This window comes from Mobula hypostoma, chromosome 12 (genome assembly GCF_963921235.1).
Source record: "Mobula hypostoma chromosome 12, sMobHyp1.1, whole genome shotgun sequence".
NCBI classification, from domain to species: Eukaryota; Metazoa; Chordata; class Chondrichthyes; order Myliobatiformes; family Myliobatidae; genus Mobula; species Mobula hypostoma.
This window is the reverse complement of record NC_086108.1, coordinates 70,909,499-71,485,235: the sequence shown is the minus strand read 5'-3', so window position 1 is coordinate 71,485,235 and position 575,737 is coordinate 70,909,499. Positions and strand designations below refer to the sequence as shown.

At 40.9% G+C, this 575,737-nt stretch overlaps 8 protein-coding genes across 16 annotated transcripts; 3 read left to right on the top strand and 5 right to left on the bottom strand.

The window, feature by feature from the left end:
* Positions 1-39,242: 39,242 nt before the first annotated feature.
* Positions 39,243-49,132, bottom strand: lurap1 (leucine rich adaptor protein 1). The gene is made up of 2 exons (XM_063064383.1): positions 48,764-49,132; positions 39,243-42,669 (listed from the first exon to the last, which is right to left on the bottom strand). Exons 1-2 carry the CDS (start codon positions 48,998-49,000, stop codon positions 42,082-42,084), a joined length of 825 nt encoding a protein of 274 aa, XP_062920453.1. The 5' UTR covers positions 49,001-49,132; the 3' UTR covers positions 39,243-42,081.
* A 44,440-nt stretch (positions 49,133-93,572) lies between these two features.
* On the bottom strand, positions 93,573-122,330 carry LOC134355200 (uncharacterized). The gene is made up of 2 exons (XM_063064986.1): positions 121,889-122,330; positions 93,573-93,965 (listed from the first exon to the last, which is right to left on the bottom strand). The coding sequence occupies exons 1-2, from the start codon at positions 122,304-122,306 to the stop codon at positions 93,799-93,801; spliced, it is 585 nt and encodes a 194-aa protein (XP_062921056.1). The 5' UTR covers positions 122,307-122,330; the 3' UTR covers positions 93,573-93,798.
* A 101,397-nt stretch (positions 122,331-223,727) lies between these two features.
* Positions 223,728-242,616, top strand: ebna1bp2 (EBNA1 binding protein 2). Its single transcript, XM_063064985.1, has 9 exons — positions 223,728-223,835; positions 225,654-225,737; positions 230,681-230,853; positions 232,825-232,948; positions 233,950-234,039; positions 237,359-237,434; positions 237,640-237,733; positions 238,806-238,974; positions 242,135-242,616. Exons 1-9 carry the CDS (start codon positions 223,758-223,760, stop codon positions 242,186-242,188), a joined length of 942 nt encoding a protein of 313 aa, XP_062921055.1. The 5' UTR covers positions 223,728-223,757; the 3' UTR covers positions 242,189-242,616.
* An 11,600-nt stretch (positions 242,617-254,216) lies between these two features.
* LOC134354911 (fizzy-related protein homolog) lies at positions 254,217-301,885 on the top strand. Of its 2 annotated transcripts, XM_063064379.1 has the most exons (15): positions 254,217-254,365; positions 257,905-257,961; positions 266,080-266,287; positions 274,090-274,212; positions 275,198-275,261; positions 281,298-281,425; positions 282,591-282,673; positions 283,721-283,904; positions 285,847-285,912; positions 287,018-287,120; positions 289,366-289,550; positions 289,849-290,082; positions 291,958-292,062; positions 296,457-296,549; positions 301,267-301,885. In XM_063064379.1, exons 3-15 carry the CDS (start codon positions 266,213-266,215, stop codon positions 301,306-301,308), a joined length of 1,485 nt encoding a protein of 494 aa, XP_062920449.1. In that variant the 5' UTR covers positions 254,217-254,365; positions 257,905-257,961; positions 266,080-266,212; the 3' UTR covers positions 301,309-301,885. The 2 variants fall into 2 exon arrangements, with proteins under 2 accessions (XP_062920449.1, XP_062920448.1); XM_063064378.1 differs by lacking the exon at positions 257,905-257,961.
* Positions 301,886-305,535: 3,650 nt separating this feature from the next.
* Positions 305,536-334,410, bottom strand: LOC134354912 (AP-1 complex subunit mu-1-like). 2 transcript variants are annotated; one of them, XM_063064382.1, is made up of 12 exons: positions 334,326-334,410; positions 333,004-333,160; positions 332,831-332,898; positions 323,929-324,059; positions 321,271-321,418; positions 315,254-315,380; positions 312,256-312,395; positions 311,688-311,759; positions 309,835-309,993; positions 307,475-307,600; positions 306,434-306,509; positions 305,536-305,869 (listed from the first exon to the last, which is right to left on the bottom strand). In XM_063064382.1, exons 2-12 carry the CDS (start codon positions 333,122-333,124, stop codon positions 305,850-305,852), a joined length of 1,188 nt encoding a protein of 395 aa, XP_062920452.1. In that variant the 5' UTR covers positions 333,125-333,160; positions 334,326-334,410; the 3' UTR covers positions 305,536-305,849. The 2 variants fall into 2 exon arrangements, with proteins under 2 accessions (XP_062920452.1, XP_062920450.1); XM_063064380.1 differs by having other exon boundaries at positions 334,198-334,406.
* A 9,684-nt stretch (positions 334,411-344,094) lies between these two features.
* Positions 344,095-490,941, bottom strand: ipo13b (importin 13b). Of its 4 annotated transcripts, XM_063064375.1 has the most exons (21): positions 490,641-490,941; positions 490,293-490,365; positions 469,284-470,017; positions 448,232-448,372; positions 447,050-447,191; positions 430,857-431,023; positions 425,249-425,369; positions 424,935-425,082; positions 423,540-423,721; positions 422,698-422,724; positions 417,369-417,503; positions 395,672-395,815; positions 395,420-395,500; positions 386,180-386,317; positions 383,224-383,320; positions 369,395-369,447; positions 368,200-368,266; positions 361,667-361,725; positions 359,671-359,760; positions 354,065-354,246; positions 344,097-345,925 (listed from the first exon to the last, which is right to left on the bottom strand). In XM_063064375.1, exons 2-21 carry the CDS (start codon positions 490,353-490,355, stop codon positions 345,829-345,831), a joined length of 2,868 nt encoding a protein of 955 aa, XP_062920445.1. In that variant the 5' UTR covers positions 490,356-490,365; positions 490,641-490,941; the 3' UTR covers positions 344,097-345,828. The 4 variants fall into 4 exon arrangements, 3 of the variants coding, with proteins under 3 accessions (XP_062920446.1, XP_062920445.1, XP_062920447.1); XM_063064376.1 differs by lacking the exon at positions 395,672-395,815 and having other exon boundaries at positions 344,095-345,925; positions 490,293-490,941; XR_010019923.1 differs by lacking the exon at positions 344,097-345,925 and having other exon boundaries at positions 354,192-354,246; positions 359,671-361,038; positions 490,293-490,941.
* Positions 490,942-503,144: 12,203 nt separating this feature from the next.
* Positions 503,145-542,399, bottom strand: armh1 (armadillo like helical domain containing 1). 4 transcript variants are annotated; one of them, XM_063064371.1, is made up of 12 exons: positions 541,354-541,452; positions 537,806-538,037; positions 534,138-534,206; positions 524,856-525,022; positions 523,596-523,792; positions 523,271-523,355; positions 522,385-522,504; positions 521,794-521,866; positions 516,931-517,060; positions 507,580-507,657; positions 503,646-503,727; positions 503,145-503,540 (listed from the first exon to the last, which is right to left on the bottom strand). In XM_063064371.1, the coding sequence occupies exons 2-12, from the start codon at positions 538,009-538,011 to the stop codon at positions 503,521-503,523; spliced, it is 1,227 nt and encodes a 408-aa protein (XP_062920441.1). In that variant the 5' UTR covers positions 538,012-538,037; positions 541,354-541,452; the 3' UTR covers positions 503,145-503,520. The 4 variants fall into 4 exon arrangements, with proteins under 4 accessions (XP_062920441.1, XP_062920440.1, XP_062920442.1 ...); XM_063064370.1 differs by having other exon boundaries at positions 503,145-503,727; XM_063064372.1 differs by having other exon boundaries at positions 503,145-503,727; positions 537,806-537,957; positions 541,354-541,441.
* Positions 542,400-542,405: 6 nt separating this feature from the next.
* Positions 542,406-560,460, top strand: tmem53 (transmembrane protein 53). Its single transcript, XM_063064374.1, has 3 exons — positions 542,406-542,544; positions 547,904-547,995; positions 559,283-560,460. Exons 1-3 carry the CDS (start codon positions 542,490-542,492, stop codon positions 559,973-559,975), a joined length of 840 nt encoding a protein of 279 aa, XP_062920444.1. The 5' UTR covers positions 542,406-542,489; the 3' UTR covers positions 559,976-560,460.
* The last annotated feature ends 15,277 nt before the right edge of the window (positions 560,461-575,737 follow it).

The window sequence follows — 575,737 nt, the reverse complement described above, 5'->3', positions numbered from 1 at the left end:
AACATCTTTCCCCACAACCACTACACTATCTTCTCTGTCATTTTGGTTCCCATCCCCCCGAAACTCCAGTTTAAAGCCTGCAGTGCAGCACTGGAAAACGTTCCCACAAGAATATTAGACCCCCTCCAGTTCAGGTGCAATCTGCCCTGCATGTACAGGTCACACCTTCCCTGCGTGAGCCCAATAATCCAAAAATCTGAAGATCTCCTTCCTGCCCTATATCCATAGCCAAGTGTTAAACTGTATAATCTTCCCACTTCTGGCCTCACCAGCATGTGGCACAGGTATATCACAACCCTGGCAGTCCTGCCCTTTAACTTAGCACCTAACTCCCTGAACTCACTTTGCAGGACCTCATCACCCTTCCTACCCATGTCATTGGTACTGACATGGACCACAAGGTCATCCTTCCATTTAAGAATGCTTTGGACTCGATCCGAGATGTCCCTGGCCCTAGCAGCTGGGACGGAACATACCATCCAGGAATCTCATTCTTGTCCACAGAACATTCTGCCTGTTTCCCTAGCCATTGAATCTCCTATCACTACAGCTCACCTCTTCTCCCCCACTTCCTTACTGAACCACAAAGACTGACAGTGTCAGAGACCTGACCGCTGTGGCTTTCTTCTGCTATGTCATCCCCCACCCCACCCCCAATTGCATCCAGAGTGGTATAGTGGTTACTGAGGGGAATAGAAACAGGGTACTCTAAACTGGCTGCCTATCCCCTTTCCCCCATCCAATTGTAACCCAGATACCTAGGTTCTGCACCTTGGGTGTAACTATCTCCCTATATGGCCTGTCCATCAACCCCACAGCCTCCTGAATGATCTGGAGTTCATCCAGCTCCAGCTCCAATTCCTTAACACAATCTGAAAGAAGCTATAGCTGGATGTACTTCTCGCAGGTATAGTGTCAGGGACAGTGGAGGTCTCCCTGCCTTCCCACATCCCACAAGAGGAGCATTCAGGTATCCTGTCTGGCATCCCCACTGTTCTAAAAATACAATGGGAAAGATAGAAAGAAAATTAAACAAATAAAATTTACCTACATCCTTCATCCCTTCTCATCAAAGCCTCAATTCCTCCCTCTAACACTAACCCACTCCTACAATGGCCACTCCGCTTAAATCTACCTTCTTTTTATTGGCCTTTGCCAAGTGCCGAATTATGCACAATCCAATGACTCCTCGGGAACTGGAGTGTGCAGAATGTCCCAACTGTTGCCACTGAATTTTTTTTAAATCCTTCGTCTGCTACGCATAACCTAATGTCTATTCAGGAACTGTGGCGCACAGAATGTCCCAACTTTTCCAGCTTGCTTCTTTTAACATCACTCTCCCACTATGCACAATCCAACGTCACCTTGGGAACTGTGACACATAAGAATCCCAACAGCCCCTGCTGCTTCTTTTCAATTCATTTCTCACTACACACAGTCCAACACCTCCCTGGCAACTAAGAGACATAGAACTTTTAAAACTATTTGAGTCATTAAATGGATTGATTTTTAATATCTTTTGGATGCTTCCATACGTCTGAGATCTGGAATGGATGAGTTATTTCCTCTACAGACGTTTGGACAGCTAAGCTTATACCTACTACAGTATAGAAGAAAAGGTTTGAGAAGGGGTCTTGATGAAAACATAACAGACAGAGATGATTTATTACTTCAGAAGGCTGAAAACCTTTGAAACTCTCTTCCTCAAACAGTGGTAGGAAGGAAAAGTAGATCGTCCTTTCATTAGCAGGAAGATTAATGCTTACTACAGAGCAGTGAGAATACAGAGATGAGAGTGAAATCGGATCAGCCATGACATTATTGCAAGGTTATACTTGAGGGGCCAGTGTGTTTATTCTGGCCCTTGTACATGATGTCATCACATTTGAAAACCCTGTTGTGTACAAGGCTCGTCATTAGGAATCAAAATAGTGTGGTCAGAAAAGTGACACTGTAAAAATTAAGTTTGTTTTAACCAAATAAGGCAGTGGTAAGTGTGGGTATTACTCCACAGACATGAAGTTCTGGGGCACTTCTCAACAATCAATATTCCACTCATCTTAACAATGAACTCATAACTTAGCCAGTAACTTAATGCTGCTATGCTCCACAATGTCAACGTAAGTGACCTCAGTAATCAAGAATGTGTCTTCATCTTCACTATATCTGGTATTACACACATATAACCCATGGGAAAAACAATTGCAACCTTTGTGTTCTAGAAACAATATAGTGTCCTTCAATTACATCTCAGGACTTGATTTGATTTTTAGAATATCTTCTTTATTTTCTGACAACTCTTAACTCCCAAAATTAACATACGGCAAGCTTCCAAACCAGGCCTTATCATGATAAAATTTGTCCAGAAAATCCTTTGAGCTCCCTGTAGTCCTAAAGGGCGGGAAAGAAGTATCCCAACCCTTTCCCATTTTAGAGATTCCCCATTAAGCTCTTAAATGAAACTGAATGATTTTTCCAAAACTTTGGGGTAAATTTTAAAATTTCCTCCAGACGCTGAATGTGTGTAAGCATCCTCACCTTAAAAGCTGTGAATGCTCTGAAACCACTGAACTATCTTTCTGTGAAGCATGCTATTTAAGAGATTTCATCTGATTTTAATCCACTTCCTTGTCTCTGCCGTTTTTCAAATTGGAAACACTGGAGAGCAATATTAAACGTAAAAGCAATATGTTTCACATAAATCAGTTGATAAATTCCCCATTCATACGCAGTTGGAAATCTCAAAACATCACATTAATGTTGCATTCAATATTATCTTTAAGTCATAGACTAAATCTTTCCAGTACTAATGTTGGATGTCTTTTTTTTTTCCCAGACTCTATTGCTCTGTATCCTTCTTTCCACAATTCTCTAATAAAGTGTATTTTACTTTTGTATTTGCATTGCTCATGACTGTGGAATTTTGGCTGGACTCATGGTGTAACTGATGTAACCATTTCAGATAAAACCAGTAAGATCACTCAAGCATGTTAAATACACAGCACACAGTCAAGGTCACGTTGTTTCATAAAGGGGGCTGCAATAAGTAATGACATCAAAGATTTTAAAACATTGTAGACTTCATATTTTAATATCAACATTCATCTTGCAGAGCTGATAAAAGATTTTGCATTATTCACTCCCGTTTCGTTTAGCTATTGATTAACAATGTTGATAATTAGTAGAAAAGTAATTTTCCTTTCCAAAGTTAAAAAAGTAATTTTCCTTTCCAAAGTTACAAAAGGAATCAGGACTTACCATAACAAGGTAGCTAAAGAGTAGGGTATAAAAACCAGCAGAGCAACTTTGGTGCCAAGTTCTATCAGTTCTCCATTGATTGGAATACATTATGGCCATGGGTTCCAAGTCACTCCCAATTATTTCAACCTTGCAACGTCCTCCTCTGGGATCTGGTGTTTAGACTTGGAGAGCTTCCCACAGCTAGCCAGTCACAAGCATGGTCACAGAATTGCACCTTATCTCCATTACCGTCCCTGGGTGAATCCAGACCCAACAGCACTGATGGTACCGGGGGAAGTGAACAGGATGGAGTAGCCTTGACTGCAGAATCCTCAACATCTACTCCTGATCCTGTCAAACAGGTCAAACAAAGACAAGGAAACTTCCTCCTGATTACTATGTTTATCTCCCCCACTTGATCAAGCTGACCTCCTCCACGCTCCTGGAATGTGTGCTGTTACAAGGGCACAGACTGTAAAGTGTGTGGGGCAGTTCAATGCCTTGATAACACAAGGACTGACCAAGCTAGATGTATCCTGAAGAAAACAGCTACTACATTCTGTTTGTGACAAGTAGGATCAACCCAACAAGAGCAATAAACTTACTCGATCTTGTCCTCACCAATCTACCTGCGACCATGCATTTGTTCATGATGGCATTGGTAGAAGTGACCAGCGTACAGTCCTGTCGTCCTACAGAGGATACCCTTCATCGTGTTGTGTGGCAGCATTCTCTTCCTAAGTGGGATGCCGTCAGAGCAGGCTTATCCACTCAAAGCTGAGCGTACATGAGTGAGTGTAGACCATCAGCAGCAGCAGGAGTGTACACGCAGTCTGTAGCCTCATGACCATGTCGATACCTTCAGAGCAGGGGATTGACCCCACTCAGTGAATAGCGTAGACCAGGTATGCCAGGAGCAGCACCCGGCTCTGTCAATATGGCATATTAGCTACTGAGAAGTTGCCGCACAGGAGCTACACGTATACTAAATCACAGCAACGGGCAATGAACCAGTGTAGGTCATCTGAAACAACGGGTCCGACCACATATTACATATCACATGTAGCATGAATATTAGACTATAAACATAAGAACAGACTCAGCCCATCGGGTTTTTAAATATTAATGAAAATGTAATCAGTCAACAGGAGGTGTCGTCTCCAAGATATCCCCATTCTCGCTGATGGTGAGACCAATTATATGTGTGTGAGGGCGTGATTGAAGTAGCAAAACCCAACCATAAGTACTGAATAGTTGAGAGCATACTGCTCATGGAAGGCCATAAAGGGGCTCCAGTCTTCACAAGACTAATTGGGAAATCTTATTAACGTGGACTGCTTTTTATTTGAAAAGCTTGGGCACTTTAACCAGGAATATGACACAGATGCAAGAAAACTGGGGATGGGGGCTCACTTCCTTCCTTAGGGTCTTCAAAAAATAACAATATCCTAGCAATCTGATTGGAATGATACCCAGACTCCAGGGATAAATGGTTAGAATGCTTGTGACCTGCCATTAACAGCCTGTACTGTGTGAGATGGGAGCAGCCTGGCAATTTCTGAAGTCAGGCCTTTAATAACAAATGCATGTGTTACAGAACTGTGGATTTATTTTTACAAAGTAACCTTCACAACATCTTTTATGTTTTTCACAATTAATCTGTCAAATTTTTATGACACACATTCCAAACTGTGCAGGAAGCTAACTGAGCCGGTAAACATTTGGCTTTCTGTTAGTTTGAAGGTTCTCTCTTGGAAAAGAACAAGACATTCTTTTTGAAAATTGTCCCTGTGCTGATTACAGTAGATCACGCACCAAAGCTTGAGCAAACACAGCACTCTGCAAAAGTCGTAGGTACATAAACATATGGGTGCTTAAGACCTTTGCACAGTACTGTATTTGTCAACATGAAGTGGAGAGCAAGTTGTAAATCTGGCGGGAGCAAAGGAGGCTGGAAACCACAGGAGGGGCTTGCGACAGGTGGCAGAGAAGGTGTGCCGGGGCAGAGGGTGGGGGTGTGACGTGCGTGCGGACACACTCAGTCCTGAGACACCAGGCAAGGTCATGTGATTCCAAACAATTGGTTTATTGATCATTACAGGATGTCTCTCTGGTGCTCCCTACTCCCTCGTCTCACCATTGCTCTTTTCCCAACCATGATTCCCCTCTCTCTGCTCCCTCCCCACCCTCAGATCACTATAGGGATCCATATCAGAATCAGGTTTTTCATCACTCACATATGTCATGAAATGCATTTTTTTTTGTGGCAACAGTACAGTGCAATATATAAAATTACTGCAGTGCTGTGCAAAAGTCTTAGGCACCCTAGCAACATGCACAAAACGCTGCAGGAACTCAGCAGGTCAGGCAGCATCCGTGGAAACGAACAGTCAACGTTTCGGGCCGAGACCATTCGTCAGGACTGAAGAGGGAAGGGGCAGAGGCCCTATAAAGAAGGTGGGGGGAGGGTGGGGAGGAGAAGGCTGGTAGGTTCCAGGTGAAAAACCAGTAAGGGGAAAGATAAAGGGGTGGGGGAAGGGAAGCAGGCAGGTGATAGGCAGGAAAGGTGAAGAAAGAATAGGGGAAAACACAATGGGTAGTAGAAGGAGGCAGAACCATGAGGGAGGTGATAGGCAGCTGGGGGAAGGGGCAGAGTGAAATAGGGATAGGGGAAGGGAGGGGGAGGGAATTACCAGAAGTTGGAGAACTCGATGTTCATGCCAAGAGGCTGGAGACTACCTAGATGGTATATGAGGTGTTGCCCCTCCAACCTATCTTAGGCACCCAAGCTGTATATATGTGCCTAAGGCTATAACACAATACTGTATCTCAGAGGTGCTGGACCACTAGTAAACCATAGCAACCAACCAGAGACACAGGAGTATTGCAGGGAACGGAGCAAACCCAAACGCAGGACACTGACACGGAGATTGGGTTAGGATGCAGACGAAGGCGTGAGCATAGCTGGAACCTGACACGAAACGTTGCTGGAGTTGAACGGCAAACAGAAAGGCAGGCGGCAGGCAACCCTTATCTTGACATGGAGCGTAGAAAGGCAAACGGTAGACAGTACTTATCTTGACATGGAGAGACAGAGTTACACAGGTAAACCTCAGTACTGAGGTAAAACTTAGAATACACAATCCTAAGTGGCCGGGAACGTTAGTTACCACACTGGCTAAACAACGATCTGGCAACGAGTGGATGCAAAGCCGGGATTTTTATGCTGCTGGTCTTGATGAGAATCAAGTGTGCCGCCATCAAAGGGAATTAGGAGAAAATGAGGAATTAACAGTTGGGACCGTGACACTAGTCTCCCCTCAACGGGAGTCTCCAGGCAAACCACCAGGCTTGTCCAGATTGTTTCAATGGAAATCTCGGATGAGGGAAGGGTCCAAGCTGAAGGAGCGGGGAATCCAGGTGTGCTCCTCAGGACTGTATCGCTCCCAATCGACCAGGTACTGGAGACCCCTACCTCAGCGGCACACATCCAGTATTCACCGGACGGTGTAGGCTGGGTAGTCGTCAATGACCCGGGTGGGTGGAGGAGGTTCAGCGGGAGGGCACAAAGGGCTGAAAGACACAGGTTTCAGTTGAGAGACGTGGAACGTGGGATGAATGTGCATAGACGCAGAGCATAAAGGAAGCTGTGGTGTTGATAAATGAACTTGATACTGGCAAATCTCCACGACTACTGTCTCGTAAGGGTGAACATTCACTTAATGAAGAAGAAAAGGAAAAGCTTCAAGCAGCACTTTGTCTGGAAAAGCATGAGCTTCGCTTGGTGTTGGAAACTGTATGTTTTATCTTGGAACAGGCTGCCTATTATAATGTGAAGCCTGCTGCTCTTCAGCAACAGTTAGAGAATATCCACCTGAATAAGGAGATCTGGGCAGTTTGAGTTTGACCACCAAGGGGTTGATGAGGCTCACGATTTCGAATGGTCCGATGTAACGAGGGGCGAGTTTCTTGGATTCATTCTTGAGAGGGATGTGTCTTGAAGAGAGCCAAACCTTCTGACCAGGCTGATAGTTGGGCACTGGAACTCAGTGGCAATCGGCAATCCTCCGGTTGCGGTCGGCTGAGCGGAGCAGGGCCGCGCGCGCATCCTTCAAGATCTTGCGGCACCGGCGGAGATGGGCCTGAACTGAAGGCACAGTGATGTTGTCTTCATGGGCAGGAAACAGAAGGGGTTGATAATTCGAAGGAAGACCTGCCTGTGGCGGTGCTGACCAGGGAGTTGTGGGCGTACTCCACCCAAGTGAGATGGGTGCTCCAGGATGACAGGTTGTTGGCAGATATGCAGCACAGTGCTGCTTCCAAATGCTGATTTGCTCGCTCCATTTGCCCGTTAGTCCGTGGATGGAAACTGGAAGACAGACTTACTGAAGCCCTGAGGGCTTGACAGAAGGGTTTCCAGACTTAAGAGATAAATTGGGGGCCCTGGTCAGAAACAATGTCAGAGGGAATTCCATGAAGGTGGAAGATGTGTTGATCAAGGAGGTCAGCTGTCTCACGGGCTGTAGGGAGTTTGGGAAGGGCTACGAAGTGCACGGCTTTGGAGATACGGTCCACCACGGTGAGTATAGCTGTGCTACCATGTGAAGGGGGCAGTCCAGTGACGAAATCCAGAGCAATGTGGGACCAAGGGCGGCCAGGGACAGGTAGGGGACAAAGCAACCCAAGAGGTGGCCGGTGGGAGACTTATCCACGGGCACACACAGAACAGGCAGAGACGAAGGAGCAAGTGTCAGCGTCCATGGTGGGCCACCAGAAGTGTCGCTTCAGAAGGGACAGAGTTCAATCGATTCCGGGATGGCAGGGGAAACGGAAAGTATGCCCCCACTGGAGAACCTGAGACTGGACAGAGTCAGGCACAAAGAGGCGATTGGAGGGTCCATTGCCTGGGTCAGGTTGAGTCCACTGGGCCTCCTTGACTATGGATTCGATCTCCCAGGTGAGGGCAGCCACAACACAGGATGGTGGAAGGATGGTATCAGGGTTGGAAGAGTCCTCCTCGGAGATGTATTGACAAGAGAGAGTATCTGGCTTCCCGTTCTTGGAACCAGGATGATAGGTGAGGGTGAATTTGAAACAGCCAAAAAATAGTGCCCAACGGGCTTGGCGGGAGTTAAGGCGTTTAGCTGTTTGGATGTATGCCAGGTTCTTATGATCCGTCTAGACGGTGAATGGATGTTCCGCTCCCTCCAGCCAGTGCCTCCACTCCTCCAAGGCAAGTTTGACGGCCAGCATCTCGCAGTACTCAACATCGTAGTTCCGTTCAGCGGGGGATAGACGGCGAGAGAAAAAGGCACAGGGATGGAGCTTTTGGTCTGGGCCAGAGCGTTGGGAGAGGACCTCTCCCACCCCAGAGTCGGAGGCGTCGACTTCCACAATGAATTGGCGAGAGGGGTCTGGCTGGACCAGGATGGGAGTGGAGGTGAAACGCCTCTTCAGCTCCGAGAAGGCTGAGTCCACTTCGGGGATCCAGTGAAAAGGAGTCGCAGGAGAGGTGAGCTGAGTAAGGGGCGCTGACACCCGGCTGTAATCCCTGATGAAGCGACGGTAGAAGTTTGCGAACCCCAGAAATCACTGGAGTTGTTTGAGCGTCATGGGTTTGGGCCACTCCGCCACAGCCCGGATCTTTTCCGGATCTGCCCTCACCTCCCTGCTCTCAATGTACCCCAGGAAACTGACAGAACGGGCATGGAACTCACACTTCTCTGCCTTAAAGAACAGCTTGTTCTCCAAAAGCCTCTGAAGAACCTAACAGACGTGGTGGGTGTGTTCCTGAAGATTACGGGTGAAGATTAGGATGTCGTCCAAATAAACGAAAACAAAACGGTTAATAAAGTTCCTAAGGACGTTGCTTACCAGGGCTTGGAAGATGGTGGGGGCATTGGTGAGACTGAATGGCATGACCGGATATTCGAAATGACTGGGGGGGGGGGTGTTAAAAGCTGTTTTCCATTCATCTCCCTCCCTTATCCTGACCAGGTGATAGGCATTCTGTAGATCCAACTTAGAGAAAATTGTGGCTCTGTGAAGGGGCTCAAAAGCAGAGTTGATAAGGGGCAGGGGATACTTATTCTTTATGGTGATGCTGTTCAGGCCACGATAGTCAATGCGGGGTCGCAGTGAGCTGTCTTTCTTCCCCACAAAGAAGAAACCTGCGCCTACAGGGGAAGATGAGGCTCGGATAATGCCAGCCACGAGGGAGTCATTCACATACATCTCCATAGCTTCTCTTTCTGGCCGGGACAGGTTGTACAGCCGGCTGGTGGGTAGAGGGTCTCCGAGGAGAAGGTCAGTTGTGCAATCGTAAGGCGATGTGGAGGCAGGGAAAGAGCCCGTTGCTTGCTAAACACTTCTCCCAGATCGTGATACTCTACTGGAACCTTGGATAAGTCAGGAGGCTCAGAGGCGGACGAGGTCGCAGTGACCTCCACTGGGGAAAGGGCTGATCGTAGACAAGTGGAATGGCAGAACGAACTCCTGCTGACTATCTTCCCAGTGGGCCAGTCGATGTGGGGGTTATGGCGGCTTAACCAGGGATAACCAAGAACTACAGGGGCTTGAAGAGAGGAAATTAAATTGAATCGTACCTGTTCCCGATGGTTTCCAGAGAGCAGGAGTGGAAGAGGTTCCATACAGTGTGTGACTCGGGCCAGTAGTCTACCGTCCAGTGCCCAGGTGTCCGGGGGCGGGGGGGGCGCACAATGGCTCACGTGGAATCCCGGCTTGGAAGGCTAAGTTTTCATCCAAAAAGTTTCCCTCAGTGCCCAAGTCCAGTAGTGCTAACAGAGGCAGGGACTGGTCGTTGTGACACAGAGTGAAGCTGCATCCGGGGTCGGGGTACGGAAGGGACCAGGATCCCTTCACCAGGGGTCCCCTTTCTACTGGTAAGTCCTCCCTTCTTGGCCGAAGGGGGCAGGTGGCAAGGAAGTGGCCGGACTGACCGCAATATAGGCACTCAGCCGCTCTCATTCTCTGGGGTCGTTCTGTGGGAGAAAGGCAGTTCCGTCCCAGTTGCGTGGGTTCCTCTCCCGAGGCAGTGGAAACAGCAGGGCTGGGAGCTACCCGGGCTGCAGAAGGAGGAGAGAGGCTTGTTCTGGTGGGAGGCATAAATGAGTGCCGAGAAGTAGCCAAAGGTGATGGATGACCAGTTCTTTCTCTATGACATCCTCGGAGGCAATTGTTCAACATGGTGGCTAAGGAGATCAGGAGATAAGGCTGTCGGTGTCGTCTCTTGCCGCCAACTCATCTTTCACCATGTCGCTGGGTCCATTCAGAAAAACCCCCTGGAGTGACCCATTGTTCCACCCCGAGTCGGCTGCCAATGTCCGGAACTCCACGGAATATTGGGCAACACTGCGGGAGCCCTGGCGGAGAGTGAGTAGATGCTTGGCGGCTTCTTTACCACAGGTGGGGTGGTCAAAGATTTTTCTCATTTCCGCGATAAAAGTGGCGAAAAAAGATCAGATATCCAGTTGGTTGTCCCAGACTGCTGTGGCCCATGCTAATGCACTTCCCCGCAACAACCCCATGATATAAGCAATCTTTGACTTATCTGTGGAGTAAGTTGATGACTGCTTTTCAAACACCAGGGAGCACTGAAGGAGGAAACCCTGGCACTTCCCTAAATCTCCAGCGTAGTGCTCCGGCTCAGGGACGTGAGGCTCTCTGGTCGGGGGTGTTGGTGACACGTGGGGGGTTGCTGCTACAGGCTGTCTGGGCTGGTTAGACAGGGTTCCAGGAGTGGGTTGAGTAAAATGAGTGTAGACCTTGTCCATCTGGTTACCGATCTGCGTGACGTGAGCAGACAGGGAACGGAGGCTCTCCATGACCTCCCGGAGGAGTTGGTCATGCTGTCCCAGTAGGGAACCTTGGCTGGCGAGGGCTTGCTGAAGGGTATTCGTGTCCACTGGGTCCATGGTGGCCAGATCATTCTGTTGCAAGGAATGGGGCAAACCCATATGCAGGACACTGGCATGGAGACACAGTTAGGATGCAGATGAGGACGTGGGCGTAGCTGGAACCTGACACGAAGCGTTGCTGGAGTTGAACGGCAAGAGGAAAGGCAGGCGGCAGGCAACCCTTATCTTGACACAGTGCGTAGAAAGGCAAGCGGTAGACAATACTTTTCTTGACACGGAGAGACAGAGTTACACAGGTAAACCTCAGTACTGAAGTAAAACTTAGAATACACAATCCTAAGTGGCTGGGAACATTAATTACCACACTGGCTAAACAACAATCTGGCAATGAGTGGATGCAAAGCCGGGGTTTTTATGCTGCTGGTCTTGATGAGAACCAGGTGTGCTGCCATCAAAGGGAATTAGGAGAAAATGGGGAATTAACAGTCGGGGCCATGACAAAGAGATTCTGCAGATATGGAAATCTAGATCAACACACACAAAACGGTGGAGGAACTCAGAAGATTAGGCAGCATCAGTGGACAGAAATAAACAGTCAACGTTTCAGGCTGTGACTCTTCAACCAATCAGACCATGCTTTCATCCTGACCCTCAGGACAGTATAGGAATCAGGGCCTGTTCTCAGCCCGGACAAGGAATATTGAGCTTGAAGATTGCAGCTCCGCTCCAAATATACATAAGTAATCAGTCTTAGTATATCTTGAGTGGTTGTATTTACAAATGCATTTCCTTGGTGATGTTTTTTGACATGTTAAACTGAAACGTCCATGCTGAGGGCTGAGCTCAACGAAGACACACTTGTATAGACAGTCATCCTCAGTAAATCACACTGAATGTACAACGCATTATACTCTACCTCTGAGATTCACCCCATTGATTTCATTAGAATGAAGTTTGAAACCAGAGCACTGCTGTCACTGTTCAGTATGCTTAGTTCCACCAACTGGGGACAAATTTCTTGGTGGTGTTGTGCAGGTAACAGCACAGCCCATCAAGCACCGAACATAGAACACAGGACCGGACTGTACAGCACACAAACAGGCCCTTCAGCCCACAATGTTGTGCTGAACCAATCAAATTAATAATCAAATACTTAATCCCTTCTGCCTGCACAATGTCCATATCCTTCCATTTCCCTTACATTCATGTGCCTATCTAAACGTTACTTAAAAATCCTTAATGTATCTGCCTCTACCACCACCCCAGGCACCCACCACTCTCTGTGTAAAAACACTTGCTCCTCAACCTCCTTTGAGCATACTCCCTCACCTTAAATGCATGCCCCCGGTAGTAGACATTTCAACCCTAGGAGAAAGATACTATCTATCTACTCTATCCATGCCTCTCATAATGTTATAAAACTTTATCAGATCTCCTCTCAGCCTCTGTCGCTCCAGAGAAAGCAACCCAAGTTTGTCCAACCTCTCGTTATAGCACCGAGTTCCATTAGTCATCAGTGCTCATTATGTTACAAATGGATTCATATAGGTTGACCTCTTATCACTCATCACTGCATTTTAGTCAGCAAGATCAACATTTTACAATGGGTAGGATGATCCAAGCTCCCCCAAATCCAAATCTTTCTTCAGCCTTCTGAAACTCAGTCCTCTCCTTTTCTTAAACTCGCAATTAATTTCCAATCATTAATCCTTCATTTCATTCCACTCTTTCATTATGAAATGATCTGGCATAACACACATTTCCTCAGCTCCTGCTTTCAAACTTCTAAACTTTATCTGTTTTCTATTTTCCTCAACCATGCTAGACCATGAGTAATTAACCTCACTTAGGAAAATCGGACCATCAGGCCGTACTCCTCCTCCCGGCTTACAAACAGAATCTGAAGAGGGAGGTCCAGGGATACCAGTCGCTATACGGAATCCAGGCGTGCACTCCGGAAGGGCGCCAAGAGGAAATATCGAGCCAAGTTGGAAGCCCAGGCTAACCAGAGGGATGCTAGTAGACTATGGCAGGGTCTAAATGAGATCACTGGACGCAAAGAAAAGGCTGGGAATATCAATAACTGTGGCACTTCTCTTCCTGACGAACTTAACATATAATATGCAAAATTCGAACAGAAGAGGAGCGTCCCGCTCCCTCCGGATGAACCGGACCTGGTGGCATCGAGATTCATCGTCACCAAGGAGGACATTAAAAGGGCCTTCCTGAAGATAAATCCAAGGAAGGCGACAGGCCCAGATGGCGTCCTGGGATGGGTTCTCCGAGCCTGTGCAAGCGAGCTAGCTGGAGTGTTAGCTGACATCTTCAGCTGCTCCTTGCTTCAATCTAAGATCCCCTCTTTAAGAAGGCAATGATAATCCCAGTGCCGAAGAGCAAGGCATGCCTGAATGACTATCAACTTGTGGCTCTGACATCAATTGCTATGAAGTGCTTTGAGAGATTGGTTATGGCACACATCAACCACAACCTACCGGTCAACCTCGATGCTTTGCAATTTGCCTACCGAAGCAACAGGTCAACGGCAGATGCCATCTCTCTGGCCCTACGTTCCTCCTTAGAACACCTGGAGAATAAAGACACATACATAAGGCTCCTTTTCATTGACTACAGCTCTGCCTTTAATACCATCATTCCAAATAAACTGATTCTTAAGCTCTGGAACCTGGGCCTTAGCACTCAGATCTGCAGCTGAATCTTCAACTTCCTCACAGACAGGACCCAGGCTGTAAAAATAGGGGACAAGCTCTCCTCTACAATCACTCTGAGCACCGATGCCCCACAAGGCTGTGTACTCAACCCCCTGCTGTACTCACTGTACACCCATGATTGTGTAGCAAAGTTTCCATCAAACTCAATATTTAAGTTTGCTGACGACACAACAATTGTAGGCCGTATCTCGGGTAATGATGAGTTTGAGTACAGAGAGGAAATTAAGAACCTGGTGGCATGGTGCAAAGACAATAACCTATCCCTCAACGTCAGCAAGACGAAGGAATTGGTTGTTGACTTCAGAAGGAGTAGCGGACCGCACGACCCAATTTACATCAGTGGTGCGCAAGTGGAACAGGTCAAAAGCTTTAAGTTCCTCGGGGTCAATATCACAAATGACCTGACTTGGTCCAACCAAGCAGAGCTCACTGCCAAGAAGGCCCACCAGCGCCTTTACTTCCTGAGAAAACTAAAGAAATTTGGCCTGTCCCCTAAAACCCTCACTAATTTTTATAGATGCACCGTAGAAAGCATTCTTCTAGGGTGCATCACAACCTGATATGGAAGTTGTCCTGTCCAAGACTGAAAGAAGCTGCAGAAGATCATGAACATGGTGCAGCACATCACACAAACCAATCTTCTGTCCGTGGACGCGGCAGGCCAGGCAGCATCTCTAGGAAGAGGTACAGTCGACATTTCAGGCTGAGACCCTTCGTCAGGACTAACTGAAGGAAGAGTTAGTAAGAGATTTGAAAGTGGGAGTGGCCTCCCCCTCCCACTTTCAAATGTCTTACTAACTCTTCCTTCAGTTAGTCCTGACGAAGGGTCTCGGCCCGAAACGTCGACTGTACCTCTTCCAATAGATGCTGCCTGGCCTGCTGCATTCACCAGCAACTTTGATGTGTGTTACTTGAATTTCCAGCATCTGAATAATTCCTGTTGTTTCCGTCCTTGGACTCACTTTACACCGCACGCTGTTGGAGCAGTGCTGCCAGGATAATCAAGGACACGACCCACCCAGTCAACACACTTTTCGTCCCTCTTCCCTCCGGGAGAAGGTTCAGGAGCTTGAAGACTCGTACGGCCAGATTTGGGAGCAGCTTCTTTCCAACTGTGATAAGACTGCTGAACGGATCCTGTCCTGGATCTGGACCGTATCCTCCAAAACATCTGGACCTGTCTCTCGGCTTTTTTGCACTACTTTACTTCCCATTTTCCTGTTTTCTATTTATGATTTATAAGTTAATTTTTTAATATTTACTAATTTTAACTATTTTAAATATTTTTAATATTTAACATTTGTAATCCAGGGAGTGTGAAGTGCAGAATCAAATATTGCTGTGATGAGTGTACATTCTAGTGCCAATTGTTTGGCGACAATAAAGTATAAAGTATAAAGTAAAGTAAACCATCTCCAATAAAATATCATTTTTCCTTGAATATGGGGATCAACTTGTTCACTGTCTTTTAGATGTGGTCTCATTAGTGCCTTGTACACTTTCTGTAAAGCTTACCCCATTATAGATTTCAAAGGGTTGGATTAAGGGCCAGTTATAATGTTGGTTCTTCAGGAGTGATTCTGTAATCCCAGTGTTTCTACCAGGATAAGAACTGCTCTGCGAGAAGCTGTGGGTTTAAAGCCTGTAATGTTCCAATGAGTGAACATTGTGGGTGAAAGCTATTGACCGTGATTTCCAAATGCACTCCTTATAGTTGTCACCATCTGCTGGGACTGACAAACGGGCCAAGTTTCCACAGCTTCCACGGATTATTAAAACATTCTCTGAGGTTTTATTAATATGACACTGTAATTAGCCACAAGTAGGTCCAAATGACTAGATCTTCCACACCAAATTTTCTGACGGCTCACATTATAGGCTCAGCTGATATTAGAATCACGACGAAGACCCTGAAATGGACTCTAATGTTAAAGATAGATGGTATCCAAATTTATAAGCAACTGACCTACCAATTCAAAATGTTGTTTGTTTGATCTGATGATTGTTCAATAGAAATCCTTAACCTACACACTTTACTTCAGTGACAGACAGTTAGGAGCGGATTTTATCTTTGGGGCCAGCATTAAACGACTTCTGCAATGTTTGACATCTGTTAGATTCAACCGAACATTTTAGAAAACAACTCATCAGCAGCTTGTTTAGTGCTAGCAACTAAAAATGAAGATCTATCCCACATCATTTGATTTCAATCTTAGTTATGTTTCAGAGAATGCTGCAGCATTCAAAATGCCTTCTGAGTAACATTACCCTTGATTATAATTATTATTATTATCATTATTATTAGATATAACTTACCTGACTCTAATAATTCATTTCTTGTGGCATCTTATTTGTAGAGTTGCTTCTCCTCCCTTTAACACCACTTTTGTCTACATTGTATTGTGGTTTCCTTTGTCAAAATATTTCTGTGGGGTGGCTTTGGTGCCTTGAAATCATAAAATCAAGAGGATGCCATGGAAGTGCTGTTCTCTTCCTTCTTTCTTCTCTTTCTGCTTTCCTCTCTGGACTCTCTGCTCTTTATGAAATAATTGTGGCCACTAGTCCCTTTCCATCCCTTCCCTTTACTGTATCACTCGTGCTATTCCCACTCATTTGCTCCCACTCCCCACCGATGTCAGTGAGGCAGTTGCTCCCATTCCAAGCCTAATTTCAGACCCCAATTTCTGTTTCAGAGCAGAGCTGACACCGAGAAACAGTTCTAAGCAAAGGTAGCAGGAAGCTTTTATTACCCTGCTCATGCCTGCCCAGCTGAACCAGGTCAAATGGAGATAGTGTGCTGTCCACAAAGCTGCTAAAACTTTTGCTCTGATGTTATCTGATTCCTTGTATTATACTATCTGTGTGGCAAATATACTTTGAATCTAGCTGATTCTAATTAATGTGCCGTATAATAAGCACGTGCCTCAGTGAACCATTTATTTATTGAGGTAAGATTGTACTGACTAAGACAAAAGGACGGTTGCTTCCACTCCTCCCCGCCACACCAAATTCTCTAATCCCACACACTGAATGTATTCCTTTGAGATCATTGAAATGTCTCCGAGAGAAGTGATCCAGTATAACATTTGCAGCTGCTAAATGTATAAATTATTTCAGATATATGTGAGATATATAAGAGGAGATGTGTGCAGCTTTTATCCAGATTACTTATACAGCTGTCCAGAATAATCTGAGATTCTGGCTGATTCCTGACAGGTGGGAAGTTGATAAATTGTCATGCCAGCAGAGTGTTACTTCACACTGATAAGCTAGGGGAAAAATGGAAATTTAAACAATTGGTGATATATTGAGGCCGTTGCATAACAGAGATTATTCTTTTAAAGATTCTTGAAGGAAAACAAGGAGAACTTCAACTACGGCACCTGCCACATTCAACAAACAAGTGTCATTAGAATACTCCAGGCATGTTTGTTTAACTCAGCTTGCTTGGAAACTTCCTACTAAAACAAGGCAGAACATTAAGCTCTTATCTATAATCTATTGGTTTAGCCCAATAATGGTGATGCCAAAACTGTGAGCATTACTTTAAGAGGTCATTGTTCAGTTGGTATGTAAATATAATTTTGTAACTGGTTGCAGTGACAAAGGCCCATTGTGCTTCTGTGAATCTTCAAGTGCAAACACCGAAGGTAAACTGATATAATTCAGTTAAACTAGCAGGAAGTTTCAGGGCAGTCTTACAACCTGTGACCCCAGGTTAGTCTACAGAATACAACAATGCCGAATGTAAGAGCAGAAAAATGCCATTTCTCTTTCATTGCTTTCAAATTCACAGCAAGTTTGACCTACATTTCTTATTATATTGGGTCTCATATAAAACAATCAATTTGCACCTGTGCCCTGTTGGTCACAGAGCATGGCACAAAGTCACGAATGGAAAAACTTAACCACATTTATTCTAACCTCCAGACCTTGCAAACGGGATTGGTGGATTCTTGGCATTAATTCCCCCACAACAGTGACAGGTGGAGCTGGTTAGGCAAGGGAGCACACCACACCCTCTGCCCCCTCTCGGTATCATCATTCACTTCCAGAAACATTTCCTGGACTACCCATAATGTTGTCTGGAGATGAGCATTGCCACCTCGTTATCTTGCACCATGGTTACAACTATCTTCCACTTTCCTATAATCTCTTCCTCTTACTTTATGACACACACAGCCTCCATTACTTCATGAGGAAATCTGCAGATGCTGGAATTTCAAGCAACAAACATGAAAGTTGCTGGTGAATGCAGCAGGCCAGGCAGCATCTCTAGGAAGAGGTACAGTCGACGTTTCAGACCGAGACCCTTCGTCAGGACTAACTGAAAGAAGAGATAGTTAGAGATTTGAAAGTGGGGGGGGGGGACATCCAAAGTGATAGGAGAAGACAGGAGAGGGAGAGATGGAGCCAAGAACTGGACAGGTGATTGGCAAAAGGGATATGAGAGGATCATGGGACAGGAGGCCTAAGGAGAAAGAAAAGGGGGAGGTGGGGATAAAAGCCCAGACAATGGGCAAGAGGTATAGTGAGAGGGACAGAGGGAGAAAAAGGAGAGAGAGAAAAAGAATGTGTGTATATAAATAAATAACGGATGGGGTACGAGGGGGAGGTGGGGCATTAGCGGAAGTTTGAGAAGTCAATGTTCGTGCCATCCTGTCTTCTCCTATCATTTCGGATCTCCCCCTCCCCCTCCCACTTTCAAATCTCTTACTAGCTCTTCTTTCAGTTAGTCCTGACGAAGGGTCTCAGCCCGAAACGTCGACTGTACCTCTTCCTAGAGATCCTGCCTGGCCTGCTGCGTTCACCAGCAACTTTTATGTGTGTTCCATTACTTTATGGTCCTTTGGTCCTGATGCAGGATTTTGGCCCAAAACGTCAACCGCTCCTTTCCCTCGCACAGATGCTGTTTAACCCACAGTAGATTGTGCGTTGCTCCAGATTCCAGAATCTGCAGTCTCCTGTGTATCCATACTCTCTTATTCCATAATCCTTATGATCAGATTTACTTTAATTTACCTGTCCATTTGCAGAAGAATTTACTATTGATATCAGTTCAAACCACCAGTGGAAACTATTTTCAATTTGCTCATCCCACACAAGAAAAAACGAGGAGCTCGCTGGCATATATTATTCAATATCCATGGGAGGTGAGGGCTGAATGAATTTGGTTCATTAAGGTTCATCAGTAGCTGTTGTTACATTTACCATATTTCTAGTTTCTTGTCCCAACAAATTTCTCACTACCATCATTCCCGATAAGTACCAGGACTATAATCACAGGCTTCTTTGACACTGCAGTACAGAATCATTGAGCTGTTAGTGGCACAAAACAGTGGTTTAAGTGCTTAATGAATCCTGAAACAGTTTGAGGGAACAAATTCCCTTTCATTCCCTTTTTGATTTTGTCCATTTCTCCCTACATCCTGACCAATATGAACTTGTCAGTGGTTGCTACTGTCAAAATTCAGAGTTCCAATGTTGTAAGACTACATCACAACCAAAGCTGTGTGGTGTATAGATCTTTCTTCATGTTTCAACTATTCATTTGTGGCCATATTTGGATATCGAAGTGGCAAATTCAAAATAGAAGCACGAGCACAATGAATGCAAAAATCCTGCATAATAATTGTCTACTTTTATAATATTGTCATATGTCACTATGCATTACAATCCATTGGTACAATCCTGGTGTCATGGATTCTTGATTACTTGACTGGCAGACCACAGTACGTGTGCTTGCAACACTGTGTGTCAGACAGAGTGATCAGCAGCACTGGGGCTCCACAGGGGACTGTCTTGTCTCCCTTTCTCTTCACCATTTACACCTCAGACTTCAACTACTGCACAGAGTCTTGTCATCTTCAGAAGTTTTCGGATGACTCTGCCATAGTTGGATGCATCAGCAAGGGAGACGAGGCTGAGTACAGGGCTATGGTAGGAAACTTTGCCACATGGTGTGAGCAGAATTATCTGCAGCTTAATGTGAAAAAGATTAAGGAGCTGGTGGTATACTTGAGGAGAGCTAAGGTACCGGTGACCCCTGTTTCCATCCAGGGGGTCAGTGTGGACATGGTGGAGGATTACAAATACCTGGGGATACGAATTGACAATAAACTGGACTGGTCAAAGAACAGTGAGGTTGTCTACAAGAAGGGTCAGAGCCGTCTCTATTTCCTGAGGAGACTGAGGTCCTTTAACATCTGCCGGACGATGCTGAGGATGTTCTACGAGTCTGTGGTGGCCAGTGCTATCATGTTTGCTGTTGTGTGCTGGGGCAGCAGGCTGAGGGTAGCAGACACCAACAGAATCAACAAACTCATTCGCAAGGCCAGTGATGTTGTGGGGATGGAACTGGACTCTCTGACGGTGGTGTCTGAAAAAAGGATGCTGTCTAAGTTGCATGCCATCTTGGTCAATGTCTCCCATCCACTACATAATGTACTGGGTGGGCACAGGAGTACATTCAGCCAGAGACTCATTCCACCGATATGCAGCACAGAGCGTCATAGGAAGTCATTCCTGCCTGTGGCCATCAAACTTTACAACTCCTCCCTTGGAGGGTCAGACGCCCTGAGTCAATAGGCTGGTCCTGGACTTATTTCATAATTTACTGGTATAATTTACATATTACTATTTAACTATTATGGTTCAATTACTATTTATTATTTATGGTGCAACCGTAACGAAAACCAATTTCCCCCGGGATCAATAAAGTATGACTATGACTATGACATTGTAGATCACAGAGCTTTTCAAGATACATCATTTAAGTTCTGCCAGCAATTACTTAAACTCTGACTTGAGGGTGCCAAATTATTGACCGTACTCCATTTCTGTCAACCTGGCACTCTGGTGAGTTATCATACAGAGAACACGTTCTGTCATCTTCTCTGTCTTCTTAATGCCAATGGGTTGTATTTTATCTATTAGCTTCTATCCTTTCTTTCTACTGATCTATCAGTTTGTGACACAGGGTTGATAGGTCAAAGGCGATATTGCTTTGTTTGAGTGATAGCTGCTGGTCAAGTTTCCTTAGCGGAGTGTACATACCAGGCCTTCAGTTGGTCACCTCAGAGTACCTTGCCAAAGAAGCATGTGAGGCGAGACCTGATTGCCCAGCATATCTCCAGAGGAACAGCCAACATATAAGGAGTAAGTGTAACCGGAGCAAGGGATCTCTCTATCCCGGGTTCATCGAATGGGACGTGCATTGCCAAGACCTTGTAAACCCATCAGATAATAGAAGGAGCTTGAAGATAGGAAAATATCTACACAATCTAAAAGTAGGCAGTAAGTTTAGCCTCTGTCCACACCAAGGAAGTCATTAGTCAACATCACCTGAACCTAGGGCGGCACTCAATCTGTATCTTCTTGAATTATTAGAGCAAACAGTTTTAATCTGCGAACTTCAGCTTTCTTCACAATCAAATCACATTTTGAGATTCGAGTGAATATTCCTTTTTCTATATTGATTTCATGCTGTCAGACAAAGGTAGTTATGTAACAAGGTTTATCTTGTTGAAGATTTTGGTGCCTTTATATAACTGCACTTGAATTCAAGGCTGTACTTGGGGAAAGGATGGAGTTGGCTCTGATGACAAGAGCTTGTAGTGAGGTCTAAGATTCCAAAATTCTGCAAAGCTGTCATGGTTTTGGGTTGGTTGTCCAATGTTTCCAATCATGGTGCTTGAAAAACCTGTGCAGGGGCAGTTCCACTCTCTTGGCCTCAGAAATCTTGGTTCAATGGTACAAAGGATCGTCACGATTGGAGATTTCCTCGGCTGCAGTGGATAGCCACGACACCTTCTGTGCCTTGTCACGCTCTTCGTTCTCCATGAAGCGTTGCAGCACTGCCTTCTTGGCGGTTGGATCTTGTAGATGATCTCATCTGGCCAGTCCACCGGAACTGACTTTTGCATAGCTGAGAGATAAAATGCTGTTTAATAGCTTATTACTCTGTTAGAAGCAGATGTCCAGTTTAAGGAAAAGATATCGTTAAGCTTTGTTAATAGGAAAAGTCAGTAACAAACACTGCCATTTACTTGGCAAACATAGTTGCCGACTTCTCATTGTAATGTAGTAGAAAAGTTTTAGACAGAAAATCTTCATTCCACCTAATCACAGAATTCACTAGTTGTGCAGAATTTTTATGCACAGGCACTGACTCCTCTAGAAGTGGCAGGAAATCCTGATTAGGCAGCACGTTATCTTTGCAATTCACTTAAGAAGCTGTTTCCAACTGCATGTCTAGATATTGTGAAGAGATACTGACAAAAGACTGATGTTCCTTACAATGGTGGAGCAAGAAATGAAATTCAATGGATCAGAATGGATAATTCCATCTGAACATGTTCTTTACATAGTTGTGCAAAGGAAAGAATCCAACAGAGCAAAAGGTAGGTGGGTCTGTGGTCCCATTTAAACTCTGTTCCTAGGACAATCAGTCCATTTACTTCTTCTCCTCCCCTCATATCAGAACCGTAGCCCCCTGCTAATTTCTGGGAAACAAATTTCAAACAAGCTGGTTACTTTGACATAAAATGAGATGAGGTATCTTTTAAAGAACACTTCAAAGTCTCAAGAACGCAGTGAGCTGCAGCCCGCCCATTAGTCAAGCAAGAATGATCAATGCAAGTTAGAAAGGTGAAACAATAGCATGACTTGAGGCTTGTGCATGATTTTGTGTAAAGATTGTATCAATGGTTGCAAAGCAAAATGTATTGGTAATTTAACTCTGCAAAGTCCAAACACAATACAAGATGAATAAATGAAACAATTGTTATGGCGTGGATGAAAACACCGGAGAGACAGTCACTGGTAGATACAAAGCAGCTTCTTTACTCGACACAACAAGGTACAGCAGACATCATACGGATGGAGACGCTTTCGGTAGAAAGGTCTGCTAGCCCAATGTGGGCTCGATATTTATGTGCTAAACACAAAGGGCAATCGCTATTTAAAAAGTTATAGACAATGCAAAGACAATGCTTCCTTTTGAAGCTACATACAAAACATCACCAACTTCTGACTTCATCCTTTCTTTCTGACACCAACATGTCTGAGTTGGGACTCACAGCCTTTAAGAGTGCAAGTCAAATCCACAATACATTTATTTGGTATTTTACGTGCTAACATAGAGGACAATTAATATTATAAAGTGTAGATAATACTGTCTTTGAAACTACCTGTAAACTTCACACTTCCATCCGCAGCATCTGACTAGATATTCACAACTTTTAGGAAATACATTTTTGTGAACTCAATCCACAGTACTTTGTCAAACAGAAGACTGGCGACCAGAGTCATTTAAGTGTAAATGAATCATCTACCCAAAAACTCACTCTAACACAATTATCTAGGGAAGGCCCTAAAGAATAGTCTTGCTGTGGTTAGTTATAGCACTTGTTGTCAAATCCAAGATGAGGCTGCGATGAATGGGAGATTACTTCTAGTCAGAGTAGGGTGAGAAATGGACAAAATCACTTGGGGTAGAGAGAGACATGCCTGCTTAAGATGCTATTTGATTCTAAATCGCCAAATTCTCTTTTTCTACTTTAAATCATTTTTTGTTTACATTTCTCTCAGATTACACCATTGTGGGAAAGTGACTGGCTTGTAGTGGCTGTTGATTTAACATAAAGAGGAGCAAAGTCACTGCAGAATTGGAGTTTAAAAGAATGAAAGGTTGTCTCATTCTGCAGGAATTCCATTACCCTAATATTAACTGTGATATAAACCGTGAAAAGCATATGTTCCAATACGACATAATGGGCTGAATGCGTTCCCTTTGAGTCCATGTGAAATATCAAAGCAATTCCATCCTCCATGATTTCCCTATTATTTGTTCTCTCCACTTTCCCACTAACTCTTCCCCTCCATATCCTGCCACTGATCTACATGAGTGACAATTTACATGGTCAAATAACCTGCTGACCTGTTGTATCTGTGAAATGGGAGGAAGCCAGGATACACAGGAGAAATGCTTGTGTTCATGGGGAGAATGAGCTAGCAAACACCACAAAGAGAGCACTGGAAGGCAGGATTTAACTGGGTCACTGAAACTGAGAGGCAGCAGCTCTACTAAATAGCTCAGTGTGCCACACCATTGGAAGTGCAGAGCACATATATGCTCAGTGGCCTATTTCTTGGGTACCCCTGCACATTAATCAAATATCGAATCAGCCAGTCGTGTGGCAGCAACTCAATACATAAAAGCATGCGGACATGGTCAAGAGGTTCAGTTGTTGTGCAGACCAAGCATCAGAATGGGGAAGAAATGTGATCTAAATGACTTTGATCCTGGAATGATTGTTGGTGCCAGACAGGGTGGTTTGAGTATCTCAGAAGCTGCTGATCTCGTGGGATTTTCAAACTCAATAGTCTCTAGAGTTTACAGAGAATGGTGTGAAAAACAAAAAAAAAATCCAGTGAGTGGCAGTTCTGTGGGTGAAAATGCCTTGTTAATGAGAGAGGTTAGAGGAGAATGGCCAGACTGGTTCAAGCTGACAGGAAGGCAACAGTAACTCAAATAACCAGGTGTTACAACAGCGGTGTGCAGAAGCACACCTCTGAACATGTTGAACCTAGTAGTGAATGGCTTACACCATGAACATACACTCAGACACCACTTTGTTAGGTACAGGAGTTACATAATAAAATGCCCACTGAGCGAAATTCCTGAACTGCATTCAGGAGAACTTGTTTAATTAAAACGTAGCAAGGCTGACAAGTCGATGGTGGGAGAAAGGGAAAGCTTCTTGATTTAATTAACAAATGAATTAGGGCAGGAGTGCTGTTGAGAGGGAGTACCATTTTGTAATAGTGAACATAATTCAATTTCAAATAACTGCATTCGGAAGGCTAATATAAAACAGGAGGATGGCTATAAATTTGAGGATGCCAAAAGATTTAGAAACAGTGGACAAGAAACAGTCACTTCAAGATAAATCAAATCTCAGAGCAATGGGAGGCATTCATGAGCCAGGATGAAGATGTTCCTATAAGATAAGCGGTGAACATGCCTAATTTAGAGTCTCCTAGATTTCAATGTACTGGCAGAATAAGCAATTACGATGGCAATATTTAAGAGGCCTTTAGCCAGACACATGGACAGGCAGAGAATAGAGGAATTTGGACCACAAGCAGGCATTCTGGGATTAGTTAGACTTGTGGGACAAAAGACCATTGTACTGTCCTATGTTCTATGGAAGACAAAAATGGCAACTTATGCCAGACAAAGGCAGTACAACACAAAAGGAAGTCTGGAAGAGTTTGGAAAATGTAAGGCTGAAGTAGAGAGTAAATTACAAAAGAAAAGAGTGGGCATGAATAGTTACTGGAAAGAAAACTCAGGAAACTATTCTTAAGTGCTCATAGAGCAGGAAGCTAACTAAAGAGAAGAGTAGAGTACATTTGGAACTTTGAAAGTACTTAATCTACCTACTCTGGATGTAGTATATACCAACCTGATCATAAAAGTATAAGAAAGAATGACAACAGTGGTGATTATTAGTTTCTAATCCATTCTGTCTGCAGGTGTAATGCCAAAGGACTAGAAGACCGCTAACATTGTTTTGTGGTCTTGGGAGCAACTTCAGAAAAGCAAGAAGAAGACATTGTTATCCTCTTTCCTTTTTGCACTTAAGAATCATCTTTTGATTTTTTTTGCCAGTATTTTATTTTTTCATGTCTGCTCTTTGCTTTCCTAATTTCCTTTCTATTACACGTCTACATCTACACACCTCTGGACTTCCTACATCATTCCACCCTCTTTTTCCGGCTTCAGTATGCCAGTAGAGTCCTCAGTCAATTGAGGAAAAGTGCTTTTGAACATCAAGATAAGATTCAGGACATATCTCATGGTCTGATGAGCAGAACTGATCATTGCCTTCCTATATTCTTCTAAGATCGGGCCTAGCTAAAACAAGCTCTTCAAAGCACTAGAAAGACTAGTGTCTGTAGTATCTCTGCAACATCCACTGGAAGGATAAGCAGACTAACAATGTTGTCCTTCCCCAAAACAATAGCTTCAGAATTGAGGGCTTATTGCAATTAGTGAATTACACAGGGCAGGTCACATAATCCATATTCCTGACATCTGTCTCTTAATATAGACAGTTTATTCCAAGTTCTGACATGGGAAGGATGTGAACTCAGAGTCCTTTAAGAAATCCAGCATCCCCTTTGACTCCTGGGAATCTCTGGTCTGTGACTGCTCAAAGTAGACCAGTAATAAGTATGATATCAAGACCTCAAGACGTTGCATCAGGAACACAAAGAGGCCCTGAGTAAGCAACAGAAAGAGCACATCACCTCACAAACTTAATTTGCAGCCCACCAACATTAACCCAAAAAGCAAGATTGGAAGTAAGTCATCTGCAATTCCAAGGGACTACCCAAAAGGTAGTTTCAAAGGGATAAATTGGCTAATTACAAGGTTCAAGGTACATTTATTATTGAAATATGTCTGCAGTATACAAGGCACCTAATATAACTTCAGGGATGGAAAAATTATTGGAATTAATTCTGAGGGACATAACACCCTTCATCACAAAGAAGTACAAATTAGTGAAGGACTGTCGGCATAGCTTTGTTGAAGGAAAGTTATTTCTGATCAACAAGAGAATTTTTGGTCACATAGCTTGGAGGGTCAAAAAGGGAAGAGTGACTGATAGAATTTAATTAGGCTTTTGGCAAGGTCCCATGTGACAATGCAGTGGGGTGTGGGGGGAGTGGAGTTCAGCAAGTTAACACTGAGATGAGGCAAAACTGAATGATTGGCATGAGGAGTGACACAGGGACCGAGATACTGCAGGGATCAGTGCCGGGTCTGTTGTTGCTTCTCAGCTTCATTAATGATTCAGATGACAGTTATTAAGGCAAACTGGAATAGCAAGTTTGCGGATGACACCAAGATTAGAGGCACCCGTACGTCGGTCAAAACGAAGGCTATCAAAACTTGCAGGATAATCTTGAACAGCTAGGGAAAGTAGGCTGAAATTTGGCAGATAGAATTTCATACAAGCAAGTGTGCACTTTGAGAGGACAAATCAGGGGAAGACTTGCACAGTGAATGGTAGGGCTCGCAGGTGGACCTAGGAATTAATCTTCTCTCTAATTTGTGCCATACAATTTTTTGCCCAGTTACAACAACATGTAAACACTGAATTTTTAAGTGGAAGTAACCCTGAAGCTATTCTAAGAACAATAAGCCATTCCGCTTTGAACGGATAGCAGTTCTTTTGCACTCTGCTTCTTTGGAATTCGATATAGTGAATCAATAATTTCTTCAATAAAAACAGTAAAAATAAGCCAGTTCTAAAATCTTCAGACAAATCAGTGCAAATTCCATTCTGTCAGCACCATCCACATCAGAAACCAAAAGAGGATATGTGATTGTCTACGATCGTGAAATATACTTAGCATGCCAACGAGGTAAAGGGTGACAACCTTTTGTGTGCGGTTTAAGTTCCTTTGTACGCTATTAGCAAAAGATGTGTGCACACACACACCTTCGAGGAAACATTGCTGGGAGTACAGATCCATAACTTCTTAACAGTAGGATCACAGGCAGATAGGATCATAAAGAAAGCTTTTGGCACATTGGCCTTCATAAAACAGGGCACTGAGTTGGGATTTTGAAGTTGTGCATGATGTTGTGAGGCCTGATTTGGAGTATTGTGTTCAGTTCTGGTCACCCACCTATAGGAAAGATGTCAGTAAGCTTAGACGAGTGCAGAGAAAATTCACAAGGATGTTGCTGGGGTGTGAGGATCTGACTTATAGAAAAAGGTTGAAAAGACTTGGACTTTATTCCCTAGAGCACAGAAGAATGTGGGGAGGTGGTATAGAAATATATAAGGTAATGAGGGTTATAGCTAGGATGAATGCATGCCGACTTTTTCCACGGGTTGGGTGAGACTAGAACTGAATATCATAGGTTTAGAGTGAAAGTTGAAATATTTATGGGGCATCTGAAGGGGAGCATCTTCACTCAGACGGTGATGCAAGTGTGGAATGAGCTTCCAGCAAAGCCGGTAGATGCTGGTTCATTTGTAACTTTTAAGAGAAGTTTGGATAGGGACATGGTTGAGAGAACCCTTGGAGGGATATGGTCCAGGTGCAGGTAGATGGGACTAGGCAGGAAGGTCAGCTTGGACTAGATGGGCCGTTTCTGTGCTGTAATGCTCCGTGACTAAGAGTCCAAGGGGAAACATTTGCACTCCTCCTCCTCTTGGCCCATTAGCTTTGCTGGAACAGCATGCATCTGCTCCATGCATCAGTCATCACCTAACACCCTTGAGAACAATTTAATCAGCTTCTTCGATTATGCCTCATCTAAAGTCAGAAAACAGACAAAGATTGGGCTCAGATCGCCTCATTTACTTCTACTGGGAATGCATAAAATTATCCCTTTTGTCCCTCTTAGCCTTTTCAGTATCAGCTGATTGCCAAGTGTTGTGAGTGTAGTTTAAACACAATCTGAACCCATCTTTTTTCAGACCAACAGAGAGATAGATATGGTACACAGTGAATTAGCTGTCATGCTAAATGTGGCCTGATCAGACTGAACTGTAAAAACATTCATGTTATTGATATGTGTGGCCACCACCGGCAGCTGCACCTTCAGACATTCTGTGATATTCCCCACCATTCCACCTCTTTTAGACACATTTTAAAACTTGGAACTTCTCACAAACATATTTTGATGGTTAATTTTCATTTGAGCACACTCAATTATTGCATTAAAAGTGCTTTATAAGTGCAATGGGACAAGTTGTCTTCTCCAGTACGCATAAATGTGCCTATCAGACTTGGTCACCACATGTGTCATTTATGAAGATTATTTCTGTTCAGTAATTCCAGAGAAGTCATTTTTCTGTGCTGCGAGAAGGCAGTTACAATGTTATTGAAATAATAGTTTAATAAATATATATTATTAGCAATGTATTTTACAAAGCATGATGGTCACAACACACAAAATAAATACCTTTTATTCCAAAACTGAAAATTCAATGTCAAATTCACTTCTTTCTATGTAGCTCAGGAATGTATCTATATAGTGCATGGCTGAAGAATTTCACACCTTTTTTATTGAGTACTGTATAGAGTTCATGAGCAAACACAAGTTAGATTTTGATAAATTCTGAAAGGTTACAGTGCAGACATCCCTATTAACTGAAGCAGATTAATGGCTGTTAACTTGATCTTAATATGAAACACATGAAGCGATGAGGAGGGAAAGCAGCAGTAGTTACTCACTGACCAAATTCTTTGAATGTTTCTCTAATCTGATCTAGAGATCCCCCTGCAGCACCAAATATTTTAGGCTAAACTTTGGTGTTTTTATAGAGAGCATCAAACCTTACAGAAAGAAATGATAGCTTTAAATCAAAAATTCAATTTAAAAAGACTATTTCCCTATATTCAGCCTAGTTCACAATATTAGCAAAACTAAGCTTTCTGAAACACTTTAGAAGTAGACATGCGTGTGCGTTACATCTATTCATATCTGCATTTTCCAAGGCATTAAGATGGATCAAAAATGATGCAACTTTGCCTGGACTATACACTTTATGAAAGCACATTATAGACGGAATAAATGATCAAAGAACTAAAATCCAGTACAACAAAAACAAAACATTTTAAAACTTTGCTTTGGTGTTTTGTTTTGCTACTGCAATAAAGCCCACAGTATTTTAGAACACCATAAACTAACTTCTAGGAGTTATTCTTTTCTACTTTAAAAGAGTCACAATATTCAGTTGCATTACCCCCCCCCACCCCCGCACTGTGCTGTTTACTACTCTAACATGAAAGCAAAAAACGTCTATTATTACTCCATTCATCAAAAACAGCAGGTGGATCTGGGAGTGAAAAAAAAATTGCTGCATATGTATATTTGGCTGCATTATATTCCATGAGGTTGACAATCACAAGATTGATACTGAATACGAGCATTTAATACACTCAAGCCCAAACTCTGAAAGAGTTTATAATTTGTCTTTTTCCACTATTCGTCATGTTTCATGACTGTTTCCACGACCTCAGGACTTTGTTTTAATCCCAGCTGTGCAATAGATACATTGGCATATTTATCCCAAGATTTACCTTTTTATTTTTTTAGTTAGAGATACAGCGTTGTAACAGATCCTTCCAGCCCACCGAGCCCACGCCACCCAATTCGACCCATGTGACCAGTTAACCTACTCACCCATAGGTGTTAGGAAATGTGAGAGGAAACCAGAACACCCAGAGAAAACTCACGCAGTCACGGAGAGAGCATACAATCACCTTATGGGCAATGGCAGAATTAAAACCTTGCTCACTGGTGCTGTAATATTGTTACAGTGATCACTACACTCCATGCCACCCTTGTAATCGAGAGATGAGCAGCACCACAATTTTTGATCATCTCTATTTTACCACTAGAATTATGGCCAAAGAAAATATTGGTTCCACCATATTTTCTATATTTTATATTCATATTTAGGAATTCATTTGCTCTATAAAAATCATTATTCCAGAAAAATTCTGCCTCAATTCCTTTAAATGCAAACCCATTCATTTTACCCCTTTTCATGTGAATAAATCACTGTAATACTGTACACTCCTACTCAGAACACTGTTTCTCAATTAAACAAAATGTTGCGATTTTATGGAAGCACTTTAGGATTATGACTTTTAAGCTCTTCTTCTCAACCATTGCGGCCAGAGATCCCTTCAGGTTTTTTAAAATCATTTTTCCACATAACTTTCTTCAAATAAAACATATTTATGGAGAAGATATACTAATCCAAAGCGGTGCCAATAAAATTTGTTGATTATATGAGTACTCTAATGAATCCAATACAGATGAAGTCTTTCAAAGGATTCAACAAAACGAGTAAACTGCATATCTCCAACAAAAACAGCATTTAATCTACTCATCAGCGTGCAAAATCTACTGTGATCTCATAAATCTGTAGCTTTAAAGTCTAACGAAACTTAAAATGCTACCATGGAATGATTTGTGCTTGATCATTTTTCTAAGTATGGCCATTGTTCCAAAGATAATGCAAATTCCAAACACCGAAAAGAGATTTATGCAAAGAGTGTCAATTAAAACTGATACTGAATGAAAATAAGATAATGAATTCATATCTTTACAAAGAGCGTTTGTACTTTACTAATTATCAATAAATTAAATGAATGGATCCATTCATCTCAACAAAACAAATGAATAGCAAATACGTGCATGGCAACTGAAAATAATTCTTTAGATTTCTTTTTCAAGAAATTCCTTTACTATTTTACACAAAAGAAATTTTCACATGAACAAGAATAATTTTTCAAACAGGAAACATCGAAACTCCCACAACTCTCGAGCTCACTGAAACCTAATACATGAGAGACACTGTTTTACAAAAGGTTTGTGATGTATCACACTGGTAATTATTTATCTTGTTTTACATCTGTCAAAAGATTAATCCTGCCATATTAAATCGCAAGAATTGGAGTAAAAAAGGTCAGTATTAAAAAAGGAAAGATGAACTGTGGTTACATATGACTCTAATATATATCAGAAGTGTTCCAAAATGTAACAGTGACATTAGGTAGGTGAAACAGAAAATATACCTTACATAAACAGCGGTATAGTTTCAAGAATTATGTAATTGAATAATAGAAAAATTGAAAACAATTACATATTAGGCAAACACATTCATACCTTTGTTCTAAACTCCCATTCCATCCTTTATTCCAATTCTTTTTACAGCTGCAGATTAAAAATTGATTAATCTAAAAAAGAATCAATTTTTGAAAAGTTTTGCTTTCTCCATTTTGTTCTCCTGACTGTTCCAGCTGAAGTACAATCCCATGATGTCTCAGGAACTCAACTACAGTATGCAAGCAGAGGCAACGTATGATAGCAGGCAGCTTCCCACTGGAGGGCACCACAGTTGGATGGGATCCTTGGTTTGGCTTATCTAGTACTTCTCCACAGTGGCCACCAGGTCACAACAGAGGGCAGAATGGGTTTTCTCCCCATCTCAATGATACCGACGACACCTGTGGTGAGTGGAACTGGAGCTGAATAGGAAGAGTAGTCTCTGTGTCCAATACTCAGTGGGTTCATTTTCAGGCCACAATATCCCTGTTAATTGAGCACCTGCGGATAAACATTGTTGGGGAGTGGGCTTGTTCCAAGGGTGGGGAGCAGTAGAGAAATTCTAAACGACTCCCGCAGATGTTTTGGCACCAATCTTTGAATTTGGATTCCAAACTCGTAGTGAAGCCAGTGGACCCTGTTACCCAGATCAGGCGAGCAGCTCCCTCCAGTGCAGCGCACATAATGTCAGTTTTAAGTGTGCCGATGTTTTCTGCTTTAGACGTGGAAGATCAGTGAGGTGATACCAATGATGAATGGAGAAGATGTGACTGAAACACCTAGAGCAATTTAGAAACTGCTCAACTGGTCTATCCCCACTTCCTTCCCCAAACAACATTGGTTCCAATCCTGACATTTGCAACAGATGACACCTGCTCAAAAACAACATCATGATTCATAATATTGAGACATTTCAAGGTGACCAGCTGCAACAAGAATATGCCTGAATAGTATTTCCACTTTACTGATTCAAAGGAAGCCATGTGCATCTAAAAGATAGTATCAGGTTTTACCTGACAATGAGTCATGTCACAATGTTTTCCACCTAAACAATCTAAGAACCAAGTGATTAGCTTCAACTATTTGCCACAAATTTGTTAGCCTACCCCAGTTTCATTCCCCTCCCCAGCCACTATTTCCATCAAACTCTTGGCCTTCTATACATCTCTGGGTTGAATTTCTGATGTCTCCCATGACAAAGATCTCATGCTTTCCATTTCAGAACAATACTTCCCTGATCTACTTTCATCCTTCCTTGGAAACAAGTTTGTTAAAATCCTTTTTATTTTGAGGTTGCAACCAGGTAAAAAAGGGATTGTGTTATATACTTACATATTCAGAAGATCTTTGATATCTAAGCACACAAAAGATTATTAAATAAAATAAGAGCATACAACATTGAGGATAGATTGAGAGTTGGTTAATGAACAGGAAAACAAAGATTGGGAACAAATGGCTAACTTTTGGTTTGAGAAGCTGTAACTCATGATGTCCCATTGCAGGAGCCGCGGATGCTCAGAAACTTTATCAACGATTTGAATGAGGAGATCAAGAATATTGGATCGAAGTTTGCCAATGACAAAACTAGGCTGTAGAGTATGCATAGAACTTCCAAGGAATGTAAAGAGGTTCTATGAATGATCAAAGAGATGGTTGACAGAAAGCTTCATGGAAAAGTGATAGGTCATCCACTGTGGTAGCAAAAAAAGGAAAACAAAGTTTTTTTTAAAAAATGGTGGTAGATTGAAAGGTATTGAAGCTGAGAACAATCTGGATACCCTTGAACACAAATCACTGAAAGAGTACATACAGATACAGCAAGTAATGATGAAGAGAAATGGGGTGCTGTCGGCTTTGTGAGAGGATTTTGAGTGCAATGGAGTTCTTGCACCAGCTGTACACAGCAATGTTACCCAATCCAAGATAAGGGCTCATCATGTCATTCTGAAATACTGAGTGTGTCTGATGAGGAGAATTTATACAGACCAGCCCATATTCTCAAGTTGTGCTCTTAATGTATTCAGTACCATCAATGATACCATTAAAATAACAAAGCATATTGAATAAAATTTTACTATAATTAAAATTTGTCAATATTTTTAAAAGACAATGAAAGCAACAGCCTACACCAGGTGCCATCTCCATATGCAACTCAAAAAGATGCTGAGACCCAGATCCGGTGACAGTAATTCATTTCTATATGTATATGTCACAAATAGGTAAAAGACAGTAAAAAAGAAATGTATATGTCCTAGGTATAAACATAGCCCCTACTGAAATGGAAGGGTGGCCCTGAATTTTCAAAGCTAGGTATGTGAAAATTTCTTTGCTTGCCGTAATATTTCCTGAAATTATTATTCTAATATTCAAAAGCAGCTCAGTCCTCATTTAGGCATCTGGATTTAACTCATACATTCAGCATATTACTGCATTACTCTTGGTAATAGAAGGAGCAGATTAAATTACAAGAATCATACATCATCCTTTAAATGTAATCTAAAGTCATTATTTATAGCCATGATAATTCTTTGTTGTTTTGAACTGACTAAAAGGTGAACTGGCAAAGTTTTGGACTATAGATGTCTCAAACAGACAAACATATATAATGAAATGCCAGCACCTGTTGAAACCTACCTAACCCTAAAGCTATTAAGTATAACTAACTATAAGAACAGAAAATGCTTTTTCAACTTTTCTTTCAGAAAAGAACAGAAGTATCCCACCGCATTAAAAGATCAAGAAGAAAATTCACCAGGGTTGAAAATGCCTTTACAAATAGAATAACTCCTCTGTGGACCCCTGAGCTCAATTCGGTACTGTCAGCACTCCACATGCAGGGAAAATCTCAATTCTATTGTAAAGCAATAACACAAAGAAAAACAAAAAAAAAGGCAGTTGCTGAAAATCTTAACTAAAGTGCCAGATGCAGACTGGAGGTCAGGCAGCATCAGGGGAATGGGAAACAGATTTAATGTTTCAGGCCAATGAAGTTTTTAAAACAGCAAACAAGCATGTTGGTAACTAATGAGCAAATTCAGAACATCTGAAGAATTTGAATTTATCGCAAATGAATTAAATTTACAAAGTAAGCATGTGGATTAAAAGTCATAGAGTATTACCTCCTGAAAACAGGCCTTTTATAATGTTGGCACTGGTGTTTCTCTTTATGTGCTAATGGTTTAACTAAAATATATTAGGTACATTTAAACTGGAGGTTGATAAGGTATCAAAGGTTATGGGGAGAAGGCAGAACAGGGTTGAGAGAGGGATAATAAATTATCCATGATGAAATGGCGGAGCAGACTCGATGGGACGAATAGCCTAATTCTGCTCCTATGTTTTATGATCACTCTCCTGCCTTTCAATGTTTCCTGTATAATTCAAATTTGAATAAACTGGATTCTTATTTATTTTATTTAGTGATACAGTCTGAAGTGGGCCCTTCTGGCCATCAAGGCACGCCACCCCAGAAACCTCGATTCAATTCTGACTTAACCACGGGACAATTTACAAACACCAGTTAAACTACCCGGTACATCTTTGGTCTGTGGGAGGAAACCAGGGTGCCCGAGGAAAGCCCACACATTCATTAAGGAGCACATACAAATTCCTTACAGATGATGCCAATATTAGACTCCAACGCCCCGAGCCATAACAGCATCACACTAACCTCTACGTGACCATGGTGCCCAAAATCTGTTGTGTTTCCAATTGCCACTTCATGTTTCTGCCCTATTCTCGTTCTACTGGACAATGAAACAATGTTATGATCTCAGTTGGATCATTTTAACACGTCTTTTAATTTCATAATCATTTTCTAAACATCCACTCAACCAATTGCTCAATAACCCAGATCAAGTGGTGGCTCCTTTGGGGTAATAAAAATCATAGATTAAAATTATCCTGAATTTGCAACAAAAATGGATTCACACATTTTCCCTTTTAATCTACTTCAAAAAAATTAAAAATCATGAACAAAACCATCAGACCATTTCAATTCAAATACATTTCATCCTGCACAATTTCAAGTGCAGCACTTTTGCACATCAGAAAAAAGCATTTAATTGTCTTTTTCCAAGAACTCTTGCAAAACATAATTCCAAATTGCTTCACTGAAGAATGCGGCAAACTGATGTGAGCATTGACCTACAGCATTTCCCTCCACAGGTGTTGCTTGACCCACTGAATGCTTCAAGCCTTCAATTCTTTTTGTTCTCGATCCCAGCTTCTGCAGTCAGAGTTGTTTTGGAATTGCATTGCCATATTACTTAGTATTTTCCTTTGAAAACAAAAAGCTGTGACAACAGCATTATAAAAATAGGAAGCTTCAAATAATATTCAAAGAACTCCTCATACAAGGATAAAGGGAGATCAATGTGGCAATTGGACTGGAAGTCAAAATAGATCAATACATATGAAGAAGAAAACCCTTAACTTATATATGGAAGGAAATTATGTAATGCAATTACTCAGTGACACTTGTAATATATATTAGGTTCCAGTATCTTGTAACTTCTTCAGCTTCCAGAAATGGAGAATAATTTCACTTTAAAAACATGGAAACATAGAAAACCTACAGCACAATACAGGCCCTTTGGCCCAGAGTTGTGCCGAACATGTCCCTACCTTAGAAATTACTAGGCTTACTTATAGCCCTCTATTTTACTAAGCTCCATGTGCCTATCTAAAAGTCTCTTAAAAGACCCTATCGTATCCTCCTCCACCAGCGTTGCCGGCAGCCCATTCCACACACTCACCACTCTCTGAGTAAAAAACTTATCCCTGACATCTCCTCTGTACCTACTCCCCAGTACCTTAAACCTGTGTCCTCTTGTGGCAACCATTTCAGCCCTGGGAAAAAGCTTCTGACTATCCACATGATCAATGCCTCTTATTATCTTGTACACCTCTATTAGATCACCTCTCATCCTCTGTCGCTCCAAGGAAAAAAGGCCAAGTTCTCTCAACCTGTTTTCATAAGGCATGCTCCCCAATCCAGGCAACAACCTTGTAAATCTCCTCTGCACCCTTTCTATGGCTTCCACATCCTTCCTGTAGTGAGGCGACCAGAACTGAGCACAGTACTCCAAGTGGGGTCTGACCAGGGTCCCATATAACTGCAACATTACCTCTCTGCTCCTAAATTCAATTCCACGATTGATGAAGGCCAATGCACCATACGCCTTCTTAACCACAGAGTCAACCTGCGCAGCTGCTTTGAGTGTCCTATGGACTCGGACCCCAAGAACCCTCTGATCCTCCACACTGCCAAGAGTCTTACCATTAATAATATATTCTGCCATCATATTTGATCTACCAAAATGAACCACTTCACACTTATCTGGGTTGAACTCCATCTGCCACTTCTCAGCCCAGTTTTGCATCCTATCAATATCCTGCTGTAACCTCTGACAGCCCTCCACACTATTCACAACACCTCCAATCTTTGTGTCATCAGCAAACTTACTAACCCATCCTTCCACTTCCTCATCCAGGTCATTTATAAAAATCACGAAGAGTAAGGGTCCCAGAACAGATCCCTGAGGCACACCACTGGTCACAGACCTCCATGGAGAATATGATCCGTCTACAACCACACGTTGCTTTCTGTGGGCAAGCCAGTTCTAGATCCACAAAGCTATGTCCCCTTTGATCCCATGCCTCCTTACTTTCTCAAATTGTTCTCAGCTAAACAGATTTCCTTTGTTGTTTCATTATTTTTCAGATAATAAAATTGAAAGTCGCACCACATAATTCAGTTCATTTATAGTTTGATTGTAGAAGCACGCAAAGTATTTAAATAGCATTTTCTCATTAATATACTTATACAGTACATAGAAAAACAGGAAATTAATCAGATCAAGATAAACAGCCCTGAAATTCTCTTCCATTATGTAACATTTACCACAGTTCAGGATCACAATTCACATCATAATCATAACATTGACATGTTTTACTTAAAGTTGATAGATTTACTACCACCCAAATTTTTTTCACCTAAAACTCTTAATTATTTCAGTTTCCCAGATTTACATGAGCACATATTTTTACATAATGCATTTGAATACTTTAATCATAAATTGTATGAAATGCAGTCCTTTGACCACTTAGCTGAAGTCGTAAATGGCACCATGGAAAGAACAAAGGCTTGGAAGTTTGTGAACTTGTGCCCGTCAAAGGAGGATTGGTGCTAATTCTGTAGATGAGATTCAAAGCAGCTTGTTCATCAGTTGCAGCCTATGAATTGCAGCCTCAGACTATAGCTGTGTTTCTGCCATATCTGTATATGGCTAGATTGGAGCCTGTGTTAACAGCACCTCAGATACTTCATGGATGCATTAATGATTGGGACTGATACACTATAAGATAATGCATTAAGATGGTGATACAATGAACATAATGAAGGATATGTTCCAATTGTATGTGCTAACGAATATTTTTGGAATAAATATGGCAGCTGTGACCTTTGTTGGAGACCATATCATGCTGTAAAGGAAGCCACAGGCACCATGTCACATGTGCTATAGTTTTACGTGCCTCAATCACACTGCCTTCTGTCCTTGAGATGTCTGTGACGCTGCAGATGCGATCTTCCACCTGTTTGTGGATTGTGCATTTCCCAACAAGGTCTGGAAATTGATGCATTTGCCTTTGATGAGGTTCAGCCCACAGCACTACGTAACAGAGGACCCTCTGCTCCATGCTCCACGGGTTATTCTCAAGGACATGTACTGAGGCAAACATCAGCTGCCACTGCGAGGTCATCAACTTGATGAAAGACGCACTTCAGTCTGCCACAGGGAAGCTTGGTGCAGCCACTGCAAAGACTCTGTGGGCAAGGATGCTGCCACCTCAATACTCTGAGACTGTGGCTGTGTTACAACCTCTCCAATGCTTCATGGAGCATTGCTTCAGGTGGAAACATGAGTGGCATTGGATGTAATTGTCATACTATGAACATGTCATGATTATGTAAATCATGAATAAAGTAAACTTTTACAGATTGTCCAAGCAAGAGTAGTGGTACCAAGTGACCAGTGAGCACTTTCACTGCCCCTACTTCAGAGGCCGGAAAGCACTGGCACTTCTGTTCCAATAGATGCAGAAGGTAGTAACGCAGGGCAATTATAGTTGCCTTGAATGTTCTGTCCAGCCCACTGTGTTACTGTGAAGTATACAGCTACCCTTCCATTGTAATGAATGTATTACGCAAAATGCAATGAGAGGTGATGATGATAAACGATTATTCAAAAATATTCTGTGCACAGTGAACAAGTGTTATGATTGATTAGTGTAAATGTGATCAGCTATATAACACAATCAAATCTTTTGGGATCATTTAGTATTTAAAGTGGTCTAATCAATAGGATGAGATGTGCTGCGGTTGGGGGAGGGGTGGGGGAATAGAGGGAATGTCTCAATATTGTTATTATGCCAGTCAATTCAAGGAGCATGCTTTTTTTAAAAATTAGAATAAATTCCTTTACACAAAATCAGAAAACAATACCAATAGATTTAAACCCAAAATAACTTACTATGTATTGAATATATTCAATATACTCCCAGTGGAATGAAATAAAGCATCAGGAAATGATATGCAAAAACCAGGAAACACAGATTCACAGTCCCAAAATACCCTAGAAACAGCCACACATTGTGCAAGGATAAAAGAGGAAGATTGGAGACATCTGTCATATTTCACAAAAGATATCATGGGGGTGGAGGGGTGGGGGGGGGGGGCTATGGCTGTAGGTAGCAGGAAGGGCTCCAAGTTGCAGCATTGCATTCTATCCTGGTTAAGGTTCTAACACGTCTCATCACTTCTGGCACCATAAATGAATAATTAGATAATGACCACAAAGACAAAAGGACAACAAGTAAAGCACACAAAGGAACTCATTTTAGTAAGGTTTGGTCAAACATTATCTAATTACACGCAGCTTGAAATTTGTAAAGAGTTTAATATCTCTGCAACCGTATTGATCTGTAATATTTTAAAGCTATCTGTTCACTCATTAGCAACATTGAAAAGTATATTACCAGACTATGATTATATTTTAATCATAAAACTAAGCTTTGAGTTTTATAGTAAAATATAAAATGTATCACCTATATTAAATACAGTTAACAATCAAAGCAGTTTTGTACAAATATTAGTTTAGCTAAAATATGACAGCAAAGACCAAACAGAATTAAGTTCAGTATTATTAAACAAGTTAAATTCAGAAAATTATACAACACACAGGCACATACCATACACATCTCACACACACGCACAATTTTCATTGCATAACAACCATCAAACTTTAATATTTTAGTGCATTATGTCGCTTTGCTAAAGAATGTCTCTTTTCCTACTTCTGTTAAAATTTGGCAGACACTTAATCACCTTATGCATCAGTATATATCAACAAAATATCTATCTAGATAATTTAATAATCAATTGAACAATAGAGGTCAGACATAGTTTATCCGTAATTAATTTGATCACTCTTTATCCCAGTTTTCAATCCAATCCTAAATTTGCACTCCAAATGCAAATTGATTCAACTGATAATTTCCTCCTAATCCAAAATGGCTGCCATTGATGCACATGATTTTAATTTTGCTAATATTTATTAGCATACATTAGTAACTGGACTATGCTTTATGAGTGTGGAGGTAAAATAGAAATATGAACGCAAACGTTTTGGCCCCATTATCAACTTTGCATTAGACATACAGTTCACCGTACACCAGTCATTAATGACTAACTGCATTAAGGATACCTCCCACTAAATAAAAATACAATAGTACTGTGTGAGCTTAGATCAGGGGAAATATGGAGAGGTAGCACAACTAAACCACAGACCCATCGTGCTGGAACCATACTAAATGAGACGAACATTGAAAGCTCAAAGCTTGTGGGTTTGCAGGAGGAACTTTACCCCACTACACTCTAATATCCCTGATGACTTCCAATACAGTGCTTCGTTGCTGAATGCATATGCCCAATTTGTTGGTATGATGAATACCTTTCAATTATTGAGACTAAAAAGGACCAAAGCTCAAGACAAAGTCTTGAAAAATATTCCCTTCCCTTTCCTCCCCACATTTGTCAACTAATTTCAGTAACAAGATTTCAAGAGCACGAGATTGCTCAAACACTGACTATATTCTTAATTATTTATAAACTATCCCAAACTTTCTAGTTTTTGATTAATGTTTTTCTCCAAAGAAGATATTATGTATTTGTTACTTTCACAATTTAGTTTGTTTTTGAATAGAGGGAATAATCAGGTGATATACAATCCAATAAAATCTTGTATTCCAGAAGTGATTGAATAAATCAAGTCACATTATAGTTACAGTATTGCAAAAGCAAATTTCTCCAGTTAGCATCACTCAAAACTCTGAAAATATAAATTTTTGTACCTTCTCAAAACTAAACAAGAAATTTACACCAGATCTCCAACCAAAAAAGTTCTACATGAAACGATGGTCCTGCCCATAATCTCTGCGAAAGTGCAAAATGACATTGATACGTCCAATTTACTGGAGAGAAAAGGTACCTTTATAACCTTTCCAAGGTTTACTCAAACAAAAATTCCCAGCCAGAGAGAGTGACTAACTCACAGTATTGACCTGTAATTTAATCATGAAACAGAATTTCAGTCTTCATCAAATCAAAAGAGAGGAGGTATGTACAAATTCTCCCCATAAAAGGCAAGAACTATCTACAGAATGAATTATAGTTTTACAAGAATAACTCAGATATTAAGCTTACACGACTATTTAAACCTGCTGAACTTTTGGAAACTTCCCTCTCCAGCTTAGTGAGTGGAAAAAACTTTAAATGCGGAGTGATCGTGTAAATATGCCTAATTTTTCAATGGTTAAGCCAATACCTCAAACGTGCACTAACACTGCAAAAGGAAGTGCTTTCCATGTTATAAACATATTACAATTATTATGCTTCCTAATTACTGAAATCATTATATCTTCCATGACATAACAGTAAAATTCAATGCAAGATTTCAGATAATCCCTTCTGTTCCCAAAATGGTATTCTGCATGCAACATTTCTATCTACTGAGAGTCAATGTAGTGGATATACAGCCTTCCCTTAATACCCATAACAACCAAAATGCATTTTTAAATTATAATGATATTGGCGTATTGAGTTTGTGATAAAAATTTTCAGCTTCATTTCCAGCTAAACATTCCTGGTGTAAGTCCAATGCTATGCCTAACCAGACTGCATTTTGTTCCAATGTCAAATTCACCCTGCACCCCAGATTCAAGCTACATTAATAATACAGCTGTAAACCACAGTGCAAATTATTTACACTGACTTGGGTTCTAATCTAAAAGAAATTTCATTTTAGTTTTCCAATTTCTTAAAACTGATATTTTCTCAGAGTTACAATTCTGATCCTTGAAACATTTTACTTTTATTGTAAAAGTAACTTTAAATTCAGAGATTTTCTGTATTTTACCAGTCTGACCCCCTATGTTTATATTTGGCTCTGTGAGATTACTCAGTGGTTCCAATGGAGATAAAGTATCACTTCTTTGACCATATCACATCAACCTGATATTCTCACAGAAATGTTATGTCATCTTGTGACTGCACCCAGTGCCAATGGGCATCATATTCAATGTGCATTTTATTTTTACAGCTATCATATTCACTTTTCCCATGTTTCTGTGCCTTCAGTTTCCCAACATCTTTGATTTGTTTATCATGAGAGAATTTATTTTCCACATTGCAATCTGCTACAAAGTTTCCTTGTTTTTCCATGAAGCCATTAGCAATATTGTTCTGTTGGCTGTGTATCTCATTGGGATAGACTTCTTTCTCCATTGTAGTGAAGGGGCCACCCGAAGGCATTGAGGACAAAGGATCTACAGTGGTCTGACAGTATTCATCCATATCATCAGCCAGAGTATCCAAAAAGCTTCCAATAGAAATCCCATCCAATTTATCGTTCGGATCCTGGAGGCTGTTCCAGCTACCTCTCCTCGAGGTCTCCTGGCTCTCAACGAGGCTGTACATACTGCTAGTGAGACTGCTGCACCTACTGGCAAGAGTGCCCTTTTCTTCTAAAATCCACTTCACCACCTCAATCCCTTCATTAATGGCCATCAGTTGGTGCATGATCTTGATATCAACTGCCCTTAGATATGCCTAATGGTAAAAAAAGAGAGTCACTAAAATATTAAAAACTGCCTATGTTACAAAATAAAATTTTATAAAGCTCATTTAAGATTTTGCTGATCACCTTCATTTTAATAACAAATCATTGTATTCATACTCTTCAACAGTTAACAGTATTAATTCAGGATTACACTTTCACCTATATTTTAAATTAGGACTCAAAGCACAAATCTGTCATTGATCTGACAGTAGGAATAATTACTTTGGGGAGATCATTACTGGCACAGAAGACTAGATAATATACAGAATCTACAAACTGCTATTTAACATACCCACACAATTCTTTTTTAAATAGGACAATGCAGGAAGTTTTAATTAAGTAAGCTTTTCCTTGGATTCCTAGAGAGGACATCCATGAACCAATTTTTTTCTGGAAAATTTGGCATAATTTTAAACACCTCAGCTTTCACAAGCTCGATCTTTTTAAAAACCCAATTTCAAATTTTCAAACAACAGGAATTCTGCAGATGCTGGAAATTCAAGCAACACACATCAAAGTTGCTGGTGAACGCAGCAGGCCAGGCAGCATCTATAGGAAGAGGCGCAGTCGACGTTTCAGGCCGAGACCTGAAACGTCGACTGTGCCTCTTCCTATAGATGCTGCCTGGCCTGCTGCGTTCACCAGCAACTTTGATGTGTGTTGTTCAAATTTTCAAACTGTTTTGAACACATCATCCACATTAATAGTCCAAAATTCCAGCATTATAAACACTCCCTCATTATACACCTTTGCATTCCCGAACAAGATCACATAGCTGATCGACGATTATGTCAAAGGGGCTTAAGTTATCATTTTTCCAGTGTTAGCATTACTCCATAAAACCATCCGTTATCACCAATTTCTTCCCAAATGAGAGAGATATTGGAAAGTCATTAAAATAGGTACCTTATATACCAAGATGGTAAGATTGTCTTTATAACATAACTTGCTGCCACGCTTGCTCTACACAAAATTATTCACTTCTTCATGGCACTGACATTGGTAGTTGTCTTTACATCCCCAAAACAATGTTATGCTACTTTAGGTGGACCTTCAGTGGTGCCTTATTTGTTGTTTAATCTGCCAACATCCACTAAAACAAAACTAAACTATATAAATGCTCTTCATCATAACAGCATATCCAGCCCTCTGGAGAAGAGCACTGCAGGTGCTTTCAACATATTCTTGACAGTAGATGACCTTTTCTGTCATCTACTACAGAGACAATTTTCTCGCTGTTCCTGTGTCTTACGTCCAGCCAACCCATTTCCCTCTACACTCACTGACCTGCATAGACTCTCCATAAGCCATTCCTTGATTTCAAAATTCTCAGCCACATTTCCAATTTTCTCCATAGCCTTGACTCTCTCCTTCTCACTTTTCAACCTCCTCCTATCTACAATGCTAGACCATATGCTTAAGCATTCCTAAATGCAATCACTATCATAGCCATCTTCAAATGCCAATATATAAACATTTACAATTCCATCCCCAAATCTCCCACCACTCTCTCATCACCTTAAAACCTAGTTCTTTGACCAAGATTTTGTCCATCTGCTTTCACATACCTAACTAATGTTTTGCTTGATAACACTTGTACAGTGACTTGAGAAAAGTAGTTCTATAAAAATATAATATTATAGCTATATAAAATATCCCAGCTAAAACATCTCTGCTGCATATCCTTTCAAATCTGGGAATAAATGCTGCCACAACTGGTATAGGAAGTAGCTCCACCAAGTGGCAAACACCCTCTGAAATGAAGAGGTCCGTGTCACCAACCCTAAATTGGAATAGCTGTAGGAATGTGAAAGGCAGAAGTGCAATCATATAATTGCAAGAGTATAGCTCTGCCAAAGGGAAACGGACCACCAAAGGAAAATACTCTTTACTTTGCAGAAGAACATCAAACATATCCAACTACAAATTTACACCAACCTGAAATTGAGGGAGATGTTGACTTATGAACAGTGTTAGCCTATTAGGGTGCCACAGTAATGAAATGGTTAGTGTATAGCATTATAGTTCGGGCCATCAGGGTTCCGAGTTCACATCCAGTGTCCACTGTTAACAGGTTTGTACATTCCTTCCTGTGTGCACGTAGGTTTCCTCCGGATCCTCCGGTTTCCTCCCACAGTCCAAAAATGTGCTGGTTAGAAGGTTAATCGGTCATTGCAAATTGTCCCGTGATTAGGATAGGGTTAAATCAGTGGGTTGCTGGGTAGCGTGACTCAAAAGGTTGGAAAGGCCTGTTCCACACTGTATCTCTAAATTAGTTAAACTTTGGGAGCTTGAGATCATTTCTGATTTTATTCCTTTTACAAAGTTACAATTCCACAACAGATTTCAATGACACTTAACTCAACTCTGGAGCATCTGGACTGCAAAGATGCACAGAATCTCATTATTCACTACAGCTCGGCAATAAATGCTATTAACCCCTCAAAGCTAGTCAATAAGCTTCAAGACATAGGCATCAATACCTCCTTGTGCAATTGGATCCTCAATTTCCTCACTTGAAGACTCCAGGTTGGCAACAACATCTCCTTCACAATTTCTATCAATGCAGGTTCACCACAGGGACTTGTGCTTAGCCCCTGCTCTACTCACTTTACACTTATGACTGTGTGGCCAAGCACAGCTCCGCTCCCATATTCAGGTTTGCTGACGACACCACTGTAACACCCAAATCAAAGCTGAGATGAATCAGCATATGGGAGGGAGACTGAAAACCTGGCTGAGTGTTGCCACAGCAACAACCTCTCTCAATGTCAGCAAGACCAAGGAGCTGATTATTGACTTCAGGAGGAGGAAACCAGAGGTCCCTGAGCCAATTCTCAATGGATGAATCAGAAGTGGAGAAGGTGAGCGACCTTAAATTCCTCAGTATTATCATTTCAGAAGACCTGTCCTAGGCACAGCAAAGGAAGCACAGAACTGCCTCTACTTTCTTAGAAGTTTGCATAACATCTAAAACTTTGACAAACTTCTATAGATGTGTGGTGGAGAGTATATTGACTGGCTGCATCACACCCTGGTATGGAAACACCAATGCCCTTCAATGGAAAATCCTACAAAACGTAGTGGATACAGCACAGTCCATCACAGCACCCATCGTCAAAGTCTCCCACACCAAGGTCAAGCTCTTTTCTTGCTGCTGCCATGAGGGAGGAAGTACAGGAGCCTCAGGACTCACACTACCAGGTTCTGGAACAGTTATTACCCATCAACCACCAGGCTCTTGAACCAGAGGGGATAACTTCACTCAATGTCACCTGCCCCATCACTGAAATGTTCCCACAACCTATCACTCACTTTCAAGGACTCTTCACTTCAAGTTCTCGATATTTATTGGTTATTTGTTTTTATTTATTATTTTCTTTTTGTCCTTGTTGTATTTGTACAGTTTGTTGTCTTTTGCACACTGGTTGTCCACCCTGTTGGTGTGGTCTTTCATTGATTCTATTATGGTTATTGGATTTATTGAGTATGCCTGGAAGAAAATGAATCTCAGGGTTGCATATGGTGACATACATGTACTTTGATATTAAATTCACTTTGAACTTCATGATTTCCTTCTCTTTGCAAAGTTAAGGATGATTTTAGGTTGTCCCAAATGGTCTGACCAAGATCAATGAATCCAGCATAATTAGATCAAATCTTGCCTGCACTGGTCTATTGACTCAGACACAGTCACATTTCTTTGGTGTTGAAGGAAAACATAAAATGGATTATCAGTCATAGCTCATTCAGTTGAACACTCCACAGAGGTTTCACGAAGTAGGTGATTCTGGAAATGCTCTGGTTATGAATGAGAGCTGGCCTCCATGAAAGTTTGCGATCTGACAGATAATGTATCAGATATTCAGGCTGCTTTTGCCATCAGGACCAAGGAGAAGATTTATTTATTGCAAAGGTATGTCTATTTCTGTCACAGAAAACTAATTCACCCCCTCTATATTGAATAGACTGGATGACTGCAATGCAAATTTTACTGGTTTCCAAAGCAATCTATTGACAAACTTTAACTCATTCAGAATGCTGCTGCTAGACTCAACTAAAACAAAGATGAGATAGAATATCACTCCTGTCCTAGCTACTTTGCATTGGCTTCCTGTATCTTTTAGAATTGGTTTGAACATTCTCTTTCTTGCTTTTAAAGCTCTCATTACTCTGGGACCAAAGTACAGTACATCACAGAATCACTTTCATTCTATAATTCTGCTCAAAATCTCAGGTCTTCTGCCAGTATCTTAAATTTAAACACCCTTCCTCAAAAGATGATTAGTAGGTAAACTTTTAAAACTATGCTCCCAAATTGTGGAACTCAAAACCTATAAGGGATGAGACTCAGTTGACACTTTTAAACACCAACTCAAAACCTATTTAACCTTGTTTTTAACTAAAATCTTTTACTCTTTTATTTTCATGTTTGCACTCAGTATATGCGACAATAACAAGACAATTACCACAATTATCAGATAATAATAATTTGTCATCCATCTTGGGCAATTAGTTATCTATAATTAATATATTGCTTATATCCTGCAAAGCAGCACAAATCCTGGATGAATCATTTACAATCATTTAGAACTCATAAAAGCAGTATAACAAAAGCAAACTAAAAATTAAAAAAAACAGTAAACGTTGGAAATAATTGACAGATCTGATAGCATCTGGGCGGGAGAAGGCTTGCTTCCGGTAGATGATCAGAAAACAAGCCAAGTCATACGTAACTGCCATAATAAAAATACTACAATAAAAAAAATCTGGCATCCACGTCAAACACCTCCAAACTGCCCTAATCAGGGTCCATTCATTTATAACAATGGGTATTCATAAGTTAGTTCTGGACTCAGGTGAAATTGTTGGGAATGGGGCGAGAGAAATGAAAAGGGAAGAAGATGCAAGTTTTTTTCCAGCGGGAAACCAGATACAGTAATTTCACTTATTAAAATACCAACAATAAACCCAGATGATACTCAAAGATTATTTAAAAATCTGACGGAATTCTCGCTTTAAATGGACGATTGCGCGTGTGGCGCAACGCAGCGCTGAAGATGGGACAGGCTGCTGGTGCCCGTAGCCGTAATAAACCTGCAGACGCGGTCATGGTTTAGCTTCAAGTATCCGCAGCCTCGGCACAGTCAGGTAAACAGAGAACACTGGTTTGGCCGCAAACCAAGGAAAGGAATGGATTTTTTTAAAGCTGGTTCATAAAATTGCATTGGTTTGTTCATGCACCTGTTGTTCCTACGTTTAACTCGTGCGTTTTGTTGAATTCTACTGTGAACTGATCAGAACTTACGAATTGTGTTACGGGTGGGAGAGCAAAAAATTTAACCAATTTACTTAATCCAAACAAAAACCATGACTCATCTGCGTTTAAAAAAATGCAGCCCCCATCTGCATCCGGGGTCAACCCTGATTATAAGAATTTGATCAATGCCGCGTCTTCTACTTAAAGGCACGTAGGGAGAGCCCCAAACATTACAGCAAGCTCCAGCAATCACCCGCACCCGGAGTCGAGTACCGGCATCGCGGTACTGGGAGCTTGAATCCCGTGCCAGAGAGAGTAACCAGCCACTTAAATCATCCAAGCCTCTGCCGAAAAGCTTTAAGCGCGAAGTGGCCAATTACATTTTTTTTAAAAACACCCAATTGATCATAGGTTATGGAGCTGGGTCGTTCCGCCATCCGCAATTTCCCCTCTGTATTTGCAAGCAATAAAGGAAAGAGTTAAAGTTAATAGTGCTCAGGCGTCAGCCGCTCCTGAAGAGTGCGTTTGGCGAGGTTTGGTTGTCTTTCGCAGCCTGCGGGAACCTCCTGTCATGAGAAACATTAACAAGTGTGTTACCGATATGTGTCATTGCTCCCGCCGTGAAGCGGTGAACCAATGTAGCTGGTGGTCAGTCTGCTCCTCCTTCAGGTGACGGTTGAGGGATTATTGTCAGTGTAGCTCGGAGGAACTTCGCTTTGGGGATTCGACACCGGAGAAAGGGGAGGGGGGTGTAAATAAAACTGTCTATGACAAGACCTGCACCTTTAAGCCACAACCCCCTCCCCCCTTTCGCTGCACCTCACCATTTCCAGCCTCAGCACACGGATCTTCTCCGCCAGCCCCTGAGGCAATCGCCTGCCCGGAGCGGCTACGGGCACGGGCTCACCGCCGGCCCCGGGACCGGGAGCTTCCGCCTTGTCACCGGACGGCCGAGCCGAGTCCTCCCGCAGCCAGCGCAGTAAGCCGTCGGGCATCTTCCGTCCCACCTTGTGCTCTAAGTCCTTCAGCTCGGGCAGGGCCTCGCTCACACTGTCTTCCATGGCGGTGGCTGTCTACACGATACGAGGGTTGAGGCCAGCTGAACGGACTGCCCCGCACCTCCTCATCGCCGACTTCCACCTGCAGCCATGAATGAATGAATGAACACTGCGGCGAAGGCGGCGCCGACACTGCGCCCGCCCCCTCTGTACCGTACTGCACCTAAACACGCCACTACTGCCGAGAACTGTTCCATTGTTGCCTGTCATAGCCAGCAGGCTGGGCCTTCAGTTTCCCCTCGCCACCACATTTGCTGAGGGAGCGCCGCAGTCTCCTAGGTGACGTCTTTCGCACCAAGGTCAGTGGATTGTTAAAAATGCCCTGAGCAGTATTTATCTCTCAAACAGCATTAGAAACAGAAACACTACTGCACAAAACAGGCCCTTCGGCCCACAATGTTGTGCCGAACATGTACTTACTTTAGAAATTACCTAGGGTTACCCATAGCCCTCTATTTTTCTAAGCTTCATGTACCCAGCCGGGAGTCTCGGTAAAAACCCTATCGTATCCGCCTCCACCACTGTTGCCGGCAACCCATTCCACACACTCACCACTCTGCGTAAAAAAAAATTACCCCTGACATCTCCTCTGTTCCTACTTCCAAACGCCTTAAAACTATGCCCTCTCGTGTTAGCCATTTCAGCCCTGGGAAAAAGCCTCTGACTATCCACACGATCAATGCCTGTCATCATCTTGTACACGTCAGTCAGGTCACCTCTCATCCTCCGTTGCTGCAGGGAGAAAAGGCTGAGTTCACTCAACCTATTCTGTTAAGGCACGCTCCCCAATCCAGGCAACATCCTTGTAAATCTCCTCTGCACCCTTTCTATAGTTTCCACATCCTTCCTATAGTGAGGCAACCAGAACTGAGCACAGTACTCCCAAGTGGGGTCTGACCAGTGTCCTATATAGCTGCAACATTACCTCTCGGCTCTTAAACTCAATCCCAGATTGACAAAGGCCAATGCACTGTATGCCTTCCTAACCACAGAGTCAACCTGCGCAGCAGCTTTGAGTGTCCTGTGGACTCAGACCCCAAGATCCCTCTGATCCTCCACACTGCCAAGGGTATTACCATTAATACTATATTCTGCCATCGTATTTGACCTACCAAAATGAACCACCTCACACTTATCTGGGTTGAGCTCCATTTACCACTTCTCAGCCCAGTTTGACATCCTATTGATGTCCTGCTGTAACCTCTGACAGCCCTCCACAATATCCACAACACCCCCAACCTTTGTGTCATCAGCAAATTTACTAACCCATCCCTCCACTTCCTCGTCCAGGTCATTTATAAAAATCACAAAGAGTAGGGGTCTCAGAACAGATCCCTGAGGCACACCATTGGTCACCGGCCTCCATGATGAATATGACCCATCTACAACCACTCTTTGCCTTCTGTGGGCAAGCCAATTCTGGATCCACAAAGCAAGGTCCCCTTGGATCCCATGCCTCCTTACTTTCTCAATAAGCCTTGCATGAGGTACCTTATCAAATGCCTTGCTGAAATCCATATACACTACACCTACAGCTTCATCAATGTGTTTAGTCACATGTTCAAAAAATTCATTCAGGCTCGTAAGGCACGACCTGCCTTTGACAAAGCCATGCTGACTATTCCTAATCATATTATACCTCTCCAAATGTTCATAAATCCTACCTCTCAGGATCATCTCCATCAACTTACCAACCACTGAAGTAAGACTCACTGGCCTATAATTTCCTGGGCTACCCCTACTCCCTTTCTTGAATAAGGGAACATCATCATTTGAACAGGTTCTCAGGTTATTATCATGTATTGATCATATTTCAGCAGTTACTACACTCCCAAACAACTTTATTGCCTTGATATCCTAATACCTAGAAACGTCTACCATCACTTTGCCTCCACAGATCCTGCCAGACCTGCTGAGTTTCTCCAGATTACATTTGCAGTCTGTTGTGGCTCCAGTGTTTATTCCACATTAATTTATATTAAGGAGGATTTATATCACCTAATGGACAAAACCGTAGGTAATTTTCGGGCTGGAAGACTGTGAATAGTGAGGTATTGCATGGGTCCCTCTCCAAGGATCATCACCTTGTCATGGTAGAGACGTTAGAGAGTATCTGAGTGTGATGCTGTCTGGAGTTTAGCCATCTAGCACTTAGCTCCTCGTGGGGTCACCCATGGTGGTAAGGTCAAGGCAGAGGTTCCAGACAAACAGTAATCCAACCAAGACCTCAGTGGTGGAGCTGGCAGAAGGTGATAACACATCAAAATGGCAATGAAGCCTGCAGCAGTGAAGGGTCCTCAGTCATCTTGTACTCCATGCCAGTGGACCCTGATCCCAGTCTGTCAAGGACCATGTGGTGGCTCCCCATGCATCATTCTCCTCCTGTTAAATAGAATCATACACATGCACTTTCCATTAGCACTAACATCCTCGATCGGCCTCTCCAGCTGCCTGAGAACCCACCAATAGACAACCCCTTAGGAGGACATCATGCTTGACTCAGTTGATCACTACAATTCAATGGATCAGAGGTGAATCTCCAGCTGCTCACAAGGTGGTTTGGATGAATGACTAAAGTGCAGTATCTCCCTATTCAATGCTTAGACAAAGCTGAGCAGCAGTACGAGCTGTGAGGAAGATGCAGAGAAGCTTCAGGTTAAGATTAGGTTAGGTAAATGGACATGGACATGGCAGATAAAAAAGTAATGTGGAAAAATGTGAAGTCAACACCTAAATGGAAATCTAAAAAGTGTATAAATGGTGACTGATTGAAAGGTGTTGCCTTTCAGAGGAACCTGCAAAAATTCAATACCTTGTGGGTCATTATAACTCAAAGTTTATGCAAGCCATAGGGAAGGCAAATAGTTCTGCAAGACAATTAGAGTAGAAAATGGGGATTATATTAGGTCATGGTGAAACAGTAACTTCGTTAAAATTTATTTTCTATTGGGATCTCAGCATCATTGGCAAGCCCACAATTTATTTATCATTCCTAATTTTGACAAACTGAATAGCTTACAAGACCACTTCAGAGCGGAATTAAAAGTCAACTACTTTGGTTATGTAAGGAAAATGCTCGAGTTACTTATTAGATCAGTCAGCATCTGTAGAAAGGAAAACCAATCTGGATTTGAACAGTTTAGATTCCAGGTTATTAGCTGAATTTAAATGCCACCGCTGCTACTGTGGAATTTAAATTTGTGTCTCTGGATTATTAAGTCAGATTTCTGCAAAATGGCTTGAGTAATTTACCCTCAGCCAACAACACCATGTGTAGGAGACTGAGTCTTTCTTCATAAGGAAAGTATAATTTGCAACAGAGGGTGAGCAGATTAATTCCTGACATCCCGTGTTCATTTAATCGAGAGTTTGAGCAGACTGGCCCTCTACTCTAGAAACAATCACAGATAATGGAAATCTAAAATAAAAACAGAAAATACTAGGTCAGACCACGTGTGGAATGAGAAATAAAGTTAATGCTTCAGGTCAAATACTCTTCATTGAAGCAGTCCGACAAAGGGTCTTTAAAGTGAAACTTTAACTCTGTTTCTCTTTTCAAAATTGCTGTCTAACCTGGAGAATTCTTCCAGCATTTTCAGTTTTAATTATGGCCAAGACTCTGTTGAGTTTTGGAGAATGAGAAATTATCTCTTTGAAGTTCTTATAGGGACCAACAGAGAAGGTGCAGAAGTGATGTTTTTCTTGGCTGAGTGCCTAGAGCCATGGGTTACAGTCTCAGAATCGGGGGTCAACCATTCAGGACAGAGATTAAGAAAATAATTCCTTCACCCACAGGATAATGACCTTTTTAGAGTTCACTACCCAGCAAGACTGTGGAGCCTCAGTCCCTGAATAAATTAAAGATAATGATTAATAGATTTTTACATATTGAGGGGCATAGGGTCAATGCAGAAAAGTGGTATTGGGTTAAAAGATCAACTATGATATTACAAAATGTAAGGAAGGAATGAGGAGCTGAATGTCCTATCCTTGCTTCCATTTCTAATGTTCTCATGTTCCTATGTTAAAACTGACAGCCATTTTTCAATTTTAGCTTCCCACGCGAATACTGTGAAATACAGGGGAATTAAATTAATCTTTACTCAGTAAATTTTATTTTGGATTCCTTTTAATCATATTGATATGTGCCATGTAATCATTTAGTATGTTTAAAATATTTAAAAATTACTTCTTGATATGCTGTCAATGTAACAGTTTTCTCAGGTATTTTGATGTTACTACATCTGCCAGGCCCAAAGGATTGCTTTGATTTGATGCCTGACCAGTTAAGTTGAGGAAAGAGGAGGTTTCCACTATATCTTTCTGTCAGTAGCAAATGTAGCCCTGCCACTGACAAAATAAGCTGTAAAATTCCCATTCTTTCTTTGCGGTAGAACTACAGTATATATTCACCAGAAATGTTACAGTCTGATAGACTGCCATAAAGAATTTTATGCCATGGACCAATACCACGAGGCAAGGGGTCCGTGGACCCCAGATTGGGAACTCCTGTCCTACAAGGTACCCTCACATTGTTTGGATATTGCACCTTCTACATTGCCAGCTTAAATTTTAAACTAAATGTTAAATCTTGGAGAGTCATAAGCATAGCCTTTGGCCTATATCATGTTGGTTAAACTAACTTCCCCTGATTTCCTGGTCTTTCCCATTCACTATTGAATGTTATTCCACCAGCAATCGCTGAAGCATTCCAGATTACCCATCAGTTCTCTTCCATTGTTTGAATGGAATTTGGGATATAGAAAACGGAGCTCTCTTTATGGCAGGGCAGAAAATTACACCATGACAAGGAGCTTCTGATTGTCGCTTATAATCTTACTATATGCCAAAGTTCACTCATTGTATCATCACTGCTGTAATTTATTTAGTTAAACCTTACCATGGACACAAGTAATTCTTCTCCCTTTGATTCTACTCCATTCTAAATCTTTCTTGGTGGAAGTGTTACTGGCAATCTTTGAAAATGGAGAGGATCCCCATATCATTATCATCCTGAAGATGCCACATTTAAGCAATATTATGCTCTTAATTCATGAGATTCTTGAACAGCCACCTGGATTATTGAAAGTATCAGCATTACTCCTGGCCATTGACTAGATCTGGGTGAAACTCAAGTGACACAACACACATTGTCCAAAACAGTTGAAGAGTAATATTTCTCAGTATTCAGAATAATATTTGTAGGATTGGTAAAGAAGGATTAGGTAGAATAATTTTAAAAAAACAGAAAATATTGGCACACTCCGTAGGACAAGCACCATTTGTGGAAAGAAAACAGTTTAAATTATGCACGTTGTTTGATTTCAGAAATGTCTAATGGGGAGGGACTGCACACCCGGTCATGGACCATAAATTACTTTGGGCCAAAGTCAGCTACTGTGAAATAATAGCTGTGCAACTCCAATGTTGATTATTTTGTTCTCACATCCAGATTTCTCTATTGTAGCCTTCACATAAAAGCCAAATGCCATTGTTGCACAGGATATTATTCAGGAGGCACCTGAGGGCCAATATTGAGGAAATAATGCACAGCCTACGGGACAGGATGAGGTGAATCATCTGAATCAATGCTGCTACAGTAACAAAACACTTTGCAATGAATGAAATCACCTTTAAGAAATCTTGTATATCAGTAGTTCCCAAACTTTTTTGGGTTACCGCCCCCTTAGCTCTCAGACCACATCCCCAGCACCACCCCCCCCCCCCCTTTCTGGCTAATACATAAAATTATAAATAATTTTTATTAGCAATGCAGGTGAAAGAAAATAGGAACTGAAAAGTCAAAGTGGTGACAAATAGTTGCAAAAAGTATTCAACTCTATTTAAAGCTACAAGTAAAATTATTTATTTCATTACAGTAAAAGCAACTTTCATCAACAAATTTAGAATGTACATTAGCAGTCCAACTATTCACTACTTCATTCATTTTTCACCTTTCAATGAGATGGATGAACTTGGAGCAGTGATATCAGCTTCTCAACACCTATATTCAGACCCCTATATTCAGTAATTTGCAGTCTGTTTCATTGCTTTGGAAGAAGTTGGGTGACTGCACTGGAACTGCACTCCACTAAATAATGATGATGGAAAGAACACCTTAACCTTTTTCCACAGTGCAGGGTAGTGATCAGAGATTTTTTTCTGTAACCACTAGTCTTCATATGATTTTTTGAACCTTGGTTTCAGTTCAAAGTCATTTTGTAGCAAATTCAGTCCTTCCTCCATCCTTCCTGATAATTCCTCAGTACGGGTTTTCAGGAATGGATTTATTACCCAAATCTGGAATTTGAATTGAGAGAAGATAATAAAATTTCTCTGACATGTCTTTCTGCAGCTTTACCCAGGTGGGCACAACATACTTGAAAATCATCAATTGCTTTTCTTTCTTTCTCTTCCAATTGGAAAGGGGAGTGACAGCCAATGTTGTACTTAAATAAGGTTAACTTGGACGGAAATGTGGAGATGACTGATTTTACTTTGATAAGATTCACATCTATTCCTTGCAATTGAAGATTGATTTCATTAAACTTTGTGAATAATCCTGACAAATAAGCAATGTCATCCTTAATATTCTTAAGTTGATTACTGAATGAAGCATGCAAGTCTTTAATGAATTTTATTACAGTTTCCAAAAAGCACATAAAAGTGTTTCAGGCAGTTTCCTTTTGAGAGCCATCTGTCTTCTGTGTGCAACAGCAAGTGTTCACACTGTTCATCATACTCAATACAAATCTCTCAAAATAATCGAGAATTTGAAGCATGGAACTTGATTTTATTTACCACTGTCATAACAGTATTCAATGATTGGTGCAGCTGATCACTTGGTGTTTTTACAACAAGATGTGGTCTGTGAATTACAAAGTAAATGGTAAATATGTTAAGTTCAGCTTTTTTCTAGAAAGTAATAACCCCACAGTGGTGTGCTGTCATTGATGGTGCCCCATCTGTTGCACAAGCAAAATTGTTGGTGAATAGAATGTCCTTCTCTTTGAAAAATTGCTCAACAACCTGAAATATTGACTCCTCCTTCATATCTGTTTCTAGTTACCTTGAAAATAACAACTCTTGAACCATGCTTTAATCTTTTCTGACACAAACGTAACCAAGAAGCAAAAATTCATTGCCTGGTAAAAATGACTCTTCCAACTGTAGAGCAAATTCTGTGTTCATAAACATTCTCAAACATTTCATCTATTGATTTTTGAACAGAGTTGTCACTGAGCAGATTCGCTTTAATTATTTGGTCTGGTGACTCATGCAAAACCACACTCAGAACCTCCTTTACTACTGGCAGAATTAGTTCTTCTGCAATTGTATGGGGTTTTCCAGATTTAGCAATGAGTGATAAAATATATGAACCATGCAAACCTTCATTGTCTTGTTGTGAACTCGTGGCAAACATGTTTTGAACTGTTTTCCATTTCTGACAGTTTTCACAAAATGACTGAAAATAAACCAAGTTCTTGTTTGCTTTATCAGGGTGTATTCTCTTTAAATGTTCAAGGAGCCTGGATGGTTTCATTGCCTCACCTGAAAAACCTTTTCACACAACAGCCACATTGACTGCTATTGGTTACTTGTTGCTGATGTAAATCCATATTTCAGATACACCATACTCTACAATTAACACTTCTTTTTTGTTTAGTCTACTTCTGCCATTTTCATTATGGATTAATGATCACGATCAGTCATGTTTAAGTGCAACCTCAAGCACTACAATCAATAAAGGGGGAAGTTACAACATCATCATAGCTCAGGCAAAACCCAACTCTGTGCTTGAAAAGTACATAAGATGGAGCAGCAATATCCGGGTTGGGTCGCTATATCTCAGTTGGGCCATGGGCTAGAGAAATGTGGTCAAGACCATTCAAAAGGGCAGATTCTGAACTTTAACCCATTGAACACCATTGCCCTAATTCACAGGGATTGTGTCACTGTATAATTAGATTATGGGAATTGTACTAACTAACACTGTACTACAGTAGTGAATGGTAGATTTCTCGTGATATGCCAAATGTGTCACATTGCTTTTCCACGACTATAACAACCTTCAAGCAATGTCTAAGAAATCAGTGGGTTAGCAAGTTCTGAGGTTATTATTGTAATCTTTTATGAGGCACTGAGGATCAAATGCTTATAAGAAGTAATTGATTTCTTAAATTAACCTGTAATCCCTCAGCTGCCCCCCTCACTACTGAGCACACCAACCCATCATCTTTATCTTTATCACCCCTTTAGAAACTCCCACCACCCCCAAGGGGGAGGGGCGCAATAGTGCAGGTTGATTATAGCTGTCGTGTGGGTATTTATATGTATCCAACAATTGCAAATATATTTATGTAAATAGTAAATTGATCTACTTATATGGAGATTGTGACAATTAATGTAGGTTTGGTACTTTTTGAGAGAAACCAGTGTTGTTCATATTCAGTATGCATATACCCTCTGAAAAGCATGTGCACCATTTGGAGTAACTTCAAATAGCTTGTTCTACCAACTACTGCTGTTGGTTGATTGTCATATTCTAACTACTTGCATATTAAACAGCAACAAAGAAGGATGTGTGATCAATAGTTGTGTGGGAGAGTTTGAGTCACAAATGGAACCGTGGATAGTCATTCCCAGGGTTGATGGGTGTGGGACTTGCTTGGGCAGATTTGCACTGGGAGCTCATTTGTAACTCCCCGTAGACATACCTTTTAGAGATTTTATATCTCACCCGCCACAGGCCCTGATTACTAATCAGCCCCTGGCAACTGACAATTTCTCTGATCTTTCTCCTTCTACCCATCAATTGGCCCCAATTCTTTTTCTCTCTTTTGTTCCCCTCACCCCTACCGTCTAGTCTCTGTGATTCTTAGGCCTGGCCCAGTCCTATACTGTCCCTCTCGTGTTCAAAAAGTCTTGAGTGTCTGAGGTCTAATCAGTGGCACACAGCACCTGGGCCTCAATGTACGCCACCCAGTTTATTCACAGCTGTCCCACCAATAAAACCATCGGCTGACACTAATAATCTAATAGGTTCTGACTAATTTCGCAAGATGTGTATTACTTAACAAAGCCCCTGCAATACAATTATCTACTAAATTTCCTGGCACACTTTTACTGATACATCACAGTAGTACAGAGAGAAAAAAATCAAGCAAACTAGAGAAAGCTCTGCTCTTAATACTCGGTACTGGGAGGTCTTGAGCTGAGCTTAGAAATACTGAACATATTTGCTGGTTTTAAACTGCTCAAATGGCACTGAGATTTGGTTACAGCCAAAACTTTCCTTGCGTTATTAACAGTAATCTAGATTTACCATGGAGATTTGTGTCTGATGACAGGAAACGGAAAGGTTTAGGTACTGTACTGATATAAGCTCAGAATTGTTTTGGCTTCCTCTGACAGGATTAGTATTTTTAAAACTTTATTTTTACATTTTCTGACTCTTCTGAAGACCTTTACTGCTGTACAAGGCGCTATTCCAGCATTTTTTGTTAAATGCCTTCAGTGTGGAAAAGATTCCAAGTCACTTTGCAGAGGCAAGACAGGAGTAGCATTTTATATAGGAGAAAATTCACTGCCTTATTAGTTTCAAGGCAGAATGTTATTGCTTTGCTTAGCAAAGATGAATTCACCTCTGCTTCCTTTCATATGCCTTCAGTTTAATGCCAGAGTAAATTTTGATGCAGATGTTAATCACCCAGTTTCTGATAAGATGATGTCAATTTGAAAAGTGATAACCACAGTTCAATTATTAATAAGGTACACAGAGCTCCTTATTTTTCATCTTATATATTTATTATTTCATATTTATTTATGACAAAGAGGATCATTCACTCCATCAAGTTAATACAGCTCTCAGAACATCCCCATCGGTCTCGTTTCCCACTTATTTCTTTGTAACTTATTGAGTTCCCATGTACCTCCCTATTGGTGAACAGTGGACAGTTTCCTGGCTGGTTTCATCTTGGCCTGGTATGGAAACACCAATGCCCAGGATAGGAAAAGCCTACAAAATGTGGTGGATACAGTCCGGTTCATCACAGGAGAAGCCCTTTCCACCATTGAGCACATCAACAAAGAGCGTTGCCACAAGAAAACAACATCCAACATCAAGGCGGTGCTCCCTTCTTACTTCCACCATCAGGAAAAGGTACAGGAGCATTTGTTCCCATTCCACCAGGCTCAGGAACAGTTATTACTCTTTGGCCATCAGGCTCCTGAACCAGCATGAACACCTTCACTCACCAGAACTGATCATTGAATACAAACTGTGGGCTCAATTTCAAGAACTCTACAACTCATGTTCTCAGTATTATTTACTTAATATATTATTATTACTTGTTTCTTTTTGTATTTGCACAGTTTGTCACGCTTTGTAGTTTTTCATTGTTTCTATTGTATGTCTTTGTTCTACTGTGAACGCCTGTAAGAAAATGAATCATGGGGTAGTATTTAGTATTTTTATAATAAATTTACTTTGAACTTTGAATTGTAACCTCCTGCCTTTAACCTACATTTGGGATAATTATACTAGCCAATCAACCTATGATGTGCCACAGTCTGTTACAGCCTTGTGCCTCATTGCCTGAATGGATTGCAAGTTACGGCACCTGAATCACACATAGAGAGCACTGAAAACAGCCTCTGTTGAACAATGAATTGTAAATATAATTCTGGAAGACTGATTTTATTCTCAGGCAACTAGGGTCACCAGTCCAAATGAAACTGATGCCTTAGCAGAGGAGTTAATCATCATGCCTCGTTTATTCCAATGCACTGACAGATAGTACAATGTACAAATGGGAAATTTCAGCTGGAAAAACTTACTTTGGGTGTGGTGTAGCCCTGGGTTCTTTAAGTAACCAAGAACATACTCACAAACTCAAGAATTTGAAAAAGCATGGGTTTCTAGTCTGAGATAAGAACTGGTAGTCCTGGAAATAGTTAGCCCACTGAGCAGCATTTGTGGAGAGAGAAACAGATCTTTCATTGGAAAGTGAAACATTACCTCTACATCTCCCTCCATGGTGCTGCCTGGCACATTGACATTTTCCAGTATTTCTGGTTCTTTTTTTGGATTCTCATTAATTTTGCTGTTCTGCCTTTGCCTCTGCAGACCAGTTTGGCAAGTCCCTGTAGAGAATTGCCACAACCCAAAGAGCAGTCGGTCATGTGACGCTTACTTAACAAGCTTGTTAACCTTTAACCCTCAATACCAAGTGCATTAGATTATATATTTGATATGTTCTACTATCAGGTATTTCTATCAAATGACAAGAACGAAGACCCACCCTGCACCCACTGCACAAGACCCATGCAGAAGAGGTGGAATAAAATGATCAGGCAGGGCCAACCAAGTTTTTAGGCCATTCGGTGTACATCTGACGTTTAGAAATAAGGCCTGTGAATTGTCAGTTATATAATTTCTAAAGTCACTCCTCATACTAATTAGTGTCAGCAGTAGCTTAGTAGGTAGCATTCATGGTTGTCAATCAGAGAGTTGGTTTACATTTTGTACAAAAATAATATAGGTTAGCCCTCTAGTCACTGGAGAAGCAACAGCAAGTTGCTGAAGTTGCCATCCCAGTGTTTCAAATGCATAGTTGCAATTGAGACAGTCATAGGGCATCCAAATATACCACCAGAAATTGTGGTAGAAGAGGGAAACTGAGACAGTAGAAGTTCAGAGCTGAAAACATCAGTGCTGAAAGACAGGCTTGGAGAGCTGGCATGAGGAAATGGAATGCACAAGACCCCAGACTTGGGATAAAGATCCAGTTCAAATCTGTTATCTGACTGTACATATATACAACCAAACAAAACAACGTCCCTCTGTACCATGGGGCATCCACAAAACCTATATCACACACAGCACATAAACCAAAATATCACCATAAATAAGTTAAAAATATAATTCAAAATGCAGGTAGTACACAGCACAGGTAAACAATAAACAGTTCTTGTAGTGATGAGATCTCGGTGGTGGTAGACTATTCATTAGTCTCAAAGCCTGAGGGAAGAAGCTGGCAGTCCTAGTCCTGATGCTCCTGTACCTCCTTCTTGATGGTAGTGGGCCAAAGAGATTGTGGGGATCCTCAACAATGTTTTGGGCCTTTTGTTTCCAATGGTCCCAGTAAAAGTCACAGATAGGCGGAAAGGAGACCCCATGGTCCTCTTGGCAGTTTGAATTTTGAAAGGTTATAAGAATGAAAAATGTTACAGGGAAGGGAAAGGACAAGAATATGGTGCAGTTTGAACACATGGATACATATCTGAATACATATGTTGGACGAAAGTTACACCTGGAGGTGCTGGGTTCTGAACAAGTTCAAGTTTAAGAATAGTAGTTGAGGATATACAAGCTCAGAGAACATTAGAGTAGGTGAACCAACCTGTAACACAAAGAACAAAATTTGTGCTTACACAGTACTTTTCACAAATCTTTTGCACATCCCAAAGTAATTTACAGTTAGGCACTTTTTTACCATAGTGGCAATTGTAGGAACACAGCAACCTTCTAGCGCACAGTAAGCTGGCATAAGTCACAATACAGTAGTGACTGGTTAATCTGTCTAAATACTGAATGAAAGTTACTTCCCAAAAATGCCAAGAGCATTTTACCAAATATAAGAAAATGGACTCAGTTTGATATATCACGATGCAGTGCTTTCTCTCTCTCTCCTGCTATCTGACCTTCAGTGCACCAGAATATCTGCCTGGACCTTGAGCTCAAGTCATCATTGTGGGATTTGAGTCCACCACTTCATGACTTGGAGATAGGAATGCTACCAACGAACAAAAAAGCAATGCGGTTTCAACTGGAGCTGACCAGAGGCAAGGGCAGAAATGACTAATAGTGAGGAGGTGCTCTTGCTGAAGGCCAGGGTTATAAGGTCAGAAGCTGAGCACTCTTGGGAGGTCCTGAATTGCAACAGCAGCTTGCCTTAAGTTTCTATCTCAAAGGGAAGAGGGAGAGTGCTGAGGTTGCAAACCAGTAAGGTTCAGCTTGAAACAGTTACCCAGTACAGGATACCTGTTATGGTGTGATGTGTGAGCATTACTTGATGACATTTGATTCAGAAGAAGCAGAGCCACCAATGTCTCAAATCAACACCTGTAAAACTGTTCAAAATACCAACTACTTTAAACATTGATTTCATTTACCTGATGTACAACCATGTGATTTCTTTAAGCGTTGGCATATTTCCAGTTGAAAGAGGAATGCTGACATATTGTAAAATTAAGACTCCGCCGTTTGGCGTGCACATTTTATTATTGTTCTTGAGTAATTTTTCACCAAGGAATTTATTGCTTGGTAACTGCTGGCAACCTTTGAGCTTGTAATAATTTTTTTTTCTTTTTACAACTTCAGGTACCACCCTCTATGAATGAGGGTCGTGGGTCAAGTGGAATTTTAATGCCAGTTCATATCTCAATCAGGAAGTTTAGCTCAAAAGCAAAGGTCAAATGGTCAGCTTTTGGCATTAAAATGATAAACGTGTTCAATTATGTTGCTAGTTTGAGCAATCTCTCCTTTATTTACTGGAACTGATTGCTGGCACGTTTATTCATTTACTTAGAGATACAGCACAGAATAGGCCCTTCCGACACTTCGAGCTGCACTGTCCAGCATCCCCCGGGTTAACCCTAGCCTAATCGGAGGACAATCTACAATGACCATTTAACTTGCTAACCTATATGTCTTTGGACTGTGGTTGGAAACCAGAGCACTCAGAGCAAACTCACTTATTCCACAAGAAGGATGTACAGACTCCTTTCAGATGATGTCAGAATTAAACTCCAAACTCCAAAACCCCAAGTTGTAAAAGTGTTGCACTAACCACTTTGCTACTGTGCAATTAATATGTCAGCTCGGTAACATTGCAATATACTCTCCACCCATTAATATGTCAGCTCGGTAACATTGCAATATACTCTCCACCCTGTACTTAATAAAATAGACTGCTTTAAAATGAGTATTACTATCTGTAAGTTCCCAAAAGGCTACTGGATGGTGACTAAATTATCCATCATTCCTGCTGCACCAAGGTTTTACACCAGCATTGTCAAATGCTGAAAGGGAGAATTAATTTGCATTTTATTCTGATTGCCTCTAACACACCAGTAATAAAATCCTCTTGGGAAAGACATGCAGAACCTTCCATCAAAATGGTTGCACATCTTTGATTAAGGCCACTGAATTATCTGTCCAGGAAAGTCATAGGGTTTACCTCAATAAATGTACTTAAGATGCAGTTCAATAGATTCTTGCATAGCAGGGCAACTAAGGGTTATGGGGAAAAGACAGATGAGTCCATTGCCAGATCAGCCATGATCTTACTGAATGGTGAAACAAGCTCAAAGGGCCAGGAGGCCTACTCCTGCTCCTATTTTTTATGTTCCTGAAAACTGCAATGTGTCACAAAGAGGAGACCGCTCATTGTTTTTACTTTCTTCTTTCCCGTTCTTACAACATCGCTGCAATTGTTCACCCTGGTCTCCCAACATATATTTTATGTTATCTAAAATACATATCAGATTAAATATAAGAGTACTTGTAAATTCAGAAGCACGATGCTATTACAGCTCGGGACTTTGGAGTTCATTTCCAATGTTCTCTGTAAGAAATACTGTGCGTTCCTCCTCTGTGCGTGTGAGTTTTCTCTGGGTGCTCCAGTTTCCTCCCACAGTCCAAAGACATACCAGTTAGTAGGTTATTGGTCATGGGGTTAAATCAGTGGGTTGCTGGTTGGCACAGGCTAGAATGTCCCGTTCCACACTGTATCCTTAAATTTTAAAAAAAATGGTTAAAATAAAAACAATATCCTCCGCTGATGAAACTTAGTGTGAAGAGATAGTTTTATTGGGGACTTCAAGATGTCATTTACTTGGATTTTCAGAAGGCATTTGATAAGGTACCACACATGAGGCTGCTTAACAGGATAAAATCCTATGGCGTTACAGGAAAGATGCTGGCATGGATAGAGGGATGGCTGACAGGCAAGGGGCAGCGAGTGGGAATAAAAGGGGCCTTTTCTGGTTGGCTGCTAATGATTTTAGTGGTGTTCTTCAGGGGTCAGTATTGGGACCACTACTTTTCACATTGTTTGTCAATGATTTGGATAATGGGATTGATGGCTCTGTGGCAAAGTTTGCAGATAAAATGAAGATAGGTGGAGAGGCAGGTAGTGCTGAGGAAGCAATGCGATTGCAGCAGGACTTAGACAAATTGGAAGAATGGACAAAAATGTGGCAGATGGAATGTTGTGTTGGGAAATGTATGATAATGTATTTTGGTAAAAGGAACAATAGTGTGGACTATTATCTAAATGGGGAGTAGGTTCAGAGCTGCAGACGAACTTGGGAATCCTTGTGCAAGACTCCCAGAAGGTTCATTTACAGGTTGAGTCTGTGGTAAAGAAGGCAAATGGGATCCAGTGTATATGGGGTTGAGTAGGATCCAGGATCAGCCATGATGGAATAGCGGAGCAGACTCGATGGACTGAATGGCCTAATTCTGCTCCTATATCTTTATGATCTTATGGTCTTATCAGTGATAATTAGAAGCAGCACCGTTTAATATCACCAGCGTATGTCGTGAAATTTGTTGTTTTGTATCACAACTACATTGTAATACATAGTAATAAAATTTATAAATTATAATATATACTTCAAATGATTAAATGAGTAGTGTAAAAAGAGAGGGGAAAACACAGGTCTGAAGAGCCGTTACTTACTGAAGTACCCATGGCCGTGACTGTGGATTACAGCTGTAGTAATCCTAAACTGGAATGTTTAATTATTCCCATTGGAGCTGCATGCAACAAGTCGCCCCTTTCTGGTGCCATCTTTCTGATGCAGTTTTGGAGGTATTGGTGCTGCAAGCTGTGCACGTTACCTCATAACAATACAATGCTGACCTCCAGTGAGCTGTTCAAAAAAGGATTTGTGTCTTCCACAAGATGGCACCCTTGATCAAAAATTTACTTTTGGAAAATAAATATTCATACATAGTTCACTGTCAATTATCCAGAGGGGATTGCTTCCCTGAATTGAGTAGAGCACAGAAACCATAGCAACAACCTATCCATAATGACCCTGGAGTCTGTAACTATCTACCTACATTTACTACACCGTTAGCCTTCAGCTGCGGGACTGATCCTCCTGAAGATCATGTCCTCGACAGACCTCAGGCAGATGCACTTTTGCCAGCTCTGCCTCCAGGTCCTGACTTCCTTGTACAATCTCCTAGTAAGCTACTGGCACGACGAAGGAAGCCGTGAACACGCCGGAGATAGAGGACCTTCATTACTGCCCTAAATGCCAGCAGCATAATAGGCAAAAGAAGAAAGAATAAACTCCCAGAGTACCTGTGCCAGGCCCACGAGAAGAGCAGAAGCTGGTAATGCCCATCCTCCCACGTGTACTTTACCTGCACGGCTTGTGCTTCAAGATGCCCGGCTAATTCAACAGCCTCCAGGAGCACATCCAATGCTGCCTCAACCTGGGACTGGCAAAGAGAACAGTCATGTCTTCTTCTGTCCACACTGTTTGAGGGGCTGTCTGATGCTCCATAGAAGCTCATGTGTCCCTGGCGGAACAAAGGGTAAAGGTAGAAACTGAGGGCAAGCATTATAGTCACATCCAGATGGTTTAACCTGACCTGGCCCCAACAGCAATAACTAGCTGAAGACCCCACCCCCACAAGTGCTGCCCATGCCCAAAGCTAGCCCATCACGACCAGAGGAGGTGAACTGCAGGCAGCCCTGCCAGTCCCAGAGTCTCCCAAACTCGGTGGGTTGGACTTGTAACTGCACACTTTATCCCTTTGTGTGGTTAAGCTACAAACCAAAAAACCAGCTGTTGGGTAATCAGAAGATAGAAGTACTTCAATCGTGTGTCACATTAAATAATATGCTGCAGCACATCTTGTCTACTCAAGCCCAGAGATACAGAAACTCACAAAGACATTGTGTACATGGATAGCCACAAGGCTTGTCATAAAGGAATATTACAAAACTACTGTATGTTTGACAGAAGTCCAGACAGCCAAAAACTTGGTCGAAGAATTAACTTTTCTCATGCGGAGAAGTGGGGGGGGGGCTGTAGTGTATTTCATATTTCAAAAATATTTGAGGAATATTGAATATCTATGCTTTCATTAATCATTCTTTGTTAAGGGTTATATGTAAAAGTACATAAATAGCCCACATCATTATGCCACCACGTCATAATTGTGCACCTCACTAATAGAAAAGCTAAGTAGACATGTTGTCCTGGCTACTGTACTTTTCTTTCAATTAGTTTCTGGAGTTACGAAACATAACAATGGTAACAACGAAGTTTTAAAATGAACCCGAGATGATAACCGACCTGTTAAAGTGCAGCAAGTTTTTTTTCTTCGCAAGGAGAGAGATGGATGTTCGAGTTTTTTTAAAAAAGAGCAGCACGTATGTCTTCAGAAGGAGAGTGAGACAGTCAAGTTAAAAAAGGGAGGAAATGGACAAAACTTATGGATTCATAAACATTATGTATTAGGTGACAATAAATTCTTAAAAAGCAGAAATGGCTGGCTACACCCTAAAGACAGATGTGTTCAATTGCACAACAGATAACTGGATGATGTATACTGAATGAATTGAACCAAATGACATAGTCAATGCAAAATAAATACCAGTGTTGATGAGCGCAGTGGCTGGAAAAGCATACAATTTGCTTAGAAGTTTGACTGCTTCAGCAAAACCAGCTTTGCTAATATCGTGATCCTAATGCAGGAACATTGTTGGAAGCAGAACGCTTTCAGTTTCATAAGTGGAATCATGTGATGGATGCGAGTCCCGTCATACTCACATCCATCATCACAAAATGTTTCAAGAGGCTCGTCATGAGGCACATCAAGACCCTGCTGCCCCCCTCACTGGACCCCCTGCAGTTCGAGTACCATCCCAACTGTTCAACAGACAATGCCATTGCCATCACTCTCCACCTGGCCCTAACCCACCTGGACAAAGAAGCCACGTATGTTCGAATACTGTTCATAGACTTCAGTTCAGCATTCAGCAAAATCATTCCTCAGAAACTGATTGGAAAGCTGAGCCTACTGGGTATGAACACCACCCTCTGCAACTGGATCCTAGACTTCCTGACCGGGAGACCTCAGTCAGTCTGGATTGGAAGCAACATCTCTAACACCATCACACTGGGCACGGGGGCCCCCAAGGGCTGTGTGCTCTGTCCACTGCTGTTCACTCTGCTGACCCACGACTGTGCTGCAACACACAGCTCGAACCACATCATCAAGTTCACCGATGACACGACCGTGGTGGGTCTCATCAGCAAGAACGACGAGTCAGCATACAGAGAGGTGGTGCAGCGGCTAACGGACTTGGTGCAGAGCCAACAACCATCTCTGAATGTGAACAAAACAAAAGAGATGGTTGTTGACTTCAGGAGGACACAGAGCGACCACTCTCCGCTGAACATCGACGACTCCTCTGTAGAGATAGCTAAGAGCACCAAATTTCTTGGTGTTCACCTGGCAGAGAATCTCACCTGGTCCCTCAGCACCAGCTCCATAGCAAATAAAGCCTAGCAGCATCTCTACTTTCTGCGAAGGCTGAGAAAAGTCCATCTCCCACCTGCCATCCTCACCACATTCTACAGAGGACTTTTCGAGAGCATCCTGAGCAGCTGCATCACTGCCTGGTTCGGAAATTGCACCATTTCGGATCACAAGACCCTGCAGCGGATAGTGAGGTCAGCTGAGGAGATCATCGAGGTCTCTCTTCCCGCCATTAGAGACATTTACACCACATACTGCATCTGTAAAGCAAACAGCATTACAAAGGACCCCACACACCCCTCATACAAACTCTTCTCCCTCCTGTCATCTGGCAAAAGGCACAGAAGCATTCGGGCTCTCACGACCAGACTATGTAACAGTTTATTCCCCCAGGTCATCAGACTCCTCAATACCCAGAGCCTGGACGGACACCAGCCTACTGCTCTCTACTGTGCCTATTGTCTTGTTTATTATTTATTATAATGCCTGCACTGTTTTGTGCACTTTATGCAGTCCTGGGTAGGTCTGTAGTCTAGTGTAGTTTTCTGTTGTTTTACGTAGTTCAGTGTAGTTTTTGTATTGTTCATGTAGCACCATGGTCCTGAAAAAACAACTGTCTCGTTTTTACTGTGTACTGTACCAGCAGTTACGGTCGAAATGACAATAAAAAGTGACTTGACTTGAAAAGGAAGAGGAGTCCATTTCAGCTTATGTGGCTGAATTGAGGAAATTGTCCAAACATTGTCTGTTGAGCGATGAGTTTAATGATGGACTGAGAGATTGTTTAGTTTGCAGAATCTTATAAGAAAGCATTCAAAAGCAGCTCCTAACTGAAGCACAACTTAGATTTAAGAGAGCAGTTGCATCAATGGAAACAGCAGCCAGAGATGCAATAGAGCTGCAGTCAGGAATGAATGTATTCAAGGATGGCATTAGAAAACTCAAACACGTCATGGGTAAAATATTGTTAAATGAAAATGCTACACCCAAGTTTTAGGAAGACAGCCTGGTTCCTTATACCATCGATGAGAAATTAACCAGTGAGCTAGACTGCATGGCGGCTAAAGGAATTCTTTTCAAGATAAAGTAGAGCCTATGGGAAATGCCAGTTGTCCCAGTAGCCAAAAAGGATGTGTTTTTCAGGATCTGTGGTGATTTGAATCTGTGAGATGGCTTTCCAAAAGGTAACATCAGACACTGTACTCAAACATGGCTTGCTGTGATGTGTCGCCTTGTGGTATGGATACAGTCATGTTCAGAGTGATGGAAACGAACACCCCATAATCTTTGTATCACAGACCCTTACTGCTGAAGAAAAAAATTATGCTCAGGGTGACTCAGAGGCCTCGAGTCTGTTTGGGGTGTAAAATGTTTCAACCAGTACCTGTATGGGGGAGAGTTTACCCTCATTACTGATCATCAACCACTGGCATCCATTTTCAAACCACAGAAGGGTGTTCCACTAACAGCAGCAGCAGGAATGCAGAGGTAGGCTCTGTTTTTTGGAGGACAGTTACAAGATCAACTTCAAGAGGACCAATAGTCATGGAAATGCTGATGGATTGTCCTATTTAACCCTGGAAGCAGAAATACATGAAACACTTACAGAAGAGGACACTTCTTTTGAATATTTTGTATTCTCCCTAATGCAAATCAGAAGTCTCCCTATTGCGGTAGAGGTGATCCAAAGGAAAACCAGAAAAGACCCCACTTTGTCTCATGTCTACGTGGCAACCCAAAATAGCTGGAATGTGCAGCAGAAATTCCAGTTCCCCCATTTTTACCAGCGCCAGGCTGAACTTGCCCTTGAACAGGGGTTGCCTTATGTGGGGATTGAGAACTGTTGTACCATCCAAGCTGAGAGCTAAAGTGTTGGAGGAGCTACACGCTGGGCATCTAGACATGGTCAAAATTAACGTGTTGGCTCAAAGCTTTGTCTGGTGGTGTGGGATAGATCAACAGATCAAGCAGTTTGGGATGCCAACACATCCAGAAGATACCAAGAGCAGCACCTCTCCATCCCTGGGAACAGCCTGCATTGCCTTGGCAGAGGATTCATGTGGATTTTGCTGGACCATTCATGGGCACAAATTTCTTGCTAATAGTGGATGCAGCTACAAATTAGCCAGAAGTTTTCCCAATGGCCTCCACTACAGTCTCACACACTGTTGATGTGTTGAGAAACCTCCTCTCAAGGACTGGTGTTCCAGAACACTTAGTCAGTGACAATGAACCACAATTTATTGCAGAACAGTTTCGGTTATTCCTGAAAATGAATGGAATGAGACATATTACATCTGCACCGTTCAACCCAGCTACAAGTGGCTTTGGGGAAATGTTTGTCCAGAGTCTAAAGAATGCACTGGAAACAATGTCAGCTGAATACACGACATTAATACTGAATCAGAATTTCCCCTTTGCATATTGAAATGCAGAACACTCAACAACCATCAACTCACCAGCTCTGCTGTTCCTGGGTCATTTCTTGTGCTCATTCTTGGATCTCCTCAAACACAGTCTCAGTAGGAGTATACACGACAAACAGCTGAGACAGATTGAGAGCTCCTCAAACAAGGAGGTTTGTTGTCTCAGTCCTAGACAAGCAGTCCTGGCGAGGGGCTACAGATGTGTTCAAAAGTGGGTACTTGGAAAGATTACGGACAGAACTGAACTAGTCAGTGGAGATTGCGTCTGTTGTGATCTGGAGACGAAACTTCAATCAATTGAGGAGAGCAGAGTCAATTATTAGAGAAGAAAGGTGTTCAGAGCTGTCACAACCACTTCCTGCAGTCCCAGAGACAGCTCCTACAACCAGCAGGGAGGAGGCCCCAGAACCTGAGATAGTTTCACAGCCACAAGCCTCACTTGCCAAGCAGAGTGACCATACACACCCCTTCTCCAGTCAGGAAAGACATTATCCCACAAGAGTAAGAAGTCCTCCACAATGATTAAATCTTTAGGGCTGAATGGGACAATTTAAAACTTACTATGCTGTGGATTCTGTGGATGTCTATATGGTTGTATTATATAGTATACTGTGTGTGTATATATAGATAAAAAATGAATAGAGAGCAAGTATTTTCTATTTCAGCAATATTTGAGGAATATTGTAAATCTACAATATTAAGCATTCTCTGTTTAATTACTTAATTTAATATGGGTTATATGTAAAATTGCATGAACAGCACACATCATTACACCACCATGTCGTATTTGATCGCCTGACTAAAAGAAAATCTAGGTAGAAACAATATCCTGACTCCTGCGATTTTCTTTCAATTAGTTTCTGAAGTTGCAAAACATAACAGGGTCAGAAATGGTTAGATGGAAAGCTGTAGGGTCAGGAATTCCAGATTTAATGACAGGGTGAAGTTGAGAGGAGCTAAGTGACAAAAATAGAATTGATAAAGCAAGAGAAAAATGACTAATAAGGGGAAAGGAACCAGGAGCTGATCTAAAAATCCATCTCGTAGGCACTCGAGAAATTCCCCTTCTTGGAATCCAGCACCAACTTGATTTTCCCCAATCTACCTGCATATTGAAATCCCCCCATGATATTGTAACATTGCCCTTTAGGTATGCATTTTCTATCTCCTGGTAAAAAATGAAATTAAATCATTAGAAAGAGGCGACATAGGGTCAAAAGCTGTTGAATCTTTGTGGATAGAGCTAAGGAATTGCAAGGGTAAAAAGGTCCTGATGGGAATTGTATATAGACCCCCAAACAGCAGTAAAAGTTTAGTCTACAAATTACAACAGGAGATCAGCTCCTGGTTGAGCCCAGCAGGTGATCAGCTATTCTGGATTGGGTGTTGTGTAATGAACCGAAATTGATTGGAGACCATAGGTAAAATAACCCTCGGGGGCAAGATGTATCAGTATTACAATGGAGTAAAGGGAATTACAGAGATAGGAGAAAGGAGTTGGCCAGAATTGATTGGAAAAGAACACACAATATACAACGGGATCCTTGAGACCCAGCACTATCGATATCTAGACATTGCACAGAAATGATTAGGAGGGCTAATAGAATGTTGGGCTGTATAATGCACTTAGTGGATTTCAAGTCTAGAGATGTTCTCCTTAAGCTGTATAATGCACTTGTGAGTCTACACCTTGAGTACTGTATACAATTTCCATCTCCATATTTTGTGAGGGATGCGAAGGCACTGGAGAGAGTTCAGGGAAGGGCGATGATACTCATTGCAGGTCTGTGGGGTATGAGCTACGAAGAAAAATTGAAAGAATTAAAACTTTTTAGCCTAAGTAGACATAGATGAGAGGAGACTTGATAGAAGTGCTCAAAATCATTAAGGGTGTAAGTAAGGTGGATGCCAGCTGCTACATCGAAATCAATCTATCAATGAGGACAGGGGCCATAGGTGGAGACCAGTTAAGGAGAGATTTCAGACTAACATCAGGAAGCATTTCTTTACACATCAAGTTGTGGACACATGGAACAAACTACCTAGTTGTGTAGCTGAGAGTAGTACCTTACAGACTTTCAAATCTAAACACAACAGTTATTTCAGCACACGATGTAAATAGGAATTTGGCAAGCTTTGTTGGGCTGCATGGCCTGTTCTTGTCAAATGCTTTATAATATTCTAACACCGGCAGGGATAATGGCAAAGCAGCAATGGCTGGAATTTCTGGAAGCAATTTGGAAGGCATGGGATAGATACATCCCAAAGAGGAAGAAGTATTCTAAAGGAAAGATGACACAACTGTGGCCAAAAAGAGGTCAAAGCCAGCATAAAAGCCAAAGAGAGGGCATACAATAGAGTAAAAAATAGTGGGAAATTAGAGGATTGGGAAGCTTTCAAAAACCAACAGAAGGCAACTTAAAAAAGGTCATTAAGAAGGTAAAGCTGGAATATGAAAATAAGCTAGCCAATAATATTAAAGAGGTTACCAAAAGTTTTTTCTGATACATAAAGTGTAAAAGAGAGGTGAGAGTGGAGATTGGACTGCTGGAAAACGATGCTGGAGAGGTAGTAATGGGGGACAGCAAAATGACAGATGAACTGAAAAAGTATTTTGTATCAGTCTTCACTGTGGAAGACACTAGCTGTATGGTGGAAGTTCCAGGTGTCAGGGGTCATAAAGTGTATGAAGTTACCATAACTAGAGAGAAGGTTCTTGGAAACTGAAAGGTCGGAAGGTAGATAAGTCACCTGGACAAGATGGTGTACACTCCGGAGTTCTGAAAGAGGTGGCTGAAGAGATCATGAAGGCATTACTAATGATCTCCCAAGAATCATTTGATTCTGGCATGGTTCCAGATGACTGGAAGATTGCAAATGTCACTCCACTCTTCAAGAAGGGAGAGAGGCAAAAGAAAGGAAACTAGGTAAGTTAGTCTGACCTCACTGGTTGAGAAGATATTGAACCAAGGATGAGGAATCAGGATACTTAAAGGCAATTGCAGAACAGGTCGTAGCCATCATTGTTTCCTCAAGGGAAAATCTTGCCTGACAAATCTTTTGGAATTCTTTGAAGTAACAAGCAGGATAGACAAAGGAGAATCGGTTGATGTTGTGTACTTAAATTTTCAGAAGGCCTTTGACAGGATGCCACACGTGAGGCTGCTTAGAGTGGATAGGGGAGAACCAGTGGATGTGGTATATTTGGATTTTCAAAAGGCTTTTGACAAGGTCCCACACAGGAGATTAGTGTGCAAACTTAAAGCACACGGTATTGGGGGTAAGGTATTGGTGTGGGTGGAGAATTGGTTAGCAGACAGGAAGCAAAGAGTGGGAATAAACGGGACCTTTTCAGAATGGCAGGCAGTGACTAGTGGGGTACCGCAAGGCTCAGTGCTGGGACCCCAGTTGTTTACAATATATATTAATGACTTGGATGAGGGAATTAAATGCAGCATCTCCAAGTTTGCGGATGACACGAAGCTGGGTGGCAGTGTTAGCTGTGAGAAGGATGCTAAGAGGATGCAGGGTGACTTGGATAGGTTGGGTGAGTGGGCAAACTCATGGCAGATGCAATTTAATGTGGATAAATGTGAAGTTATCCACTTTGGTGGCAAAAATAGGAAAACAGATTATTATCTGAATGGTGGCCGATTAGGAAAAGGGGAGGTGCAACGAGACCTGGGTGTCATTATACACCAGTCATTGAAAGTGGGCATGCAGGTACAGCAGGCGGTGAAAAAGGCGAATGGTATGCTGGCATTTATAGCGAGAGGATTCGAGTACAGGAGCAGGGAGGTACTACTGCAGTTGTACAAGGCCTTGGTGAGACCACACCTGGAGTATTGTGTGCAGTTTTGGTCCCCTAATCTGAGGAAAGACATCCTTGCCATAGAGGGAGTACAAAGAAGGTTCACCAGATTGATTCCTGGGATGGCAGGACTTTCATATGAAGAAAGACTGGATGAACTGGGCTTGTACTCGTTGGAATTTAGAAGATTGAGGGGGGATCTGATTGAAACGTATAAGATCCTAAAGGGATTGGACAGGCTAGATGCAGGAAGATTGTTCCCGATGTTGGGGAAGTCCAGAACGAGGGGTCACAGTTTGAGGATAGAGGGGAAGCCTTTTAGGACCGAGATTAGGAAAAACTTCTTCACACAGAGAGTGGTGAATCTGTGGAATTCTCTGCCACAGGAAACTGTTGAGGCCAGTTCATTGGCTATATTTAAGAGGGAGTTAGATATGGCCCTTGTGGCTACGGGGGTCAGGGGGTATGGAGGGAAGGCTGGGGCGGGGTTCTGAGTTGGATGATCAGCCATGATCATAATAAATGGCGGTGCAGGCTCGAAGGGCCGAATGGCCTACTCCTGCACCTATTTTCTATGTTTCTATGTTAACAAGCTACAGGAAATACAGGAAAGATTCTAGCATGAATAAAGCAGTGGTTGTTTGGCAGGATGCAAAGAGTGGGAATAAAGGGAGCCTATTCTGGTTAGCTGCTGGTGACTACTGGTATTCTACAGGGGTCTGCGTTGGGACCAAGTATTTTTACTTTGTATGTCAATGATTTGGATGATGGAATTAATGGCTTTGTTGCAAAGATTTGCAGATGAACTGAAGAGGGGCAGGGAGTTTTAAGGAAGTGGAGAGGCTACAGAAGGACAGATTAGGAGAATGGGCAAAGAAATAGCAGATAGAATACAGTGTTGGGAAGTGTATGGCCATGCACTTTGGTAGAAGAGATGGAAAGGTTGACTATTTTCTAAATGGAGAGAGAACATAAAAAAACTGAGGTGCAAAGGGACTTGGGAGTCCTTGTGCTGGATTCCCTAAAGGTTAATTTGCAGGTTGTGACTGTGGTAAGGAAGGCAAATGCAATGTTTGCATTCATTTCAAGAGGACTAGAATATAAAAGCAAGGATGAGACTTGACAAAGCACTCACTTGGAGTATTGTGAGCCATTTTGGGCCCCTTAGAAAGGACATGCTGAAACTAGAGAGGATTCAAAGGTGATTCACAAAAATGATTCCGGGATTAAATGGCTTGTCATATGAAGAGTGTTTGATGGCTCTGGGCCTGTATTCACTAGAATTCAGAAGAATGAGGGGTGACCTCAGTGAAACCTATTGAATGGTGAAACGCCCTGACAGACTGGATGTGGAGAGGATGTTTCCTATGGTGGGAAAGTCTAAGACCAGAGGACACAGCCCTAGAAAAAAGTGGGGTCCTTTTAGAACGGAGGTATTTCTTTATCCAGAGAATTAAACTGAATTGAATTGACTTTATTTCTTACATTCTTTACATACATGAGGAGTAAAAATCTTTATGTTATGTCTCCATCTAAATGTGCAATGTGCAATCATAGTAATTTATAATAAATAGAACAGTCGATGTAATATAGAGTACCCTCATGTCAGAGTGAGTTCATCAGTCTGATGGCCTGTTGGAAGAAGCTGTCCCGGAGCCTGTTAGTCCTGGCTTTTATGCTGCAGTACCATTTCCCGGATGGTAGCAGTTGGAATAGATTGTGGTTGGGATGTCTTGGGTCCCCAATGATCGTACGGGCCCTTTTTACACACCTGTCCTTTTAAATGTCCTGAATCATGGGAACTTCACAACTATAATTGCACTGGGCTGTCTGCACCAATTCTTTGCCACAAGCAGCTGTGGAGGCCAAATCTTTATGTATATTTAAGGCAGAGGTTAATTGATTCTTGAGGTATAAAGGGGTACGAGGAGCAGTCAGGAGATTGGGGCTAAGAGGAAATTTGGATCAGCCATGATGAAATAATGGAGCAGTCTCGATGGGCCAAATGGCCTAATTCTGCTCCTACGTCTTATGTTCTTATGGTCTTGTATAACTGAGTAATGCAGTATGTGTAAGGTAATGCTCTGCTTTATACATTTATTATCTGTCCTTTCTTTTCTGTTTCCCTCTCCCACACTTAGCTATGTGCCAAGAAAATCAGCCATTCTTTAATACGTTAGCCATCCAATCTTCACTTCTGTGTGAGCCTTGATGATGAGTCCCAGATTCTTTCTTCTTTTTTTGCAAACTTGAATCAAACTTATCTGGATAGCAATGGAATATGCTGGGAATTCAGCTAGTAAAGCATCTTTTTTTTCATTTTCCTTTTTATGAAGCTGTCAATCAAGTTCTCTCTAATCCACCTCTACTGCAACCCTAATTAGCCTGACAGTGAAGGTTGACCTTGGTTCCTGAGGTGGTTATGTGAAGGTCCAAGGAATGGAAAGAGCATGCTGCCAAATCCTCCCTCAGCTGACTCATCTTGTCTATCATACACTAACCGGAGTCCAGAGACGCATGCCCCCTTCTAAACAGACTCCATCTTTCCAAAGCCTACAACAATGTTCCTGCAGCAGTATCCCCTGGATTCTACAGTTGATTCCTCCTTTTGGAGAGATTTTGTCATGAGATACCCATAGAGAAAAAAATGCCACCATGATAAGTTCCAGTAACTGGCCGGGTGATCAGTCTGAACCTTTATAAACAGATGGAAACAAGTCCAGCCGCAAGTCAGGAGTACTTAACAACCACTCCAATTCTGTTCTTAGCTGTGCACGTGTCTATTTGATGAAAGTGTGCTGTCAGGGGATTGCTCACAACTCGGGATGATTGAATTGTGCAGATTTATTGTGTGTGAAGAATGAGAAACCGCATTCTCTAAAATCATAAATCACCATGATAAACCATCTCAAGCAAGCAAATATTTGTTTTCAAATTATCTTTGTATTATCAGTATCGTTGAAAGACCTCAAATACTTTAAATTAAACAGAAAATACGAAGATAGTTTCAAGATTAAATAAAGTGGATTCTGGTTAATTGGGACACATTGAGACTAGTACATTTTGGCCCAATTAAGAGGCTGTCCCAATTAGCTGAAGTTTCATGAAAATAGTTAAAAAGGTATAAAAAAAGACAAAGTGAGTAACAAATTATGTATTTAAGTGAAGTATAGAAGAAATTAGAACACTGTGTATTAGTTTCTAATAATTATCAAAAGAGGAATTCATCCACTGTATCCTGCCATGTTCCTTGGATTAATTGCAAATGAATAAAATCTGTACAGACATCTAGTGCAGATAATGGACTGCCTTCATTGCCTTCCTGTATGGTCATGTTAAAAACCACTGCTTTTTTAAATTCACATTGCTCAGCCCAAATGAATAACAGAATACAGGCATATGCGACTGCTGCTATTTTAAAACTATTCACTCTAAACACAGTATAGTACCTAATGGCCACATAACTGCACGTGATTGACACAAGTTAGAAACTGTTGCATCTTCCAAATCTTCATTTTCATTGTAACATCCAAGATGATTGTCAATACCCTCCAATTCTTTGTAGTTCCTGATGTGACTGTGATCAAGGTTATCAGAGACGCACTGAAGCCGGTGATATAGAAGTCTTTATTCAGCACAACAAGCAGGCAGCAGCATACTGCAGACACTCTTGGCAGAGACTCACAAATCCAAAGTACGTCACATTTTTATACCCTTATGATCGAAGGTAACAATAGGTGATTCAAGACAATTTCAATAGTGACAATGACATTATTTACTTCAAAACATTGGGTCGACAAATGGCAATACATAGTGGAAGCACATTGTAATTGATAAGACACCTCTGAATGTTCAAACACCTTTGCAAGGAACTAATTAACACAAGTATTCTTAAAGCCTTTTGACGACAGAAAACCAGACACCTGAAATGAATGTTATTGATTACCTATACCTGTAACAATGTTTGATATGCTAAGTGACAACATCCATCTGCTCTGCCAGCTTGCACTCAAGTCACAATGGTGCAAATAATAGCCAGGTTGCCTGGTTTGATGCAAGCCAATTAACACAATCCCATTGTTTTAACATTTGGCTCTTGCATGTGCAATCTCTTAGTCTGTAGAGCAGCCTGTGCTTTTAACTTCAATATACTACTTTACAAAAAAATACTGAAAGCTACTTGCAAGCTTCTTGAACTTGCAACTTCTTGCAATGAACATTTACAATAAGATCTGAAGCTTAGTTCTTGTTTGAATTAATATCTGCTATATTCACCTAACTCTAGAATACTCCCTAACATACCCTCTTTTTGGCCTCTGGACAGAAATCTGTACCAGGAAAACCAAACTTTAAGGAGAACCTAATTAAGCAGAGCAGTGAAAGTTCCTTCACTTCAGATCTATTCCCCAATTACTAACCGATGATGTCCCTATGTGTACCTACATCTATACTATCTAACCTCCCTAATTTGCTCGCTACAAGACTGTGCGGAGATGGCAATAAAACATTCCAGAAGTTTGATCACTTCCTCTTCACCCCTTTGATCTCTTAACAGCTGAAACTATCAGTAGTGGCTGTCAGTAGTTAGCGTGTGGGCAGCGCCACAACCAGGCAAGTTTGTTTCATGTTCACAGGTAACAGTTCACATTTCATGACATGTCAGAAGATTATTAAAATGATCTTGACAACCAGTCTTTTTGATCAATCTACTGGAGGTTTTGAGGTGATATGTATTCAAAAAGCTGCAAGGACCTCACCCACTCCTGGACTGTCCTTTCAACCTCTGGCCCAACCACTGAAAGGGCCCTGCTTATTTGTGTTCACTCCCCATTTAGCTGGGGTGTTTGCCTGTGTATGATTTCTTCTCTCTTTATCGGTCTGCCTTGCCATCGAGTTTGTGGAGCTTGACTCAGATCCCTTCCCATCTATTTTCCCCAATATCTTTCTATTCTGATCTATACAATTAATCATCTGCCTCCAAGAACCAGCTTTCATTACAAAGTACATTTACCGTTATACTTTAAACTTCATTCACAGTTCTCTCTCTCTCCCTCCCTCTCTCTCTCTCCCTCTCCCTCCCTCTCTCTCTTCCCCTCCCTCCCTCTCTCTCTTCCCCCTCTCCCCCTCTCTCTCTTCCTCCTCTCCCCTTCTCTCTCTCTCTCTCTCTCTCTCTGTCTCGCCCCCTCCCCTCACTCTCTCCCTCCTCTCTCTCTCTCTCTCTCTCTCCCTCTCTCCCTCTCTCTCTTCCCCCTCTCCCCCCTCTCTCTCTTCCCCCCTCTCCCCTTCTCTCTCTCTCTCTCTCTCTCTCTCTCTCTCTCTCTCTCTCTCTCTCTCTCTCTCACTCTCTCTGTCTCTCCCTCTCCCTCTCCCTCTCCCTCTCCCTCTCCCTCGCATTTGTGTTTCAGTTCACTTTCTTTTCTGGGTCTGCTCCCATCAGGTATGGTCAGATGTGACGCAGCGGCTGGTATTCGTCCGTTCGATTCTCTGAATTGACACTGTAGTGGGTGGACCTGATCCCATGTTCTGTCTGTGAGGGCATTGAGAAAGTGAGCAATAGAGTTGAACCTGAGTCCAGTGTTTCCACTGGCTGCCTGGCCGGGTCTGTACACAGACACAGCTGTCATTTGTCAGTTGCTCCACCTGTGGTCCTATCCGCCCGGGAGCAAACTCTGCCTTTTCAGACAGCTCCCCACTCGTGACGTGGTCTCCTGGCTGTTAGAGGATCATCTTCTCTCCCTCTGGCTCTCTCCGATCAGCAACGTGTTACTGTTGTTTTGCTCAGTCCTTCAACGCTTTGAGCTGGTTACAAAGGTTCTTTACACACTGGATCACTTTACCCCTATAAGTTCCAGGTTTTCCGCAAGCCGTAATCACCCCATAAGGGAGTTGCATTGCTTGCCCCTTCAGCAATTCGTAGGGGCTCAGACCCGGCATGTGGTTTTGGGTTTCTCGCAACCTCATCAGTATTCCTGGCAACACATCAACCCATGTCTTTCCCGTCTCTGTTATAGCTTTAGCTAAGGCAGTGTTCGGTTTATCCTTTCTACCATCACTGAGCCCTGAGGGTGGAAGGGTACATGAAATCGTTGTCAAGCACCTAACAGCTTGCACGTTTCCTTCATGATTTTCCCTCTCTGATCCAATTCCGCCTGGGCTGGGGTTTCTCACCTGGGGAGGATTTCCTGAGCTCAAATCCATGGCTGTGCAATCTCTCATTGGGAAAGCCTCTACCCACTGGATGAATGATCCATCATCTCACCAGACAGCAGCTTTCCCCCCTGCTTTTTCACAGTGGCCCCATGAAGTCCAGGATCTTTTCCCGGGCCCCCTTGGCCATGTCTCGTTTGCCATCTGTACTTTTATGCCCTTACTTGGGTTAGGCTGGGCACAAATGATGCAATAGTGACAGAATTTCTCAACGTCTCTGCCCATCCCTGGCCACCACCAGTCCTGCTGGAAGGTTATGATTTTCCTGTGCCTTCCCTGAAGCATTACTCCATGATATAACTCTAGATGTCTCTGCCTAATATATGGCGAGGCTACCAGCTCCTGCCTCCCCCTGTGTCCAGCTCCCATCTGCCCTCTCCTTTGCTGCTTCTCTCCTCCATTCCTCCTTCTCCTCTGCCTCCCCCTGTGTCCAGCTCCCATCTGCCCTCTCCTTTGCTGCTTCTCTCCTCCATTCCTCCTTCTCCTCTGCCTCCCCCTGTGTCCAGCTCCCATCTGCCCTCTCCTTTGCTGCTTCTCTCCTCCATTCCTCCTTCTCCTCTGCCTCCCCCTGTGTCCAGCTCCCATCTGCCCTCTCCTTTGCTGCTTCTCTCCTCCATTCCTCCTTCTCCTCTGCCTCCCCCTGTGTCCAGCTCCCATCTGCCCTCTCCTTTGCTGCTTCTCTCCTCCATTCCTCCTTCTCCTCTGCCTCCCCCTGTGTCCAGCTCCCATCTGCCCTCTCCTTTGCTGCTTCTCTCCTCCATTCCTCCTTCTCCTCTGCCTCCCCCTGTTTCATATAATTTTACTAAACTGGCTCCAGTAGCTTCTTCCTGCACATTTGCAATTTCAGTCGCCTCTTGTTCTTCTGCTGCTCTTTTTGGCCTGATGTCTACCCACTCATTTGCTTTCTGCCCTTCCTCGCCCCTTTCTGATGAGCCTTTACTTTAATTACTGCCGCCCCGCTGCTTCCAGCAGTTGTGTTCAGTGCCCGTACAGAATACCTGCCCTTGTTGAAGTTACAGATCCTCATCGTACCCACACCAATGGATAATCATGCACCACCCCAAAAGCATCCCTGCTGTCTATGTACTGGTGGTGGCATCCGTTAGTCTCGCGAGACCATGGACCTGTGCCTGGAAGGTTTCCAGGGTGCAGGCCTGGGCAAGGTTTTATGGAAGACCAGCAGTTGCCCATGCTGCAAGTCTCCCCTCTCCACGCCACCGATGTTGTCCAAGGGAACGGCGAGGGCTGATACAATTTGGCACCAGTGACGTCACAGGAGTTGCCAAAGCGAGGTTGAAAGCAACGTTGGACTGCCTTAGGGACTCCAGCTCCGGACTTGTCCTCAGGTTTACTCCCGAAGCCTTTCCCATAAATGGGTACGGCCACAAGGCAGCAGAGGTTTGAAATCAGAGTTTTCCCTCTCTTAGGTGGACTGCCTTCCCAGGCTGTCGAGCTCCATCTACCAGAAGCACTGGTTTTAAGGCACCAGGACCCGCCTTCGCCCCTTCTCCAGTCAGTAGAAAGAGTTCCACCAGACTTAAAGGCTAAGCCACATGAGAAGGCCAGGAGTTGGACTTGGTTGTCAGAGGCTATTTGAATCGCATGCCGTGAGGAGCATGTTTAGGTAGTGGGAGCTCATCCCCAATACCACTCCTCGGCTTGACAACCTTAGGGACCGTGTACAGTATACAGTACATATATTAAGATAGTAGGGTGTTAAATTGAGCTTTCCCAAAGTCTGTGCCAGCACCTTCTGCAAGATGGCTGGGCTATTGTGGAATCTCAGGCAGAGTCTCGTCCACATATACTGCTGCCCACCCAAGGTGAAGGCAAGCAGTCTTGTGACTTGGATTTAATGGGATCTCCCAAAATCCATTAGCAATATCCAGGACTCAGAACATTTTATGTTCTAGAGATGGGCCATTCAGGATTGTCACAGGGATGGCCATAATAGGATTCCATTTCAGTATAGTCTTATTGAGGGGGGTAGAGTCATTTGTTAATCAATATGATCCATCTGCTTTTTTTACTGGCCATATAGATGAGTTAGTAGTTGATGAGGTCTCTCTTTCCTGGTGTTTTAGTCCCTTCATTCTACTCTGAACAGCTGTCAGTGCATCAGCTTTTGTGGGATACTGCTTATGGTGTTTTGCAGATCCCCCCCTATTTTAACTGAACTTATCTTCACCCGACCCGGCTGGTGGCGTAGTGGCATCAGTGCTAGACTTCGGGACGAAAGGTCCCGAGTTCAAATCCAGCCGGCTCCCCTGCATCCGTGCTGGGTTATGAGCTAGTGATCTCTTTGGAAACTTGGTGAGTTTCACTGCAAAAGGCAATGGCAAACCACTGCTGTAACTTGCCTCGTACGCGGTTCCCCTCTACGTCAGAGAGGCATGGAGGGAAATCGTCCGCTAACTGGAGAAACTCTGGATGCAATGTACCTTTCTTTTTTATCTTCACCCAACCACATCCATGCTTGTGCCTAATCCACACATCTTGGAGCTGCTGACAAAGTAACCCATAGACACCATCCTGGCTCCAGTCCCCAATGATTGGAGTGACTGCAGCTTTGTTGGCTAGGTTGTGTACTCCAGTGTTTGTACATGTTTGCCGCTCCTGATTTGCCCATGTTATCCAGAGTCTATAGTACCCTCATTATTTGGACAGACTCAGAGATGCACTAGAAGCTGCACTCCACTGATTTTGAGTAATTGTGACTCACTTCTTTCTGCCTTCACTGTTCTTTTTCCTACACCCATAATATAAATAGCCCCTCCAATCATTGGCAAGGGTAGGTCAGTTATTAATACTGATGCCTTTGTATCCACTAATACATCGTATTGCTGGCCCCCTAACATTGCTGCTGTGTACATTCATGGGTCACCAGTGCTCCACCTATGATGGGGGCCACTGTCAGCTATTTGTCCGACCTCAAGGTGGTCATTACTGGTTCCATAATCTGGTCAGCAGTCAAATTGGACAGAGGGGGTGCAGTCAGGGTTGGGGACTTAGGTTCTTTTGGGGTCTCTAGCTGTCTTGGTGGGTGACTCTCATGTCTCCTTTTCCAGTTAGGACACTGTCACTAACCATAGCCTGGGAGGCCACAGCTGTCACGTATTATTTCCTCTGCCCATCTATGTCTAGCCTGACAGTCCCTCACTAAGTGCCCCAGTGAGTGGCAAACAAAGCAAGATCTCGGCATCTTCACAGCAGCTACACTGCTACAGCCACTTTATAATCTCTCTTTCCCATCTATTTCCCTGACCAATGAAACTATTGTGGAGTAGGTAGATCCCACCATTATCCCCATGTCTAAAACCTCCTGGTGGGCCAAGCTCAGCTGCTTCCTTGAGCATTTTCAGGAAGACTGGATCATCCCTCCCTGGATTGCCCAGGCCTGAGAATTCCTCATAGGCCTGGTATTTTCACTCTGCACTGTCCATGGCGAGTTCATCAGCCTTCTGAACAACTGGCATTATCATTCCTTATCATTATTCTTCCTTAAAGTTCCAATACTTTCCTCATTGCTGGCATTCCCACCAGCTGTCCATGTTTCATCCTGCGCTCCTGGAGTCATACTGTCCCACGTATCTCGGGCATTTATCTTTACCCAATATGTGTATGCCTCTGACATGCATTTGGTGGATTTCAATTACTTCTAACTTACACCAACATTCTGCATTGCCACACACAACTTTACGTCCATCACAGTAAAGCCCTCCTTCCCATTGAGCACATCCACACGGAGCATAGAACATAGAAATCTACAGCACATTACAGGCCCTTCGGCCCACAATGTTGTGCTGACCATGTAACCTACTCCAGAGACTGCCTAGAATTTCCCTAGTGCATAGCTCTCTATTTATCTAAGCTCCATGTACCCATCTAAGAGTCTCTTAAAAGACCCTTTTGTATCCACCTCTACCACCCTCGCTGGCAGTGCACTCCACGCACCCACCACTCTCTGTGTGAAAAACTTACCTCCGACATCCCCCTTGTACCTACTTCCAAACACCTTAAAACTATGCCTCCTCATGTTAGCCATTTCAGCCCTGGGAAAAAGCCTCTGGCTATCCACACGATCAATGCCTCTCATCATCTTATACACCTCAATCAGGTCACCTCTCATCCTCCGTCACTCCAAGGAGAAAAGGCTGAGCTCACTCAACCTATTCTCATAAGGCATGCTCCCCAATCCAGGCAACACCCTTCTAAATCTCCTCTGAAGTCTCTCTGTAGCATCCACATCCTTCCTGTAATGAGGTGACCAGAACTGAACACTGTACACCAACTGGGGTCTAACTAAGGTTTTATATATCTGTAACATTACCGCACTGTTGCACGAAAGCGGTATCAATCATCAAGGACCCACAGAACCCAGGCCATGCTCTCTTCTCGCTGCTGCCATCAGAAAGAAGGTACAGGGGCCTCAGGTCCCCCATCACCCGGTTCAGGAACAGGTTTTACCCCTCAGCCATCAGGATCTTGAACCAATGGAGGTAACGTCACTCAACTTCACTCAGCCCATCACTGAACTGTTCCTACCAACTATGTGCTCACTTTCAAGAACTCTTCATCTTATGTTCTCGATATTTATTGTTTATTTTTTTTAAGTATTTGCATGGTTTGCTGTCTTTTGCACATTAGTTGTTTGTCCTCCTGTTAGGTGTGATCGTTCCGTGATCCTATTACGTCTCTTGGATTTACTATGTATGGCCACAAGAAAGTGAATCTCAGGGTTGTATATGGTAACATACATGATCTCTGATAATAAATTTACTTTGAACTTGGAAGTGAGTGCAGTTCAGATAGAATGTTTGCTTTTCCCCTGGGGTGAAAAACTTGTGGATGGTGGTGAAGACTGTGAGTGGCTAGCTGGGGTCGTCAGGGGTTTGAACCTGTCAATGTCTGGTCTCTACAGCTGCCATTCTAACAGGCAGCACTGGGTATAACCTCTCCTATTTGTGGGGTACTTTGCTTCTAGTCATCTCCCTGGTCCAGCGTTTCCCAATTTACCACATCACCTTTCTCACCAGTTATTCCCATGGCTGCTGCCTGGTGAGTACTCAGCTGTTGGGCCTTATCCCATGTACCTCTCAGTCTGCCCAGATACCTGACTCATTCGTTCTTGTATTCTTCCAGTTGCTCTGCCTGTCTCTCACCTATGTGTCTGTCTCTCTGTAAATGTTCTAACTGTTCCTTCAAATCTGTCCAGCTCTACTTGAACATTGTCTCGCTGTTCCCTGTCTTCACCCCTCTCCTTCTCTCTTGCAAATACACATAACATAGAGTGACTGCTGCTTTATCTCCCTGGTCCCAGGTCTTAAACCACCTGGTTTTGTTCATTCTCTGCTCAACCGTCTCAAGTTTATAGAGTATATAGTCGGTGAGTTTTCCCCTCCTCATAACTGAGCCCATGATGTAGCTGTATCCCTTTTATGTGGGAGGTTAAATATTTCTGTACTATCATCCATCTTGGGCTTTGATTCTCGGATTTTGTGACACACAGTCAGACACACAAAGAATTGCCCAGACAAGTATACTTGCACCCTCTGACGTCACAAATGGTATCTCCCACACTACCCAAGTATTCTCAGTAGCCATGCTTCACTTAATCCTTTGCCCAACAAATGAGCATAAGTGCACCCTCTGGCATCCCGAACAGTGAGTAACCATCTTTTGCAACTGTTGGCCCTGCCTCGACCAACTACTCAGCACTGTCTGGTAGATGGTTCCTTACACAAAACTCAGAAACAAAGGCACACCACACTTCTACATCTAGCAGTTCAGCTCTCCGCCAAATCCTTTGATAGTCCGTGATCCTGCGGTTGTTAACCTAAACAGATATAGATACGGGTGCTACTCTTAAAAAAATACTCACCACCTTAGACTGCTGAAGTCACTGGCCACACTGGGTCATGAGGGTATCCGGGACCAAAGGTGAGGACTGTGATGGAAGTTACTGGAGAGACACAACAGCTGGTGATACCAAAGTCTTTATTCATCGCAACAAGCAGCCATCATTCTGGAGACACTCTCGTTAGAGGCTCACAAACCCAAATTTACATCACATTTCATACCCTTAAGAGTAAAGGTAACAGCAGGTGATTCAATACAGTTTTAATAGTTACAATGGCATTGTTTACTTCAATACTTCGGGTGGACAAGTGTTTCCTTTGAGATACATAGTGGAAGCACATTGTAATTGCTAAGACATCTCTGAATACCTGGTTTGATGCAATCCAATAACACAAACCCATCGTCTCAATGTTTAGTTCTTGCATATATGCAATCTCTTAGTCTGAGGAGTAGCCTGTGCTTTTAACTTCAACTTATTGCATGCATTTTGCAAAAAAACTGAAGGCTAATTGCTGATGCTGAGATACATCCTAGGATGTGCTGGGACTCATTATCAATGATGTAACCTGGGGACATTAGATGTTTTGGGTCTTTCAACACCAGACACCCTCTCCCAAGCAACCCAGCCAAGGTTGATCAGGCCCCGGCTTGTGTCCCAGCAGCATTGGTCCACGGGTCATATCTCTTGAGCCATAGCCATCTGTAGCAGCCATTGACTAATCTGGTCCCATTTGCCATCATTCGATCCATATCCCCCAAAACCTTTCCTATCTGACGCTCTACAAGTGTCTTTAAATATGGTTTATGTCCTGTATCTACTTCAGTTGTCAGTTCATTCCATATCCAGACCACTATCAAGGTCAAAACTGTTCCCTTTGGGTTCATATGAAATCTCTGCACCCTCACTTTGAACCCATGTCAGGGTTGTAGAAATTATTATCGAAACGGGAACTTATTGAGGTGCATCATATTCACAACACTTCAGCTGAATACTGTAATTATCCTAGGCTGATGTAATGAAAGATGTTTTCAACATCACATATTAAATAAAATGTAACACACACAAAATGCAGGAGGAATTCAGCAGACCAGGCAGTATCTATGGAAAAGAGCAAACAGTTAACATTTCAGCCGAAACCTTCATCAGGACTCTTATTTCACTTATTAAATGGGGCCTTTCTTGATCACACAAAGAAAGAGGATCAGGAGAAGCAGGGTATCAATTTTACTTCGTGATCTTTCAGGCGTTCATGAAAATTGGAAAGCAGCAGTACAATGGTTTTATGAGTTTAAGTGTTTACCAAGCTAGTCTTAATGAAGAACACATTAAAACTAATCAAATGGAAAATTTCTTAAGTTAATGGTAATTAATTTTTATACTTTTCGGAACCTTTTAGCCCAGTATGTCTCCTTTTCACTTGATTTGCAATTTTTGGCATCATTGATGAAGCAGCTACGTATAATAGTCTCTAAAATGCCAAGAGCTAAACAAAGCAGATCAGACAATGCTGATGCTTCTTACATTTTCAAAGCTTACTTTAATCATAGGACCTCCTTCATGAGAATCTTGCATCTCCAAAATCAATGCCTTTATTTAAACGGAAGAATTATTTTAGCAACTGTTGTATTTTCGACCAGTTACAGTCAGTTAGGAGAGCAAGCACATGCCCTGAAATAATCATTTCCTGTTTAATGACTTTAATTTCATCCATTGTGATTGACTGGTCAATAATGTATGTTGGTTGCTGTCATCTTGTACTTCCCTCATACAAGTGAATGACTGCCGCATGTAAGTGGCAATTATTTCCAATTGGAAAGTTTCCAAGTGTAAGTATCAACAGACCCTGAAAAGAATCCAAGGTGATGTAGAAGAAAATTGAACGTCTCTTTTAAAGGGCTGTAAACTTTTCAAAAATATGTACAGGTTCTGTTAAACCTCAGTGAATTACATCCCTGTTGCATCTATTGCAACACAAGTTCATAGAATGGACAAAAACAGATATCTTTAATCTACATAGAGGGATATTGACAAACCACCAATTGTCATCAGCTTCATTTTCCAAAACCTGCCTCAGTAGTTCCAATACAAATCCTCCACTCTCAGTATTGTGAAATGATGTTCACCTTCTAGATGTTTACCTGCACATCATAAAAGTCAGCAGGGATACCTTGGGTTGAACTTTGGAACAACTGCATGATTTTTAGTATTTCCATCCACTAGCAGAATAATACACTATCTAATATTAGCACTCTGGAAAGATGCTCAGATTATCCAGTTGCTTCCTTTGCTGAAGCTGGAGTACATCTCACTTCCTAAAGAGTGGTAGGACTCCAAGGCAGGAGGATGATACGGGTTTGGCTCGTAAGAGACCAGGTGGAAGAGGGGCAATGGGTGAATCAAAAAGAGTTTTGTCCATTTCTCAGGACTACAAAAAGACCTGTATTCTATGGAAATTAAAATACGATTGACACCAACTCCTGCTTAAGCAATTTTCATATCCATTGTACTTAACTGAAATAGGAATAATTTTTCTTGGGCTTACAAATGAGGAACTTAAAACCAATGTTGACTCATTCTCCAACATAGCTGAGAAAACAAGTTGATATGTGCCTGTTATTTCTGTAGCACAACCAGTGGTTCCTGAATAAAAGATCCACTGCAGCTGTTTGGTTGATGATGTCAAAAACTGCAGGTCCAGCAAGTTACAGGCAATGCAATGCTACAAAGAACGACCATCAATGACTATTTGATTGGTTTTAAATATTTTATTGAAGGGATCCAAATAACATTGCACAGAAAGCTAATATGAGCTAGGAAAGCCCAGCTAAGCAGGTTTAAAAGGTAAAAAATATAGAATGTCAAATAAACTAAGAAATATTATGGAAACAATTAACAAAACAACATAATGTATTTTTACAGGACCCAATACTAACTTGGAGTGAAGTTATAGTCCCTTAGAGCCTGGTATAGCCTCAGAAGAAATTTCCCTTTTTATGTTAGATATGTAAGGTCTCAGTTAACTAAATTTCAGTTTCGGGAAGGATCAAGTATAAACCCAGTATAATATGTATTAGGAGCAAATACAAGAGCAAGATAACCTACCTCAATGACTGCCACCAGGTGGTACTCAGATCTACTGTGATGAAGTGTTTTGAGGGGTTAGTCACGGCTGGAATCAACTTCTGCCTCAGTGAGAATCTGCACCCGCTATCCGTTATTACTACAACAGGTTTACAGCGGATGCAATCTCAGTGGCTCTCCACCCGGCCTTGGATCACCTCTACATAGCAATACCAACATCAGACTGTGGCGTTCAACACCATGATCCCCTCAATTCTAATCAACATGCTCCAAAACCTGGGCCCCTGTACCTCCTTCTGCAACTGGATCTTTGACTTCCTCATCTGGAGATCACAGTCAGTACAGATCAGAAATAACATCTCCTCCTCACTGACAATCAACATTGGTACACTTCAAGGATGCATGCTTAGTCCACACCTCTGCTCTCTCTATACCTATGACTGTATGTCTAGACAAAGCTCAAATGCCATCTATAAATTTACCGGTGACAACTATTGTTGGAAGAATTTCAGATGTTGATGAGAAGGCATACAGGAGTGAGATAGATCAGCTGGTTGAGTGGTATCACAGCAACAACCTTGCACTTAATATCAGTGAGACCAAGGAAATGATTCTGGACTTCAGGAAGGAGAAATCGAGGGAACACACACCAGTCCTCATTGAGGGACAGAGGTGGAAAGGGTGAGTGGTTTCAAGCTCCTGGGTGTCAATGTCTCTGAGGATCTATCCTGAGCTAAACATATTGATGCAATTACAGACTAGGCACAACAGCAGCTATACTTCATTAGGAATTTGAAAAGAATTGGTATGTCACCAAAGACACTCACAAATTTCTACAGATGTACCATGGAGAGCATTCTAACTGGTTGCATCACCGTCTGGTATGGAGGGGCCACTACACAGGACTGGAAGAAGCTGCAGAAATATGCCTCAAAATGGCAGCCTCCATCATCAAGGATTCCCTTTACCTGGGACATGCCCTTTTCTCTTTGCCGTCATCAAGGAGGAGGTACAAGAGCCTGAAGGCACACACTCAATGTTTCAGGAGCAGCTTCTTTCCTTCCACCATCAGATTTCTGAATGGACAATGAACCCATGACCACTACCCCAGTATTTTTCCTCTCTTTGTGCACTTCTTATTTATTTTTCTTTCTTATATATGCTTTTTATTGTCATTCATAGTTTTTATTCTCGTGCGTTGTTATGTACTGCCGCTGTAAACCAACAAATTTCATAACATATGCCGGTGATAGTAGACCAAATTCTAATTCTGATTCTGAACCTACCATTAAAGAAAGGAGGGAAGGTTAGCCTGATATCTGGAGTTGAATACATGGACAACAGTGCAGAGAAGTGTGGAATTATAAGTAGACAAAATAGAAAAAACTAATTTACTTTAATTGGTGAAAGACCATAAAATATTGGTATTCAGAGGAATCTGGGTATTCTTGTGCTGTATACACATCAAATTAGAGAATACATCAGAATCTGAATCAGGTTTAATATCACTGGCATATGTCATGAAATTCATTGTTTTGCGACAGCAGTAATAAAAACTATAATTTACAGTAAGAAATATTTATAAAAACAAGGTAAGTAACTGGTGCACAAAGGGAGGAGAACAATATTGAGGTAGTGTTCATGGATTCAGAGATCTGATGGTGGAGGGGTAATGGCTGTTTATGATGTGTTGGGTGCCTGTCGTCAGGCTCCCATGACTCCTCCCAGACTGTAGCAATGAGAAGAGGGTGTGTCCTTGGTGATGGGGGTCCTTATTGATGGACGCTGCCTTTGTGAGCCTTTAATAAAGTCCTTTTAGCCCTTATTATAACACAGTTGGATTCTAAAGATAAAGAGACATTTTGTAAATATGTGGAAACTTGGTGAGTTCAATCTTGGACATGTGCAAAGCTATCAGCCTAAAAGCTTGACAATGTAACAATATTGTTTGAAAGCTATATGACTGAAAATCTACTATGGGCAGTGAAATTCAACAATAGCCATTTCCAGGTCTCTTTGTACTGCTGTAAAAACTCTTCCTAGCATAAGCCTATTTTCAACTTGAGTAAAAATCACTTCTCATGCTGGAGAAATTAGTCGACATCACTCCAACTGTGACTGTGATTGACCACTCTCTAAGTGTTCTCATAGATCAATTTCAGACTTGGACCTCGGACTCCATGAAAGCAAATCCTATACTTTCTTTCCATCCTTGAGGCCCCTTCTCCTTGCCTACAGTGCCAGCATAACCATCCATCCTCCACTGAGTAACTCAGATCCTCCCCAACCTAACCACGAAACCACACCCACCCCTGGCTCTGCATTCTCCTGAGACCCTAATAATCCAATTCCCTAAAGCTCTGATACATCCCCAGGCCCTGTTCTCTAATGGTTCCATGTCTCAAACAGATCCGACTCTCCAATTCTCCGATACCCCTGATGGAAGGTTCAGTGTCCAAATGAAGCATATCCAATAACACTATTCCTAAAAGTGAAACGGTAGCTCCCCTGTTGTCCCGTTAACTAACCAGCCCTCAAGCAATAGCATTAAAGCAAATCACCTTGTCATTTATTCATGCCTGTTTATGAGGGTCTTGTTATTTACATTATTGCCATGCAGAAATTAATTAATGAGCTATGAATTGTTTTGGGAAGTTTAAAGATTTGAAAGGTGCTATGTAAATGCATTTTTTCACTACTGAATTTAAATATAATCATCACAAAGAGTACTGGTTTTGTGATGTAGAAGCCCTTATGAAATCAGGAATGTAGAATGAAATTACTGCTTTATTAAGATATAAATCTATATTCTATTATAATGCAATATGCAGCACATTCTTACCTGCCAGTAACACTTACTGTATACCATAATTGTGATGTATGTACACTTGTGAATGGATGGACATCTGCAGCTCAGGATTGTCTCAGTATTGAACTGTTACAGTTCAGCCATCAAAGGGAATTAGTTCCTTTTTAAAATGAATCCTATTTCTTGTACATTATGAAAACAATGTCAGAATAAGATGCAATATTTAATCTGAAGGTCTGTATTGTTTCTGTAAAAATATCTCTCTCAAGAAGAAATTAAAATGCTAAATATGTTTTAATTCATCATCATGCTTAACTTATTTGCAATCACATAGCAAGTACATTTATTTTGCAATACAGCATAGCAAACTGCTAATGGTAAAACTAAGAAAGCTTTGAAGCAACTCAAAATATGTTTGGTAATACAAAGTTGTTTGTTCAGTTTGTGCAGCCTTTCTTCACTTATTCAATACAAAATTGGCACAGGCAACGTTGAACATTTTACACAGAATTAAACACAATGACTTAGAAATTTACAGCTGTAATAATATCAAAAGAAAAGCAGCGTTGTCATTCATGTAACATGTAACAGACAGCAACTTATGGCATCTACACACATGTGCATTTAGAATTTGCTCTCAGTCATTTCCTGGTCCTCTACAGGTCTGATGTTGCAGTTGTCATAGATGTAATCAGTATAGATCTGTTCCTGGATATTTAACTCACTAATTTCAATGCAAAAAATGAGTTTTATTGTCATTTATGTTACAATTACTGATGAACAACCTCTCTTTTTCTGAAAATCTGATTTTATAAATGCTGTGTGCTATTCCCTTTAAGTAACATATGAAAATTCTGTTAATAGAAAATCAAGACTCATTTTATTTGGTTATGATATTCCAGCTTTTAGACTGTGCAAATTGAAAACTCGGCTTTACTTTCCAGAAAATATTTAGTTAGCTATAACTTGAGCTTCTTCCTGTCGACTTTGTGGTTTGTGGGAGACCTTCAATGCAATTGACTTGATAACTTCATTAATACCCAAAAAAAACTGAAAGTCATTTTGGAATAAGAGAAAATTGATGCCACATTATCCACCAAATTCTTTCTGGCAGCTTTTTACCAGGTCATTGACAAACATTATTTCCTTGCTCTTACTTCATAATAGAAATCAATGTGAACAACAACTAATCACTGACAGCAATCCAATGATAGCGCCCTCTTAACTGAGGGGCCAGCAGAAGTGTACAGACAGCTGTAACTGGTTGATTTTGCAGACATGTTATATTCATTGGAACATCCCTTTCACAGGTACATTCTGACTGCAAACTCACACTTCACTGTAAAACAGGTGCATCATTTTGTGAAAATGTCTCTGTTGTCTAGCGACACACATAAGAATGAAATAAAATAATTAAAAGTTGTAATTATCATCAACAGTTAAGTGATCAATCATATGCCCAAAATATCCAATAAAAGTATATTGATACTTCAGGGAAAAAAAAATTTTAAGGCCACTTTCTCAGAATTTTCACTGCCAAGTTAATTCAGCCAGTTTCACCTATTGAAATAATACCCAAGAAAATGATGCAAAGCAAAAATATTTTAGCACATTTCATCTCCCTTCGAAATGCCAGTTATATCTTATTCCCACATATATTTAAGTAGCTAACAAAATTTAACGGGAAGTTTATCCTCAAAGAAGAGGCATCAGAGCCCAAAACTATATCTGCAATCCCAACCCGCATGAATTTCAGTAAAATAAAAGATGCAGGTCAAAAGAGGCAACAAGAGAATGATGCTTGGTATATAAAATGATGTTCTTCATTGCTCATTCCAAAGCTCGGGATCATTGTTTAAACAATTGCCACTCTTATGACAGCTGTGGAGAAATTGGCAATATGTTTCTCTTCTTTCTCATATTTATCCATATTCTGTATGTAAGAAAGGAGAGAAAGGGAGAGCAAATGCTGTATTCAGCTAATCTTTAGTCTTTAGTAGTCACCACGTCCCCAGTCTGAAGTTCGGAGACTTTCATGTTGCTTGTGGCACATATAAATGATCTTCTATGAAAATCACCAGCTCGTCCGGCTTGTCACCTTCTTCCTGGCGCTGGCTGTCTACTTCATTCAAGCTACTGGAAATACTTCTTATTTCACTTTTATTACTGCTGTCATCCGAGGGTGGTCCAAATATCCAATCTATAAAAAAGATCACTGTTTAACTTAGAATGTAGAATGTAAGTACAATGATAACAATAGCCTAAAGCCCAGCTTACCAAGTTACTAATGGCACTGAGGTTTCTTTTTTGCTCAGGTATTGCTCATTTATTGAAATATTGTGTTTAAAATAGCAGATATCCTTTTATACATTACTTACTGCAATATCGGAAGTGACAGTAGTTGCAAATGGCTATCACTATATAACTGACACAGGATCACTTCATTCTCCTGTGTCTTATTATCATTTAAATAGAAGATTAATGAAAGACCATTTTCCAGATGTCATGTTCCAGCTGAATAAATGTGAAACAGATGTTGGGAGGAAATCAACCGAATCCCAAAAACAGCATTGAAAAAACGTTCAGCCTCTTATATAGCAATTTGCAAAATTAAGTTGTCTTTAATGTTCACGTTACATCTTTATTTAGTACATGATGTCTTTTATTCTAGCTCACCTTTCAAATGTTGATTTCATTGCAGTGTAGCAGAGCTAACAGGCGAAATAATGGCAGCAATTACATGGAAAATGGCAGATGTACAGCAGTACTTTGCCAGAATAGCACATCAGCACAGCTGACTTCCCCGAGGATAATAAATGCAATGAACTAATTAGAACCATAAGTTTATCCCATTATACTGCAAACAATAGATGTATAATATATGGATTTACTGCATTGAATAAGATAGATGAGTAAGAACTGAATAAAAGAAATGTAAAAAACTACAGGAAATTTACAGAGAAACAGAACATGATTAGATGAGAAATTAATATCTCAGATTCCGAATCAGGTTTATATCACCGGCATGTGTTGAGAAATTTGTTAACTTAGCAGCAGCAGTACATGATAATATAGAGAAAAAGAAAACTGTGAATTACAGTCTATATATATATATATATATAGTTAAATCATTAAGTAGTGCAAAAAATAGGAAATAAAAAAGTAGTGGGGTAGTGTTCATGGATTCAATGTCCATTCAGGAACTGGATGGCAGAGGGGAAGAAGCTGTTCCTGAATTGTTGAGTGTGTACCTTCAGACTTCTGTACCTCCTACTTGACAGTAGCAATGAGAACAAGGCATGACCTGGGTGATGGGGGTCCTTAATGATGGATGCCGCCTTTTAAAGACATCGCTCCTTGAAGATGACCTGGATACTACGAAGGCTAGTGCCCGTGAGGGTGCTGGCTAATTTTACCACTCTCTGCAGCTTACTTTGATCCTGTGCAGTAGCTCCACCACCACCACCAACACCAACCCCCCCACCCCATACCAGACAGTGATGCAGTCGGTTAGAATACTCTCCACAGTAAATCCGTAGAAATTTGTGAGTGCTTTTGGTGACATACCAAATCTCCTCAAATACCTAATGAAATATAGCTGGCGAGTGTCAAAGGGGCCTAGTGAGTGTCGAAGGGGGAAGCCGAGGCTGGGATAATGGAGAAGGAGCCTGCTGAGTGTCGAAGGGGCGGCCAAGGCCGGGATAATGGAGAAGGAGCCTGGTGAGTGTTGAAGGGGGCGACAGAGGCCGGGATAGTGGAGAAGGAGCCTGGTGAGTGTCGAAGGGTGCGACTGAGGCCGGGATAGTGGAGAAGGAGACTGGTGAGTGTCGAAGGAGCCTGGTGAGTGTCGAAGGGGCGACCGAGGCCGGGATAGTGGAGAAGGAGCCTGGTGAGTGTCGAAGGGGGCGACAGAGGCCGGGATAGTGGAGAAGGAGCCTGGTGAGTGTCGAAGGGGGCGACAGAGGCCGGGATAGTGGAGAAGGAGCCTGGTGAGTGTCGAAGGGGGCGACTGAGGCCGGGATAGTGGAGAAGGAGCCTGGTGAGTGGAGAAGGGGCGGCCGAGGCCGGGATAGTGGAAAAGGAGCCTGCTGAGTGTCGAAGGGGGCGACTGAGGCCGGAATAGTGTCAAAGGAGCCTGCTGAGTGTCGAAGGGGGCGACTGAGGCTGGGATAGTGGAGAAGGAGCCTAGGGAGTGTCGAAGGACCAGTTGGGACACATACCGGTGGGATGTTGGAGGAGCCTGTTTGGGTTCAGAGGAGCTGACCTGGGTGCAAACTGTGCTGCCCGCTACTCGGAAGTTTTGAAGTTGGTGCAGTATAACTGTGGAAGATTGTCTCAGACATTTCACTTGCGAGCACAACACTCTGTGGGACAGTGATAACATAAGCTGCCGCAGGCCTGTTACCTTTGTCTGGTGGCGGGACAGTCAATATGGGAGCTGTGTAGCCTTAGTTGTAGTGAGAATTAGGCCTCCAGCCTTGGGCTTGCCTGCTGCTGCAAACCAGGTGAGCAATGCAGAAGCACGACCGCGTGGTTGAGCTTGACTGGTTCTTGGCCGTGATGGTTAGTGCTGCCCTCTCATGTTCAAATGGTGGAATGACAGGCTGGATTGTGTGCGTGTGCACACTGCCAGGAGACTGTACCATAGATTGCTGCTCATTGTTGCTCAGGGTCTTGGACTATATATATATATATATATGTCTTTCCCGAGTGATTATACTTCTTTGAATTTGTAGTTTGTGCATTTTGATTTTGGGAAGGTGTATTCAGTTCACTGAAGTATTCTCTTATCAATCCTTCTATTGCTCCCTTTAAAAATCTGATCTTTCCTCTTGGTTCCCATATCCACAATATCGACGAATCCTCTGTTTCCCTATCTCTATTGACTCCTTTCTTTTTGGCTTTCCATTCATCCAGCTGGGCATTCATCTTTGCATCTACTTTTACAAGCAGCTTTTTGCCTCCCACTTGAAGTTCATGCAATGACAATGCACCCAGAGTAGATTCTGGTACTTTATACTCACAAACGCCAAGTGCTTATGACTTTCCTGAAGCTCCTTGAACTCTCTTCCAGCTTCAAGCCAAGCCACATTTCACAGTAACTGCCTCATTAACATATCAAAAGCTTCCTCAGATATGTTACCTACAAACACTGTTGGAGTCGGGACACTGTATTTATCCTTTCACAATTTCTCTGAACAGTATGCTGCTTCCTTGGTCCAATATGCTTTCCAGCCAGAGGGACAGAGGTTGGCCCCAACACCTGCCTGTCCTCTGTCGGGCAATGGTTCATGTTATATAGTTGTGGCATCATTCAGTATATTTCTTGATTTGCTTTCAGATGGCATCGTTGCAGGGGATGTGGCATGCAAATTGTGGATGGATCTCCAATCAAGCTGTAGTTCCCTCAGCCAATCACGTCCCCACAATGCTGGTCCTCCTGTTTTTACCACATACAAGTTCAATGTGGCTTGTTGGTTGTTGTATTTCACTGTTATGGATGTCATTCCCACAGAAGTTATGTTTTCTCCAGAATAATTTTAGTTTGATATCTACAGGCTTTCAGAATCTTTGAAATGCTGTTTAAAACTCATTTTGTGGAATGACTGAAACAGCTGAACCAGTGTCTATTTCCATTTTAATTAATTTGCCATTCACTTCTGGTGTAGGCTATATTGCTTGTAAATCTCGAGACTACGCAGTCCTGTGCTATTCTTATTGTTAACAGATTTTTCATCAACAGCATGAAGGTTAGATCTCTTTTTAAAACTGCAGCTTGACTTCTTAGCTTTTTCTCTTCCCTGTGCAGTTCATTTATTTTTGTCTGCCCAACACGCTCTTTGTTGCATTTCCTGCAAGTTGCATCTTTAAATCTGCATTGGTCTGGTGTATGTGAGCCCCTGCCACAATGGTAACACAATTTGTTCAGCTACATCAGTTTCTGTTTAGACGTTGCAATTTTGTTGACACTCATTTTCACTCCTGACTGCAACTCAGATGTGACTCTGTCTGCTGTTTCCATTGATACAGCTATTTCAACTGCTCTTTTAAATGTGAGTTGTGCTTCCACTGGGAGCAGTTTTTGAATGCTTTCTTGTAAGATTCCAGAAACTAAACAATCTCTCATACATCACTAAGCCCATGATTGAATTGACAATGCTCAGACAATCTCTTCAATTCAGCCATGTATGCTGAAATGGACTCCCCTTCCACTTGATTCCACTTATGAAACCTAAAGCATTCTGCAATCAACAATGGTTTTGGTTCTAAATGTTCCTGTAGCATTTTCACAATATCAGCAAAGGTCATTTTTGCTGGTTTGGTTGAAACAGTTAAATTTCAAAGCAAACTGTTTGTAAACCAATGGCATCAGCAAAATTGGTACCCATTTCTCATTGGCTATTTCATTTGCTTCAAAATATTGTTCAGTTAGCTCAGTATACATGAGCCAATTACCCATTGCATAATCAAACACATCAATCTGTCCAATATAGCCAGCCATTTCTGCTCTTTTTTATGATTATTATCACTCAGTACTCACTTTTTTTCCTTTTCAAATCTTTTTATTGTTATATTATACAGAAAAAATAACATGGGTACACTGAAGTAACAACACTTACAATATCTCAAAAAAGACATTATCTTAAAGATTGGAAAAAAAATTTTGATAACAAAAAAAACCTACTAAGCAGAAAAGTGAGAGAAAAAAGAACCCATTAGGTGTACAACCCCGGAGCCATGAGTCATACAAAAAGCTTCTAAAAATAAACATAAAACCCCCAGCAAGAAAAGAAACTATACCAAAAAAATTTACAATTAGATCGTGGAAAAATTATATCAATTAGCTCACTCTTTATGAACCCATGAACGTTTCCATCTCCTGCCTTTTTTTCAAAACTCGATTGTGTCTTCCTTTCCAAAGGACACGTGCTGCACTGCTTTTTTAAAAAAATTTTAACTGGACTGTTTTGCTGCACCTCAACAGGTAGGCAGTTGTCTCAGGATCATTTTAAAACTACCCCATCACCACCGTTACGTTTCATAACTTCAAAACATTAAACTAATTCAAAGAAAGACACAAGAGTCCAAAATGTGAGTTTAACTGCCTGTTTATTTTAGGCAGGGCATATACGTATCATATGGTAGCATGATGACCTATGCAATTCACGTATTTATGCATGTAACTTGAAATGAAATATTTAAATGAACAAGAAAGCTTGATCAAGCAATATTTATACAAGATTACTCAAATATTACTGAAATATTAAATGCACATCACTTGTGCCTCCTATCTCAAAATCTCTTGCCCTTTGGTGATTTCTTATTTCAATTCATTGACTGATGAGAAGAAGGTGAGTTTTGCATTTCCCTTCATTATATCTATGACTATGCATCAAAACTATTCCACTGCCTGTGAAATATTTTGGAATCATGAAAATACATTAAAAATCCTTTTTTCAATTATTCTATAGACAATATAATCACTGGTGAAATGCAATCTCCCTATCAGCTGATCTACTGGAGTATAACACCAAACTCCTATTGATCTGACACAGCAAGATCCCACATTCCCTAAAATAATAAATGACGAGAATTCAATCACAAACAAGAGAAATTCTGCAGATGCTAGAAATCCAAGCAACACACATAAAATACTGGAGGAACTCAGCAGGCCAGGCAGCATCTATGGAGAGGAGGACAGTTGCCATTTCAGGCCGAGGCCCTTCAGCAGGACTGGCAGCAGAGATTACAGAGGGGGAGCAGTGAGAGAGGGTTTCACTGACACAGAGGGGGCGCAGGGAGCCTGAAATGATGACTGTACTCTTTTCCATAGCTGCTGCCTGGCCTGCTGAGTTCCTCCAGCATTTTGTGTGTGTTGTTGAAATGACTAGAATTACAAGGAGACACAAGAGACTGCAGATGCTAGAATTTCGAACAACACACAATCTGCTGGAGGAACACAGAAGGGTGAGCAGCATCAAAGCCTTGCATCAGTACTCAGATCCTGATGCAAGGTTTTGACGAACATTCACAACACTTACCCCCCCCCCCGCCACACCCTACAAATGCTGCTTGACCCATTGAGTTCATCCAGCAGATTTTCTTGGACTTGAATTACAAGTTTCATTCATTGAATGATTTCTCCTGTGAGAAGTTCAAACTATATTCATTCAAGAGTGTGCCATAACAGGCATTACCTAGTTATACTGTATGTACAATGAGATGCAGCAAATGCATAACAGGAATTATAACATAACAAATGGTTCAGCACAGCCAAGAAGGGCCAAAGGGCCTGTTTCTGTGCTGTAGTTTCTATGGTTCTATGGTTCTAATTCTAAATTGCTAATCTGGATTTCACCTATCTTTCTAAAGTACAAGGTGACATGAGCAGGAATCATAAACTTCTAATCTGAATTTCACCTGACTTTCTACAGCTTAAAGTGATTACAAATTGTTAAGCCTGTTTTAAAAGTAGCAAAGAAATGTACAGAGTAGCAATCAAAGCAATACCCCTCCATTCTTTAGAAACACAGAAAATGCATGAAGAGCCAAGCAGATCAGTCAGCATCCATGGAGAGAGATGCAGCCTGATGTTTGTGCTCCAGTCAATGTACAAAGTAATGTTCAAAGTTCCAATTAAAATGTATTATCAGAGTACACATGTGTCACCACATACAACCCTGAGATTCTTTTTCTGTGGGCTTACTTAGCAAATCTATAGAACGGTAACTACAAACAGAATCAATGGACAACAAACTACAAATGCAAATATAAATAAGTAGCAATAAATAACGAGCATGAAATAACAATTTAAAAGAGTCTTTAAATGTGTAGTTATCCTCTTTTGTTCAAGAGCCTGATAACCAGTCACAGTCATAGTCATAGTCATACTTTATTAATCCTGGGGAAAATTGGTTTTCGTTACAGTTGCACCATAAGTAATAAATAGTAATGGAACCATAAATAGTTAAATATTAATATGTAAATTATGCCAGTAAATTATGAAATAAGTCCAGGACCAGCCTATTGGCTCAGGGCGTCTGACCCTCCAAGGGAGGAGTTGTAAAGTTTGATGGCCACAGGCAGGGATGACTTCCTGTGACGCTCTGTGCTGCATCTCGGTGGAATGAGTCACTGGCTGAATTGAGGGGTAGTAACTGTTCTTGAACCTGGAAGTGTGAGCCCTGAGACACTTGTGCCTTCTACCTGATGGCAGCGGTGTGAAAAGAACATGGCCTGGGTGGTGAGGATCTTTGATAATGGATGCTGCTTTTCTACAGCAACGTCTTATACAGATGTGCTCAATGGTTGGGAGGGTTTTACCCATGATGTACTGGGACAAATCCACTCCTTGTGTAGGATAACGAGGCGGCCTACAGGGAAGAAGTCATCTCTCTGTCACTGAGGTGTCAAGAAAACAACCTTTCCCTCAATGTCGCAAAAACAAAGAGCTGTTTGTGGATTACAGGAGGAATGGAGACGGGCTAACCCTACTGATATTAATGGATCTGGGGAGACGGTAAAGAGCTTCAAGTTCCTCAGCATGCACATCACTGAGGACCTCACGTGGTCTGTACACACCAGCTGTGTGGTGAAAAAGGCACAACAGCACCCTTTCACCTCAGACAGTTGAGGACGTTTGGTATGGACCCCCAAATCCTAAGAAGTTTCTACAGGGGCACAATTGAGAGCATCCTGACAGGCTGTATCACTGCCGGGTATGGGAACTGTACCTCCCTTAATTATAGGACTCTGCAGAGAGTGGTGCGGACAACCCAGTGCATCTGTAGTTGTGAACTTCCCATGATTCAGGACATTTACAAGGACAGGTGTGTAAAAAGGGCCCGTAGGATCATTGGGGACCCAAGTCATCCCAACCACAATCTATTCCAGCTGCTACCATCTGGGAAGCGGTACCACAGCATAAAAGCCAGGACCAACAGGACAGCTTCTTCCACAAGGCCATCAGACTGATTAACTCACACTGATCTGAGCGTACTCTATATAACATTGACTGTTCTATTTATTATAAATTACTATGATTGCACATGGCACGTTTAGTTGGGGATGTAACGTAAAGATTTTTACGCCTCGTGTATGTGAAGGATGTAAGAAAATAAAGTCAATTCAATTCAATTCAAAGGCATTGGTGTTCCCATACCAGGCTGTAATGCAACCAGTCAGCACACTTCCAACCACACATCTACTGAAGTTTACCAAGGTTTTTGGTGTCATGCCGAATCTCCATAGACTCCCAAGGAAATAGGGGCATTGTCATGTTTTCTTTGCAATTTATTTAAATGACAGGACCGTAACAGGTCTTCTGATTTAGCGACACCCAGGAATTTAAAGTTACTGAACCTTTCCACCTCTGATCCTCTGATGTTTCCAGGCTATGGACCTCTGGTTTCCCTCTCCTGAAGTTTACAAACAGTTCCTTGGTCTTGTTGACACTGAGTGAGAGGTTGTTGTCATTACACCACACAGCCAAATTTTCAATCTCCCTCCTGTATGCTGATTCATCACCTCTTTTGACACAGCCCACAACAGTGGTGTCTTCAGCAAACTTATATATTTTGTTGGAGCTGTACTTAGCCACACAGTCATAGGCTAAAACAAGTAGAGCAGGGGACTAAGTACACAGCCCTGTTGTGCTCCTGTGCTGATGGAGATTATGGAGGAGATGTTTTTGCCAATCTGAACTGACTGGGGTCTGCAAGTGAAGAGATACAGGATCCAATTGCACAAGGGGTAATGGAGTTTACTGATCAGTTTTGAGAGGATGATGGTATTCAATGCTGAACTGTAATGGATAAAGTGCATCCTGATGTATGCATCTTTACTGGTCCAGATGTTGCAGGCCTGTGTGAAGAGCCAATGAGATAGATCCTGGTGCAGACCTGTTGCTTCAGCAGGTGAATTGGAGTGGATCCAAGTCACCACTCAGACTGGAGCTTATATGCTCCAACACCAACTTCTCAAAGTACTTCATCACTGTGGATGTAGGTATAATTTTAAAATAAATTTCTTTAATTTTATTCCTCAAAAAAAATTATTAAGTAAGCCCTAAATACTCCTCCAGCTCAGATTCCCCAAGCGACTATTCCAAAGACTAACAGCCGTAGGAACAGAAGTAATGTCTTTTTGAAACAAACTTCTGATACCTCTATTTTTTTTAAAAGACGGTGGAAAACAAATCTTTCCTACAGCTGTACTGGATGGATCCAAGCTGGGTAATTCAACTACCGAATATGATGTATTTCTAAACCACATAATTACACCAGAGGGAATTGCATAGGTCTCTGCCCCTTCCCTCTACTGTCCTGACGAAGGGTTCCAGCCCGAAACGTCGACTCATCGTTTCCACGGATGCTGCCCAAACAGCTGAGTTCCTCCAGCATGTTGTGAGTGTCACAACAACAGCGAATTCTTTTGGAGTCACAGGAAATTCAAAGGTAGATAAAAACTCAGTATAACTCAATAAAGTACCACTTAAATTAAGTAACTGTTTAACTAACAAAATATTATTATCAAACTAACCTTTATAATACAAAGATTTATTCTTATCAGTTATGTTGTGGTTATTCCAAATAAAATAACTATGAGGAGAAAAATTGTGTTTGTAAATCAAAGACCAAGATAAAAGCATCTGTTTATGGAACTGAGATAAATAGAGAGGAACTTTGTCTATTTTGTAATTACATAAAAGAAAAAATTTCAATCCACCAACCTGGGAAAAGACAAAAGAAGGAATACAATTCCATATAGAAGTAGGATTACGTAAAAATTGTTTAATCCAATTAATTTTAAAAATATTATTAAGACTGTCAAAATCAAGAAAATTTAGACCCCCTTAGTCATAACTATTCATGACGGCAGATTTTTTTATATAATGAACTTTGTTTTTCCATAAAAAATTAAACAACATGGTGTCTACCAATTTACAGATTTTTTTATCAATGCATAAGGGGAGAGTTTTATATATAAGCCTGGAAAGACCCTCTGCTTTACAAAGCAAAACCCGGCCTTTCAAAGGTAAGTCCCCTTGAAGCCACCGGTTTAATCTTTTTTTGGTTTTGTCTATAAGAGGTTGAAAATTATCCACACACCTTACGTATTTGTTTTTAACAATAGTTATCCCCAATTATGTGACTTTATCTTTTACTGGAATATTATTAATTATAGATTGAGTGCAACCTTTAAGAGGAAACAATTCACATTTGTGAATATTTAAACAGAGGCCTGAGGCTTTGGAAGAAAAAGAAATACCATTTAAAGCCAATGAAATTTCAGAAGCATCATTTAAAAAAAAGAGTCATATCATCTGCAACCTGACTAATCAGAAAATTGGAATTTGCACAGGAAATGCCTTTTAGAGGACTAGACTTGATAGATAGGTGAGCGACTGAGCACATAAAAGGAATAGATGTGAGATAGAACAACCTTGTCTCACCGCCGCCCCCCCCCCCATTCACATCCTATTATCTCAGACATCCCACCCTGCAAAAACTCATTTCAGGGAGGTAGCACCATCAATTTGCGGGAGACTCCCGGAACTTCCAGGAGAGGTGGGATGTCTGCAATAGCGTAGCTCCTTAGCAGCTAGCCAGCTAGTTTAAATAACGTTAGCTATGCCAGGGGTCCCCAACCTCTTTTGCACTGTGGACCGGTTTAATATCGACAATATTCTTGCGGACCAGCCAACCCGGTGGGCGGGGGGGGGGGTAGGGTTGCCAACAGACAAGAGTAGCAGTGAAATACGTTGTGTTTACCCAGAAAAGACTACAATGACCATGAAGCCTTGCGCGGGCACCAGTGCGCATGCGTGTACCTGCCAACTTTTTTTCTGCAAATCGTTTTTGGCGATTCTGTTCAGGGGGGAGGTGTTAATCACGACCGGAATATAGGTGATAAGTGGCTAATACACTCAATTTCGTTTTACAATGATTTAGCTAACGAATTTAATATTAAACACACAGCGCATATTTTCCTCACATGAATATAGCGATAAGTCAATTATCAGGGGAGGACAAGGGAGCTTGAAGTAAGTGTTGAACGAACTTCCAGTAGAAGTGGTAGAGGCAGGTTCGATATTATCATTTAAAGAAAAATTGGACAGGTATATGGACAGGAAAGGAATGGAGGGTTGTGGGCTGAGTGCAGGTCGGTGGGACTAAGTGAGAGTAGCGTTCGGCACGGACTAGAAGGGCCGAGATGGCCTGTTTCCATGCTGAAATTGTTATATGGTTATATAAGTAAGTCAACAGCATCATAGCATTTTAAGTAACATTTGGATATTAAACACACAGCACATATTTTCCCCATAGGAACATAAAATCATTGCAACACACCAATATCGCTGAATCAGTGGGAGCCCTGGGCTTGTTTCCCTGCAACAAGACGATCCTATCGAAGGGTGACGGGAGACAGCGATACTCGAAGGGGGTTCCTTATGTCCAGTCTATTCCGCAATTTAGTTTTCATTGCATCCATTGCAGAAAACTCCGCTTCGCAGAAAAATGTTGGAAATGAAAGCAATGTCTCAGTGCTTTCGTGGCTATCTCAGGATATTTAGCTTTGACTCTGATCCAGAATGCTGGCAGAGATGTTATATCAAACATAGTTTTCAGCCCACCGTCATTTGCAAGCTCGAGGAGTTGATCGCCTTCCCGCGCTGACATGAATGACGTGCGGGTAATGACCTCGCGTAAGTTCAAGCTCAACAGCAGACATGACGGAATGAGGAAAGGTGCAGCTGCCTCCTATCACCAAATCATATCGTTTCCTCGCAGCCCAGTAGCGCATGCTTTGCGGCCCGGTGGTTGGGGACCGTTGAGCTATGCTAATAAGCGAATGACACCTGTTAAACTCACCTCAGCATGTCTTTTACAGTCTTAACCCACCATGGGCAATAGAAAAGTCACTGTTGCAAACAGTGCAGTGAGCAACACTGTCATTATTTTGACCCCTATTAGGCAGGCGTACACTTTAGTGTAGTCTGGGGTGACATACGTTTTATATTTTCTTTTTTTTGGAACACTCTGCCACTCTGATTTTTTTTGGAACTCTCTCGCTCTTGCTCTCGCGCGCCTGCTCTCTCGCTTGCTTTCTCGCTCTTGCTCTCACTCTCGCTCTCTCTCTCGCGGTTGCTCTCACTCGCGCTTGCTTTCTTGCTCTCTCTCTCTCGCTCTGGCGCTCGCTGTCTCGCGCTTGCTCTCACGCTCTTCCTCGCGCGTTCTCTCACACTCACTCTCAAAAAAATCAATTTCCGGGACATTGTATATAATTTGCGGGCATCAGGGAGCCACTATTAATATGCGGGAGACTCCCGGAACTTCCGGGAGAGGTGGGATGTCTGTTATCTAACCAATGTTTATTTGACAAGGTTTAATTCTGATATTGAAACTAACTGATCTTTTTGTGGTTTATATCCAGAGGATTTATTTCATCTGTTTTGGGATTGTGAATATGTTAAAACTTATTGGGTTGATGTTTGTCAATTTATAGATCAATATATTAATGTGAATTTTACTTTTTGTTTTGAAAATGTTTTATTTGGGTTTACTAATAATACCAAATCTCATAGGGATCATTTCTTTATCATAAATCTTTTATTAAATTATAGCAAATTTTATATCCATAAGTGCAAATATAGCAATAAGAAACCTTCACATTTTTTACGTCAGACTTCAAACTATACATTAATACTCTGAAAACTTCCTATAACCAGAAAGCTGTAAAGACTGTACAAATTTGTCAATGTTTCGGGTTATCTCTGTAAATGCTTTTGTTTTGTGACTCCCTTTAGATATAGTTCCTTCTGTTCAGCAATATTTAGAGCGGATTTTCCTTTTTGTTTGTACATTTTTATAGGCATCCGTTAGTCTTACGAGCCCATGGATTTGCGCCTTGGAAAGTTTCCAGGGCGCAGGCCTGGACAAGGTTGTGAGGAAGACCAGCAGTTGCCCATGCTGCAAGTCTCCCCTCTCCACGCCACCGATGTTGTCCAAGGGAAGGGCATTAGGACCCATACAGCTTGGCACCGGTGTCATCGCAGAGCAATGTGTGGTTAAGTGCCTTGCTCAAGGACACAACACGCTGCCTCAGCCAAGGCTCGAACTAGCGACCTTCAAATCACTAGACGAACGCCTTAACCACTTGGCCACATGCCAACACTTTGTATATTTAAAGTTAATAGTTATATATTTGTTGCTGCTTCCCTAGCTTTGTTAGCATATGTTCAGTATTTTTGTTTTTGTTTGTGTTCAATAAAAATTAAAATATTTAAAAATAATTAAGAATAAAAATAATTTTTTTAAAAACTCTGGAGGTAGGTGCCACTCGACGATAGTCATTTAGACAGGTTACAACTCTCTTCCTGGGCACCAGTACAATCGTAGCATGCTTGAAGCAGGTGGATACCACACACTGCCAGACCGTGAACATATGAGCCAGTTGGTCAACACAGGTCTTCAATACTTGGCCAGGTACTCCATTCGGACCGGACGCTTTCCTTGAATTCACTCTCTGGAAGGCGGCCTGCACGTCACTTTCTGACACTGAGACCAAAGGATCAGCAGGAGGCATGGGGGTGCACAGTCATCCCTCCATGTTCTGGAGGTCAAAGCGAGCATGGAGAATTGAGCTTAACGGGAAGCAAAGCTCTGCTGCCCCACCTGTCGCAAGATTTAACTTTGCCGGAGGTTTTGCCATTCAAATTCTGCCGCAGCTGTCGAGCAGCTGTTGTTGATTCCCTTCTAATCTGGAATCTCCACTTTGTCTGTGAGATGGCTTTCTGGAGGTTATACCCTGCATCTTTTGTAGCATTCTTGATCTCCAGATTTGAATGCCTCTGATCTGGCTCTCAGCAGATTCCAGATTTCATTGTTCATCCAGGGCTTCTGGGGAAAACCCTGGATGATTTCATAGGGCACACTCATCTAACAGCTGTGTTAATAAAGTCTGTAATGACCCTGGTATAGTCAGTGACCCAATATCACAATTGGAAAGAGAAAAACCATCACCAGGGAGCAGGTCAGTTTTGTAATGTTTTCTCCCCTTTCCCTTTTTTCGAAACATACGGTCAGATGAGCCATGCTGAAGGGCAGATTTCAATAAGAGGCTGCAAATAGTAGGGCTGAGGTACATAAGCAGAAGCTAAATTTTTGGAATCTTAATCGTGTAGGTAGGAACCTAATTCTGAAAGCTGATGATAGAATGCTGCCTGATCTGCTGAGTTATTCCGGAATTTTCTGTTTTTGTTCTGCATTTCCAACATTTGCAGTTTTCTGCTCCAACCATCCCCCCATTCTGTCTCCATTCTTACTTTGAAAATAGGAAAAAATGCTCATTCAACCATTGCGAACTGTTTAAAAACACAAACACGAGGAAATCTGCAGATGCTGGAATTTCAATCAACACACATAAAAGTTGCTGGTGGAACGCAGCAGGCCAAGCAGCATCTCTAGGAAGAGGTACAGTCGACGTTTTGGGCCGAGACCCTTCGTCAGGACTAACTGAAATAAGAGATAGTAAGAGATTTGAAAGTGGGAGGGGGAGGGGAGATCAGGTTGGAGGCTACCCAGACGGAATATAAAGTGTTGTTCCTCCAACCTGAGTGTGGCTTCATCTTTACAGTAGAGGAGGCCAAGGATAGACATATCAGAATGGGAATGGGACATGGAATTCAAATGTGTGGCCACTGGGAGGTCCTGCTTTCACTGGCGGACAGAGCGTAGGTGTTCAGCGAAACAGTCTCCCAGTCTGCGTCCTTTTTTAAAAAAAGGGGCTTCCCTTCCACCACCATCAACTCTGCTCTCAAACCATCTCTCCCATTCCATGCACATCTGCTCTCACCCCCTCCTCCCGTCACCCCACTAGGGATAGGGTTCCCCTTGTCCTCACCTACCACCCCACCAGCCTCCAGGTCCAACATATAATTCTCCGTAACTTCCGCCACCTCCAACGGGATCCCACCACTAAGCACATCTTTCCTTCCCCCCCTCTCTCTGCTTTCCGCAGGGATCGCTCCCTACGCAACTCCCTTGTCCATTTGTCCCCCCATCCCTCCCCACCGACCTCCCTCCCGGCACTTATCCTTGTAAGCGGAACAAGTGCTACACATGCCCTTACACTTCCTCCCTCACCGCCATTCAGGGCCCCAAACAGTCCTTCCAGGTGAGGCGACACTTCACCTGTGAGTCGGCTGGGGTGATATACTGCGTCCGGTGCTCCTGGTGCGGACTTCTATATATTGGCGAGACCCAACGCAGACTGGGAGACCGCTTTGCTGAACACCTACGGTCTGTCCGCCAGAGAAAGCAGGATCTCCCAGTGGCCACACATTTTAATTGCACATCCCATTCCCATTCTGATATGTCTATCTACGGCCTCCTCTGCTGTGAAGATGAAGCCACACTCAGGTTGGAGGAACAACACCTTATACTGTATTCCGTCTGGGTAGCCTCCAACCTGATGGCTTGAACATTGACTTCTCTAACTTCCGTTAGTGTCCCACCTCCCCCTCGTACCCCATCCATTTTTTTTTAAATTATATATATTCTTTTTCTCTCTCTCTCCTTTTTCTCCCTCTGTCCCTCTCACTATACCCCTTACCCATCCTCTGAGCCTCCCCCCTCCCCCTTTCTTTCTCCCTAGGCCTCCTAACCTATGATCCTCTCATATCCCTTTTGCCAATCGACTGTCCAGCTCTTGGCTCTATCCCTCCACCTCCTGTCTTCTCCTATCATTTTGAATCTCCCCCTCCCCCTCCCACTTTCAAATCTCTTACTAGCTCTTCTTTCAGTTAGTCCTGACGAATGGTCTCGGCCCGAAACGTCAACTGTACCTCTTCCTACAGATGCTGCCTGGCCTGCTGCGTTCACCAGCAACTTTTATGTGTGTTGATTGCGAACTGTTTGTAGGCTGGTATACATACCTGTTTACTGTGTTTCCTTTCCAATTAACTGACAATGGAAATCAGCTTATGAATATACATCTTTTCAGTGCAGACACAACTTTCCAATTTGCAGCCTTTAAACTAACCCTTATCCTAATTAACCCTAGCCCCACCCCCACAAAACCCACTGACTTCTGTAAGGAGGAGGAAGATCCAATAAAGGCGAGTGTTGGACCTGGTTAATGAAGGTGTGGACCAGATCAAAGTGGCACGGTTGCGTGACACTGAATCTCAAGTGACGAGATCAAGAAGCACAAGAAGGAAGATTTTCCCACTGCCCACATAATCTCAACCTAACTCCATCTACAGGTTTGCAAATAATACCACTATAGAGGGTTGTATTTCAAATAACAAGAAGGAGATCATGAGACTACTGTCATGGTGTCAAGACAACATCCTTTCCCTCAAAGTCAGCAAAACAAAGGAGCTGCTCATTGAGTTTAGGAAAGGGGTGATGCACCTGCTCCTGTTTACATTGATGGTGCTGAGGTCAAGACAATTAAAAGCCTCAAATTCCAAGGAGCGAAGGTGCCTGGCAGCCTGTCCTGGTTTACCCTTGAAAATATCATGACCAAGAAAGCTCACCAACACCTCTACTTCCTCAGGAGCATGAAGAAATTTAGCCTGTCTCCTTTGACCCTCATCAATTTTTATCAATGTGCCATAGAAAGCATCTTATCTGGATGCATCACGGTTTGTACAGCAACTGCTCTGTCTTTCACTGCAATAAACTGCAGAGTTCGGTGTGTGGCTCAGTACATCACAGAAACCATTCTCCTTTTCTCCAGGAGAGAGAGGAGAACAAGGTACAAATTGGACCTGATTTCTGGTCGCAAAACGTTCAGCTACAAAACCAGCAACATTTCTTTTTAATTCTGTGGGATGTGAGTTCAGTGTTTTTTTTTTAATCATTGAAAGGATATGACCTTTGCATGCTGAACTAGCACTTATTTGCCCATGAGAAGATGGTGGTGAATTGCCTTCTTGAATCACTGAAGCCGTGTAAATGTGAGCATGCCCACAAAGTTGTTTGGAAGGGAGGTCCAAGATTTGGACCCACTAATTTTGAAGAAACAGTCATGTTTTTTCAGGTCACCATGGTACGTTTGGTTGGAAGGCAACTTCTAACTGACACGAAGTTAAAGGATCTTATCTAATGGGCTGGGGATGTCATGAAATGTAGAGGAGACTTGATCCAAAAGCAGGGCAGCAGAGTTGGTTTAGCAGTAAATGATATTTTACTAATAAACTGCGAATTAACAAGCCATAAGGGGCCACGAGACAAGAGAGAACAGATACTAAACACAACAGGCAACAAGGTAACTGAAAGCTAAAAGCAATTGGTTGAAGGTGGTTGGTTCTGTTGTGTATTTAATATTTCAGTAATAGAAACATAGAAAACCTACAGTACAATACAGGCCCTTCGGTCCACAAAGCTGTGCTGAACATGTCCCTACCTTAGAACTACCTAGGCTTTACCCATAGCCCTCTATTTTTCTAAGCTCCATGTAGCCATCCAGGAGACTCTTAAAAGACCCCATCGTTTCCGCCTCCACCACCGTTGCTGGCAGCCCATTCCACACACTCACCACTCTCTGTGTAAAAAACTTACCCCTGACATCTCCTCTGTACCTACTTCCAAGCACCTTAAAACTGTGCCCTCTCGTGCTAGCCATTTCAGCCCTGGGAAAAAGCCTCTGACTATCCACACAATCAATGCCTCTCATTATCTTGTACACCTCTATCAGGTCACCTCTCATCCTCCATCGCTCCAAGGAGAAAAGGCCAAGTTCACTCAACCTATTCTCATAAGGCATGCTCCCCAATCCAGGCAACATCCTTGTAAATCTCCTCTGCACCCTTTCTACGGTTTCCACATCCTTCCTGTAGTGAGGCGACCAGAATTGAGCACAGTACTCCAAGTGGGGTCTGACCAGGGTCCTATATAGCTGCAACATTACCTCTCGGCTCTTAAACTCAATCCCACAATTGATGAAAGTCAATGCACCGTATGCCTTCTTAACCACAGAGTCAACCTGCACAGCTTTGATTGCCCTGTGGACTCAGACCACAAGATCCCTCTGATTCTCCACACTGCCCAGAGTCTTACCATTAATGCTATATACTGCCATCACATTTGACCTACCAAAATGAACCACCTCACACTTATCTGGGTTGAACTCCATCTGCCACTTCTCAGCCCAGTTTTGCATCCTATGTCATAGTCCGGTCCGTGAAGTCTGTATTCTGGTTCACGGTCCGGTCCAGTCCATGTTTCCTTGTTCCGGGGTTTCTGGTTTTCCCCAGTTTCTGTTGTGGGCACATGTTTCTCATTATGGAGCTGAGATATAAATACCTCTGCAAACTAGGGATTCCCTGCTGGACTGTTTTGTTCTCCTCCCTGTATTTTCCCTCCTTGCCTGACTCTCTGCCTGCTCACCTAGCCTGGATACCCTGCCTGTACCACTGAAGTTTTACCGCCACAGCAAGACTGGAGCCTTGTTAGGTCAAGATAAGGAACTGTCTTTTGTTGTGTGGAATTGTCTCTGTGTCCACGCCTTCACTAGGTGGGTCTGGCTGTTTGCCGCCACCTACTGTTGGGATCTGTCTCTGTGTCCACGCCTTCACTAGGTGGGTCTGGCGTTTGCCACCACCTTCTGTTGCAATCTGTCTCTCCATGTTCAGTGTTCTGTGTATGAGTCCTGGCCCTATGTCCTGTTCCCAGGGAGGGGTCCCGGCTCTGTGTTATGTGTGTGAGTCCCGGCCCTACATTCTGTTCCCAAGGAGGGGTCTCGGCTCTATGTTCCATGTTCCTGTCTCTTCTAGTCCAAGGCTCCATGCTCCTGAAGGCCCTTGTCCAGTCCATGCCTAGTCCAGTCCTGTCTGAGTCCTGTCCATGTGCCTTTACCTGTCTTTGTGTCTCGCCCTACCCAGTTCCTCACCCAAGCCATGTCCAGTCCTGTAGCCTCATCTTGTCATCGCCTAGTTCTGGAGTCCGAGCCTGAGTCAAGTCCCAGGTTTTGGGTCCTTACCCAGTCTCTGGCTCGGAGTCCATACCCATGCCTCGAAGTACCCAAGACCCAAGACCCCAGCTTGCAGGCCTCTTGCAGAATATGACCCATCTACAACCACTCATTGCCTTCTGTGGGCAAGCCAGTTCTGGATCCACAAAGCAATGTCCCCTTGGATCCCATGCCTCCTTACTTTCTCAATTAGCCTTGTATCGGTTACCTTATCAAATGCCTTGCTAAAATCCATATACACTACATCTACTACTCTACCTTCATCAATGTGTTTAGTCCTTCCTCCTTCCTCCTTTCCTATTGTAAACATATTGTTCAATTAAGCATTATTGTTCATTTAAATAATTCATTATAGGTTATATGTATGTACATGAATGGCATACATTATCATGCCACCATGTCGTAAGTACACGATTTGCTAAAGTAAAAATGAAGTACGCATGTTTACATATCTCCCAGCTCAATGTTTTTCTTTCAATTAGTTTTATGTTTTGGTGTTACAAAACATAGCAGTGGTGACAAGTAAGTTTTAAGATGAACCTGAGACAACTATCAACCTGTTGAAGTGCAGCGAGACATTCGAGTTAAAAATAATCACAGCACTTGTTTCTTCAGAAGGGAAGAGACGGTTCATTTTTTTTTAAAAAGATAGAAAACAAATGAATCCACAGGTTCCTAAGCAGTGAGTACTGGTTGATAATAATCTCAAATGATAAAAAAGAGCCAAAGTCATAAAGATTGATGTGTTCAATTGCACAACAGATAACTGGATTTTGTGTACTAAGTGATTGAGCAGTATTTTAAAGCAAATGGAATAGCCAATGAGAAACAAATGCCAGTTTTGTTGTGTGCATTTGGTGGAAGGACATACAGTTTGCATAAAGTTCAGCTGCTCCAGCCAAATCACTGGAAATGAGCTTTGCTGATATTGTGGAAGTAATGCAGGGACATTTGCAGAATGCTTTAGATTTTATAAGCAGAATCAAGATGAAGGGGAGTCAATTTCAGTGTACATGGTGGAATTGAAGAGATTGAGCATTGTCAATTCAGTGATGGGCTTAATGAAGCACTGAGAGATTGTTTAATTTGTGGAAAACATTCAAAAATGGCTTCTGACTGAAGCAAAATTCACATTTTAAAGAGCAGTTGAAATCACTCTATCAATGGAAACCACAAACAGATGCAATTGAGTTGCAGTCAGGAATGAAAGTAAGCTTGAACAAAATTGCATTGACTAAACAGAAACCTGCCTGGCCAAACAAATTATGTTACCATTGTGACAGGGGTTCACATACACCACACCAATGCAGGTTTAAGTGTGAAATATGCAGAAAGTGCAACAAAGTAGGACACATACAAAGAGCATGTTGAAAAGACAAATATAAATAGACTGTGCAGGGAAGAATAAAGATCAGGTTGCCGTTTCAAAAAGAGCACTAATTATGTTTTGTAACTTCAAAACAATAAACTAATACAAAGGAAGACACAGGAGTCAGAAACGTGAGTTTAACTTCATTCTTTATGTGAGGTGCACACATATCATGGAGCATGATGATGAAAGCATTTCACATATTTTTACGTAATGAATTATATAAACAACAAAGATTACTTAAACAATATATTTACGAGATTACCCAAATATTATGAAATATTAAATACACCACACTCCTCCCTGCTTATGCTATAAACTCCAACTCAATATAGAATGCATCTCAAATATATACACAGTTCACTATATAATACAACTAACATCCAGAGTACAGTAAATTTTAAATTGTCCCATTCAGGCCCAAAGATTTAATTGCTGTGGAGGATTTCATACTCTTGTGGGATAACGTCCTTCCTAACAATCCCAGACCCCAGGAGACATCCATCAACGGGGCTGTAATGCTGAAGGAATGAGAGGTAGGCTTGGTGGGGAGTCCAACCTACGCATTCGGTGCCCGTTCCGGAAAGTAGCCTGCTGCACTGGAATCCACCAGAGCTTCCTGTGTGCATAGCGCCAAAGAGGAATGGAGTGAGCTGAGCTATGGTGCTGTAATGAGAGGCCGGGGGAGCTATCAGATAGAAGGCCCCTCACCCCTACCTGGTGGTTCCGTTTCCTGAAACACAGCGGGCATTTGATGTGTGTGGGTGATCGGCTGCTCTACAATAAATACACTGACACTCTTGGGGGTGGGGGTCGGGGAGTTAAGGGAGCTCGCCCTAACTACATGGGCTCTGCAGGCATTGCTGATGAAGGTCCTGCAGACAGAAATGGTTCTAGGAATGGATCTGGGCTTCTGACGGGTGATCAGGAGGGTCATTCCATAAAACGTTTGCCAATGCGGAGGGCCAAAGTGTTGAGGCTTTCGAGGTCAGTGGGCATATCCTGGGTAGACAGCTCATCTTTCATGTGCTCTGAGAGGCCATGATGGTAATAGGCCAGTAGCACTTCTGCATTCCTGCTGCACTTCACCGCGATGGTCCTGAATTCTACGGAACAATCCAACACCTAGCACGAGCCTTGACTCAGGCACAGCATCTGATCCGCTGCCTTCCTTCCACTTACACCAAAATCTGGTGTATCTGAGCAGTGTATTCCTCATAATTACTGCAAATGGTGGTCCCAGTTAGCAGCGGCCCAGGTCAGAGTTCGCCCTTTCAGGAGAGAGATGACAAAGGCGACCTGGGCTTGGTCCGTGGAATACAGCGATGGCTGGCTCTCAAGGAGCAAGACACACCGGGACAAGAAGTTGCAACGTCGGGTTGGGGATCATCAAAGCTTCTAGGCACCAGAATCTGAGGTTCCAAGGGAGGAGGGTGACTCGCACAGGGTCGCTGTAACAGAATGAAGAGCTGGTTGAGAGTCATTGATAGATGATCAATGGTTTCTTGCTGTTTCTGCGTCACATACTCGGGTCAGCACACAACTTCCTTCAGGTGAGCGAACTCTGCTGGGTCAATCACTGGTTCACCCGTCCTGTCAGGAAATGTCGAGGAGGCTTGACCCAAAAGCCGAGCAGCAGAGACAACTTAGCAGTGACTCTTTAGACAATTTACCAATAAACTGCAAAATAACAGGCCACGAGGCCCACAGAACAAGCAAGTACAGATACTGAGCGCAACAGGCAACAAGGTAACTGAAGGCCAGGAGCAACTGGTTGAGGCTGGCTGGTTTGTTGGGTAAACAAGGACTATAGATGAGGGCTGGGTTTAAATAGGCTGAAAGTGCTGCGTTGGAAATGAGTGGTAGGCGACTCATGTTAGCTGGGTGGAAACACGGAGGTGCCTGCCTATTCAGGTCTGACAGAGGATAATACATTATATCAGTTCTTATATCCTGCATACGGACTTAAGAGCATGGACTAGCTATCTCAATACAAGTGACCTCCTCAAATTTTTTTAAAAAATTAATTAATTGTATGCAAATTCACTGTTTTAGAACACAACGCATTAATGTTACTCAAAATTTATTATATCTTGAAATCGTAATCAGTTAATATGTGTTCTCCAAATGTAACCAGAAAGCCCGAGAAACTCATTTGTCCTTCTTTAAGTAGTCCTGACAATTTTCTACATCCATACAGATAAACAAACAGATGAGGACTTGGTTTTAATGTTTTTTTTTAAACTAAGAATGCTCAGTGCTCAGGTTTGTGGAGCCCACAGTTTTCCAAATTGTTAGTGAGACTGCTACCACCAAGCCAAGCTGTCCCATCGGGTGTTAACTAGAGAATAATAGAGATTGGATGTACATGAAAGTTCAAATTCAAGTCAGTAGAGAATAGATGAACAATGGGGACTGGCTTGGTCAGAGGTGACAGGCAAACACAGGGTTTGCTGCAGGATAAATTGTAAACTGTTTGCACAAATCTTTGGCTCACCTTTGCAGAACACAGTGGGGTAGCAGATGCCACTGCGGCTGTACGATTCCAGCAACTTGGGTTCAATTCTGTCTGTGTGGAGTTTATTAGTTCTCCCTGCGATTATGTGTGCTTCAGTTTCCCAACATGCCAGAAGTGTACTTGTGGGTTAATTGGCCACTCAACATTGGCCCTGGTGAAGGTGGATGAAGCAGAATGACAGAGAGTTGATGGGAATGAGAGAGAATTGGTTACAGGAAAATAAATGGGAGAGTGGAATTAATGGGATTGCTCAGACAGCTAGTATACACCCAATGGGCTGAAGTCCCTCTTATTACATCATGATATTATAAATTTAAGTTAATTTCAATTCTGATCATATAAATTTGAGCAAAATTCAGAAGTCCGATAGAGAGCAATCAAATTTTTCAGACCAAAGACCACAGCAATAAGTATGCAAAACATGCTGGACTTCAGGAGAGAGGTCAGCAAAGTTAGTTAAATGTAACCACATAATGTTTCCAAAAGCAATTATTTTTTGTTTTCTTCAAGTTGGAGGATGCAAGTATCTCATGTTTCCAGGATATTGAAATGTCAGTCGAGAGCAATAGTTTCTCTCTATTTTGTTATTCAAATGGCCAGCTAATCTTATACCCTGTATGGAGTGATTTAAAATAAAATATATATTGCTCCAGATGTCAATTATATCTCTGCAGTTTGAATATATTCACAACTTCATTCTACATCTCCCATACCTGTTCTTGTTGCTGATATCATTATTATTATATTTGTATCAAGAAACCATGTTTTATTCAGAATCAAATATTTGAAACTGATTATTTTGTGTAATATCTTTTGTGTGTACTCAAACACATAATCTGTGTGATCATTTCAGGCCACCACCATTCAAGGAGTTGCCATATCTCAGATACCTTATCTGTAGGCAGCTCCATTTTGCCTATTCATACAGATAAAAATAATTGCAAAACATATTTATCCTGTCACCAAAAATCATGTTTAGTATTATTGTCCTCTCTTCCCAATAGCTGTGACTTGCCAGTATTAGACAACGAATCATGAACTACTATTGAAACATATCAGTCGACGTTTTGGGCCGGAACCCTTCATTGGGACTGTAGAGGGAAGGGGCAGAGGCCCTATGAAGAAGGTCGGGGGAGGATGGGAAGGAGAAGGCTGGTAGGTTCCAGGTGAAAAACCAGTAAGGGGAAAGATAAAGCAGTGGGGGAGGGGATAGGCAGGAAAGGTGAAGAAGGAATAGGGGAAAACACAATGGGTTGTAGAAGGAGGCGGAACGATGAGGGAGGTGGTAGGCAGCTGGGGGAGGGGGCAGATTGAAATAGGGATAGGGGAAGGGAGGGGGAGGGAATTACCGGAAGTTGGAGAACTGTTTGTTCATACCAAGAGGCTGGAGACTACCTATTGGGGGACCGCTTCATCGAGCACCTCCGCTCTGTCCGCCATAACAAACAGGATCTCCCGGTAGCCACCCACTTCAACTCTGCTTCCCATTCCCATTCAGATATGTCCATACATGGCCTCCTCTACTGCCATGATGAGGCTAAACTCAGGTTGGAGGAGCAACACCTCATATACCATCTAGGTAGTCTCCAGCCCCTTGGTACGAACATAGAATTCTCCAACTTTCGGTAATTCCCTCCCCCTCCCTTCCCCTATCCCTATGTCACTCTGCCCCCTCCCCCAGCTGCCTATCACCTCCCTCATGGTTCTGCCTCCTTCTACTACACATTGTGTTTTCCCTTATTCCTTCTTCACCCTTCCTGCCTATCACCTCCCTGCCTCCCTTCCCCCACCCCTTTATCTTTCCCCTTACTGGTTTTTCACCTGGAACCTACCAGCCTTCTCCTTCCCACCCTCCCCCCACCTTCTTTATAGGGCCTCTGCCCCTTCCCTCTACAGTCCTGACGAAGGGTTCCGGCCCGAAACGTTGACTGATGTTTCCACGGATGCTGCCCGACCTGCTAAGTTCCTCCAGCGTGTTGTGAGTGTTGCTTTGACCCCAGCATCTGCAGGTTATTTTGTGTTCACTATTGAAACCTAATGGGGAACTAGCCACCCTCTTATAAAAGTTCAGCACTGGCAGTAAGATTAAACCATTTTCTCTCTGTTCGAATTTGTAGCAGTTATATTGGCTATTTTGTAATCACTTACAGAATTTAAGCTGTCCCAACTGAAAGAGGAAAAAAAACCTTCCAGCCTAATACCAGAAAAGATTTTAGTCTCTATTGAAATCTCTTCTTGTCATCATTTCCAAGTACCTACGTTTCAAAAAGAACCCCACACTACCTTTATTTCATTTTGTAGAAATCTGACATCCGGTATTAGTACTATACAGTATATGAAATAAAACAGGAGGTACAGGAGCCTGAAGGCACACACTCAACGTTTCGGCAACAGCTTCTCCCTCTCCGTCATCAGATTTCTAAATGGACAATGAATCCATGAACACTACCCTCTTTTATTTTGCACTACTTGTTTATTTTTTATATACAGTACTATGCAAAGGTTTTAGGCACATGTATACTGCATAGCTAAGGCGCCTAAGGCATTTCCACAGTACTGTAGTAATTTTATATATTGCACTGTACAGCTGCCGAAAAAACACACATTTCATGACATATGTGAGTGATGATAAACCTGATTCTGATGTGGGTCTCTATTGTGGACCGAGTGGGAAAGGGGCAGGAAGAGGGGAGTCACAGTTGGAGAGGGGAGGGAGCGGGAAGCACCAGCGAGACATTCTACAATGATCAATAACTCAGTTACAGTACTTGGAATTAAATGCCCTGCCTGGTGTCCCAGGACTGGGTGTGTCCGCAACCGCCCTGGTACTCCGTCTCTGACACTTGTCCCACACCCCTCCCGCAGGGCTCCACCCTCACTCTCAACATCCTTTGCTCCCGCCAGATTTAAAAACTTGCTCCTCACTTAATGTTGGCAAGTACAGTACAGAGCAAAAGTCTTAGGCACCCTTGTTTAATATATATATATATATTCACACCTAAGACTTTTGCTCTGTACAAAATATACCTTTCTAGATCTTTATTACTGCGTACTGCAGTATACTGCTGCCACAAAACAACAAATTTCACGACATATGCCGGTGATATTTACCCTGATTCTGATTCTCCAGAGGGAGAATAAGCTAAAACACAATAGGTTAATTACTGGCTCCAAATCGTTTTTGTTAAAGAAGACAAGCATCTGTATCGAGCAATGTGCATGGTAAATCGTGTTTCCTGTGCACTCTTCTAAGGTCACAGGATTTAAGACTGTTAATACTTCTTCAAAGGTCTTCACGTCATTCTTTCCTTCAGTTACCTACCGACGTTAAGAAATAAATTTTGCAGACAAACATTTAGAAAGTATGTGGATTAAGAATTAGGAAGGGTGCGGATTATGAATTGAAATCTCGATTAATGAAAATGCTCCACTTTTTATTGGCAATCTAGGTCAGCCCGAGGTTTCTAAGAATAAGTGTCTTATGGGAGTTTAGAAATTACATGAGGCAAACTTCGGTAATATTGAATGAACTCCTCGAATCCGGACAGTTTGAAAACAAAATACTTCCGTTGTTAACATTTATCTTATAGTCAGCTTTCATTGAAGCAAAAGTTCAAAATAAATTTACTCTCAACGTGCACATATGTCACCAGATACAACCCTGAGATTCAATTTCTTTCCGGCAGACTCAATAAATCCATAATATAAAAATAACCGTAATAGAATCCATGAAAGACCGTACCAACTCGAGCACTCAACCAGTGTGCAAAAGACAAGCTGTGCAAATACAAAAATAAATAATAATAAATTAACAATAAATATCAAGAACATGAGATAAGGAGTCCCTGACAGTGGAAACATCTCAATGATGGGGCAAGTGACGTTATCTCCTTGGTTCAAGCGCTTAATGGTTGAGGGGTAACAAGCGTTCCTGGCCCTGGTGGTGGGAGTCCTGAGGCTCCTGTACTTTCTTGCTGATGGTGGCAGCGAGATGAGGGTATGGCCTGGTTGGTGGGCATCCCTGGTGATGGATGCTGGTTCCCTGCGACAACGCTTCGTGTGGTTGTGCTCAGTGGTGAGGAGGGCTTTATTCCATCTGTCCGTTGCTCTTTTCCAACTTTCTTGTCCGTCAATCCAATCATATCATTTGAGTCACAAAACAGCCGACCCAAAAAAAAGTCGTTTGATGTCCACGGCTGACAGCGCTGACAAAAATAACACAAGAACTTTGTTTCCCAAATGAAACCAAATCCAATCAGAAGAAAATCTTTGCACATTGATCTGATTGTATTGGGTTAATATTTAATATTTACGTCCGACACCAATTGCGATATAATGTTTCCATCGGGATTTTGAGACCTCGTCCCGGAATTTCAGAATTCAGCTTGAGAAACCAGAACCGTTAGTATTGTTTGATGATTCAATGAAAATTTCTTACAGTGTAAAGTTCGACCAACGCGCAAAGCCCCACCAGTGCCTTCATTGCATCTAAATAGGCCAAATATTATCCAGGTAAAAGTAACATCTGCCTCTTGCCTCAGTGTTAGGGATTCGATCGCACATCTCCCTTTATAAATTGTCTCCCATAACAGTATTTTGCAGTTCAGTTGTTGCTTGTACCAAGGTTTATTTTAATGTACCATCTGCTTCCAATTAGATTTGAGTTTATTTTATCAAGGCACGCGTGTCATTCGGATACAAGCCAGGATATGCTACTGAAATAAAAACCGAGTTGACCTAAGAGGTGAGATCGAAGATAAACGAGAACCTGGGTGATCGGGCGCTGACAGACAAATCACGTCGCTGCTCAAGTACCTCAGCATTCAACCCGCCGCTCGGTAAACGTCGAGGGTACGGACTCTGCGCTCTTTATTTCGAAGGCCAACGACACCAGAAAACTACAATAAATTCTTGTTTATTCAAACCCTATACTTTAAATAAATGCAAGGTATAAGCTGCCTTTAGAATGCCTCTCGCTTCTTTGTGCTCTGCTTATTCATCATCTCTCACTCATAAGTAAAGAGATGCTAGAAACTCTAGTCCTGAAGGGAAATCATCGAGAAAATAGGTCTGGGGATAATTAAGGGAGCGTTGAATAAAATTATCTGCTCTGCTTGCTTCAGCTGCTAAAATGGGGGAAATCAGATTTCAATAAGTTATCATAAACTTTTCATGTGCAAGCGAGCTCCGCTGTTTTATTCGCGATTTATTTACAGTCTGTTTTAATAGCTTATTGATAAATTCATCCACTCACCCACAAAGTCGTGGACAAGGTCCTTAATGAGGTGCCCAACGATAGCATAAGCCACGGCCACGACCACCAAGGCTGCCATCAACAGGTACAGCACAGCCTTCGGCAAAGGGATGGCCTCCCGAGGCGGCGGTTTGTACTGTTTGTACAACAACTCGTTGTCGGAGAAAGAGTACTGGAACAGATGGCCCATGTCGCCGGTGGAGTTGCTGGCGTTCACGGCAGCATTGTAATCGCCCTCTTCCCAACCCAGCAAACCCACCACCGACGTCGTCGTCTCCACCGACTTTTGCACCAAATTGGCCGTTGTGTTCATGGCAGGTAAAAGACGGGAAAGGAAAGCGATCCAGTCTTTGAACGCCGTCCCATTGCACGGGATCATACTGCCATGAAGGTGATCCGGAGCCTGCCGCCGGAACATACGCTGCACTCTAGGTCTCCAAATATCCACGGCGGAGTGAAATAGGGCAGCAACAGTTTGATGTACACAGACCGGAGAACGACACTGCGAGTGTGTGCAGACTGAGAATGAATGCCGTTTAACGCGGAGCCTTCCTCCCACGGACTAGTGCCAGCCAATTCTCCGGATGTGCTCAGCCTGAGTGATAAAATAGCTGTGCATTTGCGTCTGAGTGTGTGCAATTTTGCTTTTTGCAGAAGTGGATGATTTCAATTGGCCCAGCTATCCTTAATTCCACCATCCATTGATTTATTTTCTACTTCTTGTCAGTTTCTGAGCTGAAATGTACAGGGGATGAGTAGAGTGAAGACTTGTGCTAATGTGTCCAGTGATTGATTGGCTGCCCGTTATATTTGATGAGCAGTTCTTGCTACACTGTGAACCGCACAAAGGAATCTGTGCGGGAGAGTTTTTAAAGGGAAAACCCATTGCCCTGGGGCAGTTCCACTCTCTCGACCTCTTAAATCCAAGTTCAATGGCACAAGCAGTCGGCACAACTAGGGTCTTCCTTGGCTGCAGCGGATGATCATGACTTCTGTGAATGCATCAAGTATAGTAATTTTCATCATACCAAGATTGGTGCAGATTAATGCATTCCTTCTCAATTCTATTGATTCGTTTCGTTTATAATTTTTAACAAAATGATTGCGAGGGTTTGTGGTTGCTTACAAAATTCTCTTCATTCAACAAAATCTTGATCATTATTTCTAGCAAAACCTTAAGTTGTCGAATATGAGACTCAATTTTCATTGTCTAACTAAATCTAAAAAGCAATTGTAGTAATTAAGTTAGCACACAAATTAGAAATCCTATTAAATTATCGGAATTCACCAGCGTTTGGCATAATATTGCACAAGAAACATGTCTAAGTTTCAAGTTAACCAAAACAAACTTTGGCTTACAATAAAACATCAAATTATTACTTTTAACCTTGTTTGCTTTTAGGACACAAACAACAGGAATTCTTCAGATGCTGGAAATTCAAGCAACATACATCAAAGGAACTTTTAGGAACTTTTTCATGAACCCTGTTGTTCTATTGTCTTGCCATGGCTGATTTTCAGAATCATTTACTAAAATTAATGAATGAAAGTGTGAATGAGTTAATCCGAATATTTTGCCACATTAACTCATTCAGTGCTGAACATGCGGATGGACCAACACAAATCAAAGGCAAATTACACTTAGTATACACTCAGTAGCCATTTTATTAGGTACCTCCTGTACTTAATAAAGTGGCCACTGACTCTGTCTTTGTGGTCTTCTGCTACTGTGATCCATCCACTTCTAGTCTTGACGTGTTCTGCATTTAGAGATGCTCTCCTGCACACCACTGTTGTAACATGTGGTCATCTGTGGTACTGTCTCCATCTTGTCAACTTGAACCAGTCTAGCCATTCTCCTCTGACCTCGCTCATTAAGAAGGTGTTTTTGCCCACAGAACTGCTACTCCCTGGATTTTTTACTTTGTTTTTTTTTGCACTATTCTCTGTAAATGCTAGGGTCTGTTTTGCATGAAAATCCCAGGAAATCAGTAGTTTCTGACATACTCAAACTACCCCATCTTGCGCCAACTATCATTCTATGGTCAAAGTTACCTAGATCACATTTCTTCACTATTCCTGATGTTTGGTCCGAACAACAACCAGACCTCTCGACCATGTCTACATGCTTTTATGCACTGAGTTGCTGCCACTTGATTGGCTGATTAGATATTTGTATTAACCAATAGGTGTACAGGTGTACAGAGTCGGATTAACCTAGTAGCAAAAGTAGTATACGCTACGGGCCCGACATTTTCGAGGGCCCCGCCTGCACTAAATGCTTGCAAGCTGCACTGGTAACATCAGCATCTCACCGTATTCTCACGACTGTTAGAGTGAGTTTTGGGTAGACAATTCATTCACACTTGAATAAATGACTTCAGCCATCAGTCTTCTGTTCTTTGACAAAGTACTGTTAATGGAGTTCATAACAATACATTTCCTAAAAGCTGTGAACCCAGTTTCATTTGTAACAATGCATCTCTGGTGCCTCTGAGACAAGAATGCTAAGTTTACAAGTAGTTGCGAAGACACCATATCTACACTTTTTGAATATGAATTGTCCTCTATGTTAGCACGTAATGTATCAAATAATGTATTATGGATTTTAACTTGCATTCCTAAAGACCACGAATGCCAGCTTAGGCATACTGGCGCCAGTAGAATGAATTTAATCAAAAGATGTGAAAACTTCAAAGAATTGTCTATACTTGTGACAATGAACTGTTCTTTGTGTTTAGCAAATAAATATCGAGCCTCAATCTCAAGACGGTTAGACCTGTTCTGCCAGGGGTCTCTGCCTGCTGTAACCTTGTTTTGTCAAATAAATAAACTGCCTTGTACCCACCAGTAACACAACACTCTGTGATTTCATCCATGGCACAACAACAATGATCTGGCAATGCTGTTGTTTTCATGTGGGGGAACTGCATGCTGCATGGTACAGTATGTGTGTGCAGGTGTGTGTTGGCTCCTTGCTGTGTCGTGGTATAAATGCTCATGCAAACCAAGGAAGGGGACGTAAATCATACCTATCTAAAACAGCATGTGAGGAATTCATCAATCTGATTGGATCCAGCATACTGGATCACATTATCGGTGAAGTGAAGAAATACAAATATTGTTCTGTTTCATTGGATTCTGCTCCAGATATATCTAATGTGGACCAGCTGACTTTAACTGTGTACTATGTTTTGCTGTCTGGACCAGTTGAAAGATTTGTGAAGTTTTTAGATATGGAAGGTCATAGTGCTGAACAGCTTGCTCAAAGTTTACTTGACTTCTTAAAGGAAAATGACATCGATATAAAAGACTGCCGCAGTCAAAGTTATGACAATGCCAGCAACATGAGTGGCAAGTACAGTGGCTTACAAGCACAAATTAAAGAGCTGAATGAGTTTGCGGATTTACATTCCATGTTTTACACATTCACTAAATTGGTTGGAAAATGTGCTGCTGAATGTTGTCAAGGAGCATTAATTTTCTTTCAATTTGTAGAAAGCCTGTACACATTTTACTTATCGATGGGATCTCCTTTCTGCTGCATTGTCTACCTGCTGAACCGTGTCTACGCCCACCTGGACAAGCCAGCGAGCACTGTGAGGGTCATGTTTTTGGACTTCTCCAGTGCGTTCAACACCATCCGCCCTGCTCTGCTGGGGGAGAAGCTGACAGCGATACAGGTGGATGCTTTCCTGGTGTCATGGATTCTTGATTACCTGACCGGCAGATCACAGTACGTGTGCTTGCAACACTGTGTGTTCGACAGAGTGATCAGCAGCACTGGGGCTCCACAGGGGACTGTCTTGTCTCCCTTTCTCTTCACCATTTACACCTCGGATTTCAACTACTGCACAGAGTCTTGTCATCTTCAGAAGTTTTCGGATGACTCTGCCATAGTTGGATGCATCAGCAAGGGAGATGAGGCTGAGTACAGGGCTACGGTAGGAAACTTTGTCACATGGTGTGAGCAGAATTATCTGCAGCTTAATGAGAAAAAGACTAAGGAGCTGGTGGTAGACCTGAGGAGAGCTAAGGTACTGGTGACCCCTGTTTCCATCCAGGGGTCAGTGTGGACATGGTGGAGGATTACAAATACCTGGGGATATGAATTGACAATAAACTGGACTGGTCAAAGAACACTGAGGCTCTCTACAAGAAGGGTCAAAGCCATCTCTATTTCCTGAGGAGACTGAGGTCCTTTAACATCTGCCGGACGATGCTGAGGATGTTCTACGAGTCTGTGGTGGCCAGTGCTATCATGTTTGCTGTTGTGTGCTGGGGCAGCAGACTGAGGGTAGCAGACACCAACAGAATCAACAAACTCATCCGTAAGGCCAGTGATATTCTGGGGATGGAACTGGACTCTCTGACGGTGGTGTCTGAAAAGAAGATGCTGTCCAAGTTGCATGCCATCTTGGACAATGTCTCCCATCCACTACATAATGTACTGGTTGGGTACAGGAGTACATTCAGCCATTAAATTTTACAACTCCTCCCTTGGAGGGTCAGACACCCTGAGCCAATAGGCTGGTCCTGGACTTATTTCCTGGCATAATTTACATATTACTATTTAACTATTTATGGTTTTATTGCTATTTAATTATTTATGGTGCAACAGTAACGAAAACCAATTTCCCCCGAGATCAATAAAGTATGACTATGACAATGACTATGACTATTATCTGATGGTGGTGCTCATTTGCCCATCGTGAAAAGAATGTCAGCTACCAGGTGGTCAGCTCGTGCAGATGTAACAAAAGCACTTTTACACAGCTTTTCTGCAATGAAACTAGTCTTAGGAGACATTTCAAATAACAATGATCAGAAGGCAGAGGGTTGACAATAGGCTCGTGGACTACTTTCAACCATGATGAAGTTGGAAACAGGAAAAATGGTCATATTGTGGGATCAAGTATTACAGCGTTTTCAAATGACAGGTGCTTCTTTGCAATCTTCTGGCCAAGACTTGAACACAGCTTGTGCACTCTATGAATCCTTGCATGGAGATATTCAAGCTATGCGGTCTACTTTTTCAGACATTGAGCAAAAAGTTAAGGATCTGACTAAGTGTGAAGATTATCGACAGCAAACTCGAAGAAAACACAAGCAAAATCACGCGTATGATGATTTCAGTGGTGCCAGCACTCTTGATCCACTTGTTGAATCTCAAACACCTTCTCAGAAGTTTAACAGCCGAATATTTCTTGCCATTATTGACAGCTTGCTTTCTGCCCCATCAAAAAGGCAGAAAGCTTATCTAAAGGTGAATGATGTTTTTGGATTCCTTCATCAATTACAGTCGTTTACACCTGAAGAGATTGTAACGAGGTCATCAAATCTTATTAAATCATATCCGGAAGATCTGGAAGAAAGTCTTAACGAAGAATTTGTGCAGTTTACTGAACTGTTGAAAACTGATCTTGCTTCTCTTATTGGCACCAAACAAGACCTTGTAGAGTTACAGTTGTACCGTTTGGTAACTGACAATTCTTTGGAGTCATGTTTTCCAAATGTAGAAAGTGCTTTGCGCATCTATTTGTCACTCATGGTTACCAACTGCAGTGGAGAACGCTCATTTTCAAAACTGAAAAGGATTAAAAATGAACTAAGGGGCACCATGGGTCAAAACAGATTGAACAATCTCACTCTAATGAGCATTGTACATGAACTTCTGCATGAAATAGACATTCCCAGTATCATCAACAAAATTGCTCATGCTAAATCTAGAAAATCTAACTTTTAAATTGTAGTTTTGTTACTTTTGACATTTGAAATTGATACTTACATGTAAGTAATACCGTTACTGAAGTGTCAGACATTTGTCGCATTATCTGGCTGTATAGCAAATGAAAATATTGAATTACTTTACTATGCAAGTAAATAATTTATGTTTTAATACTTATGTGCATTTTTTAAATTTATGGCCCCTTTATAATATATGCTACAGGCCCTGCACTAGCTTAATACGGCCCTGCAGGTGTAACTAATAAAGTGGCCACTGAGTACAATCAAATACAAAATAACATCTTCTGAAAATAATGATAAATAGTTTGTGCTCTATGCATTCGGAATTAAATGCAGGAAAATACAGATAATATATTTTTACTCTTTAACAGTTAAAGTTATAACACACAAAGCAAATAGAATACTGAATTATACTTTCAAATAAACTGAATTCAGACCCAGAGTGGTAGGGTAAACCTATGATCACTCCGAGCCACTTTCAGTTTGGGAACCATTCAGGTAAAAGCAGTGACTCACAGAATGTAAGAGAGGGAGAACTGTAAGAGGAGCCGCATCAAAAAGAAATGATTTAAGAGTTTGTAATGTTATCTTTAAAGCAATAGCAAACCAACCAAAATTATATCTTCAACTACGCCATCACAAGAGGACAAGAGGGTACAGGTTCAGGAAGGTGAAGAATCAATCTAAGCTAAAGAGTGTTCAATGTCTGGAGCATTGTACACCCATCACGTTAACATATGGAAAACCACAATGGCATTCAAGCCCGACTAACAATATATGCCATAATTTAAATACCAATACAATACTTCCATCTGCTTTCTTTGGATGCCTGAACTGCCTTCATAATGGATTATGATGCTGGGTAGATCAGGTGATCAGAGAAAGAGGATGCTTTTATCCTATTACTGTCCATCATAGCCTGCAAATTTTTACCTCAGCACCACTCACTTCGGGGAGCAATGTAGCAGCTGAGTGAGCCGAAAATCCTTCTGGAGAGAGTTGTTTTTCAGCTATTCAGTTTGCCCACTCACACCTTTGATTCCTATCCCAAATTATGACCTGCCTTAAAGTTACCATTGGATGTGCTGGGTATAGTTATTCTTGGGACACATTCATGGGGGGGGGTGGTCAAGGGGTTCACCAGAACAATCGATGATAAATATATGAGTAATATTTAACATGAGGGTGATGAAAACCCTCGGCTTGCCCACCTATTTATTTATTTTTGTTTATTTGGACGTACAGCATGGGGGTAGGCCCTTCTCATCCTGCGAGCCATGCTGCCCCGGCAACCCCACAAACATTATAAACTGTCCCTAACCTAATCACAGGACAATTTACAATGATCAGTTAATCTACCCTGTACATCTTTAAACTGTGGCAGGAAACTGGATCACCCAGGGAAAACTCATACATTCCATGAGGCGGACATGCAGAGTGTCTTTACAGAATGGCTCTGCAGTGGAACCCCAAACTCCAGAACACCTCAAGCTGTAATAGCATTATGCAAACTGTTACGCTACCGTGGCGCCAATCCATAACCTCTTCACACTTATTTCCCCAATCTCAACATGCTAGTTTATTAATATGTGTGTTGTAAACTCTTTGCTTCTTTTTTGAATTAAAATATTTATAGCACTTCAAAAATGCAATATGTTTCCAATCTAATTACACCGAGAATCTGTGTAAATTTACATATTTTTAAATGATCTGTTTAAAATGCAAATATTGAAATAAACTCATTCAGTCTGTGATATTCCTTAATTCAAATTTAAATATGTATAAAAATTATATCTTTCAAGATTACAGAAAACATCAAACATTTTAGTAAGTATGTAACAGGCAATTAGTTCATGATTTTACTGCACATCAAACTAGGTCTAGCAATTAACAATTTAAAGCAGATTGATTAATAAATTGTGACTACTATTGTTACCAATTCCTAGGCTCACATAATTACCATTTGTTCAGGCAAGAAGATGGTATAGTTAAAAGAATTTTATGTTGGAAATTTCTGCCCCGCCAAAGGGTTTCGGCCTGAAACGTCAACTGTACTTTTTTCCATAGATGCTGCCTGGCCTGCTGAGTTCCTCCAGCATTTTGTGTGTATTGCTTGGATTTTCAGCATTTGCAGATTTCCTTTTGTTTACATATGTTGGTAAGTGCTCTGTTCCCAACAAATATCAGAGTAGGCAAGTATTGTATTGTGCATGCATACTTTGACAATAAAATTGAACCTTTGAACTTTCGTTTTACCATTACTTAAATTTGGCCAAATTCATTCATAGCATAGCACTTCATTTCAAAAACACATGTCTATTGGATAATATTCAATCTTATATTTTTTTTTAATCTCTCAAATAGAATTTCCTACATTGCAACTCGTGGGCTTCAGACTAATTGTGCTTCAACTGACGAGGTCAAGACTGGCCACTGGGTGAGTCTGACACATACCACAGGCCTTGTAATAGTTTCAGCTTAACCTGTATAAACCTCTCAGGAGCAGCTTGTTAAACCAAGGTGACTGCATTCACTTTTGTATATCTCTATACAGCAAGAGCGTCTTCAGTACTAAAGGCTCATCATGAAGGGGTTGGGGACAGTGGCGATGGAGGGGGGAATGACATGGGATGGGACAAAGCAAGCCTGTCCAACAAATTACTTTCAAACCCTATGATTTTGGTTGAACTAGAGTCCCATTAGGGAAAGATTATTATCACTATGGAGACTGCATTGTAGACACATTACATAAGTATTTACAACATGTGAAGGCACAATTTACATTATATTGGTGGCTGAAGCATCTTAATGAGAATGAAGAGAGTACTCAAAATCAAATGCAGCAACAGAAGCCAATCATTAAAGTACTGCAGAGTAATCAGACACAATCATCTGGATTCACTGTACACAGAACACCACCCCAGGCTCGGTCATAATTACAGCAGAAGTGATTATTCAGATAATGTAATAAGTTCTAAGCCTTTAAATTCTAATTTGATATTTTGATGGTACTTTACCAAAGAAGGTCAAGCAAGATCCACAATAACACCCCCACCCAGAGCACTTATTGGTTGTGTTACGTACCCCGTAACTGGGCTGCCAAACCAGCAGAAATGGATCACTCAGTTGGAGTCTGGAGTACTAGAACTAAGAAAGTTTTATTAAAGAAACAAGCAACACAGTAATCGAAAGGATAATAAATGCAACAATTCAACAATGATAACCACACATGTGCACAGAATTAAGATAACAGCATCAATCAAGCTCTATCGTTGTCTAGAGGTAAATGACCAATTTCAAAATGACTCAAAGTTCAGTCCAGTTTGTAGTTCAGTTCGCAGTAATCGTTGCCATGGCGATGGACAAGGTGGGGGAAGAGAGACAGAATAGGAACAACTGATCATTCAGAACACTGCTTCACTCACAGACCAGCGGGATGGCTCACAGACCAGCGAGATGGCTCACAAACAGCTTTTGGGCAGGTCCTTGGTGATGTCACCTGAGGTCACCGACTGTGACCCCTCCTCCAGATGCGGTCGATCCTCTGCAGTGAACCCGGCACCCAGGCAAGGGCGGACACACACCGGGTTCCCGCTGATCGTACCTTTCCACCCTGGGCGTTGTCCGGTACTTCTCACCACTCGCGAGAGGCGCACCGCTTCCAGGGTCTCGTTACCTCGGGTGGCGTGTGTGTCTGTCTTAGCGAACCTGTCCCTTTTTATCCCCCTGCTGGGGTATCGCCTGTCCATCACTTCAAACAGTTCAGGGTTCAAAGGGGGGAGCCGCTCCAGACAGCTCTCCCTCCCACATCCCTTCATTACACATCTCCAGACGCTGCTCCATTGTTCCTTATCTCTCCTTCCCCTGAGGGCAGGTGGCAGACCAACTGCTGATGCCACTGATGCTAGCCCAGGCCAGCAAACATCTTAATTTTATGTGTATTCTCGTAACAGTTGTCTTACCCAGTTTGGTATTTCGGAAATATAAGAATCGACTCACATTAAAATGATAAACATCAAACCCTAATATAATTGGTTATGTCAATGACCCTCCATTGGTTGGAGTCGATACACAGCCAGTACGCAAGCCAGGGCAGTTAGGTATTTTTATTTCATTTATTTTATTTTAGCCATACAGTGCAGAGCAGCCCTTCAGCCCTTTGAGCCATGCTACCCCAACAAACCCCAACAAACCCAATTAGCCCTAACCTAATCACAGGACAATTCATAATGACCAATTAACCTAACCAGTATGTTTCTGGACTGTGAGAGGAAACCGGAACACCTGGGAAAACCCATGTATTCCACAGGGAGGATGTACAGAGACTTCTCACAGAACGTCAGTGGAAATGAATTCCTAATGCCAGAACGCTACGAGCTGTAGTAGCGTCGCTCTAACCACTATGATACCATGGTGCCCACAGCAGCATGGAGAGCAAGCTGTTGCCCATGCAGCGGGCTCTCCCTCTCCTCACAGTTGATGAATCCAGAGGAACGGCAGAGACCGATAACAGTTTGGCATTAGCGGCATTGGACTCATTGTAGGACTGCCTTAGAGACTACAGCTCCAGATTTTTCCTCAGGGTTTGCTCCTTAAGGCTATAATAGATGGGGGGGGGTGCGGTTTAGTGGGGTTAAGCTTCCACTACCTACTAAATGCTCCCAATGGTGTGCATCTCAAATAGCCTCTGACGACCAAGCCTCCTGGCCTCCGCGTGGGCTTAACTATTAAGCTTGGTAGATCCATTTCTACCGCCAAGAGAAGAGGTGAAGACGGGCTACTGGTGCCTTAAAATCAGTCACTTTGGGCAGATGGGACTTGTCAGCCATGGTTGGAGAATGAAAACTCTGAACTCAAATCTTCACTGCCTTGCAGCTCTACCCACTCAAATGGTTGTAATGTTGATAATAAAAGCTAGACTTTCAAATGTCTCTAGTTCCTCTGTCTCTGATAGAAATGGCAATAGGTAGAAATGAAAAAAAAGAATAAAAAGCAAGTGACAATTAAAACTGAAAAACTTAATGTTCTTGGCAATGATCTAGTCTGCTGAAACTCCCTGGGCTTCAGAACATCTGAGCAAATGCTGTTCACTGATCCCAGCAAAACATCCTGCAGGTCCTAATTAACTTCAGTGGACATTGTAATGGTCAAATTGCTTCCTGCTGACAAGCACTGTTCCGACTCAATAACAACCTTCACAGATGAGCAGGAAGTCTATTCTAAGCAAACAGATTTTGGGAAAATGCTAATTAAAAATACTTCTCATAGCTCCTGTCTACCGGGACATATCAATTAACTTTTACCTATGATTCTGAGAATGATATTGATTCTGTAATATCCTAAAATGTATTTTTGAACCAAATAAAACAACTTTGGAAATAGAATTTTGGAATGGAAATTAAGAAGGTGTAGAGAATTAACCACTTCTAATGTAATAGATTGCAGAGGAAATGTAGTCAACAAATGGATGTGGATACAATAATCCTGAGACACATAAATGAACACTTGTGGAAAAAGTGAGAAAAGAAACCAAACTTCAGTATTAGCAGAATGTTTCATCTGAAAGACAACAGGGATGTAGGGATGGAGTGTGGGAGAAAGGGAGGGGGGAAGATCTGAAAGAAACAAAATCCACATTAATATACTGACAAGGGAATTCGAGAAACTTTAGAAATAATGTGACCAAATGTGACCAGGTGAGAGGGAAGGTAGGTGGATTGAATTGAATTGACTTTATTACTTATATCCTTACATTACATTAAAAAATTTTTACATTACATCTCCATCTAAATGTGCAATGTGCAATTTATAGTAATTTGTAATAAATAGTATGTACAACAGGACTATCAGTATAACATAGAAATACAATTGTATCAGCGTGAATTAGTGATTCTGATGGCCTGATGGAAGAAGCTGTCCCAGAGCCTGTTGGTTCTGGTTTTTATGCTGCAGTACAAATTCCTGGATGGCAGCAGCTGGAACAATTTGTGGTTGGGGTGACTTGGGTTCCCAATGATCCTTCAGGCCCTTTTTACACATCTGTCTTTGTAAGTGTTCTGAATAGTGGGAAGTTCACATCTACTGATGTGCTGGACTGTCCATACCACTCTCTGCAGAGTCCTGCGATTGAGGGAAGTACGGTTCCCATACCAGGCAATAATGCAGCCAGTCAGGATGCTCTCAATTGTGTCCCTATAGAAAGTTCTTAGGATCTGGGGACCCATACCAAATTTCTTCAACTGTCTGAGGAGAAGGAGATGCTGTTGTGCCTTTTTCACCACACAGCTGGTATGTACAGACCACGCAAGATCCTCGGTGATGTGTATGCCGAGGAACTTAAAGCTGTTCACCCTCTCAACCCCAGATCCATTGATGTCAATAGGGGTTACCCTGTCTCCATTCCTCCTGCAATCCACAACCAGCTCCTTTGTTTTTGCGATATTGAGGGAAAGGTTGATTTCTTGACACCACTGTGTCAGGGTGATGACTTCTTCTCTGTAGGCTGCCTCATTATTATTTGAGATTAGGCCAATCAGTGTAGTGTCATCAGCAAATTCAATTAGCAGATTGGAGCTGTGGGTGGCGACACAGTCATGTGTATACAGGGAGTAAAGGAGGGGGCTTAGTACACAGGAAAGGAGAATGAAAGGGAATAATGTGAGAAGCTAGAAATCTGATAGAAGAGTACAGTAGACCATGAAATACAGGGAAAAAGTGAAGAACCGGAGGAGGGAATGGGCAGTTCGTGAGGGTGGGAGAGGGGAGAGAGGCACTGAGAGGAAAACATAGTGGGGGGGGGGGTCAGTTGTTGAAATCAAAGAAAATAGAGGGGAGTGGTTACCAGAAGTTAGAAAAATCAATGTTCATGCCATCAGATTGGAGTTTGCCAAGACATGATATGAGATGTTCCTCCTCCAACCAGCATCTGGCCTCAATATGGCCGTAGAGAAAGCCATGGACAAACGTATCAATGAGGGAGTAGGAAGCTGAATTGAAATGGGTGGCCATCAGATCCTAGTGTTGCCACGGAAAGATCAGACAGGTGCAGGTAGGTCCTTGTTGTGCCTCCATAAGGAAAGAGTTAAACTTGGTATATGCTCAAATGTGTAAACCAAAATTGAATTTTGTGAGGCAAAATGGTGACGGCTTGGAATGTTGTAATAGTCTGGAAGTGTGCATGATAGCACATCCTTGAGATGAGATACTGATGAAGGATGTTTTCCTCCCCACAGACCTGTTGTCTCCGTTTCTAAGTTATCTGCGCAGGCCAAAGATTGCAAGAGAGAAGAGGGTACAGGCTGGTACTACTAAGCCTAGAGATGGAAAAGTACTGGGGTGAAATATATGTTTAAATTTTTTTGTTAGAATTTCTTTGTGCAAGTGGGAATCTTCTCTTAGGCTGGGTGACTACTAGTGGAGATTGAGACAGAGACATCGAGACTGAGAGAGCAAGGGGGAGTGAGACAGCCTGGAAAAGCTGTAGATGATTTGCTGATCTCTCTGCCGCATAGTGTGTGGAATGGTTCACTGACTGGTTGGTAAGTAATATTTTTTCTCTATTACTACTTTATTAATTACTTTTCTTTTTCATCTGTATTTTATTCATTATATAACTCCAATAAAGTAATTTCTTATAATCTTTAACACATGTTCAGTGCCTTATTTGTTTGCGGAAACTTCTTGCTGCAGAGTCAGCAAAGAACAAGGAATAAATTTTAAAACATATTTGTTGCAGTCTCTTTTCTCAGTTCCGGCAAAGCATCTCCAACCTGACCATTGACTCTATTTCTCTTCCCAAGCCTGACCTCCAAGTATTTCCAGCATTGTCTCTTCAAGATTTCCAGTGTCTGCAATCTTTTTCTGGTTTTCACTGTAACCTTTATTACTGAATGTTTGATAACCTAAAAATAGTAAGACATCCAACAAACTCAGTCAGGATTGGATAATGAATGAAAGGGTTTTCTTAAAAAAATGATGCATGGGGAGATAAAGATCAAACCTCTGTAAGAGCTTTGTTTAGATTCAATAAGAGGCTGAGTGGGACTACAATGAGAGGCACAATGAGTTAAGGGTGAAAGGTGAAAAGTTTAAGGGAAAAATGAAGGGAAACTTCTTCACTCAGAGGGCCAAGAGAGTGTGGAGTGAGCTGCCAACGCAAGTGGTGCACACGAGCTCAATTTCAATGTTTAAGTGAAGTTTGGACAGGTAAGTGGATGGTTGGGGTATGGAGGACTATAGTCCTAGCGCAGGTCGATAGGAGTAGGCAGTTTAAATGGTTCAGCGTTTCAGCATAGCTAGATGGGCTGAAAGGCCTGTTTCTGTGCTGGTACTTCCCTATGACTCTAGAGCCACCATAAATGATCTAGATTAGTCTTGGCTGTCAATTGCCAGAAGCAATTAAGTTTCTTTGTACATTTTGTCAAAATGTAGAATTAAAATGAATATTCTAAAACAATAATAAATGAAGTTAATTGCCAAGCAATATGCACACTCCTAGTTTTTTTGAACCTGTTATTAAAAAAATTATATACTGCCAGTCTTCTTTAATGTATAGCTGCATCAGTACAACCCACTTAATGCAATCTTGTGTGTGATCCACAAACACCACCGTCATCTGTGGAAAGAAAAACAGAGTCAATGCTTCAAGTTGAAAATACTTTCTGCTTTTATTTCAGACTTCCAGCACTTTTGGTTTTTTGATTTTCCATCTTTGGTGGGAATTCTGTCTAGTCTGTAGTCAATCCTTTCTGCATAGATCATTTTCTAGCATCATTTAAGTATAATGTTCATATACCACTTAAACAGGTTGTTTAATTTAATTTTATAATGGCAATTACATTCAAATAAAAATAAACATCACCTAAAATAGGCCAGGATTTTATGAAATTGTTCAATGGTTTTATATTAAATGGTCTTTGTTTATGCATACATTTCTTTATAACTGAAAACTACAGACAGGTAAATAAGAATGTAGGAAATAAGATGGTGTGCTTTTGAATGTTCTATTCAGAATGCAATGCATCTTAGACAAGAAACTAATTATTAATAACATTCAGCATGATAAATGAGATGTTCTTAGCAATGAACAAGTCTGAGGTTTACTGTGAGTCACCTTGAGTCGTATATATTACTTAACCCCTCACAACCACCAGACGCACAGCGTGAATTCTTTTAGTAGCCAGATAAAGGGTAATTGGTGTGGAGACTGGCAATGCAGTCTACAGAGATCAAAGTACCCAGGGAATTAAATGTTCCTTGATATTTTTTCTCTTGAAAGTATCCTTAGGGATACTTTTCTTCAAGTACTTCATAGCTCTAGTGACAGTACCCAGATTTATGATCAAGTGTGAAATTGATAATTTACTTCATTTGTTAAAAGCACCTCTAACTGGGGTAGTTTTATTACACAATCATTTTCTCTGGGTGGACAGACTTTAAGTCACTCATAAGTACTCTGTAAAATTAGCTTCCAGGCTCTTTAATATATTTTCTGCTTCTTTTTGGTGCCTGTCAGCTATTATTCCAGCAGGATTGTGAACTAGTGCTAATGAGGTGAAAATGACGGAAAGTGTGATTTATGTCAATCCTACATCTTTTCTGTCTCATTTCCATCTGTCCGTTCAGAATCTGGTTGGCACTTTGCCCAGCTGTGAGAGATGGTAGCAGGAAAGAAGACGGATTCTCAACTGCTATGGTCACACTGAAACAACAGTCCCCCACTTTCTCCTCCATTTCCAAGACCTCTTCTCCATCTTAGCAAGCCGATTTGGACAATGTGAAATCAGAGGAGGAAATTCCAGGTTTATTAAATCTTCTATTCAACAACCCTGGTTTTGTTTTGTGCAAAGGATATTTTTTCCCACAATAAGATAAAGTAACCAGAACCTCCAATTCCACTTTATAGAATTTTTCAGAGAGCTTTGAGCCTTTTGGATCAGCATGTTTGTCGTATTTGGCTTGATGTAGACTTCAAGTATCCATCCTCATGTATACACTCTTCTGTCTAATTTCCACAGCAATTAGAAAGGTCAAGAGCTTTGTGCTAGTGTGCAGTCTCAAACTGAAGTCAAGCTTTGCTTCCCAAAGAAAACCTTATGAATTATGTTTATGAACAAATACACAAATGGGAATATTTTCTTCTGGTGTGCATTCTGAGCACAAATCTGTGATATTAACATGTAATTGGAGGGATTCTTGTAGACTTCATTCTGTTCTGAAAAGGAAATATTTATTAAATAAGCAGCTTAAGCTACTTAAAGGCAGCTTTCATTACAAAGTCTAAAGGATGAACAGATCTGAGAAATACAAAATGGTCTGACAATTGCTCCAGAGCAGAGCAACACTCAGATTTACAAATTATTCTCAACATAATGTCACATAATGGTTAATATACAGGATCAGCAGCCAAAGTACTGGACCATTAATTCTGAAACATTAATTCAAATCCCACTAAGGTAGTTGAAGAAGTTAAGTTCAGGTAATTAAACAAATCAGAATTTTTACTTTAAAAGGTTTTCTTACTAATGGTAACTGCAAAACTGCCACATCGCTGTAAAAAAACAGTTGGTTTACTAATGTCTTTGAAGCAAACTTCCCATTCTTAGCAGGCTCCAGGACCACAATGTAATTGACTCTTAACTCCTGCTTCTAGGGCAAGGGTAGGGTATGCCCAGAAATTCGAAGGCTGGAATAAAGATATGCAGGAAGGTAGGCCATGGTCAAAATTATATTGGACTGAAAAGGGAGGACAAAGACAAGGCATTTTTTCCAAGGACAGAGGTCAATGGTTTAATTTCAAGGACAGATTGCATGAACTGACTTTTATTCCCATGAAGGACAGTCCAACTAAAGTGCTTAAAGCACTAAATAGTTTCAGTGCTATTAATCTATTTCTTCTGATGCCAGAATCCAGAACAGCGATCCTTAATCTTGAACGTTAGAGCCAGACCTTCTAGAAGTGAAATCAGAAAGGGCAAAGTATGGGAAACGTGAAATCTTTTCGTGCAAAGTACTGGGGATTTCCTTCTGAAATTTCTGTTCAGTGCCAATTCCCCACAATCCTCAGCTCCCTGATCGTACAAGTATTTACAGTGCTTTCTTAAATACTTCCAATGAATGTGACCATTCACGAAATTAGGCACCTTCTGTGAAAAAAGATGTTTCCCAAATTCCCTTCCATGGCCTATTCTATTATCCATAACTTTTCATTACAAATGTTTCCCAAAACTCCTTTCACAAGGATGCACATTTAAAATAGATTTTTCCCATTTCTTTAAATGTGTGACTACATATCAGAATCTCATTCATTTAAGGAAAAATGTCAATTTTAGTATTTTATCCTTTTGAATGACATCACTTTTAACTGACTTGTATCAGCTCTTGCTATATGTTGCATTAATGTGATCCTATAAAAATAAACAAGACTACAATGACTGTCACCAGTAGACATACGTCCCTATGTAATTTTCACTCCAGTTAGTGACAATGGTCCCACTTGCTGCAGACAAAAAAATTGTAGAAGTACTAAGAAATCCTAAAAATGTGACGTAGCTACTGTAAATCACACCTTCGTGTGGACATGTGGCAAAAATATGATTGAATCTGATAGGCCATATTGCCTCCTTCTGTCGTAAAAATAAACATATCTTCTCTGACTCTGTGGAGTAATCCAGCTTGCTCCAGAGAACATATGTTGTCCATAAATCTTTCTTTTAAGACCCCAACAAATCTTTTTCCTTTCTCTGATATTTTTCATTGGCTGGAATGAATTGTGTACAGACAGAAGGTTTTGGCCCACCTGTCCATGCTGACCACAGCTCCCTACTGGACTCAGTTGCCCGCATTTTCCCTATAGCCCTCCAAGCTCTTCCCCTCCATGTGCCTATCAGAATATCTCTGAAATGTTGTAACTGTACGTGCCTACATTCTAGATGCTCATTCCAGGTACTCACTAAACTCTGTGTAAATAATTTACCTCTCAGATCTTGTTTGACTCTCTCCTCTCTTTTCTTGTGCTTGTGCCTTCTCATTTTGGACTCCCCAGCCCTGGGGAAAACGCTATGACTGTCCACATTATCCATACTGTTCATGATTTTATAAACTTCTATGAATTCACCTCTCATTCGCTTATGCTTCAAGGAATAAAGATCTATGGTAGCCAACCTCTTCTTATAACTCAGGCTCTCGTTAGTTCAGGAGTTCTAGTCCTTGTAAATCTCTCTGCTCCAGCTTGACAATGTCTTTCCTATAACAGGGTGACCAAAGCTGTAGACAATGCTCCAAGTGTGCTCTCACTAACAGATTAAATATCCGCAACATAATGTCCCTACTCCTAAACTCGAAGCCTTGACTGATGAAGGCCAGCATACTAAATGCCTTTTTCTCACTCTCTACTTTGATGGCTCCATTCAGTGAATGGTGCCCTTGTACTCCCTCTGTTCCACAACACTCATCAGTACCCTACCATTCACTGTATAGTTCCTATCCTGGTTTGACTGTCCAAAATATATCTCCTCATTCTTCTCCAAGTTGAAATCCATTTGCCATTCAAAGGTTTCAAAGGTACATTAATGTCAGAGAAACGTATACAATATACATCCTGAAATGCCTTTTCCTTGCAACCATCCACAAAAACAGAGGAGTGCCCCCAAAGAATGAATGACAGTTAAATGTTAGAACCCCAAAGTCCACCCCCAGCTCCCCTCCCTCCTACACGTAAGCAGCAGCAAGCAACGATCACCCTTCCCCCCACCGGCAAAAAAGAGCATCGGCACCCACCACTGAGCACTCAAATGTGAGCAAGAAATCAGCAAAGACACAGACTTGCAGTTGTCCAAAGACCTTGTATTTCACCCAGTATTCAACATACCACAGGCTCTCTCTCTCCCTAATTAGATTAGATTATGAGGACACTCAGTCCTCATTTACTTAGTAATGCATGCATTAAGTAATGATACAATGTTCCTCCGGTATGATATCGCAGAAACACAAGACAGACCAAGACTAAAACTGACAAAAACCACATAATTATAACATATAGTTACAACAGTGCAAAGCAATACCGTAATTTGATCAAGAGCAAACCATGGGCACGGTAAAAAAAAGTCTCAAAGTCCCGATAGTCCCATCATCTCACGCAGATGGTAGAAGGAAGAAAAACTCTCCCTGCCATGAACCTCCAGCGCCGCAAACTTGGTGATGCAGCACCCTGGAAGCACCCGACCACAGCCGAATCTGAATCCATCCAAAAACCGAGCCTCCAACCAGCCTTCCAACACCGAGCACTGAGCACCATCTCTGCCGAGCCCGGCCATGGACGCCAAGCAACAGGCAAAGCCAAGGATTCGGGGCCTTTCCCTATGGAGGTTCTGGATCACACAGTAGCAGCAGCAGCGAAACATGCATTTCAGAAGTTTCACCAGATGTTCCTCTGTGCTTCTCACGTCCATCTCCATCAAATCAGGATTGTGCATGGCATCCTACTTAACAAATAACAGATATTCATTCCAGAGTGGCCACTGCACGCTGCGTCACACCGCCATCTTCTCTTCACATTTAAGGGAGAAAGAGATGTCTCCGTTTCATTCTTCAGCCATCTCATTAAATGATTAAGATCTCTTGTAACTCATTACAAACTGTTTCAACAGTCTTCAGTTCAAAAAAGTATATTGATTATTTTCTAAAATTAAAACCTTGCATTAGCTTCTTAGATGATCTAATCTGCATTTTAGCTATATTTAACTCTGCAACTTTTATTTAAGGCACTCTGGGAATAGGTCTAAGTTAACATTTTTGAGTCACAGTGAGCATTAAATCAACAGAACTGCAAATCACGCTACTGGCCTACGGTGGCCTATAGCAGCCTCTAAAACCCAGTAGCTCCTTGGTCTAACACTTCCCTCATCCTTACCTCCAATAACCTGTCAGATGTTGGCTCAGTTGGGGGCGGGGGAGGAATATGAAAACACATTAGAAGCAACACAAGGGATGAATTAGAAAGAGATACCAATCTAGTAGGATACTAAGCAGGACTACTTGAACACTACGATTAAAAGCAGTTGATGACAGATAGAACCAGAGTTCTCCAAAGCCAACAGATTAGAGTTAATTGCATATTACTATAATATTGAAGTGGATGACCAATGGAAGAGGAGGGTGCATGAACATAGTCATAGAGCAAAATATTCCAAGTCAAATTGAATGGGTATTTCCTCACCATAAATTGGACACCATAAAAACAATACTTCATTTCCATTTTATTATTTTTTCTGAATTCCAGCCATTAGAAAGAGTGCATTTATTGATGTCAGGCTGTCCAAAAGCTCAATAGTTGATACATGTCAAAGTTAAAAGATGTATGATTGAGAATTATCTCTGACAAATAAATAGATATAAAGGACAGAATCACCCTACATGTGACCATTAACTGCATAAGAGCGCTAATGTTCAATAACTTCCTGAGTAGTAACTTAAAATTCAGTGGTAGATTTAATCATGTAAATTGCCTTCATAACCACAGATCATGAATCACTTCAGCTTTGTTAATGAATACTTTATTTCCATTGGCAGGAAAAGCAAAATAAAATTAGAGTATAAAATCATATGCTAATGATATAGTTTATAATACTAAAAAAAAATGGAGTTCAAAAACTGGAATCAGCAAATTACAGTACCCACTTCAAATTGTCTATAATGATATCTGAGTTAACAGAATGTACAAACAAATATGTTTGTTTTAAGTACCAACAGCAGAAAAATAATGTATACTGTCACAAACTGTAAACTCATGGCCTCCATACCCTTCACTGCACCTTTGCGATCAAACCTAGGGATCAACCTTGATTGAGTGGGAACTGCGGTAGAACATGCCGTAGCCAAGCCATGGAACAGAAGCACCAATGTATGAGACAGAGGCAAGTGATACTGCATCGGTGGTGTAGTGCTCAGCACGTCGCTTCACAGTTCCTGCCACCCCAGAGTCCATTTCACGCTGCTTTCCCCGTGACTGCGTGGGTTTCCTCCGGGTGCTCCAGTTACGTCCCACAGTGCAAAGGCGTACCAGCTAGTAGGTTACTTAGTCAATGTAGATTATCGTGTAACTAGGCTAGGGTTAAATTAGGGGTTGCTGGGTGGGGCAGCTCAAAGGGTCTGAAGGGCCCGTTCTGTACTGTATCTCAATAAATAGATAGATGGATAGATAATCAAAAGGATCATATCAAAGCTCTGCAGTCATGTTGCATCCAGAAGCGGCGGACAACTAAATGGTCCCTGGAGGAACTTTAAGAATATCCAAGACACATTATCAGCAGGGCCCTGTCATATGAGTACTAAAGAACCTACTGAAGCATTTGCAGCCAAATGTGATCAAGGCTTCCTTCAGAGATCACCCACTACTACAGGAGCTGGCCTCCAGCTAATTATAATCACTCCATTCAGTACCAGCATATAGGAGGGAGATTGAAAATCTGGCTGAGTGTTGCCATGACAACAACATCTCCCTCGATGTCAGCAAGACCTAGGAGCTCATTATTAACCTCAGGGGGAGGAAACCAGAGGTCCATGAGCCAGTCCTCATCGGAGGATCAAACGTGGAGAGGGTCAGCAACTTTAAATTCCTTGTGTTATTATTTCAGAGGACCTGTCCTGGGCCTTTGCAATTACAAAGAAAGCACGGCAGTGCCTCTACTTCCTTGGAAATTGCTGAGATTCAGCACGACCTCTATAGATGTGTAGAGGAGGTTGTGTTGACTGGCCACATCACAGCCTGGTGTGGAAACACCAAAGCCCTTGAGCAGAAAACCCTACAAAAAGCAGTGTATATGGCCTAGTCCATCACAGGTAAAGCCCTCCCAGTCATTGAGCACATCTATATGAAATGCTGTCGCAGAAAAGCAGCATCCATCATCAGGGACCCCCAACACCCAGAACATGCCCCTTTCTCACTGTCACCATCAGGAAGAAGGTACAGGAGCCTCAGGAATCACACTACCAGGTACAGGAATAGTTACTACTTCTCAACCATCAGGCTCAACCAAAGGGGATAATTTCATTCAACTTCATTGGCCCCATCACTGAAACGTTCCCATAACAAACGGACTCACTTTCAAGGACTCTTCATCTCATTGCTTATTTATTTATTATTATTGCTTTTACTTGTATTTTCACATTTGTTGTCTTTTTGCACACTGATTGAATCCTAAGCTGGTGCAATCTTCTATTGATTCTATTATGGTTATTATTTTATTATGGATTTATTGAGAATGTCCACAAGAAAATGAATCTCAAGGTGTCATATCGTTTATTTTGAACTTTGAACATTGATCTAGAAATGGCTGAGATCACTGGATACAGCAAAGTACTGTGAGACCAGACAACACCTCAGTTGTAGCACTGAAGACCACATTCCACAATGACTCACAAATGTAGCCAAATTCCAGTATTGTTACAATGTTACCACAACCTATGGACTCGCTTTCAAGGACTCTTCATCTCATGTTCTTGATACTTATTGTTTATTTATTTATTATTATTATTTCTTTCTTTTTGTATTTGTAGTTTGTTGGCTTTTGCACACTGGTTGAACACTGAAGTTATTGCGGTCTTCTATTGATTCTGTTATGGCTATTATTCTATAGATTTATAGAGTATGTCACCCAGGAAATAAATCTCTGGTTGTATATGGTACTTTGATAATAAATTACTTTGAACTTTACTTTGAACAATGACATCTACCTGAAAATGTTGAAAACTGCCAAGGGATGTCTTGTTCTAAAAAGTAGGACATGTACAGTCTGGCTAACTGCCTCCTAATCAGTCTATTCTCAGTCATCACTGTCAAGAAGCACTCTCTAACCTGCTCTGCAATGCACAAATTGAGTTTTTCCAGGATCACTTGTCTCCGTCTCATCACAGACTGAGTCCAAACATGGATCCGAGTGCTGAATTCCAGAGGTGAAGTGGGATGGACTGTCTTTGACATTCAGGTAGCACTTGACTGAGTGTCGCTCTGAAAAGATTTGGTAAAACTGAAATGAATGGGTATAAGCAAATAAAACTATGGTTGAAAATATAACTTGCCCAAAGGAAGATGATTCAAGATTGCCTATTGTCATTCTTCAGAATACAAGTGTAAAGGAGAACAAAATGATTGTTACTGTAGGTCCAATGCAACATTTAAAAAACACAATAAGTATAAAACATAATAAATATAAAAACAATCCTATGAAACACAATGTATATACATAAGATTCACTTATATACGTAGACTGATTGTATGTACATAAATTGACTCCAGGTAAGCTCCTCTCCTCACTCCTCTGAACATAAGGTGATCCTGACAGAAAATGCTAAAGTTGTAGTGGTTGGAGGTCAATAACCAACCTCCAGGATAAGTCTTCTATTTTGTCCCTTTAAAAGGCTCCTTTTATTCTATAGTGTCAGTCCACAGTAGCAGTTCCAACATCTTCCCAACCCCAGCAGGCTACTTTTCTGCTTGAGTAATGAGACCAGATTCAGAAAGGTGGGTACAGAAGTCCTGTGGCAGAAGAAAGAGTTTATTACTGAGTTAAACACATTTCATTTCCAATGTGGTATTTGAATGGAATTTAGTTTTTCCATGAATAAGTAACAGAGGTAACCCTGGAATATTCACAGGGTTCTTCACCTGCTGTTATTTTTCCATTTCCTCGTTCCCAATGTTATGGTGAAAGATCAAGAGAATTACCATGGAAATTCCATCCCATAATGCTCATTATTGTCAAAGTTTCAGATCACAGGGCCATGTTTTCTTGGATTAGGCATTTACCTGAAATAACTGCTGAGATTTTGGAATATTTTTCACGCATCATTGTTGGGTTATGAGTTAACTCAAATATTGTGGGGCACAACTTGTGTACCACCTAAACTAATGTCAGTAAAGGACTGAGAAGTATACCCTTGAATGAGAGAGAATTCGGGTGTTGGTCTATGTCTTCCTGCGAACAGGCCAGTTTCCCACTGCGCTTCTCCCCCAGCAACTCCTTGGTGAACTTGAAGGGGTTGATGATAAAGGCAACACGTTTTCGGGCCCTTTCATGACGCTGCCTCCGATGCCACTCTGCCCGGCGGAGGAACCTGAACTCTTCTCGTAGTATGCACATCAGCTGGGCCAAGCCAATGCGCTCTTCTCCTGCCTCCTTGCTAAATCAGGTACGGAAAAAGAAGTCATGAAAGTCTCCAGCACCTCACCTGCAGCTTTTAACAATTCTTTTCCCAAAAACCTGGAAATTTTCTCTCACAAATCCCCAACCAGTTCCCTTTTAAAGGTGTCAGAATCAGGTTGATTATCATTGTGATATGTCATGAAATTTGGTGTTCTGCAGTAGCAGTACAATACAAGACATAAACAATTACTATAGATTACAAAGTAAATAAACAGTGCAACAGGTAGTGACTGCCAGGGTAATTAAGCATCTTATTCATTCCATCCCCCGTGACTTGCTTAAAATTTTAAATTTATTCCCCATGCCCTTAAACCATCTGTTAATAGGAACTGCTTTGTTCTATCTACATGATGCAAATCAGTCAGGATCCTTATTTTATGCCCTCTTCTTTAATACTCTCTCTTGTAGAAGAATATCAGGTTGCAGATTCAAAATAACCTGTTTCAGAATTCATACCTGTAATTTCTGCATGACTTTAGATATAAAATATCATGAGCCAAATTGAAATTCAGAAGATCTGCAGTTGATGTAGAAGGGGAAAAAATCATCTTGCTTCACACAGTAAATAATGATAAACTGTTCCATCAGACTTTTCCATATAGCTTTTTAAAGTTTGTTTTTATAGGGTTATTAAGTCCAAAAACCAAAATGTACATCTTTTTATTCTATTTAATCTTCGAGCAAACTTTATTAATCCAATCAAAGATGTCTTGGGATCCATACTTGTCTACTAGTTGTTGACCAAATAATCTGCAGAGCCAATACCCAAATCATTTAAATCCCCTTTAGGAGGTCCTCTGGCATATATCCCATGTAAAACGGGGCTCATATGTTGAGGCAGCTTGGAACTAGAGGTGGAAGTCGATTAAGGCTGAATATTGCAGTACAACTGACAAGGAGACGTGCTTCAATCACAGATCTTCTTGTCTGAAAGCTGTGCAGACTGGCTTATATGCAGATTTTCAGGGATATCTGTCAGATAGATGCAGAATGAACAAGGACATTGAAAGGAAAAGAAGATGTGCACACCAATTTGCGGCATCAATCTGCCTCTGCACTGCCATTCACCATGCCATGGCTGCTTGCTACCCTCCTCAGAATTCCAGCATGCACTCCATCCAAGGCATGCGGCCCTCCCCCACCCCCACCTTTAGCTCACAGTGTTTCCCCAAGGAAAGCCTCGTGAGTCTGTCAGCTGCTCTCCATTGCCTCCTGTTGTTCATAGTGTGTGACTTCCCCATTGAATGGGTCTTAATGTCTGCATGGCTGACCTCAGACTCCTTTAAAAGTACTCCACTCCCACTTCTGCCAGGAACTGAGATTGCCAGGAAGACACTGAAAATACCTCAAGGTCATTGTTAAAGCCCTGGGAAAACCCTGGTGTATGACTGTTCAAAATGAAAGACCATATGGGAAGACTCTGAACATGTGGAATATCCATAACAGAGGCACAGGGAGGACAGGACATTCACACACACAGCAGAATGAGCACCCAACTTCCCAAATTTAACTCTCCCACCTGCACTATCAAGCACCTTTTATCCAACCAGTTTGTACCACATTCCCTCCACCTCCAAAAGACTCTTCAACTTCCACAGCAACACAGACGTGAAATGAAAGCAAGCTGTCCTTGATCACAAAGGGCTGCTCAAGAAGAAAGAATGCTTAACATGATGATGTTGAATGCAGAACTAGAGAACGAAACGTTAGGAACATTCATTCCACCTTTCCAAATGAATCTGGCTAAAGAACAGAGGAAATAACGTTAATTATTTTTTGCCATTTTGTACAATTTTAGTTTTTTTTACTATTTATTCTTTAAAAATGTTCTTTATTTGATGTCATTACTACATTTTAGTGGTTTAAATATCTAATTTGTTAATATGTTACTAATGAGCTCTGCATCAGTGGCCACTTTATTTGGTACTTACCGTACTTCACTATTCTGATATTTGGTCTGAACAACAACTGAACCTCTTGACCATGTCTGCATGCTTTTATGTATTGAGTTGCTGCCACGTGATTGGCTGATTAGATATCTGCATTAACAAGCAGGTGTACCTAATAAATTGGCCTCTGAGTGTATACTGTAATATGAGCAATTTAAATTTTAAAAAAGCACAATAGCAGGAGTTGACAAAGAGATTCCTATGGCAAGATGGTTATGAAATGTGAAAATATGGACATATACAATTGGAATAAGGGCAGAAATATTTATTTATTGTTGCTTTAATCAGCATTTTCTTGCCCAGACATCAGCAACTAACATTCATGTATCACTTTTTGCATAATAAGACCATCCTGATGGACAAATATCTGAAATAGACCACAAGACAAAGGAGCATAGAATGAGAATCAGAATTAGGTTTAATATTTCTGGCAAATGTCATGAAATTTCTTGTTTTGTGGCAGCAGTACATTGCATACATAATAAAAAACTATAAATTACTAAAGGATGGGTAAGTTTTCGGGAATGATTTTAAAAAGCAGGAACAAATTACTTCAATAACTTCCGTTAATGCCCCACCTCCCCCTCATACCCCATCCGTTATTGCCCATCCTCTGGGCTTCCTCCCTCCCCCTTTCTTTCTCCCTAGGCCTCCTGTCCCATTATCCTCTCATATCCCTTTTGCAAATCAACTGTCCAGCTCTTGGCTCCATCCCTCCCCTTCCTGTCTTCTCCTATCATTTTGGATCTCCCCCTCCCCCTCCCACTTTCAAATCTCTTACTATCTCTTCTTTTAGTTAGTCCTGACGAAGAGTCTCGGCCTGAAACATCGACTGTACCTCTTCCTAGAGATGCCGCCTGGCCTGCTGTGTTCAGCAGCAACTTTTATGTGTGTTGCAACAAATGAAGTTTAATGAGTTCCCATGTTTTGTGTCCAAGCGTGGTTGGTATCAGTCTGGAAAAGGTTAAATAGGTAAGGTCATGGAGAGATCTGAACGTGGGAATTATAAGATACATTTCCTTGAATCCTTTAATCCTCCAGCCCATTGTTTAGTGTACATATGCAGAATGAAAGGAGGACTGCAGAGGCAGTATATTTCCTATGTTTATAGATATGTAGCTTTCAAAAAAGGCAGCTGGAAACTATATCTGAAAGGAAGAATGTACAGATGTGGAGAGAGGTCAGGTGAGTAGGATTGTCTGGGTTGGCTTTGCAGGGAGCTGGTACAGAATCGACAGGCTGAATGTACTATATCCATTCTGTGATTCTGTAACACAAAGCTGATACAACTCTGTTTATCACCCTTCTGGAGATTCATCCAGACTTGCATGAACATTTCAAACATCTGACCGTAATGACGTCCCAGGGTTAATAATCTTATTAACAAGAAGCACAGAAAATGCTCTAATCACTGGAGAGTGAGTGGGTTCATTGAATGCCTTACTTAAAATGTAAATTGAAAACAATGCACTTCCGTCAATAAGAGCAAAGGTATTAAAATATAACCAAAGCTATACATAGCTACCCGCACTAAATGGGGTACCACATTGTATATAGTACATCATGATATGAAAATTAAACAAGCATCATACTGAGATGCATCCTAAATGACTATCTAATTTATTAACACAAATTATTTAGCACCAATCTTAATTTTAAATCACAGGGCTCAAGTACTAAGACCCTGCCAACAAAGGCTGTTAAAAACAGCGACCTGTGGCAGGTTGTGGCATTAATATTGGGTGCCTGGGACCAAGGCAATTAACACAGTATTCAAGTTGGAAATCTAAAAAAAAACTGCAGATGTTGAAAATCTGAGATAAAGGTTGGAGGTGAATGAGATACACAAGGAAATCTACAGATGCTGGAAATTCAAGCAAGACACATAAAAAGTGCTGGTGAACACAGCAGGCCAGGCAGCATCTCTAGGAAGGGGTACAGTGGATGTTTCGGGCCGAGACCCTTCGTCAGGATTAACTGAAAGAAGAGATAGTAAGAGATTTGAAAGTGGGAGGGGAAGGGGGAGATCTGAAATGATAGGAGAAGACAGAAGGGGGAGGGATGGAGCCAAGAGCTGGACAGGTGATTGGCAAAAGGGGATACGAGAGGATCATGGGACAGGAGGCCTAGAGAGAAAGAAAGGGGGAGGGGGGGAAAGCCCAGAGGATGGGCAAGGAGTTATAGTGTGAGGGATAGAGGGAGAAAAAAGAGAGGGAAAAAAAGGGGGGGGGGGGAAATAAATAAATAAATAAATAAATAAGGAATTGGGTATGAAGGGGAAATGGGGTATTAACAGAAGTCAGAGAAGTCAATGTTCATGCCATCAGGTTGGAGGCTACCCAGACGGAATATAAGGTGTTGTTCCTCCAACCTGAATGTGGCTTCACCTTTACAGTAGAGGAGGCCGTGGATAGACATATCAGAATGGGAATGGAACGTGGAATTAAAATGTGTGGCCACTGGGAGATCCTGTTTTCTCTGGCGGACAGAGCGTAGGTATTCAGCGAAATGGTCTCCCAGCCTGCGTCGGGTCTCACCAATATATAGAAGGCCGCATTGGGAGCACTGGACGCAGTATATCACCCCAGCCGGCTCACAGTTGAAGTGTCGCCTCACCTGGAAGGACTGTATGGGGCCCTGAATGGTGGTGAGGGAGGAAGCGTAAGGGCATGTGTAGCACTTGTTCTGCTTGCAAGGATAAGTGCCAGGAGGGAGATCGGTGGGAAGGGATGGGGGTGATGAATGGACAAGGGAGTCGCGTAGGGAGCAATCCCTGCGGAAAGCAGAGAGAGGAGAAGAGGGAAAGATGTGCTTAGTGATGGGATCCCGTTGGAGGTGGTGGAAGTTACGGAGAATTATATGTTGGACCCGGAGGCTGGTGGGGTAGTAGGTGAGGACAAGGGGAACCCTATTCCTAGTGGGTTGGTGGGAGGATGGGGTGAGAGCCGATGTGCGTGAAATGGGGGAGATGCATTTGAGAGCAGAGTTGATGGTAGAGGAAGGGAAGCCACTTTCTCTAAAAAAGGAGGACATCTCCTTCATCCTAGAATGAAAAGCCTCATCCTGAGAGCAGATGCGGCAGAGACAGAGGAATTGCGAGAAGGGGATGGCATTTTTGCAAGAGACAGGGTGGGAAGAGGAATAGTCCAGGTAGCTGTGAGAGTCCGTAGGCTTATAGTAGACGTCAGTAGACTCTCACTATAACTCCTTGCCCAACCTCTGGGCTTTCCCCCCCTCCCCCTTTCTTTCTCCCTAGGCCTCCGGCCCCAATGATCCTCTCCCTTCTCCAGCCTCATATCCCTTTTGCCAATCAACTTTTCAGCTCCTAACCCCATCCCTCCCCCTCCTGTCTTCTCCTATCATTTCGGATCTTCCCTTCCCCCCTTTCAAATCTCTTACTATCTCTTCTTTCGGTTGGTCCTGACAAAGGGTTTCGGCCTGAAATGTCGACTGTACCTCTTCCTATAGATGCTGCCTGGCCTGCTGCGTTCATCAGCATTTTTTATGTTAGGTGAATGAGATGCTCAGTAAGTCAGCCTCTGCAGAGACAAACAGTGTTAGCATTTCAAGTCCATGATTCTTCATCACCCTCAAAGGTTATTAACCTGAAGTATTAACTGTGTCTTTCTTAGTAGCTAAGGTCATCTCAGACTTACAGCTCTGCCATGACTGGCTGACTGACAGAAGGCAGGAAATCCCAACATGGACATTAAGAGGAAAATTAAACTTCGGTTCAACACACACAGAATGCTAGAGGAACACAGCAGACCAGGCAGCATCTATGAAAAAGAATACAGTCAACATTTTGGGCCGAAACCCTTCAGCAGGAAGGGTCCAGCAGGCTTTTTCCACTAAGGTTGGGTGGGACTACAAATGGACCTCATGGGTTAAGAGTGAAAGGTGAAAAGTTTAAGGGGAACATGAGGGGAAACTTCTTCACTCAGAGGGTCATGAGAGTATGGAACAAGCTGTGAGTGCAAGTGGTACATGCAAGCTTGATTTCAACGTTTAAGGGAAGTTTGGATAGGTACATGATGGTAGGGGAATGGAGGGCAGGTCGGTGGGAGTAGACAGTTTAAATGGTTCAGCACAGACTAAATGGCCAAAGGGGCTGTTTCTGTGCTCTATGGCTGTTTCTATGACTCTATAAGCTAATTCAATTGAATAATGAAAAATCCTAAAGGCTAAATAATCACAATGCCTTATTTGAACAAAACTTTTTGTAAAACATTACTATTAAGACACTTCCAAACAATGAAGTGCTTTTTCAGAGCTTCCTGATCTGGGGACATGATGTCGTTGTAATGCATTAAGAAGGATGAGATTGGATTGATGGAAAGTAAGAGACACATTTGACATGACAAGGAAATACTTGGCCTTCTAATTCTATTCTACAACGTTCTGGCTACGTACTTACTGCTGCCAGCTTCTAATAAAAAGTGAGTAGTTTTATGATTACAGCCAGGGACCTTTGGGGATTCCTCTGTCAAAATTGAACACAAGCAGATGGTGATCTGTCTGAAAGTTCTACAAACCTACAGGTGCCTGATAATGGCATTGTCAATGTTGCCTGCTGTTGCAAGAATCAGATTTCCTGCAAGAAATGCACCACCATGCCAAATTACTAGATATACGCAGGAATTAGCACTTTGTTTCATTCATTTTTTCCACTACCATTGCCAAATCATATCACCATGGATATACCTGCACTTAAAACTCCTCCAACTAAATGTGAAATGAGATATAACAATCTGTTGCCAAAGCTTACCTTTGTAGCAGGATGTAATTTCTGGACATGACATATGCACAGTAAACAAGAAGACGTTGTCAGTAACTAGCAGTTGCTCTGCTTGTCTACTTCAGGGTAATCTGACATCAGAGAACTAACAGGTTCTTCAGTTATCTAGAAATCCTGCTTGTAAAATATTCCTGAAAATGTTATGTTTGTGCCATCAGTGTAACTGAATATGTCACAATTACCAGTGTGCCCCTGCTCTCTGGACCTTAAAAATCCAATATTAAACACTCAACTTATCATTCCTTTACAGACTTCCTTCAAAATCTCCTGCTTTTAAAAATAACAAAAAATATTTTATATTTACCATTCAAAATAGGTATGGTATAAAATTTTTCTGTAATTTAACTGAGAAGATTGTTCTTGTTTCAAATCATCTAATGCTAAAAATTCCATTTTTTTTTACAACAGGCCCTTATTAGCCTCTCTCTTCCTGCCTTTAAGATTCTATACCTTCATATAATCCTCCAAATTCTCTTCACTCCAACAATACTGAATTTTTGAGAATCTCTGAGTTTTATTTGTAACTGTGGCTTAAACTACAAAGGATCTGAACTTGTACTCTCTTCCTTAAATCTTTCTGCTTTCTTTCATCCTGTAATAACACACCTCCCTTTTAAGTCAAAGGACTAAGCAACATAGATTTTAATACAACTTCTGTGAAGAGCCTGGGGATACTTTGCTCTATTAATCTTCAAAGGTTCAAAGACTTAAAGGTTCTAAGGTTTGTTTTATTGTCAATGTATGCATGTACAGTACAACTCTGATATTTGTCTTCTCCGGGTAGCCATGAAATACACAAAACAGAAAAGACATCAACTCCTTCCCCGCACGGAGGAAAAAGAAACAAAACTCGCAAACCCTAAATCCCCCACCCCCTCGTTAGCACAAATCTAACAAATCGCCCGCACGGAAAACAGTAACAGTGGCCAGAACATCAAACCCCAAGCCCCCAACTCCCTCCCTCGCAAAAAAACAGTAACAATAACAATAACAATAACAGTGCTGGGACCCCAGTTGTTTACAATATATATTAATGACTTGGATGAGGGAATTAAATGCAGCATCTCCAAGTTTGCAGATGACACGAAGCTGGGCAGCAGTGTTAGCTGTGAGGAGGATGCTAAGAGGATGCAGGGTGACTTGGATAGGTTGGGTGAGTGGGCAAATTCATGGCAGATGCAATTTAATGTGGATAAATGTGAAGTTATCCACTTTGGTGGCAAAAATAGGAAAACAGATTATTATCTGAATGGTGGCCGATTAGGAAAAGGGGAGGTGCAACGAGACCTGGGTGTCATTATACACCAGTCATTGAAAGTGGGCATGCAGGTACAGCAGGCGGTGAAAAAGACGAATGGTATGCTGGCACTTATAGCGAGAGGATTCGAGTACAGGAGCAGGGAGGTACTACTGCAGTTGTACAAGGCCTTGGTGAGACCACAACTGGAGTATTGTGTGCAGTTTTGGTCCCCTAATCTGAGGAAAGACATCCTTGCCATAGAGAGAGTACAAAGAAGGTTCACCAGATTGATTCCTGGGATGGCAGGACTTCCATATGAAGAAAGACTGGATGAACTAGGCTTGTACTCGTTGGAATTTAGAAGATTGAGGGGGGATCTTATTGAAACGTATAAAATCCTAAAGGGATTGGACAGGCTGGATGCAGGAAGATTGTTCCCGATGTTGGGGAAGTCCAGAACGAGGGGTCACAGTTTGAGGATAAGGGGGAAGCCTTTTAGGACAGAGATTAGGAAAAACTTCTTCACACAGAGAGTGGTGAATCTGTGGAATTCTCTCCCACAGGAAACAGTTAAGGCCAGTTCATTGGCTATATTTAAGAGGGAGTTAGATATGGCCCTTGTGGCTACGGGGATCGGGGGGTATGGAGGAAAGGCTGGTGCAGGGTTCTGAGTTGGATGATCAGCCATGATCATAATAAATGGCGGTGCAGGCTCGAAGGGCCGAATGGCCTACTCCTGCACCTATTTTCTATGTTTCTATATTTCTAAACCCTCAAACCCCTCCCTCACAGAAAAGAACAGCTACAATAGCATCAACTGCCCAACCTCCTGTTTCACACACAAAAACTAACAATCTTAGAATTTTGGAAGCATCTTCCTGTCAGAATCAGACCCAGTCCTTCTGTGAAGAGTGACTTCCATGCCACTGACCTGCAGCCTTCTGAACACCACTGACCTGCATTTTGCAATTTAAAAATTAGGCCATTGAAATCTTGATACTTGAGCTCTTCAACCAATGATGGTGAATCCCAATCCCATAGGAGAAGGCCATTATCTCATCATTCCTTCCCAATTCCTACTGCTCTCAGAGCAGATTGATAAATGATATCTCTTCTGCTTGGTAATGCCCTCATCTGCAGGTTGTATTTGGTCTTGGAATAAACAATGATGACCGAGGAGATATGGTGCAATAGGAAGCCTCTGGCTATGTGTGACTATTGTTCAGATGCTTCTTTTTGTCCAAATTTTGACAAAATTTCAATTTCAAACAGAGTCACCATACCGGCCCCGCCCCACTCAAGATGCTGGAAATCTTGGGCAACATAGACGAAATGCTAGAGAAACTTAGCAGGCCTTAAAATCAATAATTTTTTTTCTCTCCCTCTGCCTCCCTGATAAGTCTGCTTAGGATATGTAACTAAAGCACTAAAATGAAAACATACTGAAGACTAATTCACTGCTTTCTGCCTGGCAACATGACATTGTTATGACACGCACCCGAATGCACCAGCTTCAGGGTTTGGACACTCTAACTCTGGAATGTGGACAGCTGGCACGGCCCCCTTTAATAACTCAGGCCCACCCCACTAATTTGTGGCCATGTTTTGGTGCCAGGATTTTAAATTTTACGAAGCATCTGATTTGAGGCTTGGTGCTCAATTGACAGCTCAACTAGTATTCTCATTTAGCATCTAGTTTAGAACTCTGTACCCATTTCAGTCTCAGATGATGTCTAGATTCTAGTCGCAGATATTCCAGCAGGTGGGTCCTAACCATCCTCGCCTAGCTCTCTTGTCTCAGACATAGATTCTGAAAAACACTACTTGCTCACATTTTTTGCCTGAATTATGATCTGTCCTGTCAGTAGTAGTTCTTCTCCACGCCCTGTGGCACATCAGGCGATAAGCATTCCATTTCTTTAGCATCTGTCTGTCTTTTATGAGACTGTTCAACCCAGCATGGATGGAAAGTGTGCAAGGGGCCAGCTGGATTCAAACCTGAGACCACTTGCCTCGAAGTCCAGTGTGGATGCTACTACACCATCAGCTGGCTTGTCAGAATGGTATGTGGAGTTATACCTATGAGGTGGAAGGTTTGGGAGTCTTTTACCACTTAAGGAATTCATTTGTTTCTACTTTTTTCACAACAGAGCTGATACAAGTTTCCAGAATTACCTTAGCTTTCACAAAGTACTTTATAGCTTTGCTTATATTGGACAACCTGATAAGTTCATTAAAATAGTTTGGTTCTGAATGGCTGTGCGTTTACCACTCCCTGCCTGTGCAATGGTTTCTATACCTCCCTCCTGATGGTAACAATAAGAAGAAGGCATGACCTGGGTGTTAGAGGTCCTTAATGATGGACGCCTCCTTTCTGAGGCACCACTACCTGAAGATGTCCTGGATACTACAGACGCTATGATGGTGCTGGCTAATTTTTCAACTCTCTGCAGCTTACTTCAATCCTGTGTGGTAGCTCCCCACCACTCCCGCCCATATCAGACAGTGATGCAGCCTGTCAGAATGCTCATCTGTACATCTGTGTCTTAGATAACAAACCAAATCTCCTCAAACTCCTAATGAAATATAGCCACAGTCTTGCCTTCTTTATAGCTGTATCGATATGTTCAGACCTGGATAGATCCTCAGAAATCTTGACAGCCAGGATCTTGAAGTTGTTCACTCCCTCCACTCCTGATTCCTCCATGAGGATTGGTTTGTGATCCCATGTCCTACCCTTTCTGAAGCTCTTTGGTCTTACTGATGTTGAGTGTAAGGTTGTTGCTGCTGCAACACCACTCAACCATCTGGTATATCTTGCTTCTGTACACCCTCTCGTCCCCACCTGAGATTCTGCCAACAATGGTTGTATCATCAGCAAATTTATAGAGGGTATTTGAGCTATGCCTAGCCACAAGTCATGGGTATAGAGAGAGTAGAATAGTAGAATAAGCACACATCGCTGAGGTGCACCAGTGTTGATCATCAGTGAGGAGGAGTTATTAATACCAATCCGCATAGATTGTAGTCGTCCGGTTAGGATGTCAAGGATCCAATTGCGGAGGGAGGTACAGAGACCCAGATTCTATTGCTTATCATTCATGACTGTGGGAATGATGGTGTTAAACGCTGAGCTATAGTCAATGAATGGCATCCTGTCATAAGTGTTTGTACTGAATTGAATTGAACCTAATTGACTTTATTTCTTACATCCTTCATATACGTGAGGAGTTAAAAATCTTTACGTTATGTCTCCATCGAAATGTGCAATGTGCAATTTATAGTAATTTACAATAAACAGTACGTACAACAGGACAGTCAATCACTGATTCTTGAGACTTCGACGAAAACATGTCCCACTAAGAAAAGTGCTAATTCCGTTGAAAATGAATAACATTTTCTAATTTAAAATAATCAGGGTTAATCATCTGAGGGTCTTTTGCACAAATGCAACATTTTTTCATATGTTTGTTTTTAATTTTATAAATTATATGATTATATGATAGTCGAGTACCCACAAAACCAGTTGTCCTCAGACAAGAGATTATCATTTCAATTTGATAAAAAAGAAGTGTGAAAAAGTCATTTAAAATGTATAACATAATATGCCAGATGAAAGAATAGAGTGAAAAGCCTCTTTAAAACTAAAAGCAGTGAAGTTTCAACAACATTTACTCTTACTTTGTGGTTGCTCAGTATGTGTCCCAAGTTTTTGTCAACACCATCAGATATTTATATTAAAAAAAGACATAAAATCAGGCAATCTGTGGCGGTAATGCACCATTAAGCTGGATGCCAACCGCCGTAAAACAAGATACAGACAGATACAGAATCAGGCAATCACATGGTCAACTATATTCCTGAGGACCCCCTTTCCACCCTCCACATCTGCTAAATGCAGCAAGGTCGAACAAGCTCCTGTAAGTTTGCTATTTTCTCAATAATTTTTACATATTTATTGATATTGCTACTGTCACAACCATGATGTGTCAACTGTCTCTTTTATATAGAAAGAATTATTTTAAATAATGACATAAGTTTATGCATTTTAAGTAGAGGCCAGAGGCAGCCTGCAACAGAGGGAAAACAAGATGGCTCCTGTATACCACTCACACATGTCATGTAGAAAAGTGTGTTTTGTCAACACCGTCAGGTTTCCTGTCTGACAGTGGTGACACATAGTTTGATGGTGCTGACAAAAACATCCAAATCATCCCCAATGGAGGCTTGAATATAATTTATGATCACAATAAATAGTATATATGGCTTACAATATTTCACTAACCTCTTTATTTATAATATACATAGTTTGCCCTTTATTTCTTCCGCACACAGGCCTACATTTCCTTACTATATGTATCCTTAATGATTAAAACCATAAATGAATTTAGTTGCACCATTTCATAATCATTTTATAAAATTTCACCAAATTAAACATAAATAAATTCATGCAACATACATCAAAGTTGCTGGTGAACGCAGCAGGCCAAGCAGCATCTATAGGAAGAGGTGCAGTCGACGTTTCAGGCCGAGACCCTTCGTCAGGACTAACGTAATAAATAAATTCATAGTAATTTTGCACAATTTCATAGTAACTCCATTAAATTCTGACCTTCCTTTTATGTATTTTAGGAAGTTATGGCTAGGCAGCAGCTATCAGTGGAGGACCAAAGGAGAGGAAACAGGGAATACTAAAAAAAGCAGAGAGAGAAAATATATAGTGAGCCAGAGTTAAAGGAGGAATACCTGAGAAAGGAAAAGCAAAGATGGAAGAAGAGAGTAGAGGATGGGAAGATAAAAACTATCAGTGATTTGAATGAAAGGGAAAAGAGGAGTAAGAGAAAGGCATGGAAATGTAGACAGCAAGAGTCAAGACAGTGTAAGAGAAAAGGCCCAGAATGTCCAGAAACTCCCCCTGATAGTCCATTGGATCAGACTATACAGGAGCCGGCTCACAGTAGGCAGTCTATAGCAGGGGAAAGGGAAAGAAAGAAAACAACAGCAAGATACTTGAGAGTGATGGAAGCTTTGAAAAATAAACTTCAAGAGATAATTAAAGATAGGAACAAACTGAAAAAGCATTAGTGACGAGAGCAAACTAGAAATAAAAAAACACAAGAATCACCAAGAAAAAAACAGAGCAGATGCTACAGGGAAGCAAACTCAAAAACCCCTCCATCAAGAAAACCCTGCTCTTCCACAATTGTCTCATTCAAGAATTTAATCAAAACTAAAATAATTTATAGTCGCCCTGCAAGTCTGCTCAAAAATCAAAGAACTTGACTCTTGTTAGGCAGGGTTCTAAAGAAATATTGCCTAATACACCAGACAAAGCAGTTCGGGCTGACATACAACACACTGCGAAAGAGGAGGACTACTGACAAAAAACTCACTTAACATAGAAACATAGAAAATAGGTGCAGGAGTAGGCCATTCGGCCCTTCGAGCCTGCACCGCCATTTATTATGATCATGGCTGATCATCCAACTCAGAACCCAGCCTTCCCTCCATACCCCCTGACCCCTGTAGCCACAAGGGCCATATCTAACTTCCTTTTAAACATAGCTAATGAACTGGCCTCAACAGTTTGCTGTGGCAGAGAATTCCACAGATTCACCACTCTCTGTGTGAAGAAGTTTTTCCTAATCTCGGTCCTAAAAGGCTTCCCCTCTATCCTCAAACTGTGACCCCTCGTTCTGGACCTCCCCAACATCGGGAACAATCTTCCCGCATCTAGCCTGTCCAATCCCTTTAGGATCTTATACGTTTCAATCAGATCCCCCCTCAATCTTCTAAATTCCAACGAGTACAAGCCCAGTTCATCCAGTCTTTCTTCATATGAAAGACCTGCCATCCCAGGAATCAATCTGGTGAACCTTCTTTGTACTCCCTCTATGGCAAAGATGTCTTTCCTCAGATTAGGGGACCAAAACTGCACACAATACTCCAGGTGTGGTCTCACCAAGGCCTTGTACAACTGCAGTAGTACCTCCCTGCTCCTGTACTCGAATCCTCTCGCTATAAATGCCAGCATACCGTTCACCTTTTTCACCGCCTGCTGTACCTGCATGCCCACTTTCAATGACTGGTGTATAATGACACCCAGGTCTCGTTGCACCTCCCCTTTTCCTAATCGGCCACCATTCAGATAATAATCTGTTTTCCTATTTTTGCCACCAAAGTGGATAACTTCACATTTATCCACATTAAATTGCATCTGCCATGAGTTTGCCCACTCACCCAACCTATCCAAGTCACCCTGCATCCTCTTAGCATCCTCCTCACTGCTAACACTGCCACCCAGCTTCGTGTCATCCGCAAACTTGGAGATGCTGCATTTAATTCCCTCATCCAAGTCATTAATATATATTGTAAACAACTGGGGTCCCAGCACTGAGCCTTGCGGTACCCCACTAGTCACTGCCTGCCATTCTGAAAAGGTCCCGTTTATTCCCACTCTTTGCTTCCTGTCTGCTAACCAATTCTCCACCCACACCAATACCTTACCCCCAATACCGTGTGCTTTAAGTTTGCACACTAATCTCCTGTGTGGGACCTTGTCAAAAGCCTTTTGAAAATCCAAATATACCACATCCACTGGTTCTCCCCTATCCACTCTACTAGTTACATCCTCAAAAAATTCTATGAGATTCGTCAGACATGATTTTCCTTTCACAAATCCATGCTGACTTTGTCCAATCATTTCACCGCTTTCCAAATGTGCTGTTATCACATCCTTGATAACTGACTCCAGCAGTTTCCCCACCACCGACGTTAAACAATAACCCCGATGGTTCAAGATTTCTACCATAATGCTACACGAATGATGACCGACAAACAGGACACGATGACACGGAAGAAAATAAAGCATCACAGAATGATTCTGACTGACACAATATTCAACCTCCACAGGGAGTTCATCAAAAAGGAACCAACTGTAAAACTCAGTTATTCATCCTTCTGTGCTTTACGTCCATTCTATGTCACAGCACCAAAACCATCAGATCGAAAGACATGCCAATGCCAATACCATGAAAAAACAAGCTGATGTTTGAGGTCCTAAGAGCATATGGTATTGTTAAGTCTAGCAAATTGGAGGGTAGTTTTGAACTTGTGTGTTGTTCTCAGACAAGCGAGGCATGTCTTCTGCACTCCTGCACCCGGTGTCTCCACAAGCACACACTTGCCACCCCACAGCAAGAGTAGACCGATGTTGGGTGGCAGCAATAGGAATGAGTTCAGGACCAAACAGCAGATGGAATTCACTACAATACAAGACTTGTGAAGCACAATGGCACACTGGCAGAGCTCATCAAACTGTATGAAGACAAACTAAAGAGTGAAACAACAACATATGTGTGCTTGGTTCAGAACCAGTCCAGGGAATACAGGAGCATGATACAGAACTGCAATGAAAGCACTGTAGTTGTGCATGTGGATTTTTCTGAGACATGGAAATGCAAATATAGTTCTGAGGTACAGTCATGCCATTTTGGTTAGAACCTCCCACAGCTCAATCTGTGCACTGGCATGTACTACACAAAAGAAGAGAAAGCAGGATTTTGTACAATATCAGAATCCAAGCGACAGGATGCTTCTGCCATTTGGACTCACATGGAACCAGTCCTCAGAGATATTCATTTAAAATTTCCAAAAGTTGATACCATTCAATTTTGGTCAGATGGCCCCAGCAAGCAGTACAAAAACAAGAAGAACTTCTCTCTCCTCTGCAATGTCCCTCCAACACTGAGTTTCCAGAGATCAACCTGGAACTTCTTCGCCACTTCACATAGGAAAGGAGCTCCAGGTGGCATTGGGAAAAAGGACTGCAGGCAGCCTTGTACTATGGGGGAATGACATTGTGGATGGCAAGATCTTCCATGAGATGGTAGGGGGAAGCCCTTGCAGTACTCAGCTCTCATATTGCTGAAGGTGACATGCAGACATATGATGCACTCCTTTCTCACCACTAAAACCTGTACCAGCAATGAGGAAAATCCATCAGGTCATACCTTACGGAAACAGCATCCATTGCAGATCATTATCATGTTTCTGCAGTGAGCTACAGATGTGCCAGTGTTTCAGCCCAACAACATTTCAGTTGACTGAAAGTACACATGCCAGGGTACAGGCTGAGGAGAATGATGGCTCTACCACAACGGGAAAGAACGGAGGGCCTTTGGCAATGCTGATGGAGGAAATGGAGCAGGAACCCCAGAGTGGTCCTGAGGGGACTACGACAGATGTATCTGCTGGTGTCATTAATTGTGGGGATTGGCTTGCAGTCATTTATGACCAAAATTGGTGGTTAGCAAAGGCAGTCACTGTAGATGCTCATCATCAAGATATTCAAGTGGAGTTTTTCCACCCTCATGGGCCCAACACGCACTTCCATCTGAAGCCAGGTGGAAAGGATATGTGCTTCATGCCAGTTGAAGATATTCTGGTCAAACTGATGGAGCCATCATCACCGGGTTGTGCAAGCAGGACCTGTCTGCTGAAGTCATGGACTTCATAGAGGAGGAGCATATTCATCGTCTACTTCCTGATAAAGATGACTGAACATTTTCGAAGATTTTCAAGCCCAGAAATGGATGGAATTCTTTTTTTTAGTTCCTGGTGTGTTTTCTGATGTTCATGCTTAAACGTTGCAGTTGTACTGTAGTTTTTATTTTGCTGTTTACCGTTGTAGTTAATATTTACAGAAGGATAAAATGTACATGACAAATTGTTGTTTGTTGTACCAAATTGTTAAATAAAGTTGTTAAGCGAGGAAGCATTGTCCTGAGTGGTGAAAAGATTGGAATTGTTTGTTGTAATTAGGCCACTGCCACCACCGCCAGATCTCAGTCACCACTGTCAGATGGAACTTACTTTGTTTTAAATTAATATGCTTACAATCTGTTCCTCCAAAACAGTTGATTTGTCAAAGTAATTGTCTCTTTAAAATTAAAAATGTGTTTTTTATGTCCAAAATTGTTATTTTGTATATTTAATGCTAATGATAAAAGTAGCATGATGTAAGAGTTTTTAAAGGAGTACACGTGAAATGGTATAAAAAATGAACAGAAGTGAATATTCAACATTTAACAGCATATATGTGTATCTATGGTGTAGACACAATGATTTAAAAGCTCTAAATCTGTATAAGACTAATTAAATAGGAATAATTAGCTTTTTATTGTGTCTGACTGTGTTGACAAAAACTAAGTAATGACAGGAAAAACATATGATGCATATGATCCGGTGAAAAACGATATCGTATCCGTTAAATAGGGGCCGTGGACAATTCTGATTTGATGGAGATGGACATGAAAGCACAGAGGAACATCTGGAGAAATTTCTGAAACGCTCGTTTGCTGCTGTCGTTACTGCGCGGTCGGGAATCTTCCGGAGGGTAGGCCTCAAAATCCCGGCTTTGCCTGCTGTTGGCGACCGAGATGGAGATCGAATCATATGGATAAAGATGGCGTTCAGTACTCGGTGTCGGAGAGTTGATCAGAGCTCGAAGTTTTTGGATGACTCGGCGTCGGACCATGGTCGGGTATGACAGGGAGAGTTTTCCTTCCTTCTCTCTGTCTGCGTGAGATGTGGGACATTTGAGAGACTTTGAACTTTTACTGTGCTCATGGACTTCTTCATCAAGTGATGGTATTGTTGCACTGTTGTAACTATATGTTATAATTATGTGGATTTGTTAGTTTTTTTCAGTCTTGGTCTGTCCTGTGTTTTGTGATATCACACCGGAGGAAATATTGTATCATTTCTTAATGCATGCATTACTAAATGACAATGAAAGAGGACTGCGTGTCTTCATAATCTAAATTACAAAATCAGGAGGTTGCACCGAAATATTGCTTGAGTGCCGAGACCTTGTTCTATAAACTTATAAGTTTAGATTTCTTAACATTTAAAATTTTTTCTTTTCAAAATTAAAACCTGTTTCATCCAAATTCTCAAGAATCAGTGCAATATAACATTGAAATACAGTTCTGTCAGCATGAATTAAACAGTCTGATGACTTGGTGGAAGAAGCTGTCCCGGAGCCTGTTGGTCCTGGCTCTTATGCTGCGGTATCATTTCCCAGATGGTAGCAGCTGGAACAGTTTGTGGTTGGGGTGACTTGGGTCCCCAATGATCCTTCAGGCCCTTTTTACACATCTGTCTTTGTAAATGTCCTGAATAGTGGAAAGTTCACATCTACATTTGCACTGGTCTGTCCGCATCACTCTCTGCAGAGTCCTGCGATTGAGGGAAGTACAGTTCCCATATCAGGCAGTGATGCAGCCAGTCAGGATGCTCTTAATTGTGCCCCTATAGAAAGTTTGTAGAATTTGGGGCACCATACCAAATTTCTTCAACCATCTGAGGTGGAAGAGGTGCTGTTGTGCCTTTTTCACCACATAGCTGGTACGTACAGACCACATGAGATCCTCGGTGATGTTTATGCTGAGGAAGTTAAAACTGTTCACCCTCTCAACCCCAGATACATTGATGTCAATAGGGGTTAGCCTGTCTCCATTCCTCCTATAGTCCACAACCAGCTCCTTTGTTTTTGTGACATTGAGGGAGAGGTTGTTTACTTGACACCACTGTGTCAGGGTGATGACTTCTTTTCTGTATGCTGCCTCATTATTATTTGAGATTAGGCCAATCAGTGTAGTGTTGTCAGCAAATTTAATTAGCAGATTGGAGCTGTGAATGGTGACACAGTCATGGGTATACAGAGAGTAAAGGAGGGGGCTTAGGACACAGCCGTGAGGGGCACTTCTGTTAAGGGTCAGAGGGATAGAGGTGAGGGAGCCCACTCTTACCACCTGCCGGCGATCTGACAGGATATCCAGGATCCAGCTACCCAAGGTAGAGTGAAGGTCGAGGTCTCTGATCTTCTTGTTCAGGTGATCTAAGGCCGAGTAAGGAGCCATTGAGGTTGCATCTACCATAGACCTATTGTGGCGATAGGCAAATTGCAGCAGGTCCAGGCCCTTGCTGAGGCAGGAGTTCATTGCATGACCAACCTCTCAAAGCATTTCATCACCATAGATCTGAGCGCTTGGAGATGATAGTTATAAAAGCAGCTCTCACTACTCTTCTTGGCACCAGTATAATTGTTGCCCTTTTGAAGCAGGTGGGAACTTCCAACCATAGCACTGAAAGGTTGAAAATATCCTTGAATACACCTGCCAGTTGGTTAGCACAAGTCATCAGAGCCTTACCAGGTACTCCATCTGGGTCTGCCACGTTATGAGGGTTCACCGTCCTGAAAGACAGCCTAACATCAGCCTCCGAGACAGACATCACAGGATCACTGGGTGCAGCAGGGATCTTCACAGCTGTAGTTGTATTCTCCCTTTCAAAGTGGACATAAAATGTATTGAGCTCGTCCGATAGTGAAGCGTCACTATTGGGCTTCACTTTGTAGGAAGTAATGTCTTGCAAACCCCGCCAGAGTTGACGTACATCCGATGTCACCTCCAAACGCACTTGAAATTGTTTCTTCGCTCTTGAAATAGCACACCACATGTCATACCTGTTTTTCTTGCACAGACCTGTGTCACTGGACTTAAATGCCACAGATCCAGCCCTCAGCAGACAACGAACCTCCTGGTTCATCCACGGCTTTTGGTTTGGGAATATACAGCAAGTTTTTGTAGGCACACACTCATCCACACAGGTTTTAATGAAGTTGGTAACAACTGCAGCATACTCATCCAGACTCAAAGATGAATCCCTGAATACAGTCAAGTCCAATGATTTAAAGCAGTCCTGTCCATGCTCCTGTGCTTCCCTTGTCCATACATACCTTCTTGGACCTCACTACTGGTGCTGCAGTCTTCAGTCTCTGCATATACTCAGGGAGTAGAAGTACAGCCGGGTGATCAGGCTTTCCGAAGTGAGGGCATGGAATAGCACTGTAAGCCCTCTAGGCCTTAGTGTAACAGTGGTCCAATGTGTTGATTCCTCTGGTACTACAAGTGATTTGTCGATGATAATTGTTTAGTGATTTTTTCTTTCAAGCTGGCCTGGTTAAAATCCCCCAAAATGATGGGGAAGTGTGGTGTTGATCACGCTGCTCATATCATCTACAGCCTATTTGATATTGGCCTGAGGAGGAATGTACACCACTGCCAAACAGTTCACTGAAATCTCCTGTGGCAGGTAAAAGAGGATGGCACTTAATTGTGAGATATTCCAGGTCTGGGAGCTGAATTGGGACAACACTGATGTAAGACAATCGGGTTATGTTAATTAGTTTGCATCAAATCAGACATCGCTGGCTAAGTTACTTAGTTCAAGGAAGCTTGCAGACCAGATTGATACAATCATTTAGCACATCAAATAGCTGATCTATTAATAGTTGGAAGGTTTGTGTGCTCAGACAGTTAGCTTCACGGCATTAGTTGTGGGAATCTGGAAACTCTGTCTCCAGAAGCTTTTAGATCACCTGTGTGAAAAAGTATCTGAGAAAATATTGCGTGTGTGAAGGCACCCAAGTAGCAGAAAAAAAACAGTATAAATGTTAAGAGAGTAGCCAGGCTTAATGGGAATGGTCCAAGAACATCAAGAAGATTACCAGAAAGGTGGGATGAACTAGGATCCATTCCTCTGCCTTTGATTTCTGTGACAGACAATTCATTCACCTGAAACTCATTGCTATGTCTTTCTAGTTTATAGGAATTGTACCTGTGTTTTGGAAATGTTTTGTGTTTTAGAAATAAGTTGTAATTTGGAAATCTTTTATAAGATAGAAAACCTCAATAACTTTTAAATGTGTTTTAAAAATTTTGTCTGGATTTAAACGTGTATCACTAGAAGTAAATGAACTTTGTTTAAACTACTTTGTTAGCTGAAAGTATCTCCTGATTGGCAGGGAGGTGGGACTCACCACTCTAACAACTATTGGCAGCTAAATTCACCCTGGAGGATATTGTCGTTGTGGTTATCCCTCGAGGTCGAGGACGATGGTCTTCGTTCTGAAGAAGTGGCCCACAGAGTGAAGACGCCTGTGCGAGTATTTGTTTAACGTGTACTTGATGTTGCACTCCAAGAAGCACACGATACTTCACAAATCAACCAACTGATTCCAATGGCATGGAAACCACGACGATTGGAGCTGATGGATTTGTTGCAGCCTTCATCCGTCTTCACAGCCGTTGAGTTCAAAGTAACTTCGTCCGCCTGTTCCACCGTTGAGATTTTGGTTGGATTGTTCTTTGTCAGGGACCTCACCCTCAACCTTACCACCATGGGTGACCCTACCAGGAGCATAGCTCCAGAAGGCATCGCTCTCGGGATCACAGGACCACACGAGCTTCTCCACCACGACAAGGTGACAATCCACAGAGAAGTGGAGGATATATAGGGAAGTGAACAGGTCTTTGAAAATTGGATGGCTAGACTATAACTTCGCTTTAGGGAGGGTCACTGTAATTATCATATCGGATAGGGGTTATGCACTTCATTTGAGTTTAGAACTTCACAGTCAGCAAACCCAGTACCATCACACCTGTGTCCAGAACACCAGTGTCCATTTTCTAGGACAAACCATCATACACACTGGTGTTTAAAAGAATGAGTGGGGATCTCACTAAAACCGATTGAATATTAAAAGGCCTAGAAAGAGTGGATGTGAAGATGGATGTTCCCTCTCATGGGAGAGTCTAGGACCAGAGGGCACAGCCTCAGAACAGAAGGACATCCTTTTAGAACAGAGATCAGGAGGAATTTCTTCAGCCAAAGCGTGATGAATCTGTAAAATTCAAAGCCACAGACAGCTGTGTATGCCATGATATAAGACATAAGACCATAAGACAAAGGAGCAGAAGTCGGCCATTCGGCCCATCGAGTCTGCTCCCCCCCATTTTATCATGAGCTGATCCATTCTCCCATTTAGTCCCACTCCCCCGCCTTCTCACCATAGCCTTTGATGCTCTGGCTACCCAGATACCTATCAATCTCTGCCTTAAATACACCCAATGACTTGACCTCCACTGCTGCCAGTAGCAACAAATTCCATAGATTCACCACTCTCTGGCTAAAAAAATTTCTTTGCATCTCTGTTCTGAATGGGCACCCTTCAATCTTTAAGTCATGCCCTCTCGTACTAGACTCCCTTACCATGGGAAACAACTTTGCCACATCCACTCTGTCCATACCTTTCAACATTCGAAATGTTTCTATGAGGTCTCCCCTCATTCTTCTAAACTCCAGGGAACACAGTCCAAGAGCGGACAAACGTTCCTCATATGTTAACCCTCTCATTCCCGGAATCATTCCAGTGAATCTTCTCTGTACCCTCTCCAATGTCAGCACATCCTTTCTTAAATAAGGAGACCAAAACTGCCCACAGTACTCCAAGTGAGGTCTCACCAGTGCCTTATAGAGCCTCAACATCACATCCCTGCTCCTATACTCTATTCCTCTAGAAATGAATGCCAACATTGCATTCGCCTTCTTCACCACCAACTCACCCTGGAGGTTAACCTTAAGGGTAACCTGTACGATGACTCCCAAGTCCCGTTGCATCTCAGAACTTTGAATTCTCTCCCCATTTAAATAATAGTCTGCCCATTTATTTCTTCTGCCAAAGTGCATAACCATACACTTTCCAACATTGTATTTCATTTGCCACTTCTCTGCCCATTCTCCCAATCTATCCAAGCCTCTCTGCAGGCTCTCTGTTTCCTCAGCACTACCGGCCCCTCCACCTATCTTCGTATCATCAGCAAACTTAGCCACAAAGCCATCTATTTCATAATCCAAATCATTGATGTACAACATAAAAAGAAGCTGCCCCAACACGGACCCCTGTGGAACACCACTGGTAACCGGCAGCCAACCAGAATAGGATCCTTTTATTCCTACTCTCTGTTTCCTGCCAATCAGCCGACGCTCTAGCCACATATTTAACTTTCCCATAATTCCATGGGCTCTTATCTTGTTAGGTAGCCTCATGTGTGGCACCTTGTCAAAGGCCTTCTGAAAATCCAAATATACAACATCCACTGCATCTCCCTTGTCTAGGCTACTTGTAATTTCCTCAAAAAATATAGGGTATATTTAAAGTGGATATTGATAGGTTCTTGATTAGTAAAGGTATCAAAGGTTACGGAGAGAAGGCAGGAGAATGTTGTTGAAAGGGATAATAAATCAGCCATGATTGAATGGCAGAGCAGATTCAATGGGCCAAATGGCCTAATTCTGCTCCTATGTCTTATGGTTTTATATGGCCTTTCTTATATCTTCCAATAATGTTCTGCTAAAACCTGGCACTTTGACTATTACACCCATGTGATGACTCTGTGTTTTACTATTCTTGTTGAGTTCCAGGTGTATGCTTCACTAACTCTTCCATTAACTCCCACACACATCGAAGCCATCTGATATATGATGTTAATTGATGCTTCCATCTACATGAACCTGTCCCAAATCCCTTCCCTCTGAGCAGTGTAGATGCATGAAATTTGGGATGCCTCATAAATTTAGAAGGAAAAACAAAGTCAGATGCCAATGTAATAACATGAATAGATGCAAGTCCAACTATACCATTTTACCAATGGTAATATTAAACATCCAAGTCCCATTTCTGGACAATTGGAAAATTCAGTGAAATGCTCTCAGCCACTTTACAACTCAGTCCCCCAACACAAACTGCAGCATTGAAAACCAACTGTTTAAAATCAGTTATCAAATTCACTGCAGAATTTTGTCATCAGGAACTCATAGTAACCTTTTTTTTTACTGAACTGAAAAAAGCAAAATTTCATTTCAACAAAAGTATCATTATATGATTAGAATGTTCATTGTTCAACATACTGTATTATGTTTTTATATTCCTCTCTGCTCAATGAAACTCTCTTTTCAAACCAAGCAATCATTTTCCTATTCAAATCACCACAGAAAATTATGTACCTTTTCCCACTGATTTATAGAGTCCAGTGTGTGAATAGAAAACATTTTACAGTGGTTACATTAATTAACCTCTTTGATTAACATAGAAAACATCACCTTGACTATAAATGATCATTTGCTTTATAATGGTATGACACTCATTATGTCAATCAGATAGCTGCCGAAATAATAAACATCACATTAGTCATAGCATGCTAATATATACCAGGTGAGGGAGATCATTATTCATGGATTGATTGCTATGACATGAAAGTACCACTGAGACATTTTGTTCGTAGCCTCAGTTATGACCTGTTTGCACTCAGCATCAATAATGCTGACACATTTCCAAATATGCAAAGATGTAAAAAAAAGTATCTAAAGATATGCCTGGCAATAACGAGGAGTAATAATGTTAACAAACGAATAATGCTGACCAAAAGTCATAATATTTTATTCAGTATTGCCCAGTCCCTGGCATTAACTTTTAACTAACTGGGTTGAAATTGAACACTGTTGCAGCTATTCCTTGAGGTGTGCAAACAGCAGCGATGGACCAGTCAGGGTCCCAATCTCCCAGCATGGTTTTTCCTGCAGGTGGACTGGGGGCTGGATTTAAAAGGCAGTTACTAGTAAATACACAAGATGTCAAAGTCAAACAGGAGCAAGAGTAAGCACATCTCTGCTGAAGGGTCTTGGCTTGAATCATCAACTCTTTACGCTTTCCCATAGATGTCTGCTGACTTATTCCAGCAACTAGTGAGTGTTGTTAATGATTACAGGATCCTGGTTAAAATTGGTCTGAAAATAGATTTCATAAACATGCTCCACGCTGTTGTTCAAGATCTTAAACGGTCTAACCAGCAATATTTCTCATGATGCATCTGGGAAATAGTAACCTGCAGTCCTTGGCTTCATCACACAATTTGACTGTAAGGCAAAGTGACCTGTGCTGTTTCTCCAGTCTCTTTGACATCGTCTTACCCAGAATAGGTCAGGCATTCAGAGAGGCTCAAGATTCAAGGTTATTTATCACATGTAAATTGAAACCTACTGCACAGCAAAACGTGTTGTTTGCGGTGACAACCAGCACATCCGAGGGTTCGCTGGGTCAGCCTGCAGCTGTCGTCACACATTTCAGTGCCAACATAGCCTGCCCGCAATGCTTGGCAGATCAACGCAAAACGCAACAAAACGGAACATACCAAGCAACAAAGCAACAACAGCAAAACAAGTCCTGTTCTTCCACAGTCCTCCAACCTCAGTATAGGCCTTCTTCATTGGCCTCCAACCTCCAGTGGACGCAGACTCACATACATTAGATGTTGACTACCCCAGCAGACCTGCAGAGATCCGGAGACTTGTGGCTCTGGCCATCTGGCCTCACATTCCAGTCTACTTGTAGATTAACTGCACAATAATTGCACTCTATCTTTGTTAGGACCTAGATACCATCCTCTCTTATAAATACTTGGATAGTCAAATGGAATATACTCCACAGCCCAGTCCACTTCCTCTTACCAGGACTTCCAACTATTTTTCCCCTGACCAGGTTCAAGGGAATTCCTGCCCTGAAATCCCTTTGGTCTGAACAAGCACCCTGCTTCAGTTTATAATACAAATCCAAGAAGAGCACTCAGAAAATCATTACAAAGCTGTACCCATTACAATTCATTTGCTTTCCACAGATAGTCTCACATTAGAATTCATAATTAATCCCAAAACAGATTCATAGCTAAAATGTTCGTGGAGTTTCTCAAATAACATGACTCCCATGTTGACCTTTTTTTTCATTCCAAGGAACAGCATGAGACAATCAGATGATCAGTGACCTTTCACAGATACCTATTGTTCTTTGAAAAAGTTCTTGCATTCTCCTTATCCCTTTAACAACTAAATCAATCAGATCATCATTTAACGTAAAATATTGCAATTAATACTACAGAATGCCAACTAGTTTCAAACTGCTTCAAAGACAATCTGACTTATTACTGATGATTAAGTCTGCATGTTGGTTGTCCGTCATTACCAACGATGATGTAACAAGAGGAGTTTTATAGTGAAAAAGCCATTGCACTGGGGCAGTCCCACTCTCTCGGCCTCAAAAATCTCAGTCCAATGGTATGAAAAATGTCATGACCGGAGACATTTTTTGGCTGCAATGGATAGCCAAGACACCTTCTGTGCCTTGTCATGTCCTTCACTCTCCACAATGCATTGCAGCACTGCCTTCTTGGACATTGGATCTTGTAGTTGATCTCATCCACCCAGTCCATTGGAACTGGCTTCACCTGCTGGGGTAGGCCTATCCCATCTCACCGGGGTTAGAGATTCCCAGCTCCCGATTAAGTCTACACCTAAGTTTATGGCATTGTTTTCTTACTGAATAGACAAATTCTCTTTTTATCATAAAAATTGTGAGTAAAATATAACTCAGAGCCAAATTCATTTGAATTTCAATTTTTTTTTACTGTTTCTTGATTCATGTTCAGAATTTTTTTGTAACTTAATAGTTATTAGAAATGCTAACTTCCCAAAAACATGCAATAAATAATGAAATACAAAAAATATTAAACTACCGCACAATACAGGCCCTTCGGCCCACAATGTTGTGCCAAGCATATACCTACTTTAGCGTCATCTGTAGAAGGAATACAGTGTTAACACTGCAGGATGAAACAGAGTCAAAACTTACAAAAAAGTTTTTGAATTTTAATTGCACTTTTCTCTTATGTTCTCATAATATTTTCATACAAACATCAACATATTTGTTTTCAAAGTCTTAACGAGATGGTCCAAACTTACTTTACTAAAATGAATGAAGAAAATTTTTAACATCAAACCAAAGGTTCCCATCCATTTCAGTTTTCAAATATTCTGCACATCTCTGTCTGCCGTAACTGCAAAAGATTATTTTCACTGACAATTCCACCCACTGAAATAACCCATGACAGAGCTACTTTGCATTAAAATCTCTCTCTCTCTCACACACACACGCACACACACACCCACCCACCCACCCCTCAACTCCACCAATATGCCCCAAAAATAGAATTTCCTTAGACAACCCCTACAGGACCCATTTCACTGACTGATCAATTATGGTTTGAGTTTTTAAAAATCCAAAACTATCCCTGTAAAAACCATTTACAAATTCCAAGAGACTAACAGACAATTATATTTATTCTATAATGTTCCAATCTTAATGCAAAAAGACGCTCACCCATCTTCTTGAGTATTGTCAGGTGTTACCACTTTGCAAAGGAAAATAATATTTTAATCTCAAGTGCACTTCACACCAAGAGAATTAATTTGACTTGCAAGCTGTGTTCTATTTCACAATGAATTTACACATCCAATTCTTTCTGAGAAGATGACAATAACCCTTCACAAAATGGAAGTGATTAAATTGAAATGAATACATACTGGCCAACAGTGCAGTTCAACTGAGTTATATTCACATTATTTTAAATAAGAACACATTGCTATGGATGCAGGTATATTAATTATATTTATTGCACTGATCTCCTCAGTAATGCAGCATAATCTAGTTAGAAAATCCCACATTGTACCTCCTTGCAACACATGGCCTGTGATCTGCAAATAGACATGACGTAGGCCACAGATTTGGAACTTAAAGTGTAAATATGAAACTGAGTTCTGAAAACAACAAGACATTACAAATTATATCTGGGACTAGAATAAAAATAGCTGTTTTTACATGCTTATGTAAAATTGCATTTGGCAAACACTTTGTATCAACATGGCTTCATAAAAGACAATGAATACATCAGGCAAGAGAATAAATCAATTTATTTTTCAAGAATAAGTGAAACAGATGCTTGGGAAATGTTTGGGATTGGATGTGAAGTTAAATCAGAAAAATTCAAAGCTCCTGGAGTTGTGTTGGAACGACATCGACAAACTGGTGGAACAACATCATCCTCCAGCTGCATCTGGCGGCCATTTTTAACAACAAGTGCCAAATCCTCACGGCGTTCTGCCAGACATACTTTAAGGAATTCTTAGTCAGAAGGGCACAAGGTGGTAAGAAAATTGACTGATTTTCACAAGGTTAACAAATCTGTGAACTTTTCAAGTTTCAATGGCACAAAATGTGGGGCCACTCAGGTTGGGGACCTCAGATCTTGATAAATGGTACTGCAGGCCCAATGGGCAGCTATTCTATTTCTACTCCTATTTCTAAAGTTCTTATTTCAGGGCATGGAGCTTACAAAGTCACAGTCGAGCAGCAAACTGGGAAGTGACAGAGCTTGTGGGAGGAGAGAGTCGTCATCGGTGGGGATGAAGTGGGTACTATTGGAGGATAAGGGGAGCAAAGACCAAGGAAGTACATTTTGTAGTGATCATTCTCATCTGCATAAACCCCACCTTATTGCTGATATCATCAGAATCCTCCTGGAACCCCATCCCAATTATATGCCTTCTCCCAACTGGTCCAAACTCTAATCCGTCACTGACTGACTTTCCTTTGTCTTTGCTCCCCTTATCCTCCAATAGTACCCCCTTCATCCCCACCGATGCTGGAAATCCAAGCAACACACATAAAATGCTGGAGGAACTTAACAGGCCAGGCAGCATCTATGGAAAAGGGTACCATCGACATTTCAGGCCGAAACCCTTCAGGACACTGTAGTCCTTCCGAAGGGTCTCAGCCCAAATCCTCCACTGTACTATTTTCCATAGATGCTGCCTGGCCTGCTGGGTTTTGTGTGTTCTGTTGTTACATTGCACTTTTGGCATGCATTTTCTATCTCCCATTGTAATCTGTAGACCATATTCTTTCCACTGTTTGGGGGTCTGTATATAACTCCCATCAGGGTCTTTTTACCCTTACAGTTCCTTGGCTCTATCCACAATAATACGTTTCATGCTTCTATGTTTAGAATTTCTATGACAGAGTTACCCCCCCCCTGCCTGCGCTCTTTATATTTTTGAGAGACTCCCTATATTAAGACCCTCTAAGAACCATCCTTTTGCTCAAACACCCTTAAATGTTTAAGGCAGCCTTAAACACAGCAGAGAGCTCTGTTCCTTTGCATCTGCCTATTAAATCCAGACCAAATGTGTTCACCATTTGACCGTGAAAAGCAGCTGCAGGAAGAATCAAAAACAGGAAGAACTCTGTCGCGTCTCGCACATTCTATATACAGTATGTCCCCCTTTCTGTCACCAGAACTGACAATGGAATGCAAACGACCAGCTCTTTGCCTCTCGGGAGAGGATTGCCAGAAGGCTGTGGATACATGGGTTCTTGTCCCTTTAGTTTGGAGCAACTAAAGCCTCGGATGCACCAGCTAAATAAAATCCCTTATCAGAAAAGGCACTCTGACTTTCTAAATTTCCATATCTGGAAACAATGTCAATGAATAAGACTTACGCTTGAAGCAAATATCTAATATTTAATTGCAGCAATACTTCAGTGGAATTTCAGAAAAATAACTACAAGTTCCTAAGCTCAGGTATTCTATTTAAACTTTCTTCTATTAGTGACTGAAGAATGATAAAAACTATTAAGTCTGGTGTCTAGTTTTAAAAAAATTAAAAATGTTTAGAGATTTTCAGAAGCTGTCAAGAGAAAGTACAAGGAAATCTATTAACCTCAATGCAAGGATGTTGTACTGGCGTTTATGGTCAGGGATGCATGACTGAATTTACTCCCCAAGTGGACAATTAAGGTGTATGGGACTACGTTATAGTGTATACAGATTACTCTGGAATATTACATCTTTCTCCACATGTCACTCAGACTCCAAGTTGGATCTTGGTCCTGGAACATGACACTGCTTGGTGCTTGGTCAATTTAAACATTGACTCAGATCGACTGGAAGTCTAAGTGTTGGGTACAGATGCAAGGGTTGGGCTGATTTCGCTGTCTCTCCCATGAATGTTTATTCCTTCCTCCATGGCACCAAGACTGTGAACTGATCCAGCTGCTGTACGTTTCTGCCCTGCTGGTGTGATGAACTGGGGACTAAGGCTTGGGTCTCCTCTGGTGGCTATGGGAACAGATCTGAGACTCAGTCTGGGTCAGGATGCTGTTCGCGTGCCTCTGTTGTTCTTTTCCCCTCTCTCTTTCTCTGCACAGTGGTTTTGGGACTTCTTAAAAAATCGGGTTATTTAGGTTTCTTGCTTTGTGGCTGCCTGTAAGCAGACAAATTTCAAGGTGTATCATTTATATATTCTTTGATAATATAAATGCTCTGAATCTTTGAAGTTGGTGACATAGAATCAGGTTTATTATCACTGACATATGTCGTGAAATTTGTTCCTTAGCAACAGATGTACAGAGCAGTACATAAGAAGTATTGTGATAAGTCACAATAAGAAATATAAAAAATAAATAAGTCATGCAGAAAGAGAGTAAAATAATGAGGCAATTTCATTATTTATGGACCGTTCGGAAATCTGAAGGTGGAGGGGAAGAAGCTGTTCCTGATGATAATACTTTATATTGCTTGTGCTGCAACAATATTTAACACAGAAACAATGATTAGAATCACTGATCATATCACCAGCATCTTTATCAGTTCACTGACTATTGCTCAGAACTGCTGGGTATTCAGTAACTTTTGAGCAACTATTTATTATTACCTTTTACTGCCCAGCTGACCATCATCCCCAATTTCCTTCCAAGATGAGATGAATTGCAAATGACCCCTGCACCAGTCAAAACTATTTCATGATTCTAGGTCATTGACAGATGTCAGAGGTACAATAAAGAATGGGCATAAATCTCCACACCAACATATTGCCAAGAGATTCAGGACCAGATGAATAAAAATGGTTGTAAAATCATCTAACCGTAACTTAGTTTTTTACCCGTATAGAACAGCCTCTCTCCCTCCCTCTCTATTTCACTCTTTTTCTGCCTCCTCCTTCATTTATTACCAGTATGTGTAATTTCACTGTTTTTTTTTGTAAAGCAGGTTATGTACAGTTATGTACCTGTGAGTTGCCCAGTAAAAAGGTAAAGAGTAAACCTATGACCTGTCATTCATAATGTATTTGCCTATCAGGATATTAGGAAGATGTGTGAGATGTAATAGAAATTATCAGGTTCTAGTGTCAATGAAATGAGTACAAAACAGTACAATACCTAGTAAATTATTTTAGAGCTGATTAAGGACTAATGCCTTGAGCTACAGATTTAGCTTCACAAATATAAACACACAGTGAGCATCTATTTTTTTAAACACACTAAAAACGACTGAGGAACTCAGCAAGTCTGGCAGCATCTATCAAGGGGAATAAACAGTTGAAAAAACTGCTGAAGGGTCTCAGCCTGAAACGTCGACTGCACTCTTTTCCATCGATGCTGCCTGGCCTGCTGAGCTCCTCCAGCATTTTGGGTGTGTTGCTTGGATTTCCAGCATCTGCAGATTTTCTCTCGTTTGTGAATAAACAGTTGACTTTTCAGGGCAAGACCCTTCACCAGGACAGGAAAGGAAGGGGGCAGAAACCAAAATATAAAGGTGGGCGGAGGGGAAGCTAGTAAGTGATAGGTGAGACAAGGTGAGGGGGACAGTAGGTGGGTGAGGTAGAAGAGATAAAGGATTGAAGAAGAAAGAATCTAATAGGAGAGGATAGTGGATCAAGGAAGAAAGGAAAGGAGAAGAGGAACCAGAATGGGGAACAGAAAAGGAGAGGGAAGGGTGAAGTTACCAGAAGTTAGAGGAATCGGTGTTCATGCCATCATGCTAACCAGATGAAAAATGAGGAGTTGCCCCTCCAACCTGAGTTTGGCCTCATCATGGCAGTAGAGGGGACCATGGACAGACATGTCAGAATGGGAATGGAAAGCCGAAATGAAATGGGTAGCCACCGATAACATAAACTAAACTAAATCTCTGTTACTTACTAATGTTCAATTAAACAGTAATGCTATAATACAGGTAGTCCCAGTTAATTCTTCTGTTGGTAGAAGAACAAAGATAAGAAGAAAGGGCATTTTTTCTGTATTTTCTCCAGTTTATTCCTTAAGAAGTTTGACATCTCCTTCATGTAAAATTGCATCTGCAATCTCAGATACAAGTCATTGCAGACTGAATGGTAACGTCACATTCAGTAGATTATTCTCCGTAACTTGTTTGCCATCAATGAGATTCCACCATCAGACATATCTTCCATCCTTCCCTGCCTTTTCCACCTTCTGAAAGCTCCATTCCTTTTGCAAAGCGAATGGAATGTACTCTGATGCTCACAGTGGGGTCTCAGCTACTTTGAAGGAAGTCATCCTTAATCTCAAGGGACTGTACTAAAGAAAAAGAGAGAGAACTTTTGAATTATACTGACATAAATGCAAGGCTGACAAATAGTTTGAGTTGAATTCTTATGTACTCGAGGCCAGAGAGATGACAAGTACAATTTGCAACCTGTGGCTAAAGGGAATTGCCTTGGGATGGGTGACATGAACTTTAGCCAGAGAACAAAGGGGAAGCAGAGCAGAGAGCCGATGGCAGCAAAATTAGTGTTAAAAGATCAGGCCTTCAGTTCAGTTGGGAAGTTGTGACCTCGTCAATCACTAGAAGATGAACAGTACATCACCAGTCCATCAATCAAGGATCATTTTGAATACTTGGGGCTAAGCATTTAATTTTTAAGGAAGTGGTGATCATAGAGCCAGCCATTCTTTGCTATTGCACAGGCAAAACTCAAGTAAAGATATATTACAACAAACATCATTATTTATGACATGTTTATATGGGGGGTGGTTGATAAGTTCGTGCCCTAGGGTAGAAAGAATCAATTTTAGAAAACCTAGCACATTTATCTTTCAACATAGTCCCCTCCTACATATACACACTTAGTCCAGTGGTCGTGGAGCATACGGATCTTGGACCTCCAGAAAGTGTCCGTAGCAGGGGTGATTGATAAGTTTGTGGCCTAACGTAGAAGGAGATGGGTTATACAACTCTCGTTACATGCACATGCAGTTCAACTCTTTAAGTGATTATGCGGAAAGTTCGAAGTTACTAACTCATCAGTTAATAACTCATCAAGGGTGATTGATAAGTTCGTGGCCTAAGGTAGAAGGAGGAGATCCCCATTCCCATTCCAACAAATCAGCCATGGCCTCCTCTACTGCCACGACAAGGCCACACTCAGGTTCGAGGAGCAACACCACATATTCCATCTGGGTAGACTCCAACCTGATGGCATGAACATCAATTTCTCCAACTTCTGGTAATTCCCCCCTCTTCCCTCTTCTTCAATTTCCCACTCTGGCCCCCCTCCCCTTACTTCTTCTCTTCTTCTCATCTACCTATCACCTCCCCCTGATGCCCCTCCCCCTTCCCCCATGGTCCACTCTCCTCTCCAATAAGATTCCGCTTTCTCCAGCCCTTTATCTTTTCCATTTATCTATCACCTCCTGCCTTCTTACTTCATCACCCCTCCTCCATCCACCTGGCGTTATCTATCATCTAGATTATATTCCTTCCCCCTCCCCCCCCCCGGGTTTCTTCCCCTTTCCTTTCCTATCCTGAAGAAGGGACTCAGCCTGAAATGTTGACTGTTTATTCCTTTACATAGATGCTGCCAGGCCTGCTGAGTTTTGTGTGTGTTTATCTGTATTGAAATCTATTTGCCACCCCTTGACCCTCTTTCCTAATAGATCAAAACCCTCTCTAAGCTACGACAACCATTTTCACTAATTTGCACCTTTCAATTTCATGTCAGCCTTGTGCATCCAAATCATTTATACAAATACCTTACAACAAGGATCCCAGTACTGGCTTCCATTCCAAGCAACAACCTTCAACTACCACCTTCTGATTCTCACCTCTCAACAAATTTTGAATCCGTCTAACTAGTTTTTCTTGCATTCCAAGGGACCTATCCTTTCAGACCAGCCTGCCATGCAGAACCTTGTTAAAGACCACGTTAAAGTCCAAATAGACAACATCAACTGCTCTACCCTCATCTGCCTTTTTAGTTACCTTTAAAAAGAACTCTGAAAGGTTCATCAAGTATAACTTCCCACACACAAAACCAAACTGACACCTCCTAATCAGACTCTGTCTACCAAAATACTGGTAGATCCTATTATTCAGAATACCCTCCAATAACTTTTTCACAACTGATGTCGAGCTGACCAGCCTGTAGTTCCTGGCTTGTCCATTCTACCCCATTAAACAATGGAACAACATTAGCCACATTCCAGTCTTCAGGACCTTCAACAGTGGCTAATGATGAAGCAGATATCTCCGCAAGGACCTCTGCAATTTCTGCTCTAGCATCCCATAAAGTCCAAGAATACACATTCCAAAGATTTATCCACCTTAATTTTCTGTAAGGCTGCAAAAACTGCCTCCCTGGTAATATGAATGTCCTTCAAAACATCTCCACTTGTTTCTCTTATCTCTTGAGCAACCATGAGGAGAAATATTTGTTAACAATCCACCCCTCTCCTGCAGCTCAAGACATAGACAGCCCTGCTGATCTCAAAGGGACCTACACTCTCTCTAGGCATCTTTTTACTCTTAAAATATCTGTAGAAACTCTTGGATTTTCCTTGTCTTACCTGCCAGATACATCTCACACCCTCTCTTTGACCTCCTGGTTACCCTCAAGTGTATTCTTAATATTTGATAGTCATCAAGGAATTCACTCAATCACAGCCTCTGAAACCCAATGTATACATCTTTCTTTTCCTTGAGTAGAGCCTCAGTATCACTCTGGAGCCAGGGTTCCCTAAACGTGCCAGGTTTACTCTTTGCCTTAACAGGAACATGCTGCTCCTTGACACTTGTTATCATACTCTTAAAAGCCTCTCACTTGACATTTATTTGTTTTCTTTCAAACAGATTCATCCAATTGATTTCCACTAGATCATGCCTAATTCCCCTCAAATTGACCCTAATCCACTTTAGGACCCTAACCTTTGGACCTGACCTATCCTTTTCCATCATTAACTTAAAACTAATAGAGTATGGTCCCGAGCCAAAATGATCCTTGCCTTTTACTTCAGTTAGTTGCTAAGAGAATGTCCAGTATTGCACTTTCCTAAGTATGGTCCTCTATATATTGACTTAGAAATCTTTCCTGGACACATTTCACAATTTCCATGTTATCCTGGACCCTACTGTCCTGAGGCCCCTAAGAAACCCTCTCATGTAGCATTAACAAATTTCCCTGCAAGGATATTCGTCCCCCTTTGGTTGAATTGCAACTCATCCTTCTTGCATAAGTTGTGTTTATTCCAGAAAAGATCCTAGAGGTCCAAAATCCCAAGTCCCTACCCCCTGCACCAGTTCCTCAGCCACGAATCCATCTGGCCCATCCGTCTGTTTCTGAATTTGCTAGTATTTGCCAGAACTTGTGCCAACCGGATTTTGCAAGCTTCAGGATCAGCTCCCTCACTGAGATAAGGGATTAGACCTTTGCAAAGTTGGTTCACCACAGCCATGAATTCCATTAAATTTTTCCAAGATATTCCTGAGGGAATCTGCCAAGCTCCTCTAAAAGGTATACTTCCTTTCAGATCTGAACCAAATTGGGAGTAAATGAATAATCTGCAGCTTTTTGTTCCAAATTTGAATATTGCTAATAGCATAGTTAGGAATCTGGCATGTAATGTGTCCAATTCTCTAACCGTGTAAATTGGTGTATTACCAATACAATACTGCATTCATTCAAGCTGAAACATAGATTAGAATATCCCTAGTAATTCATTAGTGTTGACCAAAGAACTATGAAAATCCTGTAAAAATGGTGCATATGTGCAGGTAGAGAGAATCACAATGTCCAGGGACCTTCAGCAAGCGTTACAGTAAAAGTTTCTCACATAAAAGTCCAATTTGTAATATTAACTATAGATAGCTACAGGAAGATTTAAATCTATCTGAATTTAATTTTAACTTCTACAGAAGGTTTTTTATACAATCTAATGAAGTGTAATTTATGCACAGAAGCAATCATTTCCCTACTTTCTGCAAAGGGCCCGAGGTGCATCAACAATGGCACTAAGAGCAGCCCTTGGGCTTTAGGATATTTCCCAGTCTGAGAGTTCCGTTACACAAAGTCATCAATCAAGTCAGATGAAAGGAGAACTTACTGCCCTCAAACTCTAACTTTGAAGAATATCCCAGTTCTTTCTCAACAGGCAGTAATTATAATTATTTCCTTCTCTTGAATGGATAAGGATGTTCATGATTGTCAGGAGAGAATCTTTGTAGGTCAATCCCCAAGCAAAACATTTCAGAGCTTTCATTTGATATGTAATGCTTAAAAGCTATCACTAACTATTGGACATAATTATTAACACAGTGAAAATCTACATCTTTTATTTTTTAACAATTTTGACTCATTTGTAAGGCATCCTTGGCCTCATTAAATTCATACCCAACTGCATAAACAGAGGCATGTTATCTCCACAAGAAATCACTTGCTAACTTCAGATGAAGGTCTTTATTGCTTCTTTTAAGGGCCAAAGCAAATGAGCCTGGCTAAAAAATTCACAGGAAAACTAATTACAATTAATTTTACTAATTCCATCTGGTCTGGCCCCTTCAGACCATTAGTCAGAGCCAGGAGTGTAATGGAAGTGCAGTAAATCACAAGACTGAAAAAACATACCCTACTGGAAAGAATGGATGATTCAATTTACCCTACAAGTAGAAAGTGGGATAATAAAAACAAGCGAATTCCGATCGCAAACGAGAGAAAATCTGCAGATGCTGGAAATCAAAGCAACACACACAAAATGCTGGAGGAACTCAGCAGGCCAGGCAGCATCGATGGAAAAGAGTGAACAGTCAATGTTTTGGGCCAAGACCCCTCATCAGGACTGTCCATAGATGCTGCCTGGCCTGCTGAGTACCTTCAGCATTTTATAAGTGTTACAGTGGGTTCCAATTAATTGGGATTCTGGGACAAGTACATTTTGGCCCTATTAAGCGGCTGCACCAATTAGCCTAAGTTTTATGGAAGTGGTTATAAAAGTATAAAAAAGACAAACTACCATTTAACTGAGCAACAAATTATGTATTTAAATGAAATACAGAATAAATTAGATCATTACCAATATCACTACGGTCCTATAAAACTATTATTTTCAGCACAGACACCTAGTGCAGATAGTGGACTACCTTCATACTGTGCTTTTGGTGATTGCCTCCTCCAAATCTTCATTTTAATTGTAACATTCAAGATGATTGTCAATTCCTTCAAATTCTTCATAGTTCCTAACTTGGTGAAGTCGTGAAATCAGTTCATTTTCACTCCTGGCTAATCCTGGCATCTCGAAACCCGAATGCTTGAAACCACAGTGAGCCAACAGTTCTGAATTGTCTATAACTCGCCAACGATCAGTGAAAAAAATCACTGCTTTTTGAACATAAAAGCGCAAATGATGCTATTTACAAACCCATTCATTCTAAGCACAGTGTAGTGTCCAACGGCCACATGACATGACTGATACTAATTAGAAAAAGTTGGGCAACAGTCTCCTGCCCTAATTATGTTGCATTGTGTCCCAAATAAATGTTTTTGTTCTTTAAGAGTGGTCCCAAATGAGTAGCTGCCCTGATTAACCAATGGCCCAATTAATCGGAATCCGCTGTATTTTAGATTCAGATTCCGATTTATTTACAGTATGTACATTAAAACATACAGTGAAATGTGTCACTAGCACTAACAACTAATGCACTCAAGGATGTGCTGGGGCAGCCCACAGTGTGGCTATACCTTCTGGCGCTAACATAGCATGGTCACAATGTTCAGCAGCCCCCTGCTGTGGACCACTTTCTGGAGGTCCAAGATCCGTATGCTCCACGACAGCTGGACTAAGTGTGTACATGTAGGAGGGGACTATGTTGAAAAATAAATGTGCTAAGTTTTCTAAAATTGACTCCTTCTACCTTAGGCCACGGACTTATTAATCATCCCTCTCGTGCATGTGTGTGTGTGTATGTATATATAGATATATAAAATAAGTTAAGTAAGTTGTGCGAGGAGAAAAATAGTAAGGTGATATTCATAGATTGGTTCATTGTCCGTTCAGAAATCAGAAGGCAGTGAAGAAGAAGCTGTTCCTCAAATGTTGAGTGTGTGTCTTCAGGCTCCTGTTCATCCTCTCTGATGTTAGTAACGAGAGGAGAGCAGGTCCTGGGTGATAGGAGCCCTTAATGATGGATGCTGGCTTTTGGAAGCATTACCTTTTGAAGATAGCTGTGATTCTGGGGAAGCTGGTGCTCATGACGGATCTGGCTGAGTTTGCAGCCCTCTGCAGCTTTTTCGGATCCTGTCAGTGGCCCCTCCGTATGACATGGTGATGCAACCAGTTAGAATGCTCTCCACAGTATATGTGGGGAAATTGGCTAGAGTCTTTGCTGACATACCAAATCTTGTCAAACTCCTAATGAAATATAGCTGCTGGTATTTCTTTTTCATAATTACATCGATATGTTGGGCCCAGGATGGACCTTCAGAGATATTGACACCCAGGAACTTGAAACTGCCCACCTTTTCCACTGGGGTGCATTCTCTTGATTCCTCCTTCCTGAAACCTACAATCAATTCCTTGGTCTTATTGAGGTTGAGTGCAATATTGTTGTTGTGGCACCACTCAACCAGCCAATCTATCTCACTCCTCTACTCCTGAACAACACAAGCGGCAGCACCAAGAAGATAATAACAACAAAACAGCCCTCTTTCCCTCCCTCCCTCCTTCCCACCCACCCACTCTCACACACACAGACATTCCTCCAAACCCGGGACAGGGCAGCTATGGCCCTCCAGTCCTTAGCCACGGACTCTCAGATTTGCAGAAATCGGAGTTCCAAATTCTGATCCCTGGCCTGGACTCTCAGATTCACAGCCAACAGGCCTCTAACCTCCTGACTAGCCAACCCAGGGGCTTCAGCGTTCAGGCCTCAAGCTCCAAACTCGCTGACTTCAGGCCTCAACCTTTGACTTCTTACCTCTGCACTCACCGAGCCCTGGATTCCAAACTTGGGCATCAGCTACCTCTAGTCCTTTTTATCCCTTAATTGATTAAGTTTTGCAGTTAGAATGGAGAATGGTACTGAGGTGAGGAGGCAGGTGAAATAAATTTTCCTGAACAGGGCCAGTGTAAAATTGTTTGGTGTCCTCTGAGCTACTGCAAAATAGGACCACTTCCTCCCCAATGATTTACCGTATATTACCAGCACAACTTTGTTTATCCTGGAGTTGTTAATTTTATGCAAGAAATTCCATGGATTTATCAAGGAATCTTTGTACTAAATTCACTTGATAACAGCATAGAATTAGTGTACTTATAAAAATATAAAATTTGTAATATAGTCAACAACATACTTGGGGAAATTATAACAATTTTATACTTTTTTGTGTGCCATACTCTGTCAGAGCCTCAGTGACCACTTTTTCAAGTGGTTGTCTTGGAGGAAAGATTCTGTGAGTGGTCCCCCACGTCCTTCTCACAGTGCAGTTTTTTTTTACGAGGCCGAGTTGCAAGCTCGACACTCAACCGGGCACGGATGGAGAGCGTGCCCAGGAGCAGCCCGACCAGATTCGAACTCGGGAACCTTCGCTCTGGAGTCCGGCGCTGATGTTACCGCACCACCAACCGGTAATTTTATACTTAGATGCTGAAAAAAAACAATGTCTAAGTTACAAAAATCTTAAAACACAAATTTTAAAATGGTCTGGAAGATGATAAATTATGAAGTCAAAGTGTCAAAAGTACTTCTATAATAGTCATTGGAGAAAATACAATAGAAACAGATGAAGGGTCTTAAACCTGAAACATGAACTCTGTTTCTCTTCCCACAGAATGCTGCCTGACATGGTGAGCATATGCAACATTTTGTGTGTGGTGAGTGCATCCAACGCATCTTGTTATAGCAAGTTCAGCGATTCCATAGTGCTCAGAAGATCAGGCTGAACTTTCAGGTTATGAGGGGAAACAAAATGGCTAGAAGATAGTGTAGTTGCTAAAACAAAAAATTAAGGGGCAGATAAAATTAATCCTACCACAGGAAATATTTGCAATAAATTGTTTGGATTAATTTAGAGAACTAAAACACCAACTATTTGGTCTGAATAGTCTTTAGGTGCTATATACTCCATTGGATCCTTTGCAATTCAAAGCTATTTCTTCTTAATCCACCCCACCCAGCATTTTTTCGGTATCTGTATTTACCTTTCATGAAATGACTCATATCTACAAGACATTCCTGTCAGACAGACAAATAGACCAAACACTCTCTTAACTATTTTGACTCAGCATCTGGAATAACATATCTGGGAGATGATGCTATTGTTTGTCAACACTTGAATTTTAATAGCACTATATAAATTCAGGTCTATTGGCATTTCTGAACGAATCCAAGGAAACAACTCATATACCAGAATGAACCATGAATTTGTATTCATGCTTCAATTCCTTTCACTGTTTCAATTACCCCTTAATATAACAAATAAATCTATGTAGATCTCTCTCACACACACACACACACACACACACACACACACACACACCTATACACATATATTTTTGGAAAGGAAGTCTACAATATTTGAGAGTTCCCTAGCTGGTGTATAATTAGTTCAATCAAGAAACTGATTTCAGAACCCCTACTGTGAAATTTGTTCTACTGCAGGTAAAATGATTGCAGAAATATATTCTGATGACACGGTTCAACACTGAAATACAGAGTGGATCAATAGTCCATTAAAGTTACATAATTTCCCTCTCGCACCCTGCTTCTCGGATATAGTTTGCACTTCTTACTATAGTGAGGTTATTTATTTTTCTTCTGTGTCATAAACAATTATATGCCAGATCAGTTTCCCCTTAATACAACGTATAAAAAGGACCAGAATACAAAAATCAGTAGCTGAACAAATTGAATCAATGTCTACTGAGGAATCCAGTATCTTTTACTAAGAATATCATCCATCATCCGCCAAACTCATTCGCTACATGAAAAACACTACTTTCAACGAGTATGGAGCTGCCTCTTTATCACAGTTAGCTATGTGGAATTTCAACACCCCTGGTGGCTACTCTTTAATCATCAGTTATTATATAAATGACCCATCTTGTCTTTGTGGAGATTTTTTTTGGCACTTATACATTAATGCCAGAAGGCTGTTAACTTATTGTAAATGAATGAGTCATTAATTTTTCTTCTGATGTGTTCCTCAGGTCTGTAATTTTCCATTACTGAAAACATACTTTTTTTTTGTCTGCTGTATTGATTCAATATGCTTATATACCCTTCTTTTGGTGTGTAATATTCTGGTTGTAATCTTATAATTTAAACGTTTCTCATATAACCCTTTACATATTCTATGTCTCAGCCAACAAAAGAATGTTTGCCTTATTTTGTCTTAATCTGTCTGACGACTTTCAGTGATCTGTGAAACTACATTCCAGATCTCTATCTATTAATATCAAATCACCCTCTTATCTTGCATGCTCTTCCTAAATTCAAAATCTCAACTTCACTGCTTTGAATTCCATTTATAGAAACATAGAAACATAGAAAACCTACAGCACAATACAGGCCCTTCGGCCCACAATGCTGTGCCGAACATGTCCTTACCTTAGAAATTACCTAGGGTTGCCCATAGCCCTCTATTTTTCTAAGCTCCATGTACCTATCCAGGAGTCTCCTAAAAGACCCTATCATTTCTGCCCCTACCGTCGCCGCCGGCAGCCCATTCCACACACTCATCGTTCTCTGCATAAAAAATTCCTCCTTTGTCACCTGATCACTCCATTGATGTATTTTTACATCTTTCTCCCTTATTATCGATCACATGACCAACTTTGGTATCATCTGCAAACTTCTTTGCGGATACAATAGGGACTTTTAAGAGCCTCTTAGATAGGTACATGGAGCTTAGAAAAATAGAGGGCTATGCACCCAGGAAATTCTAGGCAGTCTCTAGAGCAGATTACATGGTCAGCACAACATGTGCTGTAATGTGCTCTAGAGTTCTATGTTCTCAATTATGGATCCTGTGTTTACACATAAAACGCTTCTACCAAAAAAATCAAAGGGCCTAGCAAACAACCAACCTGTCATTGGAACAGCTATTAACCATTACTTGGGAGAGACACAGTGAAGCAGCTAGTCAATCAGCCTCCTCATATTCCCACCGACATGGGTTCAATTTGTCATTCCAGTGCTGAGTTTATGGAGTTTGCAAAAGTATGGGTCTCTGCCTGGTGATCCATCTCCCTTCCTCATCCCAAAGATGTGCAGGTTAGTACATTAATTGATCACTATAACTTGTCTGGGGTGTGTAAGTGAATGGAAGAATCTGAGGGCAGTTACTGGAAATGTGGAGAGGATAAGATGGCATTAGTGTTCTGTAGATGGGTGTTGCTATATTTTAACTCCAAATCAAAAAATTCTAATTGAAGGCAAAAAATGAGGGAGCCCAAGAGATGCGTGTACGCTTTGTTTTTATTTTTAGCAAGGCGCTCACTTATGACATGGTGGCAAGATGACGTGTATCATTCACCTACTTTTACATATAACCCATAATGAATTATTTAGACAAAGAAAGAATGCTTAACCAAACCATATATTTACAATATTACTCAAATATTACTGAAATACTAAATACATAACACTCCTTCCTACTTAGCTGTAAACTCCAGCTCAATATAGAATGCATCTCAACTATAGACTATGTAATGCAACTACTATACAGACATCCATAGCATCGTACATTTAAATTGTCCCATTCAGGCCTAAAGATTTAATCACTGTGGAGGTTTTCCTACTCTTGTGGGATAAGGACTTTCCTGATGGGCGAAGGCGGGGCAGGGGTGAGTGGTGCTCACTCCGCTTGGCAGGTAAGACTTGTGGCTGTGAAAACATTCTCAGGCTTTGTATGGCTGTGAAACAATCTCAGATGCTGAGACCTCCTCCACAGTGGTTGTAGGAGTTGACTCTGGGACTGCAGAAAGTGGTTCTGACAGCTTTGGTTACCTCTGTTCTGGACATGTTGGCATCCCAAACTGTCCATGACAAACTGTTCGATATGCTGATCTATCCCAGGTCACCAGACAAGGCTTCGAGCCAACGCTTTCATTTTAACTATGTACAGATGACTGGTAAGTATCTCCTCCAAAGCTTCAGCTGTCAGCTCGGATGGTACAACAACTCTCAATCCCCATATAAGGCAACACCCATTAGACCATCATACACAGGAGCAGAATTAGGCCATTCAGCCCATCGAGTCCACTCCAACAATTCATCATGGCTGATCCTGGATCCCGTTCAACCCAATACACCTGCCTTCTCACCATATCCCTTGATGCCCCAACCAATTAGGAATCTATTAACTTTCACTTTGAATACACCCACGGACTTGGTCTCTGTCACAGTCTGTGGCAGAGCATCCAACAGATTCACCACTCTTTGGCTAAAAATGTTCTTCCTTACTTCTGTTCTAAAAGGTCGCCTCTCAATTTTGAGGCTGTGCTGAATACCCCCACCAGAGGAAATATCCTCCCCACATCCACCTTATCTAAGTCCTTCCAACATTCGGTAGGTTTCTATGAGATCCCCACGCATTCTTCTAAATTCCAGTGAGTACAGGTCACAGCTATCAAACACTCCTCATGTGTTAACCCCTTCATTCCCAGAATCATCCACACGAACCTCCTCTGGACTCTCTCCAATGATAATACATTCTTTCTGAGATAAGGAGCCCAAAACTGTTGACAGTACTCCAAGTGCAGCCTGACTAGTGTCTTATTAAGCTTCACCTTTATTTCTTTGTTTTTATATTCTATTCCCCTTGAAATAAATGCCAACATTGCATTTGCCTTCTTTACCACAGACCCAGCCTGTAAGTTAATCTTCTGGGAGTCTTGCAGGAGGACTCCTAAGTCCCTTTGCACCTCTGATGTTTGAATATTCTCCCTAGTTAGATAATAGTCTGCACTATTGTTCCTTTTACCAAAACGTATTATCATACATTTCCCAACACTGTATTCAGTCTTACACTTTTTTGCCCAGTCCTCCAATTTGTCTAAGTCCTGCTGTAATCACACTACCTACCCTTCCACCTATCTTCGTATCATCTGCATACTTTGCCACTAAGCCGTCAATTCCATTATCTAAATCATTGACAAACAATGTGAAAAGTAGTAGTCCCAATACTGACCCCTGAGGAACACAACGCGTCACTGGTAGCCAACTAGAAAAGGCCCTTTTATTCCCACTCACTGCCTCCTGCCTGTCAGTCATTCCTCCATTCATGCCACGGTTTTATCTTGTTAAGTAGCCTCATGTGATGCACCTTATCAACTGCCTTCTGAAAATCTAAGTAAATAACACCCACTACCACTCCTTTGTCCAGCCTGCTTGTTACTTCCTCAAAGAACTCAGGCAAGATTTTCCTTTACAGAAACTGTACTGACTTTGACTTATTTTATCAGTAGTCTCCAATTACCCAAAACCTCATCCTTGATAATAGACTCCAACACTTCCCCAGCCACTAAGGTTAGGCTAACTGCCCTATAATTTCACAAACAAGAGAAAATCTGTAGATGCTGGCCTATAATTTCCTTTCTTTTGCCTTCCTCCCTTCTTAAAGAGTGGAGTGACATTTGCAATCTTCCAGTCCTTTGGGACCATGCCAGAATCAAGTGTTTTTTGAAAGATCATGACCAATGCATATGTTATCTCTTCAGCAACCTCTCTCAGGACTCTGGGATGTAGTCCATCTGGTCCAGGTGACTGATCCACCTTAAGACCTTTCAGTTTGCAGTAGAGCTCACACTTGTGCTCAGTAGCGGGGTGCACTTTTCCTTTTTTTGTGGGGGAGGGAGGTCATTGCTTGCTGCCACTTACTCATGGGAGGGGGGAGCTGAGGGGGAGAACTTTGGGGTTCTCATGTTTAACTGTCATTCATTCTTTGGGGCACTTCTTACTTTTGTGGATGTCTGCGAAGAAAAAGCATTTCAGGATGTATATTGTATACAATCTCTGGCATTAAATTGGACCTTTGGACCTTTGAATCTTTGAACTTTTTCCTTTGTAATAGCAATAACACTCACTCCTAATCCCTGACACTCACAGACCGCTTGTATACAACTACTGTCTTCCATAAAGGGCAAGTTCATCCCAGCACTAGTAAAAATGGGGAACTGGAATTTCTGCTGCACATTCCAGTCATTTTGAGTTGCCATATGTAGACCTAAAACAGTGTGGGTTCTTCTCTTCTAATCTTTTTAACACTGTCCTAAGATTTTGGAGATGTTCGTTGCCATCTTTACTGATAACAGTAATGTCATCCAGGTAATACTGAGTGCCTGGGCAGCCCAGCAGCACCTGGTCAATAGCTTTACACCAGAATGCAGTGCAGATGCAACTCCAGTGATAACCCTATGATCGTGATAAAGCCCTTTGTGAGTGTTTATGGTGAGAAACACTTTGGAATCTTCTTCCACTTCCATCAACCAAGTCCACTTTGCTGAAGCGTTTTCCTCCAGAAAGGTTTGCAAAGATATCCTCTGTCCTGGGCAGAGAGTAGTGATCTACTTTTAGCTCTCCTCTACAATCACTCTGAGCACCGGTGCCCCACAAGGCTGTGTACTCAGCCCCCTGCTGTACTCACTGTACACCCATGATTGTGTAGCCAAGTTTCCATCAAACTCAATATATAAGTTTGCTGATGACACAACAATTGTAGGCTGTATCTCGGGTAATGATGAGTTTGAGTACAGAGAGGAAATTAAGAACCTGGTGGCATGGTGGGAAGACAATAACCTATTCCTCAACATCAGCAAGACGAAGGAATTGGTTGTTGAATTCAGAAGGAGTAGCGGACCGCACAACCCAATTTACATCGGTGGTGCGCAAGTGGAACAGGTCAAAAGCTTTAAGTTCCTCGGGGTCAATATCACAAATGACCTGACTTGGTCCAACCAAGCAGAGTTCACTGCCAATAAGGCCCACCAGCGCCTTTACTTCCTGAGAAAACTAAAGAAATTTGGCCTGTCCCCTAAAACCTTCACTAATTTTTATAGATGCACCACAGAAAGCATTCTTCTAGGGTGCATCACAACCTGGTATGGAAGTTGTCCTGTCCAAGACCAAAAGAAGCTGCAGAAGATCGTGAACACGGCGCAACACATCACACAAACCAATCTTCTATCCTTGGACTCACTTTACACCGCACGCTATCGGAGCAGTGCTGCCAGGATAATCAAGGACACGACCCACCCAGCCAACAAACTTTTCGTCCCTCTTCCCTCCGGGAGAAGGCTCAGGAGCTTGAAGACTCATATGGCCAGATTTGGGAACAGCTTCTTTCCAACTATGATGAGACTGCTGAACGGATCCTGACCCGGATCTGGGCTGTACCCTCCAAATATCCGGACCTGCCTCTCAGTTTTTTTGCACTACCTTACTTTCCATTTTTCTATTTTCTATTTATGATTTATAATTTAAATTTTTAATATTGACTAATTTTTACTATTTTTAATATTTAATATTTGTAATCCAGGGAGCGGGAAGCGCAGAATCAAATATCGCTGTGATGATCGTACATTCTAGTATCAATTGTTTGGCAACAATAAAGTATAAAGTACTGGGATGATGGTGACCTTAAAATCAACAGAGACCCTGACAGACCCAACCTTCTTGGCTACTGGGACCACTGACTTTACCCATGGGCTCAACCTTGGAAAAAATTCCCTCAGCCTCCATGCGACCTAGCTCACTGGCTACTTTACCATGGATGGTATCAGGAACCTAAAGACTCTGTTAAAATTGCATGTGGCATTTTTAGTGTAGCCCCCTGGTAAGCCTCAGGCTCGCTCAGCTCGCTTTCGTCTAGGGGGAGCAGCCTTCGGCCCAACCAAATTGGGTAATCAAGTTTGTGTGGATGCTGTGTGATGTACCCCACCCCGCCAGATAACAGACAATACACCATATGCGATTAAATGATTACACTTTATAGATCTTACTGAAACTATGTAATTAATAGAGATAAAATATAAAAGGAAAATAAAAGGCACCAAACTTATCAAAGTTCAACCACTCTGTGCACAACAGTTGGAGCTCAATTAATGGAGTCTTCTTTCCACCATTCGATCCCCTCTGATCCCCTCGACCCGCTGCCTGGGACCAACCATGGTGGTCGGCCAGACGCTCCATAGGAGTCTGTCTTCGTCTCCTCTCCTCGCCGAAGACCCTGGGCCTCACCACCCAGCTTACAGCATCGTGTCTCCTCTCTCTGTCCCCATCGCCTTCTGCTCCAAAGCCAGCGAAACAATAGCTTACAGACACACAAGAAAGAGTAACATCTATCCCAATTGGTTAGCAAATGAATACAATGTTCTTATCAGTAGTATAACCCAAACAAGCTGTGAGAGAGAAGCACTTTCTCAGCAGTTAACATAACAAAGAAGCCATTTTATTCTAACATAACAAAGAAGCCATTTTCATTAGCCTTAGCAGTAACATAAAAGAAGAAATCCCTTACATTAGTCACACTATTTTACCCTTGATATGTTTGAGTTTTCCAGTGCCATCCCTGAACACTGTCGTGGCATCATCCAGTACCTTTCATAATTCGCTCTCAGTTTACTCTATTGTAAGGGATGTATCATGCCAATGGTGGATAGATCTTCAATCAAGTTGAAGTTGTTTCATCCACTCAGGACCCCACAATGCTGGTCCTCCTGTTTTTACCATGTACCAGCCCAATGTGGCTTGTTGGTTGTTGCATTTCACTGTTAAAAAATGTCATTCCTACAGGTTATCTTTTCTCCAGTATAACTTCTCAGTTAGATATCTGTAGGCTTCTGTTCAGTATCTTTGAAATGCCATTCAAACTTCTTTTGTGGAATGACTGAAACAGCCGAGCCTGTGTCCAATTTCATTTTAATTAATTTACTGTTCACTTCTGGTGTCAGCCATATTGCATGTCTCATGTCAGTTTTCACACTGTAAATCTCAAGGCTACTCAGTGACACTCTCATCACTATCAGATTCTTCTTCAACAGAATGCACCTTAGTGCTCTTTTTGAAACTGCAACTTGTATTTTTATCGTTTTTCTCTTCCCTGCGCATTCCATTTATTTTTGTCTGCCCAATATGCTTTTTGTATGTGTCTTACTTAATGACATTTTTGGCAAGTTTCACCTTGGAATCTGCATTGGTCTGGTGTATGTGAGCCCATGCCACAATAGTAACACAATTTGTCAGCCAGGCTGGTTCCTGTTAAGACAATGCACTTTGTTCACACTCACTTTCACTCCTGACTGCAACTCAATTGTGTTTCTGTCTGCAGTTTCCACTGATTTCAACTGCTGTTTTAAATGTGAGCAACACACAAAAAAAACTGGAGGAATTCAGCAGGCCAAGCAGCATCTATAGAAAAGAGCACAGTCGATGCTTCAGGGCTGAAACCCTTTAGCAGGTCTGCTGAAAGGTCTCAGCTTGAAACGTCGACTGTACTCTTTTCCATTGATGCTGCCTAGCCTGCTGAGTTCCTCCAGCATTTGTGTGTGTGTTGCCTGGATTTCCAGCATCTGCAGATTTTCTCTTGTTTGTGAATACATTTCCAATATTACTCAAATATTATTGTAAGGTTAAATACACAACAAATGCATGATGATCAGCCTTGTCTCGGTGGGCCAAAGGGCATGTGTTATGTGCTGTATAGGTCTACAATTCTATTTCCTGCTCCTGAACCAATTTTAGATTCAATTTGCTCTTTCTGGAGAGTTTTTCACTTTTCTAACTAGTATGGGATTAATTCGATCCTGTCTTAAACTGACCTCTGTATTCTTTCACATTTTATTGATAGCAGTAAGAATGAGAACTCTGGTCTATAGTCTATTTTTACTTACTTTTATAATTCTAAGCTAGGAAAAGCTGCAAAAGTATTTACTGTCTATTTGGCTGAGCTTTCAAATGAAGATTTTGGATGAGTCTTGGGGAAATTTTATCAATCCCCAGGTTTTAACTCTGGTTTTCCTTTACTCCAGCTTTACCTTTTGCATCAAAGTAAATGCTTCCCATTTTCAGAGTTATTACTGGTTCTTCAGGGCAGTGTCCCAGGCAATCCATCTTCAGCTGCTTCATTTTTGACCTTCTCTATATCACAATGTTGCTATTGATTGTCCAATTTTCAGTTCCACTTTCAATTCTTCAGTTAACAAAGCAGCTTGTGATCTCTGCAGAAAGTCCTGAGCAACACTGAGACATGAGTGGCACACTGCCTATGTGCCAAGCAGTAATCTAAAAATGAGATCTAGCCTCATCTCTTTGAGAATCAGTGTCATTCCCAATCCTGAATTCCCCACAATAGGCACCTGGGAAAAGGGAGCTGGGTGGGAGCAGTGGAGGTTCATTGGATAATTGTTTTTTATCAGAAACTTAACTTGTCAGGCAGATAAACACTGAAGTTTTGACAGTCTGTACCTTGACTGGGCATTCATTCCTAAGTAACTCACTTTCTGACTCCCCAGACCTTCCAAATCCACAAAGCGCAAGAGTGCTCTTCATACGTCTGGATGAGAACAACTCCAACAAGAATTTCAACATGGGCTGAGTCAAATCAATGTGGTTGGCACACAATCCCCCATTTTCTCAAGCCAATTAGGAACATGTATTAAGAGCAGGTGTTCCCAACAACACCCTCCACCCAAAAATAGAAACAACTACTTTTCTCCTCAAAAATTTTCTGACTTCAGTGAATCACATAGTACAGCAGGAATCCATTCAGCATGAGGCATTTGTGTAACTCTTGGGAAGCATAATACAATTGCAACATAGCTCAAGAGATTTCGTATTGGTGTGTCTGAGTTAACTCTTCTATTCTTTGAAAATAACTCATAATTTTGAATTCCTCTATTATCCATTTCTGCTCCAAGGAACAGTTCTGGGGACAGTCTTGTGTTCAACTCATACGTTCACATTTTTGTCTCTCATTTCTTAATATTCCTTTTTCCACTTACGTCAGAGCATTGTGTTAAAATTAATTAACGTTCAGAAAGTTCCTGCTTTCATATCATGTCGATATGTGCTTCAAAAAAAAATCCTTCTTTGGGATATATTTGTCCTAAATTTAATTTCTGCTGTTTAACACTCCCTCAGAGATCGACGTGAATTACTTTCATTCCATTTCTGAAGAATGAAAGGTCTTTCTGTGTGATTTATTTTAATATGGGCTGACCTTTGAAGTACGTAACACGTAGCAAAGTTGAAGTCCAACGCCAAGGAGGTCTAAAGGTGACAAGAGGACTATATTAACGAAGTTTATGCACAACAATTGTTTAGGACTTGTTCTTATATTTTATGCAGGTAAGCCTCTGCTGTTCATGTCAGTGAATCCACAGAACTTCTTGTAAGCACAATATTTATTCGTCCCTATAATGGGTTTGCACTGTACCTTCTCCAATGTGTTAAAATAACCAGTCATGGATATTGCCAACAATGAAACAATATTCTCTAGTAAATGTTTGCTGTGCCTCAATATCGATCATTTGCAACTTACCATTTATCCATATTAATCAATGTTGCAAATTGTAATGCAACTCTCCAGTTATTTTGCAGTTCTGTTCAATTGATTCCTATTTCAGACTTCTTCAACTACTTTTATAAAGTGAATTACAACTACAATGTGTTGTCATGAGCACTAAATGAGAGACAAGACAGCATAGAGATTTTGTCACCAGAGCAGCAATCCACAAGTCTAGTCAAGTGAATCAATATCAAAATCTAACTATTGTTAATTTAAAAGTCTGACGAATTGCTAAATATCAGAAATAACAAAAATGCAACTAAAAGGTTGTGATACAAATCTGATTCCTCAATATCCTACAGGAAATGAAATCTCTGCCATTACCTTAACTGGCCCATGTATGACTCCATTCATACACCAATGAAGCCAGCTATAAGCTGACCATGTTTCAGCCTTCTAGACTCAATATCAAGTATTGTGACTGCTGGTAACTTGCTTCCATTCTCTCTGCCAAAACTGAGCTTTTCCAATGCAAGTCATCTGCTGTGATATAAGGATACTTTTCTCTCATGCCAACATAACCTGATCTTTTTGGCATATCCTCTAACCCTGTATTTTTCACCTTTTTTCCATTTTTTTGCCTATATTCCCACTTTCTAAATGTCCTCATGTCATAGGTTTCATTCCGTTTTTTCTGTCTCTACTTCCACCCCATGCCCCTGCTGTTAATCTATCACATTGATGATCTCTACAATAATTTCTTGTGGCAGGTATGGCTTCACCCAATCAGAAATATTCCCTTTGTCCGATCCATTCCTCCCCCACCTTCTCTGCAACATAAATTACATGGCTTTCTTTCTGTCTCCCAATTCTGAAAAAGGTTCTCCAACATGGAATCATTAACTTGGTTTCTCTTTCCGCAAATGGTACTCAAACAGCTTAGTGTGTCAAGAATTTTCTGTTTTTATGGCCAGATATATTTGAAATAAATTTATTAAATAAATTGTGATTCAATTTATTCAATGCAATTGTTTTAACAGTCATCATCCCAAATATTGTACAAAAATGTGAAATCACAGGAGTATAAATCCCTTTATTTTATCAGGAAATGCAGATTGAAATACCGAGGTATTTCCATCAGAAATCCACCTGATGGCATACCACCACCAGTGCCTCCTGCTGGACATAGATGTAATTACAAAAAGGAAAATGAAAATGAAAACCTGGCCGGAAATGAAAACCAATACGGAACATGCTGGAAACAATCAATAGGTGAATTCGTCTGTGGGAAAACAGTTGGATTAGCATTTCAATTGCAGTTTTTCATCATTCATTTTCATACCCAAAAAATGAAAAGGGAGTATATTCAAGTCTGAGGTTCATAGCTTTTTTTAATCTTAGAGGAAACAAGGGATATGTGGTTCGTGCAGGAAAGAGGTGCAGAAGTAAAAGATAATAATGATCTTATTGAATGGTGGAGCAGGTACAATGAGATCATATGTTCTTATGCAGAACTGATAAATACGTCAGGAATTTGGAAGCAGAAAATGCAGGAGATTCAATGCAGGCCAGGCCACATCTTTAGGAAGAGACACAAAATGTTTCAGGTTGAGAACCTTCATCAGAGCTGGGAAGGGAAAGACAAGAGAAGCTTGTTAAACTACAGGAAGGGTGAGGGGGAGGATGATGTCTCGATTAAGGTAAAACCAGGGTAACCATGGAGATACTGTGTCAATAAGATTGACATATTCAACAAATGATAACAATTAGATGAATAGATAGATAGGTAAATGAAACGGCACTTTTTATTAGCTGGCTTACAAACCTTTGGTGACAATTTTGACCATCCATTCTAAAATCCCCTACCTTTTTTTTATTCATTAAATGATAAATATAATTTACAAAGTCAAAATTACCTTCACTATTTTTAAAAGTACTGATTTCCTGTGCTGTAATTTAATGAAGCATACACTATAATTAAAGAGTATCTGATTGAAATCTATCAGTGCCAAAAAAATGAACGCTTTTAATCTATTAACCACCATGACAAAACCTTCTTTTCCTTCTACTCAATCTGCTCATTCTGAGTCTTGTCACAATGATATATTTCATTTTGGCCTAATTTATAATGCATTAATCTTTTGTCTCCTGGTTCTTGCTAAACTGTTAAATAGGTTCAGCTCACTGGATAGATGAAAGAAAAAGTACTAACAGAAGTTCCTTCTACCTTTGAATCAAACTAGTTCATGAATACTGTGCAAGGGAGGAAAGTTGCCATTCTTATCCAATGTGGCTGGTTCTTAAATGCCCAGGAAAACAGCCTGGCAAGCCACTCATTTTAAGGGCAATTAGAGGGAGACAATAAATGCTGTCCTTGTCATTGATGCTCTTATTACAAAAGTGGATAGTGCTTCACTTAACACTGACTCACAGAGGACCAAGCTGTTAAGTGCTCGTGACCTCCAGTTCAAACACTCACAGGTACCCTGCTCCCAGTAATTGAAAAATGACATCCATATGGACGGCCTGCTCTTTGCCCTAAACTGCTGTGAATCCTTACCTAGCACTAGTACTCCTGTAGAAGGACTATCTCTACAGACAGAACTATCTATGAGGGCTGATGTTGAGTGAGTTGAAGAAAATGGTCCAAGTACTCAGGACTACACCCTAGCTGAGTGGTGGCTGTGCCTGTACAAGCTCAAAGACTGATAACCACAGAGAGATCTTTGAGAATGTAGAGAGATGAACAGTCAAACAAAGAAAGACAGCAGCAGGTGGTGTTGAGAGACTGACTCTATACGTTCTTACCACGCCGACTAGGGTACAGCTCTGAGCTCCCCATCTCAGCACAAAGTAGGTGCACTGATCACCCTGACCTGGCTAGCACCAGCCTATACTCATCCAACCATGGGTTCTTCCTTACTGGGTTCACCCCAGGTTCCTGGTGCAGCAGTAATGTCAGTAATTGGCACAGCACTGAGTATACAAGTGGGAGTGTATGGTGCAGATTTCCATTCCACTATTAGACTCCATGAGGAATCTGGCATACAAGTGCAAGTCTCCAGTGGAGCCGAACTAACAAGTTTGGATATTTGTCCAAGAGTCCCTGACATTACAAATATTCTAAGAGCAAATGCATTTCTCAGCAATTGCTGACAATTTATCTCTTATGCTGTCAAATTTGAGACGATGAGGGTAAATGCAAGCAGGTCTTTTCAGATGAGGTTGGGTGGGACTAGAACTAGAGGTCATGGACTAAGGTGAAAAGTCAAACATTTAGGGAGGACCAGAGGGGGAACTCCTTCATTCAGAGGGTAGCGCAAGTGTGAAACGAGCTTTCAGCAGATGCGATGGATGCAGGTACAATTGCAACATTTAAGATAAGTTTGGATAAGTGTATGATGGGAGAGGTTTGGAGGGCTATGGTCCAGGTGTAGTTTGATGGGAATTAGCAGGATAACAGTTCAGCACATACTAGGTGTGCACTATAGTCCTCAGGAATATTGTTTAGTTTGGTTATATACTGTATCTGTACAGTCAGATGGCAATAAACTTGAATGTAAACTTGAACTTGATGTCTCCAAAGTAAATACAGGGAGGCAAATGTGGCCTTCTCCAATCAGTTTGTTGACCTAACAAAGTAAATTAAACATAGTCAGGAGCTATGTCTCCAGAAAACTCCCCCAAGTTAAAGTGACCTGAAAAAAATTACTGAAAATGTCAAATAGTTGTCCAGTGCTATGACAGTGAGAGTGATAGCTTCAGTGAAAATTGGGACATTTGCATTTCCTTCTCCCACAACAATATAGATGCTCACATACCAATGTATTCCAGTTTGGAAGCAGCCCATTATGAGATTACACTTCACTAATACTTGGGCAAAATGCAGCAGATACTGATTATCTAAATGAAGCCAGAACTACTCATCAATTCAGAAGGAAATTATCGCTCAAGACAGGAAGAAATTAGCACAAGTAAGCAGCTTTAAATATGAACAGAAATTAGGGAAGTTCCACCTAACTATTAATGGTAACACTCAATGGATAGAGTGTGGGAAACTTAGTCATTTAACATTCTGTCTGCAGAGGTCCCAGTTGATACAAAGGAAACTGGGCTTATCATCAAAGACAAATCTGTTCTCCATGAATTTTGTGAACCTGGGAGGCACTAGACAGCAGAAAAAGATCAAACGACTGTTGTTCTGATAAGCACCTGTCTTAGATAATATATTCATGGCAGAATTACCTAAGCTGCCTACAATGATAATAGTGATCCAAGAGCAACACAAGATCACTAATATGAAATTCTAAAAGAGGTTTCCAAGTTTTGATTCACCAAATCATGAAGTGTTGGCTATACTAGTTGTATCACGGTCTGGCACGGCATTTCTAACGTGGAGAGTGCAAGAAGCTACAGGGAGTAGTCGACTCTACCTAATACACCCCTCCACACCTTACCTACAGGAGAAGTTGTCTCAAGAAGACAACACCTATCGTTAAAGACTCCCACCATCCAAGCCATGCCATCTTTTCACAGCTGCCATCGGGACAGAGGCACAGAAACCTGAAGTCCCACACCACCAGGTTCTCTTCAACTATTTAGTTCTTGAACTACCTAGCAAAACCCTAATCACTACAGTTCAGCAACACTAAGACAGATTCGACAACTTTGCACTAAAATAGACATTTTTTGTTCTAACTATGTTCTTTCTTGTAAAAGTTGTGTAGAATTTATGTTTCTCTTGTGAAAGCTGCTTATGTGATACTATGTGCCCATGACGTTGCTGCAGGTAAGTTCCTCATTGCACCTGTACATACATGTTCAAAGTTCAACATTTCAAACTTCTGCATTTAATAACAAACTCAGCTTTTTTTGATCATGATTCAAATATCAGATGGACAGATTTCAAAGAAGATGCTCTATGGCCCATTGATAGCGGCTAATTGTTAGAGTCAGAGTCATAAGGCTGACTTATACTTGTGCGTCAAATGTACGCCTAGGTATGGCGTACCCGCGTACCCTATGCTGTATCTACGCTGAACCCTACGCCGTAGCCTAACGCGCACCTCTCCCAAAATGTAACTACACGTCGCAGCATCACAGACTGCAACAACTGTGAATGGTCTGCTTGGTAACATCGCATTTCCTCCTACGCTGCAATAGCTTACCATTGGGCGACTGAAGGGCAGGGAAAGAACTCTGGCTGCAATGCTTTCCATAAAGCTTTACAGTCCTCCAAAATTATGGAGGACCCTGTGCTTGACACCACTTTGTAGCTAGCTGCTACAGCCTGTTGACTTCCACCCGAAGCTAAGACTCGAGTGGTGATTGCCAGTCTCTGAATATACTGATGCGAAATAAATGGTTGGAGACGATGAACCAAATCGTCAAATTTACCTGCCGACATCCGAAAATATTTGAAATGCATTTCCTCGTCCCTGTCTCTCAGTGGCCAGACAAGCACAGAAAATTCACCCTCCTTCAGTTTCAGTCACCATTGTTTGAAGTTTAAGTTTCTTCACGTTGAGTTTCAACACGAAGAAACTCAACACAGTGGCATAGAAACCCCACCGCCAACCAGCGTTTTGGTGGTGAATTGCAGAGAGATGCAGATACACCAACGCACAAGTACAAATGCTCACAATGGCATAGCCCACTTGCGTAGTCTACGGCGCAAGCTAGTAAGCACAAGTATAAATCAGCCTATAAAGCACTACAGCATGGAAACACATATTAAATGCACAGCACATAAACCAAAATACTATACTATAAGTTAATAAAATATAATTCAAAATGCATGTAGTAAAACACAGTAAACAGTTTGCTGTCCGAGTGACAAGACCCCAGTGGTGGTAGAGTCTGACAGCCTGAGGGAAGAAGCTGTTACCCAGTCCAGCAGTCCTAGTCCTGATGCTTCTGCACCTCCTTCCCGGATACTGTTGTCCCTCCTCTGGTAGATTGAATATTTTTAATATTTTGTCAAGCAAGGCAAAAAGAATCATTTAAGAATCTTTCTAGCAAAAGAAAAGAACAAATGCCGTAGTGAATTGAATTGAATTGCTCTTATTTCTTACATTCTTCACATACACGATGAGTAAAATTCTTTATGCTACATCTCCGTCTGAATGTGCAATGTGCAACTTCTAGTAATTTCTAATAAATAGTATGTACAGTAAGATATACAACAGAACAGTCAATATAGCTTAGAAATACAATTGTGTCAGCATGAATTAATCAGTCTGATGGCCTGGTGGAAGAAGCTGTCCCGGAGCCTGTTGGTCCTGGCTTTTATGCTGCGGTACAGTTTCCCAGATGGTAGCAGCTGGAACAGTTTGCGGTTGGTGTGACTCAGGTCCCCACTGATCCTTCAGGCCCTTTTTACACACCATAGGGGTATATGGGGTGTCAGGGAGTGGTAGCACCTCTGGTGGGGGAACATGTCGCGTCCTTTTCAGGGCGGTTAGTCCACCTTTGGTCCCCACCTGGCACTCAGCTCTCACCTGTGGCTCCCCGTAGCTGTTTGCATGCGACAGCGGCCACACCCCGGGCAACGGCTTCGACAAGCCAGCTAAACCAGGTGAGGGTAGCTGACGGGTCTCAAACCCTCGGTGAGATAGGGAGTTGTCTATCCCAGCATGTGAAGACAGACTCTGGCGGATTGAGCGGACGAGACCCATGGAAGGTCAAGAAGGCAGTCTCTGCAAGCGTCGTGGAACGTGTAGAGCAGGACAAGACACAGAAGACGTCCTGGTCATCCACTGCGCCTAGTCCCATCTCCAGCCGTCTAGACTCTGTCTTGCCACTGAATCCAGATGGGAATTGGGAAGAGAGAGTGAGGCTGACACTGCGCAACTCTCCCTCACTTAAATCCAAATCACGCGCTAGTCTCGACACCATCATTATGGTGTCGAGGTCCTCTTCAACGTCAACGATGGACGAACAACACACCTGTCTTTGTAAATGTCCTGAATAATGGGAAGTTCACATCTACAGATGTGCTGGGCTGTCCGCACCACTCTCTGCAGAGTCCTGTGATTGAGGGAAGTACAGTTCCCACACGAGGCAGTGATTCAGCCAGTCGGGATGCTCTTAGTTGTGCCCCTGTAGAAAGTTCTTGGGATTTGGGGACACATGCCGAATTTCTTCAACCATCTGAGGTGAAGGAGGGACTGTTGTGCTTTTTTCACCATACAGCCAGTATGTACAGACCAGGTGAGGTCTTTGGTTATGTGTATACAAAGGAACTTAAAGCTGTTCACCCTCTCAACCCCAGATCTGTTGATGCCAATCGGGATGAGCCTGTCTCTGTTCCTCCTGTAATCCACAACCAGCGCCTTTGTTTTTGCGACATTGAGGGAGAGGTTGTTTTCTTGACACCACTGTGTCAGGGTGATGACTTCTTCTCTGTAGGCTGCCTCATTATTATTTGAGTTAAGGCCAATCAACATAGTATCATCTGCAAATTTAATTAGCACAAAGGACAATTGAAAGATTCCTGAACTTCATGGGACCGTTTCTATTTATGTGCTACATAATTGGTAAAACATGTCCATTAAGTAGAAACCACCAACTGCAATCAGCTGGAATAATTTCAGAGCCAGATGTCTTTCCTCTTAATCATCTTTTGAAAGATAGCTTAAATTTGGAAAGAAAAACTACATAGCTGTAATGATCATAAATCAGTAATAATATATCAGCATTCAAGTTAAATATTAAAGTACATCAGCAAATGTTCCATCTCCAAAATCATGTTGTCACAGTGCTATTGACATTACTTTAAAAGCAATTTTAATGAATATGTTTTGTTAATCAATTACTTAAAACTTTATACTGTTTGATGGAATTTAAATTGAGTTGACAAGGCATTTTCATGAAGTTCTGGGGTCAATAATCTAATAGAAGTACAACACTAAATAGCTTTAAAGAGCCATTATAATGCCAAAACCAGGATAGACATATTGAAAATGGAGCATTCCAGCATGTTCAATATGCTATTAATAAACTTTATAATCAAGTACTGGAGTTCTAACAAATGTGACATGCACACCGTGAAGTGATGAGATTCAAATCTAAATCTCTGACTATTTGTTAGATGATTCCTGATTTCAGTTATGTCTCTATGATATCTGCAAAGTTGAAGCCAGACACATACTAGTGTAGGTTTTCACAAATAAAACGAAGTGAGACATTTTATGTTTAATGAAACCCATAACACATTTTATTGAACTCCAAAACCTTTGCACAAAAGCATGCTAAAAACTCTTTAGATAAAAACACCATCGCGTCAGACCAGCCTCTTAAGGAGAAACTCCAACTCAATCTCAGTGGTTGTGAATCATGTATGTTTCCCCCAATTATGTTACTCCACCAGAATTCACTGAAACCGGCATTGTGAGCCTGTCCGGAGCTCGGACAAGCCGCCCGGCTCGGGTCCAGTGTTCCACGGGTGGAGGAACAGCAGGAGCCTCTGGGTCCTCCAGACGTGTACTGACACGCTCATGGTCATGTGACACCAGGGGCATGGGAGTAGAATCCTCCAAAATTTTAGTGGGCTGGGTTGAGGTGATCTACGGGAATACGTTCAGGTTTACCCCTCTTATCTATGACAGAAGTCTTTTCTCCCCATATAAAATACGGAACGGACCATTGTAAGGGGGCTTCATGAAGGACGAAAACAAACGAGGCAGAATGTAGGTCAACAGGAACCCAAGAGTGGTATATCCCATGTTGAGAGTTAGAAGTAGGGGAAAAGGAATTGAATTTACTGAGGAGGGTGGAACGCTGAGGAGAGGCCGACCAGGCAGGTGTAGTGTCAGGAATTAAATCACCTGGCACTCATAACGGCTGCCCATATACCAACTCTGCCATGGACGACTGCAGGTCCTCTTTTAGAGTTGTTCTGAGCCACAGCAGGACCCATGGGAGACGATGCCAATAGTCATCTGTTAGGGAAGCCCTCAGAGCAGCCTTTAAGGAGTGGTGAAACCGCTCATATAGGCCACTGGACTGCGGATGTTACGCCACGGTGTGATGAGGTTCTGGGCCATCACAGCCCAGAGGTCTGAAATTGATTGGGGACCATGGTCAGAGGAAATATCAGATGGGGTACCAAACCGAGCAACTCAGGTACTGATGAACGCCCGAGCCATGTCTGCGGCCATTGTCGAAGCTGGAGGGACGACCTCTGGCCACCTGGTGGCATGGTTTACCATGGTAAGAAGGTGCGTGAAACCACGGGAGGGGAAGAAGAGGACCAACAAGGTCCACATTGACATGGTCAAACCATCGCACTGGGACCTCAGAAGTTGCCAATGGCACCTGGATATGATGGTTAACTTTCTCCCACTGGCACCACACAGGCTGCACTCCAATCACGCACGTCCTTTCTGAGGCTGTGCCAAACACACTTCAGTGCAACCAGTTTCTATGAGGCCTTCCAGCCCGGATGTGAGAGCCATGTATGGAGTTGAAAACAGTCCGTCTCTCGGTGCCGGACCCGGGAGCGGAAGTTCCCGGGTTCGAAACCAGTCAGGTCTGCTCCCGAGTACGCTTTCCATCCGTGCCAGGTTGAGTGTCAAGATCGCAACTCGACCTTGTAAAATAAAGGGAAAATACTGTGAAAATGTCTGTGTGAAGAGTGGCTCGCCACACAGTCTCTCCCTCGCGCCGCGCCTTGTAAAAAAACCCTGAAAAAGACATCATCACGGACCCACGCACGCAGACGCACATGCACAGACGCAGATGCACGCAGGCACACGCCAAAAAAAAAGAAGACAGTCCGTCTCCAGTTTGCATGCACAATGGGGCGAGGGCGACCAGTTGAGACATTGCACGGGAGAGAAACCCCAGCTTCCCCGAACTTAATGTCAGCCGACCACAGGCCCGTGACTGCTGTTTGGTAAGCCTGGACCTCTGGGTCAGAAACTTGGTCAGCTGCCATGCCAGCGTAGTCAACCCCTTTGCCTCAGTGGCTGGCTGTGAGAGGCAATAGGCTACAGCATTATTTTTCCCCTTGATAAATTGTATATCAGTTGTGAACTCGGATGTGTAGGCCAGGTGGCGTTGCTGCCATACAGACCAAGGGTGTGATATCTTGGCCATCGCGTGCACGAGTGGTTTGTGGTCAACAAATGCTGCGAACTAATGACCCTCCAAAAGAAAATGAAAATGGCAGTCAGCCAGATAGAGACGGAGAAGCTCACGGAGCTGTATTCCTTTCAGGGGGACGGAGCTGCCGGCTGAAGAAGGTGAGTGGCTGCCACACGCCTCTAACCAACTGTTCATGCACAGCACCCGCAGCATCATCTGAAGCGTCAGTAGTCATGGCTATGAGAGCGCTGGGCAGTGGGTGCACCAGTAGGGCGACGTTAGCAAGAGCTCGTTTGGTATCATCAAATGCTCTGGTCAGGTCCGGTGACCAGTCAAGCACTACTTTAGGGGTATTGCCTTTAAGAGCACTATACAGGGGGAGTTTAAATTCAGCAGTTCACAAAACGAAATGCTGATAGAAACTTACCATGCCTAAAAACTCCTGTGGTGCGAAGCGGTGGGAAATCCATAATAGCAGCTACTTTTGATGGGAGGGGTTTTGCACCTTCTGCAGAGATGAAATGGCCAAGAAAGTCAATGGTTGACAGCCCAAACTGGCATTTAGCTGGATTAATAATCTACCCATTTTGTCTTAAGTGCTCGAAAAGTGTGCAGAGATGGGATACATGTTTGGATTTCGATGCACTGGTGACAAGTATATCTTCCAAGTAAACAAAAAGAATATCTGAGCCTTTAAATACAGAGTGCAACAGCCGTTGGAAAGTCTGTGCTGCATTTTTCAGTGCAAATTCATGTGCAGGAACTCAAAAAGGCCAAGCAGGGTTATAACAGTTGTTTTGGGAATGTCCTCTGAGCACGCAGACACTTGATGGTAGCCCCTAACTGGACTGACTTTGGGAGAAAATAACTTTCTGGCTAAATGTGCCAAAAAGTATTGTAAGTGTGGGACCAGGTAACGATGGGGGGTGGTGGCCTCATTGAGGCATCAATGATCGTCACATGGGCGACAGCCACCATCAGACTTAGGGCCCATATGGAGGGGTGAAACCCAGGGGCTATTCAATCAGTGTACAATTCCGAGTCTTCCCATGTTAGCAAGCTCAGCCTTCGCAGTTGCCAACTGGGTCCAGTCTACGCACACGGGCACGCAATGGGCCACTTGTGGAAATGTGGTGCTCAACCCCATGTTTTGTGACTGTAGTGGAGAATGTAGGCTCGGTGAGATTTGGGAATTCACCCAGCTGTCAAGTGAACTCACATGCTGTGGTGCATGCGCTTGATAGAGTCGTTGCGGCGAACTTACTGGGGGGAGCAAGGTAACAACCCAAAGTCCTTGACATCCATGAGCCAGCAGTTATTAAGATCAACTGACAGTCCTTGGGCACATAGGAAATCTGCTGAAGCAGAGGTCTATCCACCTTAGCCAGATGAAGCCCCATGTGTAACATCACCCACTGAAGCAGGGTGTCACCGTTGTGTCTCATAAGTCTATATCCTGCCACTGTTGGTGGCCTCCTGTGAGGTTTCGTCACTCTTTGCCTTCTCATCTAGGCGATGCTGGAAACACACTCAATTGAGCACACGTGTCATAGAGGAAGCGTGACCCTGAAAGGGTGTCTGTAATGAACAGCAGATGACCCTGGCAGCTGGAATCCACAGTATTCACAGACCTCTGATGTCCCAACACACTGGCACTGTTGAAGCTGCAAGGCGGTCGGCACCTCCTAGCGTTCATACTAAAGCGTGCGTGGTAAAATCAGATGCCTGACATCATATGTTTCGCAGAAGCAGGTGTCCTTATGTTGGGGGCTTTGCTGATCAGGCTTATTGAGGTAGAGAAGGGAGGAGGATTGAAGCACCACTGCCTAGTTGGGTGTAGACCATCAGCCATTTTAGCAAGCTCCCTGTAGTCCTTCATGGGTGCATTAGTGAGGGCTACGTGAACTTGATCAGGCATTTGCTGCTTGAGAAGTTCTTTAAAAATAAAACAAGGATGGTGATTTCCCAGGAGAGACAATGTGATCCATTTGCTCCAAAAGCCTAGCATCGGTGAGACCGGGTAAGAAGAGCAACCGTTTGCACACTTAGACTCCAATAGTCTAAAAGTCTGTAGAAGGTGAGTTTCAGAGATCGGTATTTATTGTGTTCAGCTGAGTGTTCTAGCAGACTCCCCACCCTCCCCACCATGAAGCTGCAGAGCGACACTACCACATAGTAGAACTTGGTGTCATCAGCAGATATTTCTTGCAGCATGAACTGGGCCTCAGCTTGTATGAACCAAGCAATGGCATTTTGCTCCCAAAAGCTCTGGCAGTTTCAAAGTAACTGCATTAGCCGACATGTTCAATGACTATGGAATCATTGTAGAGAACCAGCATCACCAAAATAGGTTTTTGCGAATAAAACGAAGTAAGGCATTTTATGTTAAATGAAACCTGCAACTCATTTTATTGAACGCCAAAACCTATACACAAAAGCGTGCTAAAAACTCTGTGTAAAGATGTCATCACATCAGCCTCATAAAGCAAAACCCCAACTCAGTGGAGCTGGTGTGAATTATGTACATTTCTCCCAATTATGTTACCCTACACAAGTACCAGATGAACCAAAATGTCTGTATTTTTATTTAATCTTTTTTCTGTGTGTATGCAGTCACTTGTATCTCCATTATACCACTTCAGATTTAAACATCTGCAGTTTCTTGTGTCTACGACATCTTCTGTTTTTATTTTCAGATTTTCAGTATCTGCAGTTTTTTTTCCAATTTAAAATAGGAATGCCTGTTTGGAGTTAGTGTCCTTAGCTACCTGCTCAGTTTAACATATTAAACTAAGAAGGTCAGCTTCTGATGACTTTATGTTACATACTGTAACTAAGCTTTAAAACTAGGCAGGTTTTGCCTTGAGTTTAGAAGCCTTATTTAAACACCTTATTTAAAGCCCTTTTTGGTGTTACTTAAAGGCTCTATACATACCTAGCCTACTCCTAGTTACTGATTATCCCACCATTTTCCCCTGTGATATCCTAAAGGCCACCTCAATTGCCTTTACAAAATTTCCTTTCCCCACTCTAACCCACATGCTGGGGAATATTGGGGAGATGATATGAATCCTCAAAACACTTTCAATCATCTCCACAACATTTCTCTAGTATTTCCTGAACTGAACATCTGTTCACCCCAACTCTGCTTGTAATTATAGCTTCAATGCTGGGGATGTTGCCTGGAAGAGGCTCATTTATCCTTCTGATGAATTTGGAAGATTTTGAAGAGAGGATTGGTAGTATCTTTTAGTATCTTTTATCTTTTGACCAAATCTCAAAAGCATATAGATAGGCAGAGAAAAATGTATCCAGTAGACAATGTATCCAAGGGGGAAATCTCAAAGTTCAAAGATCAAAGAACATTTATTTTTAAAGTATGTATATATTATACAATCTTGAGATTTATCTCCTTACTGGCAGCCACAAAACAGAAAAGCAAAAGAACTCATTAAAAAAAGATGGTCAAAACACCCAATGTGCAAAGAGAAAATAAACCAAAGCGTGCAAACAATAAAAGCAAGCAAATGGCATTCAAAATAGAAGTCCAGGAAAAGAAATCTGACCACAAACCCTCAGTTTAGTGCAGAGCCCAGTAGATCTGTTCAACATCGGCAACCCCTCCTGCCTACAATATCTTAGAGAATGTCCTTCAGTCCTGAAGAATCTGCTTCAGTTCTTTGCAGTATGAATACAGTTTATGCAGAATTTTTGCTGCATATCCAGCAAAAAATAGACTGCAGATGAGGGGTAGCTCCAAATTCCTAGCATCTTTTTCTTCATTTAATGATGAGGATAAACACCAAATATGCAACGTCTCACTGACTGCTGAGAATTTAAATTTAGATGGTCCTCAGTCAGAGATTTTTTTGTCAAGCATTTATACCTTTCAGACGGAAGCAATGTTCTACACTAATCAGGCTGCACCACAGATGTCTGCATTAAATTCAGCTCAATTCAGGAGAAGTAGACTGCTGAAGACCCAGAAACAGTACAGAGAACATAACAAGCCTTATTCTTCAAAGGCTGAATCACCCACAAAGGTTAGTAAAATTTGACATGTGCAAACAAGAAGGAAAATAAAAATGTCAATTAAAAACAAAATAGTTCATTTCAAATTGAAAACTTAACTCAGTGCTACTTCTCACCAGCAGAAGACATTATTGTCTGCATAAACCTAAATTTCTATAGATGAAAATTTGCTCTGTAATTCCCCTACAGCAGCTTAATATTTTAATTTTATCTGTGTTGTGACTTGCTTTTTAATTAGTGTTCAGAATGTGTGACATACACTCATGGACATCCTGGGGCTTTAATGTGCAAATATCAAAAAACTAATTATTCACTGAGAATAACTAAAGATGTAAGTTTACCCTGCAGGCTGTAAGTTCTCAGACAGATATAAAATCAGATTTCCTCAAAGGAAAAAGTTCCGACAACTTCAGTGATGTTGGCTTTGGAAGAATCTCTCTGAACTTTCCTTCCTATGCCTTCTCAGTTTTACCTTTGTTTTTAATTCACCAGCAAGGTTTGAACATGCTTTGGGACCTCAATAACAAGGGTAGGATCAGCTTTGATTTTGTTGATATCTGTATTTACTTATTAATGAGTTACTACAATACAGAAAAAAATAGAAATATTAAATTCTAAATTCCATAACCTTTTTAAAAATAATTGTATGACAATATGTGGATAGAATGGTGTTATAGCAATCAGCTAAAGATTGGAAGCTGTCCTAATGCATCAAGATTCACATGCATGAGGCTTGAGCCCTTTCTGAGCCCTCATGTGGGGAGGTGACAAAGGAAGTGAAAATCTAAAGAAAACCTCAAAGCTGGAAATCTAAAATAATAAAAAAAATGCTGGAAGTACTCAGCAGGTCTGACCACATTTGTTAACATTTCAGGTTTGAAACCCTTTGTCAGAACTGAGAAGGAGAGGTTGGGTGAGGAGGGATGTCTCTGATGACTTAAAACCAGAGTGACCACATTCTAAACAGGTCATCTAGTCAGTGAGTGAATGGGAGCAGTGAGGGAGTGAGAGCTTATACAAGAGACCATAGGCAAAAGCATGTGGGAGTTATGAAAGGGAAAGCAAGAAAACCACAACCAGCAGGTATTACTGGGTATGTCCTCCATGTCCTCTACTCTCAGAGGAATAACAAGAAAAAAAAGCCAATGAAAATAAACAAACTCCGCCAATATCAACTGATACGAACAGAAAACAAAGTACCAAACTAACTCTTCCTTCAGTTAGTCCTGATGAAGGGTCTCGGCCTGAAACGTCGACTGTACCTCTTCCTAGAGATGCTGCCTGGCCTGCTGTGTTCACCAGCAACTTTGATGTGTGTTACCGGTACTTGGATTGGTTAAATTCAATCAAGTTTAGAAAACTGCAATGTGTCCAGATGGAAAATGAGGTGCAAATCCATATTGTGTTTTATTGTAAAAGTACCAAATGCCATGCACTGAAGACATAGTGAGAAGTTTAATCCTGTACATGGGCACCTTCATACCAGACAGTGATGCAACCAGTCAGAATGCTCTCCACAGTACACCTGTAGAAATTCGCAAGTGTCTTTGGTGACTTACCAAATTTCCTCAAACTCCGAATGAAACATAGCTGCCATCGTGCCTTCTTCGTAATTGCATCAATATGTTGGGCCCAGGATAGATCTTCAGAGAGCATGATTCCCAGGAACTTGAAGCTGCTCATTCTTTCCACTGCTGACCTTTGATGAGGACTGGTGTAAGTGTTCTCCCAACTTCATCTTCCTAAAGTTCATAATCAATTCCTTGATCTTACAGATTTTGAGTCCAAGGTTGTTGTTGTGTCACCACTCAACGAGCCGATATAGCTCACTTCTATGCCTCCTTGTCACCATCTGAGATTCTGCCAACAACATTTGAGTCATCTGTGAATTTATAGTTGGTGTTTGAGCTGTGCCTAGAGAGAGTAGAACAGTGGGCCGAGCACACATTCTTGAGGTGTTGATTGTCAGCAAGGAGAAGATGTTTTTTTTCTGATCTGCACTCACTGTAGTCCCCAAAGATTAACTGAAAGATCCAGGTGCAGAGGGAGGGTCAGCGGCCCAGGATTTGAAACTTGTTTATTAGTATTGAGGGATAATGGTTTTATACACAGAGCTGTAATCAATAAACAGCAGCCTGACGTTGGTATTGTTATTGTCCAGGTGGTCCAAGATGGAGTGGATAGTCAGGGAGATTGCATCCATTGTTAACCTATTGTGGTGGTAGGCAAATTGCAACAGGTCTAGATTCTTGCTTAGGCAAGAGTTCATTCAAGCCCTGAACAACCTCTCAAAGCATTTCATCATGGAGATGTAAATGCTACTGGGTGATAGTATTTGAGGCAGATCACCCTGTTCTTCCTGGGCATCAGTTTGACTGACGTCCTTTTGAAGCAAGTGGGAACCTCTGACTGCATCAGTGAGAGACTGAAGATCTCTGAGACCAGGAGAAGCTCTCTCCTTTACACAGCAATAACAGATAAAACCTCTCAGAGACTGTCCAATCAATCTAGTTTGGTGTTGGCTAGCAGGCAAGTTCATCCAACTGGGCTCTGCTGATCATGACTGTGTTTGCAGAAAGTAAGAATCGTGCATTCCTATAGCCACAGACACCTGTGAGCACTTATAAAGAGAACTCACATGCTCACTGACGATCACCTCACATGATGTAATTCAAAACTGATTCCCATTATCTCACACCGCAAGCTGATTCCCATTATTTCACTGATGATCAGAGACTTGAGGATTCAAATTACTCATCACTATTGACCACATGAAGTGCACTATAAGACTGCATTCCAGTCAGCCTCATAGACTTGATCATTTATAAATATGCCTCCAATCATTTGAAGCCCTATGCCTCAGATGTAATACTAACAAGCAAAGCTGTGTCTATTTTGCTGTCCGCAGGAGCTCCGCTGCAATGTTCTTGGAGCAGCCTCTGCAACACTCACAACACGCTGGAGGAACTCAGCGGGTCGGGCAGCATCCGTGGAAGCGATGAGTCGACGCTTCGGGCCAGAACCCTTTGTCAGGACTGAAGAGGGGGAAGGGGCAGAGGCCCTATAAAGGTGGTGGGGGGAGGGTGGGAAGGAGAAGGCTGGTAGGTTCCAGGTGAAAAGCCAGTAAGGGGAAAGATAAAGGGGTGGGGAAGGGAGGCAGGGAGGTGATAGGCAGGAAAGGTGAAGAAGGAATAGGGGAAAACACAATGGATAGCAGAAGGAGGCGGAACCATGAGGGAGGTGATAGGCAGCTGGGGGAGGGGGCAGAGTGACATAGGGATAGGGGAAGGGAGGGGGAGGGAATTACCGGAAGTTGGAGAATTCTATGTTCATACCAAGGGGCTGGAGACTACCTAGACGGTATATGAGGTGTTGCTCCTCCAACCTGAGTTTATCCTCATCATGGCAGTAGAGGAGGCCATGTATGGACATATCTGAATGGGAGTGGGAAACAGAGTTAAAGTGGGTGGCTACCGGGAGATCCTGTCTGTTGTGGTGGACAGAGCGGAGGTGCTCGATGAAGCAGTCCCCCAATCTGCGTCGGGTTTCACCGATGTAGAGGAGGCCACACCAGGAGCACTGGATGCAATAGATGACCCCAACAGACTCACAATTGAAGTGTTACCTCACTTGGAAGGACTGTTTGGGGCCCTGAATGGTGGCAAGAGACGAGGTGTAGGGATAGGTGTAGCACTTACGCTTACAGGGATAAGTGCTGGGTGGGAGATCCTTGGGGATGAATGTGCGGATAAGTGAGTCACAGAAGGACCAATCCCTGCGGAAAGCGGAGAGGGGTGGAGAGGGAAAGATGTGCTTAGTGGTGAGGTCCTGTTGAAGTTGACAGAAGTTGTGGAGGATAATGTGCTGGATCCGGAGGCTGGTGGGGTGGTAGGTGAGGACAAGGGGAACCCTGTCCCTGTGGTGGTGGTGGGAGGATGGGGTGAGGGCCGAAGTGCGGGAAATGGAGGAGATGCGGATGAAGGCATCATTGATGACAGCGGAAGGGAAACCACGATCCTTAAAGAAAGACGGCATTTGAGATGTCCTGGAACGGAAAATCTCATTTTCGCAGTACCAGAATAGGTTTGGAGCACAGACTCTAAAGGATAAAGATCCTTTATCTTTCCCCTCACTGGTTTTTCACCTGGAACCTACCAGCCTTCTCCTTCCCACCCTCCCCCCACCTTCTTTATAGGGCCTCTGCCCCTTTCCTCTTCAATCCTGACGAAGGGTTCCGGCCCGAAACGTTGACTGATCGTTTCCATGGATGCTGCCCAACCTGCGGAGTTCCTCCAGCATGTTGTGAGTGTTGCTTTGACCCCAGCATCTGCAGAGTATTTTGTCTTTCTGTTACTTGTTACATCATTATGGAATAGAGACTTGTGGATTTTGTGCAGACAAATGAAATTAGTTTAGATTGGCATCATGATCAGCACAAGCATGAAGGACCGAAAGGCTTTTCTTGGGCTATACTCTTTTATGTTCTATGAGTCAATACCATTGCGATCACTGAATCTCTTCTGCCAAGAGAAAACATAATTTATGTACAGTGTTGAGATGCTGGAAAGAATAAGTACAAGGGACATTAATTGGACAATTTTGAAAATAAAATCTGAACCACTTCTACCAAAAATATTGAAAAATGAAGCAAAGGTCTCAGGAATGACAACAGATTCCAATTTCACATCAATATAATTCTTTTAGAAATGCATAGTTTCAGTGCAATCGAAGGTGAAAGAGCACTCGAGAACAGCGATCGGCAATTTAAATTTGCTTTCCAAACTTAACAATCAAATTTTTCCAGAAGTCATTTTGACAGTTTTAGTTTTCACCTTATTGACCAGATTACAAAAAGCAATTTGCATTTTGAGAAAGGGCTCTTGTGAAAGCTGTTTCTTTTGCGTCAAATCTCATTCCCACAGTTGAAGGTTTACCAATTATTCTATTCATCTTATATTGACAATGGCTGGATTTACTCAGTATCTGAAGTACAAGTATTTTGTGGTGCAGGGAACTGATACAGAAATAAGTATAGCAGCAAAGTTAACTAAACAAAATTTTGCATTTGTTCAGATGTTATGCAAATGCAATAAAATATTTTATTAAGTAACTGTGATCACCTACTGACACAGGTTGATGGGCACTAGGTCCATGAGATGCTGAAGACTTCGCATGTCTCATTTCTTCACTTGCGGTCCTACAAATCCACATATATTTGGACCAGCTGCAAAGGGCCAAAAGTCAATCTGGAGTACAGGATGGAGCATAGCAACTGTTGGCACAATTCCTGGACTTACAACTTGATGTCCATGAGCTTGGGTGTCATAACCAGCTAGGAGGATGAATATTTTTATCCTGAAAAATGACAGCATAGTTATGTTCCTCAAAGCATTGTCAACCCCTGTGGCAAAGCCTAAGTGGCCCTAGTAATCTGTCAGATGAGACTTCTAAATTGCTATGACACTTGGTGAATCTCCTTTTACACTGATATCTATAACTCTAACAGCAGCATTCTGAGCCTGCAAAGGTAGAAAAATAAATTTGTAGTACAGAAGTAAGAACCTTATCCATTCCAGTACTCAGAGGTTGGGTGTCTTCTACTTATTGTCCTACAATAGACCCTGACATCAGGCATCAGACATGTATCAGAATTCTGTTTCACAAAGCTATCCACCTTTTCTATAATGGAAAGGGTAGGGTCCACAATCTCAGCAAACTCTTTTGCCTTACTAATTTTGGAGTCTTCCATGCACTTTAGCAGGGACCACAATCCTACGATGGGCTTCCCGGTTCACTATCTGATTATTCATACCCATCTCTCTTCTTCTGTAGCCTGCCTGTCAAAGTCTACTTTTGAGTTTTCTCCATCAGAACTTATATCGAACATCATTCTCTGGAATGGTGGACCTTTACTATCCTTTCGCTTTGCCCCTGCTGCAAACTATTACTATGTACCAGTCCTGTCTAAGTATCTGAGCTGATGTCTGGAAATGTTAAACTGGTGACAGTGGGTTTTCACCTTTGCTGTACTGTCTATCCAGGTTGCAGTGTTTGTGTATCTGAAAAGGTAAAGGTACAAGAGGTGGAAAGAGAATGTAAGAGAGGTTTGCTTACTCTGCGGACAATTTTTAAAGTTCAAAGTGCATTTATTATCAAAATATGTGCACATTATACAACATTGACATTCATCTCCTAACAGGCAGTCACAAAACAAAGAAACCCCAAAAAGAACCTTTAAAAAAACGGAACAGCCAATGTGCAGAGAGAGAACACATGTCATGCAATCAGTAATCACAAGGTAATAGCGTTCTGAACTGAAGCCCGCAAAGAGAGTCCCATATTTGAGCATTCATAGTTCAGCGCAGAGCCGAGTCGTGAAGCAGCATGCTAAACTGGCTCGTCCCTCGCCTCGGCCCCGACATGCTGACCTTTTCAAACTGGCCTGGCGCCATCATATTGTTCATGGTGTCGATGTCACCTCCTCAGTGCTTTTTGACCAGACACTGGAGCTATGGCCATTCTAATGATGATCATCACTGCCGGTCCAGCCCAGCTGAGTCCTGTTGCCTATTTCCTTGTTCTACAAGAGACAGGGCATCAAAGAATCATGCAATGCGTTTTCAAGATATTTCATGCATGATTATAATAGCTGATACTGTGTAGAGGTGGTAGGATCAGGCTGAGCAGATTCCAATAATGAGGTGACTGTGAGGGTTTATTACTCAAATAAAGTTTCAAAGTAAATTTATTATCAACATATGTACATAAACCATAAACAACCTTGAGATTCATCTTCTTGCAGGCAACCACAAAACAAAGAAACACAGTAGAATGTACATAAAACCCTTTATACATAAAACAATTTATATTTGTCCCTATTGTATATATAGTCTTTACCTGTAAATACCTTTAATTAAACTGCTAGCAAGATTTTCCAATTCTTCTATTGGTATGTTTCCTGCAAAGGTAGCAATGGATAATTATTCAAACTGGGGACAATCACTGCTGTACCATTGACTCTCTGCTTCAGTACACAGCATAAATAACGTAATTGCATTGGCAGTGGAAAACGCCACTAATCAGTAACCTTACCTGCATTTAGTTACTTGCCAACACCTGGATTTTGTTACTTGCTGTGAAAAAAATAGGACACTCTTCTCCCCTATATCTCTTTTCAAGGACAAATAAACCCATTACACATTTCATACATCCATCACAGAGTGAGGTATGCAGGAGTGGCACATAGAGGGATGACAGGTCATGAGAAGGTGAGAAATGCGGTTTTTGATACTGAGTCAGGCCTACAAGATGAGGCACTTGGTAAAATATGATAAGACTGAACATGGTGAGTGCAGGGTGAAGGACACAATCAGGCAGTGAGCCAAAATGGGGACATTTCACAAATAAGAAAGGTGCAATCATTGCTCTAGGCCTTCCAATAGCCAGCAAGAGACAGATGAACAGATATTTAGGCAGATTATGGAAGGATATAAAAGCAACTGGATAGTTGTTGTTATGCTACTTCTATTTAAACGTACCGTGAGTTAACAGTAAAGAATCATATTCTGGAAGAATTAGAGAACTTTTATTTACAGTGATAAACACACACGTCTTAACCAAGCCACGTGCTGAAACATTCTGGCAATTCCGCGAATGCTCAGTGCTCTGTCCAATCATGTACTGGCACACAATTGCACGTGAGAACACCACAGTTGTGGTTAAATTTCTCCTATATTTACTAAGACTCCCTTTGAGGCGAAACCTTAGATGGGACAGATTGTGGTGAATCTTGAAACAATATGCAGATAATCTTACTTGAGACGGGGCCATTGTATTGGGGAATGAGCCTGGTCAGGTTGATGGAGATTCAGTGAGCGTATTTTGGGAACAGTGATCACTTTCACGTGCTTGGACACGTATTGCCTTAACTTTCACAATACTGTGCAATGACATCCAGAAGAGATTGGATTTGAGGGACAGTTCAGCTCTAAGAGCTGAAGTCATTATGTCACTGACAAAGAATACACAGGACAAACAGATACGATTCCTGCAAGTTTAAATTACAATTTCTAGTCCTAGTTCTCTTAATTTATTTAAAAGATAGAAAAGATTTGGAGATGTTAAATAACATTTATTTTCAAACTCTAAACTGAACTGCTTGCTTCTAAAATACAAAAATGGGCCTATGCAGTCGTTAGCTCCACCATAGATGGCCCCAAGCCCGGCTGCGAAAGGAAGAGAATTGTGCATGGGGCTCGCTACTCCATCTCGTAAAAACCCAGAGCTCCAGAAATGCCAACAGAAGCTCCAAAGACCTCATCCTGCAAGAGAAAGGGTCTTCGATGTTAGGCTACATCTGTGGACAACTTGAAAGACTGGTCCAGGGTAGAGGAATCAGGTGAATTGCTGTCAACAGCCTATGTCCCAATAGGGGTGATTGACAACAACTTATAGAAACATAGAAAATAGGTGGAGTAGGCCATTCGGCCCTTCGAGCCTGCACCGCCATTTATTATGATCATGGCTGATCATCCAACTCAGAACTCCACCCCAGCCTTCCCTCCATACCCCCTGACCCCCGTAGCCACAAGGGCCATATCTAACTCCCTCTTAAATATAGCCAATGAACTGGCCTCAACAGTTTCCTGTGGCAGAGAATTCCACGGATTCACCACTCTCTGTGTGAAGAAGTTTTTCCTAATCTCGGTCCTAAAAGGCTTCCCCTCTATCCTCAAACTGTGACTCCTCGTTCTGGACTTCCCCAACATCGGGAACAATCTTCCTGCATCTAGCCTGTCCAATCCCTTTAGGATCTTATACGTTTCAATCAGATCCCCCCTCAATCTTCTAAATTCCAACGAGTACAAGCCCAATTCATCCAGTCTTTCTTCATATGAAAGTCCTGCCATCCCAGGAATCAATCTGGTGAACCTTCTTTGTACTCCCTCTATGGCAAAGATGTCTTTCCTCAGATTAGGGGACCAAAACTGCACACAATACTCCAGGTGTGGTCTCACCAAGGCCTTGTACAACTGCAGTAGTACCTCCCTGCTCCTGTACTCGAATCCTCTCGCTATAAATGCTAGCATACCATTCGCCTTTTTCACTGCCTGCTGTACCTGCATGCCCACTTTCAATGACTGGTGTATAATGACACCCAGGTCTCGTTGCACCTCCCCTTTTCCTAATCGGCCACCATTCAGATAATAATCTGTTTTCCTATTTTTGCCACCAAAGTGGATAACTTCACATTTATCCACATTAAATTGCATCTGCCATGAATTTGCCCACTCACCCAACCTATCCAAGTCACCCTGCATCCTCTTAGCATCCTTATGTAGTCTTAAAGTATACATTTCTTTATTTAATTCCTCTAATCTTGAAATAAATGTGTTAACTGAATTAAATGAGAGTTGTGCGATTAGGGATCCCTGTATTTGTTTCCAAATAGAAATTCCTGAGGTTGGGGATTTACACCAGTTCATCAAAATATGTTACATCCCTACAGAAACTGTTTGCAATATACAAGTTCCTACTTGCCTTGAATTTTCATTAGCTGAGGTTCAGTCTATGTCAATGATTATAAACCAATACAGTACTTGGACATCTAACTTCAGATATGTAGAAGTTCAGTGTGCAGTAATTCAGACTGTTACCTTGCATTTTTATACTTATACCTTCATTGCCTAATATGGTGCTTGATGTTATCAACAAAACTATGGCATGTATACTTCTTATTAAATCTTACCTTCATCTTACCAAGAAATCATATTTTGCAATGAAACTAGAAAATAATATTTCTTTTAAATTGCTTATATTATATTATATTATTGCTTATATTATATTATTAAATTGCCTATATTATATTAAATCAGGAAATCACCACTTCTCTATCCGCAATCTGCCTGCCCTTATACAATTTATGTACCAATGGCAGGGGCAATGTATATATTGAATGTAATGTATGCACACTTTTGTTATACCTAAATGAAAACAGTCTCTGATTTCAGGAATCCTGCCAGACAATTGAATTGGGCAGCATGCAGCGTTACAGATCCTTTTGAACATTGCTTCAGTCAACTGCTTGAGACATCTAGGTTTACAAATTAATATTGCAAGGCATCTCTGCTGAAGGGTCTCGGCCCAAAACGTCGACTGCACTCTTTTCCATAGATGCTGCCTGGCCTGCTGAGTTCCTCCAGCATTTTGTGTGTGTTGCTTGCATTTCTATGTTGGTCTGAAATGAAGCAGAAGTATAACTACAAAACAATATCTATTGTTGGCCCAGAACCTACAACTGTCATGGTCCCTTCTGGTAAATGTGCCAGTATTGCATATATAATTGCTGATGATGATTTTTGTTGATCTACGTGAAATATTTATTTTTATTTTATTTTTCGATTAAAATATAACGTGTCAAAACTATAGCTGCCTTTACTGTTCACTCTAAGGAGGGTTCTTCCCAAAATACAGGATCTACAGGGATGAATGCTAATTTTCTTAATTAGAAACCATAAAGGAATGTGTTCTGTAAGTGTAGACAGTTGTATTCTGAGGAAAGGACCAGCAGCTTTAAAGCAGAAAAATATTCTCATCACTACAAAATCAATATTGATGGCAACATTCCCATAGGTCAGAGTTTAACCCTATATTTTGGAAGAAAGGCTATCAAGAAGATGATTATCAAATCTTATCAAAAGAATTCCACAGTTGGCTGATCAGAATATTTAAAAATATCTGTTCCTTGCCATTGGTAGGCACTATTGAATTTCATCAACACACCAACACCACAAGGATTGACCCATCAATATCACTAAAATTGATTGGACCAACCACCAACCAGAAATCTCAAGGACCATGCCAGAAAAATAATCAGTTTACTTTTTCCACTCAGCCTAATTGCAAAAATAATGAACCAGAGGGAAAATTTATTATTTAGCTGTGTATAATAGTAACAGGAACAGAAATTGAATCAGTGTCTTCTCTGCTTTACTTATCCATTTACCTTGCATCAAAATACTTCTTATCCTGATTTTCAAAAGAAAAATTATAAGATCTAGCATTCATCTATTCTTCAATACACACTCAAACAGTATAATCTCACATTAGGCCCTTTCCTCCAAGGTGTATATTAGGATTTATTCATTCTTACAGCAAAGTACCAAGTTCAAAGTGTGATTTAGAGAGCAGTTAGCAGTTTTGTTTGCTGCCAGCAAGGCGTCACTGTGTTTCACCAGTGCCATCTTAAACCAGAAGCTACTGATCTAGATGCATCCTTAAGACATATTACACTTGGCAGGCATAATTTCTCTTCTGTATACTGTATCCAAGTGGATACAGCCTTGTCACAACAACATCTTACTCAACGTCAACAAAAGACCTGATTATTGACCACAAGAGGAAGAAACCAAGGATCCATGAGCCAGTCTTCATTACAGGATCGGAGGTGAAGAGGGTCAGAAAGTTTAAATTCTATGGTGTTATCATATTGGAGGATCTGTCCTGGGACCAGCACGTAAGTGCTCTTACAAAGAAGGCACAGCATCACCTTCACTTTCTTAGGTGTGTAATCTAGAGCCTTGACAAGCTTCGATAGATGCACAATGGAGAATATCCTGACTGGTTCCATCACTGACTTGAATGTAAACACCAATGCACAAGAATGGAAAAGCCTACAAAAATTGATGGATACTGCCCAGTCCATCAGAGGAAAAGTCCTCTCCACCACTGAGCGCAACGCCAAGGAGCACCACCACAAGAAGGCAGTGTCCATCAAGGAAGGAGGGACAGGAACCTTAAGTCCAACACCACCAGGTTCAGGAAGTTATTACCCTTCAATCTTCAGGCTCCTGAATTAGCATGGATAACTTCACTCACCTCAACAACCATCTGATTCCACAACCTACAGACTCACCTTCAAGGACTCCACAACTCACGTTCTTGGTATTATTTGTTTATGTGTTTGTTAGTTTATTTGTTTATTTATTTTGTACTTGCAGAGTTTGTCTTCTTTTGCACATTGTTTGTCAGTCTTTCTTTGTGTGTAGTTTTTCATTGCTTTTATTGTATTTCTTTGTTCTATTGTGAATACCAGCAAGAAAATGAATCTCATACATACATCTGATAATATTGAGATATATGTACCTCTTGACAACAAATTTACTTCATTTTTGAACACATCCTTAATAATGGACTCTATCACTTCTTAGCGATATCATTTGCATAGTGATATAACTTAACAATGGACTCTATCACTTCTTATCACTACTCATGTCAGGCAATCTGGTCTACCCATCCTTGTATTCTCTCTCTTTCTCTGCTTTCCTGAATAGTGGGATTTTACTTCGTTTCTTCTAATCTATTAGTTTTTTTTATCAAAAATCTCTTGAATTTGGTAAAAATCAGTATCAATGCAACCACCAGCTCTTCATCCACTTGTTTTAGAAATCAAAGACATAGACCATCAGCTCAACGATATTCATTTTTTTCGAATTCTAACACAATTTCCTTACTGATATTAATTTCGTCTGGTTTCTGAAGGTTAGATTGTTAATTTCCCACTCTGTCAATCCCAGAAATCACGTGTAATCGGCAAAATTAATGGCTTCTTTTGGAATTAATTCCTATTATTTCCTATTCAGTGATACGTAAAGGATCAAACTTTATGTTTATGTTTTACGTTTACTAAATGTTCAATTATTTTTCTTTTGACGTCAGGTATTGTTAATCTGCTGTCGTGCTATTTAACTTCCCGATCTTTCTTAGCTAATTCACACTCTCATTTATTGAAGTTTACGTCTGGTGGTTGGAGACAGAGAAAATGTGATCTTCCAGAAAAATAACCGACCAGACCACTCGACGCAACACATCGATGCAAATGGCAATAAAAACTTATTTTTACAATGGAGAGGTGCATGATCCGAAACAAATAACTGTGTCCAGCTGATTGAAATCACTCTCCTTCTCGGAACCTGACACGGATGCAGCTTTTCTAATCTTATTTTACAATTCCAACAGCCGCATTTTTCCCTCTCAGCGCATTATTCCTCACTTTTCCCACCCTTTATCACTCTTTCCCAAGCATTCCTCTCCACTAACCTCCGCTACTCGGTTGCCTTGAACACGATCACTAAATCCAGCCTTCGTCTGCCATCTACCGGCAACTGATATCACCGTCGCCTTGTGCGCAACACCATAGTGTCCGGCCTGCAACGAACCGACGCTTCAAGAATGTGAAAGAAAGTGTTTCTTTCTCCGGAATGAAAAGGAGAGGGATAGAAAATACAAAATTACATAATTCCAATCAGTTTCACCCACGATGGGAGATTTAAAAATTGTTAAAGCAAACGCTCGCTGCCTAGAACTAGGAAAGGGGGGGTTTGTTGACTCCGGACAGTAGTTGTTGAGGGACCGGGAAAAGTGCTTCCGCTTTGTTAACGGTGGTGGCATGGACCACGGTGGTACGTCCGAGTCGGAATCTGAGTCCCTGTCAGACTTGGAGGGATCGGATTTGTCCGATTTAGAGGTTAGATGGCTTTTGAAACGGGACTTTCGTACATTATAGTAACGGGGTTGGGGTCAGTGGATTTGTTTCGTTGTGAACTGTGGACACGTGCCTGGTTCGAGGAGCTCTGAATAGGCTCGCAGTACAGGCTGTAAATGTTCGCCGTTTGAAGGTGCTCTACTTCTCTGGAACATGATAGAGGGTAATACCGGTAACTGAAGTGGTCAGATATATCATTTTTAGGTGATTACCGAGGAAACAAGGAAAGCGGTGTTATCAGGCGATAACACACACAACACAGTAAAGGAATTCAGCAAATCAAGTAGCATCTACAATGGACGTTTCGGGCTGAAAAGAGGTCAGATTGACTTCAGTTCTGATGAAGGGTCTTGGCCCGAATAAACGTCGACTGTTTATTCTCCATTGATTCTACGTGACGTGCTGAGTTCTTCCAGCATTTTGCGTGTATTGCTCAACGTTACAGCAGCTTCAGAATCTCTCGTGTTTCACGTTAGCGGACGGCATGTTGATACAGAATTGTGTGATCTTCGTCCAATCTGATCGGTTACTTGTTCCATTTCGGAACAGCTGACTTTCCAGGCATTATCAAAACCGTCCAAAAGAAACCCGCCATATTGTTTTCAGGATCACAGTCGGCAAAATCCCTGATGTTGGACTGTGTTAAATGTCTGGACACACTCAGGGAACCTGGGGATGATGCATTCTCACTCTGTTTGGGTTACCTTGAAAACTGTGGCTTTTCTGTTTAAGTAAAATAAAAGGTGATTTGATAGAGGTGTATAATTATGGGTGGCAGATATAGTGGACAACCAGTGCCTTTTTTCCCCAGGCAGGGCAGCAATGGCCAATACCAGAGTCATCCATTTAAAGTGAGAGGAGGAAAGTATAGAGGAGATGTTAGAGTTAGGTTTTTTTGTACAGAGTGATATGTGCCTTAATTGCACCGCCAGGGTTGGTGGAAGTGACTGATACAATTGGGATATTTAAGAGACTCTTAGATAGATATATGGATGTAAGAAAAACAGAGGGCTATGGGCTGTGTAGGGGGGGAGGATTAGATTGTAGAATATGTTTATAGAACGACGCAAATTTTGGGCCAAAGAGCCTGTGCTGTGCTCTACTGCTCTGTGTTCTATCCACTACATGCCAGTCAATCTCAAACATCCAACTTCCAGGCGTGATGTGATAGACCTATGGAATGGCACAATACGAAGCCCCGTCGTTTCTAGGTCCAAAGTGCATTAGTAGCCTGGACATACTTTGTGCTTCTTAAGGCATTTCTGGCATTTCAGGCCAGAGACCATCAGAACTGTTTTCTGCAATTAATAAAAATGCATTGCAAATCTTGGGGCTGAATTTCCGGTGGGACTTTCATACCTCATTGATACAACTTGGAATGAACTCTTTTCAGCTTCTGCTTGAAAAAAAAATTTAAGAATCTAGAATACTTGTTAATGCTCTACCATTAAGCAATCGGACAAGTTTTCTGACTATTGAGATCTATATTTTTCTTGGCACAAAACTGCTAATTTCACATTGCCCTATGAAGAGCAACCAAATAGAATATTACTCTATTTTCAAATAGTTCAAATACTTTTATCGAAAACCTGTTTAAGTTCTTGTGCAGTAAAGAGGATATAATATTCAATAATGGGGGTCACAATTTAAAAATATATATAAATATTTCCTTTTCAACTCAACATGTTTTAAAATTTGCCTGTAATCCATTGGGTGAATTGCTATGTCAGGAAGAAAAATGCTGGAGTTTACACTTCATTTGCATTAAACATGTCACAATGAATGTTTATTTTTCCACAGCTTCAAGAAGCATTTTCCAAGGGTTTCCTCAAGCCTGGTTTGAATGTAGCAGAGGAGGCAGAGAAACAATGTGTCAATAATGTGGTGAGTTTTTAACTTCTAGTGTTAGGCTCCGATTTTCTCGGTGTGCAATATAACATTGATGATCTGCCTTTGCTCTAAGGTAACTGTAGCTGGTGCCATGATCTTCTAACATGTATGTTGAGCACATTAATGGTCCAAAACTGATTATCTTTTGAAAATGCCTTTATTCAGAATAGGCTTGTTGTCAGCGTCAGTGTGTATTGTCCATACATAACTGTTCTTAAGAGACTGAAATGTTAATAAACGTACTTCCACAGTGATGTTGGTAATGGAGTTTAAACATTGAGACCGTTCCTACAGTGATGCAGGAAGATCAGTTTATTCTTCATTCAAGGTATCCAGTGGGGTGAAAGGCAGTTGCTCATGATTCCCTGCAGCTGAAGCCCTTGTCTCATTTGGAGGTTGAAGTTGCAGATTTGGGAGATGCTGTCAAAGTAGCTTGAGGGGGTAATTGGTAGAAGGTGTACAACACGGCCCTTGTGCACCACTCACTGGTGGATGAGGCAATAATGAAGCAAGTTGCTTTATCCTGGTTGATACTGAGTTCCTTTGATGCTGTTGGAACTGTAATTAATGAGGCCAGTGACAAGTGTTCCATCCCACACCTGACTCTGCATTGTAGATGGTGGAAAACTTTTGAATGTATTAAAGGGGTGAAGCATATCCATCCCCTGACCTTTTCATGTATGTAGAACATGGAGAAGTACAGCACAGGAACCCACAATGTTGGGCCAAACCAATTAAATTAGTAATTTAAATGGCCAACTAAACTAATCTTTTCTGCCTACACAATGTCCATATCTTTCCATTTTCCTCACATTCATGTGCCTATTGAAATGTTTCTTAATGGTCCCTCATGTATCTGCCACTACCGCCAACCCAGGCATCAGATTCCAAGCTCCCACCACTCCTATCTCCTTTGAACTTACTCCCTCACCTTAAATGCATGCCCTCTGGCATTAGACATTTCAACCCTGGGAAAAAGATACTGTCTGTCTACTCTATCTCCGCCTCTCATAATCTTAGATTAGATTATGAGGACACGCAGTCCTCTTTTATTGTCATTTAGTAATGCATGCATTAAGAAATGACACAATGTTCCTCCAGAATGATATCACAGAAACACAAGACAAACCAAGGCTTTAAAAAAAACTGACAAAAACCACATAATTATAACATATAGTTACAACAGTGCAAAGCAATACCGTAATTTGATGAAGAACAGACCATGGGCACAGTAAAAAAAAAAGCCTCAAAGTCTCTCGAAAGTCCCATCAGCTCACGCAGACGGTAGAAGGGAGAAACTCTCCCTGCCGTGAGCTTCCAGCGCCGCAAACTTGCCGATGCAGCACCCTGGAAGCACCCGACCACAGCCGACTCTTGAGTCCGTCCGAAAACTTCGAGCCTCCGACACCGAGCACCATCTCTGCCGAGCACTTCGACCCCGACCCCAGCAACAGGCAATAGGCAAAGCCAAGGATTTGGGGCCTTCCCCTCTGGAGATTCTCGATCGCACAGTAGCAGCGGCAGCGAAGCGGGCATTTCAGAAGTGTCTCCAGATGTTCCTCCGTGCTTCTTACGTCTGTCTCCATCAAATCAGAATTGTGCATGCCCCTATTTAACAAATACCGATATCATTTCAGAGCGGCTGCGCGCGCTGCGTCACACCGACATCTTCTCCTCCCCTAATCTTACAAACCTCTATCAGATCCCCTCTCAGCCTCCGCCCCTCCAGAGAAAACAACCAAAGTTTGTCCAACCTTTTGTAAAAGCACATGCCTTTAATCCAGGTAGCGTGCTGGTAAACCTCTTCTACACCTTCATAAACCTCTTCAAGGCCTTTCAAATGTTATTGAGAGTAGTGGGCACTTAGACAGTTGTTGGAGATAGTCATTGCCACTTTGAATGTTGTCTACATGAGGACTCAGACTGCTCATTTGCTGAAGTGTTCCAGTGCGTATGAAAAATGTGCAGTTGTCAGTGAACATGAAGACTGTGGTTTGAGGAAGGTCATTGATGAGGCAGTTGAAGATGGTTAGGCTGAGGATACTGCCCTGAGAAACACCTGCCATGATATCCTGGGGCTGGAATGATTGACTTCGAACAGCCACAATCATCCTCCTTAGCAAGCTCTGACTTGAACCAGTGGTGTATTTTCCCTTTGTCCATTGATTTTGATGAGTTCCTTGATGCCATACATGGTCGAGTACTGGCCTTGACTTCGATTGCTCCAGATTTCCATGTGGCTTGGAGCCAAGTGGTCCTATGGAAAACCCATCTGAGTGTCACTGATCAGGTTATTGGTAACTAGGTGCTGCTAAGTGCTAAGTACATATGTCACCATATACAGCCTTGAGATTCATTTTCTTGTGGGCATACTCATCTGTAGAAAAATAACCATAACAGAAACAATGAAAAACAGCCCAATTTGGGCGGTCAACCAGAAAGCAGAAGACGACAAACTGTGCAAATACAAAAAGAAGGAAGTAATAATAAGTAAGCAATGATCATCGAGAACGTGAGATGAAGAGTCCTTGATGGTACCGTCAATATTGTTTTCCGTCGTTCTGCTGATGATTGAAAGTAGTCAGTGCCCAATAATTACCCAGGTTGTATTTGTTCTGCTTTTTGTGACGAGGATGTACCTGGGCAATGTTCCACTTTGTTAACCAGGTGTCATCCTTGTAACTGTGCTGGAACAATTTGGCCAAAGGTACAGCTAATTCTGGAGCAAATGTCTGTAGTACTACAGGTTTTTTTAAAGGTCTCATAGCTGAAGTCAGTGTTCTCAGCTGTGTCTTAATGCCACATCGTGTTCATCAAATTGGCTGAAGATGATGGAACTCTCAGGAAGAAGCTAGAATGGATCATCCATTTAGTACTTCAGGCTGAAAGTGGCAGTGAGTGCTTCACACGGTCTCCAGCATTGTGGGCCCTGCCATAGCTGAGAAAAGGGATATTCTTGGAGCTGCGAGAAGTAAAGACAGAGGTCCTGGAAGGAGAGGCATGCAAGACAAGTCTTCCATGATACATGTGACAATAATACACCAATTTACCAAATGGATTGCCTTCATATAACTGAGTGTGTTTGCTGGTGGCTTAGTGGTTTAGAGTCGCACACAGGTGCAATCAGGTAAGAATGGTAGATTTTCTCAGGAGGGTTTTCATGGCGATCCAAACATTTTCTTTTCTCATCATTACTAAGCACTTTCTTTAAAAGTTCCTTATTATTAAATGGTTTTAAATCCCACAGCTACTGTGGTGAGGTCTGAACTCTAGTGCCTATCCCACAACATTCAGTTACCATTAAGAAATACCCATGCATCAGCCTTATAAGAGGAATGGATTTCATACGTCATTTGCTTAACCAGACTGATTCTTGAAGCAGGTTGTGCTATATTTCCCTTTACATTACTGCTGTTGGATTTCAAAAGATCTTTTGTAGTGGTCACATAAGTTACTGCTAATAGTTCTGTACACTTTCCCAAACTGCTTGCAACATTCTCCAATAGAATGAAGAAAAAGCACTTTGGCATGCTTGAATTTTGTACAAAATCAAAATAACTGCCACTACAAAATCCCCTGGACCATATTGAGCCAATTTAGACAGTGGAAGTGGGGTTTTAAAGTTTTAATTAGTGGTTAGCAAACTCTTCTACTTAAACTCTATATAGCCCAACATTTCTACATTTATATGCAGATCCCATATGGAAATATGAGATAAAGATGATAAAGGGATTTTTAGTGGATGTAATTAAAGTGTATAGTATGTTCTGATCTTTATTTAACATGTTATCCTTTACTAATTAAAACTAATGCTAAAAATATTTTGTTGGGAGAATTCTTTAATGTGACTGAATGTTTAACCACTTGATCATTACAGTTTGATGCCAGGTATTGGATTCCTTTGAGCCAGAGCCTGGTGGCTGCAGGCATTAAAGAATGGCATGTGCTTTGTCAGTCAGCAACTTTTTGGGTTGAGACCCTGAATGAGGATCGAGTACAGCGGGAGGATGTGTAGGGGTGAGTCGGGCCAATAGGGGTTAAATAAAGTAAGAGATAATGGACAGGTGGATCCAGGTAGGGAAGAGGGAGGGAGTTGGCAGACAGGAGATTGGCCGGGGGGGGGGGGGGGGAGGCACTGGGGGCTGGTAAAAAGAGCAGTTGGAGCCAGTCAGGGTATAATGGTAAAGACAGAGGCTGGAAGGTGATAAGTGGATGCACAAGAGTTACAAGGGCTGAAATCCAAATCGGGGGAGGGTGGGGGGGTGGGGGGCTGATAAAAGAGAAGGCTGAAGGATAGTTTGAACCAGATGGGGGATAAGATGGCCACCAGTTTGTAAAAGTCTGGGGGTGATAGGTGGATGGAACTCTATTGGGGAGGAGAAGAAGTGGGTGATGGTTGGGCTGGAGGTGGTCATCAGGATATTGGTTTATTATTGTCTGAAATACCAAGATAAAGGGAAGAGCTTTGGTTTGCATGCATCCAGTCTGATAATGCCATACATAACTACATCAGGGTAGTAAAAAGATTGCAGAATATGGTGTTGTAGCCACAGAGTGTAGTTCAGATAAGCAAATCAAGTGCAAGGGCCACCAAAAGGTAGATTTGTAGATCGAGTCTTTGGAATATGTGAGGTCCATTCAAGAGTTTGGTAACAGTGAATTGCCAAATTCTGAGACATTCATTTCCACCTTTGTGATGGTAAATCCACAGAAAGAAGTAATTTGCTCTGTCCAGAAGCTGATCTCTTTGGAATTTAACAGAGTCACAGTAAATTAGATGTATTTTTAATAAAGTTGAATGAGCTGAAATGCACATCAGCTTTGACTGATGCAGACCAAAGGATGTTTACTTTGCTTCTGCAAGTGCTTATTATGATCCCATAGTTATTCTGATGGTCATTGCACATATACAAATGCACATATTTGTGAATCTTCAGGTGGGCTTGAAACAATGCTTAGAAGACTTCAAGAAAGACCTGAAGTGGGTGGAGAGACTGGACATGACAAATGGCCCAGCTACTGACATCATAGCAAAGGCTGAAGGGAAAGCTGTGGGGCAGGAAAACTCAAATATTGACCCAGAAGATGACTTTCAGCGTGAAGTGTTCTTGTAGGTATAATGTTTCACACTTAAGCTCTGTTTAATCACTTTTAAGTGTGGCTGCAGTTACTGAATTCCTCTTCATTGAAACATGTTGTTCATACTTTGTTATACAATTCTTAATTGATCGTTCCTCCAGAATACCTCATCAGAGATAGATGTGCAGCATGCAAATTTTGTTGCTTTGTTTACTAAATATTTCTTGAAGTTTTGTTGAATATTTAGAATGTGTATGCATTGCTCCCAATGGTGGCTGCAGTAATGTCAGGGGAGCCATTGCATTATGTTATCACTTCCTAAAGCATCTGGAGTGGTAGCATATTGTATTGCTTCCTTGATGTTCCTACAGTCTTCATTAAGAACAATGCATTTATGAATATTTGAGATTTTTTTTACATGGACTCGTATCTTTTATTTAAGTTCCAAGTAAATTTTTTATTATTAGGGTACATATATGTCACCTTATACAACTCTGATATTTGTTTTCTCGTGAACATACCCAATAAATCCAATAACCATAATAGAATCAATGAAAGACCATGCCCAATAGGACAGACAGCCAGTGTGCAAAAGACAACAAACTGCAAATACAAAAGAAAAGAAAAATAATAGTGATTAGTAAGTAATGAATATCAAGAACATGAAATGAAGAATCATTGAAAGTGAGTCCATAGGTTGTGGGAACAGTTCGATAATGGGGCAAGTGAAGTTATCCCCTCTGGTTCAAGAGACTGATGGTTGAGGGGTAATAGTTATTCCTGAACCTGGTGGTGTGAGTCCTAAAACTCATGTACCACCTTCCTGATAGCAGCGAGAAGAGGTCATGGCCTGGCTGGTGGTGTCCTTGATAATGGATGCTGCTGTCCTGCGACAGCGTTCAGTGTAGATGTGCTTAATGGTGTGATTGACTCGGCCATATCCACTACTTTTTGTAGGATTTTCAGTTCAAGGGCATTGGTGTTTCCACACCAGGCTGTGATGCATTTTTAGATGTTGTGCGGAATCTTCGCAAACTCTTACGGAAGTAGAGGTACTGCCATGCTTTCTTCGTAATTACACTTGCATGCTGGGACCAGGACAAGTCCTTTGAGATGATAGCACCAACGAATGTAAAGTTGCTCACCCTCTCCACTTCTGATCCCCCGGTGAGAACTGAGTCATGGACCTCAGTTTTCTCTTCCTGACGTCAATGATCAGCTCCTTGGTCTTGGAGCACCATTCAGTTTGGCATCATCTAGGTAGTTCTCTGAAATTTATAAGTTTAGATAATTGTTCTATTAGGGTGACTTACTTCATTCAGAATTTTGTTATGATTGCCCCTGAATCCTGATTTGTTTTTAATTATTACTGCATTGCAATATAGTAGAGATAACCAAAATAGATTATAGATTGTTGAATGAAAATATTTCATCAATTTTAGGAATGTTGCTTATTAAAAAAACTGATGAAAGTTGTGAGATGACATTAAGTTAAAGTTGACATTGTTAAAATATCACATTAGAATGAAAAGGACTTCAACTTCAAATTAAATGTGTGATTGCTGTCAAATTGGTATGAATGGAAATTTTTTTTGATCTCTTATGCTTCTTCCTTCCAAATTAATTTTGATAAGATATAATTTATCATGAACTGTTGATTTATTTCTTATAGTTTATAACTTTAGACTTGATTCATTTGTACCAATCTTGATAAAACCATTAGCATCTTTGAAGATAGAAATAGTTAACATTTCGAGTCAGTAACTCTTCAACAGCTTTGGTGAAGGTCATAGACTTGAAAGGGTTAACACCATTTCCTTTCACAGTTGCTGCCTGCCCTGCTGCGTGTGTCCAGCATTTTTAGCTTTCAATTTAAATTTCTAGTTTGGTGATTTTTTTTTTTCTTTTTTTGCTTTACAAAACAAACATGCCTTTTCAGTACAGTTACCCCACAGCAAAGTGGCAGAGTCCTTTATACTTTTTTGTAATTTCACCTGTTTAGTTATCGACAGGCACAAGCAACTGCATTGAGTGCATTGCCTCGATTACAGCGACTGAAAATTGCAACAAAAAGACCAAGTGACTATTTTGCTGAGATGGCCAAGTCAGACCAACAAATGCAGAAGGCAAGTGCTAATGATCTTAGGCTAATAGATCTTTGCTTATTGGAAACATTTTGTATTAACAGATAATTGAAGGTTAAATGGATTTTGTATAGGACGCTATTTTACAATTTCATAATAAACACAGTGTTAATAATTAAGCAATATTTTCTACAATTTTATATGTTATCTATGGTTCCAGCCTTTTAACAAAAATGCATAGCTAACGGTGACAAACTTGCTTAGGGTGTGCTTTTTGTCGTTCTTAAACAATTGAAGCTTGCATAAACCCTGATTGGTTGTGATGAGGATGCTGAGACCTCGAGACAATATAGACCAGTTGAATGAGTGGATAAATACCAGATGCAGGGTAAATATAAATTTTGTACTTGGGTAGCAAAAAGAAAGTTAGGTAATTAATTGGGAAATGTTGATACACAGATGTTTGTCAATCAATCACAAATCCCATACAAGCATGTATATACTGTAAGTGGGTGATAAGGTGAGTGGTATGTTGCCCTTCACTGAAAGAGGTTTTGGGTGAACAAGCAAGGACAACTTGCTATAATAATATGCCTTTGTACAGTTTGGCCTCCTTATTCAAAAAAAAGGTATGCCATATATTATGTATAATGTACCTTAAAACTTTCAGACTGATTCCTTAGGTTAGCAAGAGTGCCATGTGAGGAGATATTGGTTGACTTGTAGCCTCAGAATTACACCAATTAAATACATCCAGGTATTTATGTTACGTCTGATTGTCTCACTGCTTGCAGCATACAAACATGTTTCAGGAGTCATTCCATTTCCTAAGTACATAATTTAGTACTGCATTAACAGTTAGTTCATTACCAGAGGTGCTGTTTTTCAGCAATTGTAGTTATCTATTCACCAACAATACCAAAAAAAAATGCTTATTTAGCTGGTTGCTTGCAGAATGTTCGTCTGCATGTCACTAGGTCAAATTTCAGCTACTCCACTGTGAGCCCATTGGTCTAAATCTTAAAATTTTCCTCTTTTTTTAGATTCGAGAAAAAATGTTATCAAAGCAGATGGCAATGGAAAAGTCTGAAAAGGCTAAGCAGCTCAGAGCATTACGAAAATATGGAAAAAAGGTATTTATTTTTTGTGCATGAACATCCGAGGTTCAACGTTGTGGTTGATTTATCTTTCATTAAAAATAATGCAAATATGGTTAGGGCCTTTTTCTTAAATAGACAGGTTCTGTCCAGTGATAAAATTCAGCAGTCCTTACAACATATTTTCAGAAGTAATGATATATAATTTTAATGTTGTAGTGTTTTTTTTAAGCCAGTGAAATTGTAGGGCAAGAAAAGTCATTGTTGATTTCTTTATTTAAGCTTAATTATGGGGGCTATGTGGGGATATCTGTTAGGATTTTGAAAAGCACTGAAAGAATTTTTCTACTGTTGTGAAAGTGTAAGATTGAAGGAAATAACCCTAAAATGATTGCTAGGCCAATCAATAGAATTAGAAGGGAGGTCTTCAAATATGGTGGTAAAATGTAGAGCTCTCGCCTACATGTTTAGATAAATGTTAACTCATCTTTTTTTTTGAATCCCAGTATGTTATATTTTGTTACAATAAGTGAATATTGAGCTGTGTGGCTGGAGAATAAAGGTACAGATCAACTACGAATGTAAAAGTGGTACCAATGGCATTTAAGTTTCAACCGAATAATGAACTTAGGATGGTTGTTGCACTTTCCTGTTTAACCTGCAGGGAAAAAATAAATTGTTTCTTTGTCAGAGAAGTGTCAGATTAGAAGGCCACCTCAATGAAATGACTCCTTTGAATCTATAATTACTTTGGGAAGAGCCAAGTGAATTTCATTTAGCTATCCATTTCTTAAATTGGAGATATTTTGTCAGGTGTTATACCCTTGTGCCAATGGTATAGCATTTAGTTGTTGGTTTATTCAATGCAGTTAGTTGTTTTCCCAGAGATTGGTATCAAGATCTAGAGAGCATAGGTTTAAGGTGAGTGGGGAAAGATTTCAGAGGAACTTGAAGGGCAACTTTTTTTACACAAAGGATGGCATCTATATGGAATCAACTGCCAGAGAAAGCAGCTGAAGCAAATTTTAAACAACAGTTGAACAGGTACTTGAATTCGAAAGGTTTAGGTTATGGGCTCTCTTGGTTGGGCCAAAGGGCCTGTTTCCATACTGTATGACAGTGTGAGCAGGCAAAATGGCTGTTCCAGGCCTGCATGATATCTTGTCATGTGACATTCTCCAAACTAAAAATGGCTATCAATAATTTCTTGAATCAGAGCATTTATTGTAGTTCTCCATTTGAAGCACTGGTCTTTGCTTCACCATTGTCCTCCAAGTCCATGAAATGTATTTGGTGATATTTCTATGTGTTCTAAAGTGGTTAGGCTGACTTTCTCATGTAATGCCACTTGAAAATGAATAAAGCATAGTGATTTTTTTTTCGTCTCTAACTTAAGTTACTTCTTTACTGATTGTTTCATGGAATACTGCAAAAGTATATCATCAAGGAATTCAGTTCATTAAGGATTTATTTTGGGTCTCTCTTGATAAAGGCCCACCCCCAAGGAAAAAAAATCTGGCCAAATCCTTGTTAAATTTTTTTTTTAAGTGTACAATTTTCCCTTTTCTCCAGGCATGGGTAGTTCTGATGCTTGAAGCTAACGTTTAGGAGGAAATAATGAAACATCTGGATAGAAGTGGCTCCATCAGGCAGACACAGCATGGATTCAGGAAGGGCAGATCCTGTTTGAACAACCTATTGGAGAATATAATGAGCTCGTTGGATAGAGGAGAGAAGTTGGAGGTTGTAAACTTTCCAGGAGGCATTCCATAATGTACTGCATAAAAGACCCATCTATAGGATAAGGGTGCATGGAGTGTAATGTATTAGCATGAATACAGGATTGGTTATCCAATGCAAGGCAGAGAGTTGGAATAGACACAAGAGTTACTGCAGATGCTGGAAATCCAGAACAATATACACAATGTGCTGGAGCAGGTCAGCAGGTTGTGCAGCATGGGAATGAACAGTCCATGTTTCGGACCAAGTACCTTCATCAGAGACTTGGAATAAATAGGTCTTTCTCTACTTGGCAACCAGTGTTGAGCAGAGTGCGACAGAGCTCATTGCTGTGCCCATAACTGTTCATGATGTACATTAACGATTTAGAAGAGAGAATCAGGTATAGCGTATCTAAGTTTTTTCCTGACATTAAATTGAGTGCAAAAGTAAACTTCAGGGGATGCAGTGAGTCTTGAGAGAGAGATGGATAGGCTAAGTAAGTGGGCAAGGGTCTGGCAGATGGAGTACAATGTTGGTAAATGCTAGGTCATCCACATTGAATGTAAAAATTTAAGGTCAGATTGTTATTTAAATGTGGAAAGATTGTAGCGTGTGGTTTTGCAGAGAGACTTGGGAATACTTGTGCATGCATCACAAAAGGTTGATTTTTCAGGTGCAACAGATTATCAAGTAAGAAAATAGAATGATGGCCTTCATTGCTAGAGGGATTGAATTCTAGATCAGGGAGGTGATGGTACAACTTTATCAGGTCATGGTGAGGCCGTGCTTGGAGTACAACCTGCGGGGTTCTGTCTCCTTACCTGAGAAAGATAGACTGGCTTTGGTGGTGGTGCAGAGGAGGGTCGTCGGGTTGTTTCTGGAGATGAAGGGTCACCTGGGACTGTCTTGCTGGGAATTCAGAAGAATAAGAAGGGATCTTACAGAAATACAGTGGATTCTGGTTAATTACAGCAGACACTTGTCTAGGTAACTCTTTTTTATAAAAAAAAAAGCAAAATGTACTGGTCCTGATGTGTCCCACTGAAGCAGAATCCACTGTTTTTGAAAGGAACAGAGGCAAGAAAGTTGTTTCCACTGGTAGGTGAGACTAGAACTAAGGGACATAGCCTCCAGATTTATGGGAGTAGATTTAGGACAGAGATGAGTAACTGTTTTTCGCAGAGTAGTAAATCTGAGGAATTCTCTGCACAGGGAAACAGTAAAGGCTACTTTATTAAATATTTGAGACATAATTAGATTTTTGGCACTGTAAGGGAATTATGGTGATGGGGGACAGGCAGGTTGGTAGAGCTGAGTCTACAGCCAGATATCCCAGATCTTACTGAATGACAGAGCAGGCGGCACAAGCCAATGGCCTACTCCTCCTCTTGTTCCAGCTCCTATTTCTCATGCTTCTTTTCAACATCATTAAGGCAGCAGCCTTAGATGTTTTTCAGTTCAAGTAACAATTCTTAATAGGTGACCAGAAGCAGTATTTTGTGCACACTTCCAGAAAATAGGATGTAACCTGAACTTGACCTTCCCAACATTCATTTAAGTATACTTAGTTACAGATGAGGGGCCACAAAGGCAATTTGCAACTTGTCAGTGAATTCTATTCTCTTATCAATAGGTTCAAGTAGAAGTTATACAGAAGCGCCAAAAGGAAAAGAAAGCCATGATGACCGCAGTGAAAAAGTACCAGAAAGGTTGGGGTTGTTTTCTTGCACTTACATGACAGAATAACCAAAGATTTTTTTCAATTTCAATACTTTTACTCTTTTCAATTGCTTGGATTTTAGTGAAAACAAACTAGATATACATTGAGGTGGTTTTTATTTTCTAGTTTATTCGCAAATGCAGAAGTACAAGTAAAAGTTTTTTTCTCTCTCTCTGATTTTCTTTGATCTTCAGGACTTTCTGATAAACTAGATTTCCTTGAGGGCGATAAGGCTTCTTCAACAGGAAAGAAAGAAGGTGGTGGAGGATATGCACAGCAGAAAAAGAAGTAAGATTAGATCAATGAGAAAAGTACATTTGTGTTCCTAGTTGTATTCCTCAATTACCAATGACATAATCAAAAACGATAGTGGGTAACCATTAATGTTAAACAGTTTTTTAAAAAAAAAGGATTTTCTAACAGATGGTAATGCAAAAACTAAAAGGCAAAGCTGAAGGTACAAGAACAGCACCTGAGGGAAAACGTTAATAACGTCCAAAACTGTAAAAAGTTGATAATTCAAATACAAGGCAAAGGAAGTGAAGTGAGGTGAGGGTTGGAACAGAAATGGTGCAAAACCAGAAATATTAATTAGGAACAAAAAATTATGCTAAAATAATATAGGACAGCAAGCAGCAAAATGGAAATTCAATACGTGTAAATGATAGTTGAACAGCTGCTGTGTGAAGAAATAAAAGCAGAAGTTATTATCTAACATTGTTCAGCCCAGTGTCAAGACTGCAAGGTTGTATTAATGAGGCTGTTTCCTGAGATCCCATCAGGTTTTATTAGAACAAAATAGAAGGCTATGAACATCAATTATTAAAGGTGTGAGCTAGATGATTAAAATAGCAGATAACTGGAAGCTCGGATTCATTCCTGTGGACCATACAGAGCAGCTTGCAAAACAGTTTAATGCCATTTTTAAAACTGAAAGTACATGGAAAATGCTATTTCACTACAAGTTAAACAGGCAGGAGAAAAGTGTCACCGTCAGAGACCAGTCATAAAAGTCTATTTGATTTGAGTTGCTTTCCTCTGTGTATAGTGCTTGGTATGGCACATTGTATATGAGGTGTGGTGCAACAATTGGTCTCCAATTTAAGATTGTTTTGGCATCATGGTGCTAGGACCATTTTGTCTCAATTTTTAGACATAAATAGTGATTGAATCTTACCAAAAGAAACCTAAACTCTGGTGACTTGTATTTACCTGAGTATTATGATAATACTTCATACATCTCTGTAAATTAGTTCTGAATTTATCAGAGTAAGATAACGTAAGTAGATTTTTATTGACTAAGATTTTAGGACTTAGAAAAACATTTGTTGAGGACCAATTGTGTTTTTTTCCAATCCAGAATAAATGCAAAAAGGAAATATAAAAATGAAAAGTTTGGTTTTGGAGGAAGGAAAAAGGGCCTAAAGAGGAACACCAAAGAAAGCTACGATGATGTCTCCAGCTTCAAAGCAAAAATTGCACATTCAAAAAATGATCGCTTTGGAAAAGGAGGAAAGAAACATGCTAATGTGAGTTTTTCTTTATTCATGCAATTCTTTAAGGATGAGTTGACCATTTATGAAACAGCACCATTTTAGTCTCAAAATGCCCAGAAACTCATGAATATTCTCCTTGAAAGTCTACTTTCCTCTGCCATTGTGCTTAAATTAATTTTGCTTCAGGCTAATTGGAAGAATATAGAAGAGTAAATTTAGACAGGATTTGCAGATGTGAGAAAGGAATTTAGTGACAATGGTGGAATATGAGGATGGCTAAATGGGTTGTAAGAGGATACTGCTTGAAATCAGACCATAGAAAATCTACTCTTGTAAGGATGGGCCATAGCTAAGGTACTAAATAATTTACATTTGTTTTTCCAAGGAAGACAATGTTGCAAGAGTATCTGCAAAGGGATATGTTGAAATACCAAATTTTTAAAAATCAATGGACTTATTAGAAGGCTTGCTGTGCTTATTGACTAAGTGAGTCCTGGAGATTCACCTGGAGTTGCTGAGTGAATTAAGAATGACAATTGCAGAAGCATTGCCATAAACTTCCAAAGGTGTGTCAATGTAAGTGGAGCTCCCTGGGGATCGAAAATGCAATTTTTGTTTTGTGAATGAGGTTTAATAGAATAGACCCAGCTTCAGCAGTTTAACCTCTGCTGAATTACTGCTTTTGAATGGGGAAACGTTTCAGAAGTAATAATTGAGTTCAGAATTAGCAGCCTCCTGGACAAATTTTGATGGATGAAAGCATGAAAGGTTATTTAATTAATTTGTTAAAAGTTTTAAAGTAATGAGGTTGGTTCGGAATGCAGTTGATATTGTGGGCTCTTCGAAGGTGAAAGAGCGACACATTATAGGCTTGTCACTGAGACTGAACCCCATGGAATTAAATCTGTAGAGCAGTATGGATGGAAAGTTGGTTAAGTAGTGAGAACAACCAATTTCATAGAGTCGTACAGCACAGAACCAGGCCCTGTGGGACTTTTGACTCCATACCTACATTAATCCCAATCTTATTGTCCACATACTGATCAACATCTTCCCCATTTTCTCACCCCCACACGCACATACGTGCTTGGATGCAGTTGGCAAATTATAGTGGCCAGTAAACCTACCAACTTTTAAAAAAAACAGAAACACCCGAAGGAGACCTCAGCAGTCAATTAGAGAATGGTCAAACTCCGCTAAGGCGGCACCCGATAAAGCCCAGGATGTTGGAGCTGTAAGGCAGTGGCTCTACTATCTGCCATTTTGCCATTCACAATGCACGTTCATGACTGTAGACTTAGGTGTGCAGTATGCAATTTCCAAATTTGCAGATAGCATAACATTTGGAAGCATGCTGTACTTTTGAGAAGGATTATGCTCAACCCTTTAGGGAAAAATATAGGCAAGCTCTTGGAATTGGCAGGTGTGTCACACAGAAAAGTATTGAATGTCTGCAAGAAGAAAGAATTCACAGAATATAAATTGTAGGGCCTGATTCTTAAAAAAAAAAGAAGAGATCTGGGAGTACACGTATATAAGTCATTAAAGTTGTAGAGCAGGTTGAAAAAGAATAGAAGATCCTGGATTTTATAGGCATAAAGGTGTTGAAGTTTGAAGTTCAATCCCGACATCTTTCAAGGAGTTTGTACTTCCTCCCCGTGGAAAGCGTGCGTTCTCTCTGGGTGCTCCAGTTTTCTCCCACAGTCCAAAGACATGTCAATTAGTAGATTAATTGGTTGTTGTAAATTGTCCTGTGGCTAAACTAGGGTCAAAACCTGGAGTTGGTAGCAGCACAGCCCAAGTGGACTGGAAGGGCCTATTCTGTGCTGTATCTCTAAAGAAAGAAAGAATAATAGGTAGAAAGCAGCAATGAATTGTTAATAAACACAAATTCTGCAGATACTGGAAATCCAGATTAACATACACAAAATGCTAGAGAACTCAGCAGGTCAGGCAACAACCTTGGAAATATACAGTTTGGGCCGGCTGGTGGCGCAACGACATTGGCGCCGGACCTGGGAGCGGAGGTTTCCGGGTTCGAAACTAGTCGGGTCCGCTCCTGAGTACACTTTCCATCCGTGCCGGGTTGAGTGTTGAGATTGCAACTCGACCTCGTAAAAATAAAAGGGAAAATACTGCGAAAGTGTTTGTGAGGAGTGGCGCTCCACACAGTCTGTCTCTCGCTCTGCGCCATGAAAAAGACATCATCGCGGATGCACGCACGGACACGCATAGACTCACACGCACGCAGGTACACGCCAAAGAAAGAAGGAAATAAACAGTTGACGCTATGTACCAAAACCCTTTTCAGGACTATTAATGATTGTTAATACTGATTCAGCCACAGCTAGGGTATTGTCCAGTTCTAGGCATCACACTTTTAAGAAAGACATGAAGGGCTGAGAGAGCATACAGAAGGGATTCACTAGAATGATTCGAGGATGATGGGACTGTACTGATACGGACAAGGTGGAGAAGCTAGGGTTATTTAATTTGGATCAGCAAATTAAGAAAGTGGATCAGAGAGAGATAGTTTGGTAAATGTGACAAAAGAAATGAAGTAAACAAAAGGTAAATGGCAGAGGGAATTTTTTTATGCAGCAGTTGATTGGAATCTGTAATACACTACAAAGGGAAGGCTGGTTGATTTTGCAATGAGAGCAATTTAACAACTGGTTGCAATGCTGCAGTGATTTTTTGAAGTATTACCATTTTTCCTGTTGAATTTTAAAGAAAAATGTTTGGGGAAGACCAACTGTGGCACTACCATGGACTCCTTCCTTGTTTTTTTGCACTAATTTTCTTCACAATTTTCTTATACAATTTATGTGTCATTGTGTTGCTGCCAGAATCTACATGCCTGTGACTCTGCAGCTGTAGGTAGGTTTTTCATTGTTCTTGTATCTCACTGCACTTGTGCAGATGGCAACAAACTCTGACCTGGATGTTGGAGGAGGAAGAGGCTGTACTTTATGCTTGATTATTCGCACCATGGGAACAATCTGAATCCCAAATGTTTGCCCTCCAATGGAGGAACAGAAAAATAGTCTACAAAGGTGTATTTGTAAGATCTTCATCATCTTCAGTGCTTTTGTTTAATTTATGTCCTTGTATTTTTTGCTCTTTTGGGAGAAAGAGAAGAATGTTCAAAACTTAATGATTTAAAATGCTAATTTCTGCTATTTGTTCACAGAAGCGGCCTGGCAAAAGGAATCGACAGAAGATGAAAAACAGGTCACGAAAGTAAACTGAAGATGGATATATTTTCATGTCTAGTTTTCCCGCAGTGTGGGATTTAATGAACTTGGCTTTTTTCATTTGTATATGTACATTGATGCTTACCTAAGGACATTGACACCAACAGAAATAAATTCTACTTTTGAATAAAAAGACTTTGGATTTGGTTAGAATCAAGGTCCTAAAAATCATTATTAACTACAAACCAAAATACGTTTATAATAACTGTAAATTGTGATGAGATGACTTTTAGCTTAAAGGTAAATTGCACCATTTAGTTACTTATTGCTAGATTAATTTGATTAATTTCCAAAATTTAATAAATGAAAGATTAATGATTTACTAATGTTTGATCCTGTATATCTATAGCCATGGAGCATTTGAACAATAGAAAATTAAATCAATTCAATTTGTCTTGCACAACAACGCATTTCAACCTTATTAGATGTATTTAATGATTTATGCTTGAATCGTGAAACACTGTTACTACGACAATTTACATTTGGCAAATTTAAATCTCACTGTCAACACTTTTGTATAAAATCAAATACTATTCTGGTTGACTGTAAGGTAACTAGAAAATATTGCAATAGTATTGGTTTTACTCTATTGCAATTGATGCCACATTTCCACAATTTGTGCATCAATTTGGTTGAACAAGAACAGTATCCATGATGGTGTCATCTTGGGGTGACTGTTCAAGTCATAGGATATTAGTGGCTTTAATTTCTATTCTCCTCAAGACTGTTTGGAAGAAACCCTTTTGCTAATGAAGGTCCTGACAGAAGGCTAAGTCTTTATGCTAATTACTAAAAGTTCTGGAAGTGCTATTAGAAAGGTAAGAATTTGCCATGCAGGAAAAAATAATATTGAAACATTTCTCCTGCCACAGAAGGTAATACTCTTAAACAGGAGTGCATGTAAATTATGCTTTTTAGAGGGGTTTTTGTGATGCTGTGGCAAAATCAGCTTGCTGATTATTAACTCCATTAAAACTCTCCCAACTGTTAATCACATGGGGGAAAACGTCATGTGTTAGGTCAGTTAATCTAAATGGAAAGGAAATTTGGTTTAGCCAATGACTTATTCACTGTTAATTTTAGAAGATCATGTCTTTTTGTCAAGTGTGGTGAATTTGAGAGTTGTGAAAGTACCAAAGTTTGTTTGAATCTGGATCTCTAAGCAAAGATGTTTCCCCAAAAATAATTTTTCTGAATTTGCAAATATAATACAGTATAGCCCCATACTCTAGAAGACATTCCACTTATGCTATTTACATTACACTTCTTTACATGTGCTGTTATACTTATTCAGACCCCTGTGTGCAGTGGTGAGGGGCCTTAAACTGGTCTTTCCCCTTAGAGCATTTGTGTTACCTACACAGACTTTGTGTGTAAATTAGCATGCAGTTCTGGACTTTGAAATGTGTCAATCTGTAACAGTTATCAACTCCTTGGTACTGGAAGCAGAGTGGGTCTGATGGAGCAAATCCCTATGTTCCATAGCTTTTTTGGGATGAACCTTGACAAAAGCCACTGCATTTCCTTCCGGATCCTGGAACGTGAACATTTCCAGTTTGGATACAAGTCTCAATCTCCCACAAGCAAAGTTGACCTGAGTGTACCATATGGCAAAACTACTCTCACAGTGCATGAATAATCTGACAAGCGGAGTCCTACTACCACCAATCAAACAAGGTCCTGCTGTTTATTTCCAGTCAGTTTTGACCATCATCTTGCAGGATCATGAAAACATTCAGTATATTTAAAAAAAAAACACTTTTATATTGGCCTTTCAATAAGGGGAAGGAAGTGTAATATGGTCCAACTGAGTGGAATGTTCCAGTCCCATCCTTAAGAACAGTAATAGTACTAAAGCATCCAGTGATAATTGGACTTGGATTACCAATGATCTTTTCATAGTTTGACACAGCCACATGCAAAGGTTGAAGACCATGTTGAGTGGATTTCTCAGTCATTTGCAGGAATTTCATTGGATCTCCATAAACAAAATCTATCTTCTTTCTCCAAAGAAAAAGACTGATTACTGCTGCAGCGTGGGAGCCAGGAATGAAGTACAGCTACTCAATATTTAGAAACAGTGCGAGCATCTTGCATCCCAACATTCAAGATTGTTTATTGTCATCTTTCCGTACCTGATTATAAAAGAGAATGAAATGATTGTTATTGTGGATGCGTGCAGCAGTGGAAAACACAATAAGCATAAAGAACACAATAAAAACATGACCAGTTCCTTTTCCCAACTGGGAGGGAGTACCGTTCCCACAGTGCCATTTCCTGCTTCATCCTGGCCAAACACTCCAACCTTAATCATGTTCCTTGGCACTTTAAATAATTGGACAGAACAGCAGAAAGAGGTGAAATACCAATTAGACCAGATGGCATAGAGCATAGCCTTGCTTTTGCTGCAATTAACTCTTTGGAGCCAGTGACCAGTATGCAATGGCCATAGTTGCTCAGCAGTTGCAGACCAATTGTGAACCTGACAGAAAGACGGCAATGGGGTTTAACTACCTGGGTTCATCACCCCTTTTATATTCAATATCCTACCTGAGAGTCTAGACAACCAATGGGACATTTGATTTGGGAAGCTTTATTTCCCATTTATTAGGTAGAACTGTGCTCCTGATGTCTGCATAGAGCTGTCATATTCAATTATGAATTTCCTACCAAGCCCATTTTGGAAAGCATATCCATTACTTTCTTGGACAATATTCTGTCAAAGGTCCTCTGGTCAAGCTGACCAAGCAAGTGTCTACTCCATTGTCCCACATGGAAGCAGATATTTGATCCCAGTGAATCACCAGGGCAGTCTTTGCTTGTGGACAGAATCCTGTGATCTGTATTAAGTGAGATGCATTTCCAGTGGGTAGGATTTCCTCCCACTGTTTACTGCATGTAGAAAAAGGCGATGTTTCCCATTAGAAGCAAAGTAGTGTGCAGTTCAGCAGGTTTGGGCCTTAAACACATGCCATGTCTTCCAAGGATATTCATCTGGAAAGAACACACCAACCTAGACAACCTGCCGAGTTGCTAGGCAGATTATTCAATTTTTGTTCAACTAAAACCTTGACTCCGAGAAATGTAAATTCTGAAAGGCTGTGTTATAAAATTACCTTGTGCTGTCTGAAGGATTTCTGTGAAAACCTTTTGGAAGAAGTAAGATTATGCCTCAATCTGCAGTAGGCACATTTCCTTCTGGATTTCCCTTTCTAAACACATTTGAGAGTGAAGAATTGTGATGTTCATTCTAATGCATCTCAGTAATAGATTGGGAAATTAAAGCAGAGTTTCACAATTCTTCAATCTAAGTAACCACTCATCAAATTCCCCAGTTTCACTTGTTTCATGTTCAACTTCCATTTTCCCCTGATGGCCTTCTAGTCTTCCTGCAGATAACTTGAACCAACGATGATCAGAGAACACTAGTGTGATATCAGTGGATTGATCCTGAGTGTTTGGATCTCAAAAGGGTAGTTAGTTTATCCTGGAATGAACTGATCTGCATGGACTTGACCAGATAATTTTCTGTAGCTTCTGGCTTCACAGTACATCCAGGGAGAACAGACTTAGATTCTCCAGTAGCCTTCTAATAAAATGCTCCATCCAAGGCAATATCCTGGCAAATCTCTTCTGTACCCTCGTCAGTATACAGATGCCATACCAAGTGACCAGAACTGCAGGCAGCTTTCCTGCTGAGGTCCAACCAAGGTTTCATACTATCAGCATTATTTCCTTTCTATTGTAGATGATGTTCTGACTAAAGGAGGCCAATATCCCACATGTCGTGAATCTGGACTGTGTTGCACAAGGACACAAGAAAACTGAAGCAGGAGGAAGCCATTTGGCCCCTCAAGCCAGTCCTTCAGTTTGATATGATCATGGCTTACTTGTGCTGGCCTCTGCTCTATGCTAATTCCCCATAAAGCTCAATTCCTTGATCTTTCAAATATTGTTCTATCTTCACCTTCAACATTTCTAATGATCTCACCAACACCACCTTGGAGGCAGAGATTCAATACCCTCTATGCACTGCAGATCCATGATATACACATTGCAAGGGTGTTTTTGTCCATGCAAGTCTTCAGTAGAGGAGAGATTAGTCCTGTTTATTGTGGCCTCCAGGCACCTGCTTCTGCCTTGCCACCTGGAATTCAGTTTACACACAAAATGCTGGAGGAACTCAGTAGTCCAGGCAGCATCTATGAAAAAGAGTACAGTCAACGTTTTGGTCTGAAACCCTTTAGTAGGGTTCTGCTGAAGGTTCTCAGCCCAAAGTATCATCTGTACTCTTCCACAGGTGCTGGCTGACCTGCTGAGTTCCTCCAGCATTTTGTGCGTGTTGCTCAGATTTCCAGCATCTGCAGAATTTCTCTTGTTTGTGATTGAACTCGGGTTCCTATGAATCTGTGAGGTTTCTGCTTTCTTCTGTGTCAACCAACCTGTCCTAGGCATTGATTTGCCGTACATATCCCAGTGATGCCTGTGGGATATGTAGTACTTTCCTCTGTGCTGTTCAGTGTCTCATACCCTCCTCTTCATTGAGATACCTTGCAGTTAAACACCTACGATGGAAGTTAGATAGGGTTACATACAATATTTTGGACCAGAAAGAAATGGTCCAGAAGAGATAAATGGAAATTATTATTAATCCACTATTATTACTTTTTTTTACAACCATTATCAATACTTAGTCTAGTAGAGTGGAATTACAACTGCACATAATTATCTATTTAAGTGCCTAATTACTTTTTATATCATCTCAATGTGTACTTGTGAATGTATAAATAATTATAGATCTATACATATATAAAAAATGGAAAAGGTTATACATGTGAAAAGATTGTATACTTATACCTTATCCAAATAAAAATATTTTTTTTTAAAAAAGAGAATACCTCTCAGCAAGGTGGTGGCAGAGGCTGGAGTTCTGTTTTGGAGTAGCTATGATTGCTGTTCTCCTTCTGTGTTTCCTTTTGTCTTGCTGTCTAGGGAGGGTAGCAAATGTGTTTTTGGGAGGCTTTGTAGAAGTCATCCACATACCTATTCAAGTTGCAGCATTTGACTTTCTGGTAGTTCATCCATCCTGCGTCTTAGAAGATCACAAAGTTTTGTTTGTGCCTAGATTTTCACAGGTTCGATGCATTTATATTGTCTCTAGTTTACCATGCCTCACGAAAATTATGAGGTAGATGATATTTCCATCTTCATGTACCCTCAGTTTCATCTTGATAATTATTTTATTGGTCCAGATATCATGCATGGCTTCAATGCCTGTGATCTTTTCTGTCCTGTATTTGTATCTTCTCAGGAATGTGAGCATAATGACAACTGGAACAAGTAGGCTAAACTATATTAATTTAATAGATTAAGTTATCTGCATTTGCTCCTTGGCCCATGGGTATGGGAAGACATATCCTAGAGTGAGAACCAACATAGACATTCTTTTCCTCTCACCTTGAACTTGGTTCATCAGCTTCAGGTGTCCTTCAAGTTCCCTAAAAGTAGGTGCAACACACACAAAATGCTGCCTGGCCTGCGAAGTTCCTCTAGCATTTTTGTGTGTGTTACTCGGATATCCAGCACTTGCAGATTTTCTCTTGTTTGTGCCCTAGAAATAGATATCCACTCTGAGGAAAATCTTCAGGTTTGGAACACTTTGCCCAAAACCCCCCTCATTAAAAATTCTTCACTCATATACTGCATTCTCTTTGGAGTACTTCATATGTAGCCACATGGTTACCTTAAGGTGAAGTTCTCTGTGTCTTTGTTAAGGACACTGCAATTTTGCCAGTATGAGTCATTGCAATTTCACAAGCCAATTCTCCTTGTCATCTTTCTGCGTAAGCCTGCCCAAGTATATTGCACTTGTGCTGTGGGCTTGTAGTTACCTGGAGAGATAAAAGTGCAAGTTTGCTTATTTTTGTAGAAGTGATGTGCTGACACAGCTATTCTTTTCTAACCCTAGTAGCGGTCCTGGTTAGTTGCCTTTGGTCTGAATAATGTTTAACTTTGTACCCCAGGCTATTGTAATTATATAAGGTTGGCAGTTGAAATCATTTGGAAGTTTTCAGTGAACTTTTAGTTTGAATTAAATATCAGGTGGTATAATAGTGTAGTGGTTAGCATAACGCTGCCAGAACACCAGCAATCACCAATCCGGGATCAGTACCTGACATTGCCTATATAAGGAGTTTGTAGGTTCTCCCCATGACCGCATGGGTTTCTATCAAGTGCTCTGATTTCCTCCCAAATTCCAAAGACCTACGGTTAGGGTTAGTGGATTGTGGGCATGCTTTGTTGGCGCCGGAAGCATGTTAACAAATGCAGGCTACCCAGCACAACCTTGCTGATTTGATTTGATGCCAACACACAATTCACTGTATGCTAAGGATGTTCCATTGTACATGGGACAAGCTTTTTCTTTTTCTTTTTGTGAGATCTAATAGTAATATTAAGGAAATACATCAATGCATCAATACATCATTACCTCTTATGAGTAAATATGTTATAGAGAAATTTTTATATGAATACAAGTGGTTGGCTCAAATTGGGTGATTGTGTTTGAAGAATAAGCTGACTGAGCAATAATTCAATTGCAGAGCAAAATGGGACTTGGAAACCCACACACACATTGAGTTGAGGCTTCACACACAGGAAATCTCTGCCTCCACCTTCCTCTCTTCTGTAGGTTCATTAGTAAAACCTTTCTCTTTGACCAAGCTCTTGGCATTTGCTAACTGTTCATCTGCCTTTGTCTGATTATTCTTTTGTGTGGAATCTTTGTATGTTTTCTTCTTGTTAAAGAAGCAATAAAAATGCAATTGGTGCTGTTGAACGATGTGGAATGGAAGAGCCAGTCATTGTCAATTAGAAAACCAGTGAGGAAATGGCAAGTTTCAGCATGAAACAAGCTGTTTACAGAAGCATATTGCAGTAAGCATGTATCGCATGGAGAAACCATATTTATACAAGGTATCGAATACTCTCAAAGATGAACTTGAATTTTAAAACGCTAACAACAGGAATTCTGGTGTCGGCCTGAAACGTCGACTGTACCTCTTCCTAGAGATGCTGCCTGGCCTGCTTCGTTCACCAGCAACTTTGAAGTGTGTTGGATGAACTTGAATTGTTGGTTAAATATAACTATAGTAATATTTCTATGATTTATGGAACAGATTTTCTGTTTTCTTCCCAGGTTTCCCAAGTATAAGAAGAATTTGTTTATGTAGCCAGCTGTACAAAGAAAACAGCCCTTTCTGTCCAAATTACATTATAAACAACCTTGCACTTAACTTCAGTAAGATCAAGGAATTGATTGTGGACTTCAGGGAGGCGAAGTGAAAGGAATGGGCATCAGTCCTCTTCAAGGGATCAGAGTGGAAAGGGTGAGCAGTTTTAAGTTCCTGGGTGTCAATATCTCTGAAGATCTATCCTGGGCCCAACATACTGATGCAATTTCAAAGAAGGCATAATGGTGGTTATGTTTCATGAGGAGTTTAAGGTGACTTGGTATGTCACCAAGGACTCTCGCAAATGTCTGCTGTGCAGAGCATTCCAACTGGTTGTGTCTCTGTCTGGTATGAAAGGGCCACTGCATAGGATCAGAAAGAGCTGCAGAGAGGTGTAAACTCAGCCAGATCCATCATGGGCAAAGGCTTCCCAGCACCAAGGGCACCTTCAAAAGGCAATGCCTGAAAAAGGTGGCATACGTACATCACTAAGAACCCCCATCAGCCAGGACATGCCCTCTTCTCATTGCTACCATCAAGGAGGAGGTACAGGAACTTTATATTAAATGCTTAACATGTCAGGAGCAGCGTCTTCCCCTCCACCATCAGATTTCTGAATGGACAGTGAACCCATGAACACTACCTCACTATATTTCCTCTTTTTGCAGTACTCAGATCTTGACACCCAGGAACTTGAAATTGATCATTCTCTCCACTTCTGATCCCTCTAAGAGGATTGGTTTGTGCATCCTCATCCTACCCTTCCTGAAGTTCACAATCAGCTCTTTGGACTTGCTGACATAGAGTGCAAGGTTGTCGCTGCGACACCACAAAACTAACTGGTATATCTCAATCCTGTGCACCCTTCCACCACCATCTGAACTTCTGCCAACAATGGTTGTATCATCAGCAAATTTATAGATAGCATTTGAGCTATGCCTAGCCAACAATCATGGACACAACATATTGATGCAGTTATAAAGAATGGGATTTGAGATTTAGTTTGTCAACTAAAACACTTGAAAACTTCTACAAGGGTACCATGGAGCGCATTTTGACTAGCTGTATCTCTGTCTGGTATTACGGGGGGTGGGGGGGAGAGGGGGGGCTACTGCACAAGATCAAAATAAGTTGCAGAAACTTGTACAATTAGTCAGCTCCATCATGGCTACTAGCCTCCATAGATGTCCTCAAAGAGCGGTATCTAAGGAAGGCAGTATCCATCATTAATCATCCCCACCACCCAAAACACACCCTCTTCACATTGTTACCACTGGGAAAGAAGTACAGAAGCCTGAAGGCACATACTCAGTGATTCAGGAACAGTTTCTAGCCCTCTGCCATTCAATTTCTAAATGGACATTGGACCCATGAACACCACCTCACTACTTTTTTTTTATTTCCGTGTTTTTTTTTGCATTACTTATTTTAACTTCACTATTTATTAATCTTTTTTTCTGTATATTTATTTATCATGTATTTCATTCTACTGCCGCTGTAAAGTTAACAAATTTCATGACATATGCTGGTGATAATAAATCTGATTCTGATTCGGACTTATTTAATGTTTTTAGTATATATACTTATTGTAATTTATATTTTTATTATTATGTACTGCTACCACAAAACAAATTTCATTACATATGCCGGTGATATTTAAGCTTTAATTTACTTTATTGTCGCCAAACAATTGATACTAGAGCATACAATCATCACAGCGATATTTGATTCTGCGCTTCGCACACCCTGGACTACAAATCAATAGTAAATAGTAAAAATTTAAATTATAAATCATAAATAGAACATAGAAAAGGAAAGTAAGGTAGTGCAAAAAACCGAGAGGCAGGTCCGGATATTTGGAGGGTATGACCCAGATCTGGGTCAGCTGATTCTGATACTGCATAGGCCAAGCCACTTATTCAATTGCAGCATGTGTTTTCACAATAAAAACATCGGAGAAAACTGGGCACCACGGTAGTGCAGTGGTTAGCACAACACTGTTGCATTTGGAGTTTGGAGTTCACTTCTGGCGAAATCTGTAAGGAGTTTTTACGTCCTTCCCCCGCAAAGCGTGGCTTTTCTCTGGCCCTTCCAGTTTGCTCCCACAGTCCAAGGACAGACCAGTTAGTAGGTTAATTGGTCGTTGTAAATTGTCCCATGATTAGGCTAGGATGAAATCGGGATTGCTGGGTGGTGCAGCTTGAAGGGCCTATTCCACGCTGTACGTCTAAAAAAAATAAACTGACTGATCTAACACTCTTTTTGTGAAGACACACCAAGCTTGTATGTGTGTATAACATTAAGGAAGTAGCTGACATAAGAATAATTTGCAAAGCCGAGTATTTGAATAGGTGAAGACTGAAGAATGTTGTTAATTTAATGCTGAATTCTGGAATGAATGCTGTTCAACTTTTGGGCAAATCCATGGACAATGTCATAGCTTGCAGCAAGGCATATGTGGCTATGTTGGATGGATGAAATTAGGTTACAGATCAGCCACGACTTCATTGAATAACTGAACTGGTGTATTGGATAAATGGTTTCTTTTACAGTTTTCAATGGAAGTAGTCAGAAGCAGTGCCTTCATATTGTTATTGGATTTATTAGTACTTACAAAGATAGCATGTGTTTTATTTAAACTGCTAATAACTTTATCATAAATATCTCAGAAAGACTTTCAAGCATATTGACTGGTTAATTGTTTTATTGAGTTTCTACATTTTTTGATTTTATCTATTTTGGTATCTAATCAGGGCATGCGACTATTTTGGCACCAATATGAAAGGGAAGTCAGTTATACCTGTTCTTTTTAATCCAAAACTGCTCAGTGTGAATATTCTTAAGCTTTCTGCAGGTTCCTGAAATGCAGCTACTCAATTCTGATTGATGTCGTTGACATAAATTGCAATGACAGTCAGCTCTGAGTTTCCTGCTTTTGTGTTTATAAAATTCTCAGGATGCACTGTCAAAGTAAAGAACAATTGCCACTGGGATCAGCAAGGACAGGCTGCAAGTGAAGATTCAGCATAAAGTGTGTGGGGACTTTCATTTGTGCTTCCTACAACTGGAATCAACGTTTGCAGTCATCCTTTTGGCATTCAGTAAATGAATTAGCATGGAGAACAACGAGCATCACCAATCTCAATACAGTATATAATCTTCTTATAACTTTGTTGCAGATCAATAGTAGTTTACATTTGTATAGCACCTTTAAACTGGTGAGTGGTTCCAAGTGCCTAATAGTTAATCTCATCAGGACCTGCAGCTAAAGTAAACTTAGGGGAAGGGTCAATAACCAGAAATGTTTCGTAGTTTCTGTTTCGAGACATGCTGCTTGACTGTCTGAGTTCATCCATAATTTCTTGTTTCAAATGTCAGCATCTGCAGTTCTATTTTTCCCCCTTCTGTACACAACACTCCATCGCAACCCCTCCTTACCCCCTCCGCATTTCCCCCTCCTTACCCCTTCCTCATTTCCCCATCCCAACCCCTCCTCACCACTTCCTCATTTCCCCATCCCAACCCCTCCTTACCCCTTCCTCACCCCTCATTCCCCCACCTCACCCCTTCCTCATTTCCCCATTTAACTCTGCTTCTCAGTCCTTGCCATTTCACTCCTCAATGCCATTCCCTTTTCATCTTTGAACATTCTTTGCCTTAACCATCTCCCTTCCTCTGCCTTATACTGCCTCTTTCTCTTTCCTCTCACTTCTGCTCAGTGCTCTCTCATCTTCCCTTAGTCCTCTCCACTTGCTCTTCTCAATCACCTTTTCTTTTCCTTTCTCCTAACCTTTTCCCGGCCTCTGCCTTTAACCCTTTCTTTCTCTTCCCCATCCCTTCACCCACCCACTTCCTTTCTTCCTCTGCCCCACACGCGTTTTAATCTGAACCTTTTTACTATTTCTTTTCACCCTCTTAATCATTTTCCTCTTTTTCCTTACTCTGGTGCAATCCTTCTCTTCCCTGCCCACATCTTTCCATGAATCTTCCTTTGCCCCATCTGATTTCCCATTAATTCTCTTCCTTCTGTTACCAAGCCCATTCTCTCTCACACACAATCTTGCTTGAACTCTTGCTCAGGCCTACTGTCAGTACCACCCTCACCTATCCTCCACTAAAACCGTGGCATTCACCTTTTCCATTGCTAATACGTTTGTATTATAATACGTTTATAATACGTAATACGTTTGTATTCAGTGATTATTACCACCATTGAATTGATTTGGCAGATAAAATACAATTACTTATTTTAAATAAAATTATTAAAATAGATTTGAAATTATTTTATTTTCAACAAAAAAAATCAGAAAATCCTTACTGGTTTGCAATATTTTAAAACACCTTACGGCCTGTGCATGACATCATAACGAGAATTACACACAATCCTACTGCTCCCCTTAAATCGACGGTGGCCTGATAACTGTGAGAGTTTAGCTGTGATTTCGTGTTTTCGGACAATTTTGTTTATTGAGAATTCACAAACATCAGAGTTTGGGTGACGTTACATAATTCTGTATTCTCGAGCCTTTAATTGACTGAATTTGCCTCCTTATTCCTAACTACACTACTCGTCATTACCAGCAGGGAGATTAAGCATACCGTTGAGAAACGGTGTGCATACAAGACGGTAAATATATCCTCTAAATTGGTGCAGGTGATTACAAAAATACGTCCATACACAATGGGATATATCTTGCTCGTAGAGCATGAGTCTGTAATGAAATACAGCACTCCCTTTTATGGTAGCCATTCCCATAGTGCCGCGCACTTCCTTGCCACGGAGCCATATTGAGTAGGGATTCTATATAAACAGGCTGAATGGGACGCGAAGGGTTTTTTTTTCAGTTCTGTCATCTTGAATGAGGTTATCTGCTACGGATCTCTTTAAGCATTCCGCAACGAAGAAGCATATGATTTTGCCAGTATGATGAAAAGGTAATCGAGCCTCGAATGCAGGGAAGTCTTCCGTGACAACTCTGCATTAATAGTAATCGGCGCTTCGGGGCAACAAAAGTCGAGAGACATGATCGGGATTTTTAGCTGCTGAATGTTGATACATTTCGTTGTAATGTTTCCATTTTGCTCCCGGAGAATTCGTGTCGGTCACTTTTGAGACAAAACGTTCCAATTTAGAATGTTTTGGATTTTGTTGTGGTGTGAAATTGATACAATTGCCTGGTTACCAGGTTTGTTGCTAGCAGAGCGGCCTTCTCGCACCATGTACTCGAAAATTATACTTGTGATGTTTATTCCCCCAAAACAACTTCAATTAAAACCTCGCAACATATTTGACTTGTAATCGTTTTATTCTCTGGCAAGGTAGACTTGTCTTCCGAATCTATTTTCGAATATGTGTGCGTACTTGCGGTCCTTTAAATTGGTGTGTATAGTTAATAGTCGTAACACAACACTTTTCCTGAGCGCTGGGAACTTTTTCGAATGGTTTGGACCGGCTAGTTGAAGACTCGGGAATCATCTGTGTGAGCTTTGAGCTAATAACGAACATCGTTTACCATCGGGTGTTTGATTTGCTGGTATTTCAGAAGGAGATATTCGTGTTTTATGCGAGATATCTTTTCTTGGAGTTTAGAAAATAAGATGATTACGTCTCGCGTTTGGGACACTGGCTGTCATTTATTGATATTTTCAATTCCATTTATGTCCGGATTTCCGTTCAATCTTTGACGTCGACCTGTTGTATTTCATCTTTTTATATTATTATTCTGTGGGTATTTAATTGAATTGCGAAATATTGATGAGTCCTTAGAGTTTATTTTAACTTTAAGGTAACTGTACTGCTGAATACAGGATTAAAATTATTTATTGTTTACCATTGTTTATGACAGAAATTTCCATTATAAAGATAGAAATAGAAACTTTGAATAGAAGTGGTATACCGGATACGTTTGCAAATAGAGTTGTTTTTAATATTATGGAAGTCCCAATTGTAAAATGTTTTCCATTTCAAACATTTGTTGGAGATGATTGGTGAGAGCTTACACTATTAATTACTCAAATTTCAATAACATAAAAATAGTGAGAATCAGGAAATAAAACTGATAAGAACATGAAGGTGAGATGAGAAAAGGGCAGAATGTAGTGAAAGAGTGAGGAGCTGAGAGTTTTCTTTAGACTGGTTAGATTATAGAGAAGAGTTGCCCGAATGGCATGTGAGCCCAGTAAACTCCAGAGCATTTATTTGTCTAATAGATTGCATTAGACTCGAGCTTGTCTTACTGTTTGACTTTATGTTGTTATTACTAGACAGCAGAAGGAAGACTTAATACAACAGTCACAATATTAGAAACAATACAGCTGGCCTTTGCACACAACAGCTGGGTAGGCAAAGCTTGTTTTGGCTGCTGCTCCTGTTCAATATATTGTGGCATCATTGGAGTATGAGGTGGGGTTGGGTATGGACCTGTATTGAACAGTTCTGCCACCTTTGTGGCTCCTAATACATTGCGTGAATTGCTGCCTCTGAGCTACGGCACTTGTAGGCCTGTTGGCTCAGCCAGTGGTCTCATTTAGGGGGCAGAGAGGATTGCCAGAAGAATAATAGAATATCTTTGATTACTTCAAATGGAGCTTTGATGTGATTTTTACCTTCCTCCCCATCCACATCCCTCAACGTTATTTTGCTCTGGTGTTGCTATTATTAATTCAGTTTAAGACAATCCTTGGTGCTGCATTGCCCTTGTATACCAGATTTCCTCTTGTAGAGAGTCGTAGAGCACGGATGCAAGCCTGCTGACCCAACCACCGTACCCACTCAGCGATTCCTAATTTTCTGTTTTTGGTCCAAATCCCTCCAAAGACCATCCCTGCACATCCCTATCCAAGTGCTTCCTCAGTGATACTGCCTCAAACACTTGCTCTGGCAGCTCATCACCCTCTGCGTGAAAAGGTTGCCTCTCAGGTCTGCTTTAAGTCTGCCTTCGACAGAATAAAGACCGAGTGTGTCAACCTTCTCCCTAGAACTCAGGCCCTCTAATCCTGCCAACGTACTCAAAACCTTTCTGCACTCAATCCGGTTTAACCACGTCTTTTCAATAACAGAGTGAGCAAAACTGTACACAGTACTCCCAAGCACAGCCTCACTAGTGACTTGTATGACTGCAATATGATGTTCAGTCTCCTATACTCGATGCCCTGACTGATAGGCCCACATATTAAATGTCTCTTTCACCTCTTTTTCAACAAACTGTGCACTTGTACTCTTAGATCCCTCTGTTCCGCTACACTCCCTCTTGCCCTACCAATCATAGTATAAGACCTATATGGTTTGTCTTTCCAAAGTGCATCACCTCACAATTACCTGTGTTGAAATCCATTTGCCACTTCCCTGGCTCACTTCACTAATTGATCAAGATCCCCTTGCAATCCACGATAACCTTCTTCACCATCAACACCACCACCTAATTGTGTGTTATCTGCAAATTTACTGATCAAGCCTCATGTATTTACAACCAAATCATGTACATAAATAACAAATTATATGCAACTGCTTAGATAATGAGTGGCAACCAGTCAGAGTGGAAGTCCATTGCATCATCCAAGCTCAACAACTAGTGAGACAATAGAATATTATATTTGTTGTTACTTTGATTTACAAAGATTTGACATGTGGGCCCAATTTTAAAATGTCAAATGAAACTGACTTTAAAAAGATTACCCCCTCCCTAAATAGCATGGCAGCATAGTGGCTAGCAGAACACTTTACAGTACCAGCGACCCAGGTTCAATTCTCACCACTGTCGGTAAAGAATTTGTACATTCTCCCCTTGATCACATGATTTCCTCCGGGTGCTCTGGTTTCCTCCCACAGTCCAAAGACCAGCTGGTAGGTTAATTGGTCATTGTAAATTGTCGCACAATTAGGCAAGGGTTAAATCGGGGGGTGCTGGACAGCGTGGCTCAGTGGGCCTATTCCGTACTGTCTCAATACATAAATACTAAAGTAATATACCTTATTTGCCTTTTTGTTACATCTGTAAAAATAAATGTAGAATGCAAGTATTTATGCCATCAAACCCGTTTCTTCAACTGACTATGTACAGAAAAGGCAAGATTACTGCCCATTTAGGAATGGTATTGAAGTTTGTAGTAAGGTTTTATGGGGAAATCAGTACAAGGTGTTTAGTTTTTTCATAGATTTGCAATGTAGTAAATTATAAAATTGGAACACTATCCTGTAATTGCTCATGATTTAATTCTAAAAATAGAAATATATTGGAGATATACTTATGGTAATGTCAATTTTTTTTAAAAAAGGATTTAAATTCTATTCATGGCAGAGAATTGGAATCAAGAGTATACTGTACATATGGTGTGGAAGTAGGCCTGGTAATCTAAATGGTTCTTTCCCATTTCTGATTGATGTTTAATTGCTAGATATGAAATGTTATAGTAAGACAATGGAATTTCATCTTTGCCATATTGATTTGAATTATGCATCCCATTGTATACAATAGATCAGGATTGAGAAGCCAGCTACATACAAGAGGATAGAGGTACCATTGCCTTTTATAGTAAGTAATAATTTTATGATGAGAATATTGGGTATTTCTAGAGTAGGTTTAGACTGTTGTTTTATACATTATTTGTAGATGCTGAATTTGATGCTAATACTCTGGTTAACCTTTATTCTGGTAGCAACATTCAAACAAGCCGCTTGTACTTCACTCTAAGTGTTGATGTTTTAGCAAATTAATCCAAGTAATGTGACAAGAAAAAGACTGGGAATAAAAATTTGAAATTGCTATTGAAAATTGAATTAGATTTTATATCACTTTGTGCTTAACTACAATTGTATAATTGGCATTATAAGTAAGTTTAACTAGTCATCATCTTCCCTTCATTTAAATTGATTCTGTTCTCCTAAAGATCTAGTAATTCAGGTTTTAGGACACTATTCATGTTATTTTCTTTACCAATAAAAGCACTTCTGTCCTTTCTATAATCCAGCAATTTGGATTTTTTTCTAGATTATGAGCTTTGTTTGGCCACAGGGTCAATGCCAAACATTTTTTAATAAAATTTAATATACTGATTCATCATATCTTTTACATGTATGTATCTGGCCTCGCAACTGAGTTACCCAGTCTCTCATCACTTACCTACTGCAGGACAGGTGAAGATTATGTTTGGTACAGGTTATGGATTGTCTTCTTGACATGCAATTCATGATCAAAGTTGCAGTAAATTTACAATTTGCTAAATGAGAGATTTGTTAATCTATAGTGATTTTGCTCTGACAAGATCCAGCTGATTACATTATTCTTTTAATGAGTAAAGCTTATTTAAATTGTTGTAAGCTTGATTTGTACAGAACAGAACAGCACAATACAGGCCTTCTGGCCCACAATGTTGTGCCAACCTTTTAACATACTCTTAAAATCAACCTAACCCTGTCCTCCATCGTAGCCCTTTCATCCATGTGCCTATCTAAAAGCCTCTTAAATGTTCCTAATCTGTCTGCCTCTACCACCACCCCCGGCATTGCATTCCATGCCTCTACCACACTCCATGTACTTCTGACTTGCCCCCTCTATACTTTCCTCCAATCACCATAAAATCATGCCTCCTCATATTAGCCATTTCCATTCTGGGTAAAAATCTCAGGCTGCCCACTCTATTTATGCCTTTTATCATCTTGTGCACCTCTATCAAGTCTCCTCACATCATCCTTCCTCGAAAGAGAATAGCCCTAGCTCACTCAACCTCCCCTTAAAATATGTAATCTCTAATCCAGGCAGCATGGTAAATCTCCCCTGCACACTCTCTAAAGCTTCTACGTCCTTCCTATGATGAGGTGACCTAAACTGAACCCAATACAGGTTTCTCCCTGCCATCCGAAGGTAGGGCGTTCCTATGAAACGGTTCGCAAGCCAAAATGTCGTAAAGCGAAAAAGCAATTACCATTTATTTATATGGGAAAATTTTGTGAGCATTCGCAGACCCAAAAATAACCTACCAAATCATACCAAACAACACATAAAACCTAAAATAACAGTAACACATAGTAAAAGCAGGAATGATATGATAAATACACAGACTATATAAAGTAGAAATACTTTTCCACAATCATTACTGCACTGCTCTCCGTAGCAAAAATTGCACGCAGGCGCCGTCGGCAGAAAATCTCATGCAAGCACTCTCAGCAGAAACACGCGCAAGCGCTCTCCAGTAACCTTTAAGTTATGAAGCTGCCAAATCATACCAAATAACACATAAAAATACACAGCATATATAAAGTAGAAATAATGTATGTACAGTGTAGTATCACTTACTGGAATTGGGAAGACAGCGCAGAGTACACTGATGGTGGTGTGTTAGACTGAGTCGTCGCAGGCTGGGATGGTGCAGTGGCCCCCACCCTCCTACCCGCTGAGCGATACATTACCGCGAAGAACGCAGGGGTGCAGCGGTAGCCAGGAGGCACACAGCACATCTTTAAGAAAAAAGCCGAAACAAATATGCTAATTAATTAGGTGCCGCCCATAATTGTCGGCCCAGATCAGTGCCGATTTCCGATTGCGTCGTCTCTGATCTGGGCCGACAATTACATGTTGGCGGCACCTAATTAATTAGCATTTTTATTTTGGCTTTTTTCTTAAAGATGTGCTGTGTACCTCCCAGCTACCTTTGCATTCTCCGCAAATCGGTATCTGTCCATGGCCTGGGGGTTGGGGTGGTGGGACACCGGGGTGTCATCTCGTCGCCTGTTTCCATTAGAGCAGGCAGCTCATCTTCTATCTCTGCCCGCCTCGATGTCGAAGGTCGAGGTTCGTCGTCTGCTGTGGCTGATGTGGAAGGCTTGCTTGACTGCTGAGCCTCGCGCATTTTTCTATCACACAGTTCTTTAATAAGGACTCAAACCATCCTGCAAATATCCCCTAAACCGACGTACCCTTTCAAGATTAAAGTCGTACTTTATCATTACTCATTCGGTTTCGATTGTTATACTTTTTTCTTCCAATTGCATCAGCTCTTCATCTGGCAGTTCTTGGTAATGGGATGCCAAAACCTCTTCAACATGATGTTCGTCAGCTTCCACAAGCCAAACTCACGTTGTCCTTACTTCATTCACCACGATCAAAACACTTAATTATGTCTAGTTTTACCGTAAGTGTAACACCCTTATGAGCTCTTTCAGGCTTTTCCGATACCATAGAACTCATCTTGCAAACAGCTGCTCACAGGCACGTGTTAAAGCAAAGCCGTTCCGAATCCGGGGGAGAGCGGCTGCTCGGGGCGCGCTGCCTTTTATCGCGCACTGAATTTTTTTTCGTAACAGTGAAAACACCTTCTGAAAGCGAAAACAGGGTACTAATGTAAACACAAAATAATCTGCAGATGCTGGGGTCAAAGCAACATTCACAACACGCTGGAGGAACTCAGCAGGTCGGGCAGAATCCGTGGAAACGATGAGTCGACGTTTCCATGGATGCTGCCCGACCTGCTGAGTTCCTCCAGCGTGTTGTCAGGGTACTAATGTAGGTCTTTCATAACAGTGAGGTTTCGTAAAGTGAACGTTCGAAAAGCGGGGGACACCTGTACTCCAAATGTGATATAACTGGTTTTATGGAGCTGTAACTTTACCTCACAGCTTTTAATCTCAGTCCTCCAACTAAAGAGGGGCAACACATCATATACTTTCTTAACCCCCTATCAACTTGTGCAGCAACTTTGTGACATGCACCCCAAGATCCCTTTGTTCATCCATACTGCTAAGAATCCTACCATTAACCTTGTACTCTGCCTTGAAGTCTGACCTTCCAAAGTTTATTACTTCACCATTTTCCACATTGAACTCCATCTGCCATTTCTCAGTCCAGCTCTGCATCCTATCGATGTCCTGTTGAAACTTGTAGAAAGTTATAACTTCGAAACTATCCACAACACCACCAGTCTTGTCATCTACAAACTTTCTAACCTACCCTTCCATTTCCTCATCCAAGTCATTCATAAAAATCACAAAGAGCTTGGGTCCCAGAACTGATCCCTGTGAAACACCACTGGCCATTGATCTCTAGGCAGAATACACTCCGTCCCTCTGCCTTCTGTGGACAAGGCAATTCTGAATTCCACGCAACCAAGTATTCCAGGATCCCATGAGTCCTGATTTTCTGAATTAGCTTACCATGGGGAATCTTATCAAGCTTCTTACTAAAATCCATATACCCCACATCCACTGCTCCACCTTCAAGTTGTTTTCTCACTTCCTCAAAGAATTCATTTGGGCTCCTGAGACATGACCTGCCCCGCACAAAGACATGCAAACTGTCCCTCATCAGACTGTGCTTATCCAGATGCTCATAAATCCTAAACAGACGAGATTCTGTACATGCTAGAAATCCAGAGCCACACGCACAAAATGCTGGAGGAACTCAGTAGGTCCAACAGCATCTGTGGAAATGGATAAACAGTTGACATTTCAGACAGAGATTGTGCATTAGGACTGAAAAGGAAGGGGGAAGATGCTAGAGTAAGGTGGGAGAAGAGGAGAAGGACAAGCTGGAAGGTGTTGGGTGAAGACTGGAGAAGAAGGCATCTGATAGGAGAGGAGAATGGACTGTGGGAGAAAAGAAAAGAGGAGGGACACCAGAGGGAGGTGATAGGAGAAGAGGTGAAAATGAAGAATTGAAGAAGGTAGAAGTGGGAAGGGAAAAAAATTAACAGAAGTTGAGAAATCAATATTCATGCATCAGCTTGGAGGCTATCCAGACGGAATATGAGGTTTTGCTCCTCCAACCTGAGAGTGGCCTCATTGTGGCAGAAGAGGAGGCCGTTGACCGACATGTCAGAACAGAAATGGGGATTGAAATTAAAATGGTTGGCCGTTGGGAAATCCCACTTTTTGCAGGAAGTGATCAACAGAGCAGACCTCAATCTATGTTGAGTCTCAACAATGTAGAGGGGGCTGCATCAGGAGCACTGGATACGGTAGACAATCACAACAGATTTGCAGGCGAAGTGCTGCCTCACCTGGAAGGACTGTTTGGGGCCTTGAATAGAGGTGAGGGAGGAAGTGAATGGGTAGTTGTAGCCCTTCTTCCACTTGCAGTGATAAATGCCAGGAAGGATGAATGGGCAAGGAAATTACAGAGAGAGCCCCCCACCCCAACTCTCTGCTTTCTACAGGGATCACAGTCTCCTGTTCTGACATGTCAATCCATGGCCGCCTCTTCTGCCACCTTCAGGTTGGAGGAGCAAACCTCATATTCCATCAAGGTAACCTCCAACTTGATGGCATGATCAGTATTTTACCTGGCCCCTTCTAGCTTCTTCAGTTTCCCACTCTCACCTGTTACCGCTTTTCCTCACTTGCCTATCACCTCCCCCTTGTGCTCCTCCTCCTTCCCTTTTTCCCATGGTCCACTCTCCTCTCCTATCAGATTCCTTCTTCTCCAGCCCTTTACCTTTTCCACCTATCACCTCCCAGCTTCTTACCTCATCCCTCCCCCTCCCACACGCACCTGGCCTCACCTATCTAGTTCTAGCTTGTCCTCCTTCCCCTCCCCCCACCTTCTTATTCTGGTATCTTCCCCCTTTCCTTTCCAGTCCAGATGAAGAGTATTGGCCTGAAACGTTGACTGTTTATACATTTCCATAGATGCTGCCCGACCTGCTAAGTTCTCCAACATTTTGTGTGTGTTGCTCGTAAATCCTATCTCTAAGAATCCTCTCCAGTAGTTTTCCCACCATTGATGTGGGGCTCACTGGTCTACAATTCCAAGGGTTATGCCTATTACCATTCTTGAACAAAGAAATAACATTTGCCACCCTCCAATCTTCTTGTGATACTCCCACGTCCAGTTAGGATGCAAAGATCATTGCCGAAGGCACAGCGATCTGTTCTCTCACTTATCATAGTAACTGAGGTATATCCTGTCTGGCCCTGGGGACTTACCTATCCTAATATTTTTCAAAAGTTCCTGTGCATCGTCTTTTTTAACATCAGCATGTTCCAGCATATTAGCTTGTTCCCGTATTTGTCTTGGCTTCAGGAATTCCCTCTTGTCATTAATGGGACTTCTTTACCAAGAATAGTCAGCTGACCAAATTATTCCTGATGGAGCAAGGTTAACCTTGCAAGAAGAAAGGTGGTGAAAGGAAAGGATATCGATAAGAACAAAATCTGAAATAGATGCTTAGTATAATTGTTGGTACTTTGGTTAAATGGCATCTGTAATATTATGCACTCTTTGATGGGACATAGTTTAATTATGGAGAAATGGGCTCTAGATCATCAGAATAATGTTGAGCAAGTAACAGGCTCAACGAGGCTGTCTTGTTCGAAGAGCTAAAAAGGCAGAAAACTTGGGATTGCATTCCAGTTGAAAAGAGGAATAAGATGTAATAGGTAAAATCTTTTAACTTTGCAAGAATGCGCAGAATAGAGCACATGATCCTGTCTAGTCTTGAGGATCCGAGGATTAGGGAAGCTCCCAGAGTGGTGAGGCCTGGAATTGCAACATAGTGAAATTTGTGAATTGAAGTAGAGGCCTTGGCTATTATCAAGTCAAATAGGTTGAACAGAAGGGGATAAAGGCAAGTTTATAAGATCATGGGTTTTTCTTGTACAGAAGGTAAATACCAACACAGGAGTGGCCTGAACATGAGTCATGATTTCCACCTTGAAGGTGAAGATCCAGGTACACCAGGAAGAAACACCTCAAACCAAATGAGACTGAGTATCACAAATTTCTTTTGAATGTAGTTTCATCTGGTGTATGTATATGTACGTACATGGCATTTGTACATACCTCCTTTCAGCAAAACTGAAGCCAGTGTTTGCTGAAGAGTGGTGGATCTACTGCTCTATTTATGGGCAAAGCTTGTAGCAAAGTACAAAAATTAGTCCTTACAAACTGCATGCAATCTGTGGCCGTTGTGGTTCTTTACATTGAAACTATGAGCTGGTGCTTGGGCTTTCGCTATGTAGCTGTTCCATGTGTGCTGTTTTCTGAATATATTCAGAAGGGCAATGTTGAACAAGATGCCCATTCAAGCTAGTCTCATTTGTCTGCATTTAATGCATGTTTTTTAAACCTTTCACACAGAACCATGCCCTTTGACCCAGCCTGTCCATACCAGCTATTGTGGACTTATTTATACAAAGCCCATTTACCACCACTTTGCCCACAGGCTTCTGTGCTTTAGTAGTCAATTAGGAAGTTTAGTTTCGCATTTGTGAAAGACTGGACCTTGAGGTTTACGGCACTAATACAGAAACCACTTATTCCCCCTGACAGGTTCTGGTTGAGTCAGAGGTTAAGTCCTCAAGCAGCATTGAATATCGGTTTTATTTGTCAAATACATAATCTGTGTCAATGACCAACGTGGAGGATGTGCTGGGGGCATCCTGCCCCTGTTGCCTTGCTTCCAGCGCTGACACAGCATCCCCACAACTTACTAACCCTATCCTTTGGAATGTGGGAGGGAACTGTTACACCCAAAGAAAACGCACGTGGTCACAGAGAGAACATACAATCCCCTTACAGACAGTGGCAAAACTGAACCGGGGTCGCTGGCACTGTAAAGTATTACAACGACTACTGCACTGCCCTGTCGCACTTGTTGGGTTTGTACCTGGATTCGAGGCCAACATCAGTGGAGCATAGAAGGCAGATTTCTTAATGATGTTGTCTACCAGTTGAGATGACATTCTAGTTTATTGCTAAAGTGGATGTAAAAGGTTCCCAGAATTTTCTGTGCCTTGGCGACATTTGCCTTCAATAAATGCCACCACAGTAGGCCATCAAGTCATGGATCCATTTGCTTTTCATGGACTCTTGTTGTCGTTCATTGGCCATGAAGTTATTTTAAGGATTTTCTATGGATGTAAAGGATGCTAAATAAATAATACATTTATAGTAAACAGAAGTTCAGATATTCGGGGTTTGAAAGCAGGCAACTGGTTTCTATTGAATAGTCACCCTCAGTGTAGTACTGAAGGACACACACAAAATGCTGGCAGAACTCAGGCAGCATCTATGGAAAAGAGTACAGTCAACATTTCGGGCCGAGACCCTTCAGCAGGACCTGCCGGTTTCCACAACCTTCCTATAAAGAGGCAACCAGAACTGGACACAGTGTTTCAAGTGTGGCCTAACCAGAGTTTTATAGATCTGCATCGTAATCTCTCGAACTCAATCTCTTCACTAACCACGGCCAACACACCATACATCTTCTTAACAATCCTACCTTTTACCTTTGCCATTGTTGCATAAACGATTCCCTTGAGGCTGAGAACATTGCTGGTGAAGGAAATGAGCCAAGGAAACTAGGTGAGACAGAAGAGCATTTTGAGGCATGTAATTGTAACCGATTTTGCAGAATTACAGGGTCACGCCCTGGATACAACCACGTACCATCATTTGTGTAGCAACTGGAGCTCTACACTAGTCCCACAGCTTTTTGTATCAAAGCACACAATGTTACGTTGAGTATCAATGATAAAGCTTTCTGTGTTGTTCTATTACATCATCTTGTTTTCACACACGCTACCTCATAAAGAGCAGGATCTCTGATTTTCAGACAAGCTGGACATTGTGAAGGGTAACAGTTTTATGTCAGTATCAATATCTTTGTTTCTGAAGATCTTAATATCTTAGATGCATAAATGTTTTTCTCTCCTTCAGGAATGCAAATTAGCAAAGGCGGCGGGGTGAATGGGAGTTTATATCCTTAACTGGCTCTGGCTGACGGTGTTAACTACTGCGTTGCTACTGCTTCCCTACTCAACTCCTGCAGTCGTGTGTATCCTGGAGAATTATGGACCAAGAATATGAGCGGAGGCTTCTTCGGCAAACACATTTCCAAAATGTCTCTGAAAATATGCTTTCTCCGGTAAGCAAATGGGCTTGTTCTGCCGGGAGTGGTGAAGTTATAGATTAATATTCCACTGCTTGACTGATGAACCTTGAATGCTCATGGATTGAAAGTTAATAAGTGGGTTTCTGGTACATCACTGAACATGCTAACAGAGCCAATCAGTCCTAAAGGTTAACTTGCAGGTTGAGTCGGTAATGGGGAAGGCAAATGCAATGTTAGCATTCATTTCAAAAGGACGAGAATATAAAATCAAGAGTGTAACACTGAGGCTTTATAAGGCATTGGTTGGACCACATTTGGTGTAGTGTGAGCACTTTTGAGCTCCGTATCCAAGGACGGATGTCTGGCTTTGGAGAGGGTACACCAGAGGATGTTTACGAGATTGATCCCAGGAATGAAAGGGTTAATGTATGAGGAGTGTTTGATGGCTCTGTGCCTGTACTTACTGGAGTTTAGAAAAATGGTAGGGGGGGTCTCATTGAAACCTACCGATTATTGAAAGGCCTTGATGGAGTAGATATAGAGAGAATGTTTCCAATAGCAGGAGAGTCTAGGACAGTGTCAGAAAATAAGAAAATCCCTTTAGAATAGAGATTAGATGGAACCTCTTTAGCCAGAGGGTGGTGAATTTGTGGAATTCATTACCACAGATGGTTGTGGCATTCAAGTCATTGGGTACATTTAAAGCAGAAGTAATAGTACTTAGTAAGGACAGTGAAGGTTATGCGGAGAAAGCAGGATAATGGGGTTGAGAGGGAAAATAAATCAGCCATGATCAAATTGCAGAACAGTCACGATGGGCCAAATGCCTAATTCTGCTCCCTTGTCTTGACCTGTTGTGGTCCAGGAAGATAAAAGTACCATAGGAATGAAAATGGAAATGATATCCTGACAAGTGCTAGGTGCAAATTTGATCAGATTTGTTGTTTTAATTTGGAAATATAATTCTGTAATGTCAGTTGAAAAAAGAAAAAAATACTTGAACGACTATTTTCTTTAGAAGAAAGCATAAATGCTTTCTACAATCAATTTATCTTTGAAATGTAGGTTTTGCTTTATTTTAGAAGGTAAATAATGGTCATTTTTTTGTCTTTTGCTTCAATATAATCTCTGCACTAATCCCCTCTCAGCTTTGTTCAGCATGCCCACTGGCACCCCACCATCTTGTGCTAGCATTTACCAGCACTGCCTCCCCTCTGCTTTGAACGTCCTTGCATTGATCGCTCATTGTATTGCCTCCACGCACTTGAACCAAAACAGAATGCTGGGATATTTCAAGACTGACACTGGAAATACAAATGGGGGAATACTTTCTTTATTTCTGTTTCCAAAATGTGGCATCTGTTCCAAGGCTTTTGTGAAAACATAAATGCTGACCTCATTTCCTGCTGCTCTCTCACGTCTGACTGCTTTGAGCAGTGGCATGTTGTTACATGTTGCATGTCGTCAATAAGTTGTGTTTGTAAATGACGTGAATGAGGATATTCTGTTTCAGTTTAGACATTTCTGACAGCACCCATCTTTTCAAGCACTTTGATTCTTAATCTTCCTGTGCACTGGGAAGAGTGGAGGAGAGATTTATAGTTTTCATCTTCTGCCTTAAAATGATGTTTATTCCCTGTCGATATTGGAGATTTTTACAGAAGGCTTTTAATTTGGTAGTATGCGCTTTACATTTTCTTGTTCACTGTTATACTAGGACTTGTTTTGGGAATTATGTGTGCTACCCTCTCTGCCCCTTGGGAATGTCTGTGAGTGTGGCTGCTAATCCCATTGTTTGAGGTAAGGCTGGTTAGCAGATAGAGGCAAGTTTAAGCTTCCAGTCGTTACAATCTGCTCTAAACTCAGGGAAGGATCTAAAAGACTTGTGCACTATAGGTAGACACCAAGCCTAAGTTGGTCATAGGTGGTGAGGGGAGGAAGTCTGGACTTATGCCACGTGATCAAGTTTCTAAAGTTCCGTGTCTGATCAGATGACTGGTGTTGTCTGTCAACTGGACTGATGCAGCATCTGTATGACATCGAAACTAACTAAATAAAGCCATTTCCTGGTTCACTTCCTTAGCTAAAGATATCGTTAAGCCAACAGATTGCACAGATAATTAGCTGATGTGGTTCTTTATCAGTCTGTGCAAGGAGATGCACTTTGGAAGGAAGAGCAGGGAGGTGACTCTTTCACTGGGTGGGTGCAAGTCTGGGTGGGACACAGGAGCAAAGCGGGTCTTGAAATACAAACATGGTCAGTGCTTAAGGTTGTGCCTCAGGTTAGTGGCCACTTTCTACCTGTTATATCGCATTTGAGGGTGAAAGGTGCTCCTCTTTACAGCTTCCATAATGTTATTTTGCTGCTTTATGTAGATGTCGTATCTCACGTCTGCTGTGACCAAGCTTCCTTTTGTGGCTTTAAACGTTGTCTCTGAACCAAGAAGATGAGTGATTTAGTACAGGTGGATTTTGGACTTCAGATAGGGTAAGACAAGGGAACATAAACCAATCCTCGTAGAGGGATCGGGAGTGGAGGGAGTGAGCATTTTCATGTTCTTGGGAGTCAAGACCTCTGAGGATCTAATCTGATCCCAACATAGTGATGCAGTGGTGAAATTTCATGGGAAGTTTGAAGAGATTTGGTTTGTCAACTAAACACTCGAAACTTCTATAGATGTACCATTGAGAGCATTCTGACAGGCTGCATTACTATCTGGGAAACTACTGCACAGGCCGAAAGAAGATACAGAAAGTTGTAAAATTAGTCAGCTCCATCTTGAGTACTAGCCTCTGTAGTAACCAAGACGTCTTCCAGGAAGGGTGCCTCAGAAAGGCAACATCCATTATTGAGGACGCCCATCACCCAAGACATGCCTCTTCTCATTGTTACCATCAGGAAGGAAGTACAGAAGCCTAAAGGCACACACACGCAGTGTTTCAGGAACAGCTTCTTCCCCTCTGCCATCCAATTTCTGAATGGACTTTGAACCCATGAACACTACCTCACTTTTTTAATATATATATTATTTCTGTATTTAATCTATTTAATATATGTGTATAAACTTACTATATTTGATTTATTTGTTTTTTTTCTTTCTATATTATCATATATTGCATTGAACTGCAGCTGCTAAGCTAACACATTTCACAATGCATGCCAGTGTTAACAAACCTGATTCTGATGTTGAGCACATCGTTCTTTGTGGCAGTCACGTCCTTGTAGCTTTCACCATTGGCAACCATACTAATCTGTCACACACTGCTGGTCAGTTTCTCCACCACTTTTCTGTAATATGCTTTGTTTTCATAATGGGCAGGGTTGTTAGCCCTGTGCCTGGCCCCCAGCCTGGAGGTCCAGTGGGGGCTGCTGTGTTCAGCCTCCTTCTCAGACCAGTCCACCAACATCCGATGCCTACTCTGGAGATCATTGGAGCATGTCAGCTGCCCCACCAGACTCACAATGGGTGCTGCACAACAGGAGCCCATTAAGAAAGCAAACCAAGCACCAGTAGTATATAAATGAAAGGTAAAAACACTATGCGAGACTTGATTGGGCCTTGGCTTGTCAGACCTTGCTTAAACCACATTTAGAATATTGTATGCAGACTGATCTCCATATTACAAAAAAGTAGGGAGGCATTGGACTAAATTCAGAAGATCTACAAGCCTGATACCAGAAATGCAAGATGTGCACACAGAAAATGCTGCAAACACAGCAGGCAAAGTCTGCTGGACATTAAACCCATGAACACTACCTCACTGAATGGACACTGAGATAACACTGTGGTCAATGCTACCACTACAATATCTTTTCCATTTGTCACATGAGGAAGATTATGTTGATGCTATCTCTTGATGAGAAAAGCCTCATTATTATTTGGGGTCAACTCTGCTGCCCCTGGGAGGATCTTAGAGATGACTTCACCATCAGCAGACAGCAGGAAAACCCTCCATAATTACCCCTGTCCAACTTATCTCCCTCGCTGAAAGAGGTCCTGATGTAGTGCCTCTCACATCCCAGTGTGGCACTGACCAGTTAAGGTTCCGGGAACCCATTTCCCTCAGTTGACAACCATGGAGGAACCCATCAACCCACCAGTTACTGTGATGTGCTGACAGCAGACAGCATCCGGTGGACGACCAATACTTTAACTGAGGCTTTCTGGATGAAAATTTGGGTGGTTGTACAGTAGTCTACAGGCCTCTGCTGTGCTGAGCAGTAGGCTGATTGTGGAATCTGTAGAGGGAATGTGATTTTCAGTTGACTGGAAGCAATTTGGGAGAAGGTTGGAAGTAAAGGGGCACAGTTTTCAGGAACAGAAGGGAATGCTGACTTAGGTTTTGTGGATGCAGCAGCTGAGAGGAGGGTAGGGAACTGAGGTAGAAGAGGATTGGCTACATCGCTCTTGCCACTTCTGGCATCTGATGTGCTAAGTACTTATTTCTATGTCTTTACTTTCTGGATATTTCATTTTTTTCTCCCTTTAGTGTGGGTTGTATCATTTTGTTCTTCCCACTGACATCAGGCTCTCCTCTAATTTACCTCTTGTGTTTTATCGTCTGCCTTAAGTATAGGTGTTAGTTATCTACCACTCATTTGGGCTCCACCATTTTTAAGCAAATTGTTGAATATTTCTGTGACTTCACAATTTCTTGTAAAACAGTTTATCCTCCAAGTTTGATTTGTCTATTTAATATTTTTAAGTGTGTTTGTGTGATTTCATGTCCTACTTTCTGAGATTATATCAAGTATTTCAGTCAATATTTCTTTTCCTATCCTGCTAATTATATACTGTATGTAAAATATTTTGTGTTCCTTAAACATTTAATTTCATTTTTCCTCCATCTTCCTAATTCTCTTTTTGGCCTCTGATCTTATTGTGTCTATTCTCATCTGTCTTACAGTACTTGCTGTCACTTTGAATTAAACTAAATTGACTTTATTTCTTACATCCTTCACATACATGAGGAGTAAAAATCTGTCTATGTGCAATTTATAGTAAATTGTAATAAATAGTATGTTCAACAGGACAGTCAATATAGCATAGAAATACAATTGTATCAGCGGGAATTAATCAGTCTGATGGCCTGGTGGAAGAAGCTGTCCTGGAGTCTGTTGGTCGTGGCTTTTATGCTGCAGTACTGTTTCCCAGATGGTAGCAGCTGGAACAGTTTGTGGTTGGGGTGACTCGGGTCCCCAATGATCCTTTGGGCCCTTTTTACGCACCTGTCACTGTAAATGTCCTGAATAGTGGGAAGTTCACATCTACAGATGCGCTGGGCAGTCCGCACCACTCTCTGCAGAGTCCTCAACATTTCCCTTCTGGGGTCATCTTTGTGTCTCATTAATTTTTTCATTGGTTCTTGTTTTTCAGCACATTTCAAAAATGGTCTACAGTGCTCTTCTGTATCATTATTTACCAGTTCTGTTCATTGTACTGTCCTCAAGTACCATCTTAACCCTTTCTCGTTAGCATCCTTACCTGCTCAAGTTCATTCATTACTGCTAGATCTAGTTCCCTCATTACCTATCTTGCATAGTTAATTAATTGAAAGAATATACTGCATGTAATGGGAGTTTCATTATATTGTCTGTTTTAGTGGTGAATCTGTGGATTTCTTTGCCACAGGCTGCTGTGGAGGGCAAGTCTTCATGTATATTTAAGGCAGAGGTTGATAGATTTCTTGGTTGGTTGGGGCATGAAAGGGTATGGAGAGAAGGCAGGAGACTGGGTTTGAGAGGAAAATTGGATCAGCCATGATGAAATGGCAGAGCAGACTTGATGGGCCAAATGGCCTAATTCTACTGCTATGGTCTTATTGCCACTTCTAGCCAGTCAGCTGCCCCAGTAGTATGTTTGATCCTGTATATAATTTGCCTGCATCTGTATGAAATTTACATGTCTTAATGATAGTTTTATCCAACTGTCATGCGAACATTTAGCTGTACCACCTCACTTGTCTCTCATGATTCTATTATGCCATGAAACATTTAATTTCCAATACTGTTTTCTTTCAGCAGCTGTATCTCAGTAAAGCCCACTAAATCTGATTCCTTCCATTGTCCTTGTCTCCAATTTCTCCATTACTGTAGACACTGGTCTGCTGCTGTAGAGTTTAACAAGTTCTTCAATAGATTTACATTATTCTTTTGCAAACTCCTTCATTCTACTACAATCCTGTGCTCATCCCTGCCACTGACATCACTTCTTTAGTTGTGTAGCAACATTTCCCTCAGAGCTGGAAATGTAGGTGGTAAAGGAAGGGAAAAGTTTGTTTGGAGGAAGTAGTAAGCAATTTAATGATTGCAATCGAGAGGGAATAACTAACAAAGGCAATTTTCACTTTCTCCGATGCTAACACAGCATCGCAACACCTAAAGGAATTAAATTGAGTTCAGCAGTTAGGCTTACGGTGAACCCATGTACGTGAGTGTCACACACCAGAGGAGGCGCATTTAAGTGAGAGGGCAAAGTTTAACAGATGTGTGGGGCAAGATTTTTTTCACACAGGGAATGATAGGCATCTGGAATGGGCTGCTAAGGATAGTGATGAAAGCTGAAACAGTAATGGTGTTTAATAATCTTCAAGATGAGCACATGAATATACAAGAAATAGAGGGATATGGATCATGAGCAGGCAGAAGAGATTTAGTTTAATTACAGCATTGTGTTCAGCACAGACATCATAGAACAAAGGCCCATTTCTGTATTGAATAGGTTCTATTTTCTAATAATTTGTGTTGCTTTAGTGCCTATAACAGATAAAAGTTTACAAAGCTAACGCTATACTTAAGAAACTATAACTAACACTTCTGCTTAAGAGAGATGATAAAGGATAAAGCAAAAACAATAAATTGGAGATTAGACCACTTAACGTCAGTAGGAAGAATAATGATACAATCGCAACATTCTTTCGAAATATATATTTTTGAAAAATCTTGTGTCCTGCACTATACTGCTGCCGTAAAAGAGCAAATTTAGTGATAATAAACCTGATTCTGCTTCCGATTCTGAGATGGTGCCAAGGATATGAGTACGCAGTTGTGAGAGGATACCATAAACATGAGGTGTGTTCATTGGTTATGATTTAATTAATAGCCAAGAGGAGTATTCCTTGTAATATCCATTTTATTGGACGTTCAACTTCTCAAGACTTTTTGTACCAAAGTCATCTCGGTCTCGAACAATGCAATTCAATGAATGCACAACTCAAGACACTACAGACAGCAATACATGGGAACAGTGTGAAGACATAGCAGGTCAGGAAGCGATCAGTGGATGAGATACAAAATTAAATGTTTCACATCAATGATGCTTCATCAGAACAGATCAGTTTATTATATGGTCCCGAGATGTTAACTTACTTTCTTCCCACTGACCTGTTGAGTATCTCCAGCATTTTGCATTATCGCAGATGTCCAGCAAGAGTTCTTTTTATTTTTGTTTTGTAACAAAGATGGAAGACTTGAGCTCTACAGGAAAAATAGTTACAATAATGTAGACAAAAATATACAAAATAAGTATGCATAATTAATGTTGCCCTAGGGGAAAGCAGGTATTATTTCCATAAATGTACCCATGCATATGTTTTTTTCCACATGGCGTTGAAGTGTGATTTGGAGGATGTCACACATGTGAAGGGTTTAATATATCTTTAAGCTGGTTAATAATTCAATAGTTGCACAACACTGTTATCTGGTAATGTACCCTATACACTCAATCTTTATTTCTGAACAGCTTCTGTTTATAATGCCCAAGATTAGATGGATTCTGAGTTTAAGTTATTTATTTTAAATAACTGCTACTGATGTGAATGTTCTTTTGAAACAGTCTGCCTTGAGTACACGACATGTAACGTCAAACTCACCAGCGACCCTTCCTCGCAAGACAGGTGACCGATTTATCCCAACCAGGGCAAGTTCTAACTGGAGCATCAACTTCCATACCATAAATGTAAGATAATATTGACAAGTTATGTGAAGGACTAACATTGGCTCTTGTTAGCTTCTTATAAATCCTTTGTAAAATAATAATGAGGGTTACTGTCAAACAGAGTGATATTTGAGCATTTTGGTGGGGACACGAAGCATGTGGGCATGCTGAGCATGACATTGCTGGAATACTTATAGGAGATTAATATAGTAATGGCAAGATTCCTCAGTGCTTCAACAAGGTACTTTAAACTCCTCACTCCACTGGTGTACTGAAAATCTCCTGAGGAACTCAAAGTATCTTGTTGGGGCACTGAGGAAAAATGCCTTTAACGCTACTGAACTGCAAACATTTGGTTGGAACATTGGGCAGATGGTACTTTCAACACACCTGTAAGAAAATTTCTGTTCATTTATAATAATAGTTGGAAAATTAGTCTCAGCACATACAGGATTTGGCAATTAAATGTCTTTTGTTTCAGAAGACACATAAATTCTTCAAGGTCTTGTAAAAAAAAAACTTACTAATTTTTTTCAGAAGATTTTGTTTTTTGAGAGTAATAAAGTATTGGTGTATTGAAAGGAAGCACAGGAAGCATCGCCACCCAATTGTCAAAGCTTCAGGATTTCTAATCAATGTGATGACAGTTTATTGGAGTTTTTATCTATCACTTGCTTTATAGTTTGTGGCAATTATCCTGCACCCCTTTTCGCACTAAAAAAAATTACTTTTTGCTCAATGAGAGGGAAGATATTTCTGGCAAGATGCACAAATGTTACTCTGATCCCTCAGTGTAATGATGACTGGGAAAACGCATTGTCCACGTCTCTCATTCTGAAGCGTACCAATGAAAAAAGACATTCACAAGTACATAAATTATTTCTTAAATTTATTGTAACCTTGTAACAAATGCTCTAATCAGTAATAACATTATCGTATTAACCCTACTGTGTTATATGTGAAAAGAGAATGTTCCTTTAATAAAGACTTTGTTGTATTTTAACAGGAAAATGGAAAATCCCCAAATCAGAATCGAAAAACGAAGGAAACAAATTCTGACAGTGGGAAAGGTACAGTTTATGTCTATATTATCTTCAGCATGGTTAAATTAAAAGTCTCTTTGCATTGGGTTATCCCTGTATGATCATTGTCGGAAAGTAAGAGTGCTTTGTGATCCTGTGACCTAGAGTACAATACTACTACCCAACGTGGTAGCTGTAACAGCACCAGTAGAGAAACCATCACTATTGATCTGAACATATCACAGACCATAACTTAATGTCCTGAACTTTGGAAGGTCACTCTGTGAAATGGAAAATAAACTCTCTAGATAGAATGATCACGACCCCTTTGATCCACATTCAACCCCTATTTATGAGAACAGGTCTCAACGAGTTTTTGGCATAATAGATTGCAGTGTATTATTTTTGCAATGTGAGTGGTAACGGTGATTAATTTTGTTTATAGCTCATTCTATGCTGTTAACAGTAAGAATAAAATCCAATAATGAACTCACAATATTTCCCTTTCTCACTGCGGAATTATACAATTATCATCTTTCTTTTGTAATATAGTAATGGAGACAATATGTTCTTGTTGTAACAAAATGAGGCAGATCTATCACTGCCCCAAGATCACTAGCCACATGCCTGTGGTCCATGCAGTATTTTCCAGCTTGGTGATTGGTATAGTTATCGATTGGAAGCCTAGCAGCCAGCAGTACAGGGAGGCGCAAGTAGCCAACTGCATTCACAATGAATTTGGATTCAATGTAAACTGCCATACAAGAAACCAGCTGAGAAGACACTGGCAGAACTCAGCCTGCAAGTTCAGAACCACTGGTATTTACAGTGAGATTAAGAGCCTGTAGTTTGGTTTTGAATTGCCTGCAAGTTCCAACTCATTGCTGTTTTCAGTAGAGCTAGTTAACACTTGAGGAAATTTTATATCTGCACAAAATTTCCTCATGCATTTTCCATTGGCTCTACATTCATAAATAAATGTAATTATATTTAAATTAACATCCTAATCCCAGACATAAAACCAAGGTTGAATAGAGAAGGGTACTGTTCGTATACTCTTTAGGACTTCTCAGTTTGTGTCTAACTTCCTTACTTTAGGAAATTTAGGGATTTTTATCTATAATGTTGCGATGAATTTGCATACTACAGACTCTGGCACTCAGGCTCATCAAGTCCAAGCTGACTATGTGTGGTAGAAACTTACAATTTCTAACTATCTTTGGTTAAGGAAGTACATGTAATTTCTTGTTTAAGAGAAACAATTTGAAAATAATTAATGTTATCTTCCCAGGATGCCATCTGGTCCAATACTGTTACTTTTATAAGTTGAAAGGGTCACTATTCCTTAACCATCTAATTACATTGTGACCAGAGCAATTAAGTTGTCCACCTGATGGCCAGATAATGAAGGATGTGTCCTTCATCCTGTAGTCATTCTCCTGATAACCCCTTGAAGCTCACGGTTTGCAGGGGAACCCAGTCGTGTGCATTATGAGTGTGGTTGAGATCCCTCAAGAACTAGGCCTCTCGGCCAATGCACTGTGAAGCATGTTAGCGCCAGTGGCAAGCTAAGCCTGCTGGAAAGCCAAACACCAGCATTATCACAGCTTTGTTTCAGGACTGTGCTCTTATTAAACGTGGCTTCGTTACAAATACTATCATAAGTTTTACAGACATTCAGTCTACCAGTTGGGTCACCTTTCTCTGGATGAGTCAAAACAGTGGACTTGGTATGACTGGTTCCTTGATAGTTGATGAAGAAGTCCATTCCTCATTGTTTCTACACTTATGCATTGTACCTTGTGGTTGTGATCTTGGATTTGCTGCTTGCCATGCGGTAACGTTCCACACTAGTGATGTAATTTCTAAATCCAGTTTGATCAGCAATGTCATTGCTGTCAAAATAGTACTTGTACATAAGCTTTCTATTCTGTACCAACTCTGACCTACCAGCAATTGGTAATTTGATGGAAGTGGCTTCTCATTTCCCTTCCCATGAATCATAACTTGTCCTTTGGCAGAATGCTTTGTCTACCAGTCCTTTTATGCCCTGATTTTCTTGTGATATTTTTATTGCAGTCCAAATGCATTTCCCATGGATCCACCTACGGGTTGGCCTGCATTTGAACTTGAAGTTGTACAAATGGAATATTTTTTGTTAAATCACACCCCACTCAGCATTTATAAATCATTGTAGGTAAAAATTCCATCAGATATTCTGTATCTGGCAAGTAGAGCTCTTAAGACATTTGTCACGGCCTCGTGTGTGTTACACTGAGCACTTGTGAAGTTATGCTTTTGTGTTGATTTCAGGATGTGGCAGTTGTGAATGTGACACTCTGATTGTTCTGTTTATTGGTTTTGCTTCTGATCACAAATGAGCCAAAATTATACTGGAAGATGATGCTGAAGAGGTAGCAATTGGGGACGAAGAAATAGCGAATGAACTTAGTACATATTTTGGGTCAGTCTTCACTGTGGAATGCATTAACAGAATGCCAGAAATTCAAGAGTGTCAGGGACAGAAGTGAGGGTAGTTGCTGTTGCTCAGTAAGCTGAAAGGTCTGATGGTAAGTCACCATAAGTCACCAGGACCAGATGGTCTTACGCTCAGGGTTCTTAAAGAGGTAGACAAAGAGATTGAAGAGGTCTTAGTAATGATCTTTCAATAATCATTAGATTCTGGAATGGTTCCAGTGGACTGGAAAATTGCAAATGTCACCCTACTCTTTAAGAAGTGAGAGGGGCAGAAGTAAGAACATTATAGACCAGTTAGCTTGACTTCAGTGTTGGGAAGATTTTGGAGTCCATTATATGAAGTATGAGGTCTCGGGGTACATGGAGACACAAGATCAAATGCACTAGGTCAAAGTCCACATGGTTTCCTTAAGAGGAAATCTTGCCTGACAAACCTGTTGGAACTCTTTGAGGGAAAAACAAGCAGGATAGACAAAGGAGTTGGTGGATGTTGTTTACTTGGATTTTCAGAAGGCCTCTGACAAGGTGCGGCACATGAGGCTGCTTAACAAGATAAGAGTACATGGTATTACAGGAAAGTTTCCAGCATGCTTGGCTGACTGGCAGGCAGGAGGCAAAGGGTGGAAATAAAAAGGGCCTTTTCTGGTTGGCTGCTGGTGACTAGTGGTGTTCCACAGGGGTCGGTGTTAGGACCATCTCTTTTCACATTATATATGTTATTTGGATGACGGAATTGATGGCTTTGTGGCCAAGTTTGCAGATGATACGAAGACTGCTGGAGGAGCAGGTAGTGTTGTGGAAGCAGGGATGTGCTGAGATTGTGAGAATGGACAAAGCAGTGACAAGTGGAATATAGTGTAGGGAAATGTATGGTCATGCACTTTGGTAGAAGGAATAAAGGTGTAGACTGTTTTCTAAATGGGGAGAAAATTCAAAAAAATCAGATGTGCAAAAGGACTTGGGAGTGTTCATGCAGGATTCCCTAAAGGTTACCTTGTAGGTTAAGTCAGTGTTTAAGAAGGCAAATGTAATGTCACTATTAATTTCAAGAGCACTTGAATGTAAGAGCAAGGATGTGATGCTCAAGCTTTAAGACAGTGGTCAGGCTGCATTTGGAGTATTGTGGGCAGTTTTGGTCCTCTTACCTGAGGAAAAAATTGCTGGTATTGGAGAGGGTGCAGAGGAGGTTCACAAGGATGATTCTGGGAAAGAAAGGGTTAATGTGTGAGGAGTGTTTGATGGCTCTGGGCCTGTACTTGCTGGAATTTAGAAGAATGAGGGGGGTGAGGGAATCTGACTGAAACCTATCGAATATTGAAAGGCCTGGATAGAATGGATGTGGAGAGGATGTTCACTGTAGTGGGTGAGTCTAGGACTGGAGGAAGAGCCTCAGAATAGAGGGACGTCCACTTAGAACAGAGAAGAGCAGGAAATTCTTTCGCCAGAGAGTAGTGAATCTGTGGAGCTGATTGCCACAGATGGCTTTGGAGGCCAAGTCATTGAGTATATTTAAAGCAGAGATTGTCAGGTTCTTGATTAATCAGGAAGTTCAAAGGTTATGGGGAGAAGGCAGGAGAACGGAGTTAAGAGGGTTAATAAATCAGCCATGATAGAAAGGTGGAGCAGACTTGATGGGCCAAATGGCCTAATTTTTTTCTTACGTAATATAGTATTTGTTTTTTTTTGTAATTTATATTTGGGATATTTGCAGAACCAATATTCTCTGTGGATGAGTGGCATCAGTAGCATGGTAGTGTAGTGGTTAGACTAACGCCATTACACCCCAGTGATCCTGGTTCAATTGCCACCTCTCTGTAAGGAGTTTGTACGTCCTCCCTCTGACTGGGCACTCTTGTTTCCTCCCACGTTTCAGAAATGTATGGGCTAGTAGATTACTTGGTCACATGGGTGGGGTTGGGTGGTACGAGCTTGTTGCGCCAGAGGGCATGTGACAGTGCTGTATCTCTGAGTAAGTAGTTAATGGTGGAAAGGCTTAGAAAAGAGTTGGAGGGAGGGCAGAGGAGGATGTGATATCCATCCAGGACCGTCAGGATTTAGAACTCATTGCCTCAAAGGTGCTCGAGGCAGGATCCTTCATACAATTAAAATGGACTTGGATGAGTTCTCAAGGAATCTTGACTTGCTGTATTAGGGTTCCTGAGCTTGGAGAGTTGCATCTGTAACGTGATTTAGCTATACAAAATACAGATGTAAGACACTTGGGTTGAGCAGGTTGTCTATTGAAGGAAGGCTAAGAAGTTGGGCACTGCTGAGGGAATCCCACCACTATCATGGATACCATCTTTTGGATGAATGTCAATCTAGGGTTCCATACTGCCTGTTAAGAGATCCAAGGCAAGATCAAGGAATTTTGGGTGACCTAATGACCTGAACACTGTTGACCCCATCAGTTTCTATGCCTTATACACCAGTGTGCCGTTTATCGACTTCATCGCGGCATCCCTCAGATCCTTGTGGGTAAACTGTACTCCTTGGGTCTCAGCACCCCTCTCTGTAACTGGATCTTGGGTTTCGAGACAGAAGGGCCAGTCAGTCCGCGTTGTAAGGTTCATTCAGTGGATGGCCTCACCAACAACGATGCCAATACAGCATACAGAGAGCAAGGTGAATGGCTGGGAGAATGGTGCAAGCACAACTTGATGGTCAACGTGGACAAGAATAAAGACTTTAGGAAGGTGCAGGCTGACCACTCCTCACTGAACATAAACAGCTCCTCCATGGAGAGAGCTAGAAGCACCACGTTTCTAGGAGTGCACATAATAGACAATCGCACCTCTTCGTCAAGAAAGCACATCACCATCTCCACTTCCTGAAGATATTGAGGAGAGCGAGGATTCCCCGCTGCCAGCATTCCGACCAAATTTTTACAGGAGCGCCATTGAGGGTGTCCTGTCTGGTACAGGAGTAGCAAGTCATCTGACCGCAAAGCCCTACAAAGGATTGCGAGGTCTGCTGAGAGGATTGTCGGAGTCTGTCTTCCACCCATCTGAGATGTTTATCATGAGAGTTGTGTGTACAAATCCCTCCCATCTGTACAACAATCTCTTCGACCCCCTACCATTGGGCAGGAAGTACTGTAGTATTAGGACAATGACTGTTAGGATGAGAAACAGCTTCTTCGCCTTGCCCAGACCGTAGGATTACTGAACTCCCTGCAGCCGCCCAGGTCTCACCACATATGAAGTGTCAGTAGTGTTAGACCACTTACTTTTGAAATGGTGTAGTAAATGCAGCTTATTTACTTAGTGTTGGGTGGGAGTTAGATATACTCTGCTGTGCACCTTGGTCCAGAGAAACATTGTTTCATTTGGCAGTATACTGTTGAATGACAGTAAACTTGAAAATAACTGGAAATTGATAACCCTTGCTGTTTACTGCTATTTGTTTGATCTTCTGCTTATCCCTACTGGAGAAGAATGTACTCCTGATTTTCTTCCATTCGTGGTGTATAGTTGTTGGCGGAAAGGTGCCCCATTGTGTTTGGGTGTGGATTTCAGATGATCTAAAATAAAAGAAGTTGCTCTTTTCCGTGGTAATAATGGGATGGTGGTATTGCCGTAATGGGAATTTCTTGTCCATTGGCAGATGGTGTGGCATATGCTGCCTTGCTAAAAAATGAGTTACTGGGAGCAGGCATTGAAAAAGTGAGTGATCCACAGACAGAAGATCGGAGATTCCAGATGCCGATGCAGGAGCGACGCAATCTATTCAGAGTAAGCGAACAACGTGATCAATGACGCCATTATTTATAGACTGGCTAAACTAGTGCCTTTATCTCTGGTCAGCCATATTGTCCTACGCACAGTCAGATGGTGTCTCCTGTGTTGTAACACTAAACTTGACAGCATAATAACTGGAGCTGAATCAGAAAGCTGCCCCTGATTTCTAAAGAGTTCTAGAGAGTTGATTAATTCTCTGCCTCGCCACCCCAGTCATTTCTGTTGTGCCTGTACTGAAAGTGGCATATTTTTTGCTTGGATTTCAATGTAACTGCCCCCAGGTTGATAGCCCCACAGTATAATAATTATAGATGTAGCACCTACAAATAACTATATTCCACTGTATGTTTCTCCTTTGTTCCGTGACAACAGGTTCCAGATGAATAAATAAACCTACGTTAGCTAGTTAACCTAGTACTGATGAAGGGTCTCAGCCTGAAATGTCAGCTGTTTATTTCGGTCTGACCTGCCAAATTCCTCCAGCATTTTGTGTGTGTTGCTCCATAATTGATTAACGTCTCATTGCCCAAGATCTGTCCTATGTCCAGGAAACACCCTCCCCCCATTTTAAGATATTAAAAATGGATTAATCAACTCTTCTCATTGCTTTGTGCACAACAAGATAACATTGATAGCAAAAAAATTCCCCATACGTTAGTTGATGTTGTGATGTCATAAGGTCTCACTTCCCTCCTTGCTTTAATCTTCCAAAGGAGGCTGATACACTTAGGAGGTACCATGATGTTAATTTTTTGTCTCAGATCAGTAACAGTGAGCTCTGTAAGCTCCACGCTGACTTAACCCACATTCTTGTGTACTTCTATTTTGTTTTTGAAAAACTTCAGTATGTTCCGATCTTGAACTGTAATATGGACGATAGGTACCATTTTTTGAACAAAATGTTAATTTACGCCTGTGTATTTCAGATAAGCATAAGCAAAGAAAGAGTAGTGAAATATTTTAATTAGATATTATTGAACGGATTGTTCATTAACATAGCATAAATCTAAAAATGACTGAAATTTATTCTGTTTCTGAAAGGTTTACTTTCTACAAGGATTTTACTTGGTAGTAACTGCTTCACTGTGTGTTGCTCATTGCAATAAAAGGTTTTCTTTCGAGCTTTAATTTTTACTTGGTGTGTTTCATCTTCTTTCAGTATGCTTTGAGTACAAAGAGATCTACTACTGAAAGTGGGAATGAGATTTCACCGTATTCACTATCTCCTGTTAGTAATAAAAGGTGGGTAAAGCAGGACCGTTAACTCATTGTTCAATTTATTTCTCTCTTTTTAAAGAAGAATGAAGAACCATAATTGTAGATTGATTTTGAAAATGAGTATTAGACGTGTGCTCTTTCAGCCTCCAAACTTCACTGAGTGTCTTCCACTGCTTTCGTAAAACAAAGTATTAGGTTTTATGAGTTCTCTTCGTTGGTGAAATGCTCTTAGTCGAATTGCTGAGAACTTAATTCCTTAAATTCCTTTTTGCTGCTTCCAACATGAACAATTGAGACAAATATTTGTAGCCTATTCATGAAAATTAATCTTTTTCAGATGTAGTTTTAACTATTTCTGTTCATTCTCAAATTTCATCTGAATATGAACAGTTATGATGCAACTTGTATTGTTTGATAATTGTACATGCATGATACATTCAGTGAAGGATCTCAGTGTTAGAATCGAATTATTTTCTTGGCACTCTCAGCATTTTAAAGTGTATATGCTTTAAAGAAAACAGAATAAGATGTAGAGCAGTGGATTTAAAGTGGCTCCAGAAATGAACCAATGTAGAAAGAAGAAACTGATGGTGTTCTTGGCATTTACATATCCTGTGGTTCGCGTTCTCCAATATTTAATTATTAAATAATTGAATGGTTAGAACACAGGCTTGGCAGAAATGTATTAGAAGTAATGATTTTAAAAAAGGGATCAATCAGTTATATTTTAAAGAACCAAATGAAAGAAAAGCTATGAGTTTGTTACGTGGAAGAATATTTCTCTTGCTCTGCTTTTTTAGCTGTTTACTTATTTCTGAAGTGTTTAATTGCCAGGTTCACTCAACATTTGTATTTGTAAGTGGCGCTCTTTGGCTCATTACAGGGGACTAGTTCTGGAAAATGTCACAACATAAGTTGAACCTTTTCTGTTACATTTTAAAGCTGAAGGTTTTATCAATGATTTAAAAATTCTGTTCTAGGCAGAATTTCCTTATTTGCCCAGGATAGAATAAGCAAGCAATATCTCTAACTGACCATAAATTTAACCTGCTTTCAACTTATTTTGAACAGTCAAAAGTTGTTGCGGTCACCACGGAAACCAACAAGGAAGATTTCAAAGATTCCATTTAAAGTCCTGGATGCTCCAGAATTGCAAGATGACTTTTACCTCAATCTGGTGGATTGGTCAGCAGCAAATGTCTTAAGTGTTGGTCTTGGTGCGTGTGTTTACCTGTGGAGTGCATGTACCAGTCAGGTAAGGTGCAGCTTGCTTACTTTGTTACATGACATGGCAACATGTGTTATTGTTCAGCCAATATTTCCTTGGCAACAGTTCTGTTCCCAGCCTGCATTGCTGCAGCAGGTCAGATGTCAACACTTCAATGCCCAGGTGGCTGGTGGACATAGCGCAAGACCAGTATTTTATGTGATCACTGGCATTGATTAAAAAGGAATGTGGGAGTACTATAAATCTGAAATAAAAACAGAGAATACTGCAAACAGCAGATCAGGCAGATGTATAGAAATGGAAACTTAATTTTTAATATTATTTTCCAATACTGTCAGTTTTAAAGTAGGTTTATTGTTTTATGTTTCTGATCTTTTTAATGATCTAAATTATTTTGAACTTCCTAAAATGTCTTTGATAATCAGAAACATTTAGAAGTATTTCAAATGTCTTCATTAGTGGCAAAGTTGAACATATCATCACGTGCATAAGTACAATGGAAAACTTACTTTCAGCAGCATCACCAGGTGCATAGCATCAGAGACACAACAATCGCAAGCAGAGCAAATTATACAATGAAGAACACATTTAAAATGTGGGGGGGGGAGGAAGGACAGTATATTGTAATGTAAAATAGACATAATGTTTCTAAACTGAGGAAGTGATTAGGGTTGTGCAGGTTTGTATAAGAACCAGATGGTTGAAGAGAAGTAGTTGTTCTTGACCTGGTGATGTGGGACTTGGAGGCTTCTGTACCTTCTACCCAGTGGTAGCAGTAAGATGGCATGGCCTGGCTGGTGAAGGTCTTTGTTGATAAATGTTGCCTTTCTGAAGCAGTGCATCATGTAGATGGCACTGATGGTTGGAAGAGACATGCCCTTGGTGTCTCCGACACTCTTCGCGCATAGTGGGTCAGTGACGGTTTTGTCTCCTGACGGGCCTTTGTTATTATACATCGTCATGCCTTGGTAACATCTAGGCTTTTGTCTTGCTCATGTATGGAGGATTCAGGTCTAGCTCACAGTCTAAGAACTTTTGGGAGAAGTGAGGGTAAATTAATGCCAGTTCTTTGGAGTTTGATATTCACAATTTACAAGTGTTTATTAGCTGGAGCCTAGGGAAGAACAAAGACCAGTCTGCCCACTCAGCCTTCCAGAGGCAACTGAACTACCTTTCCATCTCCAGAAACTACAGGGGGTCCCACTGCGAATACGGTTTTGTTTTGATAGATTTCTTTTTATTTGTTTCCTTTTTCTGTTCTTTCAATATATTTAGTGACTTACTTTCATTTAGAGCTGAATGGACAGTGATCACTTGCAATTTGAGATCAAGGACTTTCTTGCCCCATTTATTGTTAAAAGTGTGGCACGATAGAACTGCTGTGACCTACATTTGATCTCCCAGGTGCTCCAATGTCCTAAAGACCTGCTTGTTGGGAGGGAAATTAGTTACTGTAAATTACCTCGTAATGGGGCGGGGGGGGGCTGAGAATCAGGGTGAAGTTAGTGTGCATTTTAGAGGGAATAGGTTATAGTAGAATGGAATGTAGGAATTGCTATGAGAGCCGGCAGAACTAAATGAATCAAATATTTGCCTCTTTATATCGTAAGGAAATCTGATACAATGAATTTTTTAATTTTGTTTCATAAGCGCGTTTTATCGTTTAATTATTTACAACCACAATCTCTCAGTGCTGGGCAAACAATGAATTGCTTTTGTTCTTGCAACATGAGAGAGAGCTTAATAAGGAACCTCGCGTTTGGCCTGAGTACACGATTGTTTCGATGAAACATGTGGTGTCTATTTAACAAAGGATTCTGGTCCTTTGGGACAATTATTCTGCAAAGCCACCTGAGTAAGAGTGTTAAATTGGGGGTCGATGAGGGGTGAGCTCTGATTTATCGAGGGATTGGATCTTGTTTTTAAATAGAGAGCCGTGCTAATTGTGCTTGGTCTTTTTGTTTCCTAGGTAACAAGGCTATGTGACCTCTCCATAGATGGGGACTCTGTTACATCAGTTTGTTGGAATGAGAGGGTGCGTGTAATCACTCTTTACTGAATTCAATTCCTGTTCTGCTCACTGATCAAATGTCCAGTCAAATTCGTTAGATTTTATTGTACATTTATTTACAAATATTAATGATTTTTTTCTTTCATGAGGCTATCATTCACAGATGAATTAATACTAAAATATTGTGAAATACTGTATTGCTAATTACCTTTTAGTCAATTGGTGTGTCATGGATAATTTCTACTCTGTGCAAAAGGTTAATTGCTACGCAGTTACTTAACTACCGACACTGGGTTAACTGAGCAAATGAATAGATAGAAAATGGCCTGTAAATTTTTAATTAGAAAATTTGGTATATATTTAAATAGAGCTTTGAGTTTCTATTAAAAAAAAACAGATCTACGAATTCTATGAAGTTAAAACATGGAAGTATTTGAGAAGCCCTGTAAGATAGCATTAAAATGAAGATGACATTTTTAGGGAATGATTTCCTCCCTGCCTTGTGCAATTATTTTTGACCAACTTCAATGCAAAGGCTGAGGGGTTATTTTCAATAAAATAAAGAATGATCTGTAAGCACTTCAGGTCAGTTAGATGGGCATGGGAGCACTGAGAGGTCCTATACATTACAGGTACACACTTCTGTTCTTTCCCTCCCTCCATTCCGGCAGTGTGCCTGATCCATTCTTTGGAGATACGTTTTGGACACTGCTTCAGAATTTCCCTCTGTCTCAGTGTTCAACCCTTGTTACCAGTGCTACTGTTATTCACTTTGCTTGTGAGGTGAACTATGGGAGCGAGTCACCAACCTGCTGTCTTACAAGCAAAGCCCTCACTGGTCTTCAGGGCACAGCTGGTAGAGCTGCAGCCTCACGGTTTCTGTGATCTTGCTTCGATTCTGACACCCGGTGCTTTGTGTGTAAAACTTACATATGCTCCACTTTCCTACCAAACATCCCAACATCGTGCCAGTTGGTGGGTGAACCGGCCACTGCAATTTGCCTCTTGCACATAGGTGAGTTGTAGAGTGAATGGGAATATGGGAGAATAAGAATATGTTCTGTGTGTTAAAAGGACCTCTAAGTGCTGTATTATTATGGAGATAATAATACATTTTTAATATGCTCAGGGGAACTTTGTGGCTGTGGGCACCCATAAAGGATATGTGCAGATCTGGGATGCAGCAGCTGGGAAGAAGCTGACCTCTCTCGATGGACATTCCGCTAGGGTTGGTGAGTACTAATGAGTTGTTGGTTGCGATTAAATTGGCAGATGGATGCGTGGGAGTATAGATAATTATCATATGGTACAGTCAGCATCCAAGGTGAATTACGCTGTCTTCCTGAATATTTGTAGTTTGAACATGTCCTCAATTTGCATTTTCTGTTCTGCAATTCTGCCATGTATCTTTAAGGGATCTGGAATATTTATTAGTGATGACAAGAAATTCCTCCTCAGAAGGGAAATGAAAATCTGGAGTTTCCTTTCCTCTCTTTCATCCCGCCTCCCCGAGGGTCAATTAAAAGTTTCAACGTGAAGTCTGATAGATTTTAGTTAGGCAAGGTTTACAAATAACAATCTTTGATTTAGCTAAAATTATAAAACTGATTTAAGGAACTAAGTGAACTGCTGTAATGTAACTGTCCTTGTAGAATTGTAGATAACCCTCCACTGTGGGATTTTGTTTTTTAACTGTATGTCTTGTGTAACCTTGGAAGAAAGATGAACAGCTAAGTAACTGTATATTGTAGAAATAATATTAGCTTTGTACCATCTCCTGAGGTCCATTTTGGGTGATTGAGTGAGATTGGACAAATCAGCAGATCAAGGATCAGGTTTAGTATCACCGGCGTGTGTCATGAAACTAGTTAGCAGCAGCAGTTCAATGCAATATATATGCTTCTGTACCTCCTACCTGATGGTAACAGTGAGAAAAGGGCATGTCCTGGGTGCTGGAAGTCCTTAATAATGGAAACTGCCTTTCTGAGACACTTTACTTTGCAGGCTAGTACCCAAGATGGAGCCAGCTAAATTTGTAATCCTCTGCAGCTTCCATGGGTCCTGTGTAGTAGCCCCCCCCACCCCCCACCCAGACAGTGATGCAGCCTGTCAGAATGCTCTTCACGGTACACCTATAGAAGTTTTTGAGTGTATTTGTTGACATGCTAAATCTCTTCAAACTCCTTGATTATCGTCACTGTCCTGCCTTCTTTATAACTACATCGATATGTTGAGACCAGATTAGATCCTCAGAGATCTCAACAGCCAGGAACTTGAAACTGCTCCCTCCCTCCACTTCTGATCTCCCTATGAGGATTGGTATGTGTTCCTTCATCGTACCCTTCCTGAAGTCCACAATCAGCTCTTTTGTCTTACTGACATTATTGCTGCGGCACCATTCCACTAGTTGGCATATCTCACTCCTGTACGCTCTCTCGTCACCACCTGAGATTCTACCAACAATGGTTGTATCATCAGCAAGTTTATAGATGGTATTTGAGCTATACCTAGCCACACAGTCATGTGTATGTAGAAAGTAGAGCAGTGGGCTAAGCACACACCCCTGAGGTGCGCCAGTGTTGATCGTCAGTGAGGAGGAGATGTTATCACCAATCCACACAGACTGTGATCTTCCAGTTAGGAAGGCGAGCATCCAATTGCAGAGGGAGGTACAGAGGCCCAGGTTCTGTAACTTCTCAATCAGGATTAAAGAAATGGAGAGAGGGGCTTGTGCCTCCACGCTATCTGAGTATCTTCAAGCAATTTTAAACCACTGAAGTGCAGTGAAGTGCAAATTTCATGACACATGCCGGTGATATTAAATGTGATTCTGATTAATTGTCATAGGAAGTGGGGCAGGCATTTTGTGATGAGCCTGCTCTGATTTGTTTTTTTGGTGTTATCGATTGAGGTAAATATGATGAGGAGAGGTGGTGTGATGCTACTACCTCTCTCTGCAAAAGGTCCAAGGAATCCTTTGTGTCCTTCTGTGATTGTACCAGGGCTTTAAAACGTGTTGTTATAAAAGTGTACAGATGTGGAAAGGTGATCTAATGATATTAGGTTATGTGGACTAAAATGGCATTGTTAATCATGGAGATTTAGGAATCCAACAAAATGTATATTGTCCAGGAAGAGCAGGGCTGTTTGATTTTAGTTGCTACGCTTTTTTTTATTGAAGGTCTGTGTTTTCAGGAGGACAGGGTTAGCAACAACTGCTTAAAATAGAAATTCTTATGACACTGTTAAATCCATGAACACATTTCAAAGGAGAGTTTAAGATCTGTGTTTAGTGCTGATGTATTTTGATCTTCAGTTGTCTGTTATTGCTACCATCACAGCTTTTAACAACATGTTGCCTTTGAGTAAATGAGGTTATTGTTGCTTAAATGGTTCTGAAATGAGAGTATTAGGGGACTAAATGATTAGTTATACAACTGCTAATGTTTTTTTAATGCAGTGTTGCTTGATGTGCAGGGGCTTTGGCCTGGAATGCTGATCAACTTTCATCAGGTAGTCGGGACCGTCTGATTCTGCAGCGAGACGTACGAACACCCCCACTTCAGACAGAGCGCCGGTTACAAGGTCACAGGCAGGAAGTTTGTGGGTTAAAGTGGTCCCCTGACCACCAGCACCTGGCTTCCGGCGGCAACGACAACAAGGTACCTCACACGCATTCCACTGCCGTCTAGGGTTGGTACTATTGCGAGAGCTGTAAAACGGAATTTAGTGGCATGGTCTTGCACCCATATAATGAAGGAATTAAATGAATGGTTGGCAAATTGCCGAAAGATGAAATGGTGTACTTCTGTTCAATTAGCTAGATGACTACCAGTTTGAGTGAGGAGTGGATGAAAGTTCATTGGGAACTTGTCAAGTTGTGTTATGATGTAAAGTTCTGTGAGGTTAAAGTTGTTGATTATATTTGTATTACGGCTGCAACATATTTTCTTTTTTCAGCTGTTTGTGTGGAACAATTCCAGTCTGAGCCCAGTCCAACAGTACACAGAACACTTAGCAGCTGTAAAAGCCATCGCGTGGTCCCCTCATCAACACGGACTCCTGGCTTCGGGAGGGGGCACTGCGGATCGCTGCATCCGTTTCTGGAACACACTAACCTGTCAGCCACTGCAGTGCGTTGACACCGGCTCCCAAGTCTGCAATCTTGCGTGGTCAAAGCACGCAAATGAACTGGTAAGCTTCTAACATTGAAAGCTATGACAAATTAAATCTGCAGTATATTAGTAATAAATCCAGTGAGCGACGTATGTGCATGCACATATTCGGTTAGCCTGGACAGGAAATGATGGAATAAAGATTTGTTTTCTTCTGCACGTCATTCATATTGACGATGATCTTAGAGTGGATTTATTTATTCTATTATGTCTTCAGAATACCAAGCACTTTAACTCTCTGGGAAGCACAGTCTGTGTCCTTTATACTTGTGGTAGACTTCACATTTTCTTCAAATCAGATGAGGCTGTTCAGCCCATTGAGCCTGTGCCAGCACTGAATTTTCCAACCAGTCCTTCCCCCTTCCCCCCCCCCACAACCTGTTCTTTCTGACATGCAGAGTACATGGGTAATCCATAGCGAGAATATGCACACAGACAGAATCTGATCTGGACCATACCTGTGCAGCAGCAATGCTGTCAGCTCTGCCACTGTGATGAGAGATCTCATCATTGTGGACTTGGCACTCAAAGGATTTTGCTGGGACTTGAGCGATAGGAAAAGGTTGAAGAGATTAGGAAATTATTCCCTGGAGCATGAGGGGAGATTTGACAGAGGTATATAAAATTATAAGTGGCATAGATAGGGTTAATGCAAGCAGTCGTTTTACATTGAGGTTGGGTGAGACAAGAACTCATGGTTCATCCATTAAGTGTGGAAGGGGAACCTGAGGGTGAGCTGCCTGTGGAAGTGGTAGATGTGGCTTTGATTGCAACATTTAAGAGAAATTTGGGTAAGTGTATGGTTGAGAGGGGTACGGAGGGCTATGGTCCAGGTGCAGATGGATGGGACAAGGCAGAATAAGAGTTCAGCATAGACCAGGTGCGCCAAAGGGCCAGGCCTGTTTCTGTGTTGTAGTGCTCTCTGACTCGAGATGGTAGAGTTCAAGAGATTTCACAGTTTATCCTTGAATATCAGACTTGGGATTTTAACAATCTATTTTCCTATTTTCCTTGCTCCCTGTGAAATTACATAGAACCTTTGTAGCAGCAGATGGCAGTGTCCATAAGATAAGGTGAAAAAAAAAATTTTAAACTGCAGATGCTGAAAGTCTGAATAAATACAAAAAGGTCAGGAAACTTTCAGCATCTGGGAAGAGAGAAACAGTTAATGTTTCAGGTTTAGGACCCTTCATTGGAACTGGGGGACAAAAAAAGAAATGTTCATTTTGGGCAGCAGAGCACGTGGTCTTCTGACCCTGTCCTATCGAAGATCTTTCTCATTCTTCTATCCAACCCTCCTGCATCTTCTCTGCTCATGATTGTTTGGTTCTAGATATAATAATAACTAATAGAGTACAAGTGTTCATGATTTCAAGGTGAAACTTGGTAGTCTTCAAGCAGTTACAATGAGTCCCAGCTTACTCTGTTCTGAAGCTTATTGCATTTAGCAAGCAAACTAAAGTTAACACCAATATTTTTGAAATTCTGGAGCTTTCTCCAGTAACCTTGTAAAAAAGCTGCAAAACCTTTTGTTTAATTCTTGTTTTTGCATGTGGTGCCCATTAAAGGCATCATCTGGGATTGCAATGCCTGCTTTACAGCTGAACTGCTCTTTTGAAAAGCTTGCATTGTGATGTTTATAGCAAAATAAAAGATAATTGTACAGCCGAGGATAAAGTATTGGAGCCAAATTGTATGGCTTCAAGGAGCTTATGGTTGAAGGGCATCAGGTGATGAATATGTTTATATAGCCAATAAAAGTGTTGTGTGGCTTGCCAGCTTTCAGTTGACTTTTACTTGAATCAGTCTCTTTTGAAGCAAGGTTATTTCTAATTAAAGTCTATCATTGTTTCACTTCTGTTCAAGTTTGTTGTGACTCTGCTTTACTTTCCAGGTTAGTACACATGGCTATTCCCAGAATCAAATCTTAGTGTGGAAATATCCATCCTTAACACAAGTTGCCAAACTGACAGGACATTCATATAGAGTGCTGTACCTGGTAAGTGTTTTAACATTTTGAATGGTTCTCCACCAATCAATTGTTACTGACAAAAAGTATAACAACTGTAAGCACAGTGTGTAAATATGGGTGACTGTAATATTTAATTACAGTGCAAAGAAAGTGCAGTATTCGGAGACTATGCTGTAACTTCTCAGTTGAATTTATCACAATCTATAAAACTGTGTGATCTTCTCCATTCCCTCTGACCTTCCCCTCTCTGATGCAGAACATTCTGTCCTCAGTAAAGGTCTCACCTTTGTCCCCCTGCACGCACACCTCAGTGAGTTCCGTACCCGCCGTGATACTGAGCTCTCCTTCCGCTGGCTCTGTCTCCGAGCCTACTTCTTTGGCGAGGACTCTCCACCCCCACAGATGACCCCTTCTCCTGTCTTCAACCCTCCTCCTCTTGCTGGACACCCTGCTCTGGATCTTTTTATTGCCAACTGCCGATGGAACATCAACAGTCTCAACCCTCACCACTCCCCTCTCCAATTCCAACCTCACTCCCTCCAGATGTCCTCCACGCTGTTCACACTAATTCTAACCTCACCATCAAAACCCACAGATAGGAGGCTGCTTAGTAATCTGGCAGACTGATCTCTACCTTGCTGAGGTCCAGCGACAACTGTCAGACACCTGCTCTTACTTGCGCCTTGAACAGGATCCCACTAAGGAGCATCAAGCCTTTGTCTCCCACACTGTGGGGATCTCCCATCCTCTGTTACCAACCTCATAGTTCCCTCACCCCACACCTTCTGTTTCTACCTCCTACTCAAGGTCCACAAACTTGCCTGTCCAGGTAGACACGTTGTCTCAATTTCCTCCTGCCCCACTGAACTCGTATCTGCATACCTTGACTCAGTTTTTCCAGCCTGGTTTGGTCCCTTCCTATCTACATCCGTGACACTTCACACGCCCTTGATCTTTTCAATGATTACAAGTTCCCTGGCCCCAAACATGTTATTTTCACAATGGATGTCCAGTCCCTACACACCTCCATCCCCCACTAGGAAAGCCTCAAAGCTCCCCGTTTCTTTCTGGACACCAGACCCAACCGGTTCCCCTCCACCACCACTCTCCTCCGTCTGGTGGAACTTGTCCTCACTCTCAATAGTTCCTCCTTTGGCTCTTCCCACTTCCTTCAAACAAAAGGTGTAGTATTCGCATGGGCCCAGCTAAGCCTGTCTTTTTGTTGGCTAAGTGGAACAATCGATGTTCCACACCTACATTGGTATCACTCCCCAACTTTTCCTATGCTGCATCGAGGACTGCATTTGTGCTGCTTCCTGCACCCATGCAGAGCTCGTCGACTTCATCAACTTTGCCTCCAACTTCCACCCTGCCATCAGATTTACCTGGTCCATTTCCGACATCTCCCCTCCCTTTCTTGATCTCACTGTCTCTATCTCTGGAGACAGCTTGTTTACTGATGTCTATCATAAACCCACTGACTCTCACAGCAACCTGGACTATACCTCTTCCCACCCTGTTACCTGTAAAACTGCCACTCTCTTCTCTCAATTCCTCCGTCTCCGCCGCATCTGCTCTCAGGATGACGCTTTTCATTCCAGAACGAAGGAGATGTCCTCCTCCTCCAAAGAAAGGGGATTCTCTTCCTCCACCATTAACACTGCCCTCAACTGCATCTCTTCCATTTCACACACATTTGCCTTCACCCCATCCTCCCGCCACCACCACCAGGAATAGGGTTCCTCTTGTCCTCGCCTACCACCCCACCAGCCTCGGCATCCAGCATGTAATTCTCCATAACTTCCGCCATCTCCAACAGGATCCCACCACCAAGCACGTCTTTCCCTCCCCCCCCCCTTTCTGCTTCCCACAGGGATTGCTCCCTATACAACTCCCTTGTCCATTCGTCCCTCCCCACTGATCTCCCTCCTGGCACTTACCCTTGCAAGCAGAACAAGTGCTACACCTGCACCTACTTTCTCACTACCAGTCAGGGTCCCAGACAGTTCTTCCAGGTGAAGCGACACTTCACCTGTGAGTCTTTTGGAGTCATGTACTGTATCCAGTGCTCCCAGTGTGGCCTCCTGTATATCTGCGAGACCCAGTGTAGATTGGGAGACCACTTTGCTGAGCACCTACGCCCCTGCTCCATCCACCAGTAAAAGCACAATCTCTTCGTGGCCACCTACTGTAATTTCACTTTCCATTCCCATTCCGAAATGTTCATCCATGGCCTTCTCTACTGTCGCGATGAGGCCACACTCCTGTTGGAGGAACAACACATTGTATTCCATCTGGGTAGCCTCCAACCTAATGGCATGAACATTGACAACTTGAACTTCCGGTAATGCCCCCATACCCCTTCACCATTCCTCATTCCCATTCCCCTCTCTCTCCTTTTCACCTCACCTCCCTCTGGTACTTCTCCCCATGTTCTTTCTTCCATGGCCTTCTGTCCTGTCTTATCAGATTCCCCTTTCTCCAGCCCTTGAATCTCTTTCACCAATCAACTTTCCAGCTCCTTACTTCACCCCTCTCCCTTCCAGTTTCACCTCTCACCTTGTGTTTCCTCCTCCCCCACCCCCCGCCTTCTTACACCAAATTCTCATCTTTTTTCTCCCGTTCTGATGAAGGGTCTCAGCCTGAAGCATTGACATTGGAAGTCTTTTCCATTGATGCTGCCTGGCCTGCTGAGTTCCTCCAGCGTTTTGTGTGTGTTGCTTTGATTTCCAGCATCTGCAGATTTTCTCTTGTTTGTGATCTAAGAGACTGACTCTGCTTCTCAGTTATGATTATTTTCAACGTAAAAGGCTCAAGTTATTTCCAGGCAATCCAAAATGGTACATGGCTTAATTGACTTGTAATAACACATTGTGGTGTTCAGTTCTTAAACTTCTGTGCCTATTCGCAAAGTGATTTCTATTCTAAGTTGCTTAATGTTCATTGATGTGTATTTTGATTGAAAATGTTAGATATTATGTGTGAAATGAATACCTGTTGTAGGAGGGATATTTGCTGTCGTAAGCTTTCATCTGTTACATGTAGTTTTATGTAAAAGGTTACTTGGCACAAAAGTAAATCATGTCATTGTAAATTTTATTTCTCTCACTCCCTGGCCCTTTCTCTATTGCATTTTTTTAATATAAGACAGAGGAGCAGAATTAGGCCATCTGGCCCATCGAACCTGCTCTGCCATTCAATCATGGCTGTTAGTTTTATTTTCTCCTCCTCAACCCCATTTCCCAGCCTTCTCCCCGTAACCTTTGATGACATGTCCAATCAAGAACCTATCAATCTCTGCCTCAAAAACACCCAGCGAGCTGGCCTCCACAGCTGCATGTGATACAGTCCACAAATTCACCACCCTTTGACTAAAGAAATTTCTCCATATCTCTGTTTTGAAAGGGTGCCCCTCTATCCTGAGGCTGTGCCCTCTTGTCCTAGACTCTCCTTCCATGGGAAATATCCCTTCCACATCTACTCTGTCTAGGCCTTTCAACATTCGAAAGATTTCAATGAGACCACCCCCCCCCCAGTGAAAAGATAAATGAGGAAAACAGTTGACTTCACAGTTGTCTTTTCAAACTCCTGTAGCAGCTTTGTTCCCCTGCCTTGTTTATAGGCAGAGAGCAATCCATCCCTAAAATTAATTCTGAATGAATGATTTTCAAAGCAGTTGGTGTCCAGGCATGGATTCTGAACACAACCGGCAGAGGGCACTCTATCAGTGAGCAACAGACTGTTCGACAGTGAGACTGAGTCACAATAGCACTTATGTTAATGCTTTTACTTTTAAAATCTTCTTTTTCCCCACTTACGCTTAACAGATGTTTATTTATCTCAAGGACTGAAAAGAATATATTTTCCTTTTTACATTCCAGTTGGTAATCTGATGTGAGATTCTTCCCTCTCACACAGCCTGAACAATTTTCTTTAAACAGTGGGTGAACGAGCATTGCTTCATTTAGAGAAGTATTGGAAATGGTGTTCTCCCAGAACTGATGCAGACTCCAGTCACATCTATCGGCATGGCAGAAACTTAAAATATTAATTAATTTTATATTTCCAAAATTGATCAACATAAATAAGCAATTCATACTATATTGAAATTAGAAGAAACAGATAAATAATTTGAGAAAATCTGCCATAAGGTTGGTTTCCTATTGCTACAGAAAGCAGGTAATAAAACAGCATTCCTGAGGCATAAACCTGTCTTGCATATCCTTATGCAGGTGTATATATATATATATATATATATATATATATACTGTACCTATCCAACTTTATGAGGCAACTTACAGATCTAAACTTCAGGAGATCAAGTTGTTTTTCTGAGTTAGAGTCATGGTGGGACATAATGTCTGTGGATGCGCATTTTCCACTTAGTGTTGGTAATAAATTTCCCTTTCATTGATCTTTAGGCCATATCACCAGATGGCGAGGCAATCGTGACAGGTGCCGGAGATGAAACTTTGCGGTTTTGGAACGTTTTCAGTAAAACTCGTTCTACAAAGGTATCAAGCATTTTAGTGTTATTTGCTAGCAGAGTTGTGTTGTAAACATTTTTTAAAATTTTATTTTAATTTAGCTGTACAGTGCGGAGCAGTGCTTTATGACCCTTTGAACCAAGGTGCCCCAGCAACCCCCAACAAACCCGATTAACCCTAACCTAATCACAGGACAATTTACAATGATGAATTAACCTACCCGGTACATCTTTGAGCTGTGAAAGAAAACCAGAGCACCTGGCGAAAACCCACCCATTCCACAGGAGGACGTACAGAGACTCCTTACAGAATGGTGCCGGAATTGAACTCTGAACTCAGTATTGCCCCGAGCTGTAATAGCATCGCGCTAACCACTATGTTACCGTGGCACCCAATTTGATTGATTTATAAATAAACTTGTGTTTTTAGGGGAAAGCATACACTTTGGTAACTAGTTATTGAAAAGATGTTTTTAATTTCCCATTGCATATTCTTCAACTTGTGGGCACGTGGCCAAGTGGTTAAGGCATTGGACTAGCGACTTGAAGGTCGTGAATTTGAGCCCCAGCCGAGGCAACGTGTTGTGTCCTTGAGCAAGGCACTTAATCACACATTGCTCTGCGATGACACTGGTGCCAAGCTGTATGGGTCCTAATGCCCTTCCCTTGGACAACATTGGTGTTGTGGAGAGGGGAGACTTGCAGCATGGGCAACTGCTGGTCTTCCATATAACCTTGCCCAGGCCTGCGCCCTGGAGAGTGAAGACTTTCCAGGCGCAGATCCATGGTCTCGCAAGACTAACGGATTCTTCAACTTGTCATTTATTTTTGCATCAATTTGATTATAACTTGTTTCTATAATAGCACTTCAGTCTAATTTGGGATAAGTTATTAAAGGGGAAAAAGAATAATCCTGGGAAGTCTACTCCATTCCCAATATTTTGAAATGAATTAACTCCTCCCATTTCAAACTATCTCTGTGTACTTGTGATTTCTGCCGTAAGGAGACACTTGTTGTTTCATATGGCAGGTGCTTTTCTCTTCATACTTCTAATTGTTTTTTGTCAAGCCGCTCCTCCAGCTCATGGCCCCAGCCATGGACCACGGCAAAGCTGCCTTGGATCTTGGTGAGGGCATGTTTAGTCCAGGTGGAGGATGTCCTGGGTTGGAGCACCACAGGGGCAAGCTGGGATTTGTCGAGCACCCCATCAGTGTAGTGCTCGTACTGTTTTGGCATGTCAACTTCTGAATCTGTTTGCAGCTGTCCAGTTTTTCCTGGTAGCAGTAGTAAATCCCGGGAGGAGTGAGGTGGAGTTACTGATCAGATCTCGGGGGGGGGTGCACATTGGTGTGCCAGGATTGGTGCCATTCATTGTGATCACCATAGGAGCTGAGGGTTTTCAAGTTGTAGAAAGGTTTTCAGGATTCGAATCGGAAAGTTGGAGGAGCATTTTCGATGGGTTTGCAAACTGGAATGTTGGATACGTTTGTAGAATTTTGCTGAAGCTGCTCTCTTACGGATCTCCAGGGGTGCTATTCCGCTCATTGTTGGGAGCTGTTAGACCAGTGTGGATTTTAGGGCTCCTGGGATTATTTTCATAGAACTAATCAGCTGTGTATGGATGATGTTTGCATGGGCACTTCTCTCCCAGGTGGGTGTGCAATATTCGGTGGCTGAGAGACATGGTGCTAGGCTAGATGTTCGTAGGACTGACTTTAGCACCCCATTTAGTTCCTGCTATCTTCCTGATCGTGACCATTCTGGATTTTAGTTTCTTGCAACATTTTGAAGGTGGATCTTGTATGAGAGAGTTCAGTCTAGTGTGACTCCTAAGTACTTTGGGTGTGGATTGTTGAGTAACTGTCATTTAGTTTGATATTAAGTTTAAGTTTGGTAAGTTGGTTGTCCAGGTGAAATATAGAAGTTGCTGTTTGGTTGTCATTCATATCAGGTAGTACTTTGTGAAGTAGTTGGATAGGGAGTTGTTATCTTGGCTAAGAATTTTCACAATGGATTTGACATCATTCAATAGGAAGGCTATAGCCCAGTCATCAATGTATCTAACATTAGCAGATTTGGTTTCAGGGAGATCACTGAGGTACAGATTGAACAAGGTAGGAGCAAGAACTGACCCTTGGACAACGCCATTGTGGAATTACGTAATACGACTGGTGTCACTTCCTAGGCTGGGTGCCCAGTGATGAAAGACTGGGTGCCTGTCATTCGGTGGAGGAGATGTAGGATGTTTTTACATTAAAACTAGTTTTAACATTAACCCTTGGTTCCAAATGGTGTAATATGCAGCAGTTAAAGCGATTAAAAATTGCTCCAGTTTTATTTTTGAGTTCAAAGCCTGATTTGATGTACGATGTGAGTGCGAGACCTTGTTCACTTATATTGTGGTGATGTCTGAAGCCAGCTTGTTCAATATCTATGTCAGGATCTATCAGAGATAATATTCTGGATAAAATAACACACCAAAGAAGTTTGTAAGTACAACAGAGGAGAGAACTTGGCCGGTAACTTGCTGGATCATCCGCAGGCTTTCCTGGTTTAGGTATTGCAATGACTTTGCACATTTCCAGGTGTCAGGGTATTTTCCTTTTGTTATGACATCAGTGAAAGCACTAGTTAGCCACTTGTTACTCCCTTCTCGGAGATGTTGCAGCATTTCTGGATAGATATCGTTAATGCCGCAGCTTTTGCTAAGTTAGTATTTTGCAGGGCAGATTTTACATCAGCTGCTGTTATTGGAAATGTAGGTGCGTCATCTAGTGAGCTAATGCAAAGTTTTTGGTATTCGGATCTGACTTGTGTTTTGAACTTATGATTAGGAGTGTGTGTTCTTCTTGGTCTGATGTATTTTGCTACTGTGTCTGCACCGACTGGATAATTAGTTTGTTGCTTTGGTGCTGTGTTGGGGTCTAGTTTTTTTGAGGAGGGTTCATGTAGGAGTGAGTGAGCTCCATGTTTTCAACAGTTTCCATCCATCTATTTTGTCTGTCGTTACGGAGTGATTTGAGGAGATCATTAGCTGTAGTTGTATTGTCTGTTGTTTTAAACCCTTGAAATAGTTCTTCACTTTTTTTTAAGACCAACAAGGAATGTATTCTTGTTGATGGCCTCTCACTATTGCTTCTTTCGCGCAGTTCAGCATGAGTCTATGAAATGGGTGGAAAGGTTTGGTGGTGGGCGATATTCTGCTGCACAAATTGTCGACTCGCGAGGTGAATTTTTCCCAGTTGGCTTTCCTGAAGTTCCATCTGGGTTTTGGGCGAGAGAGTTGAGTGGGTATTTGGGATCCGTCCATTATTAGCATAGGTCTGTGCTTTGAGGAAAATCACCAAGGATTTCTTGAGTAGCTGGTACGTGTTCAAGTTGACGGTTTGTTGTTACAAAACAAGTTTGGTGTGCAATTTTGTTGCCATCTAGCTGAAAAGAATGTGTCTTTATCTTTAGAGTCACATGGTAGTTGAAGGTCGTTATTAGATGCCCAATGACTGATTGCTTCTCCGGCTGAGCTATTTTTTGAGAGGCACTAACACTTATATTGTACCTTTCTCAACCTCCATTTGCCACATGGCTTCACACTAAATGGAGCAATTTTTAGAAGTTTGGTTATCTAATAGAGGAAGCTTTTTTGCAAAACTGCTTGTACTAAGGTCTGACATCAGCCATTTCTCAAAATCCAGAATTTTCTGAAGCAGTGCTTTTGTTATATATTCCCTTGTAACCTATTGCATATACTGATTGTCAGTGAGGCCATGTGTACTGCAGTACACACTCCACGTGTAAACTGCCCTTGTGCAGCCAAGTACTGCTGTTTTGTTTGATAACACTCTGTGAAAGCTAAGGATAGTTTTAGATGAAGCCAAATGCATAAAACTACAACAACTTCACAGAACCGTAGAAATGTTTCAAGAATACGTGCTCAGCCTTTACAGATACAGTATTAGTGTTAAATTTTCCCAGTAGGCTAAAAGAAAGATTAGTTGGACATAATATACTTCCTTTGGAATTAGTTAAAGGAATTAGCTGCTTTATACATCAGCAATTACCTTTCTCCTTGAACGTCCCATTCTCAGAGCAGAACATGGGCAACACATGGACTCGATCTACCCAACAGCTTCAGCCCTACCCCCTGACCCTTTGTTCTTCGCCTGAGATTTATTCCCCTCCCACTCTGCACCCACTAAACTATTGAATACTGAACTACATTCTTGCCCCGCTATAAGCTGACAGTGTAAATGTTTCCTGGCCATTTCAGACGTACTTTCATGACTCTCTTGGTTCTCTGATCTTTAAAAATTAATGGGATTTGTTCAGGTGTTGGTATTTATACGCCTAACTCCAGATTCCTGAACAGCTGCTAATCCCAGAACTGGTGATCATGCTACCATCATCTTCACACTAAATAGATTCCCTTTCTAATTTTCCCCCTCAGTTTCTTCCATTCATCCCTTTTTTTTTGACCAATTGTTAAAATTCCTCTCCTCCACCCGTCTTTTATTTTGCCAGTTCTATAAATTGAATCTTTTTCATGCTGGCTTAATACAAGTTGTTGGAGCAATGCACAGCAAATCAATGAAGTTGATACACTTGAATTTAATTTTTAATTATGTTAGATTTTATCTGTAGCTTTATTGAATTGCTGCCTTGTATCCAACCTTAGTATATGAATGTGAAGTTTGTGCATGCATTAGATGTTTCTTGAAACAGTTAATTGTTTGACTTTTTTTTTCAGGAATCCAAATCTGTCCTTAACCTTTTTACAAGGATACGATAAAACTGAAGAACACTGATAGAACAGACTCCGTTATCCCCAGACGTAAGCAGCAGTAAAGTTTATCAGAGCAAACATCACCCCCTCTTCACTGTTTTTGTTCGAGTGGTCAATGCACTTTAACTTGCAGAGATTTGAAGCTGATTGGACAGGAGAATGTTGGGACGTATCTCAACATGGATGGTGAAAGAATTGAGAAGGAGTTTGATGTTAAGGGAAAAGGTTCACTTTATATGTATCTATGTACAATGTGTACAGAAACTATTTATTGGACTAAGGATGACATTTTGATGCTGTATTAATGTTTGCATGAAAATGGGAGTGTAGAGATGGATCCAGATTTGTTCAGTTCTTTTGTATAGAGAAAGCATGAAAAAACACATACCTGAGGTGTATCTTCAAAAAATTGAAAGGAAGGTATATTTTTTTTATTGCTTTAAATTAATCACTCCATTCTATGTGATTATTTAACAGTATCTGCTTCTAGAGCTGAGGAATTTCATTTTCTGTAATTTACATTGCACTTATGAATCTTGTTCTGTTGGAGTAAAGTTGTTATGAATGGGATCCATAATTAAAATATTTAACATGTAAGTTTAAATTGTTTATTTTATAATGTGTCTTTATTGAAGAGAGCCAACAGTTTGAGACCTGCTCTGAGTTGCCACTCTATATATGCCATCCTAGCATCATTACTCTAGAAAGCTTCAACTCAACCTCGTCATGGGTGATTCTTTACTTTTGTGTTCCAGATTTAATTGCAGTGTTTGGTGATTTGAGCTAGCTTGTTTAAAATATGCCATTACAGTCTACCTACCCCTTACCCTATTGGAGCAAGTTGGCTAACTACCAGTCATTATTGCAGACATTCCCACCTCTCCCAGAAGTTCCGGGAGTCTCCCACATATTGATAGTGACTCCCTGATGCCCGCAAATTATATACAATATCCTGGAAATCAATTTTTTTTGAGAGAGAGAGAGAGAGCTCCATGGCAGAGTGTTCCAAAAAAAGAAAATATAAAACATTCGTCACCCCAGACTACACTAAAGTGTACCCCTGCCTAATAGGGGTCAAAAATAATGACAGTTTTGCTCACTGCACTGTTTGCAACGGTGACTTTTCTATTACCCATGGTGGGTTAAGACTGTAAAAGACGTGTTGAGGTGAGTTTAACAGGTGTCATTCGTTCATTAGCATAGCTAACATTATTTAAACTAGCTGGCTAGCTGCTAAGGAGCTACTCTATTGCAGATATCCCACCTCTCCCGGAAGTCTCCCGCAAATTGATGATGCTACCTCCCTGAAATGAGTTTTTGCAGGGTGGGATGTCTGTTATTGGGTGGCATGGTAGTGTAATGGTTAGCACAACACCTTACAGTACAGGTGACCCGGGTTCAATTCCCACCGCTGCCTGTAAGGAGTTTGTACGTTCTCTCTCTGTGACCGTGTGGGTTTCCTCAGGGTTCTCTGGTTTCCTCTCTCAGTTCAAAGATGTACCCGTTGGTGGGTTATTTGGTCACTGTAAATTCTCCCATGATTAAGCTAGGGTGCGGCTTGAAGGGCCTATTCTGCACCGTATCTCAATAAATTTAAAAAATACAATTATTGAAATATGTTTGAGCTGCAGCTGCAGTACAGTTAGCAAAATGAAGTTGGACCTTCCACAACGTCTGCCAGGCTGAGTTCCTCTGCAAACTTGCTCCTGCTGTAAAACACTGCTTTCTGGCATTAAATGTTTAAGATCGTGAAAAATGTGGACCACTTATTGTGTGGGAGTCATCTCTCAGCAAAGGCATATGTCATTGGCAAAATTCAAAACACCAGCCCAGACTTTGGTCATTTGAGAGAATAGTACTTGTAGATAAAGACTTCAGACCTGGCACAAACTTGTGTGGCTACAGAGCAGGAGTGATCCTCACCTTCCTCTATACGCATGACACTGGGACTATCTACACACAGCAGACGCTCAGGATGCCACCAATTCTGGCGCTGTAAAATCCTCCAAATTTACTGGTGAGAAAAAAATTGATGCCAGGCCAGCATCCCACCACCATCGAGTCTGTTGTTACACTCAGCCGCTGCCTTTTGGGAGACCGATTTGTTTGCATAATCAAGCACCTGAAACTGCTCTATTCCAAGCTCAGGCAAGGGGAGAAATTACCAGGTGGACAGAGGAAAAGGTTCAATAACATTCCTTTTTAAAGCCTCCTTTTAAAAACAAGTACCCAACTTTTACCCTGGCCCAGTGGAGAAGCAGAATTTGGATAGTATTAAGAATCTCAGGTCGATGTAAACAGTGAAAGGGGTACCACACCTCATCACCTCTCAAACTACCCTCCGTGCTTCCTCAATGAAAGAGCATGTGCTTCCCCTCAGCCATAAAACTAGAGCTGAAACAAGCCAGTTTCACTTCTGGATGACAGCCAAAGAAGATGACAATGCAGAAAACAGCAGGGGGAATTGCACCCGCTTCGAACAGAAGCTGCACTCTATGTGGTTGAATGGTAACGGGGGTACAGTATCATGAGTTACAGTGAGTATTTCTTCAGTTAGCACTGGTAGAATTGAAACTGAGCTGAAATATTTGGAGTGTACAAGTTTGAGTGTAACACCTCGTCAATTGTTATTAAACCTGACAGACTTTCTATGTGTCTGTTGGTGCTGATCCTGCAAGATTTGATTCTTCTGTTAGAAAAGCTGAACGATTCAGGGAAAATTTAAAGATTGACATAGGAGGTACTCTCGGCCAAGACCCCAGTTTACAGCACAGTAAGATTATCTGTTCTCCCCTGCCCTCCGCACAAATCCACCACCTTACCACTTCATCTTAGCATACCTTTTCTACTCCTTTCACCGTGGCCTCCTCTACTATCACGCTGAGGCCACAGTGAAAGGAGTAGAAAAGGTATGCTAAGATGAAGCAAAAAGAAGGTGGATTTGTATTCCATCTGGGTAGTCTCCAGCCTGATGGCATGAACATCGATTTCTCAAACTTCCAGTAATTGCCGCCCTCCCATTTCCCATTTCCCCCTCACCTTTTCTCCTCACCCACGCATCACCTCCCTCTAGTGCTCCTCCCCCTTCCCTTTCTTCCCTGGCCTAAGGTCCTCTCCTATCAGATTCCCCTTCTCCAGCCCTTTATCTCTTTCACCAATTGACTTCCCAGCTCTCTACTTCACCCCTCCCCCTCACCTATCACCTACTACCTTATACTTCTTCCTCCCCTAACCCCACCTTCTTTATCTGACCATATTTTCTCCCCAGTCATGATGAAGGGTCTCAGCCCGAAATGTTGACTGTTTACTCTTTTCCATAGATGCTGCCTGACCTGTGAGTTCCTTCAATAGTTTGTGTGTGTTGCTTCTTCCTGTGCTAAGGGGTTGTTAACCTCAATGACAGGCAGCAGATGCATGTAGGTCTTTGTGATCTAGTTCTCATGCCCTGTGTACGTGCAATTATTGAATATTGCAGTTAGTCCACACACTGTGCACCGATGTTGAAAGAGACCAAGAAATCTACTGGATAGCAGCCAAAGTAAGAGAGAAGTCCAAAGCAATAGCAGGAAATCTAAACCATCGCTGATTCATGAGGAAGGTGGAAAGTTTTGCACTCCCTAACAGAAATGCAATTGCATTCGAGGTGGGTCCCATTCTCTCCTGTAACAAATGCTAAAACTTTACCCCTGCACAATGAAGACAGTAGGGCCACTGATAATATCTGCAACATAATAAGCTGCTTCAAATTGACACTCACCAGATGTCGATCTGGGAATTGCAATCCCAGTCATCAGTCTTGTAGATGATCCAATTTTTCCCACCAGCTGTGTTGTTCCACAATTTCCTGCATGTAGTTTCAGTGCATTATAATCACAATTGATCATATCTGTTAACAGTTTCACCCGTACATTTCAAAGGTGGTGTAGTTATGGCAGGGAATTGTACTATTTTACAATGCTGCACTATACAATAGCATGTTGGTGTCATTACTAAGCCCCATCCCTGATTTCACTTTGAAAACGAGCTACTACCTTGCACTGCTGCAGCAAGATCTAAACAGGTTCCTCTTCAAAACAAGTGCCACTCCCACTGTTGCCTTTTGTACATACCCAGAAGGCATAACACACGTTTTCAGAGCACCATAATTATTAATGGAAGAACAAGCACAAATTGGAAGTGGTAAAGCAACATCATACCAGGACAACTAACATAAAAAAACACCATCAGATAGCGATAGCCATGTGCATGCGTACTTGTTTAATGAACAAGTATTTTCATACTGTCAAAGTAACACAAACCTGAGGCCGTATTCAGATCCTGGTGGCCTATAGACATGTAATTTCAGAACTGGTTGAAGTAACTGTCCTTTCTCTGTAATAAAATTATTCAAGTTTTTTTTAAATCTGTACTGTTTCGTCTTTTATCTAAAATGAACCATGTACCAAGGACCTTTGTTTCTGAGTTTCAGACAACAATGAACTTCTTATGAATGATGTCCAAACTTGGAATCCTCCCAATCTTCTTCAGAAACTTGTCAATTGTGTATTTTAAATGCGAATCTGAAAATCTAGGGGCAAATGAGAGATTTATTTATTATTAAAGTATATATGCCATATACAACTTTGAGGTTCATTTTCTTGCAGGCAGCCACCAAAAAACAAAGAAAAGCAATAGATTTGTTATTACATCACCCGTGGTCATCCCAAAGTACAGCAATGTTACTGTTGCCCCATGTGGAATCAAGACAGTCATGTGTACCGACAGATTTATTCTTCTGAATCTGTCAAGTGTCCACACTTGACAATCTAATAAGTGGCTAATGATTTGAATCCTGTTCCTCCTCAGGCTGAGAACTTGTGGATTTATTTCCAACTTCATCACCATGCACAAACTATACAGTCTCGGTCTGTATAACTACCTGGTCAATCAGTAAGATGGTAAATCAGGATTACTTGCACCCAATTTATTCTCACTTCCTGTTGGATTTGGTGATTTTTATTTGGTACCCCCTCACTGTAACACAATTAAAACAGGAGTTCTCCACGTGCAACAAAATTTCATCTTGTACACTACTAAACTCCACAAATTTATTTCATAAAATAATGTCTGCAATTTTTCAATGAAGCATTACCTCCACTTTTTGTTAGGCATCGAACCCAGGAAGTTGCCTCATAGCGTCCCTTCTCTATTATTCGCACATATTTGATCTATAAAAATGAAACTGTTATTCAGGTGCTTGTTTGACATAATATCTAATATTTTATCAAAGAAAATTCTATTGGTACTGGCCAACACCCACAAAATGTTGGAGGAACTCAGCAGGCCAGGCAGCATCTAGGAAAGAATCTTCTTTTGATGCTGCCTGGCCTGCTGAGTTCCTCCAGCATAGTGAAGTGCATGTTGCTCAGATTTCCAGCACCTGCAGATCTTCTCTTGTTTGCGATTGGTACTGGGCAGCACTGTAAGAAAAATAGTGGTTGCCTGGAGCTTGTTGTAACATTCATTCAATATAAAACATTATAACTTAATTAATGGTACACCTACTTAACCAGCAAGACTTCTTTCATCGATCAGGATTTATTGAGGAAACCATATTTATAATGGAGCAAGACTAACCAAGCTGGGTTCACTAAGAATGTTATGTATAGGTTGAAGTACAGGGGGAGAAAACACAAGAATGGGAGAATGGCACTGGGGGGGGGGGGTGGAGAGACACGTTTAACAGCAATAGAGAAAATAAGGAGAAATATTTTCATTACATCAATCTCACAGGGATTCCAGTCACAATCTCAAAGTGAAACAACAATAGATTTGATTAAAATTTGGATTTATCTCTTAACTGTTTTATACCTTAAATGTGCACAGATTGGACTTTAAGCTCAGAGTTCCTCATTGTTAGGTCATTATAAGATCACAGTTTCAAAGTCAAAGATTTGTCTATAAGATACTTGAAATAAATGGTTATCAAACACAGAAAGAGACATTACACTTAACCCAATATGAAATACGTTTGTATAATAAATTGCCTTTACAAGCAAGGGTAAATCATTAAACTGCAATAATTGAGCTTTCTGTTCTAGGTCTAGCAGTGCTATTCACCTTTGTAAAGATACAAATATTAATTAAATACATGCCATCTAAAGGTGTTTTGTTAAGGATGAATGAACTGTACCTGTAGACCTGATGCGGCTAGGTACTGGATTTTGAACTTCACTCTGACTGGAGGTTTAGATTCAGGTTCCTCGGCCTCTATACTCGGTAGTCCCAGATGTGCCTTCATTACAAATTCTTTCCCTCCCTTAAACAATTGAGCAATGATATAACATCATCAGCAATCAAATATACTAGAAAGGTTTTTATCTTTAAAATAAAACCATAAACTTTTGGATAGCTATTCTCTGCACTGATGTATAACTACAGGTAAAAGAGATTGTGTTCAAGTTATTGAGGGAAGCTGTTGGTATCTTGTGGAGTGATCGCTATGTTGTAAGATTCTTCCAACCATTTATGACTTAATAATTCTCAGTCTGACTATGTTCCTGCATGTTAGTATGATGAATAGACAGTACTTGGGAATCACAGACCATTTTTAGGCCATTTTACTTCATCGATAATTATTGATTGTTCCATTTACTCATCAGAGCAAAGCTAATGTAATGGAATTCAGTAGTGAGAAAATTGTGATTCCCAATGTTTCAAATAAGCTGTCCTTTTCACAAATGAATGACTGCTAATTATAGCTTTTGTTAGCTGAAGAACAATATGGTAATTTTTAGGCAAATTTAACATATCAAAAGGAGCTAAAGGGTATTTTAAATAAGCTACGTTACCAAGATGTAAATAGTTTGGCTGATGGAGAAATTTTAAGGAGTATCCTAAAGGAGAAATAAACAAGAGGGGGTGGGGTTTAGTGAAGAGATTTACAGAATATAGAACAGAGCCAGCTAAATCATGGCTGTCAGTGGTTCAGTGACTAAGGTCAATAGTGCACAATGTGACTAAGTCTCAATGGATAGAGTACTGAAGAAGGATGAAGTAGAAAGTTTCAACCACAACTGGATTTGAAACAATGATAAGGCTTTTAAATTAAGCTTATACTTACACTGATGTCATCACATCAGACACCATCTCTTAAAGTGAACACAATAATTCAATGACGGTGTTTGTGAATGATGAATGAGTTTCTATTATAGACAATATGCGTCATCTGTCACCCATTTACATTACCTTAAACAGGTACCGCCCCCCCCACCCCCAGAATTCACCAAAACCGGCAGTGTGAGTCTGAAGGAACTTGTAAGAGCCTCCCGGCTCAGCTCCTGTGAACCTTGGTTGGAGTAACAGCAGGTGCCACTGGCTTGTCCAGTTGCGTGCTGACACGGACATGGTCATGTCACGATGCAGGGGGTATGGTCGTGGTGCCATTCAGGTCTTGGTGAGCCGGTTTAATGCGATCTGCAGAAATACATTCCGCTTTACCCTTCCTATCTACAATAAGAGTCATTGCATCCTGTTCCAGTACACGGAATGGACCATCGTAATGGGGCTTAAAAGGGACGTTGATATGCACCATGGCGGAGAAGGGAGGAGGAGGTAGACTGCAGGTTAAGTGGAACCCAGGAGTGCTGTACCACCTGATGTGCAGTAGGAATAGGTGTGAAAGAATTGAGTTTACTGAGACACTGAAAAGGCAGACATGGCACCAGGAATACAATCACCTGGCACCTGTAGCAGCTGCCCGTACACCAACTCATCGGCGGAGGCCTGCAGGTTCCTCTTTTGGAGCCATTCTAAGCCCCAACAGGATCCATGGAAGATAACCGTGCCAACATTGTCCATCAAGAGGCCCTCAGAGCAGCCTTTAATGAACGGTGAAACCACTCGCGCAGACCATTGGACTGTGGGTGATGCACTGTAGATTAATGCCATTTAATGCCGAGGTCATTTAAGAGACTCTTAGATAGGCACGTGGGTTGTAGAAAAATGGAGGGTTATTTGGGATGGAAGGGTTAGATTGATGTTGGAGTAAGTTAAAGGGTCGGCACAACATTGTGGGCCAAAGGGCCTGTACTGTGCTGTAAGTTTCTATGTTCTATATACACGTTTTCCTTTAGAATTGGTAAAGAATCATGAAACCAATAGCTTATAAGGGAACTCAATATTGAATCGTTACCATAGTTGATTTCTAGCTAATGAACATGTTACAGTTCAGTAGGGACAAATAGTGACTTAGAAATATAAAGGATTTTTGAATGCAAAACTCTGGCCTGGTGGCTGTTCCTATGCCTTATGGTCTTATTGTAAAAGTATCAAAGGCATATTTGATTGGTCTCTCATCTGTCATTAATTGATGCGTTGAAATTATCCACATGAAGACCTGAAGCACCATTTCTGCAGCAGTTTAAGCCCAAATGAACCACTTTAATTCTGCAAATATCAAAAAACACAAGTACAAACCTAACAGAGTAAAATTTTCTGCTGTAATAGATCATTTGTGGACATCCCAGATTTTCATATTTTACATTAACTTACTTTAATTGAATTCATGGTCCAGATGATAGCATTGTCCTCAGGTGCCCATTCTACAGAACCTTTAATAGTGCTGAATCTTGGGGAGGAAGCATCACTGGGAACAGGGATAATAATCTCAATGTCTGTAGCCATAATGTGCTTCTTGAATTGTCCTTTAACCTGCGACATCACAGAGTTGCAGAGAATATCTATTTCTATAATTATTTTTTACCAGTGTATATAGACATAATGTTATGGCTTCACATACAGTACAATTCACTGTCTGGAATGATACTAACCCATACAGCAGTAAGGTACTTGCTTTGAACCAATTTTTCTTAGTTGTGCTTGTTCTGTGCTGGGTACAAAAGAGGTTTAGGGGGATGGTGCAGGGCTAGGAAATCATTAGTGATGAGGAAAGATAGAACAAGCTGGCAATGTTTTCTTGGCAATAGAGAGCATCAAGGGAAGGTTGAGCTGAACTGTACAAAATTGTGTGTTACCACAGAGTAAGTAAGAAAAAGCCCACTTGCCTTAGCAGAGGGGTCAAAAACCTTGAGGCATAATTTTAAAGTAAATGGTAAGAGATTAGTGGGGAGACAAGAAGAACAATGAATCACATAGAGGACAGTGGAGACTGAAGGTCACTGCTGGAAAGAAACACAGGGGTAAGAGCCTTCAAAGCGAAACAGTACACTGACATGCTTTTGAAAAGCTGAGTTTGTAGGGGTACAGGCCAATTATTAGAAATATAAATTAGGTTTGATAACTCTTTGTCATCTATCATGGGTAAAATGGAAAGAATGGCCTCCTGTGACACAAGTGTTCTATGATTGTCTATCCTAGCCTAGTGCACAATTGGACCAGTCAATCTACCAAGCTAGGGAAGACTAAAAAAAATTCTAGCCACTTCTGTTTGTCCTCTAACTACCCAATGAAGAAATAAGTTATAAAATAGCAAAATGCAATGCCTTGATGCCTACACTTTTCTATGTTTGGAGGAAATAAAAGATCTCCAAAATAATGTATTGGAAGCATCTTTGAGACATATTTCTATTTAACCGTCAAATTCACTAAGGAGGAGAAATAAATGGCATTTAAGTGAACGTCTTTTCACAGCATCAGAAGGTTTGAAGCCAAAGACTGAAGGATAATTCCCTTAGCCTCATGTCTTGCCTCTTTCCATGAAGGAGATTGGTTGAGATACTCAAATACCCAGGGATTAATACAAAATGGCACAATGGTAGTGGATTAAGAGTAAGGGGAAATTAAAATAATTTATCAGAAGAGATGCTTGATAGTTGTTATCCAAACAGGGTCATTGACACTGTGATTACCTATTCATAAGAAACGCTAAATCATTCAATCTATTTTCATACAGATAACCACCCTTGCTATTTTCCTCTAACTTGTAATGACTACTTTGCACAAAAGTCTTGTGCTGTGCAATGTTTTGCTCAGTGACGACAACGTGTAAACACTGAATTTTTAAGTGGAAGTAACGCTGAAGCTATTCTAAGGATAATAAGCCATTCCGCTTTAAATGAACTAGTGGTTCTTTTGCACTTTGCTTCTTTAGAATTCGACATAGTGAATCGATAATTTCTTAAATAAAAACAGTAAAAATAAACCAGTCCTAAAATCTGCAGACAGATCATCACAAATTCAACACTGCCAACACCACCCGCATCAGGACCAGAAAAGGAAATGTGATTGTGTACGATCGTAAAATACACTTATCATGCCAACGAGGTAGAGGGTCACAACCTTTTGTGTGCAGTTTAAATCCCTTTGTGTGCTAGTAGCACAAGATGTGTGCATGCACTCACCTCAGAGGGAACACTGCACCCTCATCTTCCTACTCATTTTCTTACCTTCGTTGTGATCTCCATTCTGCTATGCGAGTATTTCTGTAGAGTTGCTTCAACCACTATATATGGTCTGACCTGAATAGACATGCACCCATAGTCATTTATTTCATAATTCAATTTGTAAGATTTTTTGCACTACTTGTTACGAGTAATAAAATCTAGAACATTATTTTCATAGTTGACATTCCTTCCAATTTAAATTTGCAACAAAAAAATGAATATTGTTCTAACTGGAAATTACTGAAAAACTAAGGCTCTTCAAACAGTAATCCATAATTAGAAATCAGTCCTTTTTAGTCTTATCTTTAACTATCGTGCGAGAGTGGCCCAGCAACATGTTATTGAAATAATGGATTCAAAGAGTGATCAATCATCTGAAATAGATTGAAATTAGAATAATACATTTATATAGTTTATAGATCTGATTGAATTATGTACTTAGCTTGTTAAATGATTCAAGGATAATACCATAAGTTCACTCAAGTGGCCAATTTACGACTCATATTCCTTGAGAAGTTTTTATGAAATGTCCCAATACAATAATACGTTAATACAAGTAGTCATATCCTACTCGGTTGGTAACTCGATAGGACATCAGTTCAAACTCCTTGTCTGGTGGGATGAAGGAGATGACACGTTCATTCTCAAAGCGAGATAGCCGAACAGACGAATGGAATTTTATATCTTCAAAGTCCACCATGTTAGCATTTACTGTATTGGAACAAGAAAGTTAATATTAACTAGGTTTCAGACACTCATCTATTTTACCTTTAAATGAAATGCAAGTCAGCTTAATTTGTTTTAATAAAAATGAATTTAATGAGATATTAAACTACTCTGGCAGGAATACATTCTTGACTTTGATCCTGAGAATGCACATTTATTTTCAATTCAAGTTTGGAAATATTTTATTTGAATTCAAGTTTGGAAACATACCCTCGTATGTTGATTTCACCATGAATGCATGAGAAAGGGAAGATTTATTTATTTTCTGAATAATATAAAATTCAGGTTTGATGTTATAACTTGAAGCACTGATACAGTATTTGTATCTGATTGTGTTACTGTATTTAGGCATGTGTACAAAATGTACTATGTGGTATAACGTTTGATACATTATTATAGCAGGCTCTGCTCTCTGCTGTTTCCTGGGTGCTAACATCACGGAAGATCTATCCCGGGCCCAACATATTGATTCAATTACAAAGAAGACACGACTGCAGCTATATATCTTTAGGAGCTTGAGGAGACCTGGCAAGTGAGCAGAGACTCTGGCATATTTCTACAGATGTACCGTGGAGAGCATTCCAACTGGTTGCATCACCATCTGGTGTGGAGGGGTCACTGCACAGGATCAGAAGAAGCTGCAGGAAGATGTAAAGTCAGCCAGTTCCATCATGGACAGTAGCCTCCCCAAGATCAAGGATCCCTTCAAAAGGAGATACCTCAAGAATGTGGCATCCATCATTAAGGACCTCCATCACCCAAGACGTGTCCTCTTATGCTACCAGCAAGGAGATGGTGCAAGACACACAATCAATGTTTCGGGAACAGCTTCTTCCCCTCCAACAGCAGATATATATATATATTATTGTTATTTACAGTTTTTTTTCTGATTATTATGTACTGCTGCTAGGAAACTACAAATTTCATGATAGGGATATTAAACCTGATTGTAAGGTGCCACACAAGAGACTTATAAATAAGATATGGATGCATGGAGTCGGAGGAAATGTATTGGCATGGATAGTGGATTGGTTAACCGATAGAAGGCAGAGAGTTGATATAAATGGGTGTTTCTCCAGTTGGCAATCTGTGGTGAGTGGGGTGCCACAGGGGTTGATGCTGGGCCCGTAGCTGTTTACCATTTACATTGATGACTTGGAAGAGGGGACTGGATGTAGCATAGCAAAATTTGCTGATGACACTAAACTGAGTGGAAAAACTGAGTGGAGGATGTGGAGAGTCTGCAGAGGGATATGGATAGGTTAAGTGAGTGGGCCAAAGTCTAGCAGATGGAATACAACATTGGTAAATGCAAGATCATGCACTTTGGAAGGAATAATAGAAGAAGAGATTATTATTTAAATGGTGAAAGATTGCAGCATGCTGCTGTGCAGAGGGACTTGGGAGTGCTTGTTCATGAATTGCAAAAAGTTGGTTTGCAGGTGCAACAGGTTATTAAGAAGGCAAATGGAGTGTTGGCCTTCATTGCTAGAGGGATTGAATTCAGGAGCAGGGAGGTCATGCTGCAACTATACAGGTTACTGGTGAGGCCGCACCTGGAGTACTGTGTGTAGTTCTGGTCTCCATACTTGAGGCAGGATATACTGGCTTTGGAGGCAGTGTAGACGAGGTTCACCAGGTTGATTCCAGGGATGAAGGGGTTAACCCATGAGGAGAGATTGAGTCGCCTGGGACTATACTCTCTGGAGTTCAGAAGAATGAGAGGGGAACTTATAGAAATATACAAAATTGTGAAAGGGATAGATACGATAGAAGTAGGAAAGTTATTTCCATTGGTAGGTGAGACAAGAACTAGGGAACATTGCCTCAAGATTCAGGGGAGAAGATTTAGGATGGAGATGAGGAGAAACTGTTTTTCCCAGACAGTGGTGAATCTGTGGAATTCTCTGCCCAGGGAAGCAGTTGTGACTTCTTCACTAAATATATTTACGATACAGTTAGATAGGTTTTTACATAGTAAGGGAATTAAGGGTTATGGGGAAAAGGCAGGTGGATGGAGCTGAGTTTACGGACAGATCAGCCATGATCTTATTGAATGGCGGAGCAGGTTCGATGGGCCGGATGGCCTGCTCCTGCTCCTATTTCTCATGTTCTTATGTAATTCTGATTCTGAATTCATTCTTAGTTGCAGAGAACAGATTGATTGCAAATACTAGTCATTGAATACAGATGCAATTTAGGTTAGAGAAAACATTTCTCAGCACTATCACTCTCGAAGAAAAGTGCCTAACACTCCATACCATCAACGTGCAAATTCAATACTTTGACAACAGCAAACCAAGATACTAAAGAGGTCTACAGGTTCAAGAATGCTGCCATATAAACCACAGTGTAAGATCACAAACACATTAATGATCTTTCCAAAATGACACATTTTAAAAAGGTAATTAGGTAATCTCTGAAATGATGCCCAAGAGCATTATTTGTTGCTTGATAACAGAGACTTGTTTGAATCTTCACTGTAGTATCTGAAATGGAGGTAGAAGCAGAGTCAATGGTAACTTTTAAAAAGGACCAAGGTATGTAACAGAATAGGACAAAAAAATAGATGCAGTGCTATAGCAATAATTAGGACAGCAAAACAACACCAGGTCGTTCAGAAACACATTGGTATGAAAAGCTTCTATCGGTGCTCTTTTCTTTGTTTGGAAAACTAACATAAGTGCTTGCAGTTACTCTGCCAAAAGTGGTAAAATGGCCTTTGTTATTTGTTAATAGAATTGCCAAGGTCAGATAGATAGGTTCAAAGTGAACCTGGCCTGATCATTCAGTGATCCTCAGAACTCCGGTCATTTTCCTCCATTCCCAGCTCATGTACTTACTTGAATTCTGGTTGAAAAGAGCATTGTCATTGAAGCCTAAGCTCACTTCAGGCATCCCACTCAGGCAGCAATTAATCAGAATTTGTCCCAGAATCTCACTGTGGACGATACAGCCACGTGTATTCACCTGCAAGAATTCACAATTTCAGAATTGTCAAGTTCTTCACAAAAGTTCTACCATTTAATCCATAGCTTTGCTTTTGTTGGTACTGCATTTCCTAATAATGCAGCATCCGACAGATTCCACTCCTCCAAGCATATGGCTTTAGGAAATGTAAAGAGGGTAACCACCTTTCCTAGTACATGATGTAGCATTACAAGAACTCAGTTTCTTCTATAGGTTTCCACAAACAGTTTGTGGAATAGTTTCGAGTACAGGTTTCCATGAACAGCTCTTTTGAGAACCATCATCGCACAGAGAACCATCTCAACTGAGATACATAAAATGAGCAGAGCCAGTCCCAAAACAGCAGTTTGTGGAAACCCGTACAAGAAACTGTCCTGAACTCCTCAGTTTCTCACTCTGACCCATTTTGTTTCCAATTTGATATTATCTTCATAATTCTCAGCCTTTAACCTTATTAACTATTCCCATGCATGACACCAGACACTATATTAAATGGTCAATAGGTATTCTGTCACATACTTCAATAATACTATCACTCTTCCTCCTTTTAATCTTCATAGAGAGATCAGAAGTGAGCAGTTTCAAGTTCCTGGGTGTCAAGATCTCTGAGGATCTAACCTGTAGTTATAAAGAAGGCAAGACAGCGACTATACTTCATTAGGAGTTTGAAGAGATTTGGTATATCAACAAATACACTCATCACTGTCTTGTATGGAGGGGCTACTGCAGAGGACCGAAAGAAGCTGTAGAGGGTCATACATTTAGTTTGCTCCATCTTGGGTACTAGCCTACAAGGTACCCAAGGCATCTTCAAGGAGCAGTGTCTCAGGCAGCATCCATTATTAAGGACTCCCAGCATCCAGGGCATGCCCTTTTCTCACTGTTACCATCAGGTAGGAGGTACAGAAGCCTGAAGGCACACACTCAGCGATTCAGAAACAGCTTCTTCCCCTCTGCCATCCGATTCCTAAATGGACATTGAACCCGTGAACACCACCTCACTTTTAAAATATGTATTATTTTTGTTTTTGCATGATTTTTAATCTATTCAATATATGTATACTGTAATTTATTTATTATTATTATTATGTTTTTTCTTCTTCTGTATTGTATAGTATTGAACTGCTGCTGCTAAGTTAACAGATTTCACAACATATGCCAGTGATAATAAACCTGATTCTGATTCTGATCATACCCATCTCTTTGACAGAAACGATTGTGTTTACTGTCACTGCAGTTTATGATCAAGCAAGTTTTATAAAATGATCAGAAATTTCAGAATAGGAGCGGGAGAAGGTCATATAGCAACTCGAGTTGCTCCACTATTAGGAAACACTGTGGCTGATTCCCTCAGTTTTGGAATTGGAATTGGTTCATTCTTGTCCAGCACTGAGATACAGTGAAAAGCTTGTTAAGATCAATTCATTACTCAGTGCGTTGAGGTAGTACAAGAGTACTAGGTAAAACAATGACAGAATGCAGAATAACGTGTAACAACTATAGAGAAAGTGCAGTGTAGGTAGACAACTTCATAACAGGGTAGACTGACGTTAAAAGGCCTATCATACTAAGGAGCCAATCAATAATCTTATAACAATGGGATAGAGTCTCTCCTTGAACCTGATGGTGCCTGTTTTAAGGCTTTTGTATATTCTGCCCAGTGGAACGAGAGAGAAGGTGTTGTTGATTACCTTGGCCGTTTTACTGAAGCAGCGAGAAGAATAGACAGAGTTCATGGAGGGGCAGCTGGTTTTCCTATGTGCTGGTCTGAGATTCTGCAGAGGGTTATTGTCCAGAGGAGTGGGAGTCTGAAAAGGGGGAGTTCAGAGCTAGAGTGCTGGCTGGATAGAGAATCCTGCTTGATGGAGGAACTCAAGCAATACCCTTGCAGGTAGGTTATGGTTCAGGAGGGTTTAAACTAATTTGCGAGGGGGATGGGACCCAGAGCGATAGAACAGTGAAAGAAATGCATGGAGTAAACCCAGATCTAACAGACAGAGAGGCTTTGAGGAAAGAGAAGCAGAATAAACGGTGTAAAGACAGTAAGGTAGAAGGGCTGAAATGTGTGTACCTCAATGCAAGAAGCATCAGGGACAAAGGTGATGAACTGAGAGCTTGGATACATACATGGAATTATGATGTAGTGGCCATTACAGAGACTTGGCTGGCACCAGGGCAGGAATGGATTCTCAATATTCCTGGATTTCAGTGCTATAAAAGGGATAGAGAGGTTGGAAAAAGGGGAAGAGAGGTGGCATTACTGGTCAGGGATACTATTACAGCTACAGAAAGGGTGGGTAATGTAGCAGGATCCTCTTTTGAGTCAGTATGGGTGGAAGTCAGGAACAGGAAGGGAGCAGTACTCTATTGGGGGTATTCTAAAGGCCCCCTGGTAGCAGCAGAGATACAGAGGAGCAGATTGGGAGGCAGATTTTGGAAAGGTGCAAAAATAACAGGGTTGTTATTATGGGTGACTTTAACTTCCCTAATATTGATTGGCACCTGATTAATTCCAAGGGTTTAGATGGGGCAGAGTTTGTTAAGTGTGTCCAGGACAGATTCCTGTCACAGTATGTGGACAGGCCAACTAGAGGGAATGCCATACTAGATCTAGTACTAGGTAATGAACCGGGTCAGGTCACAGATTTCTCAGTGGGTGAGCATCTGGGGGACAGTGACTACTGCTCCCTGGCCTTTAGCATTATCATGGAACAGGACAGAATCAGAGAGGACAGGAAAATTTTTAATTGGGGAAGGGCAAATTATGAGGCTATAAGACTAGAACTTGCAGGTGTGAATTGGGATGATGTTTTTGCAGGGAAATGTACTATGGACACGTGGTCGATGTTTAGAGATCTCTTGCAGGATGTTAGGGATAAATTTGTCCCGGTGAGGAAGATAAAGAATGGTAGGGTGAAGGAACCATGGGTGACAAGTGAGGTGGAAAATCTAGTCAGGTGGAAGAAGGCAGAATACATGAGGTTTAGGAAGCAGGGATCAGATGGGTCTATTGAGGAATATAGGGAAGCAAGAAAGGAGCTTAAGAAGGGGCTGAGAAGAGCAAGAAGGGGGCATGAGAAGGCCTTGCCGAGTGGGGTAAAGGAAAACCCCAAGGCATTCTTCAATTATGTGAAGAAAAAAAGGAAGACAGGAGTGAAGGTAGGACCGATTAGAGATAAAGGTGGGAAGATGTGCCTGGAGGCTGTGGAAGTGAGCGAGGTCCTCAGTGAATACTTCTCTTCGGTATTCACCAATGAAAGGGAACTTGATGATGGTGAGGACAATATGAGTGAGGTTGATGTTCTGGAACATGTTGATATTAAGGGAGACTAAGTGTTGGAGTTGTTAAAATACATTAGGACGGATAAGTCCCCGGGTCCTGACGGAATATTCCCCAGACTGCTCCACGAGGTGAGGGAAGAGATTGCTGAGCCTCTGGCTAGGATCTTTATGTCCTTGTTGTCCACGGGAATGGTACCGGAGGATTGGAGGGAGGCGAATGTTGTCCCCTTGTTCAAAAAAGGTAGTAAGGATAGTCCGGGTAATTATAGACCAGTGAGCCTTACGTCTGTGGTGGGAAAGCTGTTGGAAAAGATTCTTAGAGATAGGATCAATGGGCATTTAGAGAATCATGGTCTGATCAGGTACAGTCAGCATGGCTTTGTGAAGGGCAGATCGTGTCTAACAAGTCTGATAGAGTTCCTTGAGGAGGTGATCAGCCATATAGATGAGGGTAGTGCGGTGGATGTGATCTATATGGATTTTAGTAAGGCATTTGACAAGGCTCCACGCGGTAGGCTTATTCAGAAAGTCAGAAGGCATGGGATCCAGGGAAGTTTGGCCAGGTGGATTCAGAATTGGCTTGCCTGCAGAAGGCAGAGGGTGGTGGTGGAGGGAGTACATTCAGATTGGAGGATTGTGACTAGTGGTGTCCCACAAGGATCTGTTCTGGGTACTCTACTTTTTGTGATTTTTATTAACGACCTGGATGTGGGGGTAGAAGGGTGGGTTGGCAAGTTTGCAGACGACACAAAGGTTGGTGGTGTTGTAGATAGTGTAGAGGATTGTCAAAGATTGCAGAGAGACATTGATAGGATGCAGAAGTGGGCTGAGAAGTGGCAGATGGAGTTCAACCCGGAGAAGTGTGAGGTGGTACACTTTGGAAGGACAAACTCCAAGGCAGAGTACATAGTAAATGGCAGGATACTTGGTAGTGTGGAGGAGCAAAGGGATCTAGGGGTATATGTCCACAGATCCCTGAAAGTTGCCTCACAGGTGGATAGGGTAGTTAAGAAAGCTTATGGGGCGTTAACTTTCATAAGTCGAGGGATAGAGTTTAAGAGTCGCGATGTAATGATGCAGCTCTATAAAACTCTGGTTAGGCCACACTTGGAGTACTGTGTCCAGTTCTGGTCGCCTCGCTATAGGAAGGATGTGGAAGCATTGGAAAGGGTACAGAGGAGATTTATCAGGATGCTGCCTGGTTTAGAGTGTGTGCATTATGATCAGAGATTAAGGGAGCTAGGGCTTTACTCTTTGGAGAGAAGGAGGATGAGAGGAGACATGATAGAGGTGTACAAGATAATAAGAGGAATAGATAGAGTGGATAGCCAGCGCCTCTTCCCCAGGGCACCACTGCTCAATACAAGAGGACATGGCTTTAAGGTAAGGGATGGGAAGTTCAAGGGGGATATTAGAGGAAGGTTTTTTACTCAGAGAGTGGTTGGTGCATGGAATGCACTGCCTGAGTCAGTGGTGGAGGCAGATACACTAGTGAAGTTTAAGAGACTACTAGACAGGTATATGGAGGAATTTAAGGTGGGGGCTTATATGGGAGGCAGGGTTTGAGGGTCAGCACAACATTGTGGGCCGAAAGGCCTGTACTGTGCTGTACTATTCTATGTTCTATGTTCTATTAAAAGAAGGTGATGTAGGCCAAGTATAGGCAGGAAGCAAGGGAAGAAATTGATTTTTGCATCCTGCTGAGCCAGTCTGAGGTACTGGAAGACTGATCTGTGTGTGCCTTTATTTAAGAAAGGTTGTTAGAACAATCTATGAAACTATGGAACTTCCACTGGGGGGGTGGTGGTGGAGTTACAGGAGGGGATTATGAGAGACACAATATACCTGCATTTGAAAAGACAAGGACAGATTATGAAGATATTGCATGGTTTTCTGCATGAGAAATGGTGTTTCAAAAATGTAATTGTATTTGATTTTGAGATGACCAAGAAGCTTGATAAGGGCAGGATGATAAATGTTATCTTCATGGACTTTTAGCAAGGTGATAAAGCATTTGCAACTTTTGGATGAGCTTGCAAAAGTTAGTATTCATCCTTCTATTCTACTGTATTCCTCATTCTAGTGTATGTATTCCAAACTGAATTGCTACTACACCTTCCCCTCCCATCACCACCACCACCACCACAATGTTTGATTTCATCTCAATGCTGATCTTGAATTTAATTAATGTCAGATGAAGACATTTCCTACAGATGTGTGTGCTACATAATTTAGCATGTCTATTGAAGCTTTTATGTCCTGCAGGAGTTATAGTTCATTGTCCTCCTCCTGAGCTGCTGTTCTTATTTTTAATTAATATATAATTGGTCTTAATTTTAAACGATAGCAAACAAATCTCAAATAGCAATTCAATGGTTAAGAATTTCTTTTGCCAGCAGAAGATTATTTTTTAAAAAATCAAATGCTTGAGCAGTAGAAATATAAATTAGCCATAATGCTTTAACATGAACATTAAACATAAATAATCTTCCTGGCACATCATAATAGCTTTACTCTTTGCAACTGAAAATTAGCAAATCTGGCAATGCCAGGCACAAGTAACTAAACCATATGTACATCTACAATAGCCTTCAAAATGAAAACTAACCAGGAGGTTAATTGACTCAATGATATCCATGAAAAATTCATTCTTGCGATATTTGATTCCTTCTGATCTCCAGGATACAGCATTGGTTACAGCAGCCGGCGGTCTAGGTGTCCCTTTCTTCAATTTATAGCCTTCCTGTGTAATATATCTATGTCATTGAGAAAATGGAAAAAGACAGATGGCATTTGTAAATTTTAACATAACGGTCGAACACTGTAACAACCACTTGTATTTTAGGACCTTTAAATTTCCTGAAGAAAAGCAGAGAAAATAGAAAAGAACAAGAAGCAAAATGAGACAATGATAGATGGAGAGAATTAAGATAACTAGGCCTGAAGTCTGATGGAAGAGATGGGCTTTGATAAGATTTGTTCATATGTGCATAGATGAGAATAACTAAGGATTTTAAGTAGGAAATTTCAGGATTGGTCCTGAAGTGGTTGAAGGCTCTGCAAGGCAGAAGTTGTCACGAATTGTGAATGTATGAAGAGCTGGGCTAGATCCATCACTGGATGCAAATGGTAGGTATAACATGGGATCATAACAGTGAAAACACATGGAAAAATGAAGTCAATGGCTTTATCTGTTTCTGGGAGAGGGACGGAAATGTTGGCTCACTGGTGGTGTTTGAGATGTAGATCATAGACAATGCTTTGACTCTCCCAATATTTAAACAAATGAGTTTTCTGCTTATACAGCACGTCACAAGCAAACATTGAAACAGTTCTCTTATTTTCCATTGATGGGAAAAAAGGAGGGGCAAGGATGATTTTCTGACAATACCAGAGATAATAACATGGATGCAAGAGGGAAACCATTGCTGGTGAATGTCTATGATTAGGTGTTGCAATCCTATCCAACTGGGTAACAGTGGAAATGAATTGAATGAGAATGGTGTGGTTGATATCTTCAAAGACTGCAGACCACTCATGCAGCACAAGAAGGAGTGACTTATCTTTGTCACACTCACACATGATGACCTAACAGTCTTTAATTAGAGGCATTTCATTATTGTTATCATGGCAGAACTAATATAAGAATTTCAGCAAGGACAACTGGAAAGATGGGCATGCATTTTAGAGGCTACAACATATTTGAATAATCTGAGAAAGAACAGTTTTGAAAAGAAAGGAATAATCTTGACTACTTTGGAAAAAATGGTAATTTGAGAAGTCCTCCTTCTGACATTTACTCTAGCCATCTGTGTGCTTCCACCAAATAGAGTCAAAGTTCTCAGTGCACCCTGAATGCTTGTTCTCCATTTGAATCCATCATGTGCTGGGGATCTGCAGGAGCCATTGCCCTTTTTCTAGGAAGCCTTTCAAAATTTCCTTAAAGCCTTTCCTCTGTCCACCTGTAATTTTTTGCCATGATGCACCTTGGAAAAAATGTGTCTGGTTTGTGGGTCTGGTCCCAGGCACATGAATAATGTGGGTCAGCTCACCAGAGAAGGTCAATGCTAGACTGCTGGCTTGGGAGAGGTTGCTGCTGATGGTTCACCAATTGTATGTGGAAAATACTGAGAAGACACTACTGATGGCATCTCTTGAAAGTTTTCATTATCAATATTTGCATTCATTGTGAGGTCTGCATTACCTTTATTGCTGAGGGGCAGTGGGTACATTCAGAGGGCATTTGCTTTATGGATCTTCTTTCTCAAATGGGCCAACAATGACTGGGCTCGGTTTCCAGCTTATGCGTACGTAACTGTCGTCTGCATACAGAAGCCTGATAACTATATTTTAGAGATTGGTTGAACATATGGTAACTTCTATTAGAAATACAATGACAAGGACGATAAATTAAAAATCAGGAGGAGGCTCAGTGTAGTAAATGACTGGCACACTCTGACTCAGAAAGATATTAAAAAGTACTTGGGGAAGGGTTCTACACAATTGGTACTGTCCTCCAATATTAGTGAAGTCAATTGACGAAGCAGATAGAGCACAACAGCATAGAACAGGCCCTGTGCCCTACGACGCTGTGCTGACCTTTTGAATTACTCTAAGGTCAATCTAACCCTTCTCTCCATTTTACTGTCACTCATGTGCCTGTCTAAGAGTTTCTTAAATGCCGCCAATTTATCTCTACCACCACCCACGCACCCATCATTCTTTCTGTAAAAAACCTACCTCTGATATCCCTCTACATATTTCTCCAATCACCTTAGAACTATGCCACTTATATTCTGCCTTGGGAAAATGTCTCTGGTAGTCCACTTGATCTATGCCTCTAATCATCCTGCATACATCTATTAGTGATAAATTAACAAAATATGGATGGATTTTTAAAAACTTACAGTCCACCAAAATAAATAAATATGCTATTATTTTAAAACACTATTTAGAAGGCAGGAAAAATCATTCAAGTTATTTCAGAGAGGAATCAATATAGATCTGCGTTGTATTTTTTTCTCCAGGTTTTTATCCTCTGCACCATAGTGAATGAATAGCCTGCCCCCAAGCCTGTACTGCTATTTAATAAAATCATGACTGATCTGTATGATCACTCCCTTTTACCTATATTCCTCAATACTTTTACCAAATATCTTGAAAACTTAGATACAAAATTAAAAATTTACCCATCATTATATTTCTTTTTCAGAAGAGAGTTCATGGAAAATGCTAAAGGTACTCAAGGTGTGCAGAGTATACCTACTCCTGCAGGATCGTGGTTTCAGTGATCTGCGGGTAGCCAAAGTCCATAATCTCGTCAAGGAGCTCATAGATTAGAATAAAATTGTCTTTTATACTCTCCTGTTCAAGATCTCCAAAGTACTCTATGAAAATCTAAATTATAAAAAGAAAAATATATATTTAGCCATATAAATAACAAAGGTATCAGCTTTGCACTATAAATCTCTTTCCGTTTCATATTTAGGATGTAATGCAGCTTTTAAAATTCTGATGATTTTACAACATACTGAATACCTGTAAAATTGATTTCTCCAGACACATAATGATGCAGGAAACAGACATGACCAGATACAATTTATTTCATTAAATTCTGGATAGATACTAGGTTTAAGGGTAAGCACAAGAGATTCCGCAGATGGTGGAAATCTAGAGTAATACATGGAGGATTTTGATCAAGAGTCTGGTCCCAGGCATGTGAATGATATGGCCAGCCATCAGAGAGGGATTTCGGGAGAAGCTATCTGACTTCTTCCCCCTTTCTTTCCAGTCCTGATGAAGGGTCTTGTCCCAAAACATTGTCCATTTATTCCCCTCCATAGACAGTGCCTAATGTGCTGAGTGCCTCCAGCACTTTGTCTGTGTTACACTAGATGCTCGGTTTCATTCCTTTTACAAGAGGTGTTGGAACTAAGGCAGTTCAGCAACATGTTGTGTGCCCTGCCCAGATAACCAGCTCTTAGTTCTGACTTCTTCTCCCTTGGGACATATCAGGTAAGGAAGAGCTGGGGAGCGGAGTGATGGAGAAGTGGGGTGGGTAGGTGAGGGGTTTGTGATAGATAGGAAAAGATGCAGCAAACTACACTGTGTTTGGAATCTGTATCAGACATAGACTCAAATCCCTGAGCTGAGGCCCGGCGTTTGGTTTTGGTTGTTGCCCGCTCTCTAGCCTCTGGCCAGATATCTGCAGGCTTGGAGAACTTGATTCAGATCCAGATCCAATCCAGCGTTAACAGATCACTCTAAATTGACAGTTCATTTCAGATCAACAAATCACAAATATTCAGGAACAGATGGACAGAGAGGAATGGTCTCTGGAGAACTCACCGAAAATCAAATTCTTCACTAGCAACGTATCAATTTCAATGGATCCAGGTTGGAATCACGACACGTTGCTTTCTCTTCACGAGCTGTCCCAGTGTTTTTTTAAAAGATAATAATAATAGGTGGTGTTTCAAAGACACCAGAATAAAAGTTCCAACATCACTTCTCGCACCGGCACAGTATCTACAGAAAGCACTGCTTCAGGAAGGCAGCATCTATCATCACAAATCCTCACTGTTCAGGTTAGGCTCTCTTCTCACTGCTACCATCAATGCATGAGGTACAGAGGCTGGAGGTCCCACACCACCAGGTTCATGGACTGTTGCTTCCCTACAGCCATCAAGTTCTTGAATCTACCTATACAGCCTTGAATTACAACAGCAATAGAACACTACAGAATAAGGTCTTGTTTTTAATTCCAACCACCCCCCCCCCACACACACACACACACACACACACAGAGTTTGGTGTAAGTTTATATATAATTTAATTATAGTTTATGTTTGTGTTGTGTTTACCTACATACATTGAGCAAGGTACTTAGTGTCCTTGAGCAAGGCACTTAACCACACGTTGCTCTAGTGTCTGGGCGAGGAGTGGTGCCCCACACAGACTTCCAATCTGCGCCTTGTAAGGCATGAAAATGCCCGACACAGGCCTCTCATGGTCTGAGTGGACGTTCCCTCCCCTACCCACATGCCTGTGATCCTGCTGCAAGCCGGTTTTTCACGGTACTGTACCTCACTGTACTTGTACTCTTGAGAATAAACTTGACTGGCTGCATCTGAGATTGAACCTACCCAAAGGTTAGGAGCCCTCTTCCCCAGGAATGCAGTCTGCTGGAGAGTAGGAGAGTCCTTCCCTCACCTAACCAAATCTCTTTGAGGCAAACACCCGCACCCCTGACACCCACGTCTTTTCACTTACCACCTTTCTGTGCTATGTTTTTTTAATGCAAGTGCTTGATGGGACCTTAACTTAAGCCGTATTTCCTGCCAGAAGGAAATACATTTTATTCTCTGTTTCCAGTCAAGAATGGGACAAGAACAAAAAGAACAAGTTCCTCTGAAGAGGGGCAGAGTAAAAATTGCGTGTGATTACTGCAGTGTATAATTAACCTCACAGTGGGTTCTTGAGTTATTGGAGCCCTTGACCAGTCTCTGCGTCACCTACAGCAGTTTACTGAAATCACTGGAGTCCACTGCAGCTTTCCTCCTAATGGTGCAGTGCGAAAAAGACGAAATAGTTATATTACCAGTTGATTCTTTTATGAACAAGTTTTATTTAACATCAGAACACAAAGGATTGTTTTTCTTAATAAGTTAAAATGGACTTTCCGAGAAGTAAATAATTTGGCCATGTAATGCCGAAAATTGTATGTAAGAACTGAAGTAATTTGCTGCATCAGACATTGGCATTAACTGAGAGGTTACTGCCCAGTAAAGAATGCAACATAAAAGAGAGCACAGACCCTAGGCTGGTAATGTGGATTGATTCTTGCTTGACAGAAGAGCAGGACAGCAAGGTGGTGTAAATAAAATAGAGAAAGGTAGCAGTTTATTCAATTCATTAGAGTCTGTCACAACAGGCAGTGGATGTGCTGGACAGTTGGAGTGCTCAGGAGTTATGGTGGGCCCAGGCCAGGTTCTGCACCATTGTCATTGAGACCATGTCATGTCACCCACACGCTGGACACGAAGTATCCCCAAATAGACTCTCTACTTTGAGCTCTGGTACAGGAGAAGATCACCACTGACAAAGAAAATGGCTCAGAGGTCTCCTTGAAAAAATGTAACATCCCCAGTGACCCCAAAGGACCCCTAAACCGTGACACTCAAACTGGAGAAGGTGCATTAAAATGATATTGAGAACTTCAAGTCTATACACTGGGAACACATAGAAGTTTTAAGGTTTGCATGCTTTGGTAAAGGAACCAACAATGGACACCATATAGCTTTGCTTTAAAATAATAAATCCATAGAAACCATTAACCGTTGCAACATATCTATCTATCTACCCACCCGCCATAAGGCAACCTCCACTCCATCTCAAAAGTTCAAAGTAGATTTATTTTCAAAGTACATATATGTCGCCATATACAGCCCTGAGATTCATTTTCTTGCAGGCATACTCAGTAAATCCAGGAAACATAATAGAATCAATGAAAGACTGCCCCTAAAGCAGCGGTCCCCAACCACCGGGCCGTGGACCGGTACCAGGCTGCAGAGCATGTGCTACCGAGCCGCGAGGAGACGATATGAGTCAGCTGCACCTTTCCTCATTCCCTGTCACGCACTGTTGAACTTGAACATAGGGTTGCCAACTGTCCCGTATTTGCTGGGACATCCCGTATATTGGGCTAAATTGGTTTGTCCCATATGGGACCGCCCTTGTCCCGTATTTTCCTCGCTAAGGTAGAGCGTTCCTATGAAACCTTTTGTGCTGAAATGGCGTAAAGCGAAGAAGCAATTGCCATTAATTTATATGAGAAAAATTTTTGAGCGTTCCCAGACCCAAAAAATAACCTACCAAATCATATCAAATAACACATAAAACCTAAAATAACACTAACATATAGTAAAAGCGGGAATGATATGATAAATACACAGCCTATATAAAGTAGAAATAATGTATGTACAGTGTAGTCGGAAAGATGAAGGCAAAACTGATTTGTGGGAAAAAAAAATCAGCACATACGCACATGCGCATGCGCACAGCTACGCGCAGTCATGCATGCACACACAGGTGCCCATGCAAGGCTTCATGGTCATGGTAGTCTTTCCTGGGGTAAAGTGTCCCGGGATTTGACTGCTACTTTTGTCCCTTATTTGGGAGTGAGAAAGTTGGCAACCCTAACTGTAAAAGACATGTTGAAGTGAGTTTAACCAACCCCCCCACCCCCAACCCCAGTCGGCAAGAATATTGTCAATACTAAACTGGTCCACGGAGCAAAAAAGGTTGGGGACCCCTGCCTAACAGGACAGACAAACAACTAATGTGCAAAAGAAAACAAAGTGTACAACTACAAAAGAAACAATAATAACAAATAAATAAGCCATAAATATTGAGAACATGAGATGAAGTGTCCTTGAAAGTAAATCTATAGATTGTGGGAACAGTTTAGTGATGAGGTGAGTGAAGTTGAGTAAAGCTTTCCCAATAGTTCAAGAGCCTGGTGGTTGAGGGGTAATAACTGTTCCTGAACCTGGTGGTGTGGCTCCTGAGGCTCCTGTACCATCTTCCTGATGGCAGCAGCAGGAAGAGAGCATGGTCTGGGTGGAGAGAGTCCATGATAATAGATGCTGCTTATATAATGATGTCATGCCAAAATTCATAAACTCCGAAGTAAAAGCACGCTATGCTTTCTTCATAACCGTGCTTACGTGCTGGGCCCAGTGATACCGTATCCTCTGAAATGATAACACCGAGGAATTTGAAGTTGCTGACCCTCTCCACCTCTGATCCCCTGACAAGAACTGGCTCATGGACCTCCAATTTCCTCTTCTTGAAGTCAATAATCAGCTCCTTGGTCTTGTGACTGTGAGAGAGAGGTTGTTGATGTGGCACCACTCAGCCAGATATTCAATCTCCCTCCTATATGCTGATTCATCATCACCTTTGATTTGGCCGATGATAGTGTTATCATCAGCAAACTTAAATACGGCACTAGAGCTGTGCTTAGCATCACAGTCATTAGTGTAAAGCAAGTAGATCAGGGGGCTAAGCACACAGCCTTGTTGGTGCACCTGTACTGACGAAGACTGTGGAGAAAGTGTTGCTGCTAATCGAAACTGACTGGGGTCTGCAAGTGAGGAAATCGAGGATCTAATTGCACAAGGGGGTATTGAGGCCAAGGTCTTGAAGCTTATTGATTAGTTTTGAGCATATGTTAGTGTTGAATGCGGAGCTGTAGTCGATAAAGAGCATCCTGATGTATGCATTTTGCTATCCAGGTGTTCCAAGGTTGAGTGAGGAGCCTCTGCTGTGAACCTGTTGTGATGGTAGGCAAATTGAAATTGATCCAAGTTGTTTCTCAGGCAGGAGTTGGCATATTTGATCACCATATTCTTAAAGCAGGATGTAAGTGCTCCTGGATGATCTGTGGAAGAGTCTGGGCTGTCCACATGAGCCTATCACCTCAAAACCAACAAAACCAAAGTGGAGCAAGTCATCCTCAAGGAATTTCCAAAGAAGGTGATCTTTAAGATCTAATTTAGGACCTAAATCATATGGTATGATTTCTCATATTGTCTTGCCATTTGCTACTATTGGAGAGATTTAATGTCTTAAGTAAAGGGTGGTCTGCTTTTAGCACAACATTTGTTATTTGATTTTGAAAGCAGCCAAACAAAAAATGGACAACTTCCAAATGTAGCATCATACATGGCAGGTAGCTGATCAATTACAACGGGACTGGCAATATTTATGAATGGTTTACTTGATCACTCCTAACTTCAAGCTCCTTCGTAAGAGCTGCCGCTTTAATTATTTGAGCCAGTCCTTTCTTCCATTTCTCTTCCTTTTCCATCTCACACCTGATATCTGATGTTGCCATTGATACCAGGTGTTATACAAGTGCAAGTAGCTGATACATCGACTTTCAATTATTAAATCCCTTAACATCCAACATTAACCTTCAGTGAGGTGCTGTACTTCCCATATTTCCTAGAATTCTGCAGTATACTGTCACTCCTAAATCTCACACTCTAAGTTGTGCAAAAGTTTCTAGCAATGTGATCATGAATCATGAGCTTAAGAGGATTAATGGTGCCTAACACCGACTCCTCTGCTTGCATCTTTGGAAACAGCTCTATTTCTATCTTTAATATCTCTATTTTTCCCTGTCATGGTTCTTTTGAAGACCCTGACCTGGAGTTACACGCTGACTACAGTCCTTTGCGGGAATGGGACTCGCTCTCGGGGTTTCACTACTGGCCGTTATTCGGCACGCCAAGGGTGCAGCCTAAGAGCTCCACTCGCCTTTGGAGGGCCGAGACCTCATGGCTCTGGAGACGGGCAGATCGAAGGTCAGTGTCTGGTCAGGAGATCGGTGTGTCGTGGTAGGTGGAAGATGGAAGGCTGTGTGCCCAGGGACCCAAGATCTTTGGGCTCGGAGCTCGGAAAAAGCAATGCAACGGAATTTTATGTCTCCACTCTTGCTGTTAAACGGAGACACTTCTTTCCTCCCTTATTAGGAGAGAGAGAGTATGTCGAATACCGGGTGAACAAGTAGTTTTTGGAGCACTGCAAGTCTGTGTCTTTGCTGTTGCTTTGCTCACACTTGAGTGCTCAGTGGCGGGTGCCAATGCTTTTTTTTGGCTGGTGGGGTGATGGGGATCATTGCTTGCTGCCACTTATGCGTGGGAGTGGGGGACCTTGTGGTTCTAACATTTACCTGTCATTCATTCTTTGGGGCACTCCTCTGTTTTTTGTGGATAGTTGTGAAGAAAAAGCATTTCAGGATGTATATTGTATACATTTCTCTGACATTAAATATACCTTTGAAACCTTTTGAGCCATTCTTATTCACATTATAGGAATATATTTTCTTTAAAAATCTGATTACCTCTATTGTTGCTACTCAATAAACTCTCACTGAAACGGGATAAGATCAACATATTTCAGATAAACCGACAAAAAAATTGACCTCTGATGACATTGAAGAAACAGCTGATTTGAGTTAACTTACATGTGACTTTCATTTTAATGACATGGTCAAACGCCCAACAACCCAATTTTCAAACATTTCCACGTTTCAACTATGCGACTCCTTTGGAAACTATTGGACATATGAAAAAACAACTAACAGCAAAGGAGCAACATGTCGGTACATGGACATACACAATTGTTTAATTATGTGTGGAAATGTGGGCAACATCCAGGAGCACTGTTCAAACCAGCTGCCTCGTATCAGAATGGCAGACAAAAAAAGCGATCATTTTCAAATACTGCAACAGAGGTTAATAAATCAAACTCATGTTTCATGAAGATACTGTCTAACTTTTTAATTTATTAGAGCAAACTACCCTGAGGCACCAAGTTAATAAAGGAAGGGAAATTTGTTAATTTAACATCCACCATGCTCTCAGGTAACCAAAGGGACTATACAATTAATGGACAACAACTGATGTAAAGTCAGAATCAGGCTTATTAACACTGATGCATGTCATGTAATTTGGTGTTTTGTAGCAGCAGTATAGAGAAAGACATAATAATTACTATAAAATACAAAATTAAATAGTGCTAATGACAGTAATAAGGTCGTGCTTATGGACGATTCAGTCATCGAATGTGGCGGGGTAGAAGCTGTTATCCACACTTCATCAGTTGATTTTCTCAACTTGTTATGATTCAGAAGTTAATTCCATCTTTGGAGCAAATGCCATCAAATTTTTTTAAAAGAAATGACATTATAGTTAGCAACTTAAAAAGGGAAATTAAACTCATCAATGTGACAATGCTATAAAAAGTCCAAATTTCTAATCAGTTCAGTTGTGTAAATAAGGACACATTAGTCAATGCCTGCCAGTGTAACCATTGATATTAATCATTACCTTCTAGAAAGAACTAAGAATGGCATTGATTAACTCCATTAACCAACTTTTGTTTTAAAACAGTATGTATGATTTGATCACTGATGATTTTATATTATCATAACTTGGGGAAATATGAGTGTCTCTATTAACAGCCTCAGTAATGCACTAGATCAGTAATGCATTAGAGTTTATTAAAAACTACATAGAAAGACCTGTTTTCTTTTACAATGAACTGTACAAAGCATAGGAGGCATGTAACAAGTTACTCACATTCTATTTTTGATGCTATGAGTATGCCTTCTAATTAGAAGTCAAGGGAAACTGTTGTATTTCATGAATTTGAGGCAATCCCCATGCAGGTGGAACCTATTTTCTTTTTTAAAGTAAGGAAAAAAATCTGGCCTGACTTAACTACCAGCTTAAATGAAAAATTGGAAGTCAGAAATTATCAATTTTTTCCATAACAGGCAATGGCTTTCACACTTAAATTCCTTGGAAGGGCACCTGCAGCATCGGTGGACACTTTATTAGGTACACGAGGGGAATCCGGTGTGATCTTCTGTTGCCATAACACATTCACTTTAAGGTTTGACGTGATGTGCTTTCAGAGATGTTCTTCTGCACACCACTGTTGTAATGTGTGGTTATTTGAGTTACTGTTGCCTTCCTGTCAGCTTGAACCAGTCTATACATTCTCCTCCCATTAAAAAGGCATTTTCACCCACAGAATTGCTACTCTGGATTTTTTTTTTGTTTCTTATACCATTCTCTGTAAACTCCAGAGATCGTTGTGCTTGAAGATCACAGGAGATCAGCAGTTTCTGAGATACTTATACCACCCCATTTGGCACAAGCTTCCACAGTCAAAGTCATTTACACTCAGTGGCTACTTTATTAGATACACCTGTGCACCTGCTCGTTAATGCAAATATCTAATCAGCCAATCTTTTAGCAGCAACTCAATGCATAAAAGTATGCAGACATGGTCAAGAGGTTCAGTTGTTGTTCAGACCAAATGTCAGAAATGTGATCCAAGTGACTTTGACCATGCAAAACTGGTTAGTGATACAACAAAATACTGAGTTCTCCAAACAGCTTATTTACTATAATAAATATTAAACTTCCTGCCTTCTCTCTATTTTATCTGACAATGTTATTAAATTGGACAGCTCAGAGAAAGAAAACAACAATGCTAGTGGCACAGTTACATTTCACTACTAAAAAGGGGTAGGACTATATTTTTGTTAAAAAGCTTGAAAAATACAACTTACAACAGGTTGTGCCTACCTGCTTTACTTTGAAGAGAAATGAAAATGACAACGAAATGTTGGTGTTTCTCTTTATTGTACACACCACTGGATTTCAGGTTAAGGTTCTATAACTTCCATAGCACGTGCCCAAGTAGAAAATGCTGGCATTATCAAATAAAATTGCTTAAATTGAATTTATTTCAAGGATACTGTAGATGTTTTTGTACTTAATCCATAGAAAATAGACTTGGTCTTGCTTTAAAATAGGACACAAGTCTCCATCCTCCTCATTCCTTAGAAGTGAAGGCATGAACTTCTCAATCACTGACATTTCAACATCTCCTCGGTAATTGCGTGAGATAAGGACCTGTAAATCAGTACTACAAAATTTATCACTGGCCATAAACTGTGTCATTTCAATCATGAAAATACTTATACTGTATTGATAGTTAAATGATTCCAAATAGTGAATTCTGCTCCACATGAATTCAGAAATTAACTTCATGCTCCGTATGCAAAGTTTTCATTAACTTTCTAGAAATATGTTGCTATCAAAACAATACTAAGCCAAATTGAGTAGGGTTGGTGGTGAAATGAATGATGGATGCATTAAAACAGTTTATATTCAAATAATTGTGATTTATTTGTGAGATAGCACATTAACCTAATTGTACTGTATGTGGGCCTTTTAGCTAGATATATCAGGCTGCTTGTGACAATCTTACATTATTAAATAGACACATCATTTGACTATACTGTGAATGAAGCAGGAAAGCAGCCAAGATGCCGTGTCATTTTGAACATATTGACATATAGAGGTTTGAGTAGCTATATGTCTAAACTTGCTGCAGTGTATAAATCTACCCCTGATGACTTTGCACTTGAGTTGAACAATAGTTCAAATTTCAGATATGAAGTGTAAGAAAGTAGTGGAGAATGGTCTGGTACTCCCAGAAAAACAAGTAGTAAAACAGGACCAATTATATCAGGTTGTTTATTCACCTTCTGGTATAGAGTGGGGCACAATTCCTATCTGGTCTTGTTCGTAACCACTTGCTTTAGGCAATAAATGTTTATTTTTATGTGATTAAACAGACCACAATGGTAAGGTTACATTCTTCGTTCTTTTTTTTTTCAAAACTGAAGATCGAATCCAAGAGAAAATCAACCTTTTAAATATGAATAAGTAGGACGTGTGTCTTACACAAATCAAAACAGATAAAACAACTAATGCGTACACTACAAAATTAAAAATTGCACGCAAATTGAGAAATATGGTAACACTTCATAAATTTCTAATACATGTGATTGATTTATATGATAATCTTTAGGAGGAAATAATGAAGTAGATGGAAGATACAAATACTTTTACTTTATAGCTATACAGTCTTAACTGAAACCCACCTGCCCTTTATTATCCAAAAAGTAAATGGCAGAAAATGCCATCTTCAGTTTCCAAGGTAAATAATATCCAAGAAGAGTGATGATCCCTTGATCGCTTTGGACATAAAAGTCTATGAAAGAACACTAACCTCAAAGAAAGCTCTCACTTTTAAGCTTCAAAATCAATAGGACACTGACTTGACAGGGCAAAAATAAAAGTAAATACAAACCGAAACAAGCACATTGGTACTTTGGCCTATTGATTACCCAGAATGTGCAAGGTTTTGAAACAAAAGTTTTGTAATGTTTGATAACATAATACATCACAATTTAATGGCTGATATCACTGATTTCATTAATTCATCACTAATTTTACTGTTTAATTCAACTGGTAAATCTGATACATAGTTTACTGGATAACTAAAGTACATTAAAAAGTTTGGACAATTTATTGCTCAGTTAAACACCAATATAAACTTGATAGCAGAACAATACAACTAGAAACAGAAGCAATTAACCAAATTTTCAAAAATGGAAATTAGATGTTTTAGTGCTGAACTCATTTGCATCTTAAATATAAATATCATTCAGACAATCAAAACAAAGATGTGAATGGAAAAGAGAATCTTCTATGTAAAATTATATACAAATGCTGTATCATCAAAATGAACCCAAATCCTTTCAATGTTTAATTACAGGCTTCAAAATCCAACTCTCAGACTTATTCCTCCAGGTTAAATGTAATCCAATACTTTTCTAATGATGGAGAGAGGTTGTATACATGGCAAAGACATTTTATGTTGCCTCTAATGTTCAGATAGAGAATCTGGAAAAATATTTCAAAATAGGGGAAAAGGACCAAAGAATAGTGGGTTGTTCTATTGTGCACAATGCTTTGGATTCCTTTCAAAAGATTAACCTGCTCCCAGAGAACTTGCATAAAGCTGGCAAAATGTTCATTTAAAGTCATACAGTTGCTAGCCTTTTGAATTCTTCCCTCCATTCGAAGATCTGTTCTCCTGTACAGAACTCCTAAAATTAATATGATTAGTTTCTTTATAGCACCAAATATTCAGGTACTTCACATTTAAGAAAATGCAAAAGTCTGATCTCTGTTGGAACAGGTCAACAATAGTACATTTAACCTGTACAGGTACATCTAAATAATAAATAGTCAGGCCACACTTAGGTCCCCTCCAGTTCGCCTACCAGCCCCGACTAGGAGTTGAGGATGCCATCGTCTACCTGCTGAACCGTGTCTATGCCCACCTGGACAAGCCAGCAAGCACTGTGAGGGTCATGTTTTTTGACTTCTCCAGTGCGTTCAACACTATCCGCCCTGCTCTGCTGGGGGAGAAGCTGACAGCGATGCAGGTGGATGCTTCCCTGGTATCATGGATTCTCGTGTGCTTGCAACACTGTGTGTCCGACCGAGTGATGAGCAGCACTGGGGCTCCACAGAGGACTGTCTTGTCTCCCTTTCTCTTCACCATTTACACCTCGGACTTCAACTACTGCACAGAGTCTTGTCATTTTCAGAAATTTTCTGATGATTCTGCCATAGTTGGATGCATCAGCAAGGGAAATAAGGCTGAGTACAGGGCTACGGTAGGAAACTTTGTCACATGGTGTGAGCAGAATTATCTGCTGCTTAATGTGAAAAAGACTAAGGAGCTGGTGGTAGACCTGAGGAGAGCTAAGGTACCGGTGACCCCTGTTTCCATCCATGGGGTCAGTGTGGACATGGTGGAGGATTACAAATACCTGGGGTACGATTTGACAATAAACTGGACTGCTCTAAGAACACTGAGGCTGTCAAAAAGAAGGGTCAGAGCCATCTCTATTTCCTGAGGAGACTGAGGTCCTTTAACATCTGCTGGACGATGCTGAGGATGTTCTACGAGTCTGCGATCATGTTTGCTGTTGTGTGCTGGGGCAGCAGGCTGAGGGTAGCAGACACCGACAGAATCAACAAACTCATTCGTAAGGCCAGTGATGTTGTGAGGATGGAACAGGACTCTCTGACGGTGGTGTCTGAAAAGAGGATGCTGTCCAAGTTGCATGCCATCTTGGACAATGTCTCCCATCCACTACATAATGTACTGGGTGGGCACAGGAGTACATTCAGCCAGAGACTCATTCCACTGAGATGCAACACAGAGCGTCATAGGAAGTCATTCCTGCCTGTGGCCATCAAACTTTACAACTCCTCCCTTGGAGGGTCAGACACCCTGAGCCAATAGGCTGGTCCTGGACTTACTTCCTGGCATAATTTACATATTACTGTTTAACTATTTATGGTTTTATTACTATTTATTATTTATGGCGCAATTGTAACGAAAACCAGTTACCCCGGGATCAATAAAGTATGACTATGACTATGACTAAATAACTGGAAAGTATTTCCAGAGAGACTAAAAGTGTTTGTTGTGAAGACAAGGTCAGCTGCACATTGGGAGCCAATAACGAGACAAATAGATGCAACAAGTGAACAAGTTAAATATCAAAAACTCAAGTCTAAAGTGAGGAGGAAAGTTTAAAACATGATTTGCAATCAAGTTTTTTGGGGCACAAGAAGGGCTCCCTTGGAGGCAAAGGAGGTGGTAGATGCAGATACCATTGCAATGTTTAAGATGCATTTCAGTAGACATATTAACAGGCAGGGAATAGAGGGATATGAGAAACATTCAGGCAAACTGGAATAGTGTAGGTTGGTATAATGGTTAGCAGAGACATAGTGGGCCAAATAGCCTGCTCCTCAACTGTACTGTTCTATGCTCGACACAAATCATTGCTGCTCATTTCACCCATATGCTGTATATTACAGGCTGCTTACAATCTTACTAAATGTTTTCTGGGTGCACTTATAATACCACAAACAATGTTCTCACTACATTATCTACTGTTGCTGTCACCTTCAGGGATCCTTGTACACCAAGGTCGTCCTGTTCCTCAAATAGAACCCTAGAGCTCGACCATTCATAGGGTATATCCTACTTTCATTAGTCCATCACCTTATACTTACCAGGATTCTGGTGCAAATAGGACCAGCGTGCTCTGCTGTTTATTTTTACAGTCTCTGTAGAAACCTTGCAGTCACAAAGGTTTAGCTAAGCCTTAGCACCTTTCAATCAACCAATCAGTAGTTTGGTTTTACTCCCTCCTTCCAATGGACTGGTGTTCAGAATAGAACTGGCTTCTTTTCCTAACTCTCTTTGTATATATATAATTGTTGGATACGTGAATACAATTCTAAAATGCCCTGCAAAAATGCCTAGTAAATCCCATGTTGTACCATAAGCAGAGGAATAAAACAAAACACACCATCATCAAATTGAGAAAAGTATAAGTACTGTGCGGACCAATTCTTTACCATCCCATCCACTTCAGTTGACACTTGAGGAAGCTATGGGCTTGTTATCCCAGAGCTGAGTCAAGCAATGACTTGACGGGTGTCCTTATAGAATCATATCTTAACACACACAAAATGCTGGAGGAATCCAGCGGGTCAGGCAGCATCTACGGAAACAAATAAAATTGTGGGCTGACACCCTTCACCAGGACTGGAAAGGAAAAGGGGATAAAGCCAGAATAAGAAGGTGGGGGAGGGGAAGGAAGACAGGCTAGAAGGTGATAGGTGAAGCCAGATGGATGGGGGAGGGGGATGAAGTAAGAAGCTGGGAGGTGATAGGTGGAAATCCCACTTTTTGCAGATGGAGTTCAGTGGGGGTCACCTACTGTATCCAATGTGGCCTCCTCCATGTTGGTGAGACCCGACACAGATTGGTGAACCACATTGTTGAGCACCACCTGGTGGCCAGCCCTTTCAATTCCTATCCCCATTCCCATTCTAACATTTCAGGCTATGGCCTCTTCTTCTGTCGTGATGAGGCCACTCTCAGGATGGAGGAGATACACCTCATATTCCATCTGGGTAGCCTCCAACCTTATGGCATGAACATCGATTTCTCCATCTTCTGATAATTATTTTGCTCCTCCTCCTTTTATTTCCCACTCTGGCCTCTTATGTTTTCAACTACTCATCACCCCCCCTCCCCACCGGTGCCCTTCCTCCTTCCCTTTCTCCCATGGTCTCCTCTCCTCTCAGATCCCTTCATCTCCAGCCCTTTACTTTTTCCACTTATCACCTCCCAGCTTCGTACTTGATTCCTCCTCCCCACCCACAGGCTTCACCTTCCAGCTTCTCCTCCCCTCCCCCCATCCTCCCCTTTCCTTTCCAGTCCTGATGAAGGGTCTCGGCCCGAAACATCAACTGCTTACTCATTCCTATAGATGCTGCCTGACCTGCTGAGTTCCTTTACTAATCTTGAATTGAATTGGCTTTATTTCTTACATCCTTCACATACGAGTAAAAATCTTTCTGTTACATCTCCGTCTAAGTGTGCAATCATTATAATTTATAATAAATAGAACAGTCAATGTAACATAGAAATACACTCAGATCAGTGTGAGTTAATCAGTCTGATGGCCTGATGGAAGAAACTGTCCCGGAGCCTGCTGGTCCTGGCTTTCATGCTACGGTACCGTTTCCCGATGATAGCAGTTGGAACAGTTTGTGGCTGGGGTGACTCGGGTCCCCAATGATCCTTCAGGTCCTTTTCTCACACCTGTCTCTGTAAATGTCCTGAATAGTGGGAAGTTCCCATCTACAGATGCACTGGGCTGTCCACATCACTCTCGGCAGAATCCTGCAATTCAGGGAAGTACAGTTCCCACACCAGGCAGTGATGCAGCCTGTCAGGATGCTCTCAATTGTGCCCCTGTAGAACGTTCTTAGGATTTGGGGGCCCATACTAAACTTCCTCAACTATCTGAGGTGAAAGAGGCGCTGTTGTGTCTTTTTCACCACACAGCTGGTGTGTACAGACCACGCCAGGTCCTCAGTAATGTGGATGCCGAGGAACTTAAAGCTGTTTACTCTCTCAACCCCAGATCCATTGATTTCAATAGGTGTTAGCCCATCTCCATTCCTCCTGTAATCCACAACCACCACCAGCTCCTTTGCTTTTGCAACATTGAGGGGTTGTTTTCTTGACACCACTGTGTCAGAGAATATTTTTTCCCTGTAGGCCACCTCGTTATTGTTTGAGATGAGGCCAATCAATGCAGAGTCATCAGCAAATTTAATTCGCAGAATATGCCTAGATAGTGGGTAATCAATTTGTAATAGAATAAAATTGGTTCAGATTTTTTTACATAGTAAAATGCTGAAAATAATAAATTGGGATCTAGACATTTAATTGCAAAGCACTCCTAATTTGGCTACATACAATTGAAAATGGACTTTTCTCCAGAGAAATTCAATAACCTGGTATGATTCGTTACATAACACTCAGAAAATTAGAAGGAATACATCTTGGGGCTTGTCACATTTGCAAATCAAGTGGACATTAATTGTGCAAAGCTTCTTTTGGTACAGGAAACTAGTCTACGTTGTCTTGTGAGTAGCCATTTAAGAGCATTTTTTGAATAATATTCATTATTCATTCTACGCTGAAATGGAAATATTAAAAAATCCTATGACTGATCTGCGTGGTGTCCCAACACCTCTACATCCACTAGCCCCAGCCCAAACTATTCAATCGCCCAGCTAGCCCCATCACCCACTTCCAGCCCTTAGAAGCTCCAGTGTTCATCTCTACACCAAAAATGCAATATACTCCAGCCAGTCAAACCTCTTCCCACCTCTGCCCCATTCTAGGAACCTAATATCAAAGACCACAATCCTCATCAGCCCTCCAATCACTATTTTTCTCCCCTTATTCCTAGACATATTTTCCATTTATTGCAGTCATTGACACTTTGCATAAAATCATATAACATATCTTCCCAGTGTACATCATTTCCTTTAGTCCCTAGAATCAATGTATACTCTAATTTTGTTTACTTTGTTCAGATAACTGCAAATTGTCTCAAAATTAGACCTTTGTATTTGCAAATTAATTGCATTTTCAAGACACAAATGTGAACTGCCTTTATTATTGTCAAGTAGAGTGGATGTACACCTCAAATTTTCTGAAATGGTTAATTACTATTAAAATGAATGCCTTTGGCACAGTGAAACACCAAGTCATCATGAAAATACTTAAAGATATTAATATCGATGGAAAAGATCTGAGAATAATCAGGAATCTCTACTGGCAACAAAGGGCAGCTATACGGATAGACAACAAGATTAGTGAATATCAGCCAATAAAGCGAGGAGTCAGACAGGGTTGTGTTCTATCACCAGACCTGTTCTCCCTGTACAGTGAAAACATCATAAGAACCATATAAGACCTACCTGGAATAAGTATAGGAGGATACAATATCAACAACCTCCACTATACAGATGATACAGTACTGATAGCAAACAGTGAAGTAAATTTACAGAAACTAGTATCTACCATCAACACAGAGAGCGAAAGACTTGGCCTAACCTTAAACAAAAAGAAAACTGAAGTAATGGTAATATCAAAGAAACCTGATATCGCAAACTGTAGGATCGTATTGGGGAATGAAATCCTGAAACAAGTTCACAACTTCAAGCACCTTGGATCACGGGTAACATCTGATGGTAAATGCAAAACAGACATAAAAGCAAGAATAGCAATGGCAAGAACAGCATTTACAGAACTGAGAAACATCCTAACAAACAAGAAAATAGCAATTGACATCCCCCTTAGAACTCTCAGATGCTATATTCTTCCTATATTCTGAGATGCAACGGGACTTGGGAGTCCTCGTACAGGATACCCTTAAAGTTAACCTCCAGGTTGAGTTGGTAGTGAAGAAGGCGAATGCAATGTTGGCATTCATTTCTAGAAGAATAGAGTATAGGGGAAGGGATGTGATGTTGAGGCTCTATAAGGCGCTGGTGAGACCTCACTTGGAGTACTGTGGGCGGTTTGGTCTCCTTATTTAAGAAAGGGTGTGCTGACGTTGGAGAGGGTACAGAGAAGATTCACTAGAATGATTCCGGGAATGAGAGGGTTAACATATGAGGAACGTTTGTCCGCTCTTGGACTGTATTCCTTGGAGTTCAGAAGAATGAGGGGAGACCTTATAGAAACATTTCGAATTTTGAAAGGTATGGACAGAGTGGATGTGGCAAAATTGTTTCCTATGATGGGGAAGTTTAGTACAAGAGGGCATGACTTAAGGATTAAAGGGCACCCATTCAGAACAGAAATGCAAAGAAATTTTTTTAGTCAGAGGGTGGTGAATCTATGGAATTTGTTGCCATGGGCAGCAGTGGAGGCCAAGTCATTGGGTGTATTTAAGAGATTGATAGGTATCTGAGTAGCCAGGGCATCAAAGGTTATGGTGAGAAGGCGAGGGAGTGGGACTAAATGGGAGAATGGATCAGCTCATGATAAAATGGCAGAGCAGACTCGATGGGCCAAATGGCTGACTTCTGCTCCTTTGTCTTACGGTCTATATTGATGTATGGCTGCGGGTCATGGACCATCACAAATGCAGTGGAAGAAAGAATCAATGCAGCAGAGATGTGGTTCCTCAGAAGAATGCTATGCATATCATATACGGACAGAATAACCAACGAGGAAGTTCTACAGAGAATGAAAACAAAACATACATTACTTAAAAAAATCAGAAAACAGCAATCAAAATTCTTTGGACACATCATGTGAAGAGAGACAATAGAACATTTAGTTACAACTGGAAAACTGGAAGGAAAAAGAAGCAGAGGCAGACAGAATGAAAATGACAGATGGAATAACATCATGGTTAGAAACAGAGGAGGCAACAACTACAATTTGGAGGGTCAGGGACCGTGATGGATGGAGAGACATGAGAGACTATGCCGAACAGCAAGGCACCTGAATGATGAATGATATAATGAAATCTTAAACATAGTTTGGGCTTACATTTCAACTGAAGTTGACACTTTGAGCCATCCTGTTTTAAAAACAATTTCTGAAACAAAGGAAATAATTGGCCGCTGTGTAATCACGTCTGACCAGCAGTTCCCTGGACAAACGGCAGTGACATCCTCCAGACAGTTCATTTTCACTACCATACTTTGAAATGTGGAAGTTAAAGTACTCTAAAGGACTTCAGCAAGCAGACTGCAGTGATACTGCGTGAAAGTGCCATAGGCAGTCTTATATATTGGCACCAGCCAGGCCTGAGGTGAGTAGCAGAACCCTATTTACTTGAATATGGTTATCAACTTTATATATAAACGTCAGTAAATCACTTACCTACATTTATTTTATTTTAAGTTTTTTTATTTGCGATTCACAGAATTGTATGTAAATGTCTGTGATGATCAGAGATAGTTGAAACCTAATAAAGGCCATCAGTGTGTTTCTGGATGGGGTTTCAGGATCCACCAGCGTGGCCCCAGTCACCTGCAGCCAGCTTCTCTCCACAGGGTGGCTGCAGTTTCCAGGCCTCAAGGTTGATTGGCACTTACAGAGTTGCAAGTACACTACAGGAAATTCACAGGTAGGCACATACAGGCTGGGTAAAGATTGGTCCAGCCAAGAAATTGCCAGAGCAAACTGAGATCCAATAGCTTGAAATTAAGGAGGTAAACCACTGGTGGGGAAACAGCGTCACGAGTAATTCAGAAGAACAATTTTCTAGAAAGTTTTCAGTGTTTTTAATCGCAAAAGGAACTTAATCCTGCCCACATGTCAACAAGCAGAAGTTTTCAGTGGCCACTTTAATAGGTACACCTGCTTGTTAATGTAAATATCATCTAATTAGCCAATCATGTGGCAACAACTCAATGTAAAAAAGCATGCAGACGTGGTCAAGAGGCTCAGTTGTTGTTCAGACTAAACTTCAGAACGGGCATAAAATGTGATCTAAGTGACTTTGACCATGGAATGATAATTGGTGCTAGATGGGGGTAGTTTGAATATCTCAGAAATTGCTAATCTGAGATTTTCATGCACAACTGTCTTGAGTTTTCAGAGAATGGTGCAAGAAACAAAAAAATACATCCAGTGAGCCGGCAGTTCTATGGGCAAAAACATCTCGTTAATGAGAGAGGTCAGAGAATGGCCAGATTGCTTCAAGCTGACAAAAAGATGACTGTAACTCAAATAGCCATGTGGTGTGCAGAAGAGCACCTCTGAATGTACAACATGTCAAACCTTGAAGTGGACGGGCTACAGCAACAGATCATAAACATACACTCAATGGCCACTTTTTTTTAAGGTAGGGGAGGTACTAATAAACTGGGCACTGTGTTTATGTTCAAATTTTATGGGCTATTGTATATTTGGGATTCTTACCTCCAAGAAGTCCTAGACCATTGGTCTATCACAGATCAATATCACAGGTTTCTGAAGTGAAATCTCAAGTACCCAACTCAGAAAAAACAACATTGATTTAGTTCCCAGAGATAAACAGCACTGTGTAAAGTGTAAAACAATTATAATCCATTGGATTCACAGATGATTCTTATGTAAGATTAGTGTGGTGCGTGGCCAAGTGGTTAAGGCGTCGGACTAGTGATCTGAAGGTCGTGCATTCGAGCCCCAGCCAAGGCAGCATGTTGTGTCCTTGAGCAAGGCGATTAACTATACACTGTTCCAGTCCACCCAGCTGAAAATGGGTACTGGCAAAATGCTGGGGGTTAACTTCGCGATAGACTAGTGTCCTATCTGGGGGGGGGGGGGGGTCTCGTACTCTCAGTCATTTCACGCCACGGAAACCGGCATAAGCACCGGCCTGATGAGCCTATAAGGCTCGGGACAGACTTTAACTTATGTAAGATAGACGGCACGGTAGCATAGTGGTCAGCATAACACTTTGCAGTACCAGTTCCTCCCACTACCCATAAGGAGTTTGCATGTTCTCCCCACGACTGCATGGGTTTCCTCACACAGTCCAAAGACCCACTGGTGGTAGGTTAACTGGCCATTGTAAATTGTCCCGTGAATAGGCTAGGATTAAATTAGGGGAAATGCAAGGTGGCTTGCCTTAAAGGACTGGAAGGTCTATTCTGCGCAGTACCTCACTTAATAAGTTAAAAAAAAAATTAAAATTAAGTTCCATTTCCTATTCCTCTGTCTACTCATCTACATCCAAGTGAACAAAATAAGGATTCCACATAGCTACTCAAAAATATCAGAGACTATTGCCAGTGACCCAAGCAGTATTTAATCCTTACCGAACACAAACAAAGGCACTTCAATAGTCACTTATCTTTCCTGTACAGGATCTAGTTGTGCACAAAACAAACATCACTCTCCAGCACACTGACCACTCACCAAACAGGTCTTCATTCTTAAATAGTTTTGAACATTCTGATGTCTTGTTAGGCATTTTATTAATGCAAGTTATTTCTTAATGATTCTTAAAACCTGGTTTTACAAACGAACATTATCCCAGTTCAGCTTTAAATCAGAGCATCTCAACTTTATGATACTTTATTACAGACTATGGTATCTGCATATAAGTGTATATTTCACAATATCTCTTTACAAGTCAATTGGTGAAAATGTTAAAAGATATATTTCTGTCTGAACCACAATGATTATTTGAGCTAAAGAAAACATGGGGAGGAAAAAAAAGTCACACATTTTTAAGTGAAGCTTTATTTCACAATAGAAAACAAATTGGCTGCAGTGTAATTTCTCATCAAGATTTCACTAGTGGGCTTCCTATATTATTTCCAGACTATATTAGATACCATGTTTTTGTGGATCTTCTAGAAAATCTAGAACAGGTAAATAAGTTACATGAACACAAGTATAGCTTGGAGTTACATCAAGATGATACCCTTTCTGACAGAAAGTAGCACAGAGAATGTACTGTACATTACAAAGGTTTAAAAGATGCAAAATGAAATAGGGCTGTAACAAAGCTTTCAGAGCCTCAAAGCTTTAGCAGTTTTGCTGCTTTTTGTCAGTTTATTGATTTAATTATCCCTATTGTGGGATCTATCAGATCCTTTACCTAGGCCAAATCAATCTCTCTCTCAGATTGGATGACTGCAAGTTCCATTAAATTTCTCCAGTGAGCTTCTTTTGAGTTAGCGTATAAAGTTTTGAAACTCAAATAGCTATTGTTACAGTTGCAAATAATGTTTTAAACTCTCAGATTGTTGCACCATCCTCAACTTTTACATTACAACAGGAATCCACATCACATCCATAATTAAATTAAAATGAAAAAATAAACTAAAATTCTAAATTTGTTTAAAATGGTTTGAGACATTGTAGCAGCATCACCAGTAATATTCCACAGTTGAATCATCTGGGATTAGCTCCCTCAAAAAAATATTGTTGTGTTTACAAAGTGCCAAAAATCACAGGACTCCAGCAGCAAGTTATATTGCTTCCATAAAGCTTTAATTATGACACAAAACATGTACACAAATTACTTACAAGTCAGGGGCAGCTTATGCCATAAGTTCCCCGGCACATTTCCCTCTATTAAATGACCCAGTCCTATGACTGGTCACTTTAAAAAAATGCCTCATAATATGGCTACGTATGAGAGCAGGTATTCTTTTCTCAAATCGTGTGGTGCAAACACAAGCTTATTTGATGCTTTAAAAACACATCTTTTACACTAGAATGCATTTTTACAGAAGGAAACGGTGCAAACGTGTTGAGAATGCAGGAAGCATGCTAGTAAGGAGTGACACTTCAACATAAATACTCAGCTTCAGTACTCGGCTGCATACTCTGTGCCGTGAAGACCCCTGCACAGTAATGTGAACTCCTTAACAATGTCCTTTACTCTTCTCTTATTTACTCGATCTCTGTAAAACAGCAATAAAGTTATTTTGCAGCATTATTCCAAAAGCACAAAGCAATCAATTTGTAATGTATTCACCTACAGTACAGAATTACTTTAACTTCCTGTCTTATGACTCTGGCATACAGTTTGATACTAAACACCGGAAATGAAGATCTGCTTAAAATTAAAGGCTTATAACTTTGGTTTCAAAGATGATATTATTACCTTTAGTACTACAGCACTTTTGTTATTGAAAGCCAACTCAGTCAAATTACATAGAATCTACTTGAAGTACTTTAAAAAAAAACTAAGTATCTAAAGACAATAAAATAATCACTGCTCACATTTTTTAGACTGTAATCATATTTGAACAAAAATAATGGCAGTTCACACTTCAGCAGGTCCTGGTCTGTGCAATATTTTAAATATTCTATGTTAAAATGTGCTGCGCAAAAATATTTTTGTGGGAAAATCACTTGTGAAGGTCAATGCAAGTCTGATTGCCTGTTCCCCAAAATATACAATTTTCCTTCCAGACCCTTAATGCATGAGGCATTTGTACATACACCATGTGTCTAATGCATGCAGCGAAGACCCCTTCTTTCTATGTTTGCACACATGCCCTACGAGCACCTAATCAAGTTAGAGCAGTGATATAGAAAACAAATCATGCTTCATCTTAAAAGGGAATGTGCCTGAGCAGATTTCAGGACATGGAGCCCAGTGCTGAAAACAGGCAGGTCCACATTAAATTAAAGACAGCCATTTTGTGGCAACTTCCCATCAAAGATCCCACCAAGTTCCATCAACCTGACACTCCAGCACCTCAACAACAGTACAAAGCCCCACCCCCTCTTAATCCGATCACCCTCCACTTTCTAGCCTCAAATTCTGCAGAATTGTGCAATGTTGAACCCAAAAAATGATATTAATATGTTAGCCCATGGTGCACCTTCTGTTTAATGACTTCTTCCAGACACTGAAATGTGTCTAGGCTTTTTCAGTGTCCTTTTCATATTTTAGGCTGTAAGTGCATGCATTTTGTTTCCATTTAGACATACAATACATAATTGACTCCATAGCTACTTAAGGTATTGAAAGTGGCTGAAAACCACTGGGCTCTTACAAGATTGATAAAGCCTTTCTATTTTGTTAAAGTTTTCAGGCCAATCCCTTATCTATTTATTTAGATTTTAGTCCTCCTCCTGCTTCAAGTTATCATCCGGAATTTGAGAATTTCAGTCCCTTCAGAACATAAAACATTACAGCATAGGAACAGGCCCTATGACCCATAATGCCTGTGCCAATCTAATTAATTGCACCAGCCCACATATAGTCCATATCCTTCTTTTCACAGCCCAAGCATCTCAAATGTTGCTAATATACCCATCTCCACCACTTTACCAGTCACCTACCGATCTCTGTGTAACAAAACTTCCCTTGTGAATAACCCCCCAACCTTAAACTCATGTAGTCCAGTGTTTGACATTTTCACCCTAGGAAACAGACTCCATCTGCCCCACCTATGTCTCTCACAATTTTATATACTTCCTTCAGATAAATTTGAGCCTCTAACCCTCCAAAGAAAGCAATCCAGATCTGTCTAACCTCTCCTTATAGCTAACACTCTTTAATCCAGCCAACATCCTGATGGACCTCCTCTGCACCCTCTCCAAAAGCCTAACACCCTTCCTGTAATGCAGGATGTATGCAGTCATAGGACAAACATGCACACCCTGCACAGACAGCAGCAGAGGGCATGACCAAACCCAGGCCATTCGAGACATCGGGCAGAAGCATTCACCGCTATGCTGCTATGCCCTTCAGTGCATGAAATTGACCCAAATCATTTATTCTGTCTGTCTCCCTCATTCACACACACACACACACAGATGTTACTTGAAATGCTGAACATCTCCAGCATTATTTCTCAAAGAAAAGTACCCCAGCTTCCCATCTTTACAGATTTCCAGAATCAACGTTTTCAGACAATAACCATTTGAACAATTATTGACTTCATATCAGATTTCCAGCACCCACAAAATATTGCTTTGGTGCTTTCAATTTTGCTTATTTACCCCAATTATATAGGCTGGCACCTCCTAGGTAGGAAGAATTGCCTGTTCTTCTCAACCTATGAAATCTTTGAAACATTACAGAAAAGCCAATACTATTTTTACAGGAGTTGCAGACTTCACTACATCTCAAGGAAATTGTTGTTCATTGTGCATGCAATATTTTATTTGTGGGGTAACTGGAGAAGCAAAAATCATTTTCTTAGCAGAAAGGAAAACAAAATCATTAAAATGCTTTTATAGTGAAGACTCAGGTGAAGACTGCTAACATGAATGCTGCCCATGAGATTCAGATCTCATTCCCAATAAATGAGAAGGTATTTTGCCTTATTAGAAAGCCTGAGCTTATTGCCCTATTGTCTACCAGACACGTACTGATAGTAACAATTTGATACGTGATATAAAAAAGGGCTTATTTAAGATATTTGCTGAATTTTTAAAAATGTTCAAATGGACTTAGATCAATTACAAGTAATGTCAATTGGCAATTAATTTGTTTAAACCTAAATTCATATTTACCTAACTTACATGCATGGTGCTGCATATACCAGATGCAAATTGATGAAGAGTACAGATATAATGAATAGAAACATCTCTTGTAACACCCCTTACAATGATTGTATTGAAGCCAAGTCAAGAAGAATAAAAGTCCTCAAACCCAAAAATAAAGCTTAGCTTCGCAAAATTTCAATATGTGAACGGATTAACATTTACCAAAATTATAGATGTTACGTAACCGGCAACAGTGAATATTAATCGAGGCGGGTTTTATAAAAACAACCAAACATTTATTAAACATGTATAAATGATAAGGAAAAAAAACAAAGGAAAACTTTAACTGGAGGTTAATAGGTACGCAGCCGTTCCCCAACTCCACTCGGCTCTGGTTCTTAAAGCGTTAAATGCGAAACCAGTTCTTAAAGCGGTACAGTCAGATATAGTTCTTAAAGCGATAACTTCAAAAATCCAACAGTTTTACACATTCAATTGGGAGAGACTTCTCTGGAGAAGGATTTCTTCACAGACGCACCTTTCCTGCTGGTTCTGTCCACAGGATTCCCGATGCTGAAAATAAACAGTTTAAATCGACTGACCTTAAATTCCTTTTAGAGAGAGAGCACCTTTTTGCATGAACTCATTGCACTTTTGCAAGAGTTATCTCAATGCAGGTTCTCTCCAACGAAGACTCAATAAGGTCAATTCTTTATTAAACTGCCAAACGATGCCAACTTCTCTCGATCCTTCACCGATGAATTCTTCACTCTCCCTTCAAAACTGTCGGAATTGAGTAAATTGGCACTTCCAGCCACAAATTTCCAGTCCAAATACAATACCTTGTAAGAGCACACACCTTCCATTTTAAAAATGAAACTACATCACAAAAACAAACACGCAACAGAAACGGAGGCACAACACGTTCTACCTGGAAATCTACAAACTCAAAAACCTACTGCGTCATCTGAGTCGACCCTTGTATAGTCACAGGGCGCATGTCATCACGTGACCTCACCAGCGGGAAAATCACATCAGGTGACCTCCAAAAGACCATTACATCATTCTCACAAAAAAAAGATCTCCTTGAGCATGTAACATAGAGAAGTGCAAAATATTTGTATTTTTGATAACTACTTACAAAAGATGAACAGGTACAGTTGCAAGAAAATGTTTGTGAACTCATAAGAACATAAGAAATAGAAGGAGTAGGCCATCTGGCCCATCGAGCCTGCCCCGCCATTCAATAAGATCATGGCTGATCTGTCCGTAAACTCAGCTCCATCTACCTGCCTTTTCCCCATAACCCTTAAATCCCCTACTACATAAACATTTATCTAACTATATCCTAAATATATTTAGTGAAGAAGCCTCAACTGCTTCCCTAGGCAGAGAATTCCACAGATTCACCACTCTCTGAGAAAAACAGTTTCTCCTCATCTCCATCCTAAATCTCCTCCCCTGAACCTTGAGGCAATGTCCCCTGGTTCTCGTCTCACTCACCAATGGAAACAACTTTCCTACTTCTATCTTATCTATTCCTTTCACAATTTTATATGTTTCTACAAGATCCCCTCTCATTCTTCTGAACTCCAGAGAGTATAGTCCCAAGCGACTCAATCGCTCCTCATAGGTTAACCCCTTCACCTCTGGAATCAACCTAGTGAGCCTCCTCTGCACTGCCTCCAAAGCCAGTATATCCTCCCTCAAGTATGGAGACCAGAACTGCACACAGTACTCCAGGTGCAGCCTCACCAGTACCCTGTACAGTTCCAGCATGACCTCCTTGCTCCTGGATTCAATCCCTCTAGCAATGAAGGCCAACATTCCATTTGCCTTCTTAATAACCTGTTGCACCTGCAAGCCAACTTCTTGTGATTCATGAACAAACACTCCCAAGTCCCTCTGTACAACAGCATGCTGCAATCTTTCACCATTTAAATAATAATCTGCTCTTCTATTATTCCTTCCAAAGTGGATGATCTCTCATTTACCAATGTTGTATTCCAGCTGCCAGACCTTGACCCACTCAGTTAACCTATCTATATCCCTCTGCAGCCTCTCCACCTCCTCTGTACAATTTGCTTTTCCACTCAGTTCAGTGTCATCAGCAAATTTTGCTACCCTACACTCAGTCCCCTCTTCCTCAGTTATCCAAGGTTGGCTCTCCCCACACTTACTGTCCTTACTTTTGACTGGAATATACTTTTGTTGAACACTGTGAAAAATCTCTTTGAAAGTATTCCACTGTTCCCTCAACTGTCCTACCAAATAGCCTGTGCTCCCAATCCACATTAGCCAACTCCTCCCTCATCCTGTTGTAGTCTCCCTTGTTCAAGCCTAATACACTAGTTTTAGATCTATTTCATCCTCAATCTGTATGCGAAATTCAATCATACTATGATCACTCTTTCTAAGAGGATCCCTGACTACAAGGTTGTTAATCTTACCTGTCTCATTGCACAGGACTAGATCTAAGATAGCATTTTCCCTTGAGGAACAAGCTGCGAACATGCTGCTCAAGAAAACCATCATGGATGCTTTCTTTGTAGTTATTTGGTTTTCTGCATTACTTACTCATAAAATGTGGTGATGTTCATCCAAGAAACAATAATAGACACAATCTGCCTAAATTAGTATCACACAAACAGTTGTACTTTTCATCTCTTTATTGAACACATTGTTTAATCATTCACAGTTTTGCTTAGTAAAAGTATATGATTCCTTGTATTTAATAACTGGCAGAACCTCCCTTAGCAGCAATAACCTCTAACAATCATTTTCTAAAGCTGCTGATCGGACCTGCACAATGGCCGAGAGGAATTTTAGACCATTCCTCCATACAAAACTTTTTCAGTTCAACAATATTTCTGGGATACCTTGCACGAACAGCCCTCTTCAGGTCATGCCACAGCCTCTCAGTTGGGTTAAGGTCTGGCCTCTGACCTGGCCATTTCAAAACACAGATTTTCTTCTTCTTAATCCATTCTGTTGTTGATATACTCTTGTGTTTCAGATCATTGTCTTGTTGCATCACCTCGCTTCAGGTGACAGATCACTATCCTGACATTCTCATGTGAATTTTGAATCCATTGTTCCCTCAATGATTGCAAGCTGTCCAGGCCCTGAGGCAGCAAAGCATCCCCAAACCATGATGCTCCTTCCAAAATGATTTTGCAGTTGGGATGAAGTTTTGGTGTTGGTGTGCAGTGCCCTTTTCTCTCCCCCAAACATAGTGGTGTGCATTTCTGTCAAGAATCTCGACTTATGCCTCAACTGTCCACAGAGCATTGTCCCATAAGCGTTGTGGAACAGCCAGGTGGTCTTTTGCAAACTGAGAGGTGCAGCAATGTTTTTTTTGGAGAGCAGTGGTTTCCTCCGTGCTGTCCTTCCATGAACACCATTCTTGTTTGGCGTTTTCCTTATAGTGGACACATGAACAGAGACTTTACCAAGTTCTAGAGATTTCTGCAGGTCCTTGGATGTTACCTTGGGTTCTTTTACAAATCCTTCACCATTGCAAGTTATGCTCTTGGTGTGATCTTTGCAGGATGCACTCCTAGGAAGACTAGCAACAGTACTGAATTTCCTCCATTTGTAGACAATTTCTCTTACTGAAGACTGATGAACATTCAGGTCTTTAGAAATGGTTCTATAGCTTTTTCCAGCTTCATGCTTCTCTACAATTCTTCTTCCAAGATCCTCTGAAACTTGTTTTGATCGAGACATAGTGCACATAAACAGATCATTACTGAGAAGAGCAGGCTCCATCAGTAATCTGACTGTGTGTGTGTGTGTGTGTGTGTGTGTGTGTGTGTGTGTGTGTGTGTGTGTGTGTGTGTGTGTGTGTGTGTGTGTGTGTGTGTGTGTGTGTGTGTGTGTGTGTCTCTGTGTGTGTGTGTGTGTGTGTGTGTGTGTGTGTCTGTGTTTTTATATAGGGCAGGGCATCTTTACAACCCACACCTCCAATCTCATCTCATTGATTGGAACACCTGACTCCAAATAGCTTTTGTAGACGGCATTAGCCCAGAGGTTCACATACTTTTTTGAACCTAGACTGCAAATGTTTAAGCAGCGTACTCTCGATGATTTCAATCTTTCTCAGAGCTTCGATCGACAAGAAATGGAGTCGATCATTTCTCTCCTGGGAAAAAGGCTCTGGCTGTCCACCCAATCATCTTGTACACCTCTCATCCTCCTTCACTGACTGAAGGCAGCTCTCGCTCCTTTGGAAGTTGTGTGGCACAGACAGCAGTTTGCTGTCCTTCAATCACTATCCTGAAGGAAGTAAGTCAGCTGTGGGGAGTTTAGTTCCTTACCCTGGGTCATGTCTCCCTCCTCACAAAATAGCCTTAGTGAAACTGGTTTGACGATTCGGCTCTGGAGTGCAGACGTAGATCCCTGCACTGTGCACCCAATACTGTGACCGGGACTCAGCTCCAGGATGCAGACGTAGATCCCTGCAACGTGCACCCAATACTGTGACCGGGACTCAGCTCCAGGATGCAGACGTAGATCCCTGCAACGTGCACCCAATACTGTGACCGGAACTCAGCTCCAGGATGCAGACGTAGACACCTGCAACATGCACCCAATACTGTGACCGGGATTCAGCTCCAGGATGCAGACGTAGATCCCTGCAACGTGCACCCAATACTGTGACCGGGACTCAGCTCCAGGATGCAGACGTAGATCCCTGCACCATGCATCAGGTAGTTTGACCGCGATTCAATTCCTGAGCGTGGACGTAGATCCCCGCATGTGTAATGACGAAGTTGGACATAGTTTCTGGAGCCTGGACACAAATCTTTGGTCTGTGCATCCAGTACTGTGATCACAAAGCTATGGGACAAAGCTGACCTGGATTTTGGACACAGATCTCTAGCCCATGCATCCAGGACTGTGATCACAATGCTTGACTTTACTGTGACTAAGGGAGGAAAAAAAAACACAGGAATCCAAAAATTAAAGAGTGGCTTTACTCATTGGTGGGGCTGGAACAAAAGGGTCAGAAGATGGACTGGTTACAATGTTCCTCACTCACATTGTTTCGACACTGTGACGATCTGTAACTTCTGAAATATCCATCTCCAGCGAATTCTTGGGCTTTGCTGCTGTAGCCCATCCACTTCAAGGTTCAACATGTTGTGTGTTCAAAGATGCTTTTCTGCACACCACTTTATCACATGTAGTTATTTGAGTTATGGTCAGCTTCCTGTCAGCTTGAAACAGTCTGGCATTCTCCTCTGATCACTGATATTTCACACCACTCTCTATAAACTCTAGACTGTTGTGCATGAAAATCCCAAGGGACCAGCAGTTTCTCAGACAATCAAACATGCCATCTAGTACCAACAACTATTTCATAATCAAAGTCACTTAGATTACATGTCTTGCCCATTCTGATGTTTGGTCTGCATGCTTCTATGCTTTGCACAGCTGATTAGATATTTGCATTAATGAGCAGGTGTACAGCTGCCCACTGACTGTATACATACTGAAATGGCATACAAAGAGATACTATAAAACTAACTTACAATTAATTTTCCACATATAAGGACTAGCTTTCCCTCATGCATTTTGAACATACATACCTTAAAATTTGTTGACTAAATGTTTCTTTTTGTATCTGAGTAAGGCGACTTGATGGAAAATTCTGTTGCTGCATCACTTCCTTTAACCAAATGCTCAAGTAGGTAACACAATGCTTGTTCAAAGCAAACAGTATCTCAGCAAAATGATCCATTAGATTCCTCGGGGCTTGGCCACCAATAGCCTGGCAAATATACAAGTTAATGCCATCAGTGGAGGAATCAAAAACAGAACTTCCATTCAGATGTAACGTAATAATTTGGAGCTCAAACTGCATTTACAACTAAGCATTTTAAATATATGCAATATAACGATAATTGTATGTACGAGAAAAGAAATAATAAGACAATAAAACATAAGAGCAGAATTAGATTAATGGCCCAAAAGTCTGTTCCGCTATTCAATCATGGCAGATATATTTTCCCTCTGAACACCCATTCTCTTGCCTTCTCCCTGGAACCTTTCATGCCCTTACTAACCATGAACCCATCAATCTTCACTTTAACCGCACCCAATGACTGGCCTTCATAGCTGCCTGCAGAATAAATTCCATAGATCCACCACCCATTGGCTAAAGAAATTCCTCCTTTTCCATGAGGCTGTGCCCACTAGTCCTTGACTGTCCCACGAATAGAAACATCCTCTCCACATCCACTTTCTAGGCCTTTCAATAGTCAGAAAGGTTCAAGGAGATCCCCCTCATTCTTCTAAATTCCTGAACTACAGGTCCAGAGCCATCAAACACTCCTCATATGTTGCCATGGTGGCATAATTATAACATGTGATGGGGATAATTGGGAATAAGGGGAGAATGCAGGGTGTTTTGGACAGGTTGGGTGAGTGGGCAGATGCATGGCAGGTGCAGTTTAATGTGGATAAATGTGAGGTTATCCACTTTGGTGGCAAGAACAGAAAGGCAGATGACTATCTGAATGGTGTCAAGTTAGGAAAAGTACAACAAGATCTAGGTGTCCTTGTTCATCAGTCACTGAAAGTAAGCATGCAGGTACAGCAGGCAGTGAAGAAAGCTAATGGCATGCTGGCCTTCATAACAAGGGGAATTGAGTATAGGAACAAAGAGGTCCTTCTGCAGTTGTACAGGACCCTGGTGAGACCACACCTGGAATATTGTGTATAGTTTTGGTCCCCAAATTTGAGGGAGGACATTCTAGCTATTGAGGGAGTGCAGCGTATTTTCACAAGGTTAATTCCCGGGATGGCGGGACTGTCATATGTTGAAAGATTGGAGCGACTGGACTTGTATACACTGGAATTTAGAAGGATGAGAGGGAATCTGATTGAAACATATAATAAAGGATTGGACACACTAGAGGCAGGAAACATGTTTCCAATGTTGGGGGAGTCCAGAACCAGAGGCCACAGTTTAAGAATAAGGGGTAGACAATTTAGAACGGAGTTGAGGAAAAACTTTTTCACACAGAGGGCTGTGGTTCTGTGGAATGCTCTGCCTCAGAAGGCAGTGAAGGCCAATTCTCTGGATTCTTTCAAAAAAGAGTTAGATAGAGCTCTTAAAAATAATGGAGTGAAGGGATATGGGGAGAAGACAGGAAAAGGGTACTGATTGTGGATGATCAGCCATGATCACAGTGAATGGTGGTGCTGGCTCGAAGGGCTGAATGGCTTACTCCTGCACCTATTGCCTATTGGCTTCTGGATCAATCCAATTAGTTATGGCATTTGTGTTCCCTTCTATTTGGAGTACTGCCTTAAATTCTGATCATCCCATTATAGGAACAATGCAGAGGCTTCAGAAAGGGTGCAGGAGAGTGCAGGATAGTGGAATGCTCCTCTTGCAGGATGTGGGAAGGCAGGGAGACTTCCACTTGCCCCGTTGACACCAGCAAGAAGTGCATCCACCTGCAGCTTTTTACAGGCGATTATTAAGGAAACAGAGCTTGAGCTAAATGAACTCAGGATCATTCGGGAGACTGAGGGATCAATCAACAGATAATACAGGGAGGTAGTTACACCCAAGGTGCAGGACATAAATAACTGGGTGACAATCAGGAGACAGAAAGGAGATTGGCAGCCAATGCAGAGTACCCCTTCTCTCAGTAACAGGTATACTGCTTTGGCTACTGTTTGGGGGGGTGGGGGGAGAATGATCCGGGAGAAGCAAACCACAGCAGTCAGGTTTTGGACACTGGGTCTAACTCTGAAGCTCAGAAGGGAAGTGGGGAGGAGGCAAGCTGCAGTGATAGAGGATTCATTAGTTAGGGGAACAGAAAGGAGGTTCTGTGGATAGGAAAAAGATTCCCGGATGATATGTTGCCTCCTGTGTGCCAGGGTGAGGGACATTTCCAATCAAGGCCATAAAATTCTCAAGTGAGAAGCTGAGCAGCCAGAGGTCAAAGTTCAAAGTAAAATTTATTTTCAGAGTACACACATGCCACCACATACAACCCTGAGATTCTTCATCCTGCTGGCATACTTAGCAAATCTACAGAACAGAAACTGTAAACGTAATCAATGAACAACAAACACTGCAACTGCAAATATAAATAAATAGCAATAAATAACGAGAGCATGAAATAACAAGATAAAGAGTCCTTGAGGTGAGATCATCAACTGTGAGAACAGCAAAAACAGAATAGGTGTAGTTATCCTCTTTTGTTCAAGAGACCGAGGGTTGAGGGGTAGTAACTGTTCTTGAACCTGGTGGTGCGAGTCCTGAGGCACTTGTACCTTCTACCTGCTGGCAGCAGCAAGGAAAGAGCATGGCCTGGGTGGTGAGGATCCTTGATGATGGATGCTACCAATGACATGGGTAGAAGGGGTGACGAGGTCCTGCAAAGTGAGTTCAGGGAGTTAGATGCTAAGTTAAAGGACAAGACCTCCAGGGTTGTGATCTCAGGACTGTATCTATGCCACGTACTGGTGAGGCCAGAAACAGGATGATAATACAGTTTAACAGGTGGTTAAAGGAGATGGTGCAGGTGGGAGGGCTTCAGATGTTAGGATCACTGGGCTCTCTTTTAGGGAAGGTGGGACCTGTACAAGCAGGATGGTTTGCACCTCAACTGGAAGGTGGACTAATACCCTAAGCAGGAAGGTTTGCAAATGCTGCATGGGAAGTTTAATCTAGAGTTGCAGGGATAAGAACCAAAGCACCTTCCAGAGCAAACAGTAGAGTGGTTGTGAGAACGATTTTGTTAAGCCTACATAAAAAGTTAAGAATCGAAAGGTTGAGCATGGTGGGACGAATATTCTGAGCTGTGCATATTTCAATACAAGGCGTATTGTAGGGAAGGCAGATGAGCTTAGGGCATGGATCAGCAAGTGGAATTATGACCCTGTAGCCATTAGTGAGACTTGGATGCAGGAGGGGCAGGACTGGCAGCTCAGTGTCCCGGGGTTCTATTGTTTAGGCCATGATACAGCAAGAGGGGTGGCATTACAGCAATGCATAGACTGGACAGGCTGGAGACCTCTTCTACTCAGGTGAGGAATAAGAAAGGGATAAGCACATTAATGCAATAATACTATAGACCACTCAACAGTCAGCTGGATTTAGACAAGCAAATTTGTAGAGTGACTGCAGACTGTTGTAAGAAGTATAAGGTTTTAACTTTCCACATATTGACTGGGACTTCCAAACTGTAAAGGGCTGAAAGAGACAGTTTTTAAGTGCGTTCAGTAAGGTTTCCTTAATACATAGAGGTCCCAACTACAGAGAGTGCAATACTATATCTCCTGTTAGGGGATGAGACAGGAAGGATGACAGATGTTTGTGTAGGGGAACACTTTGCATCTAGAGATCATAATACCTTTAATTTCAAGAGAATTATGGAAAAGGATTGGTCTGGTCCTCAGGTTGAGATTCTGAAATGGAGAAAAGTCAATTTTGATAGCATCAGAAACTATCTGCCAAGTGTGGATTGGGAAAGGTTGTTTTCTTAACTAAATGAATAGCAGAGAAATAATGAAGACTTTCAAACTTCATTTCTCCTCCCCCATCCACTCACCTTCACTCTCAGCTGGTCTCACCCATCACCTGCCAGCTTGTATTCCTTCCCCTCTTCTCACCTTCTTCTGGCTTCTTCCCCTTTCCTTTCCTTCCCAGTCCCAATGAAGTGCCTTGGCCCATAACATTTAATCCTCTCCATAAATGCTGCCTGACTTTGAGTTTCTTCAGCAACATGAGTATTTTGTTCAAGATTCCCAGCATCAGCAGAATACTGTGCGTTGAAAACTTTGTTTTCCTGAAATATGGGCTATCTAGTTTATCATGGAACTAATGAATCATGGATGTTTACAGCTTAAAAAGAAAACCTAAACCTGATAGCATGAACATTGACTTCTCAAACTTCCGTTAATGCCCCACCTCCCCCTCGTACCCCATCCGTTATTTATTTATATACACACATTCTTTTTCTCTCTCTCCTTTTTCTCCCCCTGTCCTTCTCACTATACCCCTTGCCCATCCTCTGGGCTTCCCCCCCCCCCCACTTTCCTTCTCCCTAGGCCTCCTGTCCCATGATCCTCTCATATCCCTTTTGTCAATCAACTGTCCAGCTCTTGGCTCCATCCCTCCCCCTCCTGTCTTCTCCTATCATTTCAGATCTCCCCCTCCCCCTCTCAAATCTCTTACTAGCTCTTCTTTCAGTTAGTCCTGATGAAGGGTCTCGGCCTGAAATGTCGACTGTACCTCTTCCTAGAGATGCTGCCTGGCCTGCTGCATTCACCAGCAACTTTGATGTGTGAACCTTATTGTGAAGTTTACTGATTTCTTGCCAGGACGGTCCATTACACACTTCCACCCTCCTGCTGTTTGCTCAGAGCATGGTGTACTTTTTTCAAAATGAAATTGTACCTGAGATATCAGCTATGTGCCTTAAAGAAGTATTGCTGTTTACATAGCATGTGCTCTTTCACAACCCTATTAAGTAAAAGATTGCATAATATGGAATATACAGTACATCAACATCATATACAACTTGTAGGCGAATTTGGAAAAGGCAGGTATTTCATGGGGCTTTTGCTCTTGGGTTAAGAAGTTCTCTTGTTTAGATGCCAGTTCCTTTACGTATTACTGCAGTACATCCTGTAGATAGTACACACTAGAGCTGCACTACGCAATAGTGGAGTGGTTGGTTGCTTAGAGTAGGAGATGCAAACTGCTTTGTACTAGATAGCATCAAGTTTCTTCGACACTGATGGCCATCTTTTCAAACACAATTGATCTTACAATATATGCACCTCGTTGTGACCTTGCATTTTACTGTCTACCTACACTACACCTTTTCTCTGTTTTATTCTATTTTATTCAGCACTCTGTTATTGTTTTACCTTGTATTACCTCAATGAACTGCTGTAATGAATTGATTTGAATGGACAGTATGCAAGACGATTCTGTCACTGTACCTCAGTACATGTGAAAATTGCAAACCAACTATCAGTAACTTTCTGTCAAGCTGATGCAAGTTTTTCATTTTTCCACAACAAAATACATCATCTAACACTTCATCGTGCATTTGAGACCCATCACTTCATGCTGTGAATCTAACAACTAACTTTAAATTTAATTTACAAGATTTAGTCCCTGCTGGTGTCTGTCCACTTTCGATCATTTGTCATGATTACATACTTCTAGAGTAGCCTGCAGCAACAGCTTTCCATTCTCATGGACGACTAAGCCAATCGGCTGTATCTCCCGACAACGTGACAGTAGCTCAGTCTAACAAAGTAAACAGAAATGACAAGTGAAGAAAAATTAATTAAAATTCTTCAATAACATGTAGGACTGTTGTTAGTTTGAATTCTATATTAATTTGCAAGTCATCGTAAAGATCACTGAAAATCAGTCCAATGTAGAGATAAATATGCAAAAATATGAATAATCTGCCTATGCATATCTTTGGAAGACTGGGAGTGCTATTACGAACATAAATGACAAATAATATAAGATAAATGCTAATTCAGCAGAATATTACACCGTCAGAGTTACTGATTTCCTACTTCAATGGCATTTCATCTTAACCCGATTTTCTGTAGGGTAGAGACATTAAATATTCTTCCAATTGGTATATCTTGACCAACAAAGAGCTTTTGAAATATGAAACAGCAAAATATATATACTCTATCCATAATGATTATGGTTAAAATATGCAAGAACATTTAATGTATGTTATTAACATAAATTGCTTGCATGTAATTAGTTTCTAATTTACCAAAAGATTTTAAACAATTGTGAAATTAACATTTTGAAAACAATTTTACAAAAAGCAACTTGCCACTTGAAGTATCGCAAAACATTTTTGAGAAATTTGTATTTTAATCACACAATAGTTCTTACTAACATCCAAAAGATTTTGGTTAACTACAAATCTTGTTCAAATATGCCAGATACCATGATTTGTAAAAATAATAAAAAAATGTGGATGTTGAAATCTGAAATAAGAACAGAAAATGCTGGAAACATTCAGCAGGGCTGACAGCATCTGTACAGACAGACAGAGTTTACATTTCAGGTTAACAACCCTTAATCAGGCAATGAATATCCCAGCTCAGTGGAGATCAGTTTTGTCAAAAAATACAGTTAAAATAGTGAACTTACAGGTTCCTCACAGGACGGCTATATGTACACATGCATACATGTGTTGCTTGTGTGTAATGTGAGCACACATGCCAGTATGTGAAATCAAGGAGGGCGAGAGTACCGGAACACACTCAAGGGAGGAGGGATGGAGGAGTGGGGAAGGGATTGGAAGGAAAGAGGGCAGAGATACAGAGATTAAAGCAGGAGAAAGAAAATAGCAAGAGTTTGGCGATTGGGAAAAAAGAAAGAGGTCAGTGAAAGCCAAAGGAAGAAAGCAAGTTGCACTTAATGAGTACTCTAGAGAGGTACTTAATGTGTGTTGTTATCTTATTTGAATATTCAATTAATAAAATATATTATTTCTTATAAATGTATTAATATATTGTGCTTTCCTGTCTTGACCAAAATTCTTGAGCTCTGAAATGCAATCAGAATGTACGCATTAAAACTAATGGGAAAAATATGCTTGATTTACACAACTTTTCACTAAACTTAAACTTTTCATAAATTAAATAAATATTCGTATTTATAAAACTCAGGAAAAAACATCCATTTAATCTACTAATACTTCCTTTTGAAAATTCTCTCAAGAGGCATCTCTGATTCCAAAACCAAAGCATATAGGAATTTCTCATAGTGTGGTGAATCCCTGGAATTCTTCCAACAAGCCTTTGTCAGGTGTGGTTCTACTTACACACCGTGGTCAAACTCATCATTTGGGGTACACAGAGAGAATTATCTGTTGTTTGCCAATTAAAGTCCAGTCACCATAATGCATTAACAAGGAGATGAAAATTTTATAAAAGGGGAATTGCCTTCAATACATTACAGCTGAACTTATTAATTTTAAGACATCATATTTGTGATGGTAGTTAATAGCTCACTGACAAAAATCATGCTGCACCATAGGATGTCTCTTGTACAGCGACAATTTCATTGAAATTGCAGTTACTGTAGAATAAAGCTGCTATAATTGAACATTTAGATGAATTCAATGGATGTCAATATTGCTCCCCATACACACATCAACATAAGGTATACTTACAAAGAATGTACATGTTGCTTTGACTGTTGGAGCCTCTGGAAATTTCAACGAGATAATGCCTAAGAACAGATTTAATTAATTGTAGGTTACAAGCATCATTTACTGTGCACACACATATGTATAAAGTGTCAGTGGTAGAAAGATGACACTTATGAAAGCTCATCCCACTATATAAAGACATGCCTTAATTACTGTTTGTCTTTATGACACATATAATTTATTTTAGTTCTGAGTACTACAACCTGGATATAGCAGTTATCCTGGAATGTATTAGTTTTATCCATGCTATCCTGCTTTATTCCACAGAATATATAGTTCTGTGCAGCTAGTACAGCTCTTGAGTTGTAAACTTGTGGCCAGCATAGATGACAAAATGAATCTCTGTATTTTACAGCAATCTCAATAATAAAAGACCTTCACTTCTTACCCTAATGCAAAATTAAAAGCTGCATTTCCAGACAATACTGTGGCTGTGGTCACATTGAATTCAGTACTGAGATAGAAACATAGAAACATAGAAAATAGGTGCAGGAGTAGGCCATTCGGCCCTTCGAGCCTGCACCGCCATTTATTATGATCATGGCTGATCATCCAACTCAGAACCCAGCCTTCCCTCCATACCCCCTGACCCCTGTAGCCACAAGGGCCATATCTAACTTCCTTTTAAACATAGCTAATGAACTGGCCTCAACAGTTTGCTGTGGCAGAGAATTCCACAGATTCACCACTCTCTGTGTGAAGAAGTTTTTCCTAACCTCGGTCCTAAAAGGCTTCCCCTCTATCCTCAAACTGTGACCCCTCGTTCTAGACCTCCCCAACATCGGGAACAATCTTCCTGCATCTAGCCTGTCCAATCCCTTTAGGATCTTATACGTTTCAATCAGATCCCCCCTCAATCTTCTAAATTCCAACGAGTACAAGCCCAGTTCATCCAGTCTTTCTTCATATGAAAGACCTGCCATCCCAGGAATCAATCTGGTGAACCTTCTTTGTACTCCCTCTATGGCAAAGATGTCTTTCCTCAGATTAGGGGACCAAAACTGCACACAATACTCCAGGTGTGGTCTCACCAAGGCCTTGTACAACTGCAGTAGTACCTCCCTGCTCCTGTACTCGAATCCTCTCGCTATAAATGCCAGCATACCGTTCGCCTTTTTCACCGCCTGCTGTACCTGCATGCCCACTTTCAATGACTGGTGTATAATGACACCCAGGTCTCGTTGCACCTCCCCTTTTCCTAATCGGCCACCATTCAGATAATAATCTGTTTTCCTATTTTTGCCACCAAAGTGGATAACTTCACATTTATCCACATTAAATTGCATCTGCCATGAGTTTGCCCACTCACCCAACCTATCCAAGTCACCCTGCATCCTCTTAGCATCCTCCTCACTGCTAACACTGCCACCCAGCTTCGTGTCATCCGCAAACTTGGAGATGCTGCATTTAATTCCCTCATCCAAGTCATTAATATATATTGTAAACAACTGGGGTCCCAGCACTGAGCCTTGCGGTACCCCACTAGTCACCGCCTGCCATTCTGAAAAGGTCCCGTTTATTCCCACTCTTTGCTTCCTGTCTGCTAACCAATTCTCCACCCACACCAATACCTTACCCCCAATACCGTGTGCTTTAAGTTTGCACACTAATCTCCTATGTGGGACCTTGTCAAAAGCCTTTTGAAAATCCAAATATACCACATCCACTGGTTCTCCCCTATCCACTCTACTAGTTACATCCTCAAAAAATTCTATGAGATTCGTCAGACATGATTTTCCTTTCACAAATCCATGCTGACTTTGTCCGATCATTTCACCGCTTTCCAAATGTGCTGTTATCACATCCTTGATAACTGACTCCAGCAGTTTCCCCACCACCGACGTTAGGCTAACCGGCCTATAATTCCCCGGTTTCTCTCTCCCTCCTTTTTTAAAAAGTGGGGTTACATTAGCCACCCTCCAATCCTCAGGAACTAGTCCAGAATCTAACGAGTTTTGAAAAATTATCACTAATGCATCCACTATTTCTTGGGCCACTTCCTTAAGCACTCTGGGATGCAGACCATCTGGCCCTGGGGATTTATCTGCCTTCAATCCCTTCAATTTACCTAACACCACTTCCCTACTAACATGTATTTCGCTCAGTTCCTCCATCTCACTGGACCCTCTGTCCCTTACTATTTCTGGAAGATTATTTATGTCCTCCTTAGTGAAGACAGAACCAAAGTAATTATTCAATTGGTCTGCCATGTCCTTGCTCCCCATAATCAATTCACCTGTTTCTGTTTGCAGGGGACCTACATTTGTCTTTATCAGTCTTTTCCTTTTTACATATCTATAAAAGCTTTTACAGTCCGTTTTTATGTTCTCTGCCAGTTTTCTCTCATAATCTTTTTTCCCCTTCCTAATTAAGCCCTTTGTCCTCCTCTGCTGAACTCTGAATTTCTCCCAGTCCTCAGGTGAGCCACTTTCTCTGGCTAATTTGTATGCTACTTCTTTGGAATTGATACTATCCCTAATTTCTCTTGTCAGCCACGGGTGCACTACCTTCCTTGATTTATTCTTTTGCCAAACTGGGATGAACAATTGTTGTAGTTCATCCATGCAACCTTTAAATGCCTGCCATTGCATATCCACCGTCAATCCTTGAAGTGTCATTTGCCAGTCTAGCTTAGCTAATTCATGTCTCATACCTTCAAAGTTACCCCTCTTTAAGTTCAGAACCTTTGTTTCTGAATTAACTACGTCACTCTCCATGTTAATGAAGAATTCCACCATATTATGGTCACTCTTACCCAAGGGGCCTCTCACGACAAGATCGCTAATTAACCCTTCCTCATTGCTCAAAACCCAGTCCAGAATAGCCTGCTCTCTAGTCGGTTCCTCGACATGTTGGTTCAAAAAACCATCCCGCATACATTCCAAGAAATCCTCTTCCTCAGCACCTTTACCAATTTGGTTCACCCAGTCTACATGTAGATTGAAGTCACCCATTATAACTGCTGTTCCTTTATTGCACACATTTCTAATTTCCTGTTTAATACCATCTCCGACCTCACTACTACTGTTAGGTGGCCTGTACACAACTCCCACCAGCGTCTTCTGCCCCTTAGTGTTACGCAGCTCTACCCATATCGATTCCACATCTTCCCGGCTTATGTCCTTCCTTTCTATTGCGTGTTCCACTAAAGCCAGTTGCTCTCTACGTGAAAATTAATAGCAAGAAGGTACAGCAAGTAACTTGAGATATCGACTTTTATTGCAAGAGAATTGGAGATTAGAATCAGGAAAGTATTGTTACAATTGTACATAGTACTGGTGAGGCCACACCTAGAGTACTGTATAGAATTTAGGTCCTTTTTTTTAAGAATGATGGGTGGCAGGGTGGAGATACGTCTCTACCAAAGAAGGTGTATGGCGCTCCTTCCCTTCGCTAGCCTGCAGGTCACCCTTGGGCAAAGTGTAACAACTGCTTAGCCACCCGATCAGGGTCATATGAAATCATGGGAGCAGTGGTGGATGGTCTTATGAGTAGCTGGTACATATCACGAGTCCTGGTTATGTGACCACTGACACCAGGCAATCTCTGAAGAATATTGATAATGGTCTTGTAAAGACACTGCCCAGAAGGCAATGGCAAGCCACTTCTGTAGAAAAATTTGCCTAGAACAATCATGGTCATAGACCATGATCACCTACATCATACAACACGGCAAATGATGATGATGATGATGATTTAAGAATGCATATAACGGCATTGGGAATAGTCCAGAAGAGATTCACTAAACTAATCCTGGGAGAAGGGGGTTGTCCTATCATGAATGACTTAAGAAACTATATCTTCATTATTTGGAATTAAGGAGAATGAGCTGATATCTTTATGAAGACAGCACTGAAAGTTATCCAGTGGTGGGAGAATCTCAAACAAGATTAGGGGGCTGGCATTTAAACCCTAGGAATACAGGAATTTGTCAGTGTGGTCAACCTCCGGAATCCTTCCAAGAGGGCTGGGAAGGAGGAGGAGGGGGGTGGGAGGGGTGGGAATTGGCACAGGAAAAATGAAGCCTGAGGCAGATCAGGCGGTTCAGCCATCATCTTATTGACTGACAAGGCAGGCTTGAGAAGCCAAGTGACTTTCTCCTATTTTTTATATTCTCATGAAGAGTTTGTAATGTGGCAGGAATGTGGATAAACCATGTGCTGAAGTGAGTCAGACTTGCGAAAACACAGAAAATTCCTGCAATAGTTTGCTGCTCTTATAAATTACTCTGCATTTGTTTATTTAGCAGGTTACAACACAATGGAATTAGGAAACTGCACTAAACTACCTGTTTAGAGAGGAAACAGCGCACATAAAAAAACCCACAAAACTGAAGAATATCTAAACTATGGGATTGTAGGCTTTAAAGGAATGACATACAAAACCAAGGAAACTGAAAAATGTTTTAGATCGTGTGCAATGCCTCAGCTAAAAAGATTTGTCCTTATTTCAGTAAATTGCACTTTCGGAAATGAAGTCAAAGCCAAAAGCAATGCAAAGGAGACTGGTACCAGACATACAGGACCCATTATGTGGAAAGCCTAGAGAAGCTGGGAATGTCTCCTTACAGCAAAAATAAATAAATGGATTATTATTGGTGTTTACATTTATCAAAGAATTTGATTCAATAAGGATAAATTGTTTCTACAAACTTGAATGTCAGTAACCAGAGGATAGACGTTTCAGACAATTGGCAAAAGAACTAGAGAGGAACAGATAAGACATTACTGCAATTGTATTTTATAATACGTATTAGTAAATGAGTAGTGATTTGAATAACTTTGCCTGAGAGGGTGATGGAAGCAGATTCAGTAATAACTTCAAATATACATCCTTTTCCTCTTTTGAAAAAGAAATTTGGAATGATCAGTGGTGTACGAAATAGATACCTTTTTCATAAAACTGGTAAGCTTATGGTCAACTGAATAGACTACAATGTCATTCAACCATAAACAAATAGTAAATCAATATTCTAACCATCCCTACCTATGAGCTTTCAAAGGCAGTGCAACACAGATAATAATTGGAATCAGTATCACTGCATAGAACTTTAAAAAAGTCCTTCTACATACCAGACCACATTGTGTTCTCTCTAAAGTTGCAATCTCCTTATCCACAGAATGTGATCTGTATGGCTTACAGTACACTCAAAATTGTACCACAGGTTCCTTATTACTTCTCGGCATATACTGTATATTCTACAACTCACCTCAAGAAAGCTTCAATTTCTACTCTTTATATGCTTTGTCTTAATAACCTGAAGCACTACATCAGTGCCCCAAGAACATTTAACATCCAAGTGGGAATGAAGTAGTTTCATTCAAATAATCATTGCATGCTATCTCATCTGTTGAGTATTTCCAGGATTTTTTTTGGTTTTATTTCTGATTGCTAGCTCTTCAGTTTACAGCACTAGCCGTAAGACCATGTGCTATGGGTGCTATGGCTGTGGCTTCGTCCCACATTCCAAAGATGTACTAGTTAGTTATAGTGAGTTGTGGGCATGCCTTGCAGATCTGATGTTTCAACGTACATGTGACAAATAAACCTAATCTTAAATCCTTCCAGACATCACTTACCAATCTAGTTCCATTACCTTATCAATAGAGGTCTGCAGCTTTCTTTGCGTTCTGAAGAATATTTCATTTCACCTGGACATTTAAATTACTTTATGATTGTGACTAGTTCTTTGATATACAGAAACAAAATTGGCACTGAAAGTGAAAGCTGACACCAGCACAATACAACTTCAACTCTTTTCGCACCACTGAGCAATTTAACATCCTTAATTTTCTATATTAACTTTTAAAGTGTTTTTTTTAGTTAGAGCAGCACCTTTGGGAAGCCTTTAGCATACTGCTGCTTAAAGCATCGTTTTACCATCCCTCCATTTTGAAAGAGGGGCTGGGTACTATCTTTTCTTTCTCAAGGCAGGCATCTTATCTTTCAAAGTTCTGAATGTTGCCCTCACAGAGGTTAATGAACCTGCCTGTAAGTGGAAATTCACAGAAATACTAGCAAAACCATTTCTGGAAGAGAAAGAAAGCAAATGGAAAAAAGAATGTTATAAGAAAATAGGAGAAAATTAAATGGTTCTTACAAGTAAGGATATATTAAGTTTATAAATCACTGGTGAGCCTGTCATGTCATCTTGTTACCTTAAAATCATATTGTTTAAAAGGACTTTTAATGTGCATATCCAATAAATGGTTAATAATTCAGAGATAATAATTTCTAAGTTATTCCTTGGAGATGTCTGAAAAGCCACAGGGAACTCTGGAAAGCTTTGCTCATAGACATGCAAAACAATAAAAAAGCATTTTGGGGAAATAAAGAGAACAGGATGTCAACACTATACATACAGAAGGACATGTTTCACTTTTGTTAAAATTTGGTTTCTTAAGTTTAATCTTATTCAACAACACTAACAGTATGAACAGAAATTAAAAAGCTTAAGAACTATGAAGCTAGTACTAGACATTTTTGTTACTTACCGCACTGAAACAATGCCTTCACATCACAGTTCTCTGCTAAAAATAAATCTGGCTTCCTTTTGAGAGCCTAAGAATTAGATACAAAGCTTCATTAAATCATTCATAAATTGGTAATAACTCCAGGTTATTACCAAATCCTCAATATCGAAAATGCTCTTCATTGGGTGCCTCAGTTTCCACACAGGTAGCTTGGCAGTGCACTAGAGAGCCATGCTACAAAAGGTCTGGCAGTGATAATATTGAACTCCTGTCTTTGATGCCCTGTGCAGCATGTCCTCAATCAATCCAATCCAGGGACACATTTCTGCACAGGAAAGGAGTGAAATCTTTGTTTATGATAGGGACTATGCACAGAGTAACAAATGAGCTGGAAGAAAATAAAAAGATCAGAATTATTCCCCAAAATAAAATTGAAGTGGGATTACAAATTTCAAAATATTTTATGAAATATTACATAATATGAATGATAAAAAACAGGAATTTCACATAAATGGAAATACATCACAGGTCATCAATGTTTGAGAGAATAGTTGATGAAGCCATCCCTGACTTCAATGTAGAATACATGACCAATAACAATCAGGCACAAGTGAATTGTGTATATGAGAAAGAAACAACAATATTCTGAAAGTACTGTGATCTTTATGGCAGATTGGTTTGATATTCAATAGTATTATTACTCTGAAGGAAACAATTAACTCATGGGTGTAGCAAACACAACCCCCCAAGCAATACCACTGTCCACACTGTCGCATGATTAGTTTAGCTGCACAAGATCATAAACTAATTCAGTTTAGATCTTGTCCATAACGTCCTTTCCAATACTTCCTCATGACCTTCTAGTCACTTGGCACATGCTTAAACTCCATCTGGCTACAAAATACAAACAGCACAAAACATTATGAAACCACGCCAAATCTTGACATGGAATTCACAAAGCAGTCTGATTGCTGATGTAAGATACCTTTTCTGTCAGAAGACACATTCTGTCAGTGATAAACAGTGATCAAAACTGCTCCCAATGCCGACTACTACAAATCCAGAAAACAGCTGTGTTCAGTCATTCAACATGCCTTAAGAACCTCAAATTAACCTACAATTTATTTCTGCAAGCTTGTAAACAAAAAAAAAAGCTGATTTCAGGTTTAATTAAACAAAAAAAAGAAAGTGAATGAAATAAGAAACAAAAACACACCTGTGCCAGGAGTTGCATAAATGAATCAACAATATCAGGATGATCCCTGGGTCCTAAAATATAATAAGATGTAACTTAAGAAATAATATACAAACAACAAATCAATATTCTTATTGTCTCATGAACTCTACATAACAGTTACAGTGAGGGGGTACAATGAATAGCTTAAAGCAGTTAAACAAAAGAATGTACAGAAATATGAAACTTCAGAACCCAAAATAAATAAACAGCAAAGAAGATTGAAACCCAGGTATAGAGATAACCGATCAAAAATGTGCTTTTTGTCAAGAACCCAAGGCAATTTTCAAAGAACTGGAAACTTAACAGAAATTCTAATAGACTGTGCAATACGTATTTTTGAATTTTACTTCCCACTGAAGAGAAAAAGTTGGTAATGCTATAACCTAAAACATTATATCACTTAAGGATGTCTGACCTGACTTTTTTGGAAACAGGTCTGCACTATTGAAAATGTTAGAAAAACACTTTTTTTTGAAGATTTCAACATCAAAAAATTCACAGATATCTTAAAAAGTTAAAGTTTTAATTTCTGTTGGTATGCCCCTGATCGAGACAGATAACATCCAAAATTCACTTTTAAACTTTAAAAAAAATTACACATCTCCTATGAACTAGTTTTTATTTTCTAATACCAGCCAAGGTCCAACAAATTAAGTAGCTGTTCGTCACTGTCACACAGAATTTCTGAAAGACTTCAAAGTCATGCAAATAACAAACGAGAAAATCTACAGATGCTGAAAATACAAGCAACACACACAAAATGCTGGAGGAACTCAGCAGGCCAGGCAGCATCTATGGAAGAAAGAACAGTTGATGTTTTGGGCTGAGTTTCAGCCTGAAACATCGACTGTACTTTTTTTTTTCCATAGATGCTGCCTGGCCTGCTGAGTTCCTCCAGCATTTTGTGTGTGAAGTCATGAAAATAAAAGTCTTTAAAATGTAGGAAGTATAATAATAATACTCGTTAATGTAGAACTTTGTGTCTTAATTTTGCTTATACAAGTTACTCCAATCCTTAAATATACTGAGACCCTATTATGTTATATTATTCTTCCATTCATATTATTGTGATCTAACAGCATTCAGCACATTGCAGCCTTCAAAAGAAATCAATTAACAAGATACTACAGAGTTCTGGTACAATGTATTCTTCTTAGATGCTTCTACACAGAATTTCTTGTGGAAGACAGTTCAGTTGCCAAGTCAGAAAATCATCCATTATGTGAAGAGGAGACCCACACACACACCTGGGTCTCTGCCAGTGCTCCAGCAATGACTGGGACAAGTAGTCAGGTTATTCACCTTAGACACACGACTAGTAAGCCAGTGCTGGGGACTGCGAATACTTGCTCCATGTATTGACTGTCCACCTGAGACTTTCGATTCTCTCATCGCCTCATGTTGGATAGGATGGAAGCCATTGTCTTCTCCGTTTGGCTGCACAACCCTTCCCCGGCTCACAGATTTCAGAGGTAATTTCGATAGTGCTCACTGGTCATTGAGCTTGTTACCATTAAGAAAGGGATGCCAACACATGGACAATGCTGTTAGTTGCCAGCTACGACCAGCACTAACTGTGCAAGATATGCTACAACCCGGGGACATGCATTTCATTAATGAACAGCTGAAACATTCACCCTGCACACCCAGTACTTTCACAGGCATCCTCTCCAAAGTCATGGGTAACTGACTGTTGCAAGAATGCCAGTGGAGGGCAGGAACCAGTATTGGTCCCCTAGCAGAGTAGTCAGAGGATCCTGGCCTTACAGCACAGACCCTGAGTGGCATTTCTTCGAGAACTAAGAATCCTATAACACATCAGTACTCTGCATCGTTTGACCAGAAAGGGTACAAATGCAAATAACTTTAGTATCATTAGCAGGAGGTTTAATAAGTCATGTGTAAATGTCAAAAAATGTTTTAAAATCACAGATAAACAACAAAGGACGAGAATTTTTTAAAAAGGTAAATTCTTCAAAGTACTATATAAAATGGACCACTAGGAATAATAAGCTTCTTTTTTAGTGGGGGGGGGGGTATGGAATCACACCCTGCTTGCTTAAGTTACTGCCTAAACTGTGGATTCATGCTCCTGACTCCATTCTACATCACAGCTCTTTAATACTAGACCTGAGGAGAGCTAAGGTACCAGTGACCCCTGTTTCCATCCAGGAGGTCAGTGTGGACATGGTGGAGGGTTACAAATACCTGGGGATACGAATTGACAATAAACTGAACTGGTCAAAGAACACTGAGGCTGTCTACAAGGAGGGTCAGAGCCGTCTCTATTTCCTGAGGAGACTGAGGTCCTTTAACATCTGCCAGACGATGCTGAGGATGTTCTACGAGTCTGTGGTGGCCAGTGCGATCATGTTTGCTGTTGTGTGCTGGGGCAGCAGGCTGAGGGTAGCAGACACCAACAGAATCAACAAACTCATTCGTAAGGCCAGTGATGTTGTGGGGATGGAACTGGACTCTCTCACAGTGCTGTCTGAAAAGAGGATGCTGTCTAAGTTGCATGCCATCTTGGACAATGTCTTCCAGGGCACAGGAGTACATTCAGCCAGAGACTCATTCCACCGAGATGCAACACAGAGTGTCATAGGAAGTCATTCCTGCCTGTGGTCATCAAACTTTACAACTCCTCCCTTGGAGGGTCAGACACCCTGAGCCAATAGGCTGGGCCTGGACTTATTTCATAATTTACTAGCATAATTTACATATTACTATTTAACTATTTATGGTTCTATTACTATTTATTATTTATGGTGCAACTGTAACGAAAACCAGTTTCTCCCAGGATCAATAAAGTATGACTATGACTATGATAAAAACAACTTCTACACAATCATTTTTATCTCTGCCAAAGCCTCAAATGTTCCATTCAATTGATCACAATGACCGCATATTCTCATGCCCTAACTGCCTGTTGTTACCCTGAGACCAAGTCTAACTCTGCATGGTGTTTGATGTGAATACGTGATTTGTTAAACCATTTCCAAGGGCAATGTAAAGGGAACATTGCTGTGGAGCAAGAGTTAATGCAGCCATCACAAGATATATTTTGAGATTTATTGTTATTATTGGACTGTAATTTATATTGGTTTCCTTCAGTTTTTTCGGTGCTTTCTTTCTTGTGGATGATTGGCAGGTGGGTGGTCTGTTAATTTTTGTATGTAAGGGGGAGGGGTTGGGGGTTTGGTGCTACTATCACTGTTCTTTTCTGCGAATGAGGGGGTCAGGGATTGTTATGTGTAGAGGGTCGGTGATTGTTATTGTGGCTGTTTTTGCTGCAGGGAAGGGGGAATTTTGGGTTCTGGGAGTTTTGTTTCTTCTCTTTTTTGTGCCAAGGGGTTGGCGGGTTGGGGGCTTCATGGCTATCTGGAGTAGACAAATGTCAGAGTTGTATTGTACATGCATACTTGGACAATAAACATGAACTTATCAAATAATAAAATGTCAGATTATTTGTCAAATCACAAACAAGAGAAAATCTGTAGAAGCTGGAAATCCAAGCAACATACACAAAATGCTGTAGGAATTCAGCAGGCCAAGCAGCATCTATCGGCCCGAAACGTTGACTGTACTTTTTTTCCATAGAGGCAGTCTGGCCTGCTGAGTTCCTCCAGCATTTTGTGTGTGTTGCTCTGATTACTTGTGACAATCTGACAGCTTCACATCAGTTGCATTCAAATGCTAAAATTGCTTTTGCAAGTTAGAACAAATATTTTCAAGATTATTAACCCAGTGTTCCCAATTACTAATCTAACAACATTATTACTCAATATGGCATCACGTGCCAAAAAAGAACCAGATTTCTACATCACAAATTCTGTATGTTGCTAACTGATAATATTACAAAATAAATTTTTTACCAAGCCTTCCAGGATATCCCAAAGTGCTTTTCAGCCAAAGTACTCTTGAATTGCAGTCACAGTAGTCAGGTGAGAAACACAGCAGCACAACAAGCTTCAGCAAACAAAATGTGATCAACACCAGATGGACTTATTTTAATACTACTGGCAGAAAGATAATTATTGGCCAAGATTGAACAGGGCCCCTGAAAGATGGCACCTCCAACAGCTGAACACTCCATGTCAAACTAGATAATATGCTCGTATCTTTGGGGTGTGATTGAACCTTCAACCCTCTAATTCAGAGGCAAAGGTTCACAAAGGCATAACAGACACACAGACAGACCCAACATATTCATAGAGAACATGTGCTATCTTTTTCTATGACTATATATTTAAAATTACCACCCAAGACAGAAAATTACAGTATACCGAATTACCTGATTTTAGCAAAGATAGCAACGAAAATGTGATTGCCACCTACATATCATGCCCTAGGCAGGAAAATTACTAACTTTTACAATTTAATAAATTAATGATAATACAAATTCTGTAGCAAATACTAAAATAATTACATTCATGAAATCATACCATGGAGGTTACAATTTTTCCAATGCACAGATCCTATGGTTCTCTAGTAGTGTAGACATTTGGCTGTGTGCTGAACACAAATCACTCATCCAAATAATCTGGAAAATTTATGTTCAGAACTAAGCCTCAAGCCCCTGGAGACAGATCAAACTCCAAGGAACTAACAAGGACAGAACTGTTAATTCTGGAGTAACCACTGGTTACCAATTAAATGCTGAGCCCCTGCATCTGGTACAGGTGTACCCTGCTTTTCAAACGTTCGCTTTACAAAACCTCACTGTTACGAAAGACCTACATTAGTTACCTGTTTTCACTAACAGAAGGTGTTTTCACTGTTACGAAAAAAGACAGCGCGCGAAAAAAATGGTGCGCGATAAAAGGCAGCACGCGCCCCAAGCAGCCGCTCTCCCCCGGGTTCGGAACTGCAATCTCGCCGGCATTGCTTAAACACGTGCCTGTGAGCAGCCGTTAGCAAGGTGAGTTCTAAGGTATCGGAAAAGCCTAAAAGAGCTTGTAAGGGTGTTACACTTAGTGTAAAACTGGACATAATTAAGCGTTTCGATCGTGGTCAACGAAGTAAGGCCGAAGTGAGTTTGGCTTGTGGAAGTTGATGAAGATGATGTTGAAGAGGTTTTGGCATCCCATGACCAAGAACTGATAGATGAAGAGCTGATGCAATTGGAAGAGGAAAGAATAACAATTGAAACCGAATGCAGTAGCGAACGGACCGAAAGTTAAGTCATCCAGGAACTGAAAGTGAAGCAACTGTGTGAGATTTTCGCTGCAATGATAAAGTACGACTTTAATTTTGAAAGGGTACGTCGGTTTAGGGCATATTTGCAGGATGGTTTGAGTGCTTACAAAGAACTGTATGATAGAAAAATATGCGAGGCTAAGCAGTCAAGCATACTGTTGTTTTTCAAGCCTTCCACATCAGCCACAGCAGATGACGAACCTCGACCTTCGCCATCGAGGCAGGCAGACACAGGAGAAGATGACCTGCCTACACTGATCGACGATGAGATGACACCTCTGTGTCCCACCACCCCAGTGGTCCCAACCCCCAGGCCGCGGACAGATACCGATTCTGCCTCTGATCTTATACAGGTTTCCCCCGCCATCTGAAGGTACAGCATTCCTATGAAACGTTTCGTAAGCCGAAATGTCATAAAGCGAAGAAGCAATTACCATCTATTTATATGGGAAAATTTTGTGAGCGTTCGCAGACCCAAAAATAACCTACCAAATCATGCCAAATAACACATAAAACCTAAAATAACAGTAACATATAGTAAAAGCAGGAATGATATGATAAATATCATATTTTCCATCCAGGGGGTCAGTGTGGACATGGTGGAGGATTACAAATACCTGGGGATACGAATTGACATTAAACTGGACTGGTCAAAGAACACTGAGGCTGTCTACAAGGAGGGTCAGAGCCATCTCTACTTCCTGAGGAGACTGAGGTCCTTTAACATCTGCCGGACGATGCTGAGGATGTTCTATGAGTCTGCGGTGGCCAGTGCTATCATGTTTGCTGTTGTGTGCTGGGGCAGCAGGCTGAGGGTGGCAGACACCAACAGAATCAACAAACGTATTCGTAAGGCCAGTGATGTTGTGGGGATGGAACTGGACTCTCTCACGGTGGTGTCTGAAAAGAGGATGCTGTCTAAGTTGCATGCCATCTTGGTCAATGTCTCCCATCCACTACATAATGTACTGGTTGGGCACAGGAGTACATTCAGCCAGAGACTCATTCCTCCAAGATGCAGCACAGAGCGTCATAGGAAGTCGTTCCTGCCTGTGGCCATCAAACTTTACAACTCCTCCCTTGGCGGGTCAGACACCCTGTGCCGATAGGCTGGTCCTGGTCTAATTTCATAATTTACTGGCATAATTTACATATTACTATTTAACTATTTATGGTTCTATGACTATTTATTATTTATGGTGCAACTGTAACGAAAACCAATTTCCCCCTGGGATCAATAAAGTATGACTATGACTATAAATACAGAGCCCATATAAAGTAGAAATACTTTTCCACGATCATTGCCTGCACAGACCTCCGTAGCGAAAATCTCACGCAAGCGCCGTCAGCAGAAAATCTCACGCAAGCGCTGTTGGCAAAATCACGGTGCAAGCGCTCTCCAGTAATATTTAAACTATGAAGCTGCCAAATCATACCAAATAACACGTAAAAATACACAGCCGATATAAAGTAGAAATAATGTATGTACAGTGTAGTATCACTTACCGGAATTGGGACAGCGCAGAGCACACTGATGATGGTGTGTTAGACTGAGTTGTCGCAGGTTGGGGTAGTGCAGTGGCCCCCACCCTCCGGGCCACCAACCGATACATTGCCGTGAAGCACGCAGGGGTCCAGCGGTAGCCGGGAGGCACACAGCGCATCTTTAAGAAAAAAGCCGAAATAAACATGCTAATTAATTATGTGCTGCCCGACACATAATTGTCGGCCCAGATCAGTGCCGATTGCGTCGTCTCTGATCTGGGCCGACATTTACATGTGGGGCGGCACCTAATTAATTAGCATGTTTATTTCGGCTTTTTTCTTAAAGATGTGCTGTGTGCCTCCCGGCTACTGCTGCATTCTCCGCAAATCGGTACAGTATCTGTCCGCGGCCTGGGTGTTGGGGTGGTGGGACACTGGGGTGTCATCTCGTCATCTGTTTCCATTAGAGCAGGTAGCTCATCTTCTCCCATGACTGCCCGCCTCGATGTCGAAGATCGAGGTTCGTCGTCTGCTGTGGCTGATGTGGAAGGCTTGCTTGACTGCTGATCCTCGCGTATTTTTCTATCATACAGTTCTTTGTAAGGACTCAAAGAATCTTGCAAATATCCCCTAAACCTACGTACCTTTTCATAAATTAAAGTCATACTTTATCATTACTCATTCGGTTTCGATTGTTATCCTTTCCTCTTCCAATTGCATCAGCTCTTCATCTATCAGTTTTTGGTCATGGGATGCCATAAGCTCTTCAACATCATCTTCGTCAGCTTCCACAAGCCAAACTCACTTTATCCTTACTTCGTTCACCACCATCAAAACGCTTAATTTTACGCTAAGTGTAACACCCTTACGAGCTCTTTCAGGCTTTTCCGACACCATAGAACTCATCTTGCAAACAACTGCTCACAGGCTCGTGTTAAAGCAATGCTGGCGATAATGCCATTCCGAATCCGGGGACAGCGGTGCTGCTTTTTATCACACGCTGACTTTTTCGCACGCCGAGTTTTTTTCGTAACAGTGAAAACACCTTCTGAAAGCGAAAACAGGGTACTAATGTAAGTCTTTCGTAACAGTGAGGTTTCGTAAAGCGAATGTTCGAAAAGCGGGGGACACCTGTACTTATACTTTCTACTTTATTGTCGCCAAACCATTGATACTAGAACGTACAATCATCACAGCGATATTTGATTCTGCGCTTCCCACTCCCTGGATTACAAATATTAAATATTAAAAAATTAAATTATAAATCATATATAGAAAATAGAAAAATGGAAAGTAAGGTAGTGCAAAAAAACCGAGAGGCAGGTCCGAATATTTGGAGGGTACGGCCCAGATCCGGGTCAGGATTCGTTCAGCAGTCTTATCACAGTTGGAAAGAAGCTGTTCCCAAATCTGGCCGTATGAGTCTTCAAGCTCCTGAGCCTTCTCCCGGAGGGAAGAGGGACGGAAAGTGTGTTGGCTGGGTGGGTCGTGTCCTTGATTATCCTGGTAGCACTGCTCCGACAGCGGGCGGTGTAAGGTGAGTCCAAGGACGGAAGATTGGTTTGTGTGATGTGCTGTGCCATGTTCACGATCTTCTGCAGCATCTTTCGGTCTTGGACAGGACAACTTCCATATGAGGTTGTGATGCACCCTAGAAGAATGCTTTCTACAGTGCATCTATAAAAATTAGTGAGGGTTTTAGGGGACAGGCCAAATTTCTTTAGTTTTCTCAGGAAGTAAAGGCACTGGTGGGCCTTCTTGGCAGTGAACTCTGCTTGGTTGGACCAAGTCAGGTCATTTGTGGTATTGACCCCGAGGAACTTAAAGCTTTTGACCTGTTCCACTTGCGTACCCCCCATGTAAATTGGGTCATGTGGTCCGCTACTCCTTCTGAAGTCAACAACCAATTCCTTCGCCTTGCTGATGTTGAGGGATAGGTTATTGTCTTCGCACCATGCCACCAGGTTCTTAATTTCCTCTTTGTACTCAAACTCATCATTACCCGAGATACGGCATACAATTGTTGTGCCACCTTATATATTGAGTTTGATGGAAACTTGGCTACACAATCATGGGTTTACAGTGAGTATAGCCGGGGGCTGAGTACACAGCCTTGTGGGGCACCGGTGCTCAGAGTGATTGTAGAGGAGAGCTTGTCCCCTATTTTTATAGCCTGGGTCCTGTCTGTGAGGAAGTTGAAGATCCAGCTGCAGATCTGAGTGCTAAGGGCCAGGTTCCGGAGCTTAGGAATCAGTTTATCTGGGCCAACATTTACATGCTGGGCAGTACCTAATTAATTAGCTTGTTTATTTTGGCTTTTTTCTTAAAGATGTGCTGGATGCGTCCTGGCTACCGCTGTACCGCTGCATTCTTCGCGGATCGATATCGGTTCACTGCCCGGAGGGTGGGGGCCACTGCACCACCCCAACCTCCGATGACTCAGCCTAACACACCATCATCAGTGTGCTCGGCGCTGTCTTCCCAATTCCCGTAAGTGATACTACACTGTACATACATTATTTCTACTTTATATATGCTGTGTATTTTTATGTGTTATTTGGTATGATTTGGCAGCTTCATAGCTTAAAGGTTACTGGAGAGAGTGTTTTTGCTGAGAGCGCTTGCGTGAGATTTTCTGCCGAAAACGCTTGCGCCGTGTTTTTGCCAAGAGCGCTTGCGTGAGATTTTTGCTACGGATAACAGTGCAGGCAATGATTGTAGAAAAGTATTTGTACTTTATATCGGCTGTGTATTTATCATATCATTCCTGCTTTTACTATAGGTTACTGTTATTTTAGGTTTTGTGTGTTATTTGGCATGATTTGGTAGGTTATTTTTGGGTCTGCAAACGCTCACAAATTTTTCCCATATAAATAAATGGTAATTGCTTCTTCACTTTATGACATTCCGGCTTACGAACCGTTTCACAGGAACACTCTACCTTCGGATGGCGGGGGAAACCCGGTACTACTATTGTAGTAGTAATATCACAAATGTTTTTTGAAAAATGTGAACAGACACACCTTATTTTCATACATTTCTCAAAAGCATAAGAAAATCTGAAAGCAGTGTAAAAGAGCAGCAAGCGGAGTCATTTCCACCTTGTCACTGGAAGCTCCACTGCCAGCTTAGAACCTCCTGAACACCACACATTGATAAAGAAAAAGAGTAGGGAAACCAGGGGAGATGAGCAATCATTTTCACCATTTCAAATTAACCATTGATTACCTTAAAAGTAAAGCAACCTGGGGAAAGATTTTAAAAACTTACTCCCCACATTTGTTCTAGATACTATAATATTGATATTAGAGTCAGAAAATTCTGGAAATATTCAGATCAGGTGTATTTATGCAGTGTAAAACAGGAGTTAAACTACCAGTCTGACTACCTCTCATCAACTTGGCAAAAGATTCTGGCAGTATGTCATCAACCTGAAATGCTAACTGTTCTCTCTCCATAGGTGTTACCTGTCCTTCAGATTTAGAGTACCTACAGTTTCTTGCTGAATAATACTCACAATGCATTAAATAAGTATTTATTACAATTGCATTAGAAGAGATTTTCGATATTTCAACAGACTGTAGTAAATACCTATGCCAAACAAACTAAATCGATTGGCATTTCATTGAAGCAAGAGTTTCCATTGATCTCAAACTTTTAAGTAGAAGCAAAATAACTCACAGGGTTTATCTTCTTGACAAACCAAGAGGAAAACTACAACTTACAACCATGTTTAACTGGTAGGATTCAACTCTCAATGAGTGGTTTAGCTTCCCTGATGCAGGTAGTTTGTCCAGACACATGCACAGATTTCCCTACACTCAATCATGAAATAATGATAATCTAGAACATTTAAGTCCAGTATAATGCGCTAAACTTCAAAATACACGAGTAATGTGACACTAAATAATTATTCAAACATTCAAAATCTGATTTTTTAAATAATATTATAGGTAAACAAAGAAGGCTATAAACGATAATGCATCATGATCATTGTTATAACGCATATCACTTATGTAACTGATTATTGACTGAAAAGTTCTGCAGCAAAGGCAGAAATCTGATGAGAGAATTTGAAACAAAGCTGCAAATGGAATAGGATAGCATATATGGCAAAGGTGAAACAGATAAAGATAAAATTGAAAGATCATTGATAATACAAGTTTCACAAGGGCCAAGAAGGAAATCAGAAGATCAAAGTTTAGTGGAATAAGATTAAAATAGATAGGAGATAGGTGTTCTGAACAAGTTGGCCATTGGTGCTAATTTTAAAAATCAAACATTGTTAAGTTATTGCAGTCAAAAGCATTAAGAAATGAGGAAAAGAGAAATTACAGGTATATAGCCATCAAATAGTGAATGATTATACAATCATTAAATGCTTGTTGGCTTATGCCTGTTCCTATGATTTAAGGAAAATTAAGGAAAAGCCTCACACAGATTTTTAAAAAGTATTTTGCTAAAAATATGTATTTTCCACAGATGTTGTTTGAACTACTGAGTGTTTAAGCACTTTCTGATTTTATCTCAGATTTCCAGATTCTGCAAACTGATTTTCTTTTACTTCGTAAACACGAGGAATTCTGCAGATGCTGGAAATTCAAGCAACACAAACCAAAGTTGCTGGTGAACGCAGCAGGCCAGGCAGCATCTCTAGGAAGAGGTACAGTCAACGTTTCGGGCCGAGACTCTTCATCCTGACGAAGGGTCTTGGCTCCAAATGTCGACTGTACCTCTTCCTAGAGATGCTGCCTGGTCTTTTACTTCTATTCCTCATATTTTTAATTTCTAAAATGAATGGGTCAAATTGCGTCGGATTCAATCTGCCAACCAGACGATTACCCAATAGCCATTCTAAACTGCACTGATGTATCTTAACTGGATTAACGGGTCCTGTAGCATCCAGCAAAGCAAGTAGTCATCAAATGGAGGAGTGCGATGGCCCTGCTCTGAAATACTTGTCAGTCTTTGACAGAAGCCAAACCTGGGGTTGTGACCTTGCCTCTAGTCAAACCTATTTTTCCTGACAATTAAAAACTATTAACAGTTATGCAAATTATTACAAAAAAGAAAGTTACTTATTACAAACACAGAACCGAAGTACAATATATCCTTTAAAAAAGTCATCATTCCCATTTAAGTAGATTAGGTCTACAATCCTATTGTCAGATCTGACTTGGCATAGTACCCCTAGCATAGTACTTTGAACTATTATGCTGTGAAATCCTTTCTGGACTCTGCGACGGCATTCCATGTAAAGCAATGTTAAATTTATGACCTTTTAATTCACATCCAGCACTTAATTCTGTTCAAATATGGCTTTGATGCCAAGATAATTCATGGTTCTGTATGGAAGTTTGAATTTTCTTCTGTACTTAGTATCGTCAGCTGATTATGCTCAACCTACTTTGGGGTCTACAGGACATGCTCCTTTTTTGAAAATATTGTTCAGCTAAAGGCTTCCAGATCTACGTGTCGTGCTTACTGTTTTGTTTTTGCTCTTTCAATAACTAAATCAAGACTTTCCTAAATCTTAGATATTTCCAAGATATTGTGTTGTATACATTATACTTCATTATTGATTTTGAACCTTGTGTGTGCAATTTTCACCTCATATTCTTTTAACAATTTGATCAAATAAAGAAACTTGGGGCCAATATTAAGGGTTTCAGAGCTTGGTTGAATCTCTTTTTTAGACGGCACCATCTTCCCAGGAATCACTGGCAAACTTTTGTTATACTAGGTTTATATTTCATTGGATTCAGAGATAAGATCTGTATAGAATGCTTGAGGTTTTGTCTCCAAGTCCTGTACATTTATTGCAAGACTTTCTCATTCTACCACTCCAAAAGCCTATGCAATAACAATGAACATCCAATTTGCCACCATAAATATTTGTATTTGTGTTTTGTGCTCACAGATATGCAAATCTCAGTAAAAACAAATATGTAAGAAACTATCACCATTCACAATATTCTAACCAACTACAAAAATAAAAAAAAACCATTCTATGCTACACTTGAGCCTCCATCTTCATGTTTGCTTATTCAAGAAAGTACATACATATTCCCAGGCATTCTGCATCTTCCTTGCAGATTAGTTCCTTTCCATACTCTACATTATCAACAAACTGAGTAAATAACATTTGGTCCCTTAAATCAGTATACCCGATTCTAAAGAGTAAAGCATCTTAGCACTGATTCTGTGGTACCCAACAGTAAACTTCTACCAATATGAAAGTTATGCACTTATCCTGGTTTCACTTTCTGCTCTTTAGCTAATCCTCGAACCATACTATTGCATTAATCCCAATACTATGATCTCTTAATAACATACCAGGGGAATGAGTCTCAAATGTTTTTTTAGAATCTACTAATTTCCCTCACCTATGTTGTAAACTATATCCTAAAAAAAATAAGATAAGTAAGAATTTTTTTAAGACAGTCATTTTTAGGTAATAAGGAAGCCAAAATAAACCTCCATCTGTTTTCTCCACTTCAATCTTATTATCTTGAGTTTTCAATTCCATACCTACCAAACACCAATAAATTTTATATATTTTTCAAATGCTTATCTAAGCTGATATGCAATTTGTGAAGGCTGAATTTAACTCTTCATCCATAGGCAACCCATTTCACAAACTGCACAGCAAACAATCACTGTAAGAGTAGTGAACAATACCTCAGAGTGGTTTGTGCTTTAATCATCCCAGAAAGAATACAAATATTCCCTTCATGCAATTGGGAGTACACAAATCATTAATGCAGCACATATGGAAATTGCCAACAGTGTAAATCATCTTCTCATCCACATTCGGTTGTTTTATTGGAAATCCAAGGTCATGAGACAAACAGACGTGATTTTACAAGAATCAAACATTTTATTTTTGCATCATATATGTAAAATGGTAATTTTTCATTGCTAATTACAGTAAATATTAAGTAACTTTAAGATTCAGGGAGGATTACGTGGCTGCATAAACCTCACTGAATAGCAATGAAACCAGGAAACATACAAGAAAACCACCAGCATGATCACTATGGTTGAAAGCTGAGCAAAAAAAAACATAGCAGCACACATTAGGTATGTCAAAATGATTCAAATTTAAAAGTATGATGACCTACCTTGTTGGAAGATTGAGAGGGTCACAGAAGTGACAAGGAGGAACAGAGCCTTTACTGGGACAAAATGAGTTGAATCAGTGGCAAATATGTGCACTAGCTGAAAAAGAGAATAACCCAAGTAAACAATACATTGTAGTCACGTAAGGAAAATAAAGGAGCTAGATCAAACAGAAAATCAATAAAAACCATTAATGAACAGTGACCTTGAAAATATTAATCTGGAGCACATCCTGCACGTTATGCAAATTGGGACTGGAGTAGAATAGAATGCATCAAGAATGTCAATTCGGTGAGTACCTCACCAAGATAATGGTACACTTCTAATTCTTTTTAATTGCTTTTTCACTAGCATGGCTTCATAATTCCTTCTAAAAGTATCTTTGACCACTACTCACTCTCCTCTCTCTCTCTCTACACTAAAGACTTGCGTGGTTAGGCACATCTCAAACGCCATCTATAGATATACCGATGACACCACAGTTGTTGACAGAATCTCAGATGGCATTGGGAAGACGTAGAGATGGATCAGCAGGTTGGATGGTGTTGCACTCATTCTGGAATTCAGGAAAGCAGAGTCAGGAGAACACGCACCAGTCCTCATTCAGGGGTCAGTGGTGAAAAGTAGAGCAGCTTCAAGTTTCTGGCATCAATATCTCAGAGGATCCATCCTAGGCCAACAAATTGATGAAATCACAAAGATTTGGTATGTCATCAAAGACTCTAGCAAATTTCTACAGATATATGCTGGAGAGCATTCTGACTGCTTATATCACCACCTAAAATGGAGGCTCCATTGTGCAGAATCAAAGAGGCTGCTGAGGGTTGTCGACTCAGTCTGGCATAAGCCTTCCCACCACTGCAGACATCTTCAAAAGACGATGCCTCAAAAGGGCAGATTTCATCATTAAGGATGCTCACCACCTTGTATATGCCCTCTTCTTATTACTACCATCGAGAAGATATAGATGAATAACCACATTCAATATGTTAGGAATAGACTGTTACCTCTGCCATCTGTTTTATGAATGGTCCATGAACCCATGAACACTACCTCGCTATTCCTCTTTTTCACTATTTAGTTTATATAAAATAGTAATTTTTAATGTATTGCACTGTGCTGCTGCTACAAAACAACAAGTTTCATGACATACGTTAGTGATAATAACCATGATTCTGTTAATAAATAACTATCCCATGGAGCCACAAAGAACAATTAAATCAATTTAAAAATAGCTACAGACATTGCCATGATTGGGTGCAGCCATTTAGAAATGCTGCTCTGAGTGCTTGTTCAATGCACTTATTTGATTAATATATGGCCTTACTTAACCGTGCTTTCCAAATTCATCTTCAAACGAGGGTGAAGAATTCTACTTGCAAAAGACACAATTTACATCTGAACAAATTATTAGGATTTTTTTAAAAGAAGAAAGATGTGCTGTTGATAAGGGGAACTAATCCATATGCTACACTTAGATTTCCATAAAGGATATGACAAACACTACTGTAGAAATAAGTCATTATACTTTACATGCTAGTTTAGGGCAGTAGGTTCCTGCACCAAGTCTGGACTACACAAAAACAAATTATTGTTAATTGGAAAACATTCAGCGGTTCAGATAGCACATCAAAACAGAAATAATGTGAACGGCCTCCATCTCAAAAGCTACTATCTGTGATTCCAGTTGGAACAATTAGCATTCAGCCACTGTCAAATGTAGAAATTCTAAAGGTGACAGATTCAGTTTACTGATACAAATTTTACTGAGAAACAGAAGGCTGGAATTGCTGGAATCTGGAACATAAATTAACCTGCTGGAAAAAATAGCAGATCAACCAATACCTGTGAAAGCAACAGGGATACATTGAGCTTTTAGTTGAGACCCTACACTAACACAGGAGCTGATGTAGGATCCTATACCAGAAGAGCTGTCATTCTACTGATCTCAAAGGAGATTGTACAGTTTGGTTTGAGAAAGCAAAGAGAAAGTTAAGTTACATTTTACTAGAAAATCTTCACCTTAATTTGTTTTTAATATGTTAACTGTTATCTTTTTGTTTGAATATAATCATATTGATTAGAGGAGAATGGCCAGACTGGTTCAAGCTGACAGTAACTCAAATAAACTATGCATTACAATAGTAGTGTGTTGAAGAGCATCTCTGAATGCACAGCACAACAGTCTGTACCGGCACTACCGGCAGGGTGCTCCACAGACCACTGGACATAGCAGAATTCCAAGCACCTATCTCTGACTTCTCTAAATTTTAGTCCTTTCACTTTAAAAAGATGTCCTCTGGTATTGACCAATGCCACCCTGGGAGAAAGGCACAGGACGTCCATACCTATCCCTCTCATAACCTTAATACACCTTTAACAAGTGACCTCGCATTCTCCTTCACTCCAAAGAAAAAAGCTCCAACTCAATCTTTGCTCATAAGGTTCAGTTTAAAACTTCAGTTCAAATTAATCAAATTTCATCAGTGATACTTGGTTCGTTTATATTTTTTCTGCTTTTTTCAGTACTTTGGGCTATATTTGAGATGAACCAAAGAAGCACCATGTTTTGGATGTGAAAATTTGTATTGAACAGTAGTGAATCCAAAAGAATTTAACAGAAGTATACTCAAGAGCCTGGTGCTTAAAATCATAGTTCAGGTTTTCGTGACTCCTTCTGTCCCCTCTAAAATCTGCATGAACAACAAACTGGTGTTATAGCATAAAAGTTGTTTTAGTCCACATAATGGTTAGTTATTTCATTATGTGCTTGTGTTAATTCACTTATATGATCGAAATAAGTTTGCCTGTACATATGGCACAGGCAACCAGCCAAAGGAATGGAAAAGTGTATTTATCAGAAAAAACATAAATGTTTCTCTAATTCCATAGAATAAGAAAAAAAATCTAAATGGAAGAATATGTTATTTTATTTTTTAAAAAAAGCTTTGATTCTACCTGGCGTGTTAGTTCCAATGCAGATGCCTGTGGAATAGTACTGTACATCTGACCCAGCATTTCTGAAAGCTGTGGGATCATCGGAGCAAAATCATCCAGAAGAGTTTTCACAGACTTTTCGAAGATTGCGCAAACAGCCTAAAAATGATAAAGCCTCAATTATTAAAATAGCAAAGGATAAATTAGAATGTTTCTTACAATAAAGATCTTGACAAACAAAGCCAAATAGAAGCCTTCTTTAAAGAATAAATATTTTACAACTAATAAATATCGCTTTAAAGCACAAAAACACAACCGAGAACCTTCCCAGCCAACAAGGCAAATACAATATTGGAGCAAAGAGTGAAAAATAAATAAAATCTCTTTTTAAGAAAGGAAAGGGAGACAAAATTGAGAACTACGAACATTTACCTGACTTTAGTAGGAAAGATATGAGAGAACACTTAAAACTAATAATTTATAAAGGGACATCCTGCGTTAACAAATCTCTTAAGAGATTTTTAGCATTACATCTAGTAGATTATAAAGGACCAAATATCGCTGTGATGATTATACGTTCTAGTATCAATTGTTTGGCGACAATAAAGTATAGTGTGGCATATTTGAAAAAAAAATCGAAGATCAAAAGTTCAAAGTAAATGTATTATCAAAGTAGTTATATGTAACTAGATACAACCCTGACATTCATTTTCTTGTGGGCATTCACAGTAAATATAAGAAACACAACAAGAATCAATCACCGCACGCAACAGCATGGACAAACAACCAACATACAAAAGACAACAAACTGTGCAAATACAAAAAGAAAATAATACAGGTGTCCCCCGCTTTTCGTATGTTCACCCTACGAAACCTCACTGTTACGAAAGACCTACATTAGTACCCTGTTTTCGCTTTCAGAAAGTGTTTTCACTGTTACGAAGAAAGGCAGCGCGCGATAAAAAATCAGCGCGCGCCCCAAGCAGCCGCTCTGCCCCGGATTCGGAATGGCATTGCTTAAACACGTTGCATTGAGCAGCCGTTAGCAAGATGAGCTCTAAGGTATCGGAAAAGCCTGAAAGAGTAAGGGTGTTACACTTAGCATAAAACTAGACATAATTAAGCGCTTCGATCGTGGTGAACGAAGTAAGGACAAAGTGAGTTTGGCTTGTGGAAGTTGACGAAGATGATGTCGAAGAGGTTTTGGCATCCCATGACCAAGAACTGATAGATGAAGAGCTGATGCAATTGGAAGAGCAAAGGATAACAATCGAAACCGAATGCAACCGAATGCAGAAAGTGAAGCAACTGCGTGAGATTTTTGCTGCAATGATAAAGTACGACTCTAATTTTGAAAGGGTATGTAGGTTTAGGGGACATTTGCAGGATGGATTGAGTGCTTACAAACAACTGTATGATAGAAAAATGCGCGAGGCTCAGCAGTCAAGCAAGCCTTCCACATCAGCCACAGCAGACGACGAACCTCGACCTTCGACATCGAGGCGGGCATCGAAGATGAGCTGCCTGTTCTAATGGAAACAGACGACAAGATGACACCCCCGTGCCCCACCACCCCAACACCCAGGCCCCGGACAGATACTGTACCGATTCGCGAAGAATGCAGCGGTAGCCGGGAGGCACACAGCACACCTTTAAGAAAAAAGCCAAAATAAACATGCTAATTAATTAGGTGCCGCCTAGCATATAATTATCCGCCCAGATCACAGGCGATGCAATCAGCAATCGCCTCTGATCTGCGCCGACATTTACCTGCCGGGCAGCACCTAATTAATTAGCATGTTTATTTCGGCTTTTTTCTTAACGATGTGCTGTGTGCCTCCCAGCTACCACTGCGTTCTTTGCAGCAATGTATCGCGTCGGCCACCCGGAGGGTGGGGGCCACTGCACCACCCAGCCTGCGACGACTCAGTCTAACACACCATCATCAGTGTGCTCGGCGCTGTTTTCCCAATTCCGGTAAGTGATACTACACTGTACATACAATATTTCCACTTTATATAGGCTGTGTATTTTTACATGTTATTTGGTAGATTTGGCAGCTTCATAGTTTAAAGGTTACTGGAGAGCGCGTTTATGCCAACAGCGCTTGCATTGAGATTTTCACTACGGAGATCTGTGCAGGCAATCGTTGTAGAGAAGTATTTCTACTTTATATAGGCTGTGTATTTATCATATAATTCCTGCTTTTACTATATGTTACTGTTATTTTAGGTTTTATGTGTTATTTGGCATGATTTGGTAGGTTATTTTTGGGTCTACGAACGGTCACAAAATTTTCCCATATAAGTAAATGGTAATTGCTTCTTCGCTTCACGATATTTCGGCTTACGAACCATTTCATAGGAACGCTCTACCTTCGGATGGCGGGGGAAACCTGTAATAATTATTAATAAATAGCCAGCTGGTGGCGAAGTGGTATCAGCACCGGACTTCGGAGCGAAGGCTCCCGAGTTCGAATCCAGCCAGCTCCCTTGCACGCTTTCCATCCGTGCTGGGTTGAGCATCAAGCTAGAAACTCAGCCTCGTAAAAATAAGAAAGCCTGCTAAAAAAATGCCATCATGACAGCGTCCCAATGACTCCACTCAGAGTTAAGGGCTTTCTTCTTCTTCTTATTATTATTATTATTATTATTAACAAATAGGCAATAAGTATTGAGAACATGAGATGTGCAGGTCTTGAAAGTGAGTCCATAGGTTGTGGTAGGAACAGTTCAATGATGGGGTGAGTGAATCTATCCCCTGGTTCAAGAGCCTGATGGCTGAGGGGTAATAATTGTTCCTGAAACTGGTGGTGTGGGTCTTGAGGCTCCTGTACCTCCTTCCTGATGGCAGCAGCGAGAAGAGAGCGTCGCCTGGATGATAGGGGTCCTTGATGATGGACGCTGCTTTCCTGCGACAGTGCTCTGTGCAGATGTATGCAATTGTGGGAAGGGCTTTACCCATGATGAACTGGGCCATATCCACTACTTTTTGAGGGTTTTCCATTCAAGGGCATTGCTGTTTCCATACCAAAATGTGTTGTAACCTGTCAATATACTCTCCCTCATACATCTATAGAAGTTTGTCAAAGTTTTAGATGACATGCTGCATTGTCACAAACTCCAAGAAAGTAGAGGCACTGCCGTGCTTTCTTTGTAATGGCACTTACATGCTGGACCCAGGACAGATCCCCTGAAATGATTACACCAAGGAATTTAAAGTTGCTGACCCTCTCCACCTCTGATCCTCCAAGGAGGACCGGCTCATGGATTTCCAGTTTCCTCCTTCTGAAGTCAATAATCAGCTCCTTGGTCTTGCTGACAATGAGTGAGAGATTGTTCTTGTGACAATATGGACTGAGGACTGGTTAACGGACAGAAAATATTAGCAATGGACATGTCATTTTTGAATTGCTGGGCTGTAACCAAAGGGACAAGAAACAGTGTCTCAGGATGCTGGCAATCAAAATCGATGAAATAGAGCCAGAGGACAGAGCAAATTGTGAGTAAGACGTATAGATGTTTCAAGATGCCCAGAGAAAGTTACCAAGATGGGGTCAAGCCCACAAAGGTACATGAACACAATGAGAATTTTAAGTTTTGTGGCCGGCAGTTTTAAAGCATTTCCTCTGTATCATTCATAAATATCGAAGTTCAATTACTGAGTAACAGTGTAATCATCAATTTTCAAATATAGTATGTCTCATAACATTCATAAAACATATTATGAATTGCTTGTTAGCCCTAAACAGAGTCATACCACATAGAAATGGGCTGTTCAGCCTGCCGTGTACATGCCCACCTATCACAGAGAAAATTTTGCATCCAATTTGCTAATTTACCATGGATTCCATGAACTGCTAGTTTCCCCACACAAGATCTTGTCACAGGCCTTATGAAGTCCACGTAGTTCACATCAACTCCATGAGCTAAAACATTTGGTTAGCTCATCAAAAATTTCAATCTCTTTGGTGACCACCTTAAATTAGTCCCCGTCTTTCTAGGTGCAGATTTCTGTCTTTCAGAATGTTTTCCAATAATTTCCCTAACACTGACATTGCAGACCTGTAGTGTTACTTACAGACCTGGCAGAGAAAAAAGTTTTCTACAAATGGATTCATTGGATCATTCGGGTGTAACTGCAATGGTCAATGTGGTGAAATTGAAGTACATCCTATAGTAGAAAAAAATAACTTTACAATAGACCACAAGACTATAAGACATAGGAGCAGAATTAGGCCATTCAGTCCATCGAGCCCACTCCACCATTTCATCATGGCTGATCCTGGATCCCATTCAACCCCATACACCAGCCCTCTCACCATATCCCTTGATGCCCCAACCAATCAGAAACATATCAACTTCTATTCTGTATGCACCCATGGGCTTGGCTTCCACCGCAGCCTGTGGCAGAACATTCCACAGATTCACCACGCTTTGGTTAAAAAAGTTCCTCCTTACCTCTGTTCTAAAAGGTCACCCCTCAATTTTGAGGCTGTGTCCTCCAGTTCTGGATACCCCCACCAGAGGAAACATCCTCTCTACATCCACTTTATCTAGTCTTTTCAACATCTGGTAGGTTGGAGGCCAAATAGCTCCTCCCAGCAACACTAATTCTCTGCACTTGCCACTAATTAACAGCCCTGATTTTTCCCTACAAAAAGCATCATTTCAAATATTGATCTATTTTTGTCTTAAACATGCCTCTATGCAAGTATGATGCCTTTGTTCACTTGTTAGCCTTCTTTTTATCAACAAGGAGAAATTATTCTTCTCTTTCACCTTTATTACTTACTCTACTCCAACAGATCCCCCCTTATAACAACCATTCATTGAAACATTTAGTATTGCACTTGTACAGTGTTAGACACACATTTATTTACAATACTCACCCTGAGATTAAAGACTGTGTACTAGTTTTATACCATCAAATTCAAAGCAACACATAGCACACACAAAATGCTGTGGGAACTCAGCAGCTGGGGCAGCATCTATAGAAATGAATAGATGGTTGAAGTTTCAGGCCGAGATCCTTCTTAAGGACTGAGAAGGAAGGGGGAAAATGTCATAATAAAAAGGAGAGGGGGGAGGGGAAAGGAGGGAAAGGAGGGAAAGGAGGGAAAGGAGGGAAAGGAGGGAAAGGAGGGAAAGGAGGGAAAGGAGGGAAAGGAGGGAAAGGAGGGAAAGGAGGGAAAGGAGGGAAAGGAGGGAAAGGAGGGAAAGGAGGCTAGCTGGAAGGTGATAGGTGAAACCAGGTAGGTGGAAAAGATCAAGGTCTGGAGAAGAAATAATCTGATAGGAGAGGAGAGTGGGCTGTAGGAGAAAGGGAATGGGGTGGGGATCCAGTGGAAAGTAATAGGCAGGTGAAAACAAGTAAAAGGTAAGAAAGGGGAACATAGGAAAGGGAGGGTGTTTTTTGATACTGAAAGGAAATACCAATATTCATGCCATCAGGCTGAAGGCTACCCAGACAAGGTGTTGGCCTCAACCCTGAGAGTGACCTCATCTTGGCACGAGAGGAGGCCATGGACCGACATGGGAACCAGAGTTAAAATGTTTGGCCATCGGGAAGTACCACTTGTGGCAAATGATGCAAAGGTGCACGATGAAGCGGTCCCCCAATTTACGACAGGTCTCACCAATGTCAGGGAGGCCGCATTAGGAGCACCGGACACCATAAACAACTGCAGCAGATTCATAGGTAAAGTGTTGCCTCACTGGGGCCATGAATGGAGGTGAGGGAGGAGATGTATGGGCAGGTGTAGCACGGGCCACTTGCAGAGATAAATGCCAAGAGGGAGATTACTGGGGAGCAATGAATGGACAAGGGAATCGCACAGGGAGCAATTCCTGTTGAAAGCAGGTAGGTGGGGTAAGGTAAAGATATATTTAGTGGTTGGATCCCTTTGGAGATGGCTGAATTTGTGGAGGATAGCGTATTGGATGCAGAGGCTGATGGGGGGGTAAGTAAGGACAAGAGGAACTATCACTATTAAGATGGCGGGAAGATAGGGTGAGCACGGATGTACATGAAAGAGAGGATGGGTAGAGCTATAGCTGAGATAACTGTGGGAATCAGTAGGTTTATAAAAGACTTCAGTTAACAGTTTCTCTCCAGAGATAGAGACAGAGAATTGAGAAAGGGGAGAGAGGTGTCAGAGATGGATCAAGTGAATTTAAGGACAGGGTGGAAGTTAGAAGCACAGTTGATAAAATTGACGAGTTCAGCATGAGTGCATGAGGCAGCGTCCATGCAGTTATCAGTGTAGTGGAGGAAGAGTTGGGGAGTATAACCAGGGAAAGCTTCGAACATTGTCTGTTCTACATAGTTAATGAACAGGCTGGTACAGCTGGGCACCATGCCAGTGCCTATGGCTACCCCTCGATTTTGGAGAAAGTGGGAGATGCTGAAGGAAAAATTGTTGAGAATGAGGACCAATTCTGCCAAACAGAGGAAGGTGGTGGAGAAGGGAGATTGGTTGGTTCTTTTGTCAAGAAAGAAGCAGAGAGCTTTGAGGACTTCTTGATGGGTGATAGAAGTGTATAGTAACTGAACATCCATGGTGAAGATGAAGTGGTCAGGGTCAGGGAATTGAAAGTTATTTGGGCAATCGAGGGCATGAGAAGTGTCGCTGATGTAGGTGGGAAGGGATTGAATGAAGTGGGATAAAATGGAATTGAGATGTGAGGACACGAGTTCAGTGGGGCAAGAGCATGCAGAGACAATAGGCCTACTCAGTCAGGTTTGTAGATTTTGGATGGGAGTTAGAAGCAAGCAGTGTGGAGTAAGGGAACTGAATTTAGTGGCAGTAGATGGGAGTTTTCCAGAGTTGATGAGGTCAGTGATGGTGTCAGAGACAGGTCTTCTGATAGCCCAGAGTGGGGTCCTCTTCAAGGAGTAGGAATGAGGAGATGTCTGAGAGTTGTCGCCTGGCCTTAGGAAGGGAGACGTCAGTGCGCCACATTACAACAGCACTCCCTTTGTTTGCAGGTTTGATGGTAAGGTTGGGATTGGTGCAGAGGGAGTGGACAGCAGTATGTTCAGTGGGGGTAAGACTGGAGACGCAAAGAGGAGTGCTGAAGTCGAGAAAGTTGATGTCTCTTTGGCAATTCAAGATGAAAAGAACCAGAGTGGGGTGACTAACAAGAAGAAGAGGGTTGAAGGCAGGAGGAGTCTTCAGCACAGGGTGTGGAATACTTGCTGAAGAAGTAGGCTGGAGCCGGAGCTAAAGGCTGCACAATTAGCCATCTGAAGGTGTCTGGGGTCGTAGGAACCGGCATTGATGGTAGTGGAACCCAGAGATCATTGGCAATAGTGGTGTCACTGGGCTGTCGGGGTCGGGGTCGGGGATGGAGTCGGCGAGATCCGTAATCTGGGGGAGTCCAAAGTAATCGAGGGCAGAACAGGAAGCAGCAGAGATCGCAGTCCGGGGCCGGTAGAATCTGCTGTCTGGAGACGGGCAATCTTCTGATCCTTACTGAATACAAGGGATATGAAGAACCGGCAGTGGAAGGCGTGGATACGGCAGAGAACAAAATGTCGGAGAGGTCAAATTCTAACTTCACTTTAAGGCATTGATGAATAACATTAGCTAAAATGTAGAACATCATTCTAAACAATCCAGAGCTTTATGCAGAGTGAGGTTTTTAAGATCTTCTCCAACTTCCCATAGGCAGCATCTATAGGAAGAGGTAAAATCGACGTTTCGGGCCGAGACCCTTCGTCCCGACCCGAAACGTCAACTGTACCTCTTCCTATAGATGCTGCCTGGCCTGCTGCGTTCCACCAGCATTTTGTGTGTGTTGCACCAACTAAGGCTATAGCTACAGTAAATGCAGATAAACAGACAACACCAAAGTTGACCAGCAGTAATTTAATATTGATTGTTACCAGGTAACTAGCTCATCAATGCATACTATCTTCCTTTAAAGGTAATTCTGAGAGATCAACATGAAAGTTAACCTGCAGTAACAAAGTCGTTCGTGCAAATGGAAGTCCCATAGTATAAAGTAAAGTAGAAAACTAAGTAACCATTTGGACAAAGAAAGCAATGTCTGGATAGGCAATCAAAAGTGTGACTCTATACCTACATTCTCCTCCATCTGTACAAATCCTGAACTTCATGCTGTACTCATACAGCACAAATGCAATTCCCCACCTTCTCATGGAAGTCATGGTTTAAGATATCTAGCCATGAAGTTCCCCACTTTCCTTTCAGCTTCAAGTTCCAAGGAGTGAACATCACTGATAGCCTGTCCTGGCCCAACCACCTAGACGCAACAGCCAAGAAAGTTCAGCAATCTTCCAATTTCCTCAGGGAGTTAAAGAAATTTGGCATGTCCCTGTTGACCCTTACCAATTTTTATCGCTACACCACACAGAGTCTTACATGGATGCATCATGGCTTGGTACAGCTGCTGCTCTGCACATGACCACACGAAACTGCAGAGTTGTGGACATAGCCCAACACATCACAGAAACCTGCCTCTCCTCCATGGACTTTGTTAACTCTTGCTGCCTCAGTACAGCACACAGCGTAATCAAAGACCCCACCCATGCCAGACATGCTCTCTTCACCCCAATCCATTGGGCAGAGGATACAAAAGCCTGAAACCACATACCAGGAAGCTCAAGGACACCTTCCACCCCACTGTTGTAAGACTTTTGAATGATTCCCTAGTACAATTAGATGGACTCTTAACTTCACAATCTTACTGTTTACCTGCGCTGCATTTTTTCTGTAGCTAATACGTACTATTTGCCATTCTTTTATAATGGTACCTTGTACTAGCTCAATGCACCGTGTAATGTTTGATCTGTATGATCAGTACACAAAAAACACTGTACTTCAATACATATGACAATAATAAACCAATTCCAATTCAACTTTCCTCTTCACACTTTGACCAAAGGTGGTCACTCTTCCAACGTCCTTTATCTGACATGCATTTTGACTGATTATACCAGCAATATTTTGAATGCAAAAAGGTGCTACAAAAATGTAAACTGCTACTCCAACAAACAAAAAAAATTAAATACAAATTCAAATTACATTTTGTGCTGATGCACTGACATGACTTGCAAATATAACACCCTAACACTGAAAATTACTTGATGTACAGAAAAGCTACAAGCTTAGAAACACAGCTGACTGATATTTCCTTTCCTTTTAAAAGCCACGCTGTATATACAAAAACATGAATCTTAAGTCAACATTGAAAACAAATCACAGAACTAACATTACTCTACGATTTATCTTACCTCAACAACCTGAGCATCATTCAGCCATTTAGACAGAACTTTCTGTATTAGTTGGAAGACTTGTTGGAGAACCACCACAACCTGTGGGGAAATCATCACATTTTGTAGTTTATTTTGAATCTTGGATTGAATTTATAAAACACAAAATTCCCCACAAACAAGTCCCTGTTTACATAAACAGCATTCTTTTTTCTAAAAAAGAGCAAGATCAAGTCATGAGAATCCCATGTTAGTACCACTGCTAGTACTTACTGGGTTAGGTCCTTGCAAGGTGGGTTTTTTCTTTGCTTCACTGCCTTCAGGCTCATCGTCATGGTGACTGATATCCAATGTGGTAAACAAATTGGACAACAGACCCAAAATATGTATTATTGCTAGTTTATTTGATGGATTTGGCTGCAAGGGAAGGTCAAAAACAAAGCTATAATTGCATGAAAACAGAACAGAATTATGAGCAACTTAAATGATCGATACTTACAGCATCAAAACTTAAGTATGTTCATAATGGCCATAACAATTCATAATAATTAATATGAGTATAAGTATCACGGCAAGTACATAAACAAATAAATCTAATACAAAGAAAAATGATAGTAATTAACTTGAAATAATTACTTTTACTAGAAACAAATTTTATACAAAACAAAATCAGCAATACTCATTACACAAGTTACATAAAAGACTTAAAATTTTCAAGAGGTAGTATCAAATTTACATTGCACAACAAGAATACAAATTACTGAAAAAATATTCAAACTGATTATAAAAAAGATTTAAAAAAATATACCTGCTCAGTGGCAAACAAAACTAGATAACAGGAAAACAATATAAATTGAGTAAAATCACAAAGAAAGTCCATGACCCTGAAAAAGCAGAAAAGGGGAACGGACAAAATAGTGAAGGAAAATGATAGTGATATTTTTGTTTTAAGGATAGACATAAGTAAAGAACCTTTCCCCAGCAGCTTCTCAAATTTTTAATGAAGTTTTTATTTTAAATTTCAAAATATTGCGTGCAGTGGATGGAGATTAAAAATTATTTTAGTTGCTTTGAGCATTCACAGCCAAAGATAGGGATATGCAGCAAGCCATTACCCATCCTACTGAAAGCAAACCTATGCAGAGTGACACCAGGAAATTTAGCAAGTGGGCAAGGATGGAAGCAATCCACAATTAACATGCAAGCGCTTTCAATCAGATATTTAATCTTGAGGGGACCTTTTTTTTTTAAAAGAGCTAGATAATAGAGTTCCTGAGTACTCCGGAAAGCAAGAGTTACTGAGATCTCACTTTTCATTTCTCTTACATTAATCACTGTACTCGCGGTTCTTTCTGTACTCATAATCAAAATTTTCTTACCTTTTTTGCCAAACTGCAGCCTGCAGCCACTTTCATATGGTATAATTCTAATTTTTTCCCTCTCTTGACATTTCCACCTCATCCTCAGTAGGTTGCGACCAATATCTATTTATAAGCCAATGACTCCCATGACCATCTTTACTGCACCAATTGTCACCCTGCTGTCTGTAAGAATTCCATTTCGCCATTTCTTTGTATTTCTCCCACAATGATTCTTTCCACTCTAGTGCCCTTAAGATTTCTTCCTTTTACTTTAACCATAGCTTCCCCTCCAACACAGATGACCAGACTCTCAATCACACCTTGTCTATTTCCTGCACTTTTGCTCACACACATTCCTCCTAGATAGGACAAGGATTGGGTTCTCCTGGTTCCTATTTTCCATTCTAACAACCACAACTTCGATGACATCTTCAGAATTTCCATCACCTTATACAAGATCTCATAAACAGATATACAGTATTTTCCCCTCCCCTTTCAGCATTCCAAGGGCTCATATCCTCCATGGATCCTTAATCCCTTCTTCCATCGCCAAACACGCCCTTCCTCACAACTCTATTCTATGTAACCAACAGGAGGAGATACACCACTCTCCTTTTATATCGCCAACAATCACCCTCCAGAGACCCAAATGGCCCTTCCACGTGAAGAAAAAATGAACTTGAACTTCTTCCAGTTTAATGGCACGCAGCTTCCTCTACTGTGGACAGACCAAATATAGACTGGATAAATGCTTTGAAAAACATCTCTGCTTGATCCACAAGAGTATCCAAGCTTCCAATTAACCTGTCATTTTAATTCTTTGCCTCATCCCTACTCTGACCTCTTGATTTTTAGTAACCTACACTTCCCCAACAATGCTCAATGTAGGCACAAGTAACGGCACCTCTCCTCCATATGCATATGTTGCAGTCTTCAGGACTTAATACTAAGTTTATCAGTTTCAAATAACCACCCTTTTCTTCTATCCACAGATGTGACTCAACCATCGTTTCTATTTAGCTTTTTCTTCTTTTCTTTAGTAGCCAGTTTTAAGGTAATTATTGTATTAAGTTTAGTCAGCATTCTATCACAAATATTCCCTGTTCTCGCCACCTCTCTGCAACTTAAAACATCCTCATTTCCAGTTCTAATGAAGGATGATTCATTAACCCTTTTCCTTTCCCCAGAGATGCTATCTGACCTTCTGAGTATTTCCAATATTTTGTGTTTTGTTTTACAATCTTCAACCTAGTTTACCATACAGCAGAATTAATCTTTCCCACTACAGGCTACATAAATATTAATTTTAATGGCATGTATTGATATTTTCATACAATTACAAATGAAAACTGTAAGTGCACATACTGGGTATCACTTCCTTCCATTTATCTCTGAGCATTCTTCCCATTTCACATCCCACCACACCAATACATGCATCTAACAGGAGTTCCACTTGTTCACATGAAATGAAAAATACAGCTCCATACAGTGATCCCTTAGTATCAACCACTTAGTCTCAGTGTGTATACAACTCACCTTTAAAAGCTCTCAGTTACAAAGAACTGTTGTCTATCAGTTAAAAAAATGTTCACTTATACAGGCACGAAGTTGGAGAGCACCTTCAATTTCACACATCTTTTAAATTTTATTTATACATTCGTAATTGTTACCCTGATATTAATTTAACATTCAATCTAATAAATTGCAAATGAATCTTGAAAGCATTAAAGGCTTACTACTTTTGAACAACAGGTTTATAATTTCACCTGATTCTTACATGCAATTAACCACCATGGGAGACATGTTTAACCAATCACTAACTGCAAATCTTCTGTACACATCAAGTCAGATAAGTACAAATAGATAAGCCAATATGACTCAGAGAGCTGTCAATAAAATTTGCAATATACAACAAAAGTATACATCTGAAAATACTAGAATACAAGAGCAAGGATGTGATGTTTAAGCTTTAAGGCACTGGTCAGACTGCACTTGAAGTATTGTGAGCAGTTTTGGGCACCCTACCTAAGAGAGGATGTGCTGGCACTGAAGAGAGTCCGGAGGAGGTTCGTGAGAATGACTCCAGGAATGAAAAGGTTAACTTATGAAGAGCGTTTGATGACTCTGGCCCTGTACTTGTTGGAATTTTGAAGAATGAGGAGGGATCTTACTGAAGCTTATCAAATATTGAAAGGCCTAGATAGAGTGGATGTGCAAGGATGTTTCCTTTACTGGAGGAGTCTAGGACCAGAGGGCATAGCATCAGAACAGAGGAACGTCCATTTAGAACAGAGATGAGGAAGAGGACAGTGAGTCTGTGGAATTCATTGCCACAGACAACTGTGGAGGCCAAGTCATTGAGTATATTTAAAGCAAAGGTTGATTGGTTCTTGATTAATCAGGCCCATCAATGGGAAGAATACAGGCAAATGGGATTGAGAAGGACACTAAATCAGCCACGTTGGAATAGTGGAGCAGATGCGATAAGTCAAAAATGGCCCAATTCTGCTCCTATGTCTTATGGCCTTATGGTCATAAGAAATGGCCAATTAAAACATAAATCTATAGCAAAAACATGAATAAACGTGCACAATTATTCCAACTATTACAATGTAAGCAACTAGTGCCTTACTTTCCTCTCCCATTTCAGAAAGATTTACTCTATTTGTTAAATGTAACTAATTTTAGCAGGAAGACATTCAGAATGTTACAACTGGACTTCACCACCTTATGATAGTGCAATGACGGTAAGGAATTCATCAGGCATTCCCAAATCAATCAGGAAACTAAGAAACTGAAGATACAAGGCTTACACATTCAACGTGATTGCCAGAGACCACGCATCACTCCATGGCAACTCAATTGTTTTGGACTCTATTTTCACTCTTCCCAACTCAATTGCCAAGCATTAGATCCTCATAATCCTTTTGCCTTTTAATATAAACCAGATTATTTATTTTCATTGTGTCCAGAGTTACAAAAGGTGAACAAATCTATCTGCAAGAATGATTGGTGGAACCTCCCAAAAAAGCAGCAGCAAAGTGGTGTTTCATCAAGGCAATTCACCCATCTTAAAAGTGTTGAAAGCATAAATCAAATGGAAGAGCTGAAAGTGATGCTCATGGTTGCAGAAAATACAGCTTTGAATTCTATGGGACTCTTTCAATGTATTTTGAGCTAGTTGGTACACTGGTTCAATCTTTTTGCATACTGGTTGAGAAATTGTTAACTTCAGACCAATGAAAAAATTATAATCAATTCTTATTTAATAAGAGCATTAATTTCAAAATTGAGATGCAATTTGAAATTTGCCATTTACTGAATGTAATGATTTAATATTTAGGAGCCAGATTATAAATAGCATTTTTGAATATTCTAGTTAGATTAATTAACTCCAGCCCCTCTGCTCTCAAAAGGACTTACCCGGTAATTGAAGAAAAATCAGAAGTTTGTCAGGCTTCTGCAAAGAGAAAAGTCACATGCAACCAATTGGTATAACACAACTAATAATAAAACTCTCAACGTAGTGACAAGTTCTTGGTTTTGTAAATCTGTTATTGTCCCTAAATTACAAGGCACTCTGACAAGTAGTTTATTACTGACACTCTTCTGCACAATTAAGGAGTCATCAAAGAAAGCTATCAAAAAAAGAGAGCTTTCAACGAATAAAGGAAAGACTTTAAATACAATGGGAAAGAAAATACTAAGAATGACGATGTAACTGGCAATTATATTTTCTAATCCAGGCTATAGTTAGCATTTATCAAACTTGTCCTCTGAACAGCATGCAACCTACATTCAGCTTTGGTGTTCATCTTTTCCCCCCCTCCTGATGACTACACATGATGTTTAATGAATGGAAGGTGATTTCAATTCAATCTGAATTTTAACAGATTACAGAAAGACAATATCATATTAATAAATATTCAACACAAAGATCTATTTTCCAAAATACAAACTACTTCAGGCACAAAAGTGAAAGGAATTGCATTCATCAGCAGAAACTTATGCTGAGACATACAGTGCCTATCAAAAGTAATCAAACACCACCCCCCTTGAAGTTTTCATGTTTTATTGTTTTACAGCATTAAATCACAGTGGATTTAATTTGGCTTTTTTGACATTGATCAACAGAAAAAGACTCCTTTGTGTCAAAGTGACTCTTTCTACAAAGTGATCTAAATTAATTACAAATATAAAACACAAAATAATTGATTGCAAAAGTATTCACCCCCCTTTAATGTGACACACCAAATCATTACTGATGTAGCCAACTGGTTTTAAAATTCACATAATTACAGTCCTCCTTCAGTATCCGCGGGGGATTGGTTCCAGGACCCCCCCTCCCCCAGCGGATACCAAAATCCGCCGATGCTCAAGTCCCTTATATAAAATGGCGTAGTATTTGCATATAACCTACGCACATCCTCCCGTATACTTTAAATCATCTCTAGATTACTTATAATACCTAATACAATGTAAATGCTATGTAAATAATTGTTATACTGTATTGCTAAGGGAATAATAACAAGAAAAAAAAGTCTGTACATGTTCAGTACAGACACAACCATCGTAGCTCTTCTGGGAACGCTGGTTCAGCCGATGCCGATTCTCCCGTGATCTTTAAGTTCTTGAGGCTGTAGCGCCTTACATAGCTAGCCAGCCATCCCTTACTAGCCTCAAACTCCTTCCTCTCGCTCGCAACACAAGTAGCGAACGAACAAGACGCGAGGCGAACAATGCTCAAACGACGAGTGCTGGCGAGACAGTGAGGATCTGTGAAATGGCGGGAGGCTACAGCCTATACATCACTTCATTCGAGTGGATTCAGTGTAGTGCTCAGTGCACGGCAAATTCAAGTTTTGCTTTTTGGAACTTTCTGGAATATTTTTTTCGAATATTTTCGATCCACAGTTGGTTGAATCCGCGGGTGTGGAACCCGCAGATACGAAGGGCTGACTGTAGTTAAATAGAGATCTGTTTTTGGAGATCTGTGTGCAGTCAATGTGCTTCAATTGACTGTAGTAAAAATACACCTGTATCTGAAAGTTCCAACTGCTGGTGAATCAGTATGCTGGCAAAAGCTATACCACAAAGACAAAAGAACACTCCAACCAACTCCAGGAAAAGGTTATTGAAAAGCAAAAGTCATGAGATGGATACAAGAAAATTTCCAAGTCACGGAACATCCCTTGGAGTACAGTTAAGTCAATCATCAAGAAATGGAAAAAATATGTCACATGTCAATTATAAATCTGCCTAGAGCAGACCATCCTCAAAAACTGAGTGACTGTGCAAGAAGGGAACTAATGAGGGAGGCCACCAAGAGACCTATGACAACTCTGGAGGAGTTATGAGCTTCAGTGGCTGAGATGGAGAGACTGTGCATAGAACAACTATTAGCGGGTGCTTCACCATTTGTAGCTTTATGGGAGCGTGGCAAAGAGAAAACCATTGTTGAAAAAAAAACTCAATGAAATCTCTGCTAGAATTTGCCAGAAGGCATGTGGGAGACTCTGAAGTCAGCTGGAAGGCAGCTCTATGGCATGATTACAGAAAATTGAACTTTTTGGCCATCAGACTAAACGTTACATTTGTCATAAGTCAAACATTGCACATCATCAAAAACACACCATCCCTACCTTACCCTACCCTCCCAAGTGGTGGCTGCATAATGCTGTGGGGATACTTGATGCAGCAGTAGGCCCTACAAGGCTGTGGAAGGTAGAGGGTAAAATGAGTGCAGCAAAATACGGGGAAATTCTGAAGAAAAACATACCATCTACAACCACTTTCTGGCTTCTTCCACTGGCTAATCCAATTTATTACATCATCTTGAATGCCAAGTGACTGAAGCTTCTTGATCAAACTCCCCTACTGGACCTTGTCAAACATTTTGCTAAGGTCCATGTAGACAACATCCTCTGCCTTGCCTTCATCAGCTTTCCTGGTAACCGCCTCAAAATACTTTTTAAGATTGGTTAGACACGACTTAACATGCATAAAGCCACACTGACTATCTCTAATCTGTCCTTTTATATCCAGTCTCTTAGAATACCTTCCAATACTTAGTCACTACTGATGTCAGGCTCACTGGCCTATAACTTCCTGGCTTATTCTTTGAGCTTTTCTTAATCAATAGAACAACATTAGCTATGCTCCAATCCTGCAGTACCTCACCCGTTGCCAAGGTTGTTTTAAGTATCTCTGCTAGTGCTCCTGTAATTCCTGCACAATCTTCCCACAAGGCCTGAGGGAATACATTATCAGGCCCTGGGGATTTATCCATCTTACTTCACCTCTAGACACAAGCACCTTCTCCTCCGTAATCTGTTAAGGGGCCATGACCTCGCTGCTGCATTGCCTCACATCTGTAGGCTCTGTGTCCGCCTCCCAAGTAAATACACATGCAAAAAATCCATTTATGACCTCCCCCATCACTTTTGGCTCCATACTCTGATCTTCCAGAGAACCAATTTTGTCCCATGAAATTCTTTCACTCTTAACATATCTATAGAACCCCTTAAGATTCTCCTTCACCTTGTCTGCTGGAGCAACCTCATGCCTTCTTTTAGCCATTCTGATTTCCTTCTTAAATGTTCTCTTGCATTTCCTATACTCAAGTACTTCATTTTTTCTTGCCTGCCTGTACCTGCTATGCACCTCCATCTTTTTTCTTAACCAGGGCCTCAAAATCTCTCAAAAACCAAGGTTCTCTAAACCTGATATCCTTGCCTTTTATTCTGACAGGAACATATAAACTCTGTATCTCAAAATTCCACTTTTGAAGGCCTCCCACTTGCTAAGTACAATTTTGCCAAAACAGCCTATCCCAATCCACACTTGTCAGATTCTTTCTGATACCATCAAAATTGGTCTTTCTCCAATTTAGAACCTCAACCCAATGACCTTTTCAATAATTACCTTGAATCTAATGGCATTACGATCACTAGATGTAAAGTGTTCCCCTACACAAACTTCTGTCACCTGCCCTGTCTCATTTCTTAATAGATCTAGTATCTCTCTCTCTTTAGTTGGAGCTTCTATGTACTGATTATTGAAACTTTCCTGAACACACCTAACTAACTCTTTCTCATCCAGGCCTTTTACAGTATGGGAGTCCCAATCAATATGTGAAAAGGTAAAATCACCTACTACCACAACCTTATGTTTTTTGCAACAGTCTGCGGTCTCTCTACAAATTTGCTCCTCTAAATCCTGTGGACTGGTAAGTGGTATATAATATAATCCCATTAATGTGGTCATATATTTCTTATTTCTCAGTTCTACACATAAAGCCTCACTAGGCAAGCTCACTAGTCTGTCCTGACTAGGAACTGCTGTGACATTTTCCCTGATTAGCAATGCCACCCCTCTTCCTTTAATCCCTCCCACTCTATCACATCTAAAACAACAGAACCCTGAGACAATGAAATACCAGTCTTGACCCTCTTGCAACCAAGTCTCACTAATGGCTACAATGTCATAATTCCACATGCTGATCCATGCCCCAAGTTCATCTGCCTTTCCTACAATACTACTCGCATTGAAAGATATGCAGCTCAGACCAACCTGCTCAACCTTTCCATTTCTGACTTTGTATGTAGGCTTAACAATATCTTTTTCTACAACCTCTTCGCTAACTGTTCTGGTGCTCTGGTTCCCATCCCCCTGCATGGGTAGTAACCCTGAGATCACATCCCTGGAGATCCCATCCTTTAAATTAGCACCTGAACTCACTTTGCAGGATTTGTCACCCCTCAAACCCATGTCATTGATACCAATGTGGACCATGATCTCTGGCTGCTCATCTTCCCACTTAACAAGGCTTGGACTCAATCCAAAATGTCCCTGACTCTGGCACGTGGGAGGCAACAAACCATCCTTTCTGTTTCCTAACCAACAAATCTCCTATCACTACAGCTCGTGTCTTCTCCTCTTTCCCTTCTCAGCCACAGAGTCAGACTAAGTACCAGAGACCAGATGCCTGTAGCTTTCCTCTGCTTGGTCATCAACCCAACAATATCCAAAGCAGTATACCTACTGTTGAGGGGAAAGGCCATACAGGTACTCTGCATTGGCTGTCTATCTCCTTTCTCCATCCTAATGCTCACCTAGTTACTACGTCCTGCAGCTTGAGTGTAACCACCTCCCTGTATGTCCTGTCTATCAATACCTCAACCTCCCGAATGACCCAGACTTCATCTAGTTCCAGCTTGAACTCAACATGATCTGTTAGCAACAGATACTTTGCTTCATTCGCTACAGAAATGAGATCCCCTTACAGTGAGAGCATTCATTGTTGAATGTACAAGTGAACACTGATGTTACATAGAATTAAACCATATGCTCAGCCAACATCACTATTTACCTGCAGGCAAGCAAACAGTTTGTGTTATAGTTAATCCAGCAGGTCCAAGTCCCTTCAACCCAGAACACTATCCAAAGTAACCATGGACATCAATTTTCTTCCTTACCCCTTAAACACGGCAGTGAATTCCAGTCTCACATTGTTTTCTTGATGCTTTCCAATCACTAGAAGTGGTCTACTTTTATCTGTTGGTCTGACGGTTGCATTATTTCTATCAGATCTCTAAATCACCCCATAATCTGCATCAATGAATAAAAGAAGATTCTTTTTATTCTTATGGGTTTTTTAAAAACTTTATCAAACATCCTATTATGTTATACCCTTTCTAAAATCTGTCCTGCTATGGAGACTATTAGTATATTCAATAATACCACTATATCACTGGAAGCAAAAAAACAATTCTATTAGTGTTTTATATAGTCTCATCAAGAGGAGGTGTTGTCTTTAAAACTCTGTAAATATATTCTCCCAAGTCACTTTGTTCTTTTGCAGCACTGACTCAAATGCTGCTTTATTTTTGATATCTGACACCCACCTTACATTATTTTTTTTTAAATCAGATTTCACCGTGTTATGGAAACGTTTTTAGTTTCCTTTGGTCTTCTAATTAGAGTCAAAGGGAACTACAGCTACAGTGGTTAGTGGCTAAGTTGATGAAGAAGATCCTGAGAGACAGCATTTATGAACATTTGGAGAGACATAATATGATTAGGAAGAGACAGCATGGCTTTGTCAAAGACAGGTTGTGCCTTATGAGCCTGACTGAATTTTTTGATGTGACTAAACACATCGATGAAGGTAGAGCAGTAGATGTAGTGTATATGGATTTCAGCAAGGCATTTGATAAGATACCCCATGCAAGGCTTGTTGAGAAAGTAAGGAGGCATGGGGTCCAAGGGAACCTTGCTTTCTGGATCCAGAATTGGCTTGACCACAGAAGGCAAAGAGTGGTTGTAGACGGGTCATATCCTGCATGGAGGCCGGTCACCAGTGGTGTGCCTCAGGGATCTGTTCTGGGACCCCCTTCTCTTTGTGATTTTTATAAATGACCCGGATGAGGAAGTGGAGGGATGGCTTAATAAGTGTGCTGATGACACAAGAGTTGGGGGTATTGTGCATAGTGTGGAGGGCTGTCAGAGGTTACAGCAGGACATCAATAGATTGCAAAACTGGGCTGAGAAGTGGCAGATGGAGTTCAACCCAGATAAGTAGGAGGTGGTTCATTTTGGTAGGTCAAATATGATGGCAGAATATAGTACTAATGGTAATACTCGTGGCAGTGTGGAGGATCAGAAGGATCTTGGGATCCGAGTTCATAGGATACTCAAAGCTGCTGCACAGGTTGACTGTGTGGTTAAGAAGGCATACGGTGCTTTGGCCTACATTAATTGTGGGATTGAGTTTAGGAGCAAAGAGGTAATGTTGCAGCTATATAGGATCCTGGTCAGACCCCACTTGGAATACTGTGCTCAGTTCTGGTCATCTCACTACAGGAAGGATGTGTAAACTATAGAAATGGTGCAGAGAAGACTTACAGGGATGTTGCCTGGATTGGGGAGTATGCCTTATGAGAATAGGTTAAGTGAATTTGGCCTTTTCTCCTTGGAGCGATGGAGGATGAGAGGTGACCTGATAGAGGTGTATAAGATGATGAGAGACATTGATCCTGTGGATAGTCAAGGCTGAAATGGCTAACACAAGAGGGCACAGTTTTAAGGAGCTTGGAAGTAGGTACAGAGGAGATGTCAGGGGTAAGTTTTTTTACGCAGTGAGTGGCAAGTGTGTGGAATGGGCTGCCGGTGTCAGTGCTGGAGGCGGATACAACAGACACATGGAGCTTAGAAAAAATTGCGGGCTACGGGTAACACTAGGTAATTTCTAAAGTAAGTGCATGTTCAGCACAGCATTGTGGGACGAAGGGCCTGTATTGTGCTGTAGGATGTTTCTATGTAGAAACAGTCCATCCTAAACTGTTATTCTGCCTTGTCCTATCAACCTGAAACTGGACCCTAGCTCCCCAGACCGCAACTATCCACGTACTTACCCAAATTTCTCTCAAATGTTGAAATCAAACCTGCATCCACCCATCCACTGGCATCCAACCTCAGGTTCTCCTTAAAATTTTGTCTTTCACCCTTAACATGGTTTCTAGTCCTATTCTCACCCAACCTCAGTGAAAAGCCTGCTTGTATTTACTGTTGTCTATATCCCTCATAATTCTGTATAGCTCCATCAAATGTCCCCTCATTCTCCTGTGCCTCAGGGAATAAAGTCCAAACCTGTTCAATCTTTCCCTACAACTCAGGTCTCAAGTCTTACTTTATTTTTACTTTTATTTTTGGAGCCACCATTACGCCTAAACAACTCTATCTAACACAGCCAGATAAGCAATCATCTCCAATCCTCTCAACCACACTGTAAAACTCACCTAACTCTGAAATGGCAATAAATGCTTTGTTATAATTTCTAAAGTTCCTCATTCCTTTTTCTGCACTCAGTCTCCATGTAATACTTTATCAAAAGCATTCATAAAGTCCTTGGCCTAGAAACTCAGTCTGTGCAATAAGGTAAAGTAGTTCAAGTTTATGCTGTGCCACATTACATTGACTTTCCTTCTCAATCTACCAAATACATGTTGAACAAATACATCAATGCATTAGGAACTCAGACATCCATAGTTACATTCAATAGCATGCATCGCATATCTGGGTGCAACTTTCATAAATTTCATACATGCCCTCTTACTTACAGGCACGCATTTGAATGACATGGGGGGCAGGCACGTAGAGTCGGGTCTTCATAGGAGTTAACTTACTGAGTAGCTCCTTGTAGATTTAGTCTGGTACTGGGAACCAATGTCAGTAGTGCTTAACCCCAACAGTGGCTCCCACCATCTCCCTACAACATTTCCCCTGGTCCTAATTCTAACATCCATCATTTTATGACTCGACTTTCCCTAACGATCCTGTGGTCTCCCCAACTTTCAAACTGGTACTCCCAATGATCTCAATACCACAACTGACAAATCTCAAAGCATTTCTCCCTTGCACAAAATTAACTATTCATTTATGTAATGCTAAAGGAAAGAATAGAAATGGATCAGCTTAAGGTTGGCATATTATTACTATTGGAAGGCCCCATGGATTATCCTGGGTCTTCAGCCATTTACAATTTATAATTATGCAAAAGATTTCCCCCTGCGCCTGTCCTGAACTGCAGTTTATTCAGCAGAGGCCAAGGCATACCCAGCAGACAGTTTGCTGATGTCATAGGATGGTTTTGACAGCCGGAGGGAGCTGCCACTAAATTCACTCATTGTCAAAACTATCAATGTTATTGAAAGCCTGTGAACTTTTTCAAAAAGTTTAAAAGCACTAAAATAAATGAAAGCCATTTCAACCAATAATTATAAAAAGTGCAACTACTACCTCCCTCCCAGCAGCCACTTTCTTTCATTTATTTGTTTTACTTGCCACAGATTTGAACTGGTTTGGAGGCCAGGTTCCCCAGTCCATGTTCAACTGCCATCAGAATCACAACGCCTAGCTGAGCAGAGAACCTTTCCAGGCCTCTGGCTAATTCCACTCCTGAATCGCCTTAATAGCTGGTACTATTAATACCTGCAACTTTATCAGATGTCAAAGGGGATAAATTTTGCCACTAATTTTTTTCCCCGTTAACTTACCCTGAGACTTGCAATTTGTCTTCAAGTGGCAAACGAAAGTTAACATTTTAAGTCAAGCCTGCAACTTTTGAAATGTCAGTAAGCAGCAACAGCTCACTCTAAAAAGGATGCATTTTTACCCTGCCTTGGGCATATCAACTGTAGCACATACTCTGTCCCTAATACCCATTCAAAACATGAAACATGTCCTAAAGCAATTCCACTCCCTCTTGCTAAACTTGAGTAAAGGACTCACTTAAGTGGACAATGTGTATATATTTACCTTGGATCAGTATGCACAGAAGAGGTACCATTGTACCAAAAGTCTTGTGTCAAATTTAACATTCTTCTGTGGAATGCAGCGAACTAATGTGCACTTTATGCAGACCTGGGTAGGTCTGTAGTCTAGTGTAGTTTTGTGTTGTTTTACGTAGTTCAGTGGAGTTTTTGTATTGTTTCATGTAGCACCATGGTCCTGAAAAACGTTGTCTCGTTTTTACCGTGTATTGTACCAGCAGTTACGGTTGAAATGACAACAGAAAGTGACTTGACTTATAGATGAACCAAACAATGTCACAATTTCGTTAATATACATAAAGGGAGGTTCTGTGAAGATCTTGCATAGAGATCTGGTTTATATTATACGGGAGCCTATGATTCTAACAGATGCAGTGGGGCCAGCAACAATACCATTTACTGTAAAAGAGCAATTGACAGTTTATTCAAAATTATCACTCACTAATCTTCTAGAGGGTAACAACACATCCAGAATTTGGAGACTTTTCCACTCTGTTGGTCTTCCACTGTCTATTAATGACCAAGACCTCAGCACACCAGCACTGCCCCTCGGGAAATGAATGTGGTGAGCTGCAGTGACAGTGCTTTAACTTTTGCTGTTGGAATGCCCAGTTTCTAGGGAATATTAGCATCAAATTCTGGAGCAACTGCTCACTGTGCATTAGAAAATCTAACCAACAACAGCTCAGTACTTTCTCAATGCTAGGAATACTAAAGCTGTCACAGAATGGTCTACGACATTTACTTGTTCTTGCAGAAATGTGGCTCTAAGACAACATCCATGCACAATCATCTACAGACATAATACTCAGGGATGGGCTGTATTATTATTTCTTGTAATTATGTTTTTCGGTTATCATAATTATATGTGCTGTATTTAACTGTTGGTATTGTGTTTTTGCACCTTGGCTCCAAAAGAACACTGTTTCACTTGGCCATATTCTTGTATCTGTTTGAATGGCAATTAAACTGGAACTTGAACTTATTCATTGTTGAGTCAGTATTTCCTCTAAATGAACATAGAACATTAAAATCGCACCACAGCGCCAATAATCTCTTCTACTTCCTCCTGCACACTTGCTTAAAAACATCCAAAAATCACTCATAATTAATTTAAGTTTTAACCAACAAACATAATTGATTTTGCAATCTGAATAAATAATTTTCTAAATACACATCTACAAATGAACAACAATAAAAGCAATTCAAGTTACTTTGTTTGTAATTTATGAAAATTAATTAGATCAAACTGACATCAGAAATTACTGAGTATTATAACAATAACAGATTTCAAGAAAGTGATGATCGAAATCCAGTTTGCAGGTTCAATGGGAACCTAGTAGAATTAAACTCAAAGCACAGAAACAAGTTCTTCTGCCCACCAACATGGCGCTGAGCATTGACACATGGGAGGAAAATGGAACACCAATGCAGTTACAGAGAGAAAGTACAAACTCCACATAGATCACACAGCAGGTCCAGCAGGTCAAGGCTGAACCCAGGACACTGGAGCTGTGGGTAGTAATTCTTTTTAATTTTCCCAGCACATCAAAACAAAATTTCACCAAAGCAGTTACAAGATACTTGCAATTAAACCCTATTAGCTGGGTACTTATCAGCAAGTGACCTGTGTTAGAGCAACATAATAGTTAAAATTATTTGAAAAGATGAGGAGCCTACCAAGCTTTCTTGAAGCTGGCTGGCAGAAGTATTCGTTTGAACTTGAAAGCATGCAATTGCATGACAAGATACTTTAACAAAGGCTATATTTTCATAAGCAGAATTGAAAATAAAGCAAAGACCCTATCAGAAGCAGAGACAGCAAGGCTTATTGACATAAATTTACATCAAGTATTCAAAGCAGTTGAACTACGTTGAAAGTAAATTTCTTTATCAAAGTATATACAGTATAGTCACTATATACTACCCTGAGATTCATTTCCTTGTGAACACTCACAGCAGATACAAACAAAACACAATAGAGTCAATGAAAAACCGCCCATGACACAGACAGGCAAACAACCGATGTGTAAAAGACAACAAAAATACAAATACAATAATAAATATAGTAAATAAGCAATAAATATTGAGAACACGAGTTGTAATGTCCTTAAGAGTGAGTCAGTTCAGTGTTGGGATGAGTGAAGTTATAAGCCATACATCCAACTATCTAATGCATAGAAAATACAAGTACAAGTTCAATCACGTTTCATGCACATATTAAGTACAGCATCAATAACAATGTACAGAATACATTCGCTATTATAGAACTCTGCACCATCGGTCATGACATTAAGATTTTTGCCTGCACAGTATCCAAATCCAGGATGTACCACTTGTGGAAAAAATACTTCATATCTGATACAGAAGCAACTGTCCACAAAAATCATGCTGTGATCACACAACAGCTGACATAACTTGTTTATTCTCTCTACTGATACTGCATAGGCTATTTTCTGCTAAATCAGAATATAGTTTTCAGTCACACTGAGCAGAATCCATCCTGATACTTTAATCCAGAAAAAAGATAGTGCTGGCTTGTTACAGAGATATGTTAAAAGGCATGTCCAGTTGTAGATTTCAAGACATTGTTTGACTACAAAAAAACCTATTTCCTCAATGTCCTGCAAATTGGTTAACCAATTTTGATTGATTCTGTTTACCACAAAATAGTTAGGGCATTTTTCCGGATAATAATCACTGCAATTTGATTGCAAAATATGAAATATTTGAGACATACAAAACACTTGAGACTAAGTTTTAAATGAACAATTATACGCGCACTTTTTGAATTTCAGCTTCATTTTACAGTAGCCTCAATTTGGAAGCAATTTAAGTTTAAATTTAAGTAGTAACAATTAATTTTAACTGCATAATATTTTTAGGAACATTTAAAAGGACAGTTTAAGGTTGTAAAGTTACTAAATACAACTTGATCGGGTCCTCAAAGCACACATACATTTCTCATATTACCTTCCATTTTCTTCAGTTTTCACTCAATTCTAGACCATAAGACAAAGAAGCAGAATTCTAGTGGGCAAAATGGACAGGTAATTGATAGTTTAGAACTTAAACCCAAGGATCACGAATTAAATAAAAATCCATATTCTGTTAAGGAGGAATTTTAAAAGTCATAAATGACTTGAAGCCTGCAGAAAATGAAATTAAGTAGAGGAAGAGCATTCAACAGTTTGGCAAGTTAGACAGGATAACCATACATCCAGGTTGGACAGAGTATGCATGATAGCAAGGAGGAACTGCAAGACAGCAACAATGGAATACCATCTTAAATAAAAATGTTTTTTATTTTGCTAAAGGACTGAGTGAATGGAAGATACAGCAACTTAACAAATGGAAAACACAAGATACAGCACAGTCACTACTGCAATGCAAAGGTACTGTTTGAATAAAGGGTAGCAAGCAAACTATGAAAATTGAGGCCATGAATACTCAATGCAACAATCTGGAAATAAATTTGTTCTTAGATATTTTCTAGCCTTTAACAGAACAGAGCTTTTTATGGGTCAAAAGAGGACAAAAGTTCTCAAGTTGACTGCAGACTGACTCATATACATAAGGAGCATACTCAGCCATTTTACTCTATGCAATTCTTAATTATCCATATTTTTCCCCTATAGCTTTGTAACCCCCACCCATCGAATTACATACTGGAGTTCTTTTGAAAAATACAAATGAATCCACTACTGGCATCCTTTCAGGAAACGCATTAAGATTTTTTTTTATCATCCTTGCCTTCCCCTCCAATCTGTTGAAATTTATTTTATTTCTATGGCCTCCAGTTAATGATAAAGCAGCCAGTGAAAACATTTTCTCCTCCAATTTAAAAACTGTTGTTATATTTTCTGATTACATAGACTTTAGCTTATTAAACCAGTGGGTCACAAGAGTTCTGTAGAATGCAAGATAAAATTTGCAAAATAGAAATCCAAATAAACCAAAATGGATCAATAAGAAAATGAAAATTAAAAAGTAATGTAGCGAAACCTCCTGGAAGACAGGAATTAACTACAGTTTAGGAGCGTAAAAATGTACCAAAATGAATTAGGGAAAAGAGTAATGAAAAACCTGCTAATCCCAATACTAAAATTCGTCCATTAGGAGGGAGATATTAAGCAAGCTGGATTTTACAATTTGAAGGTGGCTTTATAAAGATCGCCTCCAAAGATATTTGTACTTATCCAATTTCAAAATTGTAAGCAGTCATCATTTTAATCACTCCACCATTACTTGCTTTGTCTTAAGCTTCTCAGGCTTTGAATTTCAGTAACTCCTTCCAACATCAGCCCAAAACCAAACAAAATTCACCACATCTCCTTCGGCTTTTCTTCCTGCAAGATTTATTTTAAAGCCAATCTCTTCACAAAGACAGTGCAAACTTTGTTCAGGAATGCTTTAGTGAATCATTTTAAACCATTGCACTACATTAAAGGTGCTTTCACAAGTACAAGACTTTAACTCAGGTAATAACCATTGTGACAGAATATTCATTATTCATTGGTTAGAAATTTGCTATTTGCCACACTATTTTTAAGTTGTCAATATCTTAGAAGATTTTAGAGTCAATAGGATGAATTCTGAAGCAGCTAACAGGACTAAAAATTAACAAATTATTCTACCTTAATTATATCATCCTAGAATAATTTGGAAATAATTTGGAGAAAGTCAGTGAGTTTCTTTATATATTTTTATGGAAGTATCTTTTTAGCTCTGCAGTATTAGAAGAAAATATAGTACTCATGTTTAAAAAATGGTATGACCAGTTCAATAGTCAATTAACAATGAATAAAATAACACTGCTTAAAGAACTAGTTATAAATTTTTTTTCCGGTGACCGACCTTAACCAATTCATTCACCCATGTGACTCGATAACAATAAAAAAATCAACTATAAATCTAACCGGAGATATAACTAAACCACTTTGGTTAAACCTTAAAAGGCAGTGTTATTAAAAAAATGATCCTTCATGTTTATTTCAATATCACATATCATTTTTGTTGTGTATTGAGCACAACCAAGTTTTACACAGGGCATGCAGTTCCCCAACCTTACTTTTTCTTTGTTCTCCCTTGCACATTGCTCCTACTTATTACTTGTACTCATTGCGCCACGTATTACTGATCTTCTCCGAACCTATTTAATGGATTTTATTCTAAATACCCAGTTGCAAATCCCCACTTTAAAAGCCACTACTTTAAAGTATTATATTAATTATGGCTTTTAATAAAACATAAAGAGCATGAACATAGAAAGGGAAGACAGGGAGACAAATTTATTTTTTGATAACATTAAAAATGTTCTGTGACTTTGTAAATGGATTGGAGAATTTTAGGGTGCCAACTGCAAGAACTTGTAAGAGACCTTGGAGGTCTACATGGAATACTTCATTATAAACTATAAGCTGCCAAAAAGAAATCGTATGTGAATCCAGTTTCATTAAAAATCTGAATCATGGGTCACCTGACATATGATTTCACTTGGGTAAAGAGTTTTTATGTCTCATCTAATATGTTCAATGACTTAAAGCTAAATATAAGCCTGCCAGACTTCTGATTATAACAGGGAGTAAAGGAAATTGAAAAGAAATTGCAGAGGATAAATTTAAGACTGATAAATACAAAATATTGCAAAGTCCTTAAAGTCTGCATAGAGATCAAAAAGGAATAAGGAGTTAATTTTTTTTTAAATCGTGTTGGCTTATTTGGACACTAAGATCAGCACCAAAGGTAAAATTTATTACCAGTCTTCTAAGAAGTGATGAAGATATCCAATTTTAAAATGGATGTGGGAAAAGAAAGCATAGAGACTGGCAGATAATCAGCATTTAGACAATTATGTAATACCTTCTGTGGATAAAATACAGCAATTTGAAAAGTGGAATTAATGAGAAACACAGATGAGGATCAGAAAGCAGCAACAAGACTTTTGAATTTTAATGTCTGGACTGATAATATACTGGGAAACATAATTCAAAAAGTAATATTGATGAGGCGTTAAGGTTTTAAAGATGTTTTGTTTATTTATGGAGATACAGTGCAGAATAGATCCTTCTGGCCCTTTGAGCTGCACCACCGAGCAACCCTAGCCTAATCACAGGACAATTTACAATGACCAATTAACCAACCAACTGGTACGTCTTTGGATTGTGGGAGGGCACCCACGCTGTCATGGGGAGAACATACAAACTCCTTACAGACAGCAACGGGAACTGAATCCGAGTCGCTGATACTGTAAAACACAGGGCTAACCACAACACTACCGCGTCATCCCAAATTTTTTTTTCGATTTAGAAATACAGCGCAGAACAGGCCTTTCCAGCCCATGCAGTACATTCAAGTAAAAAATAAATGAAATCATTTGGGACAGCACGGTAGCGTAGTGTAATGGATAGGGCACCGTTTTCTTATCTGATCACCATTAGGTCCATGTCAGCTCCTAGAAGAGCATCCCCATCAGTCTCAAAAATGCTGGAATGCTGAAAATACTCAGGAAGGCAGGCAACCTCTTTAGAGACAGAACCTGTTAACATTTCAGGTTCAAGCCTTATCATCAGTTCAGCTAAGCATTCTGAGATTTTAGTCAGTTTTTATTTCAGATATCTAACTAATAGTATCTAATTTCAGGTATTAGAAATTCCAGCTTCCCATCTGTCTCATCACACTAATCAACTCCCTTTTGAAGCATTAACTGACTGCATTTCCACTACCTTTACACATATTGAATTTTAGTTCCTAACCATTCCTCAGAAAAGTTTTCTCTTGTGTGCCGTCACACAATTAACCAATGAGAATAGCTTCCCTTTATTTACCAGACCTACACCAATCACAAACTTGTACATTCCTTACTAAGTCTTTTCAAGGTTTTCTATGCTCCAAGACAACAATCTCAACTTCCCCATCTTTATAGATGCTCATTCCTAAAAATGCCTCTCAGAAGTCCAACCCTACATCCCCGTTGTGAGAGATGGAAAAGAGCTGTGGTGAAGCTGTAAAGGCCAAAGCCCTAAGCCCTGTACAGTAGATGCAATGGATTGCAAGAATCATTGATGAACTCCAATCATACCATCAACCTCAGAGGACGATGGAGACGGAAGATTATCAATGGCCTATGTTCCACTTAGGAGCTAAGGGCCCAAGTAAAAGTAAGTAAGTATTCCTGATAATATTCTTGTAAAAAAGCTTCGCACTCTTTCTAAAGTGTGCAGCCAGAACCGGACACATTACTCCAATTGTGGCTAACCAGCATTTGTACATGTTCAACACATCTTTTTCCTTTTTCGAATCCAATGGTCCTCTGTGTTTCGCAAATCACACCAAAAAGACAGTCTTGCAGGCTTTAGAAAGTACATGTGCTAAAATTAGGTAGGTGTTGGATAAGGTGTGGAAAAATCGATTTAGGCTTATTTCTCAATGAAAAGTAGCTGAACTATGAAAATAAAATCAAGCAGCAAGCTAAATAATGAGAGGAGGAAGAAAGAAATGACTTAAAGAGAATTAAATGCTATGTATTAAATTATACTGAAAATAATACAAAAGAAAAAGATAGAAGTACATAATAAAACTTGCAAAAAAGTCTTATGAGAATGATAGGATATTTTTACTGAAGGATAAATCTTTGGTATAATATACCACATACACTTGTGATCAAGAAAAATAACTGACATGTTTAAAATTCAGTAGGTTGCTCAAGGGAGAGATCTTGAACATTAACTGTGAAGAGTTTCAGTTGATTAAATCTGCTTTCCTTGCCTTTGATTTTATCATATTTCAGGAAACATTAACCATTTATTTATTCTTTTGAAAGTGCTTGCTAAGATTGGAAGTGTTGACTTTCAGGAAATATTATTTGCATACATATTGGTGCAGGGAATTCAAATATTTTAATCAGTGCCAATAATTAAATTGCGGTCAAAATTTAATCGCACACTTTAAAAATCAAATAACTTTTTAATGTATGTGCTTGAATACAAATGAATACTGTGCCAAGAAGTCGTTTATCCATGCCCTTGTATTTCTATGGTACTTATAATTCTTAGAATTAAAGAAATTGACATAGAGAAGCAATGTTTTGAGATTTAGGATATAAGAAAACTGCATAAAACACCTTACTACAAAGAAAAGATCAAAGATGAAAATAAAACTGCTAGAGGAATGACACGAACAAGAGTTCAACTAAAATAGTTGCATATAATCTTGAAATCTTGGTTTCAGGATTATATGCATCTTGTTGTAAAGATGCTGGCTTTTCATTGTACATACCGGCTCTTCAGCAAGTTTCTCCAGTTGCTGGATGTAAGGGCTGATGAGGGAGTGCAGGTTCCTAAGGATTTCCTCCACCTGAAGAGCAGAGAGCAGGAATCCCAGTGCCTGCATCAGCCACATACACTGACTTGTCTAAAAAAAAAGAGAAAAAAAGCTTAGGTGAAAATAAAGCTTTTATATTTGAAAATAGAAGTAATGAAAATTTATCACATTTTTGCACACCAAGGAAAACAAAATTGTTTTAAAACAAAAAACATCAGAACAAGACCTGTAAAAATTAGACAAGAAATAACGTTGTGTAATCTGGGCAACCCTACCGGATTTTGGAATATATATATAAATGTTCATAAACAATCACATTCTGAAACTTCAGAAACTGTGCAGAAGGACTTGGGAATGCTTGTGTATGAATCATTTTGGATACTGTTGATGGGGACGACCTACCAGGGTCAAGTTGCAGCGATTGCGTCTCTGGCACCGCGACAGGACCCTCAGCTCAGAAGAGAAGGAGGGAAAAGAGGAGAGCAGTAGTGATAGGGGATTCGATAGTTAAGGGGACAGATAAGAGGTTCTGTGGAAGAGATCAAGAATCCCGGATGGTCTGTTGCCTCCCTGGTTGCAAGGTCCACGATATCTCAGATCGGGTTCTCGGTATTCTCAAGAGGGAAGGTGAGCAGCCGGATGTTGTGGTCCATGTAGGGACCAATGACGTGGGTAGAAAGAGTGAGGAGGTCCTGAAAGGTGAGTTTAGGGAGTTAGGTGCCAAGTTAAAGGACAGGACCTCTAGGATAGCAAACTCAGGATTGCTACCAGTGCCACGTGCAGGGGGGTTTAGAAATAGTAAGATAGCGCAGATCAACACATGGCTGAAGACATGGTGCAGGAGGGAGGCTTCAGATTTATAGATAATTCGGCAGTTTTAAAGGGAAGGTGTGACCTGTTCCAGCGGGACGGTTTACATCTGAACTGGAAGGGAACAAATATTCTTGCAGGTATAGAGAGGCTCCAGTGGATTTAAACTAGATACAAGGGAGGAGGGGAACCAGAGCGTAGGAACAGATGTAGGGGAGAAGGAAGAAAAAGAAAATAGTAAAGTTGTTTGCACCACTAGTGATAAAACATTAAGAGTAAGAGGTAGAAAATTTCTTTAAAGCATTTATTTTAATGCTAGGAGCATTACAAGAAAGGTGGATGAGCTTAAAGCATGGATTGATACCTGGAAGTATGATGTGGTAGCTATTAGTGAAACATGGTTACAGGAGGGGTGTGATTGGCAACTAAATATTCCTGGATTTCATTGCTTCAGGTGTGATAGAATCGGAGAAACAAGAGGGGGAGGTGTTGCATTGCTTGTCAGAGAAAATATTACAGTGGTGCTCTGGCAGGATAGATTAGAGGGCTCGTCTAGAGAGGCTATTTGGGTGGAATTGAGGAATGGGAAAGGTGTAGTAACACTTATGGGGGTGTATTATAGACCAGCAAATGGGGAGCGAGAATTGGAGGAGCAAATTTGTAGGGAGATAGCAGATATTTGTAGTAAGTACAAGGTTGTGATTGTGGGAGATTTTAATTTTCCACACATAGACTGGGAAGACCATACTGTAAAAGGGCTGGATGGTTTGGAGATTGTAAAATATGGACAGGATAGTTTTTTGCAGCAATACATAGAGGTACCAACTAGAGAAGGGGCAGTGTTGGATCTCCTGTTACGGAATGAGATAGGTCAGGTGACGGAGGTTTGTGTTGAGCAGCACTTCAGGTCCACTGATCACAATGTCATTAGTTTCAATATAATTATGGAGAAGGATAGGTCTGGACCCAGGGTTGAGATTTTTGATTGGAGAAAGGCTAACTTTGAGGTGATGCGAAAGGATTTAGAAGGAGTGGATTGGGACAAGTTGTTTCATGGGAAGGATGTAAAAGAGAAATGGAGGTCATTTAAAGGTGAAATTTTGAGGGTACAGAATCTTTATGTTCCTGTTAGGTTGAAAGGAAAGGTTAAAAGTTTGAGAGAGCCATGGTTTTCAAGGGGTATTGGAAACTTGGTTTGGAAAGAGAGAGATATCTACAATAAATGTAGGCACCATGGAGTAACTGAGGTGCTTGAGGAATATAAAGAATGTAAAAAGAATCTTAAGAATGAAATTAGAAAAGCTAAAAGAAGATATGAGGTTGCTTTGGCAAGTAAGGTGAAAATAAACCCCAAGGGTTTCTACAGTTATATTAATAGCAAAAGGATAGTGAGGGATAAAATTGGTTCCTTAGAGAATCAGAGTGGACAGCTACACGTGGAGCCAAAAGAGATGGGGGAGATTCTGAACAATTTCTTTTCTTCGGTATTCACTAAGGAGAAGGATATTGAATTGTGTAAGATAAGGGAAACAGGTAGGGAGGTTTTGGAAACTATGATGATTAAAGAAGAGGAAGTACTGGCGCGTTTAAGGAATATAAAAGTAGAATGGTCTCCGGGTCCCGACAGGATATTCCCTAGGACCTTGAGGGTAGTTAGTGTGGAAGTAGCAGGGGCTCTGACAGAAATATTTCAAATGTCATTAGAAACAGGGATGGTGCCAGAGGATTGGCGTATTGCTTATGTTGTTCCATTGTTTAAAAAGGGTTCTAAGAGTAAACCTAACAATTATCGGCCTGTGAGTTTGACATCAGTGGTGGGTAAATTGATGGAGAGTATTCTTAGAGATGGTATATATAATTATCTGGATAGACAGGGTCTGATTAGGAACAGTCAACATGGATTTGTGCGTGGAAGGTCATGTTTGACAAATCTTATTGAATTCTTTGAAGGGGTTACTTAGAAAGCTGACGAGGGTAAAGCAGTGGATGTTGTCTATATGGACTTCAGTAAGGGCTTTGACAAGGTTCCACATGGAAGGTTAGTTAGGAAGATTCAAGCGTTAGGTATTAATATTGAAGTAGTAAAATGATTAAAAAGGGAACTTCTTTACTCGGAGAGTAGTAGCTGTGTGGAATGAGCTTCCAGCAGAAGTGGTTGAAGCAGGTTCGATGTTGTCATTTAAAGTTAAATGGGACAGCTATATGGACAGGAAAGGAATGGAGGGTTATGGGCTGAGTGCAGGTCGGTGGGACTAGGTGAGAGTAAAAGTTCGGCTCGGACTAGAAGGGCTAATATGGCCTGTTTCCATGCTGTAATTGTTATATGGTTATCACAAAAGGTTGGTTTGAAGGTGCAGCAAGCTATCAAGAAGGCAAATGGAATCTTGGACTTCATTGCTAGAGGGACTGAATTTAAGAGTAAGGAGGTTATGCTGCAATTGTACGGGGTATTGGTGAGGCTGCACCTGAAGTACTGCGTGCAATTCTGGTATCCTTACTTGAGGAAGAATATACCGGCCTTGGAGGTGGTACAGAGGAGGTTCACCAGGTTGATTCCAGAGATGAGGAGGTTGATTGATTCACATGGGGCTGTACTCACCGTAATTCAGAAGAATGACAGGAGATCTTACAGAAATACACAAAACTATGAAAAGGATAGATAAGTTAGAGGCAGGAAAGATGCTTTTCCCAGAGTGGTGAATCTGTGGAATTTTCTGCCCAATGAAGCAGGGGAGGCAATCTCAATGTATATATATTTAAGACAGTGTTGGATAGATTTTTGCCTAGTAGGGAAATTAAGGGTTAAGGGGAAAAGGCAGGTAAGTGGAGAGGAGTCCAAGGTCAGATCAGCCATGATCTTATTGAATGGCAGAGCAGGCTCGAAGCGCCAGATGGACTATTCCTTATTTCTTATGTTCCTATGTTTTTGTGGGAGCTTTGAATAACACATACTAAACATTTATAAGGTGTTTGTGATTTTCAGTTAGATTACTCTTTTCCTTCCTATCAGTTGTATCTCCAGTCTAATCAGTGTGTATCTTGCTGAAATTACATTGTCATTCATTTTTTATTCACCAGCAACAGTGACCAAAAATATATTTGCAGATAGAATTTTACTCTATATTTTATGCAATTTCTAACAGCTCATTCCATATCCAGTGGCATTATTTACGTTGTATAAAGTATAAACTTTACACTTTTTTTGCATTAAAACTAAATGTATACAAATGTTAGAATCCATATACAGGTACATTTCCAATAGTAGGAGAGTCTAGGATATGAGGGCAGAGCCATAGAATAAAGAACTATCCCTTTAAAATTGAGATCAGGAAGAATTTCTTCACCCAGAGGGTGGTGAATCTGTGGAATTCTTTCCCACAGGGGGCTGTAGCGGACAAGTCATTGAGTTCGAAGTTCAAAGCAAATGATCAAAGTATGTATGTCACTATATATTACCTTGTGATTCATTTTCTTGCAGGCATTCACAATAGAACAGAGAAGTACAATAGAATCAATACAAAACTACACACAAAGACTGACAACCAACGTGCAAAAAGATGACAGATAGATAACAGTAGATACACAGAGATACGTAGAAAGAGTAGGTACATAGATAGATAAAATAATGCTGAGAACATAAGTTGTAGAGTCTTGAAAGCATGTCCATAGATTGTGCCATGAATCCATAAGATGTGGAAGCATTTCAGAGTTGAGGTGACTGAAGTTATCATGCTGGCTCAGGATTCTGATGGTTGAAGGGTAATAACTGTTTCTGAACCTGGTGGTGTGGGACTTAAGGCTCCTGTACCTCCTTCTCGATGGTAGAGCATGGGCTGAATGGTGGAGGGAATAGATGGTGAATGCCGCTTTCTTGAGGCAATGCACCTTGCAGATGCACTCAGTGGTGGGGGAGAGCATTGCCCATGATGGACTAGGTTGTATTCACCACTTTTAGAAGACCTTCCATTCTCGGGCAGTGGTGGTTCCATAATGGGTAGTGAGGCAACCAATCAGGACACTCCTCATTGTGCAACAACAGAAGTTTGTCAAATTTTTAGATGACGTCAAATCTGAGCAAACTTCTAAGAAAGTACAAGTGCTGCCGCGCCTTCTTTATTATGGCACTTACATGCTAATCCCAGAACAGATCCTCTGGTATGATATTTAAGGCACAGATTGACAGGTTTGCAATTGGTAAGGGGGTTAAGGGTTACAGGGAAGATGCAGAGAATGAAGTTGAAAAAAAACTACCCATTATTGAATGGCAGAGCAAAGCCAATGGACCGAACGGCCAAATTCCACTCCAATATCTTATGGTCGATATATGTAGCGCAGTTGTTTAAGGCAATTCCAATTAAAATTTGAAGCAGTTCAGTACTAGTTTTATGAAGAGTGAAAAAAAATTTTATAGACGTGAATACAAGTACTTCATTGATATATTTGTTTTAATATCAATAAATTTTAATCAACTGACCTTATGAATTTGTTTCATTAAAACTTCCTGTGGAAAACAACAATAAAACAGAAAATACCAATTATCATCTGTTAAATTGCAACACAATACACAACAACTGCCTATCCTTTAACCTCAACCCTGATAAGTCTCATGAAAATTTCAATTCTTTAACTAAATAAAAATATTTCATTATTTCATTTTACTGTTAAAGATGTCAAGGCGGGAAATGGATATGAACTGTTCACAAAAAAACTATACTCATTTAATCTATTTCAGTAAAACTTCAACTTCTCCAAAACTGAATTTCAAATACAACTTTCAACAGCACATAGCCAACTTTTACTTGTTTCCAATTCTATATTTATTTATTTCAGTTTGTAATATAACAGGAATGTCAGATTAAAAATATATCAAAGTGCACCTCAACCTTATCATCAGAATAATCTGTGCTTGCACTGCAAATTATCTAAGATTGCCGTATGTCCAAATTTCTCTTTATCTATGAGCATAATATGCAAAATCCATCCAGACAAAAACCCACTTGACCATTGTTAACAAAGGACTTTTAGAAGAACCCTTTTCCATACAAACATGTTGTACCTCTCAATGAATTTTCATCCTGAGACACAAAATATTATCAGCTATTTTACCAGTAACTTAAAAAAATATTTATTTTTCTAAATAAGTGATGTTGTTCACAGTATGTACTCATAACTGAGAAATTAAATTTCTATAATAACTAAAGTATAAGCTCATTACTTCTAAAGTATCAGCAAAATTTTTAGTTCAGTCTCCTAAATGTAAGAAGATACAATTACTCACTACTGCAAATATAGTTATTAAGTCTCAATGATCATTACCTGAGAAACAGCCACAATATTAGCAGCATAGGGAGGTAGGTCATACTTGCATTCTCTACAGATCTTCTTCAGCGTGGAAACACTGGATATGGAAAGCTCTGGGTTGCCCAAAGCATGCAGTACCAGTGGTAATACACTGTTGATCATCACAGGGTGGTCAGCCAGCCATTCGGCTAGTGCACCTACAATAGAAATTAGAATAAATTTAGAACAAAAAGGACACTCAAACTGCAATGACGATCAGAGCAATCATCAAAAGAATATGAATTTCCATATTTTAAGTACAAATGGTTTGAAGGAGCTTTAGGTATCTGATTTTATTTTGCTGTATGTTACTAAGTGATTGTAATTCAAGTGACTTGGCATGCAGTTTGCATGTAGCCAGCTCTGACAAAAATCAACATATTACAGAAAATCAATAGAACAGCTGCTGCTAACTGGAAATTTAAAAAAAATACCAGAAATACTCAGAATAGCAAGCAGTGTTTATGAGAAAGAAATTCATATTTCAGGATAATCTGCTTTACGTGGTCTTAATGGAAATATAAATATTAGCCGGCGATTACTCCCTTGGTAAGTGAGGATTTTCCCCTCAAAACATGGATGGCAAAATCTAAAGGGTACAAAACTAGGGTCAGAGGGATTAAAAGAGAATTAAAGGGATTTGAGGAAGAAGCTTTTCATGCAGGGGGCAGATGGAATTTAAACACATTGCCCAAGTGGATGACACAATACCTAAAATCTGTCCTGACAAGTAAATGATGGGCCAAAGAGCCTGTTTCTGTGCTATGTGCCCTTAAGCACTTATTCTAAAGTACTGGCAATAGCTTACAAGAGCAGATTGGGTTTTGGATGAACCCCTCATCCAAAAGGAGTATTTATCAGTTGATATAATGTGCAGAGTAATAGCAATCGGAATTTAATCCTGATCAGTACAAGACCGCGCACTTGGATATAAGGAATAAGGATAGGCCACGCAAAATGACTGGCAGAACCTAAGGCAATTTTAAAGAACAGAGGGACCTCAGTGTACAAATCCATGGATGTTTAAAGTGGTAGGTAAGGTGGTGAAAGCAGCATGTGGTATACCCTGAAGGAGCTGGGACCTGGAAAGCACTGCCTGAATGAGTGGTGGTGGAGGTGTGTATTCTCAACTTCAATAAAATATCAACACGAGGATTTGAGTCACAAATACATAGATGGCTAAGCATTAGTGCTGATAAGTGGGATTAGTGTACAAGGGTACTTAATGATCAGCATCGGTACGATAGGCTGAAAAGACTGTTTCTGTGCTGTATGAATATGACTGAGGTTCTCAGACCAAGAGCAAGCAAACCATAGTTACTAGGAATAGCTGCCTCATTAATAAATATACTCAAAAGTTATAATGCATACCTATTGTAAACATTACTGTGTCAGCTAACTGCACATTGCTGATGTTTATCCGTGGGATAAGACCAATCAATCCTGGAATTACGTCAGAATAGTTGACATCATTGGTTTCCGCAATTGATTGAAACCCATACAAACAGGCTTCAATGTGCTAAACAGAAAGAGGAGAAAAGTGATGCAATACATCAGGTCTAGAATTTCTGCATTTATAAATTAATGAGGATATAATTACTTCTAAAATGAAGATCAAAAATTACACTTACAATAAACTGAACATAAATAAATCTTTAGTTGTAGTACAACAAACTTGTATTCACCTGCCATGACGTTGGTTGCTCAGAGTTAGTTAAAAGTCTTCCTAATTTATCATACAGATTACTTAGCAGTTCAGCTCCCAGCATTTCGTATACATACATCAGAGTGTCAGAGATATCAACTCTGCCAAGGACAGATACAATTTGTTAAAATAATTAAGCAAAATTATAAATGCATTTACATCAAAATTACTCAAACATTTAAAATATACAATTGAAAATCCACCCCTCTAACACTTGAAAAGAGTATCAGATTTCTTTGTTTCATCAAATGGAATAGAGCATTGATATAGCACTATTTACAGGTATATAATCCACAATGGAAGAAGCTATAATGAAGGAACTGAAGATTCCACAATAGAAGCAGGATAATGCCAAAGGTACCATGACACCCAATTCTAACATTTATTAACATCATGGCTAATCCATAATCTCAACTCCATTTTGTAAACAAACCTGTAGATTTACCAGGAATCTAAATTTCTATTAGATTTTAACTATACAGCGATCACACCCAAAAGCTTCTCAATTCACAGGATGAACTGAACTGCTGATTTGGAAAAGGCAATAGATGAAGGTTTGTGTTTCATGATCAACTCTAGATTGTGTTCCAATGTGGCAGTTTTGTCAAACTCATGTTCCCCTGACCTGGAACACCTAATGATTAAATGCTGTCCGTTCTATTTACATAGGGAGTTCTTCTCCATAATCCTGACCGCAGATTATATACCACCAGCAGCCCACTATAATCAAGCACTTGAGATACCTGATGCCCTGCGTGAACTATGAGATCTGCAATCTGCTGATGGCCAGATCAAAGGCACCAAAATCAGGTGTCCAAAAAAGTTACAAAAGGTCCAGATACAATCTCCAGAAAACCATCTTGTGGGCAAGGTGGCAATCCCAGAACTAAACTTGAATCAAGGAGGATGTTCAACAGTTGTGGCTGGGCTTGAATGCTATCACCTCTTATAAAGTAATATCAAGCGACCTACTTACTTCCAGATGAGCTCAATACTTTCTACTAACAACCTTCAGGAGGGTAAAATGACAAAAAGCATCCGGCCCAGACTAGGTAGCTGGCAAGGTATTAAAGATCTGTGCTGATCACTGGCTGGTGTGTTCACTGAGATCTTTAACCTCTCGTTTTGGCATTCTGAGGTACCCACTTGCTTCAATCAGACTTCACTTATACCAGTGACTAACAAGAACATGGTAACCTAAGTAAAGGCATCCGTTAGTCTTGCCAGACCATGGATCTGCACCTGGAAAGTCTTCACCGGGGCAAGGTTGTATGGAAGACCGGCACTTGCCCATGCTGCAAGTCTCCCCTCTCCACGACACCGATGTCCAAGGGCCCATTAGGACCCATACAGCTTGGCACCAGTGTCGTCACAGAGCACTGTGTGATTAAGTGCCTTGCTCAAGGAGACAACACGCTGCCTCAGCTGGGGCTCGAACTCACAACCTTCAGCTCGCTAGTCGAACTCCTTAACCACTTGGCCACTTGCCCACACATTATGGTAACCTAACTCAATGACTATTGTCCAGTAGCACTTACATCCTCTGTGATGAAGTGTTTTGAGAGGTCAGTGATGAAACATCAACTCCTGCCTGAGAAACAACTTGGATCTGTTTCAACTTGCTTACTGGAACAACAGGTCCCAGCAGGTGCTAATTCACTGGCTCTTCACTCAACCCTGGAACATCATGACAGCGAAGATACATACATCAGGATGCTCTTTGCCAACTACAGCTTGGCATTCAACACCATCACCCTCTCAAAACTAATCAATAAGCTTCAAGACATTGGCCTCAATACCTCCTTGTGCAATCAGATCCGCGATTTCCTCTCTTGCAGACCACAGTCAGTTCAGTTTGGCCACATCTCCTCCACAATCTCTATCAGCACAGGAGCCACCACAAGACGGTGTGTTTAGCCCCTGACTCTACTTGCTTTACACTTATGACTGTGTGACTAAGCACAGCTCCAATGACACATTAACTAATGACACCACTGTCGTAAACCGAGTCAAAGGTGGTGATGAGTCAGCATATAGGAGGGAGACTGAAAATCTGGCTGAGTGCTGTCACTACAAAACAACCTTTTACTCAATGTCAGCAAGACCAAAGAGCTGATTATTGACTTCAGGAGGAGGAAACCAGAGGTCCATGGTCCAGTCCTCAATGGAAGATCAGAGGTGGAGTGGGTTAGCAAATTTAAATTCCTCAGCACCATTATTTCAGAGATCCTGGCCTGGGCCCAGCATGCAAGTGCAATTACGAAGGAAGCACAGTAGCACCTCTACTTCCCTAGGAGTTTGCAAACATTCAGCATGACATCTAAAATTCAGACAAACTTCTTCAGATGTGTGGTGGACAGTATATTGACTGGTTGCATCACAGCCTGGTATAGAAACACCAATATACATAAAACGGAAAATCCTACAAGAAGTAGTGGATACAGCCCCATCCATCACAGATAAAGCTCTCCCCACCATTGAGTACATCTACAGGAAATTGTTGCAGGAAAGCAGCATCCATCATCAGGGACCCCCACCACCCAGGTCATGCTCTCTTCTCGCCACTGCAATTAAGAAGGTAGTACAGGAGCCTCAAGACTCACACCACCAGGTTCAGGAATAGTTATCAGCCCTTAACCATCAGGCTTTTAGGAATAACTTCACTCAAACTCCAGCATTGAAATACATTTCCACAACCTATGAACTCAATTTCAAGGACTTCATCTCATGATCTTGATATGTATTATTATTATTCTTTTTCTTTTTGTATTTGCACAGTTTGTTGTGTTTTGCACATTGGCTGAATGCCCAAATTGGTGCAGTCTTTCATTGATTCTATTATAGTTTCTCTATCATGGATTCAAAGAGTATGCCTGCAAAGAAACTTTGATAATAGATTTATCAACTTAAGTGATTGAACAGTGTTTCAGTAACTCTGAGGTTAGGGATTTATAAATGTTTAAATAATGCTGATATCCTAACAGCACAAAAGCTCTTTAAGTCAATGAATTGCTATCAGAATGTAGTTTTTGTTGTAACATAAACATCACAGATAAATAAGAGATAACTGACAAGATAATTTTGCAATATTCACTGAGCAACATTTCAATTAAAATATCTGCTCCTCAAATAGTATCATGGGGTTGAACCTTTGACAAGTTTCCACACGGTAGGCTTATTCAGAAAGTTAGAAGGCATGGGATCCAGGGAAGTTTGGCCAGGTGGATTCAGAATTGGCTTGCCTACAGAAGGCAGAGGGTGGTGGTGGAGGGAGTACATTCAGATTGGAGGATTGTGACTAGTGGTGTCCCACAAGGATCTGTTCTGGGACCTCTACTTTTCATGATTTTTATTAACGACCTGGATGTGGGGGTAGAAGGGTGGGTTGGCAAGTTTGCAGACGACATAAAGGTTGGTGGTGTTGTGGATAGTGTAGAGGATTGTCAAAGATTCCAGAGAGACATTGATAGGATGCAGAAGTGGGCTGAGAAGTGGCAGATGGAGTTCAACCCGGAGAAGTGTGAGGTGGTACACTTTGGAAGGACAAACTCCAAGGCAGAGTACAAAGTAAATAGCAGGATACTTGGTAGTGTGGAGGAGCAGAGGGATCTCGGGGTACATGTCCACAGATCCCTGAAAGTTGCCTCACAGGTGGATAGGGTAGTTAAGAAAGCTTATGGGGTGCTAGCTTTCATAAGTCGAGGGATAGAGTTTAAGAGTCGCGATGTAATGATGCAGCTCTATAAAACTCTGGTTAGGCCACACTTGGAGTACTGTGTCCAGTTCTGGTCACCTCACTATAGGAAGGATGTGGAAGCATTGGAAAGGGTACAGAGGAGATTTACCAGGATGCTGCCTGGTTTAGAAAGTATGCATTATGATCAGAGATTAAGGGAGCTAGGGCTTTACTCTTTGGAGAGAAGGAGGATGAGAGGAGACATGATAGAGATGTACAAGATAATAAGAGGAATAGATAGAGTGGATAGCCAGCGCCTCTTCCCCAGGGCACCACTGCTCAATACAAGAGGACATGGCTTTAAGGTAAGGTATGTAAAGTTCAAGGGGGATATTAGAGGAAAGTTTTTTACTCAGAGAGTGGTTGGTGCGTGGAATGCACTGCCTGAGTCAGTGGTGGAGGCAGATACACTAGTGAAGTTTAAGAGACTACTAGACAAGTATATGGAGGAATCTAAGGTGGGGGCTTATATGGGAGGCAGGGTTTGAGGGTCGGCACAACATTGTGGGCCGAAGGGCCTGTACTGTGCTGTACTATTCTATGTTCTATGAATCCACCTCAGAAAGCTGAGTGTACCAGTTTAAATTCTCTTCATAAGACAACACCTCTGGCAATAATTTTGTATTTGTTTTGGTACTGCATTAAAGTTCTAAAAGCAATGGAGATGAGAGAGACGGATGGGCAGATGTAACACTTCTTCCATTTGCAGGGATAAGTGCCAGGAGGGCAACTAGTGGAGAGGAACGCATGGATAAGGGAATCGCAGAGGGAGTGATCAGTGCGGGAAGCGGAGTGTTGCGGGGGGGGGGGTGGAATGGGGTTAATCCATAATGTCCAGAAGTGCAAAATGTGAAAAATCTCTTACCTATCCTTGTGATAAGTCCAATTATAGCATTCACTAGAATGATCAACCCTCCAAATACAATCAGTCCACTTAGAATGGAGTTCCAAATCACACTGCATTCTATATCTACCAAGTGAATGGTGAACATTGCAAGTTATTGATAAATAGAAACTAAAAATCTGTCCTCTGTTCAAGACTACATTATATTGTGCCCTTGAATGAATACGTAAAAACTAGTGAATTTGGGAATTCACAAAATCAGAAGCATATAGCAGAACAGCCAGCTGCAAAAACACAGAAAAACATAGAAACATAGAAAACCTACAGCACAATAAAGGCCCTTCGGCCCACAAAGCTGGGCCAAACATGTCCCTACCTTGGAACTACTTAGGCTTTACCCATAGCCCTCTATTTTTCTAAGCTCCATGTAGCCATCCAGGAGACTCTTAAAAGACCCCATCGTTTCCGCCTCCACCGCTGCCGCCGGCAGCCCATTCCACACACTCACCAATCTCTGTGTAAAAAACATACCCCTGACATCTCCCCTGTACCTACTTCTAAGCACCTTAAAACTATGCCCTCTTGTGCTAGCTATTTCAGCCCTGGGGAAAAGCCTCTGACTATCCACACGATCAATGCCTCTCATCATCTTATACACCTCTATCAGGTCACCTCTCATCCTCCGTCACTCCAAGGAGAAAAGGCCGAGTTCACTCAACCTATTCTCATAAGGCATGCTCCCCAATTCAGGCAACATCCTTGTAAATTTCCTCTGCACCCTTTCTATGGTTTCCATGTCCTTCCTATAGTGAGGTGACCAGAACTGAGCACAGTTCCTTCCTTTGAGCAAAGTGACAAAATAAACTGCATGTGATTAATAATCTGTAATGTGTCATTACCATCTATTCAACATCAAGTTTCAACAATTAGTAAGCAGAAAAAAAGAACAAGACACTTGCTGGACTGCAAACACCTAAATATTTTTCCTGTGGAGCATTACTTTCTTACCTGTATATTCTAAATTGTTCTTTTTCATCAGAAGACCAAGAGGAATATTCTTCATCTGAAGGGAACTGAGCTTTGTGGAGCAGAACATCAACTAATTGAAAGTACACAGGACGATAAACTTGTAGATACACAACCTGCTTCTCAGCTTCAAATGACATTATATCATCCTACATGTCAGACAAGAAAAAGATATACTTGAATTAATAACTTCTAAAAAGTATGAATTGGAATGAAATGAAACAATGCTAATGAATCTTCAGCACAACATGCAGGTTCCCCTTCACTTTTCAAGGATAATTAGTACACATCTGAAATTGTAATTCATTCATTTAAAATAAATGCAAGGGGAAATACTTCAGAAACTAATGATTTTTGTTGAGAATTACACTTCTGACATACAAACAGCTAAGTAGTTCTAATTTTAAAAACAGATCAAAGTAAACTTTCATTCTCTTTTTCATCTCAGCTACTTTCTACGCAGTCAACATTGTTTGGAAACAATCAAATTTGTACCAAAAATTGTTAGCTCTAGAGGATAGAAATTTCGAGAAACATAAAACTAAAAAAAAAATCACCATTTCCCTGTCAGATTGCAATGATGAGGTTCCACTCTAAAAGGCTGAGGAAGGAATTATACTCAAATTAAATTTAAGTGTCTTTCCTAGTGCCTATCTAAGAGTTTCTCAAATGCCCCTAACATAGCAGTCTCTAACACCATCCCTGACAGGGCATTCCATGCACTCATCACTCTCTGTGTAAAAAACTTACCTCTGACGTTCCCCCCCGCCCCACCCCATACTTCCTTCCAAAAGAGGGGGCATACAACAAAGCAAAAATTTGTGGGAAGTCAGAGGATTAGGAAGCTTTTAAAACCCTGCAGAGAGCAACTAAAAAGTACGGATAAGATGAAATATGAAAGCAAGCTAGCAAACAATATCAAAGTGGATAGTAAAAGCTTTTTCAAGTAGGTAAAACATAAAATACAGATAAGAGTGGATAATGGATAGCTAGAAAATGAGGCCGGAGAAATAACGGTGGGGGACAAGATGTCAGATGAACAAAATGAGTATTTTGCATCAGTCTTCACTGTGGAAGACACTAGCAGTGTGCCAGATGTTGAAGGGTATGAGAGAAGAGAAGTGAGTGCAGTTACTATTACAAGGGAGAAAGTGCTCAAAAAGATGAAAGACCTAAGGGTACGCAAGTTCCCGGACCAGATGAACTGCACCCTAGGGATCTGAAAGAGGTAGCAGTAAAGATTGTGGAGGCATTATTAATGATCTTTCAAAAATCATTGGATTCTGGCATGGTGCCAGAGGACTGGAAAATTGCAAATGTCACCCCACTCTTTAAGAAAGGAGGAAGGCAGCAGAAAAGAAATTATAGACCAGTTAGCCTGACATCAGTGGTTACGTAAGAACATAAGAAATAGGAGCAGGAGTAGGCCATCTGGCCTGTCGAGCCTGCTCTGCCATTCAGTAAGATTATGGCTGATCTAGCCATGGACTCATCTCCACCTACCTGCTTTTGGAGCAGAATTAGGCCATCTGGCCCATCAAGTCTGCTCCGCCATTCAATCATAGCTGATCCTTTTTTCCGCCTCCTCAACCCAGTTCCCAGCCTTCTCCCCATAACCTTTGATGACATGTCTCGTCAAGAACTTATCACTCTCTGCCTCAAAAACACCCAATGACCTGGCCTCCACAGCTGCATGTGGAAACAAATTCCTATCCAACCTTGTCTTAAATATATTTACTGAGGTAGCCTCCACTGCTTCATTGGCAGAGAATTCCACGATTCTGCACTCTCTGGGAAAAACAGTTCCTCCTCATCTTCGTCCTAAGTTTACTCCCCGGAATCCTGAGGCTATGCCCCTAGTTCTAGTCTCACCTACCAATGGAAACAACTTTCCTGCCTCTATCTTATCTATCCCTTTCATAATTTCATATGTTTCTATAAGATCTCCTCTCATTCTTCTGAATTCCAGCCAGTACATTTCTAGGCGACTCGATCTCTCCTCATAGTCTAACCTCTTAATCTCTGGAATCAACCTGGTGAACTTCCTCTGCATGCCTCAAGGCCAGTATATCTTTCCTCAAGTAAAGAGACCAGAACTGCACAAGGTACACCAGATGCGGCCTCACCAGTACCCTATACAGTTGCGTAACGTCCATCTTTTAAATTCAATCCCTCTAGCAATGAAGGCTGGCCAAGATTCCATTTGCCTTCTTGACAGCCTGCTGCACCTGCAAATGAGCCTTTTGTGATTCATGCACAAGCACTCCCAAGTCCTCCTACTCAGCAGCGTGGTGCAATTTTTTACCATTTAAATATTAATCTGCTCTTCCATTTTTCCATCAAAAGTGGATGACCTCACTTTTACCAACATTGTATTCCATCTGCCAGATCCTTGCCCATTCACTAAACCTAACTATATCTCTCTGCAGCTTCTCCATATCTTCTCCACAATTTGCTTTTCCCTTGGTTGGGAAGATATTGGAATCAATTGCTAAGGATGGGGTTATGGAGTACTTGGTGACACAGAATAAGATAGGATAAAGTCAGTATGGCTTCCTCAAGGGAAATTCTTGCCTGACGGATCTGTTGGAATTCTTTGAGGAGATTACAAGTGGGATAGATAAAGCGGATGCAGTGGATATTGTATATTTGGACTTTCAGAAGGACTTTGACAAGGTGCCACAAGAGTCCATGGTATTACAGGAAAGTTAGGGCACAGGCTGATTGGTAGGAGGGAGCAAGTAGGAATAAAAGGACCCTTTTCTGGTTGGCTGACAGTGAGTAGTGGTGTTCCACAGGGGTCAGTGTTGGGTCCATTTCTTTTTATGCTGCATGTCAGTGACTTAGATGATAGAATAGATGGCTTTGTTGCGAAGTTTGCAGGTGATATAAAGATTGGTGGAGGGGCAGGTAGTGTTGAGGAAACAGGTAGGCTGCAGAAGGACTTAGACAGATTAGGAGAATGGGTAAGAGAGTGGCAAATGAAATACAATGTTGGAAAATGCATGGCCATGCACTTTGGTAGTAGAAATAAATGTTCAGATTATTTTCTAAACAGGGAGAAAATTAAAAAATCTGAGATGCAACGGGACTTGGGAATCCTTGTGCAGAACACCCTAAAGGTTAACTTGCAGGTAGAGTCGGAGGCTAAGGCGGCAAGTGCAAGTTAGCGTTCATTTCAAGAGGTCTAGAATACAAGGGATGGGATGCCGAGGCTTTATAAGGTACTGGTGAGGCCTCACCTTGAGTACAGGTATGCGTTGCTTAACGTCCACTATACGTTCTGTGAAATTGAACGTTATGTGATTTGGATGTTGTGCGAACACCATATTATATACTTAGCAAACCTATATGGAGTACTGTAGTGTACCTGTATTGACTAAATCCATGTCATTAGCAATTTCTCCATATCCGATATAGGTCTCTCTTGCATTTTTGTGAGCCTTGTAGTTTTCAGTGAAGCCGATCCTTTAACAGCTTCGAGAATTTTTTCTTTGTTTTTCAGGATCGTCGTGATTGTCGAGTGCGACATGCCTAAATCCCGAGCAATAGCATTCACTGGTTTTCCACCTTCATATTGTTTAATAACCTTTTGTTTCACTTCCAAATCAATACTTTTCCTTTGCCTCTTGCTGCTGCTATCACTAGGAGTGGTTTTGCTGCGTTTGGAAGCCATGATGCACTTTACGGTAATATTTTCGAAAGAAAATTAAACCGAGAGATAACAGTACTACACTCAAGAGACGCACGATACACGAGATTGGTTATGTTGCTACGTCACATTCTCCGATCGGGTCTATGTACATATACGCAATCGGACGTTGTCCAAATGGACGTTAATCGGCGCACACCTGAATTGTGAACAGTTTTGGGCTCCACATCTAAGAAAAGATGTGCTGGCATTGAAGAGGGTTCACAAGGATGATTCCAGGAATGAAAGAGTTATCATACGAGGAATGTTTGATGACTCTGGGTCTGTACTCGCTGGAATTTTGAAGGATGAGTGGGAATCTTATTGAAACCTTTCAAATGTTGAAAGGCCTAGACAGAGAAGATGTGGAAAGGATGTTTCCCATGGCGAAGCAGTCTAGGACAAGAGGGCACAGCCTCAGGATAGAGGGGCGTCCATTTAAAACAGAGATGCGGAGAAATTTCTTTAGCCAGAGGGTGGTGAACTTGTGGAATTTATTACCACAGGCAGCTGTGGAGGCCAGGTCATTGGGTGTATTTAAGGTAGAGCTTGTTAGATTCTTGATCGGACACAGCATCAAAGGTTACGAGGAGAAGGCAGTGGAGTGAGGCTGAGGAGGGGGAAAATAGGGTCAGCCATGTTTAAATATCTGAGCAGACTCAATAGGCCAAATGGCCTAATTCTGCCCCTATGTCTTATGGTCAATCACCTTAAAATTATGCTTCTCCCCCATGTATTAGCCGTTTCCATCTAGGAAAAAGTCTCTAGCTAACCACTCAATCTATGCCTCTTATCATCTTGTATAGCAAGTCACCTCTCAACCTCCTTCATTCCAGAAAGAAAAGTCCTAGCTCGCTCAGTCTATCCTCAGAAGACATGCTCTCTAATCCAGACAGCATGCTAGTAAATCTCTACACCATCAAAGTTTCCACATCGTTCCTATAATGTTGGTTGCCCATCGATTTTGAGCATGACGATTGTGCTTGTGCAGTTCATCTGAAGTGTGTTTGGAGGAGACCGTGGAGGCATAGACATTCACAGTGGAGACAAGGGAGTTGCCCTGATTCAGTAGGCACGGCTGTTGCATTCCTCTTTTGTCAGGCAGTCTCCAGGTCCGAGTGACACCCATCTTTTACAAGTTGCTGTGAGCAAGTTTACCAAGATGACCAGAACTGAACACAATATAACAAGTGTGGTCTAAGAAGAATTTTATAGAGTTGCAATATCATTTCACAGCTCGATCCCCTTTATGCCACATCACAGAAATGGCCCCATTGGGAACTGCATTAGTATCAAAGATGCAAGATGATGGGACCCATTAGCTCAAGCCTCTTACCAAAAACTAGGTATCTCATGTTTGCTATCATTCTGGTAAAACTATGTGTGTGTACATCATAGTTTTAACATTAAAGTTCTCATCTTCATTTTAAACTCCTCCACGGATTCAACTAATTACTTTAATTTTCCACACCACTAAAGCCTACCAATTGGTGCTCTTTCAATTCCACCTCCTGTACACTTGTACCTGTAGGTTTTGTGTGCCAACATCTTGTTGTCATTTGGTCACTCTCATTCCATACAATTAAACAGAGTGAATATAGAAGAAAAGAAGTGGTTTGATTTTATCTATGTTTTTGGTAGTTTCTATGAACAGTTTAAGCATGACATAAAATGCAGCATGATTAAAAAAATTATATAGTGGTATGCAAAAGTTTGGGCACCCCTGGTCAAAATTTCTGTTACTGTGAATAGCTAAACAAGTAAAAGATGACTTGATTTCCAAAAGGCATAAAGTTAAAGATAACACATTTCTTTAATATTTTAAGCAAGATTACTTTTTTATTTCCATCTTTCACAGTTTCAAAATAACAAAAAAGGAAAAGGGCCTGAAGCAAAAGTTTGGGCACCCTACATGGTTGGTACTTAGTAACACCCACTTTGGCAAGTATCACAGCTTGTAAACACTTTCTGTAGCCAGCTAAGAGTCTTTCAATTCTTGTTTGGGGGATTTTCCCCCATTCTTCCCTGCAAAAGGCTTCTAGTTCTGTGAGATTCTTGGGCTGTCTTGCATGCACTGCTCTTTTGAGGTTGATCCACAGATTCTCGATGATGTTTAGGTCAGGGGACTGTGAGGGCCATGGCAAACTCTTCAGCTTGCGCCTCTTGAGGTAGTCCATTGTGATTCTGAGGTGTGTTTAGGATCATTATCCTGTTGTAGAAGGCATCCTCTTTTCATCTTCGGCTTTTTTTTTTACAGACGGTGTGATGTTTGCTTCCAGAATTTGCTGGTATTTAATTGAATTCATTCTTCCCTCTACCAGTGAAATGTTCCCCGTGCCACTGGCTGCAACACAAGCCCAAAGCATGATCGATCCACCCCCGTGCTTAACAGTTGGAGAGGTGTTCTTTTCATGAAATTCTGCACGCTTTTTTCTCCAAACATACCTTTGCTCATTGCTGCCAAAAAGTCCTATTTTAACCTCATCAGTCCACAGGACTTGTTTCCAAAACGTATCAGGCTCGTTTAGATGTTACTTCGCGAACTTCTGACGCTGAATTTTGTGGTGAGGATGCAGGAAAGGTTTTCTTCTGATGACTCTTCTATGAAGGTCATATTTGTGCAAGTGTCACTGCACAGTAGAACAGTGCACCACCACTCCAGAGTCTGCTAAATCTTCCTGAAGGTCTTTTGCAGTCAAATGAGGCTTTTGATTTGCTTTTCTAGCAATCCTACGAGCAGTTCTCTTCGAAAGTTTTCTTGGTCTTCCAGACCTCAACTTGACCTCCACCATTCCTGTTAATTGCCATTTCTTAATTACATTATGAACTGAGGAAACGGCTACCTGAAAACGCTTTGCTATCTTCTTATAGCTTTCTCCTGCTTTGTGGGCATCATTTATTTTAATTTTCAGAGTGCTAGGCAGCTGTTTAGAGGACCCCATGGCTGCTGATTGTTGGGACAAGGTTTGAGGAGTCAGGGTATTTATAAAGCTTTGAAATTTGCATCACCTGGCCTTTCCTAACGATGACTGTGAACAAGCCATAGCCCTAACAAGCTAATTAAGGTCTGAGACCTTGCTAAAAGTTATCTGAGAGCTCAAATCTCTTGAGGTGTTCAAACTTTTGCATGGTGGTCCTTTCCCTTTTTTCCACTCTAAAATTGTACAAAACAAAAACAATACACTAATCTTGCTTAAAATGTTGAAAAGAATATTTCATCTTTAACTTTATAACTTCTGGAGATCAGTTCATCTTCTACTCACTTAACTATTCACAGTAACAGAAATTTTGACCAGGGGTGCCCAAACTTTTGCATGCCACTGTATATACAGGCAAATTACGGGACACTGAATCCCAAATCAGGACATCATTGTCTTTAGTAATTTCTCAAATTTCACTGATACTCAGGAAATGATATAAAATGTTTCATAGTTCCCAGAATAATTCACTTTCATGCTGCTAACATTTCAAGATGCTACTAAAAGTTGCAGTTATAGTTTGAGGAGAAATAAAGATAACATAGAAAAATGCTGGAGGAACTCAGCAGGCCAGGCAGCATCTATGGAAAAGAGTAAACAGTTGACATTTCAGGCTGAGACCATTCATAAGGACTACAGAAAACTGGTTTATTTTCACATGTAGCAAGGTACAGAGAAAAGCCCGTCTTGCATACTGTTCACGGACATGACCTCAGAAGCTACCTCAATATTGCCTTGCACCATATTGTCTATCTGTGCTTCATTTTCTCTCTACCTGTAACACTTGATTCTGCATTCTGTTATTATTTTTACTTTGTACTATCTCAATGCACTGTTGTAATTAATTGATCTGTATGGTCAATTTGTAAGACAAGATTTTCACTGTACCTTGATACATGTGACAATAATAAAAGTTACCAATTTTACTATGCAGATTGCATCAGTGTAATAGGAGGGAGTTTGAAATCTGATTGAGTAGTTCTTCTTTTCTCTCTCTCTCTCTCTCCCTCTCTCCCCCTCTCCCCCCAAAAAAAACAAGTAGCTGATTATTCACTTCAGGAGGGGGATAGCAGAGGTCCATGAGCCAGTTCTCATCAGGGGAATCGAAGGTGGAGAAGGACAGAAATTTAAAATTCCTCTGTGTTGTCATTTCAGTGGACCTGCCTTGGGCCCAACACATAAGTGCAATTATGAAGAAAGCACGGCAGCACCTCTACTTCCTTAGGAGTTTACAAAGATTCAGCATGACATCTAAAACTTCTATAGATGTGTAGTGCAGAATATATTGACTGGATGCATCCTGGTCTAGAAACATCAATGTCCTTGAATTGAATTGAATTGACTTTATTACTTACATCCTTCATATATACCAGGAGTAAAAACCTTTACGTTACGTCTCCGTCTAAATGTGCAATTTATAGTAATTTATAATAAATAGCATGAAGAACAGGACAGTCAATATAACATAGAAATACAATTGTGTCAGCATGAATTAATCAGTCTGATGGCCTGGTGGAAGAAGCTGTCCCAGAGCCTGTTGGTCCTGGCTTTTAAGTTGTGGTACCGTTTCCCGGATGGTAGCAGCTGGAACAGTTTGTGATTGGGGTGACTCGGGTCCCCAATGATTCTTTGGGCCCTTTTTATACACCTGCCTTTGTAAATGTCCTGAATAGTGGGAATAGTGGGAAGTGTGGGAAGTTCACATCTACAGATGCACTGGGCTGTCCGCACCACTCTCTGTGGAGTCCTGTGATTGAGGGAAATACAGTTCCCACACCAGGCAGTGATGCAGCCAGTCAGGACGCTCTCAATTGTGCCCATCAACCATCTGAGGTGAAAGAGGCGCTGTTGTGCTTTTTTCACCACACAGCCAGTATGCACAGACCACATGAGATCCTCGGTGATGTTTATGCCAAGGAACTTAAAGCTGTTCACCCTCTCAACTCCAGATCCATTGATGTCAATAGGGGCTAGCCTATGTCCATTCCTCCTGTAGTCCACAATCAGCTCCTTTGTTTTTGCAACATTGAGGGAGAGGTTGTTTTCTTGACACCACAGTCTCAGGGTGATGACTCCTTCTCTGTCGGCTGCCTCATTATTATTTGAGATTAGGCCAATCAGTGTAGTGTCATCAGCAAATTTAATTAGATAGGAGATGTGGGTAGCGACACAGTCATGGGTATACAGAGAGTAAAGGAGGGGGCTTAAGACACAACCCTGATGGGCACCTGTGTTGAGGAGCAGAGGGGCAGAGGTGAGGGAGCCCATTCTTACCACCTTTCGGCAATCTAACAGGAAGTCCAGGATCCAGCTGCACAAGGCAGGGTGAAGGCCGAGGTCTCTGAGCTTCTTGTTGAGCCTGGAGGGAATTATGGTGTTGAATACTGAACTGTAGTCTAAGAACAGCAGTCTCACATAAGCATCCTTCTTCTCCAGATGTGTAAGGACGATGTGTAGAGCAGTGGCTATTGCATCATCTGTCTATCAGTTGTGTCGATAGGTGAATTGTAGGGGGTCCAGTGTGGGTGGTAGCATGCTGCAGGTGTAGTCCTTGACCAGACTCTCAAAGCATTTGCTTATTATTGCGGTGAGTGTGACAGGGTGCCAGTCGTTCAGACATGTTACCGTGGTCCTTTTAGGTACAGGAACAATGGAGGATGTTTTGAAGCAGAAGGGCACTCCACACTAGGAGAAAGTCTTTAGAAAAGTAGTGGATATGGCCCAGTACATCACAGGTAAATCCCTCCTCACCACTGAGCATATCTAGATGGAGCATTGTCACAGGAAAGCAGCATCCATCATCAGGGTACCCCACCACCCAGGTCATGCTCTCTTCTCACTGCTGCCATCAGGAACGTGGTACAGGAGCTTCAGGATTCACACAACCAGGTTCAGGAACAGTTATTAACCCTCAACCATCAGGCTCTTGAACCAGTGGGGATAACTTCACTTGCCCCAACACTGAACTGTTCCCACAACTTTTGGACTCACTTTCAAAGACACTTTATCTCATATTTTCGATATTTATTGCTTATTTACTTATTATTACTTCTTTTTTCTTTCGTATTTGCAGTTTGTTGTCTTTTGCACTTTGGTTGTTTGTCTGCCCTGTTTGGGGGCAGTCTTGCATTGATTCCATTATGGTTCTTTGATTTACTGAATCTCAGGATTGTATATGATGACTTTACTTTGAAACAAACTGGTCACAAAATTCTTACACCAACATAAATTAACTTTGAAGAATTACTAAGGATGACCACTGAGAAAGAGAGTTCTTCCCAGTAGCTTGCCTTAGTGATTCTAGGAACCCATTGCAAAAAACCAGTGGGTTAGTGGTACCACAGTTCTTAACAAAAAAACAGCACTCTTACTTGTTATTTCTTTATAAGGGAATACATTGTATGTATTAATTCAGATGGACATTTAATAGAGCTCTACAAACAATAATAAACAAGATGTTGAGTGAAGTAATAATGAAATAAAAATAACCCATTACTATAAAGCCCAGTGGACTAGCACTTCCCTCATTGGAGTTTAGAAGGATGAGAGCTAATCCCATTTAAACATACAAAATTCTTGTGGGATTTCAGGAATGATGTTTCTCTTGGTTTAGGAGCCAGGAACTAGGAATCACAATGTCAAAACAAATGGTTGTCCATTCATGGCATAGATAAAAAGTTTTTTTTCACCCAAAAGTTAGGCATGCTTTGGAATTAACTAAGAAAGGCGCCTTTGCAGTCTTGGTCACTTGCCTATTTTAAGATGGAACATTGCAATTTTAGATATTAGAAGAACCAGGAAATATGGATTTCATAGAGGAAAGTGACACATGGGCATGTTTTTGTGGAATGGTAGAGCAAAAGGGAAGGGCAATTTGCCTACTTCTGCTTTTATATATATAAATAAATATAAACATAACCATGATTGATCTATTGCATCACTTCCATTTCCTCACTCTGCAGATCCAATACCAACTCACAGAATTGAAGCAGATATACTAAACACTGGAACATCATAGAACAATTGGTTTTTTTTACATAAAAGTGCCTCATCAATTGTTTACAGTTTCATAACAGCGTTTAAAGCTATCTGAACAAAGTATCTAGCTGATAATTAAAAAGACTTTGCATCATGAAACATAAAATTGTGTTAATCTTCTGTAAAAAAGCCCATCGTTTCTAAGTTTCAATGTCAAAAGTTAGTGAGCACGCAAATTCTATGATGTAATGTAATCCATGACTAGAATTAGAGGCATAATGTAACAGTTCACAGGTCTTTGAGTGTGTGAAGTTGCAGGTTAAGTCAATTTTTCAAACAGCAGTAAATGTCAGGCTTTGAGGCATTTTAAGAGTTTTACTGAAAATACAATTTCTATTCAGTTGCCACTATACTTAATTTATAAATCAGCACATAGCAACTCTGATGTTTAGAAATGCCTAGTCCCTATACCCTTCTATCCCCCATACCCTTCTATCCCCCATCAAGAAGGCCTTAAAGCTCTCTGCTTCTTTCGCAATAGAAGTTTTGTCCTTATACCTCTACTCCATTCTATCCCCCTTGGTTTAGTCCCTTCCCAACTACATCCAACAACACTTCTCATGCTCTCGACCTCCTCAATAGCTTTCAATTCCCTGGCCCTTACTACCTCATTTTCACCATGGATGTCAAGTCCCTATACGTTTTTATTCCCCAAGAATAAGGCCTTAAATCTCTATACTTCTTTTTCAATAAAAAAACAACCAGTTTCCCCCCCACCACCACCTTCATCTATCTGACAGAACTGGTCCTCAACCTCAACAATCTTTCCTTTGGCTCCTCCCATTTTTTCCAGACTCGAGGAGTAGCTATGGGCACCTGCATGGGCTGCAGTTATGCCTGCATTTTCGTTGGCTATGTAGAACAGTTCATGTTCAAAGTCTTCTTCAGCAATGCTTCCCAACACTTCCAGCAACACACACAAAATACTGGAACAACTCAGCAGGCCAGGCAGCATCAATTGAAAAAAGTACAGTCGACGTTTCGGGCCAAAACCGTTGGCCCCTTCACCCACACCTCCTCCATTTCCCAAACACCTGCACTCACACCATCTTCCTGCCATCTTAACAGTGATAGAGTTCCTCTTTTCCTTACATACCACCCCATGACCTTCCACATACATCATTCTCCACAATTTCCGTCAGAAGAGGCATTTAAGAAACTCTTACACCATAAGACTTAGGATCAGAATTAAGCCATTAGGCCCATCAAGTCTGTTCCACAATTACATCATGGCTGATTTACTATCTCTCTCAAATTCATTCTCCTGCCTTCTCCCTGTAACCTTTGACACCCTGAATAATCAAGAACCTATCAACCTCTGTTTTAAATATACTCAAACTTGGTCTCCACGGTGGTCTGTGTTAATGAATTCCACAGATTCATCACCCTCTGGCTAAAAAATTTCCTCCTCACTCTGTTATAAATGAACGTCCCTCTATTCTGGGCTGTGCCTTCTGGTCCTAGACTCAACCACACCTGGTCTATCTAGGCTTTTCAACAGTAAATTGGTTTCCATTAGAACCCACCCCATCCCATCTTCAAAACTCCAGCAAGTTCAGGCCCAGGGCTATCAAATGGCTCCTCATATGTCAACCCTTTCATTCCTGGAGTCATTCTCATGAACCTCCTCTGGACCCTCTCCAATGCCAGCAAATCCTTTCTTAGATAAGGGGCTCACAATACTCTGAGTGTGGTCTGACCAATGCCTCATAAAGCCTCAGTATCACATCCTTGCTCGAGTCCTCACAAAGTGAATGCTAACATTGTATTTACCTTCCTCCTTGCTAATGCTACAGTAATGCTACAGTTGTTATGGGAGACTTCAACATGCAGGTAGACTGGAGGAATCAGGTTGGTACTGGACCCCAAGAAAGGGAGTTTGTGGAGTGCCTCCAAGATGGATTCTTAGAACAGCTTGTACTGGAGCCTACCAGAGAGAATGCAATTCTAGATTTAGTGCTGTGCAATGAACCAGATTTGATCAGGGACCTCGAGGTAAAGGAGCCATTAGGAGGTAGTGACCATAATATGATAAGTTTTAATCTACAATTTGAGAAGGGAAACCCGGAAGTGTCAGTATTACAGTTGAACAAAGGGAACTACGGTGCTATGAGGGAGGAGCTGGCCAAAGTTCAATGGAACAATACCCTAGCAGGGATGACAGTGGAACAGCAATGGCAAGTGTTTCTGGGAATAATGCGGAAGGTGCAGGATCAGTTCGTTCCAAAGAGGAAGAAAGATCCTAAGGGGAGTAAGGGGAAGCCGTGACTGACAAGGGAAGTAATGGACAGTATAAAAATAAAAGAGAAGTATAACATAGCAAAGATGAGTGGGAAGCCAGAGGATTGGAAAACTTTTAAAGAGCAACAGAAGGTAACTGAAAAGGCAATACGTGGAGAAAAAATGAGGTACGAAAGTAAACTAGCCAAGAATATAAAGGAGGATAGTAAAAGCTTCTTTAGGTATGTGAAAAGGAAAAAAATAGTTAAGACCAAAATTGGGCCCTTAAAGACAGAAGCGGGTGAATTTATTATGGGGAACAACGAAATGGCAGACGAGTTGAACAGGTACTTTGGATCTGTCTTCACTAGGGAAGACACAAACAATTTCCCAGATGTAATAGTGGCCAAAGGACCGAGGGTAATGGATGAATTGAAGGAAATTTATATTAGGCAGGAAATGGTGTTGGATAGGCTGTTGGGTCTGAAGGCTGATAAGTCCCTGGGAGCTGATGGTCTGCATCCCAGGGTACTTAAGGAGGTGGCTTTAGAAATCTTGGACGCATTGGTAATCATTTTCCAATGTTCTATAGATTTAGGATCAGTTCCTGTGGATTGGAGGGTGGCTAATGTTGTCCCTCTCTTCAAGAAGCGAGGAAGAGGGAAAACAGGGAATTATAGACCGGTTAGCCTGACGTCGGTGGTGGGAAAGATGCTGGAGTCAATTATAGAAGATGAAATTACGACACATCTGGATAGCAGTAACAGGATTGGTCCGAGTCAGCATGGATTTACGAAGGGGAAATTGTGCTTGACTAATCTTCTGGAATTTTTTGAGGATGTAACTATGAAAATGGACAAGGGAGAGCCAGTGGATGTAGTGTACCTGGATTTTCAGAAAGCCTTAGATAAAGTCCCACATAAGAGATTAGTGGGCAAAATTAGGGCACATGGTATTGGAGGCAGGGTACTGACATGGATTGAAAATTGGCTAGCTGACAGAAAATAAAGAGTAGCGATTAACTGGTCCCTTTCGGAATGGCAGGTGGTGACCAGTGGGGTACTGCAGGGTTCAGTGCTGGGACCACAGCTGTTTACAATATATATTAATGATTTAGATGAGGGCATTAAAAGTAACATTAGCAAATTTGCCGATGACACAAAGCTGGGTGGCAGTGTGAAATGTGAGGAGGATGTTATGAGAATACAGGGTGACTTGGACAGGCTGGGTGAGTGGGCAGATGCATGGCAGATGCAGTTTAATGTGGATATAAGAACGGGAAGGCAGATTATTATCTAAATGGAGTCAAGTTAGGAAATGGGGAAGCATAACGAGATCTAGGTATTCTTGTACATCAATCACTGAAAGCAAGCATGCAAGTACAGCAGGCAGTGAAGAAAGCTAATGGCATGTTGACCTTCATAACAAGGGGAATTGAGTATAAGAGCAAAGAGGTCCTTCTGCAGCTGTACAGGGCCCTGGTGAGACCACACCTGGAGTACTGTGTGCAGTTTTGGTCTCTAAATTTGAGGAAGGACATTCTTGCTATTGAGGGAGTGCAGCGTAGGTTCACAAGGTGTGGGACTGTCATATGTCGAAAGATTGGAGCAACTGGGCTTGCATACTCTGGAATTTAGAAGGCAGAGAGGGGATCTTATTGAAACATATAATATTATTAAGGGATTGGACATGCTGGAGGCAGGAAGCATGTTCGCACTGATGGGCGAGTCCAGAACCAGAGGCCACAGTTTAAGAATAAGGGGTAGGCCATTTAGAACAGAGTTGAGGAAAAACTTTTTCACCCAGAGAGTGGTGGATATATGGAATGCTCTGCCCCAGAAGGCTGTGGAGGCCAAGTCTCTGGATGCTTTCAAGAAAGAGATGGATAGAGCTCTTAAAGATAGCAGAATCAAAGGTTATGGGGATAAGGCAGGAACTGGATACTGATTATGGATGATCAGCCATGATCACAGTGAATGGCGGTGCTGGCTCGAAGGGCCGAATGGCCTATTCCCGCACCTATTGTCTTACCGCCGACTCAACCTTCAGTGCATCCACAAATCACTAGCTGCATAATACAGTGACAGGTAAGAAATAACAGTTCACTGTGCAAAATTTCTAATTATAAATTCACTCAGGAGTGTGAATTTAATGAAAGGCATTTCAGAAAAAAAATGAATCTCACCAAGTGTCTTTGCATCAAAATGTGATAATTAAATGTGGTGCACCTTTCCACTTTTTAATTATAGTTAAAAATCTGTACTCCAGATACACAAGGCACTGGTAATGAGTACATCACCAATTTCAAGCAGAAAGGTAATAATTAGAAATTCGACACAGTGATGTAGTTTTTTTTTTACCTTTCCTGACTTGATGTGCAACAAATAACATTTTTTTAAACTGTTGTAACTGCACATAACCTGTGGAATAAGCAGAATTTTAAAATACAATGTAGTTTTAAATCCTGAACCAAAGAATGTCTCAGACGAAGAGCGTATGGGAAACTGACCATATCTTCGGGTTCACAGTAGTTACGAATAAGAGTGAAGAGAAATGAAATGCTAATTCATTTTTCTGGAAAAAGACAAATTTCAGTTGCTTGAGAAAGATGATCCTGCCCAAGTAGATTGGAATCATGGACTTACCCATGAAGTAATAAATGAGCTATTGGAGGCCATTTATGAGGAAACAGTGGAAATACACATGAAACAAATACCCCTCCATTAAGCCTGAAGATTCACATTCAAAGTTTTAGGAACAGCTTCTTACTCTCCGCCATCAGATTTCTGAACAGACCACGAACACTACACTATCTGCTCTCTTTTTGCACTAATTATTTTTATATCTAGTTCTCATTGTGGTCTGTAATAAAATTTATATATATTGCACTGCACTGCTGCTGCAAAACAACAAACTTCAAAACATTATGTCAGAGATAATAAACCTGATTCTGATTTCAGAAGATCCATTCTGCAGGGTTCTGAAGAAACATTTATAATCTAAAACTAAAAGCAAGACAATCTGGATGCTGGCATTCTGAAACAAGTAAAGGAAGAAATAATCAAGAGGTTAGGAAGCACACCTTAAACAAAAGTGGTGTTGATTTTTCTTGTAAAATCCAAAAATCAAATACTTCTCTATATACAACAATGCAAAGCCATGAGAAGAATCACACTATTCATTATTATGCAACAGCAGTTCGCATGATATGTTTGGTTTTTAGAAGACTATAAGTATATTCTTCATACCTGCAGAGTATACCAGAAGGTAAGGGTTAAAGAGCTGGTAGTTTCATTCACTGGGTAGTGACCTGGTATTCCTGTACAAAACATGATCATGTTGACAAGTGCAAGAAAGGTCTGCCAGTGTTCTACTTGCTCCAACAACGTTCTGCACAGAAAGCAAGAAGCTTTGGTTAAGAACGTTATCAATAAACATAATTCAGAAGTGGCAAAAAAAAAACAAAAGGTAACTCATAGACTGTGAAAGCTTTACATTAATTGAGTGTAATAGTAAATATTTAAAAACTGGTATTTTAACATCATTACCATTTGAATACTGATAGATGGTTCAGGTCTTGTTGCAACCAAACTGCTCAGAATAATAAAGTAATTTGATTTAAAAAGTGCATTATACCAAATATATAGACCATCAGTAAGGTCACAGAAATTACCTACATATCTTTCCATATACATATTCAAAAACTTTTTTACATTCAGATTTGTATAACAAAAATATTGCTTTCCCTTCCTGTACAAACAACTGGACAATACAGTAATTAACTTTGCCTAGTAGTAATCAACAAATTGACTGGGTAGGCTCTTGCCTCCAGCCCATACTCCTATGTTATAAAGTTTATACTTTGTTATTTTTCCAATGGCCATGCTTTGTTTAGTTTGAGAACTAAAACATGGAGTTTTACTCTTCTTGTCCCCAAGCCTAATTACTCCCTCTTCAAATCTCTTAATTATCAAATTGATAAATTATTACTCTGTTATTTTGGCAAAAGTTAATTTATTGGTTGAGATGCTGATACATTTGCTTTATCTAGTGATAAAATTTCTTCACATTGAAATACACATTGTACTTCACACTCCCAAAAACTCAGAATATTTCCAACATTTTCACATCAGCAGTTCCGAAAGGGTTTCTCACTTCGACTACTTTTGTTTATTTAAACACAAATTCTCCCAAATGTTAAGACTTGTATAATAAGCGTGTCACTTGCTGGATTAAACAACATAGGAAGATGTGATGATACCTATTTAAAAAGCTCTCTCTAAATATTTGAAACCCAAGCAGGTTATTTGTTCAAGAAAAGCAAAATACAGTAGGTTTTAATTTTAGTTTCACATGATTATCCAGATGAGCTGAATGCATTGTAATAACTGACAAAACAAGACTGAAATGTAAAAGGTAAATAGCAAAACCTTGAGTGATTTTCTCCAAGTGCCACAGCGATTCTGCAGATGCCATGTGATGTTTCCATATCTCCATTTTGGACAGCTTGTCTCAGCTGCTCCTGCAGCTGCAAGACTTGTGGGATCAGCTTTAGTAACGTGTTTACATATCTGTAGGTTCCCAAAAAGAACCAAGCATTAAAATTAAGGAAGAGAAAATCCACATGATACATGATAACATTTTGGTACTCAAATTCCAGGAGTAGTCCACACATTCAAAATAGATGAATGAAAACAGGCACATTCATATAACCATATAACAATTACAGGCCATCTCGGCCCTTCTAGTCCGTGCCGAACTCTTACTCTCACCTGGTCCCACCATTCAAAGCACCTAATTCTCTTAAGTAGCATATACAGTCATATACCGATATAAAGTTTGATATTTATTTTTAGAATTTATATACTAATGTGCCAGTCCTCTGTAAACATCTAAACTACAAAAAGTAGGGCAAACTAGTAAAGTAAAATATTCAATTTGAAGGAGATATCTCAGCAGCTTAGTATCTTACTGACTGCGTAACCCACAGAATGAACTCTGTCCAATGTTATACTGAACTAATTAAATAAATAATTTAATGGCTAACTAATCACTTCTGCCTAAACAATGTCCATATCCTTTCATTTTCCTCACATTCATATGCCTATCTAAATATCTCTTAAAAGTCTCCAATGTTACTGCCTCTTCCACCATCCCAGGCAGAACATTCCAGGCACCCATCACGCTCTGTGTAAAAAAAAATTGCCCCTCATATCTCCTTTGAAATTACCCCCTCTCACCTTAAGTACACGCCCTCTGGTACTATACATTTCAACCCCGTCCTATACCTCTCATAATCTTATAAACCTCTATTAGATCTCCGCTCAGCCTCCATCGTTCCAGAGAAAACAGTTTGTCCAACCTCTCATTTTAGTATGTCCTCTAATCCAGGCAACTTCTTGGTAAACCTTTTCTAGACCCTCTCCAAAGCCTCGACATCTTCCTATAATGAGGTAACAAGCGCTGTTTGCAACACTCCAGATGCGGCTTAATTAGAGTTTTATAAAGCTGCAACGTAACTTCCTGACTTTTGAATCGGACTAATAAAGGCAAGTATACTATATGCCTTCTTCACCATCCTATCAACCTATGCAGCTACTCTCAGGGAGGTAAGAACTTAGACATCAACAATTTTAAGGATCTTGCCCTTAACTGTGTATTGCCTCTTTGCATTTGACCTACCAAAGCACAACACCTCACATTTGGTCAGTTTAAGATCCATCTGCCATTTCTCTGCCTATATCAGAAAATGATCTATGTCCCGTTGTATTCCTTACCAGTCTTCTAAACTATCCACAACACCATCATATCATCTGCAAACTTACTAACCCACCCAGCAACATTTTCATTCAGGTTATTTAAATACATGACAAACAGTGGGGGTTCCAGTACAGATCCCTGCTGAACACCACTAATCACAGAGTTCCAACTAGAGTGTCCTTTCGACTATTAGTCCCTGTCTTTTAGTGGTAAACCAGTTCTGAATCCAAACAGCTAATTCACCATGCATCAGATGCATCTTAATCTTCTGGGTGAGCCTCCCATGAGGGGCTTGCCTTACTAAAATCAATGTAAACAATACCAAAGAAAACAACATCCACAGCTCTACCTTCATCAAACACCCTCATCACCTCATCAAAATACTCAATCAAGTTAGTAAAACATGACTTGCCCTGCGCAAAGCCATGCCAACTCTCCTTAGTTAGGCTATGGTTTTCCAAATGTTCATAAATCCTACCCCTGGAATCCTCTCCAGTAACTTCTCTGCCACTGATGTGAGACTCACCAGTCAATAGTTTCCAGCATTATCCCTGCTACCCTTCTTGAATAATGGAACAACATTAGATACTCGCCAGTCCTCTGGAACCTCACTATGGCGCAAGAGGGCATGCAGATTTTGGTCAGGACCCCAGTAATCTCTTCACAAAATATTCTGCAGATGCTGGGGTCAAAGCAACACTCACAACATGCTGGAGGAACTCAGCAGGTCGGGCAGCATCCGTGGAAAAGATCAGTTGACGTTTCCGGCCGGAACCCTTTGTCAGGACTGTAGAGGGAAGGGGCAGAGGCCCTATAAAGAAGGTGGGGGGGAGGGTGGGAAGGAGAAGGCTGGTAGGTTCCAGGTGAAAAACCAGTAAGGGGAAAGACAAAGGGGTGGGGGGAGGGGAAGCAGGGAGGTGATAGGCAGGAAAGGTGAAGCAGGAATAGGGGAAAACACAATGGGTAGTAGAAGGAGGCGGAACCATGAGGGAGGTGATAGGCAGCTGAGGGAGGGGGCAGAGTGAAATAGGGATAGAGGAAGGGAGGGGGAGGGATTTACCAGGTTGGAGAATTCTGTGTTCATACCAAGGGGCTGGAGACTACCTAGACGGTATATGAGGTGTTGCTCTTCCAACCTGAGTTTAGCCTCATCATGGCAGTAGAGGAGGCCATGTATGGACATATCTGAATGGGAGTGGGAAGCAGAGTTGAAGTGGGTGGCTACTGGGAGATCCTGTCTGTTTTGGCGGACGGAGCGGAGGTGCTCGACGAAGCGGTCCTCCAATCTGCGTCAGGTTTCACCGATGTAGAGGAGGCCTCACCGGGAGCACCAGATGCAATAGGTGACCCCAACAGACTCACAAGTGAAGTGTTGCCTCACTTGGAAGGACTGTTTGGGGCTCTGAATGGTGGCAAGAGAGGAGGTGTAGCACTTGCGTTTACAGGGATAAGTGCCGGGTGGGAAATCCGTGGGGAGGGACGTGTGGACCAGGGAGTCGCGGAGGGACCGAACCCTGCGGAAAGCAGAGACGGGTGGAGAGGGAAAGATGTGCTTAGTGGTGAGGACCTGTTGAAGGTGGCGGAAGTTGCGGAGGATAATGAACTGGTGTAAAGTGCTCATTAAGGACCTCACTCACATCCTCCACATCCAAGCCCTTTCTACTCGAGTAGTCCTACTCTTTCCCTAGCTATTTTCTTGCTCATGATGTATGCATAGAATTCCTTGGGATTCTCTTTAATCCAACTTGCCAATGACTTATCTTGGACCCTCTTGGCTTTCCTAATTCCCTTCTTAGTTCTTTTCTGGCTTCTTTATAATCCTCAAGGGCTCTGTTTGATGCTGGCTTCCTAAGCTTTACATACTTCTTTTTCTTCATTAAATTCATCACCTCTCTCGACATCCATGGTTGTCTTAGCTTGCCATCCTTCTCTTTGCTTCTTTCTGTCCTGTATTCTGTCCAGTTGGTCCTTAAACACCCTCCACACATCCAATGTGGACTTGCCTAAAAACAACCGTTCCAAATTAACTCTCTCTAGCTCCTGCCTAATGGTCTCATAATTTACCCTGCTCCAGTTTAACACTCTCCCACAAAGGTCCATACTCATCCTTTATCTATAGCTATCTTAAACTTAAGGAGTTGTGATCACTGTCCTGTAACTGTTCACCCACTGAAAGGTCAGTCACCTGGCCAGGTTCATTACCCAATATAAAATCCAGTACCACCTCTCTTATATTGATACTGAAATCCTCCTGGATGCACCTAACAAATTCTGCCCCATCTAAACTTCTTACACTCAGGAAGTCCCAGTTTATATCAGGGAAGGTGAAGTCCCCTGTTGTTTTTACACCATTCCTTAATCTGCCCGCCTACCTGTTCCTCAATGTCCCAGTGGCTAATGGAAGGTTTGTAGTATAATCCCTTCCTATTTTTGAGTTCTACCCACTCAGTAGACAAGCCCTCCATTTTGTTCCCTCTGAGTGCAGCTCTGATGTTGAACTTGATTAGTAGTGCAACTCCCCAATCTCTTTTACCTTTCTCTCCACCTTTTCTAAAACATTGAAACCGTGGGACATTAAGCACCCATTCCTGTCCCTCTCTCAATCCAGTCTCTGTAATGGCCACAATATCATAGTGAGCATGCTCTGTTCATCATCTTTACCCCTAATACTCCTAGCATTAAAACACACACACTTTGAGCTATCCACCCCATCATATCTATTGCTTTACTCCTGCTTGTTTTTATTAGCCCCTGACATTACCTTCCTCTCCATCTGTCCACTTTAAGTCCTGGTGCTCTGCATTCCCACCCCCCACCAAACTAATTTAAACCCTCCCAAGTAGCACAAGCTAACCTCCCAGCTAGGGTATTGGTTTCCCTCCAGCTTAGGTGCAATCTGCCCTTTTGCACAGGTCACCCCTGCTTCAGAAAAGGTTCCAATTATCCAAGAACATGAAAACCTGCCCCCTGCCTTAGCTGCTCATTCACCTGTACTATTATCCCACTCCTGCCCTGACTAGCACGTGGCACTGGGAGAAATGCAGAAATTACTACCTTGGAGGTCCTGCTCTTCAGCCCCTTCCCTAATTCCCTATACCTCCCCTTTTTCCCCTATCATTGATGCCAATGTGCACCATGACCTCCGGCTGCTCACTTTGAGAATATTCTGAAGCTGTTCTGAGGTACCTTGGACCGTAGCACATGGAAGGCAACACATCATCCTGGTGTCCCTTTCATGGCCACTGAATCTCCTGTCTACCCTAACCACTGAGTCGCCCATCACTATTGATTGCTCTGCCCTACTTTACCCTTTACCCTTCCCTGCAGGGCCTCAGAGCTGGCCAAACTGTCATTAACCTGGATGCTGCTCCTGTACCCTAATAGGTCAGAACCCCCAGTAATATCCAAAGGGGTATACTTGTTGCTGAGGGTAATGGCACACTGGAAGGGTCATTCCCATAGACAATTTGGATGGAGCTCAGAAATAGGTTAGGTGCAATTACACTGATGGGATTCTATTCCAAGCTTTCTAAAAGTCGCCAAGAGGTGGAGAAACAAATACATAGACAAATAACGGAAAGATGCACAAACAATGGGGTTGTCATTGTAGGGAATCTTAATTTCTCCAGGATTGAGTGTCTGTAAAGAGTTTGTACGTTCTCACTGTGATTGTGCGGATTTCCTCCAGGTGCTGTGGTTTCCTCACACATTCCAAAGACATAACGGTTAGGGTTAGTAGGCTGTGACCACGTTATGTTGGCAGGATTTCGTTAGTGCACCCAACAGGGGTTCTTGAAAGAGTATGTAGAGTCCAATTAGAGGAGAAAACATACTGGCACTGATGTTGGAAAATGAGCCAGAACAGGTGACAGACCTGATAGTTGGAACAGTGGTCACAACTGATGCTGAGATACATCATCAGTGATGTTATCTGGGGTCATCAGGTATTTCAACATCAGACACCCCCAGCCATGGTTGATCAGCCCTTAGCTCGTGTCCTAGTAGCATTGGTCCACAGTCACACCTCTGGATTCAGAGCCATTTGGAGGCACACTTAGCAGCTTCTGTGATGCTCCTGATGGATCTTCTCTTTGCAGCCCCCTTTATGCCAAGGGGGAAGTAGGTTCTGCAGAGCGAGCAGCCAGCAAAACCTCTACACAACTCATTATGTCTTAAAATACTTATGAATAAGGATAGAATCGGATCTTGCAGGAAGGTACTAAATTGAGGGAAGGCAAATTACGACATGATAAGAAAATAGCTAATTGTCATCAATTGGAAGTAGCATCTACTGGACAAGTCCACATCTGACACGTGACAGTTATTTAAAGACCAGCTAATCAAAGTTCAGGATTTGTTCTTACTTCTTACTGGAACATGCAAGGAGGGGAAAAGAGGGCAAGGGAAATTTGGAAGATTTGAGAGGCCCTTAATTTAGTCAGGGGAAAAAAGGCTTTAAGGCTGGGTCCTTGTGGAATATAAAGTTCAAGGTAAATTTATTATCAAGGTACATATGTCACCATATACAACCCCAAGATTCATTTTGTTGCAGGAATACTCAATAAATCCACAATAGGATAATAACCATAATAGAATTAATGAAAGATTGCACCAACTTGAGCGTTCAACCAGTGTGCAAAGACAACAAACTGTGCAAATATAAAAAGAAAGAATAATAATAGTGAAGAGTCCTTGAAAGTGAGTCCATAGGTTCTTGGGAAAATTACAGTGATGGGGCAAGTGAATTTATCCCTGATGGTTCCACAACCTGATGGTTGAGGGGTAATAACTGCTCCTGAGTTTGGTGGTGCAAGTCCTGAGATTCCTGTCCCTTCTTCCTGATGGCAGCAGCAAGAAGAGAACGTGACCTGGGTGGTGGGGTCCCTGATTATGGATGCTGCTTTCCTGCAACAACACTTCATGTAGATGTGCTCAATGGTGGGGAACACTTTACCTGTGACGGACTGGGCCGTATCCAATACTTTTTGTAGGAGTTTCCATTCAAGAGCATTGGTGTTTCCATACCAGGTTGTGCTGCAGCCAGTCAATATATGTACTCTCCACCACACATTTATATAAGTTTGTTAAGGTTTTCGATGTCATGCCAAATCTTCGCAAACTCTTAGTAAGTAGAGGTGCCTTTTTTCGTAATTGCACTTATATGCTGGGCCCAGGACAAGTCCTCCAAATTGACAACACAGAGGAATTTAAAGTTGCTGACTCTCTTCACCCTTGATCCTCCGACAAGGACTGGCTCATGGACCTCTGTTTTCTCCTTCTGAAGTCAATAATCAGTTCCTCGGTCTTGTTAACATTGAGTAAAATGTTGTTACTGCGACACAACTCAGCCAGTCTCCCTCCTATATGCTAATTCATCACCACCTTTGACTTGGCCGACGACAATAGAGTCATCAGCAAACTTGGTATGGAATTGAAATGTGCTTAGCCACACAGCCATAAGAGGAGGGTGCACCTGTGCTGATGGAGATCAGGGAGGAGATGTTGTTGCTAATCCATACTGACTGGGATCTGCAAGTGAGGAAATCGAGGAATCAATTGAACAAGGAGGTATTGAGGCCAAGGTTCTGAAGCTCATTGATTAATTTTGAGAGGATGATGGTATTGTATGCCAAGCTGTAGTTGATAAAGAACATCCTGATGTATGCAGCTTTGCTGTCCAGATGTTCCAGGGTTGAATGAAGAGCCAAAGAGATGGTATCTGCTGTGGACCTGTTGTGCCAGTAGGCAAATTGGAGCAGATCCAAGTCACATCTAAGGTAGGATTTGATATGTTTCAACATTAACCTCTCAAAAAACTTCATCAGAAAATGTATGTGCTATTGGACGATAGTCATTAAGGCAGGTTACCACGGTCTTCTCAGGCATCGGTATAAGTGAAGTCAGCTTGAAGCAGATGGGTACCTCAGACTGCCGAAGCGAGAGGTTAAAGATCTCAGTGAACACACCAGCCAGTGATGAGCATGGATCTTTAGCACTTGGCTAAGTACCCTGTCTGGGTTGGATGCTTTTCATGGGTTCACCCTCCTAAAGGATGCTTGCACATCAGCTTCAGAGACTGAAATCACAGGATCACTGGAGTGAGAGTTTGTGATGGTTCCTCCACACTTTGACAGTCAAAGAGAGCACAGAAGGCATTAAGCTTATCTGAAAGCAAAGCGCTGTTGTCAGCTATGTCTCTTGATTTAATTTTATAAGAGGTGATAGCATTTAAGCCCTGCCATAACTGTCAGGCATCCTTCATTGATTCAAGTTTAGTCTGGAATTGCCACATTGTCCGTGAGTTGCCTTTCCAGATATATCCGAACCTCTTGTAACTTTCTTGGTCACCAAACATGAATGCCTCTGATCTGGCCCTCAGCAGAATACAGATCTTATGGTTCATCCAAGGCTTCTGGTTGGGGAAAACTCTGAATGTTGTTGTTGGGACACACCCATCTACAACTGTTTTTTGTTCCAAGTCTGTGATAACCATGGCGTAATCATTCAGATCAACAGAAGGGTTTGTGAATATGGCCCAGTCCACCAAACCAGCAATCCTGTAGCTGTCCTCTGTTGTCCTAATTTCTGGAGTCTGCCTGTATGTAGGCAGGGAAGATGCTCAAGCAGGCAATGAGAGAGGACAAAGGGAGCCATGAAATGTCCGTGGTCAGCAGGATCAAGGAAAGGCACAAGGTATTTTATACTTAGATTAAGAGAAAAAAAGATAACTAATGAGAGGGTAAGTTCACTCAGGATAAAGGAGGGAATTTGTGCTTGGTGTCAGAGCAAGTGGCTGAGGTACAAATAAGTATTTTGTGTCAGTGTTTACTGAGAAGAAAGTGGAGAATAGTGAAAATAGAGTGGGCCATGCTAATGTGCTGGGACATTTTGAGATACAGGTCCATAATTCCTTGAAAGTGGCCTCACAAGTAGATAGGGTCATAAAGAAAGCTTTTGGCACATTAGCCTTCGTAAATCAATGGATTGAATTGGGATGTTATGTTGAAATTGTATAAGACATTAGTGAGGTCCAAGGAGGTTTTGGTCACCTACCTAGAGGAAAGATGTAAATAAGCTTGAAAGAGTGCAGCAAAAATTTACAAGGATGTTGCAGGGACTCGAGGACCTGAGTCATAGGGAAAGGTTGAATAGTTTATGATTTTATTCCCTAGGATGTAGAAGAACGAGGGGAGAATTGATAGAAGTATACAAAATTATGAGGAGTATAGATAGAGTAAAATACAAACAGGTATTTTCCAGGGGTTGGGTGAGACTGGAACTAGAGTAAATAGGTTAAACGTGCAAGCTGAAATTTTTAATGGGAACATGAGTGGGAACTTCTTCACTCAGAGGGGGGGGTGTGTGTGTGGAATGAGCTGCCAGTACAAGTGGCAGATGCACACTTGATTTCAGCAATTCAAGAGAAATTTGGATAGGTACGTGGATGAGAGGAAATAAAGGGTTATGGTCTGGATACAGGTCAAGGGGACTAGGCAGGTTGGAGGTTTGGCATTGATTAGATGGGCCAAAGGGCCTGTTTCTGTGCTGTAGTGTTCTATGTCTTTGACATTATTAAGGAGGAGATGATACTGAGTCTTCTGAACATCATTAAGGTGGCTAAGTCCCCAGGACCTGATGACATACATCCCAGAACACTGAAAGAATGGAGAGATCTCTGGGGTTTTTGCCTCCTCACTATGAGCAGGCATAGTTTCTGAAGACTGGAGAGTGGCAAACATACCTTTGTTCAAGAAGGGAAATAGGGACAATACAGTTAATTCTCGGCCAGTGAGCCTCACATCAGTGGCAAAGAAGTTAATGGAAAGGATACTGAGCTATTAGATTTATAAATATTGGGAAAGGCACAAGGACAGTCAGCATGGTTTTATGCGAGGCAGGCAACACCTTACAAACTTGACTGAGTTTTTTTTAAGATGACAAAAGATAGTGGAGTTTATTTACACTGCCTTTTGAAAGACACTTAACAAAATTGGGAAACTGTTATTCTGGCTGATGGTCCATGACCAGTAGTGTTTCATTAGGATTGGTGCTGGGACCTCATGTTTTGAGATACACATCAATTATTTTTTTAAAATGAGAAGATAGGCACGCAGTCCCTATACAAAGACTACATGAGTCTCAATTGTTAGAAGACTTAAAATTAACACTGAAAGAAAAAGCCAAAGTTAGTATTGAAATTTGCTGAGTTTCAAACAGAAATATAGTTTTATCCACTTTTCGAAGTCAGCCATCAGCAATTCAAAGCGGCAGAACAGAGGCAAAGCAGCGTTGAGGAGGCAGGGCCTGGGCCTGGGCCCGGGCCCAAGAGATAAAGATCAAGCCAATGTTTGACGAATTTAAAGGCTGGGCCAGATTGGAAAGGGCAATTATGGGCTAAATGGGCTGTGACTGACTTTATGGCTATGGACTTACTTTTGTGATTTTCAGTTCTGAATGTTACTTGCTTACTTTTGTTTGCATGATTTTTTTTCCCTGCATATTGGGTGTTTGACAGTCTTTTTATGTATTCTATGGGGTTTCTTTGTTTTGTAGCTGCCTGTAAGCACACAAGCATACAACCCTCAAGGTTGTAAATAGTATACATACTTAGATAATAAATTTACATTGAAATTTTCACCATTTCCTCTACAAGCTTGTAGATCAGTAAAAAGAAATGTACTGGTAATGAGGGAGAAGGTAACAAACAATTAACCCAGTGGTGTAAGACCATTATGCATTAGCACTTAAGGGGAAGTAGATCTGCAATCTGAATTGCCCTGTCTTTCATACATTAACCCCTTGATCATAAAAAAAATTAAGAAAATAATTCACATATTTCCTGAAAAAGAAAATGAAGAGAAGCAACTCAGTATAGGCTAAATCCTTAGCATTAAATGGCTTTGGGAAAGCAAGAATGCTTTCCAGATTAAAAAAAAAACAGACACTGCTAATGTCATAATGCTCAGCTACTATTATATTCAGAATTAATTACTGAAAGGCAAATACTGCAATAACTCAATATATGAAGTAAAAACAAAAATATTGAGGCGAATATATTTATCAGCATCTATGGAGACAAAAATATAAACACAAAATCGTAATTTTTCTTCATAACAAGCACGTGGTATGAAACATATCCATATGCTTCACCAGTTCAATTCAGTTTTGCAGGAATATATATCTAAAAAATGATTAGCAGCAATTTTCCTCTTCCCTCCCCCAAGCTGTCCTCACCAGTGTTAAAGTGATTTGGAAGCTTGTCTTCCAAAATTGCATGTTTTATTGTTTTGCTTTCACAGCACCATAATATTACAGTCAAGTATTTAGGATCCTCTTGTATTGATGAAAGAATACTGGGAGAAAATTAGTTTGATAATGCCCTTACATGATGTGATCTCTTGATACACTGGTGGCACTGTTTAAATGCAAGTTATTGCTGGTGCATCTATAGAACAAGCTTCAGACAAATAAAACAAATTGTGTATTTTCAAACAATGATGTACTCTTTAAGTTCCCCAGTGATCAGAGGGAATGAAAGATAAAATACTTAAAATGATAGCCTCAGGTGTTGTGATGACAGACTTTGCCATTATCATACAACGAAATGGACAGAGGTTTTCAGTTTTCCATAATCTTAATTTAACATTTACATCCAAAACTTGCTGTCAATGCTTCAGGCCTCTTCCACTGGGCTATACTTATTTTGTAGTATTCCCCAATATAATCAAAAGAAATCAATAGTTAACTACTCAGATATTTAGAGCTCTAGTGGTGCAATTGGTTAGGGAGTGGTACTTAAATGGAAATGCACATTGGGGAAATGCCGAGGCTGTGAGTTCGAGCCTCACCTGTTACTTTACTGGGTGTCCCAGATATGATGGTTCAACTCTCAAAGTGAGCATTCAACTGAAATGTTCTACTCATTACAGCACTATGGTAGTGTAGCAGTTTGCACGACGCCATTGCAGCTCGAGACACTGGAGTTCCAGCTATTACATAAAATCTATGAAGAATTTTGATTTATGATGCACAGTGAAAGAAAGCAGGAACTGTAAATTCAAAGCAGGGACAAATAATTGCAAACATCATGCAATTCTATTTAAAGCTACATATAAAATGATTTAATTACAGTAAAAACAATTTTCAAGTTTACAGCATACATTAGTTTACAGCTATTCACTACTTCATTGCTTTTTCACATTTCAATGAAATGGATGGCTTGGTGCAGTGAAATGAGCTTCTCAACATCAGGCTGAAGATCAGCCAGAAGAGTCTCAAATCCCCATAATCGATAATTTGCCGTTTATTTCATTGCCTTGAAAGAAGTTGGAAGATTGCACTGAACCTGCACTCCAATAAATTTTCCACAGTGCAGGATAGCATTCAGAGATATCTTGAGATGATTTTTTGAATCTTGGCTTCAGCTCAGTTATTTTGTAGTGAGATCAGTTCTTCCTCCATCGTTCCTGTTAATTCCTCATTACAAGTGTGCAGGAATGGATTTATGACCCAATCTCCAATTTGGATTCTGAAATCTCTCTGACATGTCTTTATACAGCTCACAGGCATTTATTCTTTCTTTCTCTTCCAACTCAGAAAAGCTTATAAATTGAAAAAAGGTCATGACAGCCAATGTTGCACTTAAGTGGGGTTAACTTCGACAGGAATATGGAGACAACAGATTTGAATTTTGTAAGATTTACATCATTTCCTTGCAATTGAAGACTGATTTCATTAAACTTTGTGAATATTTCTTACAAATAAGCAATGTCATGCCTTATATTCTGGAGTTAATTACTGAATGAAGCAGTCAAGCCTTCAAAGAATTGTATTACAATTTTCAAAAGCACATAAAAGCTTCTCAGGCAGTCTTCTTTTGAGAACCATCTGACTTCTGTGTGCAGCAGCAAGCAGTCAACTGTTCATCATTGTCAATACAAAGCTCTTAAAATAGTCAAGAATTGAGAACATGGGACTTGATTTATTCACCACTATGATAATAGTATTTAATGATAGGTACAGCCAATTTATGCAACAAGATGTTGTCTGTGAATTACAAAGTGAATAATAATTATGTTGGGGACAGCTTCAAGAAAGTAATAACCCCATGGTGACATCCTATCATTTGGTGTCGTTGGTGGTGCCCCATCAGTTGCATAAGCAAGAATGTTGGTAAGTGGAATGTCCTCCTCTTTGAAAAATTGCTCAACATCCCTAAATAATGACTCCACATTCTTATCTGTTGCAAATAACAACTCCTGGATCATGCTTTCATCCTTTATGAAGTGAACATAACTAAGAAGCAAAGGTTCATTGCCTGGCAAAGTTGACTCATCTAAGTGCAGAGCAAATTCTGTTGGCCTAAGTATGTTGGACAATGTGTCTTCTATATTCACATTCATTCCATCTATTCATCTTTGAACAGAGATGTTGCTAAGTGGAATCGCTTCAATTATTTGGTCTGGTGACTTATACAAAACTGTACTCAGAACCTCCTTAACTGCTGGCAGAATCAGTTTTATAGATACATGTGTTATGACCAAAGGAAAAATGGCTGGAGTCAATTAGCACTTTAGTGCAAGGTTTACAAAAAGATATCTACCAAAAAACACAGTAACAGCTCCATACAATTTTTGTGCAATGTAAACTCCTGGCAGCCCTGATCTCTCTTTCCTACTAAGGGCGAAGAGCCCTGTTTTATTAAGCACCAGGACATACCATCTTTAATTACCCACAAAGTTAATTTAAGACTACACATGAATTAGAATATGATGCACCCCATAATGTAGTTACAATCATATTACAAGATAAACAGAAGTATCGACCTTACATACAGTATACAAACAACATACACACACCCCCATTACTAAAGAAATGGAATATTCTAATGTGTGTGATGAGAAAGACACCATAAAGCCAACCGAGCACATTAGCTTGGTTTAGGACCCAAGTTATTATGAGAATATACCAGAGAAGGCATTGAAGTGCGTACACTAAATGCAATGACAACAGAATATAAAGAGTATGTTTACTGAGTGCTCTCCATCACAGAGTTATTCCAGTTGTATGGGGCTTCAAAGATTTAGAACAAGCAATGATATGTTATATGAAGCACACAAACCATCATGTTTTGTTTTAGTGTCTTCCATTTCTGCAAGTTTTCACGAACTGACTGAAAATAAGCCAAGTTCTTGTTTGCTTTATCAGAATGTATTCTCTTAAAGTATTCAAGGAGCCTGGACAGTTTTATTGTCTCATTTGAAAAAAACTTTTCCCACACAACACACATTGGCTGCTGTTGGATTTATACCAGCACAAGCATACTTATTTCAGACACTCCACACTATACCTTCCATACTTCTGGTTCATTTCTTCTGATTCTGTCATTTTCATTATGGATTAATGACCATGATCAATCAAAAAGTAAAGGGGAAAGTTATGACATCATCATAGCTCAGGCAAAACTTGACTCTTTGCCTAAAGGTACATAAAGTGGAGCATCAACACCTCAGTTGAGCTTTGAGCCATTCGAAAGGGAATCTTCTGAACTTTTCCCTTTGAAGCTCAGAAGGGTAGGGAAAGGAAGAGGAGGGCAGTTGTAATAGGGGACTCAATAGTAAGGGGGTCAGATAGGCGATTCTGTGGACGCAGTCCAGAGACCCAGATGGTAGTTTGCCTCTCTGGTGCCAGGGTCCGGGATATTTCTGATCGCGTCCAATATATCCTGAAGTGGGAGGGTGAGGAGCCAGAGGTTGTGGTACATATAGGTACCAATGACATAAGTAGGAAAAGGGAAGAGGTCCTGAGAGGAGAATATTTAGGAAGGGAGTTGAGAAAAAGTACTGCAAAGGTAGTAATCTCGGGATTACTGCCCGTGCCACGCGACAGTGAGAGTAGGAATGCAATGAGGTGGAGGATAAATGCGTGGCTGAGGGATTGGAGCAGGGGGCAGGGATTCAAGTTTTTGGATTATTGGGACCTCTTTTGGCACAGGTGTGACCTGTACAAAAAGGACGGGTTACACTTGAATCCTAGGGGGACCAATATCCTGGCGGGGAGATTTGCGAGGGCTACTGAGGTGACTTTAAACTAGAATGGTTGGGGGGTAGGAATCAAATTAAAGAGACTAGGAGAGAGGAGGTTAGTTCACAACAGGGGGATGGGAACAAGTGCAGAGAGACAGAGGGGTGTAAAATGAGGGTAGAAGCAAAAAGTAGTAAGGTGAAAAGTAAAAGTGGCAGGCTGGCAAATCCAGGGCAAAAATCAAAAAGGGCCACTTTTCAACATAATTGTATAAGGGCTAAGAGTGTTGTAAAAGCGAGCCTGAAGGCTTTATGTGTCAATGCAAGGAGCATTCGTAACAAGGTGGATGAATTAAAAGTGCAGGTTGTTATTAATGAATATGATATAGTTGGGATCACCGAGACATGGCTCCAGGGTGACCAAGGATGGGAGCTCAACATTCAGGGATATTCAATATTCAGGAGGGATAGACATGAAAGAAAAGGAGGTGGGGTAGCATTGCTGGTTAGAGAGGAGATTAACACAATAAAAAGGAAGGACATTAGCCGAGAGGATGTGGAATCAATATGGGTAGAGCTGCATAACACTAAGAGGCAGAAAACACTGGTGGGAGTTGTGTACAAGCCACCTAACAGTAGTAGTGAGGCCGGGGATTGTATTAAACAGGAAATTAGAAATTTGTGCAATAAAGGAACAGCAGTTATAATTGGTGACTTCAATCTACATATAGATTGGGTGAACCAAATTGGTAAGGGTGCTGAGGAAGAGGATTTCTTGGAATGTATGTGGGATGGTTTTTTGAACCAACATGTTGAGGAACCAACTAGAGAGCAGGCTATTCCAGACTGGGTATTGAGCAATGAGGAAGGGTTAATTAGCAATCTTGTCATGAGAGGCCCCTTGGGTAAGAGTGACCATAATATGGTGGAAATCTTCATTAAGATGGAGAGTGACATAGTTAATTCAGAAACAAAGGTTCTGAACTTAAAGAAGGGTAACTTTGAAGGTATGAGACGTGAATTAGCTAAAATAGACAGGCAAATGACACTAAAAGCGTTGACGGTGGATATGCAATGGCAAGCATTTAAAGATCGCATGGATGAACTACAACAACTGTTCATCCCAGTTTAGCAGAAGAATAAATCAGGGAAGGTAGTGCACCCCTGGCTGACAAGGGAAGTTAGGGATAGTATCAATTCCAAAGAAGAAGCATACAAATTAGCCAGAGAAAGTGGCTCACCTGAGGACTGGGAGAAATTCAGAGTCCAGCAGAGGAGGAAAAAGGGCTTAATTAGGAAAGGGAAAAAAGATTATGAGAGAAAACTGGCAGGGAACATAAAAACTAACTGTAAAAGCTTTTACAGATATGTGAAAAGAAAAAGATTGGTTAAGACAAATGTAGGTCCCCTACAGACAGAAACAGGTGAATTGATTATGGGGAGCAAGGACATGGCAGACCAATTGAATAAGTACTTTGGTTCTGTCTTCACTAAAGAGGACATAAATAATCTTCCGGAAATAGTAGGGGACAGAGGGTCCAGTGAGATGGAGGAACTGAGGGAAATACATGTTAGTAGGGAAGTGGTGTTAGGTAAATTAAAGGGATTAAAGGCAGATAAAATCTCCAGGGCCAGATGGTCTGCATCCCAGAGTGCTTAAGGAAGTAGCCCAAGAAATAGTGGATGCATTAGTGATAATTTTTCAAAACTCTTTAGATTCTGGACTAGTTCCTGAGGATTGGAGGGTGGCTAATGTAACCCCACTTTTTAAAAAAGGAGGGAGAGAGAAACCGGGGAATTATAGACCGGTTAGCCTAACATCAGTGGTGGGGAAAATGCTAGAGTTAGTTATCAAAGGTGTGATAACAGCACATTTGGAAAGTGGTGAAATCATCGGACAAAGTCAGCGTGGATTTGTGAAAGGAAAATCATGTCTGACGAATCTCATAGAATTTTTTGAGGATGCAACTAGTAGAGTGGATAGGGGAGAACCAGTGGATGTGGTATATTTGGATTTTCAAAAGGCTTTTGACAAGGTCCCACACACGAGATTAGTGTGCAAACTTAAAGCACACGGTATTGGGGGTAAGGTATTGATGTGGATAGAGAATTGGTTGGCAGACAGGAAGCAAAGAGTGGGGATAAACGGGACCTTTTCAGAATGGCAGGCAGTGACTACTGGGGTACCACAAGGCTCAGGGCTGGGACCCCAGTTGTTTACAATCTATATTAATGACTTAGATGAGGGAATTAAATGCAGCATCTCCAAGTTTGCGGATAACACGAAGCTGGGCGGCAGTGTTAGCTGTGAGGAGGATGCTAAGAGGATGCAGGGTGACTTGGATAGGTTAGGTGAGTGGGCAAATTCATGGCAGATACAATTTAATGTGGATAAATGTGAGGTTATCCACTTTGGTGGCAAAAACAGGAAAACAGATTATTATTTGAATGGTGGCCAATTAGGAAAAGGGTAGGTGCAACGAGACCTGGGTGTCATTATGCACCAGCCATTGAAAGTGGGCATGCAGGTACAGCAGGCGGTGAAAAAGGCGAATGGTATGCTGGCATTTATAGCGAGAGGATTCGAGTACAGGAGCAGGGAGGTACTACTGCAGTTGTACAAGGCCTTGGTGAGACCACACCTGGAGTATTGCGTGCAGTTTTGGTCCCCTAAACTGAGGAAAGACATTCTTGCCATAGAGGGAGTACAAAGAAGGTTCACCAGATTGATTCCTGGGATGACAGGACTTTCATATAAGGAAAGACTGGATCGACTAGGCTTATACTCCCTGGAATTTAGAAGATTGAGGGGGGATCTTATTGAAACGTATAAAATTCTAAAGGGATTGGACAGGCTAGATGCAGGAAGATTGTTCCCGATGTTGGGGAAGTCCAGAACGAGGGGTCACAGTTTGAGGATAAAGGGGAAGCCTTTTAGGACCAAGATTAGGAAAAACTTCTTCACACAGAGAGTGGTGAATCTGTGGAATTCTCTGCCACAGGAAACAGTTGAGGCCAGTTCATTGGCTATATTTAAGAGGAAGTTAGATATGGCCCTTGTGGCTAAAGGGATCAGGGGGTATGGAGGGAAGGCTGGTACAGGGTTCTGAGTTGGATGATCAGCCATGATCATACTGAATGGCGGTGCAGGCTCGAAGGGCCGAATGGCCTACTCCTGCACCTATTTTCTAAGTTTCTATGAATGCCATACCCCAATTCATTCACAGGAACTGCATTACTGCATGGTAAGAGCGTGGGAATTGCACACGCCCAGCGAATGCACAGCCATTTCCAGGACAGCAACAACACGCAGCGCATGTGGAAGGGCATTCAGGACATCACCAACTGCAGGACAACATCGCCTGCCTGTGCTGGTGATGCCTCCCTCCCAGATGTGTTGAACAACTTCCATGCTTGTTTTGAGGCTGAAAATGACGTGGTGGAGAGGAAGACCACCCCTCCTCCCAATGACCAGGTGCTGTGTCTTACCATGGCCGATGTGAGGAGAACCCTGTGCAGGGTCAACCCACGGAAGGCTGCTGGACCAGACAATATTCCTGGCAGAGTGCTCAGAGGATGTGCAGACCAGGTGGCAGATGTTCTCACTGACATCTTCAACATCCCTCTGAGCAATGCCGTCATTCCAACGTGCTTCAAGGCCACCACCATCATCCCCATGCCAAAGAAGTCTTCAGTGTCTTGCCTCAATGACTACCGTCCCATCGCACTCACATCCATCATCATGAAGTGTTTCGAGAGGCTCGTCATGAGGCACATCAAGACCCTGCTGCCCCCCTCACTGGACCCCCTGCAGTTCACGTATCATCCCAACCGCTCAACAGACGACACCATCGCCACCACACTCCACCTGGCCCTCACCCACTAGGACAAAAAAGATGCATACGTTCGAATGCTGTTCAGAGATTTCAATTCAGCATTCAACACAATCATTCCTCAGCACCTGATTGGAAAGCCAAGCCTGAATACCCCCCTCTGCAACTGGATTCTAGACTTCCTAACTGGGAGACCTCAGTCAGTTCGGATCGGGAGCAGCATCTCTACTTTTAGATTATGAAGACACGCAGTCCTCTTTTATTGTCATTTAGTAATGCATGCATTAAGAAATGATACAATATTTCCTCCGGTGTGATATCACAAAACACAGGACAGACCAAGACTGAAAAAAGCTAACAAAACCACATAATTACAACATAAAGTTACAACAGTGTAACAATACCATAACTTGATGAAGAAGTCCATGAGCACAGTAAAAGTTCAAAGTCTCTCAAATGTCCCACATTTCACACAGACAGGAGAAGGAAGAAAAACTCTCCCTGCCATACCCGACCACAGTCCGACTCCGGGTCATCCGAAAACTTCGAGCTCTGATCAACTCTCCGACACCGAGTACTGAGCACCATCACTATCCGAACGATTCGACCTCCTTCTCGGTCGCCAACAGCAGGCAAAGCCGGGGACTTTGAGGCCCACCCTCCAAAAGATTCCCGACCACGCAGTAACGACAGCAGTGAACGAGCATTTCAGAAAATTTTCCAGATGTTCCTCTGTGCTTTCAAGTCCATCTTCATCAAATCAGAATTGTCCACTGCCCCTATTTAACAGATATGATATGATTTTTCATCGGAGGGCTGCGCACGCACGGCGCGCTGTTTCTCTTCTCCTCCCGCCCTCTAACACCATCACACTGAGCATGGGGGCACCCCGGAGCTGTGTGCTCAGTCCGCTGCTGTTCACTCTGCTGACCCACGACTGTGCAGCAATACACAGCTCGAACCACATCATCAAGTTCACCAATGACACGACCGAGGTGGGTCTCATTTGCAAGAATGACGAGTCAGCATACAGAGAGGAAGTGCAGTAGCTAACGGACTGATGCAAAGCCAACAACCTGTATCTGAATGCGAACAAAACAAAAGAGATGGTTGTTGACTTCAGGAGGACACAGAGCAACCACTCTCTGCTGAACATCGACAGCTCCTCTGTAGAGATCGTTAACAGCACCAAATTTCTTGGTGTTCACCAGGAGGAGAATCTCACCTAGTCCCTCAACACCAGTTCCATAGCCAAGAAAGCCCAGCAGCGTCTCTACTTTCTGCGAAGGCTGAGAAAAGTCTATCTTCCACGCCCCATCCTCACCACATTCTACAGAGGATGTATCAAGAGTATCCTGAGCAGCTGCATTACTACCTGGTTTGGAAATTGCACCGACTTTGATCGCAAGATCCTGCAGCAGATAGTGAGGTCAGTTGAAGGGATCATCGGGGTCTCTCTTCCCACCATTACAGACATTTACACCACACGCTGCATCCACAAAGCTAACAGCATTGTGAAGGACCCCACACCCCTCATACAAACTCTTCTCCCTCCTGCCATCTGGCAAAAGGTACCAAAGCATTCGGGGTCTCACAACAAGACTGTGTAACAGTTTCTTCCCCCAAGCCATTAGAATTCTCAATTCCCAGAGTGGAGAGACAGAGAGAGACAGACACACACCTGAACACCACTCCCTTTGCAATTTTTGCTCATTTCTTTCTCAATTCCTGCTAAAACACTGTTTGCATTTACATCATTTATAATATTGTAATTTGTCCTTTACTGTGCCTATTGTTTTGTTTATTAATTATTGTACTGTCTTGCACTGTTTTGTGCACTTTGTAGTCCTATGTAGGTCTGAAATCTAGTGTAATTTTGTGTTGTTTCAGGTAGCACCACAGTCCTGGAGGAATGTTGTTTTGTTTTTACTGTGTAATGTACCAGCAGTTATGGTTGAAATGACAATAAAGGTGACTTGACTTGACTAGCTAACACTTTACTACAACAATAGTGGCAATAATGCACAAGCTAGGCCAGGAAATAAAATTATTTCTTCATTCCAGATTTTTCATGATATGCCAAATACAGAAGTGTTACATTGTTTTGCAAACTATAACGTGCTTCGAGCAAAGTCGAAAAGAATGGTGGGTTAGCAAGAGATGAGGTGATTACATGATCATTGTAATAATTTATTAGGCACTGAGGTCCAAATGCTAATAATAAGTAATTAATTTCTTAAATTAAGCATGTAATCCCTCAGCTGCCTCCCTTACTACCTAGCTCCTCTCCCCCCCCAACAGCCCCCTTTATCTTTACTGCCCGCTTAGAAACTCTCATTTACCCTGGGGGAGGGTGGCAATATCACCCACTTTGGTAACCACTGATTTAACTTAATGAAATAATTCTCTCTACAGCTTGAGCAAACTCTGAACAATTCAAAAGCAAATTGACATTATATGAATATTAAATAATTCACTGTCAGTTTTTAACAATTCCTTTTCTTCTGCCTTGGTACACAACTGAAGCTGGTATAAAGGTACTTAAATGCAGCAAAAAGGAACCTGACACAGAACATAGCATTTAAAACATTAGCAACATGCACAAGATGCTGGAGGAACTCCACAGGCCAAGCATCATCAATGGAAAAGAGTAAACAATCAATGTCTTGACTGAAATGTCAACTGTTTATTCTTTTCCATAGATGCTGCCTGGCTTGTGGAGTTCCTCCGGCATTTTGTGCGTGTTGCTTGGATTTCCAGCATTTGCAGATTTTCTCGTCTTTGTGATTCAAAACATTAATTGGTTCGGTCTGTCTAAGGATGCAGACACAATGCAATATTAGCTTATGGTCAGCAGACTCCCTTACCTTTGAGCATCAGGTTGGGAAATAGCATTGACAAGAGCTTCAACTGCTGTGTCAAAGAGTTCAGCATTTTGTAGTGATGAAAATGAAGCCTGCATCAAAGATTCACAATCCAGAAGAGGAATGTCCAGTTGCACCCAGCTTGAGAAGCACTTAAGAGCCTTCTGGCTGATGAACACAGGGGAATCTGTCTGTAGCAACTGTTGAAGAAGAGGAAAGACAGCACCAGACTCTTGTGCCAGAGCATTTCGTACTTCACCTTTCCGATACTGAGGCAGACGGCTTGTTTGGAACTCTTCAGGAAGGACAGTTAATAGTTCCAGCAAAGCCATACATCGAGCTTTGCCATCCACATCTGAACTTTCAGTCTGGAACATCTTCACCATGTCACCAACTGCATTTGGCCATCTTTCAGGCATCATGTTGAGTGCCAGTGATGCTAATGCCACACATAGTCTGGTGAGCACAATCTTGGAGCCAGAGGCAAAACATGCAATCTGATTAAAAAGTTGGGATTTCAAACTCTCATATTGATCTGAGGGTATATCATTCCAGTATCGAGAGATCTTGATATGGAGAGCACTGGCTCCAAAGTATTGAATTTCAGGGACTTTATTTGGACTGAGCAGTGCCCAGCTAAATTGCCAAGCTTGAGGAGAGACCTGTGCCTGCATCAGCCATTTCTGAGCCAAATTCTTATTATCAATGTTCGGATCATAGTACAACTGATGCAATGCCTGCAAAAATAAAGAGGAGAAAATGTGAGAACATTCCCTACCCAGAGAAAGGTAAAGAAAATAGAGATAAAATAAATCACTCTGAATCTGATTATCTAGTTTACTATTAACATATTAAAATAATTTTTAAAGTATCTGCTCAAACAATGTGCAATAACAATGTATTTTTAAAAAAAAGGGAGAGAGAGAGAGAGAGAGAGAGAGAGAGAGAGAGAGAGAGAGAAATATAACCAACTTTGAAAATAAAAGGCAAATTATATAAGTAATTTCACTTTTCAATCTAAAATACATGTTGACTGTTCTCAAGTCTAGCATCAGATACCATGAAGAAAGAAAGAAAGAAAATAATTTAGTCTTTGGAAATAAAAAAGTAATTAATGACAGTAATGGAATAGATTGTTACAGGAACAAAGCTGGATGGTAAATTGGTATACATTTAACTACAGTAATTTTTATTATTGCACAAGAACTCAATAGGAAGTAACAATTTGATGGGTAAAGCTGATGTCTAATTATTTGAAAGGTGGATAGAATTACAAGAAACAAGTGAGAAATAACAAACATCTGCAGTCACATAGAGAGGATGAAAGTACCAAGGAAAGATTAAAGTGATGCCTCTACAAAATGCATCTAAATAAAACATCAGTGTAATAACATGACCTCTGTAAGTCCTCAATATACAAGAGCATCATTAGAAAATGCAAGTAAATTCAGGATGCAGGAAAAGTCTTGGATAGTTTCTCGACAACAGTGTTTATGGAAGGTCTTGAATTTTCAGAGCGAGGGCTGACTGTACAAGGACAAAATTATAAAGACAATGATAGGTACTGATAAGGAAGCAACATTGAAGAAATTGAAAGGGGGCAATGCTGAATATCTATGGAAGCAAGTGGTCAATGAAGTCAGTCAAGTGCTGGTAAAGGCCTCCAGATCATCTTGGAATCAGGATTACTGAAAGAAACATAACAATATTCTAAACATAATGCAAAATACAATTCTTAAAACTGCATACCAATGAGAAGGACATCTATTGTGAAATTTCTAGTAAACCTCATTATGCCTTTTACATCTTATTGCCTACCTGCACTGCATTTTCTCTCTCAACACTATTCTGCATTCTATTTGTTTTACCTTGTACTACTTCAATGCACTGCTGTAATTAATTGATTTGTATTTTATTTTACTGTACCTTGGTGTGTGAAAATACTAAACCAATTTACCAAGTTTGAATTTAGCAGTGCAAATCAGGATACACTTTGGGATCAAAAATAAAGACGGGACCAAGATGGATTTAAATATTCCGATTAGAATTAGAATAATACAGCACAAGAACAGACCGTTTAGCCCAGGCACTGTTTGAAGGATCAATGGAGATTTTGTGATAGAGAACAGAGGAAATTATCAACAAGGCTTCCAATTTAATGCTACATATCAGTTTGTTATTTATAGATTAGGAAGTTCTGACAGTTATTTAAGTAGGTTTGCAAGTATAAAAAAGCAAAAGCTTCACTTTGTATTATCTATGATATTTGGCTGGTGGCAGAAAATGAATTGTTGCAAGTCCAAATAAGGTATAGTGCTTTCCTATAAAACATAATGCTTTAGAAAGATCAGAGGACTGAACAAAACAGTCTAAGAATTCCCCAAAATATACTGAAAATATGAAAAAGCTGCAAAAGTAAAACTATTTCAACTGGATTCAGAGACCAACGGTAAATGGCAAATGAAAATGCAATGCTGACAAGAGAAAACTGAAGTGACAACTTGATTACTTTGGAACTATTGAGCTCCAAGATACATTGGAAAAATTATTTAGGATACTGTAGACAAACTAACTGCAATTTGGACTGACAGTCAAGTTTATTGTAAACACATGAGATTCTGGAAATCTTGAGCAACACACACAAACTGCTGGAGGAATTCAGCAAATCAGGTAGCATCTACAGAGGGGATTAAACAACTGAAGTTTCAGGCTGAGATCAGGAAAACAGCAGAAGCCAAATATAGAAGGTGGTGGTGGAGGAAATGAGTATAAGCTGGCAGGCGATAAGTGAGACCAAGTGAGAGGAAGGTGGGTGGGAGAGGGGAGAGGGAAGGGTGATGAGAAGGTGGGTGGGAGAGGGGAGAGGGAAGGGTGATGAAGTAAGAAGCTGGGGGGGGGTGACAGGTGGAAAAGGTAAAGGGCTGAAGAAGAAGGAATTTAAGAGGCAATGGAAAACAGGGAAGTTGACGGGAAAGAGAGGAAAGTGATGGACAGGTGAGGAGAAAGGGAGAGAGGGTATCAATAATGGGGAATGGAAAAAGAGAAAAGGGTCAAGGGGAGGGAGTGCTCCCCCTCACTGACGATCAACACTGGTGCACCTCAGGGGTGTGTGCTTAGCCCACTGTTTTACTCTCCCTTTACCTATGACTGTGTGGCTAGGCATAGCTCAAATACCATCTATAAAATTTGCTGTGATACAACCATTGTTGGTTGAATTTCAGATGGTGACGAAAGGGTGTACAGGAGTGAGATATGCCAACTAGTGGAGTGGTGTCGCAGCAACAACCTTGCACTCACGTCAGTAAGACGAAAGAGCTGATGGTAGACTTCAGGAAGGGTAAGACGAAGGAACACATACCAATCCTCAGAGAGATCAAAAGTGGAAACAGTAAGCAGTTTCAAGTTCCTGGGTGTCAAGATCTCTGAGACCCAACCTGGTCCCAACTTACCGATGCAGCTATAAAGAAGGCAAGATAGCACCTATACTTCAGTAGGAGTTTGAAGAAATTTGGTACGTCAACAAAAACACTCATAACTGTAAAGCATTCTGACAGCCTGCATTACTGTCTGGTATGGGGAAGGCGGGGGGGGGGCTACTGCACAGGACTGAAAGAAGCTGCAGAGGGTCATAAATTTAGCTGGCTCCATCTTGAGTACTAGCCTACAAAGTACCCAGGATATCTTCAAGGAGCACTGTCTCAGAAAGGTAGTGTCCATTATTAAGGACCCCCAGCAACCAGAGCTTGACCTGTTCTCACTGTTACCTTCAAGTAGAAGGTACAGAAGCCTGAAGGCACAGAAATTCAATATTCGTGCCATCAGGTTAGAAGCTACCCAGACAAGAATGAGGTGTTGCTCCTCTACAGCCTCATCATGGCAGTAGAGGAGGCCATGACAGACATGGCAGAATGGGAATGGCAAGTAGAATTGAAGTGGGTAGCTACCCGGAGATCTTGTGTTTAGCAGCGGACAGAGCAAAGATGTTCAACGAGGCAGTTCCCCAATCTGCACTGGGGCTCACCAATGTAGAGGAGGTCGCACTGGGAGCACCAGATACAACAGATGACCCCTACAGACTTTCCATATGAAAACCAATATCATCTTCCTTCCATATTTCATGATCTCCCACTATAGTCCATCTGCCAAGAGGTACGTGCACATTTTTAATCTGTCTCTATTCCTTTTGAAGATTCTCTCACTTCACCATCATCAATAAACCTGAATATTTTACACATTGTATTAATGCATAAATACGTTGTGAATGGATGAGGGTCCAGCATCCCATTAATAACAGCCTGCCAACTTAAAATGTATCTGTGTACTCCCACCGTTTCTTTTCTATGTTACTACCGCATTAACAATGTCAGATTTGTACATTAAATTTTCTGTGGCATCTTTCCAAATTCCTTCTGAAAATTGAAATAAGCTGTGTCCACTGGTATCTCCCTATGCAACCTGCTGGTAACATTCTTGACAAGATTTCAGGATATATTAAACATATTTTTCCATCAGTCTCATATTTTTATGTGCCTTAGTATATCCATGATGATGAATTCTGACATATAACAACAAAAAGAATGGGTAACTGATACAATAACTTTTTTTTTCTATTTTTTGCAAGGTTACATGTTAGAGAGGGTGATAATTCCACTCTTGATGGCAGTTCTGTGCCACTAAGTCAATTCTGAATCTGTTCCACTTAGCATAATAACAGTGCCAAAATGGAGTGTTCTCACAATAAAAAAAGTGAATTATTCTCAAGGAAGACCATTCAACTGCTACTTGCAATAATATTAGAAATAAAGTCACAGCAAAATATGTTCAAGTTGATTCAATTACCACCTACCACAAGCACAATTTTTCAACTACTTTGATTGGACTTGGACGCTTCATTATGTGCTTTGTAATTATGCATTTTTATGAGATTCAGGAGGAATCCCCATACTACCTCCATCCAAATATATACTGTAAGAATGTTTCAATCTCTTAAGAGAAACAGAAATCTTCTCCAAGATAGCAATGGAAGAGTTTGACAGATTGCTTGGGATACTTGTAATTCTGTGAACAATAACATACATGGCTTTTGTTTTGCTAGACTGATGGACATCTTGGGAAAAAAAATCAATAAATGTGAGATATTGGGAAGGAGTTACTGAAATGTGTTGAGCCAAAGGAGAGAAAAATTAAATATGAAGGTAAGCTAGCCAATAACATAAAGAAGATACCAAAAGTTTTTCAGATATATAGAGTAAAAGAAGGGCGAGACTAGATATCAGACCACTGGAAAATGAAGCTGGAGAGGTAGTAATGGGAGACAAAAATATGGCAGGTGAAGTTATGTATTTGTACACAAGTATCTTGTGTCAGTCTTCACTGAAGAAGACACTGAGGACTGTATGCCAGAGATTTGAGTGTATCAGGGGGCAGAAGTGAATGTAGTTACTATTAATAATGAGAAGGTGCTTAAGAAGCTGAAATGTCTTAGTGTAGATAAGTTACCTGGACCAGATGGACTACATCACAGGGTTCTGAAAGAAGTAACTGAAGAGATTGCAGAAGCATTCATAATGATCTTTCAGGAATCACTAGATTCTGGAATGGCTCCAGAGGAATGGAAAATTGTAAATGACACTCCACTTTTTAAGAAGGAAGTGAGGCAGAAGAAAGGAAATTATAGGCCAGTTAGCCTGACTTCAGTGGTTGGGTAGATTGGAGTCGATTGTTAATGATGAGGTTTTAGGGTACTTGGAGGCACATGCTAAAATAGGCCAAAGTCACCAAGGTTTCCTCAAGGCAAAATCTTGTCAGAGGAATCTGTTTGAATACTTTGAGGAAATAACAAGCAAGACAGACAAAGGTGAGTCAGTGAATGTTGTATACTTGGATTTTTAGAAGGCCACACGTGAGCCTATTCAACAAGATAAGAGACTATGGTATTACAGGAAAGATACTTAGCATGGATAGAAGATTGACTGACTGGCAGGCAGGAGGCAAAGAGTGGGAATAAAGAGGGCCTTTTTTGATTGGCCGCCAGTGACTAGTGGTGTTCTGCAGGGGCCGGTGTTTGGATTACTACTTTTCACATTATGTCAATGATTTGGATGACTTTGCTTTGTAGCAAAGTTTACGGATTATATGAAGATAGGTGGAGTGGCAGGTATTGTTGAGGAAGTAGGCAGTCTGTAGACGGACTTAGACAGATTGGGAAAATAAACAAAGAAGTGGCAGATTGAATATGGTGTAGGTAGGTGCATGGTCATGCACTTCAGTAGGAGTAATAAAGGTGTAAACTATTTTCTAAATGGGGAGAAAATTCTAAAATCAGAAGTGCAAAAGGACAGGAGTCCTCGTGCACGATTCACTAAAGGTTAACTTACCACTGACCCAACCTGTAAGGAAGGCAAATATAATGTTAGTATTAATATCAAGGGGATTAGAATATAAAAGCAAGGATGTAATGCTGAGGCTTCATAAGGCATTGGTCAGGCTGCACTTGGAGTATTGTAAGGAGTTATGGGCCCCTTATCTCAGAAACAATGTGCTGGCATTAGAGAAGGTCCAGAGAAGGCTCATGAGAATGATTCCGGGAATAAAAGGGCCATCATAAGAGGAGCATTTCACGGCTCTGGGCCTGAAATTGCTGGAGTTTAGAATGGGCGGGGGGGAGAAAATGGGGGATCCCACTGAAACCTATCGAATACTGAAAGACCAAGATGGAGAGTATGTTTCCTATTATGGGGGAAGCTAGGACCAGAGGGCACAGCCCCAACACACAGGGGCATCCATTTAGACCAGAGATGAGCAAGAATTTCACAGGGTAGTGAATCTGTTGAATTCATTGCCGCAGACACCTGTGTATTTCAAGTCACTGGTATACTTATAGCAGAGGTTGATGGTTTCTTGATTAGTAAGGACCTCAAAGGTTATGAGGAAAAGGCAGGAGAAGAGGGTTATGAGGGATAATATATCAGTCATGATGGAATGGCAAAGCAGACTTGGCAAAGACCCACTGCTACCTCCTCCTTTTCAAATGTCTCAGCACATCAGCATTCTTCACTCTGCATTCACTATTCTCCAAATTCTTCTCCTCAGTAAAGACTAATGATAACTACTCTTTCAGTTCTTCACCCACTAGCCCTGGCTACAAGCAAATTCCCTTCTTTATCCTTGAGCAGATCTACCTTCTCCTTATTTGTCCCCTTTATCTTAACTTGGGTATAAAGTACCTCAGGATTTTGCTTGATCCTGCTCACCAAGGACATTTCATGGCCCCTTATGGCCTTCCCAATTGCCTGTTAGAGCACTTTCCAACTGTCTTTATATTCTGTAAGTTAGTGCAGTCTGATGTTAGTTTCCTAAACCTTATATATGCTTATTTTTCCTTAACTAAACTTAGGACCTCTCAGGTCATCCAAGATTCCCTTACCTTATCATCCTTACCAGAACATGCTAATCCTAGACTATGATCAGCTTGTCTTTAAACAACTCCCACATATCTGATATGGACTTGTCTGGCAGCGGCTGCACCAATCTATGTTGCTTAGTGCATCTTATCCTATTGTAATTTTTCCCTCCCCCTATTTAGTAACTATCCAATTTTATCTTTACTCATGACTACAATATCTTAAAACATAACAACTTGTGGTCACTATTCCCAAAATGTTCACCCACTATCAGATCAGTTACCTGGTCTGGATCAATTCCCAAAACCAGGTCCAGTATGCTTTCTCTTCTAGATGGACTCTACCCATACCGCTTCAAGAAAACCTGTTAGATGCACTGAAGAAATCCTGCCCCAAGTCTCTTGTATTAAGGAAGTTCTAATTAAATAGATATACTTTATTGATCCCGAGGGAAATTGGGTTTCGTTACAGCTGCACCAACCAAGAATAGGGCATAAATATAGCAATACAAAAACCACAAACAATCAAACAACAATATGCAAACTATGCCAGATGGAAATAAGTCCAGGACCAACCTATTGGCTCAGGGTGTCTGAGCCTCCATGGGAGGAGCTGCAAAGTTCGATGGCCACAGGCAGGAACAACCTCCCATGACGCCCAGTGTTGTATCTCGGTGGAATATGGCTGGAGTCCAACAGCAGAAAGTTCAATATCCGGTCTACAAACATGTTCCTTGATCGTAATATGACCAGGATTGCACCATCCATTGTTAACCAGAACAGCAAGCCCCCAACTCCTTTACGCTTACCGCTCTCAGTGCACTTCCGGTCAGCCCGAACGATCTGGAAGCCGTCCATGGAAAAGATTTGATCAGGTATGTCCTCGTGCAGCCACATTTCAGTAAAACACGTAACACTGCACTCCCAAAATGTTCTCTGACTCCTGGCTAGCGCCATCAACTCGTCCATTTTATTACCCACCGAACTCCTCTTCTCCATAAGTCTCTGTTGTCTGGACCCGGTCCTCTTTCCTCGCCTTTGTGATCCCCCTCTGCATCCTCTGTGTGTTTTCCTCCAGATTTCAGCAGGAGTGCCCGCCGCTCTGTTTGCTAAACTGGCCGGCATAAGCGCAATCAGCTGGTCCCTGGAATAAACAATGCGACCATGCTTCTGCCTCGCTAATGAGACATGTCCGAACCATTCCCAGCACTAAAAACCCAAATAAAACTCACTCCACCAGCACGTTAGAGAGGGTGCAGCTTCAACGTGTTACCGTGAAAAAAAAACAAATAACGCAAGTTAAAAAAGTAAGAAGAAAAAGTAAGAAAGCTGGTCGGAACGGCTGTAACAGGCTGCATGCACAACCCTGGGCAACCCTGTTGTTACCTTTCCATAGTCTTTCTACATATCTGTTCCTCTATCCCTCAGTGTTTACTGGGGGTCTCAGTATAATGCCATCACAAATGCGCCTTTTATAAATTTGGAGCTCCACCCAAATTGCTTCTGTGGACGAGCTATCCAACGTGTCCAATCTGACTATGACTGTAACATTCTCCCTCATCAGTAATGCAACACATCCACCTCTTATACCCCTGTCTCTATCACATCTAAAACAACCTAGGAACACTGAACTGCTAGTCCTATCTCATGCAAACAGGTCTCTTTCATGGCAAAATCATAATTCCATGTACTGATTCAAGCTCTATGTATATCCTCCTTACCCATAATACTGTTAGTATTTAAATAAACAGCCCATCTGTCCCACTGTGTTTATTAGCTTACCCCTAGCTATCATTCCTTTCAGTCTTACTATCATTCCATATTTCATGCTCTCAACCCTATGGCTCTCTTGCTGCAGTCCCAATCCCTGAGATGGTAATAGCAAAGTTTGGCACAATTAAAATGGGTCTCACTTGGTTTAGAATTGGATCCTAAATAGAGAAGAGGAGTGGAAATAACAAGGTTCTTCCCATAATCTTCAAATCTTTCCAAAACATGAATTATCACAGAAAGCTAGACAAAAGTTCAGAATCAAAAGTACCATTGTCTACACAGATTCTAATGAAGTATTTGATCAAGTACTTCATAAAAGGTTTACAAAATTGTGACCCATGAAATAAGAAAGTCATTCTCAGCTTTGTGGCCAGCTAAGGAGAGAAGAAAGAGTTAAATGGAAGAACTGAAATCAACAAGAAAGACTTAGACCATGTAAAGTGGGGTCCTGCTGGATATAGACATCTGGTTAGTGTCACTGTGAGAATGTAGGTGCAGTAATTTTCCACCTGAGAAAGCTTTACACCTCCACCCCACTATTTCTGATACTAAGAAACAAAGGATTTTGAGATACTGCATACCAGGGACAGTATCATGTAAATTTAATCTCTCTGATAATTATGAACCAGATGACTAAGTTGATTATTGAAACCAGAAGGAATAGATATATATCAAAACAACAATTACTTGCCTGGAAAAGGAGCTGACTTAAAGCTACATAATCGGCTCTTAAATCTACCCTACATCTGTAAAGTTTACAAAGAAATATAAAAAGATACCTCGTGAGATGACTGATAGCAATAACTTCAAAAATCAACAACTGCTCAAAAAGACCCCCCAAGTCTCTGACTCAGAGGTACTTGCCACATTTTACTTTGGCCAGATTCATCCAGAGTGGGTTTCATCTGAATGCAATTAGAGAGGTTTAGAAAGTGTCGAAACTCACTAAAAGAGTTATGTAATTATAGAGTTCATTAAGTTTACTTTTGGCACTACATAGTGAAACTTCTGAGTTGTTGGAATTCAAAACAATTAATAAAGAAATATAGTTAGCTTGGAGTGGATTGTTATATGCTGCATTTAATTGAGTTTAATTGGCAACAGCTTGGATTAAAAACAGCACAAGGACGGCTGTTGCAAATTGCTGCACTTCAAACTGAAGGACTGAAGGATGGTGTTCCACAAGGATAACAAAGTGTACCATGTTTTAAATATACAAACAATTTGGATAGTGACAAAGAAAGAGGCAAAAGGGCATGTGTGGCATCTCAAAAATGCTGTGAAGAGTAGCTGATGGAGAAGATGCACCAGGAAATTACGGAGGAAGAGACCCTTCATAATGCTGAACAGGGAAAGCAAAATTTGTCCTAAGGAACAGAAATTAAACAAAATCATTCTTGAAAATGTAGAGTGCTGGGTTGAAATGTGAAGACAAAAGAACCCTATTCCTATTTTAGAGAAGTCCTTCCTGGTGAAGCAAGAATCTACATTTCTATAAATTCCAATTTAGCATATTACATCCAGGTCACAATATGGTCATCTCAAGGCTGAAGAAAACAAACATAAATTGGACAAATAGTTTGCAAAATGCTTCCATTTAGTATGCAAGGTTGATTTTTAACCAGTCATTAACTCTCCATCTCACTCGGACTTCTGTCTTTGGCTTCTTGCATATTTTCAGTATCTCTTCTTCCAATATTATTATTCATACTGATTAATCAAAATTGTTGAACTCAAACCTTTACTATTTCTATGAAAACAGGCCATTTCTATGCAAGGTCACTGACTTGAGCAGTTAATTAAAATTTCATCCAAACTGCTGATAATTTCCACTATGTCTGCATCACACAGTCCAACACTACTGTGTGACCAGAATCTTCATGCCCTCTCTAGCTACTGGCGAGTGGCTGATGTTGTGTCTCTGTTTAACATGCGAACAAAGACAAATCCTGACAACTATGGACCGGTGAGTCCCATTGCTGGGGAAAATTCTTAGGGATAGTATATCAGCATTTGGAAACCCATGGCCCAATTAGAGAGACCCAGCATGGCTTTGTGCAGGGCAGGTCATGTTTTACCAAACTGATTTGAGTTTTTTGACAAGATGGTGAGACAGATTGATGAAGGTAGGGCAGTGGATGTTGTCTACATGGATTTTTAGTAAGGCACTTGACAAAGTCCCTCATGGGAGGCTAATCCAGAAGATTAAGTTCATGGGATCTGTGACAAATTGGCTACCTGGATTCAGAACTGGCTTGTGCATTGAAAACGGTGGGTAGGAGCTGAAGGTCTATAATTAATGATGTTCCGCAGGGATCTGTGCTGGGACCTCTACGTTTGTGATGTATATCAGTGTCCTGGATGAAAATGTAGATGGGTGGATTAGTAAACTTGCGCATGATACCAAGACTGGTGGAGTTGTAGAGAGTGTACAAGACTGGCAAAGAGTACAACACAATATAGATCAGTTGCAGATATGGGCAGAGAAACGGCAAATGCCGTTTCACCCAGATAAATATGAGGTGTTGCACCTTGGTAGGACAAAAGTAAGGAGACAGTACGCAGTTAAGGGCAAGGTCCTTGAAAGTGGCTACACAGGTCAGTAAGGTGATTAGGAAGGCTTATGGAACGCTTGATTTTTTTTTTGAGTCAAGACATTGAGTTGAAAAGCAAAGAAGTTATGTTGCAACTTTATAAAACTCTGGTTAGACCATATCTGGAATATTGCCTAGAGTCCTAATCATCCCCATAATAGGAAGGATGTTGAGGTTTTGGAGAAGGTGCAGAAGAGGTTTACCAAGATGCTGCCTGGTTTAGAGGACATGTGCTACCATGAGAGGCTGGTTACACTTGAGTAGTTTTCTCCAATGCGCCAGAGGCCGAGGGAGACGTGATAGAGGTCTATAAGGACAGGCTGGTGAATATACAGGATAACTTGCTGCAAAATAGAAATATAGCAAAATCGACAACAGATACTGATCTAAATGTACTGTACTTAAATGCACATAGCATTAGAAATAAACTGGATGACCTTGCTGCACAACTACAGGTTAAAAGATATGACATTGTGGCCATCACCGAGTCATGGCTAAATGATGGATGTGATTGGGAGCCGAATATCCAAGGATACACAGTGTATAGGAAAGATAGAAAGGTAGGTAAAGGGGGTGGCGTGGCCCTGATGGTAAGTAACGATATCACATCAATAGAAAGAAAGGACATAGGATCAGAAGAGGTAGAATCCTTATGGGTAGAATTAAGAAATGGCAAGGGTAAAAAGACACTAATAGCGGTTATATACAGGCCTCCAAACAGCAGCCGGGATGTGGACTACAAGTTGCAGCTGGAAATAGAAAAAGCGTGTCAGGAGGAAAATGTCAAGATAATTATGGGGGATTTTAATATGAAAGTGGATTGGGAAAGTCAGGAAGGTAATGAATCTCAGGAGAGGGAGTTTGTAGAATGCCTACAGGATGGCTTTTTCGAGCAGCTTGTCCAGAAGCCCACCAGGGGACCGGCTGTTTTGGATTGAGTGCTGTGTAACGAACCTGAGGCGATTAGGGAGCTGGAGGTAAAGGAACCCCTTGGAAGTAGTGATCATAATATGATTGAGTTGTTTCAAATTTGAAAAGGAGAAGCTGGTATCAGGTGTATCAATATTTCAGTGGAACAGGGGAAATTACAGTGGTATGAGAGAGGAACTGGCCCAAGTCGATTGGAAAAGTAAGCTAAATGAAGGGACGGCAGAGCAGAATTGGATGAAATTCCTACAAGAAATAAGGAAAAAGCAGGAAAAATATATTCCAAGAAAAAAGAAAATCATGAATGGAAAAATGGCACAAATGTGGCTAACGAGAGAGGTTAAGGCAAAAATAAAAGCAAAAGAAATGGCGTACAAGGAAGCAAAAATTAGTGGGAAAAATGAAGACTTTTAAAAACTTACAGAAGGAAACTAAGAAAGTCATTAGGAAAGAAAAGATGAATTATGAAAGGAAGTTGGTGATTAACATAAAAAAGGACACTAAGAGTTTTTTTAAAATATATGAAGAGTAAAAGAGTGACAAGGGTAGATACGGGACCGATTGAAAATGATGCTGGAGAAATTATAATGGATAACAAAGAGATGGCAGAGGAACTGAATGAGTATTTTGCCTCAGTCTTCACAGTGGAAGACATGAGCAATATACCTGATAGCCAGAGGTATCAGGGAATAGAATTAGGTACAGTCAAGATTACTAGAGAGAAAGTGCTTGGGAAGCTAAGTGGACTAAGAATAGATAAGTCTCCCGGTCCGGATGAGGTGCGCCCAAGGGTTCCGAAGGAGGTGGCTTTGGAGATTGTGGAAGCATTGGAAATGATCTTCCAGGAATCAATAGATTCTGGCATGGTTCTGGAGGAGTGGAAGGTCGCAAATGTAGTTCCGTTATTTAAGAAAGGAAGGAGGCAGCAAAAAGAAAATTACAGACCTATTAGTCTGACATTGGTAGTTGGAAAGGTTTTGGAATCAATCCTCAAGGACGAGGTTATGAAATACCTCGAGGTGCATGACAAGATAGGCCGAAGCTAGCATGGTTTCATGAAGGGAAGATCCTGCCTCACCAACCTATTGGAATTTTTTGAGGTAACCTCGAATAAGATTGACAAGGGAGAGGCTGTGGATGTTGTGTATTTGGATTTTCAAAAGGCCTTCGATAAGGTGCCGTATATGAGGCTGTTTAATAAGATGAGAGCCCATGGAATTATAGGAAAGATATTGGAATGGGTGGAGCATTTGCTGATAGGCAGAAAGCAAAGGGTGGGAATAAAGGGATCCTATTCTGATTGGTTGCCGGTTACTAGTGGTGTTCCGCAGGGGTCGGTGTTGGGGCCGCTTCTTTTTACGATGTATATCGATGATTTGGATTATGGATTAAATGGTTTTGTGGCTAAGTTTGCGGATGACACCAAGATAGGTGGAGGAGCAGGAAATGTTGCTGAAACGGAAAAGTTGCAGAGAGACTTAGTCAGTTTAGGAGAGTGGGCAAAGAAATGGCAGATGAGATACAACGTTGACAAATGTACGGTTGTACATTTCAGAAGAAGAAATAATCAGGCAGATTATTATTTAGATAGGGAGAAAATTCAAAAATCGGAAGTGCAAAGGGACTTGGGGGTCCTTGTGCAGGATACCCTAAAGGTTAACCACCAAGTTGGATCGGCGGTAAGGAAAGCGAATGCTATGTTGGCATTCATTTCAAGAGGAATAGTGTATAAGAGTAAGGAGGTGTTGATGAGGCTCTATGGGGCATTAGTGAGACCTCATTTGGAATACAGCGTGCAGTTTTGGGCCCCCTATCTTAGAAAGGATGTACTGATGTTGGAGAGAGTTCAGAGAAGATTTATGAGGATGATTCCTGGAATGCAGGGGCTAACATATGAGGAACGTTTGTCAGTTCTTGGATTGTATTCATTAGAGTATAGAAGAATGAGAGGGGATCTCATAGAAACATTTCGAATGTTGAAAGGGTTGGACAGAGTAGATGTGGAAAGGTCGTTTCCCTTGGTGGGTGAGTCCAGGACAAGAGGCCACAGTCTTAGAATTAGAGGGTACCCAGTTAAAACAGAGATGAGGAGAAATTTTTTTAGCCAGAGGGTCGTGGATTTGTGGAATTCGTTGCCACATACAGCTGTGGAGGCCCGATCATTGAGGGTGTTTAAGGAGGAGATTGACAGGTATCTAATTAGTCAGGGTATCAAGGGATATGGGGAAAAAGCCGGAAATTGGAACTAGATGGGTGAATAGTTTAGCTCATGGGGGAGCTGCGGAGCAGACTCAGGCCGAATGGCCTGCTTCTGCTCCTTTGTCTTGTGATCTCGTGATAAGATTATGAGAGGCATAGATAGAGTAAACAGGGTTGAAATATCTATTACCAGATGGCATGCATTGAAGGTGAGAGGGGATAGGTTCAAGGAGGATGAAAAGGGCAAGGTTTTTTTTTTTACTCAGAGTCGTGGGTGCCTGGAACACACTACCTGCTATGGTGGTACAGGCAAATGCATTAGAGGTTTCTAAGAGAAGTTTGGATAGGCACATAGATGCAAGGAGGATGAAAGGATTATGGACATTGTGTAGGTAGGAGGGATTAGTGTTTGGGTGTTTGATTTTCTTTTCAGCTGGTACAGCACAACATTGTGGGCTGAATGGCCTGTTCCTATGCTGTACTGTTCTATGTTCTAACCCCACACCTCTCATTTTGATCTTTTAAACAAACATATCAGCTGCCTCAAAGCCTTCACCATCCCTTTCTGATCAACGTCTATAACTCCTGTCTTTCCTGGTAACCACTTTATCAAAAGATGTTTGTACTCTACACCTGAGATGCTTCTCTGCAAGTTAAACATGTATTACAGTGGATTCTGGTTAACTGGGCCATTGATTAATCAGGGCAGCTGCTTATTTGGGACAACTCTTCAACAACAAAAACAAACCAAGGAAATAGCCAGGATTCCTTTTGCTTATTTGGGGCACAATGTTGCTTAATTGGGGCAGGATGCTGTTGCCGAATATATTTTCTAACTAGCATCAGTCACATGCATGTCATGTGCAGCTCTGTGCAGTGGTCGCAGGCCAGCAGCAATTGTTTTGTTTTGATTTTATAATAGTTTAACCGCTACAGAAGGGATAAGGCAGGGACTGGCAGGCAAAAGGTGGAACCAACTGAGGAGGGGGATGATGGCAGTGATAAAGTTTAAGGGAATGGGGGATTCTCAAGATTCCTGTAAACAATGGATTCAGTACTGACTATGTCTGTGACTGCAGTGTGTTTCAATAATGTCTCACAGCTGCTTTATTTGGAGCAAGATAAGGATTAAAGTTCGCCCAGATCCAAATAAGATGTCTCTGGGCTTTTCACACCTTTTGATTTTGACAAAAAGCAGTACCTGATGGAAATTAGACAGAACATTCCTTTTTATTTAAAGCATAAATTTGACGGATCTTCTTATCTTTGTAATTAAGTTGTGGCTCCAGCAAACCAGGTAGGACATTCTTTTCTTTAACGAAGGTGGCTGGAGTGTCTAGCAAATTGATTGTACTTTTGTCTCAATAGTCCATTGACTTGGCCGGAATAGTTATCAAACTGATTGTTCTCTGTATCAATAATCCATTGACTTGACCGGAATGCTTATCAAACTGATTGTTCTTTTGTATCGGTGGCCTTATAACTTCTGACAATTCTGACATCGGGCAGTGAACTTGCAGAACCGCCGGGGAGATGAGAAAGGGTCTCTCCCTAATGTCAGGTCCAAGTTCACTCGCCGGCTGAGCTCAAAGAAATAAATGGGTGAAAAGATAAGTAACGATCTTTTTGTGCTGTCGTTATTTGATCCAGCAAAGTTACGTTTAGAGCAGGTAGAGCCAGCTGAGGGAATGTGGAGCGGGGGTACAGTTGGGAGATAATAACTGGTGTCTGTAGCTAGAAACAGACAAGAACAAAAGAGAAAAGGGGGAATAGATGGAAAGGATGGAGGTCAAGTACAGAGACAGTAGCTGGAGTAAGGAAAGGGGACCTAGATGAGGAAGGATGATAGGCAGATGGAGTTTGTTGGTGGAGGAGCCAGAAGCACCTCCCATCCAATAGTAGCAGCAAGAAGAGAGCAAGACAGGTCGAACGCTGGCAGATGGCGCTAAACACCTGTTCCTTTTCTGTTCTTGTCCTTGATGATTTTAATCTTGCTCAAGGCTTTAATTTGCATGGAATAATGGAGCTGACCAAGGTTCACCTTCCACTGTCAGGCCATGAAGCAGCACCCACCCCCAACAATGGGAGTTGTGGCACTCTGCAGAATCTAATTCACTGTATCCCCCAGGAGATCGCAGAAGCGTCAGATCATTTGGTTGGCTCAAAAGTACATCCTTAAAAGGGAAATTACAGGCCGCAAACTACAGCAATCGCAGTTCAGAAGAAGTATATCTAGTAATTTTGTGAGCTCTCTGCAAAACTTTGCCGTTGGTCCCTGGTGCCATCTGGCATACGAGAAGAGAGGAAGAAAGCAACACAGAGACTGTGGGCTACCTGTACAGTAATTGGAAAATTCAACATCCACACCATTGCTACACAGTTGGAATATAAAGTGTTATTCTTCTAGCCTGAATTTGACCTCACCCTAACAGGGGAGGAGGCTGAGGATAGGTAAATCAACGTGGACATGGGGAGTTGAAATAGCATTCAACTGGGAGCTTAAGATGGCCATTCTGTACAGAATATAGGTGCTCTGTAAAGCAGTCTAGTTTACAGAAAAATTAGCCTTGAGAGAACTATACTGAGTTTTGAAAAGGGACAAAGTGCTCAAGGAGCAGGAACCATTTATATTACCAGTTAGCTAAGAAATGGAAACTGGATGGTTTGGTATTGAAGAATATGCAGATTGTAGTTCCAATAGTTTAGTCCAGGAAGCAGGACTGAATTAGCTTTGCTATTCAACACAATCACAATGGGCTCAGTATCAGACTAAATGAACCAGGATCCAAAAGTCATAGAATCATATAGTTATTACTGAACGGAAGGATTCTGCCTCCATCAGTTCCACGGTCAGTGTATTCCAGATCACAACTACTCTTTCTCCACATACCCAACCTTCCAATCCTTGAAATAACTGCTACTGGGAAAAGCTTCCTTATATTTACCTTATCTAAATAAAACATGAACTTGAACATGAAAATCTTTTTTAGTTGTATGTCATTTAATCTAGATTGTAAATCCTCATGAAATGCCAATTCCCAAATGCGTTTCACAAATCTGAAAGATTCACTTTTTATCCAAAACCAAGTCATAAATGTATAATCAAATTGGCTGCATTCCCAATAGACTTCCAAAGAACCCAATAGCCTGTTAACATGCACATCTACTCAATATATACACACCACAAAAAATTGCTCTTGTAACACTAGCCTCATTCCCTCCTAAATGCCTTCAGCTACTTACACTCTGGAGCTCCCTTACTAAACACTTCCACAGGTCTATTCTGAAGACTCTCCTTAAACAGAGTTTTATCTGACCAATAATTACTTTGACCAAAAACAAGAAATCTGCTTCTTTCTGCAAATGCCGCCTTACCCACTGAGTATTTACAACTTTTATTGCTACAATTCAGTCTATTCAGACTTTGGATTCAGGTGCAATTCTAAGACAAGCCTACTCAGTTCAACAGTCAGAGCACCAGACAGAAGTAAAGAATGATGATCAAAGGGAAGTTGTAGACACTCGAGAGGGATTTAAAATTCATTATGGCCTCAGTATACTTACCCAATTTTAAAAACAAACCAGAACTAAATTTCCCATTGCTTCACATCCCTGGCCAGGATCACATTTACCCCATTTTCTGCTTTTACAATTTTCTGAGTGGCTCTAAGACCATGCCATCTAAGCTACTAAAATTCCTTTGATTTTGGAGAACATTTTCAGCGATCATAAAATTCAAGTGATTTTATTCTAACTTATAAACTGGAAGTGGATCAATTCACAGAAAGTGCTAGTGAAATTAACAAACCAATCCACATCTTGAAGAACAGCCCACTGTTCAATATATTTAATATGCTTTGATTTATACACAGACATACAAATCAACAATTACTCTGCATTGTCCTCTTACAAAAAAAACGTTGTTTTTCTAAGAAAGGGACAAATATGCATCTTCTCCTCAGGTAAGCCAGGCTAAGTGTTTTTAGCCCCAGTCTGAAACTCAAAAGCATTAGAAAAAATACTAACAATATATAAAGCTTTATCTTTGTAACAAAGTGGAACAAAATTTTTTAGAACTTCTGTTTTACCTAAATGAGTTGCAATAGTTGTTCCAATAATAAACTGAAGTGAGATTGCAATGCCATTAATAGTAGCATCAAAATGCAAGTTAACCATCTCAATACATTTCTCATTCATTTTCTGAGATTCAATACCTGGCTAACCACTTTCAAAATTCTTAACAACAGCAATATATAAATTACAACCTTAAAGTCAGCAATTGATTTAGCACCAGATGAACATTTCAAAATGGAAGTTCTCACTTTTCAGACTCTATGCCACCCATCAACAAGCAATGCAATTATTATGTTTTCCTTAATATATGAATATTTATCATTCCTGAAATACAACTCCAATTGTGCAATCTCCCATATACCAATCCTTCAAAGGCCAAATACTAAATGCTTTCTGAAAATAATATATTTTCTAAGCTATGATGCACAAACTGGTTTCAGAATTTAAAGGTTTTATAAACCTGTATCATAATTTTTACCCCTTCTATTTCAGTCTTCCAAATATAAAAGGGCTTTGTTTTATTAACAGATGATTTTTATCATTTCTCAATGGCATTTTGTTCCTCTGTATGCATGGATTGCAAATCCTCTGTGATACTGCTTCTATCCCTCCACCTTTTAGAAAGTACACCAGTATATCCTGTTTACATCCAAAATGGATGACTTCATTCTTACCACAACTTTGTCCATGCACTTATTAAAGTAGCACAAGTGGATATATGAACAGGATTAAAGAAACCATTAGACTTAAAGATATTATCTAATGGCTCCTTTAATGATGCTTCAATACCAGTTTTGCATGTGACAAATTTGAATGATTGATTTTGTATCTCAAATCAGCAAACAGTGGCATCTTTTACACAAAACCTTACAAAAGTAATGCAGCTTTTTTTAAATTTAATTTCTATTTTTGGACCCTCAGATGTCACTAGCAAAGCTACTAGTCATCATTCATCACAAATGCTCTGTGAGGCCAGTAGCAAGTTGCCTTCTTGAACCCTTGCAGTCTGTCTGACAAAGATGCTCCCACTGTGCTATTGTTAGGACTTGTAAAATAAAAGGAGGAATGGCATCATTTCCAAATTAGGATGGTGTGAAACTTTAAACATGTGTTGGTGTTCCCATGCACCTGTTGCTCTTGATGGTAGAAGAAATTGCAGTAATCTATTGGAGTAATGGCAGTTCATTCTGTTGATCATATACTTTGCAGGCACTGTGCACACGGAGTTAATGCTTAAGGTTATTGTTGGAGTACCAAGTCAAGCAAACTGCTTTGTCCTGGATACTGTAGGGTCAACCTTCTTGGAGCTGATCTCACCTTTGTGCCTTTTAGATGATTAAAAAAAAAGGTTTTGTAGTTTCAGAAAATCAGTCATACACTGCAGTATACCCACATTTTGGTATGCCACATCCTGATACCAACATGACCACCTGCACTCATCACTGAGCTAGAATTGATCCGCAGCTTGATATACTAAAAGTAGAGTGAAGGATACGCCAGGCCATGGGGTTACTTATTGTGGAGGTGCTCATTTCTGCTGCTGACACAGTGCCTCATAAGGGTGCCCACTTTTGAGCTGCCCTTAGCACTATTCCTTGTGTTCTGCAATTCAACCAATTTTCCACAATGATTTTTAAAAACAACTCAAAACTGCAAGTTTCAACTCTTGCTTGCAATCACTTATTAAGTCTTTAGTCTGTAAATCTAGCTAAATAATATCTATAAACATATCTGTCACCACCTCTCCAAAGAATTTTATTTGGTTTGTTAGGCATGACCCACCATTTCTCCGATAAACTGAAAAATGCATGTTAACTTACAAAATACTCACGAAAGTTTACAATCCATTTTCATTACTAATAATGCCAAACATGATTATTATTTATATTATTCATTTAATGACAACCATTGAAAGACTGTATATTTGGCAGCAAATGGTTTAAATATGCCTCTGCTCTTGCGTCTCGGCGAGATCACTGAAATCAAAATAGGATGACGAAAGGTACAGCATTATAAATAAATGAAAATGTTGTGTAACCTTACCTTTTCTACATTTGCAACTGAATAATCCAAATTATCCTCGCTCTCTCCTCTTTCACGATCCATTGTAACCGGTCTATGAAAGAAAAATATCACTATTGTTGCTCGCTCTCTCTCTTTCTTCAGTTTAGAAATAGCCCTGTAGAGATGGAGATGGAGATGGAGGGGTTAGAGAAGGGGAGGGGTTGATGACAGTCAGGATGACCCTGTTCCAGCTCTCGCTTCCCTCCAACTCGGATAACAGCTCAAGCAGCCTCTCCAATCTCCTTTGTGTCCGCCTCCTCGTCCTCACAACCTCGATCACCCGTTCCCACTTTACGCTAAATTGAAAGAGAGCGACTCATCTTTCACCTTTAAAAACCTCACGCACACATTAACGATAATGATGGCGGTGCTCGGGAGACTCGGAGCTGCTCAGACGGCGTCGCTCCCGCTCCAGATTTCTTGCAGACACCGCAGGCCTCCAGTGACAGGTCCGCGAGTCCTTGCCACTTCCAGGAGGCCGTGAAACCGCCGGCTTTAAATGACCTTTTAAACAAATCAATGAATGAAGCTTGTTTACTATATTCTGTAACAAGTTTTTATCACTTCTCATAACACAGCTATCAGTCGACCTTATGAAACAGTGCAACGATATCAGATTTCAGTGTTACTTTTTGGGCGTTGCCACAGAAAGCGATTGGCCACCTAAGTGACGTAATCCTTCACTGGGCCTCCCAGCATTTTGGGTAATGTAGTTCAAAATTTGCCTCCTGGCGTGCTCAATGACGTTGTCTATTGGCCTCCCAGTATGCTAGATGGAGTGCTGTAGTCAGCTCGCATCCCAGATGAGGGAATCAGCTGGAGTCCCAGTATTCTGGATAATGTGGTCTGTTAGCCTCATATGTTGTTTGATGTCGTCTCCTGGCCTCTCCAAGGAGGGATTGAACCTCTGGTGAAGGAGCTTGTTGTGTCTGTCCTGGGGCAGTTCACTCACCTTTGGGCCCCACTCAGCTCTCCACTGTGGCTCCAAGTAGCTTTTTGCGTATGACAGTGGCCCTATCCCAGTACACCGCTTCAAAAGGCACGCTAAACTCCAGTAAGATAGGGACATGCCAGTCCCAACATGTGGTTAGTTCCGGTTGATAGGCGGATGAGATAAACGGTGAAAGCTAATGGCCAGGAAGATAGTTCTGCAGCACTTTGTGGAGAGTGAAGAGCTTGGCAAAGCACAGAAGAAGCCACTACATCCAAGGAAGACCCCAGTTGTGACATCTGCTGGACCCAGACTTCTGAGGTCAAGAGTGCGCTGTCCCACTGCAACAGCTTTTCCACTTTAAAAACTCTCCCACACAGGTTTCACTGTCATCATTAGATAGAACTCACAACCAGCTTTGTCTCCTCCCTTTGTTCTGCATGGCCTCCCTCTATGCTCATAGAGCCATACAGCACAGAAATGTGCCTTCAGCCCACCAAACCCAGGCCATCCTTTTTACCCATCTACACTAACCCCACTTGCCGCATTAGGAATATACCTTTCCCATCCTGGCCAGGTTAAGAATATGTCTAAATGCCTATTAAATGTAGTAATTGCACAGATGCTACCACCTCCTCCGGCAGTATGTTCCAAATGTCAACATCTGTGTAAAAAAAAACTCCTCAGAATCCCTTTAAACCTCCACCTCTCATTTTAAATTAATAAATATATTTTGATACTCCTACTATGGAGATAAAGCATGCCTCTCCATGGTATATACTTCCATTCGATTTCTCCTTGATCTCCTTTGTTCCAGAGAAAATAACACCCCCTCCCAATCCAATCTCTTCCCATAACAAAACTCCTTTAATCCAGAGCAACACACATAAAATGCTGGAGGAAATCAACAGGTCAGGCAGCATCTGTGAAAATGAATAAACAGTTGACATTTAAAACCAGTTACCCACATTAGGACTAATCCAGATGACAATTTGGTGAATCTCCTCTGCACTCTCACTGGTGCATTCACATCCTTCCCATAGTATGGCATCCAAAACTGCACACAAACTAGAAGATGTGGTCTACTGGTCCAATATTTTGGATGATGTTTGCTCTCTAGTTTTCTGGGTGAATAATTTATTATTAGTAATAAAGTCAATTTGATTTCTAGTGTTATTACCTGGACTCTTCCAGGTCCACAAGCATCTTGGATGGTTTTTAAAATAGGTATTCATAATGACCTGATTATTCATCTTGCACCGTTCTACCCATTTCTCACCTCTTTCATTTCTTTCCCTAGTCCAAATTTTCTATGGTATTTCCATCAGCATTGTCCTATTTTAGCATTTAGATCTCCATGACGATAACAATATCTTGAGATTCTTTGCTTGTTCAAGCTCTTCATAGAATTTATCTATATCCTCATTTGTTCCATCTGTTGTTGGTGCAGATACCTGTATAATTGCTAAATCAAATGGTTGTCCTCTGAATCTGACAAGGAGCACTCGTTCTGATATTGCCCAAAGTCCTAAATCACTTTTTGCCATGTTTTCATCCATAAGAATTCCTACTCCATTAGTATGGGATGTTCCACAAGAATAAATTAGTGTTTTATTTCTATTCTGAAATGTTCCGGCACCTATCCAACAAACTTCGCAAATTCCCATGATGTTAATCCTTAGTCTTTCCATTTCATTTATCACATTGTCCAATCTTCCTGCTTGATATAGAGTTCTTACATTCCAAGTGGCAGTAATTTTCTTTTGTGTTACTTGAATTTTATGAGCAATAGCTTGATGACAGTCGGGGATCCCCTGCTGACCAGAATCAGCCCTACCAAACGATGCATCTTCAGAACTGTCTTGAAGATCCTCTTGACGCTGTTGTTGTGTGATACATTTTGTGAGTTTGTCCATGGTTTTCTTAGCAAATAGATTCTAGGAAACCTAGTACCTAGCAATGGTGGTTTGCTATTGCCTTCCACTGGGCAAACTAAAGAAATCGTCATTTCTCTTCCCAAATGTTCATCCGCCTATACTGTAGCCATTGACATTTGAGGTCCTAGCTCATCCACCTTCTCCATCATAAGTTCAGTTACTGAACCTGCAGGATCTGCCGTTGGCCTTTGCTCGTATCCTGAGCAGGAACCCTTGCAGGTGCTACCGTTCCAGGTCAGAGCGACCCTGGCAGCAATGAATGACTAAGGGGTAACTCCACTTTCCCTAAAGCTCTGAAAGTCCCCAATCAGAGCCTCATCACCGGTTGCAGTTTAGAGTCATACCCAGGACAATAGCAATTGAAGTAAGGAATAGATTTCAAAGTCAAGAAATAGAATCTATTGAAGATGATAGCAATCATGTAGAAATGAAGTTTAACTCTCTAAAGGATGCCTTGGGAGAATCAGCAAAGTCAGTGATTACTAAAAAAGAAAAAAGCACAAGGAATAAATGGATGACAGATGAAATCAAAAATCTAATGGAAGAAGGGAGACAGAAAAAAGCAAATCGTATAGTCCTTAGATAAAAAAGTTAAAAGCTTATGTCAAAAAGCTAAAGAAGAATGGTTAAACCAGGAATGTGAGCAAATAGAAAGAATCCCTTTTACTGATTCAAAAAGGTTACATCAACAAATCAAGAATATCACTGGTAAAAAAGCTCCTCTGTCCTTCAGGTGGATGTTTGAAAGCAAAGGACGCTACCATTATCATAGAAAAAGATGAGATTATGAACAGATGGACTGAGTATATTCAGGAATTGTTTGAAGACGATTGAGGCAAAAAACCAGAAATTAAGAAAAACACTGAAGGTCCAAGTATTTTAAAATCTGAAGTTCGTAATGCAATAAATAAGGTGAAGAAAGGAAAGGCAGCAGGTCCCGATGAATTAATAATAGAACAAATTATCGCCCTTGGAGATTATGGAATTGAAAAACTTACTGATTTAATCAATGACATTTATGAGACTGGAATAATACCAGAAGAGATGAAAAAATCAGTATTTATCACTCTTCCTAAGAAAGCTGGAGCAATAGAATGTGAATTACATAGGACCATAAGTTTAATGAGTCATATCACCAAGATACTTCTAAGAGTTTTGATGACAAGAGCTAAAAGTAAGATACAAGCTGAAATAGGTAAAGAACAATGTGGTTTTGTGAAAGACAAAGGTACAAGAAATACAATATTGATGTTAAGGATACTATCAGAATGAGCTATTCAAGTGCAAAAAGATTTGTTTGTTTGTTTTATTGACTACACAAAAGCGTTTGATAAAGTTGTCACGAACTCTGTTGATGGGAATAAAGAACCAGCAGAGATGGAAAACACTTTGGAGTCCAGTATTGCTATAAACTAATAATATTTATTAGTAACTACACAATACGGCAATATAAATGTAGATAAATCAAACAGGTTAGCCATGATTTTATATATATAAATAAGTATATCAGTAAGTGTGGAAATATATGTATGAAAAACCCAGCTTCTTTAATTCTAGGGGTAAAAAGATACATTCTTACGATGATGAGTAAAGTTCAGTTAAGTTAAGTTCGTGGTATTGAGTTGAGTAGTGATGGAGAGAGAGAGGGAGAGATTTGAGTCTTCAGGTGAGCTGACGCCGTCGATCTTCTTGTTGTCCTTCGAAATCCTTTAAAAGTCAACAACTGTGACTTTAACAAAGGGGACTGGTCTTCTGTGGTGGAGCTATCCCCCAGGCGAGGGTGGACACACGGATAACTCCCCACCGGTCCACCCTTTTTCCTTCCTTCCACTGCAAGAGCGATGGAGCGATCCGCCTGATCGATCCTCCAAAACCCACATATTCTGTAGGCACAACAATGCTCATTCAGTGTCCAAGCATGTGTCTGAGGTCTGTATCATCTGACCTCCTATTTTATCTTCTCGTGCTGAGCATCAACTGTCATTCAAATAATCCCTCCTTCCTCTCTCTGTGAAGAAATGTAAGCAGGCAAAAATCCTTGAAGAAAGTGTCAACAACCTGCTGAAAATCATAACATCGAGTGTCCATTAAATAACACCGCCTTCAGTCACCATAGCAACTTATGAGCTGCTCGGTGCTGTCTCCAACTCCAGCAGAAATCCAACAGTTAACCAGTTCTTTCTCGTTCCTTAAAGTGACAGTTCCACAGTTAGTCTTCGTCTCTCTCTCTCTCTCTCTTTTCAAAACAAGATATTGGTGGTAAATAACTCTCTCTCTCTCTTTTCAAAACAACAGTTCATCGGGGTAATTCAGGATCCCCTCACAAAGTGAAGCACAATAAGTTATTTTAAATATTACAGGAAACCCTAGATCTAGATTCAGAAGACCTCCACCTAATCAGAAATCTGTACTAGGAACAAACTCACACTGTAAGAATAGATGGAGAAGTGAGTCAGTTTACGAAAATCAAGAGAGGCGTTAGACAAGGGTGTGTTTTCTCCTCTGATTTATTTAATGCGTACAGTGAAACAATATTACAGAAAATAAGAGACATCTTGGGAATCAAAGTTGGCAGTGAAAACATCAATAATTTCAGATATGCAGATGACACTATGTTAATTGCAAGTATGGAGGAAGAACTACAAAACTTAATTGATATAGTTGTTGAAGAAAGTGCAAAATTGGGTCTAACAGAATGTATGGTGATATCCAAAAAGAAGGAGAATCCTATCTGCAGGCTGAGAATAAACGGGGAAGACATAAAACAAGTACAGAACTTTTGCTACTTAGGAAGCTGGATGACATCAGATGGCGGCTGCGACATGGACATTAAAAGAAGAATAGGGATGGCAAAAGACACCTTTACGAGAATGAAGAGTATACTGACCAATACCAAACCAGGCATGACAACCCACCTCAGAGTACTGAAATGTTGTGTTTATCCAGTTATGTTATATGGCTCAGAATGTTGGACAATATCTAATAATATGAGGAAACGAATTGAAGCAGCAGAGATATGGTTTTTGAGGAGAATGCAAAGAATATCATGGACGAAACGAATATCTAACAAGGATATCATGAACAGAGCAAACACAGAAAGAGAAATAATGTATGAGATCATGAAAAGGCAACGTAACTTCATTGTACGTGATTAGAAAAGGGGAGTTGGACTGCACAGTAATTATGGGAAAGATTGAAGGGAAGAAAGCAAGAGGAAGACAAGGACAAATGATGATGGAGACAGCAGCCAAAGAACTGGAAATGAATACCAATGAATTGATCCACTTGACCCGAAACAAGAGTGTGTGGGCCATGGCAGTCAAAGCTCAAACTGAGCATTGCACCTGATGATGATGATAATTTATTATACACTAAGCAGATGACAGTTAAATATTTTGTATAGCATGTGCCCTTTACATGTTTTCCTTTTGGATATTACCTGTAGCAAGTCATTCAATGCTTCACGAATTCAGTCATTCTGATTTAAATCCATATCTGTATACAATTGAAAGAAACCATGTATGGAAACATTTATTGTTCAGCATGAAGTTCAGAACCTCGAAGAATTGAATTGAATTGAATTGACTTTATTCCTTACATCCTTCACATGCATGAGGAGTAAAAATCTTTACGTTACATCTCTGCCTAAATGTGCAATCATAGTAATTATAATAATTTATAATAAATAGAACAGTCAATGTAACATAGAAATACACTCAAATCGGTGTGAGTTAATCAGCCTGATGGCCTGGTGGACGAAGCTGTCTTGGAGCCTGTTGGTCCTGACTTTTATGCTGCAGTACCGTTTCCCAGATGGTAGCAGCTGGAATAAATTGTGGTTGGGGTGACTCGGTTCCGCAATGATCCTACACACCTGCCTTTGTAAATGTCCTGAATCATGGGAAGTTCATAACTACAAATGCGCTGGGCTGTCCGCACCACTCTCTGCAAAATCCTGCAATTAAGGGAGGTACAGTTCCCATACCCGGCAGTGATACAGCCTGTCAGGATGCTCTCAATTGTGCCGCTGTAGAAAGTTCTTAGGATTTGAGTGCCCATACCAAACTTCCTCAACTGTCTGAGGTGAAAGAGGCACTGTTGTGCCTTTTTCACCACACAGCTGGTGTGCATAGACTACATGAGGTCCTCAATGATGTGGATGCCAAGGAACTTAAAGCTGTTTACCCTCTCAACCCCGGATCCATTGATGTCAGTAGGGGTTAGCCCACCTTCATTCCTCCCATAATTCACAACCAGCTTCTTTGTTTTTGCGACATTGAGGGAGAGGTTGTTTTCTTGACACCACTGTGTCAGAGAGATGACTTCTTCCCTGTAGGCCACCTTGTTATTGTTTGAGATTAGGCCAATCAATGTAGTGTCGTCCGCAAATTTATTTAGCAGATTAGAGCTGTGGGTGGCGACACAGTCATGGGTATACAGGGAGTAAAGGAGAGGACTTAGTACACAGCCCTGAGGGGCTACTGTGTTGAGGGAGCCCACTCTTACCACCTGCTGGCAATCTGACAGGAAGTCCAGGATCCAGCTGCACAAGGCAGGGTGAAGGCCGAGGTCTCTGAGCTTCCTTTCGAGCCTAGATGGAATTATGGTGTTGAATGCTGAACTGTAGTCCAAGAACAGCATTCTCACATAAGCATCCTTCTTCTCCAGATGCGTAAGGATGATTATGTAGAGCAGTGGCTACTGCGTTGTCTGTCAATCGGTTGTGTCGGTGGGTGAATTACAGGGGGCCAGTTTGGGTAGTAGCATGCTCAAAGCATTTGCTTATTATTGAGGTGAGTGCGACAGGACACCAGTCGTTCAGGCATGTTACCTTGGTCTTTTTTGGTATGGGGACAATGGTGGATAATTTGAAGAGGAGGGTACTCTACACAGGGAGAGGGAGAGATTAAAGATGTCTGTAAACACACCTGCAGTTGTACTGCGTACATCCTGAGTACTTGCCCTGGGATGCCGTCCGGTCCCGCAGTCCTGCGACTGTCCACTCATTGGAAACATCTGTGTACCTCAGCCTCAGAGATGAACAGGTTGCAGGTTGTAGCGGTGGCTTTCCTCGGAGGCTCAGAGTTAGCGACATCGAACCGAGCGTAAAAGCGATTGAGGTCATCTGGGAGAGAGGCTACAATGTTGGCGGCACCACAACGTTTGGCTTTGAAGCCTGTAATAGTATGCAACCCTCGCCACAAGTCACGCGTGCTACTCGTTGTGAATCTTGACTCAATCTTCTCCCTGTATTGTTTCGCAGCCTTGATAGTTTTGCACAAATCGTAGCTGTTTTCCTTGAGCTCCTGCTGATTGCCGGCAGCGTAAGCTCTGTTTCCCATGGTAATGCTGCTCACACGGAGCTATTGATCCAGGGTTTCTGCTTTGGGAACACCCTGACCGACTTCTGGGGGATAACATCTTCAATACACTTCCGGATGAAGCACGTGACTCCATCAGTGAACTTGGAGACATCCTCTCTCTTGAAAAGGCCCAACAGTGCCAGACAGGAACGTCATTACATTGTCATAGCCCATGAGCTCAGACATTTTGATATTCTTCTGAATGGCACACAGGCAGCAAAACTTCATGGATTGTGCTTTACCCTGAATAACGTACTAATCTAGTGTCTCAGTGATATCCTTGTGGGATAAATAATCCTCTTGTGATCCTCCAGTTTACTACAACATGGAAATACCATAACATGATCATCAATGCTTATACCCCAACAATGGAAGATTTAAAAGATACCCAGGGGAATTTATGCTACAACCTTCAAAAATACCTTTTCATGTCCCCAGAGCGACAGACAACTTGAATGCCAGAGTCAGAAAAGACACTATCTTCTGGCAAGCTGTGATCAGTAAGAAGGGAATCCAAAAAGTAAATGGCAATCTAATACTTCTGACAAAATATTTAAAGTGCTATCTTTTCATACCAAAACCGTTTTGCCAGCAAAGTCAAACCTCACGCCAACAGCCCCTACCCAAGCACTGGATAAACTCTTAAGCCCAACTGCCCTGAAGTCCACAATAATTTCCACACGCAGAGGGGAGATGGCAAAGCTCAGCCCGCTCGTTTGTTATGTTATGAAGCAAAGGGTGAAATCATGATTTGGTTTGATTGAGCTCTTGCTTTGTTTTCATTTCCTTTCTTACCCATATCTAAAACATAGCACACCGCATTCCCTTTGGTACTCAATATCTATGCCAAACATGATGCTGCATTGAACTGAATCTCTTCTGCCCGCACATGATCAATATCCATTAATTCCCAACATATTCATGTATCTATCTAATACTCCTTGAATGTCACTATCATATCTGCTTACACACTACGAGCAGCCTATTCCAGGCACTCTCCACTTGGCATGAAAAAATTCTCTACTCTGCTTTCACATCTATTCCTGGTGGATATTTTTGAGTTCTACCCATATAAACACAATCCCCTCTGAGTCCAGCCGTGATATTATCTCTGATTAATAGTGTACCTACCAACCTCACCTCCACTTTATCTCCCTATCTATCTTTTCTGAAACATCAAAGCCCTGGAACACTGAGCATCCAATCCTATTCCTCTTTCAATCAAGTCTCTGTTATGGCCGCAATAGCATAGTTCCACGTACTGATCCACGCTCCAGGTTCATCACCCTTGTGCATAATATTCCAAGCATTAAAATACACACACTTCATACAAACACACCTTGTTCCTTCTTGATCTTACTGGTTATGATATCTCCTTACCCTCTCAAACCCACCACTTTCTGATCTAGTGTTCTGCTTCCCATTCCCCTGCCAAAGGTTTAAACCCTCCCGAGTAGCCATCTGACCAGGATATTGACTCCCCTCTAGTTAAGGTGCAAGCCATCTTGTACAGAACACCCTCCCCCAGAAAAGATTCCAATTATCCAAGGACATGAAACCCTGCCCCCTGCAAGAGCTCCTCAGCCACTCATTCATCTGTTCTATCTTTCCATTCCAGCCCTGACTGGTTTATGGCACTGGGAGTAATCCAGAGAATACTACCTTCAAGGTCCGAACTCCCTATACTCATTGCCCAACACTTCTTCCCCCTTTCTCCCTATATCATTGGTGCCAATGTGCACCACAACACTTGGTTGCTCACCCTCTCCCTTGAGAATGTTCTGCAGCTCTGAGACATCCTCGACCATAACACCTAAGTGTTTGCAGAATGGTAGAATGGTTACAGCATGGAAGGTGACCATTCAACCTGTTGAGTGCATTCTTGTTCCATTTAGGAACAATCCAGCTAGTCCCACTACCCATGTTTCCTCTGAAGATCCTTTCCTGATGGGATTATTTGCCAGCAGTTTGGGTGCCGCAGATCTCCACCATCTGAAAACTCAATTTATGGCTGAGCTTCTGACTTGCAAACCATCCAGGTTACAAATAGTTCGCAGGAATGAAACGCTGCTGTAACCTGGGATGATTTATATTCTAGAAAGGAGCTACAAGTATCTTCACATCACTCACACCACAACAGGCACTACTGACTAATGGATTGGCCACTGCCTATGCAAATCTATTATCTCTATAAATCTGGCTCCAAAACATGCAAATCGACAAACACATTACCAGAAGAAGATCAAGCTCCCAACAAACAAACAGACAGCCTTTCCCAGACAATACCAAGACAACAGGAATCATATACAGGAGTGGAACCTGGTGAGATCTTCCGCTGCCGTAGCCCATCCACTTCAAGGCTGAAGTCCATGAGCTAATCCTCATCAGAAGATCAAGTTGGAGAGGGTCAACAACTTTAAATTCCTCAGTATTATTATTTCGCAGGATATGTCCTGGGCCCAGCACATAACTGCAATTACAAATAAAGCACGACAGCACCTCTACTTTCTTAGGGGTTTGCAGAGCTTGGCATGACATCTAAAACTTTGATGAACCTAAACCTGTGTAGTAGAGAATATATTGACTGGCTTCATACAGCCTGATATGGAAACACCAATGCCCTTGAATGGAAAATCCTACAAAAGGCAGTGGATACAGCACAGCCCGTCACAGGTAGGTAAAGCCCTCCCCACCACTGAGTGCATCTACATGAAGTACTGTTGCAGGAAAGCAGTGTCCAACATCAGGGACTTCCACAGCCCAGGTCATGCTCTCTTCTTGCTGCTGCCATCAGGAAGATGGTACAGGAGCCTCAAGACTCACACTATCAGATTCTGGAAGCAGTTACAAAACCTCAACTATCATGCTCTTGAACCAAAGGGGGTAACTTCACTTGCCCCATAATTTGAATGTTTCCACAACCTATGGAATCACTTTCACGGAGTTATCATCGTTTTCTCGTGTTTGTCACTTTCATGGACTCTTCATCTCATGTTCTCAATATTTATTGCTTATTTATTTATTATTATTATTTATTTCCTTTTGTATTTGCAGTTTGTTGTCTTCTGCACTCTGGTTTAACACCCAAGTTGGGCAATCTTTCACGGATTATGTCTTGGTTATTATTTTATAGATTTATTAAATATGCCCATAAGAAAATGACAGATGATGACATTTATGTACTTAGATAATAAATTTATCTTGAACTTTGAACTCTCACAGTCAAAGTCACTCAGATCACATTTCTTGCCCATTCTAATGTTTGCTCTGAACAACAACTGATCCTCTTGACCGTGTCTGCATGCTTTTATACTTTGAGTTGCTGCCATGTGATTGGATGATTAGATATTTGCATTAACGAGCAGGTGTGCATGCATACCTAATAAATGGCATCTGAGTATAGAACTATTTGTAGGCTGCCTTAAACTACCCCATAATTGACACTGGGTAAGAAACACTTGGCTTCTCAGCAAAGAAGAATCTGGACTAGTTTAATGAAAATTATGTAAATATTGTGGGAGCTAATCAACTGCAAATGTGAGGCATTTCTGGTTTGGAAACTCTAGCATTGTTCCAGAGTGAAGCAGTAGTGGTGAACAGTCGTCCAGCAAAACAGAAAAAAAAGCAGATTGTGAATAGAGAGCATAGAAGCCTCAGCAACTTGCTAACAGTGATGGTCCAGATATCAATGCCTCACTCCACTGAGGACTAACACTTGAATATACGCATCAAGGATAGCGAAGTAGTCAACATTTGCTGGAAGAACTTCGAGGATGTTTTTAACTGCAGCTCTATGCTTGACGTGAGCATCTTGGAGTTCATGTCACAGGAATTCATTTGAACTAGATTTGTCGGCACCACTGGCTAACAGGTTAAACCTGTTATACTCAGATGATACAAAGTACACTATAGGCACCCGTTAGTCTCGTGAGACCATGGATTCGCGCCTCGGAAGGTTTCCAGGGGGCAGGCCTGGGCAAGGTTGTATGTTGCCCATGCTGCAAGTCTCCCCTTTCCATGCCACCGATGTTGTCCAAGGGAAGGGCACTAGGGCTGATACAGCTTGGCACCAGTGTCGTCGCAGAGCAATGTGTGGTTAAGTGCCTTGCTCAAGGACACAACACGCTGCCTCAGCTGAGGCTCAAACTAGCGACCTTCAGATCACTAGACCAATTCCTTAACTACTTGGCCACGCATCAACACTATATACTACAACTGCATTCAATAATACTGATTGCCAGGCACATGGATTTTCAAAATCCGTACTCAGTTTTCAGGAATGGCAACTGAACTTGAAATAACCTTTCTGAGTAGAACTGTGGATAGTAACATTAATGCAATTTTTTTTGTTAATTGAAAGCTGCAAGGAACAGGAGTACTTTCAACTCCAAAATGTACATTAACTGTGCAATTTCCTCATCGAGCCTGCCTTTCTCCTTATGCAGTACAACCCTGATTTCAGCAACTGGGCATTTCACAGGGCACAGCTACTTCCTCAGCTAGAAATGATTTGAAAAATTAGAAGCCATGAATACATTATTTGTTTTTCTAAAGGTTATATGCAATTCAGAAGGCAGGATTGATAGTCAAGATTCACGGAAGATTGCTCAATTTTATTAGCAAGTTGAAATACAGGAATCATGTGATGTTTAGAGAAGCCAGACAATGTACTTATACATTTTGCAAAAGTAGTGTTTTTTATTAATAGACAAATCTGTTTGTGAAGAGATGTGAATTTACATCATTGATGAAGTTTCACATTGTTAAAAACAGTTCAACAGCCGTAGCTTGATAGTTGATCGTGCATTGTCTTGTCAATAAAATGGAGTTTTTCAATGGAACAGAAAATATCTTGAAATAGTCCAAGCACTACAATTCTTTGTCTCTAACATTTATTTGAAAATGTAATTAATTCAGAAAATTTTTACTTTGCATAAAAATAGCTTCATCTTATTGTGTTGCTGCAGACAGCTTGGTTATTCTGGTTCTCCTTCAACTGCAGAGGTAAAACATTACATTGTGCTAAAGCAATCATTTAAATGATAAAAAATGTAAATTCAATTTTCAGTATTTCTAAAGTGTAAAATTAGCACTGTCTTACATCCTGGAATATTGACTTTGTTGTCAACCAAAACAACAGCTTGGATGGAGTCCATTTTCAAGTACAAATTCTCTGGATTTTTCTGTATTAGTTTGAAAAGTACAAATTATAAAATACAAAAAATTAGATCTTGCTTATGGTTACATAACTCAACAGTTTTATAAAGATGAATTTGTATTTTTAAAAAATATATGAACATCTAGACTGAATTTTTAGATTAGAATTGTTCCTTGGACAGTTTGAGTGGTATATAGTTCTGTCAGATCTAAAATATGATATCATATTTGAAACCCAACTCAAACTGACCATTTTGTTTTACTAGGTTTTCATGCACTGCAAATAGTTAAGAATATGCTAATCTGTCCAAGTTTCTGACCTCAGATTGACTTGTGTACTATCATCAGCACCACACTGCTGAATGTCTGGCTTTTGAATTGGTTCCATCTGGACCCAAACATACAAGTCATAAGGTTAGGTTCAGGTCTATTCAATTTAAAAAAAATTGTATTAATATACTTGATGTTGCCAGAATGATATGATTCAGAATCAGAATCAGGTTTAATATCACTGGTATATGTTGTGAAATCTCTTGTTTTGCAACAGCAGCACATTACAATACCCAATAATAAAAACTAAAAATACTGTAAATTAAATAAGTAATGCACAAAAGAGGGGGAAAGTGATGCAGAATTCATAGGTTCATTGTCCATTCAGAAATCTGATAGCAGGGGGGAAGCAGCATAAAATCAATCACATCAATTCAATAATGCCATTGAATTGAATTCCTCACATTTAATGGCATTACTATTACTGAACTCATGACCATCAATATCATGGGTTACTACTGACCAGAAACAGAACTGGAGTAGGTTAGAGGCTAGAAACACAAGTGATCTTATTTCCTAATGCCTTGGAGCCTGTTCAGCATCTAAAGTACTCAAATCAGCAATGTGATGGAGTGCTCTTCACTTGCCTGATGAGTTCTGTTTCAATAACTCTGAAGCAGCTTCTTCACCACATAGGATACAACACCCAGCTTGATAAGCACCATATCCACAATCATTCACTCACTCCACCACTGACGCACAATGGCAGCAATTTGTACCACCTAAAGCATGCACTGCAGCAACCCACCAAGATTCATTAGACAGCACCTGCCAGACCACAAGGGCATCAAAAGCAGAGCACCACACCTGAAATTTGCCATCCAAGTTACACACCTGGGTTAAAACCCTGGAGCTCTCTAACAGCCTCTGGGGTATTCCCACTCCTCAAGGTGGCAGCTGGTCACCACCTTCTCAAGAGAAGCTAGGGACAGGGCTTTAATTGCTGGCTCAGCTCATGACGGTCACATCTCGTGAATGAATATGAAAAAAGAGACCAAGATGTTGAAATTGTTCTGTTTTTGGTGATAGTTGGGTACAGACAAAATACTGAATTCTCAGGTCAAGTTCAGAATTAATTTTGTACACAAGCAGGCCTATACGCTATCCTGTGCCCTATTTTTAAACTCATTATTCTCCACAAAACAATGAGTTTCTTACTATGATTTCATCATTAAGTTAATGAGTTTGCCCACTGATTGAGCAGTGACTGTTACATATTACAAGTTATTTTGTTATCTGTTGTTATTCCTGATATCCAAGGCAGTCTCAGTTAAAGAAACATCGTCTCTAGACACTGTACCAGCTAGAAGTACTTCATGGCCATGCATTGTCTTCAGAGTCTTTACAATAGGCGTAAAACACATTAAACTGTACCGCAATCAATTTTATTCAAGAAACTGATTTTTAAATGTTGGTCCTCACCAACACCAAATGCCAGGGATCTATAGCTACATTTGGTGTTGAGTTTCACAGGATAACGTGTGAAGAGGCCAAATATTTCACTGGTTCCTGGAATTTTGGGATTATAATCACAAACCCAATCAAGTATGAAATTTGTATTGTCAGAAAAGTATGTACAGTAACTTTAGTAGATGGAATAAATGCTTTATTTTATACAGTGAAAATAGGTTAAATGAAAATAAAATTTCCACTAGATTTCTATTGCCAATACTAAAATATAGTGTCTGCAGGTTGCATGTTTTCATAATTTGGCCTCTTCACTCACTAGTTTGTTCCAGTCCCAGTGTTCCCCAGACATAGTATTGCATTAGGCGTAGTAAAAAATTATATTTATGAGGTTTCCGCAATTTATCAGCTAGAGTTCAATTTACTGAAATTGATCTCCCTCTTTCTTTTCAATATGGCTTCATTATCTAATCCATTCTTCACTGAGTAATTTTGGATTATATACATAGTTTGGTTGGGTTTTCTTTCCATGGCCTGATTCCTGATATTTATGGGGAGGCAAGCTTAAAACTGTTTCTCCACAAAACAGAACAATCTCAACATTCTGGACTATACCTCTTCCTACCATGTTACTTGTAAAAATGTCACCCCCCTTCTCTGAGTTCCTCCACCTCCACCACATCTGCTCTCAGGGTGAGGCTTTTCATTCCAGAACTACTGGGATGTCCTCCACCATCAACGCTGCCTTCACCTGCATCTCTTCCTTTCACTGACATCTGCCTGAAGACTCTAGAGAGGCTGGTCCTGGCTCTCCTTCGAGGTCAGATCAGCTCTCAATCCTCTGCAGCTTGCCTACCAGGAGCACATTGGAGTGGCTGATGCTGTCATCTACGTGCTGAACAGAGCTGGATAAGCAGGGCAGCACTGTGAGGATCATGTTTTCTGATTTCTCAAGTGCCTTCAATATCATTCTGCTCTCAGCGCTGGGAGAGAAGCTCTGTTCAGCACAGGTTGGCACTTCCATTGCATCCAGGATAACGGACTACCTGAGTGGCAGACCACAGTATGTGCTGCTTCAGAGCTGTGTGTCAGATATGGCTATAAGCAGCACTGGGGCCGCACAGGGAACAGTAATGGCTCCCTTCCTGTATATCTTGTTCTTTAGATACAACACTGAGTCATGTCATCTGCAGAAATTCTCTGACGGCTCAGCAATAGTTTCACCAATCACCTTCCCAGCTCTTTATTTGACCCCCTTCCCATCACCCAGTTTCACCTGTCACCCACCAGCTTGTACTTTTCCTCCCCTCCCCCAACCTTACACTGACTTCTCCCTTTCCTTAAATATATGGGCAGAAAACATTGACTGTTTTCTCTTTTCCATAGATGCTGCCTGACCTGCTGAGTTCCTCTATCATTTTGTGTGTCAACATTGTAGTATTTTTTTAAGGTTAAGACTCGGGGCGCGGGGGAAACAATGATAAGGGATGTGCAGGTCCTAGTAAGTCCTTGACCTCTTTTTGTTCCATTTCCACTGCTCAAATTAACAGCCCAGTATGGAAGGAATGTGGTTGATGGTGGTCACAGGCTAAAACTAGGGACTCTTGTGGAAGATCTCAGGTAATTAGGAAGATTAAAGGTCAACAGTAGGGGCTTTTGGGGAAACCTTGAGGAAGGAGAGACAAAGATACTTGATCTGGAGCAAAACGTATGACAAAATGATTAAAGATCCTTTATCGTATTGTCCCTCATAGAACTGAGTAAAACTGATATATATCTTCTCCTCATCAAATATCATCTCACAGCTATTTAATAGTATTTCCACTGCAAGAACCTCATATCTATTGACAAGTTTAAGGATTGAGGTTCCATTGGAACTATCCTCTGGATCTCTCTACTTGTTTCTTCTGCGGTCATGCCATCGTGTCCCTGATCATTCACCAATTTAGAGATAGTTAAGCCAAGGGGGAGTCAACAAGATACACATTACAAATGAAATCTTGAAAACAGTTGCTATTTATAAAACAGCTTGTTCACTGGACGGTAGTAAATTTTTTATACATTTTAAAAAGTATAACTATAGATGGCAAAAATCATCTATTATTGTCATGTTAATGTAATAAAGTTGATTAAAGAATTACCATATATAATTCATACAGTGACTCTCCCATGGCTTTTCGTACATGTTCTTCCACGACTGGAAATGTATGAATCAGGTACTGAAAATGAAATGCAACAGTTTTTCATTATTTTGCAAACACAGTGAAATTATTTTTAAAACCATGTCATGGAAACTCCCTCTATCATGCATCATTGGAGGATTGCACATTTGTAAATGCTTCTTTTTTTTAAAATTTATTTTTATTCACAAGTAACTTCACAACAAAATTTTTACATATATAACCTTTTCCATTTTTTATGTGAGTAAATCTTTATTAATTTGTACATTCACAAGTGCACATTGAGATAATATAAAAAATAATTAGGCACTGAAATAGATGTTTACATGCAATTGTAATTCCACTCTGTTAAACTAAATAATGATAATAGTTGTTATAAAAATATTAATAATAGTGGTTGAATACTGATTTCCATGTACTGTATCTCTTCTGGTCCATTTCTTTCGGGTCCAAAATTTCCCCAGATCTTTTCTTTACTTGTGTTAATTCCACATTTTCCAAAAAAAAAGGACAGTAAACATTCGAGCCAAGGGTACTTACGTTAACAATATTACTATGTTGGTGAGACAAACAGTATAAACCATTAGGAGAGTCATCTATAGTCTGCTCGCTCTGGGGTTATAAATTCAATCTATTTATTCCAAATTTGATAAAAATTTTTCCTTTTGAGTTCTCAGAGAGTAGGTCATCTTTTCCATTTTAAATATATCCAAAATGATTTCATGCCAATCTGCTAATGTAGGTGATATTGGATTTAACCACTTTCTGGTGATTGATTTCTTACTTGCTGCTAAAAGGGCCTGCAGCAGCTTTATATCTTTCTTCTGTTCCAAAAACAATACAGGCCCCAAGTAGAGAGTCTCCAAGTTCAGAGGTATCTGAGTCTTAAATACCTTAACTAATGTTCTGTGAATACCTTCCCAATATAAACTTAATTTAGGGCAATCCCAAAAAATATGGAAATGATTTGTCTCCTTAGAGCCACATCTTCTCCAACATGCTACGTTTGTGTCTTTATATTTTTCCTGGTATGGGGTCTTGAAGTAACTTATAATATTTTTCCAATAATGTTCTCTCCAAATCAAAGAGTTAGTTGCAGACCACTGAAAGCTGCATATTTTCCCCCAAGCCTCCTCTGAAAGTACCAACCCTGCTTCTTTCTCCCATTTCTCTTTAATATACAATGTGTTTTCACTTTTGGCATGAGAGAGAGCATTATATAATCAAGAAATTGATTTACTTGGTATTGAACTGTAAGCCGAATTCAGAATGTTGGAAAATTCTCATTCTACTGTTGATAAGTCTGTATATCTACAACTCCGGTAAACATGCTGTCGTACTTGAAGGTACCTAAAAAAGTCATTGTATTCTAGGCCATGTTTGTCCTGCAGGGATTGAAAACTTTGAAATACACTTTTATGTGTGAATGAGAGGTAGGTTGTAAGACCTTTCTTTATCCACAGTTCAAATCTTTTATCTCCTCTGCTGGGAAGAAATTCAGTATCATAAACACACCATCTGAAAAGTTTTAACATGTTATTGATTCCACATGACTTAGCCACCTTCTGCCATACTTTTAATGTGAGATTTATCCAGCTGTTTTTAATCTTTTCCAATTGGGCCATCAATCCTTTGTCAGCTATTGAGGCCTGTAGAGGAAAACTGTCAACCAATCCAAATTCTATTTCCTTCCATCTAGCCTTATATTCCCTATTACATCAATATAACAGAGGGGTTATCTGTGAAGCATAAAAATAATTTCTTAAACAAGGAAGTGCCATACCTCCTCTTTCCTTTCCTAACTGTAAGGTGTTAAATCGGATTCTAGGTTTCTTTCCTTGCCAGATAAAGCGGGAAATCCATTTGTCCCATTCCCTGAATTGATTATCATCTACCTTCACAGGTAAAGTCCAGAAAAGGTAAAGTAACCGAGAGAGAATATTCATTTTTATGGTATTTATCCTTGAATTTAAACTTAAAAAAGGGATAAGATTCCACTTATGTATATCTGCTTTTATCTCTGAAATTAATGGCCCATAATTTACCTGTGACAATGTTGAAAGATCTTTTGGCAGAGTTATTCCTAAATATTTTAATGATTTAGCTTCCCACTTAAGATCATATGTATCCTGCAGTTTTTTGGATGCTGTATAATTTAAGGACAAAACCTGCATTTTCTTTACATTAATTTTATAGCCTGATATTTTCCCGAACTCATCCAATAGTGTAAACAACCCTATAAATGATTTTTCTGGTTGACTCAAATAGACTAAAACGTCATCTGTGAATAGCGCCACCTTCTGTTCAATCCCTGCCACCTTGATACCTTTTACAATTTCGCTTTCTTATTAGTTGGGCAAGAGGTTCAATATACAGTGCAAAAAGGAGAGGAAAAATTGGGCATCCCTGTCTCGTTCCTCGCTCTAAAATAAAAGAGTCAGAAAGGTCCCCATTTATCTTAATTCCAGTTGTAGGGCTGTCATATAAAATTTGGGTTACTTTAATAAACTTTTCTTGAAAGCCAAATCTTCCTAACAGTCTGTGTAGGAATACCCAACTAACTGAATCAAAAGCTTTCTCAGCCTCTAATCCCACTACCATTGTCTCTATCCCATTCTTAATAAGCTGTTCTAATATGTGTAAAGTTCTCCTTATGTTGTCCTGAGTTTATCTTTGCTGAATGAATCCAGTCTGGTCTAAGTGGATGAGCCAGGTAGAAGCTTTTCCAGTCTATGAGCTAATATAGATGTAAATAATTTGTAGTCCAAATTAAGGACACTGACTGGCCGGTAATTACCGCATTCTAGTTTATCTTTGCCCTCTTTAGGAATACCTGAAATAATCGCCTCTCTCCAGGAAGGTGGAATTTCTCCTCTCTGTAAGATCCAATTAAAGGTGTTAAGTAATAATGGAACTAACTGTGACCTCAGTGATTTGTACCACTTTGAGGTAAACCCATCAGAGACTGGAGTAAATGCTTCTTTTCAAAATAAAACTTGTCATAGAAATGAATTTCAGTTTGCTGTGTTCTTAAGAGCATTCACTTTGCTGTAATTGTTTTTCCTGTGGTTTTTTTTTTATGACTTCACAAATTAATTGCACCAGAAATTCCTTAGGCATTTCAAAGTTAGGACGAACTGTGCAACTGAGAGGGACAAGGAATAAAATTGATAAAATTTCAGAACATCCTTCAATCAACTAATCTTCCATTTGGAATTCCAATTTATCTTTTTCTTACTCTTTATTCAAAACCACATAAGAAATATCAGTCGGCTATTCAGACTCCTGTACTTGCTCTGAAAGTCAATAAGATCGTGGCTCATATTTTACTTCAGTACTTTTTTTAAAGTATAACCACATATTGAAACTGGAGAGGGTTCAAAGGAGGTTCACAAAAATGTTTCTAGGATTGAATAGCTTGTCATATGAAGAGCGTTTGATGGCTCTAGGCCTTGAATTCGGAAGAATGAGGGGTGGGGTCTCATTGAAACCTATCGAATGGTAAAAGGCCTTGATAGAATAGATGTGGAGAGGATGTTTCCTATGGTGGAAGAGTCCAAGACCAGAGGACATAGCCTCAGAAAAGAGGGCACCCTTTTAGAATGGTCTCTATAGTTACAGGCCAGTTACTTTACCAAATGCGTCTTTAAATAATTTTTTTTAAAAAACAAGGAATAGTAAATCTGTGGAATTCTTTGCCACAGGCAGCTGTAGAGGCCTAATCTTTAAGCAAGAGATTGATAGGTTCTTGATTGGTCAGGGCATGAAGGTATACAGGGAGGAGACAGAAGTTTGGGGCTGAGAGGAAAAGTGGATCAGCTATGATGAAATGGCAGAGCAGACTTGATGGGCCAAATGGCCTTATTCTGCTCCTATCTCTTCTGGTTTTATGGTCTTATATTCATTGATTCTCCAAACATCTGAACATCCATCAATCACTATTAACTAAACTCAACAACCAAGCTCTTGGGCACTCTCATGTCAAGAATACTGAAAATTCACAATCGTCTGAATAAAGAAATTTCTCCTCACCTTTGTCCTAAATAGCCAAACCTTTACTTGGATAATTTATGTTACTAATTTTAGAGAACTCATCCAGTGTAAACTTTACCCGTCCTTATACCCTGTCAAACATTGTAAAAACGTTTCACTTCTCAAAGATAACATTTTTTTACTGGTACAAAATTCAGGGAACAAGGCTGAGTCTGATCAATCTCTTTTCAAAGAACAAACATCACATCATAGGAATTAAGCTGGTGAACCTTTGTTGCACTTTTCCTGTCATAAGTACATTGTTTCCTAGACGTGGACATTAAATCAATACACAATATTTAAAATGCAGTCTCACCAGGGCACTATGCAATTGCAGTAGGATGTATTTACTTTAATATTCAGATTTTGTTTTTGCAATAAAACCCCAAATTGCTTGCCATACCTGTGATTTGTGCATAATGACACCCAGATCCCTCTAAACACCAATACTTTTCAGTCTCTCAACATTTAAAACCATTCTGCCTAACTACTTTCCTGCTGAAGTGGATGAACTTGCATTTTTCCACATTATATTTTATCTGTAAACTCCTTGTCCATTCACTTTGCCTGCCTATATCCCCTTGAATCCAAAGAAAATTAATAAATCTATATTTTAGTAGTCTATTGTCAGAAGACTACTACTGCCAGTGAATGCTTAAATATTGTAAATAATTTTATAAGGAGAAACTGAGCCCATCTCTATAGTTACAGGGCAGTTACTTTACCAATTGCGCCTTTAAAGAATGAATTTTTGTCTGTACCAAAATGGAGAGAAAATTTATTCTAACCAGCCAACTTTAATTTCTAAACTAGTGATGCTCGATGTAGATACCAACTGACATTACTAGAGAGAAAGTCAACAAATGCAGAATTGAGAAAAGGATAATAACTAGATTTTGAAAATGAACCAAAGAGACAAAATAACAAAAAAGGACAGTTTTTTTTACAGTAACTAATTCTTAACATTTTTAAAAACCATGGTTATGTATAACCAAGGAGAATGTGAAAATTTACATACAATACCATGACAGTATTATAGCTTAAACTTTAGATTAAACACGACATAGTTGTGAAATAAGGAAAAGAATTACGGCTGCACAGGGTGGAATTCAATGATAATGTCAATTGGATTATTTTTATAACTTAAGTGAATTAGATACAAGCTATAAAAATAAACCAATTGACATTACTGTGGAAGTCTTTGGGGATATAATTACAAATAAAACTGAAGTAAGTACCTTACTTCAAGCTATAAAAAATTATTTAAGAAAATTCTGATGTCAAAATTCAAAGAATGTAAAAACAAATAGATAAAGACAAAATAGATAACTACTTTTTCTAAGCTTTTCTATTCAAGGGCATTGGTGTTTCCACCCTAGGTCGTGATGCAGCCAATCAATATACTCTCCTCTGCACATCTATAGAAATTTGACAAAGTTTTAGATGGCATTTCAAATCTTTGCAGACTTCTAGGAAAGTAGAAGTGCTACCTTGTTTTCTTTGTAATGGCACTTACTTGCTGGGTCCAACTAAATACAACCCAATGCATAAAAGCATGTAGACATGGTCAAGAGGTTATTGTTGTTCAGACCAAACATCAGAGTGGGCAAGAAATATGATCCATGTGACTTTATCCATGGAATCTATGAGTGTTGGTGCCAGGCAGGGTGGTTTGAGCATCTCTGAAACTGCTAATCTCCTAGGATTTTCATGCACAACAGTCTCTAGAGTTTTACAGAGAATGGTGCAAAAAGTAAAAAAAAAAATCTGGGGAGTGGCAGTTCTGTGGGCAAAGACACCTTGTTAATGAGAGCGGTCAGAGGAGAATAGCCAGGAAGGCGACATTAACTCAAATAGCCAGGCTTTACAACAGAGGTGTGCAGAAGAGCATTTAGAAACATGGAAAACCTACAACATAATACAGGCCCTTCAGCCCACAAAGCTGTGCCGAACATGTCCTTACCTTAGAAATTACTTAGGGTTGGCCATAGCCCTCTATTTTTCTAAGCTCCATGTACCTATCCAGGAGTCTCTTAAAAGACCCCATCGTATCCGCCTCCACCATAAGTGATCGCATAAGTCAAACCTTGAAATGTTAGCAGCGAAGACCACAAACATGCCCTGAGTGGCCACATTATTAGGTACAGGAGGAAAGAAAGTGTGAATACTGAGAGCGTAAATAGGAAGACTTTGTGAAGTTGAGTGTCTTTGTTGGAACAAGACAGATTCAGGAACAATATGATGACATTTAAAATTGGCCAGGGATGTTGCAGAGTAAATGTAAGCAGATTGATTCTAATTGAGAAATAAAATTTTGTGACTAAACAGTTTATAACAGAAACCAAGAATTAATCTTCTATTGTAAACCTTCAAGATTCACTTTGATAGTTAATGACTAAGGCACACAGAGTTAGCATTCAAGATTAGATTGGTTAGAAGGGATACAGAAATAATCATAGTTAAAGGTTGGTGATGCTGAAGATAGTGTAGAAGGTTGTCATAACAGAACATTGACAGGATGCAGAGCTGGGCTAAGAAGTAGCAGATGGAGTTCAATCCAGAGAGGAAGGTCAGACTTGAAAGCTGAGTACAAGGATAATGGCAGGATTCCTAGCAGTGTGGAAAACAGAGGGATCTTGGGGTCCATGACTACAGATTCCTCAAATTTGCCGTCCAAATTGATGGGGTGCATAAGTAGACATGTGTGTTGGACTATATTAATTGAGGAAGTCATTAAGGTAACGTTGCAGCCCTACAGAACTCTGGTTAGACCGCTCAGAGAATGCCGTTCAGTTCTGTTCGCCTCATTATAGGAAGAATGTGGAAGCTTTAGAGAAGGTACAGAGGAGATTCACCAGGATGCTGCCTGGATAAGAGAGGATACCTTATGAGGAAATGTTGAGCAAGCTAGGGCTTTTCTCTTTGGAGTGAAGGAGGATGAGAAGTAGAGGTGTGTAAGATGCTAAGAGGCGTAGATAAAGTGGACAGTCAGCACCATTTTCCTAGGGCAGTAATGGGTAACATGAGAGGGCACACTTTTCAGCTGATTGGAGGAAAGTATAGGGGGATGTCAGTGCTAGTCTTTTTTAAACACAGAAAGTTACAAGTGTATGGCACACACCGATAAAGGAAGATATATTAGGATATTTAAGAGGCTCTAAGGTAGGCAGATTGATGAAAGGAAAATGAAGGGCTAAGAGGGAGTGAAGAGCTAGACTGATCTTGAAAAAGGTTAAAAGTTTGGCACATCATGGGCCAAAGGGCCTGTACAGTGGTGTACTGTTCTATGTTCTGTGTTCAATGGCATCAACCTAATTTGTGCATATGAGAATAAATTATAGCAAGGAGACATTGGACTGTTTACATATTGTAGTATCTAAATAATTCCTGAAGTAAATTGTAGGTTAATTTCATTTTGGGGGAGCATTATGTAAATAAGATACTGTATGATATTTTCAGGTGATAGCTGTATTTATGCAAGTATTTTTGTTCTGAGTATATATATGCTGCTATGATTATGCTGACTGCTTTTTGAAATGGACAGGATGGTATGGAGGGCGGTGTGTTGTCTCCATCCTAAAATCTAAAATACATCTATTCTTTCATATCAATCACTCTCTGTATAAAAAAACTACGCCTCAGATCCCCAAGACTCCTTCCTCTCACCTTAAACCTATATGCTTTGTTTTTGATAACCCTACAATGGGAAAAAAAGATTGAGTACCTATTTTTGCTACCTATCCCAGGATTGTTAAGGTTATAAACACAAGGTATTCTGCAGATGCTGGAAGTCCATGGTAACACATACAAAGTGCTAGAGGAACTCAGCAGGTCAGGCAACATCTATGGAAATAGATAAACAGTTGATGTTTCAGGCTGAGACCCTTCATCAGGACTGGACAGGAAGGGGGAAGAAGCATGAGGAAGAAGATGATGGTAAGGGAAGTAGTACAAGCTAGAAGGAGATAGGTGAACCCAGGTGGGTGGAGGGGGGGAGGGGAAGTGAAGTTAGAAGCTGGAAGGTGAGAGGTGGAAAAGGTAAAGGGCTGGAGAAGAAGGAATCTGATAGGAGAGGAGAGTGGACCATGGGAGGGGCACCAGTGGGTAGTGATAGGCAGGTGAGGAGAAGAGGTAGGAGATCAGAGCAGGGAATTGAAGAAGAGGGAAGGGGGAAGAGGAAAGAATTACTGGAAGTTGGAGATGTTCATGCCATCAGGTTAGAGACTATCCATACGGAATATGAGGTGGAGCTCCTCCTATCTGACAGTGGATACGTGGTGGCAGAAGAGGATATTGACTGATATTTCAGAACAGAAATGGGGATTGGAATTAAAATAGTTAACCACAGGGAAATCCTGTTTTTTGTGGATGGAGCAAAGGCGCATGACAAAGCAGTTTCCCATTGTACGTCAGGTCTCACCGATGTAGAGGAGGCCACATCGGGAAGTGTAGCTTCAGCTGGAAGGGTCTGAATGGAGGTGAGAGAGGAGGTGAGTGGGCAGGTGTAGCACTTCCTCTGCTTGCAGGAATAAATGCCAGGAGGGAGATTAGTGGGGAGGGATGAAAGGACAAGGGAGACATGGAGGGAGTGATCCTTGTGGAAAGTGGAGAGTGGGGGGAGGTGGTAGTGTGCTAAAGATGTGTTTAGTGGTAATACACCGCCAAAGATGGTGGAAGTTGTGGAGATTGATGTGTTGGATGCGGAAGCTCATGGGGTGGTAGGTGAGGACAGGAGGAACTCTATCACTGTTACGGTGGAGGGAAGATGGGGCGAGGGTGGATGCCCAGGAAATGGAGGAAATGGTGGATCAAATTGTTAAGATTATAGGTGCTGCACACTTGTACAACTGTGCAATTGAAATGTACTTACCAACTATAATGGCTTCCATTCTTTGAATGTTGCATTTCAAAGATGACCATTCTGAATCTGAATTTGTGACCCAATGAAGCTGGGATAATGCTTTTATAAACAGGTTTCCTTAAATCTAGGTGTTGTTTTTGCCTTTGCTGTCAATTCCTCCTGCTGCATGGATACTGGCAGTCTTTGGATTCCATAATTTTTCAAACAGTATTATGTAGCCAATAAAACATTTTACCATGAATGAAGATAATTACGTACAATTACTGAACACAGCATCACTTCAACACTAAACCACCACTGATCTCACTATGGTAGCAATGACCTTTGCCAGCATTAGGCTTGCTTCTCAGGATTATCCAAACTGATAAGTCGTTCTGCGTACAGCACAGACTTGAAAATATGTTCCCATAAATACTTACTTCCAATGCCATGCAAGCTTGTATCTGGCTGTCTGCATATTCCAGGTTCCCCATGGCAATCATGAGGTGATGTACCACTCGGAGATGCAGCAATTCCTCAGCCACCTCAGTAGATTCTTTCATTATTATGCTGTGAAAGGCAAAGGAAAATGACAGAAACTCTGGCACTATAACCAATTGAAAAGGTTTTTATCCAGATGTCAAAGCTGAGAAATAGTATACTCTAGTGACCATGATCATGCATTCTAAATCACAGACAAAGCTACACAGCAAAAGCATTAAAAGAACATTTCCTGCTGCAGTGGTATTATTTTTCCAATCCATTCCATTCAATCTAACAGTTGTATCGATTATTATCAAATTATTGCTAGCTTGGTTTTGGGCGAGATATACCAGTTAGTTGAGTAGCGCCATAGCAACAACCTTGCAATCAACATCAGTAAGCCCACTTCAGAAAAGGTGGAACGAGGGAACACAAACCAATCCTCACAGAAGGATCAGAAGTGGAAAGAGTGAGCAGTTTCAAGTTCCTAGGTGTCAAGATCTCTGAGGACCTAACCTAGACCTATATTGGTGCAGCTATAAAGAAGGCAAGACAGTGGCTATATTTCATTATGAATTTGAGATTTGGTTTGTCAACAAATACACTCAAAAACTTCTACAAATGTACTGTGGAGAGTATTCTGACTGGTTGCATCACTGTCTGCTATGGGGTGGGGGGAGGGGGGGTGCTATTGCACAGGATCGAAGTAAGTTGCAAAATTAGTCAGCTCCATCATGGGAACCAAGACATCTTCAAGGAACGGTTCCTCAAGAAGGCAGCGTCCATCATTAAGGACTCCCACCACCCAGGAGCCTCCCCCTCCTATTTTCAAATCTCTTACTACTTCTTCTTTCAGTTAGTCCTGATGAGGGGTCCCAGCCCAAAACGTCAACTGTACCTCTTCCTATAGATGCTGCCTGGCCTGCTGCGTTCCACCAGCATTTTTTGTGTGTGTTGCTTGAATTTTCATCATCTGCAGATTTCCTCGTGTCTGGTGATATCAAACCTGGTTCTGATTCCTACCACATGTGTTGACATTTCCCATAAGTTTCCTGCCAATAATCTTGGTACCAGGAAATTTAACCATATCCCTTTTTCTACAGCTTGTTCAGATTAATAAATATAGCCATGTTTGATAAGAAGGAACTGCTTCTGTGAGATGTGAAAAGACGCAAAGAGAAGGCATGCTTAAGAATCTGAACAAAACAGCTCATCTATTTTAGCTTGCTTGGGGAAATGACTTCTTTGTTAACTAGACTGAATGTAAAACTAACCTCCCCTCACTTCTCCAATACGTAATGTGACCATTTACCACTGTGCTTTGTGACGAGAATACACATAAAATTAACATGTTTGCTGGCCTGGGTTAGCATCAGTGGCATCAGCAGTTGGTCTGCCACCTGTCTTCAAGAGAGAGATAAGGAACACAATGAAACAGCATCTGGAGATGTGTAATGAAGGGACGGGAGAGAGAGAGCTGTCTGGAGCGGCTCCCCCCCTTTGAACCCTGAACTGTTTGAAGTGATGGACAGGCGATACCCCAGCAGGGGGATAAAAAGGGACAGGTTCGCTAAGGCAGGACACACACACGACACCCGAGGTAACGAGACCCTGGAAGCGGTGCGCCTCTCACGAGTCGGTGGGAAGTACCGGACCTTAAACGCACAGGGTGGAAAGGTACGATCAGCGGGAACCCGGTGTGTGTCCACCCTCGCTTGGGTGCCGGGTTCACTGCAGAGGATCGACCGCATCTGGAGGAGGGGGTCACAGTCGGTGACCTCAGGTGACATCACCAAGGACCTGCCCGAAAGCTGCTTGTGAGCAATCATCGCCGGTCTGTGAGTGGAAGCCGTGTCTGAATGATCAGTCGTTCCCGTTCTCTCTCTCTCTCTCTCCCCACGTTGTCCATCACCATGGCAACGATTACTGCGAACTGAACTAAATTGGACTGAACTTTTGTGTCACTTTGAAATTTGGTCATTTACCCCTAGACAACGATAGAGCTTGATTGATGCTGTTATCTTAATTCTGTGCACATGTGTGTTTATCATTGCTGAACTGTTGCATTTATTATCCTTTTGATTACTGTGTTGCTTGTTTCTTTAATAAAACTTTCTTAGTTCTGGTAATCCAGACTCCAACTGAGTGATCCATTTCTGCTGGTTTGGCAACCCAGTTACGGGGTACGTAACAGCTTCCTGCCACAAATTAATTCAAGTATACACTGTGCTATTAGCTATCACTGTGAACTATTTGTATAAGCTGCTGTTGGAACCAACTGTTTAATTCTTTGATTAGACTGTTTAATTGTCATTTTCTTTGCAGTTTAACATTTAATTATCTGCTTGTACTTTAAGTACCTCTTGTATGCATATAACCATTTAATATGCCTCTAGTGGCTGTACAAAGTACAATTCTGGAAAGCTCTGCAAGTTTATTTCCACTGCATTATTTGAATAATGACTTTCTAATTGGCTAACTTTTATTTATAAATTTGAATGGAAATTTTCCTTATCTATGGGTATAAAATGGCTCACAAAGTTGTGCCAATTTCTTATTTCAGTTTTTTGTTCTGAGTTTGTGTGGCTGCTTTTTTCATATGCAGACAAAAAGCCATTTCCCATATTCTGACATTTATATGATTATTGGTTTCCTTCAGTTTTCGGTGTTTTCTTTCTTGTGGATGATTGGCAGGTGGGTGATCTGTTAATTCTTGTGTGTGTGGGGGTGGGGGGGGGGTTTGGTACCACTGTCACTGTTCTTTTCTGTGACTGAGGGGGGCAGGGGCTGTTCTTTTGCTGCGGGGGAGAAGGGATTTTGGGTTCTGTGAGTTTTGTTTCTTTTCTTTTTTGTGCCATTGGGGTAGTTGATGTCTTTGCTTTCATCCACACCCACGGTGTCTCCGTATTTAATGGCTATCGGGAGTAGAAAAATATCAGAGTTTTATTCTACATGCATACTTTGACAATAAAATGAACCTTTGAATCGTTTTTGTCTTAAAACCTTCTGCTTCTGTTTCCTTTGTTCTATTAACACTTAGTACAATAGTGATGTAACAAGTTTTGTGTCTCTTTCCTGACTTCTGAAAGAACCTTGGATCAAAAAAGCATCAGAATCCAACAAGAGGCATAGCTGGTGAGCGTGATTGCAAAGTTTTGGGACTTGGAAGACATGCAGGACTGAAGATGAAACCATTGTTAATCGATGTATTGACAGCTTAGTGACAGACTTATCAACTATTGCTCAACCATTCTACACTGTGCTGAAAGACAGGAAATGCTCAGGTGACTCTGCAACTCTTAATGAAGAACAACCAAAAGCATTCAAACTTTAAAGGTAACATTGTGTACTGCACCTGCATTAAGAATTCCTGCCACAAATAAACCATTTACCCTGTTTGTCAACGAGAAACACCCTATGGCAGTCTCAACTCAAGAACATGGTGACTGACAGCATCCTGTTGGTTAGTAATCTGCTGGAGGTCTGTGCACTGAAGCCTCCTCAGTGACTGAGAGACGAATTCAAATGGTTGGCTGGGTGGTGATCTCTGGAACTGAACTGCTGGCTGCAGGAAGCATGGCTCCTGATACCTCTAAACAACAGGCAGAAATAATAGCTTTAATTGAAGCCCGTAAATTGGCAGAAGGAAGATAAGCTAATATCTACACTGATTTTCAATATGCTTCTGGAGTTGTTCATCATTTTAGAAACTTATGGGGACATAGAGGATTTCTTACAGCTGCAGGAAACCCAATCAAGAATGGCCAACTAGTCCAAGAATTTAGAATATCATAAACCTGCCATTAGAAGTTGCGGTAGTAGAATGTAAAAGCCACTCCAAAATGACGACAATGCACGGATGCAGCTGTAGATGAAATTGAAAAAGGGCAGCACAGCCAAGAGTAGAAGAAGTAGAAATACCAGTGAACCTGACAACTGGAAACGAAGTTGATCTCTGTATCACAATCGAACTACAAGATCCAATGGCACAGCTAATACATTCCCAAAGACACACTGGAGTGCTAAAGGTGATCAACAGATTCGCACAATGATGGTGGAATCCAAAATTCAGGGCACAAGCTTGACAAACGCTTGAAAGATGCATGACGATGCCAGAAAATGAATCTTGCAGCAGCGGAAAAGCTACAACAACTAAGTGATCTTGTCCCACCTAGTACATTTTTACACTTACAAGTGGAATACATTTCTTTACTAAAGTGTCAAGGATACTGAAATGTTACGAGAAATAGTAACTAAAAAACTAAACTAAATCTATTTGAGGTGATCAGGGGCGTCCTAGGTCACAGCTTTGTCTCAGAGAGGCTGACATACATATTATAGCAGACAGTTCAGTTAACTATTGTGTGAAATTAACCCAATCCGAACAGTCTGCTTCTCACAGGTTTCTGCTGCTTGGAGTGATCAAACAGGAGGACATATCTGATTTCAGGCAAGTGGGTCCTGATTAACAAACTGCACAAGGATCCACTGTGTGCTCGAAGGGAAGATCCCTATTAAGTGCAGTTAATTACCAAATCACCAGTGAAAGTAGAATCAGTCCCAACACAGAACCCTGAAGAACAGCATCCAACCAGAAACGCCCCCTTCCCCCTTCATTCCCACTCTTTGCCTCCTTCCAGTCAGTCAAATTTCCATCCATGATACTATCATCTTTCCTGTGATACCATGGGCTCTTATCTTGCCAAGCAGCCTCATGTGTGGCACCTTGTCAAAGGCCTTCTGAAGATCTAATTATTAGAACTACCAAGATCCACTTCTGGATTTTGACATTAAACAAAATAAGTTGCCACCTGACTTACCCTATAACTTTTGCTGCTGCAGCTTGTTGTACGTATAATGGTGAGGATTCTACAAGGTTTGATGCGGGTTCATCTAAATGTAAAACAAAACTGTTAGGAAAGTTTGGATGCAGTTATTTAATAATAATATCACATATATATTGATATTTAAAATGTTCTTAATATATAACTTGCAGTAAATGAAATTTATGAGGTACTCATTAGAGCTGGCACCAGTTCTCTGCTGCCAGCCATCAGCACGTGACAGCCTGTATGGCTCAGCTGAAAAAAATAATGAGCTACAAAGATTGGTAGACCCCAGATTTTACATTGAGTTTGTGGAACTGAGTAGGGGAATATAATTCACCTGAGTACTATTTAATTGGGTAGGGAATACTGCTGAAACATGCAGACGTCTTGACGGAGGCACTCCCTGCGTGCTACTATCCCATCTGCAGTTGCAAGGGTGATGTAGTCGACTGTCACCAAGTTCTGAAGCCTGTAGCATTGCTGACTGAGAAGTTTCAGGGAGAAGTAGTGCACCATGGTCACGTAAACAGGGAATATAAATTGTGACTTTTGACCAATGACTTTTCAAAGTTCTGTCCTTACCGTAAAGAATCTTTGGTCGATTCTTTATGTTGTCCAATGATGGAGTTAGTCGTGCAACTAATCCTTCAAGCAAAGCTGGACGTACTTTATAATTCAGGAGTATCTTGATGAATTCAATTACTAAAGGACAGAAATTATTACAGCATAATAAAATATTTTTTGTTGTTTTGCTGATTTGTGACATTAGAGTATATAGTGTTTAATCTTGAATTCTCAATCATCTTTGGAAACATTACCTCTCAAACATGAAAAAGCCATAATACAATGCATCTCTTTACAAATTAGAAGATTAAATGGCTCCAGGTTTTATATTGTATGGCAAAAAAATGACGACATCCTTAACACTGACAAACCACAGCTATTTCTTTCATAGAATTTAAATTGTACATGGATAAAATTCTGAACTCTTAAGACAGCTCGAACAATAATGGGCCTCCACCCCCACCCTCCATTTTACTATGGTAAAAATCAGAGGGGAAATAGAAAATTTTGTAGGCAAATGTTTTGCTTTTGCCATCCATCCGATGTCATGCAGTTCAAATGATATTCAGACAAAAGAGGCAACAAGTGCCAATCTAGAACAAAAACAGAGTGAGTCGTAGTCACAGAGTAAGACAGGGAGTAAGCAGGGTAGACAAAGGAGAATTAGTGGACATTGTGTACTTGGATTTTCAGAAGGCCTTTAACAAGGTGCCACACGTGAAGCTACTTAATAAGCTACTTAAGAATGTGTGTGTGTGTGTGTGTGTGCGCGCACGGCGGGTAAGGTGTGGCGGGGTGTGCGTGCGTGCGGTGGGGGGTGCGTGTGTGTGCGCACGCGCGGCGGGTGATTGGGTGAGGTGTGGTGTGGGGAAAAGATTCTTTTCTCAGATCAATAGTATTTTACCTTCATAATGCACTTCATAATGTATGGATCGCAGTATGTCCAAGAGTGGTTCCACAATACAAGGATGCACCATCTTCACAACACTCTAATAAGAGCACAAGTGTTAACATATGGTTAAGATGCAAATTTAATACAGTGCTACTTTAGTGTTCTATTGGAATTTCCATCTAATACAAATTGGTTACATTGAATTACATTGGCAAATACAAAAGCTGAACCCAATTTTAAATCAAAGTCCATTTGAGATACCCTGGAAGAGAGTACCCATCTTCTGTTCCTGTTATTCATAATAACATTCCAAATAATTAGTATTACTTGTTCCCACCTGTAAAGTCCTCAGTGCTTGAAGAGCCATTTGTTGAACTTTCGGGGAGGTGCATGGCAATAATGCCACTAGTCCTTTGTAAACTTGCAGTTGATATTTTGGATTGCCTTGAGCTAATTGTTCTAATAAGATCTGAGCCTGTTCTTGGGTCTTTTCCACTTCCGAGTTTGCTAAACATTCTGCAATGTTTCTGACCCCTTTAAAAAAGTTTTGAAGGTAACACCAAATTATTATTTATTGCCACCATTATTGTAAATTGCATAGAACAGTACTTGTACAGGTGAGACCACGTCATAATGGACTACAGTACTTTGGCATTCAAACATACTATTGCTGAAGGATGGAAAATGATATTTGTTTGCTATTGATAGCAAGTCAGTGATTCCAATACTGTGAAGATAATTAATACTGATTTTCCCCACCTCAGTTCACTTCCCCATGGATAACCTATTTAGTAATTGTCCTCAATTATATTGTGGGGGCCTATATAATTCAACTCATTCATTTTCTTGTACTCTGTGAAAAAGGTACTCCAATTGCTCCATGATTTGTTTTGAAGACTGTCTATTATTCTTTAGGATTTGCCTCCCATACGTACATCTGCAGATTGATTCTACCATTCATTTCATGTATTGCAATCTTGTCTTACCGGTAGGACTTTCAATTCGAACCTTTGACACTTTCAGCTAAAACCACCAAAGTTCCTACAAGAGAAGTATAATTCTTTAAATGACTTAAAGGTATTAAATATTACTTTCTGCTCAAACTCGTGCCATCAATCCCAGTATGCATCATCTTGAAATATACTATTGCTCTGCATATTGATTTGTTTAGAATTATGCAGGACAGAGATGGCTTTAGGTTAATGCACAAACTAAGGGAGTTTAAGTGCCAGCTTCCTACCCGGAAAATCATGTGCAAATTATACATGATTTTTTTTTAATCCCTGGAAATTAACTTTAAGTCTTTATGTAATATAAATGGGGCGTTTAAATACATCTTCAACAGCGTGGCCTGCGAGTCTCAATTTTTTTTTTGCTCATTGCCACTGCTCTCCTTTTGTCCACAGATTCTACCCCTGGAAATACGATTGATCTTTCAATAGCTGTTAGCAGCTGATCTTTGAGATCATACATTACAGATTGAGAACTGCAACAAACTATGTTAATGAATTCTTGTCACTCTATACATGACGTTTGATCATGTGGGCAGGTGCAGTCAATATTTGACAAAAATCAGTGTTAGTATAAATAAGATTACCATAGCTTTCACAGATTATTTCTTTGTATTTTCTTCCAGCATTTGCAATAATCTGAAGCAATTTTAATGCTTCTCCTTTGGCATCCTCTTGCAATTGTTTTAGCCTCAGAATCTCCAGAAGTGTCAAAAGGCCGCCAACTTCTAAGACTTCTACCAGATATCGATGACTTGAAAGAGAATTAAAAATTAAGATCGTTAGACGTGGCATAATTGACTAATCCACATTTCAGATAATATTCATAAAGGTATTAAAAATAGTAAAAAAAAGTAAATGTAGAGCAAGCAGCCATGTAATAGAAATTTGCTCCATAGACTGCAGTGATTATGATATTACATACACAATCCAAAAATAAACAGATCAATTCAAAGACAAAAGAACAGAGCGCTGGAGGAACAACATCTGTGGAGGGAAAGGAATTGAAGACATTTCAGGCTGAGACCCTGCAGCAATAATCAGAACACAGAGAAAAGGAAGCCGGTATAAAGAGAAGAGAGGAAGGGGTGAGACAAGCCAATGGGTGGATGTACAGGGATACAGGGCTGCTGTAACCTGATTGCGAGGCAAGTGATAATGAAAACCATTCAAGGCAAAGACAGGCAGATAGAAACAGGTGAAGAAGGGGGTCCAGTGGGTGAAGAAGATGGGTGGAACCAGGATAGGCGGGGGGCAATGAGAGTGATAGGCCGAGGCTGGAGGGAGGTACGGAAAGGGAAACAAAAATGGGACGTCCAGGTGTGGATCAGTAGGAGTCTTGTGTCTGCAGATCAATTCAAAACACAAATCTGTTGTGGCACCAGTTTTCAGATATTACATCATATATGAAATAATATTTATAAGATATAATAAAATTATGTAATGTTAAACACAAAATGTTTAAATTTCAATTGATCTGCTTAGAGCAATCGTTTATTCCACTCCCCTCTTTTTCCTGATCCCTACATTTTCCCCAATATTTCAGATTTTATTGAATTTCATTTTGAGTAGAAATTATTACATAGAATGTATTAATGAATAGAAATTTTAAGTTAATATATAGAAATTATTAGGTGTGCTGAATTTAAAGATAAAACAGAAAAGTAATGGAACCAGAAAGTTATCTCGTCAGACTGCTGGAAAACAGGCCCATTGGCAAATTGAATCCTCACCAGCCACGAGGTTCCCATTTATATTGATCCCACACTAATCCCATTTTATTTATTTGAACTTTCCCATCAACTCCCCTCAGCAGGAGAAAATTAGGCCAATTAACATACCAGCTCCCAAATAATTGTAATGACAGACTTCAAAGCAGAAAATACAAGAAATACAAAACAGATCAGGTGATATCTGTGCAGAGAGAACTGGGTGACATTTCAAGTTTTTGACTTTTCTTATTTAATTTCATTTTTACATTTTCTTTTGATATGGAAGGTGGCTATTGCGTCCATCAAGTCAATGTCAGTTCCTATAGCACTCCAATCAAACCCATTCCCTCAATAATTTCTCTACAACATATCCTTCCCTGGATGTTCATTAGTTCTTCCCTGATTTTTCCTCTACCTGCATGCACAAGAGTTCATTTAAACTAAGTAACCTACCAACCAACTCATCATTGTTTTTGTATGAACCTGGAGGAAACCCATATTGCCACAGAGAGAATGATCAAACTCTGCATACACTGTACAGCACCAAATCAAACTGTGCAAAGCAAATTGTAAAGCAGTGACATCATCTTTCAACAAATGAAGACAAGTTGAGAATGAAAAAAGTACTAAGTTGCAAAGGAAGTGATCAAACAAGTAGGAAGGTCAATGACTGAGTGAAGACCAGGATAGTTCAAATGACACAAGTAGTTGAGTCAGTGCTGTAACAGTATGTCTGGTACAGATCTAAATAGGAGATGACAAATGAAATCTAAAATCCCAAGAGAGAGGAAGGTGAACACCAGAAATATGAGTTGCCAGATTAGAATGGATGATCCTTTGAAATTGCTGAATTCATCAAGGCTACGATATGCCAAGATGAAAGGTGAGATGTTATACCTTGAGCTTATGTTCAGTTTCACTGGAACTATGTGGAAGGCCAAAGGCAGAAATGTCAAAGTGGGGGTGAGATGCAGAAGTTAAAAATTCAGTCGTTTTCAGTTTTCATTCCAGATTTGTAGCTTCTATGCATTTTGCTTTTTGGTCTTAGGAATTGATATTACAAACACAATATTACAAATGCTATTACAAATGATAGCAAGTGATTGGGAAAGCTGAAAGATATGAAGGTAGTTAAAGTCACCTGGACCAGATGGACTACTCCCCAGGGTTCTGAAAAAGGTAGCTGAAGAGATTGTGGAGGCATTAATAACAATCTTTCAAGAAACATTAGATTCTGGAATGGTTCTGAGGGACAGAAAAATTGCAAATGTCACGTCACTCTTTGAGAAGGGAGGGAGGCAGAAAAAGGGAAATGATAGCCTGGCTTCAGTAGTTGGGAAAAGGTTGGAGACCATTATTATGAGACCATTATGAGGTTTCAGGGTACCTGGGGGCACATGACAAAATAGGCCAAAGTCAGCATGGTTTCCTTAAGGGGAAATCTGTTGGAACTCTTTAAGGAAATAACAGACAGGATGAACAAAGGAGAATCGGTTGATGTTGTGTACTTGGATTTTCAGAAGGCCTTTGACAAGGTGCTGCACATTAGACTGCATACAAAATAAGATCCCTTTGTATTACAGGAAAGATACTAGCATAGATAGAAGATTAATTGATTGGTAGGAGGCAAAAAGTGGCAATGAAGGAGGACTTTTCTGGTTGGCTGTCAGTGACTAGTGGTGTTCCGCAGGGGTCAGTATTGGGACCTATTCTTTTCATGTTATATGTCACTGATTTGGAAGGTGGAATTAATGGCTTTGTGGCCAAGTTTGCAAACGATATGAAGTTGGGTGGAGGGGCAGGTAGTGCTGAGGAAGCAGGGAGACTGAAGAAGGACTTAGATTGGGAGAATGGGCAAAATGTGGCAGCTGGAATATATTGTAGGGAAGTGTATGGTCATGCACTTTGATAGAAAGAATAAAAGCATGGATTATTTTCTTAATGGGGAGAAAATTCAAAAATCAGAGGTGCAAAGGGACTTGGGAATTGTTGTGCACGATTCCCTAAAGGTTAACTTGCAGGTTGAGTCAGTTGTAAGGAAGGCAATTGCAATGTTAATAATAATATCTTTATTTATATAGCACTTTTCATGCATTAAGATACAGGCTCAAAGTGTTTTGCATAGACTGTAAAGATAAATCAATATAGTCATAAAAATTAGACTAAATTAAAAATCATAAGTGTGCGATCCAGAGATTTTTCAATTCCCATATTTTTTTAGGAGTTCAAGAATGAGTGAAAACTTGCTTCACAATTGTTTAAGGTTTAAACAAAGGGATAAATACAGAGTACATGAAACTAAAGGGAAATAATCTAAGACAAGGACAAGATGCTGATTTTTGCAGAGACTGACAATTTTGTACTGAGATGAGGCAAATTTCTGAGGTAAATGAAGGACCAATTAAAAGATAAACAGTCACAGCACATGTGTAATGTGCGAAAACTCAGCCAATGAAAGACGAAAAGGTGATAAACTATTATGTAACTGATATACCATTTTCATGCCAGTAGGTGGCGAAAATCGCCACAAATTGTGAAAATATATGGCAATTTAAAATATTAAAATTGTGTATTGGTAAAAGCCACAATTTTAGTCTTGCTAAAAACCTTATGAATTCAACTAATACCCTACTAAAAGCATAAAAACACCCTCCCCCCACCTTCTTTATAGGGCCTCTGCCCCTTCCCTCTTCAGTCCTGATGAAGGGTTCCGGCCCGAAACATTGACTGATTGATCATTTCCATGGATGTTGCCCGACCTGCTGAGTTCCTCCAGCGTGTTGTGAGTGATTAAAAACAGCCGATTCCAACATAAACATGAGGAAGTCTGCAAATGCTGGAAATTCAAAACAACTGAATAGTCCACGTTTCAGGCCGAGACCCTTCTTCAGGACTGAGAGGAAAGGGGAAGATACCAGAATAAAAAGGTGGGGGGGGGGGGAAGGAAGATACAGTGCCTATAAAAAGTATTCAACCCCCTCCCCCCACCACCTTGAAGTTTTCGTGTTTTATTATTTTACAACGTTGAATCACAGTGGATTTAATTTGGCTCTTTTGGCACTGATCAATAGAAAAATACTCTTTCATATCAAAGTGAAAACCAATCTCTACAAAGTGATCTAAATTAATACCAAATATAAAACACAAAATAATTGATTGCATAAGTACTCACCCCCTTTCATATGACATACCAGATCATAACTGGTGCAGCCAGTTGGTTTTAGAAGTCACATAATTAGTTAAATGGAGATCTGTTTTTGGAGACCTGTGTGCAGTCAAGGTGTTTCAACTGACTGTAGAAAAAAAACACCTGTATCTGAAAGGTCCAACTGCTGGTGAGTCAATATTCTGGCAAAAACTACACCACGAAGACAAAAGAACACTCCAGACATCTCCACAAAAGAGTTATTGAAAAGCACAAGTCAGGAGATAGATACAAGAAAATTTCCAAGTCATTGAATATCCCCTGGAGTCAATCATCAAGAAATGTAAAGAATATGGAATAACTGTAAATCTGCTGGAAGCCATCTTCAAAAACTAAGTGACTGTGCAAGAAGGGTGCAAGACTGTGCAAGTGAGGGAGGCCACCAAGAGACCTATGACAATTTTGGAGGAGTTACAAACTTCAGTGATTGAAATGGGAGAGACTGCACACACAACAACTGTTGCCCGGGTGCCTCAGCAGTCGCAGCTTTATTGGAGAGTGGCAAAGAGAAAGCCACTGTTGAGAAAAACTCAATGAAATCTTGGCTAGAGTTTGCCAGAAGGCATGTGGGAGACTCTGACGTCAGCTGGAAGAAGGTTCTATGGACTGATGAAAACAAAATTGAGCTTTTTGGCCATCAGACTATGTTTGGCATAATCAAACACCACATATCATCAAAGACACACCATCCCTACTGTGAAGCATGGTGGTGGCTGCATCATACTGTGGGGGTGCTTCACTGCAGCAGGCCCTGGAAGGCTTGTGGAGGTAGAGGGTAAAATGAATGCAGCAAAATAGGGATGATCTATTATGCAATCAATTGTTTAATAATTGTAATAAATTTAGACCAGTTGGTAGAAATTTGTTTTCACTTTGACATGAAAGAGTCTTTTTCTGTTAATCAGTGTCAAAAAAGCCAAATTTAATCCACAATGATTCAATGTTGTAAAACAATAAAACATGAAAACTTCTGGGTGGGAGGTGAACTCTTTGTGTTGACACTGTAGCTGGCAGGTGATAGGGGAACATGGGGGGAGAGGAGGTTCAAGGGCTGGAGAAGAAAGAATCTGGAAGGAGGGGACCAAGGGGGAAGTGACAGGCTGATGAGAAGAGGTAAAAGGCTAGTGTGGGGAATGGGGGGGGGGGTGGGATAATTCGTTTACAGACAGAGAAAACGATATTCATGCCATCAGGTTGGAGGCTACCCAGATGGAATACTCCTCCACCCTGAGGGTGGCCTCATCTTGGCACAAGAAGAGGCCATGGACCAACATGTCAGAATGGGAATAGGAATCAGAATTAAAATGTCTGGCCACTGGAAAGTCCTGTTGTGGCGGATGGTGTGGAGGTGCTCGACAAAGCGGGCCCCCAATTTACGACAGGTCTCATCAATGTAGAAGAGGCCGCATCAGGAGCACCGGACACCACAGATGGCTGAAGTGTTGCCTCACCTGAAAAGACTGTTGGGGGCCCCGAATGAAGGTGGGAAGAAGGTGAATGTGCAGGTGCAGCACTTATCAACTTTCAGGGATGTGCCAGGAGGGAGATTAGTTGGGGGGGGGAACGAATGGACAAGGGAATCGCAGAGGGAGTGATTCCTGGGGAAAGCAGGGGGTGGTGAGGAGAAGGTAAAGTTATGTTTTGTGGTAGGATCCCTTTGGAGATGGTGGAAGTTGCAAAGGATAAGGCATTGGATGTGGAGGGGATGGGGTGGTAGATTAGGACAAGAGTGACTGAATCCTTATGAAGGCAGTGGGAAGATGGGGTGAGCACGGATAAACGGAAATGGAAGGGGGCAGCATCAATAAAAGAGGGAGGGAAACCCCGTCCTGTAAAGAAGGAGGACATCCCTGATGTCCTGCAATGGAAAGCCACGGAACTAAAGAAACTGAGAAACGGCAATAGCATTTTGACAAAAGGTGGAGTGGGAAGAGTCAAGGTAAATGTGGGAATCAGTAGGTTTATAAAAGATGTCAGTTGACAGTTTATCTCCAGAGATGGAGAAAAAGAGATTGAGAAAGCAGAGAGAGGTGTCAGAAATGGACCGAGTGAATTGAAGGGCAGGGTTGAAGTTGGAGGCAAAGTTGATAAAATTGACGAGCTCAGCATGGGTGCATGAAGCAGCGGCAATGCAGTTGTCAATGTAGCGGAGGAAGAGTTGGGGAGCATAAATGGGGAAGGATTCAAACATTGACTGTTCTACTTAAGTAAAGACAAACATTTTATAGAATAAAAAGTAATCCAATATACCAAATTATATAGACATCGGCGGGCATCATGTAATCCTATAAGTAGCCATATTTTTAAAAAGTAGGTTTTCAGAAGTGTTTTGAACAATTCCATAGTATTAGCCTGGTATATGTCAGTTGGTAGAATATTCCAAATTTTTGGTGTAGAAGAACAAAAGGTCACATCACCAGTTCTTGGTTCTGGAAACACGAAGCATTTGCAGAATTAAGATTACAATAAGGGATGTAAGGTGATAGACTGCCAAAATATATGGAGGGGCTAGATTATTCAGAGCCATGTACAGGATACAATTAGGAATATTTTTAAATTGATCCTAAAGGATACAGACAGCCAGTGTAATGATGCCAAAAACGATGAAATGTGCTCAGATTTTCTGCTTTGGTTAAGATTTTTGCTGCTGCATTTTGAACGAGCTGCGGCCAATTTGTATCTTTCTTAGTCAGTCCAGAAAAGAGTGCATTACAGTAGTCCAACGGGCTAAAAACAAAAGCGTGTAGCAATTTTTCTGCATCTTGATGTTACGAGAAATAGAATGCAGTCTTAATAACATGGGTAACATGTGATTTGAAATTTAGTTCAGAGTCAATAGCATCATCTAAATTCTTTACTTCTGACTTGATATGTAATTAAGTTTATCTTTAAGATTCCCACTTTCAACATTAGAATTCACTTTGAGAGGACTGGAATCCAAGAGCAAGGACGTAATGCTCAGGCTTTATAAGGCATTGGTCAGACTGCACTTGGGAGCAGTTTTGGATGCCTGATCTAAGATAAGATGTGTTAGTATTGGAGAGGGTCCAGGGGAGTCTCACTAGAGTTATTCTGGGAATGAAAGGGTTAACATATGAGGAGCATTTGATGGCTCTGGGCCTGTCCTTACTGATGTTTCGAAGGGGGAGAGGGTATCTCGTTGAAAGCTATGAAACACTGAAAGGCCTAGATAGAGTGGATGTGGAGAGGATGTTTCCTGTAGTGGGTGAATCCAGGACCAAAGGTCACAGACTCGGAACAGAGGGACATGCACTGAGAAAAGACGAGGAAGAATTTCTTCAGCCAGAGGGTGGTGAGTCTGCGGAATTCAAAGGCCAGGTCATTGAGTATATTTAAAGAGAAGGTTGATAGGTTCTTGATCAGTCAGGGGACCAAAGATTATGGGGAGAAGGCAGGACAATGAGATTGAGAGGGACAATAAATCAGCCATGATGGAATTGCAGAGGAGACTCGATTGGGCTGAATGGCCTAATTCTTCACCAATATCTTATGGTCTTAAAAGACCAAACCTCATAATCTCTGATACCTCCAATGTGATGTTAACATTAAATGCATCTTCCTTTGCTCAGGAATCTGTTCTTACCCTAAATATTCTGGTCCCTATTTCCCTTATTACAACACTTCCTCATACATCCATGTAACTTTCTCACTTTTCTTTGTTAGAAAAAGACACCTTATTCAGGTGAAGCATTAACTTACTTATTGTACTTCAAATTTAGTTAGTTGCATTCGGTGCTCATGATATGGTCTCTACTACTGAGGAAGTTAAAGGTCGATTAAGTAGCCACTTTGGGGACATCACCATCCCATCTGCAAAGGTGACCAAGTTTTTGCCTGTTGCTTTAATTTTCCAGCCACTGCCTCACTAGACCCTCCGTCTTGGGGCTCCCACACTGTTCTAACAGGGCTAAATGTAAACTCAAAGAACAGCACAGAATCCTTTGATCAGCATAGTAGCTTGAATTCAAGTGTTCCAGATGATCAGACTTTCCTGTCTTGTATTTCACATTTCCAGCAGTTTTGTCTTCCTCTTCAGACATCTCAAATTTCATTTGCCAGCTCCTATTTACACATCATCCTCCAGACATTGCTTCACTGTACTGTTTCAGCACTGCCACAATCATGTGTCATTCAATATATGCTTAGATCTTCCCATGTTTCTTAAACACAAAATATTCTGCAGATGCTGGGGTCAAAGCAACACGCACAACATGCTGGAGGAACTCAGCAGGTCGGGCAGCAAGCGTGGAAATGAAGTCAATGTTTCGGGCCAATTCCTGATGAAGGGTTTCGGCCTGAAACGTTGACTGTTCATTTCCATGGATGCTGCCCGACCTGCTGAGTTCCTCCAGCATGTTGTTCCCGTATTTCTATCTGCTGTCTATCATTTATCCACAAAAGCTTTCAATTGCTTCAGTTTTATTTCTTTTCTAAATTATCCCACTTCTTATGACATGTCACCAAATTGAAATACTACCTCCTCCATAGATGCTGGCTGACCTGTTGAACATTTACTGAATTTTCAGATTTCAAGTATCTATAGTACTCTGCTATTAAATTACAAAGATGGTTTATTATTTAACAACGAAAGTAGATAGAACTATCCTAACATTGACTATATATATGAAGAGTTACAATAATTATTGTTCAATTTACAAGAACTAGAACCATTTTGAAGATGCCGTACCAAGACTCTGGAAGCTGTAAATTTGATGAATTCTCAGGAGCTGTACTTACTGTACATGCAGAAGCCTGGGGTGCACCTCTCTGGAAATGTGGAAAACCTGTGTAATGGAAGTTCCTGCCAGCAAGCAGCAGCTCACGATAGTCTTCATGGCTCTTAAACTGTGGGGTTTTTCTTGCCCTTCCTAGGCAACCAGACATATTCATATAACTAGTTTTTAAATTGCTATAATTAAATTAATACTTACCCACTTGCTGCTGATAAAAATATACCAATGGCCTGTAATTGCTCAGTTACACAAGTACCAACCATGTAACTGTTTAAAGATGTTAAGAAAATACTTATTATTCTTTGACTTTATGACATACAGGACATTACTTCCATTCACAGTAACATATAAGATACAAAATGTATATGAACAAAATTATCTTAGTTACCTCAGAAAAATTAAAACCATTACTAAGCATAACTATTGCCATTTAAAAAATCATTTTACTGATGAAGACATTCTAATTTATGTACTCGAGCCTTCCCAGCACAAAGTGGGAGAGAAAGCAAAAGAAAATGACAGGTAGCAGTACCCCTCATAGTAACTATTTCTCACAGTTCACAATGCCTGACCAGATTCTTCCCACTCCATTGCTCAAGATTAAAATAATTCATTATATTAAAAATTGACAATGCAATGGGAAAATTGGAGTGCAAGATAAGAAAGAAAGAGTAACTACGTAAATTGATACCAATGACTAGGATTGGTGCTGGACCTTTTTGTCGACTTCAATGCAGATGTGGGAGGCGAGATCAGGAACTTCATGGATGACATAAAGATTGACCGAGTTGTTGATGGTAGGTAGTCATAGGTTGGAGAGTGTTATCATGTTTTGTTGAAATGGACTGAAAAATAGCAGACAGAGCTAAATCCAGACAAATGGGAGGTGAACAATTTTGGGAGCACAAAGGAGACTAAACCACACACTATGAAAGGTAGGGTCCTCGAGTGTATTGAGGAATGAAGTGAGCACAAGTCCAGAGATCCTTGAAAATTGCAGTACAGTGTTGTTATGAATGTGTACTGGCCTTAGAGTTGCTGGCCTTAGTCAGTTGGCACATCAGAAGAGAGCGCTCATACATCATCTTTATAGACCTTGCTGTGTGCAGTTCAGAACACTAAGGGTTAGAAATGCCGAGTTCCTCCAGTGTTACACAGGATCTGCAGAATCTCTCGTGTTTAAGGTTTAGAAGTGATACAACAGAACTGGGGAGGATGCAGAGGAGATCAACAAGGTGTCACCACCATAAATTCTGGAATTTCCCTACATTCCACTAATATTCCACAGTTCAAGACATACAATGCTTTCAAATTCCATAATCAGCCTCCTGATACTATGGCATCCTCGATCTCTGTCCAAAGGCCTCAAATTTAAATATTTCTTCCTGAATTCAGATTCCTTTTACTGACCTCATAGCATTTCTATAATAATTTACAGTTCTACAAGAATTCAAGTTCCTCTTGTGCATTCACCTCCAGCATTCCTTCATTCATTCTGTTCATTTGGCTCAATGTTCAAGAATTCACAGCCCAAACTGTATCACCTCACTACTTCCTTGAGCAATCTCCTGCAAAGACTAACACTTTGACAGTTCATGGACATCCACCCTTATCTGCAAACCGTCTATTCATTACTACGAAATTCCACAGTACTTGAGTAGTCCATTCAGATTTTTTGGCCCTTTGAAGGAGCTCTACAATCATACTGATATATCTGCTCTACACCCACAGCCCTATCAACAATTGAATGGTTATGGGAATTGTAAAATTACACCTGTCATCAGACTCCAGAATCCATCTCATGGTCAAAAGGATGGACTCTGGGCTTCACAATCTACCACATTATGACCTTGCACTTTGTTGTTTACCTGCACGGCACTTCCTCATTTTATTCTGCATTCTTGTTGTTTTACCATGTTCTATTTCAGAGCACAGTGTGATGAATTTATCTCTATGCAAGCTTTTCACTGTATCTTGGTACACGTGACAATAATAAACCAATATCAATACCAAAGGAGGAAGTCAATTAGCTCTTCTCCATGCTTGCTCTCTCAGAGTAGCTCTCTAGTTCTACACCCAGCATTTTCTCTGTAGAAACATAGACATAGAACCATAGAAAATAGGTGCAGGAGTAGGCCATTCGGCCCTTCGAGCCTGCACCGCCATTTATTATGATCATGGCTGATCATCCAATTCAGAACCCCGCCCCAGCCTTCCCTCCATACCCCGTGATCCCTGTAGCCACAAGGGCCATATCTAACTCCCTCTTAAATATAGCCAATGAACTGGCCTCAACTGTTTCCTGTGGCAGAGAATTCCACAGATTCACCATTCTCTGTGTGAAGAAGTTTTTCCTAATCTTGGTCCTAAAAGGCTTCCCCTTTATCTTCAAACTGTGACCCCTTGATCTGGACTTCCCCAACATCGGGAACAATCTTCCTGCATCTAGCCTATCCAATCCCTTTAGGATTTTATACGTTTCAATCAGATCCCCCCTCAATCTTCTAAATTCCAACGAGTACAAGCCCAGTTCATCCAGTCTTTCTTCATATGAAAGTCCTGCCATCCCAGGAATCACTCTGGTGAACCTTCTTTGTACTCCCTCTATGGCAAGGATGTCTTTCCTCAGATTAGGGGACCAAAACTGCACACAATACTCCAGGTGTGGTCTCACCAAGGCCTTGTACAACTGCAGCAGTACCTCCCTGCTCCTGTACTCGAATCCTCTCGCTATAAATCCCAGCATACCATTCGCCTTTTTCACCGCCTGCTGTACCTGCATGCCCACTTTCAATGACTGGTGTATAATGACACCCAGGTCTCGTTGCACCTCCCCTTTTCCTAATCGGCCACCATTCAGATAATAATCTGTTTTCCTATTTTTGCCACCAAAGTGGATAACTTCACATTTATCCACATTAAATTGCATCTGCCATGAATTTGCCCACTCACCCAACCTATCCAAGTCACTCTGCATCCTCTTAGCATCCTCCTCACAGCTAACACTGCCACCCAGCTTCGTGTCATCCGTAGTATTGCAAATTTTGCATCACCGTATATTTATCCAGTTAGTTTTTGAAAGACACAGTAGAACAATACTCCACCAAGTCTACAGGCAGTACATTGACATGCTATGTAAAATGCGTCCCCTATACTACTAATGATTTTCTTCACTTACCTGCACTGATGACTCTGTCCTTAACCACAAAACCAAAAGGAACCATCTCCTACTATCCACTCTGACCAGACACCTCATTATTTTAGATATGTGTGGCAAATCTCCCCTTAACCTTTTCTTCTAAGGAAAGCAGCCTCTGTCTCACTGATCTATCCTGTCAATTATCGTCTCTGATCTCAGGACCCTCTCTCACAGCCTCACATCTTTCCTCTAATGTGCCAACCAGAAAATGAACACAACACTCAGTTGAGGCCACGCCAGTGTTTAAAATAAAATCAGCATAGATTCCTAAGAGTTTCTTTTGTTTCTGCTGGAAATCTACTTTTAAATATGCCTGCACTAACTTTTAGGAAGTGATGTGGTATGTCTAGTAACAGAGGCTATATATATAAAAAAATCACTAAAATATGGAACAAAAAAATATAAAGATTCATTCACACAAGATTCCACAGATGCCAAAAAATCCACAGCAACCAGCACAAAGTGCTGGAGGAATTCAACAGGTCAGGCAGCTGGCTCCTATGGAGAGGAACAAACACTGGACATTTTGGGTGAGTCCCTTCAGCAGGACTTACGCTTTCCTTTCTGATTTTAAGTTTCATTGATTAATTCCAAACAATTAAATGTTAACAATGAAATAGTCCCTTGGCAAGACAGTTATCAAATCTCAGTTTAAAGGAAAGGATACGTTATTCTGAGCCATGCCGTCAACCTAGTGAGAAATAAACTAGCTCCTTGAGCAAATTGTAATTCCAGCTCTGGGCTTGTTTTGCCTCTACTCGTATTTATAAAATCATTCAGTATATGTTGTCGAGTAGCTTTGGAGCCATGGTCCCACTTCTGCAAAAACACCATAAATTTGAAAATATCTTCTTGCTCTTTTGATGAGGCCATTTTCCAAGAACCAGATATCTTAGCAGCTGGCGGGGGGGGGGGGGGTTGGAGGGAGAAAGGTATTTTAAATTCACACGTGCATAACCCGGAAAATTGTAGCTTAAAATCAAAGGAGAAAAGAGTAAACACAAGGAATTCTGCAGATGCTGGAAATTCGGGCAACACACATAAAAGTTGCTGGTAAATGCAGCAGGCCAGGCAGCATCTCTAGGAAGAGGTACCGTTGTCGTTTCAGGCTGAGACCCTTCGTCAGGACCATAGTTCCCTCTAAGCTGTGCGCACGCACACGTTTTTCAACCAGCACACAAAGGAAATTAATGTGCACACAAAGGTTAGTTACCTAAAATAATGTAGTAGTTAATAATTATACTAATTGAAAATAATCTTTTAGCTAACTGTTTCTGTTAACTAGTTAGTCGGTTTTTCAAATACCACAATGCACGTCACCTCACCTATCCTGTTCCGGTTTGTACAGCTGCATCACGGCGGCAGCCATGTTTGGCGGACAGTGTTCATATCGTAAAATTTACAAAGATCTGTTTCAAATCCTGTAGATGGCTTACTAAGTTTTCATTGTAAAAAATATTGATTCACTATGTCGAATTCAAAAGAAGTGAAGGGTGTGAAGCACAAAAGAACTGCAAATTCGTTTAAAGTTGAATGGCTTAACAAAATAGTAGAAACTGTTACACCGAAAGCTCATGAGGTCATGAATGTTCAGCTACGAGAAATATTTATCTATGATTTGGAAACTGGAGTTCTCTGTTTGTATTGTCGTGAAGCGAAAGTTGCTGGAGAATTTGCTAGTGGAAAGAAGTGGGATGATAGTTGGAAACTTGACTTTTTAAAGCGTCATTTGGCAAGTAAATTGCAATTGGACGGTGTACAAAAGCTTAGGCAACCAAACCCGTCATTACCCGATACAGGAGTGCTACGCATGTTACGGTTGAGTACAGATGAGTGAGAGCGAAAACCATCAAACTCAGAGGAAATCAACGTTGAGGTACAAGAATAATCAGCTTTTGATTTCTCCACAATTCCAGATTGTGACTTCACTTTTGGCGATGAACAAGTTAATGCCTTATATCTAAAATATCATGATTTTCTAGCTGAAAATATTGTAATAGTTAGACAGTTTAATGATTTCAAATTTTCCGTGCGAGAAAAAATTGAATCCAAACTGATTTCTAACTTTGTTCAAATGGTGGCATTTGTACTTCAAAATGAACAGTTTTACATCCTTGCACAGTTGATGGACACCGGGGGAACCTTTCTTGCGTCTAGTGCGGACTGTGAACGAGGTTTTAGCCTAATGAATCAACTCAAAAACAAGCTGAGAAACCGTTTAGGTGAATGTCATTTGGATCTGTTAATAAGAATCAAAAGCTATCAATGGGATATTATTAGACGAGATAGAGTTTACAAAGAATGGGTAATTGCCATACAGGAGAGAGAAAAAATAACTGAGTGACTTAAATATGATAAAAATTAAATATCTCCAACCTGATGGCATGAACATTGACTTCTCTAACTTCCATTAATGCCCCTCCTCCTCTTTGTACCCCATCCCCTATTTATTTGTTATCATTATTAATATTTTTCCCCCTTTTTTTCTCTCTTTTGTCTCCTTCTGTTCCTCTCACTATAACTCCTTGCCCATCCTCTGGGCTTCCCCGGCCCCCTTTCTTTCTCCCTCGGCCTCCCGTCCCATGATTCTCTCCCTTCTCCAGTTTCGTATCCCTTTTACCAATCAACTTTCCTGCTCTTAGCTCCATCCCTCCCCCTCCTGTCTTCTCCTATCATTTCGGATCTTCCCTCCCCCCCCCACTTTCAAATCTCTTCCTATCTCTTCTTTCAGTTAGTCCTGACAAAGGGTCTCGGCCCGAAACAGCGACTGTACCTCTTCCCATAGATGCTGCCTGGCCTGCTGTGTTCACCAGCATTTTTTGTGTGTGTGACTTAAATATGTATGTTATTTTGTTGTTATTCTGTGCAGTTTTATGTCAAATATTTTGTAAACCTGCATAAACTGTCCCATGTGTGCATTCAGTGTGCACATACTTTTGTCACAGGAAAAAAATTTGCACAACATAAGATTTTTGCGCACACTGACTACTAAAAATTAGAGGTAACATTGGTCAGGACAAAGGGTCTTGGCCCGAAACGTCGACTGTATATCTTCCTAGAGATGCTGCCTGGCCTGCTGCGTTCACCAGCAACTTTTATGAGAAAAGAGCAATCCGTTTCTGCTAATAAACAGAATCTGAAAGTTCTGCAATGACAGTGACAGATCGGAGCTAAAGTACCTTTTCTTTTGTGCTAATGGCGGCTTGCACCTATCAGGAAGGTGCAGGACTGCCACCTACTGTAATGGAGCCATGACGGGGGATCCCACCTCCCAAACCTGTCTTAATTTAAAAGTTCACACCAGGACCCTGTACGACTTAAACTGCCCCTACCTTGGGTCCCAGAATATCCTGCAAACTAGGTACTCCAGATCTACCCAATCATTGCCTAAACAGGTTCCCACATTCCAAAGAGTATCTGTGGCACAGCATGTTCCACCAACTCTGGGTCCTTACAAAAGTCAGCCCACCCAGTCACATGCTTACCAACAAGCGCCGAAGTGGAGCGCAAACCCATATCACCAAACCCCAGTCTCACCAACCATACATTTCCCTCCTATTCCTTCCCCAAAGGTGCCTCTCTGTCCCACTCTTACATCACTATTTCTGCCATTTCTCAGTCCCAGCCAATTTAATACAAAAAATTCTCTTCATACTTTCCCATATTAACTATAATATCTACCTCAGACTTAGTAGGTGCCCATTTTGCTATAACATTTGCCTTTTCACTGTCCGATACACCCACAGATGCAAGTACCTAGCAAAACTGTACTACTATTCCCGCACTCTCCAGAATTTAGAGATTATAATACACTTCTATCAACAGACCAGGTCTCCTTAAACGCTTCGATTCCAAATTCTGCAGTATCGAGGCGGACTCTGAGTAGATCAAAACTGTTCGGCTTAACTTACTCAACCTATTGCAGACTAATGATAATACCCGTATATTTTACTCTATAGACAGACAACCCCTCCGTCAGCCTTTCCCACTCACCACCTCAATATTAAAATGAGGATGAATACAGAAGCTCATAGATAATTGATCTTGATTTCGCCGCCCTGCCCCACCTCCGTCCGGCTCAAGCTAAAGTCGTTGAAAGTCAAAAGTTTCACCTGATTTAGTAACACGCCAATTTCCTAAATAAAAAATACAAATCTGAACAAAAAAAAGTAGAGATTATTTGCTATTTTGACGATGATTACATTGCTGTTTTACCTAGTTTTCACGAAGACCGATCCACCGACCATTCAGTATACTGTACTGGCCAAACTGCTCTCTGGACCTGGAGATCGGCGATTCTCCCTGCTGTTATCTCAGGGTCACTGGAACGTACAGAATCAGCAAAAATAGCATCTTTATGCATGAACAATAGAGCAATAAACTTGGTTGGGGGTGGGGTTGGATTGGTTAGCAGAGGAAAGAAAAACGAACATCTAAAGATCTAGGCCAAAAGAGTGTTCCTTGTTCGGAACATGAAGAGCAACAGCAGTAAATCCTCAGAAATCCCCACCATAACACCACACAGACACACACACACACACACACACACACCCCACACACATCCACACTCCCCCCCCACACACACACAAACAAACACACACACCCACACCCACACATACACAAACACACACCCACCCACACCCACACCCACACATACACAAACACACACCCACCCACACACACACACACACACACCCCACACACATCCACACCCCCCCCACACACACAAACACACACACCCACACACACACCCACCCACACACACACACACACCCCCTTATGGTCACTTAAATCTTTCTGAAGCATCACGCGCACAAACGATGCTACTGGCGGATCATTGACTTATGTTTGAATGTTTAAATGATAAATCCTCTCTTCCCAGTATTACTTTATGTAAAAAATGTAGTACATAAAATTATTTACCATCCGTTATTTCGCTTAAATATCATGCCATGTTGACACTGAAAACGAAAGGTACTAATAAATTAAATACAAATAAAATCCTGAAACAACTCAAAAGAACACAATTCTCGTGTTAGTTAGCGTGGTAACCGATATTAAGTAACCGTTTCGGGAACACGTTTACCTGACTCAGAAGTTGATTATTTTCAAAAGATGGCATTTATTTTATTTCCCCAATTCCGTTGTAAGGGAAGAGCGTCAGCTCCCATGAAGGGAGATAGACAGGCACTTGTATTAGCCAATGGCAGAAGGAGATCAGGAGGCTGGGCTTGGATAAACCAATCATCGGAGAGGGAGGCGTGACTGAGTGGTTGTTAAGGAAGTAGCGCAACCCCTCTCTGAATTGGGTTATTTCAGGTTGACTGCCGTCTTAAGCCTCCCATTCAACCATGCGCGACTCGGAGCTGGAGTACACCATCGTCTTTCCTGATCCCACCGTCTCAGGTAATTCAGGTCGCAGCCTGATTCGCTTTGATCTTTTTTACAAGGTAACCTCTTCATGCGGCGAGTTGCGGAAACAGAGAAATAGCTTTAGGCAGTTAGCAGTTCATCAAGGATCAGAATCAGATTTGATATCACCGGCACATGTGGTGAAATTCGTTAACTTGACGGCAGCAGTCGAGTGAAAAAATGAATTACTGTACTGTAAGTTTACAATAACGGTCAAGATGGCGCCTGCGTACGAGGTTTCTTCGGTCGACAGCCATATAGTTCACTTCTTTTTTTCGTCTTTTACGTTTGTTTTTCATCTTGAATGTGTTTCTGGAACTGTTGGAGCCCCGTGATTTGGAGTTTGGAGATTGTTGGAGTGTTACAGCGCTCTGTAGTCTCTGAGAGAATTCCGAGTTGCAGAGGCTACGTGAGCGAGACTCATGACAGGAAGACTGCAGGATGGCCGTGAGCCGCCCACCTTTTGATCGCCGATGAGATCGCTGTACTATGGAGAAGGGAGCCTGCCTTTTGATAGCTAGGAGATTGCTCTGCTGCCGGAGAGGGAAAGGCCTACTGCTATACCAGAGAATGTTATCCAGGTTTTCTACATTTTGGATATGGACTTGGACTATATACGTTTTACAGTAGTATAGTTTTTTATATATATATAGTGTTTTTGCCAGAGCTTTTTCTGTTTGTGTGTGTATACAGGGAAGGGGGATTTGGGTGTTGATGGCCCTTTGCCATTTTCATTCTTTTTTCGTGTCTGGGGAGGAGGGATTTGGGGGCTGATGACCGTGCTGCCATTCTTTTCTTGGTTTTGTGGCTAGCTGGAGAAGAAGAATTTCAGAGTGGTATACTTTGATAATAAATGAACTTTTTGAACCTTCTTATTAAGTAGTTAAATTTTAAAAAAGTAATGAGGTGGGCTGAGTGCAGGTCGGTGGGACTAGGTGAGAGTAGCATTCGGCACGGACTTAGAAGGGCCGAGACGGCCTGTTTCCGTGCTGTAATAGTTATATGGTTAGTGTTCATGAGTTTAATGTCCATGTAGAAATTGGATGGCAGAGGGGAAGAAGCTGTTGCTGAATCACTGAGTGTGTGCTTTCAGGCTTCTGCACCACCTTTCTGACGGTACCCATGTGAAGAGGGTATATCCTGGGTGATAGGGATCGTTAATGATAGATACTGCCTTCCTCAGGCACCGCTCCTTCAAGATGTCTTGGATACAAAGGAGGCTGACCCATGATGGAGCTGACTAATTTTACAAATTTCTGCAACTTGCTTCAATTTTGTGCAGTAGCTCTGCCATACCAGACAAATCGAAGAGTCAAGGAAAAACTTTATTTGCAATATACATTTACAAGTATTAGAAATTTGCAGTAGAGTGTTGGCACAACATTAAACAATTATATTTTTAAAATTATATAAAATTAAAGTTTAAAGGAATAAAATTTGTATAAATACAAAAATAGCACTTGTAAAAAGTGTGTGCATGTTGTGACTGAGGTTATAGCTAGAGGGGAATAGGGGTAACTAGAATGGTTGATCAGATTACCTGCCTGGGGGAAGAAACATTTAAGATGCCATGAAGTTTTCGGATGAATAGCTGTATAGCACTTTCTGTAAGGGAGCTTTTGGAAAAGGTAGTTTGCTGGGTGGGTAGTGTCTGCAATGGTTTTTCCTGCCTACTTCTTTATCCTGGACACATACATGTCCTACAGTCATGGCACACTGAAGCCCATGACCTCTTCTGCTGACCTGACGGTTTGCTGTCGTTTTGTATATTGTCAGAGGATGCTGTACCAAACCAGACAGTAATGGCAGATGTAAGGATGCTGTCTATGGTGGCAGTGTAGAATTGAATCAACATATTCTGGGGAAGATGGAATTTTACCAACTGCCACAAGTACATCCCCTGCTAAACTTTCCTTAATGAAGGAGATATCATTCTGCCACATGAGGTCCTGCAAAATAATGATGTTCAAGAACCTGAATATTGAAACAGTGCTAACTGTAGAGTTGTTGATAATGAGTGGGTGCAGAGGAGATACATTTCTCTTAAAGTCAAAATGTATCTCCATGGTTTTGAGGGCATTCAGCTGCAAGTTGTTAGTCCAGTAACAGTGATATTGTCTGCAAACTGATGGATCAACAGAGATATATTTATTAGCATGTAGAGAAAACAGGAGGGGAGAGAACACACCCCTGTGACTGAGCAAGATGTGGAGATGTAGTTCATTGTCCAGGGCCAGGGGGCCTACAAACAGCACTCTCTATAGAGCATAGACTATTAGCCCACGGCGCAGGGCTGGTTGAAATGTTACGTTATTTGGCCAGTTTCAAACCAGACAACACTAGCTAAATTATTTAATCCAATGAAGCTTGCAGACCAGATTAATACTACCTGCTGGCATATCAAATAGCTCATCTGGGATGTTTGTGTACTCTGAGTCAGTATTCTCAGCATTGATATTGGCTGTTTGAGAACTCATTGGCAGGAGCTTTTAGACCATCTGTGTAAAAAAAGTATCTGAAAAAATATCACAGGCGTGTGAAGTCACCCAAGCGGTAGAAAAATAGTACAAATGTAAGACAACTGTCAAGCTTGTTAGGAATGATCAAAAAACATCAAAAAGAATGGCAGAAAGTCAGGGTGAACTAGAATCCATTCCTTCGCCTTTGATTTCTGCAACAGATGACTTGTTCACCTGCAACTCATTGGTATGTCTTTTCAGCTTATCGGAATTGTACCTGTGCTTTAGAGATCACTTGTGTTTTTAAAATGTTTGTAATTTGGAAATATTTTATAAGATGAAAAACATCTTTGTTTTAAATATGTTTTAAGAAGTTTATCTAACTTTCAACTTGTATCACTAAAATTACGTGAACTGTGTTTAAACTACTTTGTTAGCTGAAAGTATCCTCTCCTTGGTAGGGAGAAGGGGACTGTCCAATCAAATAGTGGGTAATGGCAGCTAAACTCACCATGGATGATAAACAGGTAGTGAACTGGACTTTGAAGAGTAGGTAGCTACAGTATAACCTCCCTTTAGTGAGGGTACTCATAGCTATTTACATACAGGACTTAAGATCTTAGTTTGAGTTTAGAACGTCACACTCAGCAAACCCAATACCATCACAGCTTAGTCTTACATACTGTTGTCAGAAAGGAAGTTTTTGATCCACCTGCAGATGGGACCTGGTACTTAAGTTGAGTTTAATCAATAAAAAACAGCATTACATATTATAGGAATGGGCTAATTAGCCTCTAAATAGTTTATCTTCTTAAAGGCTATTTCTCTGCACTGCCTATATATTTCAATCTATTTTGGTGACATTCTGTAATCATGCAATTATTCTGACATTATGTAAACTATCATGGTGGAGAGGGTCAGCACTTTGAATTCCAGGGAGTTATATTGAATGATCTGTCCTGAGCTCACAGCGTAGATGTAATCACAAGGAAGGGCGAGATTCCGCATGTCAGCAAACAGCAATAAACTTCTGCCGATATATTGTTGAAAGTATCCTAACTGGTTGTATTGTGGTCTGCTTTGGCTATTCAAATGCACATGAACGTAAGAAGCTTCAGGGAATAGTGGATTTAGCCACATTACACACATCCCTCTACAACATCGAATGCATCTACATGAAGCATTGCCTGAAGAAAGCAATGTCTATCACCTAAGATTGCCCCATCCAGGCCATGCCATCTAGAAGCTATCATCAGGCAGGAGGTCTAGAAACTTGAAGTCCCACGCCACCAGATTCAAGAGCAGTTAATTCCTTGAATCATTCGGCTCTTGAAACAACCTGCGCAACCCTAATCGATGTTCCAGTATAGCAACACCATAACCCCATTGACCACTTTGCACTACAGTGGACTTTGTCATTTTTTGTGTTCTTATTATTGTCTTTCTTCTGAAAATTGTATACAATGTTTAATCTGTGTTTATCTTGTTATTGTTGTGCCTGTGATGCAGCTACAAGTTAAAATTTTACATGTACTTTTGCATATGACAACCATCTTGACTTTGACTTCAGCTTCTTGAATATTCAAGTGGCCCCTCAGTTGAATACTGAACTGTGTCTGGAGGATATGGACGTGATGTTGAACAGCTTCACCGATGGCCTGCTCGGCTTACACCAAGTTTCAAGCATCCAACTTAGGAAACAATATATTTAGCATAATGGAATTTTACTGGGGGAAAATTCCCCTGTATAGACAAAATTACGTAACTTCTATTCTAGTTGACCAACTACGTACATCATCATGGGCCTGGGTTCCAACAGATGAAAAAGCAGTCATATAGGGAAAGGTGTTAGTGGACCTCCTAGCATCTGATATACAGCTGATTCTGCTCCTGTTACCAGATCTAACTGGTGACTAGAGATCTTAACTACCCTCGTGGTCCGGTGCCAGGAACTCCTGATTACTAAGATTCTACTAACAAAAATCAATCAGCTGAAATGTAAACTTCACTAAAGCAGATAGCACATTTCCAGCAATTTCAGGATATAATTCGGATTTTCACCATCCAATCTATTTTAATTTTCTAATGATTCACTGTCAGGTCAAAAAATGCATGGTCAGTACACTTAGACCATAAGACATAGGAGCAGAATTAGGCCATTCAGCCCATTGAGCCTGCTCTGTTATTCCATCATGACTGATCCTGGATCCCACTCAACACCATACACCTGCCTTCTCGCCAATCCTTTGATCCCCTGACTGATCAGGAAACGATCAACTTCCACCTTAAATATACGCATGGACTTGGCCTCCACTGCAGTCCGTGGCAGAGTATTCCACAGATGTAGAAACTTTCTGCCTTTTGTAGAAACTTTATCCAATCAGTTATCTCCTTTGATTTATCTTGTACTTATTGCTAATTTCCTTGTCAGATGAGCAATCCATTCTCTCCAGATACTGAATTTCTGTATTTCGTATCTGCCTACCTTGTAATATGATAGTTAACAAAAATTAGGATTTGGCAAAACAGAATTTTTGAGTATGTGCTCTGTTTGAACACAACCTAGTTTTTTTAATCAAAATCTCACTAATCTTCTACTTCTCTATTAATTTCTACCCTTTCGATTGTTTCGATTATGGATTGCTTTGCACAGTGTTACAGATTATACAAGTACATCTTTCAAAAACCTACAATCGGCAGGACAGACTTTCATTCCAGTAAAAGTTCAACTGCAATCTGAATGCTTAAAATGAGAAGAGAATATTGTAACCAACTGATTACTATTACATGTTCTGTATCAGTCCATTTTAACAAAGCTAGACCTATTCAGATTCCATTTTTAAAAAAAGTACCTGCATTGTTGAAAAGAGAATATCTGATTTTGTGTATTTTAGACCTAAAAGAAGACCCGGTGACAATCCTGTTGGGTTGGGCTGGCTGCCAAGACAAACATTTAGCAAAATACAACTATATCTACAAAAATCAGGTTGGTGTTGGTGATTATGTTTTTTCAAAATTGTTCAAGGTACACCTGTAGTTAGTATGACAATATTTTTCAGATCGTATGTGTATACATTTTAAAAGGTAAGTAAGACATTTGAATCCTCAAGATAAGTAAGACGGACATCCATTTTTCCTTCCTACAATAACTGTTGACATTCAGACAAAATTTCCAGAAATCCCTAACAAACAGTTAAGATCTGTGATGAGTGAAATGTACGGCAAATTCTCTGGCAGTGACTGGTTAGCTGCATGGTTATCAATCTGGAGCAATAACCCTGTTTTTCACTCATCACAATAGTAATCTAACCTGCTTAATGTTTGCAGTTTATCTGTTTTCATTTCAGTTCCAACATCTGCAGCAGTTTCCTTTTTAGGAATATAAGAGAGAGGAATTGAGTATATCATTCACATCCCTACTATATAAAGTTTCCACAAAAGGTTTCCACTGTTTCTTTATCTAATTGAATTAAATTGGTGTCCTCTGTTTACAGCCACTAGGAAATAACCCCTCTCTCCTTATTTACTCTATTTTGGGGAATTAAGATATCTTACTGATTTTTGTGTGCTTGTATAACATTTTCAATATTGGAAGAAAGCAGTTCAGGTTATTACCTGAAATTATTAATATACTGAGAATTTACAGCTTTTTTTGTTATTCTTAACCAGAATATTGTCCTTAGCTTCTAGAGACTGACAATCTTTCTTTTTAAACCTTTTTATTGAATTAGTACACAAAAGGTAAACCGTGTAGAAACTAATACACTGTTGCGATATAAATTTACAAGAGATATTAATACACGAAGAAAAGTAGTACAAACAGTGCAGTTTAGTTATAAAATAATGAGGTAATATAATAGTATACTAATTTTCCATATATATCAATAAAGAGAAGAAAAAACCCAAAAAAAGACCCCAAAAAAAAACCCACCGTGCAGCTAATCTAAAAAGTAAAGCAAAGCAATGGGCTAACTAGGTATCAAGTAGACTTAAACAGCTTAAAACAATCACGTCCTCAAACCCAACCTCCATTAAAAACAGTTAAAAAGCAAGAAGGGAATGTAAATATGGGTAAAGAGAAAAAAAAAGTTACATTAAATGAAAATGTTGAATAAAAGATCTCCAAGTCTGTTCAAATTTAACTGAAGCATCATAGAGATTACTTCTGATTTTGTCCAAATTTAAACATAGTATCATCTGAGAAAACCAAAAAAATGTAGTTGGGGCATTAATCTCCTTCCAATGTTGTAAAATACATCTTTTTGCCTTTAAAGTAAAAAATGCAATCATTCTACGGGCTGAAGGAGAAAGATTACTGGAAATTTTAGGTAATCCAAAGATAGCAGTAATAGGATGGGGAGAAATATCTGTATTCAATACCTTTGAGATAATATTAAAAATGTCTTCCAAAAAGTTTCCAAAGTAGGACAGGACCAAAACATATGAGTTAAGGAAGCTATCTCCCCATGACATGTCACAAAGAGGGTTAATATGAGAATAAAAATGAGCTAATTTATCTTTAGACATATGTGCTCTATGAACAACTTTAAATTGAATTAGGGAATGTTTGGAACAGATAGAGGAAGTATTGACTAGTTGTAAAATATGCACCCAGTCATCTGCCAAAATAGTGAAGCCCAATTCCTTTTCCCAATCTGACCTAATCTTATTGAATGGAGCTTTCCTAAGTTTCATGATAGTATTATAAATAATAGCCGTTACACCTTTCTGACATGGGTTAAGGTTAATTATAGTATCTAAAATATATGTAGGGGGTAACGCCGGGAAAGGAAGAAAGTATGGTACTTAGGAAATTTCTAACTTGGAGATATCTAAAAAAATGTATTCTTGGTAAGTTATATTTGTTAGATAATTGTTTAAAAGACATAAGGGAGCCATCTGAAAATAAATCCAAAAACCGTGATATACCATTGGTCTTCCAAATTTGAAAGGCACGGTCCGTAGAAGAGGGGGGAAAGAATATGTTGCCTAAAATAGGAATCGCTAGCCCAAATTGATTAAGATCGAAAAATTTTCGGAATTGTAACCAGATACGTAAGGTATGTTTAACTATCGGGTTACAAACCTGTTTATGGCATTTCAAATCGAAAGGAAGAGAAGAACCTAAAATGGAGCCAAGTGCGTAACCCTGAACAGATTGTAATTCCAATACTACCCATTTAGGAATGGATAGTATATCTTGGTCAAGTAACCAAAATTTCATGTGTCGAATATTAATTGCCCAATAATAGAATCTAAAATTAGGTAATGCCAAACCTCCATCTCTCTTAGCTTTCTGTAGATGTATTCTACCCAGTCTGGGGTTTTTATTGTACCAAATAAATGAAGAAATTTTAGAGTCAACTTTGTCAAAAAAGGATTTTGGAACAAAAATCGGTAATGCCTGAAATATATATAAAAATTTTGGCAGAATAAACATCTTAACAGCATTAATACAACCAATCAAAGTTAAATAAAGTGGAGACCATTTAAATGAAAGTTGTGTAATGTGATCAATTAAGGGTAGGAAATTAGTCTTAAATAAATCCTTATGTTTACAGGTAATTTTAATCCCAAGATATGAAAAATGATTATTAACCAATTTAAACAGGAGGTTCTGATATAAGGGAACTTGCTTATTAATCGGGAAAATTTCACTCTTACTGAGATTTAACTTATAACCCGAAAAAAGACTAAATTGTGCTAATAAATCTAAAGCTGCAGGAATAGATTTTTGAGGATTAGAAATATATAAAAGTAAGTCATTAGCATAAAGTGATACTTTATGAGACTTTAAACCACGAGTTATATCAATAATATTAAGAGATTCTCGAATAGCAATTGCAAGAGGTTCTAATGCAATATCAAATAATAAAGGACTAAGAGGACAACCTTGTCTGGTACCTCGAAAAAGAGGGAAAAAAAGGTGAATTTAAAGAGTTAGTACGAACTGAGGCCATAGGAGAATGATATAACAATTTGATCCAGGATATAAATTTCGAGCTGAAGTTAAACATTTCGAGCACCTTAAATAAGTAAGGCCATTCGACCCTGTCAAAGGCTTTTTCAGCGTCTAGGGAAATGACGCATTCAGGATCATTTTGTGACGGGGTATAGACAATGTTTAAAAGTGTACGAATATTATAAAAAGAGTAATGATTTTTAATAAAACCCGTTTGGTCTTCCAAGATAATATAAGGAAGTGTTTTTTCTAGTCTGCTAATAATTCAGAAAAAATTTTAGAGTCAACATTTAACAAAGATATTGGTCTATAAGATGCACATTGAGCAGGTTCTTTATCCTTCTTTAATATCAAAGAGATCGATGCTCTATAAAAGGATTCGGATAGTTTACCAAGTTTTAATGAGGCCTCCAGAACCCTGAATAGCCAAGGGATTAAGGAGGATGCAAAAAATTTATAAAATTCCGGGGTAAACCCATCAGGACCAGGAGCTTTCCCCGGGTTCATGGAAAAAATAATATTCTTAATCTCATCAGTGGTAAAGGAAGTGTCTAACATAGGAGATATATCGTGTGAAATCTTAGGGAAATCTAGGTTATCTAAAAAGTCATACATATGTTTAGAATCTTGTGGAGACTCTGATTGATATAAGGAGGAATAAAAGTCAAAAAAGGATTGATTAATCTCAGCTTGATCAAATGTCAGTTGATCTTTTTAATTATAAATCTGATTAATTTGAAATTTAGTAGAGTTAGTCTTCAACTGATTAGCCAACAGTTTACCAACTTTGTCACTATGTATATAAAATTCACTTCTTGTTTTTATTAATTGATTTGCAATAGAGGATGAAAGTAATAAACTGTGTTCCATTTGAAGTTCAGTTCTTTGTTTATACAACTTCTCAGAGGGAGCTGTAGCATATTTCTTATCAATTTCCTTAATCTTGTCCACAAGAACCAGCTCCTCCTCCTTCAACCTTTTCCTCAAAGCAGCAGAATATGAGATGATCTGGCCACGAGTATAGGCTTTAAAAGTATCCCAAAGGGTGTTTATGGATATATACTTTGTACAGTTAATTGTAAACAAGAGATCAATCTGTTCACTCATAAAGTTAACAAAATCCAAGTCCTGAAGCAACAGCGAATTAAAACGCCATTGTCTATTATTTTGGGTATTGGCCAATATTTTACTAGAAAGCTTAAGTGGAGCATGATCCGAAATGGTTATAGAGTCATATGCACATTTAACCACTGAAGAAGTAAGACGAGAGTCAATAAAAAAATAATCAATTATTGAATAGGAATGATGAACATGTGAAAAAAAAGATAAATCTTTTTCCTGGGGATGCAAAAAATGCCAAATGTCCGTCGACCCGGAATCTGAGAGAAATGAATTAATCAAGGTTGCAGATTTATTGGGTAGAGTCCGTAGAGGAGCCCAACGGTCCAATAATGGGGATAAACAAGTATTAAGATCTCCGCCCCAGATTAGTGAAAATTCATTCAAATTCGGGAACAAATTAAATAATGATTTATAAAATTCCAGACAGTCCAGGTTAGGAGCATAGACGTTAACCAAAACTACCTTTTTATTAAAGAGTAAACCACTAACCAATAGAAATCTACCATTCGGATCAGAAATAATATCGTGTTGCACAAAAGTGATTGAGGGATCTATAAAAATAGAAACTCCTTAAATTTTGGCATTGGAATTCGAATGAAAGTGTTGACCCTTCCAGAACTTAAAAAAAATGTAATCTGTCCCCCCTCCGCACATGGGTCTCTTATAAAAATAGAATATGTACTTTAAGTCTCCGGAATACTTTAAAGATTTTTTTTCCTTTTTATTGGGTGATTAAGACCGTTAGTATTCCAAGAGACAAAATTAATAATAGACTCCATAATCCCTAAAGTCAACCCTCAAATAAAGGAGGATTGACAATAGGTTCGACCCACGAACCCGGAAAGGGATCAGAATAAACAATAGATAATGGGAAAGAGAACGTGACAAATAGTTCAGTAATATAAGTAGCCCAAGAAGAAAGAAAAACTAAAAAGTGAAGCCCCCCCACCCTCCGCCCCGTAACCCCAAAGCTAAATCTAAGATAGACTAGCCAGAAGGAAGCGAGCACTAGATCCACCCCCATGACGTCCAATAGACGCTCACTAAAAAAAGTGTATATATAAAAAGATCAGCTAAAGTTATAAAACAGTAAAGGAGTAAAAAAAAGTACACCGATTAAAACAAAAACAATATAATACAAAGAAAAAACAGGTACATGTAAAGAAAACCGTTAACCTACAACAGACTGTATAATTAAACAAGAAAATGAAATATTAGCATAGACTAGCCAAGAAAACTACAAAAGGTACGTTTGAAAACTACAAAGTTTAAGGCCTCCAGGGTTATGTGTAAAATGATGCTGTGGGAATGGCCACCCAGAATCCCCAGGGAAGAAGAAAGGGATGACGCAGTTAAAAAAAGGTTTGGCAACCATATTAATTAAACCAAAAAAAAACATTTCTGCCCTCATATAAAGCAAAAGAAAAAAATTAAACCCAACAGATTAACTGCCTCTGATCAGACAGAGATGATTTAATAGTGCGATTAAGATGTTGAAGGCAGGTGTTGATCCAGGTAACTCTGGGCTTCCGAAGGAGAGTCGAAAAAACGGGAAGACCCATCAGACAATCAAATCCTCAAACGTGTGAGATAAAGCAACACTGGTTTTAAATCCATCTTGTAGAATTCCGACATCACAGATCTGTAATGGACACATTGATCACGAACCTGTTTACTAAAATCTTCCACCAATGGAAAGTGGAGATCCGAGAAATCAATGTAACCTTTAGGTCGAGCAAAGCGAAGCAGCTTCTCCTTGTCTTGAAAATAATGAAATCGTAAAATAACATGCTGAAGTTTATCTGACTTAGGCGAATATAATGGGACTCTGTGAGCCCGATCCAGTAGTGGTGGTTGATCAGGAAATAAGGTGGGAAATGAATCCTTTAAAAGTTGAGGGAAAAACTTTATAGGGTCATCAGATTCAGCAGCTTCACGAAGACCAAGAATCCTTATATTCTGCCGTCGCATTCTGCATTCTAAGTCAGAATTTTGGAAGGTCAGAAAGTCAAGTTTTTTCTTCATTGCAGTAATTGTTTCTTCAATTTTCCCCATATTGAGTTCATTCTGTTGCGTGGATACTTGGAGATTAGATATAGCAGTCTGATGTTCCGTGATAGATGTTTTCTTCTTATCAATTTCATCGATGATTTTCTGCAGTTTAGATGAAACTTCCACACGAATCAGATCCGATACAGCTTGCAAAGTTACCGCTGGTTCAATCGGAGGGGCGGGGGGGGGGGGTCGGTAACTTTTGGTCTAACCAGAGGTTTGCCGTCTTTCCCGTTCTTAGACATAGCAGACATTAAAAGCATCCAAATATATAATAGCAATCCGCTGCAAGGTATTCTAAAAGTTGGTGCCTTAAAAGTTTGCTTAAATGTAGCTGATCATAGGATAAAACTCAGAGGTAATGGAACAAGTCAAGAACACGACTTCACTCCATGAGCTCTACCGGAAGTCTCTGAGACTGACAATCAATGGAAACACTTATTATGTTTGTTTGCTGTGTTCATTTGATTCTGACAGCTCTCAGTTTGGTACCATATGTCAAAATTTTCATTTTCATTTTCTGTACTTTTACTATGCTGTTGTGAGTGAACCATTCCTCACTGGATTATAATTGGAGTATCACTTTAAATGGAGCTCAATTCCAAATTACAGCTGTCCTACGTAAATTAGGCCTTCCATAGGTTGGGTCAGCCATCAATGTTACGTCCTACACCATCAATCGATATACACCATCATTCGATATACAAGACAGTGTGCAAACTCTGCAGCACAATATTGAGGACAATCAGCTACCCTTGCAGCTGATGAATCCAACAGAACAGCAGAGACTGATACAGTTTTGCATCAGCAGCATCGCATGATAGGCCAGTCAGCATTCAACTCAATGTAGGACTGTCTTGAGGACTGCAGCTCTGGATTTTTCCTCGTGTTTACTCCCAAAGCCTCCTCCATGAGTGGGTATAGCCACAAGGCAGCAGAGGTTTGAGGTCAAAGTTTTCTTATTCCTAAGTGTGCTGCCAAGCACAACTAACAAGCCGTATCTGCCTGAGCGACTGGTTTTAAGGTGTCAGTAACCCATCATTACCCATTCTCTGTCAGTAGAAATAGTTCTGCCGGGCTTAGTAGCTAAAACGTGAACGTCAGGAGCCGGGTGTGGCTGCCAGAGGCTATTTGAGACACCTGCTACTGGGAGCATTTAATATGTAGTGGGAGCTTATTCACTCACCCCCTCCCCCAGCTACGATAACTTAAGGAACCTCTTCAAATAAAAATAGGATTATTCTAACCTTTAATATTGCTCCTCCTCTGTAATTTGTTGCTCATTTAAGGTAGATTCTTAAGGTCCTTTTATGATAGTATCACAAGGATGGTTTCAAGTATGGAAATTCAGTTATGTAGAAAGAGGAAGTTCATTAATGTTTATATTAGGCAGTTATTGGTGCATAAAATGTTTTGCCTTGAAGCAGATCCAATAATATGCTTTGAGGGGAAAATAGAGGAATATCAAAGCAGAGACATTATCTTTGACGTATTTTTCTTTGGTTTTGTGGAGCACGATTGTTCAATTATATTATGTGTACCCCTAGCTCATAGTTTTGTAGTAGCAATTCAGAAAGTAGCAGGAATGAAGATGTCTTACTCCAACTGTAAAGGGGTTTGGTTTGGTGGAGTGTAGTTTAATAGCAGAGAACGTATAGAGTAGACATTCTCACTCCTGAAATTCTCAACTCTCCACAGACATCCTCAAAACAGAAGCAAAACCCCAAAGAATGAATGACAGACAAAAAAACACAATAATAGCTCCAAAGACCCCTACCCTATCCCATGCACAAGCAGCATCAATTGTCCCCCCTTCTCCTCCCCCACTTGTTCTAGTATCAAGCATCAGCATGCACACAACAGTAAAGCTCCCAAAGAGAGACCATGGTCGACATTACATTAAAAACTAACTGTTCACTCCAACATTTCAGCATCCCCCAGGCGCGCGCTCCCTCTCCCTCTCCCATGATGGAGAGGCAGATACCTCCTTCCACAGCAAGAGGGGAGATGAGCAGTCACTGTTTCAATGTTACACTCAGTCTGAAGCATTGTTTTTGTTTTAAGCTCCCCAACTTGAGAATCAGCAGCAAACTCTCACTCACCATTGAGTGTGTGTGTGTGAGCGAGAGAGAGAGAGAGAGAGATCAAGTGCAAAGGCCTCCAAAAACCACTCACACTGTCTTCCACGTTTCAGCTCCCACTATACTTCAGTTCAAGACATCAGCAAGAATTCACATCCACAGGGCCACACAGGTCTGCGCCCCGAAGGTGCTTGACTTCAGGCCAAACCTGGACGTATTGAAAAATGCAGTCAATTGGCGAGCTCCAAGTACGGGAACACGCCATCGTGCAGGACCGCAGTTTGAGTGTCACCGTAGATCAAAGACCCTGACAGGACCCCAGCCCACCCTGCAAAGGAAAATAGAGACATTAGAAGAGGAAGTATTTAACTGTTATGGTTTTGGGTTTTTTTCTTAAAAAGGATATAGTTTCCACAGAAGAGTATCAAAAGAGTCATTGGACTGGTTCCAGAGATGATGTTCGTTTATTTACTGGACATTCTTTCGACAGAGGTGTACTTTCTATAGAGGTGATGCTATGGAAACCTATAAAAATTCTTGCAGGGAGGATGAGTTCTAAAACAGGCAGTCACTTAGAGGAAGGATAGGCAATTGGGACAGAGGTGATAAGAAATTTCTTCATTGAGAAGATGGGCAAGTCTTTGGAATTCTCTACACTGAAGGACTGTGAAGGCTCTGTCATTGAATTCATTCAAACAAGTTTTGAGTAGATTTCTGGATATTAAGGTAATCAAGGGACGTGAAGAAAACAGGAAAATGGCAGTGACATAGAAAATCAGGCAAAGGCTGTAAGGAATAGTAGGCAGGTTCAAAGGGCATCTCTATGATCTTCTCCTGCTTCTAATGTTTATGTTCTTAGTCCTGTTCATTTTATTTTTTATCCACTTGATTGCAACTCTCCTCAAAACGTAACATACCCCATAATCCATGTTATGTTTTCCCCAAAGATCTTATAAAAACAAGAGCTGATCTTTTGCACCTTAGCTTCTAAACTAGTTCTTTATCTTTTGGTCTGCTATTTAGTTTTGTTTTCTCAGCAGATTGGAAAGCAATCTGTGAACCAGAAATTTGCCAGGAGGCTTGTTAAAAGAGTCACCTGACTCCACTTTTATTGAGATAATCAAGGCAAGGCAATAAGCAGTGTCTATATGGACTTTAGTAAGGCATTTACTTTACTTCATACTTTATTGTCGCCAAACAATTGATACTAGAACGTACAATCATCACAGCAATATTTGATTCTGTACTTCCCACTCCCTGGATTACAAATATTAAATATCAAAAATATTAAAAATAGTAAAAATTAGTAAATATTAAAAATTTAAATTATAAATCCGTGCTAGGTTAAGATCTGGTGATCTCTTTTATTTAACCTGATTCCAAATAGTAGGTTGGCACAGGCATACAAGCACATGGAATTCAAGATGAGCTGGCTAAATGGAGCCAAAATTGGCATGGTGATAGATGGCAGAGGGTGGTGGGAAGATGATTTTCTGATTAGAAGTCTGTGATCAGTGTTCTTGCAAAAGAAGCTGTGCTGGAACTCTGAATGTTTATTGTCTGTATTAATGACTTGTATGTGAATGTGGGAGGTACGATTAGTAAGTCTGCAATGACACAGAAGGTAGTGATGTTGTGGACAATGAGGAAGGTTGGCCAAGGACAAGGATATTGATCAGATGGAAAGTTGGGTAGAGCAGATGTAATTAAAACCTGACAAAAGTTAGGTGATAAAATTTTGGAACACTCATAGGGTAGATGTGCAGTAAATGATCAGGTGCTAAAGAATGTTGATGAAAAGAGAGACTTTAGGTTTCAAGTCCCTAGTGTATGACATAAAGTATAAAAATTGTTATGTTATGTTGCAACTTTACAAAACACGGTTAGACTGTATTTGAAGTACTGTGTGAAGTTCCAGTCACCACACTATAGGAAGATGTGGTGAACTGGAGAGTGTGCAGTGGCAATTCACCAGCATGTAGCCTAGAACGGAAAAGAAAAGGTACGTCGCATCCAGAGTTTCTCCGGTTAGCGGACGATTTCCCTCCATGCCTCTCACTGTGGTGGGGAACCGCGTACAAGGCAAGTTACAGCAGTGGTTTGCCATTGCCATCTGCCGGGTGAGTTTCCAAAGAGCTCACCAGATCGTAACCCAGCACGGATGGAAAGCGTGCAGGGGAGCCAGCTGGATTCGAACTCGGGACCTCTTGTCCCGAAGTCCGGCACTGATGCCACTACACCACCAGCCGGATCTTTCTAGAACGGAGAACTTCATTAATGGAGACAGATTAGAGAAGTTGGGTATGTTTCCTTGGAGGCAAGGAGCTGAGGAAAGATCTGATAGTGATTGATGTATTATACGAGGCACAGAAAGGATAGATAGAATCATCTTTACCATTTACAGTAGTGGTGTCATAAACAATTGGACATAGGTTAAGGTGAGAAGGAGCTTTGAAGATGATTTAAGGAGAATTTTTTTTAATAGAGTGAATAGTTGGTATCTGGAACTTGCTTCCAGTGCAGGTGGTGGAGTCAGATACAACATCATAGTTTACGGACACTTAGATTGAATCTTAAATGATACAGGTCTAGTGTGGGCAAATGCGATTGGTGTAGATGGACAAGATAGTCAGTGCGGACATGGTGGGCTGAAAGACCTATTTCTCTCCTTATAACTCAATGATTCTATGACTGAAGATGCTGATCACTTGAATAAAGCTATCCAAAGTATAACAGATATGACTCTTTCATTAGGCTATTTATGGTAGGAATTATTTTCAATTGTTATCAACAATAAAAAAAACTAGTCATTTCCCACGTTGTAATTTCCACCACCACCCCCCCACTCTCCAAGCTGCATCCGAGAGGCTCAATCTTAGAGCATTTTAAACCAATGAACATTCCGTTTTTGCTTTATTTCTGAGATATTGAAAATCCTTGGTTATTATGGAAGTTGTGTCATCTTTTCATCTCTTAAACAATGTATTCACCAATAAATTGTAATGGATGTTTTCTATGTCATCTATTGAAATATTTTTTTTAAACTTTTGTTGCAGAGCTGTGCAGTTCTCAGATATCCAACTCCATGGCGCCAGATATTTTTCCCTGGAATCTTCAGTAAAAATCTCCATTACACAGCAAGAAAACTACTAGATCTTCTGTTTGATGTCGGCATAGAAGAGCATCCAATTTTGTTCCATGTTTTTAGTAATGCTGGCAGCATGCTATATTGCCACATTGTTAAACTTCTGTTTAACCAAACTGAAACTAAGTATGCAAAGTTAAATGTTGTAGGGACTATTTTTGATAGTGCACCTGGAGATAGGAACTTATCAGGTGGCATTCGTGCTCTGAATACAGTTTTGAGTCCTTCCATCAACATTTTTGTAAGGTGCTTTGCTATTCTTACTTTCACATTGACTGCATTCTTTCGGGTTTTGTTCTATCCAGTCACGCAATTTATTTCCCTGTCGTTCTATGATGCTTTGAAAGCAGAACCTTCAAGATGGCCTCAACTTTTCTTGTATTCAAAAGCAGATAAAATAATTTCCTACAAAGAGATCGAGGCAATGATCGAAGCTAGAAAGTTGTTAAATATTGAAGTGCAATCTATGGATTTTATCACTTCACAGCATGTAAGCCATTTTAAAATGTTTCCTGATAAGTATTCCAGCAAGTGTATCAGTTTCTTTAAGAGATGCATTCAGCTACATTTGACTGATTCTTTGAGAAAGAATTTAATGCAATGAGCAAGTCATAGCCCAATGCAGCAAATCGTTGTTCCAGTTAGCTTCAATGCATTTGGTTTCTGGGTGGGTGGGGTTGGCACAAGAGGGAAAGAGAAAGAAAGGATATATTGATCAGTGTCCTATGTCTGATTGTTATTTAATATTTGCTGGAACGTTCCCATTTTAATTTTAACAAATTTAAACAAGCTGCTGATGCTTATTATTTTGACTCTGATTTACAAAAGCTATTATATTAAGGTTTTGGAGGTTCTCAGCACCCAACCAGCTTGTCAGCATCTTCAAGAATAGGGTGACAAAGTGAGACAGACAGAAGTTCTTTTCAGTCCTTGACAGCTCTTGGCTCAGACATGTCAATTTAAGATGGTTTAATACCACTTCCTGTATAAGTGAAAAGTCGAATGAAATTATTGTTACTCTGGATCCGATGCAGCACAAAAAAAATCAGAATAAGATAAAGAACACAATAAACATAAATATATAAGATAGCTTGTATACATAGATTGATTGTAACTGACAGAAAATGATAAAGTAGTGGTGGTTGGGTGGTTTAGTGGATGGAGGTGTCGATCAGCCTTGCTGTTTGGGAAAAGTAACTGTTTTTGAGTCTGGTGGTCCTGACATGGATGCCACGTCACCTCCTCTCTGATGGAAGTGGGACAAACAGTCCATGTGTAGAGTCGGTGGGATTCATCATGATACTAGTCCTTTTCCAGCACCTCTCTGTATACATATCCTGACGGCGGGTAGACTGGTGCCGCTGACGTACCGGGCAGAGCCTTCCTGTCTGCCACTATGCAGTTTCTGTACCATGCAGTGATGCAGCTTGTTTGGATGCTTTCCACTGCACATCTGTTAGTGACACGAGTATGGCCATGCATAGTCCAGCTCTCCACAGTCTCAGAAAGTAGAGGTGTTGCTGAGAGCTTTCCTGCCTGTGTCGGATGTCTGGAACCAGAAGAGGTTGTTGTGTGAGATGTGCACTCCCACGATTTTGAAACTGCATGCAGTTTCCTCTGCTATGCCATCAAAATAAAGGGGGGTGTGAGTTCTCCGGAAGTCGATAACCATGGCCTTTGTCTTGTTGACATTGACGAAGAGCTTATTTTCCTGGCACCAAGGCTTAGCTCTTCCATCTCCTCTTTGTAAGCCGTCTCCATACCTGTATTGTAACGATTTTAAGTACCCAAATATTTTGAAACATAGAAGTTTTTTCAAAGTCGGATCAAACAAGCACTGAATTTGATGTGGTTTATGCTCTGATTATACATGATAAACCAATCATTAGCTTATTTTTGTTTGCACACAAGACAAGAAGTAAATGGAAGCAGGAATCGACCATTAGGCACATTAAGCCTGCCCAATCGTTTAATATGACTCTGGATGATCTATACTGGCCTCAACTCTTAAATGTGCTATTTCTCCATCCCCCTCACCCCTCAAACTATCCACTTTAAATACATCTAATGATCCAGCATCCACAACTCATGGGACAGAGAATTCCAGAGATACATCACTCTCTGAGGCAGGAATAATTTAATACTTTTGTGTAAAAATAATAGTTTAATATTCTGAATCATTCGTAGGTTGAGGAGGTTTCTAACTAATTAATTCCCTACTTGTGAAAATAGTTAGCAAGATTAGCAGTTACTGTTGTCTACGATTGGAAATATGGTGGTTTGTCTTTTTCCCCAGACCACTACAAACCCTGTGCTGTGTTCTGCGCTCCTACTTTGTTGGCAGGTTGGTACTTTCAAAAATTTAACCTAGCAATGAATGCCAAAGCAGGAAAAAAGTATGAACTGGAGGAGATGTGAGATCATGCTATGTAGTTGGTATATCCTGCTTTCATTGTTCTAGTGGAAGGTAAGGATTTTAATATGTCTGTGAATATAGCTATGGTGTGATACTGAAGTAGTCTGCAGATTGATTTTCATTGTGTTTTTTTTTCTTATTCAAATCATATTGTGAGTAGCTTCCTGAAGTCATACAACCCTTTGTGACTGAGTTATTGAGTTACATAGAACAGAAACAGGCCCTACAGCCCTATTTATCCATGCCAACTAGATTATCTATAGTTTGCCACATTTTCCCATGATTGGCCCACATTCCTCAAATCCAAGTAAGACATTTAGACAGGTGTTCATGTCTTTTAGATGTAATCATATCTCTACCACTTCCCCTTGCAGCTCATTACCCATGACCACCACCTTCAGATCCTTTTTAAATCTTTCCTCTCCTTAAACCTGGGGGGGGGGAGGGGGAAGGCTGTGACTATTCTCTTTATTGTGTCCCTCATGATTTTATAAATCTCTTTTAAAGTCACCTCTGAACCTCCTACACCCCAGATTAAAATGTCCTAGCCTATCCAGTCTCTGCTTATAGCTTGTCCTCCAGTCCTGGTAACGTCCTTCTCCATATTTTCTGTACCCTTTCCAAATTGATGATTTCCTGCCAATACAAAAACTGTGCAAGTATTCCAATTGCGGTCTTACCAATGTCTTATACAGCTATAACATGATATCCCAACTCTTGAATTCAATGAAGGCAAGTATGCCAAATGCCTGCTTCACCTCTCTGCTTACCTGTGTCTCTACTGTGAGGGATCTACGTATCTCCTCCTAGGTCCCTCTGTTCTACAGTACTTCCCAGGGCCCTGCCATTTACTGTTTAAGCCTTACCTTGGTTTAACCTAGCAAAGTACAACACGTTGCATTTTTCCAAATCAAATTTCATTGGCTCACTTCCCAAGTGGGTCTTCAACCCTTTGTGGACTTAGATAGCCCTCTTTACTGTTCACTACACCACCAATTTTGATGTCATCTAGAAACTTACTAACCACATTGATAACATTGTCATCCAAATTGATGACAAACAACAAAGGACGGAGCATCAGTCCATGGTAAACACTGCTGGTTACAGGCATCCAATCTGAAAAACAACCACTCAGTCCCACCTACTGACTCTTTCCACCAAACTAATTTTGTATCTAATTGACTCTGTTATCTAACTTTCCAGACCAGTCTACCATGAGATCTTTCTTGTCAAAAGCCTTGGCCATACCCTCCAGATATCCGGACCTGCCTCTCAGTTTTTTTTTTGCACTACCTTACTTTCTCTTTTCTATTTTCTATTTATGATTTATAATTTAAATTTTTATGATATTTACCATTGATTTGTACTCCAGGGAGCACGTAGCGCAGAATCAAATATCACTGTGATAATTGTACACTCTAAAATCAATTGTTTGGTGACAAGAAAGTGATAAAGTAATAAAACCCAGGCAGACCACGTCTACCATCCTGCCTTCATCAGTCATCTTTTTTCCTTCTTCAATCAAATTTATGAGACTTAATTTCCCCATGCATAGAAATCAGTCCTTGCCTTTCCAATTCAGATAGATCCTTTGTCTCAGAATTCCCTCTAATAACTTTCCCACCACTGATAATGGGCTCAATGGCTTTTTACTTTCCCAGCTTGTCCTTGCAGTCTTTCTTGTAAAAAGGCACAACTTTAGCACACTCCAGTCTTCTAGTACCTCCCCCATGACTGAGAAAAATACAAATATCTCTACCAGGATCCTTGCAATTTCTTTCCTAGCTTCCCACAAAATCCTGGCATACATTCGATCCTTTAAGTTTGCCTGCAACTCCTGTTTTGTAATGTGAATATGTTCCAAAACATCACTATTCATATCCTTTAACTCTTTAGCTTCCATTATCTTCTCCACAGTAAATACAGATGACAAATATTAATTTATATTCTCACTCTTGTGATTTCACAACCTTTTTGTTCTTAATATATTTGTAGAATCTCTAAGGATTCTCCTTTAACTTGTTTGCTAGGGCTATCTCATGTCTTTTTCTCTCTTTTCAAATCTTTATTATTATTATCCAAAATTAACAAGAATACATCGAAGTAGGCAACACTTACAATGTCTAAAGAGAAAAAAAAACATTGTTTTAAAGATGTTTAATTGTTTTACAATTAGATCATGGAGGAAATCTATCAATTAACTCAAATGATAGTAACGAGCAAATGAACCCCATCTTTTCTCAAAATCAAACATAGGTTCAAAGGTTCGACTTCTAATTTTCTCCAAACTAAGACATAGCATCACTTGAGAGAACCATTGTGACAAAATGGGAGCCGACGTATCCTTCCACTTCAACAAAATGGCCCTCCTAGCTATCAATGTAACAAATGCAATAACATGTTGGTCAGACAAAGAGATACCACGGATATTTTGAGGAATTATTCCAAAAAGCACAGTTAATTTGTTAGGTTGTAAATTAATTGCTTTAGAAATTATAGAGAAAACTGACTTCCAGAACTTTTCCAGTATAGAACAAGACCAAAACTGATCAGTGTAGCTGTCTCAGTTTTACATCTATCGCAATAACCATCAACATTAGGAAACATTTTAGACAATCTCTCCTACGTCAAATAGTAACGATGTACAATTTTAAATTGAATCAGTGAATGACTAGCACAGATCAAAGAAGAGTTAACCAACTCCAGAATCCATGTCCAGACCTCCATCATAAAAGTCAAATTAAGTTCCTTTTCCCAATCTTGTGTAATCTTAAATAAAGGACGCCTATCCTTTTGTAATAGTAAATTATGAATTCTTCCAATGGAACCCTTCATCAAATGGTTCATATTCGTAATAGTATCTAACAGGTCGGCATCCAATATATAAGGAAAATTACTTAAATATTTTTGTAAGAAATGTCTAACTTGAAGGTATTGTAAAAAGTGTGAGTATGAAAGAGTTTATCAACTAATTGTTCAAAAGACATAAGTCTATCTTCTTTAAATAAATCCAAAAAAGAATTAATACCTTTATTTTTCCAAAGTAAAAAAAGATTGGATCATTCAAAGAAGGCTTTAAAAAGTAATTTTGATAAATTACACTACTAAATTTAAATTTTTTAAGATTAAAAGAGTTACAGAACTGGAGCCAAGTTTGTAAAGGATACTTGATCACAGGGTATAAATTTAAATTAGCAACTTTAGCTAATTGTATAGGTAAAGCAGCTCCCAATAACAAGGTTAAATAAAACTTTTTCACAGCTTTCAATTCCAAGTCTACCCAAATTGGCCGATTGTTCTTATAAACCCAGTGTAACCAAATGGACATATATCACACATTAACAGCCCAGTAATAGTAGTCGTAGTCATACTTTATTGATCCCGGGGGAAATTGGTTTTCGTTACTGTTGCACCATAAATAATAAATAATAGTAAAACCATAAATAGTTAAATAATAATATGTAAATTATGCCAGGAAATAAGTCCAGGACCAGCCTATTGGCTCAGGGTGTCTGACCCTCCAAGGGAGGAGTTGTAAAGTTTGATGGCCACAGGCAGGAATGACTTCCTATGACACTCTGTGTTGCATCTCAGAGGAATGAGTCTCTGGCTGAATGTCCTCCTGTGCCCACCCAGTACATTATGTAGTGGATGGGAGACATTGTCCAAGATGGCATGCAACTTGGACAGCATCCTCTTTTCAGACACCACCATCAGAGAGTTCAGTTCCATCCCCACAACATCACTGGCCTTACAAATGAGTTTGTTGATTCTGTTGGTGTCTGCTACCCTCAGCCTGCTGCTCCAGCACACAGCAGCAAACATGATAGCACTGGCCACCACAGACTCGTAAAACATCCTCAGCATCGTCCAGCAGATGTTAAAGGACCTCAGTCTCCTCAGGAAATAGAGACGCTCTGACCCTTCTTGTAGACAGCCTCAGTGTTCTTTGACCAGTCCAATTCATTGTCAATTCGTATCCCCAGGTATTTGTAATCCTCCACCACGTCCACACTAACCCCCTGGATGGAAACAAGGGTTACCGGTACCTTAGCTCTCCTCAGGTCTACCACCAGCTCCTTAGTCTTTTTCACATTAAGCTGCCGATAATACTGCTCACACCATGTGACAAAGTTTCCTACCGTACCCCTGTACTCAGCCTCATCTCCCTTGCTGATGCATCCAATTATGGCAGAGTCATCCGAAAACTTCTGAAGGTGACAAGACTGTGTGCAGTAGTTGAAGTCCGCGGTGTAAATGGTGAAGAGAAAGGGAGACAAGACAGTCCCCTGTGGAGCCCCAGTGCTGCTGATCACTCTGTCGGACACACAGTGTTGCAAGCACACGTACTGTGGTCTGCCAGTCAGGTAATCAAGAATCTATGACACCAGGGAAGCATCCACCTGCATCGCTGTCAGCTTCTCCCCCAGCAGAGCAGGGCGGATAGTGTTGAACGCACTGGAGAAGTCAAAAAACATGACCCTCACAGTGCTCACTGGCTTGTTCAGGTGGGCGTAGACACGGTTCAGCAGGTAGACGATGGCATCCTCAACTCCTAGTCGGGACTGGTAGACGAACTGGAGGGGATCTAAGTGTGGCCTGACCATAGGCCGGAGCAGCTCCAGAACAGGTCTCTCCAGGGTCTTCATGATGTGGGAGGTCAATGCCACCGGTCTGTAGTCATTGAGGCCGCTGGGGCACGGTGAATTCGGCACAGGGACGAGGCAGGACGTCTTCCACAGTACAGGAACCCTCCGGAGCCTCAGGCTCAGGTTGAATACATGGCGAAGTACTCCACATAGCTGAGGGGCACAGGCTTTGAGCACCCTGGTACTGACACCATCCGGTCCTGCAGCCTTACTTGGGTTGAGACATTTCAGCTGTCTTCTCACACATTCTTAAATTAGGCAAAGCGAGTCCTCCATCCTTTTTCAACTTTTGTAAGTGGCATTTACTAATTCTTGGTCTTTTATTATTCCAAATAAAAGATAAAATAATAGAATCAATCCGATCAAAACACTTCTTAGTCAAAAAAACAGGGATATTCTGAAACAAATATAAAAATTTTGGCAAAATCATCATTTTGACTATATGGATGCGACTAGCAAGTAAAATGTAAGTGGGTTCCATCTACTAAATAAATACTTCATAGAATCTACCAAGGGAACAAAATTAGCTTTATAAAGATCCTTATATTTTTTAATGATTATAACACCTAATTATCTAAAGGAATCCGTGACTTTGAAAGGAGTATTATCATAAATAGAAACAGATTCATTTAAAGGAAACAGTTCACTTTTACTAAAATTTATTTTATACCCTGAAAAATCTACAAATTCATTAAATAATTTTAGCAAGGCAGGAATAGATTCCTCGGGATTGGATATATAAACCAGTAAATCGTCAGCGTAAGGAGAAATCTTATGAATGGTCTCATTCACAGAAACCCCATAAATATCTTTAGCTTCATAAGGAGCAAAAGCAAGGGGTTCTAATATTAATTTAAATAACAAAGGACTTAATGGATAACCGTGTTGGCGCGTGGCCAAGTGGTTAAGGCGTTCGTCTAGTGACCTGAAGGTCGCTAGTTCGAGCCTTGACTGAGGCAACTTGAGCAAGGCACTTAACCACACATTGCTCTGCGACGACACCGGTGCCAAGCTGTATGGGTCCTAATGCCCTTCCCTTGGACAACATCGGTGGATTGGAGAGGGGAGACTTGCAGCATGAGCAACTGCTGGTCTTCCATACAACCTTGCCCAGGCCTGCACCCTGGAAACCTTCCAAGGCGCAAATCCATGGTCTCATGAGACTAACGGAAGCCCTTGATGATGAATGGACAATCTTGTCTTGTCCCCCATGAAAGCTGAAGAAAAGGGGATCTACAGTTATTAGTAATAACAGTAGATCCTTCTTTTTGCCCTCCTGATTTTCCTCTTAAGCGAGCTCTTAAATCTGTAAAAATTTAAAAATTAATAGCATTTGAAACCTTCCTCCATTCATCCCAAGTGCTCCCATACCAACATTTAAGTCACTTAGCCTGCTTCATTTTACAGTAGGAGGTCCAATATTGCCCCCCAATCTAGTAAGAGTGAATATACACATTGTTTTCAAAAACATTTCCAGACATGTTTAATAAATTCTGCAACATTCAAGTTCTTTATACAATTGGCAATTCCAGTCAATATAAGGGAAGTTGCAGTTACCTACTATTACAACCCTAGCAGCCTACTCATCCCCTTTTATTTCTGAGTTCCACCCAGATACCCTTACTGAATGATCCCCCAAGAATATCCCCCAAAGCACTTCTGTGATGTCCTCCCTGATGAAAAATGCAACTCCTCCTCCTCCTGTCTCAGCTCCATATTTATCACACCTGTAGCATGTGCATTTGGCAGATCCCCGCATCTTTCTGATACCCCTACCATTTAAAATTGTGCTTTGAGCTGCTTTTGCACTGGAATTCTCAATCTCTCCATAAGCTGGTGAGTGAAACATTTTTTATATATATGGCTAGGCTTTAGGTCACTAATCCCAATATCTAAGCAACGCATGCAGAACACTGGAGGAACTCACAAGGCCAGGCACATCTATGGAAAAGAGTACAGTTGACATTTCGGGCCAAGACTCTTCAGCAGGCCTGGAGAAAAAAAGATGGGGAGTAGATTTAAAAGGTGGGGGGGGCGGAGAAGATGGGAGAGACACAAGGTGATAAGTGAAAACGGGAGGTGGGGGTGAAGTAAGGAGCTAGGAAGGGGTGAAAGCGATTCAGGGCTGGAGAATGGGGAGGACAAAAGGCAATTGAAGAAAGAAAACGTGGGGGGGGGGTAGCACCAGAGGGAGGTGTTGGGCAGGCAAGCAGATAAGGTGAGAGAGGGAAAAGGAGATGGGGAATGGTGAAGGTGGGGGGGTGGCATTACCAGAAGTTCAATATCCCAATATCTATAGCTGGTTTTAGTTTATTATTTTTTCTGTAAAGTGACTTGAGATGTTTTTCAATATTAATCACCATACCAATGCAAGTTGTTGTTTTTGTTCTGATTCTGAATAACTTAGAAGCATTCATCAAACTTTTAGCACACAACTAAAATCATATAATTTCATTAGTGGTCCTGTAAGGCATCTTGATTTTGTTTTTCAGCTGACATTTGTGTCAATACCAGTGCTTTGATCTTTTTTACTATTTTGTGTTGCTTTTAATGTTTAGCATTTTAATTAATTATTATTAACTTCCTTAGCTGCTGCTACTTGAGGCCCTCTAGCTTTGATATCTTCAATGTCCCAAATTTTAAACAGGATCTAAACATTTGGTGATCAGTATTTCTGTTCTGTGTATGGACTTTGTTCTGCTTCATGACCTGATACAGAAATTAGAATAAATTTAATCTGTTTTTAAATCACCTAAACAATTACTTCATTGTTAAATCCATTAGTAGTTAACATCTTGTTAAAGTGTGTCACAGCAATGCAGGAGGAAACCTTCCCTCTACCTTTTAGCTATCTATGTATTTTGTTGAAAGTAATAGTTTTCTTTATAATGCACCTACAACCTGTTGGGAGGGGGAAGGAATCCTGCTACTTCCCGAGGGAGTAATCCCTGGCTAATATTTATATGTCCATAAATACCATTAAAACAGTTTATCATGAAATTTGAATTTCTTTCTCATAAACACTGCTTGCGATCCTGAGTGTTTCCATTATTCTCTTTTAATTTCCAATTATCAGAGCTGTTCTATTATTATTCTGTAATATTCTGTTCATGTTTGTCGGAACTGGCTACATGTAAACTGCATGCCAAGTCATTTGAATTACAACCATTCAGCAAAATAAAATCAAAAACCTAGAGCTCTCCCAAACCATTTATACTTAAAATGGACATTGCAAAGGGTTCGCAATCTTTGTCTTGCAACTGTACCTTTTACTTTTATTCTCCGATAGCGCAGCGTGTGTTTAATTTTTCAGAGATGCATCTTGGACAGTTAGATAACTTTTAGCAGCTATTGCATTAACAATTATTTTGGGGGGGTTGGGAGTTATATAGAACAGCCCTTTGGTTCACGATATTGTGTTGACCTTTTCACCTACTCCAAGATCAATATCACCCTTCCCTCCTACATAGCAGTTGTCTCTGTACACAACTAAAATATCAATGAAATAAAAGCAAGCACGCAAGAGACGCCTGTAACCTAAGCGCTCGCTAAGCAGCGAGAAAGCAATGCGCATGCGTGGACAACAGATCGCGACGTAATGCTGGGGGGGGGGAGGTCACTGCTCTAAAAGAAATAGATCCATATATTACAATAGACCTCCATTTTTTCTTTCATCTATGTGGCTTTATAAGAGTCTCTTAAATGTCCTTAATGTATCTGCCTCTACCACCACCCCTGCTAAGCACATTCCACATACTCACCACTCTGTAAAAAAAACAACTACCTCCGACATTCCCCCATACTTTTCTCCAATCACCCTAAGTTATGTTTCCTCACATCAGCCAGTACCGCCCTGGGTAAAAGTCTCCGTCCACTCACTCTATTCCTCTTACCTTCTTGTACACCTCTATCAAGTCACCTCTTACCCTCCTTTGTTCCTCATGATTAATTATTTTTGTAACTGATTACTTGTAACATTTTGGGATAGAGAGATTAAGTTTGTATTGCATTTAATTCTGATATTAGATTAGATTAGATTCAACTTTATTATCATTGTGCTGAGTACAGATACAAAGCCAATGAAATGCGATTAGTATCTGGCCAGAAGTGCAAAAGAATAGTGTTATTTACAAAATAATTGCGAATAAAAAGTAAGTGTTACAGCATACAAATATAAAAGTACTGGGACAGTCCAATATGGTTGCAAACAACTGCTTAGCTCTGGGATGTGAGGTTGAGCAGGGTCACAGCCTCAGGGAAGAAGCTCTTCCTGTGCCTGCTGGTGCGGGAGTGGAGGCTCCTGTAGCGCCTACCGGATGGGAGGAGAGTAAGAAGTCTATGGTTAGGATGAGATGCATCTTTGATAATGCTTTTCGCCCTGCCTATGCAGCATTTATGGGAGATGTTCTCAATAGTGGGCAATTGAGTGCCGATAATCCGCTGGGCAGTTTTCACCACCCGCTGGAGTGCTTTGTGGTCTGATACGGGACAATTGCCATACCACACTGAGATGCAGTTGGTGAGTATGCTCTCAAAGGTACAACGATAAAAGTGCGTCAGTATCCTGGGACGGAGGTGAGCTTTCTTGATGCTCCGCAGGAAATGGAAGATATACTCCCCTAATATACTATCAGTTGCTATTTGACAGCAGTACAGTGTGAATGGTTTCACCTTAAAAATATTTGTTTTTGTTTGCCAAGCTACATCAGATGCCTTCAGCAGAACCCAAGGTAGAATGAGTCTTGGCAGCATTGTGTGAAACTGTCTTGGGTACATTTAAACAAAGTGGTTTAAACTAATATGGCGGGGCAATGTGAACCAGTATTGTAGAGCATTGGATGAGCCAGCAGGTATACAAGTAGATAATGGGTGTAACATGAATGTAAGGAAGGACAAGCTAATGATTGGGTACAAATGCAGACAGAACAAAAAGTTAAATTGTCCCACAGAGGCAAAATTCAGAACGGAGAATACAGGACTGAAAGTGCTGTATTTAAATGCACGTAGCATTCCGAATAAGGTGGACAAACTCATGTAGCAATTAGAGACTGGTCAGTATGATGTTGTGGGCATCAGAGTCGTGACTGAAAGAAGGCCATCATTGTGAGCTTAACATGAAAGGATATATTTTGTATCAAAAGAACAGGCAGGAAGGAGCTTGCCCAGGTGGATTGGAGGAGGATACTAGTGGGAATGACAGCAGGACAGAGATGGCTGAAGTTTCGGAGAATAGTTCACAAGGAGCAGGATAGCTATGTCCCACAGAAGTTGTTGTTCTCAGATAGTAGGGGTAGACAACTATGGCTGACAAGGGAAGTTATGAATTGCATAAAGGCCAACAAAAGGGCATATAATGTAGCAAAAGTGAGTGGGAAGTTGGATGATTGGGAAGCTTTTAAATTCCAACAAAAAACAACTAAGAAGCCATAAGAAAGGAAAAGATGAAATATGAGGGTAGATTAGCCAATAATGTAAAGTAGGACCCCAAACATTTTTTCAGTTATATAAGAGTAAAAGGGAGATGAGAGTTGATATTGGACCACTGGAAAATGATGCTGGTGAGGTAGTAATGGGGGACAAAGAAATGGCAGATGAACATAATGGGTACTCTGCACCTGTGTTCACCGTGGAAGACACTAGCAGTGTTCCAGAGGTCTGTGAGCATTAGGGAGCAACAGTGAATGCCATTGCCATTACAAAGGAAAAAGTGCTAGGCAAACTCAAAGGTCTTAAGGTGGATAAGTCACCTGGGCCAGATGGACTACATCCCAGAGTTGTGAGAGGGGCTGCTGAAGAGATAGCAGATGTATTAGTCATCATATTTCAAGAATCACTTGATTCTGGCATGGTCCCATAAGACTGGAAGATTGCAAATGTAACTCCATTCTTTAAGAAGGGAGAAAGGCAAAGAAAGGAAATTATAGGCCTCAGTTGTTCGGAATGTGTTGGAGTCCATTATTAAGGATGAGGTTTTAGGATACTTGGAGACTAATGACAAAATGGGTCAAAGTGAGCGTGGTTTCTGTAAAGGGAAATCTTGCCTGACAAATCCGTTCGAGTTCTTCAAGGAAGTAACAAGCAGGGTGGACAAAGGAACAAAGGAGAGGCAGTGGATGTTACTTACTTGGATTTTCATAAGGCACTTCACAAGGTGCCACACATGAGGCTGCTTAACAGATAAAATCCTATGGTGTTACAGGAAAGATACTGGCATGGATAGCAGAATTGCTGACAGGCAGGAGGCAGCAAGCAGGAGTAAAAGGGGCCTTTTCTGGTTGGCTGCCAGTGACTAGTGGTGTTCCTCTGGGGTCAGTATTGGAACTGCTACCTTTCATATTGTCAGTAATTTAGATAGTGGAATTGATGGCTTTATGGCAAAGCATGCGGATGCTACGAAGATAGGTGGAGGGATGGCCAGTGCTGAGGAAGCAATGCAATTGCAGCAGGACTTAGACAAATTTGGAAAAATGGGGGGGGGGGGGGGAATGTGACAGATGTAATACAGTGTTGGGAAATGCATGATAATGCATTTTGGTAAAAGGAACAATAGTACAGACTTTTATCTAAATAGGGAGACAGCTCATCAAATATCAGAGGTGTAGTGGGACTTAGGAGTCTTTATGCAAGACTCCCAGAAGGTTAATTTACAGGTTGAGTCTGTGATCAAGAAGGTAAAGGCAATGTTGGCATTTATTTCAAGGGGAATAGAATATAAACGCAAGGAGATAATGCTGAGCCTCTATAAAACACTAGTCAGGCCGCACTTGGAGTATTGTCAACAGTTCTGGGCCCCATATCTCAGAAAGGATATGTTGTCATTGTAGAGAGTCCAAAGGAGGTTCACGAGGATGATTCTGAGAATGAAGGGGACAACATATGAGGAGCGTTTAGCAGCTTTGGGCCTGTACTCACTGGAATTTAGAAGAATGTGTTGGGGAGGGGGGAGAATCTCATTGAAACCTATTGAATGTTGAAAGGACCAGATAAGGTGGATATGGAGAGGATGTTTCCTATGGTGAGAGTATCCAGAACTAGAGGGCACAGCCTCAAAATTGAGGGGCAACCCTTTAGAACAGAGGTAAGGAAAAAATTCTTAGCTAGCGAGTAGTAAATCTGCGGAATGCTCTGCCACAGACTGCGGTGGAGGCCAAGTCCATGCAAATATTTAAGGTGGAAGTTGATCGTTTCCCGATCGGCCAGGGCATCAAAGGATATGGTGAGAAGGCAGGTGCATGGAGTTGAGTGAGATCTAGGGATTAGTCATGTTGAATTGGAGGAGAACTTGACGGACTGAATGGCCTAATTCTGCTCCTGTGTCTTATGCTCTTACTTATATATGTTGTATGTCTGGATTAGTGAGATATACCAAGAATCAAATATATTTTATACTTAACCAAAGCATACCTCTCCAAATTGTCATTGTGGATGGTGGAGACAAATCGTGATTCTATGTATTTTAATTTTGTTAAATTTGAGACTGCATATAAACACAAACAGAAATTTAATGCTGGTAAATAAATAATCATTTATATTACTTTCAGTTATTAGGGTAGGAAAGCTAAATGGCAGCAGACATAAGTTTAAAACCTCCTATCCCTCTAAATTCTAAAATCAGAATGTAAAATTGTTGAATTTGTTCTAAGAATGTATAACATTCTCTACAGTTTTCTCATTCTTCACAGTACAGCAATACATGTGTATAATTTGTACAGAATTTACTCTATAAAAGCAAACTTGAAAAGTTCCCCTAAAAAGTCTGGCGGTTTAGCCTTACCTAACTTTAGGTTTTATTACTGGGCAGTTAATATACGATATCTTACGTTTTGGATATATTATATTGATCGTGTAGACTGTCCAGTATCGGTTTCTTTAGAAGCTAATTCTGTTAATAGATTTTCTATTATTTCTCTTCTTGGATCCTCACTTCCTTTATTTGTAAGTAAACTAACTGATAATTTAATAGTTAAACATACTCTGAGGATATGGATACAATTTAGAAAACATTTTGGTTTATTGAGATTTTCTCTTTCTAGTCCCATTTATTCTAATTTTTTTTTAAACACTCCATGGCTGAGTTAGTTCTTAAAGAATGGGACAGGTAGGGTATTAAATGGTTTTGGGATCTGTTTGTTGGAGGAAATCTTTTTTTCATTTCAGCTATTGTCAGCTAAATATAGCCCACTCAAAACTCACTTTTTTAGATATCTACAAATTAGAGACTTTGCAAGATCTCAATTATGCACAATTCCTATAGCTCAGATAAGAACTTACTAGATGTAATTTTTAATTTGACACCTTTTTATAATGGTTCAATATCTAATATTTACGGTATGTTACTGGGTACGAGGAATGTTCCTTTAGACAACATTAAGAATCTCTGGGAACAAGACTTACAAACATTAATATCTGAGGAAACTTGGAATGAATTTTTTAAACTGGTTAATACGTCATTGCTATGTACTCGCCATTCCTTCATACAATTTAAGGTGGTACATAGAGTCCATACGACTAAAGATAAGCTATCTCATTTTTATCCGGATATATCTCCCTACTGTGACAGATGCAATCATGGAGAAGCTTCATTAATTCATGTGTTTTGGACTTGTCCATGTCTTGAAAAATATTGGAAGGAAAAATTCCCCAGGCATCACCAATCCTTATTCTCTGATGACCTAAAACATCATGAGGATTGATCGACAAGGTTCGCAATCTGACATAAATAGCAACGGGGTGAACTAATCAGCCCCTCTCAACTCATTTGTGACTCTATAATGGGTAATCATCCCTTCAAGTGTCACTTTCCTGTACTTAACCTATATCTCTTTATTCCCTCAATAGCCAAAAATCTGCCCTTCTTGGGATTATTTAAAATTAATTACTTATAATAGAACCTAAACACAACCTGCAAGCCTGCTCTCCAAACAACACAATTATTGTTGATGCTGTATTCCTGCTCTCTCCAGATATTCCCACATCTCTTTTGTGTCTATATATCGACCTACCATCCTATTAACGCATACAGGAGTGATTTGGCATCCACCACCTTCTGAAACAGGTTCAAACTCTGAGTGAAGACATTTCTCCTTGTTTCAGTTATAAACAGGGTGGCAGAGCTAGCGTAGCAGTTAGCACAATGCTTTACAGTACAGGTTGACCCAGGTTCAATTCCTGCCGCTGCCTATAAGGACTTTGCATCTTCTCCCCATGACCGCGTGGGTTTCCTCCAGGTGCTCCGGTTTCCTCCGTGTCCAAAGACCAGTTGGTAGGTTAATTGGTCATTGTAAATTGTCCTGTGATTAGG

Coding starts and splice junctions, on each gene's coding strand:
- armh1 (XM_063064370.1), bottom strand. CDS start 538,011: ATGGCCTCATCAAAAGAGCAAGAAGATATTTTCAAATTTATGGTGTTT. Junction 507,658..516,930: donor AAGCTTGCATGGCATTGGAA/GTAAGTATTTAT, acceptor TTTCATTTTCAG/TACCTGATTCATACATTTCC. Junction 503,728..507,579: donor CACTGTATGAATTATATATG/GTAATTCTTTAA, acceptor AAACTAATACAG/AAAAATCCAGAGAATTTGTA.
- LOC134354911 (XM_063064378.1), top strand. CDS start 266,213: ATGGACCAAGAATATGAGCGGAGGCTTCTTCGGCAAACACATTTCCAA. Junction 274,213..275,197: donor TCAACTTCCATACCATAAAT/GTAAGATAATAT, acceptor GTATTTTAACAG/GAAAATGGAAAATCCCCAAA. Junction 275,262..281,297: donor AAATTCTGACAGTGGGAAAG/GTACAGTTTATG, acceptor GTCCATTGGCAG/ATGGTGTGGCATATGCTGCC.
- ebna1bp2 (XM_063064985.1), top strand. CDS start 223,758: ATGGACCACGGTGGTACGTCCGAGTCGGAATCTGAGTCCCTGTCAGAC. Junction 230,854..232,824: donor TTTCAGCGTGAAGTGTTCTT/GTAGGTATAATG, acceptor TCACCTGTTTAG/TTATCGACAGGCACAAGCAA. Junction 234,040..237,358: donor TACGAAAATATGGAAAAAAG/GTATTTATTTTT, acceptor TCTTATCAATAG/GTTCAAGTAGAAGTTATACA.
- ipo13b (XM_063064375.1), bottom strand. CDS start 490,355: ATGGATCGTGAAAGAGGAGAGAGCGAGGATAATTTGGATTATTCAGTT. Junction 422,725..423,539: donor ATATTGTGGCTGTTTCTCAG/GTAATGATCATT, acceptor TGTTTTCCACAG/GAAGTTTTAATGAAACAAAT. Junction 354,247..359,670: donor TGCTGCAGGCTACTCTAGAA/GTATGTAATCAT, acceptor TATATTTGCCAG/GCTATTGGTGGCCAAGCCCC.
- LOC134354912 (XM_063064380.1), bottom strand. CDS start 334,239: ATGGCATTTTCTGCCATTTACTTTTTGGATAATAAAGGGCAG. Junction 332,899..333,003: donor TAAGTACAAAAACATCTACA/GTATCCTTGAAA, acceptor CCTGAAATCCAG/TGGTGTGTACAATAAAGAGA. Junction 307,601..309,834: donor GGACCATGAATTCAATTAAA/GTAAGTTAATGT, acceptor CAATTGTTTAAG/GGAGGGAAAGAATTTGTAAT.
- LOC134355200 (XM_063064986.1), bottom strand. CDS start 122,306: ATGTTCCGGCGGCAGGCTCCGGATCACCTTCATGGCAGTATGATCCCG. Junction 93,966..121,888: donor CCTTGTCCACGACTTTGTGG/GTGAGTGGATGA, acceptor TCTTTTTTATAG/ATTGGATATTTGGACCACCC.
- tmem53 (XM_063064374.1), top strand. CDS start 542,490: ATGCGCGACTCGGAGCTGGAGTACACCATCGTCTTTCCTGATCCCACC. Junction 542,545..547,903: donor TCCTGATCCCACCGTCTCAG/GTAATTCAGGTC, acceptor TGTGTATTTTAG/ACCTAAAAGAAGACCCGGTG. Junction 547,996..559,282: donor ACTATATCTACAAAAATCAG/GTTGGTGTTGGT, acceptor CTTTTGTTGCAG/AGCTGTGCAGTTCTCAGATA.
- lurap1 (XM_063064383.1), bottom strand. CDS start 49,000: ATGGAAGACAGTGTGAGCGAGGCCCTGCCCGAGCTGAAGGACTTAGAG. Junction 42,670..48,763: donor GTGTGCTGAGGCTGGAAATG/GTGAGGTGCAGC, acceptor TTTTACCATTAG/GCATATCTAAGGGCAGTTGA.